Source organism: Pristiophorus japonicus, chromosome 6 (assembly GCF_044704955.1).
Source record: "Pristiophorus japonicus isolate sPriJap1 chromosome 6, sPriJap1.hap1, whole genome shotgun sequence".
NCBI classification, from domain to species: domain Eukaryota; kingdom Metazoa; phylum Chordata; class Chondrichthyes; family Pristiophoridae; genus Pristiophorus; species Pristiophorus japonicus.
The window spans coordinates 101,629,473-102,120,542 of NC_091982.1; the positions used below are offsets into that span (position 1 = coordinate 101,629,473).

The window sequence follows — 491,070 nt, forward strand, 5'->3', positions numbered from 1 at the left end:
GATTCCCCAGGCACCCCGAACTCCCCAGACTCCCCAGACTCCCCAAGCTCCCCAGGCTCCCCAGACTCTCCAGACTCCCCGAGCTCCCCAAGCTACCCAGTCTCCCCAGGCTCCCCAGACTCCCCAGACACCCCAAACTCCCCAGACACACCAAACTCCCCGAGCTCCCCAGACTCCCCGTGATCCCCAGGCACCCCAGACGCCCCGAGCTCCCCAGACTCCCCGAGCTCCCCAGGCTCCCCAGGCTCCCCAGACTCCCCGAGATCCCCAGGCTCCCCAGACTCCCCAGGCTCCCCGAGCTCCCCAGGCTCCCCAGACTCCCCAGACTCCCCAGACTCCCCCAGCTCCCCAGGCTCCCCAGACTCCCCAGGCTCCCCGAGCTCCCCAGGCTCCCCGAGCTCCCCAGACTCCCCAGACTCCCCGAGCTCCCCGAGCTCCCCAGGCTTCCCGGGCTTCCCAGACTCCCCAGACTCCCCAGGCTCCCCAGGCTCCCCAAGCTGTCCGAGCTCCCCAGATTCCACGAACTCCCCAAACACCCCGAGCTCCCCAGATTCCCCATGTTCCCTAGGCTCCCCAGACTCACCGAGCTCCCTGGGCTCCCCGAGCTCCCCAGACTCCCCAGGCTCCCCAGACTCCCCAGGCTCCCCAGACACCCCGTGTTCCCCAGACTCCCCAGACTACCCGAGCTCCCCGGGCTGCCTGAGCTCCCCAGACTCCCCAGGCTCCCCAGACTCCCCGAGCTCCCCAGGCTCCCCAGACACCCCGAGCTCCCCAGGCTCCCCGGGTTCCCCAGACTCCCCAGGCTCCCCAGACTCCCCGAGCTCCCCAGGCTTCCCGGGCTCCCCGAGCTCCTCAGACTCCCCAGGCTCCCCAGACTCCCCAGACTCCCCAAGCACCCCAGACACCCCAGGCTCCCCAGATTCCCTGAGCTCCCCAGGCTCCCCGAGCTCCCCAGGCTCCCCGGGCTCTCCGAGCTCCCCGGGCTCCCCGAGCTCCCCAGACTCCCCGGGTTCCCCAGACTCCGCGTGCTCCCCAGGCTCCACAGACTCCCCAGACTCCCCAGGCTCCCCAGGCTCCCCAGGCTCCCCAGACTCCCCAGACTCTCCAGACTCCCCGAGCTCCCCAGGCTCCCCAGACTCCCCAGACTCCCCAAGCTCCCCAGGCTCCCCAGACTCCCCAGACTCCCCGGTCCCCAGACTCCCCAGGCTCCCCGAGCTCCCCAAGCTCCCCAGACTCCCCAGGCTCCCCAGACTCCCCATACTCCCCGAGGTCCCCGAGCTCCCCAGGCTCCCCAGGCTCCCCGGGCTTCCCAGACTCCCCAGACTCCCCAGGCTCCCCGAGCTCCCCGAGCTCCCCAGACTCCCCAGGCTCCCCAGACTCCCCGAGCTCCCCAGACTCCCCAGGCTCCCCAGACACCCCAAACCCCCCGAGCTCCCCAGACTCCTCGTGTTCCCCAGGCTCCCCAGACTCCCCAGACTCCCCGAGCTCCCCGGGCTCCGCAGGCTCCCCAGGTTCCCCAGATTCCCCAGACTCCCCAAGCTCCCCAGGCTCCCCAGGCTCCCCAGACTCCCCAGACTCCCCAGACTCCCCGAGCTGCCCGGTCCCCAGACTCCCCAGGCTCCCCAAGCTCCACAAGCTCCCCAGCCTCCCCAGGCTCCCCAGACTCCCCGAGCTCCCCAGACTCCCCAGACTCCCCAGACTCCCCAGGCTCCCCGGGCTTCCCAGACTCCCCAGACTCCCCAGGCTCCCCGAGCTCCCCAGACTCCCCAGGCTCCCCAGACACCCCACACTCCCCGAGCTCCCCAGACTCCCCGTGTTCCCCAGGCTCCCCAGACTCCCCGAGCTCCCCGGGCTCCCCGAGCTCCCCAGACTCCCCAGGCTCCCCGAGCTCCCCAGACTCCCCAGGCTCCCCGAGCTCCCCAGGCTCCCCAGCCTCCCCAGGCTCCCCTGCCTCCCCGGGCTTCCCGGGCTCCCCGGGCTTCCCGGGCTCCCCGAGCTCCCCGGGCTCCCCGAGCTCCCCAGGCTGCCCGAGCTTTCCACGCTCCCTGGTCTCCCCCGGGCTCCCTGAGCTCCCCAGACTCCCTGGACTCCCCGGGCTCCCTGAGCTCCCCGGGCTCCCCGGGTTCCCCAGACTCCCCGGGTTCCCCAGACAACCCAAGATCCCCAGGCTCCCCAGACTCCCCAGGCTCCCCGGGCTCCCCGAGCTCTCCAGGCTCCCCGGGTTCCCCAGACTCCCCAGACTCCCCGTGCTCCCCAGGTTCCACAGACTCCCCAGACTCCCCAGGCTCCCCGAGCTCCCCAGACTCCCCAGACTCCCCGAGCTCCCCAGGCTCCCCAGGCTCCCCAGACTCCCCAGGTACCCCGAGCTCCCCAGACTCCCCAGACTCCCCGAGCTCCCCAGGCTCCCTAGACACCCCGAGCTCCCCAGGCTCCCCGGGTTCCCCAGACTCCCCAGGCTCCCCTGACTCCCCGAGCTCCCCAGGCTCCCCGGGCTCCCCGAGCTCCTCAGACTCCCCAGGCTCCCCAGACTCCCCAGACTCCCTGAGCTCCCCAGACACCCCAGGCTCCCCAGACTCCCTGAGCTCCCCAGGCTCCCCGGGCTCCCCGAGCTCCCCAGACTCCCCGGGTTCCCCAGACTCCCCAGACTCCCCGTGCTCCCCAGGCTCCACAGACTCCCCAGACTCCCCAGGCTCCCTGAGCTCCCCAGGCTCCCCAGACTCCCCAGACTCCCCAGACTCTCCGAACTCCCCAGGCTCCCCAGACTCCCCAGGCACCCTGAGCTCCCCAGACTCCCCAGACTCCCCAAGCTCCCCAGGCTCCCCAGACTCTCCAGACTCCCCGAGCTCCCCAAGCTACCCAGGCTCCCCAGGCTCCCCAGACTCCCCAGGCTCCCCAGACTCCCCAGACTCCCCGAGTTCCCCGAGCTCCCCAGGCTCCCCAGGCTCCCCGGGCTTCCCAGACTCCCCAGACTCCCCAGGCTCCCCAGGCTCCCCGAGCTCTCCGAGCTCCCCAGACTCAATGAGCTCCCCAAACTCGCCAGAATCCCCGTGTTCCCCAGGCTCCCCAGGCTCCCCAGACTCCCCAGACTCCCCGAGCTCCCCGGATTCCCCGAGCTCCCCAGACTCCCCAGGCTCCCCAGACTCCTTGAGCTCCCCAGGCTCCCCAGACATCCCAAACTCCCCGAGCTCCCCAGACTCCCCGTGTTCCCCAGGCTCCCCAGACTCCCCAGACTTCCCGAGCTCCCCAAGGTCCCCAGGCTCCCCAGGCTCCCCAGACTCCCCAGGCTCCCCAGACTCCCCGAGCTCCCCAGGCTCCCCAGACTCCCCAGGCTCCCCGGGCTCCCCAGGCTCCCCAGACTCCCCAGACTCCCCGAGCTCCCCATGCTCCCCAGACTCCCCAGGCTCCCCGAGCTCCCCAGGCTCCCCGAGCTCCCCAGACTCCCCGAGCTCCCCAGACTCCCCGAGCTCCCTGAGCTCCCCAGGCTTCCCGGGCATCCCAGACTCCCCAGATTCCCCAGGCTCCCCAGGCTCCCCAAGCTATCCGAACTCCCCAGGCTCCACGAGCTCCCCAAACACCCCGAGCTCCCCAGACTCCCCATGTTCCCCAGGCTCCCCAGACTCACCGAGCTCCCCGGGCTCCCTGAGCTCCCCAGACTCCCCAGGCTCCCCAGACTCCCCAGGCTCCCCAGACACCCCAAACTCCCCGGTCTCCCCAGACTCCCCGTGTTCCCCAGGCTCCCCAAACTCCCCAGACTCCCCGAGCTCCCCGGGCTCCCCGAGCTCCCCAGACTCCCCAGACTCCCCGAGCTCCCCAGGCTCCCTAGACACCCCGAGCTCCCCGGGTTCCCCAGACTCCCCGAGCACCCCAGGCTCCTCGGGCTCCCCGAGCTCCTCAGACTCCCCAGTCTCCCCAGACTCCCCAGACTCCCTGAGCTCCCCAGACACCCCAGGCTCCCCAGACTCCCTGAGCTCCCCAGGCTCCCCGGGCTCCCCGAGCTCCCCGGGCTCCCCGGGCTCTCCGAGCTCCCCGAGCTCCCCGGGTTCCCCAGACTCCCCAGACTCCCCGTGCTCCCCAGGCTCCACAGATTCCCCAGACTCCCCAGGCTCCCAGAGCTCCCCAGGCTCCCCAGACTCCCTGAACTCCCCAGGCTCCCCAGACTTCCCAGGCACCCCGAACTCCCCAGACTCCCCAGACTCCCCAAGCTCCCCAGGATCCCCAGACTCTCCAGACTCCCCGAGCTCCCCAAGCTACCCAGGCTCCCCAGGCTCCCCAGACTCCCCAGGCTCCCCAGACTCCCCAGACACCCCAAACTCCCCAGACACACCAAACTCCCCGAGCTCCCCAGACTCGCCATGTTCCCCAGGCTCCCCAGATGCCCCGAGCTCCCCAGACTCCCCGAGCTCCCCAGGCTCCCCAGGCTCCCCAGACTCCCCAGGCTCCCCAGACTCCCCGAGATCCCCAGGCTCCCCAGACTCCACAGGCTCCCCGAGCTCCCCAGGCTCCCCAGACTCCCCAGACTCCTCAGACTCCCCGAGCTCCCCAGGCTCCCCAGACTCCCCAGGCTCCCCGAGCTCCCCAGGCTCCCCGAGCTCCCCAGACTCCCCAGACTCCCCGAGCTCCCCGAGCTCCCCAGGCTTCCCGGGCTTCCCAGACTCCCCAGACTCCCCAGGCTCCCCAGGCTCCCCAAGCTGTCCAAGCTCCCCAGAGTCCACGAACTCCCCAAACACCCCGAGCTCCCCAGACTCCCCATGTTCCCTAGGCTCCCCAGACTCACCGAGCTCACCTGGCTCCCCGAGCTCCCAGACTCCCCAGGCTCCCCAGACTCCCTAGGCTCCCCAGACACCCCAAACACCCCGTGTTCCCCAGGCTCCCCAGACTCCCCAGACTACCCGAGCTCCCCGGGCTCCCTGAGCTCCCCAGACTCCCCAGGCTCCCCAGACTCCCCGAGCTCCCCAGGCTCCCCAGACACCCCGAGCTCCCCAGGCTCCCCGGGTTCCCCAGACTCCCCAGAATCACCGAGCTCCCCGGGCTCCCCGAGCTCCCCAGACTCAATGAGCTCCCCAAACTCGCCAGAATCCCCGTGTTCCCCAGGCTCCCCAGGCTCCCCAGACTCCCCAGACTCCCCGAGCTCCCCGGATTCCCCGAGCTCCCCAGACTCCCCAGGCTCCCCAGACTCCTTGAGCTCCCCAGGCTCCCCAGACATCCCAAACTCCCCGAGCTCCCCAGACTCCCCGTGTTCCCCAGGCTCCCCAGACTCCCCAGACTTCCCGAGCTCCCCAAGGTCCCCAGGCTCCCCAGGCTCCCCAGACTCCCCAGGCTCCCCAGACTCCCCGAGCTCCCCAGGCTCCCCAGACTCCCCAGGCTCCCCGGGCTCCCCAGGCTCCCCAGACTCCCCAGACTCCCCGAGCTCCCCATGCTCCCCAGACTCCCCAGGCTCCCCGAGCTCCCCAGGCTCCCCGAGCTCCCCAGACTCCCCGAGCTCCCCAGACTCCCCGAGCTCCCTGAGCTCCCCAGGCTTCCCGGGCATCCCAGACTCCCCAGATTCCCCAGGCTCCCCAGGCTCCCCAAGCTATCCGAACTCCCCAGGCTCCACGAGCTCCCCAAACACCCCGAGCTCCCCAGACTCCCCATGTTCCCCAGGCTCCCCAGACTCACCGAGCTCCCCGGGCTCCCTGAGCTCCCCAGACTCCCCAGGCTCCCCAGACTCCCCAGGCTCCCCAGACACCCCAAACTCCCCGGTCTCCCCAGACTCCCCGTGTTCCCCAGGCTCCCCAAACTCCCCAGACTCCCCGAGCTCCCCGGGCTCCCCGAGCTCCCCAGACTCCCCAGACTCCCCGAGCTCCCCAGGCTCCCTAGACACCCCGAGCTCCCCGGGTTCCCCAGACTCCCCGAGCACCCCAGGCTCCTCGGGCTCCCCGAGCTCCTCAGACTCCCCAGTCTCCCCAGACTCCCCAGACTCCCTGAGCTCCCCAGACACCCCAGGCTCCCCAGACTCCCTGAGCTCCCCAGGCTCCCCGGGCTCCCCGAGCTCCCCGGGCTCCCCGGGCTCTCCGAGCTCCCCGAGCTCCCCGGGTTCCCCAGACTCCCCAGACTCCCCGTGCTCCCCAGGCTCCACAGATTCCCCAGACTCCCCAGGCTCCCAGAGCTCCCCAGGCTCCCCAGACTCCCTGAACTCCCCAGGCTCCCCAGACTTCCCAGGCACCCCGAACTCCCCAGACTCCCCAGACTCCCCAAGCTCCCCAGGATCCCCAGACTCTCCAGACTCCCCGAGCTCCCCAAGCTACCCAGGCTCCCCAGGCTCCCCAGACTCCCCAGGCTCCCCAGACTCCCCAGACACCCCAAACTCCCCAGACACACCAAACTCCCCGAGCTCCCCAGACTCGCCATGTTCCCCAGGCTCCCCAGATGCCCCGAGCTCCCCAGACTCCCCGAGCTCCCCAGGCTCCCCAGGCTCCCCAGACTCCCCAGGCTCCCCAGACTCCCCGAGATCCCCAGGCTCCCCAGACTCCACAGGCTCCCCGAGCTCCCCAGGCTCCCCAGACTCCCCAGACTCCTCAGACTCCCCGAGCTCCCCAGGCTCCCCAGACTCCCCAGGCTCCCCGAGCTCCCCAGGCTCCCCGAGCTCCCCAGACTCCCCAGACTCCCCGAGCTCCCCGAGCTCCCCAGGCTTCCCGGGCTTCCCAGACTCCCCAGACTCCCCAGGCTCCCCAGGCTCCCCAAGCTGTCCAAGCTCCCCAGAGTCCACGAACTCCCCAAACACCCCGAGCTCCCCAGACTCCCCATGTTCCCTAGGCTCCCCAGACTCACCGAGCTCACCTGGCTCCCCGAGCTCCCAGACTCCCCAGGCTCCCCAGACTCCCTAGGCTCCCCAGACACCCCAAACACCCCGTGTTCCCCAGGCTCCCCAGACTCCCCAGACTACCCGAGCTCCCCGGGCTCCCTGAGCTCCCCAGACTCCCCAGGCTCCCCAGACTCCCCGAGCTCCCCAGGCTCCCCAGACACCCCGAGCTCCCCAGGCTCCCCGGGTTCCCCAGACTCCCCAGAATCACCGAGCTCCCCGGGCTCCCCGAGCTCCCCAGACTCCCCAGGCTCCCCAGACTCCCCAGGCTCCCTGAGCTCCCCAGACTCCCCAGACTCCCCGAGCTCCCCGAGCTCCCCAGGCTTCCCGGGCTTCCCAGACTCCCCAGACTCCCCAGGCTCCCCAAGCTGTCCAAGCTCCCCAGAGTCCACGAACTCCCCAAACACCCCGAGCTCCCCAGACTCCCCATGTTCCCCAGGCTCCCCAGACTCCCCGAGCTCCCCAGGCTCCCCAGACACCCAGAGCTTCCCAGACTCCCCATGTTACCCAGGCTCCCCAGACTCACCGAGCTCCCCGGGCTCCCCGAGCTCCCCAGACTCCCCAGGCTCCCCAGACTCCCCAGGCTCCCCAGACTCCCCAGGCTCCCCGTGTTCACCAGGCTCCCCAAACTCCCCAGACTCCCCGAGCTCCCCGGGCTCCCCGAGCTCCCCAGACTCCCCGAGCTCCCCAGGCTCCCTAGACACCCTGAGCTCCCCAGGCTCCCCGGGTTCCCCAGACTCCCCGAGCTCCCCAGGCTCCCCGGGCTCCCCGAGCTCCTCAGACTCCCCAGGCTCCCCAGACTCCCCAGACTACCTGAGCTCCCCAGACACGCCAGGCTCCCCAGACTCCCTGAGCTCCCCAGGCTCCCCGGGCTCCCCGAGCTCCCCGGGCTCCCCGGGCTCTCCGAGCTCCCCGGGCTCCCCGGGCTCCCCGAGCTCCTCAGACTCCCCGGGTTCCCCAGACTCCCCAGACTCCCCGTGCTCCCCAGGCTCCACAGACTCCCCAGAATCCCCAGGCTCCCCGAACTCCCCAGGCTCCCCAGACTCCCCAGACTCCCCGAACTCCCCAGGCTCCCCAGATTCCCCAGGCACCCCGAACTCCCCAGACTCCCCAGACTCCCCAAGCTCCCCAGGCTCCCCAGACTCTCCAGACTCCCCGAGCTCCCCAAGCTACCCAGGCTCCCCAGGCTCCCCAGACTCCCCAGGCTCCCCAGGCTCCCCAGACTCCCCAGACTCCCCGAGATCCCCAGGCTCCCCAGACTCCCCAGGCTCCCCGAGCTCCCCAGGCTCCCCAGACTCCCCAGACTCCCCAGACTCCCCGAGCTCCCCAGGCTCCCCAGACTCCCCAGGCTCCCCGAGCTCCCCAGGCTCCCCGAGCTCCCCAGACTCCCCAGACTCCCTGAGCTCCCCAGACTCCCCAGGCTCCCCAGGCTCCCCAAGCTGTCCGAGCTCCCCAGACTCCACGAACTCCCCAAACACCCCGAGCTCCCCAGACTCCCCATGTTCCCTAGGCTCCCCAGACTCACCGAGCTCCCCGGGCTCCCCGAGCTCCCCAGACTCCCCAGGCTCCCCAGACTCCCCAGGCTCCCCAGACACCCCAAACACCCCGTGTTCCCCAGACTCCCCAGACTACCCGAGCTCCCCGGGCTCCCTGAGCTCCCCAGACTCCCCAGGCTCCCCAGACTCCCCGAGCTCCCCAGGCTCCCCAGACACCCCAGGCTCCCCAGGCTCCCCGGGTTCCCCAGACTCCCCAGGCTCCCCAGGCTCCCCAGACTCCCCAGGCTCCCCAGGCTTCCCGGGCTCCCCGAGCTCCTCAGACTCCCCAGGCTCCCCAGACTCCCCAGACTCCCCAAGCACCCCAGGCTCCCCAGATTCCCTGAGCTCCCCAGGCTCCCCGAGCTCCCCAGGCTCCCCGGGCTCTCCGAGCTCCCCGGGCTCCCCGAGCTCCCCAGACTCCCCGGGTTCCCCAGACTCCCCAGACTCCCCGTGCTCCCCAGGCTCCACAGACTCCCCAGACACCCCAGGCTCCCCAGGCTCCCCAGACTCCCCAGACTCTCCAGACTCTCCAGACTCCCCGAGCTCCCCAGGCTCCCCAGACTCCCCAGACTCCCCAAGCTCCCCAGGCTCCCCAGACTCCCCAGGCTCACCGAGCTCCCCAAGCTCCCCAGGCTCCCCAGACTCCCCAGGCTCCCCAGGCTCCCCAGACTCCCCATACTCCCCGAGGTCCCCGAGCACCCCAGGCTCCCCAGGCTCCCCGGGCTTCCCAGACTCCCCAGACTCCCCAGGCTCCCCGAGCTCCCCGAGCTCCCCAGACTCCCCAGGCTCCCCAGACTCCCCGAGCTCCCCAGACTCCCCAGGCTCCCCAGACACCCCAATCTCCCCGAGCTCCCCAGACTCCCCGTGTTCCCCAGGGTCCCCAGACTCCCCTGACTCCCCGAGCTCCCCGGGCTCCGCAGGCTCCCCGGGTTCCCCAGACTCCCCAGGCTCCCCAGACTCCCCGAGCTCCCCAGGCTCCCCGGGCTCCCCGAATTCCTCAGACTCCCCAGGCTCCCCAGACTCCCCAGACTCCCCGAGCTCCCCAGACACCCCAGGCTCCCCAGACTCCCTGAGCTCCCCAGGCTCCCCGGGCTCCCCGAGCTCCCCAGGCTCCCCGGGCTCCCCGAGCTCTCCAGACTCCCCGGGTTCCCCAGAATTCCCATACTCCCCGTGCTCCCCAGGCTCCACAGACTCCCCAGACACCCCAGGCACCCCGAGCACCCCAGGCTCCCCAGACTCCCCAGACTCCCCGAGCTCCCCAGGCTCCCCAGGCTCCCCAGACTCCCCAGGTACCCCGAGCTCCCCAGACTCCCCAAGCTTCCCAGGCTCCCCACACTCCCCAGACTCCCCGAGCTGCCCGGTCCCCAGACTCCCCAGGCTCCCCAAGCTCCCCAAGCTCCCCAGGCTCCCCAGACTCCCCGAGCTCCCCAGACTCCCCAGACTCCCCAGGCTCCCCGGGCTTCCCAGACTCCCCAGACTCCCCAGGCTCCCCGAGCTCCCCAGACTCCCCAGACACCCCACACTCCCCGAGCTCCCCAGACTCCCCGTGTTCCCCAGGCTCCCCAGACTCCCCGAGTTCCCCGGGCTCCCCGAGCTCCCCAGACTCCCCAGGCTCCCCGAGCTCCCCAGGCTCCCCGAGCTCCCCAGGCTCCCCAGGCTCCCCAGCCTCCCCAGGCTCCCCTGCCTCCCCGGGCTTCCCGGGCTCCCCGAGCTCCCCAGACTCCCCAGGCTCCCCGGGCTCCCCGAGCTCCCCAGGCTGCCCGAGCTTTCCACGCTCCCTGGTCTCCCCCGGGCTCCCTGAGCTCCCCAGACTCCCTGGACTCCCCGGGCTCCCTGAGCTCCCCGGGCTCCCCGGGTTCCCCAGACTCCCCGGGTTCCCTAGACAACCCAAAATCCCAAGGCTCCCCAGACTCCCCAGGCTCCCCGAGCTCCCCGAGCTCCCCAGGACTCCCTGAGCTCCCCAGGCTCCCCGGGCTCCCCGAGCTCCCCGAGCTCCCCGGGCTCCCCAGGCTCCCCAGGCTCCCCGGGTTCCCCAGACTCCCCAGGTACCCCGAGCTCCCCAGACTCCCCAGACTCCCCAAGCTCCCCAGGCTCCCCAGACTCCTCAGACTCCCTGAGCTCCCCGGTCCCCAGACTCCCCAGGCTTCCCGAGCTCCCCAAGCTCCCCAGCCTCCCCAGGCTCCCCAGACTCCCCGAGCTCCCCAGACTCCCCAGACTCCCCTGGCTCCCCGGGCTTCCCAGACTCCCCAGACTCCCCAGGCTCCCCGAGCTCCCCAGATTCCCCAGGCTCCCCAGACACCCCAAAATCCCCGAGCTCCACAGACTCCCCGTGTTCCCCAGGCTCCCCAGACTCCCCGTGCTCCCCGGGCTCCCCGAGCTCCCCAGAATCCCCAGGCTCCCCGAGCTCCCCAGGCTCCCCAGGCTCCCCAGCATCCCCAGGCTCCCCTGCCTCCCCGGGCTTCCCGGGCTCCCCGAGCTCCCCAGACTCCCCAGGCTCCCCGGGCTCCCCGAGCTCCCCAGGCTGCCCGAGCTTTCCACGCTCCCTGGACTCCCCCGGGCTCCCTGAGCTCCCCAGACTCCCTGGACTCCCCGGGCTCCCTCAGCTCCCCGGGCTCCCCGGGTACCCCAGACTCCCCGGGTTCCCCAGACAACCCAAGATCCCCAGGCTCCCCAGACTCCCCAGACTCCCCAGGCTCCCCGAGCTCCCCAGGCTCCCCGAGCTCCCCAGGCTCCCCAGGTTCCCCGAGCTCCCCGAGCTCCCCGGGCTCACTTGGCTCCCCAGACTCCCCAGGCTCTCCGGACGCCCCAGACTCACCAAGCTCCCCAGGCTCCCCGACCTCCCCAGACTCCCCAGGCTCCCCAGACTTCCCAGGCTCCCCAGACTCCCCAGGCTCCCCAGACACCCCAAACTCCCCGTGTTCCTCAGGCTCCCCAGACTCCACAGACTCCCCGGGCTCTCTGAGCTCCCCAGACTCCCCAGGCTCCCCAGACTCCCCGAGCTCACCAGGCTCCCCGAGCTCCCCAGACTCCCTGAGCTCCCCAGGCTCCCCGAGCTCCCCAGGCTCCCCGGGCTCTCCGAGCTCCCCGGGCTCCCCGAGCTCCCCAGACTCCCCGGGTTCCCCAGACTCCCCAGACTCCCCGTGCTCCCCAGGCTCCACAGATTCCCCAGACTCCCCAGGCTCCCCAGGCTCCCCAGACTCCCCAGACTCCCCAGACTCCCCAGACTCCCCAAGCTCCCCAGGCTCTCCAGACTCCCCGGTCCCCAGACTCCCCAGGCTCCCCGGGCTCCCCGAGCTCCCCAGGCTGCCCGAGCTTTCCACGCTCCCTGGACTCCCCCGGGCTCCCTGAGCTCCCCAGACTCCCTGGATTCCCCGGGCTCCCCGAGCTCCCCGGGTTCCCCAGACTCCCAGGGTTCCCCAGACAACCCAAGATCCCCAGGCCCCCCAGACTCCCCAGGCTCCCCGAGCTCCCCGAGCTCCCCAGGCTCCCGGAGCTCCCCAGGCTCCCCGGGCTCCCCGAGCTCCCCGAGCTCCCCGTGTTCCCCAGGCTCCCCAGACTCCCCAGACTCCCCAGACTCCCCGAGCTCCCCGGGCTCCGCAGGCTCCCCCGGTTCCCCAGACTCCCCAGGCTCCCCAGACTCCCCGAGCTCCCCAGGCTCCCCGGGCTCCCCGAGTTCCTCAGACTCCCCAGGCTCCCCAGACACCCAGACTCCCCGAGCTCCCCAGACACCCCAGGCTCCCCAGACTCCCTGACCTCCCCAGGCTCCCCGGGCTCCCTGAGCTCCCCAGGCTCCCCGGGCTCCCCGGGCTCCGCGAGCTCTCCAGACTCCCCGGGTTCCCCAGACTCCCCAGACTCCCCGTGCTCCCCAGGCTCCCCAGACTCCCCAGACTCCCCGGTCCCCAGACTCCCCAGGCTCCCCGAGCTCCCCAAGCTCCCCAGACTCCCCAGGCTCCCCAGACTCCCCATACTCCCCGAGGTCCCCGAGCTCCCCAGGCTCACCAGGCTCCCCGGGCTTCCCAGACTCCCCAGACTCCTCAGGCTCCCCGAGCTCCCCAGACTCCCCAGGCTCCCCAGACTCCCCGAGCTCCCCAGACTCCCCAGGCTCCCCAGACACCCCAAACCCCCCGAGCTCCCCAGACTCCTCGTGTTCCCCAGGCTCCCCAGACTCCCCAGACTCCCCGAGCACCCCGGGCTCCGCAGGCTCCCCGGGTTCCCCAGATTCCCCAGACTCCCCAGACTCCCCAAGCTCCCCAGGCTCCCCAGACTCCCCAGACTCCCCGAGCTGCCCGGTCCCCAGACTCCCCAGGCTCCCCAAGCTCCACAAGCTCCCCAGCCTCCCCAGGCTCCCCAGACTCCCCGAGCTCCCCAGACTCCCCAGACTCCCCAGACTCCCCAGGCTCCCCGGGCTTCCCAGACTCCCCAGACTCCCCAGGCTCCCCGAGCTCCCCAGACTCCCCAGGCTCCCCAGACACCCCACACTCCCCGAGCTCCCCAGACTCCCCGTGTTCCCCAGGCTCCCCAGACTCCCCGAGCTCCCCGGGCTCCCCGAGCTCCCCAGACTCCCCAGGCTCCCCGAGCTCCCCAGACTCCCCAGGCTCCCCGAGCTCCCCAGGCTCCCCAGGCTCCCCAGCCTCCCCAGGCTCCCCTGCCTCCCCGGGCTTCCCGGGCTCCCCGAGCTCCCCAGACTCCCCAGGCTCCCCGGGCTCCCCGAGCTCCCCAGGCTGCCCGAGCTTTCCACGCTCCCTGGTCTCCCCCGGGCTCCCTGAGCTCCCCAGACTCCCTGGACTCCCCGGGCTCCCTGAGCTCCCCGGGCTCCCCGGGTTCCCCAGACTCCTCGGGTTCCCCAGACAACCCAAGATCCCCAGGCTCCCCAGACTCCCCAGGCTCCCCGGGCTCCCCGAGCTCTCCAGGCTCCCCGGGTTCCCCAGACTCCCCAGACTCCCCGTGCTCCCCAGGTTCCACAGACTCCCCAGACTCCCCAGGCTCCCCGAGCTCCCCAGACTCCCCAGACTCCCCGAGCTCCCCAGGCTCCCCAGGCTCCCCAGACTCCACAGGTACCCCGAGCTCCCCAGACTCCCCAGACTCCCCGAGCTCCCCAGGCTCCCTAGACACCCCGAGCTCCCCAGGCTCCCCGGGTTCCCCAGACTCCCCAGGCTCCCCTGACTCCCCGAGCTCCCCAGGCTCCGCGGGCTCCCCGAGCTCCTCAGACTCCCCAGGTTCCCCAGACTCCCCAGACTCCCTGAGCTCCCCAGACACCCCAGGCTCCCCAGACTCCCTGAGCTCCCCAGGCTCCCCGGGCTCCCCGAGCTCCCCGGGCTCCCCGGGCTCTCCGAGCTCCCCGGGCTCCCCGAGCTCCCCAGACTCCCCGGGTTCCCCAGACTCCCCAGACTCCCCGTGCTCCCCAGGCTCCACAGACTCCCCAGACTCCCCAGGCTCCCCGAGCTCCCCAGGCTCCCCAGACTCCCCAGACTCCCCAGACTCTCCGAACTCCCCAGGCTCCCCAGACTCCCCAGGCACCCTGAGCTCCCCAGACTCCCCAGACTCCCCAAGCTCTCCAGGCTCCCCAGACTCTCCAGACTCCCCGAGCTCCCCAAGCTACCCAGGCTCCCCAGGCTCCCCAGACTCCCCAGGCTCCCCAGACTCCCCAGACTCCCCGAGTTCCCCGAGCTCCCCAGGCTCCCCAGGCTCCCCGGGCTTCCCAGACTCCCCAGACTCCCCAGGCTCCCCAGGCTCCCCGAGCTCTCCGAGCTCCCCAGACTCCATGAGCTCCCCAAACTCGCCAGAATCCCCGTGTTCCCCAGGCTCCCCAGGCTCCCCAGACTCCCCAGACTCCCCGAGCTCCCCGGATTCCCCGAGCTCCCCAGACTCCCCAGGCTCCCCAGACTCCTTGAGCTCCCCAGGCTCCCCAGACACCCCAAACTCCCCGAGCTCCCCAGACTCCCCGTGTTCCCCAGGCTCCCCAGACTCCCCAGACTCCCCGAGCTCCCCAAGGTCCCCAGGCTCCCCAGGCTCCCCAGACTCCCCAGGCACCCTAGGCTCCCCAGGCTCCCCAGACTCCCCAGACTCCCCAGACTCCCCGAGCTCCCCATGCTCCCCAGGCTCCCCGAGCTCCCCAGGCTCCCCGAGCTCCCCAGACTCCCCGAGCTCCCCAGACTCCCCGAGCTCCCTGAGCTCCCCAGGCTTCCCGGGCATCCCAGACTCCCCAGACTCCCCAGACTCCCCGAGCTCCCCAGGCTCTCCAGACTCCCCAGGCTCCCCGAGCTCCCCAGGCTCCCCGAGCTCCCCAGACTCCCCAGACTCCCCGAGCTCCCCGAGCTCCCCAGGCTTCCCGGGCTTCCCAGACTCCCCAGACTCCCCAGGCTCCCCAGGCTCCCCAAGCTGTCCGAGCTCCCCAGAGTCCATGAACTCCCCAAACACCCCGAGCTCCCCAGACTCCCCATGTTCCCTAGGCTCCCCAGACTCACCGAGCTCCCCGGGCTCCCCGAGCTCCCAGACTCCCCAGGCTCCCCAGACTCCCTAGGCTCCCCAGACACCCCAAACACCCCGTGTTCCCCAGGCTCCCCAGACTCCCCAGACTACCCGAGCTCCCCGGGCTCCCTGAGCTCCCCAGACTCCCCAGGCTCCCCAGACTCCCCGAGCTCCCCAGGCTCCCCAGACACCCCGAGCTCCCCAGGCTCCCCGGGTTCCCCAGACACCCCAGGCTCCCCAGGCTCCACAGACTCCCCGAGCTCCCCAGGCTTCCCGGGCTCCCCGAGCTCCTCAGACTCCCCAGGCTCCCCAGACTCCCCAAACTGCCCAAGCACCCCAGACACCCCAGGCTCCCCAGATTCCCTGTGCTCCCCAGGCTCCCCGAGCTCCCCAGGCTCCCCGGGCTCTCCGAGCTGCCCGGGCTCCCCGAGCTCCCCAGACTCCCCGGGTTCCCCAGACTCCCCAGACTCCCCAGACTCTCCAGACTCCCCGAGCTCCCCAGGCTCCCCAGACTCCCCAGACTCTCCAGACTCCCCGAGCTCCCCAGGCTCCCCAGACTCCCCAGACTCCCCAAGCTCCCCAGACTCCCCAGACTCCCCGAGCTCCCCGGATTCCCCGAGCTCCCCAGACTCCCCAGGCTCCACAGACTCCCTGAGCTCCCCAGACACCCCAAACTCCCCGAGCTCCCCAGACGCCCCGTGTTCCCCAGGCTCCACAGACTCCCCAGACTCCCCAAGCTCCCCAAGGTCCCCAGGCTCCCCAGGCTCCCCAGACTCCCCAGGCTCCCCAGACTCCCCGAGCTCCCCAGGCTCCCCAGACTCCCCAGGCTCCCCGGGCTCCCCAGGCTCCCCAGACTCCCCAGGCTCCCCAGACTCCCCGAGCTCCCCATGCTCCCCAGACTCCCCAGGCTCCCCGAGCTCCCCAGGCTCCCCGAGCTCCCCAGACTCCCCGAGCTCCCCAGACTCCCCGAGCTCCCCGAGCTCCCCAACTTCCCGGGCTTCCCAGACTCCCCAGATTCCCCAGGCTCCCCAGGCACCCCAAGCTATCCGAACTCCCCAGACTCCACGAGCTCCGCAAACACCCCGAGCTCCCCAGACTCCCCATGTTACCCAGGCTCCCCAGACTCACCGAGCTCCCCGGGCTCCCCGAGCTCCCCAGACTCCCCAGGCTCCCCAGACTCCCCAGGCTCCCCGAGCTCCCCAGACTGCCCGTGTTCACCAGGCTCCCCAAACTCCCCAGACTCCCCGAGCTCCCCGGGCTCCCCGAGCTCCCCAGACTCCCCGAGCTCCCCAGGCTCCCTAGACACCCTGAGCTCCCCAGGCTCCCCGGGTTCCCCAGACTCCCGAGCTCCCCAGGCTCCCCGGGCTCCCCGAGCTCCTCAGACTCCCCAGGCTCCCCAGACTCCCCAGACTCCCTGAGCTCCCCAGACACGCCAGGCTCCCCAGACTCCCTGAGCTCCCCAGGCTCCCCAGACTCCCCGAGATCCCCAGGCTCCCCAGACTCCCCAGGCTCCCCGAGCTCCCCGGGCTCCCCAGACTCCCCAGACTCCCCAGACTCCCCGAGCTCCCCAGGCTCCCCAGACTCCCCAGGCTCCCCGAGCTCCCCAGGCTCCCCGAGCTCCCCAGACTCCCCAGACTCCCTGAGCTCCCCAGACTCCCCAGGCTCCCCAGGCTCCCCAAGCTGTCCGAGCTCCCCAGACTCCACGAACTCCCCAAACACCCCGAGCTCCCCAGACTCCCCATGTTCCCTAGGCTCCCCAGAATCACCGAGCTCCCTGGGCTCCCCGAGCTCCCCAGACTCCCCAGGCTCCCCAGACTCCCCAGGCTCCCCAGACTCCCCAGACACCCCAAACTCCCCAGACACACCAAACTCCCCAGACTCCCCAGACTACCCGAGCTCCCCGAGCTCCCCAGACTCCCCAGGCTCCCCAGACTCCCCGAGCTCCCCAGGCTCCCCAGACACCCCGAGCTCCCCAGGCTCCCCGGGTTCCCCAGACTCCCCGAGCTCCCCAGGCTCCCCGAGCTCCCCAGACTCCCCAGACTCCCCGAGCTCCCCGAGCTCCCCAGGCTTCCCGGGCTTCCCAGACTCCCCAGACTCCCCAGGCTCCCCAGGCTCCCCAAGCTGTCCGAGCTCCCCAGAGTCCACGAACTCCCCAAACACCCCGAGCTCCCCAGACTCCCCATGTTCCCTAGGCTCCCCAGACTCACCGAGCTCCCCGGGCTCCCCGAGCTCCCAGACTCCCCAGGCTCCCCAGACTCCCTAGGCTCCCCAGACACCCCAAACACCCCGTGTTCCCCAGGCTCCCCAGACTCCCCAGACTACCCGAGCTCCCCGGGCTCCCTGAACTCCCCAGACTCCCCAGGCTCCCCAGACTCCCCGAGCTCCCCAGGCTCCCCAGACACCCCGAGCTCCCCAGGCTCCCCGGGTTCCCCAGACACCCCAGGCTCCCCAGGCTCCACAGACTCCCCGAGCTCCCCAGGCTTCCCGGGCTCCCCGAGCTCCTCAGACTCCCCAGGCTCCCCAGACTCCCCAAACTGCCCAAGCACCCCAGACACCCCAGGCTCCCCAGATTCCCTGTGCTCCGCAGGCTCCCCGAGCTCCCCAGGCTCCCCGGGCTCTCCGAGCTGCCCGGGCTCCCCGAGCTCCCCAGACTCCCCGGGTTCCCCAGACTCCCCAGACTCCCCAGACTCTCCAGACTCCCCGAGCTCCCCGGATTCCCCGAGCTCCCCAGACTCCCCAGGCTCCCCAGACTCCCTGAGCTCCCCAGACACCCCAAACTCCCCGAGCTCCCCAGACGCCCCGTGTTCCCCAGGCTCCCCAGACTCCCCAGACTCCCCAAGCTCCCCAAGGTCCCCAGGCTCCCCAGGCTCCCCAGACTCCCCAGGCTCCCCAGACTCCCCGAGCTCCCCAGGCTCCCCAGACTCCCCAGGCTCCCCGGGCTCCCCAGGCTCCACAGACTCCCCAGACTCCCCGAGCTCCCCATGCTCCCCAGACTCCCCAGGCTCCCCGAGCTCCCCAGGCTCCCCGAGCTCCCCAGACTCCCCGAGCTCCCCGAGCTCCCCAACTTCCCGGGCTTCCCAGACTCCCCAGATTCCCCAGGCTCCCCAGGCTCCCCAAGCTATCCGAACTCCCCAGACTCCACGAGCTCCGCAAACACCCCGAGCTCCCCAGACTCCCCATGTTACCCAGGCTCCCCAGACTCACCGAGCTCCCCGGGCTCCCCGAGCTCCCCAGACTCCCCAGGCTCCCCAGACTCCCCAGGCTCCCCGAGCTCCCCAGACTCCCCGTGTTCACCAGGCTCCCTAAACTCCCCGGACTCCCCGAGCTCCCCGGGCTCCCCGAGCTCCCCAGACTCCCCGAGCTCCCCAGGCTCCCTAGACACCCTGAGCTCCCCAGGCTCCCCGGGTTCCCCAGACTCCCCGAGCTCCCCAGGCTCCCCGGGCTCCCCGAGCTCCTCAGACTCCCCAGGCTCCCCAGACTCCCCAGACTCCCTGAGCTCCCCAGACACGCCAGGCTCCCCAGACTCCCTGAGCTCCCCAGGCTCCCCGGGCTCCCCGAGCTCCCCGGGCTCCCCGGGCTCTCCGAGCTCCGCGGGCTCCCTGGGCTCCCCGAGCTCCCCAGACTCCCCGGGTTCCCCAGACTCCCCAGACTCCCCGTGCTCCCCAGGCTCCACAGACTCCCCAGACTCCCCAGGCTCCCCGAACTCCCCAGGCTCCCCAGACTCCCCAGACTCCCCGAACTCCCCAGGCTCCCCAGATTCCCCAGGCACCCCGAACTCCCCAGACTCCCCAGACTCCCCAAGCTCCCCAGGCTCCCCAGACTCTCCAGACTCCCCGAGCTCCCCAAGCTACCCAGGCTCCCCAGGCTCCCCAGACTCCCCAGGCTCCCCAGACTCCCCAGACACCCCAAACTCCCCAGACACACCAAACTCCCCAGACTCCCCGTGTTCCCCAGGCTCCCCAGACGCCCCGAGCTCCCCAGGCTCCCCAATCTCCCCAGACTCCCCAGACTCCCCGAGATCCCCAGGCTCCCCAGACTCCCCAGGCTCCCCGAGCTCCCCAGGCTCCCCAGACTCCCCAGACTCCCCAGACTCCCCGAGCTCCCCAGGCTCCCCAGACTCCCCAGGCTCCCCGAGCTCCCCAGGCTCCCCGAGCTCCCCAGACACCCCAGACTCCCTGAGCTCCCCAGACTCCCCAGGCTCCCCAGGCTCCCCAAGCTGTCCGAGCTCCCCAGACTCCACGAACTCCCCAAACACCCCGAGCTCCCCAGACTCCCCATGTTCCCTAGGCTCCCCAGACTCACCGAGCTCCCCGGGCTCCCCGAGCTCCCCAGACTCCCCAGGCTCCCCAGACTCCCCAGGCACCCCAGACACCCCAAACACCCCGTGATCCCCAGACTCCCCAGACTACCCGAGCTCCCCGGGCTCCCTGAGCTCCCCAGACTCCCCAGGCTCCCCAGACTCCCCGAGCTCCCCAGGCACCCCAGACACCCCGAGCTCCCCAGGCTCCCCGGGTTCCCCAGACTCCCCAGGCTCCCCAGGCTCCCCAGGCTCCCCAGACTCCCCAGGCTCCCCAGGCTTCCCGGGCTCCCCGAGCTCCTCAGACTCCCCAGGCTCCCCAGACTCCCCAGACTCCCCAAGCACCCCAGGCTCCCCAGATTCCCTGAGCTCCCCAGGCTCCCCGAGCTCCCCAGGCTCCCCGGGCTCTCCGAGCTCCCCGGGCTCCCCGAGCTCCCCAGACTCCCCGGGTTCCCGAGACTCCCCAGACTCCCCGTGCTCCCCAGGCTCCACAGACTCCCCAGACACCCCAGGCTCCCCAGACTCCCCAGACTCCCCAGACTCCCCGAGCTCCCCAGGCTCCCCAGACTCCCCAGGTTCCCCGAGCTCCCCAGGCTCCCCGAGCTCCCCAGACTCCCCAGACTCCCTGAGCTCCCCAGACTCCCCAGGCTCCCCAGGCTCCCCAAGCTGTCCGAGCTCCCCAGACTCCACGAACTCCCCAAACACCCCGAGCTCCCCAGACTCCCCAGACACCCCAGGCTCCCCAGGCTCCCCAGACTCCCCAGACTCCCCAGACTCTCCAGACTCCCCGAGCTCCCCAGGCTCCCCAGACTCCCCAGACTCCCCAAGCTCCCCAGGCTCCCCAGACTCCCCAGGCTCCCCGAGCTCCCCAAGCTCCCCAGGCTCCCCAGACTCCCCAGGCTCCCCAGGCTCCCCAGACTCCCCATACTCCCCGAGGTCCCCGAGCTCCCCAGGCTCCCCAGACTCCCCAGGCTCCCCGAGCTCCCCGAGCTCCCCAGACTCCCCAGGCTCCCCAGACACCCCAAACTCCCCGAGCTCCCCAGACTCCCCGTGTTCCCCAGGCTCCCCAGACTCCCCAGACTCCCCGAGCTCCCCGGGCTCCGCAGGCTCCCCGGGTTCCCCAGACTCCCGAGGCTCCCCAGACTCCCCGAGCTCCCCAGGCTCCCCGGGCTCCCCGAGTTCCTCAGACTCCCCAGGCTCCCCAGACTCCCCAGACTCCCCGAGCTCCCCAGACACCCCAGGCTCCCCAGACTCCCTGAGCTCCCCAGGCTCCCCGGGCTCCCCGAGCTCCCCAGGCTCCCCGGGCTCCCCGGGCTCCCCGAGCTCTCCAGACTCCCCGGGTTCCCCAGACTCCCCAGACTCCCCGTGCTCCCCAGGCTCCACAGACTCCCCAGACACCCCAGGCACCCCGAGCACCCCAGGCTCCCCAGACTCCCCAGACTCCCCGAGCTCCCCAGGCTCCCCAGGCTCCCCAGACTCCCCAGGTACCCCGAGCTCCCCAGACTCCCCAGACTCCCCAAGCTCCCAAAGGCTCCCCAGACTCCCCAGACTCCCCGAGCTGCCCGGTCCCCAGACTCCCCAGGGTCCCCAAGCTCCCCAAGCTCCCCAGCCTCCCCAGGCTCCCCAGACTCCCCTGGCTCCCCGAGCTCCCCAGACTCCCCAGACACCCCACACTCCCCGAGCTCCCCAGACTCCCCGTGTTCCCCAGGCTCCCCAGACTCCCCGAGCTCCCGGGGCTCCCCGAGCTCCCCAGACTCCCCAGGCTCCCCGAGCTCCCCAGGCTCCCCGAGCTCCCCAGGCTCCCCAGGCTCCCCAGCCTCCCCAGTCTCCCCTGCCTCCCCGGGCTTCCCGGGCTCCCCGAGCTCCCCAGACTCCCCAGGCTCCCCGGGCTCCCCGAGCTCCCCAGGCTGCCCGAGCTTTCCATGCTCCCTGGTCTCCCCCGGGCTCCCTGAGCTCCCCAGACTCCCTGGACTCCCCGAGCTCCCTGAGCTCCCCGGGCTCCCCGGGTTCCCCAGACTCCCCGGGTTCCCCAGACAACCCAAAATCCCCAGGCTCCCCAGACTCCCCAGGCTCCCCGAGCTCCCCGAGCTCCCCAGGACTCCCTGAGCTCCCCAGGCTCCCCGGGCTCCCCGAGCTCCCGAGCTCCCCGGGCTCCCCAGGCTCCCCAGGCTCCCCGGGTTCCCCGGGCTCCCCGAGCTCTCCAGACTCCCCCAGTTCCCCAGACTCCCCAGACTCCCCGTGCTCCCCAGGCTCCACAGACTCCCCAGACTCCCCAGGCTCCCCGAGCTCGCCAGACTCCACAGGCTCCCCAGACTCCCCAGGTACCCCGAGCTCCCCAGACTCCCCAGACTCCCCAAGCTCCCCAGGCTCCCCAGACTCCCCAGACTCCCCGAGCTCCCCGGTCCCCAGATTCCCCAGGCTCCCCGAGCTCCCCAAGCTCCCCAGCCTCCCCAGGCTCCCCAGACTCCCCGAGCTCCCCGAGCTCCCCAGACTCCCCAGACTCCCCTGGCTCCCCGGGCTTCCCAGACTCCCCAGACTCCCCAGGCTCCCCGAGCTCCCCAGACACCCCAGGCTCCCCAGACACCCCAAACTCCCCGAGCTCCCCAGACTCCCCGTGTTCCCCAGGCTCCCCAGACTCCCCGTGCTCCCCGGGCTCCCCGAGCTCCCCAGACTCCCCAGGCTCCCCGAGCTCCCCAGGCTCCCCAGGCTCCCCAGCCTCCCCAGGCTCCCCTGCCTCCCCGGGCTTCCCGGGCTCCCCGAGCTCCCCAGACTCCCCAGGCTCCCCGGGCTCCCCGAGCTCCCCAGGCTGCCCGAGCTTTCCACGCTCCCTGGACTCCCCCGGGCTCCCTGAGCTCCCCAGACTCCCTGGACTCCCCGGGCGCCCTCAGCTCCCCGGGCTCCCCGGGTGCCCCAGACTCCCCGGGTTCCCCAGACAACCCAAGATCCCCAGGCTCCCCAGACTCCCCAGACTCCCCAGGCTCCCCGAGCTCCCCAGGCTCCCCGAGCTCCCCAGGCTCCCCAGGTTCCCCGAGCTCCCCGGGCTCACTTGGCTCCCCAGACTCCCCAGGCTCTCCGGACGCCCCAGACTCACCAAGCTCCCCAGGCTCCCCGAGCTCCCCAGACTCCCCAGGCTCCCCAGACTTCCCAGGCTCCCCAGACTCCCCAGGCTCCCCAGACACCCCAAACTCCCCGTGTTCCCCAGGCTCCCCAGACTCCACAGACTCCCCGGGCTCTCTGAGCTCCCCAGACTCCCCAGGCTCCCCAGACTCCCCGAGCTCACCAGGCTCCCCAGACACCCCGAGCTCCCCAGGCTCCCCGGGTTCCCCAGACTCCCCAGACTCCCCAGGCTCCCCAGACTCCCCGAGCTCCCCAGGCTCCCCGGGCTCCCCGAGCTCCTCAGACTCCCCAGGCTCCCCAGACTCCCCGAGCTCCCCAGACACCCCAGGCTCCCCAGACTCCCTGAGCTCCCCAGGCTCCCCGAGCTCCCCAGGCTCCCCGGGCTCTCCGAGCTCCCCGGGCTCCCCGAGCTCCCCAGACTCCCCGGGCTCCCCAGACTCCCCAGACTCCCCGTGCTCCCCAGGCTCCACAGATTCCCCAGACTCCCCAGGCTCCCCAGGCTCCCCAGACTCCCCAGACTCCCCAGACTCCCCAGACTCCCCAAGCTCCCCAGGCTCTCCAGACTCCCTGGTCCCCAGACTCCCCAGGCTCCCCGGGCTCCCCTAGGTCCCCAGGCTGCCCGAGCTTTCCACGCTCCCTGGACTCCCCCGGGCTCCCCGGGCTCCGCAGGCTCCCCCGGTTCCCCAGACTCCCCAGGCTCCCCAGACTCCCCGAGCTCCCCAGACACCCCAGGCTCCCCAGAATCCCTGAGCTCCCCAGGCTCCCCGAGCTCCCCAGGCTCCCCGGGCTCTCCGAGCTCCCCGGGCTCCCCGAGCTCCCCAGACTCCCCAGACTCCCTGGATTCCCCGGGCTCCCTGAGCTCCCCGGGCTCCCCGGGTTCCCCAGACTCCCAGGGTTCCCCAGACAACCCAAGATCCCCAGGCTCCCCAGACTCCCCAGGCTCCCCGAGCTCCCCGAGCTCCCCAGGCTCCCGGAGCTCCCCAGGCTCCCCGGGCTCCCCGAGCTCCCCGAGCTCCCCGTGTTCCCCAGGCTCCCCAGACTCCCCAGACTCCCCGAGCTCCCCGGGCTCCGCAGGCTCCCCCGGTTCCCCAGACTCCCCAGGCTCCCCAGACTCCCCGAGCTCCCCAGGCTCCCCGGGCTCCCCGAGTTCCTCAGACTCCCCAGGCTCCCCAGACTCCCCAGACTCCCCGAGCTCCCCAGACACCCCAGGCTCCCCAGACTCCCTGAGCTCCCCAGGCTCCCCGGGCTCCCCGAGCTCCCCAGGCTCCCCGGGCTCCCCGGGCTCCCTGAGCTCTCCAGACTCCCCGGGTTCCCCAGACTCCCCAGACTCCCCGTGCTCCCCAGGCTCCACAGACTCCCCAGACACCCCAGGCACCCCGAGCACCCCAGGCTCCCCAGACTCCCCAGACTCCCCGAGCTCCCCAGGCTCCCCAGGCTCCCCAGACTCCCCAGGTACCCCGAGCTCCCCAGACTCCCCAGACTCCCCAAGCTCCCCAGGCTCCCCAGACTCCCCAGACTCCCCGAGCTGCCCGGTCCCCAGACTCCCCAGGCTCCCCAAGCTCCCCAAGCTCCCCAGCCTCCCCAGGCTCCCCAGACTCCCCAGGTACCCCGAGCTCCCCAGACTCCCCAGACTCCCCAAGCTCCCCAGGCTCCCCAGACTCCCCAGACTCCCCGAGCTGCCCGGTCCCCAGACTCCCCAGGCTCCCCAAGCTCCCCAAGCTCCCCAGCCTCCCCAGGCTCCCCAGACTCCCCGAGCTCCCCAGACTCCCCAGACTCCCCAGGCTCCCCGGGCTTCCCAGACTTCCCAGACTCCCCAGGCTCCCCGAGCTCCCCAGACTCCCCAGGCTCCCCAGACACCCCACACTCCCCGAGCTCCCCAGACTCCCCGTGTTCCCCAGGCTCCCCAGACTCCCCGAGCTCCCCAGGCTCCCCGAGCTCCCCAGACTCCCCAGGCTCCCCGAGCTCCCCAGGCTCCCCGAGCTCCCCAGGCTCCCCAAGCGCCCCAGCCTCCCCAGGCTCCCCTGCCTCCCCAGGCTTCCCGGGCTCCCCGAGCTCCCCAGACTCCCCAGGCTCCCCAGACTCCCTGAGCTCCCCAGGCTCCCCGAGCTCCCCAGGCTCCCCGGGCTCTCCGAGCTCCCCGGGCTCCCCGAGCTCCCCAGACTCCCCGGGTTCCCCAGACTCCCCAGACTCCCCGTGCTCCCCAGGCTCCACAGATTCCCCAGACTCCCCAGGCTCCCCAGGCTCCCCAGGCTCCCCAGGCTCTGCAGACTCCCCGAGCTCCACAGGCTCCCCAGACTCCCCAGACTCCCCAAGCTCCCCAGACTCCCCGGTCCCCAGACTCCCCAGGCTCCCCGGGCTCCCCGAGCTCCCCAGGCTGCCCGAGCTTTCCACGCTCCCTGGACTCCCCCGGGCTCCCTGAGCTCCCCAGACTCCCTGGACTCCCCGGGCTCCCTGAGCTCCCCGGGCTCCCCGGGTTCCCCAGACTCCCAGGGTTCCCCAGACAACCCAAGATCCCCAGGCTCCCCAGACTCCCCAGGCTCCCCGAGCTCCCCGAGCTCCCCAGGCTCCCGGAGCTCCCCAGGCTCCCCGGGCTCCCCGAGCTCCCCGAGCTCCCCGGGCTCCCCGGGCTCCCCAGGCTCCCCAGGCTCCCCGAGCTCCCCAGGCTCCCCAGACTCCCCGAGCTCACCAAGCTCCCCAGACTCCCCGAGCTCCCCAGACTCCCCAGACACCCCAAACTCCCCGGGCTCCCCAGGCTCCCCAGGCTCCCCGAGCTCCCCAGACTCCCCAGGCTCTCCGAGCTCCCCAGGCTCCCCACACTCCCCAGGCTCCCCGGACTCCCCAGACTCACCAAGCTCCCCAGGCTCCCCGAGCTCCCCAGACTCCCCAGGCTCCCCAGACTCCCCAGACACCCCAAACTCCCCGTGTTCCCCAGGCTCCCCAGACTCCCCAGACTCCCCGAGCTCCCCGGGCTCCCTGAGCTCCCCAGACTCCCCAGGCTCCCCGAGCTCACCAGGCTCCCCAGACACCCCGAGCTCCCCAGGCTCCCCGGGTTCCTCAGACTCCCCAGGCTCCCCAGGCTCCCCAGACTCCCCGAGCTCCCCAGGCTCTCCGGGCTCCCCGAGCTCCCCAGGCTCCACAGATTCCCCAGACTCCCCAGGCTCCCCAGGCTCCCCAGACTCCTCAGACTCTCCAGACTCTCCAGACTCCCCGAGCTCCCCAGGCTCCCCAGACTCCCCAAGCTCCCCAGGCTCCCCAAACTCCCCGGTCCCCAGACTCCCCAGGCTCCCCACCTCCCCAAGCTCCCCAGGCTCCCCAGTCTCCCCAGTCTCCCCAGGCTCCCCAGACTCCCCATAATCCCCGAGGTCCCCGAGCTCCCCAGGCTCCCCAGGCTCCCCGGGCTTCCCAGACTCCCCAGACACCCCAGGCTCCCCGAGCTCCCCAGACTCCCCAGGCTCCCCAGACTCCCCGAGCTCCCCAAACTCCCCAGGCTCCCCAGACACCCCAAACTCCCCGAGCTCCCCAGACTCCCCGTGTTCCCCAGGCTCCCCAGACTCCCCAGACTACCCGAGCTCCCCGGGCTCCCCGAGCTCCCCAGACTCCCCAGGCTCCCCAGACTCGCCGAGCTCCCCAGGCTCCCCAGACTCCCCAGGCTCTCCGAGCTCCCCAGGCTCCCCAGACTCCCCAGGCTCCCCGGACTCCCCAGACTCACCAAGCTCCCCAGGCTCCCCGAGCACCCCAGACTCCCCAGGCTCCCCAGACTCCACAGGCTCCCCAGACTCCCCAGGCTCCCCAGACACCCCAAACTCCCCGTGTTCCCCAGGCTCCCCAGGCTCCCCAGACTCCCCGTGCTCCCCGGGCTCCCCGAGCTCCCCAGACTCCCCAGGCTCCCCGAGCTCCCCAGGCTCCCCAGGCTCCCCAGCCTCCCCAGGCTCCCCTGCCTCCCCGGGCTTCCCGGGCTCCCCGAGCTCCCCAGACTCCCCAGGCTCCCCGGGCTCCCCGAGCTCCCCAGGCTGCCCGAGCTTTCCACGCTCCCTGGACTCCCCCAGGCTCCCTGAGCTCCCCAGACTCCCTGGACTCCCCGGGCGCCCTCAGCTCCCCGGGCTCCCCGGGTTCCCCAGACTCCCCGGGTTCCCCAGACAACCCAAGATCCCCAGGCTCCCCAGACTCCCCAGACTCCCCAGGCTCCCCGAGCTCCCCAGGCTCCCCGAGCTCCCCAGGCTCCCCAGGTTCCCCGAGCTCCCCGAGCTCCCCGGGCTCACTTGGCTCCCCAGACTCCCCAGGCTCTCCGGACGCCCCAGGCTCACCAAGCTCCCCAGGCTCCCCGAGCTCCCCAGACTCCCCAGGCTCCCCAGACTTCCCAGGCTCCCCAGACACCCCAGGCTCCCCAGACACCCTAAACTCCCCGTGTTCCCCAGGCTCCCCAGACTCCACAGACTCCCCGGGCTCTCTGAGCTCCCCAGACTCCCCAGGCTCCCCAGACTCCCCGAGCTCACCAGGCTCCCCAGACACCCCGAGCTCCCCAGGCTCCCCGGGTTCCCCAGACTCCCCAGACACCCCAGGCTCCCCAGACTCCCCGAGCTCCCCAGGCTCCCCGGGCTCCCCGAGCTCCTCAGACTCCCCAGGCTCCCCAGACTCCCCGAGCTCCCCAGACACCCCAGGCTCCCCAGACTCCCTGAGCTCCCCAGGCTCCCCGAGCTCCCCAGGCTCCCCGGGCTCTCCGAGCTCCCCGGGCTCCCCGAGCTCCCCAGACTCCCCGGGCTCCCCAGACTCCCCAGACTCCCCGTGCTCCCCAGGCTCCACAGATTCCCCAGACTCCCCAGGCTCCCCAGGCTCCCCAGACTCCCCAGACTCCCCAGACTCCCCAGACTCCCCAAGCTCCCCAGGCTCTCCAGAGTCCCCGGTCCCCAGACTCCACAGGCTCCCCGGGCTCCCCGAGCTCCCCAGGCTGCCCGAGCTTTCCACGCTCCCTGGACTCCCCCGGGCTCCCTGAGCTCCCCAGACTCCCTGGATTCCCCGGGCTCCCTGAGCTCCCCGGGCTCCCCGGGTTCCCCAGACTCCCAGGGTTCCCCAGACAACCCAAGATCCCCAGGCTCCCCAGACTCCCCAGGCTCCCCGAGCTCCCCGAGCTCCCCAGGCTCCCGGAGCTCCCCAGGCTCCCCGGGCTCCCCGAGCTCCCCGAGCTCCCCGTGTTCCCCAGGCTCCCCAGACTCCCCAGACTCCCCGAGCTCCCCGGGCTCCGCAGGCTCCCCCGGTTCCCCAGACTCCCCAGGCTCCCCAGACTCCCCGAGCTCCCCAGGCTCCCCGGGCTCCCCGAGTTCCTCAGACTCCCCAGGCTCCCCAGACTCCCCAGACTCCCCGAGCTCCCCAGACACCCCAGGCTCCCCAGACTCCCTGAGCTCCCCAGGCTCCCCGGGCTCCCCGAGCTCCCCAGGCTCCCCGGGCTCCCCGGGCTCCCCGAGCTCTCCAGACTCCCCGGGTTCCCCAGACTCCCCAGACTCCCCGTGCTCCCCAGGCTCCACAGACTCCCCAGACACCCCAGGCACCCCGAGCACCCCAGGCTCCCCAGACTCCCCAGACTCCCCGAGCTCCCCAGGCTCCCCAGGCTCCCCAGACTCCCCAGGTATCCCGAGCTCCCCAGACTCCCCAGACTCCCCAAGCTCCCCAGGCTCCCCAGACTCCCCAGACTCCCCGAGCTGCCCGGTCCCCAGACTCCCCAGGCTCCCCAAGCTCCCCAAGCTCCCCAGCCTCCCCAGGCTCCCCAGACTCCCCGAGCTCCCCAGACTCCCCAGACTCCCCAGGCTCCCCGGGCTTCCCAGACTCCCCAGACTCCCCAGGCTCCCCGAGCTCCCCAGACTCCCCAGGCTCCCCAGACACCCCACACTCCCCGAGCTCCCCAGACTCCCCGTGTTCCCCAGGCTCCCCAGACTCCCCGAGCTCCCCGGGCTCCCCGAGCTCCCCAGACTCCCCAGGCTCCCCGAGCTCCCCAGGCTCCCCGAGCTCCCCAGGCTCCCCAGGCTCCCCAGCCTCCCCAGGCTCCCCTGCCTCCCCGGGCTTCCCGGGCTCCCCGAGCTCCCCAGACTCCCCAGGCTCCCCAGATTCCCTGAGCTCCCCAGGCTCCCCGAGCTCCCCAGGCTCCCCGGGCTCTCCGAGCTCCCCGGGCTCCCCGAGCTCCCCAGACTCCCCGGGTTCCCCAGACTCCCCAGACTCCCCGTGCTCCCCAGGCTCCACAGATTCCCCAGACTCCCCAGGCTCCCCAGGCTCTCCAGGCTCCCCAGGCTCTCCAGACTCCCCGAGCTCCCCAGGCTCCCCAGACTCCCCAGACTCCCCAAGCTCCCCAGACTCCCCGGTCCCCAGACTCCCCAGGCTCCCCGGGCTCCCCGAGCTCCCCAGGCTGCCCGAGCTTTCCACGCTCCCTGGACTCCCCCGGGCTCCCTGAGCTCCCCAGACTCCCTGGACTCCCCGGGCTCCCTGAGCTCCCCGGGCTCCCCGGGTTCCCCAGACTCCCAGGGTTCCCCAGACAACCCAAGATCCCCAGGCTCCCCAGACTCCCCAGGCTCCCCGAGCTCCCCGAGCTCCCCAGGCTCCCGGAGCTCCCCAGGCTCCCCGGGCTCCCCGAGCTCCCCGAGCTCCCCGGGCTCCCCGGGCTCCCCAGGCTCCCCAGGCTCCCCGAGCTCCCCAGGCTCCCCAGGCTCCCCGAGCTCACCAAGCTCCCCAGACTCCCCGAGCTCCCCAGACTCCCCAGGCTCCCCAGACTCCGCAGGCTCTCCGAGCTCCCCAGGCTCCCCAGACTCCCCAGGCTCCCCGGACTCCCCAGACTCACCAAGCTCCCCAGGCTCCCCGAGCTCCCCAGACTCCCCAGGCTCCCCAGACTCCCCAGGCTCCCCAGACACCCCAAACTCCCCGTGTTCCCCAGGCTCCACAGACTCCCCAGACTCCCCGAGCTCCCCGGGCTCCCTGAGCTCCCCAGACTCCCCAGGCTCCCCAGGCTCCCCGAGCTCACCAGGCTCCCCAGACACCCCGAGCTCCCCAGGCTCCCCGGGTTCCCCAGACTCCCCAGGCTCCCCAGGCTCCCCAGACTCCCCGAGCTCCCCAGGCTCTCCGGGCTCCCCGAGCTCCCCAGGCTCCACAGATTCCCCAGACTCCCCAGGCTCCCCAGGCTCCCCAGACTCCTCAGACTCTCCAGACTCTCCAGACTCTCCAGACTCCCCGAGCTCCCCAGGCTCCCCAGACTCCCCAAGCTCCCCAGGCTCCCCAAACTCCCCGGTCCCCAGACTCCCCAGGCTCCCCACCTCCCCAAGCTCCCCAGGCTCCCCAGGCTCCCCAGACTCCCCAGGTTCCCCAGGCTCCCCAGACTCCCCATAATCCCCGAGGTCCCCGAGCTCCCCAGGCTCCCCAGGCTCCCCGGGCTTCCCAGACTCCCCAGACACCCCAGGCTCCCCGAGCTCCCCAGACTCCCCAGGCTCCCCAGACTCCCCGAGCTCCCCAGACTCCCCAGGCTCCCCAGACACCCCAAACTCCCCGAGCTCCCCAGACTCCCCGTGTTCCCCAGGCTCCCCAGACTCCCCAGACTACCCGAGCTCCCCGGGCTCCCCGAGCTCCCCAGACTCCCCAGGCTCCCCAGACTCGCCGAGCTCCCCAGGCTCCCCGGGCTCCCCGAGCTCCTCAGACTCCCCAGGCTCCCCAGACTCCCCAGACTCCCCGAGCTCCCCAGACACCCCAGGCTCCCCAGACTCCCTGAGCTCTCCAGACTCCCCGGGTTCCCCAGACTCCCCGAGCTCCCCAGGCTCCCCAGGCTCCCCAGGTACCCCGAGCTCCCCAGACTCCCCAGACTGCCCAAGCTCCCCAGGCTCCCCAGACTCCCCAGACTCCCCGAGCTCCCCGGTCCCCAGACTCCCCAGGCTCCCCAAGCTCCCCAGCCTACCCAGACTCCCCAGGCTCCCCAGACTCCCCGAGCTCCCCAGACTCCCCAGACTCCCCAGGCTCCCAGACACCCCAAACTCCCCGAGCTCCCCAGACTCCCCGTGTTCCCCAGGCTCCCCAGACTCCCCGAGCTCCCCGGGCTCCCCGAGCTCCCCAGACTCCCCAGGCTCCCCGAGCCAGACTCCCCAGGCTTCCCAAGCTCCCCAGGCTCCCCAGGCTCCCCAGCTTCCCCAGGCTCCCCTGCCTCCCCGGGCTTCCCGGGCTCCCCAAGCTCCCCAGACTTCCCAGGCTCCCCGGGCTCCCCGAGCTCCCCAGGCTGCCCGAGCTTTCCACGCTCCCTGGACTCCCCGGGCTCCCTGAGCTCCCCAGACTCCCTGGACTCCCCGGGCTCCCTGAGCTCCCCGGGCTCCCCGGGTTCCCCAGACTCCCCGGGTTCCCCAGACAACCCAAGATCCCCAGGCTCCCCAGACTCCCCAGGCTCCCCGAGCTCCCCGAGCTCCCCAGGCTCCCCGGGCTCCCCGAGCTCCCCGGGCTCCCCGGGCTCCACAGGCTCCCCGAGCTCCCCAGGCTCCCCAGGCTCCCCGAGCTCCCCAGACTCACCAAGCTCCCCAGACTCCCCGAGCTCCCCAGACTCCCCAGGCTCCCCAGGCTCTCCGAGCTCCCCAGGCTCCCCAGACTCCCCAGGCTCCCCGGACTCCCCAGGCTCCCCGAGCTCCCCAGGCTCCCCGAGCTCCCCAGGCTCCCCAGGTTCCCCAGACTCCCTGAGCTCCCCAGGCTCCCCAGACTCCCCAGGCTCCCCAGACTCCCCAGGCTCCCCGAGCTCCCCAGATTCCCCGAGCTCCCCAGACTCCCCGAGTTCCCCAGACTCCCCGAGCTCCCCAGGCTCCCCAGACTCCCCAGGCTCCCCGAGCTGCCCAGACTCCCCAGGCTCCCCGAGCTCCCCAGGCTCCCCAGACTCCCCAAGCTCCCCAGACTCCCCGAGTTCCCCAGACTCCCAGAGCTCCCTAGGCTCCCCAGGCTCCTCAGACTCCCCAAGCTCCCCAGACTCCCCGGACTCCCCGAGTTCCCAAGGCTCCCCGAGCTCCCCAGACTCCCCAGACTCCCCGAGTTCCCCAGACTCCCCGAGCTCCCCAGACTCCCCGAGCTTCCCAGGCTCCCCGAGTTCCCCAGACTCCCCGAGCTCCCCAGGCTCCCCAGGCTCCCCAAGCTCCCCAGACTCAAACCAGAAACATGGAGACCCAGGTCCCTAGAGCATCACCACTTTTCTTTCAGATCGTCCTGACAACGGAGGAGACCAGTGAGGAGGAGGATAATGAGCCTCAGGCTAGTTGTTCTAATATTCCTGCGGCCACATCTTCATCAACAGAGGAAGCAGCAGGGCCAAGCCCCTTGCAGCAGGACACCCCGAGTGGTCCAATGCCTATGCCGACCCCACGGAGGTTGGTTCGGTGAGGTAGGATTGCTCAATGACAGGCATATATCAACCTGGACATGGTTGCACTGTCAAGGACGAGCGTCGACATTGGTTGAGAGTTCCTCCAGGCAATGGGTGGATTGACCGGTCACATTGCCGCACTGACTGCGTGTCTCTCGGACATGGCGCAGATGGTTGCGGCAATGTGGAGAATGGCCGATTCCATCGATGCCATGTGGCAGGCGGTGGTCTCGGGATACGGCACTGCACCCCAAGGTGCTGTATGACCCATGTCGACAGATGTGAGTCAGGAGGGAGCAGTTGCTTCCTCCTCCCCCCACCCCCCCTTCGCCCACCCAACCACAGCAGCAGCGCTCGAGGTGCCCTGCTGCAAGACGGCTTGGTGTGAATGTGGGTAGAAGGGGGAGTCTAAGTGGGAAAGGGGGAAGTTCAGACCACGAGAGTAGAGGCAAAGGAAAGCGTGGCCGCAGGTAGGGGAGGGGGTAGACATTATTCTTGTTCTTGTTTTTGTAATGTTCACTGTTAGAGTTGTTGCTATTATTGTTATTATAAATTTGTTGACTGTTGGGGGTGGGTGGGTGAGTGTTGGGTTATATTTTAATTATTATTTAAAATTAGTTGTTATTATTAAATGTGGTTACTATTAAAACATTTGACTGTTTGGGATGGGGGGAATGGGTGTTTATATTCATGTATATCTTTGTTTAAAAAAAAATTAAAACATCTATAATTATTAAATATTTGTATTTAACTTAACATTGTTGTGCAGTGTCTGCTAATAACAGAAAGGTTAAACATCAATATAAGGTTTGCAAATAATGGCAAGACCAGGCCAGGCAAGGATGAAACGTAACATAATGCAACTGTAACTATCACTAACATAACTTCACGCAAAGCGTTCATTTATGAGCTGCTGATGTAACAGTCTTGCAGCTGCGTAACTACCACAGGCCTTTTCCTGTGGTCTAGGGTAGGGTGGGGGATGGCTTCAATGCCAGCCTGATTGTCCTCCCTGAGGTCCTCGTCCAGCTCCTCCTCCTTCTCTTCCGCCTCCCCTCTCTCCTAAGCAGTCCCATCTGGCAATTCCTATCCCCTCCTGATAGCTAAGTTATGCAACTTGCAGCACACCACAATGAACTCAGCAACCTGCTCAGGGTGGTATTTTAATTCACCTCCTGAGTGGTCCAGGCATCTGAAACGCTGCTTAAGCACTCCAATTGTCTTTTTGACAATATTGCATGTGGTTATATGACTTTCGGCTTCCATCTGGGGCTTACGCAGAGGAGTCATGAGCCAGCTGGCAAGGCCATATCCTTTATCCCCCAGCATCCAACCATGACCTTGTGGCTGACTCTTAAACAGGTCAGAGACAGTGCTTTCACGCAAGATGTGTGCATTATGGATGCTCCCTGGATATTTTGCATTTACTGCCATGATTATTTGCTTGTGGAAGACAACGAGTTGCACATTCAGGGAGTGGAATCCTTTTCGGTTCCGAAACAGCTCTGCATACTGAAAGGTTGCTCGTATGGCGATGTGGGTACAGTCGATTGCTGCCTGCACCTTGGGGAAGTTTGCTATTCTCGAGAAACCCAAAGCCCTCTCACTCTGTGCCTCCCTGGCCATAGGGAAGCTTATAAAGTCCATCCTGCAAGCATAAAGGGCTTCAGTCACCTGTCGAATGCAGCAGTGTGTGACGTGTTGATAGATGCAGCAAATGTCGCCAGCTGAGGCCTGAAAGGAGTCCGATGCATCGAAGGAAAGTGCTGCAGTCACCTTACCCCAACGGGCAGTGCAGTCCTGATGGTGCTGGTAGGCTGCAGATCTCCCTTAATTCGTTGGCATATCTCACTGATGACCTCCTTTCGGAAGCACAGCCTCCTAATCCACATTTATCGGATAAGTCCAGGGATGATCACTTATCCCTGTAAATGCCTTGAGTGTAAGGTCTCCTCCTCAGCAGTCTCCCACCTCTTTGATTGGGCAATAAACCTTCTCCCATCTCTATTCTGCAGCATGTGAGTAGTCATCAATATTGGCTGAGAAATTACAGGCCCCGTTACTATAAATGCCCAATTATGTCTTCAAAATTATTAAATTCTCCTCTACAAATGCAATATAAACTCAAAATTCACCACAATATGATTAGATGGTTGTCAAGATTTTAAAACGACCTTAAAAGCACTCACAAATTACTTCAATGCTCCCATCAACTTGAAGCAGCCTTTTATTAAAGGTCCTCCGATTTACAAAATGGCGTCCATACCACTAGGTTAATGTCAGGTGAGTGCAGCTTTCATTGAGCGTTTTTTTTGGGCGCGCGATCATTTGGGCGGTATAAGAGCGAGATACCGAAAGTAGTGCTTGGCGATAATCTGGGCAATATTTGGGTGTTGTTTCCATTATAAACAGTCTTCTGGGCGCTGCATGAGAAATGACACCAGATTTTATGAAAAAAATATGGGTGTGCGGTTCAGCTAATTCCCGGCATTAATTGAATGCCGAAAGGTACGCCGACGATAAATGGGTGATAATTGGGCGTTAGTTTTCATTTATAATCAAATATGGACGGTAAACTCAATCTTAGCGGTTAAATGGCCGGTAACTGGGCGGATATATGCCGAAAGTCTATGTGTGTGTAAAGAGAGTCTAACTACTTTGATATTGTAAAGTTATTTACAATTAAAATCCACACCACAGAAAATGTAAATATTTTGAAAGAATTTATTCCTATCGAGACATGGGATGTTAATACAAGGAAATGAAAAAATGTTTCACATTTCAATTCAATTTCACCATCAGTCTGGAGGTCAAGTATAACACAGATGAGATGCTGGGTAAAGCTTCCTTCACACTACTCCAACAATGCACCTTAACCCCACAATCTCGCCGATGTGAATTAATCCACTTCTTACAGCAGACATCCTTGTAGCCTCCATGAGACTGCCAATTAATGTTGAATTATGATCCATTTTAGAGGAGACGTTTCTGACTTTGGCCAAGGACTCAGTCAAAGTGCTTGATGTGAGAAAATCATCGGTGGAGATTTAATACACATTATGTTTGGCATAGCAAAAGGATGCAACCAGACAACCAGAGAAAACTGCAATGAGGACAGATGTCCTGGCAAGCTTTTTCTAAATGTGTTATTGGGATGTGGTAAGGCCACATTTATTGCCCACTGCCCTGGCAAGGTGGTGGTGGGGATGGGCCTTCTGGAACCGCCGAGGTTATCGTAGTGATGGTGCTTCCACAATGATGGTTGGTCAAACATAGAAGATTTGGAAAAATTGAACTGGGTTCCCAACACGTCACATTTTTTGTACAGACAGACGCGTGCTCCAGCCACCCTAGATCCTCATGACATTCTTAACTAGCTCTGCGATTCTGTGTACAAGAAATAAAGATCAAGAGTTTCACATGCAGGAGAAGTGGTATCTGAAGCTTAACCACTGATAAAAATGGATTGTTATAAAACTGCTGAGGTTCACCTGCAGCAGCTATTTTCTTCTGGTATAAAAACGGAGTAACTATTTGTACTAAGTCTCCCTTCTGCGCATGCACAGAAGTGAGTTAGAACAAATAGGCACCCCCCCCCCCCCCCCCCCCCCGCGCCAGCGCAATTTACACAAACTCTTTTCTGTGCATGCGCCCACCCGCAACGCCGATCCATTCTCCGATCCGTTGACCACGTTGCCTCCACTGCAGCTCAGAGGCCCGGGCAGCGGCGAGCCTCCGATCCATCTGGCCCCAAGAGGGCCCGTGGGCGGACAAGAGTAGCGGCGGGCGGCCGAGAGGGGAGTGGAAGAGAAAGAGAGATTGGAGGGGGGGGGAAGAGAAACTCGAGGGGGGGGAGGGGGAGAGACTGGAGCGGGGGGAGAGAGAGCTTGGGTGTGAGAAAGATGGGGAGGGGAGTGGGTGATGGGAGAGAGACTGGAGGGGGGGAGAGATCGAAAGAGACTGGAGTGGGGGGGGGAGAGAGAGACTGGAAGGGGGAAGAGACAGAGAGACTGGAGGAGGGGGGGAGAGAGAGAGAGACTGGAGGGTGGGAGAGAGAGAGAGCTTGGGGGGGAGAGAGACAGGGGGTGGTGGGAGAGAGAATGGAGGGGGGGAGAGAGAGAGAGAGCTTGGGTGTGAGAGAGACAGGGGGTGGTGGGAGACAGACTGGAGGGGAGAGAGAGATACTGGAGGGGGGAGAGAGAGAGAGACTGGGGGGGGAGAGAGAGACTGGGAGGGGAGAGAGAGAGAGACTGGAGGGGGGGGAGAGAGAGACTGGAGGGGGGGAGAGAGAGAGAGAGAGAGAGACTGGGTGTGAGAGAGACTGGAGGGTGGAGAGAGAGAGAGACTGGATGGGGGGAGAGAGAAACTGGAGGGGGAGGAGAGAGACGAGGGTAAGGTGACTTGTGCTGGGGTAAGGCACTTTGGCTGGGGAAGGAATGTGTCCTTTCTGACTTCTAAAGCAGAGTTAGGCTGGGAGGTTCCATTCACACATTCCAGAGAAACTTCAGGGTGTGACTTATCCTCCAAGGGGACTAATCAGTAATAGGTAATAGAGAGCCAATCAGAGAAACAGCTGCAATACAGTTAGTATTTTGGCTAAGATCATGCGTAACTGACCTGACAGGGGAGTAACCATGACCCCAAAGTGGTTCTCCCTGGATCAGGAAGGTGGTTCTCCTATGCTTTTTGGAAATAGGAGGTGGGTGGGGTGGATTGACCCATCCACCTCCATGAGGTGTGTGGGGGGCCTGACCCATCCACCTCCATGGCACGAACCTGGTATTGCAGTACTTCCAGGAACGGTGCAGTGGCTCTCGGCCTTTTGGCTAAGAGCATTGGCGCAGAGTGATCCTTGATGTGTGCAAGGTGACCTCTGGTGTTTGTGATTTGACAAAGAATTAGACACATCCATATAAAAATACACATCTGGCTTAAGCACTCATGAGTTTTGTGGTGCTGCTCTAGTTATTATCTTGTAGGGCAATGATATAGCTGAACAAATTAATTTCTCGCACCAGTTCTCCACCTATTTAGCGCCCCACGTAAGTTTCTGACAGCATTTTCATCGAGTGCCAATGGCACTCGATAGCTAACACTGATTTCAGAGAACACACAGTGCTAATGCTATTGATTTCAGAGAACACACTGCACTAACGCTACTGATTTCAGAGAACACACTACACTAACGCTACTGATTTCAGAGAACACACTGCACTAACGCTACTGATTTCAGAGAACACACTGCACTAACACTACTGATTTCAGAGAACACACTGCACTAACACTACTGATTTCAGAGAACACACTGCACTAACGCGACTGCTTTCAGAGAACACGCAGTGCTAACGCTACTGATTTCAGAGAACACGCAGTGCTAACGCTACTGATTTCAGAGAACACACTGCACTAACGCTACTGCTTTCAGAGAACACGCAGTGCTAACGCTACTGATTTCAGAGAACACACAGTGCTAACGCTACTGATTTCAGAGAACACACTGCACTAACGCTACTGATTTCAGAGAACACACAGTGCTAACGCTACTGATTTCAGAGAACACACTGCACTAACGCTACTGATTTCAGAGAACACACCGCACTAACACTACTGATTTCAGAGAATACACAGTGCTAATGCTACTGATTTCAGAGAACACACAGTGCTAACGCTACTGATTTCAGAGAACACACTGCACTAACGCTACTGATTTCAGAGAACACACCGCACTAACACTACTGATTTCAGAGAAAACACAGTGCTAATGCTACTGATTTCAGAGAACACACTGCACTAACACTACTGATTTCAGAGAACACACTGCACTAACGCTACTGATTTCAGAGAACACACTGCACTAACGCTACTGCTTTCAGAGAACACGCAGTGCTAACGCTACTGATTTCAGAGAACACACTGCACTAACGCTACTGCTTTCAGAGAACACGCAGAGCTAACGCTACTGATTTCAGAGAACACACTGCACTAACACTACTGATTTCAGAGAACACACCGCACTAACGCTACTGATTTCAGAGAACACACAGTGCTAATGCTACTGATTTCAGAGAATACACTGCACTAACGCTACTGATTTCAGAGAACACACTGCACTAACACTACTGATTTCAGAGAACACACTGCACTAACACTACTGATTTCAGAGAACACACTGCACTAACGCTACTGATTTCAGAGAACACACTGCACTAACGCTACTGCTTTCAGAGAACACGCAGTGCTAACGCTACTGATTTCAGAGAACACACTGCACTAACGCTACTGCTTTCAGAGAACACGCAGAGCTAACGCTACTGATTTCAGAGAACACACTGCACTAACACTACTGATTTCAGAGAACACACTGCACTAACGCTACTGATTTCAGAGAACACACCGCACTAACACTACTGATTTCAGAGAACACACAGTGCTAATGCTACTGATTTCAGAGAACACACTGCACTAACGCTACTGATTTCAGAGAACACACTGCACTTACACTACTGAGTTCAGAGAACATACTGCACTAACACTACTAATTTCAGAGAACACACTGCAATAACGCTACTGATTTCAGAGAACACACTGCACTAACGCTACTGCTTTCAGAGAACACACAGTGCTAACGCTACTGATTTCAGAGAACACGCAGTGCTAACGCTACTGATTTCAGAGAACACACTGCACTAACGCTACTGCTTTCAGAGAACACGCAGTGCTAACGCTACTGATTTCAGAGAACACACCGCACTAACGCTACTGCTTTCAGAGAACACGCAGTCCTAACGCTACTGATTTCAGACAACACACTGCACTAACACTACTGATTTCAGAGCACACACTGCACTAACGCTACTGATTTCAGAGAACACACTGCACTAACGCTACTGATTTCAGAGAACACACTGCACTAACGCTACTGCTTTCAGAGAACATGCAGTGCTAACGCTACTGATTTCAGAGAACACACAGTGCTAACGCTACTGATTTCAGAGAACACTCAGTGCTAACGCTACTGATTTCAGAGAACACACTGCACTAACGCTACTGATTTCAGAGAACACACAGTGCTTTCGCTACTGATTTCAGAGAACACACTGCACTAACGCTACTGATTTCAGAGAACACACCGCACTAACACTACTGATTTCAGAGAACACACAGTGCTAATGCTACTGATTTCAGAGAACACACTGCACTAACGCTACTGATTTCAGAGAACACACCGCACTAACACTACTGATTTCAGAGAACACACTGCACTAACGCTACTGATTTCAGAGAACACACTGCACTTACACTACTGATTTCAGAGAACACACTGCACTAACACTACTGATTTCAGAGAACACACTGCACTAACGCTACTGATTTCAGAGAACACACTGCACTAACGCTACTGATTTCAGAGAACACACTGCACTAACGCTACTGCTTTCAGAGAACACGCAGTGCTAACGCTACTGATTTCAGAGAACACACTGCACTAACGCTACTGCTTTCAGAGAACACGTAGTGCTAACGCTACTGATTTCAGAGAACACACTGCACTAACACTACTGATTTCAGAGAACACACTGCACTAACACTACTGATTTCAGAGAACACACTGCACTAACGCTACTGATTTCAGAGAACACACCGCACTAACACTACTGATTTCAGAGAACACACAGTGCTAATGCTACTGATTTCAGAGAACACACTGCACTAACGCTACTGATTTCAGAGAACACACTGCACTTACACTACTGATTTCAGAGAACACACTGCACTAACACTACTGATTTCAGAGAACACACTGCACTAACACTACTGATTTCAGAGAACACACCGCACTAACACTACTGATTTCAGAGAAAACACAGTGCTAATGCTACTGATTTCAGAGAACACGCAGTGCTAACGCTACTGATTTCAGAGAACACACTGCACTAACGCTACTGCTTTCAGAGAACACGCAGTGCTAACGCTACTGATTTCAGAGAACACACCGCACTAACGCTACTGCTTTCAGAGAACACGCAGTCCTAACGCTACTGATTTCAGACAACACACTGCACTAACACTACTGATTTCAGAGCACACACTGCACTAACGCTACTGATTTCAGAGAACACACTGCACTAACGCTACTGATTTCAGAGAACACACTGCACTAACGCTACTGCTTTCAGAGAACATGCAGTGCTAACGCTACTGATTTCAGAGAACACACAGTGCTAACGCTACTGATTTCAGAGAACACTCAGTGCTAACGCTACTGATTTCAGAGAACACACTGCACTAACGCTACTGATTTCAGAGAACACACAGTGCTTTCGCTACTGATTTCAGAGAACACACTGCACTAACGCTACTGATTTCAGAGAACACACCGCACTAACACTACTGATTTCAGAGAACACACAGTGCTAATGCTACTGATTTCAGAGAACACACTGCACTAACGCTACTGATTTCAGAGAACACACCGCACTAACACTACTGATTTCAGAGAACACACTGCACTAACGCTACTGATTTCAGAGAACACACTGCACTTACACTACTGATTTCAGAGAACACACTGCACTAACACTACTGATTTCAGAGAACACACTGCACTAACGCTACTGATTTCAGAGAACACACTGCACTAACGCTACTGATTTCAGAGAACACACTGCACTAACGCTACTGCTTTCAGAGAACACGCAGTGCTAACGCTACTGATTTCAGAGAACACACTGCACTAACGCTACTGCTTTCAGAGAACACGTAGTGCTAACGCTACTGATTTCAGAGAACACACTGCACTAACACTACTGATTTCAGAGAACACACTGCACTAACACTACTGATTTCAGAGAACACACTGCACTAACGCTACTGATTTCAGAGAACACACCGCACTAACACTACTGATTTCAGAGAACACACAGTGCTAATGCTACTGATTTCAGAGAACACACTGCACTAACGCTACTGATTTCAGAGAACACACTGCACTTACACTACTGATTTCAGAGAACACACTGCACTAACACTACTGATTTCAGAGAACACACTGCACTAACACTACTGATTTCAGAGAACACACCGCACTAACACTACTGATTTCAGAGAAAACACAGTGCTAATGCTACTGATTTCAGAGAACACGCAGTGCTAACGCTACTGATTTCAGAGAACACACTGCACTAACGCTACTGCTTTCAGAGAACACGCAGTGCTAACGCTACTGATTTCAGAGAACACACAGTGCTAACGCTACTGATTTCAGAGAACACACTGCACTAACGCTACTGATTTCAGAGAACACACCGCACTAACACTACTGATTTCAGAGAATACACAGTGCTAATGCTACTGATTTCAGAGAACACACAGTGCTAACGCTACTGATTTCAGAGAACACACTGCACTAACGCTACTGATTTCAGAGAACACACCGCACTAACACTACTGATTTCAGAGAAAACACAGTGCTAATGCTACTGATTTCAGAGAACACACAGTGCTAACGCTACTGATTTCAGAGAACACACTGCACTAACGCTACTGATTTCAGAGAACACACCGCACTAACACTACTGATTTCAGAGAACACACAGTGCTAATGCTACTGATTTCAGAGAATACACTGCACTAACGCTACTGATTTCAGAGAACACACTGCACTAACACTACTGATTTCAGAGAACACACTGCACTAACACTACTGATTTCAGAGAACACACTGCACTAACGCTACTGATTTCAGAGAACACACTGCACTAACGCTACTGCTTTCAGAGAACACGCAGTGCTAACGCTACTGATTTCAGAGAACACACTGCACTAACGCTACTGCTTTCAGAGAACACGCAGTGCTAACGCTACTGATTTCAGAGAACACACTGCACTAACACTACTGATTTCAGAGAACACACTGCACTAACACTACTGATTTCAGAGAACACACTGCACTAACGCTACTGATTTCAGAGAACACACCGCACTAACACTACTGATTTCAGAGAACACACAGTGCTAATGCTACTGATTTCAGAGAACACACTGCACTAACGCTACTGATTTCAGAGAACACACTGCACTTACACTACTGATTTCAGAGAACACACTGCACTAACACTACTGATTTCAGAGAACACACTGCACTAACACTACTGATTTCAGAGAACACACTGCACTAACGCTACTGATTTCAGAGAACACACCGCACTAACACTACTGATTTCAGAGAACACACAGTGCTAATGCTACTGATTTCAGAGAACACACTGCACTAACGCTACTGATTTCAGAGAACACACTGCACTTACACTACTGATTTCAGAGAACACACTGCACTAACACTACTGATTTCAGAGAACACACTGCACTAACACTACTGATTTCAGAGAACACACCGCACTAACACTACTGATTTCAGAGAAAACACAGTGCTAATGCTACTGATTTCAGAGAACACGCAGTGCTAACGCTACTGATTTCAGAGAACACACTGCACTAACGCTACTGCTTTCAGAGAACACGCAGTGCTAACGCTACTGATTTCAGAGAACACACAGTGCTAACGCTACTGATTTCAGAGAACACACTGCACTAACGCTACTGATTTCAGAGAACACACAGTGCTAACGCTACTGATTTCAGAGAACACACTGCACTAACGCTACTGATTTCAGAGAACACACCGCACTAACACTACTGATTTCAGAGAATAAACAGTGCTAATGCTACTGATTTCAGAGAACACACAGTGCTGACGCTACTGATTTCAGAGAACACACTGCACTAACGCTACTGATTTCAGAGAACACACCGCACTAACACTACTGATTTCAGAGAAAACACAGTGCTAATGCTACTGATTTCAGAGAACACACAGTGCTAACGCTACTGATTTCAGAGAACACACTGCACTAACGCTACTGATTTCAGAGAACACACCGCACTAACACTACTGATTTCAGAGAACACACAGTGCTAATGCTACTGATTTCAGAGAATACACTGCACTAACGCTACTGATTTCAGAGAACACACTGCACTAACACTACTGATTTCAGAGAACACACTGCACTAACACTACTGATTTCAGAGAACACACTGCACTAACGCTACTGATTTCAGAGAACACACCGCACTAACGCTACTGCTTTCAGAGAACACACAGTGCTAACGCTACTGATTTCAGAGAACACGCAGTGCTAACGCTACTGATTTCAGAGAACACACTGCACTAACGCTACTGCTTTCAGAGAACACGCAGTGCTAACGCTACTGATTTCAGAGAACACACCGCACTAACGCTACTGCTTTCAGAGAACACGCAGTCCTAACGCTACTGATTTCAGACAACACACTGCACTAACACTACTGATTTCAGAGCACACACTGCACTAACGCTACTGATTTCAGAGAACACACTGCACTAACGCTACTGATTTCAGAGAACACACTGCACTAACGCTACTGCTTTCAGAGAACATGCAGTGCTAACGCTACTGATTTCAGAGAACACACAGTGCTAACGCTACTGATTTCAGAGAACACTCAGTGCTAACGCTACTGATTTCAGAGAACACACTGCACTAACGCTACTGATTTCAGAGAACACACAGTGCTTTCGCTACTGATTTCAGAGAACACACTGCACTAACGCTACTGATTTCAGAGAACACACCGCACTAACACTACTGATTTCAGAGAACACACAGTGCTAATGCTACTGATTTCAGAGAACACACTGCACTAACGCTACTGATTTCAGAGAACACACCGCACTAACACTACTGATTTCAGAGAACACACTGCACTAACGCTACTGATTTCAGAGAACACACTGCACTTACACTACTGATTTCAGAGAACACACTGCACGAACACTACTGATTTCAGAGAACACACTGCACTAACGCTACTGATTTCAGAGAACACACTGCACTAACGCTACTGATTTCAGAGAACACACTGCACTAACGCTACTGCTTTCAGAGAACACGCAGTGCTAACGCTACTGATTTCAGAGAACACACTGCACTAACGCTACTGCTTTCAGAGAACACGTAGTGCTAACGCTACTGATTTCAGAGAACACACTGCACTAACACTACTGATTTCAGAGAACACACTGCACTAACACTACTGATTTCAGAGAACACACTGCACTAACGCTACTGATTTCAGAGAACACACCGCACTAACACTACTGATTTCAGAGAACACACAGTGCTAATGCTACTGATTTCAGAGAACACACTGCACTAACGCTACTGATTTCAGAGAACACACTGCACTTACACTACTGATTTCAGAGAACACACTGCACTAACACTACTGATTTCAGAGAACACACTGCACTAACACTACTGATTTCAGAGAACACACCGCACTAACACTACTGATTTCAGAGAAAACACAGTGCTAATGCTACTGATTTCAGAGAACACGCAGTGCTAACGCTACTGATTTCAGAGAACACACTGCACTAACGCTACTGCTTTCAGAGAACACGCAGTGCTAACGCTACTGATTTCAGAGAACACACAGTGCTAACGCTACTGATTTCAGAGAACACACTGCACTAACGCTACTGATTTCAGAGAACACACAGTGCTAACGCTACTGATTTCAGAGAACACACTGCACTAACGCTACTGATTTCAGAGAATACACCGCACTAACACTACTGATTTCAGAGAATACACAGTGCTAATGCTACTGATTTCAGAGAACACACAGTGCTAACGCTACTGATTTCAGAGAACACACTGCACTAACGCTACTGATTTCAGAGAACACACCGCACTAACACTACTGATTTCAGAGAAAACACAGTGCTAATGCTCCTGATTTCAGAGAACACACAGTGCGAACGCTACTGATTTCAGAGAACACACTGCACTAACGCTACTGATTTCAGAGAACACACCGCACTAACACTACTGATTTCAGAGAACACACAGTGCTAATGCTACTGATTTCAGAGAATACACTGCACTAACGCTACTGATTTCAGAGAACACACTGCACTAACACTACTGATTTCAGAGAACACACTGCACTAACACTACTGATTTCAGAGAACACACTGCACTAACGCTACTGATTTCAGAGAACACACTGCACTAACGCTACTGCTTTCAGAGAACACGCAGTGCTAACGCTACTGATTTCAGAGAACACACTGCACGAACGCTACTGCTTTCAGAGAACACGCAGTGCTAACGCTACTGATTTCAGAGAACACACTGCACTAACACTACTGATTTCAGAGAACTCACTGCACTAACACTACTGATTTCAGAGAACACACTGCACTAACGCTACTGATTTCAGAGAACACACCGCACTAACACTACTATTTCAGAGAACACACAGTGCTAATGCTACTGATTTCAGAGAACACACTGCACTAACGCTACTGATTTCAGAGAACACACTGCACTTACACTACTGATTTCAGAGAACACACTGCACTAACACTACTGATTTCAGAGAACACACTGCACTAACACTACTGATTTCAGAGAACACACCGCACTAACACTACTGATTTCAGAGAAAACACAGTGCTAATGCTACTGATTTCAGAGAACACGCAGTGCTCACGCTACTGATTTCAGAGAACACACTGCACTAACGCTACTGCTTTCAGAGAACACGCAGTGCTAACGCTACTGATTTCAGAGAACACACAGTGCTAACGCTACTGATTTCAGAGAACACACTGCACTAACGCTACTGATTTCAGAGAACACACAGTGCTAACGCTACTGATTTCAGAGAACACACTGCACTAACGCTACTGATTTCAGAGAACACACCGCACTAACACTACTGATTTCAGAGAATACACAGTGCTAATGCTACTGATTTCAGAGAACACACAGTGCTAACGCTACTGATTTCAGAGAACACACTGCACTAACGCTACTGATTTCAGAGAACACACCGCACTAACACTACTGATTTCAGAGAAAACACAGTGCTAATGCTACTGATTTCAGAGAACACACTGCACTAACGCTACTGCTTTCAGAGAACACGCAGTGCTAATGCTACTGATTTCAGAGAACACACTGCACTAACGCTACTGCTTTCAGAGAACACGCAGTGCTAACGCTACTGATTTCAGAGAACACACTGCACTAACACTACTGATTTCAGAGAACACACTGCACTAACGCTACTGATTTCAGAGAACACACCGCACTAACACTACTGATTTCAGAGAACACACAGTGCTAATGCTACTGATTTCAGAGAACACACTGCACTAACGCTACTGATTTCAGAGAACACACTGCACTTACACTACTGATTTCAGAGAACATACTGCACTAACACTACTAATTTCAGAGAACACACTGCAATAACGCGACTGATTTCAGAGAACACACTGCACTAACGCTACTGCTTTCAGAGAACACACAGTGCTAACGCTACTGATTTCAGAGAACACGCAGTGCTAACGCTACTGATTTCAGAGAACACACTGCACTAACGCTACTGCTTTCAGAGAACACGCAGTGCTAACGCTACTGATTTCAGAGAACACACCGCACTAACGCTACTGCTTTCAGAGAACACGCAGTCCTAACGCTACTGATTTCAGACAACACACTGCAGTAACACTACTGATTTCAGAGCACACACTGCACTAACGCTACTGATTTCAGAGAACACACTGCACTAACGCTACTGATTTCAGAGAACACACTGCACTAACGCTACTGCTTTCAGAGAACATGCAGTGCTAACGCTACTGATTTCAGAGAACACACAGTGCTAACGCTACTGATTTCAGAGAACACTCAGTGCTAACGCTACTGATTTCAGAGAACACACTGCACTAACGCTACTGATTTCAGAGAACACACAGTGCTTTCGCTACTGATTTCAGAGAACACACTGCACTAACGCTACTGATTTCAGAGAACACACCGCACTAACACTACTGATTTCAGAGAACACACAGTGCTAATGCTACTGATTTCAGAGAACACACTGCACTAACGCTACTGATTTCAGAGAACACACCGCACTAACACTACTGATTTCAGAGAACACACTGCACTAACGCTACTGATTTCAGAGAACACACTGCACTTACACTACTGATTTCAGAGAACACACTGCACTAACACTACTGATTTCAGAGAACACACTGCACTAACGCTACTGATTTCAGAGAACACACTGCACTAACGCTACTGATTTCAGAGAACACACTGCACTAACGCTACTGCTTTCAGAGAACACGCAGTGCTAACGCTACTGATTTCAGAGAACACACTGCACTAACGCTACTGCTTTCAGAGAACACGTAGTGCTAACGCTACTGATTTCAGAGAACACACTGCACTAACACTACTGATTTCAGAGAACACACTGCACTAACACTACTGATTTCAGAGAACACACTGCACTAACGCTACTGATTTCAGAGAACACACCGCACTAACACTACTGATTTCAGAGAACACACAGTGCTAATGCTACTGATTTCAGAGAACACACTGCACTAACGCTACTGATTTCAGAGAACACACTGCACTTACACTACTGATTTCAGAGAACACACTGCACTAACACTACTGATTTCAGAGAACACACTGCACTAACACTACTGATTTCAGAGAACACACCGCACTAACACTACTGATTTCAGAGAACACACTGCACTAACACTACTGATTTCAGAGAACACACCGCACTAACACTACTGATTTCAGAGAAAACACAGTGCTAATGCTACTGATTTCAGAGAACACGCAGTGCTAACGCTACTGATTTCAGAGAACACACTGCACTAACGCTACTGCTTTCAGAGAACACGCAGTGCTAACGCTACTGATTTCAGAGAACACACAGTGCTGACGCTACTGATTTCAGAGAACACACTGCACTAACGCTACTGATTTCAGAGAACACACAGTGCTAACGCTACTGATTTCAGAGAACACACTGCACTAACGCTACTGATTTCAGAGAACACACCGCACTAACACTACTGATTTCAGAGAATACACAGTGCTAATGCTACTGATTTCAGAGAACACACAGTGCTAACGCTACTGATTTCAGAGAACACACTGCACTAACGCTACTGATTTCAGAGAACACACCGCACTAACACTACTGATTTCAGAGAAAACACAGTGCTAATGCTACTGATTTCAGAGAACACACAGTGCGAACGCTACTGATTTCAGAGAACACACTGCACTAACGCTACTGATTTCAGAGAACACACCGCACTCACACTACTGATTTCAGAGAACACACAGTGCTAATGCTACTGATTTCAGAGAATACACTGCACTAACGCTACTGATTTCAGAGAACACACTGCACTAACACTACTGATTTCAGAGAACACACTGCACTAACACTACTGATTTCAGAGAACACACTGCACTAACGCTACTGATTTCAGAGAACACACTGCACTAACGCTACTGCTTTCAGAGAACACGCAGTGCTAACGCTACTGATTTCAGAGAACACACTGCACTAACGCTACTGCTTTCAGAGAACACGCAGTGCTAACGCTACTGATTTCAGAGAACACACTGCACTAACACTACTGATTTCAGAGAACACACTGCACTAACACTACTGATTTCAGAGAACACACTGCACTAACGCTACTGATTTCAGAGAACACACCGCACTAACACTACTGATTTCAGAGAACACACAGTGCTAATGCTACTGATTTCAGAGAACACACTGCACTAACGCTACTGATTTCAGAGAACACACTGCACTTACACTACTGATTTCAGAGAACACACTGCACTAACACTACTGATTTCAGAGAACACACTGCACTAACACTACTGATTTCAGAGAACACACCGCACTAACACTACTGATTTCAGAGAAAACACAGTGCTAATGCTACTGATTTCAGAGAACACGCAGTGCTCACGCTACTGATTTCAGAGAACACACTGCACTAACGCTACTGCTTTCAGAGAACACGCAGTGCTAACGCTACTGATTTCAGAGAACACACAGTGCTAACGCTACTGATTTCAGAGAACACACTGCACTAACGCTACTGATTTCAGAGAACACACAGTGCTAACGCTACTGATTTCAGAGAACACACTGCACTAACGCTACTGATTTCAGAGAACACACCGCACTAACACTACTGATTTCAGAGAATACACAGTGCTAACGCTACTGATTTCAGAGAACACACTGCACTAACACTACTGATTTCAGAGAACACACTGCACTAACACTACTGATTTCAGAGAACACACTGCACTAACGCTACTGATTTCAGAGAACACACCGCACTAACACTACTGATTTCAGAGAACACACAGTGCTAATGCTACTGATTTCAGAGAACACACTGCACTAACGCTACTGATTTCAGAGAACACACTGCACTTACACTACTGATTTCAGAGAACACACTGCACTAACACTACTGATTTCAGAGAACACACTGCACTAACACTACTGATTTCAGAGAACACACCGCACTAACACTACTGATTTCAGAGAAAACACAGTGCTAATGCTACTGATTTCAGAGAACACGCAGTGCTCACGCTACTGATTTCAGAGAACACACTGCACTAACGCTACTGCTTTCAGAGAACACGCAGTGCTAACGCTACTGATTTCAGAGAACACACAGTGCTAACGCTACTGATTTCAGAGAACACACTGCACTAACGCTACTGATTTCAGAGAACACACAGTGCTAACGCTACTGATTTCAGAGAACACACTGCACTAACGCTACTGATTTCAGAGAACACACCGCACTAACACTACTGATTTCAGAGAATACACAGTGCTAATGCTACTGATTTCAGAGAACACACAGTGCTAACGCTACTGATTTCAGAGAACACACTGCACTAACGCTACTGATTTCAGAGAACACACCGCACTAACACTACTGATTTCAGAGAAAACACAGTGCTAATGCTACTGATTTCAGAGAACACACAGTGCTAACGCTACTGATTTCAGAGAACACACTGCACTAACGCTACTGCTTTCAGAGAACACGCAGTGCTAACGCTACTGATTTCAGAGAACACACTGCACTAACGCTACTGCTTTCAGAGAACACGCAGTGCTAACGCTACTGATTTCAGAGAACACACTGCACTAACACTGCTGATTTCAGAGAACACACTGCACTTACACTACTGATTTCAGAGAACACACTGCACTAACACTACTGATTTCAGAGAACACACTGCACTAACACTACTGATTTCAGAGAACACACCGCACTAACACTACTGATTTCAGAGAAAACACAGTGCTAATGCTACTGATTTCAGAGAACACGCAGTGCTCACGCTACTGATTTCAGAGAACACACTGCACTAACGCTACTGCTTTCAGAGAACACGCAGTGCTAACGCTACTGATTTCAGAGAACACACAGTGCTAACGCTACTGATTTCAGAGAACACACTGCACTAACGCTACTGATTTCAGAGAACACACAGTGCTAATGCTACTGATTTCAGAGAACACACTGCACTAACGCTACTGATTTCAGAGAACACACCGCACTAACACTACTGATTTCAGAGAATACACAGTGCTAATGCTACTAATTTCAGAGAACACACAGTGCTAACGCTACTGATTTCAGAGAACACACTGCACTAACGCTACTGATTTCAGAGAACACACCGCACTATCACTACTGATTTCAGAGAAAACACAGTGCTAATGCTACTGATTTCAGAGAACACACAGTGCGAACGCTACTGATTTCAGAGAACACACTGCACTAACGCTACTGATTTCAGAGAACACACCGCACTAACACTACTGATTTCAGAGAACACACAGTGCTAATGCTACTGATTTCAGAGAATACACTGCACTAACGCTACTGATTTCAGAGAACACACTGCACTAACACTACTGATTTCAGAGAACACACTGCACTAACACTACTGATTTCAGAGAACACACTGCACTAACGCTACTGATTTCAGAGAACACACTGCACTAACGCTACTGCTTTCAGAGAACACGCAGTGCTAACGCTACTGATTTCAGAGAACACACTGCACTAACGCTACTGCTTTCAGAGAACACGCAGTGCTAACGCTACTGATTTCAGAGAACACACTGCACTAACACTACTGATTTCAGAGAACACGCTGCACTAACACTACTGATTTCAGAGAACACACTGCACTAACGCTACTGATTTCAGAGAACACACCGCACTAACACTACTGATTTCAGAGAACACACAGTGCTAATGCTACTGATTTCAGAGAACACACTGCACTAACGCTACTGGTTTCAGAGAACACACTGCACTTACACTACTGATTTCAGAGAACAAACTGCACTAACACTACTGATTTCAGAGAACACACTGCACTAACACTACTGATTTCAGAGAACACACCGCACTAACACTACTGATTTCAGAGAAAACACAGTGCTAATGCTACTGATTTCAGAGAACACGCAGTGCTCACGCTACTGATTTCAGAGAACACACTGCACTAACGCTACTGCTTTCAGAGAACACGCAGTGCTAACGCTACTGATTTCAGAGAACACACAGTGCTAACGCTACTGATTTCAGAGAACACACTGCACTAACGCTACTGATTTCAGAGAACACACAGTGCTAACGCTACTGATTTCAGAGAACACACTGCACTAACGCTACTGATTTCAGAGAACACACCGCACTAACACTACTGATTTCAGAGAATACACAGTGCTAATGCTACTGATTTCAGAGAACACACAGTGCTAACGCTACTGATTTCAGAGAACACACTGCACTAACGCTACTGATTTCAGAGAACACACCGCACTAACACTACTGATTTCAGAGAAAACACAGTGCTAATGCTACTGATTTCAGAGAACACACAGTGCTAACGCTACTGATTTCAGAGAACACACTGCACTAACGCTACTGCTTTCAGAGAACACGCAGTGCTAACGCTACTGATTTCAGAGAACACACTGCACTAACGCTACTGCTTTCAGAGAACACGCAGTGCTAACGCTACTGATTTCAGAGAACACACTGCACTAACACTACTGATTTCAGAGAACACACTGCACTAACACTACTGATTTCAGAGAACACACTGCACTAACGCTACTGATTTCAGAGAACACACCGCACTAACACTACTGATTTCAGAGAACACGCAGTGCTAACGCTACTGATTTCAGAGAACACACTGCACTAACGCTACTGCTTTCAGAGAACACGCAGTGCTAACGCTACTGATTTCAGAGAACACGCAGTGCTAACGCTACTGATTTCAGAGAACACACTGCACTAACGCTACTGCTTTCAGAGAACACGCAGTGCTAACGCTACTGATTTCAGAGAACACACCGCACTAACGCTACTGCTTTCAGAGAACACGCAGTGCTAACGCTACTGATTTCAGAGAACACACTGCACTAACACTACTGATTTCAGAGCACACACTGCACTAACGCTACTGATTTCAGAGAACACACTGCACTAAAGCTACTGATTTCAGAGAACACACTGCACTAACGCTACTGCTTTCAGAGAACATGCAGTGCTAACGCTACTGATTTCAGAGAACACACAGTGCTAACGCTACTGATTTCAGAGAACACTCAGTGCTAACGCTACTGATTTCAGAGAACACACTGCACTAACGCTACTGATTTCAGAGAACACACAGTGCTTTCGCTACTGATTTCAGAGAACACACTGCACTAACGCTACTGATTTCAGAGAACACACCGCACTAACACTACTGATTTCAGAGAACACACAGTGCTAATGCTACTGATTTCAGAGAACACACTGCACTAACGCTACTGATTTCAGAGAACACACCGCACTAACACTACTGATTTCAGAGAACACACTGCACTAACGCTACTGATTTCAGAGAACACACTGCACTTACACTACTGATTTCAGAGAACACACTGCACGAACACTACTGATTTCAGAGAACACACTGCACTAACGCTACTGATTTCAGAGAACACACTGCACTAACGCTACTGATTTCAGAGAACACACTGCACTAACGCTACTGCTTTCAGAGAACACGCAGTGCTAACGCTACTGATTTCAGAGAACACACTGCACTAACGCTACTGCTTTCAGAGAACACGTAGTGCTAACGCTACTGATTTCAGAGAACACACTGCACTAACACTACTGATTTCAGAGAACACACTGCACTAACAGTACTGATTTCAGAGAACACACTGCACTAACGCTACTGATTTCAGAGAACACACCGCACTAACACTACTGATTTCAGAGAACACACAGTGCTAATGCTACTGATTTCAGAGAACACACTGCACTAACGCTACTGATTTCAGAGAACACACTGCACTTACACTACTGATTTCAGAGAACACACTGCACTAACACTACTGATTTCAGAGAACACACTGCACTAACACTACTGATTTCAGAGAACACACCGCACTAACACTACTGATTTCAGAGAAAACACAGTGCTAATGCTACTGATTTCAGAGAACACGCAGTGCTAACGCTACTGATTTCAGAGAACACACTGCACTAACGCTACTGCTTTCAGAGAACACGCAGTGCTAACGCTACTGATTTCAGAGAACACACAGTGCTAACGCTACTGATTTCAGAGAACACACTGCACTAACGCTACTGATTTCAGAGAACACACAGTGCTAACGCTACTGATTTCAGAGAACACACTGCACTAACGCTACTGATTTCAGAGAACACACCGCACTAACACTACTGATTTCAGAGAATACACAGTGCTAATGCTACTGATTTCAGAGAACACACAGTGCTAACGCTACTGATTTCAGAGAACACACTGCACTAACGCTACTGATTTCAGAGAACACACCGCACTAACACTACTGATTTCAGAGAAAACACAGTGCTAATGCTACTGATTTCAGAGAACACACAGTGCTAACGCTACTGATTTCAGAGAACACACTGCACTAACGCTACTGCTTTCAGAGAACACGCAGTGCTAACGCTACTGATTTCAGAGAACACACTGCACTAACGCTACTGCTTTCAGAGAACACGCAGTGCTAACGCTACTGATTTCAGAGAACACACTGCACTAACACTACTGATTTCAGAGAACACACTGCACTAACACTACTGATTTCAGAGAACACACTGCACTAACACTACTGATTTCAGAGAACACACCGCACTAACACTACTGATTTCAGAGAAAACACAGTGCTAATGCTACTGATTTCAGAGAACACGCAGTGCTCACGCTACTGATTTCAGAGAACACACTGCACTAACGCTACTGCTTTCAGAGAACACGCAGTGCTAACGCTACTGATTTCAGAGAACACACAGTGCTAACGCTACTGATTTCAGAGAACACACTGCACTAACGCTACTGATTTCAGAGAACACACCGCACTAACACTACTGATTTCAGAGAACACACAGTGCTAATGCTACTGATTTCAGAGAATACACTGCACTAACGCTACTGATTTCAGAGAAAACACTGCACTAACACTACTGCTTTCAGAGAACACACAGTTCTAACGCTACTGATTTCAGAGAACACGCAGTGCTAACGCTACTGATTTCAGAGAACACACTGCACTAACGCTACTGCTTTCAGAGAACACGCAGTGCTAACGCTACTGATTTCAGAGAACACACCGCACTAACGCTACTGCTTTCAGAGAACACGCAGTCCTAACGCTACTGATTTCAGACAACACACTGCACTAACACTACTGATTTCAGAGCACACACTGCACTAACGCTACTGATTTCAGAGAACACACTGCACTAACGCTACTGATTTCAGAGAACACACTGCACTAACGCTACTGCTTTCAGAGAACATGCAGTGCTAACGCTACTGATTTCAGAGAACACACAGTGCTAACGCTACTGATTTCAGAGAACACTCAGTGCTAACGCTACTGATTTCAGAGAACACACTGCACTAACGCTACTGATTTCAGAGAACACACAGTGCTTTCGCTACTGATTTCAGAGAACACACTGCACTAACGCTACTGATTTCAGAGAACACACCGCACTAACACTACTGATTTCAGAGAACACACAGTGCTAATGCTACTGATTTCAGAGAACACACTGCACTAACGCTACTGATTTCAGAGAACACACCGCACTAACACTACTGATTTCAGAGAACACACTGCACTAACGCTACTGATTTCAGAGAACACACTGCACTTACACTACTGATTTCAGAGAACACACTGCACTAACACTACTGATTTCAGAGAACACACTGCACTAACGCTACTGATTTCAGAGAACACACTGCACTAACGCTACTGATTTCAGAGAACACACTGCACTAACGCTACTGCTTTCAGAGAACACGCAGTGCTAACGCTACTGATTTCAGAGAACACACTGCACTAACGCTACTGCTTTCAGAGAACACGTAGTGCTAACGCTACTGATTTCAGAGAACACACTGCACTAACACTACTGATTTCAGAGAACACACTGCACTAACACTACTGATTTCAGAGAACACACTGCACTAACGCTACTGATTTCAGAGAACACACCGCACTAACAATACTGATTTCAGAGAACACACAGTGCTAATGCTACTGATTTCAGAGAACACACTGCACTAACGCTACTGATTTCAGAGAACACACTGCACTTACACTACTGATTTCAGAGAACACACTGCACTAACACTACTGATTTCAGAGAACACACTGCACTAACACTACTGATTTCAGAGAACACACCGCACTAACACTACTGATTTCAGAGAAAACACAGTGCTAATGCTACTGATTTCAGAGAACACGCAGTGCTAACGCTACTGATTTCAGAGAACACACTGCACTAACGCTACTGCTTTCAGAGAACACGCAGTGCTAACGCTACTGATTTCAGAGAACACACAGTGCTGACGCTACTGATTTCAGAGAACACACTGCACTAACGCTACTGATTTCAGAGAACACACAGTGCTAACGCTACTGATTTCAGAGAACACACTGCACTAACGCTACTGATTTCAGAGAACACACCGCACTAACACTACTGATTTCAGAGAATACACAGTGCTAATGCTACTGATTTCAGAGAACACACAGTGCTAACGCTACTGATTTCAGAGAACACACTGCACTAACGCTACTGATTTCAGAGAACACACCGCACTAACACTACTGATTTCAGAGAAAACACAGTGCTAATGCTACTGATTTCAGAGAACACACAGTGCGAACGCTACTGATTTCAGAGAACACACTGCACTAACGCTACTGATTTCAGAGAACACACCGCACTCACACTACTGATTTCAGAGAACACACAGTGCTAATGCTACTGATTTCAGAGAATACACTGCACTAACGCTACTGATTTCAGAGAACACACTGCACTAACACTACTGATTTCAGAGAACACACTGCACTAACACTACTGATTTCAGAGAACACACTGCACTAACGCTACTGATTTCAGAGAACACACTGCACTAACGCTACTGCTTTCAGAGAACACGCAGTGCTAACGCTACTGATTTCAGAGAACACACTGCACTAACGCTACTGATTTCAGAGAACACACCGCACTAACACTACTGATTTCAGAGAAAACACAGTGCTAATGCTACTGATTTCAGAGAACACACAGTGCTAACGCTACTGATTTCAGAGAACACACTGCACTAACGCTACTGATTTCAGAGAACACACCGCACTAACACTACTGATTTCAGAGAACACACAGTGCTAATGCTACTGATTTCAGAGAATACACTGCACTAACGCTACTGATTTCAGAGAACACACTGCACTAACACTACTGATTTCAGAGAACACACTGCACTAACACTACTGATTTCAGAGAACACACTGCACTAACGCTACTGATTTCAGAGAACACACTGCACTAACGCTACTGCTTTCAGAGAACACGCAGTGCTAACGCTACTGATTTCAGAGAACACACTGCACTAACGCTACTGCTTTCAGAGAACACGCAGTGCTAACGCTACTGATTTCAGAGAACACACTGCACTAACACTACTGATTTCAGAGAACACACTGCACTAACACTACTGATTTCAGAGAACACACTGCATTAACGCTACTGATTTCAGAGAACACACCGCACTAACACTACTGATTTCAGAGAACACACAGTGCTAATGCTACTGATTTCAGAGAACACACTGCACTAACGCTACTGATTTCAGAGAACACACTGCACTTACACTACTGATTTCAGAGAACACACTGCACTAACACTACTGATTTCAGAGAACACACTGCACTAACACTACTGATTTCAGAGAACACACTGCACTAACGCTACTGATTTCAGAGAACACACCGCACTAACACTACTGATTTCAGAGAACACACAGTGCTAATGCTACTGATTTCAGAGAACACACTGCACTAACGCTACTGATTTCAGAGAACACACTGCACTTACACTACTGATTTCAGAGAACACACTGCACTAACACTACTGATTTCAGAGAACACACTGCACTAACACTACTGATTTCAGAGAACACACCGCACTAACACTACTGATTTCAGAGAACACACAGTGCTAACGCTACTGATTTCAGAGAACACACTGCACTAACGCTACTGATTTCAGAGAACACACAGTGCTAACGCTACTGATTTCAGAGAACACACTGCACTAACGCTACTGATTTCAGAGAACACACCGCACTAACACTACTGATTTCAGAGAATACACAGTGCTAATGCTACTGATTTCAGAGAACACACAGTGCTGACGCTACTGATTTCAGAGAACACACTGCACTAACGCTACTGATTTCAGAGAACACACCGCACTAACACTACTGATTTCAGAGAAAACACAGTGCTAATGCTACTGATTTCAGAGAACACACAGTGCTAACGCTACTGATTACAGAGAACACACTGCACTAACGCTACTGATTTCAGAGAACACACCGCACTAACACTACTGATTTCAGAGAACACACAGTGCTAATGCTACTGATTTCAGAGAATACACTGCACTAACGCTACTGATTTCAGAGAACACACTGCACTAACACTACTGATTTCAGAGAACACACTGCACTAACACTACTGATTTCAGAGAACACACTGCACTAACGCTACTGATTTCAGAGAACACACCGCACTAACACTACTGATTTCAGAGAACACACAGTGCTAATGCTACTGATTTCAGAGAACACACTGCAATAACGCGACTGATTTCAGAGAACACACTGCACTAACGCTACTGCTTTCAGAGAACACACAGTGCTAACGCTACTGATTTCAGAGAACACGCAGTGCTAACGCTACTGATTTCAGAGAACACACTGCACTAACGCTACTGCTTTCAGAGAACACGCAGTGCTAACGCTACTGATTTCAGAGAACACACCGCACTAACGCTACTGCTTTCAGAGAACACGCAGTCCTAACGCTACTGATTTCAGACAACACACTGCACTAACACTACTGATTTCAGAGCACACACTGCACTAACGCTACTGATTTCAGAGAACACACTGCACTAACGCTACTGATTTCAGAGAACACACTGCACTAACGCTACTGCTTTCAGAGAACATGCAGTGCTAACGCTACTGATTTCAGAGAACACACAGTGCTAACGCTACTGATTTCAGAGAACACTCAGTGCTAACGCTACTGATTTCAGAGAACACACTGCACTAACGCTACTGATTTCAGAGAACACACAGTGCTTTCGCTACTGATTTCAGAGAACACACTGCACTAACGCTACTGATTTCAGAGAACACACCGCAGTAACACTACTGATTTCAGAGAACACACAGTGCTAATGCTACTGATTTCAGAGAACACACTGCACTAACGCTACTGATTTCAGAGAACACACCGCACTAACACTACTGATTTCAGAGAACACACTGCACTAACGCTACTGATTTCAGAGAACACACTGCACTAACGCTACTGATTTCAGAGAACACACTGCACTAACGCTACTGCTTTCAGAGAACACGCAGTGCTAACGCTACTGATTTCAGAGAACACACTGCACTAACGCTACTGCTTTCAGCGAACACGTAGTGCTAACGCTACTGATTTCAGAGAACACACTGCACTAACACTACTGATTTCAGAGAACACACTGCACTAACACTACTGATTTCAGAGAACACACTGCACTAACGCTACTGATTTCAGAGAACACACCGCACTAACACTACTGATTTCAGAGAACACACAGTGCTAATGCTACTGATTTCAGAGAACACACTGCACTAACGCTACTGATTTCAGAGAACACACTGCACTTACACTACTGATTTCAGAGAACACACTGCACTAACACTACTGATTTCAGAGAACACACTGCACTAACACTACTGATTTCAGAGAACACACCGCACTAACACTACTGATTTCAGAGAAAACACAGTGCTAATGCTACTGATTTCAGAGAACACGCAGTGCTAACGCTACTGATTTCAGAGAACACACTGCACTAACGCTACTGCTTTCAGAGAACACGCAGTGCTAACGCTACTGATTTCAGAGAACACACAGTGCTAACGCTACTGATTTCAGAGAACACACTGCACTAACGCTACTGATTTCAGAGAACACACAGTGCTAACGCTACTGATTTCAGAGAACACACTGCACTAACGCTACTGATTTCAGAGAACACACCGCACTAACACTACTGATTTCAGAGAATACACAGTGCTAATGCTACTGATTTCAGAGAACACACAGTGCTAACGCTACTGATTTCAGAGAACACACTGCACTAACGCTACTGATTTCAGAGAACACACCGCACTAACACTACTGATTTCAGAGAAAACACAGTGCTAATGCTCCTGATTTCAGAGAACACACAGTGCGAACGCTACTGATTTCAGAGAACACACTGCACTAACGCTACTGATTTCAGAGAACACACCGCACTAACACTACTGATTTCAGAGAACACACAGTGCTAATGCTACTGATTTCAGAGAATACACTGCACTAACGCTACTGATTTCAGAGAACACACTGCACTAACACTACTGATTTCAGAGAACACACTGCACTAACACTACTGATTTCAGAGAACACACTGCACTAACGCTACTGATTTCAGAGAACACACTGCACTAACGCTACTGCTTTCAGAGAACACGCAGTGCTAACGCTACTGATTTCAGAGAACACACTGCACGAACGCTACTGCTTTCAGAGAACACGCAGTGCTAACGCTACTGATTTCAGAGAACACACTGCACTAACACTACTGATTTCAGAGAACTCACTGCACTAACACTACTGATTTCAGAGAACACACTGCACTAACGCTACTGATTTCAGAGAACACACCGCACTAACACTACTGATTTCAGAGAACACACAGTGCTAATGCTACTGATTTCAGAGAACACACTGCACTAACGCTACTGATTTCAGAGAACACACTGCACTTACACTACTGATTTCAGAGAACACACTGCACTAACTCTACTGATTTCAGAGAACACACTGCACTAACACTACTGATTTCAGAGAACACACCGCACTAACACTACTGATTTCAGAGAAAACACAGTGCTAATGCTACTGATTTCAGAGAACACGCAGTGCTCACGCTACTGATTTCAGAGAACACACTGCACTAACGCTACTGCTTTCAGAGAACACGCAGTGCTAACGCTACTGATTTCAGAGAACACACAGTGCTAACGCTACTGATTTCAGAGAACACACTGCACTAACGCTACTGATTTCAGAGAACACACAGTGCTAACGCTACTGATTTCAGAGAACACACTGCACTAACGCTACTGATTTCAGAGAACACACCGCACTAACACTACTGATTTCAGAGAATACACAGTGCTAATGCTACTGATTTCAGAGAACACACAGTGCTAACGCTACTGATTTCAGAGAACACACTGCACTAACGCTACTGATTTCAGAGAACACACCGCACTAACACTACTGATTTCAGAGAAAACACAGTGCTAATGCTACTGATTTCAGAGAACACACTGCACTAACGCTACTGCTTTCAGAGAACACGCAGTGCTAACGCTACTGATTTCAGAGAACACACTGCACTAACGCTACTGCTTTCAGAGAACACGCAGTGCTAACGCTACTGATTTCAGAGAACACACTGCACTAACACTACTGATTTCAGAGAACACACTGCACTAACACTACTGATTTCAGAGAACACACTGCACTAACGCTACTGATTTCAGAGAACACACCGCACTAACACTACTGATTTCAGAGAACACACAGTGCTAATGCTACTGATTTCAGAGAACACACTGCACTAACGCTACTGATTTCAGAGAACACACTGCACTTACACTACTGATTTCAGAGAACATACTGCACTAACACTACTAATTTCAGAGAACACACTGCAATAACGCGACTGATTTCAGAGAACACACTGCACTAACGCTACTGCTTTCAGAGAACACACAGTGCTAACGCTACTGATTTCAGAGAACACGCAGTGCTAACGCTACTGATTTCAGAGAACACACTGCACTAACGCTACTGCTTTCAGAGAACACGCAGTGCTAACGCTACTGATTTCAGAGAACACACCGCACTAACGCTACTGCTTTCAGAGAACACGCAGTCCTAACGCTACTGATTTCAGACAACACACTGCACTAACACTACTGATTTCAGAGCACACACTGCACTAACGCTACTGATTTCAGAGAACACACTGCACTAACGCTACTGATTTCAGAGAACACACTGCACTAACGCTACTGCTTTCAGAGAACATGCAGTGCTAACGCTACTGATTTCAGAGAACACACAGTGCTAACGCTACTGATTTCAGAGAACACTCAGTGCTAACGCTACTGATTTCAGAGAACACACTGCACTAACGCTACTGATTTCAGAGAACACACAGTGCTTTCGCTACTGATTTCAGAGAACACACTGCACTAACGCTACTGATTTCAGAGAACACACCGCACTAACACTACTGATTTCAGAGAACACACAGTGCTAATGCTACTGATTTCAGAGAACACACTGCACTAACGCTACTGATTTCAGAGAACACACCGCACTAACACTACTGATTTCAGAGAACACACTGCACTAACGCTACTGATTTCAGAGAACACACTGCACTTACACTACTGATTTCAGAGAACACACTGCACTAACACTACTGATTTCAGAGAACACACTGCACTAACGCTACTGATTTCAGAGAACACACTGCACTAACGCTACTGATTTCAGAGAACACACTGCACTAACGCTACTGCTTTCAGAGAACACGCAGTGCTAACGCTACTGATTTCAGAGAACACACTGCACTAACGCTACTGCTTTCAGAGAACACGTAGTGCTAACGCTACTGATTTCAGAGAACACACTGCACTAACACTACTGATTTCAGAGAACACACTGCACTAACACTACTGATTTCAGAGAACACACTGCACTAACGCTACTGATTTCAGAGAACACACCGCACTAACACTACTGATTTCAGAGAACACACAGTGCTAATGCTACTGATTTCAGAGAACACACTGCACTAACGCTACTGATTTCAGAGAACACACTGCACTTACACTACTGATTTCAGAGAACACACTGCACTAACACTACTGATTTCAGAGAACACACTGCACTAACACTACTGATTTCAGAGAACACACCGCACTAACACTACTGATTTCAGAGAAAACACAGTGCTAATGCTACTGATTTCAGAGAACACGCAGTGCTAACGCTACTGATTTCAGAGAACACACTGCACTAACGCTACTGCTTTCAGAGAACACGCAGTGCTAACGCTACTGATTTCAGAGAACACACAGTGCTGACGCTACTGATTTCAGAGAACACACTGCACTAACGCTACTGATTTCAGAGAACACACAGTGCTAACGCTACTGATTTCAGAGAACACACTGCACTAACGCTACTGATTTCAGAGAACACACTGCACTAACACTACTGATTTCAGAGAATACACAGTGCTAATGCTACTGATTTCAGAGAACACACAGTGCTAACGCTACTGATTTCAGAGAACACACTGCACTAACGCTACTGATTTCAGAGAACACACCGCACTAACACTACTGATTTCAGAGAAAACACAGTGCTAATGCTACTGATTTCAGAGAACACACAGTGCGAACGCTACTGATTTCAGAGAACACACTGCACTAACGCTACTGATTTCAGAGAACACACCGCACTCACACTACTGATTTCAGAGAACACACAGTGCTAATGCTACTGATTTCAGAGAATACACTGCACTAACGCTACTGATTTCAGAGAACACACTGCACTAACACTACTGATTTCAGAGAACACACTGCACTAACACTACTGATTTCAGAGAACACACTGCACTAACGCTACTGATTTCAGAGAACACACTGCACTAACGCTACTGCTTTCAGAGAACACGCAGTGCTAACGCTACTGATTTCAGAGAACACACTGCACTAACGCTACTGCTTTCAGAGAACACGCAGTGCTAACGCTACTGATTTCAGAGAACACACTGCACTAACACTACTGATTTCAGAGAACACACTGCACTAACACTACTGATTTCAGAGAACACACTGCACTAACGCTACTGATTTCAGAGAACACACCGCACTAACACTACTGATTTCAGAGAACACACAGTGCTAATGCTACTGATTTCAGATAACACACTGCACTAACGCTACTGATTTCAGAGAACACACTGCACTTACACTACTGATTTCAGAGAACACACTGCACTAACACTACTGATTTCAGAGAACACACTGCACTAACACTACTGATTTCAGAGAACACACCGCACTAACACTACTGATTTCAGAGAAAACACAGTGCTAATGCTACTGATTTCAGAGAACACGCAGTGCTCACGCTACTGATTTCAGAGAACACACTGCACTAACGCTACTGCTTTCAGAGAACACGCAGTGCTAACGCTACTGATTTCAGAGAACACACAGTGCTAACGCTACTGATTTCAGAGCACACACTGCACTAACGCTACTGATTTCAGAGAACACACAGTGCTAACGCTACTGATTTCAGAGAACACACTGCACTAACGCTACTGATTTCAGAGAACACACCGCACTAACACTACTGATTTCAGAGAATACACAGTGCTAATGCTACTGATTTCAGAGAACACGCAGTGCTAACGCTACTGATTTCAGAGAACACACTGCACTAACGCTACTGCTTTCAGAGAACACGCAGTGCTAACGCTACTGATTTCAGAGAACACACAGTGCTGACGCTACTGATTTCAGAGAACACACTGCACTAACGCTACTGATTTCAGAGAACACACAGTGCTAACGCTACTGATTTCAGAGAACACACTGCACTAACGCTACTGATTTCAGAGAACACACCGCACTAACACTACTGATTTCAGAGAATACACAGTGCTAATGCTACTGATTTCAGAGAACACACAGTGCTAACGCTACTGATTTCAGAGAACACACTGCACTAACGCTACTGATTTCAGAGAACACACCGCACTAACACTACTGATTTCAGAGAAAACACAGTGCTAATGCTACTGATTTCAGAGAACACACAGTGCGAACGCTACTGATTTCAGAGAACACACTGCACTAACGCTACTGATTTCAGAGAACACACCGCACTCACACTACTGATTTCAGAGAACACACAGTGCTAATGCTACTGATTTCAGAGAATACACTGCACTAACGCTACTGATTTCAGAGAACACACTGCACTAACACTACTGATTTCAGAGAACACACTGCACTAACACTACTGATTTCAGAGAACACACTGCACTAACGCTACTGATTTCAGAGAACACACTGCACTAACGCTACTGCTTTCAGAGAACACGCAGTGCTAACGCTACTGATTTCAGAGAACACACTGCACTAACGCTACTGATTTCAGAGAACACACCGCACTAACACTACTGATTTCAGAGAAAACACAGTGCTAATGCTACTGATTTCAGAGAACACACAGTGCTAACGCTACTGATTTCAGAGAACACACTGCACTAACGCTACTGATTTCAGAGAACACACCGCACTAACACTACTGATTTCAGAGAACACACAGTGCTAATGCTACTGATTTCAGAGAATACACTGCACTAACGCTACTGATTTCAGAGAACACACTGCACTAACACTACTGATTTCAGAGAACACACTGCACTAACACTACTGATTTCAGAGAACACACTGCACTAACGCTACTGATTTCAGAGAACACACTGCACTAACGCTACTGCTTTCAGAGAACACGCAGTGCTAACGCTACTGATTTCAGAGAACACACTGCACTAACGCTACTGCTTTCAGAGAACACGCAGTGCTAACGCTACTGATTTCAGAGAACACACTGCACTAACACTACTGATTTCAGAGAACACACTGCACTAACACTACTGATTTCAGAGAACACACTGCACTAACGCTACTGATTTCAGAGAACACACCGCACTAACACTACTGATTTCAGAGAACACACAGTGCTAATGCTACTGATTTCAGAGAACACACTGCACTAACGCTACTGATTTCAGAGAACACACTGCACTTACACTACTGATTTCAGAGAACACACTGCACTAACACTACTGATTTCAGAGAACACACTGCACTAACACTACTGATTTCAGAGAACACACTGCACTAACGCTACTGATTTCAGAGAACACACCGCACTAACACTACTGATTTCAGAGAACACACAGTGCTAATGCTACTGATTTCAGAGAACACACTGCACTAACGCTACTGATTTCAGAGAACACACTGCACTTACACTACTGATTTCAGAGAACACACTGCACTAACACTACTGATTTCAGAGAACACACTGCACTAACACTACTGATTTCAGAGAACACACCGCACTAACACTACTGATTTCAGAGAAAACACAGTGCTAATGCTACTGATTTCAGAGAACACGCAGTGCTAACGCTACTGATTTCAGAGAACACACTGCACTAACGCTACTGCTTTCAGAGAACACGCAGTGCTAACGCTACTGATTTCAGAGAACACACAGTGCTAACGCTACTGATTTCAGAGAACACACTGCACTAACGCTACTGATTTCAGAGAACACACAGTGCTAACGCTACTGATTTCAGAGAACACACTGCACTAACGCTACTGATTTCAGAGAACACACCGCACTAACACTACTGATTTCAGAGAATACACAGTGCTAATGCTACTGATTTCAGAGAACACACAGTGCTGACGCTACTGATTTCAGAGAACACACTGCACTAACGCTACTGATTTCAGAGAACACACCGCACTAACACTACTGATTTCAGAGAAAACACAGTGCTAATGCTACTGATTTCAGAGAACACACAGTGCTAACGCTACTGATTACAGAGAACACACTGCACTAACGCTACTGATTTCAGAGAACACACCGCACTAACACTACTGATTTCAGAGAACACACAGTGCTAATGCTACTGATTTCAGAGAATACACTGCACTAACGCTACTGATTTCAGAGAACACACTGCACTAACACTACTGATTTCAGAGAACACACTGCACTAACACTACTGATTTCAGAGAACACACTGCACTAACGCTACTGATTTCAGAGAACACACCGCACTAACACTACTGATTTCAGAGAACACACAGTGCTAATGCTACTGATTTCAGAGAACACACTGCACTAACGCTACTGATTTCAGAGAACACACTGCACTTACACTACTGATTTCAGAGAACATACTGCACTAACACTACTAATTTCAGAGAACACACTGCAATAACGCGACTGATTTCAGAGAACACACTGCACTAACGCTACTGCTTTCAGAGAACACACAGTGCTAACGCTACTGATTTCAGAGAACACGCAGTGCTAACGCTACTGATTTCAGAGAACACACTGCACTAACGCTACTGCTTTCAGAGAACACGCAGTGCTAACGCTACTGATTTCAGAGAACACACCGCACTAACGCTACTGCTTTCAGAGAACACGCAGTCCTAACGCTACTGATTTCAGACAACACACTGCACTAACACTACTGATTTCAGAGCACACACTGCACTAACGCTACTGATTTCAGAGAACACACTGCACTAACGCTACTGATTTCAGAGAACACACTGCACTAACGCTACTGCTTTCAGAGAACATGCAGTGCTAACGCTACTGATTTCAGAGAACACACAGTGCTAACGCTACTGATTTCAGAGAACACTCAGTGCTAACGCTACTGATTTCAGAGAACACACTGCACTAACGCTACTGATTTCAGAGAACACACAGTGCTTTCGCTACTGATTTCAGAGAACACACTGCACTAACGCTACTGATTTCAGAGAACACACCGCACTAACACTACTGATTTCAGAGAACACACAGTGCTAATGCTACTGATTTCAGAGAACACACTGCACTAACGCTACTGATTTCAGAGAACACACCGCACTAACACTACTGATTTCAGAGAACACACTGCACTAACGCTACTGATTTCAGAGAACACACTGCACTAACGCTACTGATTTCAGAGAACACACTGCACTAACGCTACTGCTTTCAGAGAACACGCAGTGCTAACGCTACTGATTTCAGAGAACACACTGCACTAACGCTACTGCTTTCAGCGAACACGTAGTGCTAACGCTACTGATTTCAGAGAACACACTGCACTAACACTACTGATTTCAGAGAACACACTGCACTAACACTACTGATTTCAGAGAACACACTGCACTAACTCTACTGATTTCAGAGAACACACCGCACTAACACTACTGATTTCAGAGAACACACAGTGCTAATGCTACTGATTTCAGAGAACACACTGCACTAACGCTACTGATTTCAGAGAACACACTGCACTTACACTACTGATTTCAGAGAACACACTGCACTAACACTACTGATTTCAGAGAACACACTGCACTAACACTACTGATTTCAGAGAACACACCGCACTAACACTACTGATTTCAGAGAAAACACAGTGCTAATGCTACTGATTTCAGAGAACACGCAGTGCTAACGCTACTGATTTCAGAGAACACACTGCACTAACGCTACTGCTTTCAGAGAACACGCAGTGCTAACGCTACTGATTTCAGCGAACACACAGTGCTAACGCTACTGATTTCAGAGAACACACTGCACTAACGCTACTGATTTCAGAGAACACACAGTGCTAACGCTACTGATTTCAGAGAACACACTGCACTAACGCTACTGATTTCAGAGAACACACCGCACTAACACTACTGATTTCAGAGAATACACAGTGCTAATGCTACTGATTTCAGAGAACACACAGTGCTAACGCTACTGATTTCAGAGAACACACTGCACTAACGCTACTGATTTCAGAGAACACACCGCACTAACACTACTGATTTCAGAGAAAACACAGTGCTAATGCTCCTGATTTCAGAGAACACACAGTGCGAACGCTACTGATTTCAGAGAACACACTGCACTAACGCTACTGATTTCAGAGAACACACCGCACTAACACTACTGATTTCAGAGAACACACAGTGCTAATGCTACTGATTTCAGAGAATACACTGCACTAACGCTACTGATTTCAGAGAACACACTGCACTAACACTACTGATTTCAGAGAACACACTGCACTAACACTACTGATTTCAGAGAACACACTGCACTAACGCTACTGATTTCAGAGAACACACTGCACTAACGCTACTGCTTTCAGAGAACACGCAGTGCTAACGCTACTGATTTCAGAGAACACACTGCACGAACGCTACTGCTTTCAGAGAACACGCAGTGCTAACGCTACTGATTTCAGAGAACACACTGCACTAACACTACTGATTTCAGAGAACTCACTGCACTAACACTACTGATTTCAGAGAACACACTGCACTAACGCTACTGATTTCAGAGAACACACCGCACTAACACTACTGATTTCAGAGAACACACAGTGCTAATGCTACTGATTTCAGAGAACACACTGCACTAACGCTACTGATTTCAGAGAACACACTGCACTTACACAACTGATTTCAGAGAACACACTGCACTAACACTACTGATTTCAGAGAACACACTGCACTAACACTACTGATTTCAGAGAACACACCGCACTAACACTACTGATTTCAGAGAAAACACAGTGCTAATGCTACTGATTTCAGAGAACACGCAGTGCTAACGCTACTGATTTCAGAGAACACACAGTGCTAACGCTACTGATTTCAGAGAACACACTGCACTAACGCTACTGATTTCAGAGAACACACAGTGCTAACGCTACTGATTTCAGAGAACACACTGCACTAACGCTACTGATTTCAGAGAACACACCGCACTAACACTACTGATTTCAGAGAATACACAGTGCTAATGCTACTGATTTCAGAGAACACACAGTGCTGACGCTACTGATTTCAGAGAACACACTGCACTAACGCTACTGATTTCAGAGAACACACCGCACTAACACTACTGATTTCAGAGAAAACACAGTGCTAATGCTACTGATTTCAGAGAACACACAGTGCTAACGCTACTGATTACAGAGAACACACTGCACTAACGCTACTGATTTCAGAGAACACACCGCACTAACACTACTGATTTCAGAGAACACACAGTGCTAATGCTACTGATTTCAGAGAATACACTGCACTAACGCTACTGATTTCAGAGAACACACTGCACTAACACTACTGATTTCAGAGAACACACTGCACTAACACTACTGATTTCAGAGAACACACTGCACTAACGCTACTGATTTCAGAGAACACACCGCACTAACACTACTGATTTCAGAGAACACACAGTGCTAATGCTACTGATTTCAGAGAACACACTGCACTAACGCTACTGATTTCAGAGAACACACTGCACTTACACTACTGATTTCAGAGAACATACTGCACTAACACTACCAATTTCAGAGAACACACTGCAATAACGCGACTGATTGCAGAGAACACACTGCACTAACGCTACTGCTTTCAGAGAACACACAGTGCTAACGCTACTGATTTCAGAGAACACGCAGTGCTAACGCTACTGATTTCAGAGAACACACTGCACTAACGCTACTGCTTTCAGAGAACACGCAGTGCTAACGCTACTGATTTCAGAGAACACACCGCACTAACGCTACTGCTTTCAGAGAACACGCAGTCCTAACGCTACTGATTTCAGACAACACACTGCACTAACACTACTGATTTCAGAGCACACACTGCACTAACGCTACTGATTTCAGAGAACACACTGCACTAACGCTACTGATTTCAGAGAACACACTGCACTAACGCTACTGCTTTCAGAGAACATGCAGTGCTAACGCTACTGATTTCAGAGAACACACAGTGCTAACGCTACTGATTTCAGAGAACACTCAGTGCTAACGCTACTGATTTCAGAGAACACACTGCACTAACGCTACTGATTTCAGAGAACACACAGTGCTTTCGCTACTGATTTCAGAGAACACACTGCACTAACGCTACTGATTTCAGAGAACACACCGCACTAACACTACTGATTTCAGAGAACACACAGTGCTAATGCTACTGATTTCAGAGAACACACTGCACTAACGCTACTGATTTCAGAGAACACACCGCACTAACACTACTGATTTCAGAGAACACACTGCACTAACGCTACTGATTTCAGAGAACACACTGCACTAACGCTACTGATTTCAGAGAACACACTGCACTAACGCTACTGCTTTCAGAGAACACGCAGTGCTAACGCTACTGATTTCAGAGAACACACTGCACTAACGCTACTGCTTTCAGCGAACACGTAGTGCTAACGCTACTGATTTCAGAGAACACACTGCACTAACACTACTGATTTCAGAGAACACACTGCACTAACACTACTGATTTCAGAGAACACACTGCACTAACTCTACTGATTTCAGAGAACACACCGCACTAACACTACTGATTTCAGAGAACACACAGTGCTAATGCTACTGATTTCAGAGAACACACTGCACTAACGCTACTGATTTCAGAGAACACACTGCACTTACACTACTGATTTCAGAGAACACACTGCACTAACACTACTGATTTCAGAGAACACACTGCACTAACACTACTGATTTCAGAGAACACACCGCACTAACACTACTGATTTCAGAGAAAACACAGTGCTAATGCTACTGATTTCAGAGAACACGCAGTGCTAACGCTACTGATTTCAGAGAACACACTGCACTAACGCTACTGCTTTCAGAGAACACGCAGTGCTAACGCTACTGATTTCAGAGAACACACAGTGCTAACGCTACTGATTTCAGAGAACACACTGCACTAACGCTACTGATTTCAGAGAACACACAGTGCTAACGCTACTGATTTCAGAGAACACACCGCACTAACACTACTGATTTCAGAGAAAACACAGTGCTAATGCTCCTGATTTCAGAGAACACACAGTGCGAACGCTACTGATTTCAGAGAACACACTGCACTAACGCTACTGATTTCAGAGAACACACCGCACTAACACTACTGATTTCAGAGAACACACAGTGCTAATGCTACTGATTTCAGAGAATACACTGCACTAACGCTACTGATTTCAGAGAACACACTGCACTAACACTACTGATTTCAGAGAACACACTGCACTAACACTACTGATTTCAGAGAACACACTGCACTAACGCTACTGATTTCAGAGAACACACTGCACTAACGCTACTGCTTTCAGAGAACACGCAGTGCTAACGCTACTGATTTCAGAGAACACACTGCACGAACGCTACTGCTTTCAGAGAACACGCAGTGCTAACGCTACTGATTTCAGAGAACACACTGCACTAACACTACTGATTTCAGAGAACTCACTGCACTAACACTACTGATTTCAGAGAACACACTGCACTAACGCTACTGATTTCAGAGAACACACCGCACTAACACTACTGATTTCAGAGAACACACAGTGCTAATGCTACTGATTTCAGAGAACACACTGCACTAACGCTACTGATTTCAGAGAACACACTGCACTTACACAACTGATTTCAGAGAACACACTGCACTAACACTACTGATTTCAGAGAACACACTGCACTAACACTACTGATTTCAGAGAACACACCGCACTAACACTACTGATTTCAGAGAAAACACAGTGCTAATGCTACTGATTTCAGAGAACACGCAGTGCTCACGCTACTGATTTCAGAGAACACACTGCACTAACGCTACTGCTTTCAGAGAACACGCAGTGCTAACGCTACTGATTTCAGAGAACACACAGTGCTAACGCTACTGATTTCAGAGAACACACTGCACTAACGCTACTGATTTCAGAGAACACACAGTGCTAACGCTACTGATTTCAGAGAACTCACTGCACTAACGCTACTGATTTCAGAGAACACACCGCACTAACACTACTGATTTCAGAGAATACACAGTGCTAATGCTACTGATTTCAGAGAACACACAGTGCTAACGCTACTGATTTCAGAGAACACACTGCACTAACGCTACTGATTTCAGAGAACACACCGCACTAACACTACTGATTTCAGAGAAAACACAGTGCTAATGCTACTGATTTCAGAGAACACACTGCACTAACGCTACTGCTTTCAGAGAACACGCAGTGCTAACGCTACTGATTTCAGAGAACACACTGCACTAACGCTACTGCTTTCAGAGAACACGCAGTGCTAACGCTACTGATTTCAGAGAACACACTGCACTAACACTACTGATTTCAGAGAACACACTGCACTAACACTACTGATTTCAGAGAACACACTGCACTAACGCTACTGATTTCAGAGAACACACCGCACTAACACTACTGATTTCAGAGAACACACAGTGCTAATGCTACTGATTTCAGAGAACACACTGCACTAACGCTACTGATTTCAGAGAACACACTGCACTTACACTACTGATTTCAGAGAACATACTGCACTAACACTACTAATTTCAGAGAACACACTGCAATAACGCGACTGATTTCAGAGAACACACTGCACTAACGCTACTGCTTTCAGAGAACACACAGTGCTAACGCTACTGATTTCAGAGAACACGCAGTGCTAACGCTACTGATTTCAGAGAACACACTGCACTAACGCTACTGCTTTCAGAGAACACGCAGTGCTAACGCTACTGATTTCAGAGAACACACCGCACTAACGCTACTGCTTTCAGAGAACACGCAGTCCTAACGCTACTGATTTCAGACAACACACTGCACTAACACTACTGATTTCAGAGCACACACTGCACTAACGCTACTGATTTCAGAGAACACACTGCACTAACGCTACTGATTTCAGAGAACACACTGCACTAACGCTACTGCTTTCAGAGAACATGCAGTGCTAACGCTACTGATTTCAGAGAACACACAGTGCTAACGCTACTGATTTCAGAGAACACTCAGTGCTAACGCTACTGATTTCAGAGAACACACTGCACTAACGCTACTGATTTCAGAGAACACACAGTGCTTTCGCTACTGATTTCAGAGAACACACTGCACTAACGCTACTGATTTCAGAGAACACACCGCACTAACACTACTGATTTCAGAGAACACACAGTGCTAATGCTACTGATTTCAGAGAACACACTGCACTAACGCTACTGATTTCAGAGAACACACCGCACTAACACTACTGATTTCAGAGAACACACTGCACTAACGCTACTGATTTCAGAGAACACACTGCACTTACACTACTGATTTCAGAGAACACACTGCACTAACACTACTGATTTCAGAGAACACACTGCACTAACGCTACTGATTTCAGAGAACACACTGCACTAACGCTACTGATTTCAGAGAACACACTGCACTAACGCTACTGCTTTCAGAGAACACGCAGTGCTAACGCTACTGATTTCAGAGAACACACTGCACTAACGCTACTGCTTTCAGAGAACACGTAGTGCTAACGCTACTGATTTCAGAGAACACACTGCACTAACACTACTGATTTCAGAGAACACACTGCACTAACACTACTGATTTCAGAGAACACACTGCACTAACGCTACTGATTTCAGAGAACACACCGCACTAACACTACTGATTTCAGAGAACACACAGTGCTAATGCTACTGATTTCAGAGAACACACTGCACTAACGCTACTGATTTCAGAGAACACACTGCACTTACACTACTGATTTCAGAGAACACGCAGTGCTAACGCTACTGATTTCAGAGAACACACAGTGCTGACGCTACTGATTTCAGAGAACACACTGCACTAACGCTACTGATTTCAGAGAACACACAGTGCTAACGCTACTGATTTCAGAGAACACACTGCACTAACGCTACTGATTTCAGAGAACACACCGCACTAACACTACTGATTTCAGAGAATACACAGTGCTAATGCTACTGATTTCAGAGAACACACAGTGCTAACGCTACTGATTTCAGAGAACACACTGCACTAACGCTACTGATTTCAGAGAACACACCGCACTAACACTACTGATTTCAGAGAAAACACAGTGCTAATGCTACTGATTTCAGAGAACACACAGTGCGAACGCTACTGATTTCAGAGAACACACTGCACTAACGCTACTGATTTCAGAGAACACACCGCACTCACACTACTGATTTCAGAGAACACACTGCACTAACACTACTGATTTCAGAGAACACACTGCACTAACGCTACTGATTTCAGAGAACACACTGCACTAACGCTACTGCTTTCAGAGAACACGCAGTGCTAACGCTACTGATTTCAGAGAACACACTGCACTAACGCTACTGCTTTCAGAGAACACGCAGTGCTAACGCTACTGATTTCAGAGAATACACAGTGCTAATGCTACTGATTTCAGAGAACACACAGTGCTAACGCTACTGATTTCAGAGAACACACTGCACTAACGCTACTGATTTCAGAGAACACACCGCACTAACACTACTGATTTCAGAGAAAACACAGTGCTAATGCTACTGATTTCAGAGAACACACAGTGCGAACGCTACTGATTTCAGAGAACACACTGCACTAACGCTACTGATTTCAGAGAACACACCGCACTCACACTACTGATTTCAGAGAACACACAGTGCTAATGCTACTGATTTCAGAGAATACACTGCACTAACGCTACTGATTTCAGAGAACACACTGCACTAACACTACTGATTTCAGAGAACACACTGCACTAACACTACTGATTTCAGAGAACACACTGCACTAACGCTACTGATTTCAGAGAACACACTGCACTAACGCTACTGCTTTCAGAGAACACGCAGTGCTAACGCTACTGATTTCAGAGAACACACTGCACTAACGCTACTGCTTTCAGAGAACACGCAGTGCTAACGCTACTGATTTCAGAGAACACACTGCACTAACACTACTGATTTCAGAGAACACACTGCACTAACACTACTGATTTCAGAGAACACACTGCACTAACGCTACTGATTTCAGAGAACACACCGCACTAACACTACTGATTTCAGAGAACACACAGTGCTAATGCTACTGATTTCAGAGAACACACTGCACTAACGCTACTGATTTCAGAGAACACACTGCACTTACACTACTGATTTCAGAGAACACACTGCACTAACACTACTGATTTCAGAGAACACACTGCACTAACACTACTGATTTCAGAGAACACACCGCACTAACACTACTGATTTCAGAGAAAACACAGTGCTAATGCTACTGATTTCAGAGAACACGCAGTGCTCACGCTACTGATTTCAGAGAACACACTGCACTAACGCTACTGCTTTCAGAGAACACGCAGTGCTAACGCTACTGATTTCAGAGAACACACAGTGCTAACGCTACTGATTTCAGAGAACACACTGCACTAACGCTACTGATTTCAGAGAACACACAGTGCTAACGCTACTGATTTCAGAGAACACACTGCACTAACGCTACTGATTTCAGAGAACACACCGCACTAACACTACTGATTTCAGAGAATACACAGTGCTAATGCTACTGATTTCAGAGAACACACAGTGCTAACGCTACTGATTTCAGAGAACACACTGCACTAACGCTACTGATTTCAGAGAACACACCGCACTAACACTACTGATTTCAGAGAAAACACAGTGCTAATGCTACTGATTTCAGAGAACACACAGTGCTAACGCTACTGATTTCAGAGAACACACTGCACTAACGCTACTGCTTTCAGAGAACACGCAGTGCTAACGCTACTGATTTCAGAGAACACACTGCACTAACGCTACTGCTTTCAGAGAACACGCAGTGCTAACGCTACTGATTTCAGAGAACACACTGCACTAACACTGCTGATTTCAGAGAACACACTGCACTAACACTACTGATTTCAGAGAACACACCGCACTAACACTACTGATTTCAGAGAAAACACAGTGCTAATGCTACTGATTTCAGAGAACACGCAGTGCTAACGCTACTGATTTCAGAGAACACACTGCACTAACGCTACTGCTTTCAGAGAACACGCAGTGCTAACGCTACTGATTTCAGAGAACACACAGTGCTAACGCTACTGATTTCAGAGAACACACTGCACTAACGCTACTGATTTCAGAGAACACACAGTGCTAACGCTACTGATTTCAGAGAACACACTGCACTAACGCTACTGATTTCAGAGAACACACCGCACTAACACTACTGATTTCAGAGAATACACAGTGCTAATGCTACTGATTTCAGAGAACACACAGTGCTAACGCTACTGATTTCAGAGAACACACTGCACTAACGCTACTGATTTCAGAGAACACACCGCACTAACACTACTGATTTCAGAGAAAACACAGTGCTAATGCTACTGATTTCAGAGAACACACAGTGCGAACGCTACTGATTTCAGAGAACACACTGCACTAACGCTACTGATTTCAGAGAACACACCGCACTAACACTACTGATTTCAGAGAACACACAGTGCTAATGCTACTGATTTCAGAGAATACACTGCACTAACGCTACTGATTTCAGAGAACACACTGCACTAACACTACTGATTTCAGAGAACACACTGCACTAACACTACTGATTTCAGAGAACACACTGCACTAACGCTACTGATTTCAGAGAACACACTGCACTAACGCTACTGCTTTCAGAGAACACGCAGTGCTAACGCTACTGATTTCAGAGAACACACTGCACTAACGCTACTGCTTTCAGAGAACACGCAGTGCTAACGCTACTGATTTCAGAGAACACGCTGCACTAACACTACTGATTTCAGAGAACACACTGCACTAACACTACTGATTTCAGAGAACACACTGCACTAACGCTACTGATTTCAGAGAACACACCGCACTAACACTACTGATTTCAGAGAACACACAGTGCTAATGCTACTGATTTCAGAGAACACACTGCACTAACGCTACTGGTTTCAGAGAACACACTGCACTTACACTACTGATTTCAGAGAACAAACTGCACTAACACTACTGATTTCAGAGAACACACTGCACTAACACTACTGATTTCAGAGAACACACCGCACTAACACTACTGATTTCAGAGAAAACACAGTGCTCACGCTACTGATTTCAGAGAACACACTGCACTAACGCTACTGCTTTCAGAGAACACGCAGTGCTAACGCTACTGATTTCAGAGAACACACAGTGCTAACGCTACTGATTTCAGAGAACACACTGCACTAACGCTACTGATTTCAGAGAACACACAGTGCTAACGCTACTGATTTCAGAGAACACACTGCACTAACGCTACTGATTTCAGAGAACACACCGCACTAACACTACTGATTTCAGAGAATACACAGTGCTAATGCTACTGATTTCAGAGAACACACAGTGCTAACGCTACTGATTTCAGAGAACACACTGCACTAACGCTACTGATTTCAGAGAACATACCGCACTAACACTACTGATTTCAGAGAAAACACAGTGCTAATGCTACTGATTTCAGAGAACACACAGTGCTAACGCTACTGATTTCAGAGAACACACTGCACTAACGCTACTGCTTTCAGAGAACACGCAGTGCTAACGCTACTGATTTCAGAGAACACACTGCACTAACGCTACTGCTTTCAGAGAACACGCAGTGCTAACGCTACTGATTTCAGAGAACACACTGCACTAACACTACTGATTTCAGAGAACACACTGCACTAACACTACTGATTTCAGAGAACACACTGCACTAACGCTACTGATTTCAGAGAACACACCGCACTAACACTACTGATTTCAGAGAACACGCAGTGCTAACGCTACTGATTTCAGAGAACACCCTGCACTAACGCTACTGCTTTCAGAGAACACGCAGTGCTAACGCTACTGATTTCAGAGAACACGCAGTGCTAACGCTACTGATTTCAGAGAACACACTGCACTAACGCTACTGCTTTCAGAGAACACGCAGTGCTAACGCTACTGATTTCAGAGAACACACCGCACTAACGCTACTGCTTTCAGAGAACACGCAGTGCTAACGCTACTGATTTCAGAGAACACACTGCACTAACACTACTGATTTCAGAGCACACACTGCACTAACGCTACTGATTTCAGAGAACACACTGCACTAAAGCTACTGATTTCAGAGAACACACTGCACTAACGCTACTGCTTTCAGAGAACATGCAGTGCTAACGCTACTGATTTCAGAGAACACACAGTGCTAACGCTACTGATTTCAGAGAACACTCAGTGCTAACGCTACTGATTTCAGAGAACACACTGCACTAACGCTACTGATTTCAGAGAACACACAGTGCTTTCGCTACTGATTTCAGAGAACACACTGCACTAACGCTACTGATTTCAGAGAACACACCGCACTAACACTACTGATTTCAGAGAACACACAGTGCTAATGCTACTGATTTCAGAGAACACACTGCACTAACGCTACTGATTTCAGAGAACACACCGCACTAACACTACTGATTTCAGAGAACACACAGTGCTAATGCTACTGATTTCAGAGAACACACTGCACTAACGCTACTGATTTCAGAGAACACACTGCACTTACACTACTGATTTCAGAGAACACGCAGTGCTAACGCTACTGATTTCAGAGAACACACAGTGCTGACGCTACTGATTTCAGAGAACACACTGCACTAACGCTACTGATTTCAGAGAACACACAGTGCTAACGCTACTGATTTCAGAGAACACACTGCACTAACGCTACTGATTTCAGAGAACACACCGCACTAACACTACTGATTTCAGAGAATACACAGTGCTAATGCTACTGATTTCAGAGAACACACAGTGCTAACGCTACTGATTTCAGAGAACACACTGCACTAACGCTACTGATTTCAGAGAACACACCGCACTAACACTACTGATTTCAGAGAAAACACAGTGCTAATGCTACTGATTTCAGAGAACACACAGTGCGAACGCTACTGATTTCAGAGAACACACTGCACTAACGCTACTGATTTCAGAGAACACACCGCACTCACACTACTGATTTCAGAGAACACACTGCACTAACACTACTGATTTCAGAGAACACACTGCACTAACGCTACTGATTTCAGAGAACACACTGCACTAACGCTACTGCTTTCAGAGAACACGCAGTGCTAACGCTACTGATTTCAGAGAACACACTGCACTAACGCTACTGCTTTCAGAGAACACGCAGTGCTAACGCTACTGATTTCAGAGAATACACAGTGCTAATGCTACTGATTTCAGAGAACACACAGTGCTAACGCTACTGATTTCAGAGAACACACTGCACTAACGCTACTGATTTCAGAGAACACACCGCACTAACACTACTGATTTCAGAGAAAACACAGTGCTAATGCTACTGATTTCAGAGAACACACAGTGCGAACGCTACTGATTTCAGAGAACACACTGCACTAACGCTACTGATTTCAGAGAACACACCGCACTCACACTACTGATTTCAGAGAACACACAGTGCTAATGCTACTGATTTCAGAGAATACACTGCACTAACGCTACTGATTTCAGAGAACACACTGCACTAACACTACTGATTTCAGAGAACACACTGCACTAACACTACTGATTTCAGAGAACACACTGCACTAACGCTACTGATTTCAGAGAACACACTGCACTAACGCTACTGCTTTCAGAGAACACGCAGTGCTAACGCTACTGATTTCAGAGAACACACTGCACTAACGCTACTGCTTTCAGAGAACACGCAGTGCTAACGCTACTGATTTCAGAGAACACACTGCACTAACACTACTGATTTCAGAGAACACACTGCACTAACACTACTGATTTCAGAGAACACACTGCACTAACGCTACTGATTTCAGAGAACACACCGCACTAACACTACTGATTTCAGAGAACACACAGTGCTAATGCTACTGATTTCAGAGAACACACTGCACTAACGCTACTGATTTCAGAGAACACACTGCACTTACACTACTGATTTCAGAGAACACACTGCACTAACACTACTGATTTCAGAGAACACACTGCACTAACACTACTGATTTCAGAGAACACACCGCACTAACACTACTGATTTCAGAGAAAACACAGTGCTAATGCTACTGATTTCAGAGAACACGCAGTGCTCACGCTACTGATTTCAGAGAACACACTGCACTAACGCTACTGCTTTCAGAGAACACGCAGTGCTAACGCTACTGATTTCAGAGAACACACAGTGCTAACGCTACTGATTTCAGAGAACACACTGCACTAACGCTACTGATTTCAGAGAACACACAGTGCTAACGCTACTGATTTCAGAGAACACACTGCACTAACGCTACTGATTTCAGAGAACACACCGCACTAACACTACTGATTTCAGAGAATACACAGTGCTAATGCTACTGATTTCAGAGAACACACAGTGCTAACGCTACTGATTTCAGAGAACACACTGCACTAACGCTACTGATTTCAGAGAACACACCGCACTAACACTACTGATTTCAGAGAAAACACAGTGCTAATGCTACTGATTTCAGAGAACACACAGTGCTAACGCTACTGATTTCAGAGAACACACTGCACTAACGCTACTGCTTTCAGAGAACACGCAGTGCTAACGCTACTGATTTCAGAGAACACACTGCACTAACGCTACTGCTTTCAGAGAACACGCAGTGCTAACGCTACTGATTTCAGAGAACACACTGCACTAACACTGCTGATTTCAGAGAACACACTGCACTAACACTACTGATTTCAGAGAACACACCGCACTAACACTACTGATTTCAGAGAAAACACAGTGCTAATGCTACTGATTTCAGAGAACACGCAGTGCTAACGCTACTGATTTCAGAGAACACACTGCACTAACGCTACTGCTTTCAGAGAACACGCAGTGCTAACGCTACTGATTTCAGAGAACACACAGTGCTAACGCTACTGATTTCAGAGAACACACTGCACTAACGCTACTGATTTCAGAGAACACACAGTGCTAACGCTACTGATTTCAGAGAACACACTGCACTAACGCTACTGATTTCAGAGAACACACCGCACTAACACTACTGATTTCAGAGAATACACAGTGCTAATGCTACTGATTTCAGAGAACACACAGTGCTAACGCTACTGATTTCAGAGAACACACTGCACTAACGCTACTGATTTCAGAGAACACACCGCACTAACACTACTGATTTCAGAGAAAACACAGTGCTAATGCTACTGATTTCAGAGAACACACAGTGCGAACGCTACTGATTTCAGAGAACACACTGCACTAACGCTACTGATTTCAGAGAACACACCGCACTAACACTACTGATTTCAGAGAACACACAGTGCTAATGCTACTGATTTCAGAGAATACACTGCACTAACGCTACTGATTTCAGAGAACACACTGCACTAACACTACTGATTTCAGAGAACACACTGCACTAACACTACTGATTTCAGAGAACACACTGCACTAACGCTACTGATTTCAGAGAACACACTGCACTAACGCTACTGCTTTCAGAGAACACGCAGTGCTAACGCTACTGATTTCAGAGAACACACTGCACTAACGCTACTGCTTTCAGAGAACACGCAGTGCTAACGCTACTGATTTCAGAGAACACGCTGCACTAACACTACTGATTTCAGAGAACACACTGCACTAACACTACTGATTTCAGAGAACACACTGCACTAACGCTACTGATTTCAGAGAACACACCGCACTAACACTACTGATTTCAGAGAACATACAGTGCTAATGCTACTGATTTCAGAGAACACACTGCACTAACGCTACTGGTTTCAGAGAACACACTGCACTTACACTACTGATTTCAGAGAACAAACTGCACTAACACTACTGATTTCAGAGAACACACTGCACTAACACTACTGATTTCAGAGAACACACCGCACTAACACTACTGATTTCAGAGAAAACACAGTGCTAATGCTACTGATTTCAGAGAACACGCAGTGCTCACGCTACTGATTTCAGAGAACACACTGCACTAACGCTACTGCTTTCAGAGAACACGCAGTGCTAACGCTACTGATTTCAGAGAACACACAGTGCTAACGCTACTGATTTCAGAGAACACACTGCACTAACGCTACTGATTTCAGAGAACACACAGTGCTAACGCTACTGATTTCAGAGAACACACTGCACTAACGCTACTGATTTCAGAGAACACACCGCACTAACACTACTGATTTCAGAGAATACACAGTGCTAATGCTACTGATTTCAGAGAACACACAGTGCTAACGCTACTGATTTCAGAGAACACACTGCACTAACGCTACTGATTTCAGAGAACATACCGCACTAACACTACTGATTTCAGAGAAAACACAGTGCTAATGCTACTGATTTCAGAGAACACACAGTGCTAACGCTACTGATTTCAGAGAACACACTGCACTAACGCTACTGCTTTCAGAGAACACGCAGTGCTAACGCTACTGATTTCAGAGAACACACTGCACTAACGCTACTGCTTTCAGAGAACACGCAGTGCTAACGCTACTGATTTCAGAGAACACACTGCACTAACACTACTGATTTCAGAGAACACACTGCACTAACACTACTGATTTCAGAGAACACACTGCACTAACGCTACTGATTTCAGAGAACACACCGCACTAACACTACTGATTTCAGAGAACACGCAGTGCTAACGCTACTGATTTCAGAGAACACCCTGCACTAACGCTACTGCTTTCAGAGAACACGCAGTGCTAACGCTACTGATTTCAGAGAACACGCAGTGCTAACGCTACTGATTTCAGAGAACACACTGCACTAACGCTACTGCTTTCAGAGAACACGCAGTGCTAACGCTACTGATTTCAGAGAACACACCGCACTAACGCTACTGCTTTCAGAGAACACGCAGTGCTAACGCTACTGATTTCAGAGAACACACTGCACTAACACTACTGATTTCAGAGCACACACTGCACTAACGCTACTGATTTCAGAGAACACACTGCACTAAAGCTACTGATTTCAGAGAACACACTGCACTAACGCTACTGCTTTCAGAGAACATGCAGTGCTAACGCTACTGATTTCAGAGAACACACAGTGCTAACGCTACTGATTTCAGAGAACACTCAGTGCTAACGCTACTGATTTCAGAGAACACACTGCACTAACGCTACTGATTTCAGAGAACACACAGTGCTTTCGCTACTGATTTCAGAGAACACACTGCACTAACGCTACTGATTTCAGAGAACACACCGCACTAACACTACTGATTTCAGAGAACACACAGTGCTAATGCTACTGATTTCAGAGAACACACTGCACTAACGCTACTGATTTCAGAGAACACACCGCACTAACACTACTGATTTCAGAGAACACACTGCACTAACGCTACTGATTTCAGAGAACACACTGCACTTACACTACTGATTTCAGAGAACACACTGCACGAAAACTACTGATTTCAGAGAACACACTGCACTAACGCTACTGATTTCAGAGAACACACTGCACTAACGCTACTGATTTCAGAGAACACACTGCACTAACGCTACTGCTTTCAGAGAACACGCAGTGCTAACGCTACTGATTTCAGAGAACACACTGCACTAACGCTACTGCTTTCAGAGAACACGTAGTGCTAACGCTACTGATTTCAGAGAACACACTGCACTAACACTACTGATTTCAGAGAACACACTGCACTAACAGTACTGATTTCAGAGAACACACTGCACTAACGCTACTGATTTCAGAGAACACACCGCACTAACACTACTGATTTCAGAGAACACACAGTGCTAATGCTACTGATTTCAGAGAACACACTGCACTAACGCTACTGATTTCAGAGAACACACTGCACTTACACTACTGATTTCAGAGAACACACTGCACTAACACTACTGATTTCAGAGAACACACTGCACTAACACTACTGATTTCAGAGAACACACCGCACTAATACTACTGATTTCAGAGAAAACACAGTGCTAATGCTACTGATTTCAGAGAACACGCAGTGCTAACGCTACTGATTTCAGAGAACACACTGCACTAACGCTACTGCTTTCAGAGAACACGCAGTGCTAACGCTACTGATTTCAGAGAACACACAGTGCTAACGCTACTGATTTCAGAGAACACACTGCACTAACGCTACTGATTTCAGAGAACACACAGTGTTAACGCTACTGATTTCAGAGAACACACTGCACTAACGCTACTGATTTCAGAGAACACACCGCACTAACACTACTGATTTCAGAGAATACACAGTGCTAATGCTACTGATTTCAGAGAACACACAGTGCTAACGCTACTGATTTCAGAGAACACACTGCACTAACGCTACTGATTTCAGAGAACACACCGCACTAACACTACTGATTTCAGAGAAAACACAGTGCTAATGCTACTGATTTCAGAGAACACACAGTGCTAACGCTACTGATTTCAGAGAACACACTGCACTAACGCTACTGCTTTCAGAGAACACGCAGTGCTAACGCTACTGATTTCAGAGAACACACTGCACTAACGCTACTGCTTTCAGAGAACACGCAGTGCTAACGCTACTGATTTCAGAGAACACACTGCACTAACACTACTGATTTCAGAGAACACACTGCACTAACACTACTGATTTCAGAGAACACACTGCACTAACACTACTGATTTCAGAGAACACACCGCACTAACACTACTGATTTCAGAGAAAACACAGTGCTAATGCTACTGATTTCAGAGAACACGCAGTGCTCACGCTACTGATTTCAGAGAACACACTGCACTAACGCTACTGCTTTCAGAGAACACGCAGTGCTAACGCTACTGATTTCAGAGAACACACAGTGCTAACGCTACTGATTTCAGAGAACACACTGCACTAACGCTACTGATTTCAGAGAACACACCGCACTAACACTACTGATTTCAGAGAACACACAGTGCTAATGCTACTGATTTCAGAGAATACACTGCACTAACGCTACTGATTTCAGAGAACACACTGCACTAACACTACTGCTTTCAGAGAACACACAGTTCTAACGCTACTGATTTCAGAGAACACGCAGTGCTAACGCTACTGATTTCAGAGAACACACTGCACTAACGCTACTGCTTTCAGAGAACACGCAGTGCTAACGCTACTGATTTCAGAGAACACACCGCACTAACGCTACTGCTTTCAGAGAACACGCAGTCCTAACGCTACTGATTTCAGACAACACACTGCACTAACACTACTGATTTCAGAGCACACACTGCACTAACGCTACTGATTTCAGAGAACACACTGCACTAACGCTACTGATTTCAGAGAACACACTGCACTAACGCTACTGCTTTCAGAGAACATGCAGTGCTAACGCTACTGATTTCAGAGAACACACAGTGCTAACGCTACTGATTTCAGAGAACACTCAGTGCTAACGCTACTGATTTCAGAGAACACACTGCACTAACGCTACTGATTTCAGAGAACACACAGTGCTTTCGCTACTGATTTCAGAGAACACACTGCACTAACGCTACTGATTTCAGAGAACACACCGCACTAACACTACTGATTTCAGAGAACACACAGTGCTAATGCTACTGATTTCAGAGAACACACTGCACTAACGCTACTGATTTCAGAGAACACACCGCACTAACACTACTGATTTCAGAGAACACACTGCACTAACGCTACTGATTTCAGAGAACACACTGCACTTACACTACTGATTTCAGAGAACACACTGCACTAACACTACTGATTTCAGAGAACACACTGCACTAACGCTACTGATTTCAGAGAACACACTGCACTAACGCTACTGATTTCAGAGAAAACACAGTGCTAATGCTACTGATTTCAGAGAACACGCAGTGCTCACGCTACTGATTTCAGAGAACACACTGCACTAACGCTACTGCTTTCAGAGAACACGCAGTGCTAACGCTACTGATTTCAGAGAACACACAGTGCTAACGCTACTGATTTCAGAGAACACACTGCACTAACGCTACTGATTTCAGAGAACACACCGCACTAACACTACTGATTTCAGAGAACACACAGTGCTAATGCTACTGATTTCAGAGAATACACTGCACTAACGCTACTGATTTCAGAGAACACACTGCACTAACACTACTGCTGTCAGAGAACACACAGTTCTAACGCTACTGATTTCAGAGAACACGCAGTGCTAACGCTACTGATTTCAGAGAACACACTGCACTAACGCTACTGCTTTCAGAGAACACGCAGTGCTAACGCTACTGATTTCAGAGAACACACCGCACTAACGCTACTGCTTTCAGAGAACACGCAGTCCTAACGCTACTGATTTCAGACAACACACTGCACTAACACTACTGATTTCAGAGCACACACTGCACTAACGCTACTGATTTCAGAGAACACACTGCGCTAACGCTACTGATTTCAGAGAACACACTGCACTAACGCTACTGCTTTCAGAGAACATGCAGTGCTAACGCTACTGATTTCAGAGAACACACAGTGCTAACGCTACTGATTTCAGAGAACACTCAGTGCTAACGCTACTGATTTCAGAGAACACACTGCACTAACGCTACTGATTTCAGAGAACACACAGTGCTTTCGCTACTGATTTCAGAGAACACACTGCACTAACGCTACTGATTTCAGAGAACACACCGCACTAACACTACTGATTTCAGAGAACACACAGTGCTAATGCTACTGATTTCAGAGAACACACTGCACTAACGCTACTGATTTCAGAGAACACACCGCACTAACACTACTGATTTCAGAGAACACACTGCACTAACGCTACTGATTTCAGAGAACACACTGCACTTACACTACTGATTTCAGAGAACACACTGCACTAACACTACTGATTTCAGAGAACACACTGCACTAACGCTACTGATTTCAGAGAACACACTGCACTAACGCTACTGATTTCAGAGAACACACTGCACTAACGCTACTGCTTTCAGAGAACACGCAGTGCTAACGCTACTGATTTCAGAGAACACACTGCACTAACGCTACTGCTTTCAGAGAACACGTAGTGCTAACGCTACTGATTTCAGAGAACACACTGCACTAACACTACTGATTTCAGAGAACACACTGCACTAACACTACTGATTTCAGAGAACACACTGCACTAACGCTACTGATTTCAGAGAACACACCGCACTAACACTACTGATTTCAGAGAACACACAGTGCTAATGCTACTGATTTCAGAGAACACACTGCACTAACGCTACTGATTTCAGAGAACACACTGCACTTACACTACTGATTTCAGAGAACACACTGCACTAACACTACTGATTTCAGAGAACACACTGCACTAACACTACTGATTTCAGAGAACACACCGCACTAACACTACTGATTTCAGAGAAAACACAGTGCTAATGCTACTGATTTCAGAGAACACGCAGTGCTAACGCTACTGATTTCAGAGAACACACTGCACTAACGCTACTGCTTTCAGAGAACACGCAGTGCTAACGCTACTGATTTCAGAGAACACACAGTGCTGACGCTACTGATTTCAGAGAACACACTGCACTAACGCTACTGATTTCAGAGAAAACACAGTGCTAACGCTACTGATTTCAGAGAACACACTGCACTAACGCTACTGATTTCAGAGAACACACCGCACTAACACTACTGATTTCAGAGAATACACAGTGCTAATGCTACTGATTTCAGAGAACACACAGTGCTAACGCTACTGATTTCAGAGAACACACTGCACTAACGCTACTGATTTCAGAGAACACACCGCACTAACACTACTGATTTCAGAGAAAACACAGTGCTAATGCTACTGATTTCAGAGAACACACAGTGCGAACGCTACTGATTTCAGAGAACACACTGCACTAACGCTACTGATTTCAGAGAACACACCGCACTCACACTACTGATTTCAGAGAACACACAGTGCTAATGCTACTGATTTCAGAGAATACACTGCACTAACGCTACTGATTTCAGAGAACACACTGCACTAACACTACTGATTTCAGAGAACACACTGCACTAACACTACTGATTTCAGAGAACACACTGCACTAACGCTTCTGATTTCAGAGAACACACTGCACTAACGCTACTGCTTTCAGAGAACACGCAGTGCTAACGCTACTGATTTCAGAGAACACACTGCACTAACGCTACTGCTTTCAGAGAACACGCAGTGCTAACGCTACTGATTTCAGAGAACACACTGCACTAACACTACTGATTTCAGAGAACACACTGCACTAACACTACTGATTTCAGAGAACACACTGCACTAACGCTACTGATTTCAGAGAACACACCGCACTAACACTACTGATTTCAGAGAACACACAGTGCTAATGCTACTGATTTCAGAGAACACACTGCACTAACGCTACTGATTTCAGAGAACACACTGCACTTACACTACTGATTTCAGAGAACACACTGCACTAACACTACTGATTTCAGAGAACACACTGCACTAACACTACTGATTTCAGAGAACACACCGCACTAACACTACTGATTTCAGAGAAAACACAGTGCTAATGCTACTGATTTCAGAGAACACGCAGTGCTAACGCTACTGATTTCAGAGAACACACTGCACTAACGCTACTGCTTTCAGAGAACACGCAGTGCTAACGCTACTGATTTCAGAGAACACACAGTGCTAACGCTACTGATTTCAGAGAACACACTGCACTAACGCTACTGATTTCAGAGAACACACAGTGCTAACGCTACTGATTTCAGAGAACACACTGCACTAACGCTACTGATTTCAGAGAACACACCGCACTAACACTACTGATTTCAGAGAATACACAGTGCTAATGCTACTGATTTCAGAGAACACACAGTGCTAACGCTACTGATTTCAGAGAACACACTGCACTAACGCTACTGATTTCAGAGAACACACCGCACTAACACTACTGATTTCAGAGAAAACACAGTGCTAATGCTACTGATTTCAGAGAACACACAGTGCTAACGCTACTGATTTCAGAGAACACACTGCACTAACGCTACTGCTTTCAGAGAACACGCAGTGCTAACGCTACTGATTTCAGAGAACACACTGCACTAACGCTACTGCTTTCAGAGAACACGCAGTGCTAACGCTACTGATTTCAGAGAACACACTGCACTAACACTACTGATTTCAGAGAACACACTGCACTAACACTACTGATTTCAGAGAACACACCGCACTAACACTACTGATTTCAGAGAAAACACAGTGCTAATGCTACTGATTTCAGAGAACACGCAGTGCTAACGCTACTGATTTCAGAGAACACACTGCACTAACGCTACTGCTTTCAGAGAACACGCAGTGCTAACGCTACTGATTTCAGAGAACACACAGTGCTAACGCTACTGATTTCAGAGAACACACTGCACTAACGCTACTGATTTCAGAGAACACACAGTGCTAACGCTACTGATTTCAGAGAACACACTGCACTAACGCTACTGATTTCAGAGAACACACCGCACTAACACTACTGATTTCAGAGAATACACAGTGCTAATGCTACTGATTTCAGAGAACACACAGTGCTAACGCTACTGATTTCAGAGAACACACTGCACTAACGCTACTGATTTCAGAGAACACACCGCACTAACACTACTGATTTCAGAGAAAACACAGTGCTAATGCTACTGATTTCAGAGAACACACAGTGCGAACGCTACTGATTCCAGAGAACACACTGCACTAACGCTACTGATTTCAGAGAACACACCGCACTAACACTACTGATTTCAGAGAACACACAGTGCTAATGCTACTGATTTCAGAGAATACACTGCACTAACGCTACTGGTTTCAGAGAACACACTGCACTAACACTACTGATTTCAGAGAACACACTGCACTAACACTACTGATTTCAGAGAACACACTGCACTAACGCTACTGATTTCAGAGAACACACTGCACTAACGCTACTGCTTTCAGAGAACACGCAGTGCTAACGCTACTGATTTCAGAGAACACACTGCACTAACGCTACTGCTTTCAGAGAACACGCAGTGCTAACGCTACTGATTTCAGAGAACACACTGCACTAACACTACTGATTTCAGAGAACACACTGCACTAACACTACTGATTTCAGAGAACACACAGTGCTAATGCTACTGATTTTAGAGAACACACTGCACTAACGCTACTGGTTTCAGAGAACACACTGCACTTACACTACTGATTTCAGAGAACAAACTGCACTAACACTACTGATTTCAGAGAACACACTGCACTAACACTACTGATTTCAGAGAACACACCGCACTAACACTACTGATTTCAGAGAAAACACAGTGCTAATGCTACTGATTTCAGAGAACACGCAGTGCTCACGCTACTGATTTCAGAGAACACACTGCACTAACGCTACTGCTTTCAGAGAACACGCAGTGCTAACGCTACTGATTTCAGAGAACACACAGTGCTAACGCTACTGATTTCAGAGAACACACTGCACTAACGCTACTGATTTCAGAGAACACACCGCACTAACACTACTGATTTCAGAGAAAACACAGTGCTAATGCTACTGATTTCAGAGAACACACAGTGCTAACGCTACTGATTTCAGAGAACACACTGCTCTAACGCTACTGCTTTCAGAGAACACGCAGTGCTAACGCTACTGATTTCAGAGAACACACTGCACTAACGCTACTGCTTTCAGAGAACACGCAGTGCTAACGCTACTGATTTCAGAGAACACACTGCACTAACACTACTGATTTCAGAGAACACACTGCACTAAAACTACTGATTTCAGAGAACACACTGCACTAACGCTACTGATTTCAGAGAACACACCGCACTAACACTACTGATTTCAGAGAACACACAGTGCTAATGCTGCTGATTTCAGAGAACACACTGCACTAACGCTACTGATTTCAGAGAACACACTGCACTTACACTACTGATTTCAGAGAACATACTGCACTAACACTACTAATTTCAGAGAACACACTGCAATAACGCTACTGATTTCAGAGAACACACTGCACTAACGCTACTGCTTTCAGAGAACACGCAGTGCTCACGCTACTGATTTCAGAGAACACGCAGTGCTAACGCTACTGATTTCAGAGAACACACTGCACTAACGCTACTGCTTTCAGAGAACACGCAGTGCTAACGCTACTGATTTCAGAGAACACACCGCACTAACGCTACTGCTTTCAGAGAACACGCAGTGCTAACGCCACTGATTTCAGAGAACACACTGCACTAACACTACTGATTTCAGAGCACACACTGCACTAACGCTACTGATTTCAGAGAACACACTGCACTAACGCTACTGATTTCAGAGAACACACTGCACTAACGCTACTGCTTTCAGAGAACATGCAGTGCTAACGCTACTGATTTCAGAGAACACACAGTGCTAACGCTACTGATTTCAGAGAACACTCAGTGCTAACGCTACTGATTTCAGAGAACACACTGCACTAACGCTACTGATTTCAGAGAACACACAGTGCTTTCGCTACTGATTTCAGAGAACACACTGCACTAACGCTACTGATTTCAGAGAACACACCGCACTAACACTACTGATTTCAGAGAACACACAGTGCTAATGCTACTGATTTCAGAGAACACACTGCACTAACGCTACTGATTTCAGAGAACACACCGCACTAACACTACTGATTTCAGAGAACACACTGCACTAACGCTACTGATTTCAGAGAACACACTGCACTTACACTACTGATTTCAGAGAACACACTGCACGAACACTACTGATTTCAGAGAACACACTGCACTAACGCTACTGATTTCAGAGAACACACTGCACTAACGCTACTGATTTCAGAGAACACACTGCACTAACGCTACTGCTTTCAGAGAACACGCAGTGCTAACGCTACTGATTTCAGAGAACACACTGCACTAACGCTACTGCTTTCAGAGAACACGTAGTGCTAACGCTACTGATTTCAGAGAACACACTGCACTAACACTACTGATTTCAGAGAACACACTGCACTAACACTACTGATTTCAGAGAACACACTGCACTAACGCTACTGATTTCAGAGAACACACCGCACTAACACTACTGATTTCAGAGAACACACAGTGCTAATGCTACTGATTTCAGAGAACACACTGCACTAACGCTACTGATTTCAGAGAACACACTGCACTTACACTACTGATTTCAGAGAACACACTGCACTAACACTACTGATTTCAGAGAACACACTGCACTAACACTACTGATTTCAGAGAACACACCGCACTAACACTACTGATTTCAGAGTAAACACAGTGCTAATGCTACTGATTTCAGAGAACACGCAGTGCTAACGCTACTGATTTCAGAGAACACACTGCACTAACGCTACTGCTTTCAGAGAACACGCAGTGCTAACGCTACTGATTTCAGAGAACACACAGTGCTAACGCTACTGATTTCAGAGAACACACTGCACTAACGCTACTGATTTCAGAGAACACACAGTGCTAACGCTACTGATTTCAGAGAACACACTGCACTAACGCTACTGATTTCAGAGAACACACCGCACTAACACTACTGATTTCAGAGAATACACAGTGCTTATGCTACTGATTTCAGAGAACACACAGTGCTAACGCTACTGATTTCAGAGAACACACTGCACTAACGCTACTGATTTCAGAGAACACACCGCACTAACACTACTGATTTCAGAGAAAACACAGTGCTAATGCTACTGATTTCAGAGAACACACAGTGCTAACGCTACTGATTTCAGAGAACACACTGCACTAACGCTACTGATTTCAGAGAACACACCGCACTAACACTACTGATTTCAGAGAAAACACAGTGCTAATGCTACTGATTTCAGAGAATACACTGCACTAACGCTACTGATTTCAGAGAACACACTGCACTAACACTACTGATTTCAGAGAACACACTGCACTAACACTACTGATTTCAGAGAACACACTGCACTAACGCTACTGATTTCAGAGAACACACTGCACTAACGCTACTGCTTTCAGAGAACACGCAGTGCTAACGCTACTGATTTCAGAGAACACACTGCACTAACGCTACTGCTTTCAGAGAACACGCAGTGCTAACGCTACTGATTGCAGAGAACACACTGCACTAACACTACTGATTTCAGAGAACACACTGCACTAACACTACTGATTTCAGAGAACACACTGCACTAACGCTACTGATTTCAGAGAACACACCGCACTAACACTACTGATTTCAGAGAACACACAGTGCTAATGCTACTGATTTCAGAGAACACACTGCACTAACGCTACTGATTTCAGAGAACACACTGCACTTACACTACAGATTTCAGAGAACACACTGCACTAACACTACTGATTTCAGAGAACACACTGCACTAACACTACTGATTTCAGAGAACACACCGCACTAACACTACTGATTTCAGAGAAAACACAGTGCTAATGCTACTGATTTCAGAGAACACGCAGTGCTAACGCTACTGATTTCAGAGAACACACTGCACTAACGCTACTGCTTTCAGAGAACACGCAGTGCTAACGCTACTGATTTCAGAGAACACACAGTGCTAACGCTACTGATTTCAGAGAACACACTGCACTAACGCTACTGATTTCAGAGAACACACAGTGCTAACGCTACTGATTTCAGAGAACACACTGCACTAACGCTACTGATTTCAGAGAACACACCGCACTAACACTACTGATTTCAGAGAATACACAGTGCTAATGCTACTGATTTCAGAGAACACACAGTGCTAACGCTACTGATTTCAGAGAACACACTGCACTAACGCTACTGATTTCAGAGAACACACCGCACTAACACTACTGATTTCAGAGAAAACACAGTGCTAATGCTACTGATTTCAGAGAACACACAGTGCTAACGCTACTGATTTCAGAGAACACACTGCGCTAACGCTACTGATTTCAGAGAACACACCGCACTAACACTACTGATTTCAGAGAACACACAGTGCTAATGCTACTGATTTCAGAGAATACACTGCACTAACGCTACTGATTTCAGAGAACACACTGCACTAACACTACTGATTTCAGAGAACACACTGCACTAACACTACTGATTTCAGAGAACACACTGCACTAACGCTACTGATTTCAGAGAACACACTGCACTAACGCTACTGCTTTCAGAGAACACGCAGTGCTAACGCTACTGATTTCAGAGAACACACTGCACTAACACTACTGCTTTCAGAGAACACGCAGTGCTAACGCTACTGATTTCAGAGAAAACACTGCACTAACACTACTGATTTCAGAGAACACACTGCACTAACACTACTGATTTCAGAGAACACACTGCACTAACGCTACTGATTTCAGAGAACACACCGCACTAACACTACTGATTTCAGAGAACACACAGTGCTAATGCTACTGATTTCAGAGAACACACTGCACTAACGCTACTGATTTCAGAGAACACACTGCACTTACACTACTGATTTCAGAGAACGTACTGCACTAACACTACTAATTTCAGAGAACACACTGCAATAACGCTACTGGTTTCAGAGAACACACTGCACTAACGCTACTGCTTTCAGAGAACACGCAGTGCTAACGCTACTGATTTCAGAGAACACGCAGTGCTAACGCTACTGATTTCAGAGAACACACTGCACTAACGCTACTGCTTTCAGAGAACACGCAGTGCTAACGCTACTGATTTCAGAGAACACACCGCACTAACACTACTGATTTCAGAGAACACACTGCACTAACGCTACTGATTTCAGAGAACACACTGCACTAACACTACTGATTTCAGAGAACACACTGCACTAACGCTACTGATTTCAGAGAACACACTGCACTAACGCTACTGCTTTCAGAGAACACGCAGTGCTAACGCTACTGATTTCAGAGAACACACTGCACTAACGCTACTGCTTTCAGAGAACACGCAGTGCTAACGCTACTGATTTCAGAGAACACACTGCACTAACACTACTGATTTCAGAGAACACACTGCACTAACACTACTGATTTCAGAGAACACACTGCCCTAACGCTACTGATTTCAGAGAACACACCGCACTAACACTACTGATTTCAGAGAACACACAGTGCTAATGCTACTGATTTCAGAGAACACACTGCACTAACGCTACTGATTTCAGAGAACACACTGCACTTACACTACTGATTTCAGAGAACACACTGCACTAACACTACTGATTTCAGAGAACACACTGCACTAACACTACTGATTTCAGAGAACACACCGCACTAACACTACTGATTTCAGAGAAAACACAGTGCTAATGCTACTGATTTCAGAGAACACGCAGTGCTAACGCTACTGATTTCAGAGAACACACTGCACTAACGCTACTGCTTTCAGAGAACACGCATTGCTAACGCTACTGATTTCAGAGAACACACAGTGCTAACGCTACTGATTTCAGAGAACACACTGCACTAACGCTACTGATTTCAGAGAACACACAGTGCTAACGCTACTGATTTCAGAGAACACACTTCACTAACGCTACTGATTTCAGAGAACACACCGCACTAACACTACTGATTTCAGAGAATACACAGTGCTAATGCTACTGATTTCAGAGAACACACAGTGCTAACGCTACTGATTTCAGAGAACACACCGCACTAACGCTACTGATTTCAGAGAAAACACAGTGCTAATGCTACTGATTTCAGAGAACACACAGTGCTAACGCTACTGATTCCAGAGAACACACTGCACTAACGCTACTGATTTCAGAGAACACACCGCACTAACACTACTGATTTCAGAGAACACACAGTGCTAATGCTACTGATTTCAGAGAATACACTGCACTAACGCTACTGATTTCAGAGAACACACTGCACTAACACTACTGATTTCAGAGAACACACTGCACTAACACTACTGATTTCAGAGAACACACTGCACTAACGCTACTGATTTCAGAGAACACACTGCACTAACGCTACTGCTTTCAGAGAACACGCAGTGCTAACGCTACTGATTTCAGAGAACACACTGCACTAACGCTACTGCTTTCAGAGAACACGCAGTGCTAACGCTACTGATTTCAGAGAACACACTGCACTAACACTACTGATTTCAGAGAACACACAGTGCTAATGCTACTGATTTCAGAGAATACACTGCACTAACGCTACTGATTTCAGAGAACACACTGCACTAACACTACTGATTTCAGAGAACACACTGCACTAACACTACTGATTTCAGAGAACACACTGCACTAACGCTACTGATTTCAGAGAACACACTGCACTAACGCTACTGCTTTCAGAGAACACTCAGTGCTAACGCTACTGATTTCAGAGAACACACTGCACTAACGCTACTGCTTTCAGAGAACACGCAGTGCTAACGCTACTGATTTCAGAGAACACACTGCACTAACACTACTGATTTCAGAGAACACACTGCACTAACACTACTGATTTCAGAGAACACACTGCACTAACGCTACTGATTTCAGAGAACACACCGCACTAACACTACTGATTTCAGAGAACACACAGTGCTAATGCTACTGATTTCAGAGAACACACTGCACTAACGCTACTGATTTCAGAGAACACACTGCACTTACACTACTGATTTCAGAGAACATACTGCACTAACACTACTAATTTCAGAGAACACACTGCAATAACGCTACTGATTTCAGAGAACACACTGCACTAACGCTACTGCTTTCAGAGAACACACAGTGCTAACGCTACTGATTTCAGAGAACACGCAGTGCTAACGCTACTGATTTCAGAGAACACACTGCACTAACGCTACTGCTTTCAGAGAACACGCAGTGCTAACGCTACTGATTTCAGAGAACACACCGCACTAACGCTACTGCTTTCAGAGAACACGCAGTCCTAACGCTACTGATTTCAGAGAACACACTGCACTAACACTACTGATTTCAGAGCACACACTGCACTAACGCTACTGATTTCAGAGAACACACTGCACTAACGCTACTGATTTCAGAGAACACACTGCACTAACGCTACTGCTTTCAGAGAACATGCAGTGCTAACGCTACTGATTTCAGAGAACACTCAGTGCTAACGCTACTGATTTCAGAGAACACACTGCACTAACGCTACTGATTTCAGAGAACACACAGTGCTTTCGCTACTGATTTCAGAGAACACACTGCACTAACGCTACTGATTTCAGAGAACACACCGCACTAACACTACTGATTTCAGAGAACACACAGTGCTAATGCTACTGATTTCAGAGAACACACTGCACTAACGCTACTGATTTCAGAGAACACACCGCACTAACACTACTGATTTCAGAGAACACACTGCACTAACGCTACTGATTTCAGAGAACACACTGCACTTACACTACTGATTTCAGAGAACACACTGCACTAACACGACTGATTTCAGAGAACACACTGCACTAACGCTACTGATTTCAGAGAACACACTGCACTAACGCTACTGATTTCAGAGAACACACTGCACTAACGCTACTGCTTTCAGAGAACACGCAGTGCTAACGCTACTGATTTCAGAGAACACACTGCACTAACGCTACTGCTTTCAGAGAACACGTAGTGCTAACGCTACTGATTTCAGAGAACACACTGCACTAACGCTACTGATTTCAGAGAACACACCGCACTAACACTACTGATTTCAGAGAACACACAGTGCTAATGCTACTGATTTCAGAGAACACACTGCACTAACGCTACTGATTTCAGAGAACACACCGCACTAACACTACTGATTTCAGAGAAAACACAGTGCTAATGCTACTGATTTCAGAGAACACACTGCACTTACACTACTGATTTCAGAGAACACACTGCACTAACACTATTGATTTCAGAGAACACACTGCACTAACACTACTGATTTCAGAGAACACACCGCACTAACACTACTGATTTCAGAGAAAACACAGTGCTAATGCTACTGATTTCAGAGAACACGCAGTGCTAACGCTACTGATTTCAGAGAACACACTGCACTAACGCTACTGCTTTCAGAGAACACGCAGTGCTAACGCTACTGATTTCAGAGAACACACTGCACTAACGCTACTGCTTTCAGAGAACACGCAGTGCTAACGCTACTGATTTCAGAGAACACACTGCACTAACACTACTGATTTCAGAGAACACACAGTGCTAATGCTACTGATTTCAGAGAACACACCGCACTAACACTGCTGATTTCAGAGAATACACAGTGCTAATGCTACTGATTTCAGAGAACACACAGTGCTAACGCTACTGATTTCAGAGAACACACTGCACTAACGCTACTGATTTCAGAGAACACACCGCACTAACACTACTGATTTCAGAGAAAACACAGTGCTAATGCTACTGATTTCAGAGAACACACAGTGCTAACGCTACTGATTTCAGAGAACACACTGCACTAAGGCTACTGCTTTCAGAGAACACGCAGTGCTAACGCTACTGATTTCAGAGAACACACTGCACTAACGCTACTGCTTTCAGAGAACACGCAGTGCTAACGCTACCGATTTCAGAGAACACACTGCACTAACACTACTGATTTCAGAGAACACACTGCACTAACACTACTGATTTCAGAGAACACACTGCACTAACGCTACTGATTTCAGAGAACACACCGCACTAACACTACTGATTTCAGAGAACACACAGTGCTAATGCTACTGATTTCAGAGAACACACTGCACTAACGCTACTGATTTCAGAGAACACACTGCACTTACACTACTGATTTCAGAGAACATACTGCACTAACACTACTAATTTCAGAGAACACACTGCAATAACGCTACTGATTTCAGAGAACACACTGCACTAACGCTACTGCTTTCAGAGAACACGCAGTGCTAACGCTACTGATTTCACAGAACACGCAGTGCTAACGCTACTGATTTCAGAGAACACACTGCACTAACGCTACTGCTTTCAGAGAACACGCAGTGCTAACGCTACTGATTTCAGAGAACACACCGCACTAACGCTACTGCTTTCAGAGAACACGCAGTGCTAACGCTACTGATTTCAGAGAACACACTGCACTAACACTACTGATTTCAGAGCACACACTGCACTAACGCTACTGATTTCAGAGAACACACTGCACTAACGCTACTGATTTCAGAGAACACACTGCACTAACGCTACTGCTTTCAGAGAACATGCAGTGCTAACGCTACTGATTTCAGAGAACACACAGTGCTAACGCTACTGATTTCAGAGAACACTCAGTGCTAACGCTACTGATTACAGAGAACACACTGCACTAACGCTACTGATTTCAGAGAACACAGTGCTTTCGCTACTGATTTCAGAGAACACACTGCACTAACGCTACTGATTTCAGAGAACACACCGCACTAACACTACTGATTTCAGAGAACACACTGCACTAACGCTACTGCTTTCAGAGAACACGCAGTGCTAACGCTACTGATTTCAGAGAACACACTGCACTTACACTACTGATTTCAGAGAACACACTGCACTAACACTACTGATTTCAGAGAACACACTGCACTAACACTACTGATTTCAGAGAACACACCGCACTAACACTACTGATTTCAGAGAAAACACAGTGCTAATGCTACTGATTTCAGAGAACACGCAGTGCTAACGCTACTGATTTCAGAGAACACACTGCACTAACGCTACTGCTTTCAGAGAACACGCAGTGCTAACGCTACTGATTTCAGAGAACACACAGTGCTAACGCTACTGATTTCAGAGAACACACTGCACTAACGCTACTGATTTCAGAGAACACACCGCACTAACACTACTGATTTCAGAGAACACACAGTGCTAATGCTACTGATTTCAGAGAACACACTGCACTAACGCTACTGATTTCAGAGAACACACTGCACTTACACTACTGATTTCAGAGAACACACTGCACTAACACTACTGATTTCAGAGAACACACTGCACTAACACTACTGATTTCAGAGAACACACCGCACTAACACTACTGATTTCAGAGAAAACACAGTGCTAATGCTACTGATTTCAGAGAACACACCGCACTAACACTACTGATTTCAGAGAATACACAGTGCTAACGCTACTGATTTCAGAGAACACACTGCACTAACGCTACTGATTTCAGAGAACACACCGCACTAACACTACTGATTTCAGAGAATACACAGTGCTAATGCTACTGATTTCAGAAAACACACAGTGCTAACGCTACTGATTTCAGAGAACACACTGCACTAACGCTACTGATTTCAGAGAACACACCGCACTAACACTACTGATTTCAGAGAAAACACAGTGCTAATGCTACTGATTTCAGAGAACACACAGTGCTAACGCTACTGATTTCAGAGAACACACTGCACTAACGCTACTGATTTCAGAGAACACACCGCACTAACACTACTGATTTCAGAGAACACACAGTGCTAATGCTACTGATTTCAGAGAATACACTGCACTAACGCCACTGATTTCAGAGAACACACTGCACTAACACTACTGATTTCAGAGAACACACTGCACTAACACTACTGATTTCAGAGAACACACTGCACTAACGCTACTGATTTCAGAGAACACACTGCACTAACGCTACTGCTTTCAGAGAACACGCAGTGCTAACGCTACTGATTTCAGAGAACACACTGCACTAACGCTACTGATTTCAGAGAACACACTGCACTAACGCTACTGATTTCAGAGAACACACTGCACTAACGCTACTGCTTTCAGAGAACATGCAGTGCTAACGCTACTGATTTCAGAGAACACACAGTGCTAACGCTACTGATTTCAGAGAACACTCAGTGCTAACGCTACTGATTACAGAGAACACACTGCACTAACGCTACTGATTTCAGAGAACACAGTGCTTTCGCTACTGATTTCAGAGAACACACTGCACTAACGCTACTGATTTCAGAGAACACACCGCACTAACACTACTGATTTCAGAGAACACACTGCACTAACGCTACTGCTTTCAGAGAACACGCAGTGCTAACGCTACTGATTTCAGAGAACACACTGCACTTACACTACTGATTTCAGAGAACACACTGCACTAACACTACTGATTTCAGAGAACACACTGCACTAACACTACTGATTTCAGAGAACACACCGCACTAACACTACTGATTTCAGAGAAAACACAGTGCTAATGCTACTGATTTCAGAGAACACGCAGTGCTAACGCTACTGATTTCAGAGAACACACTGCACTAACGCTACTGCTTTCAGAGAACACGCAGTGCTAACGCTACTGATTTCAGAGAACACACAGTGCTAACGCTACTGATTTCAGAGAACACACTGCACTAACGCTACTGATTTCAGAGAACACACCGCACTAACACTACTGATTTCAGAGAACACACAGTGCTAATGCTACTGATTTCAGAGAACACACTGCACTAACGCTACTGATTTCAGAGAACACACTGCACTTACACTACTGATTTCAGAGAACACACTGCACTAACACTACTGATTTCAGAGAACACACTGCACTAACACTACTGATTTCAGAGAACACACCGCACTAACACTACTGATTTCAGAGAAAACACAGTGCTAATGCTACTGATTTCAGAGAACACGCAGTGCTAACGCTACTGATTTCAGAGAACACACTGCACTAACGCTACTGCTTTCAGAGAACACGCAGTGCTAACGCTACTGATTTCAGAGAACACACAGTGCTAACGCTACTGATTTCAGAGAACACACTGCACTAACGCTACTGATTTCAGAGAACACACAGTGCTAACGCTACTGATTTCAGAGAACACACTGCACTAACGCTACTGATTTCAGAGAACACACCGCACTAACACTACTGATTTCAGAGAATACACAGTGCTAATGCTACTGATTTCAGAAAACACACAGTGCTAACGCTACTGATTTCAGAGAACACACTGCACTAACGCTACTGATTTCAGAGAACACACCGCACTAACACTACTGATTTCAGAGAAAACACAGTGCTAATGCTACTGATTTCAGAGAACACACAGTGCTAACGCTACTGATTTCAGAGAACACACTGCACTAACGCTACTGATTTCAGAGAACACACCGCACTAACACTACTGATTTCAGAGAACACACAGTGCTAATGCTACTGATTTCAGAGAATACACTGCACTAACGCCACTGATTTCAGAGAACACACTGCACTAACACTACTGATTTCAGAGAACACACTGCACTAACACTACTGATTTCAGAGAACACACTGCACTAACGCTACTGATTTCAGAGAACACACTGCACTAACGCTACTGCTTTCAGAGAACACGCAGTGCTAACGCTACTGATTTCAGAGAACACACTGCACTAACGCTACTGCTTTCAGAGAACACGCAGTGCTAACGCTACTGATTTCAGAGAACACACTGCACTAACACTACTGATTTCAGAGAACACACTGCACTAACACTACTGATTTCAGAGAACACACTGCACTAACGCTACTGATTTCAGAGAACACACCGCACTAACACTACTGATTTCAGAGAACACACAGTGCTAATGCTACTGATTTCAGAGAACACACTGCACTAACGCTACTGATTTCAGAGAACACACTGCACTTACACTACTGATTTCAGAGAACACACTGCACTAACACTACTGATTTCAGAGAACACACTGCACTAACACTACTGATTTCAGAGAACACACCGCACTAACACTACTGATTTCAGAGAAAACACAGTGCTAATGCTACTGATTTCAGAGAACACGCAGTGCTAACGCTACTGATTTCAGAGAACACACTGCACTAACGCTACTGCTTTCAGAGAACACGCAGTGCTAACGCTACTGATTTCAGAGAACACACAGTGCTAACGCTACTGATTTCAGAGAACACACTGCACTAACGCTACTGATTTCAGAGAACACACAGTGCTAACGCTACTGATTTCAGAGAACACACTGCACTAACGCTACTGATTTCAGAGAACACACCGCACTAACACTACTGATTTCAGAGAATACACAGTGCTTATGCTACTGATTTCAGAGAACACACAGTGCTAACGCTACTGATTTCAGAGAACACACTGCACTAACGCTACTGATTTCAGAGAACACACCGCACTAACACTACTGATTTCAGAGAAAACACAGTGCTAATGCTACTGATTTCAGAGAACACACAGTGCTAACGCTACTGATTTCAGAGAACACACTGCACTAACGCTACTGATTTCAGAGAACACACCGCACTAACACTACTGATTTCAGAGAACACACAGTGCTAATGCTACTGATTTCAGAGAATACACTGCACTAACGCTACTGATTTCAGAGAACACACTGCACTAACACTACTGATTTCAGAGAACACACTGCACTAACACTACTGATTTCAGAGAACACACTGCACTAACGCTACTGATTTCAGAGAACACACTGCACTAACGCTACTGCTTTCAGAGAACACGCAGTGCTAACGCTACTGATTTCAGAGAACACACTGCACTAACGCTACTGCTTTCAGAGAACACGCAGTGCTAACGCTACTGATTTCAGAGAACACACTGCACTAACACTACTGATTTCAGAGAACACACTGCACTAACACTACTGATTTCAGAGAACACACTGCACTAACGCTACTGATTTCAGAGAACACACCGCACTAACACTACTGATTTCAGAGAACACACAGTGCTAATGCTACTGATTTCAGAGAACACACTGCACTAACGCTACTGATTTCAGAGAACACACTGCACTTACACTACTGATTTCAGAGAACGTACTGCACTAACACTACTGCTTTCAGAGAACACGCAGTGCTAACGCTACCGATTTCAGAGAACACACCGCACTAACACTACTGATTTCAGAGAACACACAGTGCTAATGCTACTGATTTCAGAGAACACACTGCACTAACGCTACTGATTTCAGAGAACACACCGCACTAACACTACTGATTTCAGAGAACACACTGCACTAATGCTACTGATTTCAGAGAACACACTGCACTTACACTACTGTTTTCAGAGAACACACTGCACTAACACTACTGATTTCAGAGAACACACTGCACTAACGCTACTGATTTCAGAGAACACACTGCACTAACGCTACTGCTTTCAGAGAACACGCAGTGCTAACGCTACTGATTTCAGAGAACACACTGCACTTACGCTACTGCTTTCAGAGAACACGTAGTGCTAACGCTACTGATTTCAGAGAACACACTGCACTAACACTACTGATTTCAGAGAACACACTGCACTAACACTACTGATTTCAGAGAACACACTGCACTAACGCTACTGATTTCAGAGAACACACCGCACTAACACTACTGATTTCAGAGAACACACAGTGCTAATGCTACTGATTTCAGAGAACACACTGCACTAACGCTACTGATTTCAGAGAACACACTGCACTTACACTACTGATTTCAGAGAACACACCGCACTAACACTACTGATTTCAGAGAAAACACAGTGCTAATGCTACTGATTTCAGAGAACACACAGTGCTAACGCTACTGATTTCAGAGAACACACTGCACTAAGGCTACTGCTTTCAGAGAACACGCAGTGCTAACGCTACTGATTTCAGAGAACACACTGCACTAACGCTACTGCTTTCAGAGAACACGCAGTGCTAACGCTACCGATTTCAGAGAACACACTGCACTAACACTACTGATTTCAGAGAACACACTGCACTAACACTACTGATTTCAGAGAACACACTGCACTAACGCTACTGATTTCAGAGAACACACCGCACTAACACTACTGATTTCAGAGAACACACAGTGCTAATGCTACTGATTTCAGAGAACACACTGCACTAACGCTACTGATTTCAGAGAACACACTGCACTTACACTACTGATTTCAGAGAACATACTGCACTAACACTACTAATTTCAGAGAACACACTGCAATAACGCTACTGATTTCAGAGAACACACTGCACTAACGCTACTGCTTTCAGAGAACACGCAGTGCTAACGCTACTGATTTCACAGAACACGCAGTGCTAACGCTACTGATTTCAGAGAACACACTGCACTAACGCTACTGCTTTCAGAGAACACGCAGTGCTAACGCTACTGATTTCAGAGAACACACCGCACTAACGCTACTGCTTTCAGAGAACACGCAGTGCTAACGCTACTGATTTCAGAGAACACACTGCACTAACACTACTGATTTCAGAGCACACACTGCACTAACGCTACTGATTTCAGAGAACACACTGCACTAACGCTACTGATTTCAGAGAACACACTGCACTAACGCTACTGCTTTCAGAGAACATGCAGTGCTAACGCTACTGATTTCAGAGAACACACAGTGCTAACGCTACTGATTTCAGAGAACACTCAGTGCTAACGCTACTGATTACAGAGAACACACTGCACTAACGCTACTGATTTCAGAGAACACAGTGCTTTCGCTACTGATTTCAGAGAACACACTGCACTAACGCTACTGATTTCAGAGAACACACCGCACTAACACTACTGATTTCAGAGAACACACTGCACTAACGCTACTGCTTTCAGAGAACACGCAGTGCTAACGCTACTGATTTCAGAGAACACACTGCACTTACACTACTGATTTCAGAGAACACACTGCACTAACACTACTGATTTCAGAGAACACACTGCACTAACACTACTGATTTCAGAGAACACACCGCACTAACACTACTGATTTCAGAGAAAACACAGTGCTAATGCTACTGATTTCAGAGAACACGCAGTGCTAACGCTACTGATTTCAGAGAACACACTGCACTAACGCTACTGCTTTCAGAGAACACGCAGTGCTAACGCTACTGATTTCAGAGAACACACAGTGCTAACGCTACTGATTTCAGAGAACACACTGCACTAACGCTACTGATTTCAGAGAACACACCGCACTAACACTACTGATTTCAGAGAACACACAGTGCTAATGCTACTGATTTCAGAGAACACACTGCACTAACGCTACTGATTTCAGAGAACACACTGCACTTACACTACTGATTTCAGAGAACACACTGCACTAACACTACTGATTTCAGAGAACACACTGCACTAACACTACTGATTTCAGAGAACACACCGCACTAACACTACTGATTTCAGAGAAAACACAGTGCTAATGCTACTGATTTCAGAGAACACACCGCACTAACACTACTGATTTCAGAGAATACACAGTGCTAACGCTACTGATTTCAGAGAACACACTGCACTAACGCTACTGATTTCAGAGAACACACCGCACTAACACTACTGATTTCAGAGAATACACAGTGCTAATGCTACTGATTTCAGAAAACACACAGTGCTAACGCTACTGATTTCAGAGAACACACTGCACTAACGCTACTGATTTCAGAGAACACACCGCACTAACACTACTGATTTCAGAGAAAACACAGTGCTAATGCTACTGATTTCAGAGAACACACAGTGCTAACGCTACTGATTTCAGAGAACACACTGCACTAACGCTACTGATTTCAGAGAACACACCGCACTAACACTACTGATTTCAGAGAACACACAGTGCTAATGCTACTGATTTCAGAGAATACACTGCACTAACGCCACTGATTTCAGAGAACACACTGCACTAACACTACTGATTTCAGAGAACACACTGCACTAACACTACTGATTTCAGAGAACACACTGCACTAACGCTACTGATTTCAGAGAACACACTGCACTAACGCTACTGCTTTCAGAGAACACGCAGTGCTAACGCTACTGATTTCAGAGAACACACTGCACTAACGCTACTGATTTCAGAGAACACACTGCACTAACGCTACTGATTTCAGAGAACACACTGCACTAACGCTACTGCTTTCAGAGAACATGCAGTGCTAACGCTACTGATTTCAGAGAACACACAGTGCTAACGCTACTGATTTCAGAGAACACTCAGTGCTAACGCTACTGATTACAGAGAACACACTGCACTAACGCTACTGATTTCAGAGAACACAGTGCTTTCGCTACTGATTTCAGAGAACACACTGCACTAACGCTACTGATTTCAGAGAACACACCGCACTAACACTACTGATTTCAGAGAACACACTGCACTAACGCTACTGCTTTCAGAGAACACGCAGTGCTAACGCTACTGATTTCAGAGAACACACTGCACTTACACTACTGATTTCAGAGAACACACTGCACTAACACTACTGATTTCAGAGAACACACTGCACTAACACTACTGATTTCAGAGAACACACCGCACTAACACTACTGATTTCAGAGAAAACACAGTGCTAATGCTACTGATTTCAGAGAACACGCAGTGCTAACGCTACTGATTTCAGAGAACACACTGCACTAACGCTACTGCTTTCAGAGAACACGCAGTGCTAACGCTACTGATTTCAGAGAACACACAGTGCTAACGCTACTGATTTCAGAGAACACACTGCACTAACGCTACTGATTTCAGAGAACACACCGCACTAACACTACTGATTTCAGAGAACACACAGTGCTAATGCTACTGATTTCAGAGAACACACTGCACTAACGCTACTGATTTCAGAGAACACACTGCACTTACACTACTGATTTCAGAGAACACACTGCACTAACACTACTGATTTCAGAGAACACACTGCACTAACACTACTGATTTCAGAGAACACACCGCACTAACACTACTGATTTCAGAGAAAACACAGTGCTAATGCTACTGATTTCAGAGAACACGCAGTGCTAACGCTACTGATTTCAGAGAACACACTGCACTAACGCTACTGCTTTCAGAGAACACGCAGTGCTAACGCTACTGATTTCAGAGAACACACAGTGCTAACGCTACTGATTTCAGAGAACACACTGCACTAACGCTACTGATTTCAGAGAACACACAGTGCTAACGCTACTGATTTCAGAGAACACACTGCACTAACGCTACTGATTTCAGAGAACACACCGCACTAACACTACTGATTTCAGAGAATACACAGTGCTAATGCTACTGATTTCAGAAAACACACAGTGCTAACGCTACTGATTTCAGAGAACACACTGCACTAACGCTACTGATTTCAGAGAACACACCGCACTAACACTACTGATTTCAGAGAAAACACAGTGCTAATGCTACTGATTTCAGAGAACACACAGTGCTAACGCTACTGATTTCAGAGAACACACTGCACTAACGCTACTGATTTCAGAGAACACACCGCACTAACACTACTGATTTCAGAGAACACACAGTGCTAATGCTACTGATTTCAGAGAATACACTGCACTAACGCCACTGATTTCAGAGAACACACTGCACTAACACTACTGATTTCAGAGAACACACTGCACTAACACTACTGATTTCAGAGAACACACTGCACTAACGCTACTGATTTCAGAGAACACACTGCACTAACGCTACTGCTTTCAGAGAACACGCAGTGCTAACGCTACTGATTTCAGAGAACACACTGCACTAACGCTACTGCTTTCAGAGAACACGCAGTGCTAACGCTACTGATTTCAGAGAACACACTGCACTAACACTACTGATTTCAGAGAACACACTGCACTAACACTACTGATTTCAGAGAACACACTGCACTAACGCTACTGATTTCAGAGAACACACCGCACTAACACTACTGATTTCAGAGAACACACAGTGCTAATGCTACTGATTTCAGAGAACACACTGCACTAACGCTACTGATTTCAGAGAACACACTGCACTTACACTACTGATTTCAGAGAACACACTGCACTAACACTACTGATTTCAGAGAACACACTGCACTAACACTACTGATTTCAGAGAACACACCGCACTAACACTACTGATTTCAGAGAAAACACAGTGCTAATGCTACTGATTTCAGAGAACACGCAGTGCTAACGCTACTGATTTCAGAGAACACACTGCACTAACGCTACTGCTTTCAGAGAACACGCAGTGCTAACGCTACTGATTTCAGAGAACACACAGTGCTAACGCTACTGATTTCAGAGAACACACTGCACTAACGCTACTGATTTCAGAGAACACACAGTGCTAACGCTACTGATTTCAGAGAACACACTGCACTAACGCTACTGATTTCAGAGAACACACCGCACTAACACTACTGATTTCAGAGAATACACAGTGCTTATGCTACTGATTTCAGAGAACACACAGTGCTAACGCTACTGATTTCAGAGAACACACTGCACTAACGCTACTGATTTCAGAGAACACACCGCACTAACACTACTGATTTCAGAGAAAACACAGTGCTAATGCTACTGATTTCAGAGAACACACAGTGCTAACGCTACTGATTTCAGAGAACACACTGCACTAACGCTACTGATTTCAGAGAACACACCGCACTAACACTACTGATTTCAGAGAACACACAGTGCTAATGCTACTGATTTCAGAGAATACACTGCACTAACGCTACTGATTTCAGAGAACACACTGCACTAACACTACTGATTTCAGAGAACACACTGCACTAACACTACTGATTTCAGAGAACACACTGCACTAACGCTACTGATTTCAGAGAACACACTGCACTAACGCTACTGCTTTCAGAGAACACGCAGTGCTAACGCTACTGATTTCAGAGAACACACTGCACTAACGCTACTGCTTTCAGAGAACACGCAGTGCTAACGCTACTGATTTCAGAGAACACACTGCACTAACACTACTGATTTCAGAGAACACACTGCACTAACACTACTGATTTCAGAGAACACACTGCACTAACGCTACTGATTTCAGAGAACACACCGCACTAACACTACTGATTTCAGAGAACACACAGTGCTAATGCTACTGATTTCAGAGAACACACTGCACTAACGCTACTGATTTCAGAGAACACACTGCACTTACACTACTGATTTCAGAGAACGTACTGCACTAACACTACTGCTTTCAGAGAACACGCAGTGCTAACGCTACCGATTTCAGAGAACACACCGCACTAACACTACTGATTTCAGAGAACACACAGTGCTAATGCTACTGATTTCAGAGAACACACTGCACTAACGCTACTGATTTCAGAGAACACACCGCACTAACACTACTGATTTCAGAGAACACACTGCACTAATGCTACTGATTTCAGAGAACACACTGCACTTACACTACTGTTTTCAGAGAACACACTGCACTAACACTACTGATTTCAGAGAACACACTGCACTAACGCTACTGATTTCAGAGAACACACTGCACTAACGCTACTGCTTTCAGAGAACACGCAGTGCTAACGCTACTGATTTCAGAGAACACACTGCACTTACGCTACTGCTTTCAGAGAACACGTAGTGCTAACGCTACTGATTTCAGAGAACACACTGCACTAACACTACTGATTTCAGAGAACACACTGCACTAACACTACTGATTTCAGAGAACACACTGCACTAACGCTACTGATTTCAGAGAACACACCGCACTAACACTACTGATTTCAGAGAACACACAGTGCTAATGCTACTGATTTCAGAGAACACACTGCACTAACGCTACTGATTTCAGAGAACACACTGCACTTACACTACTGATTTCAGAGAACACACTGCACTAACACTACTGCTTTCAGAGAACACGCAGTGCTAACGCTACTGATTTCAGAGAACACGCAGTGCTAACGCTACTGATTTCAGAGAACACACTGCACTAACACTACTGATTTCAGAGAACACACTGCACTAACACTACTGATTTCAGAGAACACACTGCACTAACGCTACTGATTTCAGAGAACACACTGCACTAACGCTACTGCTTTCAGAGAACACGCAGTGCTAACGCTACTGATTTCAGAGAACACGCAGTGCTAACGCTACTGATTTCAGAGAACACACTGCACTAACGCTACTGCTTTCAGAGAACATGCAGTGCTAACGCTACTGATTTCAGAGAACACACAGTGCTAACGCTACTGATTTCAGAGAACACACAGTGCTAACGCTACTGATTTCAGAGAACACGCAGTGCTAACGCTACTGATTTCAGAGAACACACTGCTCTAACGCTACTGATTTCAGAGAACACACAGTGCTAACGCTACTGATTTCAGAGAACACACAGTGCTAACGCTACTGATTTCAGAGAACACACTGCACTAACGCGACTGATTTCAGAGAACACACCGCACTAACACTACTGATTTCAGAGAACACACAGTGCTAATGCTACTGATTTCAGAGAACACACAGTGCTAACGCTACTGATTTCAGAGAACACACTACACTAACGCTACTTATTTCAGAGAACACACCGCACTAACACTACTGATTTCAGAGAACACACAGTGCTAATGCTACTGATTTCAGAGAACACGCAGTGCTAACGCTACTGATTTCAGAGAACACGCAGTGCTAACGCTACTGATTTCAGAGAACACACTGCACTAACGCTACTGCTTTCAGAGAACATGCAGTGCTAACGCTACTGATTTCAGAGAACACACAGTGCTAACGCTACTGATTTCAGAGAACACACAGTGCTAACGCTACTGATTTCAGAGAACCCGCAGTGCTAACGCTACTGATTTCAGAGAACACACTGCACTAACGCTACTGATTTCAGAGAACACACAGTGCTAACGCTACTGATTTCAGAGAACACACTGCACTAACGCTACTGATTTCAGAGAACACACCGCACTAACACTACTGATTTCAGAGAACACACAGTGCTAATGCTACTGATTTCAGAGAACACACAGTGCTAACGCTACTGATTTCAGAGAACACACTACACTAACGCGACTGATTTCAGAGAACACACCGCACTAACACTACTGATTTCAGAGAACACACAGTGCTAATGCTACTGATTTCAGAGAACACACAGTGCTAACGCTACTGATTTCAGAGAACACACTGCACTAACACTACTGATTTCAGAGAACACACTGCACTAACGCTACTGATTTCAGAGAACACACCGCACTAACACTACTGATTTCAGAGAACACACAGTGCTAATGCTACTGATTTCAGAGAACACACTGCACTAACGCTACTGATTTCAGAGCACACACCGCACTAACACTACTGATTTCAGAGAACACACAGTGCTAATGCTACTGATTTCAGAGAACACACTACACTAACACTACTGATTTCAGAGAACACACAGTGCTAACGCTACTGATTTCAGAGAATACACTGCACTAATGCTACTGATTTCAGAGAACGCACTGCACTAATGCTACTGATTTCAGAGAACCCACAGCAATAACACTGCTGATTTCAGAGAACACACTGCGCTAACAATACTGATTTCAGAGAAAACAATGAACTAACGCTACTGATTTCAGAGAACACACTGCACTAACACTACTGATTTCAGAGAACACACCGCACTAACACTACTGATTTCAGAGAACACACAGTGCTAACGCTACTGATTTCAGAGAACACACAGTGCTAACGCTACTGATTTCAGAGAACACACTGCACTAACGCTACTGATTTCAGAGAACACACCGCACTAACACTACTGATTTCAGAGAACACACAGTGCTAATGCTACTGATTTCAGAGAACACACAGTGCTAACGCTACTGATTTCAGAGAACACACTGCACTAACACTACTGATTTCAGAGAACACACCGCACTAACACTACTGATTTCAGAGAACACACAGTGCTAATGCTACTGATTTCAGAGAATACACTGCACTAACGCTACTGATTTCAGAGAACACACTGCACTAACACTACTGATTTCAGAGAACACACTGCACTAACACTACTGATTTCAGAGAACACACTGCACTAACGCTACTGATTTCAGAGAACACACTGCACTAACGCTACTGGTTTCAGAGAACACGCAGTGCTAACGCTACTGATTTCAGAGAACACACTGCACTAACGCTACTGCTTTCAGAGAACACGCAGTGCTAACGCTACTGATTTCAGAGAACACACTGCACTAACACTACTGATTTCAGAGAACACACCGCACTAACACTACTGATTTCAGAGAACACGCAGTGCTAACGCTACTGATTTCAGAGAACACACAGTGCTAACGCTACTGATTTCAGAGAACACACTGCACTAACGCTACTGATTTCAGAGAACACACTGCACTAACACTACTGATTTCAGAGAACACACAGTGCTAACGCTACTGATTTCAGAGAACACACAGTGCTAACGCTACTGATTTCAGAGAACACACTGCACTAACGCTACTGATTTCAGAGAACACACTGCACTAACGCTACTGATTTCAGAGAACACACTGCACTAACGCTACTGCTTTCAGAGAACACGCAGTGCTAACGCTACTGATTTCAGAGAACACGCAGTGCTAACGCTACTGATTTCAGAGAACACACTGCACTAACACTACTGATTTCAGAGAACACACTGCACTAACACTACTGATTTCAGAGAACACACTGCACTAACGCTACTGATTTCAGAGAACACACTGCACTAACGCTACTGCTTTCAGAGAACACGCAGTGCTAACGCTACTGATTTCAGAGAACACGCAGTGCTAACGCTACTGATTTCAGAGAACACACTGCACTAACGCTACTGCTTTCAGAGAACATGCAGTGCTAACGCTACTGATTTCAGAGAACACACAGTGCTAACGCTACTGATTTCAGAGAACACACAGTGCTAACGCTACTGATTTCAGAGAACACGCAGTGCTAACGCTACTGATTTCAGAGAACACACTGCACTAACGCTACTGATTTCAGAGAACACACAGTGCTAACGCTACTGATTTCAGAGAACACACTGCACTAACGCTACTGATTTCAGAGAACACACCGCACTAACACTACTGATTTCAGAGAACACACAGTGCTAATGCTACTGATTTCAGAGAACACACAGTGCTAACGCTACTGATTTCAGAGAACACACTGCACTAACGCTACTGATTTCAGAGAACACACTACACTAACACTACTGATTTCAGAGAACACACAGTGCTAACGCTACTGATTTCAGAGAATACACTGCACTAATGCTACTGATTTCAGAGAACGCACTGCACTAATGCTACTGATTTCAGAGAACCCACAGCAATAACACTGCTGATTTCAGAGAACACACTGCGCTAACAATACTGATTTCAGAGAAAACAATGAACTAACGCTACTGATTTCAGAGAACACACTGCACTAACACTACTGATTTCAGAGAACACACCGCACTAACACTACTGATTTCAGAGAACACACAGTGCTGACGCTACTGATTTCAGAGAACACACAGTGCTAACGCTACTGATTTCAGAGAACACACAGTGCTAACGCTACTGATTTCAGAGAACACACTGCACTAACGCTACTGATTTCAGAGAACACACCGCACTAACACTACTGATTTCAGAGAACACACAGTGCTAATGCTACTGATTTCAGAGAACACACAGTGCTAACGCTACTGATTTCAGAGAACACACTGCACTAACGCTACTGATTTCAGAGAACACACCGCACTAACACTACTGATTTCAGAGAACACACAGTGCTAATGCTACTGATTTCAGAGAATACACTGCACTAACGCTACTGATTTCAGAGAACACACTGCACTAACACTACTGATTTCAGAGAACACACTGCACTAACACTACTGATTTCAGAGAACACACTGCACTAACGCTACTGATTTCAGAGAACACACTGCACTAACGCTACTGCTTTCAGAGAACACGCAGTGCTAACGCTACTGATTTCAGAGAACACACTGCACTAACGCTACTGCTTTCAGAGAACACGCAGTGCTAACGCTACTGATTTCAGAGAACACACTGCACTAACACTACTGATTTCAGAGAACACACCGCACTAACACTACTGATTTCAGAGAACACGCAGTGCTAACACTACTGATTTCAGAGAACACACAGTGCTAACGCTACTGATTTCAGAGAACACACTGCACTAACGCTACTGATTTCAGAGAACACACTGCACTAACACTACTGATTTCAGAGAACACACAGTGCTAACGCTACTGATTTCAGAGAACACACAGTGCTAACGCTACTGATTTCAGAGAACACACTGCACTAACGCTACTGATTTCAGAGAACACACTGCACTAACACTACTGATTTCAGAGAACACACAGTGCTAATGCTACTGATTTCAGAGAACACACAGTGCTAACGCTACTGATTTCAGAGAACACACTGCACAACGCTACTGATTTCAGAGAACACACCGCACTAACACTACTGATTTCAGAGAACACACAGTGCTAATGCTACTGATTTCAGAGAATACACTGCACTAATGCTACTGATTTCAGAGAACGCACTGCACTAATGCTACTGATTTCAGAGAACCCACAGCAATAACACTGCTGATTTCAGAGCACACACTGCGCTAACAATACTGATTTCAGAGAAAACAATGAACTAATGCTACTGATTTCAGAGAACACACTGCGCTAACACTTAAGGATGCATGCGCGGTCGAGCATCGAGTGCACTTGCACGACCCCAACATGCTCCAGGCTGGATGGTCTTCCTGTTCCCCCAGACGTTCCTTGTTCTATGCACATGCACAGCCGGCACATGCACAGAAGTACGTATTCCCTGTCAATATACACAGCGCTTTAATGAACCCTGGCTAAAGACAAAGGCTAAGGAGAATTTACATTTCAGTATTAACTTTTATCCTTGTGCATTATTTAAATGTTTTGCTGTTGCTCAGATGTTTAGCCACCTTTGAGGCAACACTGATCCAATCCCGATTTTGTCCTAAGCTCCTTTGCAGCACCACAGTGAGCTTCCCCACAGAAATCTCTGTGTACTTTTCTGATTTAGACGAAAAAGGGGGGAACCTACAAAGGGATGGAAGTTGGGTGAGACTGCACCAGAGGCACACTGCGTCAATCCATCAGTGCCCTTGCACCTGCATTTATGACTGAGACGCACTTACCTCCAATTGCCAGAAGAGCAGTTCTTGCATAGGCTGCATTCCCCTCAGTCAATGTTACCAAGTTGTGCCAAGTACTGCAGAATGATCTACAATCAAACTCTTCCAAGTCACAGCAGAGCATTTATCCTCTATGCCTCGCGATCATTTCAAGACACCACTGACAACATCAACCATCTTAGTCAACCCGCAATACATAGATATATAAAACAAGTGGCTGATGACCTGTTTCAGCCAAGGCTCAGTTTAAGCCCCACTCCAAAGACATTTCAGTGCAGCACTGAGGGAGTGCTACACGGTTAGTCTTTCAACTCTTTTGATAGGACAAAATTAAACATAGAGGTGCTGTCTTTCAAGGCCACATCTGCCTTGTCAGGTGGACATAAACGATACCATGGCACTATTCAATGAAGAGCAGGGTAAATCTCCCCATTGTCCTAGCCAATATTTATTGCTCAACTAACATCACTAAAACAGATGATCTGGTCTCTATATCATTGCTGTTTGTGGGACTTTGCTGTAGGCAGATTGATTACCATGCTTCATACATTACAACAATAACTACATTTCAAAATTACTTCATTAATGGAAGGTAACAATAGGTTTTCTTAACTTGTCTGACCTGGTAAGATCATTAAACATCTTCCTACATTGTCGCCAGATACACAGAGTGTTGCACATGGTATTCATCCTGATTTGACTCCCATTCTTCTTGGGCTGTTCACTTGCAGTGCTCTATCCTGAAGACGGCTCCCTTCCTGTTGCCTCAACATTTCCATCAGAGAAGCAGGATATTTTGTGCCCTCTTAAATTTCTTGCAAATAAGATTTCAAAATGGTGCCACCTTGCGAACCACAATGCCTTCCCCTTTAAGCTACTACAGACCTTTAAATCCTGCAGCAGCTCATGACTTCTCACCCAATAGGAGGTGAGCTCCTCATCACAGGCCTTTTCCATGCTGGGTGCTGAATGCAATTATGCAAATATCACTGGCAGGGGGTCATCATACTATGGGGTAAATGGGTACTCTTCTTTCACCATCCCACTTCCAGTTGGGCCAACATTCAATCAAAAAATATAAGCTATGGGGTCAAATATTCCTGAGGATACCCATAAATATACAATAGTCACTAATAAATCCAATAGGTAATTCAGGAGGAACGTCTTTACCCTGAGAGTGGTTAGAATGTGGAACTTGCTACCACATGCTATAGTTGAGCCAAATAGTATAGACACATTTCAGGGAAAGCTGGAGAAATACATGAGGGAAAAAAGAATAGAATGATATGTTGATAGGGTTAGATGAAGCGGGATGGGAGGAAGCGTGTTTGGAGCATAAATATCAGTTGGGCCAAATGGCCTTATTCTGTGCTGTACATTCTATGTGATTCTATGTAAGTATTTACCACTTGTTTGTCCCACTGCAGATTGGATGATATTATTAAGCCACGGACAAGTGTTAGTAATGGAAGAGCGCTAGTACCTTTGTAGAGGTAGGTGGTTACAGCAAAAATGTTATGGTCTATCTCCCTGCACAGAGTTGGTCTTCCCATCACTGAACGTAACAGCATTTGTCCACCCACTCTCGAGTTCAGTCTATATCTAACTACTTGCCACTTGTCTTTCACATAGGGAGTTATGTGTCCTATAAAGAGCACTGTTATTGACAAGGAGAACAGTGTCACTTTTGATGACATCCAACAAGTCATTGATAAAAAGCAAAGTTTGAAGCAAGCATTTTTCTGGAAGTGATCCTTCGTATGTTGCAATAAGATGAACATGCACTTACTGTGTCCTCTAATCAGGTTTGCTGCCTAGTTGAACAGCTTGCCAGATATGCTCATGGAGACTGGGATGTTATGACCTACAGAAAGCCTTAGAACTGTCAAGGGCTACTGCTCTGACTTTTGTACTAGGAGCTGAGGGAATCACTCAACTGCTGAAGCATGAGATAGAGTATTGCAAGTCAACCAATTTGGGCGGAACGAAAACTGTCAAACAGCAGGCTGTTGTAATTGAGAAGCCACAACAGCTTCTCATTCACTTTGCTTTACATTAACTTTGACACAACTGGCAATAACAATACTGGCCTACAGTTAGCGAGTGTGATTTTCATATTTTTGTCAACAGACACGATACGAAGAATTTTCCACTCAGATGGTACAACAAAGCTTGTCAGAAACAATTGACATAGACAAGCCAGGAAAGCAATTAGTTTGTTAAATAGGATTTTGAGACCCAAGTGCCAAGCCCCGAATGTCCTGTCCTACCTAATTTGGGTGGGCAAGGGAGGAAAAATTGAACAGGGAGCCATTCTGGCAATTTGTGCCACAAGTGTAGTCAAGCGTATAATACATCTGTGAAAATATGAGTGGGTATTATAATATGAAAATAAATGAGGAGGATCTGTCATACCATGTATTTCCAATCATCTGTACCATAGCAACAGTGGGCTCAAGAGCCGCTTGTGCACCTCAGTGTCTACCGTTGCTATAGTTTGTGGGAGTGAGGAGGAGCTATAATATAAATGGCCAATTAGTCGAATGCCATTGATTGCAGGGATCGACTGCATTAAAGGGAACCACCATATTTGAAGACAGGCAAACTTTTTGTCATGTATCTCACACTACTGTACATAACTGTATCTTACTATGCTATACATGACTGTAACTAGAGATGACCTGTAACCACTAGCTTACCTTACCACCAGGGGTGCACTTGCAGGAGACACTGGATACCTGTCCCAGACAGGTATATAAGGACAGGTCTCAGGCAAGTGTGGCATTCGAGAGCTGTGTAATAAAGGTGCAGGTCCTGAGTGACCTTGACTTCAGCATGTGCTTCGTGTGAATCTGTACTGCAGGGACAGGACTTTACAGTGGTGACGAGTTACGGGATTACAGAATCCACAGAATGGTGACCAACGGCTCAGATGAAAAATACAATGCTGGAGATAATTGGGAGGACTTTATAGAAAGGCTCCAGCAAAGCTTCGTAACCAAAGACTGGTTAGGTGATGATAAGGCAGACAAGAGACGAGCCCATCTCTTGACCAGCTGTGGCTCGAAAATATACGCCTTAATGAAGGACCTGCTGGCACCCGAGAAAGCAGCAAGCAAGTCGTTTGAAGAGTTGAGCACACTGGTAAGAGACCACCTGAAGCCAGCGAGCAGCCTACACATGGCCAGACACAGGTTCTACAACTGCAGACGCTGTGTGGGCCAGAGCATACCCGACTTCGTGGCGGAATTTCGGAGGTTGGCCCGCTTATGTGAGTTCTCCGATGAACTAAGGAGAGAAGTACTGAGAGACTTTTTTATTGAGGGAATAGGCCACGCAGGCATATTCCGAAAGCTCATAGAGACCAAGAACTTGACCCTAGAGGCAGCAGCACTGGTTGCACATACATTCTTGGCAGGAGAAGAAGAAACGAGGTTGATCTACACTGCGGGTACGATCGGAACAAGGGATTCACAGCGTGAAACCAGCCGCTACCCCCACACACAGACAAAGGCAGGAGAGCAGGCCTTCAACAGCAGGCAGTGGCGCCAGAAGCCATCAAGGGCCACAGGAACAGCCGTTCACACCTCATCAACTCACAATGCGAGCAATCAACTACAAACTGAAAGAAGCTCAAGAGAGATCAGCCAGACGCAGCTCATCCTTTGGAAACAATGGAATCGGTCTGTGCTGGAGATGTGGGGGAAGGCACTCATCAAGGGGGTGTCAATTTCAGCATGCTGTTTGCAGAAACTGCGACTATACAGGGCATCTGGCCCGCATGTGCAGAAAAATGGCAGCTCAGCTGGTATACGAATCGGAAGGGTCGGAAAGCGGACCAGAAGACGGTGGGGACAGTACCTGGGACACCGAGGTACAGCAGGTCAACACGATCAATGGCCACTGCTCTTACAACAAGACGCCTCCAATAATGATGAGTGTCCTACTCAACGGGATACCCGTCAACATGGACCTGGATATGGGAGCGAGTCAATCTCTCATGAGCGTTCAACAATTTGAACAGCTGTGGCCGCACAAAAGAGACAGACCAAAGCTCTCAGTCACACACAAAGGGACAGTGAGCCGACTTCCCCTGTGGATTGTCCCCGGAGATCTCCCAGCACTACTGGGGAGAAGCTAGCTGGCAAAACTAAACTGGAAATGGGATGATGTTCACGCCATGTCCTCAGAGGAACAGACCTCCTGCTCAACAGTTCTAAGTCGATTTGAACATCTCTTTCAGCCAGGTGTGGGCACCTTCAAAGGGGCTAAAGTCAAAATCTACATCACACAGGATGCTAGACTGGTCCATCAAAAGGCTAGAGCTGTGCCCTATGTGATGAGGGAAAAGATTGAACATGAACTGGACAGGCTTCTGCGGGAAGGCATTATCTCACCCGTGGAATTTAGCGACTGGGCAAGTCCCATCGTCCCAGTCATGAAGCCTGATGGATCCGTACGAATCTGTGGGGATTACAAATCTACCATAAACAGAGTCTCCCTACAGGACCAATACCCGCTGCCCAGAGCGGAGGACTTACTTGCCACATCGGCTGGAGGAAAACTTTTCTCAAAATTAGATCTCACATCTGCGTATATGACGCAAGAATTGACCGACGAGTCTAAGCTACTCACCACCATCAACACACATTGAGGTCTTTTCATGTACAATCGATGCCCATTCGGCATCAGGTTGGCAGCTGCTATATTCCAGCGCAACATGGAGAGTCTGCTCAAGTCCATCCCGGGGACGGTTGTATTTCAAGACGACACACTTATCACGGGCAGGGACACCGACTTCCATCTCCGCAATTTGGAGGAAGTACTAAAGCGGTTGGATTGGGTAGGCCTAAGAGTTAAGAAATCCAAGTGCCTGTTTCTCACGCCCGAGGTTGAATTTTTGGGCAGAAGGATTGCCGCTGATGGAATCCGCCCAACAGAGTCCAAAACCGAAGCAATTCGCCTGGCACCCAGGCCCCAGAATGCCTCAGAACTGCGCGCCTTTCTCGGGCTACTCAATTACTTTGGGAACTTTATGCAGAACTTAAGCACACTGCGGGAGCCTCTCCACGTGCTACTCAGGAAGAGCTGCGATTGGTTTTGGGGGGACGCCCAGGAACGCGCCTTCAATAAAGCACGCAACCTTCTATGTTCCAACAGTGTTTTGGCTTTCTTTGATCCAGGTAAAAAGCTAGTTCTTACATGTGATGCGACAGCATACAGGGTCGGGTGCGTTTTACACCATGTAAATTACAACCCATAGCTTATGCCTCCAGGTCACTTTCGCGGGCGGAGCGCGGGTACGGAATGGTGGAGAAGGAGGCGCTCGCGTGCGTGTATGGTGTCAAAAAGATGCACCAATACCTTTTCGGGGCCAAGTTCACGTTAGAAACCGACCACAAGCCCCTCACGTCCCTACTATCCGAGAGCAAGGCATAAACGCCAACGCCTCGGCATGCATTCAACAGTGGGCACTCATGCTGGCCTCTTACGATTACACCATAAGGCACAGACCAGGCACAGACAACTGTGCCGACGCGCTTAGCAGGCTACCTCTGGCGACCACGGAAGGGTCTGACGAACAGGACTGTGAGATAGTCATGACAATCAATGCCTTTGAGTCCACAGGCTCGCCAAATCAGAACCTGGACGACCAGCGACCCCACGTTATCCTTAGTAAAAAGATGTGTCTTAACTGGTGACTGGGCAGAGGCTCATGATGCCTGCCCTGAGGGGATCAAACTTTTCTATAGGCGCATGCATGAGCTGTCACTACAAGCAGACTGCCTGATGTAGTTATGCCTCTGCGAGGCAGAGAGGCATTTGTCCGGGAGCTCCACCGCGAGCACCCAGGGATTGTTCTCATGAAGGCCATAGCCAGATCTCACATCTGGTGGCCTGGCATTGACGCGGACTTGGAGCTCTGCGTCCGACGGTGCACCATTTGTGCCCAACTCAGTAGTGCCCAACTCAGTAATGCCCCCAGGGAGGCTCCCCTGAGCCCCTGGCCCACCAACCCGTGGTCACGGGTGCACGTAGACTATGCGGGCCCATTCATGGGCAAAATGTTCCTCGTAGTTGTAGATGCATTTTCAAAGTGGATCGAATGCACCATTTTAAACTCGAGCACCACCTCCACCACTGTGGAGAGCCTTGGAACCATGTTCGCAATGCACGGCATTCCTGACATATTGGTCAGTGATAATGGTCCGTGCTTCATCAGTGCAGAATTCCAAGATTTTATGAGTGACCACGGCATAAATCACGTTAGGACGGCACCGTTCAAGCCGGCCTCCAACGGCCAGGCGGAGCGAACAGTGCAGATCACTAAACAAGGCATGCTCAAAATCCAAGGTCCCACGCTGCAGGGCCGCCTGTCGCGACTGCTGCTGGCATACAGATCTCGTCCGCATTCATTAACTGGAGTTCCCCCCGCACAACTATTGATGAAACGGACCTTAAAGACAAGGCTCTCATTAATCCTCCCAGACATGCATTAAATCGTTGAGGCAAAGCGCCGTAAGCTAACTGAGTACCATGACCAAAATTCGAGGGGGAGGTGGAATGAAATAGGGGACAAAGTGTTTGTGCTAAACTATGACAGGGGTCGCAAATGGCTTGCAGGGACAGTAATAGGCAAGGAAGGAAACAGGCTGTACAAATGGACAATGGCCAAATCTGCCGGAGGCATGTCGACCAAGTCAGAAGTAGATTTACCAACAACACTGCTGAACCAGAAGCAGACTACAATGTGGAACTCACACTACACCTGGTGGACAGACAGAGCGAACAACCTGAGGAAAGGGCAATCCCAACAGACACCAACAATCATACTGAACGAAAAACAGGCAACAAGGCAAACAACTGAACCACAACTAAGACGCTCCACGCGAGAGCGTAGACCACCTGAGAGACTGAACCTATAAAGACAATAAGACCTTGGGGGAGGGTGATGTCATGTATCTCATACTACTGTACATAACTGTATCTTGCCATGCTATACATGACTGTAACTAGAGATGACCTGTAACCACTAGCTTACCTTACCACCAGGGGTGCATTTGCAGGAGACACTGGATACCTGTCCCAGACAGGTATATAAGGACAGGTCTCAGGCAAGTGTGGCATTCGAGAGCTGTGTAATAAAGGTGCAGGTCCTGAGTGACCTTGACTTCAGTATGTGCCTCATGTGAATCTGTACTGCAGGGACAGGACTTTACACTTTTCCCTTTTGTTTTTTTAAATCTTCGCTTGGGACCAGGGGCCAATTTACTCCTCTGTAATTAAATGTTCCTGACCCTGGGAAATGATCTGGAGTAAGGAGGAAGCTAAGATGCAGGTAAAAGTCCTGCCAATCGAGGATCTTCTGCAATTTTCTTGGCTTACATCAGCAAGCCCAATGCTTTTCAAGAATCGGGCTTTTAAACAGCCCATTTAACTTGCTAGTGGTTTATCTTAATTCAGCTGATTTACGTTGCCATGCTTTAATAGAAGTTGGTGCCCACCCCAATTTCAAATCAGGTTTTGTTAAATATACCATTTAACTACTCTACCATAGGCCAGGTGGTGTGGCACAGACTTCCTTCCTCCTTCTCAAGAGGAGAAATTGTTAGGTTGCCCTGTAACAGATTTGGCCACCTTCTATCAATTTTTGTAATGTGTTTGGAATTGGTCTTGGATTTGTGCCACTGGATGAGCTGATAACAGGGCCCGTCATATTAGGTCCAATTTCCTCCAATGTCTGAAGTATTTCCAATTGTAAGCTACTGCTACAGCATTCTTTCATCAGGTCAGAGTGGTGAGCCAATGTAAATGTTCAGCTACTTGGATGTGAGAAAGGACACTGCAGCGTGGGATATGAATTGCTTGGTCTAACTCCAGATGGTGTCTGGAGCTTTGGTCAGTAGGTGAAATGTCTCTTGGAAGTAGCTAGCTTCCTGCTGAAGACCATTCCAATTGGCCCCTGCACATGGTATTCCTGATAATCCACAGAAAAAGAACTTGGATACACAGCACCTGGTGGAAATGTGTTATCTGAATGATTACTAGGATTACATAGTATATATGGCACAGAAACAGGCCATTTGGCCCAATCAGTCCATGTCGGCGTTTATGCTCCACTCGAGCCTCCTCCCATCTTTCCTCATCTAACTCTATCAGCATAATCCTCTATTCCCTTCTCCCTCATATGCTTGTCTAGCCTCCCCTTAAATGCATCTATGCTAATCACTTCAACCACTCCCTGTGGTAGCGAGTTCCACATTCTCCCTCAATGAGTTCAAGAAAGTCAGTCAATGCTAAATCTAAGTATGCTATCTCTAGTTGTAAAGTAAACTAGGCACTGCTTTAGCAACTGCAAAAAACAATGCAGGGCAGTAATGTGGACCTGATCTTCCTGTTTTTTCACCATTCCTCTATGGTTTGAATTCATAGCACTAGAATCTGCCCATGGTCACTTCATCATCATATCTGGAGAGAGAGACGACTCCAAAGCATCAGCCTGGTTTGGATTCAGATTTAGGTCCCAGAAGTAAAAAGGCAACCCAACAACTCTGTCTCTTGAAACATTAACCATTAAAGTTTAATTTTCCCCACTTCCTGAATTTTCTTTGTAGCAACAGCCTTTCATTTCTTTCATACATAAAAGCAGAAAATGCTGGAAATATTCAGTCGGTCAGGTAGCATCTGTGGAGAGAGAAATAGAGTTAACATTTCAGGTTGATGAGCTTTGATCAGAACTGGGAGAAGTTAGAGATTTAACAGTGTTTAAGTAAAGAACCAGGGAAAAGAGGGGGGAGGGAGGGGAGGAAAGAACAAAAGGAGTGATTAAATTATATAAGGAATGTTGGTGCAAGGCAAAAGGGCATAGTGATGGGACAAGTGAAGAAACGAAGGAGTTGGGTCCCGAGGAGCTGTAAATGGCAAAAGCAGAACCAGAACCACCACCTGCTTTCTGAGAAAATGGGGGCAGTTGATATGTATCTGAAATTGTTGAACTCAATATTGCAAAGTGCGTAATCAAAAGATAATGGTGCTGTTACTCAAGCTTTCATTGCGATTCATTGGAGCAGTGTAGGAGGCTAAGTACAGGATGGTCAGTGGGAGAGATGGAGAATTAAAGTGACAGGCGACCGGAAGCTCGGTGGTTGTGCTTGTGGACTGAATAGAGGTGTTCAGCAAAGCGATCACCCAATCTGCATTCGGTCTCTCCAGTGTAGAGGAGACGCATCATGAGCAGCGAATACTAATAGGCAGGCCCTCTTAGCATGAGTTCTTAGGTGGCTGTACAGTCCAATAGGAGAACCACAATCTCTGTCACAGGTAGGACAGATAGTCATTGAAGGGAAGGATAGGCAGGGAGCCTGGTTTGCCGCACGCTCTTTCCGCTGTCTGCGCTTGATTTCTGCATGCTCTCAACGAGACTCAACGCCCTCCCGGATGCACTTCCTCCACTTAGGACGGTCTTTGGCCAGGGACTCCCAGGTGTCAATGGGGATGTCGCACTTTATCAGAGAGGCTTTGAGGGTGTCCTTGTAATATTTCTTCTGTCCACCTTTGGCTCGTTTGCCATGGACGAGTTCCGAGTAGAGTGCTTGCTTTCGGAGTCTCATGTCTGGCATGCAAACTATGTGGCCTGCCCAGCAAAGCTGATCAAATGTGGTCAGTGCTTCAATGCTGGGGATGTTGGCCTGGACAAGGACGCTAATATGTTGGTGCGTCTGTCCTCCCAGGGGATTTGTAGGATCTTGCGGAGACATCATTGCTGGTATTTCTCCAGCAACTTGAGGTGTCTACTGTACATGGTCCACGTTTTTGAGCCATACAGGAGGGTGGGTATTACTACGGCCCCGTAGACCATGAGCTTGGTGACAGTTTTGAGGTCTGGTCTTCAAACACTCTTTTCCTCAGGCGGCCGAAGGCTGCACTGGCGCGCTGGGGGCAGTGTTGGATCTCGTTGTCAATGTTGATAGGAGGCTCTCGAGATAAGGGAAGTGGTCCACGTTGTCCAGGGCCGCGCCGTGGATCTTGATGTCTGGGCGACAATGCTGTGCAGCGAGGACAGGCTGGTGGAGGACCTTTGTCTTACTGATGTTTAGTATAAGGCCCATGCTTTCATATGCCTTGGTAAATATGTAGACTATGTCCTGGAGTTCAGCCTCTGTGTGTGCACAGACGCAGGCGTCATCCGCGTACTGTAGCTCGACGACCGAGGTTGGGGTGGTTTTGGACCTGCCTGGAGACGGGGAAGGTTGAACAGCTTCCTACTGGTTCTGTAGTTTAGGTCCACTCCAGCGGGGAGCTTGTCAACTGTGAGGTGGAGCATGGCAGCGATGAAGATTGAGAAAAGGGTTCCGCAAAGCGATCACCCAATCTGCGTTTGGTCTCCCCAGTGTAGAGGAGACGCATCGTGAGCAGCGAATATAGTATAGTAAATTGAAAGAAGTACAAGTACATTGCTGTTTCACCTTGAAGGAGTGTTTAAGGCCCTGATTGGTGGGAACGGAGGAGATAAAAAGTCAGGTGTTACATCTCCTGCACTTGCACGGGAAGGAGAGCGAGCGTTGGTGGTGATGGAAAGGTGGACTAGGATGTTGCGGAGGGAATGGTCCTTTCAGAATGATGAAAGGGGAAGGAAGGGTAAGATGTGTTTGGTTGTGGCATTGCACTGGAGGTGGTGGAAATAGCGGATTCTGAGCCATTTATCTTTCAACAACGTTTTATTGCAGCGACCTGCATATTAATGGTGTCATTTCCAAATTAGCCTGAATATGCAAAGTTCACTGGTTACTCACTTTTATATTTATGAAATTGACCTGAATTTGACAATTGGGAAAGGAATTCTGTAGCTTTAGTAAAGTCACGCTTTGCTTACGTCCAGATAATTGGGTTGTGAAGAATGACATTGAGTCACTTGGCTGTATTCCAGGAAAATATTGCTTCAGAAAACCCTTCAATGTAATTAGAACACTTTGACAGGCAGCTTTTCTTTACAAGGCAACTTATTGATACACTAGTAATTATGTTGTGAAGGGCACCCTCTAGTGTTTATTCATCCACTGGGGAGCAGCAGCTCAGGTTTGTGTCTAAAGTGCGTTGTGAATTTAGAAGATTCCACAACTGTCAATGGAAAAGAGGCATTCACATCAAACGGGCCACTTAGATGAGACATATCCAGTCTCACATCAAATTCTGGGGTCCATTTTGTTTCTGACCAGATGCTCAGAGTGGTGACTGGTTGAATACAAATAGTTTCTGAATACTCGCATACAGTAAAACCTTAGTAAAAATCCTGTTGTATATGTACTCAGACGATAAACGTCATTTTATAAGATTATTGGATAAATATGTAGAGTTACAGATTTGGGGGGCTGCACATTATTTAGTTAGGTAATACTAGGATGAAACTCATGTCAAGTCCCAGGGGTAAAAATAATAGTGTGGCAGTTTTTTAAATCTATGTTTCTATTACACACGATTCACACTGGTCCCTTTATGCCACTATGGGTTCAGTACTGATTTCATAAAATATAAAGAAAAAACCTGCAAGTGCATAGACAAAACTCAATTGTGGCCTGCTGTGCTAACATGTTCACCACTGCAGCTGTACAGAGGTTAAGTTTGTTATAATAACACCCACTCCCCCCATCCACCACGCAACCCCTCCCCAACCCGCATCACCGCCACAGCATTGATCTTACTTGGAGTCCTTGGAAATAGTACTCTAATCAGTCTCCACTCCATCATATGATGCACTAAAGCTGCAATTTTAATGAAACGTTCAGAATGTCATATCCTGATGAGATGAACCTTTAATCGTTTCAAAGGCCATTTTATCTTGGTACTCGCAAGTGGATTTAACATCCTTCCAGAGTATTGATATCATTGTGTTGCCCACCGCACACACACACTTGCCCTACAAATGCTGTGTGGTGTCAAAATGATATGTTGCTTTCGGGAAAAAACATGAGCTGTTTCAGTAGCAATACAAATACTGAAGGGTCATAATGTAGCGTCTGTTCAGTCTGTGCAGTCTCCATTAGGAAGACCAGCTGCAAGCAGCTTAAATCAATCTATGGGCTATTTGAAAGAGAATCATATAACATCCAACTCCCTTTAGTGAATGTTTAAACACTCTTTTGGGAGTAGATAGTACTATCATCCAAACGGTGATTTTTATTGCAATAGTTACGGATTAATGCAAATCCAGGCCAGAAATTCAGGCAAATCTGAATTTGTTTTGATTAGGCCAGGCCAAAACTGAGCATGGCTTCAATTTGTAATACGTATAGCACAATGCGGTCTGGAGCCATTATGATTTTAAACAAAGTGTTGGTGAAGACAGCGCTGTTTGAGGCCCTCCAGTTATTTATGTTCTCTAATATAATCTATCTGTACTTTTGACACCAGCATCAGTGCAATGGTAAGGCTGGGAATTTCCTCACAGCTGCTCCAGCTCCGCTACCATAACTTTGCCGGATGTGTGGCAGAAGCAGGTGCAGCTCTTGAGGGAATTCCCTGCCTAATATTGGATTTTACCACTTGAACATGAACTTCATTTAAATGCCAGTCAATCCTCCGCTTTTAAACGCCCCGCCCAATATTCAATTCCGTTGACATCAATAGAACAGAATACCGGGTGCTTCGGCCAAAGCGATTCCACCTGCTTTGCTTGCTCGCCCCTGTCCAATTTCACCACTAAGGAGTCAACATCAAGTGTAGTCTTTAGGTAAAGTGGGGTTAGAAACAGCAGGGTATTTGGACCAGAGTGCACAAATGATGTTACATCTCTTTTTAAAGTCATACATAAGAACATAAGAAATAGGAGAAGGAGTAGGCCATACGGCCCCTTGAGCCTGCTCCGCCATTTAATAGGATCATGGCAGATCCGATCATGGACTCAGGTCCACTTCACTGCCCACTCCCCATAACCCCTTATCCCCTCATCGGTTAAGAAAATGTCTAGCTCTGTCTTAAATTTATTCAATGACCCAGCTTCCACAACTCTCTGAGGCAGCGAATTCCACAGATTTACAACCCTCAGAGAAGAAATTCCTCTTCATCTCAGTTTTAAATGGGCGGCCCCTTATTCTAAGATTATGCCCCCTAGTTCTAGTCTCCCCTATTAGTGGAAACATCCTCTCTGCATCCACCTTGTCAAGCCCCCTCATAATCTTATACATTTCGATAAGATCACCTCTCATTCTTCTGAATTCCAATGAGTATAGGCCTCCAAAGCAAGCATATCCTTTCTTAAATATGGAAACTAAAACTGCACGCAGTATTCCAGGTGTGGCCTCACCAATACCCTATATAATTGTAGCAAGACTTCCCTGCTTTTATACTCCATCCTCTTTGCAATAAAGTCTAAGGTTCCATTGGCCTTCCTGATCATTTGATGTACCTGCATACTAACCTTTTGTGTTTCATGCAACAGGATCCCCAGGTCCCATACATTCTGTCCTCATTTTTGTAAGACTATTATAAATTCCTACATCCACATTTATAATGGAAGCTGCCATGATAAGCTTGTCATGTTGTAATTACACACTCCTGCCACTCATCTGTGATCATTATGGAGCACAATATAACCTCAGGCCTCTTTTCGCTACTAATAACTGCCCCTTTGAGCCCCTCTCCACCAGCCACCTACACCCTTCCCTCTAACAAGTACAGAGCTCATGGACTTCTTTGACGTCAAGATGCAGACCATCTGTTCAGCTTCGGTAAAATATATTAGTGGTTAAAATCATGTACTGTCACTAATAAAATGAGCAATCTATATGTTGTGTATCTGTAAAGCATGCACTCCAATGTTCCGCCACCAGGGAGCTAATCCCCTGAAGTCCCAAGGGAACCCAGCATCCCTTGGGAGCACTGTATATAAACCGGCCCCTAAGGGCTGTTCTTCACTCTGGAGTGTCTTATTAAAAACTGAGGTTCTGTTACTTTAACCTCCCTGTGTGCAGCCTCATCTGTGTTAGGAACACAATAACTGGCGACGAGAAAACGAATCCAACGCAAAGATGCAGCAAACTGTGGGCACCCTGGAGAAGTTCTTGGAGGGTGAGGACTGGGAAGCCTATGTCGAATGGCTAGACCAGTACTTTGTTGTCAACGAACTGGACGGAGAAGAAAGCGCTGCAAAAAGGAGAGCGGTCCTCCTCACGGTCTACGGGGTACCGACCTACAGCCTCATGAAGAATCTTCTGGCTCCGGTGAAACCCACAGATAAGTCATATGAGGAGCTGTGTACACTGGGTCGGGAGCATCTTAACCCAAGGGAGAGCGTGCTGATGGCGAGGTATCGATTCTACACGTGCCAGCGAACTGAAGGTCAGGAAGTGGCGAGCTACGTCGCCAAGCTAAGGCGACTTGCAGGACAATGTGAGTTTGATGGCGACCTGGAGCAAATGCTCAGAGACTTTTTTGTACTGGGCATTGGCCAGGAGACCATCCTACGAAAACTTTTGACTGTAGAGACACCGACCCTCAGTAAGGCCATTGCGATAGCACAGGCGTTTATGTCCACCAGTGATAACATCAAACAAATCTCTCAGCACACAAGTGCTAGCAATGGTCATAAATTAACTGGAACTGTGTTTGTGAGCAGACATGTACAGGGTAGAACCCATGAGTCTACAACTGCCAGCAGGCCTCAGGTGACCCAGATGACTCAGAGTCCCCAACAAAGGATGAATGCAAGGCAATTCACACCTTGTTGGCGTTGTGGAGGCTTCCATTCAGCCGATTCATGCCGCTTCAAAGAGTATGTTTGCAAGAGCTGTGGAACAATGGGGCACCTCCAACGAGCTTGCAAATGAGCTGCAAGCTCTGCAAAACCTGCTAACCACCACGTGGCAGAGGAAGATCGGTCCATGGTGGATCAAAGCAATTTCGAGCCTCAGAGAGAGGAGGCAGATACTGAAGTACACAGGGTGCACACATTTTCGATGAAATGTCCACTTATAATGCTAAACGTAAAATTGAATGGCTTACCCATAGCCATGGAACTGGACACTGGCGCTAGCCAATCCATCATGAGTAAAAAGATGTTTGAGAGACTGTGGTGCAACAAGGCATTCAGACCAGCCCTGAGCCTCATCCACACGAAACTGAGAACGTACACCAAAGAGCTTATCACTGTCCTGGGCAGTGCCATGATCAAGGTCACCTACGAGGGCATGGTGCACGAACTGCCACTCTGGATTGTCCCAGGCGATGGCCCCACACTGCTTGGAAGGAGCTGCCTGGGCAAAATCCGCTGGAACTAGGATGACATCCGAGCACTATCACATGTCGATGAGACCTCATGTACCCAGGTTCTTAACAAATTTCCTTCCCTTTTTGAGCCAGGCATTGGAAACTTTTCTGGGGCGAAGGTGCAGATCCACTTGGTCCCAGAGGCACGACCCATTCACCACAAGGCGCGAGCGGTACCTCACATGATGAGGGAGAGAGTGGAAATCGAGCTGGACAGGCTGCAACGCGACGGCATCATCTCCCCAGTGGAATTCAGTGAGTGGGCTAGCCCGATTGTTCCAGTACTCAAAAGTGATGGCACGGTCAGGATTTGCGGCGATTATAAAGTAACTATTAATCGTTTCTCGCTACAGGACCTAAGGCAGACGACCTATTTGCAACGCTGGCAGGAAGCAAGACGTTCACCAAGCTTGACCTGACTTCGGCCTACATGACGCAGGAGCTGGAGGAGTCTTCGAAAGGCCTCACCTGCATCAACACGCACAAGGAACTGTTCATCTACAACAGATGCCCGTTTGGAATTCGGTCAGCTGCAGCGATCTTCCAGAGAAACATGGAGAGCCTACTCAAGTCGGTACCAACATGGTGGTCTTTCAGGACAACATATTGGTCACGGGTCGGGACACCGTTGAGCACCTACAAAACCTGGAGGAGGTCCTCCAGCAACTGGATCGCGTAGGGCTTCGGCTGACGAGGTCGAAATGCGTCTTCATGGCAACAGAAGTGGAGTTTCTGGGGAGAAAGATCGCGGCGGACAGCATTCGGCCCACAGACGCCAAGGCAGGGGCTATGAGGAACGCGCCCAGGCCACAGAACGTCACGGAGCTGCGGTCGTTCCTGGGACTCCTCAACTATTTTGGTAACTTCCTACCGGGGTTAAGCACCCTTTTAAAGCCCCTGCATGTGTTATTGCGCAAAGGTGAGAACTGGGTATGGGGAAAAAAAACAAGTAATTGCTTTTGAGAAAGCCAGAAACATTTTATGCTCCAACAATCTGAATGACCCTGTGTATGTGCTAAACTATGGACGTGGTCCCAAGTGGATCGCGGGCACGGTGATAGCTAAAGAAGGGAATAGGGTGTTTGTAGTCAAACTAGACAATGGACAAATTTGCAGAAAACACCTGCACCAAACGAGGCTGCGGTTCACAGACTGCCCTGAACAACCCACAGCAGACACCACCATTTTCGAGCCCACAACACACACCCAAAGGATCAACGACACCACACCGGACCAGGAAATCAAACCCATCACGCCCAACAGCCCAGCAAGGCCAGGCTCACCTAGCAGCCCTGCAGGGCCAACAACATGCCAGCCCAGCGAGGGCACAGCCAACACACCAGAACAGACATTTGTACCGAGGCAGTCCACCAGTGAAAGAAAGGCTCCCGACCGCCTCACCTTGTAAATAGTTTTCACTTTGACTTTGGGATGGGGGTGGGGGTGGGGGGGTGATGTTGTGTATCTGTAAAGCATGCACTCCCATGTTCCGCCACCAGGGAGCTCATCCCCTGAAGTCCCAAGGGATTCCAGCATCCCTTGGGAGCACTGTATGTAAGCCGGCCCCTAAGGCCTGTTCCTCACTCTGGAGTGTCTTTTTAAAGACTGAGGTTAGACTGTTACTTTAACCTCCCTGCGCAGTCTCATCTGTGTTAGGAACACAATACTATACATCTAATAAATGATCATCAAATCTGTAAAGTGCATATCTCATTTCCACAATATTATATTTGTCCCTGATTGACTCAAATGCTAAATTCAAATAACCATTAATCAAATGGAAGGAATCCTACCAATATACATGTAGCATCTTAAAAATAACTTTTGTGGGTTTTCTTTTACAGAAAAACTTTTACTTCCCTCAGCAACAGGAATTAGCCTCAAGCTGACCTCGGGATATGCCTATTGACATCACCCCCTCACAGAGAGTAGTTGAGCAGTTAAACAATCAGAACACTGCTCTGGTTCACTTACATCTTGTGACATTGAAGGGATGGGTCAAGTTAAACAGAATTCCAATTTAGACTCCATTAGGCAGTCTCTTTATATCTATTAGAAAAGGCCACAAAGGACAAAACATTTACGGTAGCGGACACTAAAAATATCCCGACAGTGGATAGTCAAGGGGCTATATGGGGGGGAGGAACTTACACAATCACAATCACTAAGGAGGTGGTACTCAGTAAGATAATGGCACTAAAGGTGGATAAATCCCCTGGACCTGATGGCTGGCATCCTAGGGTCTTAAGAGATGTAGCGGCAGGGATAGTGGATGCATTGGTTGGAATTTACTAAAATTCCCTGGATTCTGGGGAGGTCCCAACAGATTGGAAAACTGCAAATGTAACGCCCCTATTTAAAAAAGGAAGCAGACAAAAAGTAGGAAACTATAGACCAGTTAGCATAACAGCTGTGGTTGGGAAAATGTTGGAGTCCATTATTAAGGAAGCAGTAGCAGGACATTTGGAACAGCATAATTTACTCAGGCTGAGTCAGCATGGATTCATGAAGGGGAAGTCATGTTTGACAAATTTGCTGGAATTCTTTGAGGATGTAACGAACAGGGTGGATAAAGGGTGGATGTGGTGTATATGGACTTCCAGAAGGCATTTGACAAGGTGCCACATAAAAGGTTACTTCACAAGATAAAAGTTCACGGGGTTGGGGGAAATATATTAGTATAGATAGAGGATTGGCTAACTAACAGAAAACAGAAAGTCAGGATAAATGGTTCATTCTCGGGTTGGCAATCAGTAACTCGTGGGGTGCCGCAGGGATCAGTGCTGGGACCCCAACTATTTACAATCTATATTAACGACTTGGATGAAGGGACCGAGTGTAACATAGAAACATAGAAAGTAGGTGCAGGAGTAGGCCATTTGGCCCTTCGAGCCTGCACCATCATTCAATAAGATCATGGCTGATCATGCACTTCTGTACCCCTTTCCTGCTTTCTCTCCATACCCCTTGATCCCTTTAGCCATAAGGGCCACATCAAACTCCCTTTTGAATATAACTAACAAACTGGCCTCAACAACTTTCTGTGGTAGAGAATTCCACATGCTCACAACTCTCTGAGTGAAGAAGTTTCTCCTCATCTCGGTCCTAAATGGCTTACCCCTTATCCTTAACCCTTATCTGGATTCCCCAACATCAGGAACATTCTTCCTGCATCTAACCTGTCCAATCCCATCAGAATGTTATATGTTTCAATAAGATCCCCTCTCATGCTTCTAAATTCCATTGAATATAAGCCTAGTCGAACCAGTCTTTCTTGATATGTCAGTCCTGTCATCCCGGGAATCAGTTTGGTGAACCTTCGTTGCACTCCCTCAATGGCAAGAATGTCCTTCCTCAGATTAGGAGACCAAAACTGTACACAATATTCAAGGTGTGGCCTCACCAAGGCCCTGTATAACTGTAGTAAGACCTCTTTGCTCCTGTACTCAAATACTCTCGCTATGAAGGCCAACATGCCATTTGCCTTCTTCACCGTCTGTTGTACCTGTATGCCAACTTTCAATGACTGATGTACAATGACACCCAGGTCTCGTTGCACTTCCCCTTTTACTAATCTGTCACCATTCAGATAATAATCTGCCTTCCTGTTTTTACTATCAAAGTGGATAACCTCACATTTATCCACATTATACTGCATCTGCCATGTATTTGCCCACTCATCTAACCTGTCCAAGTCACCATGCAGCCTCTTAGCATCCTCCTCACAGCTCACACTGCCACCCAGCTTAGTGTCATCTGGAAACTTGGAGATATCACATTCAATTCCTTCATCTAAATCATTAATGTATATTGTAAATAGCTGGGGACCCAGCACTGAACCTTGCGACACCCCACTAGTCACTGCCTGCCATTCTGAAAAGGACCCGTTTATTCCTACTCTTTGCTTCCTGTCTGCCAACCAGTTCTCTATCAACCGCAGTACATTACCCCCAATACCATGTGCTTTAATTTTGCACACCAATCTCTTGTGTGGGACCTTGTCAAAAGCCTTTTGAAAGTCAAATACACCACATCCACTGGCTCCCCCTTGTTCACTCTACTAATTACATCCTCAAAAAATTCTAGAAGATTTGTCAGGCATGATTTCCCTTTCATAAATCCATGCTGACTTGGACCGATCCTGTCACTGCTTTCCAAATGCACTGCTATTACATCTTTAGTAATTGACTCCAACATTTTCCCCACCACCGATGTCAAGCTGACCGGTCTATAATTCCCTGTCTTCTCTCTCCCTCCTTTTTTAAAAAGCGGAATTACATTAGCTACCCTCCAGTCCATAGGAACTGATCCAGAGTCGATAGAATGTTGGAAAATGACCACCAATGCGTCCACTATTTCTAGGGCCACTTCCTTAAGTACTGGGCTGCAGACTATCAGGCCCTGGGGATTTATCGGCCTTCAATCAAATCAATTTTCCTAACACAATTTGCTGACTAATAAGGATTTCCTTCAGTTCCTCCTTCTCGTTAGACCCTCGGTCCCCTAGTATTTCCGGAAGGTTATTTGTGTCTTCCTTAGTGAATACAGAACCAAAGTATTCGTTCAGTTGGTCTGCCATTTCTTTGTTCCCCATTATAAATTTGCCTGATTCTGACTGTAAGGGACTCGCATTTGTCTTCACTAATCTTTTTCTCTTCATATATCTGTAGAAACTTTTGCATTCAATTTTTATGTTCCCTGCAAACTTACTCTCATATTCTATTTTCCCCGTCGTGGTTAAACCCTTTGTCCTCCTCTGCTGAATTCTAAATTTCTCCCAGTCCTCAGGTTTGCTGCTTTTTTTGGCCAATTTATATGCCTCTTCCTTGGATTTAAAACTATCCCTAACTTCCCTTGCTGGCCATGATTGAGCCACCTTCCCCATTTATTTTTATGCCAGACAGGGATGTACAATTGTTGAAGTTCATCCATGTGATCTTTAAATGTCTGCCATTGCCTATTCACCGTCAACCCTTTAAGTATCATTCGCCAGCCTATTCTAGCCAATTCACGTCTCATACTATCGAAGTTACCTCTCCTTAAGTTCAGGACCCTAGTCTCTGAATTAGCTGTGTCGCTCTCCATCTTAATAAAGAATTCTACCATATTATGGTCACTCTTCCCCAAAGGGCCTCGCACAACAAGATTGCTAATTAATCCTTTCTCATTATACAATACCCAGTCTAGGATGGCCAGCCCTCTAGTTGGTTGCTCGACATATTGGTCTCGAAAACCATCCCTTATACACTCCAGGAATCCTTCTCCACCGTATTGCTACCAGTTTGTTTAGCCCAATCTATATGTAAATTAAAGTCACCGCTGATAACTGCTGTACCTTTATTGCACGCATCCCTAATTTCCTGTTTGATGCCATCCCCAACCTCACTATGACTGTTTGATGGTCTGTACACAACTCCCACTAGCGTTTTCTGCCCTTTGGTGTTCCGTAGCTCTACCCATACGGATTCCACCTCATCCACGCTAATGTTCTTCCTTACTATTGCGTTAATCTCCTCTTTAACCAGTAACGCTACCCCACCTCCTTTTCCTTTCTGTCTATCCTTCCTGAATATTGAATACTCCTGGATGTTGAGTTCCCAGCCTTGGTCACCCTGGAGCCATGTCTCCGTAATCCCAATTACATCATATCCGTTAACAGCTATCTGCGCAGTTAATTCATCCACCTTATTACGAATGCTCCTCGTATTGAGACACAGAGCCTTCAGGTTTGTTTTTTTAACACTCTTTGTCCTTTTAGAATTATGTTGTAATGTGGCCCTTTTTGATTTTTGCCTTTTGATTTTTCTGCCCTCCACTTCTACTTTTCTCCTTTTTGCTTTGACCCCATTTTACTTCCCTCTGTCTCTCTGCACAGGTTCCCATCCCCCCTGCCCTATTAGGTTAAATCCTCCCCAACAGCACTAGCAAACATTCCCCCTAGGACATCGGTTCCAGTCCTGCCCAGGTGCAGACCGTCCAGTTTGTACTGGTCCCACTTCCCCCAGAACCGGTTCCAATGTCCCAGGAATTTGAATCACTCCCCTCTTGCACCATTCCTCAAGCCACGTATTCATCCTAACTATCCTGCTATTTCTACTCTTACTAGCACGTGGCACTGGTAGCAATCCTGAGATTATTACCTTTGAGGTCCTAATGTAGCCAAGTTTGCTGACGATACAAAGATGGGAGGAAAAGCAATGTGTGAAGAGGACACAAAAAACCTGCAAAATGACATAGACAGCCTAAGTGAGTGGGCAAACATTTGGCAGATGGAGTATAATGTTGGAAAGTGTGAGGTTATGCACTTTGGCAGAAAACATCGAAGAGCAAGTTATTATTTAAATGGAGAAAAATCGCAAAGTACTGCAGTACAGCGGGACCTGGGGGTGCTGGTGCATGAAACAAAAGGTTAGTATGTAGATACAGCAAGTGATCAGGGAGGCCAATGGAATTTTGGCCTTTATTGCAAAGGGGATGAAGTATAAAAGCAGGGAACTCTTGCTACAGTTATACAGGGTATTGGTGAGGCCATACCTGGAATACTGCGTGCAGTTTTGGTTTCCATATTTAAGAAAGGATATACTTGCTTTGGAGGCAGTTCAGAGAAGGTTCACTAGGTTGATTCTGGAGATGAGGGGGATGACTTATGACGAAAGGTTGAGTAGGTTGGGCCTCTACTCGTTGGGTTTCAGAAGAATGAGAGGTGATCTTATCAAAACATAAAAGATTATGAGGGGGCTTGACAAGGTGGATGCAGAGAGGATGTTTCCACTGATGGGGGAGACTAGAACTAGGGGGCATAATCTTAGATTAAGGAGCCGCCCATTTAAAACTGAGATGAGGAGAAATCTGTGGAATTCGCTGCCTCAGAGAGTTGTGGAAGCTGGGTCATTGAATAAATTTAAGACAGAGATAGACAGTTTCTTAACTGATAAGGGAATAAGGGGTTATGGGGAGCGTGCAGGGAAATGGACCTGAGTCCATGATAAGATCAGCCAAGATCCTATTAAATGGCGGAGCAGGCTCGAGAGGCCATATGGCCTACTCCTGCTCCTATTTCTTATGTTCTTATGTTCTTATTTTCCTACTTACTTTGTACACCATGGTATAATGTTCCTGTCATTACATAGCAGGATATCCTCCAACTTACTGAGCACAATATCATGCGAGATCTGTGAGGAGATCTGTATGTAAAATTGTATGTTGTCTGTGCCCAAATAGCCTCAAAAGTGCTTGTGATACCCTTTTTGTGAAATTGTGATTTGATACCCTGGACTGTTACACCTCAAAATGTCAACGGGACAAAAAAAATCATGATTGACTGAAATAACCATCGATTCCCAAATTAATCACGGGACTGATTCAAATAAAGAAGGTCTTATAATCCATTTAATAAAATCATAGAATCATAGTATAGTACAACACAGAAGGAGGCCATTTGGCCAACATGCCTGTGCTGGCTTTTTGAAAGAACTATCCAATTAGTCCCACTCCCCAGCTCTTTCCCCATAGCTTTGTAATTTCCCACTTCAGTATTTATCCTATTCCCTTTGGAAAGTTACTATTGAATTTCCTTCCATCACCCATTCAGGTAGCACATTCCAGATGATAACAACTCCCTGCATCATTTTTTTCCTCATGTCACCTCTGGTTCTTTTGCCAATCACCTTAAATCTGTGCCCTTTGGTTATCGACCCTTTAGCCATTGGAAACAATTTAGGGAAGAAATTTGGTCACACCTCTGTTGCGGCACTAATCCAGGCGGAGCGGTACTTTTAGCGCCTTGAAAAAGTTTGTACCTCCTGCTCAGAAATTCGTCAGAATCGTTCGAAGAGCTGATGTTGCGCTAAAACAGCCTTTGCGCAACAGGGCGCTAACGAAAGTTTGGTTGGTACATTTTGCGGATGCATTGCGCATGTGCAGAACTCCGAATCAGATCTCAGGAAAAGCCGACATTAAAGAAGCGGCATAGTAATACATTAAAGTTTTCAAAATCACTTGTTTTCAATCTGTATTGTTATGTCTGTCTGCCACTGCAACATCAGAGGCTTATGCACCGTGCTGTGTGTAAACGTTGCACTGATTGTGACCTCTGAGGGAATTGCTTCCTCATCCCTTTACGTAGCCACCAGTTAACGAATCTGCAAGCCTGTACCAACTGTTTTTCCAGACATTGTTCTTGGCGGGTGCTAAATGAGGCGCACACACCGAATTTACCAACCGGAGCACAAGCGTGGGCATTGCAGCAGGACTGACGTCAGGATCGCACTGATTTGGGCTCCCGGTGAGTCTCTAATGAATTTTCGGTCGGGGCACTAAAAGTTGCATTCCCGATCAGTAACCTCTTATGCTCTCATTAACGCCCTCTCTAGCCACTAACTGAAGCGCTAGACAACCAAAAATCCAGCCCCTTTTCTTTATTCACTCTATCTAAACCCTTCAAGATTTTAAACACCTCTATCAAATCTGCTCTTGGCCTTCTCTGCTCTAAGGAGAACAACCCCAGCTTCTCCAATCCATCCACGTATCTGTAATCCCTCATCTATGGAACCATTCTAATAAATCTCTTTGCCATGCTCTCCAAAGCCATCACGTCCTTCCTAAAGTGCAGTGCGCAGAATTCAACACAATACTCCAGCTGCTGCTAAACTAGTGTTTTATACCGATTTAGCATAACTTCCTGGCTTTTGTACTTTATGCTGCTAAAGCCCACGATCCCATATGTTTATTAACTGCTTTGTTAACCTGTCCTGCCACCTTCAAAGAACTGCACACAAACACCCTCCGGTTTCTCTCTTTTTGCACCCCCTTTAAAATTGTACCATTTAGCTTGTATTATCTCTCCTCATTCCTCCTTGCAAAGTGTTTCAGCTCACAATTTTCTGCGTGAATTTCATCTGCTATGTGTCTGCCCATTTCACCAGCCTGATTAAGTCCTCTTGAAGATTACTATCTTCCTCACGGTTTACTAAACTTCCAAGTTTCGTTTCATCTGCAAATGTTAAAATTGTGCCCTGTACCCCCAGGTCCAAGTCATTGATGTATATCAAAAACTGCTGTGGCTCTAGTACAGAATCTTGGGGAACTTCACGCTATACCTCCCTCCAGTCTGAAAAACAGCCATTCACCACAACTCTCGGTTTTATAACCCATAGCCAATTTTGTATCCATACTGCTATTGTCCCCTTTATCCCATGGGCTTAAATTTTGCCCAGTATGTGGTATTTTATCAAATGCCTTTTGAAAGTCTGTATACACAACATTAACAGCACTGCCCACATCCACCCTCTCAGTTACCTCATCCAAAACTCAATGAAGTTAGTCAAACGTGATTTGCCTTTAACAATCCGTGCTGGTCTTCCTTTATTAGTCCATGCTTGTCCAAGGGGCTGTTAACTTTCTCCCAGAATATTGTTTTTAAAGCTTTCCCACCACTGGCTGGGAAAGCTGACTGACTGGCCTGTAATTGCCAGGTTTATCCTTCTCCCCTTTTTTGAGCAAGGGTGTAATATTTGCAATCCTCCAGCTCTTTGCCACTACTCCTGAGGATTTGCAGATTGTGGCCAGCACCTCTATAATTCCTACCCTTACCTCCCTCAGCAACCTAGGGTGCATCCCATTCAGACCAGATGACTTATCTACATTAAGCACTGCCAGCCTTTCTAGTATCTCCTCTTTATCTATTTTTATCTCATCCAGTATTCTGGCAACCTCTTCATTTACCATGGCTTTGGCAAAAACCTGTTCCTTGGTAAACTCCGATGCGAAATACTCATTTAGTTCCTCAGCCATGCCTTCTGCCTCCACTAATAGATCTCCATTGTGGTCCCTAACAGGCCCCACCGATCCTCTGATAACACTTTTACAGTTAATATGCCTATAGAAGATCTTTGGATTTCCTTTTATGTTAGCCGCCAATCTATTCTTGTACTTCCTCTTTGATCCTCTTATTTCTTATTTCACCTTTTATATTCAGCCTGATTCGCCCTTGTATTATCAAGCTGGCAGCTGTCATGCACCCCCTTTTTCCACTTTATCCAACTCTCCAACTCCTTCCTCATCCAGGGAGTTCTGACTTTTGTTGCCCTCCCTTTCCCCCTTGTGGGAATGTACCCAAACCATCTCCTCTTTCAAGGCCGCCCATTGCTCCATTACATTTCTGCCTGCTAGTCTTTGAATCCGATTTAGCCAGGTCATATCCCTCCTCAATTTGCTGAAATTAGCCCTCCTCTAGTTCAGTATTTTTATTCTAGGTTGCTCCTTGTCCTTCTCCATAACTAATCTAAACCTTACAATACTATGATCACTATTCCCGAGATGCTCCCCCACTGTGACATTCTGCACTTGACCCACTTCATTCCCCAGGATTAGATCCAGCAATGTCTCCTTCCTCATTGGGCAGGAAACATATTGATCAAGAAAATTCTCCTGACCACACTCCAGAAATTCCTCCCCTTCTCTGCCCTTGACACAATCATGGCCCCATTCAACATTGGAGCAGTTAAAGTCTTCCATTATCACTGCCCTATAGTTCTTGCACCTCTCAGTAATTTCTTTGCAAATCTTCTTCTCTATCCCCTTCCCACTATTTGGTGGCCTATAAAATACACCAAGTAGCACAATAGCTCGTATATTGTTTCTTAACTCCAACCAAATAGATTCTGTCTTTGACCACTCAAGGACATTCTCTCTTTCTAGCACTGTAATATTTTCCTTAATCAAAACTGCTACCCTTCCTTCTTTTTTTCCTTCCCTATCTTTCCTTTCAGAATACCAACCCCCACCATTTTCCCCATTAAGGCATCTATTGTTTCTTAAACGAGTCTAATGTCCTCCCCTTTAAAGTGCCAGCTGTGGCTCAGTGGCTATCACACTCACCTCTGAGTCAGAAGGTTGTGATTCAAGTCCCACTCCAATGGACTTGTGCACATAAATCTAGGCTGATACTCCAATGCAGTCGTCAGGGAATGCTGCACTGTCGTCTGTTAAACCGAGGCCCCATCTGCTCTCTCAGGTGGACGTACAAGATTCCATGGCACTATTTCGAAGAAGAGCAGGGGAGTTATCCCCAGTGCCATAACCAATATTTATCCCTCAATCAACATAACAAAACAGATTATCTGGTCATTATTACATTGCTGTTTGTGGGAGTTTGCTGTGTGCAAATTGGCTGCCGTGTTTCCTACATTACAACAGTGACTACACTGCAAAAGTACTTCATTGGCTGCAAAGCGGTTTGAGATGTCCGGTGATTGTGAAAGCGCTATATAAATGCAAATCTTTCTTTTTTTAACTACTCTTCCCAACAACCCATCCCCTATTCTTCCCGACAACCCCATCCCCAAAGTTGATCACATTCTGTATAAAGAAATATTTCCTGAGGTCCTTTATTTGGTCCTAACGACCCTAAACCTGTGCCCTGTTGCCTTGGCATATTGAAAGTATTGGTTTAGGTTTACTCTCTCTATCTGAATGTCATATCATACGCAGTCCCTCAAAATCGAGCAAGACTTACTTCCACTCTAAAAGTGAGTTCTCAGGTGACTGTGCAGTCCAATACGGGAATTACAGTCTCTATCACAGGTGGAACAGACAGTTGGTCAAGGAAAGGATGGGTGGGGAGTCTGGTTTGCTGCACGCTCTTTCCGCTGTCTGTGCTTGGCTTCTGCATGCTCTCGGCGACGAGACTCAAGGTGTTCAGCGCCCTTGCGGATGCTCTTCCTCCACTTTGAGCGGTCTTGGGCCAGGGATTCCCAGGTGCCGGTGGGGATGTTGCACTTTATCAAGGAGGCTTTGAGGGTGTCCTTGAAACGTTTCCTCTGCCCACCTGGGGATCACCTGCCATGTAGGAGTTCCAAGAAGAGTGCTTGCTTTGGGAGTCTTGTGTCAGGCATGTGGACAATGTGGCCCAACCAACGGAGCTGGTCGAGTGTGGTCAGTGCTTCGATGCTGGGGATGTTGGCCTGAGAGAGAACACTGATGTTGGTTCGTCTATCCTCCCAGGGGATTTGCAGGATCTTGCTAAGGCAGCTCTGAAGGTATTTCTCCAGCGCTTTGAGGTGTCTACTGTATATAGTCCATGTCTCTGAGCCATATAGGAAGGTGGGTATCACTACTGCCCTTTAGACCATAAGCTTGGTGTCAGATTTGAGGTCCTAGTCTTCAAACACTCTCTTCCTCGGGCAACCAAAGGCTATACTGGCAACATAGAAACATAGAAAATAGGTGCAGGAGTAGGCCATGCAGCCCTTCGAGCCTGCACCACCATTCAATAAGATCATGGCTGATCATTCCCTCAGTACCCTTTTCCTGCTTTCTCTCCATACCCCTTGATACTTTTAGCCGTAAGAACCATATCGAACGCCCTCTTGAATATATCCAATTAACTGGCATCAACAACTCTCTGCAGTAGGGAATTCCACAGGTTAACAACTCTCTGAGTGAAGAAGTTTCTCCTCATCTCAGTCCTAAATGGCCTACCCCTTATCCTAAGACTGTGTCCCCTGGTTCTGGACTTCCCCAACATCGGTAACAATCTACCCGCATCTAACCTGTCCCATTCCGGCAGAATCTTGTATGTTTCTATGAGATCCCCTCTCATCCTTCTAAACTCCAATGTATAACGGCCCAGTTGATCCAGTCTCTCCTCATATGTCAGTCCGGCCATCCTGGGAATCAGTCTGGTGGACCTTCGCTGCATTCCCTCAATAGCAAGAACATCCTTCCTCAGATTAGGAGACCAAAATTGAACACAATATTCCAGGTGAGGCCTCACCAAGGCCCTGTACAACTGCGGTAAGACTTCCCTGCTCCTATACTCAAATCCCCTAGCTATGAAGGCCAACATACCATTTGTCTTCTTTACCACCTGCTGTACCTGTATGCCAACTTTCAATGACTGATGAACTATGACACCCAGGTCTCATTGCACCTCCCCTTTTCCTAGTCTGCCACCATTCAGATAATATTCTGTCTTCGCGTTTTTGCCCCCAAAGTGGATAATCTCACATTTATCCACATTATACTGCATCTGCCATGCATTTGCCCACTCACCGAACCTGTCTAAGTCACCCTGCAGCCGCTTAGCATCCCCCTCACAGCTCACACCACCACCCAGTTTAGTGTCATCTGCAAACTTGGAGATATTACACTCAATTCCTTCATCCAAATCATTGATGTACATTGTAAAGAGCTGGGGTCCCAGCATTGAGCCTTGCGGCACTCCATTAGTGTCTGCCTTTGCTGATAGTAGGCTCCTGAGGTTTGGAAAATGGTCCATGTTGTACAAGGCCGCGCCATAGACTTTGATGACCTGTGTGGTGGGGTCAGGTTGGTGGAGGACCTTTGTCTTATGGATGTTTAGTGCAAGGCCTATGCTTCTGTATGCTCTGTGAAGATGTGGACGATGGCTTGGAGTTCAGCCTCTAAATGTGCGCAGATGCAAACGTCGTCCGCATACTGTAGTTCGATGACAGAGGATGGGATGACCTTGGATCTAGCCTGGAGGTGATGAAGGTTGACAGGTTCCCATTGGTTCTATAGTTTAGGTTTATTCCAGCGGGGAGCTTGTTGAGAGTGAGATGGAGCATTGCAGCGAGGAAGATTGAGAAGAGCATTGGTGCAATGACCCAGCCCTGCTTGACCCCAGTCCAGCGTGGATTGAGTCTGTGGTGGATCCATTGGTCAGGATCACAGCTTGCATGTCGCCGTGAAGCAGGCAGAGGATGGTGACAAATTTTTGGGGGCGGCCGAAACAGAGGAGGATGCTGCATAGTCCCTCGCGGTAGTTATCGCTAGAATCCTCCTCAATCGTCTTCTCCCCGTAGCTGAAGAGCTCCCCCCAGAGTCACAATGCGGATTCCGTCCACTAAGGGTACAACGGACATGATCTTCACCGCGCGACAACTACAAGAGAAATGCAGGGAACAGCACCAAACCTTGTACATGGCCTTCTTTCACTTCACAAAGGCTTTTGGCACTATCCACTGTGAGGGACTATCTGAATGTATCATATACTTCTCTCTGAGATTGAAGAGTCTTAACTTATGAAATCATTCCTTGAACCTGTGGGACTGGGGATCAGCCTTGTTGATCTCCTCGGCACTGCCTCTGTGGTATGGATGGCGCCCTTATATCACAGCAAGCCAGAACTGTATACATCAGCAAGGCATTGTGCAGCTTCAGTAAGACCTATTAGGATCTGAATACAATTGGTTTATCAACATAAACCAGCACTCCATTTGCTTTGTTTATTGTCACTAGATACTGGTTAGCATGGTAAACGGTGAGTCATCCAAGACCCCCTAAAGCTCGTTCAGCTTCCACTTTACAAGTTCTATCCTACTCATGTTTTATGCATGCTTCTTAATTTTACTTCCAATATGCAATATCTTGCATTTGTCCATATTCGGCTTCATTGATGAGCCCTATGTAAATTCTGTTGAGCTCTTTCGGTAAGATCATGGCTATCTGCTCTGCATCCGCAACTAGCTTGATATCATCCACAAACCTAACTACTTAGTGTTGAGATTGTGATTTGAAGTTTATGTATAGGGGGTGTTCCAACACTCAATAACTTCCCCTGCCCTGCCCCATTCTTCCCTTGTGACTACTCTCTGTTTCTTTCCCTTTAGTTGAGACTCACGCCTTGCCCATTGACTTAATTTTGAAAATAGACTTGCGTGCAGTGCTTTAATATTATTCTGCCAATCAGTAATGATATCACTTGGCTGTAATATCTCATTGACTAAATAACTAACGATCAAGAACCATGTCCAATCAGCTATGAAAGCACCCTACAAAGCCAGCCAATTAAAGTGACTTTAAGCCCAGTCAGCTGCAACCAGCAATTGACGTAAAAACCAACCCTTCCAATTTGTGGTGTATGGTGAGCCTTCTGGTCCTGTTGCTTCGTATTGGCTGTTGCAAAGTGAATCCGGATAACGGAGTTTGGATTCCATAACCGCTAGCCACTGACACAAAGGTACACCACAGCTACAATGATGACTATCCCAGTGGGAAGCTTGTGGTGCCTAAGTAAGAAATCCTTGCCAGAAAAGCAGGGCAGTGAACTGCCATTCAGCTCCATCTGTAGTTGAAAGCCTCGGGATCGTCCCCACGGTGAAAACAAATGACAACTCACAGCATTGCTGTAACGTGTGACACCGTCTCAACTGATCAGTACATCAGGAACAAAGACTGATTTACTGACAGGGCTCCTACATAACAATGAAGATGTCCAAAGTGAACAATATACATGGTGCACAGATAGCAGTGCAAATCCATTATGGTCTAACTGGCTGAAAGATTTGATGGCATTAGACTGTACATATTAATGTTATGAGGCACTGCTCCTTCAGTGAAAAGTCTTGCTTTTTTAACCCAACACTCTGATGCAGGCATGCATACATCTGCAGACAGTGCAAATGTTTCTAATGGATATGGATTATTCAGTGAAATTAAAATTGGTGATCCTGTTGTAATTAATGGATTTTTGAGGATGAAGTTGGAGATCAATTCATCTTCGGTGCCACAGCAACCCGATTTGCAAAATCACAATTTTCTGTCATAAGGCAGGCAGGCTGAAGAAATTCTAATTTTCCATGCATATGACATACAAAATTGGCAGGCAGGAGAAGACCAGCTGCCCCACATTCAGGATGGTCGGGGAATGGTGACCAGACACTAGTGTGAGGTACCTAATCAAATGATTTCTGAAAGTCCCAGGGAAACGATGCTACTGGATTTCCCTCATCCACCACCTAGGTGAGTCATTTGTCATTTGTAAATAATAAATCAAATTTGTAAGGCACAACCTATTTTTTCAACAGTCATGTTGTGAATTTCTAATGGCCCCTTCACTTTCCCAGGGGTCTTACAATCCCTTTCAGCATCTTCCCAATAATGGATGTCAGTTTGATAGGCCTGTAGATCCCTGCCTCTAATTTGTCCCCTTCTTTGGCGCCTACATAAGCGAGCTTGCAGTCGAAGGGAAGTACCCCTGACTCCATTGAACCATTGAAGGTACGGCAAGGGATTCACAGAGCACCTATCCCATCTCTTTAATTACGCTTGAATGGATATTGTCAGAACATGGGGTCCTATCAATTTCGAGCTTTTCTAATCTATCCAAGATGACATTACTATCTATTTTAACATTAATAATGCTATTTAATACAGAGCACCTGTCCCACGCCCCCCAAAAATCTGGAACATAAGCATCATCTACAGGAATTATAGACTGATGCAAAGGAATCATTTATACCTCCGCAATAACCTGAGATTCTGTTTGAACCTACAACTAATTAAAAATCATTAATCATTTCTCGTTTGAGGCCTCAGTGAGGGTGCTAAAACTGTCTCTCGGCTAGGGAGGTGAAAATCAGCAAGGGTTCCCATTGCTGATTGTTATCCACTGTTAGAGATGTCCGTGTATGGAGGTCAAGTGACAAGACGGTCAGAATCCACTGTGATGCTAATCTTAGGTCAAATAACCTCCCAACATGCAACCTACTATAACAGTGTTTCCGCAATGTCTTCCTTTCTCCTCAACCAAGGATTCCCCTCCACTGTGGTTGACAAGGCCCTTGACTGTGTCTGGCCCATTTCCCGCACTTCTGCTCTCACCCCTTCCCCTCCCTCCCAGAACCACGACAGGGTTCCTCTTGTCCTCACTTTCCATCCCACCAGCATCCACATTTAATGGATCATCCTCTGCCAATTCCGGCACCTTCAGCATGATCCTACCACCAAACACATCTTTCACTTCCCTCCGCTTTCAGCATACTGAAGGCACCTTCCCGTTCAAGTGCAAAAGCTTCTATAGATATGTGAAAAGAAAAAGTTTCGTGAAGACAAATGTAGGTCCCTTGCAGTCAGAATCAAGTGAATTTATAATGGGGAACAAAGAAATGGCAGACCAGTTGAACAAATACTTTGGTTCTATCTTCAGGAAGGAAGACACAAATAACCTTCCGGAAATACTAGGAGACCGAGGGTCTAGTGAGAAGGAGGAACTGAAGGAAATCCTTATTAGTCGGGAAATTGATGGGATTGAAGGCCGATAAATCCCCAGGGCCTGATAGTCTGCATCCCAGAGTACTTAAGGAAGTGACTCTAGAAATAGTGGATGCACTGGTGATCATTTTCCAACTGTCTATTGACTCCGGATCAGTTCCTATGGACTGGAGGGTAGCTAAATTAACCCCATTTTTTAAAAAAGGAGGGAGAGAGAAAATGGGCAATTATAGACCGGTTAGCCTAACATCAGTAGTGGGGAAAATGTTGGAATCAATTATTAAAGATGAAATAGCAGTGCATTTGGAAAGCGGTGACAGGATTGGTCCAAGTCAGTATGGATTTATGAAAGGGAAATCATGCTTGACAAATCTTATAGAATTTTTTGAGGATGTAATTAGTAGAGTGGACAAGGGAGAACCAGTGGATGTGGTGTATTTGGACTTTCAAAAGGCTTTTGACAAGGTCCCACACAAGAGATTGGTGTGCAAATTAAAGCACATGGTATTGGGGGTAATGTACTGCCGTGGATAGAGAACTGGTTGGCAGACAGGAAGCAGAGAGTCGGGATACACGGGTCCTTTTCAGAATGGTAGGCAGTGACTAGTGGGGTGCTGCAGGGCTCAGTGCTGGGACCCCAGCTATTTACAATATACATCAATGATTTAGATGAAGGAATTGTGGCTCACACTGCCACCCAGCTTAGTGTCATCTGCATCTTAGTTTATAGATGACACTAAGCTGGGTGGCAGTGTGAGCTGTGAGGAGGATGCTAAGAGGCTGCAGGTAGACTTGGACGGGTTAGGTGAGTGGGCAAATGCATGGCAGATGCAGTATAATGTGGATAAATGTGAGGTTATCCACTTTGGGGGCAAAAACACAAAATCAGAATATTATCTGAATGGCGACAGATTAGGAAAAGGGGATGTGCAATGAGACCTGGGTGTCATGGTACATCAGTCATTGAAAGATGGCATGCAGGTGCAGCAGGCAGTGAAGAAGGCAAATGGTATGTTGGCCTTCATAGCTTGGGGATTTGAGTATAGGAGCAGGGAGGTCTTACTGCAGTTGTACAGGGCCTTGGTGAGGCCTCACCTGGAATATTGTGTTCAGTTTTGGTCTCCTAATCGGAGGAAGGACATTCTTGCTATTGAGGGAGTGCAGCGAAGGTTCACCAGACTGATTCCCGGGATGGCAGGACTGACATATGAGGAGAGACTGGATCGACTGGGCCTGTATTCACTGGAGTTTAGAAGGATGAGTGGGGATCTCATAGAAACATATAAAATTCTGACGGGATTGGACAGGTTAGATGCAGGAAGAATGTTCCCGATGTTGTGGAAGTCCAGAACCAGGGTTCACAGTCTAAGGATAAGGGGTAGGCCATTTAGGACTGAGATGAGGAGAAACTTCTTCACTCGGAGAGTTGTTAACCTGTGGAACTCTCTTCCGCAGAGAGTTGTTGATGCCAGTTCGTTGGATATATTCAAGAGGGAGTTAGGTATGGCCCTTACGGCTAAAGCGATCAAGGGATTTGGAGAGAAAGCAGGAAAGGGGTACTGTGGTGAATGATCAGCCATGATCTTATTGAGTAGTGGTGCAGGCTCGAAGGGCCGAATGGTCTACTCCTGAACCTATTTTCTATGTTTCTATGCCCTTTCATCTCCTCCCTTCCCACCATCCAGGGGCCCAAACACTCCTTCCAGGTGCAACAGCAATTTATTTGTACCTCTTTCAATTTAGTATACTGTTGTTACTGCTCACGATGTGGTGTCCTCTGCATTGGGGAGACCAAATGCAAATTGGGTGATCGCTTTGCAGAGCACCTTCATTCAGTCCCAGATTTTACCCTAATCTTCCGGTCACTTGTCAGTTTAATTCTCCGCCCCGCTCCAATTCTGACCTCTCTGTCCTCGGCCTTCTACAATGTTCCAAGGAAGCTCAGTGGAAGTTCAAGGAACAGCACCTCATTTTTCGATTAGGCATTTTACCACCTTTCAGACTCAACGTTGAGTTCAACAATTTCAGATCAGAACCACAGCAGCTGTTGGTAATGGTCCTGCTGTTTCCTTTTACACCTTTTCCAGACCTATCTTTTGTTTCTGTACCCGTCCCTTTACCACTCCCCTTTTGCCTCACACCATCATCCCTTTTGTTATTCAATCTCTCCCTCCTTCCACCCTATCACAGAGCTTCTCTTTTGTTCTTTCCTCCCCCTTTCCCTTCCCTGCACTTGCTTAAACCTGTTGCATCTCTAACTTTTTCCAGTTCTGATGAAAGGTCATCCACGACCTGAAATATTAACTTTGTTTCTCTCTCCACAGATGTTGCCTGACCTGCTGAGTATTTCCAGCATTTTCTGCTTTTATCTCAACATTCACTGTCTGGCCACACACATTCAGAATGTCCTCTTGGGCAAAGCAGCTGAGGACCATGAGCACTCAAGGAATTCTGCCCCAACATACTTTGGGGAGAGAAAGTTGGAAGGGAAAGGGATCAAAATTTTTCCGGTCCCTTTTTTGTATCAGGAGGACAATATTTTTTTTCTTCTTCATGAGTTACAGCTTCATGGCCAAGAACTAACAAAGTTGAAGGCAACACTGGACTTGTACTTGTACTTGTCTTTGAGGAAAGATTGGATAGGCTGGGGTTGTTTTCTTTGGAACAGAGGAGGCTGAAGGGCGACCTAATTGAGGTGTGTAAAATTATGAGGGGCCTAGATGGAGTGGATAGGAAGGACCTAGTTCCCTTAGCAGAGGAGTGAACAACCTGGGGGCATAGATTTAAAATAATTGGTTTAGAAGGGATTTGAGGAGAAATGTTTTCACCCAGAGAATGGTGGGGATCCGGAACTCACTGCCTGAAAGAGTGGTAGAGGCAGAAACCTTCACCACATTTAAAAAGTACTTGGATATGCACTTGAAGTGCCGTAACCTACAAGGCTACGGACCAAGAGCTGGTAAGTGGGATTAGGCTGGATAGCTCTGTCACCCGGCACGGACACGATGGGCTAAATGGTCTCCTTCTGTGCTGTAAATTTCTCTGATTCAAACTTTCTTAGGCATTGCTTAAGGATACTTTTAGGGAATTAGATTGTTGCTTGGAAATCATTATCATAGGCAGTCCCTCAAAACGAGGATGACTTGCTTCCACGCCAAAAAAGGATGAGTTCACAGCTGTTTCAATGAAGGACCTAACATTCCAGGTCCTGAACTACATCCTGAAGGGTGGAAGATGCCTGTGCGTGGATTTTTTTAACGTGGGGTGGCCGTTGCACGCCAGCCACCACACGGGCTTGACAGAGCTAGGTCTTGGTCCAGTGGCGAGGGTTATCCAAGACGACTGGAGACCAGCTCTGCTGCACGGACCTAGTGCGCACACATATCACAGTGTGGGCTGGCTCATGCTACCCCTGGCTCTCTGGCCCCGATCACATCCCTCCACAGTCTCTCGCCGCTCCTTCGCCCCGACCTTGCCGCTCCTGCTGTATCTGCCCACGCTCCAATCACCGACCTGGACGTTGCTGCTGTTGACTTCTGGTTTCGACATGATCATTGAGATCCGGGTGTACAAGGGAGAGCCTGGTTTTGAGGCCTCTCTTCATTAACAGCTCGGCAAGAGGGACCCTGGTGAGCGAATGGGGTCTCGTCCGGTAACTGAGCAGAATGCAGGACAAGCGGGTCTGTAGGGAGCCATGAGTCATGCGTTTTAGGCTCTGCTTAATGGTTTGGACAGCCCGCTCCGCTTGACCGTTAGACTGGGGTTTGAAAGGGGCAGACCTGACATGCTTGATGCCATTATGGGTCATAAACTCGTGAAACTCCGAACTGGTGAAACATGGTCCGTTGTCGCTGACAAGGACGTCGGGCAGGCCATGGGTGGCGAACATGGCCCGGAGGCTTTCAATAGTGGCTGTGGACATGCTGGCTGATATGATTACGCATTCAATCCCTTTGGAGTACGCATCCACTACCACTAAAAGCATTTTGCAAAGAAAGAGGCTGGCAAAATCTATGTGGATCCTTGACCACAGTTTGGATAGCCATGACCACAGACTCAGCGGAGCCTCCACAGGTGCGTTACTCAGTTGCATGCAAGTGTTGCACTGATGCACGCATGACTCCAAGTCCGAGTCAATGCCGGGCCACCAAACGCGAGACCTGGCAATGGCCTTCATCATGACAATGCCTGGGTGGGTACTGTGTAAATCTCGCACAAAAGTTTCCCTGCCTTTTTTTGGCATAACAAAACGATTACTGCATAACAGACAATCAGACTGAATATACAATTCATCTTTGCGGCGGCTATCAGGCTTAATTTCATCCTGCATTTTCCTGGGAATGGCAGACCAATTTCCATTTAGGACACACCTTTTTATGTTCGACAGTACAGAATCCTGGCTGGTCCAGATCCTAATTTGGCGAGCCATGACGGATGACCCCTCGCTCTCGAAAGCATCCATGACTAGCAACAAGTCTGCAGGTTGCGGCATTTCCACCTCGGTTGTGGGCAATGGTAGCTGACTAAGTGCACCAGCACAGTTTTCAGTAACTGGTCTGTGGCGGATGACATAATCATAAGTGAATAATGTCAGTGCCCATCTTTGGATGCGGGTCGAGGTATTGGTGTTTATACCTTTGCTCTCAGAAAACAATGAAATGAGCGGCTTGTGGTCTGTTTCAAGCTCAACCTGAAACCCAAACAGGTATTGGTGCATTTTCCTAACCCCATATACGCATGCTAAAGCCTCTTTCTCTATCAAACTATAGACTCTTTCAGCCTTCGACAGACGTCTGGATGCATATGCAACTGGCTGGAGTTTGCCTGATACATTGGCTTGCTGGAGCACACAACCGACCCCATATGATGAAGTGTCGCAGGCCAGCACTAACCGTTTACATGGGTCATAGTGTACCAGAAATTTATTGGAACATAGCAGGTTTCTGGCCTTCTCAAAGGCTCTATCTTGAGATTTGCCCCAAACCCAGTTGTTACCCTTTCTCAGCAACATGTGCAAGGGCTCTAGCAACGTGCTCAAACTAGGTAGAAAGTTACCAAAATAGTTGAGAAGACCCAGGAACGAACGCAGCTCCGTCAAACTCTGGGGTCTGGGTGCATTCTTGATAGCCTCTGTCTTCGAATCCGTAGGCCTGATGCCATCTGCCATCTGCTGCAATCTTTCTCCCCAGGAATTCGACTTCTGGTGCCATGAAAACGCACAGAGCGTTTTATAGCCTGAATCTCACTCTGTCCAGACAAAGTAGAACCTCTTCCAAGTTGTGCAGGTGTTCGGTGGCATCGCGACTGGTGATCAGGGTGTCATCTTGGAACATGATGGTTCTCGGGACAGACTTCAGCAAACTCTCCATGTTTCTCTGAAATATGGCTGCTGCTGAGCGAATTCCGAAAGGGCATCTGTGGTATATAAACAGTCCTTTGTGCGTGTTGATGCATGTCAGTTTTTTCAACGATTCGACCAGCTCCTGTGTCATGTAAGCAGAGGTCAGGTCCAATTTGGTGAACGACTTCCCCCCTGCTAGCATGGCAAATAGGTCGTCAGCCTTGGGTAATGGGTACTGATCCTGTATCAAGACGTGGTTGATCGTTACTTTGTAGTCGCCGCAGATCCTGACCGTGCCATCACTTTTCAACACTGGGACAATTGGACTGGCCCATTCGCTGAACTCGACTGGTGATATGATTCCTTCCCATTGAAGTCTGTCCAGTTTGATCTCGACTTTCTCCCTCATCATGTACGGAACCGCCCGAGCCTTGTGATAGACGGGTCTTGCATCCGGGCCCAGGTGGATCTGCACCTTGACTCCCGTGAAGTTGCTGGTGCCTGGTTCAAACAACAAGGGAAACTTGCTCAGCACTTGAGCACGCAAAGCGCCATCCACTGATAAGGCTTTAATATTATTCCAGTTCCAATTAATTTTCTCAAGGCAACTCCTGCCGAACAGCGTTGGGCCATTACCTGGAACGATCCACAACAATAAATCATGCACAGCTCCATCATACGATATCTTTAATACCATGCTGCCAATGACTGGTATGAGCTCTTTGGTGTAGGGACGCAGCTTCGCATTGATTGGGCTCAGTTTGGGTCTTTTTTGCCTTAGTGTCCCATAGCTTTTCGAAAGCCCTCTTGCTCATTATTGACTGACTCGCACCCGTGTCCAATTCCATGGATACTGGAAACCCATTTAATTTAACTTCCAGCATTATCGGAGGACTTTTGGTAAAAGAATGTACCCCATATACTTCGTCATCCTGTACCTCAGATTGAGTTGCCTGTGCCGCTTGACCCACGCTGGATCAATCATCTTCAGCCACGCGGTGTGTCGCAGCATGCTCAGTTGCGGACACAGTCGCTGAAGGTGCCCCAATGTTGCACAGCCTTTGCACACATATTGCTTGAATCGGCATTAATGGGCCCGATGATAGCCCCCGCAACGCCAACAAGGCGAGATTTGATTCACCCCCGATGGTGGACTTTGAGCAGTTACAGGTCGTACGAACGCGGACGAGTAGGCCCTGCCATGTGCAGCTCTACCTGCCGATATTATTTTATGCACAGTACTTGCCGCTGAGTTTTGATGCTGGGAAGGTATCGGTTTCGAGTTTTCGTCCGTGGACATGCATGCCTGAGCGATCGTGAATGCCCTGCTCAGGTCTAGAGTTTCAGCAGCCAACAGCTTTCAAAGGATGGCCTCGTGGCCAATGCCAAGCACGAAAAAGTCCCGCAGCATTTCCTCCAACGCAGCTCCGAAGTTGCACGGCCCAGCAAGACATCTCAGGTCGGTGTCAAATTCCGCCACGTCCTGGCTCTCGGAGCGATTGTACGTATAGAAACGATACCTCGCCATGATGATGCTTTCCTTTGGTTTAAAGTGGTTCTGAACCAGCGTACACAATTCATCGTAAGTTTTATCCATTGGTCCAGTCATTGAGAGTAGATTCTTGATAAGGCCATAACATTTTTGACCCACAAACGGTGAGGAGAACCACCCTGCGCATAATTGCGTTATCGGTTCTTTCCAATCTGTTGGCTACGAAGTACTGGTCAAGGCGATCAGTGAAATCCTCCCAGTCTTCCCCTTCCACATATCTCTCCAAAATTCCAAAAGACGTGGTTGCGTGAAAGTTCATATTTTTAACTCGTCACCATTGGTTAAGTATCAAATAACTCCACGAGGCTAAGTACGGTGAGCTAGTTCAGGCATGACCTTACTCCAGTTTATTTATTCTCAAAGTGAGGATTCAACATGGCTGCCAAGATTATATACACAGCTTGCACGTGTCTGCCAGCGACCATTAGGAATCTGACAGTCGCGCCCTCCAGTGGCAGGTAAAACACAGTTAACATACATAATAGACAGAGTCGGCAAAAATTTGGCAGATGGAGTATAATGTTGGAAAGTGTGAGGTCATGCACTTTGGCAGAAAAAAAATTAAAGAGCAAGTTATTATTTAAATGGAGAAAGATTGCAAACTGCTGCAGTACAGCGGGACCTGGAGGTACTTGTGCATGAAACACAAAAGGTTAGTATGCAGGTACAGCAAGTGATCAGGAAGGCCAATGGAATCTTGGCCTTTATTGCAAAGGGGATGGAGTATAAAAGCAAGGAAGTCTTGCTACAGCTATACAGGGTATTGGTGAAGCCACATCTGGAATAGTGTGTGCAGTTTTGGTTTCCATATTTATGAAAGGATATACTTGCTTTGGAGGCAGTTCAGAGAAGGTTCACTAGGTTGATTCCGGAGATGAGGGGGTTGACTTATGAGGAAAGGTTGAGTAGGTTGGGCCTCTACTCATTGGAATTCAGAAGAATGAGAGATGATCTTATTGAAACATATAAGATAATGAGGGGGCTTGACAAGGTGGATGCAGCGAGGATGTTTCCACTGATGGGGGAGACTAGAACTAGAGGGCATGATCTTAGAATAATGGGCCGCCCATTTAAAACTGAGATGAGGAGAAATTTCTTCTGAGGGTTGTAAATCTGTGGAATTCACTGCCCCAGAGAGCTGTGGAAGCTGGGACATTAAATAAATTTAAGACAGAAATAGACAGTTTCTTAAACGATAAGGGGATAAGGGGTTATGGGAAGCGGGCAGGGATGTGGAGCTGAGTACATGATCAGATCAGCCATGATCGTATTGAATGGCGGAGCAGGCTCAAGGGGCCGTATGGCCTACCCCTGCTTCTATTTCTTATGTTCTTATTCCGCAGTACACTGAGTTTGTGCTCCTCCATCTAACACCAATATAATCACCTATACATTAATAACCTTTGCTGTGCACAAAACAGAGGTTAAGGTGTTAAGGTAAAGATGAATTCAGGAACATTGTGAAATAAAAAGTTGTGTAGATTTAGTACCCAGCTGCATCCAGCTGTTGCTATGGTAACTGTCATTGATTAGACAGTTAGGAGTTCGGAATTCTGATAATGAGAATGTCACCATTTTCACACATTGGCAATCTCTTTAGTCAACCAGGATTTAGAAATTCTGATAATCAATGCTTGATACCATAGCAACAACCCACTTCACTGGCTGGAATTAAACATTAACCATTTCCTTTCTGGCTGCTGATCGCTGATGTCAGGCCCTGGCTATATTCTTGCCTGTTTATTTTGTTAAATTCATATTTTGCTTCAATAAGAATGTTAATAAAATGTTATCCAGCTCAGACAAGCTACAATTTTTTAATGCAGACTGGAATTCCTTCTACACTTGTCTCACAATGTCATAAAATGTATAATTCTTCATATTAAAATGTAGTAGATTTGTAACTGTGACAATTGAACAACAATAACAGACCTCAATGTTCTAAACACTGTATTTAACAACTTTGTGTCAGTATGTTTAGGTTCCCCCTGCCCCCAGGTTTGTCCTAGCATCAGGAAGGAATGACAGCATTGACCATTGGTTATATGCAGTGTAAAGTTCCCTTCATACTCTACTCCATCAATGAGTCTTGACCCCAGCTCAACAGAGTGCCCACTACTGCACTTGTGTGGTATTTCCAATTGCCATTGCAGTCATCCTGGTTACTGTTGAGTGAAACTGCCAATTTAGTGTTGAATGAGAAGTGGTTTTTTCGCTGCTGTGGATTCATGCTCTCAAGGAACTGACTCAAGGTTGCCTACATTAATTTCATAAGATCCTTCATTGATTTCTGTTATGTATGTAAACTTTGTAATAGTGTAAGACTTGCCACCAGGCAGCGCACCTGTTGGAGACCCAAGGGTCACCTGCACACCTCGTGCAAGCAAGTATAAAAGGTTGTCTGCCATGCTGCTTCTTCACTCTGGAGTTTGATTAAAGAGACTAAGGTCACATCAGTTTGAGCTTACAGCATACAGTCTTGTGGAGTTATTCTGAATATAACAATTGGTGACGAGTAACAGATCACGAACTGTCATATGGTTATGGCTGCCGTTGGTATTCTTGAGAGATTTGTTGAGGGTGATGATTGGAAAGCCTTCGTTGAGCGTCCTGACCAGTCATCATCATAGGCAGTCCCTCGGAATCGAGGAAGACTTACTTCTACTCCCTAAGTGAGTTCTTTGATGGCTGAACGGTCCAACACGAGAGCCACAGACCCTGTTGCAGGTGGGACAGACATTGGTCGAGGGAAGGGATCAGTGGGGCTGGTTTGCCGCGCGCTCCTTCTGCTGCTTGCGCTTGGCCTCTTCATGGTCTTTGCGTTGAGACTCGAAGAGCTCAACGCCCTCCTGGATGCACTTTCTCCACCTCGGGCAGTCTGCGGCCAGGATCTCCCAGGTGTCAGTGGTGATGTCGCACTTTACCAGGGAGGCTTTGAGGGTTCCTTATAATGTTTCCGCTGTCCTCCTTTGGCTCGTTTACCACGAAGGAGCTCCACATAAAGCATTTGCTTAGGGAGTCTCGTATCTGGCATGCGAACTATGTGGCCTGCCCAGCGAAGCTGATCGAGTGTGGTCAGACTTCAATGCTGGGGATGTTAGCCTGGTCGAGGTCATTGATGTTGGTCCGCCTGTCCTCCCAGGGGATTTGCAGGATCTTGCGGAGACATCGTTGGTGATATATCTCCAGCGACTTGAGGTGCCTTCTATACATCGTCCATGCCTCAGATCCATATAGGAGGGCGGGTATTACGACAGCCCTATAGACCATGAGCTTGGTGGTAGATTTGAGGGCCTGGTCTTCAAACACTCTTTTCCTCAGATGGCCGAAGGCTGCACTGGCACACTGGAGACAATGTTGAATCTCCGCATCAATGTCTGCCTTTGTTGATAAGAGGCTCCCGAGATATGGGAAATGGTCCACATTGTCAAGGGCCGCGCCATGAATCTTGATGATTGGAGGGCAGTGCTGTGCGGCGGTGACAGACTGGTGGAGGACCTTTGTCTTATGGATGTTAAGCGTAAGACCTATGCTTTCATATGCCTCGGTGAATCCATTGACTATATCCTGGAGTTCAGCCTCTGAATGTGCGCAGACGCAGGCGTCATCTGCATACTGCAGCTCAACAACAGAGGTTGGGGTGATCTTGGACCTGGCCTGGAGTCGGCGTAGGTTAAACAGCTTCCCACTGGTTCTGTAGTTTAGTTCCACTCCAGCGGGGAGCTTGTTGTTTGTGAGGTGGAGCACGGCGGCGAGGAAGACTGAGAAGAGCGTTGGAGCGATGACACAGCCCTGTTTGACCCCGGTCCGCATGTGAATTGGGTCTTCTGGAATCTTCTGGAATTTTTTGAGGATGTTTCCAGTAGAGTGGACAAGGGAGAACCAGTTGATGTGGTGTATTTGGACTTTCAGAAGGCTTTCGACAAGGTCCCACACAAGAGATTAATGTGCAAAGTTAAAGCACATGGGATTGGGGGTAGTGTGCTGACGTGGATTGAGAACTGGTTGGTAGACAGGAAGCAAAGAGTAGGAGTAAATGGGTACTTTTCAGAATGGCAGGCAGTGACTAGTGGGGTACTGCAAGGTTCTGTGCTGGGCCCCCAGCTGTTTACATTGTATATTAATGAGTTAGAAGAGGGGATTAAATGCAGTACCTCTAAATTTGCGGATGACACTAAGTTGGATGGCAGTGTGAGCTGCGAGGAGGATGCTATGAGGCTGCAGAGTGACTTGGATAGGTTAGGTGAGTGGGCAAATGCATGGCAGATGAAGTATAATGTGGATAAATGTGAGGTTATCCACTTTGGTGGTAAAAACAGAGAGATAGAGTATTATCTGAATGGTGACAGATTGGGAAAAAGGGAAGTGCATCGAGACCTGGGTGTCATGGTGCATCAGTCATTGAAGGTTGGCATGCAGGTACAGCAGGCGGTTAAGAAAGCAAATGACATGTTGGCCTTCATAGCGAGGCGATTTGAGTACAGGGGCAGGGAGGTGTTACTACAGTTGTACAGGGCCTTGGTGAGGCCACACCTGGAGTATTGTGTACAGTTTTGGTCTCCTAACTTGAGGAAGGACATTCTTGCCATTGAGGGAGTGCAGCGAAGGTTCACCAGACTGATTCCCGGGACTGACATATCAAGAAAGACTGGATCAACTGGGCTTGTATTCACTGGAGTTCAGAAGAATGAGAAGGGATCTCACAGAAATGTTTAAAATTCTGACTGGTTTAGACAGGTTAGACGCAGGAAGAATGTTCCCAATGTTGGGGAAGTCCAGAACCAGGGGTCACAGTCTGAGGATAAGGGGTAAGCCATTTAGGACCGAGATGAGGAGAAACTTCTTCACCCAGAGAGTGGTGAACCTGTGGAATTCTCCACCACAGAAAGTTGTTGAGGCCAATTCACTAAATATATTCAAAAAGGAGTTAGATGTAGTCCTTACTACTAGGGGGATCAAGTGGTATGGCGAGAAAGCAGAAATGGGCTACTGAAGTTGCATGTTCAGCCATGAACTCATTGAATGGCGATGCAGGCTCAAAGGGCCGAATGGCCTACTCCTGCACCTATTTTCTATGTTTCTATGTTTCTATGTTTCTAGAATGGATCCGTTGGTAAGGATCATGGCCTGCATGTCATCGTGAAGCAGATGAAGAATGTTGATAAACTTTTGGGGGCATCCGAGATGGAGGAGGATGCTCCATAGGCCCTCACAGTTGACAGTGTCAAAGGCCTTTGTAAGATCAAAAAAGGCCATGTATAAGGGCTGGCGTTGCTCCCTGCATTTTTCCTGCAGTTGTCGCGCTGCAAAGATCATGTCTGTTGTGCCCCATAGGGGGCGAAATCCGCATTGTGATTCCGGGAGAAGCTCCTCGGCCACAGGGAGAAGTCGATTGAGGAGAACTCTAGCGACAACTTTCCCTAATGGCTGATAGCAGGGAGATTTCCCTATAATTACCACAGTCGGACTTGTCCCCTTTTTAAAAAATGGTTACAATCACTGCGTCTCTTAGATCTCCCGGCATGCTCTCCCCCCTCTAGATGAGAGAGATGAGGTCATGTATCCACGCCAACAGCGCCTCTCGGCCATACTTTAACGCCTCAGCAGGATTCCATCCGCACCTGTAACCTTGTTATTCTTGAGCTGTTTTATGGCTTTGCCTACCTCTTGCAATGTTGGAGTTTCACTGAGTTGGTAGCGGGTCGCATGCTGCGGGATGGAGTCAAGAATACTCGAGTCAAAGGCAGAGTCTCGATTGAGGAGATCTTCAAAGTGCTCCTTCCATTGAGCCTTGACAGCCTCGGTGTCCTTGATGAGTGTTTTCCCGTACTTGGCCAGGAGTGGGGTGGGGCCTTGGGAGTTTGGACCGTAGGTGGCCTTGACTGCAGTGAAGAATCCTCACATATTGTGGCTGTTAGCCAGTTGTTGTATCTTCTGAACTTTCTCCATCCACCACCTGTTCTTTAGGTCCCGGGTTTTTTGTTGGACCTGAGCCTTGAGCCGTCTGTAATGTTGTTTTGCAGCTCCTGAATTGGATTGTTGCTTGAGGCTCAGAAATGCTTTGCGCTTGCCATCTATTAGTTCTTCGATCACCTGATCATTTTCATCAAATTAGTCCTGATGTTTTCTGGTCTGCCCTCCAGGCACTGGTTATGGAGGCCTGGAGGGCAGACCAAGCACTGTGGGCATTCAGCATCTCAGGGTCATCAAGGCATGCCAGATTAGCTGTGAGGCGCTGGCTGTATAGGGCTCTCTTAGCTGGGTCTCTAAGTGCCCCGGCATTAACTTTTTTGCGGCACTGCTTCTGCTGTCCCCTCTGCTTTGGGGCTATGTTAATGTTGATGATGAATCGGATTAGGCGGTGGTCTGTCCAGCAGTCATCAGCTCCTGTCATGGCGCCGGTGATGCGCACATCCTTGCGATCCCTGGATCGGATGATAACATAGTCAAGCAGGTGCCAATGTTTGGAGCGAGGGTGTTGCCACGATGCCTTGTATTTGTCTCTCCGACGGAACAGGGTGTTGGTAATGAGGAGTTCATGTTCGAGACATTTTGTCAGGAGTAGGGTACCACTGGAGTTGGCTTTCCCTACCCCCCTCTGCCAATCACGCCTCCCCAGAGGGCTGTGTCTTTGCCGAACCTAGCATTAAAATCATCCAAGAGAATCAATTTGTCATCCGTGGGGACACGGGACAAAGCTGTCTCGAGGTTGGAATAAAAACCCTCTTTAGCCTATCTGTTGCATCGAGTGTTGGGGTGTACGCACTGATGACTGTGACGCATTGTTTCCGGGATAGAGTAATACGAAGAGTCATGAGGCATTCGTTAACCCCTCAGTGGGAGTCTTTGAGGCGGTCGACCAGCTCATTCTTGACACAAAGCCAACTCCATGAAGGCGCCATTCTGCCTCTGGTTTCCCTTTCTAGAAGAAGGTGTAACCTCCACCATGTTCCTTCAACTGGCCTTTCCCTGCCCAGTGGGTCTCGCTTAGGGCGGCGATGTCAATGTCAAAACGTCTGAGTTCCCGGGCAACTATCGCGGTGCGGCGCTCCGGCTTGTTGCTGTTGGGATTGTCCATGAGTTTCATGATTGGGAAGCCTTCGTTGAGCATCTTGACCAGTACTTCGTGGCCAACGAGCTGGATACGCACAGTAACACGGTCAAGCGCAGGGCGATTCTTCTCACTGTTTGTGAGTCCACGATATATGGCCTCATCAAAATTCTGCTAGCACCAATGAAAACAACGTACAAGACATATGCAGAGTTGTGTACGTTGGTTCTGGAATACCTCAAGCCGAAGGAGAGCACCCTAATGGCCAGTTATCGCTTTTATACGCACCATTGCTCTGAGGGCCAGGACGTGGCGAGCTATGTCGCCCATCTAAGACGTCTTGCGGGACTGTGCGAATTTGCCGGATTTTGGGGGGAAATGTTGCGGAACTTTTTTGTGCTTGGAATCGGCCACGAGGCCATTCTTTGCAAACTGCTGTCTGCCGAATCCCTAGACCTGAGCAAAGCCATCACGATAGCCCAGGCTTTCATGTCCACGAACGATAATACTAAGCAGATATCTTCTCAACATCGAAGCTCACCGACAAGTACTGTGCATAAAATAACGCCTTCAGCAGGCAGAACTGTACATGGCAGGGCCTACCTGCCGGCAGAGGCCAGACCTAGGATGACTCAGAGTCCGCTGTGAGGCGTGAATGCGAATCCATTAACACCATGTTGGCGCTGCGGGGGTAATCATAGAGCCCATCAATGTGTGCAAAGGCTGCAGAACAATGGGGCACCTCCAGCGAATGCGCAAACGTGCTGCGACTCACCACGTGGCAGAGTCCGCAGAAGATGACCGATCCGGCGCGGATCATGCTGAACAAGTAAGAGAGGCAACTCAACCCGAGGCTGAAGAGGAAGTGTATGGGGTATACACCTTCACCACAAAAAACCCTCCGATAATGTTGAAAGTCAATTTAAATGGCATTCCAGTTTCCATGGAATTGGACACGGGGGCGAGTCAGTCAATTATGAGTCAGAAGGCTTTTGAGAAACTGTGGGGCAACAAGGCACAAAGGCCAAAACTAAGCCCGATTTATACAAAGCTGCGCACTTACACCAAAGAGTTCATACCAGTCATTGGCAGTGCGCCTTGGAGTGAAGGTATCGTACAATGGAGCTGTGCATGATTTGTCACTATGGAGTGTACCAGGCGATGGCCCAATGCTGTTCGGCAGAAGCTGGCTAGGAAAGATCTGATGGAACTGGGACGACATCAAAGCGCTGTTTTCGGTGGATGACACCTCGTGTGCTCAAGTGCTAAACAAATTTCCGTTGCTATTTGGCCAGGTATCGGCAACTTCACAGGCGCCAAAGTGCATATCCATCTAGTCCCTGATGCACGGCCCGTTAATTACAAGGCCCAAGCGGTTCCATATATGATGCGGGAGAAAGTCGAGATCGAACTGGACAGACTTCAAGGAGAGGGAATTATATCGCCAGTCGAGTTGAACAAGTGGGCCAGTCCAATTGTTCTGGTGTTGAAGAGTGATGGCACAGTCAGAATCTGCAGAGACTACAAAGTAACGATCAACCGAGTCTCGTTACAGGACCACTACCCACTACCCAAAGCGGAGGACCTGTTCGCAACGCTAGCAGGGGAGAAGTCGTTCACCAAGCTGGATCTAACCTCTGCTTACATGACACAGGAGCTGGCTGAATCTTCGATGTGTATCAACATGCTCAAAGGATTGTTCATATACCACAGATGCCCTTTTGGGATTCGCTCGGCTGCAGCCAACTTCCAGAGGAACATGGAGAGTCTGCTGAAATCGGGTCCGCACATCGTTGTGTTCCAAGACGACATCCTGATCACTGATCGTGACACCACCAAGCACTTGCACAACCTGGAAGAAGTTCTAAAGCGACTGGATAGAGTGGGACTCATGCTCCAAGTGTGTTTTCCTGGAGCCAGAGGTCGAATTTTTGGGGAGAAAGATTGCGGCAGACGGCATCAGACCCACGGACTCTCAGATGGAGGCCATCAAGAATGCACCCAGACCACAGAATGTGCCGGAGCTGCGTTCGTTCCTGGGACTCAACTATTTTGGTAACTTTCTACCGGGGTTGAGCACTTTTCTGGAACCTTTGTATTTATTGCTACTTAAGGGTGACAACTGGGTTTGGGGTAAATCTCAAGAGACAACCTTCGATAAGGCCAGAAACCTGCTATGTTCTAACAAGTTACTTGGATTGTATGATAACATAAGAACATAAGAATTAGGAACAGGAGTAGGCCATCTAGCCCCTCGAGCCTGCTCCGCCATTCAACAAGATCATGGCTGATCTGGCCGTGGACTCAGCTCCACTGACCCGCCCACTCCCCGTAACCCTTAATTCCCTTCTTGGTTAAAAATCTATCTATCTGTGATTTGAATACATTCAATGAGCTAGCCTCAACTGCTTCCTTGGGCAGAGAATTCCACAGATTCACAACCCTCTGGGAGAAGAAATTCCTTCTCAACTCGGTTTTAAATTGGCTCCTCCATATTTTGAGGCTGTGCCCCCTAATTCTAGTCTCCCTGACCAGTGGAAACAACCTCTCTGCCTCTATCTTGTCTATCCCTTTCATTATGTTTCTATAAGATCACCCTTCATCCTTCTGAACTCCAACGAGTAAAGACCCAGTCTACTCAATCTATCATCATAAGGTAACCTTGTAAATGTTTAGTACTAGCTTGTGATGCATCTTCGTACAGGATCGGATGTGTGTTACAATAAGCCAATGTGTCAGGCAAACTGCAACCAGTTGCATATGCATCCAGAAGTCTATCTAAGGCTGAAAGAGCCTACAGTATGGTTGAGAAAGAAGCATTAGCATGCGTATACGGGGTTAAGAAAATGCACCAATACCTATTTGGACTCCGGTTCGAGCTTGAAACCGACCACAAACCGCTCAATTCGCTGTTTTTAGAAAGCAAAGGTATTAACACCAATGCCTCGTCCCGCATCCCAAGATGGGCACTAACATTATCTGTGCATGACTATGTAATCCGCCACAGACCAGGCACTGAGAACTGTGCTGATGCCCTCAATCAGCTACCATTGCCCACCACCGGGGTGGGAAAGGCACAACCCGTAGACTTGCTTCTTGTAGTGGATGCTTTTGAGAGTGAGGGGTCGCCCGTAATGGCTCGCCCAGATCAGGATCGGGACTAGTCAAGATCCTGTGCTATCACTAGTAAAAAAAAACGCATCTTTAATGGGAGCTGATCGGCTGTTCCCAGGGAAATGCAAGACGAAATTAAGCTATTTTACTGACGTAAGGATGAAATGTCCATCCTATCGGATTGTCTCCTATGGGGGAATCACGTGATTTTGCCAAAAAAAGGCAGGGAAACGTTTATATGCGATATACACAGTACCCACCCAGGCATAGTCATGATGAAGTCTATCGCCAGGTCGCACGTTTAGTGGCCCGGCATTGACTCGGAATTGGAGTCATGCGTATACCAATGTAACACTTGCTCACAGTTGAGCAATGCACCAAGGGAGACCCCACTGAGTCTGTGGTCATGGCCCGCCAAATCGTGGTCCAGGGTCCACGTAGATTTTGCTGGCCCCTTTCTAGGAAAGATGTTCCTAGTAGCAGCGGACGCTTACTCTAAATGGAGTGAATGTGTAATAACGTCATCATGTACGTCCACTGCCACCATTGAAAGCCTCCGGGCCATGTTCGCCACCCATGGTTTGCCCAACGTCCTTGTTAGTAACAATGGACCATGTTCCATCAACTCGGAATTCAACGAGTTCATGACCCACAATGGCATCAAACATGTCAGGTCTGCCCCGTTTAAGCCCGCATCCAACAGTCCAAATTATCAAGCAGAGCTTGAAACGCGATACAGATGGTTCCCTGCAGACCCGGTTATCTCACGTTCTGCTCAGCTACCGGACGCGACCCCACTTGCTTACCAGAGTTCTCCCAGCAGAATTGTTAATGAAAAGAGCACTCAAAACCAGGCTCTCCTTAGTCCACCCAGATCTCAATGATCATGTAGAAACCCGGCGTCACCGGCATAACATATACTACGATCACGCGGCTGTATCACGTGACATTGAGGTTAATGACCCTGTATTTGTTCTTAATTACGGTCATGGTCCCAAATGGGTTGTTGGCACTGTTTTAGCCAAGGAGGGGAATAGAGTGTTTGTTGTCAAACTTCTGAATGGACAAACGTGCAGAAAGCATTTGCGATTCACTGACAACCAAGAACAGTTTGAAGAGGACATTACCATCATTGATCCACCCACACACACCAAACCAGCAATCGACCTCGCTGTCAACCACGAGGATGAACCCACCTTGCTCGACAGTCCAATCAGACCAGCTGTGCTGCAGTGCAGCAATGATCCAACCAACTCACCCATGCCAGGACTTCAACTCAGGTGATCAACCCAGGAACGAAGAGCCCCGATCGCCTCAACTTGTATCTAAGACTTTTGGGGGGGGGGGGGGGGGAGTGATGTTATGTATGTAAACTTTGTAATAGTTTAAGATTTGCCACCAGGGGCCGCACCTGTTGGAGATCCAAGGGTCACCTGCACACCTCGTGCAAGCAAATATAAAAGGTTGTCTGCCATGCTGCTTCTTCACTCTGGAGTTTGATTAAAGAGACTAAGGTCACATCAGTTTGAGCTTACAGCACACAGTCTGGTGGAGTTATTCTGAACATAACAATATCTGAGCAGATTTTCTTTTTAGAATATGTGTTGGATTAATTTATTCTGGATTGAAATGCTAGTGCTAAAGGCAAAAGGACAGTATTCTTAACCCTGATATTACAGTTGTTCGTTTTATACATTTTACTTAGGAAATGGAGCCTCCACCAATCAACATGAAGTCTGAATGTCCACCAGCAGGGAAAAAGTGGGCCCTCATTATAACTGTAATGAGGAGCACACAGCAAAGATATCATCTTTCCCTGCCTCAAGTCCAAAGTCACAAAGTAGGCAGGAGAGGGGGCAGGATGAGGGTTAGTTCTGATGTTTACTGCTGAGGAAAATGGTTCAAAAACTTTTAACATGAATTAGCAATAAGAAGCAAAGTACAAAAATAGACTACGCCTTTAAAAGCAGAATTTGGGCATCAGGTTTACAATTGAAAATTTTGGGGGTGAAATTGGCCTATTTTATAGCCCCAATAGCGCCTCCGGGGAGCGCTAACAGGCCACAACAGCATTTTTGTCCGGGGGAAGGGGTTGCTACCGCCTCGGGGGAAATTGCCCGCTGTTCTGGGAGTGCCGCACCCCGCGATTAGTGACCCGGGCCGGCGCACAACCGGCGATGACATCATCGCCGTGCACGGCGAACCCTCACCGCCGTCTTTGCACCCCACGGGGAAAAAGCCCGGCGGGCGGAGGCTGGAGGACGTCCGTCGCCGTGGCGCCACTTAAAGGAGAGACCTTTAGAGCCCTAGACCACCATTTTTATTTGTCAGCCGACTCTTGCGTCGGCCCGACAATGGCAACCCTCACGTGACCGGGTCGCTATCCTGCAGCCCAGCACTTTGTTTTGGGTGCCGGGCTGCTGGCCCGGTCAATCACATCCGTGGTGGTCCAGTGACAGTCACCAAAGGGCCTGCAGAGTGCGCAGCGGCCCTCCCCTTTAATTGACAGAGCTCCGCTTCCTTTGAGGAGCGCACGGCCCAATTCCGCCTCGGGGGCGGGACTTCTGGGCTGGGCGCAGGAAGTCCCGGCCCCTGAAGGTTACCGCCCCCAATCGGGGCCGGGGCAATTTCACCCCCTTCCACTTTTGTTGCTCCTGTATTGAACTACATTGCATCTCTTCAATCTCACAATAAAGGGATATGAGGAAGTTATTTTCCATTATAAATTTGTAACTAAAAAAAATACTAATCCGCAATTGGTTGATTATAGCGAGTGAGAATACTATCCTTTAATCATTGGGTTGTGTGTTCAGTTCTGGTCCAGGCTGAAAACCTGGGGGGAAAAAGGAATATTCCTTCTGCCAGCCAGTGTCCTCAAGTGGTCTTGGAAATGGAAATGTCAGAGTGACACTACAGATGAGAGGACCAAGACTTGGGCACTTTTGGGGGCAAGAGTTGCACTTCTTCTGACCCACATTAAATCCAATGAGTGCCTGCTGTCCACACACATTGGCTCAAAAATACTGCAGTAGGAGATTGAATCTCCAGTATTGAAGTCCCGCAACTGGTGAGCACAAATTTCAACACGGGCCCAAAAGCCATTTTTGTAGAACCAGTCTCCACTGAAAGCTGCCTACATGAATTAAAGATCACTAAACGGGATACCTCGAGGAAAAGCACAGCTTATCCAAACCACATATTTTTTCCACTCATCTTTATCCGTTTTGAGATGCTCATTTTGTGCAGTATTTTCCTTTATCATCAACAGGAAATTCTCCTTTCCATGAGAGGTTCATATTTAATCTGTTATCTGCCAAGCTCGCAGGCCTCGGCCAGGAGTGTTCCGAGGCTAGGGATTTGATTCTGTTGCCTGTGATTGTAATCAACAAATTAGATGTGCTAGTGATCAAGTAATTTAGGCCTTGTGCTTTATTATTTGCGTTCTCTTTGTTCTATTTAAAATGAGGGGCTGAGAAAATTAAAAGATTTTTTCATTATTAAAAATATAATTTTCCCTGTACTATTTACTCCGCTTTTGTCCCAACCAAGTCAGCAAGCAGCCCAAGCTCTGACAGGACTCCTCATGGGTCAACTGTGGCTCAGTGGGTAGCACTCTCACTTGAGTCAGAATGTTGTGGGTTCAGGTCCCAGTCCAGAAACTTGAGCACAAAAATCTAGGTTGACACTCCAGTGCAGTACTGAGGGAAATGCTCCAGTCATTTGGATAAGATGTTAAACGGAGGCCCCATCTGGCCTATCTGGTGAACGTAAAAGATCTCATGGCATTGTTTCAAAGAGCAGGGGAGTTATCCCCAGTGTCCTGGCCAATATGTATCCCTCAATTAACATCACCAACACAGATTATCTGGTCATTATCACATTACTGTTTACGGGACCTTGCTGTGTGCAAATTGGCAGCTGCATTTCCTACATTCAACAATGACAACACTTCAAAAGTACTTCATTGACTGCAAAGCACTTCAGGACGTCGTACGGTTGTGAAAAGTGTTACATAAATACAAGTTTTCCTTTTTTCTTTCTCTGTTTAACCAGCTACAAGATCACAGCCGGTACAATTTCAGTCCTTGATTTTCCATTCCTCCCACTAAGATTCCTCGCTTGCTTTCCCGCCTGCTCTCAACAGCACAGCCAAGATCAGGAACTCATAGGGAGCTTTAAGCACTGTGTCCTCACATTCCATGGTACAGGGTATTGATGTGCTCGGGAATTTTATTTCAATCATATGAAGTCCTCAAATTATTATTAAATATCACCTCTAGACATGGAACCCCAATCTTAGTATTTAAATATAATCCATTTCTTTGTTGCTCAGAATTAGGTTACACCTCTCCTCATGCAATTTTTTTAATGCTTACCATGCGATTAGAGTTGTGCAAATTGTCAGTTGAGAGCTGGCAATGCATCTGCATTTCTGAATTGTACAAATTCTTAAAAACTTTGTATGTGATTATCCAGCAATTAGGAGTTTGACAGAGTGTGATAATGATGTACTGCTTTATTATATTTTACATGATTATAACTTGTTTATACATGGAATGGCAGTTGCTGGAAAACATGAATTATGGGCTCATATATCCAGAGTTTGGGTTACAAACAGACAAACATTATTACTGATGCCCCAAACCTGTGGCTGGTGGAACCACCATTCAATATGCTGTATGCATGCTTAAAGCTGGGAGGCTGTGAAGTGCCTATTACACCAAAAACATCAATGTCTCCCTGACAACGGAGGCAGCGCAAACCTGGAGCAGCTGGAGATTTAAACATCAGCGTCTCCCTGACAACGGAAGCAGCACAAGCCTGGTGCAGCTGGAGTGAGATTTAAACATCAGCGTCTCCCTGACAACGGAGGCAGCTCGAACCTGGAGCTATTACAGGTCCTGTCAAGAGGACAAAGTGAGAAATAAAAAGTAATAAAATTATGACATCACAAGGATGGAGGACAGTGATTGGTTCTTCCAGATTAATTGAATCACTGGACAGGAAATGAATGTTAAAGAAAGCTAATCACTGATTTAATTTGCTTCAATTGCTGATTTTCTAACTTTAACTTTATTTATAATTATGGTATATATTATTTAATTTTGTTTAATTGTAATTATTCATTATACTGATTTTACTATTGTATACTCCTTATTGTATTATTTACAATGTAATTTGAATTTTTTTTTTTCCACCTATGTCTACCTGCGTGCGCATTCTGGCTGCCGCTTCAGACCCGAGCCTTTAACCTCTTTTTACACTTCCTTCTCACGCTTTTTCTCTCTTTCCCTCAATGGTCAACATCTAACGTGTTGTAAAATTGTTGTGAAGTGCCTTGGGACATTTTACTACGTTAAAGGTGTTATATAAATAAAAGTTATAATTATTATTCAAAAAATGAGGTGCTGATCCTTGAGTTTGCGTTGAGCTTCATTGGAACAGGCCATGGACAGAAAGGTCAGAGTGTGTGGAGAATTAAAGCAGCCAAAGGGAAAATTGTACATGGCTCAAGTCATGAGCTGAATTCAAAACAATTAATTCCCTTACAAAACAGCATTAATCTTTGTGAAAAAAATCTAAAGACCAACTTCACTTGGATGATATTTGAATCCGCCTGGGCTATGCCAAAATGCAGATACAAGATAATTAGCAAACTGCAGATCCTTACCAAAAGTCGTCCTTATCCATCGCAGAAACTGCTCGACATTTGAAGCTAGATGGCAAATTGTATTAATGTCCACTCTCTGTCTATAATGGCTGCAGATTAACTAACATTTAACACTGAAAGAAAATCACTTGTTAATGGATTGCAGCACTTTTAGAAGATTAATCTACCCTGAATAAAGCCACAGTATTTAAATTACTGCACAGGAATGCCTGCTGTGTTTAGTAGGCTTTGCTTTGTACAAAAAAAAAAGGCACACTTAATTCAGTAATCAAACGAAAACAGGACTTAAAAGCGACCGATGCACTGGAACAGAGATTGTAGTAGAAACAACTCCGTGCCAAAGGTTTAGTGTCAAGAGCTATTTTTGCAGCATGTAAATCCCAGAATCGTAGCATCAGTTTATTTCTTGTCAAGATAAGTCTAAGGGTTTTAAAGTCACAGCCGATCCACAGAAAATGGGTTACGAAGACTATGGGGATTACATGACCAGAACAGCAAGATTACAATACTGTGAACATTCGGAGATTGTTGCTTCTCAATCACCAGTGTCAAATAAATTCATATTTTGTAATGACCCCACTATAATAAGTGGACTGTACATTCTGGTCAATTTAGGAAAATAGCAATTCAGCCCAATTGGCACTTGGCTGTACCTGTCCCTTTAACTAACATTGTGCTAGATTACCAAATGCTATTTTCTCTGTCCATTGTATGCACAACTGGTGGCCTGAAGATCAACAACCTCTTATCTTAACCAATAAGGGAATAAGGGGTTATGGGGAGCAGGCAGGGAAGTTGACTCGAGTCCATGATCGGATCAGCCACGATCATATTAAATGGTGGAGCAGACTCAAGGGGGCCTTTGGCCTACTCCTGCTCCTATTTCTTATGTTCCCCTTTCTCCTGACAGCGGCAACTCATGTTGAGATACAGTTCAATGGGTGCCAGCAGCCCCAAGTTTAAGTGGCCTTTTTCACATGCAAGCCTAGATGAAGCATATTGGCTGTCATTCAGATTGTAGGACATCACAATCAAGCCCAACATAAGAAAGAAGGACATGAATTTATATAGTATCTTTCACCTCGGACATCCCAAAGCACTTCAGCCAATGAACTGTAGTCACTATTGTAATGTAGGAAATGTACCATCGAATTTATACACAGAAAGCTCCCATAAATGGGAATGAAATAATCTGTTTTAGACACTGGTCGAGGGATAAAGGCAGAGGCCAGGACACCAGGAAGAACACCTCTGCTCTTCTTTGAATAGTGCCATGGGATCTTTTACACCCACCTGACACGGCCTCATTTTAAGATCTCATCAGAAGTATGGCATCTCCGACAGTGCAGCACTCCCTTAGTACTGCACATAAGTACCAGTCTAGATTATGTGGTCAAGTCTCTGGAGTGGGGCTTGAACCTGCAATCTTTTGACTCAGAGGTGAGAGTGCTACCACTGAGCCACAGCTGACACTTAACACATGTACTTTCCAACAGGAGGTCACTGGATGGCTATCAGGAGAGAGAACTGGTGCCTAGCCTAGGAACATTGTGGTCTATTACAGTTGAAATCAACCAGCTCAGCAGACAACAGAGATCAAACCTGAGAACTACTTGGTTTGTACACTGAGCACCGAGAGGGCATTTACCCAGTGAACCATTGAGGGAGCCCACAGAAATTGGTTTTGAATGAAATGAAATGAAAGCCATCTCTCAGTGTGTTGGAATGGGGAGGCTTTGGGATGGAGAGGCGGTGGGGGGTGAAAGGAAAGTCCTGGTCTTGTGTAGGTTTGAGAAGGGGAGCAGAAACTAAAAGTTATTTTTGACATTTAATTCATTATACAAAAGTTTCAAATATATTCAACTTTCCTAGCTTGTCCTATCCAGATCCTTGTTCCCGTGGTAGTAATTTTATATTCAGCATTATTCTGATTTGAGCCCCAAAAGTTTAATCATCCTCTCAGAATAGGGCATCAAAACGGAACTTGGCTCGGTTACACAACCTTAAACTGAACCGAACACAACGGGGCTACTTCAACCACTTCATCTACTGGATAAAGATGCATCAAAATTCAAATGACAACAAAGACCCAAGTGGCAGCAGGGCACTGGTGATCCGCCTGTAGCCTCTGTCATTAGTGACACTTTTACAGCAAAGCCCTCATAAACTTAGTAACCACTAATGTCCTTTGGCATATCTCAATAGATTGCAAAATTAGCTTTACAAGGAAATGTTATTGGCTGCAGTCTCTACACACACTCACAAACCTGCATCTGGTCACATTCCCATGGAAAGCCAATACCTGCGGGCTCAACCTACAGATAACTGAAATGTCAGGTGGTGTAATGGTGCATTAGTTTATCAATTTCCTAAAACAGATTTACAGCTGCTCAGCCAATTCAATTGATGTTCAAAAAAAACTTGCCTTTATGTAGTGCCTTCAACATAGACTTCACAGAGGCGTAATTAGAAGAAAATAAATTGTGCCGAGCCAAAGGAGGTATTAATAGGGCTGACGGAAAGTTCTGGCAAGGAGGTGAGTTTTAAGGAGTCTTAAAGGAGCAGATCCCACAAGGATCTAGGCAGTGGAGGCATCTAGTGAGGTGGTATGAAGATAGAGCTGGGTATCTTCAGCGTACGAGTGGAAGCTGACCCCTTGTCTGTGGATGATGTCACCAAGGAGCAGCATGTAGATGAGGAAGGAGACGCCAAGGATAGATCCTCAGGGGATGCCGAAGGCACAGTATGAATAGATGCTCTGCCTGCTATTGGATAGGGAAGAGTGGAACCAGGCGAGGGCAGTCCCACTGAGCTGGACAAAGGAGGACAGTTGCAGGAGGAAAATGGGGTCATTGACTGCGCCAAAGGCTGCAAAGAATTCAAGATCGAGGAATAATGTCACGGATTTTGTGGTTAAAAATAACAATGAGACAATCAACGCTTACTGTTATCAATGTGTAAATCGGACAGCATTCATTCATAGGCGGTCCCTCGAACGAGGATGATTTACTTCCACGAGAGTTCACAGATGTTTCAATGAAGGACCCGATGTTCCAGACCTGAACTCCAGTTGAGGGGATGGAAGATGCCTGTGCGTGGATTTTTTTTTTTTTTAAATGCGTGGTGACCATTGCACACCAGCCACCACACGGGCTTCCAGCTGACACACATACGCAGTTAAACGCAAAAATAAGGAAGTTGCTGTCAGAGTTTCCTTGTACCTCCAGAAGCTTTGTCATTACAGTATCTTGCCAAGAGACTCGGCACTGAAACACATGAAGGGTGTCGAGGAAATTTTAGCTTAAATTAACTCAGTGGAGACTTTGAGTCGTGCTTCGAGAGAAAGTTTATTTCTTACGAGATATCTCGGAGAGCCCGCTTAGTCCACACTAAGGCAGAACTCTGACTTTTACAGGAAAACCCGTGCTATATTTATACAGTAAAAAGAGGAGTTTTATCTTCAAATTCCACACATTAACATTAATCATATTACTCCGAGAATACAAAGGTCATCCCGGAAGGCACACATTATCTGTTCTTGCATAGTTTCTCCCTGTCTGTGTCGATAATCAGTTTCTCCCTGTCTGTGTCGATAATCAGTTTTAGGAGACTCATGCAAGGAACAGATAATCAGTTTTTGTTTTCTTAAGACAAAGAAGTTTGGGTGTTTTCTCTAGCTCCATTATTTCTGCAATATCAGCAAGAAGTGATTTTAACCCTTCCCTTTACCATACTACATAGATCGTTTTCTTCCACAAAGGGTGTGAAGTTGCTGCATTTACGTAGATACCAACTTCACACGCCAGAAAAAGTTAGGGCTTGTCCATTCAAGTGAAATTGAATTTTTAATGCCGTGACAAGTCTTAATTACTGCAAAACACATCTAGCATAGCAAGTTAACTTTTACAAGCGTAGAGTCCCATTCCTTCAGATTTGTTTTGTTAAACTTTCTATCTCTTTTATATCCTCGCCTAATGCCATCTTTCTTCCCCTCTTTATTTCACGTTCGGTACATGATTTGGCATTGAATTAAATATTCAAACTTACATTTCCTGATTTAGACTTTGCGTGCCTCAGTAAGGATTCTTCAATTTGATTGTTTAAGGAGACACATGCTGTTGCTTGTCCTGTTCACACAGGTCTCAGATCCCCTGTAGAGGGCATGGCACTGAAATGGATTTCTACTCACAGCAAGTTCCAGTACATGAGCCTATAGAAAATCTGCGGGCGAGTGTCAGCATAATGAACGGCTGGCACCATTCATTCGACGCTGAGTGCAAAATCCGCGCCTCAGCATCTTGATCAGGGGACATCACGTGGGGCATTGCAATCTGTGCATCTGTGAGCATGCTCACAGGTTTGTAGAGCTGTTGCATGGTGAGTGGCTTAGCCAGTCATGTGATGTGCACAAGACTCAATAAAACCCGAGTCAGTTGGGTCTAGGTCATCCACAGTTATGCAGTTGTGAGCCTAGTGGATGAACTGGTAATGTGAAGTGTGATTGTTAAACCTTTGTTAATAAACCAACTCGCTCGGAATCGAGGAAGACTTGCTTCCACTCCCAACATGAGTTCTCTGGTGGCTGAACAGTTCAATACGAGAGCCACAGACCCGGTCACAGGTGGGACAGGCATTCGTCGAGGGAAGGGGTGGGTGGGAGCTGGTTTGCCGCGCGCTCCTTCTGCTGTCTGCACTTGACCTCTTCACGCTCTTTGATTTAAGACTCGAAGAACTCAACGCCTCCCGGATGCACTTTCTCCATCTCGGCCGGTCTTCGGCCAGGGTCTCTCAGGGGTGATGTCGCACTTTACCAGGGAGACTTTGAGGGTATCCTTGTAACGCTTCCGCTGCCCACCTTTGGCTCGTTTACCATGAAGGAGCTCTGCATAAAGCATTTGCTTAGGGAGTCTTAAATTTGGCATGTGAACTATGTGGCCTGCCCAGCAAAGCTGCCCGAGTGTGGTCAGTGATTCAATACTGGGGATGTTAGCCTGGTCGAGGACACTGATGTTGACGCACCTGTCCTCCCAGGGGATTTGCAGGATCTTGCGGAGACATCGCTGGTGATGTATCTCCAGCGACTTGAGGTGCCTTCTATACATCGTCCATGCCTCAGATCCATAGAGAAGAGTGGGTATTACTACAGCCCTGTAGACCATGAGCTTGGTGGTAGATTTGAGGGCCAGGTCGTCACTCTTTTCCTCAGGCGGCCGAAGGCTGCACTGGAAGTGGTGTTGGATCTCCGTATCAATATCTGCTTTTGTTGATAAGAGGCTCCTGAGATATGGGAAATGATCCACGTTGTCGAGGGCCGTGCATGGATCTTGATGACTGGAGGACAGTGCTGTGCCAATTAGTTCTTAACAGCAATATGTTTCTATGAATTCTTAAGCAAAGAACCCATGAAGCAAATACCTTACAGGCCTTTTTGGTGCTCTGGCAAGGACAAGCAGTCGGTCACTAATTACACGGGAGTCCTCCCAAAGCAGCATACCAGAAAACTAACGCAACGCAAATGATTATTTTGCTTTTACAATCAGGAGGGCATTTTAACATTATCCTCATCCCCTCTTTAGCTTTCTTGACTTGCGTGCTATTTGCTGGTTAACAGAATAGGGCAGACAAATTGCTGGGAAGATTTTCTCTCCATTCTTCTAATGCAGGCAGCAGTTCCTGCTGCCTACCTCTGCAGAAACCCCATGGGCTGCTGAGGTGCCAGTAAAGCAGCAGCTATAGATTCCAAGCCTGTTGTGACAAGACTTTCTCGGAGGATTTAGAGGTCCACGCTCCATGCAAAATATTTTCTAAAAAAAAGATAGCCGATCAACTTTATACAATTTGTAAAATAAAAAGGGTTTATTTCTTTTAAAGAAATCTCACTCTACCACATGGCTTGCTTCTTGAAGAGGCTGCAGTATCCACACATGCCACTGAATCAAGCAAGATAGAACAAAGGCATATTCACTAACAAAATGATAGGAAACTGGCCAAAACACAGAGCTCAAGAGGACATAATATATCAGTAAATGTATACATTTTGTAATATCAAAGATAAATATTTACAATTTTTTGTTTGGAAAAAAAATCCCACCACTCTTATAAAATATTCCAGTTTCACATTTTTTTCCTGAAGAATTTTCTTCATATTACATATATATGAAAAATATAACATTCTGCAATGAATCTACAAGGCATTAACACAATTTAGATATAAAATTTTCATCTTGTTGTTGATTAGCACCATGTTTATGGTGACCTAAAATTACATTCAATATTATTTTCTAAATCTGGCTTGTGTCAAATTCCTGGTAAGAAAACAAAAATTCCTAAACAAAGTTTTCAGCATATACTTTACAAAATATAAATATGATTTACTGGCAAAAAAGGCTTAGTTGTGTTAAAGGCTAGTCCAAATTTTGCCCTTTGGATAATTAAATTGGACTTGATGTTCATTTTTTTTTTTGCAAGAGCAGGGGAGAATGGAAAAGAAATAAGAATATGAATAGGAAGAAAAAGTACCATCGAGGACTTCATCCTCATGCACCAAATGCTAAAGTCTATGTACAAAACTACAGGAAATTCTACAGGAAACTATTTGGGACATTGCAACTTGTTTAATTCTGGGCACATTGGGGCACATTTTCTGTGAATGAAATCTGTGCCACAGCCAATAGAACTAAACTGGATTCACGCCTCTTGATGCAGTGAATGCGTTCTTAACTCAGTCCAATTCACTGTCATTCGGGCTACTTCTGAAACCCTGAAAGCAGCTGAATCAACCCAACTGATGACCTGCTAGTGCAAGCTCTGCCTACTGGTCACCAGTACCAATGCTCAATCAAGCTTGAAGAAAACCTGCCCGTGCTTGGCTACATTGAGCACTTCAACTTAACATTTACCTCAGCATTCATTTAGCATTTACCTATGTGGTACACAGTTAAAACCAGATTTGGTTTCAAGACCCATCTTAATTATTTCTAGTACAATAGTGGAGAACAGGAAAGGTGGACTTCGGAAGAAGGAAAGAGCATGTGAAGCTTTGACTTTTCATCAAAACTTAAAGTAGGAAAATCATTGCACCATTTAAGTCCCCTGATTATTTTACTGATATTGATGCATGGATTTAAAAAGACATTCTTTCAAATTGTAACGGACAATGAAGTCCTGGACACAGTATTAAATATTCTGACCTAAATTCTGAATCAATAACTGCTTATTTACAATCTACCAAATGATTATAATTGGACAAACACTGGTCCAACATATGTGAAAGATACAAAGGTATTGCTTTCTACACTATTTACAAATCCATTGGTTCTGTTTTAACCACTACAGGGGTGAATATGGCACTTGGACTGGGAGCCATGTTACTGGGATAGTTAAACATGCTCACTGCATGCGAAAACATCTGGGAATTTTCCACTTTCAGAAACGGCATGGCATCATGAAGATTAGTAGTTTTATCCTGACTGTGTCGATGGTCTGGGTCTAGAGTCAGCACCGAACACTCTTCATTGGCTTCCAGTTTCACTACAGGGGTGAGAGCACAATTCAGGCTGTGTGGCGACGAACAGTTAAGGTTCTCAGAGCCTTGCACGGGAGTTTCAAAGTCTCTGTCCATTCCTTCAGCCTTTATGACAGAGGTCGCAATACCATTCAAGCTGCTCAGCATCACAGTGTGGAGATGCTGATAGTTTGATTCGCCATCCGAAGTAGGTCCAAGCTCCTTCTCCATCCCTGCATTGCTGACTCCAGAACCAGCAGCATTTACACTTGTGACGGCCATCTGGAATTCGGGAGTGTTCAGAATGGGCTCGGGTGGTTTAAACACTGTGGCGATTACACTGCCCGGACGATGTGCAACCACTGGCTGACCATTGCAGTTGAGGGTCACCAGTTGTGTGATGGCATCGAGAGAAGGTTGTACACAATTGTTTATCATAGTCGGAAATCCACCGTCAGGTAATGAAAGACTGGTGCCAATCAGCTGGGCCTCGGATAAGCCACAACCATTTGCACCTGTGTGAGACAAGGCTGCCTGGATGGTGACAATTTCTTTCGATCCTTCCGAACATGGAATAGTGCGTAAAATTACTTTGGAAGGAGAGTTGTTCAATGTATCGGTTCCAGACAACATTGTTGTGAGGGGTATTGTCTGCAGCATTAGAGTACCGACTGCTTGCGTGCCAGAAGTCATCACCATAGGAACCTGGGCTGGGACATTTATTGTTCTGTTGGATTCGAGAAAAAGAAAACATTTATTAAACATTTTACAGACCTGTAGCAAGATCTCCAACACAACAAATTAGATCTACAGGATACCCGGTTAACATTTTTCCAAAAACTTTTAATGTCTTTTTTTAGAAAAAAAAAGTTTACACAGTAGAGAAGTCCAAACTAGTAAGATGGGGGGGGGGGGATCTACAAGAAACATAACCAGTCTAAATACAAACAAAACAGGAAGAGAGAACATATGAAAGAATAAAGTAAGGAAGGACATTGATGGCAAGGGAATAAATAGAGTTATAGAACAGGAGTCTAAAATGATGGTTAAACATAAAGTGAGAGAAAATCCGATTAAAAATGAGTTAAACTATGTACAGCAATTCACAGTGTCTAATAAAACAAGGGAGCTGCAGGCAATCATGTATTGCGAGGAACCAGACATAGTAGGGATTACTGAGACATGGCTACAGAAAAATCAGGATTGGGAATTAAACATTGAAGAGTATAACATATTTAGAAAGGATAGAGAGGGGAAAAGGGGAGGCAGTGCAGCTGTACTTATTAGGGATAACATAATGGCAGTAGAAAAAAGTGACACAGCTACCAGCAAGACAGAAATAGAATCCATCTAGAGATAAAAGATAATAAAGGATCAATCACACTAATAGGTGTAGTCTACAGACCATCTAACAGTGGAAGAAATATGCAGACAAATTAGGGAAAAGAGTAAAGAACATAGAATAATAATCATGGGAGATTTCAACTACCCAGATATTAATTGGACAGAAGATGTAGGTAAAGGGAATAAGGGAATGGAGTTCATACAATGTGTACAGGACTCCTTTCTAACGCAATATGTAAAAAGCCCATCAAGGGAGGATTGTTTATTGGATCTAATAATGGGGAATGAACCAGAGCAGATAACAGAAGTTGCAGAACATCCAGGTAATAGTGACCATAATACAATATGCTCTAAGATGATAACTGAGAAGGACATAAGTATGACAAAAAACAGATTAATAAATTGGAGAAAATTTGATTTTGAAGGGCTGAGAATAGAACTTGGGAAAATAAAATGGACAACAATATTAGCAAACAACAATGTAGGACAGCAATGGGAAACATGTAAAACGGTGTTCAACAGAGTCCAGGAACAATATATTCTGCGAAAAGGAAAGAACAAACTAAACACTAATGAGACTCCATGGATGAATAAAGCCATTAGGGAGCAATTGAGGGTAAGGAAAGAGGCATACATTAAGTACATAGACAGCAGGGGAGTGCATGATCAGGAAGAATAGGAAGAGATTAGGAGAAGTAAAAAAAAAACAATTAGGTGGGCTAAGAGGATGAAATTAAATTATCAAGGAACATTAAAAAAAATTGTAAAATATTTTACAGGCACATCAATAAAAAAGTTTGGGATGGGAATAGGACCATTAAGGGATAGACAGAATAATACCACAGGTAATAATAGAGAGATAGCAGAAATATTAAAGAGTTATTTTGCTTCAGTATTTACCAGGGAGATAGAACAGGTGGACATGACATTAGATGATGATATTAGTAATGAGATAAAAGTGCATTTAAAATAAAAAAGGGGATATATTAAATAAACAAATCAAATTCAAAGAGGATAAAAACCCCTGGTCTGGATGGATTGCATCCACACATTTTAAAAGAATCTTGGGAAGAGAAAGCAGAGGCATTACTACACATATTTAATAACTCGTTAGAAAAAGGTGCAGTACCAGAGGACTGGCGGATAGCTAACATAATAGCTATATTTAAAGGGGATAGTACATGTCCAGGGAATTATAGACCAGTTAACTTATCAGTGACAGGAAAATAATGGAATCCCTACTAAAGGAGAAAATAGAAGAACATCTAGAATAGTCAACATGGATTTCAAAAGGGAAAGTCTTGCTTGACCAACCTCACTGAATTTTTGAAGAGGTAACAGAGAGAGTAGACAATGGTAATGCAGCAGATGTTATTTATCCAGATTTTCAAAAGGCCTTTGATAAGGTACTCCATAATAGGCTGATGAACAAGGTCAAAAAATGCAGAGTCAGGGGACAAGTAGCAGAATGGATAGCTAGCTGGCTTCAAGACAGAAAGCAGAGTCGGGGTAAAAGGTGACAGAAGGATCAGTGCTGGGACCATTGTTGTTCACAATTTATATTAACGATTTAGACTTTGGAATCAAAAACATTATGAGCCTGAAATTCCGGCCTCCCTGAAAAAGCCGGTTTTTGGCGCGCAATGCGCATGTGCCGAAAACCAGCTTTTATGATCCGTCAATTTCTGGCTTGACAGGTCACGCGCATCTCGGCAGCAAGGACATTCGCATGCGCAAGATTGTGCTATCTGCCCATCTCTTGCCCAGCGAATGTCCTTCAAACTCTTGCGCCTGGTGAAAGCAAGCGCATAGCCTACTTTTACCAGCGTAAGAGTTTTAAAACATATAAAACACAAAAATGTGCTTTTAAATTTTATTTTTATGTTAAAAACCCTGCCCACTAAGGTAAGTTTATTTTAAACCCAAATTACAAAACTTAAAAAAAATACGAAAAATATATAATTTTTCTAACACATTTATTAACTTTAATTTAAATTAATGTTAAATATGTGAGGCTTTTTTCTATTTGTGTTTAGCTGTTTGGGGTGGGGGGGGGGCGGGGGGAGGGTGTTTCTCATTCATAATATTGAGAACTCCTACTTAGAGTTCCCATTATTATGAATAAGAATACTTTACCTTGATTGGGTGTCCAGGCCCACGTGACTCCAGCTCCAGCTCTACGTCCGTTCAGACGTTCACGCGCTCCGATGCGCATGCAGAAGAGGCCTAAAATGCCAATCGCTGATGGGCGCCCGAGCAAAAAGGTAAGTGTGTATCTTTTCTCTTCTTTTCAGGAGATCGCCCGTGGGAAGCCCAGAACCGGGATTTCAGGGCCAATTTCTAAGTTTGCGGACGACACCAAATTGGACGGGAATAGTCAATACTGAGGAGGACTGCAACAAATTACAGGAGGACATTGATAAACTTGAAGAATGGGCACATATAATTCGCAAATGAATTTCAACACCGATAAATGTGAGGTATTACATTTTGGTAGGAAGAATAAGGAGGTTACTTATTACTTGGAGGATGCGAGTCTAGGTGGGGTAGAGGAACAAAAGGATCTTGGAGTACAAATACACAAATCAATAAAAGATGTGACACAGGTTAGCAAGGCCATAAAAAAAAGCAAACCAAGCACTAGGGTTTATTTCTAAAGGTATAGAATTGAAAAGTAAGGAAGTTATGTTAAACCTGTATCGAACCTTAGTTAGACCACACTTAAGAGTACTGCTTTTATTTCTGGTTGCCATATTATAAAAAGGATATAGAGTCACTGGAGAGGGTGCAGAGAAGATTTAATAGGATGATACCAGAAATGCGAGGGAATACATATCAGCAAAGGATGAACAAGTTGGGTCTCTTTTCTCTTGAAAGAAAAAGGCTGAGGGGTGACCTGACAGAAATCGTTAAAATTATGAAAGGTTTTGATAGAGTGGATAGAGAGAGAATGTTTCCACTTGTGGGGAAGAGCATAACTAGAGGCCATCAATACAAGATAGTCACCAAGAAATCCAATAGGGAATTCAGAAGAAACTTCTTTACCCGAAGAGTGGTGAGAATGTGGAACTCGCTACCACAGGGAGTGGTTGAAGCGAATAGTATAGATGCAGCTAAGGGGAGGCTAGACAAGCTTGAGGGAGAAGGGAATAGAGGGTTAAGCTGACAGATTTAGATGAGGAAAGACAGAAAGAGGTTCGAGTGGAATATAAACACTGGCATGGACGGGTTGGGCCAAATGGCCTGTTTCTGTACCGTAATCCTATGTAAAACCGCTCATGTTCAGATTCAGTAGACTTGCAAATAATAACCATTTAATTAGAGGCCAAATGGATTGGTGTTTCACACCTCCCTTTCCCACCCACTCCAAAAGCCAGTCCAGATCCCATCCTTGCCCAAACCACAGCAAACAATGTTAGTAAAACATTGCTAACTCTATCATAGCACATTAAGGAATCTTGTCTTTCACTATTTACCCAGCTTCCTGACCCATTACAAACATGCGTCCATTAATAACATCTCACTGGACTTCCTGCTGCAGATAGTGAAGTCTAATGTGTGACAGCTTTAAGCTTCTTCCCTTCACACCCACCCCACCTACCCAAGCTCCACATGCTCCTAACTTCCTGTCCAGGCTTCCTGCGCCCAAAGTTGAAAATTCATAACAGTCCCTTATTTGGCTGTCTCAATACCGAGCAGTCTAAATGTGGAAGAGAGTCCTGACCAATATATTTACATCTAAGCTGTGGTATTTAAGTCTCACCCAAATGTTTGAACTTATGCCCAATAATGGCAATACAATGCAATGTTAAGCACACCACACATTTCGGGAACCTTCAGTTCCAAAACAGTGCTTTTGTTCCATTGAGCATGTTGAATAATATATTTCACTGGTAAATACATTAGCTATTGTTGAATATCCAACTGAGATACCTTGGTGGTCAAAAAAAATCTTGATGTACTCATTTCTCTAGGGATATTGGTCCCAAAGTTCTACCAATACCTCCTGAAGACCCTGATCCCATTAACCTGGTCCCTGTAAATACAAGTCAGATAACGCAGGCACACATTACGTCAACCTATTGAAAATAACTTTGGAAACAGGATAAAGTTATATGCTGTTGTTATATAGTGCACAACCTAAAAAAACACTTCTGAAGTTATGATTTTGGAAGAATAAGTTAAACAAGCAAGGAATGAGGTGCATTATATTCAGCATTTGTGCAAAATGGGAGAGTTTAATTTTTCTGCAAAACCCATTTACAAATTACAAATCATTAAAACTACAGTAAAGTTCACTGTTACCTGATTATGTGTCCAGCTGATGACATAGTTACACCAACCCGAGAGATATCTGGCGGTCCATGCTGAAGGACTGGATTGCTTGGTGATAACTGTATGGTTCGTACAACCGGACTCTGCTGTCCTTCTGCCTTCTGGGTGGGCTGAGTCAGCAAGGAAGGGTGTTCTTGTTTGATGTTCTGCACCAGCACACTCTGTGGCTCAGCTGCCACCTTGTTTGCATTCTGGAACTGCAAGAATCCATGGTTGGCGCTTCTGCTTTTTGATGGCGATGTTGCCGAGTAATCCGATGAGGTCACCAAATTAGATGTGGAATGGTCGGCCGAGTCATCATCTATTACCACCAGATCCTTGGGCATCTCTTTGAACTGATACACCAGCCGCTGACCTTCCACTTTGGCCAAGATCCCTCTCTGGTAGTAATATCTAAAAAGATCATTCAGAATTCAACTTGTTGTTATATAATGCAAGATAAAGGAAAACAGGACAAGAACAGCCGGAAGAAAAATTAGGAACTGACATGAACAATTTTTTTAAAAACACACAAGGGTAAGGCAATGTAATGCACCGGCTATTATATTGGCTCGGATTCTCAGAGCGCATCACCTTACTGCCTTTGAAATATACCGCAAATTCGGGATTTCCACAGGCACTTGCGCTAAATCCCGAACTTGTGATCTGTCAAGGTACAACTCGACAGATGATCCGCACCGCTTTGGAAATCCCAATTGCTGACGCAGAGTGGGGCAACAACAGACCTTTTTCTTACGTGATTTCGGGCGCAGGAACCGGTTTCACATCTTAAAAGATCTATGTACATTTTGGTGGAGGAACCTTTTTTTGTCGGTCAAGTTTCATTTGAATTACTTGGAAATTTGAATAAGAAAGTTAAATAAAGTGAACGTGTCAGATTTCAGTGACCAATTCTGTCTTTTCTACTCAAAAATGAACATAATATAATACATCAATAACAAGGAAAATAGATTCATCTATTGCCAGTCTAAATAATATTATTTTTCCTGAAAATTAACATTGAATATATGGCTGGGAATCTCTGAGGTTCAACAATATTACTTGTAGGAGTGTTCGACCCTTACGGACTATCTAAACAGGAAGTTGCATAAATAGGGACTCATTGTGAATTTGGATGAAAAAAATAAAGCAAAATGCTGATGTATGAAATAGGTCCAAGTACCAGTTTTTTTTTAAGTTTTTAAAATGGAATTTCAAGCTAAAAGACTGAGGGCTGGAATTTCATCAGCCTTCTGCCGCGTTTTTCGGCTATATTTCTTTCTTTTGGGTGGTAAACGGTGCGGCGGGAAATTCACTCAATTCTTCTGGCGGTGATTTTGAAATACCGCTGGGGAGCGGACCGCCGGCGTGCAACACTCAAAAAAACTGCTTCCGCCAGACTTTGGTCACAGCGCCGACCCGTAGAGGGGGAAAAACCGCCGAGGAGAAAGCAGTCGGGGCAGCTCTTGGAATGGCGGTAGGTATGAAACCTGCAAAAAGGTGAATTAAAGGTTTTTTTTTTTATTCTTTTGCAGCGATTCACAAGAAAAGGATCTTGTGAATGTTTTGTGATTTTTAATTTTTTTGAAAAAGTTTATTTTTCCCCCCTCCCTAGGCAGTGGTATCGGCCTCGGATTAAAATTGACAAAGATCGCGGTTTCCGCTGCGAATCCTCGTGCAATGCCGATTTCTCCCGCCGGGCGGATTTTTCCATTAATTTTCCGCCGAGAATTTATAGCGAAGTCATGGTGGTTTTTTTGGGCGGCAAATCGGTCGTAGCAGTTTGTGACGAATTTCCAGCCCTGTGAGAAGTTTCTGTGGGCGCGTCTTCCCCAACGCATAGGCCATACGCTGCGCTCCTGGCCTTCCCGATGTAATACACTGCGCGCAACTCTGCAGCGCCGAAGGAGGAGTCTCTGTTCCAGACCTCGCTCAAGGTAAGTGCGCATTCTTTTTGTAGACCAGTAGCACACTCCGGAGCTACTCCGCCGACCACAATTTTTGGGCCAGCGTGTCACAAGACTGAATTCATACCCATTTTGTGAAGAATGCATCAACTCTGGCCCTACTCACCTAAGGGCTCTGCCCATTGTTTCATAGTTCATATCAGGTTTATTTTTGTGTTTGCCCCACAATTTGGACACAGCCTTCGAGTCCACTAGCTTAAAGATTCCTTTTTCCCTCTGTGTCCATTTAATGTACTTCGGACAAGTGTTCTTATCTTGAAGGAGAGCCAGGAGGAACTCCCAGAGATAAATGGTGTTCCCTAGAAAAGGAAAAGCCACGTATTATGAAGGGGAGGCTGAATACATTACTGTTCGACTACTTTATAAACAACCACAATAAACATAAAGACATTAGGTAAAGTGCAATTCTCTGAAATGCAAAACTGATTTTCCGCAATGCGTTCACACATAGCCAAGAATAAAGTACAGGATCTTGACTTTTCCAGAGTGATCCAACAAGAGTTAGAATCATAGAATGGTTACAGCACAGTAGGAGCCACTCGGCCCGTCGAGCCCGTGCCGGCTCTCTGCAAGAGCACTTCAGCTCGTCCCAGTCCCCCGCCCTTTCCACATAGCCCTGCAAATTCTTTTCCTTCAGGTATTTATCCAAATCCCTTTTGAAAACCACGATTGAATCAGTTGGTCTTAATAAAGCGTCCCATTGCTATTTTCTTACTTGATCTACCTGTTCATATTTGTTGATTTATACAGAAGCTGTAGCCAACACTAACCTCGACAAGTTTATCACCATCAGGAATCTCTGTTCTTTTGAGAAGCACAAATCATTATTTCTATCGCAATAAACTAGTATTGGTCTATTTGAACTTACAGATTCATTTTTATTATATAAACAATTATTAACTTATTTGATGAACTGTTAAGTGGATCTATTGTGAATAATTTGCCTTTACTTTGATTAAACTAAAAAGTTCCTACTCTAGGCACTTAGATTAATGTATATGTACAGCCTAACAGAGTGGCAAGGAACGTTGCTGAATGTATTATGGCATCTAGCTATTATTTCATGAAGGCCATCAAATTTCCCAAGTCCAGCAGGTAGCTCTGCCTCTTTTGTGAAAGTATTCAAACTTCAAACATTGTTGGGGCAATTGCAACTTAATCTGCCCGTCGGCAGACAAACGAGTTCAGGTGCAATGCTGTTTTTATATCCTGCCTGATTTTCTCTCCATTTAAGTAATATTGTGCGGGGTGTAAAACTGGTGTTCCACCTGATCCCGTGGGATCCCTCCACTGCCACCAAGTTAGGTTTAAATTACTCGCTATAATTATGTTCATAAAACAAACATACAGCCTGATTTTTCCTCCACGAATAACAAATGGGCTTGAATTTCATCAAATACCACCACCACTGTTTTTTTCGGCAGTATTTGTAGATCGAGTTTTTTTTTAAACCACCAAAATACCGCTATGACTGAAGGCCGCTAGTTTGGTCAAAAGTTGACCGATGGTAGTGGTATTGGTATTTTCAGTCATGCAAGACTTGGGTTTTTGCCGCCAAAAATGAACGGACCTTCTGCGCATGCGGATTTTTTTTCCCCCCCACGATTTCTGTTCAGGGTCAGGGGTCGCCCGTGCATGCGCAGGAGAGAGAGTGAGAGAGAATATCGGTGAGGATAGAGAGAGCTTGCCAAAGGAGATAGGTGATATATAATAGCACATAATAGCAGATTGAAAGAGAGAGAGAAAGAGAGAGAGTGAGAGAGAGAGTGAGAGAGAGAGATAAAAGCACATAAAAGTGGATAATAGGATAATATAATATCACAAAAAGGATAAAAATGCAGCAACCAGAGTTAGGCAGGCAGATGGCACATAAATTCAGTCTGGATGCTCAAGAGGCACTAGTTGCAGAAGTGGAGACTAGATGGGACAATTGTCCAGGGGTGGGCGTGAACCCCCCCCCCCCCCCCCGCCCCCCACAAGCTGTATGCAAGAGAATCTGGAGTGCAGTATCTGAGGGGGTGCCCTCAGTCGATCACATACAGCGGGGGGGCCCAGCAGTGCAGGAAAAGGTGGACTGACCTAGTTGCATCCGTGAGAGCAAGTAATATTTTTATTCATGCGCTCCTTGATTATTTACAATGTAAATCTGACACATGTTGATGTAGGTAGGCTTAGTGTTGCATCTTATTTGCCATGAATGATCTTATTAATAAGGTTTTCTGAGATCTTAAAAGATGCTTCTGCACTTCGATGTCTTCCCCGTGAACCACGTGCAGCTTAATGGGCCATTAAACAAAGGGCTGTATTAAATGCACACGATATGTGACTAGTGCTTTGATGGCTGTGTGTGTGTGCCACAAGAGCAGAAGGGCAATTCAGTTAAGCATTGCTTGTCATTTTTGAAAAGGAAACTGTCAAACAATCACGCAGAGCAACGACGCACAGCGTGTGGTCCACCCAAAATTCAGCAATTAACAGAGGTGGAGGAACAGGCGGCAGCCTTGGTGGGTGCCCACAATAGAACGGCTACCTGTGGTGGTGCTGATCCGACAACTTCAGCTAAGGGCAAGTCCTGCAAAATCCCCGAGCTGTGTTGGGGTCATGTAATGTAATGTCATGTAGTGGATCTGGTTGGTTGTTGCTGTTATTATGTTGTTATATCATCGACGGCTGAACTCCTCCTTCCCCACTTGCGACCTGGCCTCTTCCACTAGCAAGCATCACAGCTATGACTCTTCCATCCTCCCACTCCTTGCTGAGCTCCCACCCGGAACTCCAGCAGACAGCTGACCTCCCTAATGCCTGCCCCCAACCAAGCCTCGGGCCACCTAACATCAAGGGTGCTAATCGGCGCCGAGCTTGCGGCCAACATCTCGCCATAGGCTATTAGGATTATACAGCAGTGCCTAGTCTCCAGTCGTCTTGGAGCCCCTTGCCACTGGACCAAGACCTTGCTCAGCTGAGCCTGTGTGGTTGCCGGTGTGCAATGGCCACCCCATGTTAAAAGAACTCACGCACAAGCATCTTCCACTCCGTTAACAGAAGTTCGGGACCCGGAACGTCAAGGCCCTCGTGGATATCGTTACTTTTCTTGTTGTTGTTCTTTCAAAAATTTTACTATTTACAAATTTGTTGAGCAGAAAAAATGTATTTACTGTTAAAGTTTTCAAAGTTTCCAGAATTTAACACTTTTTATAAATCTTTTTGTTCAACTTAAACCATTCTTGTAGAGTGTCTCACTTTTAGAAAATGAGGGTTAACAGTCAACATGGTTCGATAGAGTGGGCAGGCAAAGGTGAAACATAACTCTCACTGTTCCAGCAAAGCATTGATTTATGAGCTGCTGACATAACACTTCTGCAGTTGCGAAATCTCCACGAGGCTTCCCCTATGGTGTTTGGGGCGGGGGGGGAAGAGTGCGATGGCATGGGTTCATCGCCAGGCTCCTCGTCCTCCTCCCCTCTCTCCTGAGCTGGTCCTGCAGTCACCAGTGGAAAATCCTGTCCCCTCATGATGGCTAAGTTGTATAGCATGAAGCACACCACAATGAACTCAGAGACCTGCTGAGGGGAGTATTGCGGCGAACCTCCAGAGTGGTCCAGGCATCGCTGCTTGAGCACTCCAATTGCCTTTGACGATATTGCATGTAGCTATATGGCTGTCATTGTGGCGATGCTCAGCTTCTGTCTGAGGGTTTCGGAGAGGGGCCATGAGCCAGGTGGCAAGGCCGTAACCTTTGTCCCCAAGCATCCAGCTGTGACCTTGTGGCTGGCACTTACAGGTCAGAGGCAGTGCTCTCACGCAAGATGAAAGCATCATGGATGCTCCCTGGAAACTGGGCATTGACTGCCATGATGTGCTGAGTAGGGTCGCAGACAGCCTGCACGTTTGGCGTCGAGAGCATGCAGAAACCAAGCGCAAACAGCGGAAGGAGCGTGCGGCAAACCAGACTCCCCACTCACTCTTTCCTTCAACCACTGTCTGTCCCACCTGCGATAGAGAATGTAATTCCCGTATTAGACTGTACAGTCACCTAAGAACTCACTTTTAGAGTGGGCGCAAGTCTGCCTCAATTTCGAGGGACTGCCTATGATGATGATGCACGTTCAGGGAGTGGAATCCCCATCAGTTTTGGTAAGCCTCTGGCTCCTGTAAAGGTGCTTGCAAGGCGATGTGCATACAGTCAATGGCACCCTGAACCTTGGGGAAGCCAGCAATTCGTGCAAAACCCAAAGCCCTCTGTGCCTCCCTTGTCATTGGGAAGTTTATAAAGTCCATCCTGCATGTTAACAGTGCAGTAACCATCTTGCAAATGCAGCAATGTGTAGCGTGCTACGAGATGCAACATATGTCCCCAGCTGATGCCTGAAAGGAGCCGGAGGCATGGAAGGCAAGTGCCACAGTCACCTTGACGGTCAGTGCTGTCCTGTTGGTGCTGGTGGGCTGCAGGTCTGCCTTTATGAGCTGGCTTATCTCTGTGACCACCTCGTTTCAAAAGTACAGCCTTCTAATGCAACGTGCGTCAACTCAGACAGGTGCAGGTATGATGAGCGCTTCTCCCTGAAAAGTCGTTGGGGGTAAGGCCTCCCTCTCCTCATAAGTCTGTGAGCTCTTTGATTAGGCTCATAATGCTCGAATAAACCTTCTTCCAGCTCTATTCTGCATAAGATAAGTTGTCAGCAATATTGGAAGAGATATTATTTGCCCCATTTCTTTAAATACCCTCCAATGTCCTCAAAAAACCTTACAATCAAACTCTGAACTCACAAACTCTGTAAAATTCAGCCTTCTCAGATGGAATGAACTGCAGCTCCGTTTTTTTTTATAAAGTGGCGGCATTACCACTAGGCCCGAGCAGGTAAGACTAAAGTTTTCACGGTGGTAAAAATGGTGGTATTGATAAATTTTCCGCCGGCGGTAATTTTCAGCAGTATTTCGGAGTTGCACACCGATTGTCGTCATAAAAACGGTTAAAAAATGAGACCAGCAGTATTTTTTTTTACCGTTGGCGGATAATCTCTGATGAATTTAGTGCCGGTGGTAAATTATTAAATCGGCGGTATTTCGGTGGTAATCAGTGATGAATTTACCACTGGCAGTAAATTTGGTGGTAAATGGGCAGAAAGATGATGAAATTCCAGCCCTTAATTTCCTCTTTTGCCACAACTGTAATATTCCTAGCTCAAGAGTACTGGCAGGCAATGTTCCCCGTACTTTGCTTTGGGTGTGTAGCCCCTTTAAGGGGTTTCATGGCCCATTCACAGTTCAGCGCATGCACGAATTTTAACATTGCAATAGCCGGTACTGGACTGCGCAGGACCAGCAGAGAGTTGTGCGGCCGCGCAGTTTATAGGGAATGTTGCTGGCAGGCAGCTTGTCCCTTGGTCTCCAATAACGCTGATCCATAATGGTCAGATGCTGCAGAAACACAACCAGGGCTTTCCCCAGTACACCAGCTGTCTTTCTTCCCCCATGTGGGGAAATATCTTGCCTCTGCTTGACGACTCCTCAAAGCGGCTCGAGAAAGATCAGTAAGCTATCCTATTGTTATTCCAGTCAATATATTGTTGAATTGGCTTCCTTCTGTGCTTCACTATTTTATACTATTCCATGATTCTAAGCCCATATTAGCATACACCACAGGAGGCAGCGTACCAATGTATTGTGCCAACTAATCCACTATCACAGCAGCTATTTAGAGAACACTGAATTAAAAGAGTTACATATTTTTTGGTGGACATAATGTGAGTGATGAAAGGATAAAGAATGGAAAATTTCCCCATTTTGGATAACCAGTACCAGTAAGCATCACTCCCAGAACAAGGATAGAGCATGTCCACATGCAGAGTAAAAATGAGGGGCGGGGGGGGGGGAAATAACACGACAACAAATTCTGCTGCAGAACATAATTTAGCAATTCTTTGTTGGAACTATACCTGTTGTATACTCAAAAGAACCATTACTCATTGCACCATTATACAGCAAGAGAAGAGATTTTTTTAGATCTTAGTTTCTTAGATCCTCGTTCATAAAAATATCCCAGACCCTTCCACAGCAGTGGGGTTGGTTGGCCATTCGGTATTCCTTTCTGGTTCTGCAGAAACTGCCAGTAAATGTGGGCTGTGGGATTTAAAACTGATAAAAGACAAATTCTGGGGCAGGGGGAGAAAAGAGAAAGGGGAGCAAGTGGCAAATGCTACAAAAAAGAAAAACATTTTTTTTGTGTGTCGTCAGCAGACCCATCGTTCAGTGTTATCACAACATTATTTTGCTGATGATACAAAAAGCCACTGAAAGATAAATCACAATGTTTGCACAACTGTCAAGCTGTCCCGGTAATGATATTTACCTTTTCCATCCTTACTTTTCTTTTTAATTGGAAAGTGTGGAGTTGTGACAGGCGAAGATGGGCGAGCAGGTTTCATCTTCCGACCTGGAAAATCAAATTGCGTCACTCAGTGCACGCACATGGTACGCTCTGATTAACACTGCTATCTAAACTACAGCATGCACCAGCACACATACTGGCCACAGTATCATGTGTGTGCTTGTGTGTCTGTCACTGATAACAGCCAATGTCAATGCCATTTGCGGAAATGGTCTAGGCAAATACAAGTTCACAGTCGATAGAATTTTGACTGCAGAAATGGTCCTGACTTTTTAAAGAGGCACAAATAATCAGGGAACCTTTTTGTTCCAGGACTGAAAATCTTTTATGACTGGACTGAGTGGAAAGTGGCTTGGCTGATAGATGTGTTTGGGTGCACATCAATGCAAAACTGTTATTAGAACTACTGAATGCATTAACGCCCCAAGGTGTGGGAGGCCATCGATTGCTGGTTTGAGTTTGCTCCCAGTGCAGTCTAACTTCAGTCTTTTAAAAGGAGTTATACTCCACACGATGCAAACTAAAACACACAACAAAGGACCATCCACAAATGTCATTCAGATCAACTTGATCGGCCTTCTGAAAACATATTTATGTATTGGATACACAACATAAATGCACATCCTTTAACCGTGATAAGGAAAGGTCAAGAGAGTGTTGACTTAAAACTGGTACATATAAGCAAGGTGCAGAATGCCCCAATCACTCAGAAATTCGCAGACTACCTCAGCACAAAAAAAATCAGCACCAAGAAGATGACTTCAAACAAAATTCAGATATACTTTAAAGTGCTCAACAAGCCAACAGATTTGCCTTATCAAATGTGCAATTATGTAACAAAAACTTATGAGGTAAAATAAATCTGGATTACAAGTATCCTCGCAATATGCTCTTGAACACCTTTGGTTACTTTGCTTTCCCCACTAACACAGTCCGCTGATCTAGGATTTACCTTTCTTTTTCCTCGGTTTAAGTACATTTTTTCTGGGTGACTCATCCGCAGAATCTTCTTCATCGCCTGCCTTCTCAGCTGAAGGCCTGCTGACTACCTCTGGGACCTTATCTAACGTGACAGATACTTGAGGAACTGACGCAGTGATGTCTCCATCCAGAGAATGTGAAAATCCGTGAACTAAACAGGGATTTAGGAGAGAGGAGAAGAGGAAAGAAAGAGGGAAAAATTAACTTTTCAAGGTTTTGTTGACAAGATATTGGTTTGAGGATTTCGTTTTCACAAGTAGAACATGCTGAGTGCTTGGCGCCAATGTGACAGTGCTGCTGACAGATCAACATGGAGGTTTCTTCACACAGTGTGCATACTGCACTTCATCGTAACGCCTGGACATTTTCTGTCAGTCAGTATTTTACTTTTCCTTCATTGTGACAACTGCTCCAGCAACTTTCCTTCATACAATTGATGCTATTTTATGAAACCAAAAGAATTTATCTAATACGAGACATTGGGTTTCAGGTCAAAGTGCAGTCTACACTTATTCTACTTTAGGACAGATGCACACCAAACAATTACATCAGGCAGGATGAGGAGCGAAAAGGAAAATAGCAAGTGTCAAGGAAAGGAAAGTGTATCTGCGACCAATACTCACACATTCGCTTTTCGTCCAAGATCGCATTTGGGGATTCCATGTTGAGAAGTGCTTCAGCAGCCTCGATGGTCTCCAGCGTTTCATCTTCATCCTGACATGAAGCTTCCACTGTGGGCCAGAGAGAGCCACCAAAACAGATTAGCAAAGGCCAAAGATTTGTAATCTACAGGGATGCTGCACAATAAGACAAACATGCCATAAACAGGTCCCATGGTGAAAACAAAGATATCCACATGCAGCGTCAATCCTTTCAGGACCAAAACAGGCCAGACAATTCCAGCAACAAATTGGGATTGATGAATTGCTCGGGAAGAGTATAAAAAAAAATTAGATGCACAAAAAATAGCAGCATAATTGGCATGTTAAAATAAGAAACAACAAACATTGCAACCGCTATCGACAATATAGCGCTTGCATTGTATGAGCACCGAGAGGGCAATCAAACCTAAATGAGTGTTTCCTCACGAACCCTCTAGGGTAAGATGGGGATGCCAACTAATCACTGCTCCCTGTGATTTGGCAGCAACACTGACATCTCTGCTAGTGTTCGAGCCCTGGCAGCAATCTGCAAAAGCTGCAAAGAGCCAGAAAAACAAAAGTAATGACTCAACCAGTAGCTGAGGCTGTTCAAATATTAACACCAGACCCCGTCTCTCTTGCACTGCACCAGGCAGCCGAGGAGAATCAGCTAACTGAAGAGCAAGACGGCAGATCCCACTACCCTCAGGTTCCCTGGCAACAGTCGACAGGCACATGCATCGAGTTACCAAATATAAAATGGGCACTGGATTTAGGGTTTACATTTCCACCTGTGAATCTGATCAGATGCTGCGTCACAGCTGGAACTTCTACAAAAGCACTCGGTATTTTGTTTGATGTTGTTGTATGCGTATGCCACAGATCCTGGCTGTGAAATGGTTTTGAAGTTTTGACCTGTGTCGTGATTCAATACTGTGGAAGCTTGCTGACTGGAACTTAAACCAGAACTATACCCACTGCAGTCAGTAGAAATGTGGAGGAATGTATCACAGTGCTGGAACATTCCATACAATAGCAAGCTGTTAGCACATGTCTCCTGGGAGATCACATATAGAGAAAAACAAATTGCCATTTAAAAGGGGGCAAACCTGAAAGAGTATAACCCTCAAAATATTGATAGACCTCCCATGACAATGTGTCAGCTGTGGCTCAGTGGGTAGCACTCTCGCCTCGGAGCCAGAAGGTTGTGGGTTCAAGTCCCACTCCAGAGACTTGAGCACGAAAATCTAGGCTGACTCTCCAGTGCAGTGCTGAGGGAGTGTTGCACTGTCGAAGGTGCTGTCTTTCGGATGAGATGTTAAACTGAGGCCCCATCTGCTCTCTCAGCTGGACGCAAAAGACCCCATGGCACTATTTCGAAGAAGAGCAGTGGGGTTCGCCTTGGCGTCCTGGTCAATATTTATCCCTCAATCAACATCACTAAAACAGGTTATCTGGTCATTATCACATTGCTGTTTGTAGAAGCTTGCAGTGCACAAAGTGGCTGCTGCATTTCCTACATTGCAACAGTGTACTTTCAAAGTACTTCATTTGCTGTAAAAGCGCATTGGGACGTCCTGAGGTTGTGAAAGGCGCTATATAAATGCAAGTCTTTCTTTTATTGTATATCAGATGACAAGCTATTTTGCATCAACAACATATTACTGTGCTGTTGTGAGGCTATGTTTTATAGACCACAGAGTCATGGAGCTGTAAATCCGGAGGTTAATTGTTGGTGAAGGAGGTTTGCAGAGTGATGCACACTTGTAAATTTCTTGCTCCAGGTCAGGAGAAAAAACAAACACCTTGGATGACTGCCTTTCACTTTTGAGTCTGAAGTGTGACTTATTCTAGACTCAACTCTTTTACATTCTGTAAGCAAATCGTCTTTGATGATCTATCTTAGGACAGCAACATTATTAAATGTAAAACAAGGTATTATTCTGCTACTAAACTGTAGGTGTATGTCCCTTTAAGGCTAAAAGGCAAATGTTCCGCATTCCTTCACATCAATGCCTCGGCCAGTTATAGGACAGGTTGCAGATCAGAATCCTGGTCGTGTCTGTGGGAATGTCAGTTAAGAAGCTACAGGCAATCTGGCCCCAGCATTAAATATGAGAGAGATTCACATTGGCTAGCGATAAGTCTGGAGTGCTGATGTATAGTTTTTAATATATCTTTGACCTTTTCCGTCAACAAAACACAGGCAGAAATAATTACTTGGCTTCAAAATTCAACTCTTTCTGAAAATTGCAGCAACATTAAATAAAAACTCTCTCTTCACTCTGAATCCAGTCTCTCTCTCTCTCTCCCTCCCCCCCCCAGCCCCCACCTCAGTTTAGTACATTTTAATGCATCACAAGAACACTTATTATTCTCTTACATATTCACACGCAGCCTCTCTTAAAACAAAATCATCTGAAGAAAATCTACTGGGCAGAAGGTGCTAGGATCTAAAGACAAATATTCCAGCAGTACAGGTGATATAATTATATAGATACACACTGGGAAATTAGCTACATTGTACAATCCAAATTCAGCTCACACTTATAATTCTGGGTCAAAATATTAAGCCCATACTTTTGGAGAAGCTGAGGCATTTAAATAAACATTCCAAAGACACAAAACAATTCAATAGTTAAATGTAATCATGTTATTGCTAAAGATATTTTTGATTGTTTAATCTGGCCATCCTTACTCTGGACATAGAATTTTCAGTTCCTGAGGAGAAAATGGCGAATAAAATTTTGATGCACACAGGAACCGGATGGCCAGATTAAACAATCACAGGGTAATATACTGTCACGACAAAATAGCAGTTCTTTGTAATGCACAGGCAGTAATACTGCAAATGCCTAGCACAGCTCCACCTACAGGAATAACAGGTACTGCTGGTACAGGTGTGACATCCGAAATCCGGAAACCTCTGGATCAAGACCGTTCCTGATATTTCCGGATTTCGGAACGTCTTTGCCTGTGCCGAGGAAGGTAAGTGGGGGAGGGAGGGAGGGGAGATCGGTCGGGATGCCAGAGGTCTGGGGGGGTGGGGGGGAGGGTTGGTCGGGGTCGGGGCCGGGGGGTGGGGGGGGGGGGGAGGGTCGGTCGGGGCCGGGGGAGGTCGGGCGGTGGGGGTAGGCCAGGCGAGGTCGGGCCAAGGCGGGAGGAGGTCGGAAGCCGGGATGAGGCTGGGCCGCCGAGGGAGTCCAGATTTCGGAACATTTTCCGGTTTCTGGATGACCCCGCCATAGATCAGCCCGGTGTCCGGATTCCAGAACTCTGGACTTTGGACATCGCACCTGCACTTACAATAGGCCAAACATTGCGGCCTCGCCAGTTGCGCCGACGTACATGAGCCGAGAACTGGCTTTTCCGATGTCAAAATTTCTTGACAGATCCTCTGCATTCCCGCAGGAAGAACGTCCGCGTGGAAAGGTTGGGCTATTTGCCCAACTCAGCCCAGCGAATGTCCTTCAAACTATTACACCTGGTAAAAGCAGGCGCAGAGCTTACTTTTACCAGCGTAACACTTTTAAAACATAGAAAGATATAACTGAATCATTCATTTTTACATTAAAACCATGTCCATTAAGGCAAGTTTATTTTTAACCCTAATAAAACACAAAAAAAAAATTCAAAAAACTTTTTTTTTTCTAAGTACATTCAATTTCAAATCATTTTAAATATGTGAGGTGTTTTTTTTAAATTTATTGTGCTGTGTTTCTTGTTTTAGGGGGTTATTCTCATTGATAGTAATGGGAGCTCGTACAAACGGAGTTCCCATCATCAATGAGAATACTCCATAGTGATTGGTGGTCGGAGTCGTTTGTCCGAAGGAAATCTCCGACCGCAATTTTCCCCCCAATATGTTTTCAATGAAATGTGCACCCCATGCACCATGTTCAATATACAATTGAAATATATAATATTGAAGCATTGACCACACTTGATCAGCTCCGCTGGGCAGGCCACATAGTTCACATGCCAGACACGAGACTCCCAAAGCAAGTGCTCTACTCGGAACTCGTCCACGGCAAACAAGCCAAAGCTGGGCAGCGGAAATGTTGCAAGGACACCCTCAAAGCCCCCCTAATAAAGTACAACATCCCCACTGACACCTGGGAGTCCCTGGCCAAAGACCGCCCCAAGTGGAGGAAGTGCATCCGGGAGGTCGCTGAGCTCCTCGGGTCTCGTCGCCGAGAGCATGCAGAAATCAAGCGCAGGCAGCGGAAAAAGCGTGTAGCTCCCTGCCCACCATTCCTTCAACCAGTGTCTGTCCCACCTGTGACAGAGACTGTGGTTCTCGTATTGGACTGTACAACCACCTAAGAACTCATGCTAAGAGTGGAAGCAAGTCTTCCTCGATTCCGAGGGACTGCCTATGATGATGATGATATTTATATTTCTACATAAATATCACATCCATTTATTGATCTAATGTCTTCCACTGACTCTTGAAAACTAGGATTATTTAAATGTAAGTATGAAATGTATGAAATAACTCAAATGTGTGGCAAAATTATTTTTACAGAAAATAAATGACATATTTGCTTCTGGTAGTTTGGATACTAAAGTTGATATGAGTTCTCAATCTTGATTATACAATATGCAGGTTCCTCCAGGAAGATTCAGATACCATCTCTCTCCTTATCCTTCTCCAAACACTGCAGCTAGATTGCTAGCTTTTAATATTGCCTTGTCCAGAGTATCCAGACCATTAGTGGATCATCAATTAGACTTCAACCAGCTGCATTGAAAAATTGGTAACTTTATCTTAATGTAACTGCACTCCAAGTCTGCCATTCAAAATTGTCCAAGATGGAATAGGTATAAGTCTCTTTAAATCGTGTAAGATTAGCGTATTATAGACAGGGTATTACTGTCAAACTGGCTCAGATCAATATTAACTACAGCCCATATTGCTAATGGGAAATTATAGGAAATCTAGTGGATACAATTGCAATGTGCTGGAACTAAGCATCACTGTCGATTGGTTTGCCCCTTCCCAACTGCAACATCAATCTCCAGCCTGCCAGCCCATGGCTGCTACGTTACAGCCATCTTAATCAGGAAATCCATCGACCAGCTTACAAAGTTGCACGACTCTCTGTTGATGCACAGTGTGCAGTTCTTGCTTAGTGTGTGTGTGTGTGTGGGGGGGGGGGGGGGGGGGGGGAAGAGAGACGGGACAATCACTCCTTTTACAATCTAGCCAGGCTCTGCAGAATACTTCCAAAAATTGGAAACTGCAGCAGTGTTCTCAATTTATTTTATCAAGACTACAGTCTACTGCAAATATCAAGGTGACCAGTTCAGAGTTTAAAAGGCCAATCTTGTGTGAAATGAATGCATTACATTTCAAATTAGAAACACAAATAACTCTTGTAGACATCATTATTCCAGCACCGAAACATTGGGGATTCTTACTAGATATCACCGAGACAAGCCCCATCTGCTTCCTCCGATAGCTTGTGCTTGAGACACAGATAGCATTTTGAGATACCATGATTTCCTTCATTCAAACTGCAAGAACGTCAAACCAGTGAGGATCCTTCATCGTACATCAACTTTAGCATCACACTGAACTGGTTTGCAATGCTAAAGTTGGTGGTTAAAGTGTCCTGGGGGATGGTGTCGAGTCAATTTTCATCTATAGCATATATCGGGCTGGGCTCGTGGCTAACTTATTGGACACTAGGTTAGTCATTGTAGCTGAACTTGCAATCGGACTTCCACCATGGAAATATAGATTGCTGACAAACTACCAGTGCCGTGAACTTTCAGAACTCACCGAGCCACACTGCTTCCTCATTACTGAACCTTACCAAGCTACCACTATACACAGCAAATGCCAACATTTTCACAGCCTGATAAGCCCATCAATCACAATGTTTCTAAGAGAGTCAATAAGGTTTTATTCCCATGAATCAAACACTCGGGGGTCAAAATTTGGTACCACTGTTTTTTGAGGCCTGATTTTACCGCCAGGTGTTAGGTGCAGGCTCAAACTGCCAAATTCAGTTTTATTGCCCAAAGATGAGAGAGCAGTGCTAAAAAGTGGTGTTGCACATTCATCCTCGGATGGGAGCTCAGGTGGCCTACCCAATTTCATATGGAGAGACTGCCGCCATGCTAGAAAAAAAAACTGAAAGGGAAGAAAAAAAAAGTAAAACTTCTCCGATCCACACACACACACTTCCCCACTCTTAAAACTCAAGAAAATATGGAGAAATAAAGAGAGAAAAACTTACCTTCCTTTCTTGGTGATTCCACTCAAGAACAGTTCTTTTTCCACCACTGCCGATACAGCAGCCGTACAAAGCAAATGTCACGACAGAGACATCAAGAGGCGTTGTGTGCTGGATGGAGTCACCACGCGGGTGGCGTTAGCCAGCGCAGCGTTGCCTCTTGGCACATCTGCCAAAGAACCTACTCAATTTCAGCCAGGGTGTGGACGCCGCTTAACGACGACGGTAAACCTTTGCTGTCCGTTTGCTGCCTACCGCAACGGGCGGCATCCACAACCCAATTTCAACCCCTCAATGAATATAACAGAATGTGATAAATTGGAAACATAAAACTGTGTTTATGCACACGTTATAGGCACAATATTAACAGATGTACATGGGCAACTCCCCAGGGTACACATACAGTCATGAGACCAAGTCTAAGACCCAACAACTTGTATTTATATAGCACCTTTAATGTAGTGAAACATCCCAAGGTGCTTCACAGCAGTATTATAAGACACAAAATGACATTGAGCCACGCAAGGAGAAATTAGGGTGGGTGACCGAAAGCTTGGTCAAAGAAGTAGGTTTTAAGGCGTCTTAAAGAGGGAAGGAGAGGTAAAGAGGCAGAGAGGTTTAAGCAGGATATTCCAGAGCTTAGGGCCTAGGCAATAGAAGGCACGGCACCATTGATGGTCGAGCGATTATAATCAGGGATGCTGAAGAGTGCAGAAATCGTGGCCGGGGATGGGGGGGGGGGGGGAGGAGGAGATTCCAGAGAAAGGGAGGGGTGAGGCCTTGGAGGGATTTACAAACAAGGATGAAAATGTTTTTAATCGAGGCGTTGCTTAACCGGGAGCCAATGTAGGTCAGCGAGCATGGATGAGGGTTTCAGCAGCAGATGAGCTGAGACAAGGGCAGAGACGGGCAATGTTAGAGGTGAAATAGGTGGTCATAGTTATGCCATGGATATGTGGTCAGAAGCTCATTTCAGGGTCAAATAGGACACCAAGGTTGCGAACAGTATGGTTCAGCCTCAGACACACAAGTAGTAGCAGCTGATTTTGCAACCCAGCATGCGTTCAATCAGCGGCTGTTACACAAATCGATCGTGGAACATGATTTGTTGAGTTTGACGACTGACCTTTGCCCCCAGCCCACAAGTTTGAACAACAATGGGCAGTTACTTAATAATATATTGTGCCCATATTCCAATCAAGATCCCAGCAACAAAACCATAAAGAATACCAAGAGAGTGCCGAGAATCATGGCATATTTCAGAATAATTCACTCCAGATTGCAATTGAGAGTCACATGCACTAAACAGCCACTGACAATTCCACAGAGACCAGCTCAGAAAGTGCAGGTGACATTCATTTGGCAAGTGTCCACAGGTAATTTGAGATTGCCATCGGCTCCCATTGTACAAGTCCCACGCAATCCACGTAGTTCTAAAATCTAAATCTAAATGCCCACATTGTGTCAGCTCGCGTCATTTACCCTGGGTCAGCGGAACTTCAGCAAGGGCCTTAGACCAACTTGTTCGCTGGCTTGCAAATGCGCCAAGCCCACTAGTCATCTTTACACCACGATACAGCTGCGCATATATACGCAAGCATGCTACGAGCTTAATGTCAGGTCGTTTAAACTCAATGTCACGCCATTTACACATGTGTAGTAACAGTGCCTGGCCAAAGTACCTGTGCATGCACAAAACAGCAGCATTGTGTTCCAGGAAGCAGCCGACACAGCGACCATCCCACTCTGCTTCATAAATGAGTAAGAGCAACATATGCAGGTCACTCCCCTGACATCCAGACAACAACAACTGGTTTATATAGCATCCTTGAATGTAGTAAAACATTCTAAGGCACTTCACAGGAGTGTAATCAGACATAAACTGACACCGAGCCAAAGGTGGTGACCAAATGCTTGGTCAAAGGAGGTAGATTTTAAGGAGCATCTTAAAGGAGGAGTGAGAGGTGGAAAGGTTTAGGGACATAATTCCAGAGCTTAGGCCCCAGGCTTCTGAAGGCACGGCTGGCAATGGTGGGGCGAAGGGAGCGAGTGATGCACAAGAGGCCAGAGTTGGAGGAATGCAGAAATCTCGGAGGGCTGTCTGAGGTTAGAGATAGGGAGGGACGAGGCCATGAGAATTAAAAATGTTATGTTATTAAATTTATTGGATTTAATTTCATAACGCAGCAGCGGTGGGGTTTGACTCACGGCCTACAAATTAATAGTCCAAAATCAACATCCAACAATCAGATAAAAGCTCCTTAAATGTCTGTCCATCAGAGTATATGTTACGCCACTGTTAGAATAGCAGCTCACAGTGCTGTTGCCAGGTTTATTTTTGCCTATGAACATCAATATAGTGCAGGAAATTTTGCATGCAAGCCAAAAGACTTTATCATACTAATACAATTCTTTGTCTGATCTCTTAGCTGATCCCCTCAAATCATTCCCAACACCAACAGCAGACCTGTAATTACCATTTCTTCACTATCGTGTTACATAACTCAAATGCTCTCTCCAGGCACAACCCAAGTTTGGAACAACACATACAAAAATACTGGGTCCTTCACAGTTCAGTTGGGAACAGTGCAGAAATTCACACACCTTCTACATTTTACTGCAGGTTTTCAAACTGGGGTTCCTGATCCGAAGAGTCTCAGAAGTCATCAGATATCTGAGATGTCTTTATTTATTGATTTATTACTACTTTATTTTGGTTGCAGCCTTGGCTCAGAGGTTCTGGCCTCGTCTGAGCTAGAATGTTGTTGGGGGGGGGGGGTTAATGTCCCACACCAGAGACTTGAGCACATAACCTAGGCCGACACTCCCAGTGCAGTACTGATGGAACGCCACACTGTCGGAGGCGACGTCTTTCCTTCTGCCCTCTCGGGTAGATGTAAAAGATCCCATGGTACTATTCGAAGAAGGGCAGGGTATTCTCTCTGGTGAGCTGGCCAATATTTATCTTCAACCAACATCACTAAAGCAGATTATCTGGTCATTACCGTGCGCAAATTGGCTGCCGCGTTTCCTCCATTACTATAGTGACTGCCTGTGCGTGGATTTTTTCAACGTCTGGTGGCCGTTGCACGCTAGCCACCACACGGGCTTGACAGAGCTAGGTCTTGGTCCAGTGGCAACGATTAACCAAGATGATTGGAAACCAGTCCGCTGCACAGATCCAGTGCGCACACATATCGCAGTGTGGACTGCCTGTGCTGCTTCTGGGCCCACGCCTCTTCTGGGTCCCGAACTCACGCCTCTCCTGGGAGACTGTACATGTACAGGAGCCGACACGGAGACACACACGGGCCGTACAGTACCAGACGGGAGTGAACCATTCCCTTTTAGCCGCTGTGGCACAGGCATCTTCCACCCTTCAACATGTAGAATGGGACCTGGAATATTAGGTCCTTCATTGAAACACCTGTTAACTCATCCCTTTTTGGTGCGGAAGCAAGTCTTCCTTGATAAGAAGAGGAAGAGGAAGAGGAAGAGGAAGAGGAAGAGGAGATAGATGATGATGATGGATGATGATGATGGAGTGACTGCACTTCATTGGCTGTGAAATACTTTGGGACATCACGAGATCGTGAAAGGGACTGTGTAAATGCAAGCCTTTCTTTCTTATATATTCTAGTGATGGCGTGGAGGATCAGTTTAAAGAAGGACATTACTGAGGGGATGAAGGGAACAAAGAAGACCAATGATGTAAAAGGTACATCCTACTTCGAGGTTTTTCCATGAAAATGCTTTCAAGATACAATCTACTTCTTAGAAAAAATCCTTGTAAAATCACTGTCACGCATATCTACAGAGGCCAGACAAGTGAGCTTGTAAGATAGTAAAATAGCACCTGGCTGGTATGGGTTACATGGCCAATCATCAAATGCCCCCACTTGAAACAGTGTGAATCTATCATTGTGTAAATCAGTACTCAAACCAGTGCTTTTTATTCATATTACTATGTTAAAAAGAAAACATCCCGATTACTAATTTGAAGTTATCGTCCAAAATGTGCAGTAAAGATAGCACAGGTCATTAACCCTTGATTTGATCATAACACAAACATCCAGAGTGACTGGCACTCCTCGAGAGTGAGAGTGAGAGAGAGCTGCAATTAATAACAAAGAGAAGCAACATCGCCCCATATAGTTTGTATCTTAGTGGTTACAATTGAGGGTCTGTATAACAGCAATAAACTACTCAAGCATCATTCAATTCGTTATTTGAGCTCCTCAATTATATTTGTGTCTTGTAATCATTCTCATGTATTCATTATCCTTCAATTTCACAATGTTACAATTTCACAGAGGAACAAAAATGTATTTGCCCCCTCTCATTTTCTCCCTTAGTATTCAGAAAGATGCTGCTCCTGTTGGGAAATGGTTCTACGGGCAGCAGATTCCCACCAGTACTTTGCCCAAGAGCCCATTCGTCAGTGGCGCCCGAGTCAGACAGTGACATTTAATGGGACATTTCAAAACTGGGGGCCATCAGAGCCCAGCCTAATCCTGCCCTCGCACTCAATGGTCCGGATTTTGCAGTTGCAATGATGCCAAAATGGTCAGCGTTCGCCGTCATTACGCTGTGAAACTGACAGCACCTTCTGGCATCCACATATGTGCAGTTAAACACGGAAATCCAGAAGTTGCTGTCAGTGATTCCCTGCATTGAAGTCCCCGCAGACGGCAATCTTCAGAAATCAAGTCAACTTACATGAACTTCCCCTTTTACGCTGTAATATCACTGTTAAACAGCCCCCCTCCCCCACCCTCCAGCAACACCAAAAAAGTTAAGCCTTGATTTCTGGTTAATATAAATAAAATCATTTATTAAATTTTGTTAATGATATTTCAATTACTACCTTATTGACATGTGTATGTTCCAATCTATTTCGCTCTCTATAAAATTTATAAAAAATGAAGGATAAAACCAGTGCTTTTTACTTCCAGGTTTGCTTTCTGTTTGAAAAATTCTACAATGTCTGCTTAGTCTGCTTGATGACATCACTGTTGCTGGATGCTGAAGATCCCCTAGAGTTGACGCCAGAATGAAACTAACGTCGGGAAAGGTGAAATCGACACCAGAGATCGCTAGATGTTTGTGGGCAGCTTTCTTCAAGGTCAGCGGTGAGCGCCGTTACTTCGCCACTGACTGCAATATCTGGGCCAATGCTCAAACACGAATACTTTCCAGCAAGAGACAGCAGATAGTGATCAGAAGTGGAAACCCGGTCTGATTTTCCCCTCTCCAGTCTGGAGGCCTACTGTTGCAACCCTTACCTGAAATCAGGTATCGCAGCGCAGATCAGGGAATGAAACCAGGACTTTCTTGATTTGTGTGACTCAGTCCCACACCGAGTACTGCACTTAAAAACTGAGCCTGGGGTGGGCTGGAGGAGGCTTTAATCAATGTCTCTTCACCCATTCTTTGTTAAAGTGAATCTGGAGGAGAGCTACACCCATAGTTGACTGGAGACCTCATAATGTGATAATGTAAACAGCAGCGATACAATAAACTATACAAACAGCTCAATCTCAAACTGCAATTTCCTAACTTTGTTCTATCCCTCTAGGTCAAGGGCATATTGTGCCATGACGAAAGTGATTTTTTTTAAATGATGGGGACTGAAGTTTTAATTATCCATCCTGCACTGCACTATTACCAGCATTAGTGAAGTAAACCACAGATGGTACAATGAAAATCCTGTTACAATACCATCAAGTGCAATCCTGCAGTACTGCCCAGTCAGCAAGTCTGCCAAATGAGACAAGCTGCCTTTCAGAGATTATCCAACACCATCAGCTGCATATGCTGCCCTTTGTGCTTTTCGACAAATGGACTCTTCAAATCGTGTCACATTTACTACTCCCTTCACTGCCATTGTTGTGAAGTGTGATAGTATACAGAATGCAGCAAGGTTTCTAAGATTCTGGTCACTGGTATTGAAAAAGTGATTCTGTAGGGATTTCAATGGTGTGCCCTTCATACACCAGTAACAGCGCATGGAAATCGTCTCAATATCTGACAGTCAGAAGTCATCCTTTCCAATAAGCTCTAGTTTCACAGACCAAATCACTAAATTGACCATTCATGTCCAATCTTCAGTCTCACATAAATAACATTTACAAACAAATTGATAAACTTCTTGTACTAATCTCCCACAATGGCTGAATGGGTAAAAGCACTACCTGGTGTAGACTAAGCCATACCAACTTAAGGGTCCCCAGTACATTATTCTGTCCTACAATAGCTCATCTCAACATGGACAGCAGAAGGGGGCGCTCATCATCATAGGCAGTCCCTCGAAATCGAGGAAGACTTGCTTCCACTCAAAGTGAGTTCTTAGGTGACTGAACAGTCCAATAAGGGAATTACAGCCTCTGTCACAGGTGGGACAGTCGTTGAAGGAAAGGGTGGGTGGGGAGTCTGGTTTGCCGCACACTCCTTCCGCTGCCTGCGCTTGCTTTCTGCATGCTCTCGGCGATGAGACTCGAGGTGCTCAGCGCCCTCCTGGATGCTTTTCCCCCACTTAGGGTGGTCTTTGACCAGGGACTCCCAGGATGTTGCATTTTATCAACGAAGCTTTGAGGGTGTCCTTGAAAAGTTTCCTCTCCCCACCTGGGGCTCGCTTGCCATGTAGGAGTTCCGAGTAGAGCGCTTGCTTTGGGAGTCTTGTGTCAGGAATGCGAACAATGTGGGTCGCCCAATGGAGCTGGTCGAGTGTGGTCGGTGCTTCTATGCGGGGGATGTTGGCCTGATCGAGGACGCTGAAGTTGGTGTCTCTGTCCTCCCAGGGGTTTTTGCAGGATCTTGTGGAGACCTAGTCGATAGTATTTCTCCAGCGATTTGAGGTGGCTACTGTATATGGTCCACGTCTCTGAGCCATATAGGAGGGCGGGTATCACTACAGCCCTGTAGACCATGAGCTTTGTGCCAGATTTGAGGGACTGATCTTTGAACACTCTCTTCCTCAGGCGGCTAAAGGCCACGCTGGCGCACTGGAGGCGGTGTTGAACCTCGTCGTCGATGTCTGCCCTTGTTGATAATAGGCTCCCGAGGTATGGAAAGTGATCCACTTTTTCCAGTGCCGTGGATCTTGATGATTGGGGGTGGTGGCAATGCTGTGCGACAGGGTCAGGTTGGTGGAGGACCTTTGTCTTAGATGTTTAGTGTAAGGCCCATGCTTTCGTGCACCTCAGTGAAGATGTTGACTATGACTTGGAGTTCAGTCTCTGAATACGCGCAGACGCAAGAGTTGTCCGCATACTCGACGAGAGAGGTTGGGACCGTCTTGGATCTGGCCTGGAGACGACGAAGGTTGAACAGGTTCTGTACTTTAGTTCCACTCCAGCAGGGAGCTTGTTGAGTGTGAGTTGGAACATTGCATCGAGGAAGATCGAGAAGAGGGTTGGCACGATGAAGCAGCCCTGCTTGACCCCGGTCCGGATGTGGATTGGGTCTGTGATGGATCTGTTGCATGTCGTCGTGGAGTAGGTGGAGGATGGCAACAAACTTTTGGGGGCAGCGGAGGAGGTCGCTCCATAATCTCTCGCGGTTGACAGTGTCAAAGGCCTTTGTAAGGTCTAAGGCAGCCATGTACAAGGGTTGGTGCTGCTCCCTGCATTTCTCTTGCAGTTGTTGCGCCGTAAAGATCATGGCCGTTGTACCCCTTAGTGGACGGAATCCGCATTGTGACTCCAGGAGGGGGCACTACAGTTGGGTGGGGCACTAGGATTGGCCTACGCACGTCAGCCTTGGCTCAGTAGCACGCTCCCCTCTGAGGCAGAAGGTGGTGGGTTCAAGTCTCACTCCACGGACGAGTACAAGATCTAGGTGGACACTCCAGTGCAGTGTTGAGGGAGTACTATACTATCAGAGATGCCAGCTTTTGGATGAAACGTTAAGCTGAGGTTAAGTCTGCCCACTCAGGTGGCACTATTTTGAAAAAGCGCAGGAGAATTCTCCCTGGTGTCCTCGCAAATATTTATCCCTTAACCAACATCACTAAAAAAAAAGAATATTTGGTCATAATTATATTGCCGTTTCTGGGACATGCTGTATGCAAATTGGCTGCCGCATTTCCTACATTACAAAAGTACTTCACTGGCTGTAAAGCGCTTTTGGACATCGAGGTCGCAAAAGACGCTATATAAAATGCAAGTCTTTCTACGTGACCCTGGCGAGTTAGGGGAAAATCCGCTTTAATTCCCATTCCTGATCACAATCGGTGACTGCTATTTGAAACTGCGTATGCGTCGGCAAGAACACAAGTAGGCTCGGCTGTGATGCACTCCACAGGCAAACAGCCATCAAACACTTACAGATCAAGCGTACATTTGATGAATGGCTACGGAAGTCAGTTATCAGTGGACTTTTAGACCCCTCACAATCGTACTCTAGACCACCCATTGGAAGAACGGGAGAAGTAGGGGGTGGGGGGAAGGGAGGAGGGAAATGTTCAATCCGCTGGATGCTATTTTGATAGATCATAGATTACATGCAACTCAGAATTGAGATTTTGATTCCATGTGATCACATGGACGATTTTGATTGCCTGAGGGTTTTGGAGAGGAATTTTCCAGGGTACTTTTCCCCTTATTGTCCCTGGGCTTTTTCTCCTCTCTCAGGAGGTGGGGGGGGGGGGGTTAATCGTGATGCTCCGGCTATCAGGAGTGTGGGGCAGTATTGATGGGCCAGCTGGTTTTTCCTGTCAATTTTTTGTATGTTCATATGAATTAAACAGTAGCATCATCTTACAAAACACAGCAAACGATGACAGGATGTATGTAGTTGGGCAATACTTAGAGTGTGTGATATTTTATATATATATATCTACACACACACACAAAATGGCTGCTAGAAAGCATTGTTGCCACACCGGATAATCCTGCAAACTCAATGGTTTTCATCCTCTTAATGCTATCAATAGCAGTGGGACATAACAGTTCAATGTGTGTGCCCCTCTAGACAAACCGTTCTGACAGAATAACTCTCAAAAAGAAAATGCACAAATGGTGAGTCTGGAACTCATTAAATGGATTTTTAAACCTAATGCTTCAAGTTCCTGAATCAATTAGCATAAGGTTTAATGGAATCACTTTATATCAATTAGAATACTCTCCACATGCCTTAGACCACAAGCATCTCTCCTAGTAAGTTAACTCATTTTCCAACCCCATCTGTAGATTTGTGCTAACATCTGAATTAACTATTAGGCTCAACAGACTTTCACCAGATTAAATAAAAGGCTTGTCCTCATTCAAAGGGAAACTCGTTGTATTGCTATGACAACATACATCATAATGGCAAGTTTTCTCTTTATATGGAGTATCAAAAATAATCCATTAATAGAACTGGAACGATCAATGCTCCACACTTCACAGACATGTAAAATTACGCATGATCAGTTTCCATCTCTTCGCAGTCGGCTTTGAAGACCATGAACATGATTGTTAACTGGTGCAACATAACATTGCAACTGCTGTTGACTCTGTACACTTTCCTACAGGGCATGTTTCAAACTGGAGAGTGTGCTGCAATCCATCTGATCACCTGGTTTTTTTTACATGGTTTGCCCTGTTCTTGACTGTCAATTCAAGCAGCTGTGTGAGCTTCCGTGTTTACAAGACTGCCTGAAACTGCCAGCCTCCGCCGAGCCTCCGCCAATAGCTGGCGTTCATTTGACGCAGAGCTAAGTTTCCTGCAGTGTACCCAGTTCGGTTTCAGACGGGACATGGACCTTTTCACATCTCCACCTCGCTGCTCAGACCTTCCCCCAGCGCACACCCTCACCATAAAACTTATCACCAAGCCCTCACCCCCCCCAGCTGCCCCGTCACAAAACTTTGGAGAAACTTTCGGAAAGTTTCGTTAGAGCTGGCTCTGAACTTTGTGAGCGAGAGCGGCGGGCGGGGGTCGCCCCCCTGCCCTGCCCAGCCCCTCGCTTACCTGCCCGAATCAGGAAATCCAGCGGGGTTCTCATCCCCTGGTAAACGGGAAAGGCCATGGAGAAATCCGCTAGCTCCCCCTCCCGCTGCCACGTCTGGTTTAAAAGGCTCGCCAGTCGCGTCCATGGACGTTGCGTGGCGCCCCGGACCGTGGATTCCCTCCGTCACCCACCCAGTGTCCGGCTTCCAGGCGACCGCCCCTCTACACCCCCCGATCCCGGTTTCCCCAAAACCGGAAGTGTTCGATCAAAGTGGGACCCGCACCGAACTTCATCCCAAACTTTTAGCTTCTTCCGGGATAGGACGGCAGAGCGCAGGCGCGGCACACACCTCCACCTCGCCGTCCCATTTCCAGCCTTTGCAACCGACTCAGAGACTGCAGACAACACTCCCCTCCCCAGTTACATACATCCGTCCCTCCCCTCCCCTCCACGGTTACAGACAACCGTCCCCTCCCCTCCACTCTCCAATTACAGACATCCGTCCCCTCCCCTCCCCTCCCCAATTACAGATTCAGATAACCCAACCCTCCCCTCCCCTCCCCTCCCCAGTTACAGACAACCGTCCCCTCCCCTCCACTCTCCAATTACAGACATCCGTCCCCTCCCCTCCCCTCCCCAATTACAGATTCAGATAACCCAACCCTCCCCTCCCCTCCCCAGTTACAGACAACCGTCCCTCCACTGCACTCTCCAGTTGTGCACAAAGTCATTCCCCTTTGTGTCCTGCTTAAATGGGAATGCCGGTGCCCAGTCAATATTAATACTATTAGGATCTAAACAGAATCATCTGCTTCAGTCTCATTCCAGCAGTGCAGGATTTTTGCAGAATTACAATAGAATTTACAGCACCATCAGGCCACTCGGCCCGACTGGTCTCTGCCAGTGTCTGTACTCCACAGGAGAGGCCTTCGCCCGACTTCATCTGGAAAAAAAGGAAGACTTGCATTTATATAGCACCTTTCACAACCACCGGACGTCTCAAAGTGCTTTACAGCTAATGAGTGTAGTCACTGTTGTAGTATGGGAAACGCAGCAGCCAATTTGCACACAGCAAGTTCCCACCAACAGCAAAGTGATAATGATCAGATAATTTTTTTTTTGTTATATTGATTGAGGGATAATTATTAACCAGGACATCGGTGATAACTCCCCTGCTCTTCTTTGAAATACTGCCATGGGATCTTTTACATCCACCCAAGAGAGCAGACAAGGCCTCAGTTTGACGTCTCATCCGAAAAACGGCACCTCCGACAGTGCAATGCTCCCTCAACACTGTACTGGAGTGTCAGCCTAGATATTTCTGTGAACCCATGACCTTCAGACTCAGAGGCGAGAGTGCTATGCACTGAGCCACAGCTGACACCAACCCTAGCATATCAGAATGATCTAGGAATAGGGACAGGGGGCAGCCAAACCCATATTAAGACAGTGAGATTTTACAATTGAAAATTCTCTCAGTGGTGGGTATGTCCCAGCATGATGAGAACAGCACAGATGATGACAGCACTCATGATGAAACAAGGCAGCAGACTGGTTACCATATTATGCTATGTACCAAATAAAAAGGTGCTTTGATGTGGTTTAGTTCAAGAGCTGAGCTCTGCACCTTTACAATGAAAACTGGGGGGGCTGAAATTTAGCCTCCCGAAAAGGCCTCCGACTGTCGGAAAGTGGCCGCCACGCGACGGAGTCTAATGGCCCCCAACCGCGAAATTCACTTGAGGTTTTCCCGACGGTCCCCACTTCCGCCCCGTTGCTGCCGACCCACCCTAAGTGCGTCATCAAAGCGCGCACCGCCGATCTCCCGCACCTCCAGCCAAATTCACCGTGAAAAATCTTTGATCTGCCACATGGTGCCCCCAACAGCTTTTTCGGTCGGTGCACTGTGTTCGAAGTGTGCGCGACATGACAGGCCGGCGGTTATTCAAGGGGAGGGTGCACTGCCGCGCGGCCAGGTCGGGCCAGCAATTATGCCCCCGTTGGCAGCCTGTCACCCCCCTCTTGGGTGCCAGGCCGTGGCCGGCCGAAACCCTCCCTGGTGGCCCAGTGGACCGAAGTTTTAAAATGGCGAAGGCGCTCCCCATTTAAGTGAAGGGGAGAGCCATGGTGACACACTTCATGGCTTCATCACCGCTCCGCTGGTGATCGACAGCGGTGGTGACTCCGTCCCGCCTCCACTTCCGCCCCTCTTGTTGTCGATCTTCTGCTTACCGCCCCAGTTCTGCCCCCATTATGACCGACTTCCAGTCTGCCTGGAAAAAAATGACAAAGAGCTAAATTTCGCGAAAGAGGTCACCTTATCCAGCGTGGCGGAAAAAACATTTTAAAAACGGGAGGTGCGCCAGGTTTCTGGCAGGCCTGAATTTCTACCCCTGGTTCTCTTATCCTCGAGGCAGTGGAATCATACACCGAGTTTCTTGTGGGTCTTTTAGCAGTATGGGTCTTTTTCGGGGTGGCAGGCAGTGACTAGTGGGATACCACAGGGATCCGTGCTTGGGCCCCAGCTATTCACAATATATATATATATATATAAATGATTTGGATGAGGGAACCAAATGTAATATTTCCAAGTTGGCTGAGGACACAAAACTAGATTGGATTGTGAGTTATGAGGAGGATGCAAAGATGCTGCAAGGCGATTTAGATAGGTTGAGTGAGTGGGCAAACACATGGCAGATGCAATATAACAAGGATAAATGTGACGTTATCCACTTTGGCAGGAAAAACATAAGGACAAAGTATTATTTAAATGGTGATGGCTTGGGAAGTGTCGATGTACAGAGGGACCTGGGTGTCCTTGTGCACCAGTCATTGAAAGCAAACATGCAGGTGCAGCAAGCAGTTAGGAAGGCAAATAGTATGTTGGCCTTCATTGCAAGAGGATTTGAGTACAGGAGCAAGGATGTCTTACTACAGTTATACAGGGCCTTGGTGAATCTGCACGCACCTGGAGTATTGTGCGCAGTTTTGGTCTCCTTACCCAAGAAAGGATATACTTGCCATAGAAGGAGTGCAGCGAAGGTTCACCAGACTGATTCCTGGGACGGCAGAGAACAGAGAGTCAGGATAAATGGTTCATTCTCTGGTTGGCAACCAGTAACTAGTGGGGTGCTACAGGGATCAGTGCTGGGACCCCAACTATTTATAATCTATATTAACGACTTGGAAGAAGGGACTGAGTGTAACATAGCCAAGTTTGCTGACGATACAAAGATGGGAGGAAAAGCAATGTGTGAGGAGGACACAAAAAATCTGCAAAAGGACACAGACAGGCTAAGTGAGTGGGCAGAAATTTGGCAGATGAAGTATAATGTCGGAAAGTGTGAGGTCATGCACTTTGGCAGAAAAAAAATCAAAGAGCAAGTTATTATTTAAATGGAGAAAGATTGCAAAGTGCCGCAGTACAGCGGAACCTATGGGTACTTGTGCATGAAACACAAAAGGATAGTATGTAGGTACAGCAAGTGATCAGGAAGGCCAATGAAATCTTGGCCTTTATTGCAAAGGGGAAGGAGTATAAAAGCAGGGTAGTCTTGCTGCAGTTATACAGGGTATTGGTGAGGCCACACCTGGAATACTGCATGCAGTTTTGGTTTCCATATTTATGAAAGGATATACTTGCTTTGGAGGCAGTTCAGAGAAGGTTCACTAGGTTGATTCCGGGGATTGAGGGGGTTGGCTTATGAGGAAAGGTTGAGTAGGTTGGGCCTCTACTCATTGGAATGCAGAAGAATGAGAGGTGATTTTATCGAAACGTATAAGATTATGAGGAGGCTTGACAAGGTGGATGCAGAGAGGATGTTTCCATTGATGGGGGAGACTAGAACTAGAGGGCATGATCTTAGAATAAGGGGCCACCCATTTAAAACAGAGAGGATGAGAAATTTATTCTCTGAGGGTTGTACATCAGTGGAATTCGCTGCGTCAGAGAGCTGTGGAAGCTGGGACATTGAATAAATTTAAGACAGAAATAGACAGTTTCTTAAACGATAAGGGGATAAGGGGTTATGGGGAACAGGCAGGGAGGTGGAGCTGAGTCCATGATCAGATCAGCCATGATCTTATTGAATGGTGGAGCAGGCCCGAGGGGCTGTATGGCCTATTAGCCTATTATTTGCTCCTATTTTCTATGTTTCTATGTTTACAAGCACAGAAAGCTGGCACACAGATATCAGCAATGTTCCCTGTAAGCATTTGCAGCCACCGGCTTTCAATGTGAAAAAAAGCATGTGCGATATTTTGAATGGCCCACGGCGCCAAACAAAATTACTGGGAACATTGGACATCACGCTCTTGCAATCCGAGCTACACAAGTGCCAACATACCCTCAGATGGAGGTATTATACTTGTGGTGCTGACCAATGTTCCCTCTAAATTTGTTTGGCTGCGCGGCCCAATGAAATCTTCGTGCAGCGCGATTTTCCCCAGTTAAAAGCCGATGAGCGGCCTGCACTGGACCTCCAGACTGCTGCGCAGCCACATAGCTTAACGGGGACATTGATGCTGATATTGATCCAGTGACATTTAAATCTATTCCCTATTGCAATGTAAAATATATTTTGCATCATAGTACTACACTACCTACATAAGAATAAAGCCTCAACCATCATATAAATTTTAATAAACTTTACAATAACTTTCTCTAATGGAAAGGAACTGGAGATAGATTTCTTTCATGACGCCTTTGCTACAGTGCCCTGTTTGAATAGTATACTGTGTGCTCTAATGAGGTGCACCATGTGATGGACAAAGTGAAAGAATTGGCTGACCCGCTGGAAACAACAATCTCAGATTGTTGTGTGTTTCTTCAAGCATCTCAGGTTTTCTTCATTACAATAATTCAGAATCCCACAGATAAAGCAGGCGCGGGGCTGACCTCGCCAAACAATGACAAGCAACAGAACAAATTCAGAGTGCTTGTTTGCCAGCCCACAGGTTATTTGCTAAACAATCAAATTCAGAGAGAAGGGCGGGGGGGATAATAGACAACTCGTGTTGTGGCGCTGGGTACAATTAATGTCTACAGCTGGAAGATTGCCTACCCAAGGACCTTTTTATCTGTGGTGAAGATCGCAAGGTGCTGTGGATTTATTAAAGTATTCATCGACGACTTCACAGATCCCTGTTTTCCAGTTGTAAGTGTGCGGTGCATTTCACCCATTGGCCGTGCAGTATTCCTCTATGAACTCGAACAATTACGTTAGAGCTATCTTTGCACAGAACACCGTTCTTCAGAATCAAATCAAAGTCAGAAGGGAAAATAGGCTTAACACAGCCACCTGTATTTATGACATGTTTAATATGCATTTACATAATTAAAAAAATTAATAACACCTCCTTGGCATGGATGCAGAACTGTTTTACTGGCGCAATTAAATCTCTCTACAGGAAGGCATCGTGTCAAACATAGAATGGAAGGGTGAAAGGCCCATTTAGATTTAACTACTTTATGTACAGAGTGGTGAATATATAAATTGGACTGCTAACGCAGATGGTGAGGGCTGATGGTATCAGCAAAATCAAGAGAGCTGAATACATACCTGGTGAAAAATTTGCAAGAGGGGTAAAAATTTGCATTTCATGCCCTCAGGAAATCCCAAAACATTTCATAGCTAATGGATTACTTTTGAAGGGTAGTCACTGTTGGTTTGTAGAGAAATGTGGCAGCCAATCAGTGCAGAGTAAGGGCTCCGCCCTAGCAGTGATCAAGTGGTGGTGTTGGCCAAAAGATGAATGTTGGCTGGGAGAACTCCCTGCTATTCTTCAAAAAAGTACCATGGGATCTTTTAATCCACCCCACAAAGCAGATGAAGCTTCGGTTTAACTTCTCATCTAAACGGCAGCACCTCCAACAAAACAAACTCCTTCAGTTGTACACGGAAGTGTCAGCCTAGATTGTGAACTAAGTCGCAGTGTGGGGCTTGAACCTACATCTTGCTGACTCAGATAGGTATGAGATGAATTATGGGATATCATATTGCGTACACACTGGCCCAGCCAAATGGGCCACAATGGTCTCTTCAGGTCCTGTATATTTCTATGTTGCCATATGATGAACAATATTTGGTCAGTTACTAATTCTATAGAAAGTATTTAACCCTCGAGCATTCCCACGTACATTGCTGTAGAATTCCTGCCAAGCCGTACGAATCATGCTTGCAAATACCTGCGATACTTCTAGCACTAACCACATGGAGACATTCATCCATTCTGTAACACAGGCTCCTTCTCCAGCAGAGAGGGATGGGGAACATGTTAAATCTCATGCAACCTAGCCTACTAAACAACATGTACAATCTACACAAGTAACAACCAGGGAAGTAATAGTCAACATTCAAAGGAAAGAAACAAAATAACTTGCCTTTACACAGTGGCTTTCAGGACCTCACAAAGCGATTTACAGCCAATTAAGTCATTTTTATATGTAGTCACTGTTGTAATTTAGGGAAATGCAGCTTCTAATTTGTGCACAGCAAGCTCCCACCTGCTTGATACACAATGATACACATAATCTGTATTAGTGATGTTGGTTGAGGAACAGATATTGGCCAGGACACCAGGAGAACTCTCATGCTCTCTATGGAATAGTGCCATGGGATATTTTACACCCACCTGAGGGGGCATACGGCACCCTTGGTTTAACGTCTCATCTGAAAGGTGGCACCTCCGACAGTGCAGCACTCCCTCAGTACAGCACACTCAATTTTATTTGATTTAAAAAAACTCTTTAAAAAGGTCATCTCCCACAATGGCTCTGTGTAAACCTATTGCATGGTGTGCTAGGACATTATACAGAATAGATTGAGGCCCCAGATTTGACCTGCTGCCAAGGATGAATTAACTGATCACAGCGAGGGCACATTGGATGTGGGACTTAAACTGGTCTCAATGTAACCAGATAGTTAACAAGGGCTTATGGAAATGCCAGGATTCTCACTCCATGGGCAGTAACTTTTGCTGGAAAGCATGTGTGTGTGTCTATGTTAATGAATGGAGACTGGATCAAGCCTGTCAAAACGTACTGCCCACACTCGCACATGAAGAATGCTGACTGATCGAGGCACAGGTCGTCAGCTAACACCCATCAAATGATAGGTGGTGACTCATGCACTTCGGTGGGAGAGGGGAGAACATTGAGTGGGCAGTTAGCGAAGCTTCTTTTTTATTGCCAGTAAATGCACCATTTAAAAAACAGAATTGAAATTTTTAAGCCTGTTAGTGTAGACACTTTACAGTTCTTCTCTTTCTCCACTGGTTCTTGAAAACATGGGTTATCTCAATAAGCTACACTTTGTCTTCATCAACCTGTTCAGTCAGCTGTGGTAAGAGAGCAGCAGCCAAACACTTCTCCTGATTGATTATATGACAGAGCACTAAGGCTGATCTTTGTATGATCTGATGTGAACCAATAGTTGAAGTGGTCGTATTTAACATACTGTAATCATTTTGCTGCTTTTTTCATCTTATGTTTTTTTAAATACCATCCAACCACACACACACAGACGTACACATACTTCAATTAGAAGCGTAAGCAGCAGCCTCCAATCAACAGCACCAGTGGTCCAGGGTGACATTCTCTTTAATTTTCCTTGCCTCCTTGTGGAAAGCACCTGACTATCGCCCCTTGCCTCTCCTGACTGCTGATTGAGACAGAATTTGCTGTATGAGCAATTCTAATTCAGTTCTCGGAGTCCAGACATTTTAATTCTTTCATGGGATGTGGGCATTGCTGGCAAGGCCAGCATTTATTGCCCATTCCCAATTGCCCTTGAGAAGATGGTGGTGAACCGCTGTGGTCCGTGTGGGTCCACTGTGTACCCCCACAGTGCTGTTAGGGAGGAAGTTCCAGGATTTTGACCCAGCGACGATGAAGGAATGGCGATATACTTCAAGTCAGACTGGTGTGTGACTGAGAGGGGAACATAGAGGTGGTGGTGTTGCCATGCACCTGCTGTTCTTGTCCTTCTAGGTGGTAGAGGTTGTGGGTTTGGGAGAATTTGCCAAAGAAGCCTTAGAATGTTGCTGCAGATCGTCAAGCAGATAGTGCACACTGCAGCCACAGTGTGCCAGCGGTGGAGGGAGTGAATGTTGAAGGTGGTGGATGGGGGGGCCAAACGGGCTGCTTTGTCCTGGATGGTGTTGAGTTTCTTGAGTGTTGTTGGAGCTGCAATCATCCAGGCAAGTGGAGAGTATTCCATCACACTCCTGGCGTGTGTCTTGTAGATGGTGGAAAGGCTTTGGGGAGTCAGGAGGAGAGATACTCATTGCAGAATACCCAGCCTCTGACCTGCTCTTGTTGCCACAGTATTTATGTGGCTGGTCCAGTTAAGTTTCTGGTCAATGGTGACTACCAGAATTTTGATGGTGGGGGATACGCCGATGATAATGTCGTTGAATGTCAAGGGGCAGTGGTTAGACTCTCGCTTGTTGGAGATAGTCATTGCCTGGCACTTGTGTGGAGTTATCAGCCCAAGTCTGAATGTTGTCCAGATCTTCCTGCATGCGGGAACAGACTGCTTCATTATCTGAGGAGTTGTGAATGGCACTGAACACTGCGCATATTCAGCGAACATCCCCACTTCTGACCTTATGATGGAGGGAAGGTCATTGATAAAGCAGCTGAAGAATGTTGGGCCTAGGACACTGCCCTGAGAAACTCCTGCAGCGATGTCCTGGTGCTGCGCTGATTGACCTCCAACAACCACCCTTTGTACTGGGTATGGCTCCAACCAGTGGAGAATTTTCCCCGATTCCTATTGACTTCAGTTTTACTAGGGTTCCTTGATGCCACACTCGGTCAAATGCTGCCTTGATGTTAAGGGCAGTCTTTTTTAACTTACCTCTGGAAATCTTTCCATGTTTGGACCAAGGCTGTAATGAGGTCTGAAGCCGAGTGGTCCTGGCGGAACCCAAACTGAGCATTGGTGAGCAGGTTATTGGTGAGTAAGTGTTGCTTGATAGCACTGTCGATGACCTGTTGTTTAGCATGAATGCAAGTCCTGTGTTGCAGCTTTCCCAGGTTGGTACCTCATTTTTAGGTACGCTAGGTGCATGCTCTTCTACACTCCAAATTGAACCAGGGTTGGTCCCCTGGCTTGATGGTGACGGTACAGTGAGGGGTATGCCAGGAATGATTCTGTGAGTATGGCTCGGTCAGGCTGTTGCTTGACTACTCTGTGGGACAGCTCTCCCAATTTTGGCACCATTCCCCAGATGTTTGTGATGAGGACTTGGCTGGGTTGGCTGGGCTGGGTGTGCCTTTGTCGTGTCCGATGCCTAGGTCGCTGCCAGATGCTCCGTCTGGTTTCAATCTTGGTATAGTTCTTTGGTACAACTGAGTGGCTTGCTGGGTCATTTCAGAGGACAGTTATATTGCTGTGGGTCTGGAGTCACATATAGGCCAGGCTGGGTAAGGACGACAGATTTCCTTCCCTAAAGGACATCAGTGAACCAGATGGGCTTTTGCGACAATCCGATAGTTTCATGGTCACCATTACTGATACTAGCTTTTTATTCCAGATTTATTTAATTAACTACAGTGGTGAGATTTGAGCCCTAAGCTCCAGATCATTAGTCCAGGCCTCCGGATTACTAGCCCAGTAACATAACCACTATGCTACTGTAGCCCCATCTGTCCTTTCTTTTTGGGACACACAAGTAAAGAGAAGTAATGGGACCAGTTAGAGAGGTCAAGTTGTTGTCCCGACACAAGTTTCTGTCCACAGTGCCCCAGATAAAGCAACAGGGGTGATTTGCTTTTATGATTATATATGACAGAGGCAGCCAGGTGGCCACCTTCTTTTGGCTCCAATCCAGACCCCTTGCTGATAACCAGTTTAGCTATAGACTGAATCCAGAGCAGCCGCACTTTGGGATTTTACTTTTTTTTAAATGGCATTCTATTTGCATTTGCAATTGCATTTGAACAGGATTGTGGGAGAACCTTCACCGCACAGACTGCAGCGGTCCAAGAAAGCAGCTCACCACCACTTCCTCTCGGGCAACCGAGGATAGCCAATAAATGCTGGCCTTGCCCATGACACCCACATCCCGTCAATTAATTTTTTTTTTTCATTGCCACCCAGGCCAAGGCAATGGGTGAACGACCTGCTTCAGGATCTCTGGAAATGATGATCAGAAACTTCAGGAGAACAGTCCAAATCAATTCACCTTTGGAATGTTCCCGCCCTTCCAGGGAAGCAGCACCTGGCTTCCTCCCCAGGTGGCAAAGGGTGAGATTTTTGAAGTGGCGTCAATATTAATACAGCAAGAAAGAGTTTTGCCTCAGGTCAGGACACAAAGGGGCTGAAATTGCCCCTCCTGATAAGGCCTCTGGTCGCCTGAAAGTGGCAGCCACGGGGAACGGCTACCGACTACCGACTATCCTTTTTTCAGAGTTGCCCCACGAGAGCACCGCCACCGCCGGCCGGTGCCCCCGATAGCTTTTCCTGGCGGTGCACTCCTTGTTGGTCGGCGGCGTGCCCGCCCTTAAAGGGGAGGTGGTGCTGCCGGCGACACCACCTTATTTTTTTATTGTCGGGCCGACTGCCAGGTCGGCCTGACAATTATGCCCCCAGGTTCGGCTGGGCCACCAACAGGCACCCCAACACCCCCTCTTTGGTGCCAGGCCGCTGGCCCGGTCGTAACCCTCCCTGGTGGCCCGGTGGACTAACTGAAAAATATGCAGAGCTCGCAGTAGCCCTCCCCTTTAACACATCAGCAACGCGCTGACATAATTAGTGCGGCAATGATGAGCGATCGGGGGAACGTGCCGTTGCACGGGCAATTCCACCCCTCAGCCGCAACTAATCCATCCCGAGCAAACAATAACGTCCCAGTATCAAATATCAACGACAGCTAGCCGTGCCGTGGAGAAAAACTACAAATAACAGAAGATGCGCCCCGTTTCGGGCGGAGGTAAGTTTCTACCCCAAAAGCTGATACTATAAACTATGAGATGGATAATAAGGCGTACCGCTATTTTCAGCGGAGGAGCCTGTTGTGTTTGCAAGCACACTAATAACGACTCCATGAGGTAAGGCTATAGTACTTGAACTGTAGTAACCTTAGTCCTTTATTGCAGCTCATAGAGTGAGGACACCAAGAGGTGAGCTCCTTTTTATACTGGGTTACCTGCAGTGTACAGGTGACCCTTAGGTCTCCAGCAGCAGCACCCTCTGGTGGTACAGGTATAGTGTATACAGGGTGAAGGTACATTCAGTGGTCTAGTGTTACAGTACATACATTTACATACATACATAACAGAGCCCATTTTCCAAAACACCCCACACAATGACAGGCATGGATCATGGTTCGATAATGATCCCGGGAACCCGTCAAAAGGTTTCTCAAATAAAATCTAAATCTCATTGGAGAAAATCTGTTTTCAAAATCAATTGACTCTCTCGTCAGACAATGCGAATGCCTGCAAAAACTGACTCACTCATGTAAAAACTATAAGGGTTCCAGCATCTGACAGTTCAGTAAGATGAGAAAGGCAACCAAGACATGAGCACCAAACCTAGGCTGCCACTTCAGTGCAGTACTGAGGGAGTGCTGCACTGTTGCAGGCATCATCTTTTGGATGAGACATTAAACCGAGGCCCTGTCCGACACCTCAGCTGGATGTTAAAGATCCCGTGGCACTATTCGAAGAGGAGCAGGGGAGTTCTTGCCAGTGTTCTGGCCAATATTTATCCCTCAACCAACATCACTAAAAATCAGATTATCTGGTCATTATTTCATTGCTGTTTGTGGCACCTTGCTGTGTGCAAATTGGCTGCCGTGTTTCTCACATTATAACAGAGACTACACTTCAAAAAGTACTTAATTGCCTGTGAAGCTCTTTGAGACATCCTGAGGCTGCGATAGGCGCTTATAAATACAAGTGCTTTCTTTCCTGTTCTTTTAATGATCAAGTATTTCGACTGATTTAAACTTTGACCTATACAAAGGTGTAACCCTTTACTCAGAGCAGCATGATGCAATGCCTCATGCTAGGGGAAGATAATTCTTTAAAGTCTAACTTAGCATGTCAAAAGGATTAATATACATACAAACTGCTATAAAACTAGCAAAAAAAGATGACAAGCAGCTTCATAAAAGCTGACACACTGTGAAGAAAGCTGACAACTCCAAAACAGCCTTGAGTATAGGCCTTATAACGTGAAGACAAGGTGTTAGATGCAAAGTGCAGTATGCTTGTCACAACTTACGGTGCGGTATGTCAACATTTCATAGCAGAACGAAAAAAAAACAGAAGTATACAAGACTACAGTATTCAGCAAGTGGGGAATTTATAAATTACTGAAGGGGGATCGGAGTGTTGAATCCATAAGTTTTATTATCTGGTGCTTATTCCTTCCTGTCCCCCTGCTGGACAATTTCAATTGTTTTTTTTACACTATTTGGTGCATTTTCTAAGCCTATTGTATTCTACCTTCGAGAAAAAAAACATTTCTCCTGGAAAGAGTAATCATAATTTAAACATGAAAATAAAAGTGGTTGCAAGGAGCTCAAATACAACTTTATATTACCTTAGTTCCTCTCGTTAGACATCTAAGCTCAGATGCATTGGAGATGAATTCCTGTGGACCTCCGCCCGCTTATCTACGGTAATTTCGGTGGAAGAGCTGTGGAAATCCCAGAAAATCCGGGTAAATGCAGTTTGTGGGATTTCCAAAGGATTTTCTACCAAAGTTATGTCAAAGGAGGGGGAAGAACTGCCACAGACACCCACTCCCGTCACATTCATTCGTGGCCTGACAACGCACATCTACAATAATTCCAACATTCACAAGGCCAACCTGACTGAATATCGCACATGTCCTTTTCGCAGAGCCCATGATAACCCACCTGGATTTAGAGCATGCTAATTTGACTATTTTAAACAAACATTTTTTCATTTTTTAAATAGCTTCGAGGAATAAAGGCGAGTCAAAATGATCAAAACAAAACTTTGGAACAGAATTCTGATGAAGTCACATCTAACATTAATTGGTCTTTTCCTCCGAAACCATTTATTGCCCTCTGCATATATTCATACCATCGATGAATGTTCAAATGCACACACATTACACTAAAAGAAAGTAGTGGAAGTAAAAGCAAAAATTGAATGAAACTTTTTCTGAACATAAAAGATTCAATTCCCCTAAATGCCAAAGCTATCAATCCTCCTCGGTACTCCATGAAGTTACATTGCTGAGTTACACAGACACTTCTGTTTCACTGCAAAGTGGAAACTGCTTAACTGCAACACAAAAGTGACATAATAAGTGCAAATGAACACTCATTGACCTGTACAAGAGGCATGCGAAAGTTTAGGGTCTTGCTTTAAATACCTGCTCAGGTTCAATGGCATCAGTCTCTCCCATAAATGGATCTCACGCCTCTTGTATGTAAGAGTAGACTGCATGCCCAATATCTACTTATACCACAATGTAACCTTGGGATGAAACACTGCATCCCCCTTTGAAGTACTAACTTGATGTTGTGTTTTTCATATAATTTAATTATGATTCTTCTGTCTTTTCAAAGGAGGACTGAGAAACCATGTGCTAAGATGATTCAGATACAAATAGTTGAACGGCTTTATTTCACAGCAATAAGGTTGCCAACTCTGGTTGGACATAGTCCTCGTCATCACATGACCTCCTGCCTCCCTCCGTCCCGCCCCCACATTGCTGCCATTGGTCGCTCAACATGGCCCAACTTGCAGCTTCCCACGCCAATCGGAAAGCGAATAGACAGTCAGTCAAACAGCCATTTTATTTCTCCATGCCTGAAAATCACTAACATTTTGTCCGTGAAAAAAAAGGATTAAAAATCTTGAAAAATGACAGGGTGTGAGAAGTATGGAGCAGACAGGAAAGGGAACGAGAATCAGAAAAGATAGTTTGCAAGTTGGTTCACAAAGCAAGATGATGGTTTTTCCACATTTTTCATTCCAAGAAAGAGAGCTAGAAATCAAGAGATAAAAACGGGTGAGAAACGCTGAACAAAATGCAGGAGAGGAAAGAGTGAGAATCTGTCAGAGGCATCGTTAGTTTGTATGCAGTTGAATATATTTAAGTTTAAGGAGAGACTGCATACAACCACAATCTATGGACAATGCACCTTAGGAAGGATATATTGGCCTTGGACAGAGTGCAGCGTAGGTTTACCAGAATGATACCTGGACTGCAAGGGTTAAGTTACAAGTAGAGATTACACAAAGTGGAGTTGTATGCCCTGGAATTTAGATGGTTAAGTGGTGATTTTGTTGAATTTATTAAGATATTAAGGGGAACTGATAAGGGAGCGAGAAACTATTTCTGCTGGTTGGGGAGTCCAGGACTAGGGGATATAGTCTAAAAGAATGAAGTTAAGAAACACTTCTACACGCAAAGGGTCGTAGAAATTTGGAACTGTTCCGCAAACAGCAATTGATACTAGTTCAGTTGTTAACTTTAAATCTGAGATTAATAGATTGTCGTCAACCAAAGGTATTGAGGGATATGGGGCAAATACGGGTATTTAGAGTTAGGTCGCAGATCAGCCATTGATCTCATTGAATGGTGGAACAGGCTCAAGGGGCTAAACGGCCTACTCCTGTTCCTCTGTTCCCATATACATCACAGCTGCACATGTAGCAGAAACACTGCAATTATATTGCAAACTATTCCAATGCTCGGAAGCAATGTCCCCTATAAGCTGCACAGCCACACGCTCTCTGTCAGCCCCGGGCATTACTTAGAAGTCCTGGATTTTTTTGGTTCAGCAATGTCAAGAAACTGGACTGTGCCAGAGGTTAATAGTTTAAAACAGACAGATGAACAAGACAATCAGCTCACCTGCAGACTTCAATTTGTCAGTTAAAAATAATAATACCCTGTAGCAGCAAAATAATGGTCCAAACGACCAATAATGGCCAGGCTGAACTTATTGTCTCCTCATGTTATTTTCTTCCCCGTTCTTCCTTGCTGAAGCTATTGTTCGCCTTTAATTCCACGAGCCCTTCTGGTACCCCACCCAAGCGGCCATTATTCTCGCAGTGAGTACTGGCAAGATATTCAACTTTAGGAGGCATCATAGATGCTCACCCAATGTAAATGTATGGATACTTGTTGGTTAGGGACCAGAAGTGAGAACTCTGATCAATTAGTTTCTCCCCACCTGTGGGCACCGAGGCCAGTTGTAGTGACCCTAGCTGAGATCATCCAATTCATCATGGACTAGGCATCAAATGTAAGCTCCTCCTCGTCTGTACAACTCAGCTGTTCACTGGATAAACTCACTGAACCTCTCAAGAAGGCCTAGCTGAATGTTCTCTCATTGGGACAAGCAGGGTTCTCAAATGGGACAAACAGATCTCTCAGAAGCTTGAGAAACTCAAAAAGGGAGGGAATTTATTTCCTTTGATACACATGATTTTCTCAAGACTCACATTGCACAAATTGCCAACCCCAGTGGAGGGAGCAGCATGTGGTGGCCCGGCCTGGAAATCGGTGTGGTCCTGGCCTGCAAGACCATCAGCAGGCCGGGGCCATTGGAGGGAGCAGCGTGCGGCGGCATACCACTGCAGGGAGCAGTGTGTGCTGCTGCAGGAGGGCGACGGCTACGAAGTCAGGTCGCTGATTGCAGTGCGGGCAGACACAGCAGGAGGGGTGAAGGAGTGGCAAAAGTCCAAAGAGGGAAGTGACCGGGGCCCAGGAGAGGCATGAATCTGGGGCCCAGAAGAGGCGAGGGCCCAGGGGTAGCAGGGCCAGCCCACACTGCGATATGTGTGCGCACTTGGTGCAGCAGAGCTGGTCGCCAGTTAGTCTTGGGTAATCCTTGCCACTGGACCAAGACCTAGCTCTGTCAAGCCCATGTGGTGGCTGGTGTGCAACGGCCACCCCACGTTAAAAAAATCCACGCACAGGCATTTTCCACCTTTCACGATGTAGTTCGGGATCTGGAATATTAGATCCTTCTTTGAAACACGTGTGAACTCATCCCTTTTTGGCGTGGAAGCAAGTCATCCTCACTTCGAAGGACTGCCTATGAGGAGGGGTTATCCATCATCTCATTTTTCTATCATAACTTCTGATATATAGACGGACCGCCTCCCGAAACAACCTTAGACTTTTGATTTCACGTCATGTATTGAATTCCATGTTCACACTTCCTCAACTTGTACGCAAAGTTTAAGGGCTTGGTCAAAGCCAAGGCCCGCCCAAAGAACAGCCAAAGGACTGCCGATGGCCGCCAAGAGACTGAGTAGTACTTTGCCAGGAAGATTCCTCTGAAAGAGATGTCAGTGCTGCCCGGCGGCAAATTAATGACTTACGCAGTCAATCTGGGCAGCAGTGGGCGGGAGCTCCCAATCTCGGCGGCAAATACGATCGGCGCCAAAGTACTGCCAAGGATTAAATCGGGCCCAGGGAGTGGGGGGGGGGGGGACCTAAAAATAAAAATCTTAAAAAAGAACACTGGAACACCTTCAGAGGACCCCAGACAGATGGACTCACTGAAAAACAAATGTAAGAGATGTTCACTAACCTTTTTGTGCAGGTCTTACTTACGGTTGGGGTTAGACCTGCCTCCATGCAGCAGTCCTTCCCCTGCTGCCGCCGACTCCTGCCCGCACCAATATGGCAGCTTGGCGGGAGGGAGGTCACTTATCCGACTTGGCCGCCAGTGGGCGGTTCCTGGTGGTACTCTCCTCCCACCGGCTGCAGACCTGGAGGAATCGGTCACCGAGCGGAGAGCAACGAAAAAACTCGGCGACAGCCAGCGGTAAGGCCCAAAGAGTATGTTTTCCACTTGGAAATTCTGAGTGCATTTATTTCCCCACTGTGTCTGTCAACAAGAATTGACCTCTTCTCGACACAAGCATTGAAGGAAACCCAACTGTCTCATCGACAGGGAAGAGAGAGTCGAGCTGCAAAGACTAGTCTGCATTGTAGCAGATTCTTTTGAAAAGACATCTGAATCAGCACTTCTAAGTCTGGAGCCATCAGAAAGTTACCTGGATCGTTCTGCACATCATTTTCCTGTCATCAGACTAATGAATACCATTTGATTTATAGAGTTGAGGTTGAATGAAACTCAGAAGTTGGATCATGTTTTGCTATGTTAATGCTGATCATAGCTAAAGCCATCTCACACAAATTCAAAATGCTGAGTTTTGATCTGGTTATGACGATTACCTCCATATTATAATGATGGAATATTTTGTACATGATGTTAAATAAATTAGCTTTGTGTGGTGGTCGACCGTGCATTGTGTGAAGACCGATTGTCTCTCAGTGTCCAGTTTGTGATGGTCCTGCTTCCCAGATTTGGCTTACTGTAGGGGGCAACTCCTGACTATAAAGCTATATTGTCATCATGAAATAAAATGAACTCGAGACACAAATTCTAAATCAAACTTCCCTACACAGACGAGCAGTGCTTTTGACAACAAAGCCAAGCTAAATAAATTGGTACCTGTACAAGAGAAAAACTTACATTCATCTGAGATTTGCATATAGTTCCATTCTAGCGTGACACCCATAAAACAGCCCCTCAGGCTACATCTCATTACTGTACATGGGTAGATGAATTAACCCATCACATGGCAGGATAAATTAACACATGTGGGCCTGAAAGCAGCATATAATACACAAACACTATTCCCTTGTAATGTAGCCAAGTTTGCTGACGATACAAATGTGGGAGGAAAAGCAATGTGTGAGGAGGACACAAAAAATCTGCAAAAGGACATAGACAGGCTAAGTGAGTGGGCAAAAATTTGGCAGAGTATAATGTTGGAAAGAGCGAGGTCATGCACTTTGGCAGAAAAAAAATCAAACAGCAAGTTATTATTTAAATGGAGAAAGATTGCAAAATGTCGCAGTACAGCGGGACCTGGGGTACTTGTGCACGAAACACAAAAGGATAGCATGCAGGTACAGCAAGTGATCAGGAAGGCCAATAGTATTTTGGCCTTTATTGCAAAGGGAATGGAGTATAAAAGCAGGGAAGTCTTGCTACAATTATACAGGGTATTGGTGAGGTCATACCTGGAATACTGTGTGCAGTTTTGGTTTCCATATTTACGAAAGGATATACTTGCTTTGGAGGCAGTTCAGAGAAGGTTCACTAGGTTGATTCTGGAGATGAGGGGGTTAACTTATGAGGAAAGGTTGAGTAGGTTGGGCCTCTACTCATTGGAATTCAGAAGATCGAGAGGTGATCTTATTGAAACGTAAATGATTCTGAGGGTGCTTGACAAGGTGGATGCAGAGAGAATGTTTCCACTGATGGGGGACACTAGAATTAGGGGGCATAATCTACGAATAAGGGGCCACCCATTTAAAACAGAGATGAGGAGAAATTTCTTTTCTCAGAGATTTGTGGATCTGTGGAATTCGCTGCCTCAGAGAGCTGTGGAAGCTGGGACATTGAATAAATTTAAGACAGAGATAGACAGTTTCTTAACCGATAAGGGAATAAGGGGTTATGGAGAGCGGGCAGGGAAGTGGACCTGAGTCCATGATCAAATCAGCCAAGATCGTATTAAATGGTGGAGCAGGCTCGAGGAACCATATGGCCTACTCCTGCTCCTATTTCTTATGTTCTTATGTTATGTTCTTATGCCAGCCAATTAAATAACTCCTAGTATTACTTCAAAACTAGTCACATGGTACACCACAAATTCTAAGCTGGTGATATAGTGTGTCAAGAGGCACCAATCACTGACCGTTATAAGACAAATAGTTGTATATTTATAAGAGTATAGTCTATTCATTGCTCTGGTAGAAACAAATCTCTCAATCATGATCAGAAGTACAGATGAGGAAGGTCATCTTAGCTCATTCATCTAGTAAAACCTACTGGGCCCAACATTACAACATCCAACTGTTTCCGACCTGACCCCAAGGCTTTGGCCTTCACTTCCAGAGCCAAAGTGCACTCCAAGTGTTAACACGCTTTGCATGAAGACTGCCACGGATCAATTCTAAATTTGCCTTGCACCAGAAGCTGTGCCCTTAGCCTATACACCATCATCTATCTTTATCCAAAGCTCAAAGCCCAAATTATTCTGGGCTTTCCTCATAGAGTCCCCACCGTTTATAGCGGGTGCATTGGAGTTGAGGTGATTTGCCCACTTATAGGCAGTAGACATTATAATTAGCGAGAAGGCAGCGATGTGACTCACTGTACCTGTTCCAGGTCGCAAGTCTATGTCTGCAATTTTCCGCCTCCTGATTTCAATCGTGCACCTTAGGAGTTAGGTCCATTAAAATCTACTTGAATAGAAGTACCGTTGGATCAGGCTGTATGGAAACGACCTTTTGTGCAATCAAATGGGAGAAAGGAAAACAACTTGACCTAGTCTGCTCAAAGCATCCAGCACGCTCAATAAGTTTTAAGCAATGCCTCTGTAATCTACTTTAATGGAGGGGCCGAATGGTCAGCGCCATTTGCCCAATATAGGTGTTAGACTGGCCACACTTAACTCAGGCAACGTGGTGAGGACTGTACTTCAATCCTCTGACACCAGGAGGCCAAAGCTCAGGGTCTCAGTAAGACCAGTTACTGCCCGTTTGCGACGGCCATGCATCGGAATCCCGTGACCGCCACTTTGTGGTCAACTGGCCGACCCGACTCAAATTCAGGTCGGGGATTTATCGGCCTGAACCCGATTCCGCCCAATGCCGATGTCCGCTGCAAGCGCGTCATCAGAATGCGAACTGCCGCTCTCTCTCACCTGAAAAATGCACCGACTGAAATTCTGGTCAAAAAATCGTAGCGCCGCCGCATGATGCCCCCGACAGCTTTCTCTGTCGGTGCACTTTATCCGGAGCGTGCGCGGCCCAGCAGTGCTGCAGCCCTTCAAGGGGAGGGCTCACTGCCGCGGCCGCCATGTATTTATTTTTGCCAGCCAACTTCCCGATCGGCCGGCACGATAGTGCACTTGGGTTCGGCCAGGCCACCAACGGGCAGCCTAGCACCCCCTCTTGGGCACCAGGCCGCTGGCCCGGCCGAAACCCTCCCTGGTGGCCCAGTGGCCGAAGATTTAAAATGCCCGATTCTCTCCCCTTTAACAGAGGGGAGGGAGCGTGGTGACACACACGTACTGTGACAGCGGCGGCGACCCGGTCCCGACCCATATTCAGCCCCTCAGCCTGCCTTCCTGTCGATCTCCCGCCCCCACTATGACCAACTTCCGTTGGGATTTTGAAAAAATTACAAAGTCCTGAAAATCCGCCAGCAACATGGATAGATCCCTGTGGTAAAAACAGAAAACACTCAAAGGTGTGCCAGCTTTCTTGCGCTACGGAATTTAGGCCCCCAGGCGTCAGCCGAGTAGCTCCTCTCTGTACTGTTTCCGGGACTTGCGAATATTCCCCTCGGGTCAAGTCGCCACGTTTATGATGTCATTTCAACTCCTTGGCATGTCGCTGCCCTGAGCAAACTAAGATTTTTCTTATAATTGTGACCTCCTTCGCTATAAGTAGCTCATCCTATAAATTAATTAAGCGGCTGCAATATTCTCCATAGCACTGTTATGCGGGTCTGACCACACAACCTTTAAAGTGATCAGAACCTCGTGTACAAATGAAAATTATCCAAAAAAAAAGAGGATGAGCTTCAAAATTAATTTGTTTTATGATTATCTATTTTTTAATAAAACATGAACTGAAGGACATAAGAGCATAAGAATTAGGAACAGGAGTAGGCCATACAGCCCCTCAAACCTACTCCACCATTCAATAAGATCATAGCTGATCATCGACCACAACTCCACTTGACTGCCTGATCCCCATATTCCTTGTCCTGATTCCTTTAGAGTCCAAAAATCTATCCATCTCAGCCTTGAATATACTCATCAACTCAGCATCCACAGCCCTCTGGGGTAGAGAATTGCAAAGATTCACAACCCTCTGAATGAAGAAATTTCTCCTCGTCTCAGTCCTAAATGGCCGACCCCTTTTTCTGAGACTGTGACCGCTGGTTCTAGACTCCCCAGTCAGGGGAAACGTCCTCTCAGCATCTACCGTGTCAATCCCCCTCAGAATCTTTGATATTTCAATGAGATCACCTCGCAATCTTCTAAACTCCAGAGAGTAAAGGCTCATTCTACTCAAACTCTCCTCATAGGACACTAGCTAGGAAATCAGCTAGGACGTGTTATTATGATGGAGTTTCAGAGTCCTCGCCTGCAGCCAAGTTTCCTGACCATCAACAGCGCAGATCAGAAAAATGGACAAACAATCGAGGGCAACATGGCCACAATTTTCCGACATGGTTGGGTGAGGCAACCTGCTTTGGGAGGAAGACTACCCTATTGAGTGCAATATCTGCCCTATTGAGTGCAATATCTGCCCTATTGAGTGCAATTTGAGAACTGAATTATCAGAAAATAAAACCATAGGCCAGGCATTTCAGAGATCATGCAATATCAACTATTTGTTCATTGAGATCCCATACACTGGTCAGCACTGCAATTCATCCCCAAGTTGCTCCTTGGCATGTGATCTCATGTTTCAACATAAATATAAAGGAAAAGGAAAAGGAAGGAAAGAAGGAAAGATGGGATGAAAGAAAGATGGAAAGAAAGGATTTGAATTTTTTTTAAGCACCTTTCACGACCACCGGACGTCCCAAAATGCTTTACGGCCAATGAAGTGCTGTTTGAAGTGTAGTCACTGTTGCAATGTAGGAAACGCGGCAGCCATTTTGCACACAGCAAGTTCCCACAAATAGCAATGAGATAATGACCAGATAATCTTTTTTTTTTTAAAGTGATGTTGGTGGAAAGGTAAATATTGGCCAGGACACCAGGGATAACTCCCCTGCTCTTCTTCAAAATAGGGCCATGGGATCTTTTACGTCCACCTGAGAGCAGACAGGGCCTCGGTTTAACGTCTCATCCGAAAGACGGCACCTCCGACAGTGCAGCACTGCACTGGAGTGTCAGTCTCGATTATGTGCTAACGGCTCCAGAGTGGGATTTGAACCACGACCTTCTGACTCAGAAGCCAGAGTGCAAGCCACTGAGCTGAGGCTGACACCCAACAAGAGAGAAAGAGGTTGAAAATAAAGGCTCACCTTCAGTAGTCAACCTTCATATGGCCATAAGTTGCTTCCCATATGATGCATTGCAGTCCATCCTCAATGTAAAGCAAATTACTACTATTGGACCATCCCAACAAGGTACATACCTGAAAGACCAATGTTATCCTCGATTATTTGTTCTTCAACAACATCCAAGGATGTATCGTCCATCATCCTGGTGGAAATCTCATCACAATCCAGGCTAGAATAGAACAAGCCTGCGTTTGGCACTTGTTCTACTATCACAGCAGGAAACGACAAAGGGTCTTCAAGCTAGGATTTAAAAAAAAGAGGCATTCAACAGGATTAAAGCGAAAGAGGCAGCAAACATACAGTGAAGAAACAGCAGCTGCTCACACAAAATTCAACATGTTCGGAGTTCACCTGTTCGGAAAGCATCCTAAACCGAGAATATCAGCACCTTATTCTTAAAGCTGTACCTTGTAGAATTAAGGTTTCAACATATACCCAAACGAGCCCAACCTGAAAAGTCAGTCTGAACTGCACTCCACCCTTTAACATACGACCGAGTTGTAACAAAATGTTTATTGCTATTAAGTGGGGTGCAGCTTCAAAACAGGACACTAAGTACTGACACAAAGATGTTATTTTTCCCATGGGGTGGTGAAGGACAAATACAAAGATGTCTGCAGCATGTTCCCTAGTCACCCCAAAGCAACTGACAGATCTAAAAATAAACGCAACATGTCGATTCCAGGAGGTGTCACCTCACATTATTTAAAGCAGGTTTTGGGGTTATCTGCAGAGCACTTCAAAATTAAACTTCAAAAAATTGCAAGTCAACACAAGATCTGTTTGCAAAAGAAAACCACATGCCACTTCACTCGGAGTATCTTATCTGATTGACATTCATTGACCAGTGTTAGAACTCGTATTGCATCTTTTTCTTTGACTATTCCAGGACACTCATAGTTGACCTTCCAGACTTGGTGTGAAGTTGTATATCAAATCACCAGAAACGTTTCATGGCCAATGAACATCGACGACATGAAAGTCTGGTGTATTAAAGTCTGGTATCTTGTGTACCAAGATTGAAAGAAAAAAACTTGCATAGATATAGTGCCTTTCATGACCTCAAGACGGCACAAAGCACTTTACAGCCAATGAAGTATTTTTTTGAAGTGTAGTCACTGTTGTAATGTAAGAAACGCGGCAGCTAATTTGTACACAGCAAGCTCCCACAAACGCAATGAGATAATGACCAAATCATTGTTTTTAGGGATTGGGTGAAGGATAAATATTGGCCAAGACACCGACTGGGAGAACGCCCCTGCTCCTCTTTGAAATAGTGCTATGGGATCCATTACGTCCACCTGTAATAGTATGTGAAATAGGTTTCTAGGTAGCCAAAGCTGCCCTTAATTTGGTACTAAGTTGACAATCTCATTCGGAAAGGTCACGGGATGGCTGATGTGGGCAACGGAAATGCTAAATTTGGTGCTCTTTTGAGGTTAGGACAGACTGGATGGAGCTGTGCACAGCCATCTAACCCCATGCAACCCCCGACCTGAAAGTACTTGGTATTGATCCAGGTTGCCCATAACATGGAAGTGCTCCATTCCCCAGCACCCATCCCCACCCCAACAAGCACAAAAAAAACAGCAAGAAAAATAAAATAAATTAAAATATAGGCATGGAATTATAGAAAAAAAGAAATCCATTTCAACTCATGTATTTCAATGGCTCAAAGTTTTTGATCTTATTTGTGTAGAATGGGCCAATACAAAAAATAGCACTGGAATACTTAACATTTAACAGGTTAAAAAGAAATCCTGTTACAAAAAAAATTCAGCTTAAATGTTTCAATGGAAAAACTGGTAAAAAAAAAAGGCATATTTTATATTAAAGACGTGCTGAGAAGTCTTTGTTTATGTTACATTCTTGTAAGTCGGCTCCTCACTGCTGTACACCTGGCCGCTTGTGTTTAACACTGCTGTACTTGCAGTCAGTGGAGGAGGTCCCCATGCTTACCCGACTTATCCCAGTGGCAGAATGGTAAATCCCCAATACAGCCCAGCGAAGCCTTAAATGGAAAGGTGCCCTTTACTTACTTTTGAAATACATATGGTTCTGATGGGGGCAAGATAGCTCAATCTTCTTCTTAGGTGGTCCCTTGAATCGAGGATGACTTGCTTCCACACCAAAAAGGGATGTGCTCAATGAGTTCACAAGTGTTTCAATGAAGGACCTAATTTTCCAGGTTCCGAACTGCATATTGAAGGGTGGAAGATGCCTGTGCGTGGATTTTTAAAAAAAAAAACATGTGGTGGCCATTGCACACCAGTCACCACACCAGCTTGACAGAGCTTGGTCTTGGTCCAGCAGCAAGGATTAACCAAGACCAAGCTCTGTCAAGCCGGTGTGGCGCACGGACCTAGTGCGCACACATATCACAATGCGGGCTTGCCCGTGCTGCCTCTGGGCCCACGCCTCTTCTGGGCCCCGATCACATCGTGCTGCAATCTCTCGCCGCTCCTGCTGTACCTTCCTACACTCCAATCACCGACCTGGGTTATGGCAATGTCCAAACCAGTCGCCCTTTTCACTGCCGTCGCCCTCCTGCTCAGCACCCAGTAGGGGGCAGCAGGCATCTGTCAAACTCAAGCTGAGACAAAGCACAAGCTTCAATCAACTTTATCGACATGTACCACTGCTGTTCTTTACTGATCTGCTGCTTGTCTCCCACCTTCTGGTAGAAGATATCTTATGGTGTGCTGTAAAGTCGTGGTGCTGTAAAGGACCCAGCATTGTAATATTCTCTGTAATTCTGCCTCTTCAAACTCACTATTAACAAATTGACAAATGTACCCTTGTTCCTTTGTTTGGAAAAGAAACACGAGGAGTAGAGCCTATTTATATCTCTGTTGATACCAGAGAGATGTTCAAGAGGTTCAATAAGCACATTTTCACACTGTATTTTAATATTTTTGAGCAGCCTTCCCTGAAGTGCTCATAGCCAGTGCAGTCAGTCAGTAGTCACTGAAGGTCAAACAGTATCATTACAACCAATCCCATCAATTTCTGCACTGTGTGTTGAACAGCAGCAGCTCAGTATTCTAGTGCTACAATGCCCCACTCTGGCTCATCCACAGTAAAGGATTGATCTTTTATTTTCCAAATCTATTTTCCCAGTTGAAGGCAAATTTAAAAGTAATAATTTTGCTGTCATATTAGTGTTTGCCAGCAATAGGATCAGAGTACTGAAGGGATAATCTTGCAAGTGCTGAAGACCAACGATTCAAGAAGTATTCCTTTATTGACCAGGATTTCGATTTGGTGTATGTGTTAATGCATTTGAAAGTATGGAAGTTACAGCAGGAGGCTGCAACCAAGCCTGAAACAACAGTCTGGCTCTGGATCAAAGCAATGATCGAGGGCAGGGAGGATACAGACCAATTCGATTACATCTTGCTTTTAGTTTACACACTATTTTTGTAACTATTTTCTCCATTCATCAATTCTCGTCTGCCCCAACTGTGTGCCATTTCTATCTGTTTATTCGACAGAATAGCCAACCAGCTAACTCCCAATCCTTCACCAGCCATTGGGGTTTATTCAAAAGTGGGCAAGTTTAACTAGACCGTTAGGCATGTAGGAACGGGAGTAGACTCTTCTGCCCCTCGAGCCTGTTCTCGAGGGGCATGATGTTCCGTTTGCACCCGCTGCCCTTGTCCTTCGAGGTGACGCCAGTCACAGGTTTCCAAAGCACTGCCAAATAAGCCATGGCGAGTTGCTGCAGTGCATTCTGTAGATAGTATATACTGCAGCCACAGTACATCGGTGGTGGACGTTTAGCCTGGTAGATAAAGTGCCGATCAAGCGGACTTCTTTGTCCTGGATGGTGTCGAGCTTCTTGAGTGTTGTTGCACCTGCACCCATCCAGCCAAGTGGAGAGTATTCCATCACATCAAGACCTGTGACTTGTAGCTGGTGGAGAGGCTTTGAGGAGTCAGGAAGCGAGGCGAGCTAAACTGGATTAGCTGTGATTTAAACTCGCTACACTGGAAAACCCTTTTCCAGTTTAGTGATCAGCTCAACTTTGATTAACTCTCAACTTCAGCTGATACTGTCTCCCACACAGCGACCCCTGATATTTAAGCATGGTGGGATATTTTTGGTACACTAAAGGCACTATAAAAATACAAATTGTTCATGTTGTTGACAACCACCATGGCAAGGGGGAGAAGAATAGTGAAACAGATATAAACAGTACAAAATAAAGTTCAAGATCCTCAAGTCAGACGCCAAGACTATGCTGAAGCGGACGAGGACAATGCTGGATACCACAAACCAGTGATGCGGCCAGTACACACATAACTGCACAATTATAATCATCCATTTAGACCACATTCACATTTCAGCGAAATCTTGTGGAAATTGTTGAGACAATATGGCTGAGGTTAGCTCTTGTAAAATACGACCTGCATATACACTCTCAATTCGCTCATTCACTCACTCGTATTTTCTGTATCCCACCCACACATTGCAAAGACTTCTTGGGACTGAAATTGCCCCTCGCCCCATTTGGGGGCGATAAGCTTCCGGGGCCGGAACTTCCTGCACGCGACGCAGAATTGGGCACGATAGCGGCCCGGTCGGCGCGAGAGCCGCCATCGTCAGGCCGACCCAAGAGTTGTCTGACAAATTAAAATGGTGGCCCGGGGTGCTAAAGGCCTCCCCTTTAAGGGGTGCACCGACAGCAGCGGATGTCCGCCAGCCTCGCAGCCCACGGGGCAATTTCCTTCGTGGGGCGCAAAGGGGTCGGCGCGTGGTTGGTGACATCATCGCCGGTTGTGCTCCGGCCCTGGGTGCTAATCATGGGGTGCGGCGCTGCCTGGGGCAATTTCCCCGGAGGCGCTCCATAGGGCGAAAACGCCATTGCACCCCATTAGCGCCCCCTGGAGGTGCCAACAGGGCTATAAAAAGGGGCAATTTCAACCCCCTTGTGTTTAGCTCTACCCAAACACTCTACAGATTGCAAGGTTACAATGTCTTCACTTTCAGGAGAAATATAGTAGAAAACGGGGTATGAAAATAGAGGACAACAGGAAAAGCAAATTAAGAGGGCGAAGAGAGTGTGTGTGAATAAATTAGTGGGTAACATAGAAGAGAACCCAAAAGTTGTTTATAAACATATAACTAGTAAAAGGATAGTCAAAGGAAGGGTGGGGCCGATTAGGGACCAAAAAGGAGATCTTCTTGTGGAAGCAGATGGCATGGCTGAGGTACTAAATGAGTATTTTACATCGACATTTACTGGAGAAGAGGAGATGCTGCCAACGTCATAGGAAAGGAGCAGCTAGTGAAGAAATTGGATAGGATAAAAATGGACAAAGAGGACTTAAATGTTTAGCAGCGTTCAAAGTAGAAAAATCACCCAGTCCAAATATGATGCACCCGAAGATGCTGAGGAAAGGAGGGTGGAAATAGTGGAGGCTCTGGTCACAATTTTCCAATCCTCCTTAGTTATGGGAGTGCTGACAGAGAAGTGGAGCATTACAAATGTTACATCCTTGTTCAAAAAAGGCGAGGGGGATTAACCCGGCAACAACAGACCAGTAACCCCAACGTCGGTGATGGGGAGACTTGTAGCTACAATAATCTGGGACAAAATTAACTGTGACTTAGAAAATTATGGTTTAATAAATGAAATCTAAGAGTTGTTAAAGGCAAATCGTGTTTGACTAATTTGACTAAGTTCTTCGTTAAGTAACGGAGAGGGTTGATGAGGGCAGTGTGGTTGATGTTTCAAAAGATATTGATAAAGTACCACATAATAGACTTGTTCGCAAAATTGAAGTCTATTATACACTATAGAAGGAGGCCATTTGGCCCATCATGCCTGTGCTGGCTATTTGATAGAACTATTCAATTAGTCTCACTCCCCCACTCTTTCCCCATTGCCCTGTATTTTCCTCCCTTCAAGTATTCATCCAAATCCCTTTGGAAAGTTACCAGTGAATTCCCTTCCACCACCCTTTCAAGCAGTGCATTCCAGATGGTAACAACTCACTGCATAATTTTTTTTTCCTCATGTCGCCTCTGGTCATTTAAAGGGACAGTGGCAGCATGGATCCAAAATTAACTAAGAGACCAAAGCAGAGAGGACTGGGGGCCGAAATTGCCCACCGCGCCAAACAAGTTGCACCTACCATTTTCAAATGGTTCCATCTGCCCCAATACATGCAGCGGACAATCCGGAGAAATTCATGCATTGGTGGTTTTTTTCATCCGAGTGCGAGGGAAGTGGACTCAGCATGGGGGCAGAAGTGGGGGGCGGGGCAGGACGTCATCGCGCTGGCGTGTCACAAGGGGACGTTAAAGGGGAGGGACGCTGCGAACTCTGCAGCCACTTTAGTGGCAAACACTGGCCCACCAGGGAGGGCTTCGGTTGGGCCAGCAGCCTGGCACTTAAGAAGGAATGACAAGCTGTCTGTTGGCGGTCCGGCCGAACTCGCAGCCATAATTGTCGGCCTGACCTGGCAGTCGGCTGACAAAAAAAACATGCCGTTGCCGGCAGCGCCACCTCCCCTTTAAGGGTGGAGGCACCACCAAGCCACAGAGTGTGTACCGACAGCTCACCGACCGGTGGCAGGGCCACTCCCGCGGGGCAAGTTCAGGAAGGGGTCGGCGTGAGCACGCCACAGTGGGAAAACAGCCGGAGCGGTTCCCTACATACTCCAAACCTGCGGAAAGGCAATTGTTAAAATGGCGGCCCCTCTGAGGAGACTCAGCGACCAATCTGTCTTACAGAAAGGGGCAATTATATCCCCTCGTGGTTCCCAGGGTTTGGTATTAGGACCACTGCTCTTTTTATATTTATTAATGACCTGGATGTGGGTATACAGGGAATAACTTCAAAGTTTGCAGATGACATGAAACTTGGGAAATGTTGTAAGCAGCGAGGAGGATAGTAGCAGACAAACTGATGAAATGGGCAGACACATAACAGATGAAATGTAATGCAGAAGTGTGAAGTGATAAGTTTTGGTAAGAAGAATGAGGAGAGGCAATATAAACGAAACGATACAATTCTAAAGGGAGTGCAAGAACAGAGTGACCTGAGGGTGTGTGTACACAAATCTTTATAGGTGGCAGGACAGGTTGAGACGGCTGTTAAAAAAGAAATACAGGGCCCTTGGCTTTATCAATAGGGGCAGAGAGTACAAAGCAAGGAAGTTAAGCTGAATTTTTATAAAACACTGGCTATGCCCAGCTGGAGTAGTGTCCCCAATTCTGGGCACCACACTTTAAAAACGATGTCAAGGCCTTGGAGAGTGTGCACAGGAGATTTACTGGAATGGTACCAGGGCTATGGGACTTCAGTTATGTGGAGAGACTGAAGAAGCTGGGATTGTTCTCCTTAGAGCAGAGAAGATTAAGGGGACATTTGATTGAGGTATTTAAAATCACGAAAGGTTTTGATAGAGCACATAAGGAGAAACTGTTTCCAGTGGCAGAAGGGGCAGTAACCAGAGGACACAGATTTAAGGTAATTGTCAAAAGAACCAGAGACAAGATGAGAGGAAACAAAATGACGCAGTGAGTCATCATCGGGAATGAACTGCCTTAAAAGGGTGGTGGAAGGGAATTTACTGGTAACTTTCCAAAGGGAATTGGATAAATACTTGAAGGGGGTAAATTACAGGGCTATGGGAAAAGAGCGGGGGAGTGGAACTAATTGGACAGTTCTTTCAAAGAGCCGGCACAGGCATGATGGGCCAAATGGTCTCCTTCTGTGCTGTAAGATTTTATGATTCTATGAAGTACAAAATTACATTGTGGCTCCCTGAAATTAGACTGCATTTGTCTTAAATCCCTCTCTCACTATTTTAAATAATGGATTAATACCACCATTAAAATACCAGAGGGGAATTTCCACCTAACGCATTAAGTGTTTGTATTGTCGTATCACAGCGGGTAACTTCAGGGCCTGTGTTACCACATACAGCAGCGCACCGTACCCACAGACATGATCTGGATATTCCACTTGGCGTTTGAGTTCTGCCCTTTCACAAGCTATCGCAGGGGTGGGGGAAGATAGGTCTGGCCCATGGTGGAACAGGAAGAGTGAGGGAGAGTTGCAGTCACAAGTCATTCTAACCCACTAACCACTGCAGTGGGACATCATAATCTCGGTCTATGCAAACCTTTAAAATTGCACAGAGGGTTCATGCCTCACAACCAACCAGTGAGGTGCAAAGTGACACACAACACAGGACAACTACCACATAGCCTGCAACACTGCCCACTACACACCAGGCACAGCAAGCGGGCATCCTATGGTAAAGCGGCAAGCCCACTGGCCAGATATTTAAACCTGAATTTTACACCTGCAAGGGGAAAACACTGGGCAGAAGCTGGCTCCACCAGAGATATACCTGCGCCGATGCACTCAGAGGGAGTAGACATTTTGGTCAAGGTTTAAACATGTGATATCATTCCATTAAAAAGATCAATATATTTTTGGATAGTAAGGGAGTCCAGGGATATGGGGATAGAGCGGGAAGGTGGAGTTGAGGTAGAAGATCAGCCATGATCTTATTGAATGGCGGAGCAGGCTCGAGGGGCCGAATGGTCTACTCCTGCTTCTTATGTTCTTATGAAGCAACTTCCTTAAAGATGGACTTATAATCTTAGTACACTCAGTTTAAAAACAACATTTTAACAGCTCTGATTAACAGACCTTTTTACTTTTGTAGATGAGGCAGGAAGTTAGAACATTCTCAGCTGTCTCATTAAAATACCAATGCTGGGCCTGCACCTATTACAGGTACAGGTCCAGTTACACACTGTGGGAAGTCCCAGGAAATCCAGGGGGGAGGGGGGGAGGGAAGGGGTAAACACAATGGGGGCTAATACCTGCCCTAATGGGTCTCTGCCCCTTTTTCCTCTTCCCTATACCTAGGGAATGTCAATTCCACAGGCGCAGAGAAGAGGAAAAGGTCCCCTAATGCCTTGCATTTCAGATGTTAATTCTACTCCATACTCTGGCAGGTTTGGGCATGGAGCTACAATTGTTTGCCCGGTATCTCAACCCAAATCTGCCCATGACAGCAAAAGGAATCCTCACTATATTCAGTTAAAAAGCCTCTCCCACATCCAGCAATCTGAAGAAATTGTCATCTATAAAAAGATAGTTTGAATATGTTTATTCTGCAAGAAAATTATGCATCGGTGAATGAGTTAAACAGATCTCTTTCACAAGAGGAATGAACATTGCATCAAATGACTTCAGTTTGACTCAGCTAGTAACACTCTCATCTCTGAGTCAGAAGGTTGTGGGTTCAATCCCCACTATGGGACCACATAATCTTGAACTAACACTTCAGTGCAGTACTGAGGGAGTGTTTTATTATCGGAGCTGCTGTCTTTTGGATAAGCTCTTAAACCAAGGGTCCATCCACTTGCTTAGGTCAGTGTTGTCCAATATGTTAGCCACGAGATACGTGTGGCTAATTGGGAATAGAAATGTGGGTCACAGCATTTCTGATTAGGAAATAAGTAACCGATACTGTTGTTGGGCATGTGATCGCAATATTCCGATTCACACGCAGTGTGCATTTGAAGTTTAAGCTTTTTGCACATTTGTTGCCAAAATGTTAAGATGAAAAGCAGAGTGTGCACGTGTTTTTTGATTGTTATGAGTTCTTCACTTCCTTGGTTGCTGAATGGCGGTAAGTGTGTGTTAAGTAAATATACATGTGAAGTATACGTGCCTGGATTGTTGAAGTGTGTGCAAGACATTTGCTACGAAAATTAGTGCATGTAGATGCAATGGTGTGGCTAGCCAGCAGTTCCTATTGGCGGAGGTGAATCTCATTGTACTATCTGAAGAGGAGCAATGTGTCCTGCTCAACATTCAACCCATCACAGACTGATGAATTAATCATTCATGTTATTTCCTGTTTTTTTCTTTCTAGTGCTGTATACAATTTGGAGATATGAATTTTTGGTTTAAACAATGTAGCCAAAAGACGAGAAAGACATTGGGGTCGAAATTCAGTTTCTAACGCCGCCCGTTACCACCGGAGAGGGGTGGCTAACACGCGGCTAAGTACTTACCACCGGGTTCCTCAGCTCATGGTAAATTTAACTGGGCGGTGGGGGCGGCACCAAGATGTACCGCTGTGCGCTCTGCCGCCATCCACGTGATGACATCATCAAGCGTGCAACACCCACTTGCCGCCGCGGAAAATTAGCTGAGTACGGTGGCCTTACCGGCAGGCATCCGTATAGGGGGAAAGGTGGTGGGACATCGGGGGATCCTGGGCTAGTAGCGTCCAGGAATGAAGGGAAGTGCTTATGGTTATTTTATTTTAGCACAACTGTATTGATGGGACCAGTGGGAAAGTGTGGGTCTGTTGGCACCCGAGGATGAGTGTACAACGCCAATTTTAGCGCTGCTCTCTCATCTTTGGCCGGCAAAACTGAATTTTGCAGTTTGAGGCGACACCTACCACCTGGCATTAAAATCGGCACTCAGCCGGTGTCACCACCTCAAAAATGGCAGGACCGAATTTCGACCCCATTGTGTTTGTTGGAGCACCAAAATGTAGTACCATGAACTATGAATCTGTGGCTTTACACCTAAACCTTTGTGTTGCTAACCAGGTGCCTGAACGAGACTCCCAAAGCAAGCGCTCCACTCAGAACTCCTACACGGCAAGCGAGCCCCAGGTGGGCAGAGGAAACGTTTCAAAGACACCCTCAAAGCCTCCTTGATAAAATGCAACATCCCCGACACCTGGGAGCTCCTGGTCAAAGACCGCCCTAAGTGGAGGAAGTGCATCCGGGAGGGCGCTGAGCACCTTGAGTCTCGTCGCCGAGAGCATGCAGAAACCAGGCGCAGGCAGCGAAAGGAGCGTGCGACAAACCAGACTCCCCACCCACCCTTTCGTTCAACCACTGTCTGTCCCACCTGTGACAGAGACTGTAATTCCCGTATTGGACTGTTCAGTCACCTGAGAACTCATTTTTAGAGTGGAAGCAAGTCTTCCTCGATCTCGAGGGACTGGCTATGATAATGAAAGGGTTGTGCTGTAATCTGAGTTGGGAAGGTAGTCAGTCTAATTTCACCAACAGGAAGAAAAATTATCTCATCATCTTGTCAAGGATATCCATTCCGGTTGATGATGTCAGGTAGAACACTTGGTGGAAAGGAGGTGAGAAAAACGTCAACCACAAGCACAGGGGCTCACTGAACTCAGTAATTCAAACTATGATTCAGAGTGCAAACCCAAATCTAACTAGAGGCTGCTGATTAGTGATATCTTTGGGTGGTGGATGGCGATAAGAGATTTGTGAAACTTTTATCATGGGGTATAGCTAAACCCCATCAGCAAAGCAAACATTAAAATCTCCACCCCCTCCCCCACCCCCCAACATTGCTTTTCCAATCAACTTGGCACTGACAGTTGCTGCACAGCCAGGTGACGTCTCCAGGTCTATTTAAGTGGTATTTACTTTGCCATTGTAGCAGCCTTCCTTCAGGTCTGGAGTGATAGAAACTCATTTTTATTAACCAGCTGCCTCAGTGCTCAATCGCTCGGCCTAATCCATCTGCATGACATTTACTGAGGTGATTTGAGACTTCCAACTGAGGCAGGTGCACAGACTTGAAGTGCGAAGCATACATCACGAGATTTTGATTAGATATCACACCCATGGGTTTTAGAGAGTGAGCATATATTTTGTTGATGCGAACATCTATTTAGATTAGAAACAATGCAGTACTGTGTCAGGGTACTGACATCACTGAAGGACACCAGAGTAGCAACATTAAAATATTTAACTGTGATATTCAACTGTTCACTACACACATTTGTGCCATTGCTTCCCCACATAGTGAATTTACAACCTCGGATGTACCATTAAGGATGGAGAGACAGTACAGGGCAAGCCAAAGATCTCCACAGAGAGGGAAGAGAACAAATCATCTCGAGCAAGCATTGTGCCATCAGATCCTACTGAACTCTTTAGAAATAGAATGAGGCTGCACTGCAATAAAACCATTACCATTTAATATGGAACTTGCTATCTAGGGATAAACTCAATCGAACATTACCGCCATTGTAACAGCCTTGACTCTTCCAAGCTCAGTTACTCTGCAACCCTCCCCTGACAACGTTCATTGTTCATTTGTAAACCGCTTTCATAGAATTGCAATAAGGTCAATGGCGAATGTCTGAAGTAGGTTTTAATGAGCCTTCTAGTTCACTGGCTTTCATCAGTTTTGTAATAATGAAGAAGGATTTCAATGCCACAGTGCCCACTTTTGAAAGTTAGGTGAGGAGAGAAAGTGAATTTTGAAGATTGGTCAAGATCAAGTGAAGTATAATCTCTGAATTACTGAGCCCGTTATGTCTGAATTAGCATATCGTCAATTCTTGATGGGAACCCAGGGTTTGATGAAAGAAAATGTACATAATTTGGTTAAATCTAATGAAGTTGCCATGAAAGAAATCGCTAAATGATCAGCAGTGGCAGACACAGTAACATAATAAGCATCACTTTAATCCTTGCTTCTGCGATGCAGTCATGGTCCAAAACTCTCAGGGGCACCGAGGATACTCCCGTCTGAAACTTTCCCTCATTCTAAACTATTTTTTTTTTTTTTTTTTAAAAAGACTTGGGCTATCTGCTGCTGTTAATCAATCCAGTAAATGAGCACACTCTTTAGAATAGCTCTTGTGTGACGTACATTACTGTCGAAGGGAGCAAGCTGTACATTAAGCATGCGGGACATACCTGGTGCACATCATCCATTCCGTTGCTGGCAAATTCAAACACCAGCTCGGTGTGTTGGACTGCAGCAGCCATGACTCACAGATCAAGGGCTCCAGCAACTCTCCAGAATCAGGATAAGAGAGACTTGCTACAAGCGAGAGGGAGTGAAGGCCGCTCTGTGCTCCAGGAGGTAGTCAGTGTGGAAAAATAAATCAGCCTCGTTAGCCTTGCTGACCCTTGATGCGAGAAAGCATGTGCCAAGGTGAGCGACTCTGAATCAAAGCTGCGTGGACATCACACGGTGCAGGGGTGCCGACAGTGAAGGGCCTCCTTTGATCCTGGGCGCGCGATTACAATCTCACACAGAAGGAACGTTCTTGGCACATTATGGATTAGATCTGAAAGAACAAAGCAAGAGGAAAATGTTAATCTGGGAGTGGCCACATTGCTGCTCAAAGTAAAGATTTGGAAGCCCTGCTTAACATTTATCCCCAAACATTGGGACCGATGATGCTGGTACCAGGAGGCCAGGCAGCCAAGTAACTGATACAGACATGGCATATTCACTAAATCTGCTTCCAGTGCGTTTCTCAGAGTCAGACAGGGGCACAAGCAACCAACAATTCAAATGCCATGATCTAAAACCAGAATGATTCATTCTATAAATATTTTGACCTGATTTGCTGCTCAGTCTATCTTCGACAGTGCGAACAAACGCTACAGTTTTGCGCCCTTTGGCCTTGTTATGTATGTAATAACTCGATAGACTGAATACTGTAAACTCACTCAGATGCAAACCGGCTCAACTTTATTTGGGCCCAAAGTGCCCACATTTCATGGTGGCTTGCTTTATAGACCTGGCCCGCACACATGTGCGTACAGCCCAATGACCTCCGACAGTGGTGCCCCCTGGTGGCTAATGACTCCAAGCATACACACATGACAGGCCTGACCACCAATATGATTATTTTCAAAAAGAGGCTAAATTAAGCTAGCCCGCTGGCACGACAGATTGGTGTATCGCAGCACTGCACCAGGGAGAGGTAGGGTGCGGACCTGCGCCAATGATTCCACGCATGGAGAGATGCCAACCTCACCCAACTCATGAGGGAGAGGTCGCCAAGCACAGGCCCAACACTTTCTCGGGACACAAGGAGATAGAAATCAGAGGGCAGGTCACTGATATTCTGAAGCACTTTCCCTAAGGATGCAGTAACAGATTTTGACAGACACCTGGCAATGGTTGTTCATTGGGGTATGGTGAGCAACATGGAGGGTGAGGAGGAAGAATAGAGAAAAGTAAATAAAACAAAGAGTGCTAATTTAAACAAAAGTGATCTTATGAAGAAATTAATGGAGTATAGCATTAGGAATCTGTACCTTACATTAACAAGCCATTTATATGCCGTTTCATTTTGTTTTAATTTCAAGCAGAAAGAATATTCTGTATTAAACATAGACTTTATTCATTTTGGTATCAAAACTTATGAAAAATTGTTGCTAAGATTTTTCCAGAATCTCTCAGAGGAGCTCAGTGTACGGTATATTATGGATGAGGCATTTGAAGTTACAGGAACTACACTAGGGGGCATTTCATTCAAGGCAATGCTAAAATCCCATAAGGTAGAGTTTATGCCAATTCCTTTAAGCAGGTTAACACTGCCACTTCAAATACAGGCAGCGAAAATTCACACAAATTGGCTACAGCAAATCCTAGGCTGAGACAGTTCATGGATTTGGGCCGCCTTTTTTAAAAGTTTGTAATTTATTTCTTGTTCCTGTCCAGAATTCTTGACAGGAGATCAGCAATTCGAATCGATGATTAAAAAGGATTTAGCAGAGAAAAGTTCGGTATTAATTTGAATTGTTTTTTAATAAACGTTACAGGGAAACAAAAGGCGGCATGGAATGAAGTGGAGAACTCTCCCATGAGCAGCCGCAGGCACAGTGGGCCTAGTAATGGCCTAGCGTGCATGCTGCAAAATTCAAATATGCTTCTAATTCCCCATTTTACTTCAGAATCTTCCACTAAACTAAACTCGAATCGTTACGTGCTACCAAATTCTTCTGTTGCTGAATACTCCTGTAACGACTCACAAGCAGGATGTCAAGCCTGGATCTCCAAGCCTGCTGTGAGATGGTAGTCAGCAGTGACTTTAGAAAAGGTGAAAAAGTGGCTCAACCCACTCGCTTAAAACCAGATCATCGACCATCCAGCTAACTGGGTCACGGCTGAGCTTCTCGACTCCGAGTAATCTTAGCAGTCCTGCCATACAGTTGAAAGAGAAAGTTACTGCATGAAAAATTTTTTCTAACCCTTCACCCGCACAAAAAAAACTGGAAAGAAATCAATTCCTAATGGATTTCTCAGGAGATTTGTTTTACCTTATTCTCCCCCGTGCAGCTCATGCTCAATAATGATGGCCTTCAGGTTACCAAAAGATACAGGAAAAGTTAAAAAAAACTTCTCTGCTAACCCACAGTGCACGAAAAATTTTCAATATTTTCAACATGTCTAATGTACATGGGAGAAAACTCACAATCTAAACGGATATACAATGGTGGTGAGTTGTAAAGTAATTTTAAATATTTATATACTGTGAATATGGGAAGTCCAATCAAATCTGAATATGTACATGCACCCAAACTGCGAAGATTTGTTGGTGCAAATATCAGGAAATATGAAGAAACTGAAAAGATTAAGGGTGCAAGTATTTTAACATTACTGATGACTACAGTATAATGCAACCCTTCCCCAGATATGCACGAGTTACAAAGAGGAAACTGCTTAAGTGCAATGGCTAATTGGTGGAGTCTTTTTCAAAAGTAACATTTTCCCTCATAAATTCCACATTTGATGGAGGAGCCTTTCTGCACAAATTCAGTTATTCAAATTATTAAGTTTGGCTCCCTATTGAAACAGGTTTTGTACTTGTATATTCCTGATTTTTTTTGTTTGAAGAGATTAAACATTTAACACGCAAACATCATCATCATCATAGGCAGTCCCTCGAAATCGAGGAAGACGTGCTTCCACTCTCAAAGTGAGTTCTCTGGTGATTGAATAGTCCAATATGGGAATTACAGTCTCTGTCACAGGTGGGATAGATAGTGGTTGAAGGAAAAGGGGGGTAGTGAGTCTGGTTTGCCGCACTCTCCTTCCGCTTGTTTCCTGCGTGCTCTCAGCGACGAGACTCGAAGTGCTCAGCGCCCTCCCGGATGCTCTTAGGTCCACTTAGGACGGTCTTTGGCCAGGGACTCCCAGGTGTCGGTGGGGATGGTGCACTTTATCAAGGAGGCTTTGAGGGTGTCCTTGAAACATTTCCTCTGCCCACCTGGGAATCACCTGTCGTGTAGGAGTTCAGAGTACAGCGCTTGCTTTGGGAGTCTTGTGTCGGGCATGCGGACTGCCCTACGGAGCTGGTCGAGTGTGGTCAGTGCTTAGATGCTGGCCTGATCAAGAACACGGACATTGGTGCATCTATCCTCCCAGGACTAACAGCAGCAACACAAAATGATTTTGGCTTCTTTGCTTGGTGATGAAAGTGTTAAGTCCTCGAGAACAATCATACCCTTAACATTATTGCCAAATTCCAGAATTGTTCAGTACTGGCATGAAGAGTGATTATAAAACTGGCTGCTTATTTCCTTTATCTTCTGAAGAACGATCATCATCATCATCACAGAAAACTCAAAGGAAATGACTTGTCTAAATGAAGCCAGTAATAGTCTATTTTGCTTTCCTGCTACTGTAACTTAGTAGGCCCTTACTGGTGCTGCTGCTATACTAATGCGGTACTCCTTGTTGTAAATGCTGCTGCAAGTGATATCGTATAATTCTAATTCACTCCACAATTATCCAAACCGATTTTTCTGCCACTTTCACGTTCCCCTACATTAATCCATATGATGCAGTTGTTAAAACGTTTTCTCTTCTCTCTGTTCAAAGTGAAACTGTACATGCAAAGTTCAATATCAATAGTGAGCAGGGTAACAAATCTTTCCCGCTAAATCATCATGGACAGCTTCTGACTGGCATGTGGATTCCCGGTTTAGAATTCCCCATCATGTGAAACATGGCCATGTTGTGAATTTTTATTTGCAGTGACATGGGCTGACACAAAGCTCATCGCAGTCTATCCCAAGAAATGCAGACAATATCCCAGCTCAGAAGTTATTTATGGATTTCCCGTTATTCCAACTTCCAATTATTCAACTAACGGTGGCTCAATGAGCCTCACTCTCACCTGAGTCAGGAAAGCATGGGTACAAGTCTCATTCCAGAGGCTTGAATAAGCCAGGCTGATACTTCAGGGGAGTATTGAGGGAGTGCTGCACTGTTGGAGGAACCGTCTTTCAGATGGGACATTAAACCAGGGCTCCGTCTGCCCTTTCAAGTGAATGTAAAAGATCCCACGGCACTATTTTGAATGGAAGCAGTTGAGTTATCCAGTTAATGTCCTGGCCAATATGTATTTCTCAACAAGCATCACAAAAACAGATTATCTGGTCATTATCACATTGCCTGCCGCGTTTCCTATATTACAGCAGTGACTACACTTCAAAGGTACTTCATTGGCTGTAAAGTGCTTTGGGATGTCCTGGGGTCATGAAAGGCTTTATAGAAATGCAAATGTTTTCTTTTTCTTTAGCCTGAATACCTCTCGAGAGTTGTTTGAGGTAATTAGAAGGATATGGTAAATCTCTAACTACACCGGACAGTTCTGTGCGTTTACCCAATGAGGTGCTTATCTAACACCCCCGCCCCCCCCCCAACCCGATCGTTCCCAGATTTGAATGCAGCTGCTAAAATTGGTACTCCTGGATGAAAGGGAAAGTGGCTGCGTCGGGTGAGGTGCAGAATTGGGTGGAGCTGCGATACCCCCCCCAGGGTTGAATAGTCCGCCAGTACTCGGGGCCGGATCTCGCGTACAAGGACTTGCCAAGTGGCTCAGTGAGGCCTCTGAGGGGGTAGCCAGTGCCCGTGAAACCCTTAGCCAGCGAGGACTCAGTCCCTTCACCAAGAAGGAAAGAAAATCGGCACGGAGGAAAAAGAAGAAAAATAAATAGCAAGTTTGGAATCGACAAAAGGACTGCAGCACGGGCTTGAGAAATAAGGACAGTGAGCTGCTCTGCAGTTACTGCTGCGTTGCGAAACAATGTGTTGCACAAATCAGTCATCTGATCCTAATTATGACTCATCATGGGAAATGCAGACTGTCATTGACCCCACATTTCTACATTGTTCTTGTGGTCTGATCTGCAGTTTCAGCTGGGCACAAACAACAGCTACGCTTAGCGTTTCTTCCAAATACTTGGCCACAGCTCTCACACTATATAAATATATAAAAAACACATCAATTATTTGAAATTTTATAGGCTATCTTCATAACTCCCCCCCCCCCCTCCACAACATTCCAATTATGAACTCGCTTGTATAGATTCTAAAACATCCCAGGTTAGATTCCTGGTCTGCACCAAGTTGGTTGATCTCAGCAGTAGGAGTGTTGTAATTAGCCTCAGTGCCCCTGGGTTGGGTGTGAGGGCAGGGGGTGGGAGGAGGCAGGCAAGTCAGCCAGGATTCCAGATACTTATTACTATCCACTGCCCTCTGCTGGAAAGTGTGCACAACAGTCGAGGAGCTGACATTGACATGCCAAGAATGGGTGAAGTACCAGGAGACTTCCAGCACCTTTTGAACCATATTCCATGGGTCGGCACCCTCAGGAAAGGAGGGAAAAAAATCGGGATTTGGGGGAGGGGGGGGAGAAATAGTTAAATGGAAACTGGTTTACTGATTACAAGATACAACGCTAGAGGAAAATACCAACATAGGGCCGTTCACTCCACTGCAGGGAGGAGGATAAACCTGGAAATTACAGGCCAGTCAGTTTAAAGGGGGCGCTGGAGCAGTTTTTAGAACCAATAAAATCCGGAGAAAATGAGCAGGCACTTGGACAAGCATGAACTAATAAAGGAACGCCAGTACAGGTGTGTGAAGGGTACATTGCGTTTGACTAACTTGTCGAGTTTTTTAATGACAAAGAGTGGATGAGGGTCGTGTAGTTGACGTTGTACATATAGACGTTCACAAGGCGCTTGATAAAGTACCACATACTGGGCTTGTTAGCAAAATTGAAGCCAATGGGATAAAAAGGGGGAGTAGCAGCATGGATACAATATTGGCTATGGGATAGAAAACAGGGAGTTATGGTGACTGGCTGTTTTTTGGATTGGAATGAGGTGGTTGTTGTTGTATACAGTGGAGTTCCCCAAGGTTCAGTACTGGGACCACTGCTCTTTTTCATATACATTAATGACTTGGACTTGGGGGTACTGGCACAATTTCAAAATTTGCAGATTCCATGAAAATTGGAAGTGCAGTAAAGAGCGAGGACAATAGTAATAGACTTCACGAGCACAGAGACAGGCTGCCAGAATGGGCGGACACGTGGCAGATGAAATTCACACAGTAAAGTGTGAGGTGATATATTTTGGTAGGCAGAATAAGGAGAGACCATACAAGCTAAATGGGACAATTTTAAAGGGGGTGCAAGAAGAGAGAGACCTGGGGGTACTTTTGCACAGAAGGTGGGAGGACAGGTTAACACAGCAGTTACTGAAGCATATGGGATCCTGGGCTTTATAAATAAAGGCCTAGAATACAATAGCCAGGAAGTTACGCTAAACCGGTATAAAACACTAGCTTGGCCCCAGCTGGCGTATTGTGTCCAATTCTGGGCACTGCACTTTAGGAAGAATGTGAAGGCTTGGGAGAGGGTACAGCAGAGATTGACTGGAATGGTCCCAGGAATGAGGGAACACAGTTACATGGATAGACTGGAGAAGCTGGGATTGTTCTCCTTAGACACTAAGAGGAGATTTGATAAGAGGTGTTCAAAATCATGAAGGGTTTAGATAGAGTAAATAAAGAGAAACCGTTTGCAATGGTTGAGGGATCGATGACCAGAGGGCACAGATTTAAGGTGATTAGCAAAAGAACCAGAGGCAGCATGAGGAAAAGCTTTTATACGCAAAGAATGGTTAAGATTTGGCATGCACTGCCTGATAGGGCGGTGAATACAGATTCAATAGTAGCCTTCAAAGCGGAATTGGATAAATACTTGAGGGAGAAAATACTGCAGGGATATGGGGATGGAGCAGGGGAGTGGGACTAACCGGATTGCTCTTCAAAAGAGACGGCACAGACCCGATGGGCTGAATGGCTTTTTATGCTGCACTATTCTATGATTCTACGGTGAGAACCCCATTAATCATACCATCATTTCCATGATAAATCTGAAGCAATACCTTCACACAACCTTACAGACAAATTATTTTATTTTTCAAAGGAAACTTTTCCTTTTAAAGCAATCCAGTTACACAACCAAAATCTCACTGCCAGTCCCCAGTATCAAGGGTCTGAGTTATGAGAAAGGACGGGAGAAACTTAGGCTTTTCAGCTCGGAAGCAGCATCGGGAAGGCTTCCTCTGTTCACTGTGTATTTCAATGATTTGGATAGAGGCCTAGGACAGAGTGGTGTTGAAATTTGCAGATGATATTAAAACACTACAGGAAGGAGTGTGCAACACAGGTTCACCAGGATGCTGCCAACATGAGGAAATACAAATATGAAGAAAGATTTGAAAAATTGGGCCTTTTATCGCAAGAACAAAGCCGATTACATAATGATACAAATAGGAACCCAAACCCACGACCTCTACCACCTAGAAGGACAAGGGCAGCAGGAGCATGGGAACACCATCATCGCCATGTTCCCGTTCAAGTCACATACCATCCTGACTTGGAAATATATCGCCGCTCCTTCATTGTCGCTGGGTCAAAAACCAGTAACTCGTTCCCAACAACATCTTCAACCTCACGGACTGCAGCAGTTCAAGGCAGGGACTCACCACCACCTTCTCAAGGGCAGTTAGGGATGGGCAATAAATGCTGGCCTTGTCAGCGACGCCCACATCCCATGAACAAATAAAAAGTGTTTAAAATTTGAAAGGAGGAGCCAGGGTAGCTAGAAGCAGACTGTTTCTAGTAGTTGAAGGGTTAACTATAAGTGGCTCTCGACACAAGAATAAATGTAAGAGATTTAGAACACAGAACAAGAGGAATTTCATTACATAGAGAGTTGTGGGGCTCTGGAATTCACTTCCAAGGTTAGTGGTTGAGGCACTGTCAGATTAGATTGGATCGTTGGAGGAAGGAAATGGGGTTGAAAGAATAGGGGAGCAGGGTGGGTAAATGTGACTCTCACAGAGTGTAAACACCAACCTGAATTGGTTAGGCTGAATGGCCTATTTGTGTTGTAACCTCTATGTATAGGTGATCTTAGAGGTATACAAGATGGCTGAGAGTACAGAAAAAGTTAACCTGGAGCGTTTCTTGAGTTGAGCTACGAGAGTAGAACAGCAAAGGATCACAGCTTCAAACTAAAGGGATACCAAATCATGAAATTCTTCACACACACCGAGTGATCAACATGTGGAACAAACTTCGAGCTGCAGTAGTGGAGGCAGAAAACTCTGGAAACTTTTAAGAAACAATTGGAGGCCACAGTTGGATCCCTTTGGTGGATGAATCAAGATGGGCTGAATGGCCTTCCTCATCTACAACTATCTTGTGATCTGCTCGGATTGCTTAAGGTGACTTCTGTTGAAAGAGTACATGCACTGATATTAGGTCAGAACAAGATTGGTTTTGGCTGTAATGGTCCCTGCAGCCAAATAACTTTCCGGCTCTCACTGTTAAGACACAACGTGTGAAGAATGGTCACTTGGATGAGAACTGGAGCTAGCATGTGAGATGCTAGAAAGGAGTCAATACCTTCAAGAAAGGACGGGTAGGGGGGGAAATAGAGGGGATTTTTTTTTGTAAATATATTTTTCTCCTGGATAAACACCTTGTCTAAGCTATGAAACCAATGTGTGCTAATTAACTCAAGCCCCTTCAAAGCTCATTTGCATTATTATCTTAGTGACGGCCCATACAATATGGGTGTCAGGGAAAGCACTTTTGCACACAGTGCATTGTTGCTCAGGCAACTGTGGCATCCTTGGCCCCAAGTTTCCACATGATTTGCTCCTGATTTTTAGGAGCAACTGGTGTAGAACGGAGTATCTTGGAAATTGCAATTCTCGGCATTTAGTTTGCTCCAGTTCTAGTCAGGTAGAACAGTTTCACTTTGGAACAGAATTTTTTTTTCAAAAGGGGGCGTGTCCGGCCACTTACGCCTGATTTCAAAGTTTCGTGAGTGAAAACTTACTCCAAACTAACTTAGTGAATGGAGTAAGTGAAGATTTTTGTACGCTCGAAAAAACCTTGTCTACACTTTAGAAAATCAGGCGTAGGTTACAAATCAGGCGTAGGGAATGAGGTGCGGAGGAGGGGGGGGGGGAAGGGAAGTCATTCAATTCTACAATCAATCCTTAGTTATACTTATACAAATATTATACAAATAAATCCAACCTGAATAAAAATTTATAAGCAAAGAAAAGATTAAATAAACCATGTTCCTACCTGTGTGAAAGTGCTTCAGGCAGGCCTTTCATGTTGGAGACAGGCAGCGGTGTGGCGTCAGTGTCTCGACGGCAGCGGCAGCAAGCTTCGAGCTGAGCTGCAGTGCTTGAGGCAGGCCTTCATTCTCTTCGTGGCTGGCCGCGAAGAAGCAGCACCGGACGGACCCGAGGCCATTCGGCCATGAGATATCAGCGGCGTCAGTGGCTGGCCAGCAGCCGAAGAATCAGCGGACCAATGTGAGGCCATTCGGCCACGAGATAGCAGCGGCGTCAGTGGCTGGCCGGCAGCCGAAGAATCAACGCAGGACACACGCAGCTCATTAAGGTTCTTGAGGCCATTCGGCCACGCTTTAGGGGCGGCGTCAGTGGCTGGCCGGCAGTCAAAGAATCAGCAGCGGATGGACGTGAGGCCATTCGGCCATAGGATATCAGCGGCGGCAGTAGCTGGCCAGCAGCCAAAGAATCAGCAGTGGATGGACGTGAGGCCATTCGGCCATAGGATATCAGCGGCGTCAGTGGCTGCCGGCAACCAAAGAATCAGCAGCGGATGGACGTGAGGCCATTCGGCCATAGGATATCAGCGGCGTCAGTGGCTGCCGGCAACCAAAGAATCAGCAGCGGATGGACGTGAGGCCATTCGGCCATAGGATATCAGCGGCGTCAGTGGCTGGCCGGCAACCAAAGAATCAGCAGCAGCCTTCGAGCTGTGAGGGGGACTGAGGCCATTTGGACAGGGAGAGGCAGCCACATCGACAGTTTTATATTTAAATTTGCAGAATGGGTGCTACATTGTCAACACCACGTATTATTGCAAAGTTGAATTGGCACTCTTATTTCTCCAAACACACAGTCCTTAATTTGCATGCACCAATGCAGCACCGGTTCTGCAAGTTTAGCAGTGAAAAGCTGAACTCACTGATTTCAGCAGGTGATTTATTCAGCAGTGCTGCTAAAAGCACTCCCTCACACACAGAAATATCAAAAACAATTAAATTACAAGCCTTTGCAGGGGTCCAAGAAACAAATCTTCACTTTTTCTGCAGTATTTTTAAAAATGGCCAAGTGCCAATGTTTGTGTGAGACTGCACGTGCGTGCACGCTCCAACGTGTACGCGCAGGGTTGCTGGCACCACGAAGGCTAATTTAAATTGTACCCGCCCCCTGCTGCTTAGAAAATCGGCAGGAGTGTTAGGCTCCGCCCCCTGCTGCGAAGAGCGCGCCGCGCCAAGCAGACATCGAGCTCTGAATATCGGATTTTTTTTTAGGCGCAGTTTTCGGCGCGAAAAACAGGCACCCAGCTCGGAGGTGCGCCGTTTTCGCCGTGGCACGAAACTTGGGGCCATGAGTGGGCAAATTCAGCAATAAACCAACCCAATCGCACGACCCAGGCTCACAGCCCGGCAGATATTTTCAGCATTACTTCCCTTTAATTACATTAAAATGTGTTAATGCCGTGGACTAGTATAGAACCGCCAACACGTTGTCCCTCAAAATAACAACAGAAAGAATGATGTGGCAAGCACCTCATTGTATAGAACACACCAGCAGTAATGTTATTGATGTTGGGTCTGCACCAGTAACTCAAGATGGACCACATCAGGACCACCACCAAGACAATTGTTGTTCATCATGGCAAAACAGTCACTGGGTACTAAATAAAACAAGGCAAATGAGCCAAAGGTGAGCAGAGGAAACGTTACAAGGACACCCTCAAAGCCTCTCTGATAAAGTGCGACATCCCCATTGACACCTGGGAGTCCCTGGCCAAAGACCGCCCTAAGTGGAGGAAGTGCATCCGGGAGGTCGCTGAGCACTTCGAGCCTCATCGCTGAGTGCATGCAGAAAACAAGCGCAGGCAGCGGAAAGAGCGTGCGGCAAACCTGTCCCACCAACCCTTTCCCTCAACGACTGTCCCACCTGTGACAGGGACTGTGGTTATCGTATTGAGCTGTTCAGCCACCTAAGGACTCAAGTTTAAGAGTGGAAGCAAGTCTTCCTCGATTCCGAGGGACTGTCTCTGATGATGATGAAAACAAGGGACTGGGCTCAATTCAATTGGATCTATTTTAGGAAATGCAAGTAAAAATAGATTGCAATACTACTTTGCTCTCGAGTGGATTAATTGCCAATTTGCCTCCCAATTATTTCCCACAGTCTGTTTGGATAGCCCATCATGCTGAAGATGAAATGCTGCTGAGTGTCGAAATACCAGGAGGTTAGAGACTGGAACAGCGACGGGATCTCTCTCTGCATGCTTTCAACACCAGCCTCAATGGAGCTCCTCTATTTTCAGCACACGTCTGGTGTTTTCGTTCACACACTCCCAAACTCGCTGCCAATTTAGGGCAGTTGAGGCAAGCTGCCAAGTCATGTCCACGACACTGCAGGCTGAGTGAATGCCAGGTTACAATTAACTTGTGACCTTAACCCCACTGAGGACAACGGCAGCATTAAAGCTCCGTATTTTAATGAACACCGTCAGTTAATGTTTACTCGGACAAATACACATTCCAGTGTGCTGGCTCCTCCCATAATCTAGGTTACATTGACATCGTCAAAGTAAATTTTTGTAGCTGCTGCAAGGTTATTTTTTTCCCACTTTGTTGTGAGAGGTGCAGAGGATGCCCAAAGCTCAAGGCCAGTAAATTCCTGGGATTTGCTCCCGTTCGGCTGGCCTTACTTCATCGGAGCTGTGCAGCAAACACTCTTTATGCGTGCAAACAGAGTTTCCACTGCGCTTCTGCCCAAGTAACACTGCCGGAGCGGGTGTAAATCCCAGGAATTTTCTGGCCCAAGACGCCACCTATATTCTCCAGGAGGTAAAGGGCAGAGATTGTCAAGAGTATTGAATCTGAAGTAACACCTTTACCCAGTGCTACCAACTACCTCCTTCCTGTACTAAATACAATTAAAAAACATCTATAGTTGAAATTGATTGGCGGCTCCACAGTTCCCCTTTATGGCATGACATTAACATTCAAATAATACTTTTGATTCTGCCTCTGTGCAGTGTTTTGTTCCACATCAATAATGCCATAAATGCAAACTGTTGGTTACACTGCAGGGATATTTGGCGATATTTGCATACAATATAGGCTTCCCATTACTTGAAATAAAGTCTCAAATGACATGGTGGAAAGAAGTCACATTAGTACAGTGACCATGCAGTAGCTTTATATTTGAAGTCAATGGAAATTAAAATCGAGCGGGTCATAAATCGAGCATTCAATTCAAACCTGCCTCGTTCCCGGCGGCCTAAATTAGGTCAGGTTAGGTTAAAATCAGGGTTCTGGTCTTTCTCCACAGCACTAAGCCGGCATTGAAGGACAGCAGAAAGAAGGCTCAAGTAGAAAATGAGAATGTCACACGAGTGCAGTAGGGAGCTTGCCGGAGACTGGAGTTGCATCTTTGGGGGAGTACTCAAGGCTGACTCCACATGAGAAAACTGGAAACATTTCCCATTTCCTACGCAATAGCGGTCCTTACCTTGTAATAGATTGGGGTGGGGAGGCATGGGAGAGGGAGTGAGCTGCAGATGGGCTGTCACCATCCCACAACAGGAGGGAAAAATAAGGCAGCAAAGTCACCCAAGCCATTCAAACAGAAATACCTATTTGACCTTTTCGCAATGGAATAATCTCCAATGCAGCAGGATGGGAAGGGCAGAGACAAGGTTTTAAAAGGGCAAGTTGCACTTTATCCTTCCCTTCCCATCCAAAATGTCCCCTTCTGAAGTCATCAATTCTAGCCGAGGTATGTTTCCATAGACACCAGCAGCCCTCTGGTGCCTCCCAAATGTGACCATACTTCATGCATAAGGTTAGTCAGTGAGTCGACAGGCCATTTTATTATGGGGGTGTATCAGATTGTCGCTTAAGGCATCCAGGTTATTGAAAGGTGGCACAGCATTTATCAGCCGAGGCTCAATGGGCAGCACTCGCGCCTGAGTCAGAAGGTTGTGGATTCAAGTCCCGCTCCAGCGACCAGAGCACAAAATCTAGGCTGACACTCCAGTGAGGGAAAGCTGTACTGTTGGGAGGTGCCGTCTTTGGATGAGACATTAAACCGAGGCCCCGCCTGCCTTCTCAGGTGGATGTAAAAGACCCAATAACCACTATTTCAAAGAAAAGCAGGGGTGTGCTCCCCGGTGTCCTGCCCAATTTTGTCCCTCACCCTACAGCACTAAAACAGATGGTCGGGTTATTTATCACATTGTTGTTTGTGGGAGCTTGCTATGTGCAAATTGGCTGCTGCGCTTCCTGCCTTACAACAGTGACTACACCTCAAATGTACTTCATTGGTTGCAAAGCGCTTTATGACACCGAGGTCATGAAAGGCACTATATAAATGATAGTCTTTTTTTCCTGCAGGAGTCATGGGATAGTATTCAGGAATCAGGATCGTGGTTGATTTTTCCCTACTGAGGAGAAGGGCAGCTGATCCAGCTGTTGCACCCAGCTAGCCTGGATGGAACAAGGTGGGAATCAAACTTATGACCCTCTGATTTGCACAACTTTGTGACAAAAAGCGTAATACCTTTACCCACTAGGACACTAGAAAAGCTACCCACCGTCGGCAAACCCCTTGCCACCCAAGACAATAACAGCAGTCTGCAAATACTTACACTATTATGGAAATGCCTGAAAGCTTCTGTCCAATAAATCTGAAAAAGTGACATTTTATTTCTTTAAAGTTCAATTTTTTGGGGGGTTACCATGGTCTCATTCATTTAATATTCACATATTCTCTTGTCAGCGGAACATATTTTCAGAATTTGAGGAAGGAATTCATCCAGCAGCATTAAAAATATCCGACAATTCAACTGGGTCCTGTTATTTTAAACTTGTTGCGGAAACAGCAATTTACAGACAACAGATTTAAAACGAAACACAAAGAAGTTGTTTTGTTGTCCTTACTGTTATAATTGATGGGGAAACTGTAGGACAATGCTTTTGCATGGAATCTTACTTAACCCTCAGTCCTAAAGAGCCTGGATAGATGGCAGCCAATATCAGTCACCACTGAGGCAGTCTAAGCAATTGCTGTGGTAACTTTTTTCTGTTCTTAGTTCTGAGTATAAAGGCTGTGGGGCTATATAAATGGAGGACTAAAAAGATATGGAGTTGTAGGGAGGACTGAAGCCTTGTGAGTATACACAGAAAAAAAGAGAGCGAATGTAAAATCTATTGCATGTAATAGTAGAATACTAAAAACTCGTGGTGGCCATGTTTGTTGTGGGCAGGGAAGCCATGTCTGCTTCAGATAAAGAAAAGATTGGCATTGGTTAAGACCCTTAAAATAACTGATCAATTTTAAGCACATTATTACGATAGCATTTCAAAAAATCTTGCCTGTTTATGTCCAAGATTCACTTAGGACAACCTTACAAGGAGCATGTTAAAATACTCCACAAAATTTCCAAACTACTTGCGCAATTATTAAGTCTTCCCTTCCTGATCAGAAACACCCAAGTGTTAGGGGAAATTAACTGACCAGTATTTTAAGAGTTAATTTTGTCTCAGTTAGTAATTAAAATATTACAGATAGAAATTGGTCTTTTGGCGATAGCAGTGTTTTTCGGCATTTTTCGCCAAAAATACCGTTACAAATACCAGTATTTTTAAAGGCATAAAATTGGCAACAAAATGCGCCCGATGGTAAAAATCGGTGTTGCACGAGGATTCGCGGTAAAAACCGCAGTCCTCGCCAACTTTAGTCCAAGGCTGATTACCGCTTAAAGGATAGGCCCTGGGAGGGGGAAAACACGCAAAAAAAATTTCAAAAATCCCCCCCCAAAAAAAAAAATCACAAAACATTTACAGGACTCTTAACTATGTAATCACTGCAAAAGAATTAAAAAATAAAAATGGTAACTTACCTTTTTTGCAGGTCTTTATATTACCACTGTTTCTGGGGCAGGCTTTCCTCGGGCAGTTATTTTCACCCAGAATACGGGTACGCCGAACAGCCAATTTAAAGTGATAGCTTTTTTTGGCGTTGCACGACGGCGGTCCGCTTTTCAGCGGTATTTCAAAACCGTCAGCGTACAACTTTGGCCAATTTAGGTGAACACCACTTACCCGCAAAAATGGTGAAATATCGCTGAAAAAGCGGGCACAAGGCTGGCCAATTTCTAGCCCATGGTCTTCATCAATGGCCAAGAGGGCCATTCCATACATTGAGATTTTATTTTTGGTGGGGCACAAATCTCAAGGTGCAACTAATTACAGCCCCACTCCTACCCCCACTCAATTGAACAAGTAGACTGGACTGATAACCACGTTCTTATAATATATCCTGGCACAATCTCCAGTTTACTAACAGATTCAAATATGCCCTTCGCCTCTAACTGTTCTTAGTTAGAGAAGCAGCTTTCAGAGTCTTCCAATCTAATTGGCAAAAATGTTTCAAGTTCATTCAATTCCACCCACCCTCAGTCCTTAAAAATAGATTAAAAAATGCAAGAGTCAAACATTTATAAGTTTACTCATCGCTATCTGGTGCAAAACCTCTAGCAGGGCGGGTCCTAAAAACTTCCCTGATTGGCCAACTGGTACCTCTGGCACTGTGGCAGACAATCTTATTGCATTCATTCTGTAAGGCTAGGGTTCTTATTGGCCCCAATGCTGAATCTCAAATTGTCTGCTAATCCAGAACGGTGTTAGCTTGCCAAGGCTCACTTAATTTCCCAGTTTAAATTAAATGCTCAGCATCTCCTTGAAGAAAGCTTGTTTCTAGTAATTTAAAAATTAAGTGCAAACATTTCTAGTAATTTAAAAATTAAGTGTAAAAATGTCAGGCTTTTTTTTATCCCCCAGCACACGTCCCCAGACAGCTCTTCACCTGCTAATGGTTTTGCCCTCAGCTCTGCAATTATGAGTCGCCTGAGGTGATATCAAGTCAAACATCAACCCTGCAGAGGCATTTCATAATTGCAAATTTAGTCCTAGAGCTGTGACTGGTTAAAATAATCTAGCTTTTCTCTTGCTGGGAGAAACTGCAAACTCCTTTTTCATTTATTTTATTCTAAGCTCTAACGGTGCTTGCCTGTGAAAACTCCAGATGCAGTTCTATTTGCATGTTATTTGGCTGGACATTGCAACCAGTGCATCAGAGTCAACTGTGGCTTAATGGTAACATACTCGCCTCGGAGTTAGAAGGTTGTAGGTTCAAGGCCCACTCGAGGCTAATGTAGGCTTACACGTACAGTACAGTACTGAGGGTGTGCTGCACAGTCGGAGGTGCTGACTTTAAACCAAGGGCCTGTCGACCCTCTCAGGTGGATGTAAAAGATCGACAGTACTATTTGAAGAAAAGCAGGGGAGTTCTCCTGGTGTCCTGGCCAATACTTATCCTTCAACCAACACCTAGAACAGATGATCTGGTCATTTACGTCATTGGGAGATTGCTCTGCTGCCGCATTTCTTGCATTACAACAGTGACTACACTTCAAAAGTATTTAATTGACTGCAAAGCACTTTGGGACATCTGAGGTTGTAAAAGGCAGAATAGTCTTCATTCAAGGGCTGCAGTTGCTAGTAAGCAAATTTACCAGTTTTATGCATAAAGGAGAACACAAAATCACGACTGCCATTACAACTATATCATCACACTGCCAATCACGTCCTACATTACATTATTTTTAATCTTTGGTTTAATAATAGGAGCACATTGCTTTGAATGGTAGCATTACCACTGACCTCTATATCCTTAGTCTACAGGGAATGAGGAAAATATTAAAATTAGCTACGTTCTTGACCCTGGGCACGATCTACTGGGCTGCAATATAAAGTAACTGTGTAGACATTAGAATTCAACAGCATTAGGTTTGGCTGAGAGGATCTCACAGTCAAATAGCTGGTCAATACTCACTGTTTAAACTGACTTGAAGAATGGCCATTCCAGTATGGTACTGGACGACAAATGGCATCTTCAAAAAAAACATTTAACGAATCAGTGCCTTCAGGAGAAAATTGCTAAAAACAAAAGGTTGGGGTAGGGTCATTTTGATCCAACCCTTCAATGGAAAACTGATGGGACAATACACAGATAGACAAAATAGTGGAAATCTCACACCATGGCTCAATAAGGAGCGTTACAATTGGACTCCTGGTTTAGGGAGGCGTGAGAAACAAAAACATTTGTCCAGCATTCCTGTTCATGATCCCTATCTGGTGCAAATACCTGAACATTTAGACAGGACACGATCAAAGTCTGACTGTCATGGCTCTCCACTGCAGGCAATTAACCTGCAACACCTCAGGGTCTGGGTCTACATTGAACAAATGAAGATTTCAGGAGAAACTTCTTTACCCAGAGAGTGGTTAGAATGTGGAACTTGCCACCACAGGGAGTCGTTGAGGTGACTTCCCTTTGAAGGGAAACGAGATAAGCACACGAGGGGGGAAAGGAATAGAAGGATATGTTGATGGAGTGAGATGAAGAAGGATGAAAGGAGGCTCGTGTGGAGCATAAAAACGATTGGGCCAAATGACTGGTTTCTGTGCTGTAGATTCTATGTAACTCGGGTGAGGGGTGGCGGGGTTGGGGGTGGGGAGGGGGGAAAAGAGGAGAAGATTAGTCGGAAGAAAGGTAAAATAATGAAAACCACCAAAACAAGATCATCATCATTATAGGCGGTCCCTCGAACGAGGATGACTTGCTTCCACGAGTTCACAGATGATTCAATTAAATACCCGATGTTCCAGTCCTGAACACCAGTTGAGGGGGTGGAAGATGCCTGTGCGTAGATTTTTTTAACGTGTGGTGACCGTTGCACACCAGCCACCACATGGGCTTGGCAGAGCTAGGCCTTTATCCAGTGGTAAGGGTTAAACCAGGACGACTGGAGACCTGCTCTGCTGCACGGACCGAGTGCACACACATATCGCAGTGTGGGCTGGTCCGTGCTGCCCTGGGCCCCATACCCTCATTCGCCACACCTTCGCCCATGATGTTCCAGGGCCCGGCACTCCAGCTCTATTTATAGCCCCGAAAACAAGTTGATTAAATGCTGGATGCAGCATGTGTTGATGATGTGTGAACCGGACAGAATGGCAGGCGACGGCCAGTTGAATTTTCACAGCAGCCTACTGCTGCAGTTCTGTGGCCAAGAAGTCCCCAGTGCAGCAGCTTTAAACTAAGGGTGCACATAGATAAATATGTCCCGGCTCCTGAAATAGACGCCAGTCTGATCAGCAGTGAGTTGACTGAGAACTAAGTTGGCGATTCCACTTCAAGAACACAGTGCTGACCAGGTTTCACTTTATTTAGACAATGCTGCGAACAATATTATTGCTCTATATTTACGCACACTCCCTTCCATCCCACGACAATACTCGGCATCAAATGGCTCATAGATCAATTCCTGCAGGTTCTACAGTACAAACTGCATGTGGACTTTAAAAACTACCAGAGAAATTCAGCGTCTAGGGCTGTAATATGCTATCTGGGGGAATTCATACTTGTGCCAATATACTTGTATGTTTTGATTCATCACCTTAAATTGCTTCCACCCGTGCCACCATCGGTACCTGACCTGCAACCACTAGTGCTTCACCCGAGCGCTATCCAGCTCTAAATGCTCTCTTCAGACACAAAGTTTGAAAGTGCAAAATCAATAATCCAATTATACCGCTGGGTTTTTCTCACAGCCTAAATGGACATGGAATGAACATTTCACAAGCTCACCATTACACTTTATGGATATCCTAGTGGCACTGAATACTCTGAAGGTTATACTTGCTTCACCACCAACCCCTTCCCCCCCCCCCCCCCACCCCCACCCCACCATTTGTTATCTGAATCACACCATAAAACTCTATTTATGTCCTCCACAAAGCTGCTCATGGTCCGAGCGTATTCCTGTTTTCCGTGGTCGTTAAAGTTCCAGCATCTCTAGAATGCTTTGTTAGCCTTGAGCCAGACAAGAATGAGGCACAAGAGTGACTGGTTACCGGAACAAAGCTTTTGAAAGTAGTGGAATTAATTTTATTACAGTAACATATAATGCTAGCCTACCACGCAAACCTGAACCGTTCTTTAAAAAAAATAATTCTGCTTGCTCCTTTCCTTCGCTTCTAGAACCTTCCTCTGCTGCTATTTCTAACACTGGGAGCTCGCTAGCGGACGGTCCAGGGTTTCTTACCCGCTGTTGTTTCTTCAAAAAAAGCCAGACCAAAAATAACAAAGTTGATTGGGAAAATCCCCAACTTGTGACCAGTTCCAGCCAGTGACAAGTGACTTACCAATATGTTGACCCGAAACAATTACAGGTCACCTTTCTGGGAAACACCAGATTCCTATCAGCGCCAAAGAGGCTCTCTCAGTAGCAGCATTGCAAGGCTTCCCTTTGCACTTCAAAGGATGCAGTCCATTTATCCACACTCAGCTGTGACATTTAAAGGCCCGGGATTAATGAAACAGTCCTCTACAAATCAAGCAGAAAACAATGACAGGAATTAAAAAAATAAACAGCTATCCAAGGAAAGAGAAAGGTGAGCAAAGAGGCCTGGAAAAGAAGTGAGAACGGAAAGAGAGGGAGAAAGGGCAGATTGCAAACAAGTGCAAAAACAGCAAGAGGGGGAGGTGCCGGAGAAACTGCTGTGGAGAATGTAACTGAGGTGTTTGCAGGTCAAAAGGAATAAAAGATGACCTCATGTGTTAGGAACGTCACACCCAGACTCAGTGAAGACATGGTTTATTTAGGCTGAATTTCAGGTTTGACGACACGACTTATTGGAACATGGAATAGGGCCATGCGGTGCTGGAATACACAGTCACACATCAAAAATACTGCATGGGAGAACTTTTATCATAAACAAATGTAGGCACAAAGTGTCACCCTGCAAGGGAGATTAATGGTGTATTTCAGGAAGTGGATCTGTAATATTGCCCAACAATCTATAAACAGAGTGAATTCCACAACACTGGGTGGGGAAGTACGAACAGACCAGTGAGTCAGAAACCACACTGTTCCCAACTCGCTCAGCCTTCTGCCGGCTAGAATAAATGGTGACCACAACTGGTGGAAATGTGTCGTGACCAGAGGGGCCAGAGAAAACCACCCCTTCAGCTGGATCTTTCAGCATTTGAGGGCCTCAACACCACCTTGTAAACTGGATTTGTGAACTGCCGTGCAGCATCTGTAAGGATAATGCAGCATTAAGTCGCATTCCAAATTTCTTCATAATATCGATTGCCCATTTTTGACAAAATACCACCCCCACCCCCATCGGATCCCATTCCACCACACACCATTCCTTGGCTAAGACGCTGAGTTAGTCCCAAACCTCTGACAATAATCACTCACCGCAGAGCTTCCTGCTTGATAACTTGCCCTCCGATTGTCCATCCCTCACGATCGGTCTCTACACGCACCTGTCTCCAGCCTCGACGGGCGAGCGAAGGTGGCAACCTAACCTCGTGAGAATGCAACAAGGTGACTCCTCCCGCTTATGTGACCAGCTGCATCATTCTCATTTGAAACGGCTGCATATTTCTGTAGAACGCCAACATGAATCCGCCTGTCACAGAGAGTGGCTTTGCCACGTACGTAAAACATGGCAGAATGTTGGCCTCTGCCTCCCTGGGTGACAGCAACCCTTAGAAACCAACCACCAATCCACAGCTAGCTCTGTGCAGCCTTGCAATGTACACACGCACGCACATAGAAGACAGACTTTTTTGTTGTAATCAATCCACACATTGAAGGCCCTGCTCATAACGTGACTGACACCGCTGTATTTGCAAGTGTGGAAACACTCTGCCGAAATAATGCCTTTATGACTGTTCCAGCTGGGAACTTGGATTTTCTACAATGTCAACTTGACTGCTACACTGGCAATGTACCAATTTGCCAGATTTTACTCATGTATCCATTCATAACTGATCATTGTAACCTGGAGAATTACAGATGCAAACACCCATGGGGATGGAGTCCTCACATTAGACTCTACAAACGGGCCTTGCTGAAAAACACATCATATGCAGCTAAGGAGGGTTTTTTTTTTTAAAACACACACACACACAAACACAGGTCGTTGAATCTTTTTTTCAAGAACTCAGCAATTGAAAAGAAAACCAGTTCAAAACAAAAAGTGTTTGGTTTACAGCACTGGAATAATGAGAGTACACCCTAGTCTGCCTGTACTGGTGGTAGCTCTTCAGCCAGAACCTAATGCTTTACTCCCATTTCCCTGCCCCTTCCCCATATCCTTATAAAGTTTTCCTTTTTTTCCCAAAACGTATCCATTTCCATTTTAAATTGTGTTTTATTCTCTGCCTCGAAAGCCAATTGGGATGAGGCATTTCAGGTTCCAATCGCTGCCTGTGTGAAGGAAATGTCTTCGACCTTTCCCCTTCATTCTTCGAGTAATGATCATGACTCACCAATCAAAAGGAAACAATCTTTCACTATTTATTCCCTGAAAATTTTAATAATTTTGAAAACTTATTCGAATTCCCCCTTAAGCTTCTCATCCAATTGTTCCTTTCACAACCTTCCATTTCTGGCACAGTTCTGGGGAATTTTTGCAGTTCACGATGAAGGGCTCAGAACTGCATGCAATATCTCCAACTGTGGCCTAACCAACAGCTTGTGCAATGTTAACTTCACTTCCTTACCTTTTATATTCAACACTCCAGTGTCAAAAACGCTGAATCTCATGTGTCTGTTCAACCTGTACTCCCACCTTGCTTCATAATTTATTTTAATCTGAATTAAAACATTAATAAAGCATGGAACTGCCATACCAGCTCCTACCGTGTGAACATTATACACCTCACTCACTGAAAATCTCTCCGGATCCCACCAATTCTGTAAATGGCAGATTCATGTTCTGCTTACTCGATTCTTTGCATTAATTCGCCTGATGTTTGAATTGAATTAACCCAGTTTCCTGACACTTTTACTGATAAAGCCAGGCAGATAGCGAGCTCTGTCACTCGCATCAAAGAATGCACCATCACACCGTGGTGGGTCAATACCCTGAAGGATCACGATGACTGCAGAACATCAAAGAGAATGTTTAACTGTTCTGCCTGGATCATGTTACAGTTTACCTGCATTGTATTGTATATGCAAATAATGATAAATTGGTAATCTGATAATCCGACAGACGCATTTGCGTTAAATCCTGATAAGATTCATGGTGAATAAGGAACCCACCTTAAATTGTTCACGTAACACTGTGCTGGGTTTTACTGGATTGACAAAGGTTATCAAATCACAGCTTTAGACTCAGTGACAAGAAGAGCTTAATCTTAATTAAAGAAAAAAAGGATCCTTTAAATTTGTGTTAAGTTTCAAATCCATCTTATAAAGGGCAAATAGACATGGCAATTAATAAAAACCATTATGGTTCACCAACCACAATCTATAAAATGTTTTTTTTTAAACATTGTACAATAAAGTATACGTAACAGTCATTCTGGAAATGAACTTTCTCAAACTGCCAGCATCTACCAAAGGTAAGTAGTTAAATGAGGCAATCTATCACGATGCTTGGGCAATCAATCACTATTACCCACCAATTATGGGGCCTCAGAAACATTTGTTCTAATTAAATAGCCACTTTACCTCACTCTTTTCTCTTTTGTTCAAGGGCAGTGCAGGCCAGCGCAGGAGGCATTTCTCCACTTCTACTGCCTCACACAGAACAGCCAATTCAGATCTGCTGGAACTCGAGTGTCCAGTTTTCACTCTAATCAACTTTCTCTAGGCTGCATGCTAATTTGCTAAACTGAGATCGCATTACAACTCGTAGGAAATACTGTAAGCACCTACGTACGTACGTCATTAAACAGAGCTTTGCCATTGTGATCGAGTCACAATAAATCTTCTTCATTTCAGTCAAAGAATGCAGCTTTGTGTCTCCGGGGGATATGCAGTATGTACCCGTTTAATTTTGAAGTCTAAAACACAGCAAACTCTGGTAAGCATACAGTGCCCAAATTATTATATTGCACAATAATTAATCCTACCCTGTTGATCAAACATGAACTTCACACAGTTCGCAAAACAAGTGCCATGAATAGCACATTAATACCATAGTTATATTAACCCATATCTTAAGAAGCAGCCCTGTCTTCATATCCAGCACTAATGTAAATAAGGTGCTCCTCATGCCCCTGGAGAGATGGTTATTGCAAGGTTACAATTTCTTTTGAAAAACATATGCAAGTCGTAACCTAAAAAAAATTATAGAGGTAGGTCATGCAGACAAGTACTCAAATATTCCTTTCAAAAACTGCTAAAGACCAGTGTATTACTTAGAATTGCAAAATTTAACGAGAGGCCATAAATATAAGATAGCCACTAATAAATAATCAGGAATTCAGAAGGGATTTCTTTACTCCAGAGATTGATAAGAATGTGGAATTCGTTACCACATGGCATGGCTGAGGAAATAGCATAGATGCCTTTAAGGGAAAGCTAGATTAAGTACCTGAGGGAGAAAGGAATAGAAGGATATGCTGATAGGGTTGATGAAGCAAGGTGGGACGAGGCTCGTGTGGAGTATAAACACTGGCATAGACTTGTTGAGGTGAATGGCCTGTTACTGTGCTGTAAAATTCTATGTAATTTATATTTACCAAAAATATTTATAGGGAAATCTTTGAAACTGTTTGGAAGCCATCTTTGATGGACTTTTGAACCTTTACACATGGGAGAAGCCTAAACCAATCAGATATAGAGGAGAAACTTCTTAATAGGAAGAGTCATAAGAACATAAGAAATAGGAGCAGGAGTAGGCCATTTGGCCCCTCGACCCTGCTCCCCATTCAATAAGATCATGGCTGATCTGATCATAAACTCAGCTCCACTTCCCTGCCCGCTCCCCATAACCAGTTATTCCCTTATCGCTCAAAAATCTGTCTACCTCCACTTTAAATCCCCTAGTTTTAGTTTCCCCTATGAGTGGAAATATCCTCTTAGCATCTACCTTGCCGAGCCCCCTCATTATCGTTTGTTTTTCAATAAGATCACTTTATTCTTCTGAACTCCAATGTGTATAGGCCCAACCTACTCAACCTATCTTCCTAAGTCAACCCCCTCATCTCCGGAATCAACCTAGTGAACCTTCTCTGAAAAGCTTCCAATGCAAGTATATCCTTCCTTAAATACAGAGACCAAAACTATACGCAGTACTTCAGGTGTGGCCTCACCAATACCCTGTACAGTTATAGCAGGACTTCTCTGAACTACCTCCAATGGAAGTATATCCTTCCTTAAATAGTCAACAGCCAATCTCAACATCTACACACAAATGAGTAATCCTTTTCATTCCATTGTTCCAATTAATTAAAAAAACGAGACTTAATAAGGCCACATTATATTATTAACCCATCAATAGGTTTGCACCGTGTCAGTGAAGAGGGTACACTTAACCTTTGATCTTAAGTTGGGTGCGGTCTATGGTACCCAATGGTTTCCAGAGGGAGACGGCACTATTCACAACAACAACTGAAATAAATATAGCACAAAACCAAAAGTTCATAGCAGCACTGCTCATTTGATGGTTGTAACTTTCATTCTGTTGTGAGATGATCCAGCACTTGCACAAGTAAACGTGATCAGCACACAGATATGCTTGCAGTGAGAGTGCAGCCACCTAGTGTTGAGGTACATAAAATGCACCAGGGGAAGGCAAAGGAGGATTGTTAAAAAATGCTGCTGCTACAGTTATACAAGATGCTGCTGAAAGAACATCTCTAATCCTTCTGATTTGTCTATGTACAATACATGATTTGTCGATGTGTTTGAGAAAGGAATCAACTATGAGGTGAAAATACCACAGCAGACTGGCAGAGACACGAGAGGGCACCAGTCTCTTCAAGCCAGTCACAGCAGTACATGAAAAGTGTCAGACACACATGGCCAATGTTACCCCTAATTTATTTGGGGGGGTGGGGGAAAGATGGAGTGCGTGGCCCCTTTAAGGGGCGGCACGGCCCGTCCACAGTTCTATGCATGCGCAAAACCCAATAATGAGGTGGTCCCAGGCTGCCTGAGATCGGCAGAGGGCTACGCGGCCAAACATTGCACATGACCCCGAGTTACTTTCACCACACAGCATCAGCTTTGGCTCAGTGGTAGCACTCTCGAGTCAGAAGGTTGTGGGCTCAAGCCCCCCTCCAGCAGCTGACACTTCAGTGCCGTACTGAGGAAATGTTGTTCTGATGGAGGTGCCGTCTTTCGAATGAGACATTAAACTGAGGCTCCTTCTATCCTCCCAGCTGTATGTAAATGATCCCAAGGCACTATTCAAAGAGGAGCAGGAGCGTTCTCTCAGTGTCCCAGCCAGCATTTATTCCTCAACTAACATCACAAAACCAGTTCTGGTCATTTATCTCATTGCTGTTTGTGGAATATTGGTTTTATTTGTGGAACCGTGATGTGCACAAATTGGCATTTCCCTACATTACAATGGTGACTACACTTCAAAAAGTACTTCATTGGCTTTGAAGCACTTTGAAGGTGTCAGCTGTGGCTCAATTGGTAGGACTCTCACCTCTGAGGTCAGAAGGTTGGGGGTTCAAATTCCAATCCAGAAAATTCAGCAAAAATCTAGGAGGACACTCCAGTGCACTACTGAGGGAGTGCACTGTCAGAGGTACCATGTTTCTGATGAGATGTTAATCCAAGGCTTTGTCTAGCCTCTCACGTGGACGTTAAAGATCCCATGGCACTATTTCGAAGAAGGCTAAGGAAGTTCTCTCACTAGTTTCCTGAATAATATTAAACTCTCAACCAATATCACCAAAAAAAACCAGATGATCTGGTCATTATCAAATTGCAGTTAGTGGGACCTTGCTGTGTGCAAATTAGCTGCTGCGTTTCCTACATTACAACAGTGACTACATTTCTAAGTATCAGATTGGCTGTAAACCACTTTGGGATATCAGAGGTCGTGAAAGGCGCTATATAAAACCACAAGATCTTTCTTTCTTTGGAACATCTTGAGATTGTGAAAGAAGCCACATTAAAAATTGTGAGTAACATTATAACAGAAGGAAAATCACTGATTCCCAGCAAATACACAATATTTCTTTTTTTTTTTGAGTACTATAATCAAAGGTTTCTTTCATTTTTCCCTTCAATATGCTACTAAGCTCCCCTCCTCCACTGAAGACAGTTAGTAGGGCTGAGGTATGGCTCCACAAGTACCAGGTAGCCTGTAGGATCTCTCTCAAGTGACTATTATTCAAGTGTGAATCCTCCGGCTACATTTGACATGAAAATTGGCTTTGACTTCTGGGATTTTCATTTACGGTTCTGTAAAAGGCAGTGTTTCAAACCGACTGTACCACACCCATGCTAATTTCCTGTGTGAATTACCAATTTTTTTTGTAGCAGATAGAAAATCTGAAGGAATATCAGTGTTTAAACCTTCTGAAGGGTGCACAATAAATAGAATTCTTGCCCAAAGCAGATAGCTGTAAACAAAAGGCCCTTTTCTCATATTTAGAGATATCCTACAATACAGATAGTAACCGTGGTGATTGAGTTGTCTTTGTGCTGAAGTTCTACAAATACAAAGGAAAACGATATTTTAAATACAGGCCGGGAAATGTTATCTTTTTCTTATGTCAATCTTCTGAAGTCACTGAAGCAGGTTTTTAAAACCTACTCCACCAAATTTTGTGTGTATGTGTGTTTTGTGCGTGTCAGTGTTTCGGTGTGCGTGTGCACGCACGCGTGTCTGTGGTTCTGTGTGCGTCTGTGCATGCACGCGTGTCTGTGTTTCTATGTTCGTGTGTGTGTGTCTGTGTTTCCATGCGTGCGTGTCTGTGTTTCCATGTGTGCGTGTGTGTCTGTTTCCGTGCGTGCGTGCGCGTCTGTGTTTCAGTGTGCGTGCGCATCTGTGTTTCGGTGTGTGTGCGTGCACGTCTGTGTTTCGGGTGTGCGACATGCGCGTCTGTGTTTCGGTGTGCGGCATGTGCGTCTGTGTTTCCGTGTGCGTGTGCGTGCGTGCATGTCTCTCCCCCATAGGTGCGAGTGTCCAACATTATTTGACCAAACAGGACATCACAGCCAACCTCAATCCTGCTCGCAAACAAACCACCACATGTACCCTAGGATGGACTGCCAATAGAAAGCAGGAGCAGGAACCCGCACTGAATGTGTTTTCCCCACTTTAACCCCGGGAAAGAAATGTTGTTCTGGCTAACATTTATCCCTGAACCAACATAACGAAAAAACAGATCAACTGGTCATCACCTTTGTGTCTGTGGGACCTTGCTGTGCACAGATTGGCTGCTGTATTTCCTACATTACTATACTTCAAAAGTACTTATTGGCTATGAAGCTCTTCGAGATGTCCGGAGCTCGTGAGAGGCTTTTGTGTTCTTTCTGAGAAACCAAGATCAATAATAGGACGGGAACGGGTGCCTTGGCCGAGAGCTGGTAACTGGGACTTTCTCGTTTCTACATTCTAAACACTTGATTGGGCCAACTCTTTACCATTTGGCTATTTGGGGAGTGTATTTCAAATATAATTTTCCAAGAAAGTCTCATTATAAAAAGATATAAACAGTTTCTGATTGAATACAATTTATTGCCCAATTGAAATGTACAGGACCCTTATTATATCAATTTTTATCACCACCTTCAAAGGAAATTCTTCTGTTCGGAGAAAAAAAGTGTCCTGATCAGATCACCTCCAGAATATCTGAGACACGATGCTCCCCTCCAGTTTGGTGTGCAGTTTATGTTCACCTGGATCTTCACGCACCTCAACACATCATCATCATCAGCGTAGGCAGTCCCTCGAAATCGAGGAAGACTTGCTTCCACTCGAAAAGTGAGTTCTCAGGTCCGATACGGGAATTACAGTCTTTGTCACAGATGGGACAGACAGTGGTTGAAGGAAAGGGTGGGTGGGGAGTCTGGTTTGCCGCACACTCCTTCAGTTGCCTGCGCTTGCTTTCTGCATGCTCTCGGCGACAAGACTCGAGGTACTCAGCGCCCTCCCGGATGCTCTTCCTCCACTTTGGGCGGTCTTGGGCCAGGGGCTCCCAGGTGCCAGTGGGGATGTTGCACTTTAGCAGGGAGGCTCGTTTGCCAGGTGGGAGTTCCGAGTAGAGCGCTTGCTGAGGGAGTCTTGTGACAGGCATGCGGACGATGTGGCCCAGCCAACGGAGCGCAATATTGAGCGCAGGCAGCCCAGAATAAAAGCGATCTCTTCACATGTCAGTGGCTGCAGATCATAGTAGAAAACAAACATGACTGGGATGTAAAAGGGCTGGAATGTGAGGTAAAAGTGGCTCGTCATTGAAGAAAAGAGCTGGATGAATACACAGCCGTGAACAGGATTAAGGGCTGAAAGACGAAGGGACGGCGTTTCGGCTCCTCTTCGCTTCTTTTTGATCCCGGAGCGGCGGCAGTGCCAGCGGTGAGGTGTTCTGGGCGGATGGTCAGCCTCCAGCGCCCCGCAGTGATCCTCGGGTTCGGTTTTGCAGCGACGTAGAACAGCATCGCCCGGAGGAGCTGCGCCTCTGGTTGCGACATCGGCGCGAGTTTTGACTCTTGCCTGACCCGTACGCCCCAAAGCGGCCCCGCAGTGAACACCTGGGAAATCAGGCAACGATACCGACAGCGGAGAGGTAATTAATAGACTCCTAAGGTAAGTGTGATTGTCTTCTCTTAATTTTTTTTTGCGATTTGTGTTGTGGTGGTGTGGCCAATATTTTGGGAATGGTTTGGTGACTTTCTTTTTTTTTTTTAGGTACCCCCACCCCTGCCAGGCGTCTCTCGGAGCGCTCTGGGCCCGGCTCTTTAGTTCGGGAGTTTCCCATGTGAGCACTCTAAGAGAGGTGTACCATGCCTCCCTTAGTGCTGCGCCTCCTGACTCAGGGTCCAGCTGCCCAATGTTACTGACTGAGGTGAAAACTGTTCCCGGACACAAACTTTACCGCCCCGCCGCCATTACATGCCTTATGACCCTTCATTGACCCTTTGGCTGGTCAATGTGTTCATTTTCTTCCTTTCAACTTGGCAGATTGCTTCCCGGACTCTCCCCCCACACCTCCCGTCAATTTTCATTCTCTCCTGAAGCTGTTGACTCTTTTCTCAACGATCGTTCTACAGGTGCCTGTTACACACCAAAATGTCTATCCGTATGGTCGGCAAGACTGTGTGGGAAAATTATTCAACTGTAGAGGGCTTCACCGTGACAAAAATGAAGATTCAGTTACAATTCTAATCAGAAGTCCATATGGTTTTAACGTCCACGTACATGAAACTGGATGTCACTTGAAGTTTTGGTTACTCCCACAGCCCATATTCAGCTCCAAGTATAGACACCACCGTAGATCAGATGCATAGCTTTCATATTCAACTGAACAGACAAGCTATTCTTGCCGGGCAAATATTTTTTGTGTGTTAAAAGTAAATGCACATCAATCATCAGCCATTGGCACAATAGCATGCTTTGTTCTGTGAATGGCTCATTCAGTCAAAAGGAGTTTACAGTTGGGTGATCATTATCATCATCATAGGCAGTCCCTCGGAATCGAGGAAGATTTGCTTCCACTCTTAAAATGAGTCCTTAGGGAGCTGAACAGTCCAATACGAAAACCACAGTCTCTGTCACAGGTGGGATAGATAGTCGTTGAGGGAAGGGGTGGGTGGGACTGGTTTGCCGCATGCTCTTTCCGCTGCCTGCACTTGATTTCTGCATGATCTCGGCGATAAGACGCGAAGTGCTTAATGCCCTCCTGGATGCACTTCCTCCACTTAGGGCGGTCTTAGGCCAGGGACTCCCAGGTGTCAGTGGGGATGTTGCACTTTTTCAGGGAGGCTTTGAGAGTGTCCCTGTAATGTTTCCTCTGCCCACCGTTGGATTGTTTGCCATGAAGGAATTCCAAGTAGAGCGCTTGCTTTGGGATTCTCGTATCTGGCATGCGGACAATGTGGCCTGCCCAGCGGAGCTGATCAAGTGTGGTCAGTGCTTCAATGCTGAGGATGTTAGCCTGGTCGAGGATGCTAATGTAAGTGCCAGTGTCCTCCCAGGGGATTTGTAGGATCTTGCGGAGGCATCGTTGGTGGTGTTTATCCAGCGACAATGCATTTGGATGCGGCACTTATTGGGTGGATACCGCTGACACTCCTAAAGGTAGTTCCTAGAATTGCAGGCACCCTGTGCCTTTAATTATATTGGTGAGAAGCAACTTTATTTGGTTTTGAAAGATACTTTTCATTCCCTTTATTCCTGGCCAAAAATTCAAAGAGTACCAGAGATACGTCGCAGGGGATATGCTCCCAGTTCAACGATTCCTCGGAGGACAAAAAGAGAAAGGCAAGAGACTTGGGTGGAGGAACAAGTAATGAACCTCAAGTAAGGTTACAGTTAAGGGACAATTTCTTGAGCAAATGCAGCAGCTAATTTCCACACTGCAAGGAACCCACAAACAGCAAACGAGATAACTGAGCAGACATTCTATTTTTGGTGGCAATGACATCCAGTGCAGACCTGAACAACCTTCCTCCAGCTCACACTGTGAAATAGTTGAGTGTAAAAGCCACTTGAACAAAGTGGGAGGCAAGTACTGGAAGCAGCCACCAGTCTTCACTGTACAAGAGCCTCACCTGCTAACTTTTAATCTGTGGAGATGGATTGGTAAACAGTTAGAGTCAAAATACACAAGGGTGCCTGAAAGAAAAATTATAGAGCTCCTTAATACAAACATTCATAAATGTAATGGGCAGGGATCAAAGCGATGAAAAAAAAATTATCTACTTAATCCCCGAGATAAACAGTGGAATTGAGCTTATTCACTGCTTTGATTTGAACCTTCCAGCAGATTTTATAGTGTCAGCTGTGACTCAGTTGGCAGCACCTTGCCTTGGAGTCAGAGGATTGGTGGTTCAAGTCCCACTCCAGAATATTGAGCACAAAAATCTAGGCTGACACTCCAGTGCAGTACTGAGGGCATGCTGCACTGTCAGAGGTGCTGGCTTTCAGATGAGATGTTGGACATGAAAGATCCCAATGCACTATTTCGAAGAAGAGCAATGGAGTTATCCCCGGTGTCCTGGCCAATGTTTATCCCTCAACCAACATCACAAACAGATTATCTGGTCATTATCGCAATGCTGTTTGTGGGACCTTGCTCTGCGCAAATTGACTGAAGCATTTTCAACATTACAACAGTGACCACACCCCAAAAAGGTACTTCATTGGTTGCAAAGTGCTTTGGGACGTCCAGTGGTCATGAAAGGCGCTATATAAATGTTTAGCTCTACTCGGAAAGCGAGCCGCCGGTGGGCAGAATAAACTTTTCAAGGACACTATCAAGGAGTGCAACATTCCCACCAACACCTGGGAATCCCTGGCCCAAGACCGCCCTAAGTGGAGGAAGAGCATCCGGGAGGGCACCAAGCACCTTGAGTCTCTTCGTCGAGAGCATGCAGAAAACAAGCGCAGGTAGCGGAAAGAGCATTCGGCAAACCAGACTCCCCACCCACCCTTTCCTTCAACCACTGTCTGCCCCACCTGCGACAGAGACTGTAATTCCCGCGTTGGACTGTACAATCACCTGAGAACTCACTTTTAAGAGTGGAATAAAGTTTTCCTCGATTTCGAGAGACTGCCTATGATATAAATGTAATCTTTCTTTTTTATTTTATCCTTTAAAATAATGCATGGAAGCCGTGAAATGTGCTTTCAAACGGATTTCAACTTGGGCAATATTACCTATCTGGAATTCTATTGTGGTTTACAAAGTCTGAAACTGGAGGCAAGCAATGCAAAGGTGCACTTTGTCCTTCAACTAACCGCAACAAATTTCTGATTGTTCCCATTCTATTAGCGGATGGGTCAAAAGTAGCCAATTCCCCATACAAAGGGATCGAGAATCGATGGGCAAGGTATCCTGTGATGGCATCATATGTCTCCCTGTGGTTGGTCGTCAAGGGCAACATGGCCAAAAGGTCCAGGGTGGTGGACCCATTCCCTTCAGCTGTGAAATGGTTTGTGACAGAGGACCAGAGGAGGAAGAAGCAAAGTTTTCATGCACGAAGGCAAAGTTATTTTTATATATTAAAACTGGAACTGAAATAGCGCCATAGGAAGTGGGGGGCTGGAATCCTTCTGTGCGACAGTTTATAAGCGCTCTGGTTAATTGGTGTGTGTGTCAAATTCCCGTGTACACCATTTGGGTTAACAACTTTAAAAAAATAGGAACTTGAAGCAAACCTGCTAACCAATAGCTGAAAGATTGCACAAAATTATTTCAGCCCCTTGCTGAGGCGACATGAATCGGAGACTGGAATTCACAGGATTCCAGTATGGAATTCCAAGCTGGAAGTCACTCAACTGGAAAACATGACTGAGGAAGGAACTCCTCTGGCAATATTCATCCCAGCCCTTCTCTGTCCTCTCGTTATGAAGGTAGTGACTCCTCGAGTGCGAGCTGCTCTCCAATATCTCACTCAAGTGGCCTTTGCCCATGTCAACAGGTTACACATTGAATCAGTTACTCAGTACAAACCTGAGAGCTTTCCAGGTTGATATAGCTCAGCAACTCGCAGAACAATCCTGATGCGCAATCAAGGGAATCTTTGGAAATTGATGGGTTGTGGAAGTCCCATTGATCTTGCTCTCTTGTTTCTTTACTTAGTATGGTGACTCGAGCACTGCAGAATAGGAGACTGAACAGATGAAGCCAATGTGCCACGTTGATATTGTAGTACAACCAGTACTCCAATAGGTTCTACCGATAGGTTGGTCATTTCTTGACCGAAGAAATTTAAGGACATAAATGTTCTTCTTTATGCAAAGGGACAGATACTTATCTAATTACACATGCAACTGCTGTTTTACCTCTTGACAAACAATAGCAGTTTCATATAACACTAGCAGATCTTCCATGACGTGCGGTTAAATAATTACAGATTCTTGAACTACAGGGGAGTCAAGGGTTATGGGGAAAGGGCGGGGAAGTGGAGTTGAGGCCAGGATCAGATCAGCCATGATCTTACTGACTAGCGGAGCAGGCTCGAGGGGCCGGGTGGCCTTCTCCTACTCCTATTTCTTATGTTCTTATGACAGCAGCACTTACACCATGTATTGCCCAATGTGTTATTCTGCTGCTGAGGTAAAGCAGTGTTCCTTTAAAAATCACAAATTCAAAATTCAAAAATCAAAAATCACAGTGGGTGAGGTCAGAGTGTAATTGGTCTTCAGGCTACAGGTGAAAAACCGAGCTTTCTTATTAAGTGTTATTGGTAAGTTCAGACTCTTGTGTCAATTAAGGTATTTTCAATTGCTGGGAGTCTTTCTTGGTACATAGAAACATAGAAACATAGAAAATAAGTGCAGGAGCAGGCCTTTCAGCCCTTCTAGCCTGCACCGCCATTCAATGAGTTCATGGCTGAACATGAAACTTCAGTACCCCCTTCCTGCTTTCTCGCCATACCCCTTGATCCCCCGAGTAGTAAGGACTTCATCTAACTCCCTTTTGAATATATTTAGTGAATTGGCCCCAACCACTTTCTGTGGCAGAGAATTCCACAGGTTCACCACTCTCTGGGTGAAGAAGTCTCTCCTCATCTCGGTCCTAAATGGCTTACCCCTTATCCTTAGACTGTGACCCCTGGTTCTGGACTTCCCCAACATTGGGAACATTCTTCCTGCATCTAACCTGTCTAAACCCGTCAGGATTTTAAACGTTTCTATGAGGTCCCCTCTCATTCTTCTGAACTCCAGTGAATACAAGCCCAGTTGATCCAGTCTTTCTTGATAGGTCAGTCCCACCATCCCGGGAATCAGTCTGGTGAATCTTCGCTGCACTCCCTCAATAGCAAGAATGTCCTTCCTCAAGTTAGGAGACCAAAATTGTACACAATACTCCAGGTGTGGCCTCACCAAGACCCTGTACAACTGTAGCAACACCTCCCTGCCCCTGTACTCAAATCCCCTCGCTATGAAGGCCAACATGCCATTCGCTTTCTTAACCGCCTGCTGTACCTGCATGCCAACCTTCAATGACTGATGTACCATGACACCCAGGTCTTGTTGCACCTTCCCTTTTCCTAATCTGTCACCATTCAGATAATAGTCTGTCTCTCTGTTTTTACCACCAAAGTGGATAACCTCACATTTATCCACATTATACTTCATCTGCCATGCATTTGCCCACTCACCTAACCTATCCAAGTCACTCTGCAGCCTCATAGCATCCTCCTCGCAGCTCACACTGCCACCCAATTTAGTGTCATCCGCAAATTTGGAGATACTACATTTAATCCCCTCGTCTAAATCATTAATGTACAATGTAAACAGCTGGGGCCCCAGCACAGAACCTTGCGGTACCCCACTAGTCACTGCCTGCCATTCTGAAAAGTACCCATTTACTCCTACTCTTTGCTTCCTGTCTGACAACCAGTTCTCAATCCACGTCAGCACACTACCCCCAATCCCATGTGCTTTAACTTTGCACATTAATCTCTTGTGTGGGACCTTGTCGAAAGCCTTCTGAAAGTCCAATGGCTGCCTTTATATTTTTTTTAAAGTGTGTACAGAAATTGTGTGACAGTTAAAAGTGTGACAAGCAGGAAATGTACATTAGCCAATAAATAGGTAGGTAGGGAGGGAGGGAGAGAGAGGGGAGCGTGAGAGAGATAGGGAGAGAGAGCAAGCGAGAGCGAGAGAGGAGAGAGATAGAGAGGGGAGCGTGAGAGAGATGGGGGAGAGAGAGAGGGAGAGAGATCATCCAACCCACTTGTTTGCATAGTCTTGTTACATGTTTAGTTTTAAAAGATAAAATTCTTCCCCATACATTTCCATGGAAACACTTATGCCAACAGTTTATTTTTAAACTGACAAGTCATTCAATGTTTCGATCCCTGTGTCGATTTGTTAGGCTTTCACATGAGAAACCAGCTTCCTTCAGTGGGGTTGCAGGTTCTCAGTATCAGCCGGATCATTTGCAGGTGGGACTGGAGCCTGCAAAAACCAGCCTGATATCACATCCACCCTTCAACCAATCAGATGTGACCATCTCCTATCACTAATATGAGGCACAAGAAGATAAAATGGGCTGTGGATTTCTGAGAATCACGGCTACAGTGTTTGCCCCCAAAGGAAGATGATAGGCAGCACACTGCTCACCTATCTTGTGCCACAATAGTAAGTCCACCCTGGAGTCTGCAGTTGCATGTTTCCAACCCCAGACTGGCATTATTCTGCAGTGGAGGCCAGGGAGTCCACCTCCCATACAGCCATGACCGGGGGCCCAAAAAACCAGTCAGTGGGGCCAGGCGAAGTGATCTCAGGGCTAAGCGGAAAACCCTGGCCAGGTGATTCAATAAATACTACAGAGTTAATAAAAGAACCCCTGAAGTGTAGAATTAGCAACAGTGAACATTGGCTGAGACACAGTGCAATAATCTTAGATCTGATAAAACTAGATTAACATGACATTTTCTTAGAACAATAATGGAATAGCATCTGCCAAAAGAAAACCCCAGATCATCCACCCATACAGGTCCCAGGTCCAATTCCCAGTCTTTGGTGAGTTTGTTGATTAGCCAAGGCAGCAGTTCAAGGCCGAAGATTGACCTGTATCGCCAGGGGTGGGGGAGCGATGAGGAGCCAATCAGCATGGGTTCCTGTACCTGACCAGTGTTCAGCGAGTCCTGCTGGCAGGTGAACACTGGCTCAGGGCAGGATCAGGCTCTGCTGTGCTGGAGCGTTAGACTGCCCACCGACTTCATCATCAAGGCTCACAACAGACTGGGTCTCCAGGAGAGGAGGGGAGAAAGAGAGGAGGACGAAAGAAGGAAAGGACAGGAGTGGAAGGAAAGGAAAGGAAACTACTTTTATATTGGTACTTTTTTCATTCACATTCCAGGAGCTGGAGACTCTGAGCCAGCGATCTCCCTTATTCTGGAAGCAGCCTCAGACCTTCTAAGAAAATGCTCCCAGGGTAAGAGCCAGATCCTACATCCACTGCACACGCCTCCCTCTTCCCGAATGCTCCCACCGCACACACACAACCCCAACCAACAGCCCCCATCCCCCTCACACTGCCCCTCCCCCTCCCCACAGCTCCCATTCCCCTCACACTGCCCCTCCCCCTCCCCCGACCCACAGCTCCCATTCCCCTCACACTGCCCCTCCCCCTCCCCCGACCCACAGCTCCCATCCCCCTCACACTGCCCCCCTCTCCCCTCCCGGCCCACAGCCCCCCTCACACTGCCCTCCTCCCGACCCACAGCTCCTATCCCGCCAACAGTTCTGGGCATGAGTTGCCAGCTCTCATTCCCTCTTGTATGAAGTGCTTTCAGTAACGTTGTCTTTTTCCCAGCCCTCCCGCATGTGCTAACTCTTTCTAAAATAACATTTTTATACAGCCCATAACTATATTTTGGCACTGTGAACATTCCCGTTCCCTCTTTGTGCAGTCTTGTTTTTGTAAAGCTTAATTACTGGGCAGAAGTGAATGGAACTCCTACTTTACAGGTCTGAGGAGGGAGAGCGAAAGAAGGTCTGTGATCCACAGAAACCCAGCGCGTGAGCGGCCAGCTGATTCAACAGCAGCAGCTAGATTACCTGGCACTCCGCAAAGGCCCTTTGCAGCAGAGCCACCATTGCAATTAGAGAACAAGGAGCTTTACAATAATATTATAAATCAGCAACAAACAACAGATGAGAAACATAGGCGACTGCACACACTAACCAGCTGGTCACAGTGCTGTAGCTTGGGAACGCCATTAAGCTATGAAAATATGGACACGTCGACTTGTGTCCATGAACTGTCATTCGGTGCAGATATCTGTAAACACACGACTCCACTGTCCTAGTCAAATACACACATCTCGGCATAAAAGTTCATGCTGGTTTTCCACATCAATTCATCCCCAAAGGTTGTATTCCCTGGAGCACAGAAGATACGGGGTGAGCTATTCGAGGTGTCTGAGGCGATTGAAGGATTTGATGGAGAGAAACTAATTCCGTCCAAAACAAGAGGCCATACACCTTAAAATTAGAGCTAGGTCATGCAGAGGTGATGTCAGGAAGCAACTCTTCAACACAAAAGCTAGTGAAAATTTTGAACTCTCCTCCCCTGTTGAGGCTGGGTCAATGGAAAATTTCAAAACTGAGTATTTGTTAGGTAAGGGTATTAAGGGACATGGAACCAAGGTGCGTAAATATAGATACAGATCAGCCATGATTTAACTGCATGGCGGAACAAGCTCGAGGGGCTAAATGGTCCACACCCTGTTCCTAAGATCACAAAATCGTTACTGGTGGTCCACATGGACCAATAACTACTTTCATTTATATCATACGTTTAACGTAGGAAACCATCACTACGTCACAGAAACATAATCGGACAAAATTGAACACCAAGCTTAAAAAAAACTGTACCCTAGCGAGGTGGGCCGGGGGGAACCCAGTTTACGCTACATCATAGATGCACATTGTACCCCATCAGACTGTCGTTCTACCAACCAAAGCTGCAGAGCTTCAGCTTCTTGAATCACAGAATGACACAGCACGCACAGAAGGAGGCCAATCAGCCCATCGTGCCTGTGCTGGCTCTTTGAAAGAACTATCCAATGTCTCATTTCCCCACTCTTACCCCAAAACCCTGCAATTTTGTCTTTTTCAAATATATTTCCAATCCTTTTTAAAAGTTACTATTGAATTTCCTTCCACCGCCCTTTCAGGCAGTGCATTCCAGATCATAACAACTTTCTGCGTAAAATCATTTCTCCTCATTTCTCCCCCTGGATTTTTGTTTGCCAACGATTTTAAATCTGTGAGCTCTGGTTACCCACTCTCTCACCAATGGAAACAGGTTCTGCTTATTAACTCTCAAAACCCCTCATAATGTTGAACTCTTTGATTAAATCTTACCTTAACTTTCTCTGCTCGAAGGAGAATGATCCCAGCTTCTCTTGTCTCCACAATATATTAAGTCCCCAATATTTCAGAAGCGTGTAGATCCTTACCCCACTCTACCTTCCATAAATCAACCATAAAGAATGATCTTAAGTTTACTCAACAAATTCTGAATGGCAATGCATATAAAACAGCTACATGCTAATGCAAAAAGATATTTTTTTTAAATACTTGCCTGTACTTTTTGAAAACAGAGGAATAATGATTTGGCACTAATGAACCAATAACAAACATTGGATGAAGCAACCACATCAGAGAACTGGGCCCTTAAAGGGGAAGTTAAATGCAAACTGCTCGTTCATTGCACTGCAATGGTCTTTGGATGTCTAAGCCTTTCCACAATTACTAAGCAACATGGCCCGTTCCTTTTTACAACTGCTGGTCCGGCGTTCCTGTTTTCACTCCGGAATAATGACTCGTTGGGAGAAACGAACAGCCTGACAAATTTACAAAGCCAGCACGTGACCATGGTGATCATAGATTTATAGAAAATTACAACAGAAGGAGGCCATTCAGCCCATCGTGTCTGTGCCGGTATATATTGAGGTGCCAAACCATCTGGAGTATCCAGGAATTAAAGATTAATCTCCTGGAAACTACTGCGAGCAACCCGGGAGGACAATCACAAGGCGTTAAATAGAAACGGTGTTTTTTTCATTTTCTTTTTACACTTTCATTAGTTATAACAATATTGGAGATGGGGAGAAAATGTTGTCTGACTGGGCAGGGTGGTTGGAGGCGGGAGATCATGTGATGAAATCACCAGAAATACATCCAACCAGACTTGGCAAACCTTGCTCGCAATACAGGGCAGAAGCCATTGATGGGCCATGCACTTGTAGCCCTCGTCAGTCTTGCTGCTCCACCACTTCCAGGTTTTAATTCATGGGACTGTTCAGCTATGGGATATCGGCATAATTAGGATTCGGCATTATTCCCACTCCTTTACTCGCTGAGACAAAACAAGGGAATGCTATTAAAACAATTCCAGTCTCCATAGTGAGTGCTATAGTTAAAGTGATGTAATTCACCCCCCTGCCCCTTTGTATGGCACATGCTGGCCTCGCACTCTGTGGGCCCCAAGTTTCCCCAGGAGTTGCTCCATTTTTTTGGGAGCAACTAGATTTTTTTGGAGTAACTTAAATGTCGCAATTCTCTCCATTTAATTTGCTTCAATGTAAGTGAGTGCGTTAGGTTTTTTTTAAGTTTTGTTTTTTTTCCAAAAGGGGGCGTTACCAGCCACTTACGCCAGTTTTGGTCATTTAAGCAAGTTTAGCCAGCTAAAAGTTACTCCAAACTAACTTAGGCCAGAGTAACTGGCCACTTTTGTATGTTCTGAAAAACCCCGCGGTGAATTAAGAGATCAGCGCAGGTAGCCAGAGATAGGGGGGAGGAAAGTTCGAGGACTTTGCAGTAGCAATCGTAGCCAAAATGGATCCTAGAAACTGCTATTTTTCACGTGAAAGCATGTGATTGAATAAATGTTCCTTTTACCAAAGAGTTACATGAACTAGTTTATATATTAAACTGAGACACGGCAGGGGGCGGGAAGGGACACGGGGCGGGAAGGCAGCAGCCGGCCTGTGCGGCAGGCCACACGGCCCGGGATAGGGGCGGCAAGCATCGGGACACGCTGGGAGGGCGAGGAACTACTGCTATGAGTGTAAACCATCAACCTCTGTCTAGCACATTCTAAGCAGCTCACAGTTTTTATTTTAAAGTTTTTAATAATTTCTATCATCGCTTTTGTTTGAGTAACACTTGGTTCTTTAAAATGCAGCAACATCATCAGGTATCATATAAAGCAAAATTAAGCATAGGCACCTGTGCGGCAGGCCACTTGACCCAGGATAGGGGTGGCGAGCATCGGGACGCGCTGGGAGGGCAAGGAGCGACTGCGCATGCGCACAGACTCCACTGTGCATGCGCACAGCTGCCGGCACTGTTTTCGGCGCAGGGCTGTAGCTCCGCCCCCCACTCAAACAGAAATGCTGCGCCAGGACCAGGGAGACACAGAAGAGCTGCCAGAATACGCAGTAAGTTTTTTGCCACCGTTTTGAGCGCACAAAGTCGGCGCATCTCGTGTTAGTGCGCTGAAAAAATGGGTTGGGGAAACTTGGGCCGTGTGATAGGCCATGCTGGCTCATCCAGAATCAGGATCTCAACTTGTGGGGAAGTCTGAATGTACGGCTGGATTCCATCACTCTGTGGGGCAGAATGCTTGAACATTACTGAGTGGGCCTCGAACATGCACTGCTTGAGATAAAGGCGTTTGGTGAAACACCGATCACAAAGCAACGAAATAAATGCCTGGTAAAAGGACAGAGATTTGGGCGAACGTTAAAATATTAAGGAATCACAGCATAAGGTGGACCACTTAAAGAATTACTTTCTAAAACTATCAATAGAAGTGAAGTACATCAAACCTAGCTGGAAATATCCATCTCTTTTATAAGTGGCTGTATTGAAGCAATCCTTCAGATCTCAGATCTAATCAGAAAGCCACCTAACCTGATGGGCTCCAGACAGTGCTGCTGAAAATCAACAGGAATTCAAATTGACAATTCTGTCAGAAAACCTTGTGTTAAAAGTGTTTTTTGAGGGGGGGGGGGTTGCCAAAGATGGGATCTTCTAATATGTCCGAGTCAACTTATACTTCCTAATAGAGGCATTCTTCTAAACGGGTTGCAGACAAACTTGATGCAGTGCGAAAGTCACAAAAATGACCCTGCTTCCTCCGGGAGCAACAACATAGCATACATTACAATAGCACTGAATCTTGGCTTAGAAAGACAATTCATTACTTTTAATTTCCAAATTTGAGCGACCTATCTTTAAAAATGGTTCTTTAGTTACTTGTATATTGTACGCTATCCAGTGTCCAGTTGCTGAGTGAAGTGAGAAGAGCCAGGAGAGGAGGACTCTCAGGAACAGGTTAAGTGGTGCACAGGAACAGCCTCAGTTGACCGATAAATATAGATTTGTTGTCCCTTTAGGGCTTGTTTTTTTTATTGATTCATTTTAAAGTTGTGGTAACCCAGACTCTCCGTTTTACTGGAAGCTGAAGTGGTTGCTGGGAAGTCATTTGTTTCTAACCTCAGCACTGAAATCTTTTTTTATCAAGAATTAGTCAAGATAAAGTATTTCCTTAATAGGAGGGAGCAGCATGAATAAAATGTTGCCCAGATGTTGCATATATCTCATTTCTAATTGCCATATGTTAAGATAATCTAAAACACAGTTTACTGCAGAGTCAAGACTCAATATTTTGTTTGACTTTATCACACAAAAAAGTGCTTTAGCATCAAAGAAGATGGGATGAATGAATGTGCCGGGACTGACGACCAGCTTTCAGTTCAGTCAGTGTCCAACACCAACTGAGGCACATCAAACTGCATGCACATTTTGGGGGTTCATTTATCTTGTGTGTAGCATCTCTATCAAAGACCCATTTCAAGACTGCACTGTCTACTGAGAGGAAGCTCTTCTGTTTCATTTGAAGAAAAGCTGCAAGCAGTATTTGTTGTGCCATTGATCCGCAACAATAGGAAGACCGACACTTGAAAGCAGTCATTGAATCCTTTGTGGGCGCTGTCCAGATCTCGTACCTAATTATTACGTTGTAAAACATATTGCCTATATTTCTGAGTTTTGCAAAGCGTTTTAACGATACTGACTGCCCTTCAAAGGTGAAGCATTTTGTGATGTTCTGAGAGCAAGAAAGGCGCTACATAAATGCAAGTTCTCTCATTCTTAATTGTGAATAAATCTGGTTAGTAGTTGAGCCTGTGCAAAGCAGGCTAGCTTTGGGAGGTTTTCTGCCTTACGAGTTGATTGAAGATGTGGTGGGTGTCTTACATGCTCTTCATATGACAATTTATCTTAATTTAATTGTTGGACCTAGATTACGTTAATTCAGATGAGGGTGAGGTAACAGACCCGTGTCCCTGTTTCCAAGGTGCAGTTACACTTTCCCAAACAGAGACAATGGCTCTCAAGTTCGCTGTGGAATGGACAGCTGGTTTACACTGGCTCTCCCAAACCCAATCTTTACTTCCTGTTTCTAAATTCAGTTTCAATCCTTTTGACATTCTAACATCACAACATTTTAAGGACATTGCTAGTAACACTGTGCACTGTTACACAAAACACAGTGACAATGTTTGGTTAGTTGTAGTTCAGGTGCGAGACCCTGCAATCCAGTCAGATCACCAGTAGTCCTTGTTAACCCTTGCCACTGGATAAAGGCTTGGCTCTGTCAAACCCATGTGGTGGCTGGTGTGCAACAGTCACCACATGTTAAAAAGATCCACGTACAGGCATCTTCCACCCCCTCAACTGGAGTTCAGGACTGGAACATCGGGTCCTTCATTGAAACATCTGTGAACTCATGTGGAAGCAAGTCATCCTCGTTTGAGGGACCGCCTATGATGATGATGATGATGATGATAACCAGTGAGGATCCTTCATCATACACCAACTTCAGCATCACAATGAATTGGTTTGCAATGTTAAAGTTGGGGGTCAAAGTGCACCCTAAGTGTCCTGGCCAGACAATTTTCATCAATAGCATATATCGGGGTGCGCAGTGGGAGGAGTGATTGCAACGCCTACCTGAAGTTGCTAACGAGAGGCTCGAACCATTTTTATAGTCAGGCAATTTACATTTAACCCCGGCAGGCTGCCAGCAGATTATGAGATCGAAGAAATCCAGTGAGCCATTCACAGACCATGGGCAAGGGATTAAAAGGGAGGGCTGGTCTGATCTGAAAGGGGGGGAAAGGAGAGTGAAGGAGGGCATGACTGAAGAGGGACAGAGGATGAAGGAGAGCATTGGTGAGGGTGGGGTGTGGAGCAGCAAGATTAGCAGTGATACACAGGGAGAGCAGTTATGTATATCTTGCCGATCAAAAAAGTCCCAAGTTAATGGTTCCTGGAGTTGCTTCCAGTGAATCCATTAAACGATACTGGTTCTGGTCAATGTCCAGTCCATGCACTCAGCGGGCAACATGCTTAACTGGACTGGCGTCCCAACAACATCATACCACCCTGATTTGAAAAGAATAATGAGTTGCCCACCTGTTTACAGCAGGGCCTCTGGCTGGGTAAATGAAGGACCACTCAATCTTGCTACTACCCCATACCCCCTGAAAAACAGAGCAGTACAGAGACTAGAATTGGGACCTTGGTGTGCTAATAGATAGTCATCCAGCCATTTAACAATGACAACAACTCGCAATTACATAGCACCTTTAATCCCAAGGAGTTTCACAGGAGCATTATTAAACAAAAATTGACAGCGATCCAAAGAAGGAGACATTAGGGTAGATGACCAAAAGCTTGGTCAAAAAGGCAGATTTTATGGAGTGTCTTAAAAGAGGAGAAAAGAGGAGAGATGGTGAGGTTTTGGGAGGGAATCCAGAACTTATGCCCTAGATGGGTGAAGGCACAGCCACCAATGATGGGGCGAAGGGAGTGGAGGATGCGCAAGAGTCCAAGGTTGGAGGAACGAAGAGTGCTTGGAGGGCTGTATGGCTAGTGGAGGTTACAGAGATAGGGAGGGTCAAGGCCATGGAGGGATTTGAACACAAGGATGAGAATTTTAAATTCAAGGCGTAGTTGGACCGGGAACACATTGGTGATGGGTGAACAGGACTTGGTGCATGTTAGGATACAGGCAGCAGAGTTTTATACAAATATAAAGATGCTGCAACAAAACTACACCCTCAATAATCCCTCCCACCTATAGGGGCAGTCTTTCACATTGTCACTGTGGACAGTGACAGAACTATACGAACAAAGCCACATCCTACATAATAAAAAGCTTTTTATGTTGCCAGCACTGCGTGTAAAAGTGAAATAAGGGATAGTTTTAAAAGAGGTGTGTCTAAAACTCTGGTCAGCCCTAAATCTTTTTTTTTAAAGTACAACAAAGGATTCATCATAGGCAGTCCCTCGAAGTGAGGATGACTTGCTTCCACGCCGAAAAGGGATGAGTTCACAGGTGTTTCAATGAAGGACCGAATATTCCAGATTCAAACTTCATCGTGAAGGGTGGAAAATGCCTGTGCTTGGATTTTTTTAACGTGGGGTGGCCGTTACACACCAGCCACCACACAGGCTTGACAGAGCTAGGTCTTGGTCCAGTGGCAAGGATTACCCAAGACTAACTGGAGACCAGCTCTGCTGCACGGACCGAGCGCGCACACATATCGCAGTGTGGGCTGGCCTATGCCAAAGGATTATTTCACAAATGGAAGTACGAACGAGGGAGGCCATTTGGCCCATCTAGCTAAATCTTCTGTGCCAGTAATTTCCACACGGGTTGTCCCAAACTCTTGCCGCGACAAAGCAGAAGACTGGCGGTAATCCCAGAGAAACGCCGTAAACAGCTGAATTTACGGTAGGAGATCAGGGAACAACCAGTGGAAATTCTACCCACTGGCCCCTTCTCACTCCACCACCCCATGCCCCACCCCAATCACAACATCCAACTGTTGAACAACTCCGGACTTTTAGCCTCCACTACCTTGCCCAGAGACCAGAGGTTTTAATCACTTAAGTACGTGACTGGTTTACGGACATCAGTCCTGAACTTGCCTTTTATCGGTTTGAGCTCATGAGAGCTTGTCCAGTAGTTTAATTTGAGCTTGACTTCAGTATTTTACTGCTGTAATCGTAGTCAAATATTAACAGAATTACTGCTTACTTCAAGGCTTTCCAATATGTAGTCCCTTCGTTACACTGCGATAAAATTCCACGCATCAATGTTCAATAGTGAACCAGGGTGTAGTGCTTTCCAAAAGAAATTGCTGACTAACCACAGGTGTGGCTATAGTGATACTGTTTGAGCCACATGCAATTATCATAGAAAACATCTTGCACATAATCACATAATCCAGGTAAATGTACTTCACATGTGCATATTTAATTAACAAAACTCTATAGACTAGTTAGCCTAACATCTGTCGTTGGGAAAATGTTGGGAGTCCATTATGAAGGAAGCAGTAGTGGGACATTTGGAAAAGCATAATTCAATCAAGCAGAGTCAGCATGGTTTTATGAAAGGGAAATTATGTTTGACAAATTTGCTGGAGTTCTTTGACGATGTAATGAATAGGGTGGATAAGGGGGAACCAGTGGATGTGGTGTATTTGGATTTCTAGAAGGCATTCAATAAGGTGCCACATAAAAGGTTACTGCACTAGATAAAAGTTCACGGGGTTGGGGGTAATATATTAGCACGGATAGAGCATTGGCTAACTAACAGAAAACAGAGAGTCGGAATAAATGGGTCATTTTCCGGTTGGCAAACAGTAACTAGTGGGGTGCTGCAGGGATCGGTGCTGGGGCCTCAACTATTTACAATCAATATTAATGACTTGGATGAAGGGACCGAGTGTAATGTAGCCAAGTTTGCTGATGATACAAATTGTGAGGAGGACACAAAAAATCTGCAAAGGGATATAGACAGGCTAAGTGAGTGGGCAAAAATTTGGCTGATGGAGTATAATGTGGGAAAATGTGAAGTTATCCACTTTGGCAGTAAAGAGAGAAAAGCAAATTATAATTTAAATGGAGAAAAATTGCAAAGTGATGCAGTACAGAGAGACCTGGGGGTCCTTGTACATGAAACACAAAAAGTTAGTATGCAGGTACAGCAAGTGATCAAGAAGGCAAATGGAATGTTGGCCTTTATTGCAAGGTGGATAAGAGTACAAAAGCAGAGAAGTGCTGCTATAACTGTACAGGATATTGGTGAGGCCACACCTATAGTACTGCATACAGTTTTGTTCTCCATATTTAAGAAGGATATACTTGCGTTGGAGGCTGTTCAGAGAAGGTTCATGAAGTTAATTCCGGAGATGAAAGAGTTGACTTATGAAGATAGGTTGAGCCTATACTCATTGGAGTTCAGAAGAATGAGAGGTGATCTTATCAAAACATATCAGATAATGAGGGGCTCAACAAGGTGGATGCAGGGAGGATATTTCTACTCGGAGGGAAAAATAAAACTAGGGGACAAAAGGGCTAGAGTTTCCCTAACCTGTTTTTCTGGAGCCCTCAACCGAGGTGCGCAGCTTTTGTCCGCCTCCAAGCGCGCCGAAAAAGACATCCGTATTCTGGCCGCTCCCCAGCCTCTCCTCCATCGTGGCGCAGTGTGGCCCAAAGGATTGGGGGCAGAGCCAGTTTCCCGCGCAAAAAATAGTGCCGGGACCTCTGCACATGCGCGTTAGAGTCTGCGCGCATGTGCAGTAGCTCCTGGCAGGCCGTTTCTGCAAACGTGCGCTGCAGGCAGTGTGGGAGGGGCCCGAAGCACACCGTCCCTAGCTCTGGCTGAATGGTCTTCCTCATCGGCGGCCTGTTGCGTTCCCTAAGGTAGGACTTCCCCAAGGTGGGAGTGCAGCGGCAGGTCAGAGTGCAAAGCGCTGACTCCCCGACCTGGGAGGAAAAGAAAACGAAGTGTGACGTCACAGCAAAAGGTTCGGGGATGGTGGCGCAGCCTATAAAGGCGAGCTGGTGCAGCTGCAACAGGGAGAGAAGGCAAAAAAAGTAGAAAGAAATCGAAAGGTGATGTCACAGCCAAGGGGGTAAGTGATTGGTGAGTAGTTTTTATTTTTATTTTCTTTATCAGTAAGCAACCTTTAGCATTATTGTTGCCAAATTAAGTTAATCTAGGGGTTAAGTCATGGCAGGAGAGCTCGGACATGTATTATGATCCTCCTGTACTGTGTGGGAAGTCAGGGACGCTTCCAGTGTCCCTGACGACTATACATGTACGAAGTGCATTCGGCTGCAGCTCCTGACAGACCGCATTGCGGCACTGGAGCTGCGGGTGGACTCACTCTGGAGCATCCACGATGCTGAGAATGATGTGAATAGCACGTTTAGTGAGTTGGTCTTACCGCAGGTAAAGGTTACACAGCCAGATAGGGGATGGGTGACCAACAGGAGGAGAAGTGGAAGGAAGACAGTGCAGGGGTCCCCTGCCGTCATCCCCCTACAAAACAGATACACCGCTTTGGGTACTGTTGAGGGGGATGACTCATCAGGGGAGGGCAGCAGCAGCCAAGTCCATGGCACCGTGGGTGGCTCTGCTGCACAGGAGGGCAGGAAAAAGAGAGTGAGAGAGCTATAGTGATAGGGGAGTCTATTGTAAGGGGAATAGATAGAGGTTTCTGCGGCCACAACTGAGACTCCAGGATGGTATGCTGCCTCCCTTGTGCAAGGGTCAAGGATGTCCCGCAGCAGGTGCAGGACATTTTGAAGGGGGAGGGTAAACAGCCAGTTGTCGTGGTGCATATAAGTACCAACGATAAAGGTAAAAAACAGGATGAGGTCATACAAGATGAATTTAGGGAGCTAGGAGCTAAAATTAAAAAGTAGGACCTCAAAAGTGCCACGTGCTAGTCAGAGTAGGAATCGTAGGATAGCTCAGATGAATACATGGCTTGAGGAGTGGTGCAGAAGGAAGGGATTCAAATTCCTGGGACATTGGAACCGGTTCTGGGGGAGGTGGGACCAGTACAAACCGGATGGTCTGCACCTGGGCAGGACCGGAACCAATGTCCTAGGGAGAGTGTTTGGTAGTGCTGTAGGGGAGGGGTTAAACTAATATGGCAGGGGGATGGGAACCTATGCAGGGAGACAGACGGAAGTAGAATGGGGGCAGAAGCAAAAGATAGAAAGAAGAAAAGTAAAAGTGGAGGGCAGAGAAACCGAAGGCAAAAAGCAAAAAGGGCCACATTACAGCAAAATCCTAGAGGGGCAAAGGGTGTTAAAAAGACAAGCCTGAAGGCTCTGTGCCTCAATGCGAGGAGTATTCAGAATAAGATGGACGAATTAACTGCGCAGATAGCAGTTAATGGATATGATGTAATTGGCATCACGGAGACATGGCTCCAGGGTGACGAAGGCTGGGAACTCAACATACAGGGGTATTCAACATTTAGGAAGGATAGACAGAAAGGAAAAGGAGGTGGGATGGCGCTGCTGGTTGAAGAGGAAATTAATGCAATCGTAAGGAAGGACATTAGCTTGGATGATGTGGAATCTGTATGGGTGGAGCTACGGAATACCAAAGGGCAGAAAATGCTAGTGGGAGTTGTGTACAGACCACAAAACAATAGTAATGAGGATGGGGACAGCATCAAACAAGAAATTAGGGATGCGTGCAATAATGGTAAAAGCAGTCATCATGGGCGACTTTAATCTACATATTGACTGGGTTAACCAAACTGGTAGCAATGCGGTGGAGGAGGATTTCCTGGAGTGTATTAGGGATGGTCTTCTGGACCAATATGTCGAGGAACCAACTAGAGGGCTGGCCATCCTCGACTGGGTGATGTATAATGAGAAAGGACTAATTAACAATCTTGTTGTGCGAGGCCCCTTGGGGAAGAGTGACCATAATATGGTAGACTTCTTTAAGATGGAGAGTGACACAATTAATTCAGAGACTCGGGTCCTGAACTTGGGGAAAGGTAACTTCGATGGTATGAGACGTGAATTGGCTAGAATAGACTGGCGAGTGATGCTTAAAGGGTTGACGGTGGATAGGCAATGGCAAACATTTAAAGATCACATGGATGAACTTCAACAATTGTGCATCCCTGTCTGGAGTAAAAATAAAACGGGGAAGGTGGCTCAACCGTGGCTAACAAGGGAAATTAAGGATAGTGCTAAATCCAAGGAGGAGGCATATAAATTGGCCAGAAAAAGCAGCAAACCTGAGGACTGGGAGAATTTTGTAATACAGCAGAGGAGGACAAAGGGTTTAATTAGGAGGGGGAAAATAAGAGTATGAGAGGAAGCTTGCTGAGAACATAAAAACTGACTGCAAAAGCTTCTATAGATATGTGAAGAGAAAAAGATTAGTGAAAACAAACGTAGGTCCCTTGCAGTCAGGTTCAGATGAATTTATAAGGGGGAGCAAAGAAATGGCAGACCAGTTAAACAAATACTTTGGTTCTGTTTTCACGAAGGAAGACACAAATAACCTTCCGGAAATACTAGGGGACCGAGGGTCTAGTGAGAAGGAGGAACTGAAGGATATTCTTATAAAGCGGGAAATTGTGATAGGGAAATTGATGGGATTGAAGCCCGATAAATCCCCAGGACCTGATAGTCTGCATCCCAGAGTACTTAAGGAAGTGGCCATAGAAAGAGTGCATGCATTGGTGATCATTTTCCAACAGTCTATCGACTCTGGATCAGTTCCTATGGATTGGTGGGCAGCTAATGTAACACCACTGTTTAAAAAAGGAGGGAGAGAGAAAACAGGTAATTATAGACCGGTTAGCCTGACATCAGTAGTGGGGAAAATGTTGGAATCAATTATTAAAGATGAAATAGCAGCGCATTTGGAAAGCAATGACGGGATCGGTCCAAATCCGCATGGATTCATGAAAGGGAAATCATGCTTGACAAATTTTCTGGAATTTTTTGAGGATGTAACTAGTAGAGTGGACAAAGGAGAACCAGTGGATGTGGTGTATTTGGACTTTCAAAAGGCTTTTGACAAGGTCCCACACAAGAGATTGGTGTGCAAAATCAAAGCACATGGTATTGGGGGTAATGTACTGACGTGGATAGAGAACTAGTTGGCAGACAGGAAGCAGAGAGTTGGGATAAACGGGTCCTTTTCAGAATGGCAGGCAGTGACTAGTGGAGTGCCGCAGGGCTCAGTGCTGGGACCCCAGCTTTTTACAATATACATTAATGATTTAGATGAAGGAATTGAGTGTAATATCTCCAAGTTTGCAGATGACACTAAACTGGGTGGAGGTGTGAGCTGTGAGGAGGATGGTAAAAGGCTACAGGGTGACTTGGACAGGTTAGCTGATTGGGCAAATGCATGGCAGATGCAGTATAATGTGGATAAATGTGTGGTTATCCACTTTGGGGGCGAAAACACAAAGGCAGAATATTATCTGAATGGCGCCAGATTAGGAAAGGGGCAAGTACAACGAGACCTGGCTGCCATGGTTCATCTGTCATTGAAAGCTGGCATGCAGGTACAGCAGGCGGTGAAGAAGGCAAATGGTATGTTGGCCTTCATAGTTAGGGGATTTGAGTATAGGAGCAGGGAAGTCTTACTGCAGTTGTACAGGGCCTTGGCGAGGCCTCACCTGGAATATTGTGTTCAGTTTTGGTCTCCTAATCTGAGGAAGGACGTTCTTGCTATTGAGGGAGTGCAGCGAAGGTTCACCAGACTGATTCCCAGGATGGCGGGACTGACATATGAGGAGAGACTGGATCAACTGGGCCTTTATATACTGAAGTTTTGAAGGATGAGGGGGAATCTCATAGAAACTTCTAAGATTTTGACGGGTCTGGACAGGTTCGATGCAGGAAGAATGTTCCCGATGATGGGGAAGTCCAGAACCAGGGGACACAGTCTAAGGATAAGGGGTAAGCCATTTAGGACTGAGATGAGGAGAAACTTCTTCACTCACTCAGAGAGTTGTTAACCTGTGGAATTCCCTACCGCAAAGAGTTGTTGATGCCAGTTCGTTGGCTATATTCAAGAAGGAGTTAGATACGGCCCTTATGGCTAAAGGGATCAAGGGGTTTGGAGAGAAAGCAGGAAAGGGGTACTGAGGGAATGATCAGCCATGATCTTATTGAATGGTGATGCAGGCTCGATGGGCTGAATGGCCTACTCCTGCACCTATTTTCTCTGTTTCTATGTTTCTATGACTTCTATTTTTTATTTGTTATTTACTGATTGACTTTGGTGCTTTAGGTGCAGGGTTGCTTCTATTTTTTTATTTATTGATTGCTTATTACTTTTTGTGCTTTGTTTGGTGCTTGGAGGTGCTTTAAATGTAGTTACTTGCGCCAATTCCTTAACTCTAGGTAAGGTTTTTCTGTGCGGACAGAAGTGGCAACATACGCTGGCCTAAGTTAGTTTGAAGCAACTATTTGCTGACCAAACGCCTAAAACAGGGGTTATTGGCCAGGAAAACACCCTATTGAAAAAAAACCTTTACCAAAACTAACTCACTTACACTGGCACAAACTAAATGGCCAGAATTGCAACTAAAAAGATAGTCCAGAAAAATCAAGTTGCTCCCAAAAAAAAAGGAGCAACTCTGGGGAAACTCGGGCCCATAATCTCAGAATAAGGGGCCGCCCATTTAAAACTGAGATGAGAAGGAATTTCTTCTCTGAGGGTTGTAAATCTATGGAATTATCTGCCCCAGAGAGCTGTGGAGGCTGGGTCATTGAATATATTTAAGGCGGAGATAGACAAATTTTTGAGCGATAAGAGAATAAAGGGTTATGGGGAGCGGGCAGGAAAGTGGAGCTGAGTCCATGATCAGATCAGCCATGATCTTATTAAATGGCGGAGCAGGCTCAAGGGGCCTAATGGCCTACTCCTGCTCCTATTTCTTATGTTCTTATCTTCCACCATTCAGTAACCAAGGAAGTAAAGCACGCTTGACGATCAAGAAACACTCGCACACTCTGCTTTTCATCTCACCATTTTACCAACAACCGTATGAAAAGGTTAAAGTTCACATGCATACGCCAGGTGTATAGGTGTATTGAGATTGCACGTCCAACAACTGCATCTATTACTTATTGTTATTTACTAATCCAAAGTGCAATTAGCTGCATCTGGACTCCCAATTGGTCACAAGCGGGTAGTGGCTAACTTATTGGACAACATTAGCTTAGTCATTGTAGCTGAACTTGCAATCAGACTTCTACCGTGGAAATGTACATTGCTGACAGACTACCAGTGTTGTGAACTTTCAGAACTCACCGAGCCACACTGCTTCCTCATTACTGAACCTTACCAACATACACAGCAAATGCCAACATTTTAAGAGTCCATCAATCACAATGTTTTGAAGAGAGCCAAAAGGTTTTATTCCCATAAATCAAACACTCAATGTCTATAATAGATAGTGATAAATTGGAAACATTAAAAAACTGTGTTTTTACACACTTTGCCAGCACAATATCAACAGAAGTACATGAGCAACTCCCTGGGGTACACATACAATAGTGAGACCAAGCCTAAGACCCAACAACAACTTGTATTTATATAGCGCCTTTAATGTAATAAAATATCCCAAGGCACTAAAATGTGACACCAGGCCACATAAGGAGAAATTAGGGCAGATGTCCAAAAGCTTGGTCAAGAGGTAGGTTATAAGGAGTGTATTAAAGGGGGAAAGAGAGGTAGAGAGGTTTAGGGAGGGAATTCCAGACCCAACTCCTAATAAGAAAGAGCCTGCATTTAGATAGTACCTTTACTGACCTCCGGATGTCCCAAAGCACTTTACAGCCAATGAGGTATTTTGAAGTATCGTCACTGTTGTAATGTAGGAAATGCAGCAGCCAATTTGCCAGAACAATGTCCCACTAACAGCAATGAAATAAATGACCAGGTCATCTGTTCCGTGATTTTGGTTGCGGGATAAATATTGTCTGGGATATCGGGCAGAACTCCCCTGCTATTCTTTGCAATAGTGCAACGGCATCTTTCACGTTCACCTCAGAGAGCAGACAGGGCCTCAGTTTAATATCTCATCCAAAAGATGGCACCTCCGACAATGCAGCACCCCGGTGAAGTGCCAGCCTGGGTTATGTGCTCAAGTCTCCGAAGTGGGACTTGAACACACAGTCTTCTGACTCAGGGAGGTTAAAGTGCTGCCACTGAGCCATGGCTGGCACAAGCAATGTTGATATTTTCTCAATGCAAAGTAGAATAATATCGTATGAGGAGAGATTGGGTCAACTAGGCTTGTAATTCACTAGAGTTCAGAGGAATGAGAGGGATTTCATTGAAACATATAAAATTCTGGCGGGGTTGGACAGACTGGATGTGGGGAGGATGTTTTCCGTGGCTGTGAAGGCTAGAACAAGGGGTCACAGTCTCAGGATACGGGGTAGGAAATTTAGGACCGAGATGAGGAGAAATCTTTTCACTCAGGGGCTGGTGAACCTGTGGAATTCTCTACCACAGAAGGCTGTGAAGGCCAAGTCACTGAATATATTTAAGGAGAAAGATAGATTTCTGCACTCCTACGTCCGCATATCGTATGCTTCTCTGCCCCATTTTTTAAAAATGCAGTTCTGGTTAAACAGGTTTCACCTAGTGGGGCAAAGGCTTTTAAAGCAACTAACACATTAAGTTTAATTTGTTAACCCGCAATGTCCCATTTGTTGGAGCATGGTGATTGGAGTATGGGCAGGTACAGCAGGAGCGGCGAGGTTGGGACGAAGGAGCAGCGAGAGATTGCAGAGAGATGTGATCGGGGCCCAGGAGAGGCGTGAGTTCGGGGCCAGAAGAGCCAAGGGCCCAGTGGCAGCACGGACCAGCCCAACACTGCGATATGTGTGCGCACTAGGTCCGTGCAGCAGAGCCGGCCTCCGGTTGTCTTGGTTAATCCTTGCCACTGGACCAAGACCTAGCTCTGTCAAGCCCGTGTGATGGCTGGTGTGCAATGGCCACCACATATTAAAAAAGTCCACGCACAGGCATCTTCCACCCTTCAACATGCAGTTCTGGACCTTGGAATATCAGGTCATTTTGGTGTGGAAGCAAGTCATCCTCGATACGAGGGACTGCCTGAGAAGACATATGCTTTTAACAAAGCCTGCTCACCCTTGTACAACTTTTTGACCACTTGAAAACTCCTTAAGCAGGAGTGAAGAAATGATGTTTGGGGGGTTTCCTCAGATGAAACAGATTTTGCAGTACAGTACTGTAATGAGCTGTGCAGCTATTGAGAGTTTAATTTTACAGATCATGACTTCAAAAACATTTTGACCTGAGGTTACCGCTGTAATTTATATCATTTTTATGTTGTTAATATATTGTCTTCTGATGATTTTCATGACCGGAATCGATGTGCTTCACTAAAGTACTGGAGGAGGAATGCTAAATAAATGTATACTTTTACAAGAAAAGGGCAAATCACTGAAATAAAAACACCAGGCTTTGCAAATTTAATGCAATCTTGCAGTGCACATCACTAAGTATGAGTTTTTGTGTCTACATCTCTGCAAATATAGCGCCGGTCATTGTCTTGAATATTTTTTGCTTTGTAATTGGTTAACTCACCTGTCACATTGCACAAAAACAACCAATCATATTCCACAAGAAGAAAAAAAAGAGGACCAATCATATCACAAATCATAATCAAATATAGTTATCAAGGCAGTTCAACCAGGCAACTAAAACCCTTTTGTGCAAAACCATGAATCAAGGTACAATACCTACACTCCTGGAACAGTCATCAATGAGTAGTCCGATTACAAACCATTTTAGGTGGGCAAAAATCTACCTGTACAATGTATCTTAATGTGATACAACATTTACCACCCATACTAGCCCCATCTACATTCATATAAAAAAAGAAGAAAGCAATTGCATTTATAAAATGCCTTTCACCTCAATTTAACGTCTCTTCTGAAAGATGACACCTCCAACAGTGCAACACTCCCTCAGTACTGCACTGCACCGGACCTTCAGCCGGATTGTGTGATCAATTCTCTGGAGTTGGTGAATGACCAGATAATCTGTTTTGGTGGTGTTGGTTGAGGGCTAAGTGTTGGCCAGGGCTCCGGGGAGAACTCCTCTGCGCTTCAAACAGTGTTGTGGGATTTTCTACATTCACCAGAGGGCCTCAGTTTAACGTCTCATCTGAAAGACGGCACCTCCAACAGTGCCCTCATCATCATAGGCAGTCCCTCGAAATCGAGGAAGACTTGCTTCCACTCTAGAAGTGAGTTCTCAAGTGACTGTACAGTCCAATACGGGAATTACAGTCTCTGTCACAAGTGGGGCAGACAGTGGTTGAAGGAAAGGGTGGGTGGGGAGTCTGGTTTGCCGCATGCTCCTTCCGCTGCCTGCGCTTGTTTTCTGCATGCTTTCGGCTGACAGTGTAGCACTAAAGTGTCAGTCTAAATTTACATGCTCAAATCGCTGGAATGAAGATTGAATCCACGACCTTCTGACTCAGAGCCACGGCTTTTGTATATTTTAAATAAATAATCCTCCAAACGCATATCAAAACTTGACAAAAAACCCGGCCTCATCCTGAACTTTGACCTTGGCCCACAGCCCCCACCCAGACTTGCCCTCCCCATAATCTAGCCTCAAGCCCCTGAGCAACGTGTTGGACACCAAGTCAAAGCAGACACTTGAAGAAAGTTTGCAGTTATTTGGAAACACAATAGGACCTCCTTAAAGAGCATTGAGGATTGAAATGGGGCTATCGAGCTCTGCTATAATTAAAGGGTTAAGAATGGATCTCGGAACTACAAAGGGCTTTTGTAGTGGTCAACTTTACAAACTGTGTAACCCAAAGACAATTACAAATAGCCAAACTGTTGAACCACAGGAGGCCCAGAGGGGCAGTTAAACAGGGCAAAGGGTCAAAAGTGACATGCTGAAAAAACTCCATCTGGTATGAGACATAGGCGAACGATTGTGTGATGCGAAAGGGAATTAGTCAATCAACAATTGTGCACACAGGCTTTGGGCCAATTAAATGGCATAGGGGGGCATGCACGAGAATGACGTGCATCATTAAGTGTATAAAAGCTTGCTTGGAACTTTGTATCATTGGAGAACCCTGGCGATAGACAACCAGCAGGCAGGCTCCCCACCGGTGCAAAATAAAGACTACTTGAAGCTTCGAACCCAGGTCTGGTGTTGAGTGTTTATTTTAAATACTCCACTACAAGGATTTACACTGGCTAGATTAGCAGAGAAACATATCACAGCAGAATTGCTGCCCAATTGGGTGGTAGGACAGAAAGCTACATATATAACAGAAATAAGTTTCCTCAGAAATGAACAGGAAAAAACATTGTCTATGCAAAGCCTGCAGACATCTAGTGAATAAAACACACTTGTATATTCAACCACGTTATTACTGTGTCAAGAATTGTAACGTACTACAATAACTTCCATTTTGATTGCACTTTTCACGTGCAGGAAGATGTCCTAAAGTACTTTACGACACCAAACTGAGAGGAAATAGAGGAGGGGGATTTAGAGTGGGAGATGCAATGATATAAATCAAGGAAAATGGTTTTGTGGAGGATTCGGAGAGGACAGAGAGATGTGGCAAATCAGAGAAAGCTGGGCGAGAAGTTCCAGAAGGCAAGAGTTAGTCGTCACTCATGGTGAATCGAGCGGGCAAGGAGCAGGTCGGTGTTAGACAGACTGCAGAGCCAAGCTCCAGAAAGGCTCCATGAGCGATAAGGAAGTTCACCCAGGAACATGAAATGCTGATCATCTTCGCAGCTGCCAGAGTGAGAAACCTAAAGGGCTAGACTTTCCACTTTGCTGGCCATTGGCCAAAAAAATGGGCGATGTTCCAGCGATGTAAGACATCTCAGCCTTACTGATCGCTGGAACATTGCCCATTTTTTTGGGAGCGATTTTCCACTCGGCGATAGTCCAGCGATGTGAAATGGGCGATCCAAAATGTCGGCAATGTGACGTTCACCCACTGAACGGCCAGCAATGTGGAAGGCAAAAGCTTCCCTACCAACGGGCTACTGCGCATGTGTGGGTTTTTTTTCAGCCGACTGGCTTTTCCGTGTTTTGGGAGGTCAGGGGTCATTCACACATGCGCAGAAGGAACAGGGAGGAGCAGAGAGAGAGATAGAGAGGAGAGAGAGAGAGGAGGAAGGCAGAGACAAAGAGGAGAGAGGAGAGAGATCATTGTTCATTGTATGTTAAATTGTTTAAAATGTTCGTTCAGGGGGAGGGGAGGAGGGTGTTTGAAAATAATTCTGTTTACAATAAATTTTGTTAATGATTTTAAACAATTGTTGTACATTCTCTGATGAGGTTAGTTAGCTTAGGCATTTTGAATAATTTAATATCTTAATTCTCTTGTAATAACATTACTTAAGTTAAGCATTATTGCAAATGCTGCACTACAAAGGCCAGGCCAGTGCAGGCAAGGCTAAAACATAACAGCGCAAATGCAACTTTTGTATAAACGTAATTGTTATGTTAATCTAAATGTAAATGTGACGATCCCCAATGTAAGTTCTTGCAAAGCGTTCCTTTATCAGCTGTTACCCCAACAGCTTTGCGGCTGCTTAACTCTCACGGAGCACTGTTCTTCTGGGGCAGTGGGGGGGGGGGGGCGGGGGGTGGCTGCAGTAGGACCATGGCTGCATTGCCAGGCTGGTCCTCCCCGAGGACCTCACCAGCCTCCTCTTCCTCCTGCTCCTCACCGGCTGGCTCTTCCCTCTTCCATCTCCCCTCCTTCCGGAGGTGGACCTGCAGTCCCATCAGCATTTGCTGTCCTCTCCTTATTGCTAGGTTGTACTGTAGGCTGCCACCAGAGTGGTCCAGGCATCTGAAGCACTGCTTTAGGACTCCAAGTGTCTTCTCGACGATGTTCCGTGTCGCAATGTGGCTTTCGTTGTAATGTTTCTCTGCTTCAGTGACGGGATTATGCAGCGGGGTCATCAGCCAGCTGGCAAGGCCATATCCCTTTTCCCCAGCATCTAACCGTGACATTCTGGCTGATTGACAAACAGGTCAGGGATAGCACTTTCACGTAGGATGTTATAAATGCACTTTTCAGTTAAAAAAATGCCTAATGTAATAAGCTACAATTGTACAATGAAATATAAATATACATCTGAGTCGATCTATCTGTAAAATAGCCTTAAATAACTAACAAATATCTCAACTGCAGTTTTTTTGCTGCACCTCTCTTCCTCCGAAATTCAAAATGGCGTCTGTAGTGCCCATTTCGATGAGGAAGGCCCGGGAAAAGCAATTATTATCCAGCGATGTTCTCGGCGAGCGATCAGCCCGGTGAAGAGCCAGCGATGTGCCAAAGTTGCGATGGGCGATGTGCGGTTCATCACCTCAGCGATCAGGTCGGTGAAGTGAGCCGAAACTTGGGGGCTTAATTTCCAGCGATGTTTCTGGCCTAGTTTCCACTTTTGGGTCAAAGTGGGTGACAGAGGTCCGTTTTGGGAGATATATGGGCGATGTGGAGTGGAAAGTCTAGCCCCTTATCCAAAGAAGTACAATTTTCAAATCATCCTTTCGGTATCAAGCACTGTTTGGTAGTACAGTATTATACATATATTAATATATTATAGATAATGGAGACGTGGCAGTGGGCTACAAGCAGCGATTGAGCCAAATGGGTGCAATGATATCAAAGTGTGAGAGTGCAGTTTGAGTGGTTTACAAGAGTCAGAACTCAGCAGTTCAATTACTTACTTGGAACCATCAGCTATTTTTCATTCGTTGTAATATATACTATTCATCATGGTGCTGGTTAGAAGTGCTTCAGGCTGCAGTTAACTTCCCAGTGCTATTAAGCTGCTCTTGGGAAGATAAGCAAAAAAGGTAATAATAAAACTGCAGCAGTAATGTTAAACCCAAGATATACAGCACAGAGAAGCTGGTATTATCTTTGAGGATAGTAGCATAAACTACAAGCATGACGTTCAAATGAGATACAATCTAGACAACAACAACTTGCATTTATATAGCTCCTTTAGCGTAGCAAAAGGTCCCAAGGCGTTTCACAGGAACGGAATCAGACAAAAATTTACACCAAGCCAAAATAAGGTGATATTAGAACATGTGACCAAAAGCTTGGTCACAGAGGTGTTAGGGAGCATCTTAAAGAAGGAGATAGCGAGGCGGAGAGTTTTAGTGAGGGAATTCCAGACTTTAGGGCCTAGACGGCTGAATGTACGGCCGCCAATGGTGGGACGAAAGAAACATGTGATGCACAAGAGGCCAGGCTTGTAATACGAACCACCAGCAGTTGTGGTGTCAGCCAGCGTTGGCTGTGTATGGTCTCAGAAATACAGCAGCACCATCTCTGCACCAAATTAATAAATGACAGTGAGTTAAGAAGTCGCTTGCTCCAAGAACACAAAACACATTCAATGGGTACCCGTGTAAGACAAGATGACATTTTGGAGATTTCCTGATCATGCCACACTGGCCAAGGGAGGTTTTCAATGCAGAAAAAGCAACTTCCCAAAAGGTAGGACACACAACCAAGGACAACATTCGTGGGGCTCAACCCAGCACATTTGTTTTTAATCAGCTTGAATCACATTAATGGGAAAGTATGCACTGTGTGTATACTTACAAAAAAAAAAGACTCTGTTAATCTGTATTAGAATAGGGCCAGCAATGTCTCCTAGACTGACCTTCAATAACCATAGAATTATTTTCATACACGTTAAGAAAATGTTTCACTATAAACACAAAGTATTCATCTTCATTATAAAATCATCATCATAGGCAGTCCCTCGGAATCGAGGAGGACTTGCTGCCACTCTGAACATGAGTCCTTAGGTGGCTGAACAGTCCAATACGAGAACCACAGTCTCTTTCACAGGTGGGACAGATAGTCGTTGAGGGAAGGGGTGGGTGGGACAGGTTTGCTGCATGCTCTTTCCGCAGCCTGCGCTTGATTTCTGCATGCTCTCGGCGATGAGACTTGAGGAGCTCAGCGCCCTCCCGGATGCACTTCCTCCACTTAGGGCGGTCTTTGGCCAGGGACTCCCAGGTGTCAGTGGGGACGTCACACTTTATCAGGGAGGCTTTGAGAGTGTCCTTGTAACGTTTCCGCTGCCCACCTTTGCTCGTTTGCTGTGAAGGAGTTCCAAGTAGAGCGCTTGCTTTGGGAGTCTCGGGTCTGGCATGCGAACTGTGTGGCCTGCCCAGCGGAGTATTGTTGTATTTTAACTCAGTTTTTAGGACAGTGATTCAAACTATTTACAAAAGTTTATAATAGTGATTTTAAATAAAATACTCCTCGCTGGGATATTCTTCAAACTACAACCTTCAAAGGGTACAATAATTTGGTGCCTTTAGGAAGTTAACCTATCACACAACTTAAATGTTTGACTAAGACCAAGAATAGTGAGCTGTAGGTTTTATCTTTAGGAAGTGACATTTGATTGCCCAGCAAGTTAGCAACTTTTCAACATGCACCCGATAACAAGCTAATCCTTCACAAACATCACTGCGAAATGCAGACACTCCTCCTATGTATTACAAATACTAAGAACAAGTAGGAGTGACCCCCACCCCCCCTATAGCACCAAAAGAGTTTAAAGTTATTTTGAGATCACTAAGTATAAGGCATCCTCCTACCCATTCAGTATCAGAATGTCCAATGGAAAAAGTTAGGACTGAGAAATAAATACATTAAGATGTAAAAAGCAATGTATAGAGGTACAAAACTGCTCAGGTCTTAAGTCCTATTTAAACATTCAGATCATTACTTGATTTTTTTTTTAAAAAAGGCCTCATTTCTCAGGTGGTTGTAAAAGATCTATTTAGAAGAGCAGGGGAGATCTGCCCGGACTCCTGGCCAACAGTTAGCCCTCAACCAGCACTGAAAACAGATTAATCTGCTCATTATCACAGCTGTGTTTGTGGGAGCTTGCTGTGCGCAAATTGGCTGCCCGGTTTCCTGCGTCACAGCAGTGACTACACTTCAAATACTACTTCATTGACTGTAAAGTGCTTTGGGACGTCCTGAGGTCGTGAAAGTCGCTATATAAATGCAAGTTATTTCTATTTTTGGCTCATGATGCTGTAGTTCTAGGTTTCTGACACCGGAGGCCCTCTGGTAGCTATATAAACAACAACACTACTTCCAGCAACAGAAAAAGATTCGTGACACTTCAGCTTGCTCAATCGGTCCAACTGCTCATATTACACGATGCTCATCCACAATTCTCCACTCAGCCAGGATATCATGGGTGTTCGGAGCACGGAACAGAGGCCAAGGGCTGCTCGAAAGAGAGAAGTAGAGGGGGTGAGTTGCCTCAGCCCACATTTGATTTCAGAGCAGCCTGGGAGGTCAGTTGCACAGCTTGAAACTTGGGGGATGGTATGCCTTGGAGGGAGATGAGAGGCACAACAAGGAAAGGATAGGAAGAGAAAAATATACACAAGTAAATAAATTCTAGGCACGCCATATAACTACAAACAGTCATGAATGCTTAAACAAAAAAGTTTAATGTTTTGACCTCAGGGGTAAGACAAACAAGAGTAAGGGTTTAACGAGACAGAAAGAATTTGCAGTCAGCTTCGAGAAGCTATTCAAATTCCAGCAAGACAGCCAAGGGCCAGTTCTGATATTCTAGCAAACTACCACCATGTCTTTTTAAAGGTCAGAGGTCAATCTAGGGCTGCATTTTTAAAGAAGGATAATAATTTCTTAATGACGGTTCATCGTGCTGTATTTTTGCTAAGTGGCAGCCAGCAGGAAAGGCCAAGCACAACAGCGCAAGGCGGCTGATTTAGCTTACACACTGGAAGCTGTTACATCTCTACTGAAATGAATTCATTGCCCTCACAGCGTCAAGCATGCGAACCGCTCCATCACCCCTAATACTACCATTTATCAGCACCCGCCACTTAACCAAAATGATTTATAGGTGTACCTTTAAACATAAATCAATGAATGCTCAAGTTAATACCTATTTGCAACAGGCTTTTAAAAAGTACATTTAAATTATTAAATTTACCCTGCGTGATGAGATCATATTTCCATGCCCAGTGACCCTTAAAGGTTTTGCAGACTTTTATCCTCATTTAATGATTAGACTGATGCTGCCTTGCTCAGAGCTGCAGCCAAAAGCAGTTCCAACTTCCTCTTCCAGCACTGTTCAGTAATGGAGCTGGGAGCATGGCCTCAAAGGTCAAAAGCCCATCTTAAAAGATGACTTCACAGAATTATAACACAGGAGGCAGCCATTTGGCCCATAATGCCTGTGCTGGCTTTTTGAAAGGGCTATATTATTAGTCCCACTTCCTCCTGCTCTTTCCCCACAGCTCCGCTTCCTCTGGCAACACTATAAAACACTGGTGACGGAGAAGAGGCGGCAGCCATCTTGAGCGGCTCACCCTACTCCTGCTGGTCAGTGAAAGGTTTCACCCAGCATCTGAGGACGCATGGCGGCCAAGAGAAAAGCTGCATTTCATCATCACTTTAAAACAAATGCACAGTTGTCACTCATGTTTCAGAGATGTGTGATGCAAGATAGGGACAGTGTCCACCACACTAGGATCTTTGGGCAATATTCCAGAATCGCCTCTTGAACAGTTCAGTCACCCGTTATCTCAGCAATGGGAGCGGAGCATCTTGAAAGAGGAGTGGGGGGGGGAGGTTTAAAAATCACTAATTCTCAGGCCATTGCGACGCATTTGCTCGGGGTATAGGCGGCAGCTCGAGAGCTGGCTGTCCACTTGGCCATAAAATCAGCAGAAAAGGCCGACACTGCGCTCTACAGTGAAAAAACACACGCAGAGATACTCGAACACGAATGTCTGTCTGAAATGTGGCATGCTGCTTTTACACTGGCCGTAGAAGGGTGTTCGCGTGATCCGTTCCTAAAACACAAATCCCGTGCAACCGGCAGAAATCCCAACGTATCGAACCAGCAATTGCCTGTCAGTTGCCGTTGGCTGCAGCAGAAACTGGCTTTTGGAACCGGCTGCACTAACACCCCTCCAAGGCCTATTTAAAAGCAGCTATAGCACGACAGTTCACAACCACATGTCGACCTTGAGCCCAAGCTGGACAACCAAGTCACAAGCGTCCAACTACAAGCAGATACGTTATTAGATTTCAGTGACTGATTAGACTAGTGCTCACTAATGTTAAAAGAGGCAGCAGTCTGTAAGCTAAGGTGTTCATAGCAACATCCCGACCGACCGACCCTGGATTCTTTTAATACTTCAGGACAAATTTAACACAAACACAAGACTGTTACAGTTCATTCTACAGTAAAACAAATCTACCCTCGCTCAAACGGTCCCCAGCAGCCAGCACATCCACCTTTGAACAAAATGTTCAAGATCTCATGGCAGGGCAGTATATTGCGATCCTATTATCGGTAATAGTTACAACAATAACACCTAGTTGGTGATGAAAAAGCCAGACAGTTTAGTCTTTATTTGCATTCCCCACTAAATAGTTATTTTTCATGTTTGTGTCTGTCTCTTCAACTGTGGGGAGCATCACAGGTGAAGCTAATACTACCCTAGCTTGATGCAGATACCCACGCACTGGATCAGGGTCAAGAGGTAGCAAATCAGAAGCCTTCACTTTCATAGACTGGGGTCACTGAAGCCACAGGCGTTCCTAATGGAGGGGTGTCAGCCATGTCTCAGTGGGTAGCACTCACACCTCTGAGTCTGAAGGTTGTGGGTTCAAGTCCCACTCCAGGGACTTGAGCACAAAATCTAGGCTGAAACTCCAGAGCAGTGCTGAGGGAATGCTGCACAGTCGGAGGTGCCGTCTTTCGGTTGAGACGTTAAACCGAGGCCCCGTCTGCCCTCTCAGTTAAAGATCCTATTGCACTATTTCAAAAAAAGAGCAGGGGAGTTATCCTGGCCAATATTTATCCCTCAATCAACATCACTAAAAAAACAGATAATCTGGTCATTATCACATTGCTGTATGTGGGAGCTTGCTGTGTGCAAACTGGCTGCCACATTTCCTATATTACAACAGTGACCACACTTCAAAAATTGGCTTCAAAGTGCTTTGGAATGCCTGGAGGTTGTGAAACGCACTATATAAATGCAAGTTCTTTCTTTCTTTATCCATTACTTCTGTGCGTCTACAAGTCTGCTGCTGAGAAAGAGAAGCTGGATTTAGCAAGGTAAATGCTGGGAGTGGCTCTCAGCCATTAGTCTTATTCATCCTGACTGCCTATCAAACTGGCATCTGCTAGGTTACTGACTGAATTGTCGTGTAGCAGGTGTCTCACTCTAATAGTACTATCAATAGAAAGTTTTGCTAATGCAAAACAAAACACTGCAAAAGGCAAAATCATAAATGCAAATTAAAGACTTGGTGAGAAAGTGAAAAGGAGAATATGTTTGTGTCGGGTGCTCCTGTGTATACTCACTGTGCCACTCACCATCCTGTTGGTGGATTTGTTCTGCTCTGTGGTTGAATATGTTTTCCTGTGAAGGAATAAAGTCACGCTAGTCACTAAGATGGTTACTGATCACGTGACATTGGACATTAGGTCTCAGCGCACTCGGTTATTTTATTTGGCTCTTGCCCCTCCCCCACACACCAACAGAAAGTAACTACCCAAATTCTTCAAAGGCCCCTACAAGGGCGCTCCATGTAGATGCCACTTTAGATTAGACTAAAATTGCTGCAAATGTAAATTAAATGAACGATAAAAAGATTAGAATAAAAACATTTTGCAGCAAAGGGCAGTTCGAGCTTTTTGAAAATAGATTTAACGAAAGGATCGAACAGGTTCATCATAAAAATCAAAATGATGTAGCGTATGATCTTAACATCCATGTGTGTGATCATCATCATGTTAGACCCAGTCTGATCAACATAACTGTATTCGTGAGGGGAGAGAGAGAAAAAACAGACACACGCACTGTAAGGTAGACCCATACAAAGAGAGACTATGTGCATGCGGGAGAGAGAGCAAGAGAGTGCAAAAGAGATCAATATAGAGGGATAAGTGCGACCACATAAAGTCTTGGAAAAATTGCAGTAAGGTACCAATTAGCAACTCCCAGATTTCCCACAGGCAATGCACACTCCAGTAATCGTGGTACTTCAAGCGGATATCTTGCCATTTGAATTTCTAGAGTAGGGCAAGGGGTCCGGGTAAATACGCTGTTTGGGACAGAATACCAAATGCAGGAGGTGAGTCTGTGAATCTTCATCGCTGGTATTGTGAACAGACTGTCTGATGTAAATGCTGAAGTACAGCTGCTGCACAAGCTCTCCCGTCTTTCACATAAACATGGAGATCTAATTTAAACAGTAAAGCAACTCTGGTTCTGTTCCCATCACATCACTTCAGTATAGTAAGGGACAGACATTGCCGTGGAATTGGTCAGTCTCAAGTATACTGGTCTGCATGGCTGCAGAGTGCCAAGAAGCAACTGGCTGGATCCAATGCCTGACTGAACTACAATATTCCATCACGGAGTAGATCCTGCTTTTGTACAACACGGAAGTTGCTGGCATGACAAGCAGGCCTGAACTTTCTTACAGAATCCATTCGTTCACCAATTCTTCCCACCATGTTCGCTACTTATTTACCCAACATAGACCAGATGTGGTCACCTAGCCTTGCAGCTCAATGATGTGAACTGAAGAGCTTACAGTCTTTATAGCGAAGAGTGGATGGGAATGCGGTCAATCTTTCTCAGCAGTTCTTCTTCTAAGGCGGTCCCTCGAGTCGAGGATGACTTGCTTCCACACTAAAAAGGGATGAGTTCATAGATGTTTCAATGAAGGACCCAATATTCCGGATCCCGAACTACATGTTGAAGGGTGCAAGATGCCGGTGCGTGGCTTTTTTTTTAACGTGTGGTGACTGTTGCACACCAGCCACCACACGGGCTTGACAGAGCTAGGTCTTGGTCCAGTAGCAAGGATTGACCAAGACAACTGGAGACCAAGCTCTACTGCACGGACCTAGTGTCCGCACATATCGCAGTGTGGGCTGGCCCGTGCCTCTTCTGGGCCCCGAACTCGCACCTCTCCTGGGCCCCTATCACATCGCTCCACGATCACTCGCCGCTCCTTTGCCTCGACGTCGCTGCTCCTGCTGTACCTGCCCACACTCCAATCACTGACCTGGGCCTTGGTGACGTCCAATTCAGTTACCCTCTTCACTGCCACCGCCCTCCTGCACCAGCTCGCACTGCTCCCTGGAATGGTACACCGTCACACTGCTCCAGGACCCACAGCTCCGCTCCTTTTAAGGCCCTCAGCAGTATTACTGTCTTGGTCTTCTGAGCTGTCACACAAGGGGGCCGAAATTCAGAAGCACCAAAAAGCTGGCACACCTATTAGTTTTCAGCTGTTACTCACCGCTGGAACTCGTGGTGCGGTGAGTAGATCCATTTTCAGGACTTTGAATTTTTTTTCACAGTCCTACAGGAAATGGATCATAATGGGGCAGGCCTTAGACTCGAAGCCACGCTGACTGGCTGAAAATGGGTCGGTGGGGCCGTCCGCCGCTGTCAATCAACGTGGTGATGTCACAGCACGTGTGCATCAGCACGCTCTCGCCTCTCCATTAAAGTGGAGAGATTCAATCATTTTTTAAACTTTGGCCACTGGGCCACCAGGGAGGGTTTTGGCCGGGCCAGCAGCCTGGCACCCAAGATGGGGGTGCCAGGCTGCCCGGCCAAACCTGGGGGCAGTAATTGCCAGCCGATCAGCAAGTCGGCCAGCAAAAATTCTTCCGTTGCGGCCGTGGCAGTGGGCCCTCCCGCTTTAAGGGCAGCCGCGCTGCCAGGCCGCACTCAGTGCGGGGATGGTTCACCAGCAGAAAAACCTGCCGGGGGCACCACCTGACGGGGGATCGACAGATGGAGCTGAAAATGGATAGGTAAGTATTTTTTTAATTTTAATTTGGCAGTGCATCTACTTGGGCGGGACGGGGTCCAGGCTGAAAAATCCTCAAAATGAACTTAGATCGGGTCGGCCTGTTGACCCCAGAGCGGCGGCCATTCGATTTTTAGTAATGGCCACCACAAAAGGGCATTAATGGGTCTCTTCGAGACCCTAAATTTCAGCCCCGTGATGTGCCCACTATCCAATTTGGTCCATAATCTGCCTGGAGTGAGGATTTAGCAGCAATAGGCAGCTGCGCATGGGCCAGATTGCCCCGTACAGTTGCTCCAAAGCGGGAAACTCAACTCCAAAGCAATTGTGATGTGGCACACGTGTGGGAAGAGTAAAGTTGTCACAGGGCTCGATTACAGACTGGCCCAGGCCCTTCTCCTTCTCCCAAGGGAAGTCCAGTCCCAAGAACAGCATGGTTTCTTTTACAGCGTTGCCTCTGACTGCATGCCTGCTGTGTATAAAGCTCCAGAACTTTGGTGGCTGGGGGTTGCAGTGGAGTCAATGCCCCGATACAATTTGCTTGCAGTCTGTTGATACCGTGCACCACTCCAAACACGAGGAAACCCAAGGAAGTGTTCCGTGCTCCAAAACGGAGCGGCTATAGACCTTGGACAGAATGCGTTAAGCTCTGCCTCAATCAGCTACACTTCGTCGTGTAAAGCAGCCGAACTATAGTAAACACACATATGGAAGTCAGTCTTCTGAAGCAATCACAATTCCTGTAAAATCTTTAGCAACACAGAAATGAAACTGCCAATACTGCTATCACCCAAGAGACTATTCAAAAATAATAATTAGCAGCGCCAAAGTCCCAGATTGCACAGGATCAGAGTGTGTGGTTGGGAATGTAGATAATATGCAAATGTAGATAATATGCAGTGTGCGTACCAAATAATGAGATTATATACCCTCAGCTGCTACCTTACTATCAGTCACCTACATCATTATACTACGATTGCAATTACACAAAAGTAAGAATTAAAACGAATACTCGATGGCCAGCCATCTTGTATCAGGTGCAACCCACGAACCGGTGTCATTGGATCGAACAGCCATGTGAGCGACGATCTATTAGTGAGGCTCAGTCCATCACTTGAGCACTGGTCCACTAGACCGGGAGCAGCATTGCTTATCTGTAGATGACTGATTGCACAGTTCAAAGCAATTCAAGAGCATCATATACCCCACCCCATCTTAGAGTCTGCAGCAGACTCTGTGCACAGCACCCACCCCCGCACCAGAATGAGTCTCCGGAGAAACAGGTCGGACATGTAACCTTTCCACTGTTGATGAAATTCAGTGTTGTTACTTAATATACAGGAGTACTTTTTTAAAATGTCGGAATGACCAAAGGATACCAATAATGGCTCACGTGCTTCTCTTCAAAACATTTAACATTATGTGGTGTCTACTGTGGCTCAGTGGGTAGCACCCTCGCCTCGGAGTCAGAATGTTGTGGGTTCCAGTCCCGCTCCAGAGACTTGAGCACAAAAAAAAAATCTAGGCTGACACTCCAGTGCAGTGCTGAGGGAGTGCTGCACTGTCTTTCGGATGAGACGTTAAACCGAGGCCTTGTCTGCCCTCTCAGGTGAACGTAAAAGATCCCATGGCACTATTTCAAAGAAGAGCACGAAAGTTATCCCCGGTGTCCTGGCCGATATTTATCCCTCAATCAATGTAACAAATGCAGATTATCTGGTCATTATCACATTGTTGTGCGTGAATTGGCTGCCACGTTTCCCACATTACAACAGTATTTCATTGGCTGTAAAGCGCTTTGAGACGTCTGATGGTCATGAAAGGCACTATATAAATGCAAGTCTTTCTTTCTTTTTATTTTCTCAAAAGAACAGGCCCTCTTTAATGTACAAATGGCAGTCTTGCAGCATAAATTGTGTAGTCAATTACTTAGGATAAATGAAGCAGCAAACACGGAGTCTAAAATAAAAACTGGTGTTGGAAATCCAGAACAGCTCTCCGCTGTTCTGGATCTGAAAGAGAGACTGTGATGAGAGAGCTCCAGTCAAAATGTTAACCTGTTTTTCTCTCTTTTGGAGGCAGAGTGAAAGCTGTGCCTTCCGGTGTTCTCTCTCCAATTACTATCTTTTCAACACACTATAAAGCCTTGGCTCAATGGTAGCACACTTGCGTCTCAGCCAGAAGGTTGTGGGTTCAAGCCGCACTGCAGAGACTTGAGCACAAAATCTAGGATGACAGTTTAGTGCAGGGCACAGCGAGCGGTGCCCGATCAGAGGTGCTATCCTTTGGATCAGATGTTAAATGGAGGTGGGCGTCAAAGATCCCACAGTACTATTTTGAAGAAGAGCAGGGGGGAATTCTCTCCGGGTTCCTGTCCAATATTCATCACTCAACCAACACCTAATCTGGTCATTCATTGAAGTGCAGTCTGTGGGATTTTGCTGTGTGCATATTGGCTGCCATGTTTCCCACGTTGCAACATTGACTACACTTCAAAAGTACTTCATTGGCTGTAAAGCACTTTGGGATGACCTGTGGTCGTGAAAGGCGCTATATAAATGCAAGTTGTTCCTTTCTTTATCCATTACTCTTGACTCCAATTTCCGTGCGTCTACAAGTCTGCTGTTGGGGAAAGACGAGCCAGATTTAGCAATGTAAATGCTGGGAGTGGCTCACAGACACGAGTCTCCAGAATCCAAATTAAAACCAAGCCAATACAAAGGCAGCTTTAAACATGAATCTTCAGCACACATAAATATGGCGAACCATTCCATGATGAATTTCCCCATTGAGTTATTATTGTGTATTATCATACAAGAGGGACATATTTACATTGAAGCCTCCAGTGCAGGGGTTTCCAAGTTTCTTGTCTGTGGGGTGAGTAAGGAGGAGCCTTGGGAGCCACATATATAATTTTTAAACCCATGTTCCCATTAATTTGCAAATATCCCACATTGCTGATATTAACACATCTCCTCCTTTAAGAGCCTCCTTAAAACTTACCTCTTTGAACAAGCTTTTGGTCACCTGTCCTTAATGTCTCCTTCTTTGACTTGGTATCAAAATGTTTGTCTGATTTTGCTCCTGCGAAGTGCCTCGAGACGTTTTACTGTGTTAAAGCTGCTGGATAAATGCAAGTTGAAGTTGGTGGTGGTGTTCCGAATTAGGATTTTTTTCACCAATGTGCCGACAGTGCTAAGCATAGCACTTTCTAAACCTCCAAGGCGTACAATTCAAATTGGACAATCCAGTGAAGAAAGGATTGCAAATGGGATTGAGTCACCCGAGCTCGAGGGCCAAATTGTCAGTTTGGATACCCATGGGTTAGTAGACAAATCAAAGTTCTCCAGGTCACTCACCACTACCTCGGTAAAGACATTTCTCTATGGGAGGATACATACCTACTATATAATACCAAATCGGCATGCCTCAGAATGTACAGCACAGAAACAAGCCATTCAGCCGAACTGGTCCATGCCGATGTTAATGCTCCACACGAGTCTCCTCCCACCCCTCTTCGCTTAACCGCATCAGCATAACCTTCTATTCCTTTCTCCCTTATGTGTTTGACTAGATTTCCCTTAAATGCATCTATTCTATTTGCCTGTACTACTCCTTCTGGTTGCAAGTTCCACATTCTAACCACTCTCTGAGTAAAGAAATTTCTCTATTGGATTTATTAGTATTATCTTATACTTACAGCCTCGCGTCGACCAAATTTTGAATTCGACTGCCCCATGTCTGTCAAGCCTAGCAGGGGTGGGGGGGGATAGAGAAAGAGGGAGAGGGGAGGACAGGCCATGGATGGTGAGTAATGGAGGCTGGCAGTTGGATGGGGAGAGGCCGGATGGGGAGAGGTAGAACAATCAGAAGTGTACAGTAACTTTGGGACTCAGGGAACTTATCCATCAGGGAATGCCCTCCTTCATGGTTCCACTGCAACTCACTAGTTTGCATGTAACATAAGTCAATTTTTCCTTTCACACCAATCCCTCATCTGCTTTCTTGGTGCATCTAATCTTTTGTAGCTTTTGCATATCCAATAGATGGCCTCCCTGCCCATAGCCGTGATTCTATTAGTTTTGAGGCTCAATTTTCTCTGGATATAGTTTAGATCCAGTGAAAATATATCCAAGTTTAGAAACTCCTATGCCAAGTAATGTGAAAAATATTTTCTGGCACTGCTCTTGATATCACATCAGGCATGTTGAGAAATGTGAAGCATCTTGCAAGACACCTCATTCGAATCAATAATGATGCTTTAACTCAAAAAGGCAGGTTGTGCTCAATCCATAAAATTGTACTTAGTGCCAAGAAGGAGGCTAATTAAAATGGATAGAAGGAAGCCAAAACCCTATAACATCTGAATCACTGAAGATTAAACGTATTGCAATTAAGCACATGAACAGACTTAAGATAATTTCAAGTTAGGACAGAGCTGTTTAATCCTTTCCAAACTGCCACTGATTTAAAGTCTATATAAAAACAACAACATACACTTTTAAGGCATCGTAAACATAACTTAATGTCCCAAAGTGCTTCAGAGCGGCAAAAATAACTGGTAACCAAGCAGCAGTCGAAGAAAGATTCGGAGAGGTAACTGAAAGCCAGGTGGAAGAGGTGGGTCTTCAGAAGGCTCTGGATGAAGGCAATGGAGAAAGGTAAGAGGTTTCAGGAGAGTTTTCAGAGTGTGGGGGGAGCCGGGGGTGTTGAAGGGCGCTGAGATAGCTGAAGGTGGAGTTGGAAGAGTGGAAGGTACACGCAGGACTTTGGGCATGCTGCTGTATCGAGGGGCTGAGAATCATCAGTACAATGGTATCCATCGCCTCGATTTTCCAGCAGATGTTATTATAATAGGGGAGTAACCCACTTATATGAAATGGATTATTGCCAGAATTAAAATAACGTTCATCAGAAACTCTAAGCTGATCAATGCTTTAGTACTGTAAACTATTTTCATGCCCTACAAATCCATAAAACTGATAACCAACTCTGTACTGAGGACCAAGTTATATTGTCAAGATGTCATTACACAAGGATAATGAGTAATATATTCACAAAAGTGTAACTGACAATACTACCATCCAGTACCGGCTCTAGCCTTGCAACACATTCGCTGGCAGCTATAATCCATTTGTAATATAGACCTGCATTTTAAACAGAACAAAAATCCCTCTGAAGGCCGAAAGCACCAAATCACAAGATGATCCTTGCTCCCTGCCTCTTGGGGCAGCAAGAGAAATGGGCACCGCGAATGGTACTTGCCATTGGTGGGGACTGGCTCTCAGCCTGCCCATATTAGCCAAACTCTCAGCCTGACCCTCCAGGCAACAACATGGTCCGATCATTGCTTGGTAGTGCATGGCTTCCCTGAACGTCAAGGAAGATCTGCAGCCAGAACCGTGGAGGCGGGAGGAATGTCACCTTTGAACAACTGTGCATGCAAAAGAATTAGAAGCTGGCAGAGCCAGCGTGAGAGTTCAGCCTACAGTGGACAGGGAGCACAATCAGCCCCAACATATTGTAGGATCGCTTGCAATGGACGCAGCCTCATAGAATTGTACAGCACAAAAGGAGCTCATTCAGCTCTTTCAAAGAGCTGTCCAATTGGTCCCATTCCCCTGCTCTTTCCCCATAGCCCTGCAATGTTTTCCTTTTCAAGTTTATATCCAATTTTCTTAATGAAAGTTACTATTGATTCTCATCCCCCCATCTGGTTCTTTTGCCAATTCCCTTCAATCCACGTCCTCTAGTTACCGACCCTCCTGGAAACAGTTTCTCCTTATATACTCTTGAAAATCCTTCATAGTTTTGAACACCTCTTTCAAATCTCCCCTTAACCTTCTCTGCTCCAAATAGAACAATCCCAGCTTCTCTGGTCATTATATAAAATAGGGTATCAGACACCTATGTGTAATGCGTCCATTATATCCTCACTCCTCAAGCACGCTTCAATAAACGTTATTTTCAATGGCAGTGATGTATTTGCTCTTCATAAAAGGTGGGCCGTGCATTCTTTTGAAATTGAGTTTGCAATCCGGTTCCATTATGTCTCAGCTTGCACACGTTCTTTGCAGAAGTGACGCTCAATTGTGTTGTTGGCTCAGAACAGCTGGCAGGCAGTTGCATCATCACAGAATGGTGTTTATGCTCAAGGCTGATGGCGTAACATCAGTTCCAGGACATTGCCAATAATATTTGAATGCTGTTCATTCACACTTTTTTAAAAACTGAGTATTAATTTGAAGAACAAAAGTGCACAAGAACGCATGTCATCCAACTCACCATGGCACCCCTTGATTTGGCCTCAGTATTTCACTCCAGTTCCCATTTATTTTAAAAAAGCCATATGGAAAATACCAAAAGGGTAGAACTTCTAATCTTCAAAGCTCGCATATGAATACTTAGTGCACTCACACTACATTCCTGCACCCTATTTAATAACGGTGTATAAATAGCGTTAAACGGTCATACTCAAGTGGAAGTTCAATCCTCAAACATTTTAATTAATTAATATCCAGACTAATTAAAAATTCACTTCATTGAACACATTTCTCCCTGGCAATGTTGGAAGTCCAGCCATTTTAGAAATTTCAATTAATGCCAGGGGATCATCTACATCCACCTGAGAGAGCAGACGGGGCTTTAGGTTAATGTCTCATCCGAAAGACAGTGCAGCACCAGAATAATGTGCTCAAAATTATGAAGGATTTTCAAGAGTAAGTAAGGAGAAACTGTTTCCACTGGATAGGTACCTAGAGGACATGGATTGAAGGGAATTGGCAAAAGAAGCAGATGGGCAAATAAGAACATAAGAAATAGGAGCAGGAGTAGGCCATACGGCCCCTCGAGCCTGCTCCACCATTCAATAAGACTATGGCTGATCTGATCATGGACTCAGCTCCACTTCCCCACCCACTCCCCATAACCCCTTATCCCCTTATCAGTTAAGAAACTGTCTATTTCTGTCCAAAATGTATTCAATGTCCCAGCTTCCACAGCTCTCTAACGCAGCGAATTCCACAGATTTACAACCCTCAGAGAAGAAATTTCTCCTCATCTCTTTTCAATGGGCAGCCCCTTTTTCTAAGATCATGCCCTCTAGTTCTAGTCTCACCCACCAGTGGAAACATCCTCTCTGCAGCCACCTTGTCAAGCCCCCTTATATGTTTCAATAAGATCACCTTTCATTCTTCTGCATTCCAATGAATAGAGGCCCAACCTACTCAACCTTTCCTCATAAGCCATCCTCATCCTCGGAATCAACCTAGTGAGCCTTCTCTGAACTGCCTCCAAAGCAAGTATATCCTTTCGTAAATATGGAAACCAAAACCACGCACAGTATTCCAAGTGTGGCCTCGCTAATACCTTGAGGAGAATCAATAGTAACATTCAAAAGAGAATTGGATATAAACTTGAAACTTGTGCTCATTATTGAATGGTGGAGCAGGCTCGAGGGGCCAAATGGCAGACTCCTGCTCCTAGTTCTTATGGGACATCCTGAAGAGGTGTATAAACGTCAGATCTTTCTCTCTGGTCTCTGGCGTGCGACTTGAACCCACCATGTTCTGACTCAAAGGCCAGAAATCTACCAACGGAACCACGGCTGATACCTTGTACACAAGGCAGCAAGAACTAGCCAATAAATGAACGCAACCAGTGGACAACATACACAATTTCAGAAACTTAAACTGTAGTTTGCACTTTGTCAATGATTTCAAAACCCGGAGGTTAATTGTGCGTATCCAAACATACAACAGCAATGAGCTTGGCACTAATGCCATGGATCTATAAATCAGTCTTTCAAAGAATTTCTTGTTCTGCTTAATTTCCAAGTTCCCTGCTGTCTGGAGCTGGATTAACATCCGTGGTTGTTATTTGACTAGTTGAGCGACTGTTAAGCCACGAGGTCAGCCAACTCCTGATTGGCTAGGTCTCAGCCTAGCCAGCAAAGTTCTGCTGAACTAGTCATTTTTCTTTTAATTGAAGGAAAATTAAATCATCCAGTAATTCAAAGTAAGCAACTTAATTAAGACAGAAAATTATTTTGTGTTTGAAACCGATGAATAATCTGAATTAAGTGACTTTGAATTAAAGGGAGTCGACCCCAAACTGTAATAAACATTTTGCTATTCATTACTTTCAAAATTATGATTTTTTTTAAAAAGGCAAGATTATCACCTCGGTTTCTGCAAGTGGAAAACATCACTAAAGAATGTACTAGCTTATAAAGTATTAAGAATAAATTCTCCAGTGATTACACTCAACTGAAAAGATACATATCTCAAAGTGATGGCCATCTTCGAAAGATAATGGTCAATGCCTGTCCAATCGCTATAGTTTTCTGACTAAAAGTCTTCAGCTCACAAATGGAGAGAGGCTTTTTATATCCTTCACTTCGGTTAGTCTGAACTGACAGAGGAAAAGAATGCTATTTCTTTGTAATGATTCACCAAATTAATTCTCACTCGCTAATCAATATGCTATTTGGTCCATGCTGGCACAGACAGACTTTGACCCTGTGTGCATTGCAGTTGTAAATTCAGATCAATTTTATATCACAAAAGGGCTTTCCTGTTCAAAATCAAGAGTGTAAGATTTTTCTCAATTCAGACATGCTCAGCATCAGAATTCTCTGCCTGTCCATCTTGCAGACGTGCTTCAGTATTAGAGTTTACAGTGCCAGCGTGTGCCAAGGACATTTTGAATGACGGGGTGCATTTAAACTCAAGTATCCATGAGTCGGAAAAGTAATTGATATTAGTCAGCTATTCCCATTAAGCATCTGCTTCATTTAACAGCTTACCCCACCTTTCTCATTTCTTTTCCCTCTTTGAAAGTCTGCCAAATCATAACTACCTGACATACAAAACATCATTAACACGCAATCAAAAGATGGGCATGTCAATGAACTTGCGTGTCTAATACAGGTTGCACAACAGGACATTTTCAAGGCGTTCTTTCAAACATTCCACCACTTTAAGGTAAAAGTTCCTATTTTGAGGGAAACAGCTGTGAAATGATTCCCATTCAACATGGCAGCAAATTCAGCTTTGTGCCGGCTAGCCAACATTTGAATAAAGGAGTATCAAGCTTATAAATCAGAAATTACAAACCTGCCCTTTTAAACGTGTAACAGTTGGTGATCAATGGCCAAAGCTTAGATTTGGCTTTAATGTAACTTGAAGGGACCCAAGCCAAACGGTAATCTCAAAAGCAGGCTGTTGATCGATTTTAGAGAATGGAACCAAAGTTCACGGGACCAGAAACTAAAATTAAACAGCTTTCAGCATTCAGGCCCATGATGTGAAGACAGGGCACCCTATACCATTCACTGTGGTTAGTGCAAACTGTCAGTATAGGCTAGGTGAAGAGAATGTAACCCCCTGCAATGATTCACCAAACTCATTCTCCTCATCGATTAGTATTATGTTTGTAGCGAAGAGGCACAGGGAGACACAGCCTCCAAAGCAGACTCTCCAGCCAAGTGATAGCAGTGCTATTCATTGTTCAAATGCCTAGTTTTTGTAGGTCATTCACTCTTGGCAGCACGTTTTCCATCAAATATCAGCGCTTCCAGGCTGGTGTTCCAGTGCAGTACTGAATGAGTGCTACACTGTCAGAGGTGCTGGCTTTCAGATGAGACGTTAAACCAAGGCCCCATTTGTCAGGTGGACGTAAAAGATCTCATGGCACTATTTGAAGAAGAGCAGGGGAGTTATTCCCGGTGTCCTAGCCAATAGTGATCCCTCAACTAATATCACTATAAAACAGATTTTCTGGTCATTATCTCATTGCTGTTTGTGGGAGCTTACTGTGCGCAACTTAGCTGCCATGTTTCCTACATTACAACAGTGACTTTGTATCACAAGTACCTGGTTGGCTGTAAAGCACTTTGGGAGATCCTGAGGTCGTGAACGGCATTATATAAATGCAAGTCTTTCTTTCTTTAAGTTCACCAAGGTGCAGGCACTATAGTCGAAGCAAATCGGTAACACCAGTAAGACCATGCGGTCACATCTGCAAAGTAGCCACCATATCAGTCAACGGAAAGCATCATCTAAAGCTCTCCCCTACCATTTTTCCATTGGTGCAAACGGACCTTTGGCTTACCATGGAGATAGAATGGAAAGTGTTTATTTGGGGGGCTGGGGAGAGGAACAACAACAGAACATTCTAGAAAGTGATTTCTATTTACAGTACCTGATAAAGCGACTGAAAGGGGAGCGGGAGCCTGGTGCAATGAGCCAGGTAAACAACAGGGAGATAGAGCAGGCGGTGCAGTGGGACTACCTGCAAGTTCGACAGGAGCAGAAGTGCTGGTACAGAGGGCTTTTATAGTTGGCTCCTGAGTGAAGACAGAAGGCTCCTGGGAGCAGTTGCAAAAGCTCAATATTAATGAAAACATTGACTGCGAAAACACCACCCTTCCTGCTGCTTCTGGTGTCTGCTGTGGCTCAGTGATAACACGTTTGCCTCTGAGTCAGAAGTTTGTGTGTTCAAATCCCACTCCAGAGACTTAAGCACAAAATCCAGGCTGACACTCCCAGTGCAGTACTGCAAGAATGCTGCATGGTCGGAGGGGTCGTCTTTCGGATAAGACATAAAACCAAGGCCCCATCTGCCCAGTCAGCTGAATGTGAAAAATTCCATGGCACTGTTTCCAAGAAGAGAAGGAAAATTCTTCCTGAAGTTCTGGCCAATATTTATCCCTCAACCAACACCACTAAAAAAAAACAGATTATCTGGTCATGTATCCCATTGCTGTTTATGGAACCTTGCTGTACACAAATTGGCGGCCACATTTCCGACATTGCAATAGTGGCCACACTTCAAAAGTACTTCATTGGCTGTAAAACACTTTGGGACACCTGAGGTCGTAAAAAGCACTATAGACATGCAAGTCTTTCTTTTTCTTGTGTTTCTTCGTGCCAATTCTATGATATGAGATGTCGTTTCTGTAGCCGAGAACCACACGAGGCTCTGGCTATAAACAGTATATAGAATTGTTTTTCCGTAAATTGCAATGGTATTGCAACTGGAATTATTTACCCATCAAGAAATATTGATAAAAATGGCACATTTCCACTTCAGCCTGCACTATGTCCAAGGCATGCAGCCAATGTGCTTTCGAGCCAGCTATCCACATACGCTTGCGGGAAAGAAACTTCTTTGCCAAAGATGCAATTCCTTTTGAAATTCACTCTCAGGATGTGGGTGTCGCTGGTGAGGCGGGCATTCGTTGGCCGTCCCTAGTTTCCCCGAGAATGTGGTGGTGGGCCTTCTTGAACTGAAACATAGCAGTGATTGTGCTCCCACAATGCTGATACAGTTTGATACAACGGAGTAATTTGCTAGGCCACCACAGTGGGTAAGTTAAAGGTCACCCATGTTGGTGTGGAACTGGAGTCACGTATAGGCCAGACCAGTAATGACAGCCGGCTTCCTTCCCTAAAGGACATCAACGAACCCATTGGGCTTTTACGTCAATCTTGCAGCTTCGTGGTCACTTTTCCTGAAACCAGCTTTTTATTTAGATTTTGAGATCTCAAACTGCCATGCTGGGATCTGAACTCGCGACCTTTAAATTATTAGCTTCGTAACATGACCACAACACTACCATTTCTCTTCTGCATGCTCACATAAACTGTTTTATGTACAAATAACATACTTGGCAGGACTAAACCTCACTTGACATGTATAATGGCAAACTGCACAGTTATGAGGCCAGTTTAGCCATGTAATATAATTCATCCTTCATCATTCCTGTTCCAGTCAATTGCTCTCTATGTATCCAAGTAAAACCACAAAATATGTCCGTGACTCCCAGCTCCACCCCAGCTTGTGCATTTTAATTGGAATTTCTTAAAAGGGACACAAAAATCAGGGAAATAGTTTTATATTTTTCAAAACTGCCACTAAGGAGTACGTGTTCCATTTGCAACGTGCATTCTACCCGCAGGAACAGGAAAGAGGAAAAGGACGCAACAAGCACAGGAAAGTAAGACAAAAATAGAGGTGCTGAGACGAGAACAGAGGATAGGGATGAAGACAAGGTTTTTGGGTAGGTTTGATGCAGCCAAGAGAGTTGTAGAAGATGGTGAATGAACAGGCAACTAGACCCTCATTCTGCTGTTTAATGGGTCCTAACCCAGTGTAAACGCAGTTACCCTTTCATTCTGACCGACTTCACAAAGTCAGTTGGAACAAATGCTCAGTGCCCCAAAATATGCATCATTTATCTGAAAAGAAATGTTTCAACAACCATAAAATGTCTCTTCAGGAAGGGCCCACCACAAAGAGTATTTGGATAAAGGAGAGAAATGTGGCGCTCCCTTCGAACTTACAGCCTGTGGCGGAAGATGGGACAGCCTTGGGACTGATGATGTGGGTACAATGCTATGTAACTACTTGGGCAATGAATGGGGGAGGCAGAAGCAGAATATCCATCAGTGCAAGTACACATTGCTCAGAAACGGGAGCTGGAAGAAATGGAAGGGGAGAGAAAGTACACAGATTTGCTGAAGTCTTCAACTTGCTTCTAAATGACCCTGAATGAGACTTGGATACAAAACAGGTGACAGCTTTCTTGCAACACTTTTGTCTTAGATTTGCAGCTAAAAATGGTTTCCATTAACAGACAAGCATTCTATGAAGTGAAGCCTGTGCTCTGCAGCATGTGTGGAACAGCATCTACAGAATAATAACTGCCCTCTAAATGTGGCATCAACCACTGGAGGTTCAAAGCAACATCCACCACATTCTCCTAACATTTTGCTTTCATTTTTGCGTAACAATATAAAGTCCAGAAGAAATACTGGTTAATGGCAGTCCCTCAGGGTCGAGGATGATTTGCTTCCACATTAAAAATGAGTACTCAGGTGACTGATGAACTAATTTTAAATGGTGGAAGATGCATGTGCGTGAATTCTTTTAACGTGGGATTACCGTTGCACACCAGCCACCACACTGCTTAATACTCCTCACTGCAAACATATATGAATGTTTTGCACTGGTCAATTATTTTTGATTTTCTGATTCTTTGCAGAACGATAGCAGCCCCTCAAGATTGGCTCACCAGCGTGAGGGACAGACAGAAGGTAGATGTTGCGATGGGATCCCACTGGGTGGGTCTTTAAAATGGAGCCATTCAAGTACCACAAAACTTACAATGGTATCAATTATGTATTCGAACATCGGGTCCAGTCAATGGGGAAATGTTGTATCCAACGGGGTTTGATGTACTGTTGATTTATACCAGGTTAACATCTTAAATGTAAAAATGTTTTACATTTTAATAATGCTTTAATATAATCATTTCCTTTTCTTTGGAAACAATTCCTCATTTTCATCGTTATGCTGCCCAACCATTTGGTTGTCAAACAAATAGCCAAGCTGCCATCCTCATTTCAGCAGCAGGCTGAAGTTCTGAAAATGACACAAACTCTTCAGACAATGTTGGAGTTGCAAGGCCTCCATCCATCAGCAAAGGTTGCACTGTTAGATCAAGCCAAAAGATATCAGAAATACAGAAAATCTGCTCGTTCTCTCACTGTTGTTTGTGGGACCTTGGCGGCGGTGAGCTTTTTTGGGCAAGCGTTCAGCTTGCAGCCTCCGCGGGGGTTTCGGGGCCGGTTTTAGAAACATAGAAACATAGAAAATAGGTGCAGTAGCAGGCCATTCAGCCCTTCTAGCCTGCACCGCCATTCAATGAGTTCATAGCTGAACATGCAACTTCAGTACCCCCTTCCTGCTTTCTCGCCATACCCCTTGATCCCCCGAGTAGTAAGGACTTCATCTAACTCCCTTTTGAATATATTTAGTGAATTGGCCTCAACTACTTTCTGTGGTAGAGAATTCCACAGGTTCACCACTCTCTGGGTGAAGAAGTTTCTCCTCATCTCAGTCCTAAATGGCTTACCCCTTATCCTCAGACTGTGACCCCTGGTTCTGGACTTCCCCAACATTGGGAACATTCTTCCTGCATCTAACCTGTCGAAACCCGTCAGAATTTTAAACGTTTCTATGAGGTCCCCTCTCATTCTTCTGAACTCCAGTGAATACAAGCCCAGTTGATCCAGTCTTTCTTGATAGGTCAGTCCCACCATCCCGCGAATCAGTCTGGTGAATCTTCGCTGCACTCCCTCAATAGCAAGAATGTCCTTCCTCAAGTTAGGAGACCAAAACTGTACACAATACTCCAGGTGTGGCCTCACCAAGGCCCTGTACAACTGTAGCAACACCTCTCTGCCCCTGTACTCAAATCCCCTCGCTATGAAGGCCAACATGCCATTTGCTTTCTTAACCGCCTGCTGTACCTGCATGCCAACCTTCAATGACTGATGTACCATGACACCCAGATCTCGTTGCACCTCCCCTTTTCCTAATCTGTCACCATTCAGATAATAGTCTGTCTCTCTGTTTTTACCACCAAAGTGGATAACCTCACATTTATCCACATTATACTTCATCTGCCATGCATTTGCCCACTCACCTAACCTATCCAAGTCACTGCAGCCTAATAGCATCCTCCTCGCAGCTCACACTGCCACCCAACTTAGTGTCATCCGCAAATTTGGAGATACTACATTTAATCCCCTCGTCCAAATCATTAATGTACAGTGTAAACAGCTGGGGCCCCAGCACAGAACCTTGCGGTACCCCACTAGTCACTGCCTGCCATTTTGAAAAGTACCCATTTACTCCTACTCTTTGCTTCCTGTCTGACAACCAGTTCTCAATCCACGTCAGCACACTATCCCCAATCCCATGTGCTTTAACTTTGCACATTAATCTCTTGTGTGGGACCTTGTTGAAAGCCTTCTGAAAGTCCAAATATACCACATCAACTGGTTCTCCCTTGTCCACTTTACTGGAAACATCCTCAAAAAATTCCAGAAGGTTTGTCAAGCATGATTTCCCTTTCACAAATCCATGCTGACTTGGACATATTATGTCACCATTTTCCAAATGCACTGCTATGACATCCTTAATAATTGATTCCATCATTTTACCCACTACTGAGGTCAGGCTGACCGGTCTATAATTCCCTGTTTTCTCTCTCCCTCCTTTTTGAAAAAGTGGGGTTACATTGGCTACCCTCCACTCGATAGGAACTGATCCAGAGTCAATGGAATGTTGGAAAATGACTGTCAATGCATCCACTATTTCCAAGGCCACCTCCTTAAGTACTCTGGGATGCAGTCCATCAGGCCCTGGGGATTTATCGGCCTTCAATCCCATCAATTTCCCCAACACAATTTCCCGACTAATAAAGATTTCCCTCAGTTCCTCCTCCTTACTAGACCCTCTGACCCCTTTTATATCCGGAAGGTTGTTGGTGTCCTCCTTCGTGAATACCGAACCAAAGTACCTGTTCAATTGGTCTGCCATTTCTTTGTTCCCCGTTATGACTTCCCCTGATTCTGACTGCAGGGGACCTATGTTTGTCTTTACTAACCTTTTTCTCTTTACATATCTATAGAAACTTTTGCAATCCGCCTTCATGTTCCCTGCAAGCTTCTTCTCATACTCCATTTTCCCTGCCCTAATCAAACCCTTTGTCCTCCTCTGCTGAGTTCTAAATTTCTCCCAGTCCCCGGGTTCGCTGCTATTTCTGGCCAATTTGTATGCCACTTCCTTGGCTTTTGCGAGGGTGCGGAGCAGTACCGCCCGGAAGAGTTGAGCCGGCTCGCTTTTTGAATCCCGCCCGACCCGTACGCCCTGCAGTGCGCCATCTTGGGACTGCCTGTGAAAACAGGAGGCCCAACTATACTGGCTGCAGTGAGGTAAGTAATGTCCATCCGTGATTGTTTTTTCTTTTTTTGTGATTTATGTTGTGGTGGCATGGGCTATGGATCGAGAATGTATTTTGGTGGGTTTTTTTCTCCCTAGGCATCTCTTACAGCGCTCTCAGGCCAGCTGTTTTGTTTGGGATTTTCCTAGCGCCGAGAGAGGTGAACAACGCCTCCTTTAGCACTCCGCCCCACACTCAAGGCCCAGCTGCCCAATGTTACTTACTGAGGCGCAAACTGTTCCCGGACGCAAACTTTACCGCCCCGCCGCCATTACCGCCCCAAAATCAGCAAAGCCGAAAATCCAGCCTGTGGACTTGTTTCAAAGTCAGTTACTATTTCAGTATTTTTAAAATGCATAGTTGCCTCAAATTCTAGGGTAGCAATTTCTTCCATGAAATCTAACTTTACACTGTAACATTCTCATGATGATACAGCCGTAGTTTGGAATGTTCTGTTCTTCAATCAGATTTTTTATACATGGGAGCAATTGGAATAGTTCCTGAAGTAACGCGTGCTCACTCTCAGTTCAGTGAGGACTCAGACAAATAAGGTGCTGCGTATATTTTATTATTGAGAAACCAAGTGAAAACCCAGGACCAAAAAATGCCAGAAACCACCCTGACTAAAAGGCAGTAAGAAAAGAGGATGCAAATCATAACATAGTGATTAGGCAATATTAAATTTCGGTTTTAAAAGCTTGAAGATTATAGGAGAGAGGAAAGATAGCGGTCAGGGTAAAGGAAACATTTGTCAGGCTATGGACAAAGAGCAGGGGTGTGGGATTAATTGGATAGTTTTTCCAAAGAGCCAGCACAGGCACAATGGGCTGAATGGGTGCTCTCTGTTAGATTCTATGATTCTAGGTTAGCAGTGTCCCAGTTTTGAGTTCCTGGGAAAGAATGAGTTAGAGTCGGGCATGTTGCGATGACTCTTGAATTAACACAGGAAGGATGTAGGGATGAGGAAAGACATATAGGATGGCATGTTCGGACCCTGGAAGGTACAAGAAGAAAATTGAGGGGAACGCTGATTGCAGTAATAGCGACAGAGCAGAGACACAAGAAAGGGTGCTGGAGAAAGATAGGGGTTATATGCAAAAGAGGGATTGTAACCTGACCAGAGGTGTGAGACTACATGAGAAGGACTTCTCTAGACATGGGAGCAGTATTCAAGTCTTTGGCAGACTTGGGCTTTGTAAAGGGTTAAGAGTTCTTGAGAAGAAACGAGAGAGGAAACTGTGTTTCTCACAGCTTTCTCAACACAGGAAATTTGCGGGTTCCACTCAGTGGAGATAGTGAGGCAACATTGTTTGACGAAAAAGGACCATGGGTGGCAGCCCTCAATTAGATTCTAAGGGATATGAAGAAACAGACTAGGCTTGCATCCTAGCGTAGAAGTAGCAGCAGGGATTGTGGATGCATTGTTGTAATTTGTTAAAATTTCCTGGATTCTGGAGAGGCCCCAGCAGATGGGAAAACTGCAAATGTAATGCCCCTATTTAAAAAAAGGAGGCAGACAAAAAGCAGGAAACTATAGACCAGTTAGCCTAACATCTGTGGTTGGGAAAATGTTGGAATCCATTATTAAAGAAGCAGTAGCAGGACATTTGGAAAAGCAAAATTCGGTTGGGCAGAGTCAGCATGGATTTATGAAGGGAAAGTCATGTTTGACAAATTTGCTGGAATTCTTTGAAGATGTAACAAACAGGGTGGATAAAGGGAAACCAGTGGATGTGGTGTATTTGGACTTCCAGAAGGCATTTGACAAGGTGCCACATAAAAGGTTACTGCACAAGATAAAAGTTCACGGGGCTGGGGGTAATATATTAGCATGGATAGAGAATTGGCTGAAAAACAGAAAACAGAGAGTCGGGATAAATGGTTCATTCTCTGGTTGGCAACCAGTAGCTAGTGGGGTGCTGCAGGGATCAGTGCTGGGACCACAACTATTTACAATCTATATTAACGACTTGGAAGAAGGGACTGAGTGTAACGTAGCCAAGTTTGCTGACGATACAAAGATGGGAGGAAAAGGAATGTGTGAGGAGAACACAAAAAATCTGCAAAAGGACATAGACAGGCTAAGTGAGTGGGCAAAAATTTGGCAGATGGAGTATAATGTTGGAAAGTGAGAGGTCATGCACTTTGGCAGAAAAAAAAATCAAAGAGCAAGTTATTATTTAAATGGAGAAAGATTGCAAAGTGCCGCAGTATAGCGGAACCTCAGGGTTCTTATGCATGAAACACAAAAGGTTAGTATGCAGGTATAGCAAGTGATCAGCAAGGCCAATAGTATCTTGGCCTTTATTGCAAATGGAATGGAGTATAAAAGCAGGGAAGTCTTGCTACAGTTATACAGGGTATTGGTGAGGCCACACCTGGAATACTGCATGCAGTTTTGGTTTCCATATTTACGAAAGGACATACTTGCTTTGGAGGCAGTGCAGAGAAGGTTCACTAGGTTGATTCCGGGGATGAGGGGGTTGACTTATGAGGAAAGGTTGAGTAGGTTGGGCCTCTACTCATTGGAATTCAGAAGAATGAGAGGTGATCTTATCGAAACGTATAAGATTATGAGGGGGCTTAACAAGGTGGATGCAGAGAGGATGTTTCCACTGAAGGGGGAGACTAGAACTAGGGGGCATGATCTTAGAATAAGGGGCCGCCCATTTAAAACAGAGATGAGGAGAAATTTCTTCTGAGGGTTGTAAATCTGTGGAATTCGCTGCCCCAGAGAGCTGTGGAAACTGAGACATTGAATAAATTTAAGACAGAAATAGACAGTTTCTTAAACGATAAGGGGATAAGAGGTTATGGGGAGCGGGCAGGGAATTAGAGCTGAGTCCATGATCAGATCAGCCATGATCTAATTGAATGGCAGAGCAGGCTCGAGGGGCCGTATGGCCTACTCCTGTTCCTATTTCTTATGTTTTTATGTTTTTAGCAGAAATGAAGGAAACCAAACGTAGATTGTCCCACTGAAGGGTATGGAAGAGATTTAGATGTAATGATTCAGCCATTGCACTATGAGAAGACTGGATGTTGTGCAATTTGAAGGTAATTGATGAATGCAGAGTGGAATCATCAGCAACAGTAAATCGGGTTGGATGATGGAACGGAGGATGTCATTAATGTGAAAAAGGAAGAAAGTGGTAGAAAGAAAAAAAGCCTCAGGAACATTGAGCTCACAGAAAAAGATGCAGAGAATAAAGCTACTAATTACAATACAGATAAAATCGTGATGTCACCATCATTCTTCGTTAGATCATTAAACAAACAGGCGGACATTCAAGACCAGCAGCAGCAACAAATTCTTCTTCAATTGTGGAGCAAAAGCCAATTTGAAACAATACCCCAGGTTGCACATTTATGTATAAAACAAAACAGAAGTTTTCATTGAGTAAAACCAGCAGCCACTTGTGTGATGGCTCAAATAGCACAACCAGTTTATCGGGCAGTAGCGGCCTGTACAGACCAGGAAGATCCCATTTTTTGATCCCTGGTCTGCACTGAGTTCACTCAAATCACCCGTGGGCAGCAGTAGGGTGGTACAATTGGTGTAAATCTCTGCAAGCTATCAGGATGGAGTGGGGAGTGGAGTTGGTGGAAATGTGCGGGGTGGGGGAGGTGAACAGGTTCCCACTGCTTCTATAGTTTAGTTCCATTCCAGCAGGGAACGTTGAGCGTGAGATGGAGCACTGCAGCGAGGAAGATTGAGAAGAGGGTTGGCGCGATGACACAGCCCTGCTTGACCCCGGTCTGGACATGGATTGGGTCTGTGGTGGATCCGTTGGTCAGGATCACGGCTTGCATGTCGTCGTGGAGTACCTCCAGTGTACCAGCGCAGCCTTCGGTCACCTGAGGAAGAGTGTGTTCGAAGTTCATGTCCTCAAATCTGGCACCAAGCTTATGGTCTACAGGACAGTAGTGATACCTGCCCTTTTGTATAGCTCAGAGACACGGACCATATACAGTAGACACTTCAAATCGCTGGAGAAATACCACCAATGATGACTCCGCAAGATCCTGAAAATCCCCTGGAAGGACAGAAGCACCAACGTCAGTGTTCTCGCTCAGGCCAATATCCCCAGCATTGAAGCACTGACCACACTCGACCAGTTCTGTTGGGTGGGCCACATTGTCCACATGCCCGACACAAGACTCCCAAAGCAAGCGCTTGACTTGGAACTCCTACATGGCAGGCGATCCCCAGGTGGGCAGAGGAAACGTTTCAAGGACACCCTCAAAGCCTCCTTGATAAAGTGCAACATCTCCACCAACATCTGGGAATCCCTGGCCAAAGACCGCCCTAAGTGGTGGAAGAGCATCCGAGAGGGCACTGAGCATCTCGAGTCCCATCGCCGAGAGCATGCAGAAAACAAGCGCAGGCAGCAGAAGGAGCGTGCGGCAAACCAGACTCCCCACCCACCTTTCCTTCAACCACTATCTGTCTCACCCGAGACAGAGACTGTAATTCCCGTATTGGACTTTTCAGTCACCTGAGAACTCACTTTTGGAATAGAAGCAATTCTTCCTCGATTTCGAGGGACTGCCTATGATGATGATGGGGGAGGTAGGTGGAAATGAGTGGGGTGGGCGGGGAGCGGGGTGGTGGAAATGTGCGGGGTGGGGGGGGTGGGGGGAAGTAGGTGGAAAGATGTGGGGTGAGGGGGGAGGGGGAGTGGAGAGGTAGGGTGAGGTACGTGGAAAGGTGCAGGCCGGGGGAGGGTGGGGGTGGGAGAAAGATGACGGTTGGGGAGGGCGAAAGGTGACCCATCTCCCAGCTCTTGATCACAATCCAGTGAACCCTGTTGAGAGTACATAAGGCCCAGGGTGAGAGAGGAACAAACTTGGCTGGAATGGGACTCATATTGTCAGACCACCTCCAGAAATCCTCCAGCAATGGAGAATGGTCATCGGGGTCGAATGCCGGAGGACTGCTGACACTTGGGGAACTGCACCCCACACGGTTTACCAGCCTCAGCGCAGTTTACCACCCTCAGCACGGTTTACCAGCCTCAGCGCGGTTTACCAGCCTCAGCGCGGTTTACCAGCCTCAGCGCGGTTTACCAGCCTCAGCGCGGTTTTCAGCGCAGTTTACCAGCCTCAGCACGGTTTTCAGCGCGGTTTACCAGCCTCAGCACGGTTTACCAGCCTCAGCACGGTTTTCAGCGCGGTTTACCAGCCTCAGCGCGGTTTTCAGCGCAGTTTACCAGCCTCAGCACGGTTTTCAGCGCGGTTTACCAGCCTCAGCACGGTTTACCAGCCTCAGCACGGTTTTCAGCGCGGTTTACCAGCCTCAGCATGGTTTTCAGCGCGGTTTACCAGCCTCAGCACGGTTTTCAGCGCGGTTTACCACCCTCAGCACGGTTTACCACCCTCAGCGCGGTTTACCAGCCTCAGCACAGTTTTCAGCACAGTTTACCAGCCTCAGCGCGGTTTACCAGCCTCAGCGCGGTTTACCACCCTCAGCACGGTTTTCAGCGCGGTTTACCAGCCTCAGCACGGTTTACCAGCCTCAGCACGGTTTTCAGCGCGGTTTACCAGCCTCAGCACGGTTTACCAGCCTCAGCACGGTTTTCAGCGCGGTTTACCAGCCTCAGCACGGTTTTCAGCGCGGTTTACCAGCCTCAGCACGGTTTACCACCCTCAGCACGGTTTACCAGCCTCAGCGCGGTTTACCAGCCTCAGCGCGGTTTTCAGCACGGTTTACCAGCCTCAGCGCGGTTTACCAGCCTCAGCACGGTTTACCAGCCTCAGCACGGTTTTCAGCGCGGTTTACCAGCCTCAGCACGGTTTACCAGCCTCAGCACGGTTTTCAGCGCGGTTTACCAGCCTCAGCACGGTTTTCAGCGTGGTTTACCAGCCTCAGCGCGGTTTACCAGCCTCAGCACGGTTTTCAGCGCGGTTTACCAGCCTCAGCACGGTTTACCAGCCTCAGCGCGGTTTACCAGCCTCAGCGCGGTTTTCAGCGCGGTTTACCAGCCTCAGCACGGTTTTCAGCGCGGTTTACCAGCCTCAGCACGGTTTACCAGCCTCAGCACGGTTTACCACCCTCAGCGCGGTTTACCAGCCTCAGCGCGGTTTACCAGCCTCAGCGCGGTTTACCAGCCTCAGCGCGGTTTTCAGCACGGTTTACCAGCCTCAGCGCGGTTTACCAGCCTCAGCGCGGTTTACCACCCTCAGCGCGGTTTACCAGCCTCAGCACGGTTTTCAGCGCGGTTTACCAGCCTCAGTACGGTTTTCAGCACGGTTTACCAGCCTCAGCACGGTTTACCAGCCTCAGCGCGGTTTACCAGCCTCTAGAGAGGAAGGCCAAGGAGAGAACGGGGAGACAAACAATTTTTTAGTCTACCACACATGGGTGGCATGCCCACAGTAGCTGGCATACCTTGCCAGAATTGACAGGTTCAAATTGCTCATGTGCCAATGCCTTACAACCGCTTCCCACAAGCATTATAACTAACAATTATATGATAAAAACATCTAATTAACTGCAATTTTTCATTTAAACCAGAACACCTCCCATGGCACTGCTCAAAGAGGATACACTGCTTTAGACAATAGGGGTGTTATCACCAAAGAGAGACAGGGGAAGTGTTACAGTAAGGTCAGTGTGCAGTCTGGAGTATTGCTTTAAATTGGCTTTCACCCCCACAATTGAAGCAGTCTTCATTGCTTCATTTGGTCTGCGGTGTACGCCTGTATTTTTGCAAAATTACTATCTGACTGAGGAATCAAACAATAATAACTTGTATTTATATAGCACATGTAACTTAGTAAAACATCCCAAGGCGCTTCACAGGAACATTATTAAACAAACTTTGACACTGAGCCACATAAGGGGATATATGGGCAGATGACCAAAGGTTTGGTCAAAGACAGAGGTTTTAAGGAGCGTTTTAAAGAAGGAAAGAGAGGTAGAGAGTAACGTTCCTGCTCAGCAGACTGTCTGGGGGTTCCGCGCAGGCCACTTATCAGCTTTGAATGCGAGATTTCACATATGCGTGAAGTTTTGAATGGACCGCGCAGCCCGTTAAAGGGACCATGCAACCAAAGAAATAGGGGGAACATAGGGAGAACATTGGTAGCGAGACGGAGAGATTTAGGGAGGGAATTCCAGATCTTCGGGCCTTGGCAGCTGGAGGCACGGCCGCCAATGGTGGAGCGATTAGAACCGGGGATACTCAAGAAGCCAGAATTAGAGGAGTGCAGATATCTCGGAAGGTTGTGGGGCTAGAGGAAATCACAGAGATATGGAGGGGCGGGGCCCTGGAGGGATTTGTTAACAAGACTGAATGATTGTGCTCTATGTAGGGATTTTAATATATTAACTAACCACACAGTCTTCGTTTTTTAAAAAGCAAATGAGCTGGTTGTGCACGCACTGCATCAGCAAAGCAGCATGTGTCCAGAGGGCCTGCAGAACTGCACTGTACATACTGTATTTATAATTAAGGACAACTGAAAATATTCCCTATATTCTGCTACCTTGAAAAGAGATGGTACTGTGTTACTATAGTCAGTAATCACATGAATTTTCAGGACGGACATCATCAGTTTTATTTCTGCTACTCTTAACGACATAATTCAGTATTTCACTCGTTAAAACTGAATAGACTAGAAATCACCGTTGCTGACAGCAATAAATGCTTCAAACATATCATGCTACATTTCTCTGCCCAGTATTTTAAGATGTTAATCTACTAAAAATTAATGGGTAACATCTCTTAGAATTTTCCTATGAAATTAATTTTAAGTGTTGTCTGCCAGTATCAGCAACAGTAATCTCAAGCCCCAAATATGCCGCTATTCCCAACTCCAGCTAAGAGTAATATGACCACAATAAAAAAAAACTACTGATCGGGTTGCAAGGGCAGTAATTCAGTTTCAAAGAATGAAGGGCATTATACACTGCTCAAGCTTTGGCCCTCAAGGTTCATGACATTCGCTTAATTATGACCCTGCAAAACATATCTAGATATCTGTGCTCAACTGCTATAGATCCAGGGCAAACGGACCCCGCCTTCGCATCTGCAGCCTGCTTTCTTGAAAATAGATGGCAAGATCAAACGCTGCCTCTAGTGGGGGCAGAAGGTGAGACACCCATTGCACTGAGCCAATACTGGGTGCTGTGCAGGTGACAAGCCAATAACCAGCAGATTGAGTTAGCTGAGCAGTGAGGCAGGGACTTACAATGGGAGGCTAGCACTAGAGTGGAACAATGTCACCAACATAGTCCAAAGATTCTACAAGAGACAAGGACTGTAATGTTTTACTTGCAACTTGCAGAACTACTTTGGTGCTTCGAAGACTCTCGTCTTGATCCCTATTGAGAGGATGAAGTAATTTAATGTGCCAACTCCACTGTGGACCATTATTGAGAGAAGGCAACGCTCTCCTATTTCAAAGTTAAAGGAAATGAAACTTGTCAAACAAGCTTTTTGAGGGCTCTCATTGTTACCCCAAATTGAAAGATACATGATGATTGCATTTTCCTAGCTTCATGGCAACCAGATGTACCATCAGTACCTTCCTTTGACTCTACCTCATATTATTCTGCATTAATAAAAGGACACACACCATCATTTACACAACAGAGGCTGCCTCCAGAAATCATAGGGGCAACTGAAATGTTTAAAGAAAACTTCTATTGATGCAAGTCATGAAAAATGCATCTGTGACTTTGTAACCTTGGCAGAGGTAAGCAAGAGAATGTTGCTGCACTTTGCATATTCATAAGTTATTCAAATGAAGAAAGCACAGTCCAGAATGGAATAATGTCAGGAAGGATTTGCATGGAATGATATCGGAGCCTCAAATTCTATTCACAGTTTCTGGATTTGCCTCGCAAGGACCAGTATACGTTGGGAAACAAAGAAGCTAAAGAACAGTAAACTACTTGAGTATGGTCCTATCATTGAAATAATTTTGCAAATTAAAATAAGGGGAGATAAGTTACGCATAAAATAAAAAAAATCTCAATTGCTATAAAGATTTCCACATTGGTCTATTAACCAGAACAGTGTCTATCTCTAGTCAACAATCAGCCATTTCTGGAGCTGTCAGACAGACCCCCTTCAATATATAATAGCAGTTGCCAGCATCTTTCAGGGAAAGAGTTAAAGTAGCATTTCCTGTTTCTTAAACATTTAAATATACACATTTTCCCCTCAATTTATCAAGTACACTGGCCCACAAAGTATCCATGCGAATATACAATGTGTACAAGTGGATTATTCTTTCCAACTGAGAGGGACAACAGAAGAGCAGTGTAGGAGGAAGAGTAGCTGATCGTGTTAAAGGCGCAGAGTTTTAAGAGGGATAACATACCACAGTAACTCTTAGAGAATGTCATGAACTCTCGCAGAGGCTGCTCAGACTCACTGAAAATTATGCTATCCTTTTCAGTGGTTCAGTCATGGGGCAGTGCAACAGATGTCAGGTACCCACCATGAGCTGCTTCGCAAAAGTGCCCAAATTATCATATCGACTTCACAGATCGCTTTCAGTGCATCATTGGAGTACATTACTCCTGGTTGAGAGCTGGGAATTGATTAACAGGCCGAATCAAGCTTTACCCACTCACAGTGTCCAATTTTAATTTTTCATTTCAGGGCAAAGGGCACAATGCAGCCTACGGTTACATTCAAATCCACAGCTTGTGACTTAACAAGGTGCTGCTGTGCAAGTCTTTTCAAAGCTTACAAAGCCAGTTATTCATCCTGTCCAAAAACAAAACATCAATAAATAATGGTAATTTCTCATTTATTCCTGCCTTACATTAAAAATACAGCAGAGATTCAAGTAATGTTAGGGTCTTAATGTGGGTTACAGATTTTAGGTCTGCCTTAGATATTCTCTTGGGTTCAGGATTACCGCAAGCAGACCAGATATCCCATACGATCAGATGTTTACCGTTACTGCCCGATATCCAGGCACATAACAGTCTGACTCAAGGCTTGCAACAATGAAACCTCTCGGTGTGGGTATTGCCAGAGATTCTTCCGCAGACACTGTCAGGAATTGGCCAGTTAAGCTAACACCATCCAAGGTGCGAGTCCTCTGGCAGCCGACAAGCCCTCCCCCTCCCTGCGCCTCTGCCACCCCGTCCCTCAGGGGCACAAATGAATAAGGCCATTCAAAGAGTGTGTGTGAATGTTACTTGAATGTATTAACAAGCATCACTGTCTTAAACTGATATGACATACAAAACCACAATAGCTCCAAACCTTTCACCTGGTCCCAGCTGCTGGGTGGAATACACTTCCCCAGACAGCTTGTGTGCAGAGTGGATGTAACCCCTTGTATGCCGTTTAACTTAATTGCAATATCTTGTTATAAATTAAGCTGACATTTCTCCTAGATCAAATAGTCAAAAAAATTTAAACAATACAAGAGTACATTTAAATACTTATTTCCAAATCTCTATCCAGCAGCTCTCGGTGTCTCTCCTTCTGTTGTTTAATGTTGCCAATTTTTCTGACTTTTTTTTAAAAACAGTATAATTTTGGCCTAGTTAGCAATATTCGCACCTCTGGATCAGAAAGTTGTGATTCCAAGCCTCATCTTGGTGCAGTACAGAGTTGTAATATATTGTTGGAGATGCTGTCCTTCAGGTGAGATGTTAAACCAAGGCCCTCAATCTGCCTATTCAGGCGAATGTTAAAGATTTCACAGCTCTATTCAAAGAAAAGCAAGGAGTTTTCCTGGTGCAGTGGCCAATATGCTTCCCTCAACCAAGACCATTAAAAACAGATTAACTTATTATTCATGTTATTGCTGTATGTCGGATTTTGCTATGCACAAAATGGCTGCTACATTCGCCCACATCATAGGCAATCCCTACTAATCGAGGAAGACTTGCTTCCACTCTAAAAGTGAGTTCTCAGGTGACTGAACAGTCCAATACGGGAATTACAGTCTCTGTCACAGGTGGGGCAGACAGTGGTTGAAGCAAAGGGTGGGTGGGGAGCCTGGCTTGCCAGATGTTCCTTCTGCTGTCTGCGCTTGGTTTCTGCATGCTCTCGCCGACGAGACTAGAGGTGCTCAGCGCCCTCCCGGATGCTCTTCCTCCACTTTGGGCTAGGGATTCCCAGATGCCAATGGGGATGTTAGCCTCCTTGATAAAGTGTTTGAGGGTGTCCTTGGTGTTTCCTCTGTCCACCTGGGGCTAGCTTGCCATGTAGGAGTCTTGTGTCGGGCATGCGGACGATGTGGCCTGCCCAACGGAGCTGGCCGAGTGTGGTCAGTGCTTCGATGCTGAGGATGTTGGCCTGATCGAGAACACTGATATTGGTGCATCTATCCTCCCAGTGGACTTGCAGAATCTGGTGGACACAGCGCTGGTGGTACTTCTCCAGCACTTTGAGGTGTCTGTCGTACATAGTCCATGTCTCTGAGCCATACAGGAGGGCGGGTATCACTACTGCCCTGTAGACCATCGCCCACAAAGCAACAGTGACTGCACTTCAAAATAATTCACTGGGTCTAAAGTGCTCTGGGATGTTCGAAGAGAAAAGGCACTATACAGATGCAAGTTTTGCCCCTTTAACTGCCACAATATTACAATTCTTAACTGTTTCATTTATCAATTATTACAGTAGAGGCAAAGTGACAAGGCCATAGCCATAAGGGCTCTGAAAATATCAGTAATATGATGACACCTACATCTTCAGCTCTGACATCACAGTTCTATACCAGAAGCCATTATAGTTCCACAAAATAGAATACCAGTAGAAAGCACCAACAAAATCACTTTTGCAAATTTAAAAACTAAAAAAACCCTCACTCCACAATGTGATCAGATTAAAACATTTTCTGTGCATACATCTAAAAGAAGAATATAGTAAAATTAGAGAAACACAAGTTTGTCAAGTTACTAATCGCTAAAAAAGAAATGACAGTCTTGACATATTTTCAGCTTGTGGTGTACAGATACTATGGTGTCCCTCAAAGAATGGGACTGCAACACTAGCCCAGCTCAGATCCATTCAGTAAAGGCCAACTCTGACCCTGGCTGGGTTATAAACAGTTAAAATGTTGCATTCTGACTCATGTCAGACAGGATAGCTAGTATAATTACATGGTGCGATGCAGGGTTTAATGGGCTCTGAACTACCATTGGAGACAGCAAGCGAATAAGCTCAAAGTCCTTACTCCACAGTGGAATATCCTCAATTGTATGCTACAGCTACCAGAACCAGATTTTGCTTTCTCTATCTTAGGTTAAACCCCTTTGCTACTTTTCCTGTAAACCGCAAGAATTTTAAATATATGTATTGTTAAAAATCAATCAATCTCCAACTGAGAATTGCTGGCTCAGGATCTCACAATTCTATTCTGATCTGCTGATTAAAAACTAAAAAAATGACAAACTTGGGGCAAGTACATCAGCGTGTTTATCTAATCTACTCAGGAGTTAGCGTGCACACACTGAAACGTGTACATGCATGTTCCTGCTGGTGCAAGATTCGTGCATGCTTACTTCAGATAATAGTCCTCTCCTTGCTAAAATGGAAGAGCCATTAAATGGAGTTGATTTTGATGAACTCAACATTAGATTCCCATACTGCAAGTACATTCAATACCGACCTTTAAAACACTTGCGTAGCTATATTATGGAAAAAGTCTGATTGGAGTTGCTAAATACATTTCAAACCAATCCGACTTAATACTTTAAAATAGATTTGAACCAACCAGTTATCAACAATTTTCAAAATGCTTGCTTAGGTTTCCACCATGTGGGCATGTCCATCTCCACAGCCTCCAGCATTTAAATCAACTTTGTTCTGCCAATAACGGCCCATTTGCACTAAAGAATCAGGTCAGAGGTCATTCCAGTGTGTTCACATGACTGTAATCAAGCACATGATCCTGAACAACAGTAGAGTGACTATACTGGACTATGTACTTTCCTCACATTTATGCATCTTTTGGCTGCAGTTCATTCAAAAGGAAAAGCATTCCAACTAAAACACTCCTCTAAACTCAAAATGAATTTTCAACATTCGGCAATTGTTAACTGATCTCAGAAATTGGCAGTGTGCTGCTCCCAAGTCTCTCTTTCCCAAGCAGATTGGTTCCCCTTCTTCTCCTGAAAGCGCTCTCATGTTGGAGCACCGCCAGTTTGGTTCCAGACAGCGTACCTCACCTAAGTGCCTAATCTTCATGTTCCAGCCAACAAAATCAGCTTCAGCGGGCTATTTTACCACAAGGAGCATGACGCCACATTCATCCTTGCCGTCACCCAACGTTTACATGTGCAAACTTTCAAGTAGGAATCCATGGATAGCATTCAAAGAGAGAGGAGCTCTCTGGAGGCATCCCAGGGTGTTCCTGTTGCTTGGTACAAACCTTAAAAACACACACACACACACATCAGGATGTCGTGCCCTTTTAAGAATGGGCTGGTGTCCCAAACCGGTCAAATCCCTACATGACCTCAGTCCTCCCTACCTCTGTAACCTCATCCAGCCCTACACCCTTTGAGCTGCGCAGTACACTGCAGTTCCCGCACAACCGGCTCATTGGCTTTTAAATAGAAAAATCGCACATCCGTGGTATTTTGAATGGGCTGCACATTCAAAAATGTAATCAAAGGGAACATTGCCTACAAGCCTACGAAACTCTACATTCCTCCAACTCTAATCTCTTGTGCACCCACCACTTCCTTCGCCCCGCCACTGGCAGTCATGCCTTCAGCTACCTAGGCTCTAAGCTCTGAAACGCCCTCCCGAAACCTCTTTGAACATAATATAAGAAATAGGAGCAGGAGTAGGCCACCTGGCCCCTCGAGCCTGCTCCGCCATTTAATAAGATCATGGCTGATCTGATCACGGACTCAGCTCCACTTCCCTGCCTGCGCTCCATAACCCTTTATTTCCTTATCACTCAAAAATCTGTCTATCTCTGCCTTAAATATATCCAATGACCCAGCCTCCACAGCTCTCTGGGGCAGAGAATTCCACAGATTTACAACCCTCCGAGAGAAGAAATTTCTCCTCATCTCAGTTTTAAATGGGCGGCCCCTTATTCTGAGAATATGCCCCCTAGTTTTCGTTTCCCCTGTGAGTGGAAATATCCTCTCTGCATCCACCTCGTCAAGCCCCCTCTTTACCTTATATATTTCGATAAGATCATCTCTCATTCTTCTGAACTCCAATGTGTATAGGCCCAACCTACCCTCATAAGTCAACCCCCCTTCATCTCCGGAAATCAACCTCGTGAACCTTCTCTGAACACCTCCAATGCAAGTAAATCCTTCCTTAAATACGGAGATCAAAACTGTATGCAGTACTCTAGGTGTGGCCTCACCAAATCCCTGTACAGTTGTAGCAGGACTCCTCTGCTTTTATACTCTATCTCCTTTGCAATAAAGGCCAACATTCCATTTGCTTCCTGATTACTTGCTGTACCTGCATACTAACTTTTTGTGTTTCATGCACAAGGAGCCCAGGTCCTTCTGTACTGCAGCACTTTGTAATTTTTCTCCATTTAAATTATAATTTGCTTTTCTATTTTTTCACATTATATTCCATCTGCCAAATTTTTGCACACTTAGTCTGTCTATATCTCTTTGCAGATTTTTTGTGTCCTCCTCACAATTTGCTTTTCCACCCATCTTTGTATCAGCAGCAAACTTGGCTACATTACACTTGGGCCCTTCATCCAAGTCATTAATATCGATTGTAAATAGTTGGGGCCCCAGCACCAATCCCTGCGGCACCCCACTCGTCACTGTTTGCCAACCGGAAAATGACCCATTTATCCCAACTCTGTTTTCTGTTAAGTTAGCCAATCCTCTATCCATGCTAATATATTACCCCCAATCCCGTGAACTTTTATCTTGCGCAGTAACTTTTTATGTGGTACCTTATCAAATGTCTTCTGGAAATCCAAATACACCACATCCACTGGTTCCCCCTTATCCACCCTGCTTGTTACATCCTCAAAGAACTTCAGCAAATTTGTCAAACATGATTTCCCTTTCATAAAACCATACTGACTCTGCTTGTTTGAATTATGCTTTTCCAAATGTCCCACTACTGCTTGCCTCTCTACCTCTCTGCCCTTCTTTTAAGGCCTTCCGTAAACTCTACCTCTTTGAGCCAAGCTTTTGGTCACGTGTCCTAATTTCTCCTTCTTTGGCTCTGTGTTCAGTTATGTCTGATTAAGCTCCTGTGAAGCGTCTTGGGACATTTTACCACAATAAAGATGCTATTTAAATGCAAGGTATTGCTGAATCCACAATATCTGATTGGGTGACACTGCTACACTTGCACTGTTGGCTCTCAGCGGGCGTTCTCCGATGGCCACCGATAGTCGAGTGCCGATGTTGTGCACACTGACTGGTCTCAGAACATCGAGCACCAGGTCAACAGTGGGATTTACTCAGGATCACAGCAACCTCTAGCTCAGCCCACATATGGCTTCCTTGCTTGCCTCCAGCTCCTGCGCTGATAGTTCTTTGACTTTTTGAGCTCAATGGAAAAGTGACACTGCTCAAAAAAGGTGGAAATGGATGCTGGGGGAAGGGGGCGCCCAGAGAGAGAGAGAGAGAGAGAGAGAGAGAGAGAGAGAGAGAGAGAGAGAGAGAGAGAGAGAGACAGGAGAGAGCGCAATTTTTCCCAACCCCTGAATACACCCAGCAAAATCCCTCCCTCAGAAGGGGGAAAACAAGGAGCTGGCTTTCCTCATCATAAAAAACAAATTACTTTTTAAAACCTGAAGAAATATTAAATATTTATATTTTTAAAAACTTAAGCGAGAAAGCTTATTCAACTACTTTATTATAAAGTTATGAGCCACATTTTGTTACAATGTATTTAATATGTACATAGTAATAAAATGTAATTACATTTAATAGTCTCATCATCTCATCCATTCTTTTAATTAACCAGAATTTGCTCTGGCACTGTTCTATTAAATAGGCATTTAACAGGAGTGTACATCAGTGGAACACAAGAATAGAATGAGGCTGCCCAATGCTGCAATGGGTAAATTACTGACAGATATGGTCCCAGCCTGGAAGGCCCAGGTTCAACTCTTCATCTATATGCAGCTAGCTCATCTGAGCAGGGGCAGCACAGGAGGACGCTACAGCTGGCTTCCATGCGTCACCAAGGGAGAGGGAAATAAAAGTCAGCCAAGGTTCCCTCTACTTATCATTATTCATTAGCCGTTATTGTGTATCTTGACTCGAAACAAGTCCCATTCACACATCACCCCTGTGCTCGTTGACCCACATTGACCCCTGGTCCAGCAACGTCTCAATTTTAAAATTCTCATCCCTGGTTTTCAAATCCCTCCATGGCCTCATCCTTCCCTATCTCTATGCTCCTCCAGCCCTACAACCCCCCCACCCCCCGAGATCTCTCGCTCTTGTGATGCATGCCTGTGGTAAAATAGCCTGCTAATGCTCATTTTTGGCCTTGCTTGCATCCCCAATTTTTAATCACTCTAGCATTGGCAGCCTTGCCTTCAGCTGTCTAATCCCCAAGCTCTGGAATTCCCTCCTTAAACCTCTCCCTCCTTTAAAACTCTCCTTAAAACCTACCTCTTTGACCAGGATTTAGATCACCTCATATCTCATGTGGCTCAATGCAAAATTCTGTTTGCTAAAGCTCCTGTGAAGCACTCGACTATTGGTGGCCATTGGAGAACGCCCACTGAGAGCCAACAGTGCAAGTGTAGCAGTGTCGCCCAGATAGTGTGGATTAAACAACTTGCATTTAAATAGCACCTTTCTACATTAAAGGCGCTATATAAGTGCAAGTTGTTGTTGTGTGTATGGATGTCAAGTGATGAGAGCATCATGGTCAGCTGGGATGCTTCCATAGTTGAATAACTTTTCAACGCTCACCAGCTGGACTCATGTGAAGGACAACTACTTGGACAAGGGACCAGAGAGCCACCGACGGAATCGTACTCCGGCATGAGTCAGAGTCAGTGCAAGTGGAAGGTAAGCGAGAAATGCGGAGGAGATGGGGAAGTAGGTAAAGGTAATGACATGGTCGGTCCTTGTGATTCACCGCAGGGCACAATCTCAAAGTTCATCCATATCACCTGTGGAGAGTGAGGGATGGGGTGAGGGAGGGAGTGGAGAAAGAATCAGTTACACAGGGCAGCTAACTGTTTCAAGAGCAGGAGATGCAAGGAACAGATTGCCTACTTGCGTCTCAGTCCGAGATTAACGTGCATGCGGGGTGGGGATGGTATAATAACATGTATAAAAACTTTCAAAATGAAGGCAGCTGCACCCCGTGTCAAACTCTGCAATGCCCGTGCTCAGCAGCAACAGTGTGCAGTGCCCTGGGCTGCCTCCAGCGAACTCACACTTCGATACAGTCAACAGCTCTCAGGCAAAACAACTCAAGACCAGAAACTGGTACACAGCCTCGATCAGACCTCAAGATGATGTGGGAGGTGTTGGCTTACTTTGAAAAAGCACGCATGCATTTAAATGCCGAAAAAACTGTGGTTTCAGGCCTCTAAAGTCACATCTCCAAATACCAAAATAGTTCATGGTTTGGTTGTGAGAAATCTACCACAGAAAAGCAGTGAGCCTTGTTACCCGGGTTACCCAAGAAACACATTTACTGTCAAAGGAAGTCGCTGTTGCTTAAACAAGGTGCTCATCCTGTGGATGAGCGTAACACAAACCACTGCAGTTGCAATGTTCTCATTGGAAAACATTTACAGCCGTGTTGAGAGTTGTGGCTGAGTCCAGACTGTTCTGGTCTTCTGACTGAAAGAAATCAGCCAGGAGGGCAAGGTGCTGATGGGACGCAGGCTCGAACCTCCCCTGGCTGGGTGACCCAGCTCAGCTGCTGCAGGGAGGGAGGAACTAGAGAGAGAAGCACCACTAGGCCACGTGGTGCCTGATCACTGGCGGGAGGAAAAGTTACCTCAACTGTAGTTCAGTAAAGGACACGAGATGGGGGGAAAAAGCCATATTCGCTTAGGCTACAATTACTGTTACATAGATGGTCCATGTGGTAATGGAGAGCAGATAAATGCCCCTTTTAGAAGATTGCTGCCATTTGCTACATCCCATGGGACTCCTTTAGACTCAAGACTCAATCCAGATCCCTGGAACCATTCAACTTCTACACTACAAAGCCAATGTTTAAATGGAGCAGTCTTCTTCTGTTTATCTAAATGAAAGATTAACATCTCATACTTTTATTCCTCTACAGGGTCGATATCAGCAGCTAGAGGGAATGATGCCTCAGTGGAATGAGGCTCAGGAATGGACAGCTACGGTCTGTCCATGTTTTTTTAAATGGTGACCTTGGAAAGATTGCATTGAGTTTGTCATGACAACCAGCAGCATCTTTAAATGAAGGGCCTTCATAGATAGGCACAAGGAAAAGGGACACGGAGCCAGGAAGGATGAAGGTTGGCCAATTGACTGATCAGAGATGGATTTGGAAAAGTTTTTTTTTTTAAAAAGATAGACAGAGAAAGAGGGAGAGAGAGAGAGAAAGACAAGACAGAAAGAGAGAATCAGAGCTGCACCTTATGGCTTACATAGGAACAGAAATAGGCCGTTCAGCCCCTCGAGCCTGTTGCATCATTCGATTAGATCATAGCTGATCTGTATCTCAACTCCATGTGTCTACTTTTGTTCCACATTCCTGCATACCCTTACCTAACAAAAATCTATCAACCTCAGTATTGAAAATTTCAACTGACTCCCAGCATCTACAGATTTTTGGGGGATAAAGAGTTCCAGTTTCCACTGCCAGTTTGTGAAGTAAGAACATAAGAAATAGCAGGAGTAGGCCATTTGGCCCCTTGAGCCTGCTCCATCATTCAATATCATGGTTGATCTGATCTTGGGCTTAGCTCCACTTCCCTGCCTGCTCCCCATAACCCTTTACTCCCTCATCGTTCAAAAACCTGTCTGTCTCCACCTTAAATATATTTAATGACCCAGCCTCCACAGCTCCTGGTGCAGGGAATTCCACAGATTTACAACCCTCTGAGAAGAAATTCCTCATCTCAGTTCTAAATGGGCGACCCCTTATTCTGAAACTGTGCCCCCAGTTCTAGATTCCCCCACAAGGGGAAACATCCTCTCTGCATCCACCTTGTCCAGCCTCCTCAGTATCTTACATGTATCAATAAGATCACCTCTCATTCTTCTAAACTCCAATGAGTATAGGCCCAACCTGGTCAACCTTTCTTCAAAAGTCAATCCTTTCATCTCAGGAATCAACCTAGTGAACCTTCTCTGTACTGCCTCCAATGCAAGTATATCCCTCCTTGAATGAGACCAAAACTGTACGCAGTACTCCAGGTGTGGCCTCACCAATACCCTGTACAGTTGTAGCAGGACTTCCCTGCTTTTATACTCCATCCCCCTTGCAATAAAGGCCAACATTCCATTTGCCTTCCTGATTATTTGTTGTACCTGCATACTAACTTTTTGTGTTACATGCACAAGGTCACGCAGGTCCCTCTGTACTGTAGCATTTTGTAATCTCTCTCCATTTAAATTATAATTTGCTTTATTTTTCCTGCCAAAGTGGATAACCTCACACTTTCCCACATTATACTCCATCTGCCAAATTTTTGCCCACTCACTTAGTCTGTCTATATCCCTTTGCAGATTCTTTGTGTCCTCCTCACAACTTGCTTTCTCACCCATCTTTGTATCATCAGCAAACTTGATTACATTACACTCGGTCCCTTCATCCAAGTTATTAATATAGATTGTAAATAGTTGAGGCCCCAGCGCTGATCCTTGTAGCACCCCACTAGTTACCGTTTGCCAACCGGAAAATGACCCATTTATCTTGACTCTGTTTTCCGTTATTCTGATTTCTGAGTGGGAAGCATTTGGGATTCATCCAAGCCTGGTTGTTGGACAAGCAGTCCGATAACACAGTGACAGATGATGACATTTGTGTAAATTGGCTGACACTGGTCAAACCTCAACAGCCTCGAGTACATATTTTAGGCACCAATATGGGAAATGCTGCATTGTCAGAGATGTCATCATTTAAATGAAACATTAAACAGAGGTCCCGTCTGCCTCCTCAGTTGGATGCAAAGGATCCCATTGCAATATTTGAAGTAGAAGTTGTGTGTTGTCCTGTCCAATATTTATCCCTCAACCACCATCACCACAACCGATTAACTGGTCATTTATCTCATCGCTATTTGTAGGAACGTGCTGTGCACAAATTGGCTGCTGCATTGCCTACACAACAATAGTCACTACACTGTACGTCTTCAATTGGCTGTGAAGGGCATAAAACCACCCTGAGGATAAGAAAGACATTGTGTAAATGAAAGTTGTTAACTGTCTTTATCCACCTACAAGTCGACTAAGACTTTGGGGGCTGGATTATCGAGAGGTTTGTGACCCTCTGCGGCAAAAACCCAGTCGCTAAGCCCAGTTGGGATCCTCGGCTCATTGTTTGTGGTGGTGATGGGAAGTATTGCCGGGGAGAGGTGCGGCGGACGCCTAACGACGCGGACTGCGTTACCGTCCGTGTTTCGGCAGTCTCCCGACCCATACACGCGCCCAGAACAGTGACAGGTAAAACCAGCCCTGCCAGCAGCAGTAAGTTAGAAAACCTGCAAAAAAGGCAAGTTAAAGTTTTAAATTTTTTTATTATTTTGCAGCGATTATTTAGTTAAGGATCTTGTAAATGTTTTTGAATTTTTTTTTTTAATACCCCCCCCCCCCACCCAAAGGCCTCTCTCGCAGCGCAAACGACCCCACACTACAATTGGTGAAACTCACGTTTTGCGCTGTGAATAATTGCGCAACACCTCCCTTTGCGATGCGTGACCCCAAAGGCCAAAACTTCGGCCTAAATTCATAGCGCAGTGAAAACAGTACTTTTCACATATCGCTACCGCTTTCGCCAAAACCCCCAAAATCCAGCCCCTTAAGTTCCTTTAAACTCAGATGTTGGAGGAAGGTATAATACAATATGATTACTTTCACCAGTTTTGTGCACCTTTGTGGCTCTATTATACAGGAACCAGCACCTGGCCAGCCAGCCAATGACACCCAGCAATGTGGCCACTGACCCAGGCCGATGTGAAGTGGAGCAGCAACACATTAACGGATTTCGACACCCTCGGCTGGGGAAAATCTCCATTTTAAGCAACTGCTGGGTCACATAGCAAAAATTGATTCTAAGATTGCATTTGAACGAGAGATCTTTTAAAGTTGTAAGTGGAAATGCGTATGTTATTATTAGTAAGTTTTTCTGGCTGCAATAGCCAATATCAAATTTAGATACACAGGAAATCTGGCAAAGCCCAACAATGGCAGAGAGAGAATGGGAGAATCATAGAAATTTACAGCACGGAAGGAGGCCATTTCGGCCCATTGTGTCCGCGCCAGTCGACAAAAAGCTATCCAGCCCAATCCCACTTTCCAGCTCTTGGTCCATAGCCCGGTAGGTTACAGCACTTCAAGTGCACATCCAAGTACTTTTTAAATGTGGCGTGGCTTTCTGCCTCTACCACCCTTTCAGGCACTGAATTCCAGACCCCCACCACACTCTGAAAAATTTCCCCCTCAAATCCCCTCTAAACCTAAATTTACTTTAAATTTATGTCCCCTGGTTGTTGAACCCGCTGCTAAGGGAAATAGGTCCTTCCTATCCACTCTATCTAGGCCCCTCATAAATTTATACGCCTCAATAAGGTTTCCTCTCAGCCTCCTCTGTTCCAAAGGAGGCTTTTCTTCCTGATACAAGCTTAGGGTCTTGCCTCAGATATTGTCCTGGATACAGTGGTGCTAGGCACTCCTGTGAGTAGCCCGAGCGTTGATTGGAGGCGTGCCCATACTGCTTTATGATACAATAGTGTAACCCAGGGGTGTAACAATGGTGTCTCCTGAACTGAACTGGATATTCCTGTCTTTTGCTCAAGTACGTCTTCTATTTCTTCGAAGGCAAGCCGAGAAAACACTTGCTAAGACAAGGCTAGGTATGAATCATTAAGCTGATTTATTGCACAACCACCTATCATCTCAATGCCTTGTGTGCATACACTTTGCTTCACAACTTCCTGAAACAGAAGCCTTTCATCATAGTTAGGCAGGATTATTGACTGACCCACTGTTATCCAGTTGGAACAAACTACTGCCCGTTTTTCTGTTGGATAATTCCTTCCTCATCCTTTTTAATAACAGATTCAATAGGCTAGAGAGACAGTAATATGTCTGACAATTAATTTCATTTATAATTCCTTCAAAACATTCATCTTAAGACTGCATTCAGCGCTGCACACACAGCCCTGTGTCTACATCTTTATATCTTCTAGATAACACATCAGTGTTGTTGCTAGGATTTTAGAGTAACAGTGAGCATGTACAATTTCATGCACATATATTCCAATTATTTTTTTCACTTGGCTTACAGTAAACTTTAAATGGTGGGGGTGCAAAATGTTCCCAAGCGTGTCTGCTTGAATTATTATAAAAACACATCCAGCGGTACAACTATAGATTGTGTCCTTCCAAATTGGAGTTAGATTCAGAACTCTGCAGTACAGAAGGGGGCCAAATGAACCAATGCAGCTCACAAATAGTGATCCACAGTTCCTTCCCTATACCATTTTAAAATCGCTCTTTTCTGTTTTACTTCCCCATTAAAATCTATTATGGATTCTGAATGTGTCATCGTATCTGGTGGCGCATTCCAGGTCCGAATGACCCTCTGTGTAAAAAAATAAAGTTGTCCTAACCATGGTAATGATCTTAAAATGACACCATCTAATTATTGATTTACCAATAAGGGAAATAGATTTTCCCCTAATTACCTCCTGAAAACCCCTCCTAATTTCCTCACTGGCTACAATAGACGTCTGACCAATTTGAGGTCATAAAATAAGTACATTACACAAAATCGCAAACACAATCTTTTTAATAGTATACAGGGATGAATTCATTAAACAAAACTAGTGACACTATCACAAAATATCAATATAAAGGACCTCCTTATCCCCCATTAGTTGAGGCCTAAGCAGTGCAGCAAGAGGCGTGTTATGAAGGCTAGTGAACAGAGGAACTATTCGTCTCAAAGCTCATGTCAGCAGTGAAGCAGCTAAGATTTTAAACCTCTGTCACAGAATCTGATATAAAATGGCTACTTTTGATGAGAGTAACACATTTGATAGAATGCTAAACTTTTAGGCCTCTGCAAAGCTTTGACCGTATTTTATATATTTTAAAAAGGCAGAGGACTTGGGTGACATCTTTTAGGCTGTCCAAAAAAATAAGGACGAGGGTGCAAATATATGCAAGATGGTCTGATTACACTTACAAGACAGGGCCGACTGTACCAATGCAAAACAGCACAAGTGGCCCATTTTGTGTTAGTGTATGTTTCTGTCCAATTTTTAATGTTTAAAACTACCAGCTGGCTGCTGTGAAACTAAACTATCTGGTTCTAAACTGCTCGGTTGGTTACAGTGCAGCAGCCCTTTTCCTTTTTTTTTTAAACTTACAAAGCTCTACAAATTCAACTGTCTTTCGCAATTTTTGAAATATATGAAAAATGGCGATTTGAGATCAAGTACTGAATAGATATGGCTCAAACCACAATGCATTTGCAAAGCATACATCTGTGGGGTCAGATAAAATGATCAGACAACAGAAAGGAAACTGTAAGCCCACAGTTTCACCGTGGGTTGGCAGTGTGGTGGGTGGGGCCAAGGACAGGAGCAGGAAACCCATGACACCAGGTCAATTTAACTCCCAGGCCTCATTTTCATTTCTGCAGGTGGGGGGGACACTCCCACCTAAACTGTGGCAGGAATCCAAGAATCGTGACCTGGCCCGGTGGGTAGCAGGGGGACGCCACCAGGGCCCCGAGTTCTCACTGGCAGCTCCAGCACTGGGCAGCACTGCCGCGATCAGCAGTTAAAATCAGAGCAGAGTGCAAACGGCGTCAGATCCCGACATTTAAACACCGATGAGGCCCCCGCCCTTCCCTGCAAGCAGTAATCGGGGTGAGGTTAAAATAAAGGTGGGCTCATATACGGGCAGGGTTAAATTCGGGCCTAGGAAACTTTCATGCAGGCAAATTGTATCCTTTACCAAATGTGCAGTAAATGCTTACCGTTGTCCGGCAACGTTTTAACAATGATGCTTTGTGTATTTCCACACCCGGCCATTTCTTGCACCTCCATTCCTTCAGATGCTCCTCACCACTAACAGGCTCGGTCAATTAAGCTGAATCAATTCAAAAACACTCAAGCCCTGAGAAGGTCTCTGGATAGGGTAGTGGAGGCAAAAACTGTAGAATCACTCGAGTGATTCTGCAGTTTTTGCCTCCACTACCCTATCCAGAGACCATCTCAGGGCTCGAGTGTTGTGAACCACATCTAACCTGCACTTTACATAATTTGTGAGGCTTTCACTCAATTTTCTTCCTTGTCCCTTCTTTCCTGAAGATCCTGATCCACGAGCTCCACAGAAGCCCACAACCCTCCAAGTACCTCACTGAAGAAAGCCGCAGCCCTGGAAATAGGTAATTGGCCTGCGCTCTTATCCAAGGAATGATATGGGGAATTGAGGGGGAGGTGTGGGGAGAGAGGACAGAGATCATTTTTTTTTTCAGGTACATTCAGGTAGAGTACCAATCTGAGCTCATCTGAACCTGCCAGGTTTTGACAGAAAGGAGAGAGAAGAGAGTGAGGTTTGAGATGGGATTAACAAAACAATTGCAAAAATGAGCATTCGGAGCCAATATAAGCTTTCACATCAAGCTAGTTGTAACAGTGGATTCAGCAGGAATTTGGCTCCACTTTAACGGGAGGCTTGCATTTATCCCTCGATAAGATAATTTAAATTTTTTTGGGAACGTCATATTAATTCCTTGCAAAATATAAAAACCCTGGTTGTAAATTTGTTTCAATGAAGTTATGAATCAAACTGCCAGTCAGTTACTGGTGAAAGTTATTGTTCACACGTGTAATTTACAGAATGGATCTCATGTCTGGGTTTAGTCCAAATCCTCGAAGTTATAATTGCAAGTCGATGCATTTTTTTTTAATTATATGAAATTAATGCGCTGGTGCTTTTACAAGAAATTTCAAGTCATCATTTTTGATCATTTTAGTCTGAACACCCAGCACTTTGCTTGTAAAATGGAGTATCTGGGTCAGATTCTCACATCATTCTTGCTGGTGCTTATGATCTCATCGAGGCTAGGGACAATCACACCAAGGAATGGAACATTTTTGTTTCCCCTGTAACCACTGACTAAACAAGCAAGAAAAACAAGCATCCTCCACCCCCAAAACCCCAAGAACAGCATTTTCCGCAGTAATAATATCTCACAGCTCCAACCCCCACTGTAAAATAAACCTCATTTGTTCACCTTCCCCCGCCACCTCCAAACGTTCATCCCCTATCTCCTGAAGGCAAAACTCTGTTGGTTATAGCTCAACAAAGGCTGCCGAGCTCTCTGATAACCCCATGCTGCCAGGTTTGGTGTGAGAGCATGGGCAGGCCAATAAACTGTTGAGCACATCACAACCAAGTCCTTGCCCGATTTCCCAGCAGGGATCGCTGGATAACACGGAAACATGGTTGGACTTTTCCCCCCTCTTCCAAACCTGGGGATAGAAGCCAGTCGTAGTCCCCTTACTACCACCTTGGCCAAGATCAGCTAACTTTGCGCAAACCAGGGTTGAAACCATGGACATTCAAATTTTAAATCTGAGGCATTGCTTGTCTGGGGGCTAATGTGGGTCAGTGAATACAGCGGCGATGAGAGAACAGGACTTGGTGCGTTAGGATATGGGCAGCAGAGTTTAATGTAACCCACAGTCTCCCAAATGTCATTACTTCTGACTCTGTTAAAAGGAAATAGATATCACTGACACTCTGATAAGCCGAGGGATCACAGCCTGGGTTTGGTCAGAAACTGAAAATCAAACATACACGCTGTTTTAAATTAAATACCAGTGATTAAAATAGCCAAATATTACAACTAGCATGTAGAAATTTGTATTCATCCAGGTTAGAAACAGACCATGTAGCCACCAAGCCATCCTTTCTGTCCATAGGCTGTTGTTTCCATATAATGTTGCTTTGTGGACTTAGCCAGGAATTCATATCCATTGTCACTCTGAGCTTCACAGACAGGAAGTACTCTGCTGGACTAAGACCCTGAACACAAGATGCAAGGTTTAGAAGTTTCTTAAACAAATGGGTTTAAATCACCCGTAGAGGCCTTCAAGGTCCATGGTCAACCCCTGGTGTGTACTGGGTTCAATGATCAGAGCACTACTAGCCTCTGTGCTGCTGGCTGCCTTCTTGTGGTGGTTGGTACCCAGTATATTCCATATTTGTGTCTTAGTGGTGTGCAGATACTGCACCCATCCATTCCAGCCCATCGTCCAACCATCCTTCTCTCTGTCCCTTGATCTGTTATCATACACTTTTCAAAACGGGAACAGCCCCAAGAACTTCCCCACATTGTGTGGCTACGGTTAGCAAAGCTGCTTTTAGATCGTTCTTTGAATTTGAATTCTGGGCTCCCGACACCTATGGGTCTGTTCTGAGCGTTTATGCTGTTAAATCTGTTTTCTGTCGTTCAGTGGGGTAGGGTGGGAGGAGAAGGAAAGAATTAAAGAACAGAAGAGTGAAGGAAAGAAAAAGGGAGGATGGGAAGGTCGATGGTGAGAGAGTGGGGGACAAGGACAGGGAAGGGTTGACCAAAGATGATGTTCCTCGCAGGGTTGAGGACAGGAGGTGGAATGGGTCAGGTTCTATTTTTCCCCCCTCCACAGTGGAGCGGGGGGGGTGGTGGCGAGAGCTACTTATTTCTTTCTGCAGGGAGGGAGCATGCAGTGTCAGCTGTAGCTCAGTGGGCAGCACTCTCGCCTCGGAGTCAGAAGGTTGCGGGTTCAAGTCCCACTCCAGGGATTTGAGCACAAAAATCAAAGTGGACCCTCCAGTGCAGAGCTGAGGGAGTGCTGCACTGTCGGATGAGACATTAACCCGAGGCCCCATCTGCTCTTTCAGATGGGTGTAAAATAACCCATGGCACTATTTCGAAGAAGAGCAGGGGAGTTATTCCCAGTGTCCTGGCCAATAATTATCACAAGAGCAGATTATCTGGATATCATCACGGTGCTGTTTTTGGGAGCTTGCTGTGCACAAATTGGCTTTCACGTTTCCTACATTGCAACAGTGAGTGTACTTCATTGGCTATAAAGCGCTTTGGAACATCCCGAGGTTGTTCTATATAAATGCACATCTTTATTTCTTGGTCATTTTGCAGAAAATAGATTTGCAGCTCAGTTGCTGGAGAAGACGACAGTTCCACTGTTCCTTCCCACTGCTGGGAAGTATGGGGGAGGGAGTCGAGGGGTGGGAGGGGAATTGCTGCATCTGGGTGTGAGGGCCATAAAGGGCACTGACCCGATTCTCATCGGGTGAGGCAGGTAGAAAAATAGGCCTGAGTTTCTTTGGTGGAGGGGCGGTGGTCCGCACAGCAGAGGGTGGGGGAGGAGATCAGTTTCTCGACAGCAGAGAAACTATCCAAATGAATGTCCCAATAACAGCAGCAGCAACTTGCATTTAACATCGGAAAATGCCCCAAGGCTCTTCAGAGATGTAATCAGATAATAACGGGAGGCAAGCCAATGGTGTTAGGAGGCGTGACCAAAAGCTTTGTCAAAAGAGGTTTGAAGGAGAACATTAAAGGAGGAGGAGAGGAGGTGAAAAGGTTGAGGAGTTTAAAGAGAGAATCTCAGAGGGTGGGGCGAAGGAAGGGAGACAGAGGCCAGAGTCAGAAACTGAGAGTTTGGTTGTGAGCGAGGGGCTTTACAAAGAAAGACTTGCATTTATATAACACCTTTCACGACCACCGGACGTCTCAAAGTGCTTTACAGCCAATGAAGTACTTTGGGAAGGTGGGAAACGCGCCAGCCAACTTGCGCACAGCAAGCTTCCACAAACAGCAATGTGATAATGACCCGATAATCTGTTTTTGTTATGTTGATTGAGGGATAAATATTGGCCAGGACACCGGAATAATTCCCCTGCTCTTCTTTGAAATAGTGCCGTGGGATTGTTTATGTCCACCTGAGAGAGCAGACGGGACCTCGGTTTAACGTCTCATCCGAAAGACAGGGCAGGAACCTTAAATTGGAGATGTTGCAGATCAGCAAGGACAGAAGTGCTGGGTGAGCAGGACTTAGTGTGGGAAGGGATAGAAACATAGAAACATAGAAACATAGAAAATAGGTGCAGGAGTAGGCCATTCGGCCCTTCTAGCCTGCACCGCCATTCAATGAGTTCATGGCTGAACATTCAACTTCAGTACCCCATTCCTGCTTTCTCGCCATACCCCTTGATCCCCCTAGCAGTAAGGACCTCATCTAACTCCTTTTTGAATATATTTAGTGAATTGGCCTCAACAACTTTCTGTGGTAGAGAATTCCACAGGTTCACCACTCTCTGGGTGAAGAAGTTCCTCCGCATCTCGGTCCTAAATGGCTTACCCCTTATCCTTAGACTGTGACCCCTGGTTCTGGACTTCCCCAACATTGGGAACATTCTTCCTGCATCTAACCTGTCTAACCCTGTCAGAATTTTATATGTTTCTATGAGGTCCCCTCTCATTCTTCTGAACTCCAGTGAATACAAGCCCAGTTGATCCAGTCTTTCTTGATAGGTCAGTCCCGCCATCCCGGGAATCAGTCTGGTGAACCTTCGCTGCACTCCCTCAATAGCAAGAATGTCCTTCCTCAGGTTAGGAGACCAAAACTGTACACAATACTCCAGGTGTGGCCTCACCAATGCCCTGTACAACTGTAGCAACACCTCCCTGTCCCTGTACTCAAATCCCCTTGCTATGAAGGCCAACATGCCATTTGCTTTCTTAACCGCCTGCTGCACCTGCATGCCAACCTTCAATGACTGATGTACCATGACACCCAGGTCTCTTTGCACCTCCCCTTTTCCTAATCTGTCACCATTCAGATAATAGTCTGTCTCTCTGTTTTTACCACCAAAGTGGATAACCTCACATTTATCCACATTATACTTCATCTGCCATGCATTTGCCCACTCACCTAACCTATCCAAGTCGCTCTGCAGCCTCACAGCATCCTCCTCGCAGCTCACACTGCCACCCAACTTAGTGTCATCTGCAAATTTGGAGATACTACATTTAATCCCCTCATCTAAATCATTAATGTACAGTGTAAACAGCTGGGGCCCCAGCACAGAACCTTGCGGTACCCCACTAGTCACTGCCTGCCATTCTGAAAAGTACCCATTTACTCCTACTCTTTGCTTCCTGTCTGACAACCAGTTCTCAATCCATGTCAGTACACTACCCCCAATCCCATGTGCTCTAACTTTGCACATCAATCTCTTGTGTGGGACCTTGTCGAACGCCTTCTGAAAGTCCAAATATACCACATCAACTGGTTCTCCCTTATCCACTCTACTGGAAACATCCTCAAAAAATTCCAGAAGATTTGTCAAGCATGATTTCCCTTTCACAAATCCATGCTGACTTGGACCTATCATGTCACCTCTTTCCAAATGCACTGCTATGACATCCTTAATAATTGATTCCATCATTTTACCCACTACCGATGTCAGGCTGACCGGTCTATAATTCCCTGTTTTCTCTCTCCCTCCTTTTTTAAAAAGTGGGGTTACATTGGCTACCCTCCACTCCATAGGAACTGATCCAGAGTCAATGGAATGTTGGAAAATGACTGTCAACGCATCCACTATTTCCAAGGCCACCTCCTTAAGTACTCTGGGATGCAGTCCATCAGGCCCTGGGGATTTATCGGCCTTCAATCCCATCAATTTCCCCAACACAATTTCCCGGCTAATAAGGATTTCCCTCAGTTCCTCCTCCTTACTAAACCCCCCGACCCCTTTTATAACCGGAAGGTTGTTCGTGTCCTCCTTCGTGAATACCGAACCAAAGTACTTGTTCAATTGGTCCGCCATTTCTTTGTTCCCCGTTATGACTTCCCCTGATTCTGACTGCAGGACTCCATCTCCCACTAGGAAGAAAATTGGCTCCTCTTCTCCCCGCTCCACTGTGGAGGGGGGAAAAATAGAACCTGACCCATTCCACCTCGGTAAGTGGAAGGTTACTGAATGCGGAAGCTGGGGGGGCTGACCAGGAGAGCAACTCTAATGGAGTAACAAAGGCATGGATGAGGTGTTCAGCAGCAGAGATGCGAGTTAGGGTGATGGTGGGCAATGCTGCAGCCATGGAAGTAGGCAGTCTATGTAACGGATAGTATACGAGGTCAGAGGCCAAGCTCAGGGCCAAATAGGAGACTGGGATTGCGAATAGTCTGTTTCAACTTGATACAGTAGCCGGATAGAATTACACAGAATATAGAATATACAGCATAGAAACAGGCCATTTGGCACTACCAGTCCATGCCGGCATTTATGTTCCACTCGAGCTGAATGGAATAGGAATGGAATTGTTGGCAAGGGCCAAAGACAATGGCTTTGGTCTTTCCAGTGTTTAACTGGAGTAAATTGTGGCTCAAACAAGCATAGCTGTTGGACAAGGAGTCTGACAGCACAGAGGCAGTGCAGGGGTTCAGCGAGGACATAGAGCTAGTTGTTGTCAGTGTACATGTGGAAGTTGACCCCATGTCTTTGGATGATGTCGCCAACAGGCAACATATAGATGAGCAAGAAAACGGGGAGGAGGGGGCATAGGATAGATTCTTGAAGGGCTCCAAATGTCAGGATACAGGGGTGGAAAGAGAAACCTTTGCTGGAGAAATTAAAAGAGTTGCAGGAAAGATAGGCCTTGATTTGGGAGACACAACACAATTAAGGACTTTAAAAAGAAAGGAAAGCTGGAGCAGCAATTTGCAAGGACAGTCGGGTTGAAGAGGGTGTTTTGAAGAGGGGTTGATGAAAGTGCTTTTGAAGGGAGGTGACAGTGGCTGAGGTGAGGGAATTAAGGGAGTTAGATGTGGCCCTTACGGCTAAAGGGATCAAGGGGTATGGAGAGAAAGCAGGAATGGGGTACTGAAGTTGCATGATCAGCCATGATCATATTGAATGGTGGTGCAGGCTCGAAGGGCAGAATGACCTACTCCTGCACCTATTTTCTATGTTTCTATTTTCAATGTCAGCCAGCATGGGACAGGAAAGGAAGTGAGATAGTCAGCAGTTTACTGGGAATGGGGTCAAGGGAGCAGGGGATACGTCTCATGGGGGAGATCAGCTCCGAGGGGACAGGAGGGCAGATAGGAGAGAGCAGAGCTTGCTTGGGGGAGTCTGGGGGAAGGTTTGGCTTGATGGGCAAGGAGAAGTGAGGAGGGGGTGGGGGGGGCAGAGGAAGCAGAGACGGCTGAATGGATGACCTCAGTCTGAATGACAAACGTCCATGAGCGCCTTGCACTTGCTGTTGGAGGTGAAGATGGAGGGGGCAAGGAAAAGGGGTTTAAGGAGACAGGAGATAGTGGAGAGAAGCAGCCGGGGGGGGGGGGGGGTGGGGGTTAGCTTTGCTTTCCAGCATCATCCTGTAGTAGTGGGAAGTTTTGGCGGAGCAGAACAAGGCCAGATAACACAACCAGATCTGGTGACGTATAGTTAAACCAAATGCTAGTGTGCAAGGTGTAGAAGGGTGGTGGGGGCAGGTGGAAGCGACAGGATCACACTCGGTTGCGATGTCCTCGAGGTTTATGATCCTGCGAACTCTCACTGTGAAGGTTCACATGCTAATTCTGCCCAACTTGGCAAAGTACCAGAAAGCAATTAGCATCTGTAGAACCGCACCCACACAAGATAGGGAGATGGTAAAAGCTCCATCACGCCTATTTTCTTATTTGCACAACGGACAGAACGATAAATACTGAAGCAAATGAAGTCTTTGTCGCTCATACATATATTATATTAAAACAGTTTGAATGATAAGTGAGTCAAGAGTTATGGGGAGTGGGCAGGGAAGTGGAGTTGAGGCCTAGATCAGATCAGCCATGATCTTATTGAATGGTGGAGCAGGATCGAGGGGCTTATTCCTGCTCCTATTTCTTATGTTCTTATGTAAATTGGGAAACTGCATAACACACTTAGATATGAACTCCAACACAAGCAATTTTTTGTAAAATCAAATCCGCACATTGCTATCGCCCAGCCAGGTTTGGAACCCTGCTGCCATTGATCGGGTTCTGTCAGCAGCAAGCATCTTTCATACAGCAACAGTCAACAATTTCATGCTTCCGGTAACCAATGGACAGACAACACCTTCATTATCAAATAGACCAGCCTGAATCCACCCACTGCTCATGACTCCTCTAAACCAGAACTATATTGATATAAAAACACCGCCTCTTTGCATCGTGCTCCTGCTATGACTGGTGTTCTCTGTAGGTCTCCTATAAATATCTTCTAGAGTAGGATTTCCATCGCTCTGCATTACATCATCGATTAACAGGCTCAGTAAATACAAACACCGAATTAGAATGGTGCCTGCCAGAGACCAAGGATGTACCGAGTAAACCCAACATTTGACATTAATCCTAAATGCTAAGAGAGGGGAGGTTAGGACGCACCTGTCGTTCCGCCTTTGGACACAGGTTTGACATTTGCCCTGGTACGGCTGACAGTGCTGGGCCTGAAACACCGAGCGGAACAAAAGGACAGCCATTTGGAAAGGGGGGAGGGCAGGTGTGTGGTGGTGGGGAGGGGAGGCAATTAAACAAGTGAGAACTTTAAGTCAATACCAAACAAAGCAACAAATACACCACACCCTCCCCGTTTCAAAGCAGCGGAAGGATTGGACCCAAAAAAACCACCGGGGCTCCTGACAAGACTTCGCTCGATCACACTGAACACACCCCACCTGTCTCTGGCTGCCCTCAAACACAACAGACACTACAATGGCTTAATAGTTAACGAGAGAGATTACTGGGACACGGGCTGTCCAGCACAGGCCCGTGCGACCACACCCCACCAAAGGGTCTACCGACAGGTCACAACAGCAAGCGCCAAGCCAGATCATCTTGTGCATCCCCTCACTCCGTGCAGCGAGTCAAGAAGAAATGTGCTTCACGAGTGAGTCGGATGATCAGTCAGTTACCTTAAGAAGCAGAGTGCTCCACACTGCAGCTTGTATCCATGTATCGGTTTATGCAGGCAGGTAAAATTCCAGTCGAACCGTAAAGACACTGCACCTGTGAAACGGCAGAATGACGAGATGTGAAACCCTACTCCGAGACGTCTCACAACACACCACTGGAAAGTCAAGCACTTCCTCCTTTGAAAATGTTTTGCTCTCTCTCCGCCTCAAAAAGTTTATTTTTTGGTTTGTTGGCTCCCGACAGAAATGGCTGAACGAAAAAAGGAGAACTATCACTCCAACTGCCGCTGCCGAGTGTTTCACTATGACTCACGCACACACACACACACACACACACACACACAAGGCAGCCAGTTCTGGGTGAGGCACGCCTACACCTTGCAGGCACCCAATGGCTGCTCTCGGCCTCCTATGCAAATTCCTGCAGGTGAGGGGCACAATCTTCCTGTCTGGCACACAGCAACTGGGAGCGTGTTTAAAAATAAAGTGCTGCAGCACACCTGAATATCAGGCCCAATAAGGTCCGAGGACAATGTCGGAAAGTGATACTGAAAACTGCTCAGGGAACTGGTCTTTCTTTCTCGCTCTTTATTGGCTGGCTAAAACTGGATTACGTGCATTCAAAGAAAAGTTTGCTCAACATGTCACCTCCTCCTCCCTCCACCCCCAACCTTCTCACGAAGTTGCAGGCATTATTTTTTTTTAAACACACTTAAAAGGAGTGGCACCAGTCAACAGCCTGTAAAGTATGACGGTATTGCAAAACCTCTTAAAGGGGCAGTGTATTCTATGGGGTACTTCGCTCCATTTGTAAATAAGAAGGTACGCAGCTGCATTTTTAGTGATTGCATCACCGCACAGGCTCACATCTACTACAAGAAATATTGTACATTTTTTTGTTTAAATCTAAGAGGGCACAGAAAGCACTGTGAAGGCTTATAATACATCAGATATGGAAGCTAGTGTGTAGAGGTTGGGTTTTGGGTACCACCTAATTACTCTACTGTGGAGTGTTACTGCCTCTTTAAATACTCCTCCAATGTGATGTTACTGCCCCTTTAAACCCCTCTGATGTGATGTCACTATCCCTTTAACCCCTTCAGATGTGCTGACATTACCCTTTTGGATGTGCTGACATTACCCCTTTAAACCCCCGTCTGCGAAGGGGGTCACCATCCCTTTAAGCCCTTCGGGGTGGTATTGCCCAACCCCTCTCTGATGTGTCACTGCCCCTTTAACCACCCTCCCCCCACTGTGATGTCACTATCCTTTTAACCCCTTCAGATGTGCTGACATTATCCCTTTAACCCCCGTCTGCGAAGGGGTCACCATCCCTTTAACCCCTTCAGATGTGAAGTTTCTTGCTTCCAGTGTGGCAATGAACCATCCAGTCTTTTTCTGAGTCACTCAAAGTGACCAGTTCAGTTTCCACACATAGCCGAGCTCATCACAATTCAGTGCCACCAAACGTCAGGAGAATGATTTGGCAGTAGGAGAGTTCCAATGAAAGTTGTCTTCCATTGTACTAAAACTGCTGCTGAAAAACAAACACGGGATGAGCAACTACCAGAGAGAAATGACCCGCACCATACGAGAAAAACAATCTCTTGCCAAATACTGGCGCAATTTGCAGGCAGCTGCCACCTTTGATGCCCTCTGCCTGGCTAACTGGCTGCTGCAGATAAGTCACAACATGGATGAAATTCTGTGCGAGTGACTTTATTTTTTTTTTAAATCATCATAATTTCATATTTCAGGACCACTTGAAGAAGCAGTTCTGTAATACCCCGAGCTCCACCAGAATCCACCGCTTTGCAAATTTCACAGCATTGAAGTAACAAATGACCACCCACAGGCCTCTGCAGGTATGGCTGTGTGAAAACAAAGTTTGCCACTGTTCCCACCGGGCACACGTTCAGCGATGGCTGCGGATGGTGAATGCAGGCCAATGGCAGGAAAGTCACGTGACCAGGCTGCGCGCGAGGAAAGAGCACTTGGCCCACAAACAAACTGGCATCCTGGTCCTCTGTCGTTGCCAGGGAGATCAAGCTCTTCTGGTGGTTTTTGCACCTCCAGTCAAATGGTCTGCCAACAGGTTTCCTCTCTTTCCCCCCCCGCCAAATATAGACTCGCATATGATTGGCCACCGCACAGGTGAGGTCCTGGTAGGTGCTCATCAAAACCATCCCCCAAGAGCAGGTCAATGCTTTGCGGAGAAAGGGACGACTATCGACGAAGTTTACGAAATTGGTATAGAAAAATGGAGAGCAAAAGAAAATGTCATTAAGGGAAACTGGGAACCCTGTGAATCGGACACACTGAGCCCCATGCTGGAAGGGTATCAAAGGATATGGAGCAAAGGAGGGTAAATGGAGTCGCAATACAGGTCGGCCATGCTGTGAATGAAAAGCAGGCACCGGTTCCAAGGGCTGCATGGCCGTTATGAATGCAATAAAGGTTCAAACTGAGTACTGTTTAACTAAGCAAGGTGCAACCTTGGCTCTCTTTATTATGGCCCAAAGTGCCTGACTCACAAAACGGCTGGCCTTTTATACCAGAGCAGCACCCTGAGCGTGCTGCTCAGTGGCCTCCAACAATGACCCCATCTGGTGGCTACAAACAGGATGTACATACATGACAATGGCCTACTCCTGTTCCTATGTTTTCTGATCCGTTCTCCCACTCACAAAGACTGCACCAATACTGGAGTCTCCAAAAATAAATTTAAACCCCCGCCCCCCTTTTTTATAAAAAGGGAATAACATGTAAAGAAACCAAAAAAAGTTTGCTGTTTTGCTCTCTGGGCAAAGCTCCCCTGTTTGTAGCGCAGAACATTATTACAAGCTCAAGAGCCCCCATGTGTTACGCCCTACCTCTTCTCCCTATACCACCCCTACGATAGCACTCATCAGCCAATGGCTCCAGTACCAATACTGGGCGCAATAAAATATATGTAAAAACTGGGCAAGTGAGCTGTTTCATGGGCACACATCTGGCATACATTTCTTCAGACATTTCCGTCCACCAGCATTGAAGTCCGGTATCCAGCCATGATGTCAGTACCTGCTCCTAAAACCATCTCAGCTGTGGTGCAAAGGAGAGGGGGCAGGCATGAGGTGGCTGGAAGTCATTGGGCCAGTGGCAGGGTTGTTTGGCAAGCCAGCGATCGACTTGACCTTTCCAACCACTTAAATGTGTGGGGAAGGTGAAAAAGTTCTACTTTGTGGCGTCAACATTTGGAAACCTGCCAATAAAAGGTGGTGGTATTAGTTTGGGCCAGCCTTTTCACAATTGCACAAATTGCTATGGCAAATTCAAGGTTGTTTAAGTACCCCCGCAAGCAATAAACAAAGCCTTAGAAAAGATTGCCATGTATCTTGCTGTCAAGACTTTTCAATAAATCCCTCCTTAAAAATCACTGGTTTTTTAAAAAATTAGAATTGCACAATGTCACAGATGAGTGAGTCATGTGTTTGCGTCTGTTAACTCCCCCACTGAGAAGCTCCTATGAACACAGGTCACATCTGGAACACTGTGTTCAGTTCTGGGCATTGCACCTCAGGAAGGATATATTGGTCTTGGAGGCGGTGCAGTGTAGATTCAACAGAATGATACCAGGGCGATATTATGGGGGCAGGTTGCATAGACTAGGCTTGTATTTCCTTCACTATAGAAGATGAAGGGGTGATCTAATTGAGGTGTTTAAGATGATTAAAGTATTTGATAGGGTAGAGAGAGAAATGATTTCCTCTAATGGGGGGATTCCAGAACAAGGGGGCATAGTCTTAAAATTAGAGCGAGGTCAGTCAGGGCTGATGTCTGGAAGCGCTTCTTCACACAAGGGGTAGTGGAAATCTGGAACTCGCTTCCCCCAAAAAGCTCTTGATGCTGGGGCAATTGAAACTTTCAGGACTGAGGTCGATAGACTTTTGTTAGGCAACTGTGTCAAAGGATATGGACCCAAGGTGAGTAAACGTTACAGATTAACCATGATCTAATTGAATGGTGGAACAGGCCCGAGGGGCTGAATGACTTACTCCTGTTCCTGTGTTCCTAGGTTACAACTCTGTTGGAAGATATCATGCAGGCCGTTACACACAAAACAGCTTGGACACAGAAGTTCACAGCACTATTCGTGGAGGCCAGACTGCCTGCTCAGCTGTGGATGGTGCTTGGTGCAGGAAGAACTGGGAACAGAGAAAGCTCCCTCTGTTTTTCCCAACATGTTTTGACCCCAACCTCAGACTATCACCCTTACTGGACCAACACGTATTTTCCATTTCCCACACCAACCACACTTGGCCTCTCCGAATGAGGTTACTAATTTAGTGCCACAACATGGCAGCTTTGAGTTGCGTGTTTCCGAACACAAGGAGCCAGTTTGAGATTGCGCATCCTACATCAGCATCCTTCCCACGTCAGAGAGAGAAAACACGACTGGATTTAAACATAAGTCCCACAGATAAAAAAACTGACAGTTTTCAAACTCAAAGAGGCATTCAGTCCCTCAAGTAGACAAGATAAGGGAAATATTGTGATATAATTATACCGAGCGGTCAGCGAGTTGTATTTGGTGCTCACGTCAAAAGATATCTGTGGTTTAAGGCCATTCCCATTTACACAGAGTAAAAATATTCTACTTCAAACACATTCATTATTTCATGGTCAGTCACATAAATAGCAAAAAAAAAATCAACTTGGACTGGCACTCAGACTCAGCGGAGGAAATCTTGGTTGCTTATGTTGCTCCTATGCTGGTGCCAATCCTAACCAACGGCTTGATCAAGCACCACTCTTGGGCGTGCAACAATACACTACACAACTGCACAGTAGCACACAGATCCTTGTTGAGTGACCGAGAGTCTCTTCGCAGGCGCTGGTTATGGTGGCCTTGAGGGCAGACAAGGCGCTGTGGGCACTCTGTGTCTCGGGGTCATCGAGGGTCGCCAGGTTGGCACTGAGGCGTTGGCTGTATAGGGCTTTCTTAGCTAGGTCTTCGAGTGCCCCCATCGTTGATTTTTCTGCGGCATTGTTTCTGTTGCCGTCGCTGCTTTGGGGTTATATTGATGTTGATGACGGAGCGGATTAGGCGATGGTCCATCCAGCAGTCGTCGGCTCCTGTCATGGCGCGGGTGATGCGCACTTCCTTGCGGTCCCTCGCTCGGACGATGACGTAGTCGAGCAGGTGCCAGTGCTTGGAGCGAGGGTGTTGCCACGATGCCTTGTACTTATCCTCTGATGGAACATGGTGTTGGTGATGGCAAGGTCATGTTCTAGGCATTTTGTCAGGGCTGGAGTTGGTTTTCCCTACCTCCTCTCTGCCGAACATGTCTCCCCAGAGTTCTGTGTCCTTACCGACTCTGGCATTGAAGTCGCCGAGGAGGATCAGCTGGTCGTCCATAGGGACTCGGGACAGGGATTGTTCGAGGCTGGAGTAGAATTCCTCTTTCGTCTCATCTATTGCGTTGAGTGTTGGGCCGTACGCGCTGATAACTGTGGCGCACTGGTTCTGGGCTAGGGTGAGCCGGAGAGTCATGAGACATTTGGTTATCCCGCAGGGGGTGTCTGAGGCGGCTGACCAGCTCATTCCTGATGGTGAAGCCAACTCCATGAAGGCGCCGCTCTTCTTCTGGTTTGCCTTTCCAGAAGAAGGTGTAATCACCCCCTTGTTCTTTGAGCTGGCCTTCCCCTGCCCGCCGGGTCTCACTTAGGGCAGCGATGTCGATGTTGACTTCCCAAGCAATGATGACGTTCCAGCCTGTCACTGTTGGGGTTGTCCATGAGGGTCCTGTCGTTCCAGGTCCTGAACTTCATTTAAAAGAGTGGAAGACGTTCTTCTCGATCTATCTTACTGCAATGCTGCATCTCACTCTCAACAAGCTCCCTGCTGGAGTGGAACTAAACTATAGAACCAATGGGAACCTGCTCAACCTTCGTCACCTCCAGGCTAGATCCAAGGTTGTCACATCCTCTGTCATCGAACTACAGTACGCAGACGAAGCTTGCGTCTGTGCACAGGGGTCGAACTCCAAGCCGTCGTCAACATCTTCACCATGGCGTACGAAAGCATGGGCCTTACACTAAACATCCATAAGACATCGTCCTCCACCAAGCTGAACCCGTCATACAGCACTGCCCCCCCCTCCCGGTCATCAAAATTGACGGTGCAACCTTGGACAACGTGGACCACTTTCCATACCTCGGGAGCCTACTATCAGCAAGGGCAGACATCAATAACGAGGTCCAACACCGCCTCCAGTGTCGCCTGAGGAAGACAGCGTTTGAAGACCAGGATTTCAAATCTGGCACCAAGCTTATGGTCTACAGGGCAGTTGTGATACCCGCCCTCCTATATGGCTCAGAGATTTGGATCATATACAGTAGACACCTCAAAGCACTGGAGAATTACAATCAGTGCTGCCTCCGCAAGATCCTGCAAATCCACTGGGAGGATAGGCACACCAACATCATTGTTTTCGCTCAGGCCAACATCCCCAGCATCGAAGCACTGACCACACTCGACCAGCTCCATTGGGCGGGCCACATACCCGACACGAGACTCTCGACTCTGAACCTCTACACGGCAAGTATGCCCCAGGTGGACAGAGGAAATGTTTCAAGGACACCCTCAATGCCTCCTTGATAAAGTGCAATATCACCACCGGCACCTGGGAATCCCTGGCCCAAGACCGCCCTAAATGGAGGAAGAGCATCCGGGAGGGCGTTGAGCACCAAGTCTCGTCGCTGAGAGCATGCAGAAAACAAGCGCAGGCAGCGGAAGGAGCGTGCGGCAAACCAGATTCCCCACCCACCCTTTCCTTTAGCCATTGTCTGTCCCACCTGTGACAGAGACTGTAATTCCCGTACTGGACTGTACAGTCATCCAAGAACTCACTTTTAGAGTGGAAGCAAGTCTTGCTCGATTCCAAGGGACTGCCTATGATGACGACGACGACGACTTCAGGTCCTTGTGCTCGGTCTCTCACACAATGAGCTCCTGATTTTAATCTCCCTATTGTGAGCAATCACAAGTGAAGGGCAGGCACCATCCCACAGGAAGAGCGAAAGAAAGGCCGTGGAGAACCTGCACTTCTATTAAATGCTTCTATTTTATTGCCGCTTGCTCATTTGCGGTTAGGAAATGCAGGTAAGCCAACCTTCTAAATCGCTTTCTTATCCTGCAGAGCAAGAAAAGCAGTAAATTCCTGCTCGATGAACATCGAAAGCAGCGAGTGAATAAAGGTTTCGAGCAGCTTGGAGCAATGAGGCTGACAAGGACCACAGAGAATGAGGAGATAGTGACATTAGGAGTTAAACAATGACTACACCTCAAAAGTACATTATTAGCTGTGAAGCGCTTTGAGACGTCCCGAGGTCCTGAATGACACTATATAAATACAGGGGGGGGGTTTAGACTAATCCACCCAGCAGAAAACTGACATGATTGGTTGGATCCGTCACCCAGATTACACCCAGCCCCCATTTATTCTCCATTGGTCAGCCAACCCCATCCAGTCAGTTTCCCACTGAGCGGATTAGATTAAAATTACTCCATAAGTTCCTTGGGGCTGGACTTTACACTTTTCTGGCTATTGCCCAAAAAATGGAAGATGTTCCAGCCTTGGCGATGTGTCAACCTTCATGATCGCTGGAACATCGCCCAGTTTTTGGATTGCGACCTTCGGCTCAGCAATAGCCCAGCGATGTGAAAGGCTAATCTTCCCTAGCAACAGTCTTCGGCGCATGCGTGTTTTTTTTTGGTGAACAGGTTTTCCCGCGTTTTGGGAGGTCAGGGGTCATCCACACATGTGCAGTCCTAGAGCTTGGCAGGTTCCGTTTCTCAACCTGAAAAATACTAAGCTTTGTGTAAATCTATAGCTACTCTCATAACCCTCCATCTGGAGAGGCTGATGCGTAGAGGAGAGAATAGTGTGCATAATATTTAATCTAGAATTGGTTGGATTTTATTGTGTATGAATCTTAAAAAAATAAATCCCAAACCCTTCGTTTTCAATGCTATTTAGTTTTCAACTAATGCAGCAATTTGAACATGTTGACAGAGCGGTGAGTCTGAACATGTACTGTGAATCCACAGCTCTCACTCTCTACCAGTGCCAATTTTGTTTTCATGAAATTAGAAGACATTCAGTTCACAGAAAGTTTACACATTCCTGACAGCTTAGATTAAACCCAACAGGTGACCAGCAGACCGAGTCTGTCAAAGAAACGGAATCAATGGGTTCGCAAGACCCGAACAGTCCTTCTGAGCACGTGCTGTATAACCGCTGATTGGAGAGGAAGGGGAGGTGCCTTGGAGCCAAACTATTTCCCGGTCAGCGTTCATTGAACAAGTTATCAAATTAAAACCAAATTCAATTCAAATGTTCTAAACCCCAACTCTGGTGTTACAGTCTAAGAAAACGCTGGCTTATTGTTTCAGGATTGAAGGGGAGTGGCCTAAATGTAATTCGCAAGGCATTACGTCAAGAACATTCCTTCATCACCGCTGGGTCAAAATCCTGGAACTTCCTACCCAACAGCATTGTTTCTTAACTACATGTCAGGAAGCACAGGGGTGATGGGCGAATGGGACTTGGTGCGAGTTAGGACACGGGCAGCAGAGCTTTGGGCGAGCTCAAGTTTACGGTGGGTAGAATGTGGGAGGCCGGCCAGGAGTGCTTTGGAATAGTCAAGTTCAGAGAGCTAGTAATCTAGGTGTCAGCCATGGTTCAGTTGGTAGAACCCTCGCCTTTGGGTAAAAAGGTTGTGGGTTCAAGTCCCACTCCAGGAACTTGAGCACAATAACTTAGGCTGACAATCCAGTGCTGCACTGTCAGAGGTGCAGTCTTTCAGATGAGACGTTAAACCAAGACCCCATCTGCTCTCTCAGGTGGATGTAAAAGATCCCATGGCACTATTTTGAAAAGGAGGGGAGTTAGTCCCTGTGTTCTCGCAATATTTATCCCTCAATCAACATCACAGTTTATCTTGTCATCACACTGCTATTTGTGGGAGCTTGCAGTGTGCAAATTGGTTGCCGTGCTTCCTACATTACAACAGTGACTACATTTCAAAAGGTACTTCATTGGCTGGAAAGCACTTTGGGACGTCCGGTGGTAATGAAAGGTGCTTTAAAAATGCTGCCCTTGGCAACATCATCCAAACAGAGTCAGTTTCCACATATATGCTGACAACATCCAGCTCTAACCTCATCACCACCTCACTCAACCCCCTCCACTCTTATCTAAATTGTCATACCGCTTGTCTGACATCCAGTATTGGATGAACAGAAATGTCCTCCAACTAAATATTGGGAAAATCAAAGCCATCGGCTTTGGTCCCTGCCACAAACTCTGTTCCCTCGTCACCAACTCCATCCCTCTCCCTGGCAACTGTTCGAGGCTGAACCAGACTGTTCGCAACCTTGGTATCATATTTGGCCACGAGGTGGGTTTCCAACCACATACCTGTGCTAACAAGAAGACTGCCTATTTCCAGCTCTGGAACATCGCTTGACTCCGCCCCTGCCTCAGCTCATCTGCTGCTGAAACCCTCATCCATGCCTTTGCTACCTCTAGACTCGAATATTCCAACACACTCCTGGCTGGTCTCCCACATTCTACCCTCCGTAAACTTGAGGCTATTCAAACCTCTGCTACCCATGTCCTAACTCGCACAAAGTTCCATTCACCTATCACCCCTGTGCTCACTGACCTATGTAGCTCCCAGTAAAGCAACGCCTCTTGATTTTAAAATTCTCATCGTGGTTTTCAAACTCCACTGTAGCCCTTCCCCTCCCTATCTCGGTAATCTCTTCCAGTCCTACAAACCTCCGATATGAGATCGCTACAGTCCTCTAATTCTAGCCTCGAGCAAGCCTGATTTTAATCGCTCCACCATTGGTGGCCGTGCCTTCAGCTGCCTGGGCCCTAAGCTCTGGAATTCACTCCCCAAACCTCTCCGTCTCTCTACCTCTCTTCCCTTCCTTAAGACGCTCCTTAAAACCTACCTCTTTGACCAAACTTTTGGTCATCTGCCCGAAAATCTCCTTATGTGGCTCGGTGTCAAATTTTGTTTCACAACGCTCTTATGAAGCGCCTTTGGACGTTATACTACGTTAAAAGTGCTGTATAAATACCAGTTGTTGTTGTGGGAGCACCTTCACCACGTAACCACAGCAGTTCAAGAATGTGGCTCACCCCACCTTCTGAAGGGCAACTAGGGATGGACTATAAATGTCAGCCTTGCCAGCGACGCCCACATCCTGACTACGGTCTGATGTAGCTAATCACAATGCTAAAGTGGGACCCTTGATGGGACGTTTCCAACCATCAAATCAAAGTGGGCTCACTACTAAACTGTACATTTATAAATCAGAATGGGTGGCTGGTATGGGCTGGTCTTTCTCCTGGTGATGCATGCTGGAATATGGTACCACGGACTGCAATGTCCTCCCCCACAAAACAAGTGCGTGAAAGGAGATTGAATCGCTGGGCAACGATCAGAAGTAGAAGCCTTGCTAAAGCCAAATTTACCACACTGCTGCCAGACTGGTTGAGATCAGCTCAGCTCCGCGCTGATCAGGAACGAACACACAGTCTTACAAGGTTCAGTATCACACATTTGCAGGTAAACCACAGAGACCAGGAAGATCTCAGGTTTGATCCTCCATTTGTGTCGTGTCTGTTTTTAACTCAGCCAGCGTGGCTTCAGCGCCCCGGGTCAGGGAGGGGAACAAAATCAGCCACAGTTTCTGCTCGCATTTGCTACACGTCAACCTTGTTGTAAGGGTGGGTGTGTTAGTGTCAGTGAAGTGTCAGGGGAGGGCAGGATCACACTCGATAGTGACTCCCCTCCTGGAGATGTTAAACTCGGGCCCCGTCTGACCTCTCGGGTGGAGATAAGATTGCTCACCACTTCGAAGCAGAGCAGGGGAATTCCGCCAGTGTCCTGGCCAACATTAATTCCTCCTCCGACACCTAAACTATTGCAGTTTGTGGGAGTGTGCTGTGCACAAATTGGCTGTCGCGTTTCCTGCATTACAACTGTGACTACACTTCGAATGTATTTCTTTGGATGTGAAGTACTTTGCGACATCTTGAGGTTGTGTGTGAATGGAGCTATATAAATACAAGTTCTTCTTTCGAATAACAATCCAGCAATGGCCCTTTAGTTCTGCACTTGGTAACTTTCCCCCAATCTCACTGCAACATGTTTCAGGATTGAAGTGGGAATGTCCCAAGTGTAATTCACAAAGCATTACATCATGAACATTCCTTCTTTGTCGCTGGCTCAAAATCCTGGAACTCCATAGCCAACAGCATTGTGGGAGCACCTTCACCATAATGACTGCAGCTGTATCTGCGTAGAGTTCGATACAATCTACACGGATCACCTTGAGATTATACAACTAGTCAACCTCTCTTGCTGTCCCCAAATCAAACTGCTTTACACAAAAGATTCACTTTGCCGTGGAGGCGAAATTCTATTCTTACACAAGGGGGTGGAAATTGGCCCTTTCTTTAAGAGCGCGGAGTCACCAACAATTCTAAAATTGCCCTCCATTTGTTTTCCAGCGGTGATTGTCACCGCGCCCTGTGTTACTGCCCCATTGGGCACGAGGCGATCCCCCACGACCAGCGGTGACCCCTTTCAGGTGGGAAGCTGTGTGTGGCTGGGCGGCGTGTCCGCCCTTAAAGGGGAGGACGCTCTGCCGCAGCCGCCATTTTATTTTAATTGTTGGCCGACTCAGAGGTCGGCCCAACAATGGTGCCTGTGGGTTCGGCCAAGCCTCCAATAGGCAGCCCGGCACCTCCTCTCGGGTACCGGGCTGCTGGCCCAGCCGAAATCCTCCCTGGTGGCCCAGTGGGCCAAACTAAACTAACTGCAGAGTCCGCAGTGGCCTTCCCCTTTAACTGAAGGAGAGTGACGTTGTGATGCGTGCCGATGACTCCGAGCGACTCCACTCCAAGGGCACTTACGCCCCGCAGCCGCTCCGGAAAAAAATATCAAAGTGCTGCATATCGGTCGACTCCAATCCATGGGGCAGAGAAAGAACAAAAAGAAATGGTAGGTGTGTCACTTTTTAGTCGGGGGCAGGGGCGGGGGGCAATTTCGGTCCCAAGATCTTTGTTAGGGTGTGACTCAGTAGATTTTAAAGTGTCACACTGTTAACTACAAGTACAACTTTTATTTGCTCCAGAGACTTGAGCACAAAAATCTAGGCTGACACTCCAGGGCAGTACTGAGGGAATGCTGCACTGTGGAAGGTGCCGTCTTTTAAATGAGATGTTAAACCGAGGCCCCGTCTGCTCTTTCAAGTGGATGTAAAAGATCCCATGGCACTATTGCGAAGAAGAGCAGGGGTATTATCGCCGGTGTCCTGGCCAATATCTATCCCTCAATCAACATAAACACGGATTATCTGGTCATCATCACATTGCTGTTTGTGGGAGCTTGCTGTGCGAAAATTAGCTGCTATGTTTCCCACATTACAACAGTGAAGTACTTTTGGAGTGTAGTCATTGACTGTGAAGCACTTTGAGATGTCCGGTGGTCGTGAAGGCGCTATGTAAATGCAAATCTTTATTTTATTTAAAGAGCCATAGAAGCTCACAGCACAGAAGGAGGCCGTTCACCCCATCCAGTCAGTGCAGGCTGAGTGTATTGCCAAAACAAATCCCACCAATGTACCCACTTCTCAGTAGCCATGCATCACCTTGAACATAGGAAAGTTGCAACCAGTGGTTGAAAAAGATCAACTTGGAAAGAAAGACTTGCATTTATATAGCGCCTTGTAGTCACTGTTGTAATGTAGGAAATGTGGCATCTGATATGTGCACCGCAAGACCCCACAAATAGCAATGAGATAAATGACCAAATAATCTGTTTTTAGTGGTGTTGGTTGAGGGATATTGTCCGGGACACCAGGGAGAACTGCTCTGTTCTTCTTTGAATTGTGTCATGGGATCTTTTACGTCCAGCTGAGGGGGGGGGGGGCGGGGGGGGTGGGGGGGAAGACAGGGCCGCGGTTTAACGTTGTATCTGAAAGACAGCACCTCAGACAGTGCAGCACTCCCAGCCTAGATCATGTGGTCAAGTCTCTGGAGTTCTTTTAAGGAAGATTTTTTTTTTTGAAGGAAGCTTTCAACATTATTAAACAAGGATCCGAACTGAGGGATTTGGGGGAATGAGTTTCCAGAGAGTGTGGGGCTAATCAAACTGCAGATATGATACGGAGACTAAACAGCTGGTACAACTTTAGAGTTAATCCGCACCAAATGCCACAGGAACACTCCAAGGCCTGTGCTTGGAATTAAGCATGCAGTGGACACTGGATGGCCAGGGATCAAACAGAGATCCTCGCACCGCTTCCAATCTTCAAGTCTGTTGTTAACATTCCTTAAAAGAAACGTCACCATTGAGAAGTGGAGACCACACAATGCCTTTGGCTTTCTGTGGAATCACCAGTTTTATGTGGTCAACAGCAGGAGGGTTTGCATGAGACAGTTGTTGGTGCACTCTTATCGACACAAAATGATCAACTTGGATCTGTGGGTCCGAGCTCCATAGACAAGAAGTCTGACCTCAGAGACCTGTCAACAATACCGCGAACAGTAAACATGTCATCACTGTTCCTCAGTCTACAATGAAACCAAAAGGGGAAGAGGAAGGAGAAAAATCTAATTGTTTACAGGGTCACTGAATTGGTTTCAGTCCCTTTTATTTCAGTAGTCTTCAGCCAATGGACTCAATCTGCAAAATACTTAAAACGGGGAGGATAAACTAAAACACGAGAATTTGACCAAACTATGTGACAAGGTCCCTCTACAAGTAGAAGAGAATAGAAAACGAACTTGCATTTATATAGCGCCTTTCACTATCTTGGGATGTCCCAAATTGTCAATGAAGTACTTATGAAGTGTAGTCACTATTGTAATGTAGGAAATGCAGTAGCTATTTGCGCACAGCAAGCTCCCACAAACAGCAAGGAGATAAATGACCAGATAATCTGTCTGCTAGCGACGTTGGTTGAGGGATAATTATTAGCCAGGACACCAGGAAGAACTCCCCTGCTCTTCTTCCAATTAATGTAGTGGGATCTTTTACATCCACCCAAGGGGGCAGATGGGACCTCAGTTTAACATCTCATCCAAAAGCCGAAAGAAAAGACTAAGTCAGAAATTCTCATAGGGGTTGTTGACATGACCTGGAGTAGCTCAGCTGCTGTTTCCAATCAAATGTCCCAGGAAAGCCTATGATGTGCTCCATTAATCTGATTGCTGAAGACTGAAGTACTCTCCATGCTCATCATCATAGGAGCCAAGCACTTAGTGTGTTATAAGAAGGCACACGCCGGTTATGAATCTGGATACAAGAGTAGTGCAAGTTTGCCTCTGACGCACTTGATGGAGTGGATCCAGTATTGTCTGGAGCATTTTCATGTTGCTTTACACCAAGATTCTCACTCCAGATCAACAAGCAAATTCAAACTGAATCCAAGTTAAACCTGTTCACATTGTGCCAGTTTAAAAGTGCAGGATACTACAGTGGATGAAAAGTTCAATGGCTCCTGCACTGTATATAAAATCTCCCAGAGAACATGCCTGGAAAAGCTGCCATTCGTAAGCTTTCCAATAATAATCCTTTTATTTCGATTAACGAGGCGATGGTTGTCTTTTGTTTATATTTACAAACTCAGGATCACTAGCAGCAAACTTTAAATATAAGTGTAGTATTGGAACTCCCCAAACCATGTATAGAATGTAAATATGAGCACTCTTTTGACCCTAACCTCAGTCAGAAAGTTGAAGGTTCATGCTTCACTCTAAAACTTACAGACACAACCCTAGGCTGACACTTCAGTGCAGTGCCGAGGGAATACTGCATTGTTGGAAGTGATGTCTTTTGAAAGAGATGCTAAACCGTCTCTGCCAGATGAGGTGAATGTAAAAGACCCCATATCACAATGTTTGACAACCATCAGGGAGTGTTCCTCACGTCCTGGCCAACATTCCTCCCTCAATCAATCATCAACAAAAGCAGATCAACGGGACTATTCATCTCATTGCTGTTCGTGGAATCTTGTGCATTTGCCTGTAGAACAACAGTAACTACACCTCAAAAGCCAATCACAGGCTGTTCACATCATGTGGATGTGAAAGGTGCTATATAAATTCAATTCCTTACTTGCCGAGAAGTTTTTCTTAAATTCGTTCACGGAATGTGAATTAGTTCATCAGCATTTATTGCCCATCCCTAATTGCCCTTGAACGGCTTGCTAGGCCATTTCAGTGGGCAGTTAGGAGTCAACCATATTGCTATGGGTCTGGAGTCACATACAGGCCAGACCTGGTAAGGACGGCAGATTACCTTCCCTAAAAGACATTATAGTGAACCAGATGGGTTTTTACGACAATCCGATCGTTTCATGGTCACCATTACTGATATTAGCTTTTTGTTCCAGATTTATTTAATTCACTGAATTTAAATTCCCCAACTGTCATGGTGGGATGTGAACTCACGTCTCTGGATTATTAGTCCAGGTCATCACAAATCCCTTTAATATTGTTTTCAGGATCCTCGATCTTCAATTATCAACTACTTCTATTCATATCGTGCCTTCCATTCAGTAAACATCCAAAAGCACATTACATGGGCAGGGTGGGGGTCGGGAAAAGAAACAAGAATCGGTTAAAAGAGCAGACACCGGGTAACAGTGAGAGTTCCAGAAGGTGATCATAAGCTTGGCCAAAAAGAAGGGTTTTAAGAAGATTTCTAAAAGGTGGGACAAAAGTGGTGAAGCAAAGGTATTTGGTCAGGGAATTCCAGCGAGTAGAGCAAAATAATGGGGAACGAGGGTGGTGAATGCAACAAAGGACAGTTAATCACATATTCACACAACTTTATTCAGGTGCTCATTCCCTCTCCCGGTCTCAATTTCCCCCCTCCCCCTTTTGAAGGCGCGATTCCTTGCTGGCTGCAGTTCTGCATATGCCAATCACACTACGGTACCTCACGTGTGAACTTCAACAGGGCAGCCTATTCAACTGTAGAAGGCATCACAGCCAAGCCTGATCCTGCCCTCTCCTCGTGTTCCCACACACATGCCCTCCCAGCAATGGTCGTTGGATTGTGGGAACATTAGGCCAATTCTCACCTTCATAGGAGAACCCGACGTCAACTGATGGCACCTTCTACAATCCCAACATACGTCAATTCAACACAGACCATGGACTGAACCTGCAACTTTCCTGGTCTGAAAGACACTGCCACTTATTGGATAACCTTGCGGAGCCATAAAGGGAGCCCAGAGGAGCGCTCTTGAAATAAATACTAAATGTCAGGCTGTGCCCCTTTTACAAAAACGTCAGTAATATATTTTACCAGTGTGTGAAATATCAACTTATGAATAGTTACCCAAGATCCCCGTGTGATGTGCAGTTGAAGCAGTGAGGGTTTGACACCTCCCTTCAGCAGTCATACTTTCAGATCCTTTGAGGATTTACTGCACAGTGTCAACAAAGCAATTTAATTTTTGAACCTTATGATGCACTGCATGCAATAGTCAATGAAGGATGGGGGAGTGCAGCAGTGTTGGAGCAGTCAGTCTTCAGATAACAATAAGCCGAGGTGGAGGTTAGTAATCTCATGGAACTATTTGAGAAGAGGTGATTCTCCTGATGTCCTGCTCGACATTCCTTCCTCAACCACCACCACCGGAACAGATTAACCGGCCAGTCACCCTGTTGTAGTTTGGGGGATTTTACTGTGCGCAAGATGACTGACATGTTTGCCTGCATACTAACAGCTTTTGTATTTCAAGCAATTCATTGCACATGACATGCTTTGGGCATTTCTGAGAGACTAGATAAATGCAATTTTCTCTTTTACTCCAGCAGACGGAGCGATTTTGAAATCACACATTGAGGGTGTTTGGTTAGAGCTGTACCACTGCACTTCAACCCAAACTACATAATGGATGCAATCACCCCACCCCACTCAGCAACCCCCACCCCCACTCCCCCACAAAAAAAATGTAAAATACCATCTAAGTTCAGTCCAAGGCCTGTCCTTGAAAGGGAAATATCATGTTCAATTCTACCATGGTTAGCTTGTGCACTTCTTATCCCTGCATGGCCATCTGCCAACCAGAAGTCCCAGATATTGTGTTTCTAACACAGATGAGACTGCACACAGGGAGGTTAAAGTAACAGTGACCTCAGTCTTTATTAAGACACTCCAGAGTGAGGAACAGGCCTTCGGGGCCGGCATATATACAGTGCTCCCAAGGGATGCTGGGAGCCCTTGGGACTTCAGGGGATGCAATCTCTGGTGGCGGAAAATGGGAGTGCATGCTTTACAGATGCACAACATCACTCCCACTCTCCAAAGTCAAATGAAAACTATTTACAAGGTGAGGCGGTCGGGAGCCTTTCTTTCCCTGGTGGACCGCCTCGGTACAAATGTTTGTCTGGTGTGTTGGCTGTGCCTTCGCTGGGCTGGCGTGTTGTTGGCCCTGCAGGGCTGCTAGGTGAGCCTGGGCTGTTGGGCGTGATGGGTTCAATTTCCTGGTCCAGGGTGGTGTCGTTGATCCTTTGGGTGTGTGTTGTGGGCTCGGAAAAGGTGGTGTCTGCTGTGGGTTGTTCAGGGCAGTCTGTGAACCGCAGCCTCGTTTGGTCCAGGTGCTTTCTGCAAATTTGTCCATTGTCTAGCTTGACTACAAACATCCTACTCCCTTCTTTAGCTATCACCGTGCCTGCAATCCACTTGGGACCATGTCCATAGTTTAGCACATACACAGGGTCATTCAGATCGATTTCCTGTGACACAGTGGCGCGACCATCGTTTACATTTTGTTGCTGCCGCCTGCTCTCTACCTGATCATGCAGGTTGGGGTGAACCAGCGAGAGTCTGGTTTTAAGTATCCTTTTCATGAGTAGCTCAGCCGGGGGCACCTCTGTGAGTGGGGTCTCGTGCAGTAGCTGAGCAGTACTCGGGACAGGAGGGTTTGGAGTGAGCCTTCTGTGACTCATTTAAGGCTTTGTTTGATTGTTTGTACTGCCCGCTCCGCCTGCCCATTGTAGGCTGGTTTAAACGGGGCCGAGGTGACATGTTTGATCCCATTGTGAGTCATGAACTCTTTAAATTCGGCACTGGTGAAACATGGCCAGTTGTCACTGACCAGTATGTCAGGCAGGCCATGGGTGGCAAACATGGCCCTCAGGCTTTCAATGGTGGCGGTGGCAGTGCTTCCCGACATTATTTCACATTCAATCCATTTTGAAAAAGCATCTACCACCACCAGGAACATTTTACCGAGAAATGGGCCTGCATAGTCGACATGGATCCTTGACCATGGTCGAGAGGACCAGGACCACAAACTTAGTGGTGCCTCTCTGGACGCGTTGCTCAACTGAGCACACACGCTGCATTGCCGTACACAGGACTCCAAGTCAGAGTCGATACCGGGCCACCACATGTGGGATCTGGCTATCACTTTCATCATTACTATACCCGGGTGTGTGCTGTGGAGATCCGAGATGAATGTCTCCCTGCCCTTTTTTGGTAGCACTACGCGGTTACCCCACAACAGGCAGTCTGCCTGAATGGACAGCTCGTCCTTTCGCTGCTGGAACGGCTTGATTAGCTCTTGCATTTCAACGGGGTGATGGCCCAGCTCCCATGCAGTACACAATTTTTTTTACTCGGGACAGCAGAGGATCTTGGCTGGTCCAAGTCCTAATCTGGCGGGCCGTGACAGGTGATTTATCATTTTCAAAGGCTTCCATGACCATCAACAAGTCTGCGGGCTGCGCCACCATCAACAAGTTTGCAAGCTGCGCCATTTCCACCCTGTGGTGGGCAATGGCAGCCGACTGAGAGCATCCGCACAGTTCTCGGTGCCTGGCCTGTGGCGGATGGTATAGTTATACGCTGATAGCGCGAGCGCCCAACTTTGTATGCGGGCTGTGGCATTAATTTTTATCCTCTTGTTTTCAGCGAACAGGGATAGGAGGGGCTTGTGATCGGTTTCCAACTCAAATTTGAGGCCAAACAGGCACTGATGCATTTTCTTTACCCTGAACACACACGCTAATGCCTCTTTCTCAATCATGCTGTAGGCCCTCTCGGCCTTAGACAAGCTCCTGGAGGCATAGGCGACAGGTTGCAACTTCCCCGCAACGTTAGCTTGTTGTAATACACACCCGATTCCGTACGACGACGCATCACATGCTAGCACAAGTCTTTTACACAGGTTATACAATACAAGCAGCTTATTGGAGCATAAAATGTTTCTGGCTTTCTCAAAAGCAATTACTTGTTTTTTTTCCCCATACCCAGTTCTCACCTTTACGCAATAACACATGTCGGGGCTCTCAGAGGATGCTTAACCCCGGTAGGAAGTTACCAAAATAGTTGAGGAGTCCCAGGAACAACCGCAGCTCCGTGACGTTCTGTGGCCTGGGCACATTCCTGATAGCCTCTGTCTTGGCGTATGTGGGCCGAATGCCGTCCGCCGCCATCTTTCTCCCCAAAAACTCCACTTCTGTTGCCATGAAGACACATTTCGACCTCTTCAGCCGCAGCCCTACGCGATCCAGTCGCTGGAGGACCTCCTCCAGGTTTTGTAGATGCTCGACGGTGTCCCGACTCATGACCAATATGTTGTCCTGAAAAACCACCGTGCGTGGTACCGACTTGAGTAGGCTCTCCATGTTTCTCTGGAAGATCGCTGCAGCCGACCGAATTCCAAACAGGCATCTGTTGTAGATGCACAGTTCCTTGTGCGTGTTGATGCAGGTGAGGCCCTTCGAAGACTCCTCCAGCTCCTACGTCATGTAGGCTGAAGTCAGGTCGAGCTTGGTGAACGTCTTGCCTCCTGCCAGCGTCGCAAATAGGTCATCTGCCTTAGGTAGCGGGTATTGGTCCTGTAGCTAGAAACGATTAATAGTTACTTTATAATCGCCGAAAATCCTGACCGTGCCATCACTTTTGAGTACTGGAACAATCGGGCTGGCCTACTCGCTGAATTCCACTGGGGAAATGATGCCCTCTGGTTGCAGCCTGTTCAGCTCGATTTCCACTCTCTCCCTCATCATGTGAGGTACCGCTCGCGCCTTGTGGTGAATGGGTCGTGCCTCTGGGACCAAGTGGATCCGCACCTTCGCCCCGGAAAAATTTCCAATGCCTGGCTCAAAAAAGGGAAGGAAACTTGTTAAGAACCTGGGTACATGAGGCCTCATCGACATGTGATAGTGCTCGGATGTCATCCCAGTTCCAGCAGATTTTGCCCAGTCAGCTCCTTCCAAGCAGTGTGAGGTCATCGCCCGGGACAATCCAGAGTGGCAGTTCGTGCACGGTGCACTCGTAGGTGACCTTGACCTTGGCGCTGCCCAGGACAATGATAAGCTCTTTGGTGTAGGTTCTCAGTTCATGTGGATGGGGCTCAGGACTGATCTGAGTGCCTTGTTGCTAGCGCCAGTGTCCAGTTCCATGGCTACGGGTAAGCCATTTAATTTTACATTTAACATTATAGATGGACATTTCGTCGAAAATGTGTGCACCCAGTGTACTTCAGCATCTGCCTCCTCTCTGAGGCTTGAAATTGCTTTGATCCACCATGGACCGATCTTCCTCTGCCACGTGATGGTTAACAGGTTTTGCAGAGCTTGCAGCTCGTCTGCAAGTTCGTTGGAGGTGGCCCATTGTTCCACAACTCTTGCAAACATACCCTTTGAAGCGGCATGAAAAGACTGAATGGAAGCCTCCACAACGCCAACAAGGTGTGAATTACCTTGCATTCATCCTTTATTGCAGACTGAGTCATCTGGGTCACCTGAGGCCTGCTGGCAGTTGTATACTCGTGGTATCTGCCCTGTACATTTCTGCTCGCAAACACAGTTCCAGTTAATTTATGAACATTGCTAGCACTTCTGTGCTGAGAGATTTGTTTGGTGTTATCACTGGTGGACATAAACGCCTGTGCTATCGCAATGGCCTTATTGAGGGTCGGTGTCTCTACAGTCAAAAGTTTTCGTAGGATGGCCTCGTGGCCAATGCCCAGTACCAAAAAGTCTCTGAGCATCTGCTCCAGGTAGCCATCAAACTCACATTGTCCTGCAAGTCGCCTTAGCTCGGCGACGTAGCTCGCCACTTCCTGACCTTCAGATCGCTGGCACGTGTAGAACCGATACCTCGCCATCAGCACGCTCTCCCTCGGGTTAAGATGCTCCTGAACCAATGTACACAGCTCCTCATACAACTTATCTGTGGATTTCACCCAAGACAGAAGATTCTTCATGAGGCTGTAGGTCGGTGCCCCGCAGACCGTGAGGAGGACCGCTCTCCTTTTTGCAGTGCTTCCTTCTCCGTCCAGCTTGTTGGCTACAAAGTACTGGTCTAGCCGTTCGACATAGGCTTCCCAGTCCTCACTCTCCGAGAACTTCTCCAGGATGCCCACAGTTTGCTACATCTTTACGTTGGATTCGTATACTCGTCACCAGTTATTGTGTTCCTGCACACAGGGAGGTTAAAGTAAGAGTAACCTCAGTCTTTATTAAGACACTCCAGTGAGGAACAGGCCTTAAGGGCCGGCTTATATACAGTGCTCCAAAAGCATGCTGGGATCCCTTGGGACTTCAGGGGATGCACTCCCTGGTGGCGGAATATGGGAGTGCATGCTTTACAGATACACAACACCAGACAGCCCATTAATGGGATTCCTCAAAGAAGCCAGATGGCAAGCAGGCTTTCCTTCTGCTGTCAAAAGCTGTTTTGTTTTTTTTAATTTTTCGTTGCCAATCTTTCCAATTCTTTGTCAAATCACAAACGCCAGAGGTCACCTTGCACACATCAAGGATCACTCTGCGCCAATGCTCTTAGCCAAAAGGCCTAGAGCCACTGCACCGTTCCTGGAAGTACTGCAATACCAGGTTCGTGCCATGGAGGTGGATGGGTCAGGCCCCCCACACACCTCCGTGGAGGTGGATGGGTCAATCCACCCCACCCACCTCCTATCAAAGCTGTTGCGGCTTAAACAGCATCTGAAGTCCTTGAGGAGGCCATAACTTGGTCATCCATCTTCCAAAATGAGCAGCGGTTTACAACTCGAGAGTTACGGTGACACAAGGAACCGGTAGGGAACACGATGACGAATGGCTAGTTGAGCAATCGCAGTAAGTGGAATGTGCAGTCAGCTTGATGGAACTATCAGGTCACCAGCCAAGCTACCCTAGACAGCACCGTGCATACCAAAAATAAATAGAAAGGCACGGCGTTCAACATTACATTCACAGTTATCCAAGACACAAGTGTCATTTGTTTTTATTCATCCATCAACAGATTTCAAACAGGCAATGACTGGTTTTAAAAAGCACAGCTTTCCCCAGTGGCTCGGTTAATGATGAACTGTTGAGTATGAAACTGAGCCACAAGGACCAGCAAGGTCCCAGGTTTGATCTATGTGGAATTAGTTGATCCTCTTCGGGGTAGTAGTAAGGGTGCTGCAATTCACGGTAGCGCACCTGGATTACGAGCGAGGCCCAAATCCCAATTGCTCCCCAATGGAGCCTGCTGGGAGGTGCGTGTATGTGTGTGAAGCAAGGACAGGATTAATCCTCTCTATTGTCAAGTAAGCTTCCGACACTCACAATCAAAGCTCATACACAAAGAATGGCCACTTGGGTGCGGTATCCAAGGGCAGCCAACATCCATGAAAGCAGACACCAGCGTTATTGAGTCAGCACCTACCACAAAGGAGGCTACAAAATTGGAGAAACAATGAGATAAAAATGGTCTTTCCACTGCACTTTACAGATTATGGCATATTGGTAGCAAACTGAAAGTACATGTGGATCCAGGTGTTGTGAGTTGAACTGCTTCTCTGCATTCCTTCTCACCAGTGTCAGCTGTGGTTCAGAGTCGGAAGCTTGTCCTGGCTAGCCCCACTTCAGAGACTTGAACCAATAATCTAGGCTGACATTCCAGTGCAGTACTGAGGGAATGCTGCACTGTCAGAACTGCCATCCTTCAGATGAGACATTAAACCGAGGTCCAGTATGCCCGCTCAGGCGGATGTAAAAGACTCCACTGCCCTATTTCAAAGAAGAGCAGGGGAGTTCTTCCCAGTGTCTTGGCTAAGATGTCTGCCAACATCACTAAAACAGTTTGTCTGTTCATTGTCTCAGTGTTGTTTGTGGGAGCTTGCTGAGCGCAAATTGCCGGCCGTGTTCCCTTCATTACAACAGTGACTACACTTCAAAAGCACATCACTGGCTGTAATCCTGGGTCGGATTTGAACCCACATCTCTGGACTCAGGCAAGTGAGCTAACTCAGAGTCAAGCCGACACCAGTAGTAAACAAAGGGATGAGTGATCACATATGACAATCAGACTGTTTTGACACATGATCGCTGTTACATTGCTAAACTGCCAATATTAAAATTAACTGACGATTTTTTTTTAAAAATCACCATGACGTGGTGACCGTTTGATGAATTTAACTGATGGGACAGCTGAGGTGAACATTTAACACAAGTTTCCTTAACCAGTGGTACAAGTCCCACCTCCAAACCAATCTAGTGCAGTAGAGGGAGACCAGCACTGCTGGAGGTGCCGTCTTTTGGGTGAGATGTTCAACTGAGCCACCTGTCTGCCTATTTAAATGCATGTAAAAGATGCAATGGGACTATTCAAAGAAGAATAGGGAGCTTTCCCAATGTCCTGATGAACATTCTTCTTTCAACAGGTCAACTGCTTGTTTACCTCATTTGCATGATCTTGCTATGCACAAATTGGCAGTCACATTTACATCTAAGCACCTCGCGAGCATGCAGAAAACAAGCGCAAATAGCGGAAGGAGCGCGCAGCAAACCAGACTCTCCACCCACCCTTTCCTTCAACCACTGTCTGTCCCACCTGTGATAGAGACTATAATTCCCGTATTGGACTGTACAGTCACCTGAGAACTCACTTTGAGAGTTGAAGCAAGTCTTCCTCGATTCCGAGGGACTGCCTATGATGATGAAGATAATGGGCCCAAGTTTCCACGTGATTTGCGCCTGATTTTTAGGAGCAACTGGTGGAGAACGGACTATCTTAGAAATCGCAATTCTCCACATTTTTTATTCTGCAGTTCTAGTCAGTTAGAACAGTTTCACTTTGGAACAGAATTTTTTCTTCAAAAGGGGGCGTGTCCGGCCACTGACGCCTGATTTCAAAGTTTCCACAATGAAAACGTACTCCAAACTAAGTTAGAATGGAGCAAGTGAAGATTTTTGTAGAACTGAAAAAACCTTGTCTACACATTAAAAAATCAGGCGCAGGTTACAAATTAGGCGTCCGGAACGAGGTGGGGAAGGGAAGTCATTAAATTCTACAATAAATCCTTATTTATACTTATACAAACATTATACAAATAAATCCAACCTGAATAAACATTTATAAGCAAAGATTAAATAAACCATCTTCCTACCTGTGTGAAAGTGCTTCAGTCAGCTCAGCGGTGTGGCGTCGTTCCCGCAAATGGGAGGGAGGGAGGAGGCAACCGTTCCCGACGGCGGGCGGGGGGGGAAGGAGACAGTGAGAAGGCTGCAGGAAGCCTCAGAAGTTGAGCAGCCATTCCTGACGGCAGGGGGGGGGGGGGGGGTGGGGGGGAGAGGCCGTCGGGAAACGGCTGCCTCAACTTCTGAGGCTTCCTGCAGCCTTCTCACTGCTGCAAGAAGCCTCAGTGCTGATCATGGAAGGGCAATGTGCTTTTATTAAAAAATTTTCTAAAATTAAACAGCTACAAAGAACTACAAAAATGGCCGAGTGCCAATGTTTCCTTCACACTGTGCGTGCGCGAACGCTCCAACGTGCACGCGCAGGGTTGCCGGCACGAAAAAAACTAATTTAAATGGTACCCGCCCCCTCCCAATTACAAAATCGGCGCGAGTGGCAGGCTCCGCCCCCCTGGGCGCCGCGCCAAGCAGACATGGTGCTGCAGGGCGCTCCAGAATCGCGCGTTTTTTTTCAGGCGCCGTTTTTGACGCGAAAAACGGGCGCCCAGCTCAGAGGAGCGCCCGTTTTGTAGCGTGTGGAAACTTGAGGCCATACAGTTATGAAGATTTTGAGAAGTCCGAAGGAGATAAAAAGGCAATGGATAATATCAAGTTCTTCTTCAATGGAATTGTGACAAAATCTATTTGTGCTGCAGCCAACCAGGTGACTTGTGCATTCACAAACTAACGTTGCCAAAGGAAGTTTCATACAGAGATCCCAGAGGCACAGCTAGCTGAAGCCATCTTTAATAGAATTACCCAACTATTTAAAATGAATGAGAGAGGGGCCGAAATTGCCCCTTTGTTAAAGAGCTGTTAGCGCATCAGAGAGATGTTTGATCTGAGTCGCCGACAATCGCGCCATTGGCCTCATCTTTTGGGGCGGCGGTGGACGTTCCTACCCTGCTGGTGTTCCGTCCTCGTCGACCCCTAACTAACTGGCGGTGACCCCCTTTCGCCCTCCCAAGAGAAATTGCCCCACGGGAGCTCTTCTTCGCAGCTCTTTAAAAAGGATGACAACACCCATATCTTCAATCCTATATGCACTTCAGTTTATTCTTTCATTACTAAATTACCAGTAATTCTGCACAAGCTGCTGAGTTAATGCCATCTGAGCTACGGAAAGGAGCCAGTTGAAACATTTGGTTTCTCTCAGCTACAATGGAGAAGTATGGTTAGGGGCTCCCTCCGAAAATTGCAACCCAGTCATAATGCAGGCTGCTTTTCCTACCACAGGATGTGCATTGCATTCTTAAATGGGCCTCTGCTCGGGTGCGTGTGGCTTATCTGTGGCTAGCAGGCCCAAGAAAAGACAGAAGCACAGAAGTGAGAAAGCAGAGTCCTCATTCCTTCTTCATAAATAAATTATCTAATGGTCTGAATTATTACTGCAGTCAACGGGTCCGTGTTCACAAATGTACACACTGGAGATGGATGAGGAGTAAGCTTTGCATTCGGCAGAACCATTAATATTACATCTTGGATTATATTGTAAAAACAAAGTAGAGGTCCTTCTTGCTGACCCCAAAATACTGTTTCAACTTAACCTCCAGATTACAATCCTCAAATTTCAACCATCCCTGAATTTTTATGATCATATAGGTGGCCTTCAATATCCCCACATCACAGATGTCAAGTTTTGTCCCAAACTCTGAGCAACCACAATAGTAATGATCAAGTACAGACAAGATAAGTTTGCATGAGTATTTGGCCCGAGTCTTCCTGAACCATCTTGACTGTACACTGAATAAATGGAGCTGGCAGCTGAGCAATGGCTCTGATGCATTTACTTGAAGTGGGGCATTCAAAACTTGGACCATTTGTTAATGTGAATTACCATAATGTGCGAGGGATGCCAGCACAATGGAACGGGACACCTTACACTTCTTTTCTCACCTTATGTAAGCAACACACAGAGCCAGGTGGAGGAGAGTCAAGTGGAACATGGGTAAATTGCAAACTAGCGTCCTCACTACTCTGCTTCACAATGTCCCTCCAGAGAGCCCACCCCTGCTGTCACACTATACCAGTGTGAATGTTGCCAATTTCCACATCAGCCATCCTCTGAATGACATTAACTCAGCAACTTGCACTGAATTACTGGTAGTTGTATGCCCAAACTCATTTAATGCGCGACCTCCACAGTTAAAAAAGAAAGCAGACTCGGTTTGGGTTGGGGTCAAACTGGAGGTGGAAATTCCCCCTATGCAGGACTCAAATTTTTTTTTTTTTTTTTAAAAACAATCTATCAGGATTGATTCAGAATTTAGCATTTGATTTGGATGACCTTCCTTAATGAAAGCTGGTTTTACATGGGAGCTAACCGTTCACCTCAGCCCAAACGCACCAGCCAACAGCGATCGCAGAACAAACATACTCAGTTCATTAGGCCTCACAGACACAGCAAATGAAACCTCTCGGGTTGCTGCTACCCATGCGAGGCGTAGACATTGAGGAGCATCACCCTCAGAACCCAATATAGAAAAGGAGCTGCAGTACAATCAATGAGAAAAAATGCTGGGGCAAAGAAAGGGATGAAACAGAATGGGAACAAAGCGTGTAGAACAGTCCAAACCTTTCACAGAAGTCTGTTACAGTGAATTGTATTCACAGACATCTAAAAGGCCTGCAGCAGCGGCGGGCCTGGGACATCGTGGTTCCCCGACCTGTGAGAGAACAGCTCCACAGGTCGGGCTATAAAAGAGCTGGAGCGGCGTACCACTTCAACCTCCAGCGCGAGCTGCTCCAAGTGTGCGACAATTTTCAGATGGGCGACGTCATCAAAACCCTGGTTGCCATTTTTGGAGCGTGGCCAGGAACATCAGCAGGACCCTGGTACAGAGGAGGGGGAAGGTTGGGACGATGAGTGCCGAGTGCTTGTGGCAAGATGCGGTGAATGTTTATGGCGGAGGATTGGCGAGAGATCGTGGCGGAGGTGCGACAGATGAGGGTACAGGGGCTAGAAGATGCGAGGGCCCAGGGGCAGCACGGGCCAACCCACACTGTGATATGTGTGCGCGCTAGGTCCATGCAGCAGAGCAGGTCTCCAGTCGTCTTGGTTAATCCTTGCCACTGGACGAAGACCTAGCTCTGCCAAGCCCGTGTGGTGGCTGGTGTGCAACGGTCACCACATGTTAAAAAAAAATTCACACACAGGCATCTTCCACCCCCTCAATTGGAGTTCAGGACTGGAACATTGGGTCCTTCATCGAAACACCTGTGAACTCATGGAAGCAAGTCATCCTCATTCGAGGGACCACCTATGATGATGATGATGGTCCCTGGACCTCATTTTATACATGGGTCATCTATCCATAATGAAAATGAACTGTTGGAGGGTAGCAAAGCTTACAGTAAGGAGCAGTTCACTGCCAATTAAGTTCTGCCGCAGGTAGCTTACTTTAGTTTGAATATTCGGCCTTCTCTCATGTGCATTCTGTCACACTTCAGAGATGGGTTTGATATTAATGCTGGTGGCAGTGTCAGGGAAGGGATGGTTTAATGTGGTCATATCATTTCAGTAGTCAGCTGCTAACAATATCTTATTTGGACTTTGGTACCATTCAGCACTTTTTATAACATGCACTGTCACTGAGCTAACATGGAAAGAAATAAGTCAAACAAACCTCAGACTTTGCCTCTGCTAAATGGACTTTTCCTTATTCAGTTTGATGTTTTTAAAAAAAAATGTTTTCTCCCCTCACACGGTGTTTCACAGTTTCTCCACCTGTGGAACATTGTCCAATGCAGTTGTCTCATATGGTGTGTGCCTTTACATAGATAGAATATATTTAAAACCAAGAAACTGGTCGTTATCTGTCGGCATGTTATTTAACCACCACTATTTGACATCACTTCCTCTGCTGACTGTACAGAGACATCAGTACACCCAAGGTTCACACCCACGGCAGCTCTGCGGCCTTTAAAAACAGGCCGATGCTACATATCTGTCAGATCTGCTCACCACATCTAGCAGTATCGTGCTGGCACTTTGGCCGATCAGATCATTTCTGAAGTAAAAACAGATCAACATCAACACCCGCAGAAACACACTGCCAATGGCACAAGGACACATCACAAACCACCAGACACTTCAGCATCACTACTGGAAACAACTGCACCAGCCACAGGAGAAAAGAACACTTGCTCAGCAGTACGTGTTGTGGCAGGTGTTTGTAGCCCCTCCCCCGTGAAATTCTCCTGGCTGGAAGTTCCTCATTTGTGGTCAGAACAAGTGCAGAATATCAAAAGGAGGAAGAGTATAATAGGAGCCAAGGCATGTCAAGGGCTTGGATGACAAAGGCCATCATATAGCACCTTAATTACATCTCTCAAGTAACTCATGCAGTTAATTTCTTTGGTGTGCAGTCAAATGTGGCCATGTGCATTGGAGGCTGTTCAGAGAAGGTTCACTAGGTTGATTCCGGAGATGAGGGAGTTGACTTATGAAGGTAGATTGGGTAGGTTGGGCCTATACACATTGAAGTTCAGAAGAATGAGAGGTGATCTTATTGAAACATATAAGATAATGAGGGGGCTCGACAAGGTGGGTGCAGAGAGGATATTTCCACTCATTGGGGAAACTAAAACTAGGAGACATAGTCTCAGAATAAGGGACCGCCCATTTAAAACTGAGATGAGGAGGAATTTCTTCTCGCAAAGGGTTGTAAATCTGTGGAATTCTCTGCCCCAGAGAGCTGTGGAGGCTGGGTCATTGAATATATTTAAGGCGGAGATAGACATAGCTTTGAGGGAGTTATGGGGAGCGGGCAGGGAAGTGGAACTGAGTCCATGATCAGATCAGCCATGATCTTACTGAATGGCAGAGCAGGCTGAAGGAGTCAAATGGCCTACTCCTGCTCCCATTTCTTATGTTCTTAAATGCGCACAGCAAGATCCCACAAACAGCTCCCAGGTGAAAACAGCAACTTGCATCTCTATAGCATTTCTTACGCGGAGATTTCCCCAAAGTGTTGTACATTGAGGAGGAAGAACGGTGGGTACCAAGCAAGAAGGAAAAGACAAACACCGGTGATGGTTAGGGTAAGGGAGGCTGAAGGGAGGGTTTGAGGAGATTTCTGAAAACAGAGAGGGAGGTATGAAGGCAGGGAATCTATGCAAGGAGTTCCAGAGGAAAGGAGGAATGGCTGAACGGGCAGTCACCAAAATGGTGGGCTGAGAACGAGGAATTGCCGGAGTCAGAGAGGCAGAAGCTGCTTGCAGGCACGCAAGGTTGGAGGAGATCACTGCGGTAAAGAATGCGAGGTCATGGAGCGATGTGAAATGAGGATGAGAGATTTTGCTAGGAAACAGGGAGCAGAATCAGTTGCAATTTGTGGAGGGCTCAAGTGGAGACTTAGTCTGGGAGAACGTTAAAGAGAATGTGAACCACAAAGTGACAAAGGATGGGGAGTCAACCAATGCAGCAGGCAAGACTGAACGGAAGGGAGGGGATTCAGCCAGGAAAGTTCCAAGGGCTCCAGAAATGGGCGGCAGACAAGGAGGATCCTGAAGGGCGATTCGGTAGAGAGGGGGGGGGGGGGGGGGGCGCGGTAGTAGCGAAGGAACCAACAGAGAAAGAGGACGGGCCAAGGAGATAGGTACCACACTCAGAGCTCTGCAATCCTGACACATCCAGTCATGAATGGTGAAGGACAATTAAACTAATAGGAGATGGCTCCATAAATATCCCCATCCTCAATGATGGCACAGCCCAGCACGCAAGTGCAAAAGACACTGAAGTGTTTGTAACCATCCCCAGCCAGAAGTGCCAAATGGATGATCCATAGCAGCCTCCTCCCGTGGTCCCCACCATCGCAGAAGCCAATCTTCAGCCAATTCGATTCACTCCATGTGATATCAAGAAACAACTGAGCGCACTGAATACAGCAAAAGTTACAGGCCCTGACAACATCCCGGCATGGTGCTGAAGATTTGTGCTCCAGAACTAGCCGTGTCTCTAGCCAAGCTGTTCCAGTACAGCTACAACACTGGCATCTACCCGACAATGTTGAAACTGCCCAGGAATATCCAGTCCACAAAAAGCAGGAAAAATCCAATCCAGCCAATTACCACCCCATCAGTCTGCTCTCAATCATCAGCAAAGTGATGGAAGGTATCATCGACAGTGTTATCAAGCAGTACTTACTCATCAATAACCTGCTCACCGATGCCCAGTTTGAGTTCTGCAAGTAACACTCAGCTCCAGACCTCATTACAGTCTCGGTCCAAATATGGACAGAAGAGCTGAATTCCAGCGATGAGAGGAGTGAGAGTGCCCTTTCCCCTGCAAGGCGCAAAGGGGTCAATGCGGGGTCGGCGCGCACTGCGATGACATCATAGTTGTGCGATCGCCAGACCGGGGCGCACTGCTAACCACACAATGCCCCCCAAACCTTCAGGGCAATTTCCCCGGAGGCGCTATCAACAGTTTCTTAACCGTTAAGGGGTTATGGGGTTGGGCGGGGAAGTGGAGCTGAGTCCATGATCAGATCAGCCATAATCTTACTGAATGGCAGAGCAGGCTCGAGGAGCTGTATGGCCTACTCCTGTTCTTATTTCTTATGTTCTTATTGACTCCTTCCTCTGGGCGATAGCCTCGTTGCACCCCAATAGCGCCGCCCCAGGAGGCACGAATGGGGCTATAAAAAAGGGCAATTTCACCCCACAATCTTCATGTTTTTACATACACAAACCTAGCCATTCAAGTTAGTGGCCTCCAGTACCATTCACCAAAATAGCTGCAAATGTGTAACCCAACCACAGCAAAGCTATGAGCAACAGAGTATGGAGCAGCATCCAGACACCAGTGATTAATTCCAAGTTAGGCCTGCTTCAGATAAGCTGCAGGACAGTGAAAAGTGAATGATTCACAGAATCAGAAACACTACAATATCACTGGTAATTTATAAAGACATATGATTGAGAGGAATGGTTAAAAGGAGTTTCTTGTTTTTCCAGCTCCTCCTGGCAAACTCTTGAAAAAACCGGTGTCTGCTGGTAATATACAAACAGCGGCTTATGGAATTCAGACCGCCTCCAAAGTACATATCGGCAAGATAAACAAAACTAACAGATAGCAATCATTGAATCCCTTTGATGCAGGAGCAATCCTTTTCAAGGTGGTAAAACAAACTGATTTTTAGTAACCTTAATATCTTGGTAGGCAACAGAATAATGGCTTGTACTTGTTCCATTTCATCTCTGGAACTCTCCTGTTTCTTCACTAGACTGTCCTAACTCAGGTCAACAATCAAAAATCGTGTCCCTCAAATACCGGATATACTAATGACGAGCCTTGGACAGCGTGGACCATTTTCCATACCTTGGGACCTACTATCAGCAAGGGCAGATGTCGATGACTAAGTCCAATACTGAGAGTGCGTCAGTGCAGCCTTCAGTCGCCTAAGGAAGAGAGTGTTTAAAGACCAGGACCTCAAACCTGGCACTAAGTTCATGGTCTACAGGACAGTAGTGATACCCGCCCTCCTGTATAGCTCAGAGACATGGACTATGTACAGCAGGCACCTCAAAGCACTGGAGAAGTACCACCGTCAGCGTTCTCACTCAGGCCAACATCCCCAGCATCGAAGCACTGACTACGCTCGATCAACTCCACTGGACGGACCACATAGTCCGCATGCCCGACACGAGACTCCCAAAGCAAACGTTCTACTCGAAGTTCCGACATGGCAAGAAAGCAAAGCCCCAGGTGGGCAGCGGAAACGTTTTCAAGGAAACTCCTCAAAGCCTCCTTGAAAAAGTGCATCCCCACCGACACCTGGGAATCCCTGGCCCAAGACCGCCCAAAGTGGAGGAAAAGCATCCGGGAGGACGGTGAGCACCTCGAGTCTCTACGCCGAGAGCAAGCTGAAGCCAAGCATCGACAGCGGAAGGAGCACGCGGCAACCCAAGCACCCCACCCACCCATCCCTTCAACCACCATCTGCCCCACCTGTGACAGAGACTGTAGGTCCTGTATAGGACTCTTCAACCACATGAGAACTCATTTTTAGTGTGGAAGCAAGTCATCCTCGACTCTGAGGGACTGCCTAAGAAGGAAGGATACTAATATTGTAATCACATTGTTCCCCACCTCCCACTCAGCCCCCCAAACAAGCCAAAGAAAGTACTTTTTTTCACTTTCTTGATCAAAGATTTCTATACCAATGATACTGACAAAACAGTTAATGTTAAATTTACATCGAGCTGTAGTTAGACCCCCCGTACTGTGTCCAGTTCTGGTCTCCATATATAAAAACTGGATATTGAAGCACTGGAGAAAGTACAGAAACGATTTTCAAGGATTTTTACCAGAATTGAGAGGATGCAACTATAAGATTGAGTGAGCTGGCGCTCTTTTCTCTGTAAAGGAGACCAACAGAAGATCCGATAAAGGTCTTTTAAATTGGCTCCATCCCCATCTTCAATGATTGCGTGAGTGCAAAAGACAACCCTGAAGCATTCGCAACCATCTTCAGCCATAAGTGCCAAGTGGATGATCCATATCGGCCTCCTTCCGAGGTCCCCAGTATCACAGATGCCAGTCTTCAGCCAGTTCGATTCACTCCAAGTGTTATGAAGAAATGGCTGAGTGCACTGGACACTGCAAAAGCGATGGGCCCCGACAACATTTCAGCTGTCGTGCTGAAGACTTGTGCTCCAGAACTAGTCGCATCACTAGCCAAGCTGTTGCATTACAGCCACAACACTGGCATCTACCCGACAATGTGGAAAATTGTCCACAAAAGCAGGACAACTCCATTCTGGCCAATTACCGCCCAGTCTACTCTCAATCATCAGCAAAGTGATGGAAGGTGTCGTCAACAGTTCTATCAAGCGGCACTTACGCACCAATAACCTGCTCACCGATGCCCAGTTTGGGTTCTGCCAGGACCACTCAGCCCCAGAACTCATTACAGCCTTGCTCCAAACATGGTAAAAGAGCTGAATTCCAGAGGGGAGAGTGATTGCCTTTGACATCAAGACAGCATTTGACCGAGTGTGGCATCAAGGAGCCCTAGTAAAACTGAAGTCAATGGGAAGCGGGGGAAAACTCTCCACTTGTTGGAGTCAAACCTAGCAAAAAGGATGGCTGTGGAAGGCCAATTATCTCAGCCCCAGGACATCGCTGCAGGAGTTCCTCAGGGCAGTGTCCCAGGCCCAGCCATCTTCAGCTGCTTCATCAATGACCTTCCCTCCATCACAAAGTCAGAAGTAGGGATGTTTGCTGATGATTGCACAGTGTTTAATTCCATTCGCAATTCCTCAGATAATGAAGCAGTCTGTGCCTACATGCTTAAAGACAATATCTAGTCTTTGATTGATAAATGGCAAATAACACCCATGCCACATAAGTGCAGGCAATGACTATCTCCAACAAGAGAGATTCTAACCACCTCCCCATAACATTCATTGCTATTAACATTGCTGAATTCCCCCATCAACATCCTGGGTGGTCACCACTGACAAGAAACCGAACTGGACCAGCCACATAGCCCCTATGTAGATTCTATGTAGTTCTATGCAACATCTCTGTCTAGCTATTTCAGTTTGCAATAAAATACTGTGGCTACAAGAGCAGATCAGAGGTTGGGTATTCTGCAGCGAGTGACTCACCTCCTGACTCCCCAAAGCTTTTCCACCACCTACAAGACACAAGTCAGGGGTGTAATGGAATACTTTCCCCTTGCCTGGATGAGTGCAGCTCCAGCAACAACCAAACAGTTCAACACCGGCAAGACAAAGCAGTCGCTTGATCGGCGCCTCACCCACTCCTTAAAAACATTCACTCCCTCCACCACCTGCACACCATGGCTGCAGTGTGTACCATCTACAAGATGCACTGCGGCAATTTGCTAAGGCTTCTTCGATAGCACCTCCCAAACCCGCGACCTCTACCACCTACAAGGGCAAGGTCAGCAGGCCCAGAACATCACCACCTCCACGTACCCCTCCAAGTCACACACCAGCCTGACTTGGAAATATATTGGCATTCCTTCATCGTCACTGGGTCAAAATCCTGGAACTCCCTCCCGAACAGCACTGTGGGAGTACCTTCACCACATGGACTGCAGCGGTTCAAGGTGGCAGCTCACCATCACCTTCTCAAGGGCAATTTGAGATGGCCAATAAATGGGCTTTGCCAGAGAGATCCAGATCCCATGAATGAATAAAATAAAAAATTGATGGAGGTTCGATAAGGTGGAAGTGGAGAAACTGTTCAAACTTGCGGGCGAGGCAAGGACAAGGGGACATAAATATAAGACAGGCAGTAACTGATTAAATAAATAATTTAGGAGGGGTTTCTTGAGAGAGTGGTGAGAATGTGGAATTTACTGCCACATGGAGTGGTTGAAACAGATAGCATTGATGCATTTAAGGGGAGGTTCGCTGTACACGTGAGGGAGAAGGGAATAGAGGGATACAGGGATTGGATGGGAAGAGGTCATTAGAGCAGGAGGAGGCTCCTGTGGAGTATGAACACCAGCATAGACCAGTTGGGCTGAACAGCCCATTTCTGTGTAGATTCTATATAGATCTATGCAACATCTCTGTCCAGCTTTTTCAGTGTACAATAAAGCATGTAGAGTCCATCTTACAAGTGGGTTGCTACCATTTAAAAAAAAAAGAAAACACACTTAAAAATCTCGAAATCTAACAAGACAAAAATTAAAAAGTTATCACAAATAGGTTTTTTGGGGTGTGTGGTTCCTTCAGCATAAAATTTTTTCTCTCATCCCGAATGCTCTTATAATATTTTGTTCCCAAGTCTCTTCAGGGCACGCACCATTCGCCAACCAATGGGCAATTAATGTCCAGCCAATAACAGCTACACTCTGCTGGGAGATGCACGAGACTCGGGCAAAGAGATTCACTCTTTCATTTTCCTTTCCTACCGGCAATATCTGCCATCAACCCAATGCCTCCCAAATGCAATGACCAAGATCTGGAACTCACTGAGTAGAGAAATCTCAAACACAGCGCCACATCCAACACATGCAACATCGATGCACCTCCGCTATAACTCTGCAGGGGGAGATTGGCCCTTCTTTAAGGCCTGTTACCACCTTTAATGGGGCAGGGGAACAGGTTTCCGCCGCGCCGACCCCTTACCGCCCCCCACACAGAAAACAGCTTCGCGCAGTGGAAAACTGCCAGTGGCTGGGTGGTGCAGCTGTCCTTAAAGAGGGTGCATTGACGTGGCCGGGAGTCGGCCTGACAATGGCAGCCGCTTGTTCGGCCGGGCCAACAGGCAGCCCAGCACCACCCTCCCACCCCCCACCCTTTAAGTGAAGGGGAGGGACGTTGCGACGCGACACTGCTCCATTCCCTCGCAAACCCACCCCTACACCACCTCAAACAGCACTCCAAAGCGCTGGGAGGCAGTGTCACAGTTAAAGATCCAAATTTTCCAGCTCTTCCCTCGAACTCCGCCGGACGGTAAATTTCCGGTTAATTCAAAGTGCCCTTCCCAATTTCTCACTGAGGGCAATGTCGGCCCCTGCATGTCTCAACTGCTCGGTTCACCTGCTGTCCCTGTGGGAGAAATGTCTCACTTTTGCTCCGCATCGCCACACAACAAAAATAGGAACAGAGCACGAGGGGAAAACTGTGAATTCAATTCAATTGACAATTAAAATATTCAAATTGCTATAATTTAAGCCCGATTTCCACTTTCACAATTGGAAAACGAGCTCCGCAGCTGCACCCAGATTCTGCCTCAATCAACATTGAATTCAACATTGAATACCACTGGCAAAGCATCACACAGCATTTCTCCTGCCTGTGGAATGCTCTCTCCGACAGCGTTATTACATGGAATTCTCTCCCTTCAAAACCAGAAATTCAAACACAAGAGCTTTGCGTAGCCAAGGGTTGCTGGGGATACATTGGTCAAAAGAAATCTATTGACCACTGATACCCCAATACAATTTCTCAAAGTATTTCTGCGTTCCCAACAACTGCCAGGGTCAAATTTGAGAGACTTATTCCATTTGCTCTTGCCATTATTCTACCCCACTCCCTTCCTCCCTGCCCAATGAATTCCAACCTTAACATAGATCCAGCACACCTATCTGTCAAATTCCTCCTAGCACTTAAAAGTAATTAAATTCAGAATGCAATTGCCCAGAGATGAAGCATACAGCAACAGTAAGAGGGCTTCCGATCTACAGTCAATCCCCCCACTTTACTGGGCTCGCAATCTTGGGTGCACTGTACGGGGAAGGGACAAGGGCAGACCTGGTAACCTCTGGGGCAGAATAAAGGCTAAATATCCTCTGGCAGAATGGACAGAATGTCGCCACCACTGTTGTGTGGCTGACGACTGGCCAACAATGGAACTGGTGGCTCCACACTCAGCCTCAGGAACCGTGTGGCCTGTTCCCCATCCCCCACAGATCATCTGGTCATTAATCTCAATGCTGTTTGTGGGAGCATGCTGTGTGCAACTTGGCTGCCATTGTAACAGTGACTGCACTACAAAAAGTACATCATTGGTTATAAAGCACTTCGGGATGTTCTGAGGTCGCTAATAAAGGCAAATTCTTCCATTTCACGGCATGGCCAATGGGTGCCGGCTCAAGAATACCAGACTCCCAAAACCTGCCATCAAAGAATACAACAGTAACTGGACTGGCCCTCACTTGGATTTCAATGTTGATTGAATAGTTTGATTGTTGCTCGAATGGCCTACTCCTGCACCTATTTTCTATGTTTCTATGTTTCTATTGACTACAGGAGACTCTGGGAATTAGATACAAGGGGTTTTTGGTATCAGAAACAAAGCAAAAGCAGCTGTAGGGGAAAAAAATGCCACTGCACCGCAACGCACCCAGCGTTGCATACGGACATGGATTATTATTAAAACCAAATGATGATCTGATACACCCACACCTTCACATTGTTACTGACTTCTGGTCGGAGAATGTTGCTTCATAGCTTCTTTATTTCTCTTAGTTAGAAAGCATTTCTGATCCAGTTAGTCAGTGCGCCAACTTTATAACATTTGCTATAGCTGACTACTGCACCAGGAACTTCTGATACAAAGAGGAAAATAAACAGAAGTCAGTGTATGCTTTACGGGGTCGGTCTAGGGTGCCTTGCGTGCTTCATCACAGGAGCTTGGTCTGTACAATCTTCACACGATATGTTTCTTGACCATTGCGGGGAAGAGGGAGGACGAGTGAAGTAAAGGAAGAGAAAAGGAAAAGTACTGACTGAAGGGAATGAGGATTTGTCATAGGTTCGTAAGACAGACCATAAAAATCAAACATTAAATCAATCCAGACCAGTCTTGAACTCCCTGATCAATAGTGGTATAACAAAGGTTTGGCAGCACTCAAGAACTTGCATTTATATAGCGCCTTTATCATAGTAAAGTCTCACAAGGCACTTCACAGGACTGTTAGCAAACATAAATTGGCACAGAGATAAAGGAGGAGATATCAGGAGAGGTGACCAAACGACTGATCAAAGAGGAAGGTTTTGAGCAGCATCTTAAAAGGAGGAGAGGCAAAGAGGTTTAGGCAGGAAATTTCAGAGCCTAGAGCTTAGGCTTTCCTGCATAGCATACAGAAGAAGCAATCCTCAAAGGACAAATATAACTTTATAAGAAATGGAGAAAGAGGTTAAAATAAAGTGGATATGGTGAATGATATACAGGTATTTGCAAAAGAAAATTTATTTTAAACCATAAATTGTGTTCAACAGGACTCCTGCGCTAGATCATAAACACAACTGGATAGCAGCAAAGGTTTGCATTGGCTTATAGCCATGTTCCTATGGAGATTACCAATTGACTAGTCGACTCCCATTACAGTGCTGTCAGCAGGTTTTATTTACCATTTAGTATCATTATGTACCAGGTGAAAAAAACTGCCTGACTGTCAATGGTGTTTAAAGTGTGCACACTCTTAATTCAACATCTCAAATTGCTCAAATTACCAGTAACATTATCATCAACGCCACCATAATATCATATCCCCAAACACTATCCAAGCTCGGATAGACTCAAGTATGTAATTGTACTACTAGATAATTTTCACAGTTCAGGAGCTGGACATTGTATGAACGTTTCAACCGGCATTGCATTTTACACAAATTGTGTTGAAATCAAGACTCATTGCACCATCATCTGCTTCAACTTATTCTTTCAAAATTCGCAGCTTCTCCCAATTTTGCCTTCTTTCTATGATCTACAGATTTTTAAAACACAAACGTAGCACCAACTAACTGCTATTTGATGTACCTCATTCCTTTTTTTAAATCAGTGCTCGGCATCCTATACAATTGGACCTCGACACTATCGAGGTTTCTTAATGAAAGCAAGTGAGATGTTCCAGTGCACCATATCCATTCACCTCCAAGATACAGAATTTCCAAAATGTTTTCACATTTTAGCCCCAGATTTGAAAAGGCCCATTAGGAGATTCCAAGACCATCAGATCCTGTATTTTTCTGCATTTGTTGACTTATGAGCTGTATATTCCATGCTGAATGCAAATAACCATTTACTGCAATGACAGTGTCAACTGCCCAAAAGTAAAACAGTGCTGTCTCTTGGAAATTAGGGCAGGGAGAATCAAAGCATCTGTTTGAAGGACTGATAATCATTTGCTGCTATCTCCAGCCATTAAACAGCCTACATCCCACATTAGGCAACATGACAGCACGCCAACCAATGAAACTCATCCACCAGGGTGGGGGGAGGTAATTTGAGACGGTAACTTCATAAAACAGATAAGCATGTCAAGCAACAGAAACTTACTGAAATGCAGAAGTGCAGGTTATCCAGTTATATGCTCACAAAATGTCATCACTACAGCAACCTGCTTCAATAGTTTTTGGGCACCCCACCCCAGCCCCAGCACTGAACCAGTCTGTGGCGAGCTTATGATATTATAACACTTATCTATTGCCAGTTATAACCTGATTCTTTCTATTTATTTCAAGAAAAGGGACTGCCTACTCCCACCACAAATTTGATTTGAACCCTATTGTCACAATTTCAGTAACAGGAAAAGAGTCATTTAATTCAACAAGCCCATTATTTTAATATACATCGGGCCAAAATTCAGCTTCCCAATAAGGCCCGTTACTGGCGGAAAGCGGCGATGCCAAATGGCCATTGATTTTTTGTCAATTGGTTGCTGCTCACAAAATTCTCCGCGGTGGTTTTCCCAGCAGTCCCCAGTTCCGCCCTGCTGCTGCGGAACCCTACCAGTTGCGTCACCAAAGCGTGCGGCTCCAATGTCCCGCCTCGCAAGCAAAATTCACCGTAGAAAATCTTTCGGCCGCCGTTCAGTGCCCGACAGTTTTATCTGTCGGTGCACTGTGTTTGCAGTGTGTGTAAGATGGCGATGCAGCTGCCATTAAAAAGGAGGGCGCACTGCCACGGCCGCCATCTTATTTATTTTTGTCAATCAGCCCAACAATTATGTCCCCGGGTTCAACCGGGCCGCCAACAGGCAGCCCGTCACCTCCTCTTGGGTGCCAGCCCGCTGGCCCGGCCAAACTCCCCCCTGGTGGCCCAGTGGACCTAATTTATAAGATGCAGAGCTCGCAGCAGCTCCCCCATTAAAGTGAAGGGGAGAGACGTGTTGACGCGCCAGCACGATGACTGACAGTAGCGGACACTCCACCCGCCCCCGCACTGCCGGCCCCATTATGACCGACTTCCATCACGCTAGAAAAAAAACGACAAAGACATGAATTTTGCAAGATGGGCCACCGCATCCATTGCGGCAGCCAAAACACTACAAAAACAGTAGGTGTGACCCATTTCCGTCGGGGGTGAACTTTGGCTCCATCAACTTCAGCAGTCTGTATCTGGTTCATATTCCCTCTCTCTCAATCTCTCTCGTCCATATTCCTTCCCTTTCTCTCTCTCAGCTTTCCCTGCCAACTTATTCCACAGGACTATTACTCTATTGGGTGTAAAAGGTCTCTTAATTTCCTTCTTTACTACTAATTTGCTAACTTTTAAACTTATGTTTACATCTGAATCTTTTACACACACACACACACACACACACACACACTGAACAATTTCCCTCGTTTGTTTTACGCTGCTTTGTAAAACCACTAATTACACTGGGTTATTCACAGATTGTTCAATTGCACGTTTCAAATCTTTAGTTTCTCAACCCCCTCATGATTGTTTTGATATTTCCCCCAGTGGAAAGGGCAGACGGAAAGCCACCCCTGGGCCTCTACCAGCAGCCCTCTGCTTGGCACCAACCTACAGCACCACTTCAGGAAATAGGTAGGCCCATAATTACAAGAGGTTCAGTCAATACTGAACACGCATGACCGAAACACTTCTACTTCTTTCAACGAACAGCGAGGTCATTCACAGCACCTTTTCAATGACGGTTGTGAACTTCACCACAGATACCCTGCCTTCCATTGCATTTTTCCCGCTTCCATGCAAGTCTCACTATTATATATAGATTATACACAGCACAGAAACAGGTCAAACTGTGCTGGTGTTTATACTCCACACGAGTCTCCTCCCATTCCATCAACCTCATCTCAACCTTTCAGCTTATCTTTCTATTCCCTTTTCTCTCTTGAAACCATCTAAGCTACTTGCCTCAACTACTTCCTGGTTTCTCCTCATTTCCCTATTGGATTTATTAGTAATTATCTTGTAATATTGACCCCTAGTTTTGGATTCTCTCAGAAATGTAAACATTATCTCCACATCTCTTCAACCGCTCAGGCTCCGGCTTACTCCCCCCGGCATTACTGCGGCCGAGAGGAGGGAGACTGAGGAGAGAGCGAGAGCGAGAGCCAGAGCCAGAGAGAGAGAGAGCCAGAGAGTGAGACAGAAACATAGAAAATAGGTGCAGGAGTAGGCCATTCGGCCCTTCGAGCCTGCACCACCATTCAATATGATCATGGCTGATCATTTTTGCAACTTAAGTACCCCATTCCTGCTTTCTCTCTATACCCCTTGATCCCTTTAGCCATAAGGGCCACAGCTACCTCCCTTTTGAATATATCTAACGAACTGGCTTCAACAACTTTCTGTGGTAGAGAATTCCACAGGTTCACAATTTTCTGAGAAGAAGTTGTTTCTCCTCATCTCAGTCCTGAATGGCTTACCCCTTATCCTTAGACTGGTTCTGGACTTCCCCAACATCGGTATTATTCTTCCTGCATCTAACCTGTCCAATCCCGTCAGAATTTCATATGTTTCTCTAAGAGATCCCCTCTCATTCTTCTAAATTCCAGTGAATATAAGCCTAGTCGATCCAGTCTTTCTTCATATGTTAGTCCTGCCATCCCAGGAATCAGTCTGGTGAACCTTCACTGCACTCCCTCAATAGCAAGAATGTGCTTCCTCAGATTAGGAGACCAAAACTGTACACAATATTCAAGGTGTGGCCTCACCAAGGCCCTGTACAACTGCAGTAAGACCTCCCTGCTCCTATACTCAAATCCTCTCGCTATGAAGGTCAACATGCCATTTGCCTTCATCTGCATGCCAACTTTCAATGGCTGATGTACCCAGGTCTCGTTGCACCTCCCCTTTTCCAAATCTGTCACAATTTTAAATATGTATTTTTTAATTTTATTTGTTATGTTAAATGTATTTTTTTATGTGAACCTTATTCATGCTTATGGGGCTTCCGTACATATGGAATCCCCATGAGAGAGAGAGAGAGAGAGAGAGAGAGAGAGAGAGAAGCGAGAGCGAGAGGGAGAGAGAGCGAGAGAGCGCGAGAGAGAGAGAGAGAGAGAGAGAGAGCGCGCGAGAGCGAGAGAGAGAGCGCGAGAGGGAGAGCGAGCGTGAGAGAGAGCGCGCGCTTGGGGGAAAGGAAAGAGAGGTTGGGGCGAGAGGGAAGAGAGAGGGGGCTGGAAGAGAGAGAGAGAGAGAGAGAGAGAGAGAGAGAGAGAGAGAGAGAGAGAGAGAGAGAGAGAGAGAGAGAGAGAGAGAGAGAGAGAGAGAGAGGGGGGGAGAGAGAGAGAGAGAGAGATGTTGGGGTGGGTGGAAGAGAGAGAGAGAGAGAGAGAGAGAGAGAGAGAGAGAGAGAGAGAGAGAGAGAGAGAGAGAGAGAGAGGCGCTGGGGGGGGGGGGGGAGATGGGGTGGGGTAGAGAGATGAGGCTGGGGGATGGTCTAAAGAGATGAGGCTGGGGAGGTGGGGTAGAGAGAGAGGCTGGGTGGGGGCCAGACAAGAGAGAGAGGGAGGCTCGGAAGGAAAAGAGAGCTTCATAACCAATAAACTGGTTAACAATCCGTACACATTGCCTGCCCCATCTATGGTGTGTTGGGGGGGGGGGGGGGGGGGGGAAAGGATGTACTTGCGCTAGGGTAAGGCACCAGCTGGGGGAAGACATACACTTGGACTGGGTAAGGCACTTTGGCTGGCCCTTGCTGTCTTCTGGGGAGCTCTGTCCTCTGTCACTTCAGGAAGTCAAAGTTGATCGAGTTACAATTTGCATAGTCAGTGAAACCTTCGGATGGGCAGTTCCAGTTACACATTCCAGCGAAACCTCAGGGTGTGGCTTATCCTCCAAAGGAACCAATTGTAGACAAAGGGTGGACCATGGTGGCCATTTTGACAGTACAAATAAGCACATCCTTATTTTAAAAGACCTCCATCAAATCAGCTCAAAAGCTTCTCTTTTCTGAAGAATAAAGTCGCAACCTGTTCAAATCTTTCCCAATAACTAAAATCTCTCATTTCCGGTACCATCGTGTAAATCGTTTTCACTTTCTCCAGGGCTTCTATGTCCTTTTTATAATATGGAGACCAGAACTGTGCACAGTGCTCCAAGTGTGGCTTGACCAGAGTCCTATACAAGTTTATCGTAATATCAATGCTTTTGAATCCATACCCCTAGAAATAAATCCCATTGCATTGTTAGCATGTTTAATTGCTTTATTGACCTACAATGGGGCTTTTAAATGATTTCTTCCCCTTCAGTTTCTTATTTGCCAAGGTATGTGATATTTCTATTTTTCCTACCAAAGTGCATCACCTCACATTTATCCAAGTTAAAGTTCATTTGCCATTTAACTGCCAGTCTGCAAGTTTTCTAATGTCTTCTTTATTATGTTGTACTCTTCCTCAGTATTAGTTATACTCCCCAGCTTAGTATCAGCACATTTTGATCTCGTTATTTATTCATAATTCCAAAGCATTAATGTAAATTATGAACAGTGGTCCCAGCACTGCTCATGGTGGAACACCCTCCTCCAATCTCAATAACACCCTTTTCCTCTACTCTCTGCTTTCTATTTTTTTGCCCGTTTGCTATCCATTCAGGTATTTGTTCCAACTCCACATGCCCTAAACCTTTGTCATGAGCCTACCAAAGGCCTTTTGAAAATCCAAGTATATGACATCCACTCATCATCATCATAGGCAGTCCCTCGGAGTCGAGGAAGACTTGATTCCACTCTTAGCATGAGTTCTTAGGTGGCTGAACAGTCCAATACGAGAGCCACAGTCTCTGTCACAGGTGGGATAGATAGTCATTGAGGGAAAGGGTGGGCGGGGAGTCTGGTTTGCTGCATGCTCTTTCCGCTGCCTGCGCTTGATTTCTGCATGCTCTCGGCGATGAGACTCGAGGAGCTCAGCGCCCTCCCGCATGCACTTCCTCCACTTAGGGCGGTCTTTGGTCAGGGACTCCCAGGTGTCAGTGGGAATGTCGCACTTTATCAGGGAGGCTTTGAGGGTGTCCTTGTAACGTTTCCGCTGCCCACCTTTGGCTCATTTGCCGTGGACGAGTTCCGAGTAGAGCGCTTGCTTTGGGAGTCTCGTGTCTGGCATGCGAACTTTGTGGCCTGCCCAGCGAAGCTGGTCGAGTGTGGTCAGTGCTTCAATGCTGGGGATGTTGGCCTGTCCTCCCAGGGGATTTGTAGCATCTTGTGGAGACATCGTTGGTGGTATTTCTCCAGCGACTTGGTGTTTACTGTACATGATCCACGTCTGTGAGCCATACAGGAGGGCGGGTATTACTACAGCCCTGTAGACCACGAGCTTGATGACAGTTTTGAGGGCCTGGTCTTCAAAACACTCTTTTCCTCAGGCGGCCGAAGGCTGCACTGGCACATCTACTACATTACCCATTCCACTCCTCCATTACTTCCATTGATTTTACTTAGAGGACTTGCATTTATACAGTGTCTATCACAACCTCAGAATATCCCAAAGCACTTTACAGCCAATGAAATATTTTTGAAGTATAGTCACTGTTGTAATGTAGGAAACGAGGCAGCCAATTTGCACACAGCAAGGTCCCACAAACAGCAATGAGATACATAACCAGATAATGTGTTTTACCCCTCCAGGTTTTTTTTTTTAAATTGGAAAATTGATTTTTCTTCCCTCTTTAAAGCAGTTAACTTTGGTAGAGTACAGTCTATTGATTTTTGTTTTGTTGTACTGAATGCAATAATAAATTTGGGGGCAAGAGAGGTGTCAGGAGCTACTCAGCTCAAAGGTGTGTGCGAGCCAGTTAACATGTGGTTCAGTGCACCCAAAATTATTGCCTTTATCGTGACTGACATTTGTGACATTCCTCTGCACGAGCAGATGCAGTAGTTCTTCCCAGTCACTTCACCTTGATGGGATCATCAGCACAAACATGAAAGGCTAGAAATTCAGGTTTTAACCATTTCGCCGTTTTTGGGTGATAATCATGGAAGTATTTTTTTTTTAGCACCAGGGTAGAGCTATCGCCGGATGTCGCAAAATTCGGCAAACAGTAACCAGCGATAGCAATAGGGCTAAATCCGGCCTTGCACGCATGAATTTGTGCGCTTGAGCTGAAATTTGCAATCAAAAAAAAGGAAAAAAATGTACCTTCTGCGCATGCGCAAATTTTTTTTCCTGATATTTTTCTTCTTCCCGATATTTTTCCACTTCCCGCAATTCTGGTCAGCTGTCAGGGTGCACCCACGCATGTGCAGTACATTCAGGGCTGAATCAGCTATTTTTCCACAGACCAAGCAGCCACGATGAAAGGGGACTCCAGCAGGCAGAGAGCCCAAAAGTTCAGTTATGAGGCAAACAAGGCCCTCATCATATCTGTGCAGAGTAGATGGGGGGTTTTTAAATAGGAGGGGTGCTGGTAAACCCCTCCCAGCTGTGCGAAGGCGTCTGTGGACCAGCATGGCCGAGGAGGTTTCCTCAATCGATATCAAGAGGGACCATCAACCATGTAGGAAAAATGTTCAATGACCATTGCAGGGTCGTCAGAGCAAGTAATATTTTTATTCATACACTCGTTCATTACTTAAATTGTAAATCTGACACATGTTGCTATATATAGGGTTAGTGTTGCACCTTATTTGCCATGAATGATCGTTACACATTAGTAAGGCTGCTTTTTGATATCTTAAAAGATGTTTCTGCACTTCAATGTGTTCCTCGTGAACCACGTGCAACTACCAGGGCCATTAAACAGAGGACTTTATTAAATACACATAGTATGGTATAAGTGCTTTGATGGCTATGTGTGTGTGCCACAAGAACAGATGGACCTTCTGGTAACCATTCCAAGTGCCATCTTTGCAGGGAAAGTTGTCGCATAACCGCCAGGAATAGCAGCACACAGGCGGTGGTCCACCCCAGATACTGCCATTAACGGACCTGACAGAGAGAGTGGCAGCTCTGATCGGTGCCTCAGAGAGGTCAGCTACCTGTGGGGGTGCTGATCCCCTGTTCGAAACTGAGGACAAGTCCTGCAAAATCCCCGGGCTGGGTTAGGGCAATGTGATGTAGTGTCTGTGGGCTAGGGTTGGGACAATGTGATGTAGTGTCTGTGGGCTAGGGTTGGGACAATGTGATGTAGTGTCTGTGGGCTAGGGTTGGGGCAATGTGATGCATTGTCTGTGGGCTAGGGTTAGGGCAATGTGATGCATTGTCTGTGGGCTAGGGTTGGGGCAATGTGATGCACTATTTGTAGGCTAGGGTTGGGGCAATGTGATGCACTGTCTGTATGCTAGGGTTGGGGCAATGTGAGCACTGTCTGTAGGCTAGGGTTGGGGCAATGTGATGCACTGTCTGTGGGCTAGGGTTGGGACAATGTGATGCATTGTCTGTGGGCTAGGGTTAGGGCAATGTCATGCAGTATCTGTAGGCTAGGGTTGGGGCAATGAGATGTAGAGTCTGTGAGCTACATATAATGCAGTAGCGGCGGTCCTTCAAATGAGCCTGTGTTATGTGACCTTTCTCATGTCACCCTGTCCCCTCCCTTGTTGCTAAACAATCGTCTGTTGTTTTCTATTTCCAGATGAGGTGCCCAATCCGCCAATGGAAGCCTCCACCTCAGCCCATCGTGTGAGGGTGCAGGAAGGGGACCACAAATACATTGAGGATGAGGAACCTCCACGGATGGAGGAAACTCAGGAAGCTATTCTGGGAGGTGGGGGGGGGGCGGGGGGTGATGCAAGTGACACCTCGTTTACGTGTGGCGGCCAGTAGCTCTGACTTGGAAGACACATTCTCGGGCTTTGGCCAATCCGAGGCCTCGGGTCCAGGAGGCATGCAGCCACGCACGCCATGGGTTGAATCCCATATGCCGTCGCTCCAGTGGGTGAGTCAGCAAAGACAGACAGACAGATGCACACCTGGACATGGTGGGACTGTCCAGGGAGAGCATCCAGCTCAGCCAATAGTTGCTGGATGTCTTGGGTGCTTTTCCCGCAAGCATCACGGCACTATCAGCGGACATGAGGGAGGGCATGTCGCAGAGATGCGTGAGAACACCGAGGCAGTCAATGTCATTGCGCAATTGATGGTCTCGACATTTGGCACTGCAGTCCCCAGTGTCATAGCAACCAGACCCACATCACCCATGAGTGGCGAGGCCGAGCAAGAGGCTCGCCACTCAGAAGCCGGGCCTTCCACACCCTGAGCTTCTCCAGGGGATCCACACATGCCATTGTCTATCCCCCTTTTAGAGCAGGACTCTGGCCGCGTTACTGCATGACGTCTTGGTACCACCTTGTCATGGCGCGAGGGGGGGGGGGGGGGGGCGGGGAGGAGGAGCCACAGGTAAAAGACATTCAGTTGTTCTTTCATTGTTGTTTTGTTCCCAATTCTGTTAAGTTATAAAAGTTCACAACAATGTTTAATAAATGCTATTCCAGTTTGTATGTTTAATACATTCTTTTGTTTACTTTAACCATTCCTGTGTAGTGACTCATTTGCAGAATAAGAGGGGGAATAGTCACATGGTGGGATAGAGTGGGCAGGCAATGGTGAAATGTGCTGCTCGCTGTTCAAGCAAAGCGATGAATTGAGTTGCCGACATAAGGCTTTTGCAGTGCTGAAAGCTCCATGAGGCCTCCCCTGCAGTGATGGGATGGGTTCATCGCCAGGCTTCTCGTCTTCTTCGTGGTCGTCCTCCTTCTCCCCTCTCTCCTGAGGTGGTCCTGCAGTCCCCAGTGGAAAATCCTGTCCCCTCATGATGGTTTTGTGTAGCATGCAACACACCACAATGAACTCAGAGACCTGCTGAGGGGAGTATCGCTGGGAACCTCCAGAGTGGTCCAGACATCGGAAGCACTGCTTGAACACTCCAATTATCTGTTCGACAATGTTGCATGTGGCTGTATGGGGTTCCGGAGGGTTCCGGAGGCAGATCATGAGCCAGGTGGCGAGGCCGTAACTTTTGTCCTCCAGCATCCCGCTCTGGCCTTGTGGCTGACATTCTAACAGGCATGAGACAGTGCTCTCACGCAAGATGAAAGCATCATGGATCCTCCCTGGAAATTGGACATTGACTGCCATGACGCACTGAGTATGGTCGCAGATGATCTGTACGTTCAGGGAGTGGAATCCCTTTCGGTTTTGGTAAACCACTGGATCCTCCAAGGGTGCTCGTAGGGTGCTATGTGTACAATCAATGGCAGCCTGAACCTTGGGGAAGGCAACAATTCATACAAAACCTACAGCTCTATCATTCTGTGCCTCCTTGGATATTGGGAGGTTTATAAAGTCCATCCTGCGTGCATACAGTGCAGCAGTCACCTGGCGAATACAGCAATGTGTAGCGTGCTGCGAGATGGAGCATATGTCCCCTGCTGATGCCTGAAAGGAGCCGGAGGCATGGAAGGCAAGTGCTGCAGTCACCTTCACCTCGATGGGCAGTGCAGGCATGTTGGTGCTGGTAGACTGTAGGTCTGCCTTTATGAGCTGGCATATCTTTGTGACCACCTCTTTTCGGAAGCGCAGCCTTCTAATGCACTGTGCCTCAGACAGGTGCAGGTATGAGTGAAGTTCCCTATAAACTCGTGGGGGGGTAAATGTCAGCGAGCTCTTCGATTACACTCAAAATGGTCAATAAGCCTTCTTCCAGCTTGATGCTGCATAGAAAATTCAGCCAGGAATAATGGCAGAGATATTATAGCCCCCATTCTTTTAAATGTTCTTAAATATTATATCCTTAAAAATGAACTATGAACTCACATAAAGCTCAGTGTGTAAAATGCAGCCTTCCCTCCAAATCCTTTTATGCAATGAACTTCTGCTCCAGTTTTCAAGGTTGCGCTGTTAGCGGTGAGTGCGTTGTGGGTCCGATCTGGTAAGACTTGATGTTTTCGGGCGTGTTTTTAGCGGGCAATAAAAATGTCGCTATCGCCGAATTTGGCGAATTTTCCACCACCGGCAATAGCGCAGCACTGCACACCAATTGAAGTCATAAAAACGGCGGGAAAAAAATGGGCCTGCGATAATTTTTAGGCTGTCGCAAAACCACTGACGAATTTTCCACCTGGGCGTTAAATTTTGTGCAAATTGTTTCGCGTAAAAAAAATTACTTTTTCAGCTTCACCATGGCGATAAACGGGCACAAACCTGCCAAATTTCTCGCCCCAAGTGTTCATTCACTCGTTCGTCCCAATTTTATTGTGCAAGACACTGAAAACTGCACTTCAAAAAAATAAATTGTATTACACAATTTTTAAATTGCTACAATAAAAAGACATTTTTTTTTAAATCAAGGTCACTCCAACTAGATTAGTTCTTTTTAAAAACACCCAACTAAAACAACATTGTGAGTCAGAGAGAGAGTAGGTGAGTCAGGCTTCTTGGAATATAATTATGTTTGTACAAGGGATGTAAATGTCTTACCAGTGGCAATGCATTTCAGGTCCACTGCCTGAACTTGTGACACCCTTCCTCCTCCTCCTGACTGCATCCCTCAGCCCTCTCCCCATGCTGCTCGCTTCAGTACTTTTCCCTTTCACAACTTGTGCGTGAGGGTGAAGTCACCCTACCATAATTGTTCCATTCCCTGCTGAGTCACAGAAAAGCCAGACGCCAAATCACAACAAATTCCAGCTCTTTTCATCTGGGAAAGACACTCCCAGTCTTCCCTGACATCATCTGTGGGAGTACGGGAATCATTTCCAGCATGAATTGCCTTTTAAGGTCATAAGATTTGTTGTGAATGGATCTACTTAAAAAAAAACACCAACAAAGCAAACTGATAGGAAAGAAAAATAAGTAGTTAACCCCTTTCCCTCTCTAGTCAATGACCTCGATCTCACACAGGAGAGCCTCGATAAAAGGTTTCACAATTTTGCATGTGGGCTGACAAAGACCCACTCCAGGGACTGGAGCACACAAATCTAGGCTGACACTCCAGTGCAGTGCTGAGGGAGTGCTGCACTGTCAGAGGTCTGTCCTTTAGATGAAACGTTAAACCGAGGCCCCATCTCCCAGGTAGACGTAAAAGATCCGATGGCACTATTTTGAAGAGCAGGGGAGTTGTCCCCGCTGTCCTGGCCAATATTTATTCCTCAATGAACATCACTAAAACAGATTACCTGGTCATTTTCACATTGCTGTTTGTGGAAGCTTGCTGTGCACAAATTGGCTGCCGTGTTTCCCACATTACAACAGTAACTACACTCCCAAAAAAGTACTTAATTGGCTGTAAAGCGCTTTGAGACATCCGGTGGTCGTGAAAGGCGCTACATAAATGTAAGTTTTTCTTTGTGGTAGAACCTTACTTGCCATTTTACCTGCTACACACCTCAAGGCTCCCCCGATCTGTTGTGAAGATGTCGAATATTTGCTTTTTTCCCGTTCGTGCCACATAATATGCAAGAACTAATTCTCACCCAAAACCGTTCTGTTGTCATCTCGCCATCCCCACCTGCAGAGTTTTCCTAAGAAGCTCTCACTTTGACCATGCCTTCAGTTCCATCTCTTCCACTAAATGTCCAGTTTTACTACTCAGTGCCCACCTTGTTAAGTTTCTTTCTTTCATGGGAGGAGCACTCTATAAACGCAAGATGGTGCATTCACCTGATCTCTAGCTGTCTCCAGCAAAGGGAGGTCATGTGGACAGAAGAGTCCAACCCCTGGTGGCCAAGTCATTGCACACAGTTGAGTCCTTGAAGCTTTTACTGAAGCCTCTTCTTGCTATCTGGTGTGACGGTAAAACAGTGTTGTAACTGTACTGGGGAGTTCTCCGGCAGACTGCCGACTCCAAAGATTCACTTGATGTTTTGCACTGGCTCCGGAAGGCAGGTTTACAATGCAGCCATTACCACATCTGCCACAATAAATAATTTTGGCAAGGCGAATGGAGAACTGATGGGGCAACAGGTCGAATGTGTCACTGAGTCTCCTCGGTGCACCCAGGTTACTCACTGAGCTAAGTGATATGCACAGTTGCCTCATAGCTGTTTACAAGGTACAAGATATTATGGAGAGATTTTATAAGGTAAATAGGTAGAAACTCTTTCTACTGGCAGGAGGTTCAGTAACCAGAGGACACAGATTTAAGGTCACTGGCAAAAGAACCAGGCGGGAAATGAAGAGAATTGTGGGTTTTTTTACACAGCAAGTTGTTATAGAAACAGAAAATAGGTGCAGGAGTAGGCCATTCGGCCCTTCGAGCCTGCACCACCATTCAATAAGATCATGGCTGATCATTCACCTCAGTACCCCTTTTCCTGCTTTCTCTCCATACCCCTTGATCCCTTTAGCCGTAAGGGCCATATCTAACTCCCTCTTCAATATATCCAATGAACTGCCCTCAACAACTCTCTGCGGTAGAGAATTCCACAGGTTCACAATTCTCTGAGTAAAGAAGTTTCTCCTCATCTCGGTCCTAAATGGCTTACCCCTTATCCTTAGACTGTGACCCCTGGTTCTGGACTTCCCCAACATCAGGAATATTCTTCCTGCATCTAACCTGTCCAGTCCCATCACAATTTTATATGTTTCTATGAGATCCCCTCTCATCCTTCTAAACTCCAGTGAATACAGTGAATATGATCTGGAATGCATTGCCTGAAAGGATGGTGGAAGCAGATTCAATAGTAACTTTAAAAAGGGAATTGGATAAAAACTTGAAAAGGAATTATTTTGGACTATTGGGAAAGAGCAAAGGGGTGGGACTAATTGATGGTTCTTTCAAAAGAAAGATTTGCATTTATATAGCGCCTTTCAAAACCACCAGATGTCTCAAAGCACTTTACAGCCAACTTTTGGAGTGTACTCACTGTTGATTGAGGAATAAATATTGGCCAGGACACCGGGGATAACTCCCCTGCTCTTCTTCAAAATAGTATAGTATTAGGCATTCCGTCATATCAAGGCTAACCTGCTTCCACACCAAAAAGGGATGAGTTCATAATGAGGGACCTGACATTCCAGGTCCTGAACTACATGTTGAAGGGTGGAAGATGCCTGCGTGTTGATTCTTTTAACATGGGGTGGCCGTTGCACACCAGCCACCACATGGGCTTGACAGAGCTAGGTCTTGGTCCAGTGGCAAGGGTTAACCAAGACAACAGGAGGCCAGCTCTGCTGCACGGACCTAGTGCACACATACTCCTACTGTCTATAGATCGCAGTGTGGGCTGGCCCGTGCTGCCCCTGGCTCCACACCTCTTCCGGGCCCCAAACTCACGCCTCTCCTGGGCCCCGATCTCTCGCCGCTCCTCCGCCCCGACCTAACCGCTCCTCTGCTGCTTGCCGCCTCTCCTGCTGTACCTGGGCCGCTCCGACGGTCCTGGCCATGCTCCAAACGGCCACCTGGATTCTGCTAACATCGATCCAGTCACCCTCCTTGAAGCCGTCGCGCTCCTGGACTAGCTCGCGCTGCTCCCTGCAGGGAGATAGCTCCAGCTTCTCCTTATAGCCCTGACCTGAGGATGGTGTTCCCTCGCAGGTCGGGGGCCGCGAAATAGTAACATGGGATCTTTGACGTCCACTTGAGAGAGCAGACGGGGGCCTCAGTTTAACGTTCCATCCGAAAGACGGCAAAAGATTTAGTACAGGCACAATGGGCTGAATGGCTTCCTTCTGTGCTGTGTTCTCCAAGACACTTTGTTAGGAGACATTGCCTTTTGAAATCTCAGCAGCAGTTTCAGGGGACTTGAATAATGAAGCTGGTGAGGGACCCAGGGACATAAATACCCACCCATCCATGAAGTGCCACAAACAAGTAACGCCCTTAAGACCAAGTTCATTAACAGTCACTTGGAACATTGCCATTTGATTTCTACATCAGTTAACAAGAGCAGCTTTTCAAAAAGGTACTGGCCAAATATTACTGACAAGGCTCCAGACAGAAAATTAACATAATTCTTCCATATATTATCCATGTATTTGGGAATGGCTCCAATATGTTCTACCCTCCAATGCCAACATCCCCAGCTTTGAAGCACTGATCACACTTGATCAGTTCCACTGGTCAGGCCTCATTGTCCACATGCCAGACACGAGACTCCCAAAGCAAGCGCTCTACTCGGAACTCCTTCACAAGCCAACGGTGGGCAGAGGAAACGTTACAAGGACACCCTCAAAGCCTCCCTGATAAAGTGCAACATCCCCACTGACACCTGGGAGTCCCTGGCCAAAGGCCGCCCTAAGTGGAGGAAGTGCATCTGGGAGGGCGCTGAGCACCTCGAGTCTCATTGCTGAGAGCATGCAGAAATCAAGCGCAGGCAGCGGAAAGAGCGTGCGGAAAATCTGCCCCAACCTCTCTCATCCTCAACGATTGCCTGTCCCACCTGTGACAGAGACAGTGGTTCTCGTATAGGACTGTTCAGCCACCTAAGGACTCATTTTGGAAGCAAGTCTTCCTCGATTCCGAGGGACTGCCTATGATGACCTTCTGAGTAGAGGTTCATCCAACTAGTTTCAGAGATTTGTTTGTGAGTAAAGTGAGTTTATAGCCCAACAGGGATAGTGTGGTGTTCGTGACCAAACATGTTATCAAACAGACGGAAATGTCCTGTGAACCTCCTTCTGTTTATTCATGGATCAGGTATAAAAAGTTTGTTGCTTTACAATTAACTTCATCTCACTCAAATGTTCATCAGACTGCTCACAGACACACACAAAATAATTTTACAAGTTTTTTTTTTAAAAACAGGACAGCCCAGTTCAGCTACACAATTAGCACTGGAGCTGGCATTTGATTAGTGTCAAAAAATGCTTCTGTATTCTGAAGTGAAAACCTGAGGACGTTTGGCTTTGCTCAACGTGTTGCTCACTACAACACCATCTTGCATTTATATAGCGCCTTTAACATAGCGAAACATCCCAAGGTGCTTCATAGGAGCGTTATGAGATTTAAAAAATTCACACCAAGCCGCACGAGTAGAAATTAGCGCAGGTGACCAAGAACTTGGTCAAAAAGGTGTGTTTTGAAGGAGGAAAGAGAGGTAGAGAGGTTTAGGCAGGGAATTCCAGAGTTTAGGGCCTAGGCATCAGAAGGCACGGCCACCAATGATTGAGCGATTATAATCAGGCAGAATTAGAGGAGCGCAGACATCTCGGGGGGTGGGGGGGGGGGGGGAGGGTTGTGGGGCTGGAGGAGATTACAGAGATAGAGAGGAGTGAGGCCATGGAGGGATTTGAAAATAAGGATGAGAATTTAGAAATCAAGTCATTGCTTAACCGGGAGCCAATGTAGGTCAGCGAGCACAGGGGTGATGGGTCAGCGGGACTTGGTGCGAGTTAGGACATGGGCAGCCAAGTTTTGCATCACCTCTAGTTTACATAGGGTAGAATGTGGGAGGCCAGCCAAGAGTGCGTTGGAATAGTCAAGTCTAGAGGTAACAAAGGCACGGATGAGGGTTTTAGCAACAGGTGAGGCAAGGGTTGAGAGGGGCAATGCAAAGGAGATGGAAATAGGTGATCTTAGTTATGCTGTGGATATGTGGTTGAAAGTTCATTTCAGACACAAATATGACAGTCTGGTTCAGCCTCAGATAGATGTTAGACAGAGGGATGGAGTCAGTGGCTAGGGAATAGAGTTTGTAGCGGGGACCGAACACAATGGTTTCGGTCTTCCCAATGTTCAATTGGAGAAAATTTATGCTTATCCAAAACTGGATGTCGGACAAACAGTCTGACAATTTAGAGACTGTGGAGGGTTCGAGGGAAGTGGTATTGAGGTAGAGCTGGGTGTCATCAGCGTACATGTGGAAACTGACGCCATGTTTTCGGATGATGTCGCAAAGGGGCAACATGTAGATGAGAAATAGAAGGGGGCCAAGGATAGATCCTTGGGGGACACCAGAGGTAACGATGCAGGGGGCAGGAAGAGAAGCCGTTGCAGGTGATTCTCTGGCTACGATTAGATAGATAAGAATGGAACCAGGCGAATACAATCCCACCCAGCTGGACGACAATGGAGAGGCATTGGAGAAAGATAGAGTGGTCAACCCTGTCAAAGGATGCAGACAAGTCAAGAAAGATGAAGAGGAATAGTTTACTTTTGTCTGCAGGAGTCGGCCATTCGGTCCCTCGAGCCTGCTCCGCCATTCAATGAGATCATGGCTGATCTTCTACCTCAAATCCGCTATCCTGCACTATCCCCATATCCCTTAATATCCAAAAATCTATCAATCTCGGTCTTGAATAAACTCAATGACTGAGCCACCACAGCACTCTGGGGTAGATATTCCAAAGATTCACCACCCTCTGAGTGAAGAAATTTCTCCTCATCTCAGTCCTAAATGGATGACCTCTTATTCTGAGACTGTGACCCCTGGTTCTAGACTCCCCAGCCAGAGGACACATCCTCCCTGCATCTAACCTGTCAAGCCCTGTAAGAATGTTGTGTGTTTCAATGAGATCACCTCTCATTCTTCTAAACTCCAGAGAGTCATTCATTGGCAGTCTGTCGGAATCGAAGAAGACTTGCTTCCACTCATGAAGTGAGTTCTTGGTGGCTGAACAGTCCAATATGAGAGCCACAGACTCTGTCACAGGTGGGACAGATATTCGCCGCGGGAAGGGGTGTGTGGGAGTGGTTTGCCGCACACTCCTTCCGCTGCTTGCGCTTGACCTCTTCACACTCTCGGCATTGAGACTCGAAGTGCTCAGCACCCTCCCAAATGCACTTCATCCACTTAGGGCGGTCTTCGGCCAGGGACTCCCAGGTGTCAGTGGTAATGTCGCACTTTTTCAGGGAGGCTTTGAGGGTGTCCTTCTAACGTTTCCACTGCCCACCTTTGGCTCGTTTGCCATGAAGGAGCTCCGCATAGAGCATTTGTTTATGGAATCTCGTGTCTGGCATGCGAACTATGTGGCCTGCCCATCGAAGCTGATGGAGTGTGGTCAGTGCTTCAATGCTGGGGATGTTAGCCTAGATGTCACCCCAACCTCTGTCGTTGAGCTACAGTACGCGGACGACGCCTGCGTCTGCGCATTCTGAGGCTGAATTCTAGGATATAGTCGATGTATTCACCGAGGCATATGAAAGCATGGGCCTTACACTTAGCATCCGTAAGACAAAGGTCCTCCACCAGCATGTCCTTGCCGCACAGCACTGTCCCCCAGTCATAAAGATTCACGGCGCGGCCCTCAACAACGTGGACCACTTTCCATACCTCGGGAGGCTCTCATCAACAAGAGCAGACATTGATGCGGCGATTCAACACCGCCTCCAGTGCGCCAGTGCAGCCTTCGGCCGCCTGAGGAAGAGTGTTCGAAGGCCAGGCCCTCAAATCTACCACCAAGCTCATGGTCTACAGGGCTGTAGTAATACTCGCCCTCCTGTATGGATCAGAGGCATGGACAATGTACCTCAAGTCGCTGGAGATATACCAATGATGTCACCGCAAGATCCTGCAAATCCCCTGGGAGGACAGGCGCGCCAACATCTGGAGAGTATAGGCCGAGTCTACTCAATTTCTCCTCATAGGACAATCCCCCCATCCCAGGAATCAGTCCAGTGAACCTTCGTTGCATTCCCTCTATGGCTGCTGTCACTGTCCTGCTCACTACAGGAAGAGGCTGCTGTCTATCATTTTAATTCTCTGCCCCACTCCCACTCTGTCGTCTGCCTCCTACACTGTTCCAATGACGCTAACATAAGCTCGAGGAACACCACCTCTTCTTATTACCCATTCCGAGCACAACTGAGTTGTTGGCTAGGTCACTTCAGAGGGCAGTCATCAGTCAACCAATTCAATGTGGGACTGGAGTCACATATAGGCCAGACTGGGTAAGGACAGCAGGTTTCCTTCCCCAAGAGAAAGGAAAAAGAAAAAGACTTGCACTTATACAGCGCCTTTCACGACCACCGGACGTTTAAAAACGCTTTACAGCCAATGAAATACTTTTGGAGTGTAGTCACTGCAGTAATGTGGGAAAGGACATTAGTGAGTGAGTGAGTTGGTTTTTTATGTCAATTTCACGATGACTTTTACGAATACTACCTTTTTATTATTGTATGCGAATTCTCAAATGATCATGGTGGGACTTGTGTCCTCTAGATTTGCCTCAAGTTCACATTGGTTACGAGACCAGGAACGAAGTGTGTAGACATGCCGACAACAAAATCAAAACCGCTTTAGTTTGGATTCTGGGGGACCGTCGCTTTTGAGCTGTCTGCCAGCAAAGGTCTTGGTAAATCCAGCTCTCTTCTCCCAGTGGCAGGATCTTAGAATACTTGTCCTGGAACGCCAGCAATATAAACATGGATTTCATGGTCAGATCCTTCCAGGCCACTCTGAGACCAGAGTCCTCTGCTCCAGTACCAAAGATCATGCTGAATCTGCTAGTGACATCAGTGTTGTTAATACTGTAGCAAATTCACAATGAATACTGTTCATTCCCCCCACCCCTTTCAAAAAAAATTTTATCACAGAACCAGTTAACGAACTTGGAACCCCCCCCACAAAGTGTGTTTGGCTCAGTGTCACACCAGGGCACGCATTTACTCACTAAGCCATTGGGATAGGGCGATGTTGTCTATCTTCAGAGGCGTTGGAAGGGCCAGATAGAGACACCATCCCTGCAAGGCTTATATACCTCTATTGAATGACCCAGGAAATTTAGACGACCAGTTGTTGGATGCATTCTTTCCAAAAAAACAACCTGGATTGCTCAGACCTCAGCTCACCCCCAAGGACATTGCACACTTTTCCACAAGGTCACCAGTCTTTAGCTTAAAGAAGATCAGGTCTCTACCCTTCCTTGCAGTGGCCTCAACTGCTTATCTCATACTACGTATGGGGAAATATGTAGAAGGCTCAGGGACAACAGTGGCACCCGCACATGTGCAATGGGAATTCTGGCCCTCTGCACATGTGCGATGCCAATAAAACTAAATGGGCGCAGGCCAACTCAAACTCTAACCAAAACAAAAAACGCTCAAATTACACAGTGGGCCCATCAGCCTCTGTTGAGGAGAAAAGCAGGGTTATAGACACTTGGTCAGAACAGACGAGGTGTCCTCACCACAAAATTAATTTGCTTTTTCTCTTTTCAGCAAGCAACAGACCTGCCATGTATTCCGAACATTTTTTGTTTATTTCAGATCCTAGCGAGGTTAAACTGAGCCCGTTAAATGCATGCTGGAATTAACCCCGGCTCATAACCTTAGGATGCTTTGGGTTTGGGGTTTTAGCTTGAGTGGTGTCCCATTTTTATTACCAATAGCCCATGTTCTTGACTCTTCGAACTCAGCAATGAGATAAATGACCAGATAATCCATTTTAGTGATCTTGGTTGAGGGACAAATATTGGCCAGGACACCGGGGCAAACATCCCTTCCCTGCCTTTCTCTGGACTTGGCTGTGTGGCGCATTGGACTGGTCGTCAAAGGTTGTGGGTTGGAATCCCACCAGAGTCGAACTTTGATATACCAATAGGGCCAGATGAAATAGGGTGGGAGGAAGCTTGTGTGGAGCACAAACACTGGCCTGGTGTTTGTGTGCTGTAAATGCTATGTAATGTGCAGTGAGAAGAGGAAGAGATTATTACAGCACTGCAGGAAATGATAATAGAACAATAAAACAAAGCTTTGTACACAGTTCAGATGTACAAAAGTTTAGTGTTTGGGTTTCCCCCTGCTGTCCAACATATTAAGCATGCTTGCTACCTGCAACTTCCAACAGCGATACTCAAGATTCAGATGTCAGACAAACAGCGAGAGCAAATTAATTTCAGCTGCATAACTGACTGCTCATTTAAACCAGCACTGTCAGGGAAGTTGTCAGAACCAGAATTTATCATCAGAGTGTTGTCACTCACAACCACGGTGATATCTTAAGCAAGACAATGGTGCAATGTCATGATGTGCATCTTGAAGCAATATGAAAAGATTTGCCAATCAGCCGTAGCTCAGTGGTAGCACTCTTGCCTCCGAGCCAGAAGGTCGTGGGCTCCAGGGACTTGAGCATGTAATCTACGCTGACACTCCAGTGCAGTACTGAAGGAGTGCTGCAGTGTTGGAGGTGCTGTCTTTCAGATGAGATGTTAAAAATCGAGCTGCCGTCAGCCCTCTCAAGTACATAAAAGATCCCATGGCACTATTTCGAAGAGGAGGAGTGCTCTCCCTGGTGTCCTGGCCAATATTTATCCCTCAACCAACAGCACTAAAACAGATTATCTGGTCATTATTACATTGCTGTTTGTGGGAGCTTGCTGTGCGCACATTGATTGCTGCGTTTCCCTACATTACAACAGTAGTTACACTTCAGTACTCCACTGGCTGTAAAGCATTCTGTGGTTGTGAAAGACGCTATATAAATGCAAGTTCTTTTGCTAAAAAAACATTTGCTAATAACTTTTTTTTTTAAAAAAGGCACTCAAACCTCACTTCAGGAACTGAGAATGTTATGGATTATAATGGGGCCTCTAGTAACCAGATTTCTGGAAAACCCTTTTATACCTACACAATGGTGCATGGTGCCAAATTATTCCAAGGTTATTTGCAGCTTCACCCACTCTATTTTGCTGGGCCTTTGATTACATTAATCAGGTTTAGAAAGTTACAATCAACATTATTTTGAAGTTAGGTGGGTGGGGATGAGGGGATGAGGGGAAGAGTCTGTAGGGCAAGCCCAGAACAGCCAGCTCTGAAAATTCAAGTTGCCGGCTTGTCTATAAAGCCACATTTAATCTGTGATACAAAGAGTTGGAGCCTAGTTTGTGGAGTTAGTCCACGTAGCTTTTTCTACAACACTAGAAATTATGAATTTGCAGGATTTCTCCTGATGCCCTTGTGCGTAGCTGAGCTTACAGGCAGAGTCGCTGAGATATACAGCAAGACAAGGTCAGATCACAGAGTGGGACTAACTGGATAGCGCTTCAAAAGAGCAGACCTGGTGGACCGAATGGCTTCCTTCTGTGCTGTACAATTCAAGACTCTTGGTTCCATCCCTGGTCAGTGCGGAGTCTGAGCTGGGGCATTGACTGATGCAGCTCAACAGGTCACACATAAAGAGATTGGCATGGCCTGCAACATCCGATCACTATCCAGCAACCTGTGCTGGGAGTGCACGTGCATGAACGTTGAGGATGAGGATCGCACTTGGCTGTGATGTCCCTAATGTTAAATAGTCTTCAAACACTGACTATCAAGGCTCAAGCATCAAAAATGGTAACTCAGACGAGGTAACAGAGGGCACCAGTGACCATGAGGACCGTACCCCAGCAAGTTGTCAACGCTGGAATATGAGAGGAGTATTATATGCACACCTCTGCTCACAAACCTGGTAACGTACTTAACTTTTTACCAGGTTACTGGCAAAGTCCCTTTCAAAGTTAAGCACAATAAAACTCAACTGTGATGGGCAAAGCTGCTTTGTTGTCCTCACTGGAGTGGCAGCTATGGTTGTTCCAGGAGCTGGTTCAAGCCCGTCAGGAAAACTCTCAAAGACTGTAGCAAAGCCCCTTTAAACGTGGCGCCTACCCCTCAACAAAACGGAGGTGAAGAGGAAGCGAGGATTTGGTTTTGTTTTAGCTGATTGCTCGTCAGTGAAGGCCGTTCACGATAGCATGGTCTCTGAGTTCCCACTGGAAGGATCCAGCCATATGGCCTCAGTCCTGAAGGTCTCCTCACCATGGTCGTCAAGGCTGTGGTAGTGGCCTGTTAGCAGCACCAGGACAGATGCATCTTCCTTCAGCTGGCACCCATGGAAAGGAGGGGGCGAGGGGGCGGGCGCAGTCTGGACCCTTGTAGTGTTCTCTGGCGGCAGTTCCACATTAAGAATGCACGGTCTCTACATGGTGCGAGTTAGCACACGCTTGTTTGGTTACAAGCAGGATTCCTTTACATTATTCCATGAACTCTTAAAACAGGGCCGGCTGTTCTCCCAGTAAAACATTCACATTCCTAGCTCTGTAACAAAACGAAACAAGCGCCTCATCCTTTAAATACTTGCCTCTTTTCAATGCTTTGGAACATGTTTCTCTGTTCCTGCATATCTCCTCAAATATGGAAAGTTTTCACAACAAGAAGGAGGGAAAAAATGATTTTAGCTGTAGCCAAAACACAGTTGAACATTATTAGCAGGCATAATTACTAAAAACTATTTTCTCCCCAACTTACTTAGAAAGTCTTGAGCAATTTCAAAATTCTTATTCTTGTTTACAAATCACTCCATGACCTTACCCTTCTCTATCTCTGTAATCTTTTTCAGCCTCACAACCCCACAAGATGTCTGCGCTCTTCAAATTCTGCCCTCTTGAACATCTCTCATTATAACTGCTCAACCATCGGTGGCCATGTCTTCAGCTGCTTGGGCCCTAAGCTCTGGAACTCGCTCCCTAAACCTCTCTGCCTCTCATCTCCCACTTTAAGACACTCCTTAAAAGCTACCTCTTTAACCAAGTTTTTGGTCATCTGACTTAATTTCTTCTTTTGTGGCTCGGTGTCAAATTTACTGTTTTATCTTGTAACACTGCTGTGAAGCACCTTGGGACGTTTTACTATGTTAAAGGCGCTATATAAATAAAAGTTTTTATTGATAATTTACGTGCTACAGTGAGGACTCGAACAATGCCTATTTTTTTTTTAAATCGTACTTCCCTTCTTTTGTTTCTTCGCTTCCTTAAGCAGCGACTCCCACTAGGCTATAGGTCAACAGCTGTCGGCAGCCTCCAGTACCTTGACCGAATGGTCATTCTTACACGGGAACTGAGACAATAACCGTCGAAGAGCTATTCGTCCATGGAGGCAGCATGAAGGCATTACAGCCAATCTGATGCTGTCCGCACTGTGTTCACATGCACATACTTCCAAATCACTGATGGAGAACCCTGCCTGGTTCTCTGTAACCTCCTCCAGCCCTTCAATCATTGGAGAACTCTGCGCTCCTTCAACTCTGACCTCTTGTGCTTTACCCACTCCCTTTGCCCCACCATTGGCGGCCATACCTTCAGCTGCCAAAGCTCCAAACTTGAAATTCCCTCCCTAGACTCTCCCTCCTTATCCGCAGCATAATCAAGACCACTTATTTCCTCCTCCGTAACATCGCCTCTATTCGTCCTTGCCTCATTTCATCCACTGCTGAAGCATGATCATCCATGCCTTTGTTACCTCAAGACTTGATTCAACGCACTCCTGGCTGGCCTCCCACATTCTACCCTACATAAACTAGAGGTGATCCAAAACTTGGCTGCCCGTGTCCTAACTCGCACTAAGTTAGTCACTCCTGTTCTCGCTGACCTACATTGGCTTCCGGTTAAGCAACGCCCCAATTTCAAAGTTCTCATCCTTATTTTCAAATCCCTCCATGGCCTCGCCCCTCCCTATCTCTGTAATCTCCTCCAGCCCCACCACCCCCGAGATGTCTGCGCTCCTCTAATTTTGTTCTCCTGAGCATCCCTGATTGTAATCGCTCAACCATTGGTGGTCGTGCCTTCTGTTGCCTAGGCCCTAAGCTCTGGAACACCCTGACTAAACCTCTCTACGTCTCTTTCCTCCTTCAAGACGCTCCTTAAACATATACCTCATTGACCAAGCTCTGTACTAATTTCTACTTATGTGGCTTGGTGTCAAATATTTAATCGCACAATACTCCTGTGAAGGGCCTTGGGATGTTTCACTACGTTAAAGGTGCTATATGAATATAAGTTGCTGTTGTCGACCTCTCCACCTCTCTCCTCCTTTAAGACGCTCCTTAAAACCTACCTCTTTGACCAGCCTTTTTGGTCACCTGTCCTAATATCACCTTATGTGACTCGATGTCAAATTTTGTCTGATTACAAATAGTTTTACTCCATTAAAGGTGCTGTTTGCAAGATGTGAGTGTGAGAAGAGAGACCAAACCATCTCACAGCTGAGATTTACTAACTCAGCATCAGTGATCAAAGCTAAATCCTTCTTCCCTGTATCGTTCACCACCCACGGACCCATTCAACCAGCAGGGAGCTGCTACTAAGGAGTATTTTCAATCAGGAATGTTCATTACCAGTGTGCTTTCTCACCTATTCTCCTTGAAATGGACACATCAGTCAGTGGATGATTATCACAGGATTAATCATACAGTCTTTCCAAACCAATTAAGCAAACAGCTTGGGTTTTTTTCCAACAGGGGGAAAAAAAAACAGCAGTATCACGAACAAGACATACATTCATTGGTGTTAACATTTCACAAGTCATCTGCTTACATGTTGCCCCCACCCCCTCCCCGAGATGGGCCCCAAGGAAAAACAGGCACATCAGTAGGTCTGTCATTTATTCTTCCTGAAACTTCAGTTTCCAATAAATCACATGTTTGTGGCACATTACTTCCAACAAGAAAAACACATGAGAAATTCCACCTGGGTGGGACTGCACTCGCCTGGTTCCATTCTTATCTATCTAACCGTAGCCAGAGAATTGCAACGGCTTCTCTTCCCGCTCCCGCATCGTTACCACTGGTGTCCCCCAAGGATCTATCCTTGGTCACCTCCGATTTGTCATCTACACGCTGCCCCATGGCGACATCATCCGTAAACGCAGCATCAGTTACTGAGGGCACCCAGCTCTACCTCACCCCCACTTCTCTCGACCCCTCCACGGTCTCTAAATTGTCTGACTGCTGGATGTCGGACAAGCATTGGGATGAGCAGACAGTGTAGGGCAAGAGACCAGACAGGAGACTGCAGCACAGTGTGGGTTGGGAATTACACCGATCTATGAGGGATTATTCCAATAATAGATTATGAGTCAGCTATCTGCAATGCAAACAAAGTTTGGGGTGGGGAGCAAGAGAGACAGAGATCGAATGTTGAGGCTGCATCTTTTCTAATACAACAAACAAGAGCAAAGTATCAGCCTCTCAGTATCTTCCTCTGTTATGTATGTAAAAATTGTAACCAGAGGGCGCAACTGTTGGAGGCCCAAGGATCACCTGCACACCTCGTGCAAGGAAGTATAAAAGGTTGTCTGCTATGCTGCTTAGACACTCTGGAGTTTTATTAAAGAGACTAAGGTCACATCAGTTTTAGCTCACAGCACTCAGTCTTGTGGAGTTCTTCCATACTTAACATCCTCCATAGCTCCAGGTAAGACACGCCATTGTAAAAAGGGGTCGAGTGGGTTTACTTCACCGCACAGTGGCATGAGGAAAACCGGACTTGTACAGGTGCCCATGATTCACTGCATGATGAGTTTCTGATGTTAGGCATATTGCTGAGCACAGGTACTTCCCTGCAGAGAGGGTAAATAGACAGATGTGTCTCTGCGAAAGTGGACTAAACAAAGAGGCACTGGAGGAGGCGGCCTGCTCCCAGAGCAACAATGGACAGCTGACTACAACAACAATAACCATTTGCATTTATATAGACAACAGAAGAAAACAACATTTGTTTTTAGAAAGTCATTGGAATATCAAAACAAATACCCCTGAATGGCTTAGCCATACGGACCCGAGGGAGAATTTTATTTCACACACCACAGTCAAAACCATTTGATTCTAATTTTTCCAAGAGTCTTTTCCTATGGTTTTAAAAAGAAAAATCTTTTCAATTTTAATTTTGTTTTGTTAAGACGACTAGGCAAGTGCCAAGATAGCGAGTGGGTAGGGCATCAGGAACTGTGAACGGTGAGTGTGTTACCATAGTGACTCCAGGAACGCACAAAGTCTACGATTAGGTTTCCCATTTAAGAGCTCTGTAATGAATACCCGTCGCAGGTGTGGCTGAGGGTACACACAAGGCTAACAGCTGAACAGTTAGGCAGGCAGGAAGGGTGGGACGCAGGTAGTAACACAGCAGGGGGCAGGTAAAGTCCACTGCAGGGCAGCACAGTAGTTGGGCCCACTCTCGTCATTCTAACCCCAGACCAAAGGAGTCAGCGAGTGGGCGGAAATATTCTCTCAGAAGGCCACTCTGCACAGTGGAGCCAGTTTTAGAGTTCACACCTTAAAATGATCAGATTTTGAATGAGCAAAAAGTTCTGAATGATATATCTATGTACAAAATTGCAAGTGAATTCATTTAATACAATTTAAAAAAAATATATACTAACTGGCTGTGGCAATATCATACTTAACTATCCTTCAGATTGGACCTTGGCACAAAATAATATGCTTGATAATGTATCTCGATAAATGCTGAATGAGATAAAATATCCATAGCCTGGGAAATGAAGCTGGGAAATGGGTGATTTCATGATCAGCGGCCCAAAGATTGCACGTGACTAAATGCATTTGAATGACAGAAGAACAGTTATCATACGAATCAATGGACCAACGACATCAACAGAGTTGAAGAAATGGTTTTATACATACACAAGCGCCAGTGCCAAGTCCCAGCACTAGACAGCTCACCAATGAGAATAGGAGAGCTTCCTCCAACCACAGCAGGCTAGCATTTCATGTAATGGTTTCTTTCCCCCACCGACGTGGTTTCAAGTACGCTCACACATACTCCAGTCTTAATGAGCAGTCTGCATCGCTCTTTTGAAACAGCAAGTGATCCCCAGGTAGGCAGAGGAAACGTTTCAAGGACACCCTCAAAGCCTCCTTGATAAAGTGCAACATCCCCACCGGCACCTGGGAATCCCTGGCCTGCGACCACCCTAAGTGGAGGAAGAGCATCCGGGAGGGCGCTGAGCACTTCAAGACTCGTCGCCGAGAGCAGGCAGAAACCAGGCGCAGACTGCGGAAGGAGCGCGCGGCAAACCAGACTCCCCACCCACCCTTTCCTTCAACCACTGTCTGCCCCACCTGTGACAGAGACTGTAATTCCCACATTAGACTGTACAGCCACCTGAGAACTCACTTTCAGAGTGGAAGCAAGTCTTCCTGGATTTCGAGGGACTGCCTATGGTGATGATGATTCCCTTCCCCCCCACCACAGTCACACCCCGCCCTGCAGTTAAAAGAGGTTCAAAGGTTACATGCAACACAGGGACCAGGACGCTTCACAGCTGTACACATTTCGCCTATTTTATGGGAACATGTCAGTATTTTCCCAGTGACTGTTTTTATAACAAATGTCTGTACTGGAGCACAATTGTGGCATAGTATGTGTGGACGGGCAGTTGGAGGAGAACTGAAGAATAAATTGAAGTTAAAGAAAAAGATTTGCATTTATATAGCGCCTTTCATGACGACCAGATGTATCAAAGCCCTTCACAGCCAACTTTTGGAGTGTGGTCCCTGTTATAATGTGGAAACCGCGGCAGCCAATTTGCACACAGCAAGCTCCCACAAACAGCAATGTGATAATGACCAGATAATCTGTTTTTATGTGGGTTGAGGGCTAAATATTGGCCAGGACACTCCCCTGCTTTTCTTCAAAATAGTGCCATGGGATCTTTTACGTCCACCTGAGACAGCAGACAGAGCCTCAGTTTAACGTCACATCTGACAGTGCAGCACTCCCTCAGCACTGCACTGGAGGGTCCCTGGAGTGGGACTTGAACCCACAACCTTCTGACCCACAGGCGAGGGCACTACTCACTGAACCACAGCTGACATTTATATAATGTTGCAAAAGCAAAATACTGCAGATGCTGGAATCTGAACTAAAAACTGATTGCTGGAAATCTCAGCAGGTCAGGCAGCATCTGTGTAGAGAAACAGAGTTAACGTTTCAGGTCAATGGCCCTTTGTATAATGCCGTTCACAACCTCAGGGCATCCCAAAGCGCTTCATAGTCAATTAATTACTGTTAAAGTGCAGTCACTCTTACAATGGAGGGAAAGATACATCTACCCATCAAACTGCTGGCCCCATAAAGGGCAGGTATCAATTTTCTGGGTGTACCCACAGCAGACACCCACGCAACAGACACCCACGCAACAGATAGACCATCTCCTCTTTATTTTCTGTTGACTTTACACAACAGTCTGGTATATGGAGCAGATGTACAGAGGAACCCAGCAAACACTGCAAACTGCTGCTCTGACTCAGAATATGCCCCAGCACCAGAACTTGCCCAGAGTGATACTAGACTAGTCGTCAGAGCTCAGATTTGCACAGACTTTAGGCCCAATGTGGCCTCCTGTAACCTTCAAGTGCAGTTTAATAGTTTCAATACCTTGTAGTGGAGGTCATTGAATCAAAATGATTTCAATGCTGGCCGATTTAGGGGAATTCTTTGCTTTAAAAAAATGCTCAAATGAAGAGAGAATTAGTCTCATGTATGTTCCATTTTCTAAAACAGACTGTTAACTAATTACAACGTGTCGCACCGAGCAAAGCGAGACATTACATGGTTTTTTGTTTCCTCCCTGTGGGCTTAACTTGTCCGTCACTGAGGCTCCAACAAATTACCGGTTTAAATTACTTTGGAATGTTCTGCAATAAATAAGTGGGGTTGCAATATTCAACTAACTGGACATCACTTTATGTATATTTTTTAAATGTATTCTTAGGATGTGGGCAATGTTGGCAAGGATGGCATTTATTGCCATCCCCAAGATACAACCAAGTGGCATGCTAGATCAGTTTAACCACGGCGGGGTGGGACAGGAGTCACATATAGGCCAGACCGGGTAAGGATGGGAGATTTCCTTCCCTAAAAAGGACATCAGTGAACCAGTTGGGGTCTTTATGACAATCCGACAGCTTCATTGTCACCTTTACTAATATCAACTTTTTAGTTCCAGATATTTAATTTTTTTTAACAATCCAAATTCCAATTTTCAACCTGCCACAATGGGATTGAAGCTCATATTCTTTGGTTTATTAGTTCAGGCTTCTTGATTACTAGGCCAGTAAAACAACCAGTACACTACCATACTCTTCAAATAGACCACTGAAGTGGTTGCTTTGACATTGCTCAGAGCAAACCCTTTCTGCCTGCCAATGATAATCAAACACTCATTTGAGACGTCTTTTCCCCTCACCCAATTTTCTCTTCTCCTCTCGAAGACCCTCACATGGTTCCACAGATACTAGCTACTCCATTGCTACGTCACACCAGTGTCTTCATAGGGAGTGATCATAGAGCCATTCAACACACAGGCCAACAATACTGTGCCCAAACTGGTCCTCAACTAACATCCACACCCACAGTTCCAGCACTGGATAGCAGTTAAAGTTGGAACGTCGACCGATTTATTTTTTTCTCTCCGCTCCCCAGTCAGGAGAGGCCAGTGCTGGGGTTCCACTGCCACGCCAGCTGGGATCAACTAACCGTACACGGTATGGATCAATGAAAATTGTTTCTCCTTATATACTCGAACAAAACCCCTCAAAATTTTGAACACCTCAATTAAATCTCCCTTTGACCTTCCTTGCTCGAAGGAGAACAATCCCAGCTTCTCCTAGTCTCTCCACATAACTGAAGTTCCTCATCCCTGGAATCCATCCTAGTAAATCTCGTCTGCACCCTCTCCAAGACATCTAGATTTCTCTCACCCCTTTGTATTCTCGGTCACTAACAAGCATTCCAAGGTCTCACTGAATGTTTTCTGCTCAGCTGTAGAACACGACAATACCCTTGCATCCTCCCCGTCCTCTCCCTCTCTGTAAGCCCACACATCGAAAAGCAAGAAATAAAAACCACACTTACAGAACACCTGCATAATGTGTGAATGGCCCGTTTGGTGGGGAAGGAGGCGATGGAATGACAGCAAAGGCAACAGCAATTCAGGCTACCCACATTATTGTCTGAAAACCGGACATTATTTTGGAAAAGCGCATTGCAGATGGAGTCGTCCGATGTGCGATTGGTCCGAGCCTTGTCGAATGACCCTTGACCCCAACCCACGTGTGACCTGACCCGACCCACGTGTTCCTCTCGACCCGACCCTGCCCGGCCTGTCTCACGCGCTGTTTTAATGCCCGACCTGAAATCCGGAAAAACACAAAAACCGGTACGGCCTTGGCCCCGAGGTTGCCGGATTCGGGACGTTGTACCTATACTTGAGACGGCAGCTGGGGCCTCAGTTTAACGCCTCATCTGAAATGTGCCACCTCCAACAGTGCTGCACTGGATTATGGGCCAGAATTTCGTGCTCAAATTATGACATGAGAGAACTTCTTCCAAAAGCAAGCCTGCATCCAGAGTCAGCTCTGTAAAAGTTTTTTTTTTAATTAGTTCTTTTTTTTAATTGATTTTCTGCATCTGTACACCAGTCCATCACCTGCCCTGTGGCTGTGCCACTAACGCTCTGCTTGCCATCTCTAAGAGGGTCTACGTCGATGGCCCTGAGATTTTTCCTCCCGCTTTACAGAGAACCAGAGCAGCTACGGTTCTCAATGGCTACCACCACCACCCCCAACCTCCCCCTCTCCCCACCACCGCCAAACAAAAACAAAATCAACAACTCAGTGTGGGAAAATGGGCACAAGAGGCCAGTTTTCTGATGAAGAATTCAATGCGCTCATACAGTAAGAGGAATGAGCTGTACAGGCAAGCACACTGCAGCCCCTGCTACTGCTGCCATAGTCAATCTGCCAGCCAGAGTCGTGAGACTATACAGGGCTGCTGGAAATAAGCACTGGGAAGCGCAAACAAAACACAAGTGAGTCAAGACGATGAAAGCAAGCAAAGTAATGAAGTGACAAAAACAGCAGTTGTAGAAACATTGCGAGGGATTAAAGGATTGACCCGGTGCTCACAGGTTAATAAATTCACAGCAGCAACCGAGCATTTAAATCTTGGCTCAGTGCATAAAGGCTTTGCTGCATTTGATTGTGAAGCGTGCTTTTGCTGCAACTGATACCCGATTTACTCAACAGGGTTAACCCTCAGTGACAAACGCACTGTCAGGGGCAGCCCTGGAGGGAGACAGACACCAAAGAGTAAGGTTTTGTTTCTGTTCCGTTTTTCTCTTGCCAGGCTTGTTAGCTAACGTTTTTTCAGGATGAACACGAGAAATAGGAGGAGTGGGCCATACTGCCCCTCGAGACTGCTCCGCCATTCAAAAAAGATCATGGCTGATCTTTGATCTCAACTCCACTTTCCCGCCCAATCCCCAAGATTCCATTAGAGTCCAAAAATCTATCGAGCTCAGCCTTGAATATACTCAACGACTGAGCATCCACAGCCCCTGGGATAGTGAATTCCAAAGATTCACAAAGCTCCGGGGATCCTTCCCATCCACCCAAGAAGACAGATGGCGCCTTGGTTTAACCTCTCATCCGAAAGACAGCACCTCCGGCAGTGCAGTGTTGAAATGTATTGGGGCACAGACAGGTGTGAATCCTGCGAGAATTGTTCTCCATTTCACAGTATAACGTGAGAAATTATCTCCATAATCGGTGTTAGACATAGAAGTGAAATTTTTACTGCCCAATACCAGCCCATTCACTCCTCTTGTCAATCTTCCTCGCTGCCATGCTTCACCTCACAGTCAACAAGCTCCCCGCTGGAGTGGAACTAAACTACAGAACCAGTGGGAAGCTGTTTAACCTTTGCTGTTTCCAGGCCAGGTCCAAGACCACATCAACCTCTGTCGTCGAGCTACAGTATGTGGACGACGCCTGCGTCAGCGCACATACAGAGGCTGAACTCCAGGACACAGTCGGCATATTTACTGAGCCTTACTCTAACCATCCGTAAGAGAAAGGTCCTCCACCAGCCTGTCCTCACCGTACAGCACTGCCCCCCAGTCATCAAGATCCATGGCGCGGCCCTGGACAACGTGGACCATTTTCCATACCTCGGGAACCTCTCATCAACAAAAGCAGATATTGATGCGGAGATTCAACACCGCCTCCAGTGCGCCAGTGCAGCCTTCGGCCGCCTGAGGAAAAGAGTGTTTGAAGACCAGGCCCTCAAAACTGCCACCAAGCTCATGGTCTACAGGGCTGTAGTAATACCCGCCCTCCTGTAAGGCTCAGAGACATAGGCCATGTATAGTAGACACCTCAAATAGCTGGAGAAATACTATCAATGATGTCTCCGCAAGATCCTACAAATCCCCTGGGAGGACAGATGCACCAACGTTAGCGTCCTCATCCAGACCAACATCCTCAGCATTGAAGCACTGACCATACTTGATCAGCTCTGCTGGGCAGGCACATTGTTCGCATGCCAGACTTGAGACTCCCAAAGCAAGCGCTCTACTCGGAACTCCTTCATGGCAAATGAGCCAAAGGTGGGCAGAGGAAACGTTACAAGGACACCCTCAAATCCTCCCTAATATAGTGCAACATCCCCACTGACAGCTGGGAGTCTCTGGCCAAAGACGGCCCCAAGTGGAGGAAGTGCATCCGGGAGGGCGCTGAGCACCTCGAGTCTCATCGCCGAGAGCATGCAGAAACCAAGCACAGGCAGCGGAAAGAGCATGCGGCAAACTAGTACCACCCAGCCCTTTCCTCAACGACTATCTGTCCCATCTGTGACAGAGACTGTGGTTCTCGTATTGGACTGTTCAGCCACCTAAGAACTCATTTTAAAAGTGGAAGCAAGTCTTCCTCGATTCCGAGGGACTGCCTATGATGATGATGATGATGGCAAAGCACTCCAATGGAGCGCATTGGAATCCTATTGTGTGGAATTGCCCGAGTACAATGGCCTGATGTCATTCCTAATGCACTGGATCAAGGTACTCCATGCTTACTCTGCTCTATAGCTTTCTTCATTTTACAAGAAAGAACTTTCAATAAAGAGCACTTTTCACATCGACTGGATGTCACAAAGTGTTTTACAGCCAATTCATTATTTTTTGAAGTGTAGTCACTGTTGTAAGCAAACATCGCAGCCAATTGACATACAGCAAATGAGATAAATGACCAGATAATGTGGTTCAGTGGTGTTGGTTGAAGGACGAATGTTAGGCAGGACAAAGTAATCTTGGATTCATTTTCAGCACAAAAACCTGATCCCAGAGTAATCGGTTTTCCAGTTATCTGATAGTGTGACAAGTGTTTAAAAACAAAGCGCTCCCACAACATGTTTTGTTGACATTTTAAAAATCTTTAATCTTTTTATCTGAAATTTTCCTTTTAGTTGTTGTTGTCCCTTCAGTTTGAGTTACAAATGGCAGGTTTAAAAAAAAATCAAAAAAGATAGGCAGGTTGTTTTTTTCTCTATATTCTATAGATATCCTGACTGGAGGAGAATATTAATTGGACAGCTCTTTCAAAGAACCGGTACAGGCACAATGGGCCAAATAGCCTCCTGCTGTGCCGAATGATTCAATGATTGACCAGTTGGTGCTGCTATCCTGACCCAAAGTTTGCTCCGTACAATAGCAGGGAAGCTCCTATCTAGAGTGTTGACATGATTTTGATAAGTATCCCATACATTGTAAGTGCATTTACAAAGAGCCAACTGCTACCAGTTCCCAATTATGGTAGATATGAAGTTTTAATAAACGCAAAAAATATATAATAGTGGGGTGAAATTATGTGTCTTTGATTTTCTTGACTTTTCCAGTCAGGTCACAGCAAGGACTGAACATATAGGAGCTTCACATGGTTAGCACATGTTGACATAGGCTGCTTGAAAACGTTAAACCTAGATCCAGTTGCTTTTCCCCAATAGTGTTACAGCTTCCATTTTTCTGTCGTAGTTTATTACATAACATAAGGAATAGGAGCAGGAGTAGGCCATTTGGCCCCTCGAGCCTGCTCCACCATTCAATAAGATCATGGCTGATCTAATCTTGGCCTCAACTCCACTTTCTTGCCCGTTCCCTATAACTCTTGACTCCCCTTATTTATTGATGGTCCTGTCTCTCTTTTTATCCGAGCACGGATTAATATATTCTCTTTCCAAAAGGAGTCTTTGAGCACAAGGAGAAAATCTCTACTCCAAAAGGGAAAATGGAGGGAGTGAACAGCATTGGTCAGGCAGCGAGGAGTGTCTGGGGGACTGAGGCAGCTTCCTGGTCACTCTCAGGAAAGGCGAGTTCAAAGCGATGTTTAAAAAAAAAAATGATTAGATTGGCGGTTTCATTTATATGCTGCACTAGCACCAGGATGCACTGCTGCAATTCGCCAAGACTTCTTCAGCAGCACCTCCCAAACCTACAACCGCCACCACCTAGAACAAGGGCAGCAGGTGCAAGCGAACACCTTCAAGTCCCACACCATCCCTACTTGGACATACATCACCGTTCCTTCATCATCACTGGGTCAACATCCTACCCAACAGCACTGTGGGAGTACCTTCACCACACAGACTGCAGCTGCCCACCACCACCTTCTCAAGGGCAACACGGGATGGGCGATAAATGCCGGCCTTGCTAGTGACGTCAACATCAGGTGATTATTTTTTTTTTAAGTCATAGCCAATGGTTCAACAACAACAACTTGCATTTATGCAGCGCCTTAGTGGTAAAACGTCCCAAGTCACTTCATGGGAACCTTATCTAACAAAGTTTGACATCGAGCAACATAAGGAGATATTAGGGCCGATGGTCAAAGAGGTAGGTTTTATGGAGCGGCTTAAAAGGAGGGGAAGAGAGGAACAGAGACAGAGAAGTTTGGGGAAGGAATTCCAGCGCTTGGGGCCTAGGCAGCTGAAGGCATGGCTACCAACGGTGGAGCGATTAAAATTGGGGATACGCAAAAGGCCAGAATTGGAGAAGTGCAAAGATCGCATAGGGTTATAGGACTGGAGGAGGTTACAGAGATAGGGAGGACAAGGCAATGGAGAGGTTTGAAACAAGAATGAGAATTTTAAAATCGAGGTGTTGCTCAATCAGGAATTGTCAGTTTTCACAGTGATGTAATGAGGAAGTCACCATTTCTTTTCACTTTCTGCATTCAAATTCAACCTCAAGTAATTTACAGGATATCACCAGGAAGCCACTGTCAGATCTCTCTAGTTCCCATACTTGCTGAATCAGATTTCTGTTCTGTGCCCTGGACTTGTACGCACTTGAATTTAGGCAACGACTCATTTTGTATCTGGTCCTTCTTACTATTTGAGAGAGGAGGCTTTCATTCCAACCAGTCTAGGTTGGTGTCAAATATTCCATAGAACAGGCTATCAGTGGCAATAGTTAATTACTCCATCTCTGGATTACAGAACCAATTCCATTGCAATGTCAAAATGCATTGTTGGCCTATACAGGGATGTTTTTCTCCATAAAAGGTGTTATACGTCGTCGCTGTCTACTTCCAAACAAGGGCCCTCATTTTACACTCATTTCCAGGCAAATCCAGAAAGCACTCAGCCAGAAATCCAGTCTAAAGCAAACTGGTATGGCTTCTGAATTTGTTCCTTACATAAATGGTGCTTTTTCAGAGGATGGCGAGTTAACTGCAGATGTGCACCTCGTCCACTGTCCTCCTTGGCAGATGAAGCCAAAACTGCAGACCCACAAAAGTGTAGATCCACAAAGCTGCCTGAAGTTCACAAGCCGCTCGTCATGCAAGCTAAACGTGGGGGTTCATTGCCCCCTGTCTGCACTCCTCCATACTCACCGCTTTGTGTAAAACAGCGGTGTCCAGCAGCCGATCTGGACCAGGGAGAGCAGACCAGGGAGCTGGCTTTCCCCAGAGTGAGGGGGAAATATAGCAGAGTAATAAAAGCTCCAAAGGACGAGACAGGGTCAGCCATTCCTGCAGGAAGCAAATCTCTTTCGCGGCAGCTCTTTAAAATCAGTTCTCACTAGGCTGACACTTTAGTCCTGCACCATCAGAGGAGCTGTCTTTTGGGTGAGGCGTTAAACCAAGGTGGACGTTAAAGATCCCATGGCTATATTTGAAAAAATAACAGGGTGTTTTCCTGATGCTGGACAGTATTCATCCCTCAACCAACATCACTGAACAGATTATCTGGACATTTATCACATTGCTGTTTGTGGGAGCTTGCTGTACACAAATGTAATGCATGAAACGCAGCAGTCAAAGAGTGACTACACTTCAAAAAGTACTTCAATGGCTGTAAAGCGCTTTGGGACTTCCTGAGGTCGTGAAGGCGCTATATTAATGCAAGTTCTTTTTAATGTGCACCGGCTGAAAATCGCACCCCTGTGAAAGGTGGAATAGGGGTGGGTGAGGTTAGCCAGACAGACAGCAAAGAATAGAATTATTTGTTGGAATAAAGTTATTAACACTAGGATTAGTCATTGTTGGGCTGAGGAAGTTCTCTGAGGTACTGTCTCCATGAAGTCACATTACTAATTAATTAAACAAAAGGCATTTTTAATTTTTTTTAAACCAATGCTCATTTAGTTTGGATGGCAAGAGAATAGCATTCGGGTCTGTACACAGACTGCCTGCGTTTACCCTGCCCAGGACAGATGGCTTTACCAGTGTAAACATGAAGAGCTATCCTAAAGTACAATACTGACTAGACTTCAAAAAATAATTTATTTGGCTGTAAAGTGCTTTGGGACGTCCTGAGCTTGTGAAAGATGCTACAGAAACACAATGTCTTCCTTTTTACATTTCATAAAACACTCAAGGTACAGAGACATCTGAGAGCACTTTCCAGGGCAGGAGACAGGGCCAGTGACTGGAGATCCAGTTTGGTGGGTGGGGAGGGAAGAGATTGACGGACAAGTCATGTTGTAAAAGCCTTTTTATTTACACAAAGAAGGTTCGTTTCATCAGAAATAATTATTTTCAACAGTTTGAATTTGAAAAGGTGAGGTGATAATGGTGCCTCTGCAAAATGAGCCTTTCGATGGCTACAATCTCCCATTGTATTCAGTGGGGAAGTGTTAATTGGCTGCAAAAGACTATTTATCTGCTTTTTTAAAAAAGCAGAAGTGTTCAGCTGCTCCTGGGTGAATGCAGACATGTGCTTGAGGTGCCAGTGACACACATGCAGTGTTCAGATCTTCCTCCCACAAGTTCCTTTTCTTCACTGCTTTGACTGGGCACCTTGTTTATAAAGATCCCCAGCGCCTCAGGAATCAAATATGTAACACATGACTGAGCAAAGTTGCCCCACCGACATTGCGCCTTTTCATTCAGATATCAATGCAAGGTTTTTTTTTTAAAAAAAGGATTTTATGTTATACCTATAAAAAGTATTTAAACTCCATATCCCGCTTACAGTGGAGAAAGTATTCAGCATTCACCCTAGATAGGATGCCTCCAAATTCATCCCGAACCTGAACGGAAGGATTATACCACCAGGATAAGGCTGATGACAGATGACTGTGTTGCCAAGTACCTATATTGTCACTGCATGCTGGGATAAAGACTTCATTAACACCAAGAGAAATTTTGCACAACAGAGCCTCCCAGACCTGTCCCAGCAGTACCAGTCCTACTGGATCTATATTGTGCAATTAAACCGTGTCGCATCTGGAGTTTATATGTGCACTGAAATCCAATAGTCCTCTTTACAGGCAGAAGTACACTTTTCGTTTGACGGAGCGCTTGGAAATAATGCCACTGATACTATCTTGATTCTCCTTTTGTAGTACTGTGTGTCTTTGATGGCAGGACTATTGCATGCCTAGAAAGAAAGAACTTGCATTTATATTCCGCCTTTCATGACCTCGGGATGTGCCAAAGCACTTTACAGACAAGGAAGTACTTTTGAAGTATTGTCACTGTTGTAATGTAGGAAACGCGGTGTTGCGTATGCAATAACTCATTGGGTTAGTACCGTGAACTCAATCAGATGCGACCTGACTCTACTTTATTAGCTCTCAAAGTGAGGATTAAACATGGAGGCTTTCTTTATATACAAGGGTTGTACGTGCGTGTCTGTGACCCAATGACCTCCAATGGTCACTCCCCCTGGTGGCAGGTAAACCCAGGCATACATACATTACACATGGCAGCCCATTTGTGCACTGAAAGATCCCACAAACAGCAATGAGATAATGACCAAATAATCTGTTTTTGTGATGTTGCTCGAGGGATACACATCAGCCAGGACACCGAGGAGAACTCACCTGCTACTCTTCAAATAGTGTTAGGGGAGCATTTAAGTCCATCTGAAAGACGGCACCTCCGACAGGGCAGCACTCCCTCAGTACTGCACTGAAGTGTCAGTCTAGATTTTGTGCTCAAACCTCTGGAGTGGGACTTGAAGCCACAGCCTTCCGACTCAAGAGACCAGAGTGCCACCCACTGAGCTAGGCGGTCACTTAGTACCAGTGTGAAAATGCCCAAGGTCTATGAATTGCCTGACGCAGGTGGGCTGCAGTGGCTGCAACCCTCTTTAGCTGATTATACACCGTGTGAGACCTGCACGAGGGCACCGGCTCCCAACATTGGTCTCACACAATTGGCACCAACTCAAACTAAACTTCCCGGTCTCGCGAAGGCTAGCAGTCAGTTAGACCTACTTAAGAAACTCACACACGGCTCTCCGCAGCTACCGGCCATGGTGATTCCGGCACAGTTTGAGAGTTGGCGCTGGTTGCACGAGACGTGCTCGCTGGGAGCTGGCGGCATTAACACAGAAGTGAGTCTGACATAAAAGCAGCTTTTGTAAAGGATGCAGTCAATCTCGGGTCATGTTCGCAAGGAGACGTGCACAGTGCAGCACTTTCTTTCAGTCTTTGATCTAGTGTCAATAATCCCGCAAATTCAGGCTCAGCTGTTTGGTGCAATTGGACTTTAACTCACTGCTTTCTTCATTTTCAAAAGGGGCAGTCAGTTACACTTGTACCCCATTTATATAATGGAACCGATGCTCATGGAAGAGGTTCCGTAACACAAGCAGATTTATTTGCAGTTAGCTATGTTCCATTTACACTTTACAAAAGATTCAGAAAAACAGACAACTGGGAGATTGTCTCACAAGCAGTTACTCAGAAGCCACATTCATGTCTTTGTCAATCTGACATTGTTGGGTTAGGTGGGGAAGGGCAGGTCCAAGCAAGCCAGCTTTGGCACAAGTGCATGCTGCCCCTGTATGGCTGGGTTAGAGGTTAGCGTACAGCACTGTAGATGTCTGCCACCCAATATAAATGGTGCAGCGTGCACAGCATGATGTCATCAGCATCAAGGAATCATACTTCTTAAAACATAAAAACAGCACAAGCTTACCACACAACGCATCATCATCATATGCAGTCCCTCGGAATCGGGGAAGACTTACTCCCACTCTTAACATGAGTTCTTAGATGGCTGAACAGTCCACTACGAGAACCATAGGCTCTGTCACAGGAGGGGCAGATAGTTGTTGAGGGAAGGGGTGGGTGGGACTAGTTTGCCGCACGCCCTCGGCGATGAGACTCGAGATGCTCAGTGCCCTCCCAGATGCGCTTTCTCCACTTAGGGTAATCTTTGGCCAGGGTCTCCCAGGTGTCAGTCGGAATGTTGCACTTTATCAGGGAGGCTTTGAGGGTGTCCTTGTAACGTTTCCGCTGCCCACCTTTGGCTCGTTTGCTGTGAAGGAGTTCCGAGTAGAGCGCTTGCTTTGGGAGTCTCGTGTCTGGCATGCGAACAATGTGGCCTGCCCAGCGGAGCTATCAAGTGCAGTCAGTGCTTCGATGCTGGGGATGTTGGCCTGGTCGAGGACGCTAATGTCGGTGCGTCTGTCCTCCCAGGGGATTTGCAGGATCTTGCGGAGACATCGTTGGTGATATTTCTCCAGCAAGTTGAAGTATCTACTGTACATGGTCCATGTTTCTGAGTTATACAGGAGGGCGGGTATTACTACGGCCCTGTAGACCATGAGCTTGGTGACAGTTTTGAGGGCCTGGTCTTCAAACACTCTTTTCCTCAGGCAGCCGACCACAAGACAACAGCAAAAACAACTTACTTGGTGTCTTTAACATAGTAAAACATCCCAAGCCACATCAAAGGAGCGTTATCAAACAAAAGGTTTTAAGGAGCGTCTTAAAAGGAGGAGAGAGGCCGAGAGGCGCAGGGAGGGAATTCCAATGCTTAGGCTCTCGGCAGCTGAAGGCACGTCCACCAATGGTGGAGCCATGAAAAGCAGGGATGCGCAAGAGGCCAGAATTGGAGGAGCGCAGAGTTTGGTAGTGAAAGCGTTTACTTTTACTTTGTCGCTGTTTAGGTTCAGACTGTGGGAGATTGACCATGGGTTAGCTCCCCAAGTTGACCCTGGTAATTCTGCTCACTCGATCCGTGGCAGAATCATAGACCAGAATTTATCCTGCTCCACGATTCTGCTGTTCAGATAAGAATAGCTGGGTTAGGAACGCAAGCATTGGGAGCAGAAGCACTTCCACCGGTCTCCTGGTTTCCAAACTAAACAAGCGGCAGTATAAAAAAGGCTCTTGTAATCTGGGCCTTTATTGCAAAGGGGATGGAGTATAAAAGCAGGGAAGTCTTGCTACAGTTATACAGGGTATTGGTGAGGCCACACCTGGAAAACTGCGTGCAGTTTTAGTTTCCATATTTACGAAAGAATATACTTGCTTTGGAGGCAGTTCAGAGAAGGTTCACTAGGTTGATTCCGGAGATGAGGGGGTTGATTTATGAGGAAAGGTTGAGGAGGTTGGGCCTCTACTCATTAGAATTCAGAAGATTGAGAGGTGATCTTATGTGGAGCGGGCAGGGAAGTGGAACCGAGTCCATGATAGGATCAGCCATGATCATATTAAATGGCAGAACAGGCTCGAGGGGCCATATGGCCTACTCATGCTCCTATTTCTTATGTTCTTATGACAATTCGTGGAGAGAGTGCCAAGTCTTATTATAAAAAAAGGCCTCAACCCAACTCAAAGAGGAATTAGTAATTACATAGAATGTGAAGCACAGAAACAGGCCATTCAGCCCAACTGGTTCATGCTGGTGTTTATGCCCTGTATGAGGCGAGAATGGTCATTCACTTAATTTTGCAACGACAGCAACAACTTGCCTTTAATAATGTAAAACATCCCAAGGTGCTTCACTGCAACAAATCAGACAAAAATTGACACCAGGCCAAAGGAGGAGACATTAGGACAGGTTATCAAGCGTTTGGTCAAAGAGGTAGGTTTTAAGTAGCGTCTTAAAGGAGGAGAGAGATTTGGGAGGTGAATTCGAGAGCTTAGTGCCTCGCCGACTGAAGGCACGGCCACCAATGATGAGGCGAGAGAAGTGGAAGATGCACAAAAGGCCAAATTTGGAGTAATGCAGAGTTCTCAGAGGATTGTAACGCTGGATGAATTTACAGAAATAGGGCCGGGCAGACCCATTGAGAGATTTGAACATGAGAATAAGAATAGGACTAAGTAAGAGCCAAATGTAGGTCAGGGAGCACAGGGGTGATGGGTGAACAGGATTTGAAGCGAGTTAGGACACGGGCAGCAGAATTACATTTACAATGCATTTTCTTGCCAGATGCCGAATTCCACAACTAAAAACAAAAACACTTATACAACAGCAGCAAAACAATGTGACCCCACTCAACTCAAGTCCGTCCCATCCCCATTTAACAATGAGCAAACCAAACGTCAAAGATCACAGATGATACCGTCCCTTGATAAGCATCTTGTTGGAAAAGTCTACAGGGCTGCTGCGAGGTAAGTGCTACAGCAATTGAAACAAGATCTGTTTAAAAGTTAATATCTCCCAAACATTCTGTACACAAACACAAAAAAAGTTCATTTTATTAAAAGCTTCTCCTCCTTCCTCCCCCCGCACAAAATGTTCAGACCAAGAAAGTCCTGGAAATGAGCTGATCTCACCTTCATCATCATAGACAGCCCCTCGGAATCGAGGAAGACTTGCTTCCGCTCCTGAAGTGAGTTCTTAGGTGACTGAACAGTCCAATACGAGAGCCACAGACTCTGTCACAGGTGGGACAGATAGTCGTTGAGGGAAGGGGTGGGTGGGACTGGTTTGCCGCACGCTCCTTCCGCTGCCTGCGCTTGATTTCTGCATGTTCTCGGCAACGAGACACGAGGTGCTCAGCGCCCTCCCGGATGCACTTCCTCCACTTAGGGCGGTCTTTGGCGGTCCTGCGACGGCGACTGGGCCTGGCTATCGGGCCTCCGTCCCCCCCTCCAGCGGCAATCGTAACACCTCCAGCGGCAGCAGATGCGCCTCTCCTCCACAACTGAGTCTGGACCTCTTTGACGACGGCTGGACCTCGTGATCTCACCCAGGGCAGTGATGGGGACATTATGATTAGCCTCAGTGTTCCTGGGCAAAGGAAAATGAGAAAACAACAGCCAGGGTTCCCGCTTACCAGCAATCCAATGGTGTGGTTTTCAAACAGGGGCAGAATTAGGATTTGGCTAATCTTGTCCTCATTGGACACAGGTCTGATTGCTAGGGTTAGATACATGCAAGGTGCACCACCTTCCACTGTACTCCAACAATGTGCCTTAAACCCAATCTCAGAACAGAATCACCAACTGCAATAGTGTGGACTTTTCCATTTGCCACATCAGCCTTGGAGCCAATTCAATTCGAATTGTCTACAGCAGATTTGCCCCATTAGAACCTAACTAAACCACTTCAATTAGAACCCTTGCAGACAAAGACATTATCAATCAGGATGGAATAAAACCCAATAATGAAGCAGTGTTAGTTAATCCACGATATCAACCAGAGCCTCTGACCTGAAATCCATTTACACTAAGCTAACAATGCATTGTTAAAAAAGCTGTTTTGTTAGTAAACAAATTGAAAAACCTATGATGCATTCACTCAACAAGTTTAATCAACAACAAATTGCATTTATATAGCACCTTTAACGTCGTAAAATGGCCGAAGGTGCTTCACAGGACTGTAATCAGACAAAGAACATTGACACGAAGCTGAAGAGGGAGCTTCTTTTAACAGGTGACCAAAAGCATGGTGAAAGAGGGGGAGAGACAGAAAGTTTTAGGTGGGGTATTCCAGAGCGTAGGTCCTAGGCAGCTGACAGAACGGCTACCAAGAGTGGAGCGAAGGGAATGGGGTTACACAAAAGACCAGAGTTAAAGCAATGCAGAGATCTCATGGGTTGTAGGGCTGGAGGAGATTACAGAGATAGAAAGGGGTGATGCCACAGAGGGAGGGATTTATTTATGCACAAGGATGAGAATTTTAAAATCAAGGTGTTCAGGGGCCAGGAGTCGATGTAGGTCAACGAGCACAGGTGCGATGGGCGAATAGGACTTAGTGCGAGTTAGGATATGAGCAGCAAAGCTTTGGATGAGCTCAGGTTTATGGACGGTGGAAGTTGGCTTGGAAAGCGTTGCAACAGTGGAGTCTAGAGGTGTGTGGTTTCAGCTTCATACCAATGCTACACTTGTAAGTCGGGTGTCAAGGCCCAAACTGACTCCAAAGCAAAGTGGAGCAAGACTCCCTTCCTGGGGAATCTCACTTGACTTTGCTCTGGTGTCAAATGGAGCCACGATTCTGGATTCGAGCTGCGTTTAAACTATAACTGTCAGTGAAATGTTCTTCGCTGTGCACCAGTTATAAGTGTAACAAGTGCTTGAAAAGAAAGACTTACATTTATATAGCGCCTTTCACGACCACCAGACGTCTCAAAGTGCTTTACAGCCTATGAAGTACTTTTGGAGTGTAGTCACTGTTTTAATGTAGGAAACACAGCAGCCAATTGCAAGTATTAGACATGAATTTGTGGACCTCCGACCCACGAAACAAATCCGAACCCACCTCCAGCCATCCAGTCGGATGTCTGGTCTTGGGCCTCCTGGCAGCCATCTACATAAAGGCCCACGGATCCCAGGGATGCATGAGGTTCGGAAGCGTCCTGGGATCATATGGGCCCGGTCCACCAATCACAAAGGAGGATTCCATTGCAGTCATTTCCAAACAGAATCCCCAAATAATTAAACAATTTATACAATTCTAAATATAAATGTTCTGATTTTCAAATTTAAATTTAAATTAAAAGTCCCTTCATTACACCAAATACAATAAAATATAATTTTTTGAAAAATAATTTTATACTTTTTAATCCAGGCCAATATTCGCACAAACGAATTTTACGTGGTTGTGCATTATTTGTTATTTTTAAATATTTAATTTAATTTAAGATTGATCATTACCCTTACACTGATGAAAGCTGGCCCTGCACCTGCTTTTACCAGCTGTAAGAGTTTCATGGGCAATTGCTGGGCAAATAGCCCCACTGCACTAACACAAGCGATTTTACTTTTGGTTCGGGAGATCGGTCAAGGCGAACCTTGACAGATCGTAGGTGCCGGGTTTTCACGCATGCGCAGCGCATCCGGAAACCCGGAAGTTGTAGGCCTTTCAGAAGGATTACAACGGCATACGCTCAGATTATGCTGTCGAAGACACTGTAAATTCTGGCCCATTGCATGACTGCAACCCTGCAATACCAGTACTGGTGTCTCTTAATCAAAGGATACCCCGCCCGCAACTGTAATCCCACTCAGGTGTCTCCAGTGATTGGCAACTGTAAGATTAAATAGCAAATACATTTTCCATTATGATCTATCAGTAATTCAACAGATTATATTGGAGGTAGATTTTTTCCAAACAACTGTACTTGTGTAAACATAGAAACATAGAAAATAAGGCCCTTCGAGCCTGGACCGCCATTCAATGAGTTCATGGCTGAACATGCAACTTCAGTACCCCATTCCTGCTTTCTCGCCATACCCCTTGATTCCCCTAGTAGTAAGGACTACATCTAACTCCTTTTTGAATATATTTAGTGAATTGGCCTCAACAACTTTCTGTGGTAGAGAATTCCACAGGTTCACCACTCTCTGGGTGAAGAAGTTTCTCCTCATCTTGGTCGTAAATGGCTTACCCCTTATCCTTAGACTGTGACCCCTGGTTCTGGACTTCCCCAACATTGGGAATATTCTTCCTGCATCTAATCTGTCTAAACCCGTCAGAATTTTAAACGTTTCTATGAGGTCCCTTCTCATTCTTCTGAACTCCAGTGAATACAAGCCCAGTTGATACAGTCTTTCTTGATACGTCAGTCCCGTCATCCCGGGAATCAGTCTGGTGAACCTTTGCTGCACTCCCTCAATAGCAAGAATGTCCTTCCTCAAGTTAGGAGACCAAAACTGTACACAATACTCCAGGTGTGGCTTCACCAAGGCCCTGTACAACTGTAGTAACACATCCCTGCCCCTGTACTCAAATCCCCTCGCTATGAAGGCCAACATATCATTTGCTTTCTTAACCGCCTGCTGTACCTGCATGCCAACCTTCAATGACACCCAGGTCTCGTTGCACCTCCCCTTTTCCTAATCTGTCACCATTCAGATAATAGTCTGTCTCTCTGTTTTTACCATCAAAGTGGATAACCTCACATTTATCCACATTATACTTCATCTGCCATGCATTTGCCCACTCACCTAACCTATCCAAGTCACTCTGCAGCCTCATAGCATCCTCCTCGCAGCTCACACTGCCACCCAACTTAGTGTCATCCGCAAATTTGGAGATACTACATTTAATCCTCTCGTCTAAATCATTAATGTACAATGTAAACAGCTGGGGCCCCAGCACAGAACCTTGCAGTACCCCACTAGTCACTGCCTGCCATTCTGAAAAGTACCCATTTACTCCTACTCTTTGCTTCCTGTCTGACAACTAGTTCTCAATCCACGTCAGCACACGACCCCCAATCCCATGTGCTTTAACTTTGCGCATTAATCTCTTGTGTGGAACCTTGTCGAAAGCCTTCTGAAAGTCCAAATACACGTTTGACAAATCCAAAATCAAGATTCAAGGAAAAAAGTTGTCTTTACGCTTAAATTCTAACATTATAAATGATTCTTCGTTGCAGTTTAAAGAGTTAGTGATGCTTGGTAGCTAACTGACACTGCTTAAGGTGCTTTTTCCCCTGCTAATTTACCAGTTTAAAAACATAAAATGAAGCAGTTAGCTGTTACAAGGGAAGGGCAGATGTCAGTTACTGCTCTTTGTGAATTTCAACAGCTCCCATTGTTTTGGCTGATTCCTTGCATAGATAAAAATGGAAATCAACCAGAGCAACTAGCTGACTTTACAGAGCAGGATAGTTGCTGCCCAACACAGACCACCTGAAGCCTGTTGCATGGAATGAAACATACACAGCCACAGATTTCCAATTTGTATGGAAGCATTATCCATCCCAAACCGGTGTAAAGTCCAATTGCAGTCCGAGAAACATAGAAACATAAAAAATAGGTGCAGGAGTAAGCCATTCGGCCCTTCTAGCCTGCACTGCCATTCAATGAGTTCATGGCTGAATGTATTTGGAATACCATTGAATTGTGTTTAATATTCTCATGATATTTTCAAACTGGCTTCACTTGAAAACCAGACATAGTTTGTCTATTGGCTCCAGCAATCCCTTCCATCCAAAGCAATGGACAAGTATTTGCATACAGTGGTGCCCAGGGAAAATTGCATGGCACCTTGGCTCAGTTGGTAACATTCTCATCCGAGAGAAGTCAATGGTTCAAGCCCTGCTCCCAAGATGTCAGTACCACCAGCGCTGTCTCCGCAAGATCCTGCAAATCCCCTGGGAGGATAGACGAACCAACGTCAGTGTTCTAGATTAGTACAACATCCTCAACATCGAAGCACTGACCACACTCGACCAGCTCCGTTGGGCGGGCCACATCGTCCACATACCCGACACGAGACTCCCAAAGCAAGCACTCTATTCGGAACTCCTACACGGGAAGCGAGCCCCAGGTGGGCAGAGGAAACTTTTCAAGGACACCCTCAAAGCCTCCTTGATAAAATGCAACATCCCCAACCAGCACCTGGGAATCCCTGGCCCAAGACCACCCTAAGTGGAGGAAGACATCTGGGAAGGCGCTGAGCAGCTCGAGTCTCGTCGCCGGGAGCATGCAGAAACCAAACGCAGACTGCGGAAAGAGCGTGCGGAAAACCAGGCTCCCCACCCACCCTTTCCTTCAACCACTGTCTGTCCCACCTGTGACAGAGACTGTAATTCCCGTATTGGACTGTACAGTCACCTGAGAACTCACTTTTAGAGTGGAAGCAAGTCTTCCTCGATTTTGAGGGACTGCCTATGATGATGATGACATAATCTCAGATGTTACAACAGTGACTACACTTTAAAAGTATTTAATTGGCTGTAAAGCATTTTGGGATGTAAATAAAGGCATGCAATGCACTATCTAAATGCAAGTTCTTTCTTTCTAGGCAAGCAGTATTCCTGTCATCAAAGACAAACTGTACTATAAAAGGAGAACCAAGGTAGTATCACCAGTATTATTTCCAAGCCCTCCATTAAATAAAAAGTATACTTCTGCCCTTAAAGAGGACTATTGGATTTGAATGCACAGTAGATATAACTCCACATGCGACAGTTTAATTGCACAGTATAGACCCAGTAGGACGAGTACTGCTGCGACTGGGTTCCAAGGGGTCTGGGAGGCAACACTGTGCAAAAGTTCTTCGTCTTCTTCTTCTTCTTCTTCTTTGATGCTCCAATACTGAGGGACTGCTGTACTGTCTGAGGTGCTGCCTTTTAAATGAGACATTAAATTGAGACCCCCAATCTGCCATAGGATGTAAGCGATCCCATGGTGCTATTTGAGTAGAAAGTAGCACTGAGATGAGGAGAAATTTCTTCACTCAAAGGGTTTTGAATCTTTGGAATTCTCTACCCCAAAGGGCTGTGGATGCTCAGTCTATTTCACTTCTATATCATCATTTTTTTTTTTTTAATACATTTCTATAAATGTATGGGTCAGAGGAGGAGGTCACCACGAACACATTGACACCACACCAACAGCAAAAACAACTTGCATTTATATAGTGCCTTTAACAGTCGCAAGGCGCTTCACAGGAGCATTAATCAGACAAAATCTGACTCAAAACCACATAAGGAGATATTAGGACAGGTGACCCAAAGCTTGGTCAAAGAGGTAGGTTTTAAGGCGCGTCTTAAAAAGATAGAGGTAGAGGGGCTTAGGGAAGGAATTCCATAGCTCAAAGCCTAGACAGTTGAACGCACGGCTGCCAAATAGTGGGGCGAAAGAAGTCGAGGGTGACAAGAGGCTAGATTTGGAGGAACACAAAGTTCTAGAAGGGTTGTAGGGCTGGACGAGGTTACAGAGATAGAGAGGGGTGAGGTCATGGAGCTATCTGAATATTAGGATGAGAATGAACATCTTTGCAATCATGACAGACATGGCATGCAAGAGCAGGGAGTTTATCCCTTGAACTGTACAAAACACCAGTTAGGCCACAGTTAGAATACTGCGTGCAGTTCTGGTCACATTACAGGAAGAATATGATTGCAGTAGAGAGGGTACAGAGGAGATTTACGAAGATGTTGCCAGGACTGGAGAATTTTAGCTATGCAAAAAGATTGGATAGGCTGGGGTTGTTTTCTTTGGAACAGAGGAGGTAGAGGAGAGACGTAATTGAGGTGTATAAAATTGAGGGGCCTAGAGAGAATGGAAAGGAAGGACCAATTTCCCTTAGCAGAAAGGTTAATAATCAGGGAGTATAGATGTAAAGTAATTGGTATAGGATTAGAGAGGTGTTGAGAATGTTTTTCACCCAGAGGGTGGTGGGATCTGGAACTCACTGCCTGAAAGGGTGGTAGAAATAGAAACTCTCATTGCTTTTAAGAAGTACGTGGACATGCACTTGTAATGCATTAACCTACAAGGCTATGGACCAAGTGCTGGAAAGTGCGATTAGGCTGGGTAGTTCTTTGTTGGCCGGCACAGACACAATGGCCCAAATGGCCTCTTTCTGTGCTGTAAATTTCTATGATTCTATGACAAAACTGCAAAGTCAGTGAGCACATAGAACAGCCCATGACTACCAGAGCAGAATATGTATAGTGGAATGCAAATTTTATTTTGAATCCCATAATTTGGATTTGAATTCCTCCAGCTTCTGAGGTTTTTTGATCCGCAACATATAGACTCAGGAATCTGAAACTGCTCATGTCCCAAGATCAGCCAGCACAGGTCATTGAAAAACAAACTAGATTTTACGGATGACTTTGGAGTTGATCTTAATGGGTGCACAGGATAAAGAAGCAAGAATATTTTTCCCATTGCTTTAAAAGATTCATTATATTTATTCTGCTTCAAGATAAGCAGACTGCCATTGGCTCCCTTTCACACAAGAACTTCCCAGCTACCAAACTATACAATATATTTTCCCAGAAGCACGATTGGCACATAGCACAGATCTCTGGAGAAAGTCCATCCCATTCTCCCTACAACTGGATTTATAGCTGTTCCACTTTATATAAAGTCTTGCTATAAGCATGGGGTTCAGTGATACATGTTTAAGCACTCTCAGGTCGGGTCAGTAAGTTACAGTATTCAGTTTCTGTCACCCTGAACAACTTGAATGATTGCCACCAACAATGAATTTTTAACACCACGTAAAACATTACAAGGAGGGTGTGTTGGTACACATGGGGCCGGCAACAGAATGATGAGAATTACCCTCTAGTAATGTCATTACATCTGTCTCCAAGCTCATATTTTTATTAATTTGCCTTGACATGACAGGGTGACATGCAACCTTTAATCTCCACAGTACAGTTATGGGGCTGGGGGAAGTGTCTTATGAATGGAGTTATTATCAACTATGTATACTGTTACTTTAAGCATGTTGCTTTGAAGCCACCGTTACACCCAAAGTTAATACTTTGTAGGATTTATTCCACTCAACTTTATAACAACTTACTTCAAGTCTGAAAGGGGACTTTACTGCCATTACAGGGATAAAGTTATTATTCTCATTCTTTTGAAAAAAAATGCTTTGACGCAAATCCTATGCAAAGTGAGTCACATGGAGCCCAATGGAAAAATCAGTGACTGATGTCAGTAACCGCACTTATTTATCTAACTGGACCCTTTAACTGGCTAAAAGCACATAAGAGTTAGGAAACTCACTCACAACTCGTCCTTCTTATTCCCCGAATGAGGCGGCTCATCCAACCTACCTTCGGACAAGTCTGTGCTGATGAATGAAGCGCAGTCTCCTCACCACTCGGCTGCCTCCACACCCGATCGCATTCACCACTAAAACTGAATGTTTGGGGATTTCCTAACTCGATTTTCGCCCTTTCCATTGGCTCGGGGTGAATCACATTTTTTCCATAACACTGGCCAATTGCCGCAATAAGGGATCGTCTCCAAGCATCGCAAGGGACGAAAATGAAACAGCTTTTTATTGGCTCCAGATCTCTCTTAGTTTGTTGATTAAAGTCCACAAAAAACAAACACAAATCAGTTTACATGACATTGCAATCACTTCTGGGAAAGTCGAAGGTATCAAATTATTTTCGAACAAAAAAGATGAAAGCTGTTTTCGAAAATAAAGCAATAAAAAATGTCCTAACCATCAACAGTGCCATGCACACAGCACTCCTGAGATATATATATAAAACATGTCTCTGTACAATTATTTTTGTTGTAAATTAAGTGCCCCTGATTAAAGGGGGAGGGGGAGGGCACACACTCCAAAAACGTTTCAAGTGCCTCCTTGTTTTTTTTGGGGGGGTGGCACTAAGAACACAAATTATACAAGTGCCCCCTGGCTAAAGGGGGGGGCACTAAAACCCCAAAAAACAAATAAAAAAATTACATTTGGACATTAAATCAAATCAAAATTTGGTTCATGTCTCTGTACAAGGAGACATGTAGTAAAGGAGGAAGTTGAGAGTGAAAACAAAGGGGTAGCAGAACTTGATTTCTGGGAAACTATCACAGAGAATGAGGGGCTAGTGTCTGCTGATTGACTTCCACTGGCAGGAGTGAGAAAAGAAAGACTTGCATTTATATAGCACCTTTCACGACCACCGGACATCCCAAAACGTTTTACAGCCAATGAAGTACTTTTTTGGAGTGCAGTCACTGTTGCAATGTAGGAAACATGGCAGCCAACTTGCACATAGCAAGCTCCCATACACACCTGGAGTATTGTGTACAGTTTTGGTCTCCTAACCTGAGGAAGGACATTCTTGCTATTGAGGGAGTGCAGCGAAGGTTCACCAGACTGATTCCCGGGATGGCGGGACTGACCTATCAAGAAAGACTGGATCAACTGGGCTTGTATTCACTGGAGTTCAGAAGAATGAGAGGGGACCTCATAGAAACATTTAAAATTCTGACGGGGTTAGACAGGTTAGATGCAGGAAGAATGTTCCCAATGTTGGGGAAGTCCAGAACCAGAGGTCATGATCTAAGGATAAGGGGTAAGCCATTTAGGACCGAGATGCGGAGGAACTTCTTCACCCAGAGAGTGGTGAACCTGTGGAATTCTCTACCACAGAAAGTTGTTGAGGCCAATTCACTAAATATATTCAAAAAGGAGTTAGATGAGGTCCTTACTACTAGGGGGATCAAGGGGTATGGCGAGAAAACAGGAATGGGGTACTGAAGTTGAATGTTCAGCCATGAACTCATTGAATGGCGGTGCAGGCTAGAAGGGCCGAATGGCCTACTCCTGCACCTATTTTCTATGTTTCTATGTTTCTATAAACAGCAATGTGATAATCTGTTTTAGTGATGTTGGTTATGGGATAAATATTGGCCAGGACACTGGTCTTCTTTAAAATAGTGCCATAAGATCTTTTACGTCAACCTGAGAGGGCAGGCAGGACATCGGTTTCCTCTGATCTGAATGATAGCACCTTTGATAGTGCAGCACTCCCTCAGCACTGCACTGGAGTGTCAGTCTAGATTTTGGTGCTCAAGTCTCTGGAGTGGGACTTGATGGGAGTGAGGTACAAGCAGTAAATGGGAACAGAAAGCCCTGGCTGCAGTGTATAGCTGGAGAAGATTGCTTAGAGTGGAGGAAGTCCAGGGCACAGGGAACCACTTCAGCTCGGCATTCCCGGGGTCGGCGTGCAAGACTTCCTGCAGGAAAGGATTGGGATGAAGTAGGGTCAAAACAGAAAATACTGGAAATACTCAGCAGGTCAGGCAGCATCTGTGGAGAGAGAGAAACAGAAATTAAATGGGGGTTTGTGAAGGTGGGAAGGAGCGTATTTGATGAGGGGAAGGGGTGAGGGACATAACTGGGCACTGCCACGAATTGGAAGAATTCCATCTTGCCCACATCGGCAGAAACAAATTAAAGCCCCAAAAGAAAGTTTCCTAAACAAATCTACTTTTATTCACTATGATCGATCCGACTGATTCAATTGGAAGTGAAACAAATGTATCGACAACAACGGACACCAACCAGAAGAAAGGCTCCTGACCAAAGCCTGGCCGGCGGGAGGTAGATTTGGAGACGCTCTCTTAGATTACGGGACGGCTCTTATTTTTTTCCCAGCAGTTATCCCCCGCCAAAATCCCCGAATTCTCGACAATAAATAACATGGGGAAATAACAAGAGCTGCGCGATATTCCAAGGTCCCGGCTCCGCTCAGTGCCCCGCCCGGCCCCCGGTCCCGGCACAGTCTGCAGCCTGGGGAACTCAGTGTGTTCCAGGGGAATCGGTAACCCCCCGTCCCAGTCCCCATTCCCAGCCCGGCCCGGCACAGCCCGCACACCCTGCCGCACTTGCCCCGGGCTGCCTCAGCCTCACAGCGAGGAGCCCCGGCCCGAGCCCGCTCCCAGGGGCGGGAGAGGCGGCTCCCCCCGCCGCTCCACCGCTGCGCTCTCCGGCAAAAATAAATCCCGTTTTTAAAAAAAAATCAAAATTGCAAAAACTCTTATTCCCATACCGGGAGTCGAACCCGGGCCGCCTGGGTGAAAACCAGGAATCCTAACCGCTAGACCATATGGGAAGCTCTGAGAGACACTGACACTGAGCTAACACCAGGGTAATGAGCCGACACTGAGCTAACACCAGGGCAATGGGCCGACACAAAGCGAACTTCAGAGCAACGGGCTGACACTGGGCTAACTCCAGGGCAATGGGCGAATACTGGGCAAACTCCAGGGCAATGGCCTGACATTGGGTTAACTCCAGGGTAATGGGCTGACACTGGGTTAACTCCAGGGTAATGGGGTGACACTGGGCTAACTCCAGGGCACTGGGCTAATACTGGGCAAACTCCAGGGCAATGGGCTAATACAGGGCAAACTCTAGGGCAGTCAGAGAGTTGATACTGGGCTAACTGCTACTGAAGCAGAGCGGATGTTTCCCCTCGTGGGGGAATATGGAACAAGGGGGCACAGCTTCAGAATAAGGGGTCGCCCATTTAAAATGGAAATGCAGAGGAATTTCTTCTCTCAAAGGGTCGTGAATCTTTGGAATGCTCTGCCCCAGAGAGCTGTGGAGGCTGAGTCATTGAATATATTAAGGCAGAGATAGACAGATTTTTGAGCGATAAGGGAGTGAAGGGTTATGGGGAGTGGGCAGGGAAGTGGAGTTGAGCCCATGATCAGTTCAGCCATGATCTTATTGAATGGCGGATCAGGCTCGAGGCGCCAAATCGCCTACTCCTGCTCCTAGTTCTTATGTTTGTATGTGAGACTGAAGTGCACCAAAAATTGAGGAGCAGATGCTTGAAGAAATGGAAGAGAGGCCGCAACCTCTCACACTCAAGGTAAACATGGGACATGGATTCCTGCTGGCCGCAGCATAAACTGTATGCTTAAATCGTTATTCCACGGGACTGCCCTGTGCAACACCCTCCAGGCCAACTTTCCAACAGATAAAGGGAGCACTCCCGCGTAGAGAGCCCTCGATTGGGGACACCACTTCCTCCGGATAGCAGAATGGTCCGCAAAGGCGTGTCCGGATGGCAGACGAGGATGACAAAGTGGAAGGTGTGCAAGAGCAGCCCGTACAGGAATCCTGTCCGTGGAAAGGCTCAGAAGGGATTTACCTGAGACGGGTCAAGTTGTGAGGCTCCCGAGGGAATTCCCTCCGAACGGGGGCAAGCTCGGACGAGTTCGGCTCGCATGCTCGCGACTCTTCGATGCACCCAGAGCCAGGTTTAGCGACGCAACGGTTTTTGCTGCGAGCTGGACATAGGTTCAGGACAGGCGTAACGGCAGCTCCTCTGGCACCATTCACCCCGCTCCTCCACCTTCCAGTCGGTCCCTGACTCTGGTTCCTTGCCAGACAGAGCCCTATCCTTTGCCAGCCACATGAATCCACAGTCATGGAGGTGTGGATTCCAGAGCAGCGGCTCCCGAGGATAGCCTTCAAAAAATTTGTTTCCCATACCGGGAGTCGAACCCGGGCCACCTGGGTGAAAACCAGGAATCCTAACCGCTAGACCATATGGGAAGGTCCATGAGACATTCAAACTGGGCTATCTCCAGGGTAATGAGCTGACACTGGGCTAACTCCAGGGTAATGTGCTGATACTGAGCTAACTCCAGTGTAATGGGCTGACACTGGGCTAACTCCAGGGCAATGTGCTGACACTGGGCTAACTCCAGGGTAATGGGCCGACACTGAGCTAACTCCAGGGCAATGGGCTGACACTGGGCTAACTCCAGGTTAATGGGCTGAAAGTGGGCTAACTCCAGGGTAATGGGCTGATACTGGGCTAACTCCAGGGCAATGGGCTGACACTGGGCTAACTCCAGGGCAATGGGCTGAAAGTGGGCTAACTCCAGGTTAATGGGCTGAAAGTGGGCTAACTCCAGGGTAATGGGTTGACAGTGGGCTAACTCCAGGGCAATGGGCTGACACTGGGCTAACTCCAGGGCAATGGGCTGACTCCAGGTTAATGGGCTGAAAGTGGGCTAACTCCAGGATAATGGGCTGACACTGGGTTAACTCCAGGGTAATGGGCTGACTGGGTTAACTCCAGGGTAATGGACTAATACTGGGCAAACTCCAGGGCAGTCAGAGAGTTGATACTGGGCTAACTGCTACTGAAGCAGAGCGGATGTTTCCCCTCATGGGGGAATATGGAACAAGGGGGCACAGTTTCAGAATAAGGGGTCGCCCATTTCAATTGGAAATGCAGAGGAATTTCTTCTCACAGAGGGTCGTGAATCTTTGGAATGCTCTGCCCCAGAGAGCTGTGGAGGCTGAGTCATTGAATATATTAAGGCAGAGATAGACAGATTTTTGAGCGATAAGGGAGTGAAGGGTTATGGGGAGTGGGCAGGGAAGTGGAGTTGAGCCCATGATCAGTTCAGCCATGATCTTATTGAATGGCGGAGCAGGCTCGAGGGGCCAAATGGCCTACTCCAGCTCCTAGTTCTTATGTTTGTATGTGAGACTGAAGTGCACCAAAAATTGAGGAGCAGATGCTTGAAGAAATGGAAGAGAGGCCGCAACCCCTCACACTCAAGGTAAACATGGGACATGGATTCCTGCTGGCCGCAGCATAAACTGTATGCTTAAATCGTTATTCCACGGGACTGCCCTGTGCAACACCCTCCAGGCCAAGTTTCCAATAGATAAAGGGAGCACTCCCGCGTAGAGAGCCCTCGATTGGGGACACCACCTCCTCCGGACAGCAGAATGGTCCACAAAGGCGTGTGCGGATGGCAGACGAGAATGACAAAGTGGAAGGTGTGCAAGAGCAGCCCGTACAGGAATCCCGTCCGTGGAAAGGCTCAGAAGGGATTTACCTGAGCCGGGTCAAGTTGTGAGGCTCCCGAGGGAATTCCCTGCGAACGGGGGTAAGCTCGGATGAGATCGCCCCGCATGCTCGAGACTCCTCGATGCACCCAGAGCCACGTTTAGCGACGCAACGGTTTTTGCTGCGAGCTGGACATAGGTCCAGGACAGGCGTAACGGCAGCTCCTCTGGCACCATTCACCCCGCTCCTCCACCTTCCAGTTGGTCCCTGACTCTGGTTCCTTGCCAGACAGAGCCCTATCCTTTGCCAGCCACATGAATCCACAGTCATGGAAGTGTGGATTCCTGAGCAGCGGCTCCCGAGGATAGCCTCCAAAAAATTTGCTTCCCATACCGGGAGTCGAACCTAAGACACGTGGGTGAAAACCAGGAATCCTAACCGCTAGACCATTTGGGAAGGTCCATGAGAAGTTCAAACTCGGCTATCTTCAGGGTAATGAGCTGACACTGGGCTATCTTCAGGGTAATGTGCTGATACTGAGCTAACTCCAGGGTAATGGGCTGACACTGGGCTAACTCCAGGGCAATGGGCTGACACTGGGCTAACTCCAGGGTAATGGGCCGACACTGAGCTAACTCCAGGGCAATGGGCTGACACTGGGCTAACTCCAGGTTAATGGGCTGAAAGTGGGCTAACTCAAGGGTAATGGGCTGATACTGGGCTAACTCCAGGGCAATGGGCTGAAACTGGGCTAACTCCAGGGCAATGGGCTGAAAGTGTCTAACTCCAGGTTAATGGGCTGACACTGGGCTAACTCCAGGGTAATGGGTCGACACTGGGCTAACTCCAGGGCAATGGGCTGACACTGGGCTAACTCCAGGGCAATGGGCTGAAAGTGGGCTAACTCCAGCTTAATGGGCTGAAAGTGGGCTAACTCCAGGGTAATGGGTTGACACTGGACTAACTCCAGGGTAATGTGCTGATACTGAGCTAACTCCAGGGTAATGGGCTGACACTGGGCTAACTCCAGGGTAATGTGCTGATACTGAGCTAACTCCAGGATAATGGGCTGACACTGGGCTAACTCCAGGGCAATGTGCTGACACTGGGCTAACTCCACGGTAATGGGCCGACACTGAGCTAACTCCAGGGCAATGGGCTGACACTGGGCTAACTCCAGGTTAATGGGCTGAAAGTGGGCTAAGTCCAGGGTAATGGGCTGATACTGGGCTAACTCCAGGGCAATGGGCTGACACTGGGCTAACTCCAGGGCAATGGGCTGAAAGTGGGCTAACTCCAGGTTAATGGGCTGAAAGTGGGCTAACTCCAGGGTAATGGGTTGACACTGGGCTAACTCCAGGGCAATGGGCTGACACTGGGCTAACTCCAGGGCAATGGGCTGAAGGTGGGCTAACTCCAGTTTAATGGGCTGAAAGTGGGCTAACTCCAGGATAATGGGTTGACACTGGGCTAACTCCAGGGTAATGGGCTGACTGGGTTAACTCCAGGGCAATGGGCTGAAAGTGGGCTAACTCCAGCTTAATGGGCTGAAAGTGGGCTAACTCCAGGGTAATGGGTTGACACTGGACTAACTCCAGGGTAATGTGCTGATACTGAGCTAACTCCAGGGTAATGGGCTGACACTGGGCTAACTCCAGGGTAATGTGCTGATACTGAGCTAACTCCAGGATAATGGGCTGACACTGGGCTAACTCCAGGGCAATGTGCTGACACTGGGCTAACTCCACGGTAATGGGCCGACACTGAGCTAACTCCAGGGCAATGGGCTGACACTGGGCTAACTCCAGGTTAATGGGCTGAAAGTGGGCTAACTCCAGGGTAATGGGTTGACACTGGGCTAACTCCAGGGCAATGGGCTGACACTGGGCTAACTCCAGGGCAATGGGCTGAAGGTGGGCTAACTCCAGTTTAATGGGCTGAAAGTGGGCTAACTCCAGGATAATGGGTTGACACTGGGCTAACTCCAGGGTAATGGGCTGACTGGGTTAACTCCAGGGTAATGGACTAATACTGGGCGAACTCCAGGGCAGTCAGAGAGTTGATACTGGGCTAACTGCTACTGAAGCAGAGCGGATGTTTCCCCTCATGGGGGAATATGGAACAAGGGGGCACAGTTTCAGAATAAGGGGTCGCCCATTTCAATTGGAAATGCAGAGGAATTTCTTCTCTCAGAGGGTCGTGAATCTTTGGAATGCTCTGCCCCAGAGAGCTGTGGAGGCTGAGTCATTGAATATATTAAGGCAGAGATAGACAGATTTTTGAGCGATAGGGGAGTGAAGGGTTATGGGGAGTGGGCAGGGAAGTGGAGTTGAGCCCATGATCAGTTCAGCCATGATCTTATTGAATGGCGGAGCAGGCTCGAGGGGCCAAATGGCCTACTCCTGCTCCTAGTTCTTATGTTTGTATGTGAGACTGAAGTGCACCAAAAATTGAGGAGCAGATGCTTGAAGGAATGGAAGAGAGGCCGCAACCCCTCACACTCAAGGTAAACATGGGACATGGATTCCTGCTGGCCGCAGCATAAACTGTATGCTTAAATCGTTATTCCACGGGACTGCCCTGTGCAACACCCTCCAGGCCAAGTTTCCAATAGATAAAGGGAGCACTCCCGCGTAGAGAGCCCTCGATTGGGGACACCACTTCCTCCGGATAGCAGAATGGTCCACAAAGGCGTGTCCGGATGGCAGACGAGGATGACAAAGTGGAAGGTGTGCAAGAGCAGCCCGTACAGGAATCCCGTCCGTGGAAAGGCTCAGAAGGGATTTACCTGAGCCGGGTCAAGTTGTGAGGCTCCTGAGGGAATTCCCTGCGAACGGGGGTAAGCTCGGATGAGATCGCCCCGCATGCTCGAGACTCCTCGATGCACCCAGAGCCACGTTTAGTGACTCAACAGTTTTTGCTGCGAGCTGGACATAGGTCCAGGACAGGCGTAACGGCAGCTCCTCTGGCACCATTCACCCCGCTCCTCCACCTTCCAGTCGGTCCCTGACTCTGGTTCCTTGCCAGACAGAGCCCTATCCTTTGCCAGCCACATGAATCCACAGTCATGGAGGTGTGGATTCCTGAGCAGCGGCTCCCGAGGATAGCCTCCAAAAAATTTGTTTCTTATACCGGGAGTCGAACCCAGGCCACTTGGGTGAAAAATAGGAATCCTAACCGCTAGACCATGTGGGAACGTCTGTGCAAAGTTGAAACTGGGCTATCTCCAGGGTAATGAGCTGACACTGGGCTAACTCCAGGGTAATGTGCTGATACTGAGCTAACTCCAGGGTAATGGGCTGACACTGGGCTAACTCCAGGGTAATGGGCCGACACTGAGCTAACGTCAGGGCAATGGGCTGACACTGGACTAACTCCATGGTAATGGGCTGACACTGGATTAACTCCAAGGTAATAGTCTGACACTGGGTTAACTCCAGGGTAATGGGCTAATAATGGGCAAACTCCAGGGCAGTCAGAGAGTTGATACTGAGCTAACTGCAACTGAAGCAGAGCGGATGTTTCCCCCCGTGGGGGAATATGGAACAAGGGGGCACAGTTTCAGAATAAGGGGTCGCCTATTTCAATTGGAAATGCAGAGGAATTTCTTCTCTCAGAGGGGCATGAAACTTTGGAATGCTCTGCCCCAGAGAGCTGTGGAGGGTGAGTCATTGTATATATTAAGGCAGAGATAGACAGATTTTTGAGCGATAAGGGAGTGAAGGGTTATGGGGAGTGGGCAGGGAAGTGGAGCTGAGCCCATGATCAGTTCAGCCATGATCTTTTTGAATGGCGGAGCAGGCTCGAGGGGCCAAATGGCCTACTCCTGCTCCTAGTTCTTATGTTTGTATGTGAGACTTAAGTGCCCCAAAAATTGAGGAGCAGATGCTTGAAGAAATGGAAGAGAGGCCGCAACCCCTCACACTCAAGGTAAACATGGGACATGGATTCCTGCTGGCCGCAGCATAAACTGTATGCTTAAATCGTTATTCCACGGGACTGCCCTGTGCAACACCCTCCAGGCCAAGTTTCCAATAGATAAAGGGAGCACTCCCGCGTAGAGAGCCCTCGATTGGGGACACCACTTCCTCCGTATAGCAGAATGGTCCACAAAGGCGTGTGCGGATGGCAGACGAGGATGACAAAGTGGAAGGTGTGCAAGAGCAGCCCGTACAGGAATCCCGTCCGTGGAAAGGCTCAGAAGGGATTTACCTGAGCCGGGACAAGTTGTGAGGCTCCCGAGGGAATTCCCTGCGAACGGGGGTAAGCTCGGATGAGATCGGCTCGCATGCTCGAGACTCTTCGATGTACCCAGTGCCACGTTTAGCGACTCAACAGTTTTTGCTGCGAGCTGGACATAGGTCCAGGACAGGCGTAACGGCAGCTCCTCTGGCACCATTCACCCCGCTCCTCCACCTTCCAGTCGGTCCCTGACTCTGGTTCCTTGCCAGACTGGGCCCTATCCTTTGCCAGCCACATGAATCCACAGTCATGGAGGTGTGGATTCCTGAGCAGCGGCTCCCGAGGATAGCCTCCAAAAAATTTGCTTCTAATACCGGGAGTCGAACCCGGACCGCTGGGGTGAAAACCAGGAATCCTCACCGCTAGACCACATGGGAAGGTCCATGAAATGTTCAAACTGGGCTCCCTCCAGGGTAATGAGCTGACACTGGGCTAACTCCAGGGTAATGTGCTGATACTGAGCTAACTCCAGGGTAATGGGCTGAAAGTGGGCTAACTCCAGGTTAATGGGCTGAAAGTGGGCTAACTCCAGGGCAATGGGCTCACACTGGGCTAACTCCAGGGCAATGTGCTGACACTGGGCTAACTCCAGGGTAATGGGTCGACACTGAGCTAACTCCAGGGCAATGGGCTGACACTGGGCTAACTCCAGGTTAATGGGCTGAAAGTGGGCTAACTCCAGGGTAATGGGCTGACACTGGGCTAACTCCAGGTTAATGGGCTGAAAGTGGGCTAACTCCAGGGTAATGGGTTGACACTGGGCTCACTCCAGGGCAATGGGCTGACACTGGGCTAACTCCAGGGCAATGGGCTGAAAGTGGGCTAACTCCAGGTTAATGGGCTGAAAGTGGGCTAACTCCAGGGCAATGGGCTGAAAGTGGGCTAACTCCAGTTTAATGGGCTGAAAGTGGGCTAACTCCAGGGTAATGGGTTGACACTGGGCTAACTCCAGGGTAATGTGCTGATACTGAGCTAACTCCAGGGTAATGGGCTGACACTGGGCTAACTCCTGGGCAATGTGCTGACATTGGGCTAACTCCAGGGCAATGGGCTGAAAGTGGGCTAACTCCAGGTTAATGGGCTGAAAGTGGGCTATCTCCAGGGTAATGAGCTGACACTGGGCTAACTCCAGGGTAATGTGCTGATACTGAGCTAACTCCAGGGTAATGGGCTGACACTGGGCTAACTCCTGGGCAATGTGGTGACATTGGGCTAACTCCAGGGCAATGGGCTGAAAGTGGGCTAACTCCAGGTTAATGGGCTGAAAGTGGGCTATCTCCAGGGTAATGAGCTGACACTGGGCTAACTCCAAGGTAATGTGCTGATACTGAGCTAACTCCAGGGTAATGGGGTGACACTGGGCTAACTCCACGGTAATGGGCCGACACTGAGCTAACTCCAGCGCAATGGGCTGACACTGGGCTAACTCCAGGTTAGTGGGCTGAAAGTGGGCTAACTCCAGGGTAATGGGCTGATACTGGGCTAACTCCAGGGCAATGGGCTGACAGTGGGCTAACTGCAGTGCAATGGGCTGAAAGTGGGCTAACTCCAGGTTAATGGGCTGAAAGTGCGCTAACTCCAGGGTAATGGGTTGACACTGGGCTAACTCCAGGGCAATGGGCTGACACTGGGCTAACTCCAGGGCAATGGGCTGAAAGTGGGCTAACTCCAGGTTAATGGGCTGAAAGTGGGCTATCTCCAGGGTAATGAGCTGACACTGGGCTAACTCCAGGGTAATGTGCTGATACTGAGCTAACTCCAGGGTAATGGGCTGACACTGGGCTAACTCCTGGGCAATGTGGTGACATTGGGCTAACTCCAGGGCAATGGGCTGAAAGTGGGCTAACTCCAGGTTAATGGGCTGAAAGTGGGCTATCTCCAGGGTAATGAGCTGACACTGGGCTAACTCCAAGGTAATGTGCTGATACTGAGCTAACTCCAGGGTAATGGGGTGACACTGGGCTAACTCCACGGTAATGGGCCGACACTGAGCTAACTCCAGCGCAATGGGCTGACACTGGGCTAACTCCAGGTTAGTGGGCTGAAAGTGGGCTAACTCCAGGGTAATGGGCTGATACTGGGCTAACTCCAGGGCAATGGGCTGACAGTGGGCTAACTGCAGGGCAATGGGCTGAAAGTGGGCTAACTCCAGGTTAATGGGCTGAAAGTGCGCTAACTCCAGGGTAATGGGTTGACACTGGGCTAACTCCAGGGCAATGGGCTGACACTGGGCTAACTCCAGGGCAATGGGCTGAAAGTGGGCTAACTCCAGGTTAATGGGCTGAAAGTGGGCTAACTCCAGGATAATGGGTTGACACTGGGCTAACTCCAGGGTAATGGGCTGACACTGGGTTAACTCCAGGGTAATGGGCTGACTGGGTTAACTCCAAGATAATGGACTAATACTGGGCAAACTTTAGGGCAGTCAGAGAGTTGATACTGGGCTAACTGCTACTGAAGCAGAGCGGATGTTTCCCCTCATGGGGGAATATGGAACAAGGGGGCACAGTTTCAGAATAAGGGGTCGCCCATTTCAATTGGAAATGCAGAGGAATTTCTTCTCTCAGAGGGTCGTGAATCTTTGGAATGCTCTGCCCCAGAGAGCTGTGGCGGCTGAGTCATTGAATATATTAAGGCAGAGATAGACAGATTTTTGAGCGATAAGGGAGTGAAGGGTTATGGGGAGTGGGCAGGGAAGTGGAGTTGAGCCCATGATCAGTTCAGCCATGATCTTATTGAATGGCGGAGCAGGCTCGAGGGGCCAAATGGCCTACTCCTGCTCCTAGTTCTTATGTTTGTATGTGAGACTGAAGTGCACCAAAAATTGAGGAGCAGATGCTTGAAGAAATGGAAGAGAGGCCGCAACCTCTCACACTCAAGGTAAACATGGGACATGGATTCCTGCTGGCCGCAGCATAAACTGTATGCTTAAATCGTTATTCCACGGGACTGCCCTGTGCAACACCCTCCAGGCCAAGTTTCCAATAGATAAAGGGAGCACTCCCGCATAGAGAGCCCTCGATTGGGGACACCACTTCCTCCGGATAGCAGAATGGTCCACAAAGACGTGTCCGGATGGCAGACGAGGATGACAAAGTGGAAGGTGTGCAAGAGCAGCCCGTACAGGAATCCCGTCCGTGGAAAGGCTCAGAAGGGATTTACCTGAGCCGGGTCAAGTTGTGAGGCTCCCGAGGGAATTCCCTGCGAACGGGGGTAAGCTCGGATGAGATCGCCCCGCATGCTCGAGACTCCTCGATGCACCCAGTGCCACGTTTAGCGACTCAACAGTTTTTGCTGCGAGCTGGACATAGGTCCAGGACAGGCGTAACGGCAGCTCCTCTGGCACCATTCACCCCGCTCCTCCACCTTCCAGTCGGTCCCTGACTCTGGTTCCTTGCCAGACAGAGCCCTATCCTTTGCCAGCCACATGAATCCACAGTCATGGAGGTGTGGATTCCTGAGCAGCGGCTCCCGAGGATAGCCTCCAAAAAATTTGTTTCCCATACCGGGAGTCGAACCCAGGACACCTGGGTGAAAACTAGGAATCCTAACCGCTGGACCATATGGGAATGTCAATGCAAAGGTCAAACTGGGCTATCTCCAGGGTAATGAGCTGACACTGGGCTAACTCCAGGGTGATGTGCTGATACTGAGCTAACTCCAGGGCAATGTGCTGACACTGGGCTAACTCCAGGGTAAAGGGCCGACACTGAGGTAACTCCAGGGCAATGGGCTGACACTGGGCTAACTCCAGGTTAATGGGCTGAAAGTGGGCTAACTCCAGGGTAATGGGTCGACACTGGGCTAACTCCAGGTTAATGGGCTGAAAGTGGGCTAACTCCAGGGTAATGGGCTGATACTGGGCTAACTCCAGGGCAATGGGCTGACACTGGGCTAACTCCAGGGCAATGGGCTGAAAGTGGGCTAACTCCAGGTTAATGGGCTGAAAGTGGGCTAACTCCAGGGTAATGGGTCGACACTGGGCTAACCCCAGGGCAATGGGCTGACACTGGGCTAACTCCTGGGTAATGGGCTGACACTGTGAGGCTCCCGAGGGAATTCCCTGCGAACGGGGGTAAGCTCGGATGAGATCGCCCCGCATGCTCGAGACTCCTCGATGCACCCAGTGCCACGTTTAGCGACTCAACAGTTTTTGCTGCGAGCTGGACATAGGTCCAGGACAGGCGTAACGGCAGCTCCTCTGGCAACATTCACCCCGCTCCTCCACCTTCCAGTCGGTCCCTGACTCTGGTTCCTTGCCAGACAGAGCCCGATCCTTTGCCAGCCACATGAATCCACAGTCATGGAGGTGTGGATTCCTGAGCAGCGGCTCCCGAGGATAGCCTCCAAAAAATTTGTTTCCCATACCGGGAGTCGAATCCAGGACATCTGGGTGAAAACCAGGAATCCTAACTGCTAGACCATATGGGAAGGTCCATGAGACGTTCAAACTGGGCTATCTCCAGGGTAATGAGCTGACACTGGGCTATCTCCAGGGTAATGTGCTGATACTGAGCTAACTCCAGGGTAATGGGCTGACACTGGGCTAACTCCAGGGCAATGTGCTGACACTGGGCTAACTCCAGGGTAATGGGCTGACACTGGGCTAACTCCAGGGCAATGTGCTGACACTGGGCTAACTCCAGGGTAATGGGCCGACACTGAGCTAACTCCAGGGCAATGGGCTGACACTGGGCTAACTCCAGGTTAATGGGCTGAAAGTGGGCTAACTCCAGGATAATGGGCTGATACTGGGCTAACTCCAGGGCAATGGGCTGACACTGGGCTAACTCCAGGGCAATGGGCTGAAAGTGGGCTAACTCCAGGTTAATGGGCTGAAAGTGGGCTAACTCCAGGGTAATGGGTTGACACTGGGCTAACTCCAGGGTAATGTGCTGATACTGAGCTAACTCCAGGGTAATGGGCTGACACTGGGCTAACTCCAGGGCAATGTGCTGACACTGGGCTAACTCCAGGGCAATGGGTTGAAAGTGGGCTCACTCCAGGTTAATGGGCTGAAAGTGGGCTATCTCCAGTGTAATGCGCTGACACTGGGCTAACTCCAGGGCAATGTGCTGACACTGGGCTAACTCCAGGGTAATGGGCCGACACTGAGCTAACTCCAGGGCAATGGGCTGACACTGGGCTAACTCCAGGTTAATGGGCTGAAAGTGGGCTAACTCCAGGGTAATGGGCTGATACTGGGCTAACTCCAGGGCAATGGGCTGACACTGGGCTAACTCCAGGGCAATGGGCTGAAAGTGGGCTAACTCCAGGTTAATGGGCTGAAAGTGGGCTAACTCTAGGGTAATGGGTTGACACTGGGCTAACTCCAGGGCAATGGGCTGACACTGGTCTAACTCCAGGGCAATGGGCTGAAACTGGGCTAACTCCAGGTTAATGGGCTGAAAGTGGGCTAACTCCAGGGTAATGGGTTGACACTGGGCTAACTCCAGGGTAATGGGCTGACACTGGGTTAACTCCAGGGTAATGGGCTGACTGGGTTAACTCCAGGGTAATGGACTAATACTGGGCAAACTCCAGGGCAGTCAGAGAGTTGATACTGAGGTAACTGTTACTGAAGCAGAGCGGATGTTTCCCCTCATGGGGGAATATGGAACAAGGGGGCACAGTTTCAGAATAAGGGGTCGCCCATTTCAATTGGAAATGCAGAGGAAATTCTTCTCTCAGAGGGGCGTGAATCTTTGGAATGCTCTGCCCCAGAGAGCTGTGGAGGCTGAGTCATTGAATATATTAAGGCAGAGATAGACAGATTTTTGAGCGATAAGGGAGTGGGCAGGGAAGTGGAGCTGAGCCCATGATCAGTTCAGCCATGATCTTATTGAATGGCGGAGCAGGCTCGAGGGGCCAAATGGCCTACTCCTGCTCCTAGTTCTTTTGTTTGTATGTGAGACTGAAGTGCACCAAAAATTGAGGAGCAGATGCTTGAAGAAATGGAAGAGAGGCCGCAACCTCTCACACTCAAGGTAAACATGGGACATGGATTCCTGCTGGCCGCAGCATAAACTGTATGCTTAAATCGTTATTCCACGGGACTGCCCTGTGCAACACCCTCCAGGCCAAGTTTCCAATAGATAAAGGGAGCACTCCCGCGTAGAGAGCCCTCGATTGGGGACACCACCTCCTCCGGATAGCAGAATGGTCCGCAAAGGCGTGTCCGGATGGCAGACGAGGATGACAAAGTGGAAGGTGTGCAAGAGCAGCCCGTACAGGAATCCCATCCGTGGAAAGACTCAGAAGGGATTTACCTGAGCCGGGTCAAGTTGTGAGGCTCCCGAGGGAATTCCCTGCGAACGGGGGTAATCTCGGATGAGATCGCCCCGCATGCTCGAGACTCCTCGATGCACCCAGTGCCACGTTTAGTGACTCAACAGTTTTTGCTGCGAGCTGGACATAGGTCCAGGACAGGCGTAACGGCAGCTCCTCTGGCACCATTCACCCCGCTCCTCCACCTTCCAGTCGGTCCCTGACTCTGGTTCCTTGCCAGACAGAGCCATATCCTTTGCCAGCCACATGAATCCACAGTCATGGAGGTGTGGATTCCTGAGCAGCGGCTCCCGAGGATAGCCTCCAAAAAATTTGTTTCCCATACCGGGAGTCGAACCCGGGTGAAAACCAGGAATCCTAAACGCTAGACCATATGGGAAGGTCTGTGAGAAGTTGAAACTGGGCTATCTCCAGGGTAATGAGCTGACACTGGGCTAACTCCAGGGTAATGTGCTGATACTGAGCTAACTCCAGGGTAATGGGCTGACACTGGGCTAACTCCAGGGCAATGTGCTGACACTGGGCTAACTCCAGGGTAATGGGCCGACACTGAGCTAACTCCAGGGTAATGGGCTGACACTGGGCTAACTCCAGGGCAATGTGCTGACACTGGGCTAACTCCAGGGTAATGGGCCGACACTGAGCTAACTCCAGGGCAATGGGCTGACACTGGGCTAACTCCAGGGTAATGGGCTGACACTGAGCTAACTCCAGCGTAATGGGCTGACACTGGGCTAACTCCAGGGTAATGGGCTGACACTGAGCTAACTCCAGGGCAATGGGCTGACACTGGGCTAACTCCAGGGTAATGGACTGACACTGGGCTAACTCCAGGGCAATGGGCTGACACTGGGCTAACTCCAGGGTAATGGGCTGACACTGAGCTAACTCCAGGGTAATGGGCTGACACTGAGCTAACTCCAGCGTAATGGGCTGACACTGGGCTAACTCCAGGGTAATGGGCTGACACTGAGCTAACTCCAGGGCAATGGGCTGACACTGGGCTAACTCCAGGGTAATGGGCTGACACTGGGCTAACTCCAGGGCAATGGGCTGACACTGGGCTAACTCCAGGGTAATGGGCTGACACTGAGCTAACTCCAGCGTAATGGGCTGACACTGGGCTAACTCCAGGTTAATGGGCTGCAAAAGCAGCCCGAAAAGGAATCCCCTCCATACTGAGTGGAAAAGCATGGAAGGGTTTTCCCAAAACCGGCTCAGGTTGTGAGGTTTCCTTCCGGATGGGAGTCAGTCCATATGGGATCACCCCACGTGCTTGAGACTCCTCGACACACCAAGTGCCACTTTTATCAACTCAATGGTTTTAGTCGCGAGAGATCTGGACATATCCTGAACAGCGGCTCCAGAAAGATCGCTTCCAAAAGTTTGCTTTCCCATACTGGGAATTAAACCCAGGCCACCTGGGTGAAAACCAGGAATCCTAACCACGAGACCATATGGGAAGGTTTAAGAATGACTGCAACTGGGCTAACTCCAAGGTAATGGGCTGACACAGGGCTAACTGCAGGGTAATGGGTGATACCTTGCAAACTCGAGGGCAATGAGCTGATACTGGGCTAACTCCAGGGCTGTCAGAGAGTTGCTCGCTCCCCCCCCGCACCGGATGATCAAAAATCAGAAGCATGAAGGTGTATTTGTATGGCAGACGAGGATGACAAGGGGAGAGTGTGCAAGAGCAGCCCATGCAGGAAACCCCTCCGTGCGGAGTGGAAAGACACGGAAGGCATTTACCGGAGATAGCTCAAGTTGTAAGGTGTCGGCTCAAGTTGTGAGGTTTCATGGTCTGGTGCCAATGAGTAATTCCGTCCCGATGTGGGTCAGTTCGTACAGGATCGGCCCACGTGCTTGAGACTCCTGAACACACCGAGTCAGGGCTGAATGCCACTTTTCGCAACTCGATGGCTTTGGCTGCGAACCGGACATAGATCCATAGATCATTTGGGGCAAGCTGAAAGAAGCTGAATCTAGGCTATCTCCAGGGCGGTCAATGGGTAGGTACTGGGCTAACATCAGGGGAGTCAGAGGGTTGACTCTTCTCCTTATATCGGGCAGTTGTCTATTGGAATTTAAGCGTGTGCAACCACTAAAAATAGTAATTTAATAAAAAAAAGGAAGCTTAGTAAATTAAATTTAAAAACTGTTCCTTGGGGTGATGATGCACTCCAGTCCCTCGGGTGCCCACCGGTCACGGAAGGCCTCAAGTGTGCTGGTCGAATCCGCGAGCTCCATCTCCAGCGACTCCCATGCGTGAAGGTAGTCGCAGAACGACCCCCTCGACTGCATGCTGCCTCGACCTCTTGGTGGCCACCTTGGTCTGGCCCAAGAGCAACCCTATGAGGACTTTCGACTTGCCCGCTCCCCCTGCCCCCCGCACACCAGGTGACCAAAGATGAGGAACGTGGGACTGAATTGTAAACAAAAATGAAGGAGCAGCCCCTTCAGGTAATGGCTGAAAGGCTGCAACCTCTCACACTCAACGTAAACGTGGAACACGGACTCCCTCAGGCCATAGAAAATGCAGGTGGCCTGGGAGTCCGTGAACCGACTTAAAACACTAATGCGCAGGACTGCCCTGTGCAACACCCTCCAGGCCAAGTTTCCAATAGATAAAGGGAGCACTCCCGCGTAGAGAGCCCTCGATTGGGGACACCACCTCCTCCGGACAGCAGAATGGTCCGCAAAGGCGTGTCCGGATGGCAGACGAGGATGACAAAGTGGAAGGTGTGCAAGAGTAGCCCGTACAGGAATCCCGTCCGTGAAAAGGCTCAGAAGGGATTTATCTGAGACGGGTCAAGTTGTGAGGCTCCCGAGGGAATTCCCTGCGAACGGGGGTAAGCTCGGATGAGATCGCCCCGCATGCTCGAGACTCCTCGATGCACCCAGTGCCACGTTTAGCGACTCAACAGTTTTTGCTGCGAGCTGGACATAGGTCCAGGACAGGCGTAACGGCAGCTCCTCTGGCACCATTCACCCCGCTCCTCCACCTTCCAGTCGGTCCCTGACTCTGGTTCCTTTGCCAGCCACATGAATCTACGGTCATGGAGGTGTGGATTCCTGAGCAGCGGCTACTGAGAATAGCCTCCAAAAAATTTGTTTCCCATACCGGGAGTCAAACCTGGGCCACCTTGGTGAAAACCAGGAATCCTAACCGCTAGACCATATGGGAAGATGTGCAAGCAATTGAAACTGGGTTATCTCCAGGGTAATGAGCTGACACTGGGCTAACTCCAGGGTAATGGGCCGACACTGGGCTAACTCCAGGGTAATGGGCTGACACTGGGCTAACTCCAGGGCAATCAGAGGGTTGGTACTGGGCGAACTCCAGGGATGTCAGAGGATTGGGAACTATTCCCCATTACCTGTATCTGTGCTGCAATCTCTCCGCACAGCCTGCTCTGGAATGATTGCTACAATATGAGCCTAGGGACTGTGTATTGCTGCTTAGTGTTGTGCGCAGTTCCTGGGTTGGAATTATTTCCTGTTGTGGATTCTTGCTGGGCCGGAACCTCACTGAGCTGGGCTTGTAAACTACTCCCAACAGAAAGCATTTAGGTTAAAGGGGCATGGCTTTCTTCAAAAAGGCTTTCGTAAGCAAGCGGAAATTTTGACATGCAATACAATTTGTCACAAAAAACGATGCGCCACTTCCGCTTAATATTGTCATGACAATCGCAAACGCCTGTTCCCTATCCCATAGAAATTGGTGCTGTTTTATTTTTATTTGTCAACTTTGCTCCCGTTCTTTCCCCTGAGGGCATTGATTCCCTCACTGGGGTGCGGATATGCAAGCACCAATTTCCCTCCAGTAGCTTGCCCAAGCAGCCATTCTCCATGTGTGAGCCTAGACAGCATAACATATTCAGTTGAGTGCTGGAGGTCTATTCCACCGTAGGGAGCATCACAGCTGTCATGTATGTAACCACAATGTAACACCATTGTATTACTGTATACACTTAACCTAGATGCACACCTTGACCACAAGGGGTGAACTTGTGGGAGACACTCCTTACCTGATCACACAGGTATAAAAAGGCAGGTCCCACGAAGGGTCATCACTTGGAGTCCTGTGAATAAAGAGTTAAGGTCACAGAATGACCTTGTTCCCAGAATGTGCCTCGTGTGGTTTCATGCTATAGAGTAAGGACATTATATTGGCAACGAGAAACGGGAATTCACGACCCACGGGAATAGCACAGAGGAACAGTACTGTGTTGGGGAAGACTGGGACGATTTTGTCGAGAGGCTTCAACAAAGCTTCGTTACGAAAGAATGGCTGGGGGATGCAGCGGCCGACAAGCGAAGGCTCATCTTTTGACCAAAGACTTATGCGCTCATGAAGGACTTACCAGCTCCTGAAAAGCTGGCGGACAAAACCTTTGAAGAACTTAGCAAATTGGTCGGGGAGCACCTCAAACCGGTGAGTAGCATACACATGGCCCGACACAGATTCTACACCCACCGACGTCAGGAAGGACAGAGCATACCGGACTTTGTAGCGGACCTCTGGCGTTTGGCCAGCCTTTGTAAGTTCACAGACACCTGCAGGGGGGGAGATGCTAAGGGACTTCTTTATCGAGGGCATCGGTCATGCCGGGATTTTCTGCAAATTAATTGAGACCAAGGATTTGACCTTGGAAGCGACGGCGTTGCTATCTTAAACTTTCATGGCGGGGGAGGAAGAGACGAAAATAATATACGCGCGCAATTCTGCCTCTAACGTAGCGAGGGATCAGGGAGTCAACATCATCAATGTGGCTCAGAGCCCCGCAGGCAGGCAGGGGCAGTTCGACACCCCCCAGGCAGCAATAGACCCCAGAGTAGGATTTCAACAGAGATAATGGCAGGCTGAACGGACATTCATGCCATCACAGTGGACAATGTGGCCCGGGATGGGGCCATTGATACCCACTAACAGGGTACTTAAGAGCAGTCAAAGGGACAGTCAGCGCGGAATGCCTGGCCATAGTCCCTTTGTTCCCAACAATGGAAACGTAACTCATGCTGGAGGTGTGGGGGAAAACACCCAGCCAGATCTTGCAGATTTCAACAATTTGTCTGCAGGAATTGCAATCTCAGTGGCCATTTAGCTCGAATGTGCAGGAAGCCTGCAACCAGACTAATATATGAGGCGGATGGACCAGAAGAGGGTCCTCTGAGGCAGGATGACTTTTGGGGCGAATCGATGGACGTCGAGGTTCAGCGGGTCCATGTGGCGAATAATCACAGTTCATACACCAAAACGCCACCCATGATGATGAAGGTTTTGTTAAATGGTATCCCTGTACACATGGAGCTGGACACTGGGGCCAGCCAGTCACTCATGGGCGTTCAGCAATTTGATAAGCTATGGCCATTTAAAGCCAGTAGACCAAAATTAGCACGTGTTGCGATACAATTACGGACTTACACAAAATAAATCATTCCGGTGCTTGGCAGTGCAATGTTGGCTGTCACACACAAAGGGTTAGTGAATCGGCTGCCGCTCTGGATTGTCCCGGGCAATGGTCCCACACTGTTGGGGAGGAGTTGGTTAGCCGTGATGAACTGGAAATGGGGGGATGATCACGCAATGTCATCTGTGGAGCGAAGTTCGTGCTCACAAGTTCTGCAGCAATTCGATTCACTATTCCAACCTGGCGTCGGGACTTTCAACGGCACTAAAGTAGTGATACACATCACCCTGGACGCCAGGCCAGTGCAACACAAAGCCAGAGCGATGCCGTATGTAATGCGGGAAAAGATCGAGAGCGAATTGGACCGGCTGTTGAGAGCGTGCATCATCTCGCCTGTTGAATTCAGCGACTGGGCGAGCCCCATCGTTCCCGTTCTAAAAGCGGATGGCTCTATCAGGATCTGTGGCGACTACAAGGCCACCATCAATCGGGTGTCCCTACAAGATCAATACCCTGTCCCGAGAGCGGAGGACCTTTTCGCCATGCTGGCAGGCGGCAAGCTGTTTACCAAGTTGGACCTCATTTCAGCCTATATGACCCAGGAACTGACTGACAAATCCAAACTACTGACCACCATCATCACGCACAAGGGACTGTTCGTTTATAACAGGTGCCTGTTTGGCATTCGATCAGCGGCCGCGATTTTTCAACGAAACATGGAAAGCCTGCTTAAATCCATTCCTGGAACGATAGTATTCCAGGACGACATCCTCATCACGGGGAACACCTCCACAACCTGGAGGAGGTGCTACGCCAACTGAACCGGGTAGGCCTGCGACTCAAGAAGTCTAAATGTGTGTTTTTAGCCCCTGATGTTGAGTTTCTGGGCAGGAGGGTTGCTGCAGATGGGATTCGACCCACCGAATCCAAAACAGAGGCGATTCAACGAGCACTCAGGCCCTGCAACACATCAGAGTTGCGTTCATTCCTGGGATTGTTGAACTATTTCGGGAACTTTCTGCCGAACTTGAGCACGTTGTTGGAGCTGCTGCATGTGCTCCTGCGTAAGGGTTGTGATTGGTTTTGGGGGGACTGTCAGGAATGGGCTTTTGATCGGGCGCGAAACCTACTTTGTTCAAATAAGTTGTTGATCCTGTACGACCCTTGTAAAAAATTGGTTCTTACATGTGATGCATCGTCCTATGGGGTTGGGTGCATGTTGCAGCAGGGCAATGCTGAGGGTCAACTACAACCTGTGGCTTATGCCTCCAGGTCGCTCTCTCAAGCTGAACAAGGATATGGCATGGTCGAGAAGGAAGCGCTTGCATGTGTCTATGGTGTAAAAAAAATGCATCGGTACCTCTTTGGTAGGAAGTCTGAGTTAGAGACGGACCACAAGTCATTAACATCCCTGTTATCTGACAGCAAGGCTATCAATGCCAATGCATCAGCTCGCATACAGTGATGGGCCCTCACGCTGGCTGCTTATGACTACTCCATCCGGCGCTGTCAAAGGCATCGACAGCCATGACCATCTTGGCGCTTTGCTCCGCTGCCCCCTCAGTGGTGGCCAGTGGAAGCCTGCTGAGCACGTCAGCGCAATTTTCGGCCCGGCACTGAAAATTGCGCTGACGCGCTCAGCAGGCTTCCACTGGCCACCACTGAGGGGGCAGCGGAGCAAAGCGCCAAGATGGTCCTGGCTGTCAATGCCTTTGACAGCGCAGACTCCCCCATCACAGCCCGCCAGATCAAAATCTGGACAAACAGAGATCCCCTCCTATCCCTGATTAAGAAATGTGTCCTGACTGGGAATTGGGCGCCCGCACACGGAGCATGCCCTGAGGAGGTCAGACCGTTCCACAGACAGATGGATGAGCTCTCCATCCAAGCCGACTGCCTACTATGGGGCAGCCAGGTAGCTATGCCCCAGAAGGGCAGGGAGGCATTCATCCGGGAACTCCACAGCAAGCACCCAGGCATTGTGCTGATGAATGCCATTGCCCGGTCACACGTTTGGTGGCCTGGAATTGATTCAGACCTGGAGCACTGTGTTCGCAGGTGCACGACGTGTGCCCAGTTGAGTTATGCCCCCAGGAAGACCCCGCTCAGCCCGTGGCCCTTGTCACGCATTGATGTTGACTACGCGGGCCCGTTCATGGGTAAGATGTTCCTTATTGTAGTAGATGCATACTTGAAATGGATCGAGTGCATCATCCTTAATTCATGCACGTCATCCACCTCCGTGCGATCTTTGCAACCCATGGCTTGCCGGACATCCTGGTTAGTGTTAATGGCCCATGTTTCACAAGCTACGAATTCGAGTTTTTATGTCGGGTAATGGCATCAACCACGTCAGGACTGCGCGTTCAAGCCGGCCTCCAATGGCCAGGCGGAACATGCGGTCCAAATCATTAAGCAAGGTATGCTCAGGATTCAAGGACCCTCCCTACAATGCCGCCTATCGCGCCTCCTGCTGGCCTATAGATCCCAACCATACTCGCTCACGGGGGTCCCGCCCGCAGAGCTACTAATGAAACGGACACTCAAAATTCGGTTATCCCTCATTCACCCAGTTCTGACCGACATAGTTGAGGGCAAGCGCAAGTCACAAAATAAGTTCCATGACCGTAATGCGAGGGGGAGATGTATAGAGATAAATGATCCTGTATTCATCCTCAATCACGCCATGGGGCTCAAATGGCTTGAGGGTGCTATAATTGCAAAGAGGGGAATAGGGTCATCGTGATAAAACTCAACAATGGTCAGATATGCTGTAAGCATCTGGACCAAGTGAAAAAAAGGTTCAGCATCGACACGGAGGAACCTGAAGAAGACCATGAGATGGAGCTCACAACACCGCCATTGAACGAGCAACAAGAGCAATCAGAAAAATGCACAGTCCCTGAGGTCAGCCCGGACAGGCCAGAATCACCACAGGTGACAGACACTCACGTCAGTGTCCAATGACCAGAGCCCCAACTGCGGCACTCCACGAGGGAGCGTAGACCACCTGAAAGACTAAACCTATAATCCCAATAAGACTTTGGGGGGGAAGGTGATGTCATGTATGTAACCACAATGTAACACCACTGTATTACTGTATACACTTAACCTAGATGCACACCTTGACCACAAGGGGTGAACTTGTGGGAGACACTCCTTAGCTGATCACACAGGTATAAAAAGGGAGGTCCCACGCAGGGTCATCACTTGGAGACCTGTGAATAAAGGGTTAAGATCACAGAGTGACCTTGTTCCCAGAATGTGCCTCGTATGGTTTCATGCTATAGTGTAAGGACATTACAACAGCTGAGCCTGATACTGCCTTAACCCGACACAGTTGCAGCAGCCACAGTTGCAATCAGAAGTGGGAAGCCTGGTTGATCTTCGCCTAATCCAGAGGCACTGAGGCCAATTGTGTACCCCTACTGCTGAGAGCAGCGAACTCAAAAGGTGTCTCCTCTTCCCAATTTTCTCCGCTACTGTCCTGAGGCTGCTGATCCTTGCCAGCTGCCCGCTGATACGTTGTGCAAATCCAGTTATTTGGCAGGGGGGAGCAGTGCATGATCATGCCTTCACTCCAAGTCAACATATTTGCACTTTCTCGCAGTGGTCCCTGGTTAACAATCAGGAGAGATGGAGCTTCTTTACAGGAGCATTATCTTTGTGCGAACTGTTGCAGTAAAATGAGAGAAACTAAATTCAGTATCATGTCTTATTGCAACATTAAAACAGTGACTACACTCCAAAAGTACTTCATTGGCTGTAAAGCAATTTGACTTGTCCGGTGGTCATGATAGGCGCTATATTAATGTACGTCTTTCTTTACAGAGGTGGAAGTAGGTGGTCCTGGTAATGAAGAGGATATGGGGTCAGAAACTCAGCTCAGGGTCAAGTACGATACCAAGGCTGCGAACGGCTTCAGATATTAATTGCATTATGATCCAGAATACACTTGTGCGAATATGTAACCAAATAAATAAGAACATAAAAACATAAGAAATAGGAGCAGGAGTAAGCCATACGGCCCCTCGAACCTGCTCCATCATTTAATACGATCATGGCTGATCCGATCATGGATTCAGCTCCACTTCCCCGCCCGCTCTCCATAACCCTTTATTATCTTATTGTTTAAGAAACTGTCCATTTCTGTCTTAAAGTTATTCAATGTCCCAGCTTCCACAGCTCTCTGAGGCAGCGAATTCCACAGATCCACAATGCTCTGAGAGAAGAAATTTCTCCTCATCTCTGTTTTAAATGGGCGGCCTCTAGATCATGCCCTCTAGTTCTAGTCTCCTCTATCAGTGGCAACATCCTCTCTGTATCCACCTTGTTAAGCCCCCTCATAATCTTATATGTTTCGCTAAGATCACCTCTCATTTTTCTGAATTCCAATGAGTAGTGGCCCAACCTTCTCAACCTTTCCTCATAAGTCAACCCGCTCATCTCTGGAATCAACCTTGTGAACCTTCTCTGAGTTGCCTCCAAGGCAAGTATATCCTTTCGTAAATGTGGAAACCAAAACTGCACGCAGTATTCCAGGTGTGGCCTCAATAATACCCTGTACAACTATAGCAAGACTTCCCTGCTTTTATACTCCATCCCCTTTGCAATAAAGGCCAAGATTCCATTGGCCTTCCTGATCACTTGCTGTACCTGCATACTATCCTTTTGTGTTTCATGCACAAGTACCCCCAGGTCCCGCTGTACTGCAGCACTTTGCAATCTTTCTCCATTTAAATAATAACTTGCTCTTTGATTTTTTTTCTGCCAAAGTACATGACTTCACACTTTCCAACATTATACTCCATCTACCAAATTTTTGCCCACTCACTTAGCCTGTTTATGTCCTTTTGCAGATTTTGTGTGTCCTCCTCACACATTGCTTTTCCTCCCATCTTTGTATTGTCGGCAAACTTGACTACGTTACACTCGGTTCCTTCCTCCAAGTGGTTAATTTAGATTGTAAATAAAATTCCATAGAATGATACAGCACAGAAACAGGCCATTCAGGCATACTGGTGCTTATGTTCCACACGAGCCTCCTCCCACTTTACTTCATCTCACCCTATCAACATGTCCTTCTAATCCTTTCTCCCTCACGTGTTTATCGAGCTTCCCCTTAAATGTATCTATGTTAATCTCCTCAACCACTTCATGTGGTATCGAGTGACAAATTCTCACTAAATAAGTGGCTATATTTATCAGCAGGGAGACATTTTGTAACAATGCCCATAATATTTCTCTCTTTATCCCACTCTGTGCTACTGAATGTTTTAACTTGAATCTTTTTCCTGTGTTTGTTTCTCTGCTTACATCAGTGTCATGCTGCTTTCCCCATGGTTGCACTGTACTCTTGACAGGAAGAGCGTTTGGGTCGTTTATCTGCCAAGTTTTCCTCTCCCGAGGTGAAGGATTCCACCAGTGTGAGCGATCCCACTCATTGATCTGAGACAGAGCTAATTTCTCCCCGAGAGGGTTGCTGGGTTTAAATGACAGCCGTGGTTGGGCCTTCAACCCAGGCTACAGTTACGAGGTCACTGAAATCAAATCAATATTTTTCCTAAAAAAATCATTCATGGATGCCATACACAAAACGGAATATTCAGTGTATTTGCCAATTAAGTGTGTCAAATGGGCGGCAAATTATAAATCTCAGCTGGGTTTGGTTAAAATCCAGCCAGGTGACAACCCGTAGTTATGTTAAATGTTAAAAGAAAGAAAGACTTGGATTTATTTAGTGTCTTTCACAACCACTGGACGTCTCAAAACACTTTACAACCAATTAAGTACTTTGAGTGTGGTCACTGTTGTAATGTAGTAAATGTTGCACACTAGGCCCTGTAAAGGCTGCATTGGTCTAGTTAGATTCATGGATTAAGGCTCCATTAGGATTAGCAGCACACCAAACAAAATCTGCCTTACATTTACGTTTCTCATCTGCACACTGTAATGTATGCACCTGTGAGTATGCTCACAGGTTTGAGGCTGGAATAGCTCAGTTGGGAGAGCGTTAAACTGCAGATTTAAAGGTCAATGGGTCAATCCCGGGTTTCGGCAATATCTGTAGAGATGTTGGTAATTGGTTACAACCAAAAGAGTTGCAGAGACGTTGAGTTGGGAGTGACTTAGCCAGAGAACAGAGAGTCGGGATAAATGGTTCATTCTCTGGTTGGCAATCAGTAACTAGTGGGGTGCCGCAGGGATCAGTGCTGGGAACCCAACCATTTACAATCTATATTAACGACTTGGAAGAAGGGACTGAGTGTAACGTAGCCAAGTTTGCTGACAATACAAAGATGGGAGGAACATAAGAACATAAGAAATAGGAACAGGAGTAGGCCATACGGCCCCTCAAGCCTGCTCCGCCATTCAATAAGATCATGTCTGATCTGATCATGGACTCAGCTCCACTTCCCCGCCCATTCCCCATAATGCTCCTCTTAAACCTCCTTTGCTGGAACAATGTAGTCGGTCCTTTTAAGAAGTGCTGTTTAAATTGAGGCTGAAAAGCTGGAAGTGAGTCTCGGTGCAATATGTTACAGCGCAGGCTTTCGTCCAACCCAATTTCCAAAGAGGTACAATCAAAGTCATTGCAACAACTACAGTTACATCATTTGCAAAAAAAAAATTGCAACTACCTTGGAGCAACTTGGTCACATTTTGAACACTGAAAGCCCACTATAGGTTCTGCACATATTATTTAAGGACTCAATTTTTACTGCATTATCTTAGAATAATAAAAAAGAGACAATACAACAGGAAATTACTTTTTTATTCTAATATAAACTATTCCTTTTTTTTGCTTTCTCATTTTGAGGCTGATTTTTTTAGTCCACAGCACAAACAGAGCTGGCAAACTTGCAGACTCATACACGATCCGAAGCCCTATATAAAATTACTGGAGACGCTGAACAATATGTTCTCTGAATGTTCTGTTTGTCGATTGCCTTCTGAAGAATTTTCACATCACAAGAAACAAATATATTTGCCCAGCTCATTTTCTTTCCTTGATAAACAAAGTTGAATATTAGGGGGCACAGTCAAAGTGAATTCTGGTATAAATGTTGCTTACAGTAAGATCTGGAGGAGTGGGTAAGGCACTGCAAGAGTTTCATTATAATCTTATTGTGGGGACAGGGCTCACAAGAAACTGACAACAGTGAAAAGCAGCACAGAATGTTAACAGTGTTTCAACATTATTCAGACTACTGTTCCAGTGTAATACACAGCCCTCTTCCCAATTATAGGAAAAGCAATGTGTGAGGAGGACACACAAAATCTGCAAAAGGACATAGACAGGCTAAGTGAGTGGGCAAAAAATTGGCAAATGGAGTATAATGTTGGAAAGTGTGAGGTCATGCACTTTGGCAGAAAAAAAATCAAAGAGCAAGTTATTATTTAAATGGAGAAAGATTGCAAAGTGCTGTAGTACAGCGGGACCTGGGAGTATTTGTGCATGAAACACAAAAGGATAGCATGCAAGTGATCAGGAAGGCCAATGGAATCTTGGCCTTTATTGCACAGGGGATGGAGTATAAAAGCAGGGAAGTCTTGCTATAGTTGTACAGGGTATTATTGAGGCTACACCTGGAATACTGCGTGCAGTTTTGGTTTCCATATTTACGAAAGGATATACTTGCCTTGGAGGCAACTCAGAGAAGGTTCACAAGGTTGATTCCAGAGATGAGCGGGTTGACTTATGAGGAAAGGTTGAGTAGATTGGGTCTCTACTCATTGGAATTCAGAAGAATGAGGGGTGATCTTATCGAAACGTATAAGATTATTAGAGGGCTTGACAAGGTGGATGCAGAGAGGATGTTTCCACTGATAGGGCAGAATAGAACAAGAGGTCATGATCTTAGAATAAGAGGCCGCCCATTTAAAACTGAGATGAGGAGAAATTTCTTCTCTTAGAGGGTTGTAAATCTGTGGAATTTGCTGCCTCAGAGAGCTGTGGAAGCTGGGACATTGAATAAATTTAAGACAGAAATAGACAGTTTCTTAAACAATAAGGGGATAAGGGGTTATGAGGAGCGGGCAGGGAAGTGGAGCTGAGTCGATGATCAGGTCAGCCATGATCTTATTGAATGGTGGAGCAGGCTCGAGGGGCCGTATGGCCTACTCCTGTTCCTATTTCTTATGTTCTTATGTCACGTGATGTTTACAAGACTCAATAAAATTCCAGCCAGTGGGGTTCGGGGGATCCATGATAAGGCACATGGTTGTGAGCCTGGTGGATGAACTGATAATGTGTAGTGTGATTGTAAACCCTTTGCTAATAAGCCAACTAGTTCTTCATAGAATGTGTCAATGTGTTGCTATGAATACTTAAGCAAATAACCCATGAAGCAAATACATTACACACACATTATTTCACAGGCAAGAGAACAGCAACTTGCATTTATATAGCGCCTTCCCAACAAGCACGCATCTGAAGCCCCTGCAAGCACAATCCTCGAGCTCTCCACTTAGAAACCTATCCCTGTGGTGGAAATGATCTGGCAGTCAGGCTTGAGGATTGGGTGACGACCTTTCCGATCAAGCATAGACGTGAGAGGTAGACAAGGCAGAATTTCAAAGTTTGTAGATGACACAAAACTTGGAAAAGTAGTAAATAGTGGGATGGATAGTAACAGACTTCAGGAGGAAGTAGGCAGATTGGTGAAATGTGCAGACACATGGCAGATGAAATTTAAAGCAGTGAAGTGTGAAGTCATGCACTTTGGAAGGAAGAATGATGAGAGGCAATATAAACTAAATGGTACAGTTTTAACGGGGGAGCAGGAACAGAGAGACCAGGGAGTTTACATATAGAAATATTTGATGGTGAAAGGATAAGTTGAGAAGGCTGTTAAAAAAATACAGGGTGCTTGGCTTTATAAATAGCAGCATAGAGTACAAAAGCAAGGAAGTTATGCTCAACCTTTATAAAACATCGGTTATATACTGAAGTTGCATGATCAGCCATGATCATATTGAATGGTGGTGCAGGCTTGGAGAGCTGAATGGCCTACTCCTGCACCTATTTCTATGTTTCTATGTTTCTATATGCCATCTGGAGTATTGTGTCCAATTCTGGGCACCACACTTTAGGAAGGATGTCAAGGCCTTGGAGAGTGTGCACAGGAGATTTACTACAATGGTACCAGGGAAGCAGGACTTCAGTTGCGCGAATAGACTAGGGAAGCTGGGCTTGTTCTCCTTAACAGAAGAAAAGGTTAAGGGGAGATTTAATAGAGACGAAGGGTTTTGATAGGGTAAATAAGGAGAAAATGGTTCCATTGGCAGAGAAAGCAGGAAAGGGGTACTGAGGTGATGATCAGCCATGATCTTATTGAATGGTGGTACAGGCTCGAAGGGCCGAATGGCCTACTCCTGCACCTATTTTCTATATTTTAATGTTTCTATGTTTCTATTGTCGCAATTACAAAGAAAGCACTTGCAATGAGAAAGGAGGGGAGGGGGTGGTGAAAGGAGATAGCTACTGCCGAACAGGGAAACGAAATCTGCGCCAACAAAACACAGTAAACGTCAATTTTTATTACTTTTCTTCTCCGTTTCCTTCACATGGAGCTCGCACACCATACAAATAAATCTCTGCAACCCTCTGTCATGTATTCAACTGTCATTGTAATCCATGTATAAACTGACCTAAGTTGTACACCGTGAGAACACTGACCACTAGGTGGTGAACTTGTGGGAGACACTCCTAACCTGGACGTTCAGGTATAAAAGGGGAAGCTCCACCCACCTTCATCACTTCAGTGCTGGCTAATAAAGGTTACTGGTCACAGAGTGACCTTCTCTCAAGTATGGGCCTCATGTGCATTTATACTGGATATTAAGGACATATTATTGGCGACGAGAAACTGGGATTTAAACCACTCAAGCATGGCCACTAGCAGCACAGACGAGAGGTACTGTGTTGGTGATGATTGGAACGATTTTATTGAGAGACTACAGCAAAGTTTCGACACCAAGGAATGGTTGGGACAGGATTCGGTCAACAAATGCAGGGCTCATCTCCTGACGGTTTGTGGATCCAGGACGTATGCCCTGATGAAGGACCTTCTAGCGCCAGAGAAGCCGGCGGACAAGACTTTTGAAGAGCTCAGTAAGTTGATCGGGGAACACTTTAAACCGGCGAGCAGCATGCACATGGCGAGACACCGGTTTTACATGCACCGGCGGCGAGAAGGGGAAAGCATTCCAGACTTCGTGGCAGACCTCCGGCGACTGGAGAGCCTATGTAAGTTCCCAGATGCATGCAGAGCAGAGGTGCTGCGAGACTTTTTTATTGAGGGCATCGAGCACGCTGCGGTTTTCAAAAAACTGATTGAGACCAAAGACTTGACCTTGGAAGCGGCGGCTCTGATAGCCCAAACATTTATCTCAGGGGAGGAAGAGACCAGAATGATGTTTGACAAAAATCTTGGTTTAAATGCAACAAATGGACAGGGAGTCAACATTGTTAACACGGGACACAATTCTCCAGGCAGACAGGGGCAATCGGACATGCCCGAGCATGTAGTCGAATCCAAAGGGGGAATTCAACAGAGACAATGGCTAGCTGAACGGCAATTCATGCCATCGCAAGGGATGATGCAGCCAGTAATGGGGCCAAATGGTGCGTTTAAGGACAGTTACAGAGACAGTCATAGACGATCGACTGGTAATGGACCTTTTGTTTTCAACAACGGCTCATGTTGGAGGTGTGGAGGCAAACACACAGCCAGAGCTTGCAGGTATCAGCAATATACCTGCAGAAATTGCAATGTCAGCGGTCACTTGCCGCGAATGTGCAGGAAGCCTGCAGCCAGGTTGATGTACGAGGAGGATGGGCCCAATGTAAGCCCTACGAGACCAAATGGACACTGGGGGAAATCGCTGGAAGCTGAAGTTCAGTGAGTTCATGTGAAGCACATATACAGCTCACACACCAGGACGCCACCAATAATGATGAAAGTGTTCCTCAATGGCATCCCAGTATCAATGGAGCTAGACACGGGGGCCAGCCAGTCCCTAATGAGTATCAAACAGTTCGACAAGTTGTGGGCGTCCAAGGCCAGGAGGCCAAAATTATTGCCGATTGATGCACAGCTATGGACATATACAAAAGAGATCATTCCGGTGCTCGGCAGCGCCATGGTAGTCGTGACCCACAAAGATTCGGAGAACAGGTTGCCACTCTGGATTGTCCCGGGGGACGGTCCCGCACTGCTGGGGAGGAGTTGGCTTGCTGTCATGGGACGATGTCAATGTAATTTCTTCTGTGGAGCGAATATCACGCTCACAGGTCCTGGACAAATTTGACTCATTATTTCAACCTGGCATTGGCACTTTCATGGGGACCAAGGTAGTGTTTCACATAAACCCGGAAGCCAAGCCAGTACACCACAAGGCCAGAGCGGTGCCGTACGTGATGCGGGAAAAGATAGAAGGTGAATTGGACCGCCTGCTGAGGGAAGGCATCATCTCACCAGTCAAATTCAGTGACTGGGCGAGCCCGATTGTGCCGGTGTTCAAGGCGGATGGGTCGGTCAGGATATGTGGTGATTACAAGGCCACGATCAATCGGGTGTCACTCCAAGACCAGTACCCGCTACCGAGAGCGGAGGACCTCTTTGCGACGCTATCCAGTGGCAAACTTTTTTCAAAATTGAACCTGACCTCAGCTTACATGACCCAGGAGCTGGCGAGTGAGTCGAAGAAGCTGACCACCATCACGACACACAAGGGGTTGTTTGAGTACAACAGATGTCCGTTTAGGATTCGCTCGGCCGCCGTGATCTTTCAACGAAATATGGAAAGCCTCCTCAAGTCGATTCCAAAGACAGTGGTTTTTCAAGACGACATCCTCATTACGGGTTGTGATACTGAAGAACACCTCCGCAACCTGGAGGAGGTGCTACGCAGACTGGACCGGGTAGGTCTGCGACTGAAAAAGGTGAAGTGCGTCTTCCTAGCTCCAGAGGTAGAATTCCTGGGGATGAGGGTAGCAGCAGACTGGATCAGACCTATTGCGTCCAAAACAGAAGTGATCCAGAGAGCACACAGACCCCGCAACACGACGGAGCTGTGTTCGTTCCTGGGGCTCCTGAATTATTTTGGTAACTTTCTTCCCAAATTGAGCATGCTTTTAGAGCCGCTACACGTGCTCCTATGTAAAGGCCGCGAATGGGCCTGGGGGGACAGCCAGGAAAGGGCTTTTGATAGAGCACGAAATTTGTTATGCTCCAACAATCTGTTAACACTATATGACCCATGTAAGAAACTTGTTTTAACATGCAATGCGTCGTCCCATGGGGTCAGGTGTGTGTTGCAGCATGTTAATGCCAAGGGTCAGTTACAGCCTGTACCTTATGCCTCCAGAAGTCTGTCCCAGGCAGAACGGGGCTACGGGATGGTAGAAAAGGAAGCGCTTGCATGTGTATATTCTGTAAAAAAAATGCACCAGTACCTGTTTGGCAGGAAATTTGAGCTGGAGACAGATCACAAACCTCTAACGTCCCTTTTGGCTGACAACAAGGCCATAAATGCAAATGCATCGGCCCGCATACAGAGGTGGGCATTCACATTAGCCGCCTATGACTATACAATTCGGCACAGACCAGGCACTGAAAACTGCACCGATGCACTCCGCAGGCTCCCACTGGCCACCACCAAGGGGGCAAACGAGCATGCTGCTGCGATGGTCATGCCTGTTGAAGCTTTCGAAAGCGAAGGCTCACCCGTGACAGCCTGTCAGGTCAAAGTCTGGACAAATAGAGACCCGCTACTGTCTTTAGTCAAGAAATGTGTCCTGAATGGGGACTGGGCAGCCACGTACGGGGCATGCCCTGGGGAATTCAAACCATTTCACAGGCGCAAGGATGAACTCTCGATTCAGGCCAATTGCCTCCTATGGGGAAACCGAATAGTCATGCCCCAGATGGGCAGAGAGATGTTCATCAGAGAACTCCACAATGAGTACCCGGGCATTGTCATGATGAAGGCAATTGCCAGGTCACACGTTTGGTGGCCAGGGATAGATGCAGACCTGGAACTTTGTGTTCGCAGGTGCAACATGTGTGCCCAGCTGGGCAATGCGCCCAGGGAAGCCCCCCTTAGCCCCTGTTCCTGGCCCGCCAAGCCATGGTCACGCATCCATGTGCACTATGCAGGTCCTTTCATGGGAAAAATGTTTTTGGTTGTAGTAGACGTCTACTCCAAATGGATCGAGTGTGACATTCTCAATTCAAGCACATCCTCTGCCACGGTAGAAAGTCTACGGGCAATGTTCGCCGCCCATGGTTTCCCGGATGTCTTGGTCAGCGACAATGGCCCGTGCTTCAGAAATACTGAATTCCAGGACTTCATGGCAGGCAATGGAATTAACCATGTCAGAACGGCACCATTCAAGCCGGCCTCAAACGGCCAGGCGGAACGAGCAGTGCAGATAATCCAACAGAGGATGCTCAGAATCCAAGGGATTTCCCTACAAAACCACTTATCATGCCTCCTGTTGGCCAATAAATCCTGACCACACTCGCTCACAGGGGTTCCACCCACAGAGCTGCTAATGAAAAGGACGCTCAAAACCAGGCTATCCCTTATACACCCCACCATGAAAGAAATTGTTGAGAGCAGGCGCCGATCACAATGTGACTACCATGATGGGAATGCGAGGGCGCGATGTATTGATGTCAATGACCCTGTCTTTGTCCTCAACTACGCTGCAGGGCCCAAATGGCTCACAGGCACTGTGATTGCTAAAAAGGGTGATAGGATTCTGGTAGTTAAACTTACCAATGGGCAAATCTGCCACAAACACGTGGATCAAACAAAAAGGAGGTTCAGCAACCACATAGAAAAAGCAGAGGAAGAACACGATGTAGAGTTCACTCCACCACAGGTGCTCAAACACCGGAACCAAGTGGAGGAGAGCCCAGTCACTGTGGGCAGTCCGGACAGGCGTGAGGTACCGCAAACAGCAGATGTCTTGGATGTCAGGCCTGAGGTACTGCTCAGGCCAGCGCCCAACAACCGGAGCCCCAACTCAGGCTCTCTACATGGGAGCATAAACCACCAGAGAGACTTGACCTGTGATCCCAATAAGACTTTGGGGGGGAAGTGATAAATAATATGTCCTTACTATACAGTATAAATGCACACGAGGTCCATACTTGAGAGAAGGTCACTCTGTGACCAGTAAACCTTATTAGCCAGCACTGAAGTGATGAAGGTGGGTGGAGCTTCCCCTTTTATACCTGAAAGTCCAGGTTAGGAGTGTCTCCCACAAGTTCACCACCTAGTGGTCAGTGTTCTCACGGTGTACAACTTAGGTCAGTTTATACATGGATTACAATGACAGTTGAATACATGACATTCTCCCCCGTGAAAATATCATACTTTAATATTAAAACAACCAATGCTATTATTATACATTATTAAACCAACCCGTAGCTCCATAGATTCCATAGATGTAGGCGATATGACTATATTATTATACATTCATACTCAAACCACCACAGAATTATGTGCAGAACACTTCTGCACAGCTTCCGGTCGTTGGCAGCAGTCACTCTGTTTTATTATTTGTTCTTAATATGTGGGCGACACTGGCAAGGCTGCATTTATTTCCTGTTCCTAGTTGGCCTGAGGCGGTGCTGGACCTTCCCCTTGAACCACTGCAATTCTTGTGCTGATGGTACTCCCATGATAATGTTTGTTAAGGAATTCCAAGGGTTTTACCCAGCAATGGTGAAGGAATGTCATTATCCATGACTGGCTGGTATGTGACTTAGAGGGGAACTTGTAGACGATGATGTTCCCATGGGTTGCTGCTCTTGTCCTCCTTGGTCAGTGCGTCAGTGGTGGTCACTGAGCTCAGTGGTGGAGTGCTGATTAAGCAGACGGCTTTGCCTTGAATGGTGTTGAGCTTCTTGAGTGTCGTCATGATTGCACCCATCCAAGCAAGTGACAAGCATTCCATCACACTCCTGACTTGAGCCTTTTGATGGTGGAGAGGCACTGAGAGGCCAGGAGGGGAGCCTTTGATACTGAATACCCATCTTCCGCCATCTTCTTGTGGCCACAATCTTGATATAAGAACATAAGAAATAGGAGCAGGAGTAGGCCATTTCGCCCCTCGAGCCTGCTCCGCCATTCAATAAGATCATGGCTGATCTGATCATGGACTCAACTCCACTTCCCTGCCCGCTCCCCATAACCCTTTGTGTCTGATCAAATTCAGCTTCTGGTCAATGGTGACCCCCCCCAGGACCTCGATGATGCAGGACGTAGCGGTGATGAGGCCATTGTTGGTCAGAGGGAAGTAGTTGGGTCTTTTCTTGTTGGAGATAGTCAATACCTACTATTTATGTAACATGAATGTGACCTGCCACTTATGCACCTGAGCCTGAATGTTATCCTGGCCCAGCTGTAGGCTGGCACGGGCTGTTCCATATCGGAATTGTCCTGAATGGAGCTGAACACTGCTGAATTGTTAGTGAACAGGCTCATTCATGGCCTTATGATAGAGGGAAGTTCATTGATGAAGCAACAGAAGACGGTTGGGCTGAGGACGCTGCCCTGAGGAAATGCAGATATCTTGGAGGGTTGTAGGGCTGGAGGAGGATACCGAGGTAGGGAGGGGCGAGGCCATGGAGGGATTTGAAGACAAGAATGAGAATTTTAAAATTGAGGCGATGCCGGACCGAGAGCCAATGTAGGTCAGCGAGCACAAGGGTGATGGGCGAAGGGGACTTGGAATGCAGGCAGCAGAGTTTTGGATGAGCTCAAGTTTATGTAGGATGGAAGATGGGCCGGCCAGGAGTGGGTTGGAATAGTCAAGTCTAGAGGCATGGATGAGGGTTTCAGCAGTCGATGAGCTGAGGTGGGGTGGAGTCGGGCAATGTTACGGAGGTAGAAATAGGTGGTCTTAGTGAAGGAGTGGATATGTGGTCGGAAGCTCATTTGGGATCAAACAGGACACCAAGGTTGCAAATGGTCTGGTTCAACCTCAGGCCAGGATGGAGTCGGTAGCTAGGGAACGCAGTTTGTGGTGAGGACTGAAGGCAATGGCTTTGGTCTTTCCTGTGTTAGTTAAGTTGGAGAAAATTTCTGCTCATCCAGCATTGGAGATTCGGACAAGCAGTCTGACAATTTAGAGACAGTGGAGGGGTCAAGAGAGGTGGTGGTGAGGTAGAGCTAGGAGTCACCAGTGTCCATTCAAGAAACAAACTCTAAAAGACCAGAGCAATTTCCCTCAATGGAGCGATTTTATATGGGAGAGCAGCACTAGTGGAGGGAACAAGTGTAAACCGATCACTGTCTTTGGCCAATTTGCATGAGATCGCCTTTAATTAGCAGTAATGAGGTTGTCACATGCACAATGCAAGGTCTCAAAAAAGCTCAAACATTTTCGACTTGCTCATTTGGGTGCCTTGTGAATGGAGTGCTCCAGCCTGCCTCCTCAGTTCAGCAATGTGCGAGCCTGAAATCCACTCAGTGTATCATCAAGGGGGGAGACAGGAAAAGACAAATAGAAAGCACCCATTCCGCTTGGATCTCAGGAGGAAGAACGTATACAAAGCAGCTTGTATCGCTTGAATGTTCTCTGCTGCAAACCAACAGCCTCCTCCTGTGCTACGAAGTTGAATTGTTACTACACTTCCAGTTGTGGATATACTTGCAGTATTATAATGGTCCATTCACTTTTATTCTAAAACAAAAGTAAAACACTGCAGATGCTGGAAATCCAAAATGTAAACAGAAAATGCTGGAAGTACTCAGCAGGTCAGGCAGCATCTGTGGAAGCAGAAACAAAGTTGACATTTCAGGTCGATGACCTTTTAGGTCTGAATGTTTCCAGCATTTTCAATTTTATTCCAAACTACTCTACGATTCAGTCATTTAACAATGTTATTGGCATACAATACTGCACAGCCACTTTTCTGTTTTAAATGTCAATTGTTTTTCACAAAACCTTAGTGAGTACAGGGTAGATGTGAAGATGACAGCTGAATCCTGAGTGCAGTCCACTTTCACACCTACCGGTATATAGAGCATTGGCTCCCCCTTGTGGCCAAAATAGATGTGGACTACAAGGATTGGTCAGTCACAAGGGAGATTTTATACACATTTTCGAGTAACCTTTCTCTGCAGGGATACCCAGCGAAATTATAAATTACCTGGAAGTTCTAATGTCATTTGTTGACTCTGCCTATTTCTGGCAATTGCCAATTTATAATCAAGCATGTGTCCCCTTTTAAAGGGGCACAACCAATAAAGACTATAACTTAAAAAAAAAGTTGAAATGAAACTTAAATTAAAATGTTATACCGGGGTGATGTAGCACTCCAGTCCCTCTGGTACCCACCTCTCGCGGAAAGCCTCGAGTGTGCCAGTGGACACTGCGGGCTGCGTCTCCAGCAACACTCGGCCGTGAATGTAGCCGCGGAAGAGAGGCAGGCGTCAGGCTGAGTGACCCCCTCGACCGAATATAATTTCTTGTGTCTGATTTCAAAAGCCTAGGAAATCATGAGAATAGCTGAGGAGATTCTCAGAAAATTTAAGATTGCCCATAAGTATTGTCTACAAGAATTTTAGCAACCATTTTGTTGGTTGAATGCTGCTTATTGCAGAGTCCAGAACAGGATTCAAATAATAACATGAAAAAAGGTAAATAACAGATGGTTGGGAGAACAAGATAAATTGCAGCAGGCAAAAGAGCAACATAGGAGATGAAATACAGAAACCACAATGCAAAAAAGAAAACAAACTGCAAATACATAAAAACAGGAAGGAGTATCACAAGGAATGTTTTCATAAAAAGTTGGAATTATAGTGTAGCTTTAGATTGAAAAAAATCAGGACAAAACCTGTGTTGTTAATGTGGTATTTTTTTTCATAATTTTTTTGTATGCTTAATTCCTATTATAAAAATTTTAGTGCCCGTCATATACTTTTTACCAAGGTGTCAATTATAGCACTCTTACCCGAGTCAGAAGGTAATGGGGTCAAGTTCCACTTCAGAGACGTGAGCACATAATGTAGTGCAGTACTGAGGGAGCACTGCACTCAAAAGAGATAATGTATTTTGGATGTTAAACTGAGGACCCATCTTCTCCCTCCGATGCATGTAAAATATCATGTGGACCTATTCAAAGGGCAAGGTTGTTCTCCCCAGTAACCTGGCCAATATTTACCATTCAACCAACATCACCAAAACAGATCGTCTGGTCATTTATCTCATTGTTGTTCAATGTTCAAAAGGCTGTATTTAATTGGCTGTGAAGTGCTTTGAATCATCCAACAGTCGTGAAATACTCTATATAAATGCAATTCTTTCTTGTCTAATACATTTTTAGTTGGACGAGGAACAAAAAAGGAAATAAGTCATGGCTTTAAACTATGAAGGGGAAGTGGGATGATTCAGGGAGGAGTAAATTTAAAAGCAGCAAGAGAAATGTCAAGGCTCTGGAGCAGAGTAGTTTTGGGTAAAAAATAAACAGACTGGGTCAGGAAGGAACAGTGTAACAAAGGTAAGAAAGCATCAGTGACTAAGGTGACATCAGGGAAGAATAGAAGTCGAAGCTAAAGCCACTATATCTGAATGCACGAAGCATTCGCAACAAAATAGATGAATTAATAGCGGATAGAAATTAATAGGCTTGATCTAATAGCCAGCCATTAAAGAGATGTGGTTGCAAAGTAGCTAAGGTTGGGAACTAAATATTCCAGGATACTTAACTTTTAGAATAGGCAAAATTGAAAAGGAGGGGTAGCCCTGATAATAAAGGGTGGGATAAAGACAATAAAAATGATCTTAGGCCTGAAAATCAAGAAGTAGAATCAGTTTGGGTGGAGCTAAGAAACAGTAAGGGGCAGAAAACATTGGTGGGAGTTGTTTATAGGCCCCCAAACAGTAGTTGTAATGTAAGGCAGAATATAAATCTGTAAATTAGAAATGTATGCAATAAGGGTAATACAGTAATCATGAGGGACTTTAATCTATACATAGACTGGGCAAATTAAATTTGCAGTAATAATGTTGAGGATGATTTCATGGAATGTATAACAAGAGAATTTTCTTGATCAGTATGTTGAGGAACCAACTAGAGAACAGGCTATTTTAGATCTAGTATTGTGCAAAGAGAAAGATTAATTAATAAGCTTGTAGTAAAGGGGCCTTTAGAGAAGAGTGACCATAATATGATAGAATTTTATATTGAGTTTGAAAATGATTCAGTTGAATCCGAAACTAGGATCTTAAATCTAAACAAAGCAAATTACGTAGGTATGAGGGGCGAGTTGGCGAAGGTAAACTGGGAATGTAATATATCCAAGTTTGCTAATGACACAAATCTAAGTGGGAATGTAAGTTGTGAGGATGATGTAAAGAGGCATCAAAGGGATATAGACAGGTTAAGTGAGTGGGCAAGAATATGGCGGAGCAAGCTCGAGGGGCCAAAATGGCCTACTCCTATTTCAAATAAGTCAGAACAGCCAGCAATGTAGTTTGTGTGCACTCATACTGCAGAGGTCATTTCGTCCTTTCGACCAGGGTCATGACAAAAATATTTACTTTCAACAGAAGATAGTTGAGCACCATCATTTTTCAAAAAGGATGGAATGTCTTCTACTTTTCCCTCCTCACCCAGGTTTTATCATTCCATGCACCCTCTAGAGCAGATAGGTATAAGCTG

General features: G+C 47.1%; 4 protein-coding genes and 4 non-coding genes across 17 annotated transcripts; all 8 read right to left on the minus strand.

The window, feature by feature from the left end:
- Positions 1 to 338: 338 nt before the first annotated feature.
- LOC139266146 (collagen alpha-1(VII) chain-like) lies at positions 339 to 19,119 on the minus strand (the record flags this gene model as incomplete). The annotated part of the gene is given in 19 exon segments (XM_070883991.1): positions 339 to 1,073; positions 1,586 to 1,765; positions 1,952 to 2,249; positions 2,584 to 2,694; positions 3,169 to 3,482; positions 3,576 to 4,134; positions 5,202 to 5,374; positions 5,594 to 6,280; positions 8,050 to 8,097; positions 8,842 to 9,294; positions 9,833 to 9,895; positions 10,375 to 10,428; positions 10,912 to 10,985; positions 13,023 to 13,401; positions 14,005 to 14,211; positions 15,000 to 15,883; positions 15,970 to 16,139; positions 17,305 to 17,530; positions 19,086 to 19,119. Coding segments are annotated over 19 exon segments (5,649 nt in total), but the record flags the coding sequence as incomplete, so codon positions are not given.
- Positions 19,120 to 19,246: 127 nt separating this feature from the next.
- On the minus strand, positions 19,247 to 22,515 carry LOC139266147 (collagen alpha chain-like; the record flags this gene model as incomplete). The annotated part of the gene is made up of 3 exons (XM_070883992.1): positions 19,247 to 19,768; positions 21,873 to 21,944; positions 22,048 to 22,515. Coding segments are annotated over 3 exons (1,062 nt in total), but the record flags the coding sequence as incomplete, so codon positions are not given.
- A 342-nt stretch (positions 22,516 to 22,857) lies between these two features.
- On the minus strand, positions 22,858 to 141,238 carry LOC139266148 (collagen alpha-1(III) chain-like). Its single transcript, XM_070883993.1, is given in 15 exon segments — positions 22,858 to 22,961; positions 23,044 to 23,222; positions 23,476 to 23,699; positions 24,883 to 25,152; positions 25,965 to 25,977; positions 26,132 to 26,265; positions 26,786 to 26,836; positions 27,171 to 27,309; positions 27,419 to 27,568; positions 28,236 to 28,604; positions 28,606 to 28,692; positions 28,730 to 29,018; positions 30,335 to 30,513; positions 30,601 to 30,905; positions 141,038 to 141,238. Coding segments are annotated over 15 exon segments (2,694 nt in total).
- Positions 141,239 to 177,025: 35,787 nt separating this feature from the next.
- Positions 177,026 to 450,007, minus strand: elf1 (E74-like ETS transcription factor 1). Of its 10 annotated transcripts, none has more exons than XM_070883074.1 (10): positions 449,928 to 450,007; positions 361,054 to 361,147; positions 245,370 to 245,746; positions 232,706 to 232,871; positions 194,313 to 194,420; positions 193,661 to 193,840; positions 192,685 to 192,753; positions 186,427 to 186,619; positions 184,345 to 184,767; positions 177,026 to 179,422 (listed from the first exon to the last, which is right to left on the minus strand). In XM_070883074.1, exons 3-10 carry the CDS (start codon positions 245,439 to 245,441, stop codon positions 178,492 to 178,494), a joined length of 2,142 nt encoding a protein of 713 aa, XP_070739175.1. In that variant the 5' UTR covers positions 245,442 to 245,746; positions 361,054 to 361,147; positions 449,928 to 450,007; the 3' UTR covers positions 177,026 to 178,491. The 10 variants fall into 10 exon arrangements, with proteins under 10 accessions (XP_070739175.1, XP_070739169.1, XP_070739171.1 ...); XM_070883068.1 differs by having other exon boundaries at positions 192,670 to 192,753; XM_070883070.1 differs by lacking the exon at positions 449,928 to 450,007 and adding an exon at positions 449,882 to 449,899 and having other exon boundaries at positions 192,670 to 192,753.
- Positions 450,008 to 452,651: 2,644 nt separating this feature from the next.
- Positions 452,652 to 452,723, minus strand: trnae-uuc (transfer RNA glutamic acid (anticodon UUC)). Its single transcript has one exon. It is a non-coding gene; the product is annotated as a tRNA-Glu (tRNA).
- A 1,382-nt stretch (positions 452,724 to 454,105) lies between these two features.
- Positions 454,106 to 454,177, minus strand: trnae-uuc (transfer RNA glutamic acid (anticodon UUC)). The gene has a single exon. It is a non-coding gene; the product is annotated as a tRNA-Glu (tRNA).
- Positions 454,178 to 463,171: 8,994 nt separating this feature from the next.
- On the minus strand, positions 463,172 to 463,243 carry trnae-uuc (transfer RNA glutamic acid (anticodon UUC)). Its single transcript has one exon. It is a non-coding gene; the product is annotated as a tRNA-Glu (tRNA).
- Positions 463,244 to 467,353: 4,110 nt separating this feature from the next.
- Positions 467,354 to 467,425, minus strand: trnae-uuc (transfer RNA glutamic acid (anticodon UUC)). Its single transcript has one exon. It is a non-coding gene; the product is annotated as a tRNA-Glu (tRNA).
- Positions 467,426 to 491,070: the final 23,645 nt, after the last annotated feature.

What these genes read in the sequence shown, in the direction of transcription:
- elf1 (XM_070883068.1), bottom strand. Translation starts at nt 245,441, where the DNA reads ATGGCTGCTGCAGTCCAACACACCGAGCTGGTGTTTGAATTTGCCAGC. An exon ending in GGATAACATTGGTCTTTCAG is followed by an intron (nt 194,421 to 232,705) that starts GTATGTACCTTG and finishes TCTGGCCCACAG; the next exon opens with TGGAAGCTTCATGTCAGGAT. An exon ending in GAAAAGTAAGGATGGAAAAG is followed by an intron (nt 186,620 to 192,669) that starts GTAAATATCATT and finishes TTCCTTTTCTAG; the next exon opens with GGAACACCATTTATCTCTGG.